At 35.4% G+C, this 461,627-nt stretch overlaps 10 protein-coding genes across 25 annotated transcripts; 5 read left to right on the top strand and 5 right to left on the bottom strand.

Annotated features, from left to right (window-relative positions):
• The first annotated feature begins 9,072 nt into the window (after positions 1 to 9,072).
• LOC101900370 (cubilin) lies at positions 9,073 to 411,308 on the top strand. 5 transcript variants are annotated; one of them, XR_009342384.1, is made up of 18 exons: positions 9,076 to 9,494; positions 91,204 to 91,668; positions 158,070 to 158,133; positions 204,247 to 205,680; positions 379,029 to 379,206; positions 379,344 to 379,370; positions 382,192 to 382,403; positions 382,495 to 382,708; positions 382,967 to 383,184; positions 386,101 to 386,227; positions 386,306 to 386,407; positions 386,474 to 386,902; positions 386,962 to 387,365; positions 387,435 to 387,604; positions 390,438 to 390,622; positions 403,319 to 403,498; positions 403,568 to 403,609; positions 405,387 to 405,485. XR_009342384.1 is itself a non-coding variant. In XM_059123382.1 (18 exons), the coding sequence occupies exons 4-17, from the start codon at positions 204,255 to 204,257 to the stop codon at positions 403,582 to 403,584; spliced, it is 3,882 nt and encodes a 1,293-aa protein (XP_058979365.1). In that variant the 5' UTR covers positions 9,077 to 9,494; positions 91,204 to 91,668; positions 158,070 to 158,133; positions 204,247 to 204,254; the 3' UTR covers positions 403,585 to 403,609; positions 405,387 to 405,520. The 5 variants fall into 5 exon arrangements, 3 of the variants coding, with proteins under 3 accessions (XP_058979369.1, XP_058979365.1, XP_058979360.1); XM_059123382.1 differs by having other exon boundaries at positions 9,077 to 9,494; positions 390,438 to 390,615; positions 405,387 to 405,520; XR_009342385.1 differs by lacking the exon at positions 403,568 to 403,609 and having other exon boundaries at positions 405,387 to 405,523.
• LOC101898034 (uncharacterized) lies at positions 222,397 to 277,977 on the top strand. The gene is made up of 2 exons (XM_005187955.4): positions 222,397 to 222,920; positions 276,839 to 277,977. Exon 2 carries the CDS (start codon positions 277,356 to 277,358, stop codon positions 277,464 to 277,466), a length of 111 nt encoding a protein of 36 aa, XP_005188012.1. The 5' UTR covers positions 222,397 to 222,920; positions 276,839 to 277,355; the 3' UTR covers positions 277,467 to 277,977.
• Positions 411,309 to 413,148: 1,840 nt separating the features above from the next.
• LOC131802775 (uncharacterized) lies at positions 413,149 to 414,307 on the bottom strand. 2 transcript variants are annotated; one of them, XM_059123369.1, is made up of 4 exons: positions 414,212 to 414,307; positions 413,681 to 413,923; positions 413,452 to 413,582; positions 413,149 to 413,387 (listed from the first exon to the last, which is right to left on the bottom strand). In XM_059123369.1, exons 2-4 carry the CDS (start codon positions 413,808 to 413,810, stop codon positions 413,307 to 413,309), a joined length of 342 nt encoding a protein of 113 aa, XP_058979352.1. In that variant the 5' UTR covers positions 413,811 to 413,923; positions 414,212 to 414,307; the 3' UTR covers positions 413,149 to 413,306. The 2 variants fall into 2 exon arrangements, with proteins under 2 accessions (XP_058979352.1, XP_058979355.1); XM_059123372.1 differs by lacking the exon at positions 414,212 to 414,307 and having other exon boundaries at positions 413,452 to 413,567; positions 413,681 to 413,828.
• On the bottom strand, positions 414,225 to 416,827 carry LOC131802774 (WD40 repeat-containing protein SMU1-like). The gene is made up of 4 exons (XM_059123363.1): positions 416,648 to 416,827; positions 416,266 to 416,591; positions 414,525 to 415,603; positions 414,225 to 414,459 (listed from the first exon to the last, which is right to left on the bottom strand). The coding sequence occupies exons 1-4, from the start codon at positions 416,671 to 416,673 to the stop codon at positions 414,361 to 414,363; spliced, it is 1,530 nt and encodes a 509-aa protein (XP_058979346.1). The 5' UTR covers positions 416,674 to 416,827; the 3' UTR covers positions 414,225 to 414,360.
• Positions 416,828 to 420,823: 3,996 nt separating this feature from the next.
• LOC131802773 (ATPase H(+)-transporting accessory protein 2-like) lies at positions 420,824 to 425,103 on the bottom strand. Its single transcript, XM_059123360.1, has 3 exons — positions 424,947 to 425,103; positions 423,956 to 424,686; positions 420,824 to 423,208 (listed from the first exon to the last, which is right to left on the bottom strand). Exons 1-3 carry the CDS (start codon positions 424,987 to 424,989, stop codon positions 423,026 to 423,028), a joined length of 957 nt encoding a protein of 318 aa, XP_058979343.1. The 5' UTR covers positions 424,990 to 425,103; the 3' UTR covers positions 420,824 to 423,025.
• A 2,470-nt stretch (positions 425,104 to 427,573) lies between these two features.
• Positions 427,574 to 429,547, top strand: LOC101888183 (uncharacterized). 4 transcript variants are annotated; one of them, XM_011293289.3, is made up of 8 exons: positions 427,574 to 427,727; positions 427,804 to 428,027; positions 428,096 to 428,323; positions 428,377 to 428,526; positions 428,585 to 428,740; positions 428,811 to 429,122; positions 429,178 to 429,321; positions 429,376 to 429,547. In XM_011293289.3, exons 2-8 carry the CDS (start codon positions 427,806 to 427,808, stop codon positions 429,520 to 429,522), a joined length of 1,359 nt encoding a protein of 452 aa, XP_011291591.1. In that variant the 5' UTR covers positions 427,574 to 427,727; positions 427,804 to 427,805; the 3' UTR covers positions 429,523 to 429,547. The 4 variants fall into 4 exon arrangements, with proteins under 4 accessions (XP_011291591.1, XP_019891524.1, XP_011291590.1 ...); XM_020035965.2 differs by having other exon boundaries at positions 427,597 to 427,712; positions 427,801 to 428,027; XM_011293288.3 differs by having other exon boundaries at positions 427,598 to 427,727; positions 427,801 to 428,027.
• Positions 429,548 to 430,413: 866 nt separating this feature from the next.
• On the top strand, positions 430,414 to 431,365 carry LOC105261682 (uncharacterized). The gene is made up of 2 exons (XM_011293291.3): positions 430,414 to 430,995; positions 431,052 to 431,365. Exons 1-2 carry the CDS (start codon positions 430,558 to 430,560, stop codon positions 431,319 to 431,321), a joined length of 708 nt encoding a protein of 235 aa, XP_011291593.1. The 5' UTR covers positions 430,414 to 430,557; the 3' UTR covers positions 431,322 to 431,365.
• Positions 431,366 to 432,037: 672 nt separating this feature from the next.
• On the bottom strand, positions 432,038 to 433,217 carry LOC131802771 (uncharacterized). Its single transcript, XM_059123359.1, has 2 exons — positions 432,613 to 433,217; positions 432,038 to 432,545 (listed from the first exon to the last, which is right to left on the bottom strand). The coding sequence occupies exons 1-2, from the start codon at positions 433,054 to 433,056 to the stop codon at positions 432,285 to 432,287; spliced, it is 705 nt and encodes a 234-aa protein (XP_058979342.1). The 5' UTR covers positions 433,057 to 433,217; the 3' UTR covers positions 432,038 to 432,284.
• Positions 433,218 to 433,793: 576 nt separating this feature from the next.
• LOC101901189 (uncharacterized) lies at positions 433,794 to 436,284 on the top strand. Of its 3 annotated transcripts, none has more exons than XM_005181300.4 (4): positions 433,794 to 433,951; positions 434,582 to 435,412; positions 435,470 to 435,655; positions 435,728 to 436,284. In XM_005181300.4, exons 2-4 carry the CDS (start codon positions 434,606 to 434,608, stop codon positions 436,109 to 436,111), a joined length of 1,377 nt encoding a protein of 458 aa, XP_005181357.1. In that variant the 5' UTR covers positions 433,794 to 433,951; positions 434,582 to 434,605; the 3' UTR covers positions 436,112 to 436,284. The 3 variants fall into 3 exon arrangements, with proteins under 3 accessions (XP_005181357.1, XP_005181356.1, XP_011291594.1); XM_005181299.4 differs by lacking the exon at positions 433,794 to 433,951 and adding an exon at positions 433,967 to 434,270; XM_011293292.3 differs by lacking the exon at positions 433,794 to 433,951 and adding an exon at positions 434,398 to 434,472.
• A 2,299-nt stretch (positions 436,285 to 438,583) lies between these two features.
• Positions 438,584 to 459,567, bottom strand: LOC101901577 (ZIP Zinc transporter). Of its 6 annotated transcripts, XM_059123327.1 has the most exons (8): positions 459,434 to 459,567; positions 459,149 to 459,235; positions 458,939 to 459,077; positions 441,261 to 441,714; positions 441,095 to 441,205; positions 440,602 to 441,018; positions 439,900 to 440,055; positions 438,584 to 439,828 (listed from the first exon to the last, which is right to left on the bottom strand). In XM_059123327.1, the coding sequence occupies exons 4-8, from the start codon at positions 441,466 to 441,468 to the stop codon at positions 439,650 to 439,652; spliced, it is 1,071 nt and encodes a 356-aa protein (XP_058979310.1). In that variant the 5' UTR covers positions 441,469 to 441,714; positions 458,939 to 459,077; positions 459,149 to 459,235; positions 459,434 to 459,567; the 3' UTR covers positions 438,584 to 439,649. The 6 variants fall into 6 exon arrangements, with proteins under 6 accessions (XP_058979310.1, XP_058979302.1, XP_019891523.1 ...); XM_059123319.1 differs by lacking the exon at positions 458,939 to 459,077; XM_020035964.2 differs by having other exon boundaries at positions 459,149 to 459,554.
• Positions 459,568 to 461,627: the final 2,060 nt, after the last annotated feature.

Raw genomic sequence — 461,627 nt, 5'->3', positions numbered from 1 at the left:
ATAGTATGGAATTTTGCACATACAACCAAATTAGGCCTGAAAATAAGTATGCCAAATTTTATCGAAATCGGTTCAGATATACCTATAGCTCCCATATATATTGTTCATCCGATTGTTATTTTTGTCCTCCGCAGCCGTAATATGCACTCTGTAACAACAATATTTGGGGAAATATATCAAATGCAGCTCAAAAATACCTTTGCTAAATTTTATCGAGATCGGTTCAGATATAGTTATAGCTCCCATATATATTGTTCATCCGATTTATTGTATTTGTTACCCACAGCCGTAATATACACTCCGTAACAACGATATTCAGGGAAATATATCAAATACAGCTCAGAAATATCTTTGCCAAATTTTATCGAGATCGGTTCAGATTTGGATATAGTTCCCATATATATTTTTATCCGATTTCAAATTAATTTCGCACCAAATGGGCAATACAAGTCCGAATTTAAAAGATACAAATGCTTCGGCATATTTAGTCCTTTGAATTTTAAATTATAATTATAATCATAGCGTGTATGATTGAATTCTCCCATAAAAACTTTTAATTATTAAGTGGAGCTCAACTAAATTAGCAAAGTGGTGTAGGGTATCATAAAATCGGCCCCGCCCGACTTTAGGACTTTCTTTACTGGTTTAGTTTCCATTCAGTTGGTTTCTGTTTAGTTGAATTCTAATTTTTGTAAGCTATGCAAATTTTAGCAAAAATTCGTATGGTGGTTTATTAGATCGGATGAGGTAAATTATTAATATAAGAAGTATTTTAAAGCTAAAGAAAATTTACTTAGGTTAAAATTTGGTTATTTGAAATTGGAAATTAGGTGTTCCGTGCAGATTCCAATCCCAAATCAAATTAAATAAAAACAGATCCTTGCAAGCAAAATGAGATTATGTTATATTCTTGGAATGAGTTTTCTCCTAATACCTCTTTGTTTCATTAACCCCTCTATTTCCAATTCATATTTTTTTGAAGAATAATATTATGTGTATATAAATCCATTTTCATTATTTTAGAGTTTTTTTTTTTTCATCGTTGCGGAACATGAAAAAACATACAGAAATCGTTTTATATTGTTTTAAAGCTTGGTTAAATATTTGTATGTCTGTCTCTGTGTGTGTGTGTGTTTTGTACTGTCCTTTGATGGCTAATTTCAAATTTTTATTCAACGCTGTGCTTCGTTTGTTCTCTGTCTCTGTCCCGGTCTCTCGCTCTCTTCTTAGTTAATAAATGGGAATGACATTTTATTTGTTTATTTTCATTTATTTTTTCTGTGTTCCTTTCATCATTGTGTGTTTTTCTTTCGTTCTGTCTTCTTTCATTTCCTTTTCGTATTGTCATTTGGCTTAGAACAAAGGTTTCTAACCGAAAGTAGGCCGTACGTTTAACTCAGCCATTGGATCGCCAATGTGAATTTCTCATTGCTGCTGCTGGCAGACAAACCAGCAGCCAGCCAGCCAGCCATCCAACTGGAAGTACATTTCTCAGTTGAATGTATATTTCCGCAAAGGGGAAGTCTAATTCAATGTCCTTTTTAATTGGCAAATGAAAAGAAGAATAAATTCATTTTATTTGAAAGGATTTTTTTCTAAATTGAAGATTATTAAATTGTAAGAAAATCGAGTTTTACAATTTGAAGGCTGATGAGAGATGACAATAGAATGTAATATTGAATTCTTAACAATATATTCGTATATATAGGCAAATTAATAAAGGGAAGCCTAGTCGTGAATAAAAATTCTTTTAGGGTATGCAGTTGAGTGATGCGACATATATTTTCTACTCTCTTTTCATTGAAATCCTTGTGCTCTTCATCTTGGGCAGAAAAGCGATGAATGGTCGGATGGCGATATATGTTCCATGTTTCACTAGGGGAAAATACTGATTATTTTTATATTCTTCACCATACCATACAATTTATATTAAGTTATGACGATTTTATATCCACAAAATAAGCATTTAAGGCACAACAATACAGTTATAAAATTCTATGTCGATTAAGCCAGGGAATATATATATTTACTGTAAATCGGCAGTTTGTATTCCCAAAGGACACAGGAATATCCTTACAGGTACTGTCTATATATGTCAAAGATGTAATAGAGACGATATCTCCCAAAATTTTGTATTTGAACGATTTTAGCTGATTTTTAAACGGAACTTTGAAATATGGTGGTAAAAAAAATCGCTTATATACAGGGTGAGATAAAAAAACTGCAAATGCCATAATTTTTACATTTTTTTTTTTAAATTAAGATTTGTTCGAATTGGTCACCTTTGGCACGAATTATGGCCTTCAAACTGCCAATGAAATCGTCACAAGCTGCCCGAATGTTGCTCTGCGGGTATTTTGGCCCATTCCCGGCGAAACGCTTGTTTGAGGTGATCGGCACATTTGTATTTTTTAGTGCCAAACTTGCTTTCCTAGATACTCCAGACATAATAGTCCAACGGATTGGTATCCGGAGATTTTGGTGAAGATTTGGTGCGCTGGAAATGAAGCGAGGAACCTTATTTTGTAACCATTCTTGGGTAACGCGAGCTGAGTGCGATGGTGCTGAGTCCTGTTGGTATGTCCAAGACCTGCGTCCAAAATGTTTGCGTGCCCCAGGCTTTAATACACCCTCCAGAATATTTTCACGATAATATTCGGCATTATTCTAATGCCACGGTCGTTTTATATTAGCGGAGAGCGACCATGGCTGTTATGGCGGCCCACACCATCACCATGGCCGGCGCTTGAGTTCTGGTCTCCAACCGAGGGTGCACATTTTCAGTTGACCATTTTGGCAAGAAAACAAGATAATTTTGTTTGTTTACAAACTGCTGGACAACGAATGTTTTCTCATCGGAGAAAACCAAATTCGGCAGTTCACCACTTTCGACCAAGCGTAGCAACACTGCAGCACTTTTGAGTCTATTTTCTTTCTGTTGCGGTGTAAATTCTTGCACTTTTTGGAATTTCAATGGCTTTACCCCGAGCTCATTCTTCAATATTTACCGAATGGAATATTGCGATATGTTCAGCTCACGAGCCATTTTTCGGCCACTGCGACGCGGTTTCGATCAAGTCGCTTCTTTACATTTCGAATCATTTTTGCTGATGTTGTTGTTTTCTTCCGTCCACTTCCTTGATGTCGGACTACGCTACCAGTATCACGGAGCGATGGTACGAGATATAAAAGATTTATTCACATTTGAATGCTGGAAAGCTTTAAATATGGTCACTTACGGTTTTCTAGCCAAATATAAAGAAATCACACTATCACGCATGAATTCCATCACGAATAACTTTTTTCTGGCAAATCCTCACCAAAATGCTTTTGTACGCTTGTAAACAATATAATGAGCTGTCACTGAATAATTTTAACAGCTCTCGGACGAGTGGCTTAGAAATGACAACAGTCTGAAGTTGGTTGCAGTTTTTCTACAGTGATTGGAATCTGTCGTATAACTTTCGTGGACAAACAAGGCTCAATGATTAAAATATTCCGTGTTGTAGGGGAACGTGGACCTATAAAGATATTGTTCTGCCGCCAGACATAGATCCCATTACAAGCTATAAATACAAATCATAAAAATATCGAATGATTTAATATTATATTGGGTCTATAAGTAAAAGGACTTGACCTTTCAAAAGAATAGAGGAGTGAACGGGAACGTGAAAGTACGAAAACGTAGCACATAAGTACTTTATTTCCGCGCAGCCTGCCACTGCTAAATTCAAAGGACATCAAATTAAATATTTATTCTAAAAATCATTTTATTTGTTTTCTCTGAACAATAGCATTAATCGAAGGCAGCAAATTTCTCACTTCGCCAAAAAAAAAAAAAAACATGTAACACAATGACAAGAAGAAATGTTCCCCGGCTTGATTTACCTATTTCTAGTCATTTCCATTTGTCGAGAAGCATTTGGGAGATTCCTAACACCATCATTGTTCACAGATTAAACTAAATCAAATCTATTGTTTAAACAATGATTATTTATTCGGTGTTTGTTGTCGCTCTTTTGTCTTCTTCCATTCCAATGGCTTTTGTTTAGTTTTGTTAGCTACGTTGTTTTTTCTTTTTTTTTGGCAATTTATTTGCTTAAGCGAATTTATTCAATTGAATTTAATGCGCTCGCTCCAAGTACGTATGTATGTGTGTATATATTTGCTGTCACCCCCGCCACTCAATTATTGGATGCCATCGAGCGAATAAATTGCCTAAGGATTTTGTTTGTGGGAGAACAAAATGTCATTTCTCACTCTTGCTGTTGTTCAGTTGGATTCTCACAATAGAATCTGCGAGCAATGAAAAAATAAATGTTGAACAACGAAAACATCTCGCAATGGAAGTGGGTACTCTAATCATTGCTCTTTTAAATATGAAAAATATTTTTCTTTTTGATTTGTCTCCATTGTGTGGAGATGGTTTATGATTACAAGAAATAAATAAGATTAAATAGAAAAAAATGCAAATGTGTGGGTAGGAAAAATCTGAAAGAATCCAAAATGACAGGGAGGTAGATCAGAAGAAAATTTCGATCAAAGAGGGGTACAGTGGCTAAAAATTGCATAATTAAAAAAAACTTAAGTCGATAAAAAGGAGGGTGAAGGGAAGGCTGCGCAAAAAATTATAACAAAAATCCCGAACCAGGAAGTTCTTTAATGAAAATAAGGCCATTCCGAATTGGTGAGGATTGTCAAAATCTGTGCAGAGGTTCCTGACATATAAGCGAAATAACTGGAATGATTTTCTTTTATTATTTTGCTATATATCCAATAATTTTGGCCATAAGCATCGCTGTAATGGCCAGACGTGACCTCTCAATGAACCGGGTAAGATGACAAAAACTGCAACCAACTTCAGACTGCTGTCATTTCTAAGCCACTCGTCCGACAGCTGTTAAAATTATTCCAGTGGTAGCTCATTATATTGTTTACAAGCGTATAAAAGCATTTTGGTGAGAATTTTCCAGAAAAAAAGTTATTCGTGAGGGAATTCAAGCGTGATAATGTGATTTCTTTATATTAGGCTGGATAACCACAAGTGGCTATCGTTAGAGCACTCCAGCATTAAATGTGAATAAGACTTTTGTGTGTCGTACCATCGCCCATTACCGTGATACTGGTAGCGTAGCCCGACGTCAAGAAAGTGGACGGAAGAAAACAGCAACATCAGCAGAAATGGTCCGAAAAGTAAAGAAGCGACTTGATCGAAATCCACGTCGTAGTGGTCGAAAATGGCTCGTGAGCTGAACATATCGCAATATTCTATTGAAATTCCAGAAAGTGCAAAAACTTAAACCGCAACAGAAAGAAAATAGACTCAAAAGGGCTAAAGAATGGTTTCGCTTGGCCGAAAGTGGTGAACTGCCGATGAGAAAACATTCGTTGTCCAGCAGTTTGAAAACAAACAAAATGATCGTGTTTACTTGCCAAAGAGGTCAGCTGAAAATGTGCACCTTCGGTTGGCCACCAGAACTCAAGCGCCGCCCATGATGATGATGTGGGCCGCCATAACAGCCGATGTAAATCGACTGTGACATCAGAATAAATGCCGAATATTATCGCGAAAATATTCTGGAGGGTGTATTAAAGCCTTGAACACGCAAACATTTTGGCCACAGACCTTGGACATTCCAACAGGACTTAACACCATAACACTTAGCACGCGCCACCCAAGAATGGTTACAAAAGGAGGTTCCTCGCTTCATTTCCAGCGCACAATGGCCACCAAAATCTCCAGATACCAATCCGTTGGATTATTGTGTCTGGAGTATTTTGGAAAGCAAGGTTGGCTCTAAAAAATAACAATGTGTCGATCGCCTCAAGCAAGCGCTTCGCTGGGAATGGGCCAAAATACCGCCAAAGGTGACCAATTCGAACAAATCTAAAATTTGATTCAATTTCCGAAATGTTTTGCTTTCATTCAATACAATTAAAAAAAAAAAAAAAAACAAGTTAAATAGCCGTAAGTTCTTTGAACTTTGAATACCCTCCACCATTTTCAACGAATTTGGAACTTTTCAAAAAATAAAATCCGTTAAAAATTCTGTTAAAATCTTAAAAATACAGAATATAGCCATTATATTGGGGTCTAAACGACGTGGGCCATTACCATATTCAAATTCGAAACTTGAAATAAACGGTGAATAATGTAGCTAAACTCATCAAAATATCATATTTCTATGAGTATTGTACCTAAAATCATCAAAATACCGAATATCGGGAGACAATTTTCTGCCATAGCCTGTAGTATCCATTACGAACATCAAATACCAAAATTGAAACAATTCCGCTGAATAATGTCGGTAAAATCATTAAAATGCCGAATACAGGGAGGTACCGTTATATGGGGGCTGTATGAAAACGTGGACCTATATTTACGAACTTAACCTGCCTACTGGAAAAATAAACATGTGTGTAAAATGTTAGGCCTCTATTTCAATTCGTTCGAAAGATTGCGTGATTACAACAGACAGACGGACAGACAGACAGACGGACATCGCTAAATCGACTTAATCGCTGATCAAGAATATATATACTTTGTTGGGTCTGACATGAGTAATTCGAGGAGTTACAAACGGAATGACAAAATTAATATGCCCTCCATAGTATGGTGGAGGATATAAAAATGTAAAAATAATTGTGTCTGATTTTGTTGCAGTTTTTTTATCTCACCCTGTATTTGTGATTTCGCTGGGTTTAGAAGTATTCGCAGTTTAGTGTTTTAAAATTTTCTATTTCACCCGCTATGTATTATTCGATGACCATTCAAATTGGTAAGCTTCTGCCCAGCCCTAAACTCTAACTCCATGCAAAATTCCGCGTCGAATGATCTGTAGAGCAACTGCAAAATCAGGAACTTCTTCGGTTTTTGGTCCATTCAACACCTAAATATCTTGCGATCATCTCCAAAAATAATAGGCTTCTATTCTGACCCTAACACCAGCTCCATTTTTAATTTTGTGAGGATCGGGCCATAATTGCGACCTGTAGCGTGATTAGAAATTAAAATGGACAGACGGACGGAAGGACATACATAGTTAGATCGTCACAGCTCGGCGAGATAGGAAGATCCATACATACCTTCCTATATGTACGACCAATATTTCAAGGGGTTACAAAATTGTTGGCCCAATCAAACTTATAATACCCCCAATACATAGTGTTGTAGGGTATAATAAGGAGGTAGTTAGGTTGATTTGTAAGTAGTCGCAACTGCCAAATATTGTGTAGGAAACTCATAGCAGTGGATGGATAAACCTTTTGTTCCCGTGTGCTTCTCTCATACTGCTCATACGATGTTCGTCTTGATTTTGAGGGTGGGAAAGAAAATCAACACCGGATTTGCATTTCACAAATATATGAAGATATTAGTGTAAATTGGTGCCAGTTTTGATGTTTACACCTCCGTCATTGTGTTGCGGCGACGATGTAAACAACAAAACGGCGTTGCGATTTTTATGTGGTTCTTTAAGAACCATTGTTGTTGTTTTTATACCCTCCACCAAAAAAAGTATGGAGGGTATATTAAGTTCGTCATTCCGTTTGTAACTCATCGAAATAATCATTTTAGACCCAACAAAGTATATATATTCTTGATCAGAGTAAAATTCTAAGACGATTTAGCCCTGTCCGTCTGTTGTAATCACGCTACCGTCTAAACGAATTAAGATAGGAAGCTAAAATTTTGCACAGATCTCTCTTTTGTCTGCAGGCAGGTCAAGTTCGAAGATGGGCTATATCGGTCCACGATATCGTATAGCCCCCATATAACGCTACCCCCGATATTCGGTATTTTGATGATTTTAGCCACATTTTTCAATGGAATTGTCTTAAAATCCATACAAGTAGTTCCTTGTGAGTACTCCACCCCCTGAGAGAGAATTATCAATACAGGTCCACGATATCGTATATCCCCCATATAACGGTACCCCCCGATATTCGGTATTTTCATGATTTTACCCACATTTTTCATTGGAATTGTCTTAAAATCCACACAAGTAGTTTCTTGTGAGTACTTCACCCATTGAGAGAGAATTATCTATATAGGTCCACAATATCGTGTAGCTCTCATATAACGGTACCCCCGATATTCGGTATTTTGAAAATCCACACAAGGAGTTCCTTGTGAGTACTTTACACGCAGACATAGATTTGTCTTTATAGGTCCACAATATCGTATATCCCCCCAATGTTCTAATTCGTTCCAAATGGTGGAGGGTATTCAAAGTTCGGCCCGGCCGAACTTACTGCTCTTTTACTTGTTTATTCTCTATTATTCGATAAGGTAATAAACCAGATTTGCATCATAACTACGATCCAGAGTACTACAATACTACATGACAGTCCATCAGTCAGCCGTACTCATGCGAGGTTGGTTTTGTATGGGGCTTACCATGAGCCTAGAATGAAATACATTTAAATTTTTAACGACACTTTATTTGTCTGTTTGTGACAAGAGTTATTGACTTAAGGAGAAAGAACACTATGAGAGCGGGTGGGGAGGTAGTGGGTGAATGGTTTCCCGCATTGGCGTTTTGATTGAGATCTTTTAATAAATAAATGAGATTTCCTTGCTGGGGGAAGGTTTGGGTGTGCTACAGCGTGTGGGTGATGGTGAAGTGTGATAAGCCCGAGTATTGGGTTGTTTACTTGACTTGACTGTCTCACTGTCTGTCATCCAACAACTTACTAAATAAATGGCCCAAGCACTTTGTCATAATTTTCTTTGAGCTGAGCTAGAAAATTGATGGTCGTTGATGGTGGTGGTGTCGCGGCGTTGTCATGGAATAAATTTCAATTTAGTTGCGAATTTACATTCAAAGTGTTAAGACATCAGGTCATAATCCACAAAAAAAGAAAAAAATATGATAATATGACAGAATTAAACTTAATGCATAATAATGCAATTATAATTACAATAGCAATAACAACAATCATCAACCAATAAAAACACAACCATTTAAATACTGTGATAATTCAATCGGTGTCAAAAAAAGTGATAGTGGAAATCGAATTTGCCTAAAATGCCAAAACTGGTTCTATTTTTTTTTTGCAATTGAAACCTCACATAAATCTAATACGCTATTTATCTTTTTTCCTTTCAGTGTTTTTAATAACAAAAAAATACATTTAACGAAATCATTCACAATTACATTAAACATCCCCTATTGAAGTGAAAATTCAAGGCATTGTTGTTATCCGAAAAAAAAAAAAAACAAAAGAAAAATTTTAAAGAAGAAGTGAAATAAGTTTTTTATAAAATAGTTATTTTTTAAATTAAACTAGCCAAATAAATTGAAATTGATCATCCGATTTTAATACAACAAAAAATAGTGAACAAATTCTAATTCTAATAGAAAAATCAAACAAGCAACAAATTTTTAACAAAGAAAAAATTAAATTGTGAAAATGTTTTAAAATTTCTCGTGACTCGAAACAACTTAGGAAAAGCACTATCTTTATGGATCTTAATCTTGTGGGCATTTAAGGTAAGTTAAGATTGATTTTCTATATATATAAAATAGGAAAATGTTTGTATGTTTGTTTGTAATATATATAATGTTTGTATAATGGAATCAAAAACCACTGCACAGACTTTCCTGACCATTTCCAAGTACACTTTAACATCGCCTGAAAGTAACATAGGCTGTATACATTTTTATACCCTCCAACAAAAAAGGATGGAGGGTATATTAAGTTCGTCATTCCTTTTGTAACTCATCGAAATAATCATTTTAGACCCAACAAAGTATATATATTCTTTATCATATATTGATTCTAAGACGATTTAGCCCTGTCCGTCCGTCTGTCCGTCTGTTGTAATCACGCTACAGTCTAAACGAATTAAGATAGGAAGCTAAAATTTTGCACAGATCTTTCTTTTGTCTGCAGGCAGGTCAAGTTCGAAGATGGGCTATATCGGACCACGATATCGTATATCCTCCATATAACGGTACCCTCGATATTCGGTATTTTGATGATTTTACCCACATTTTTCATCAGAATTTTCTGAAAACTACACAAGGAGTTCCTTGTGGGTACTTTATACCTCGGCAGAGAATTATCTATATAGGTCCACCATATCGTATAGTGCCCATATAACGGTACCCCCGATATTTGGTATTTTGATGTTTTAAGCCATATTTTTCAACGGAATGGTCACAAGGGGTTCTTTTCGAGCACTTTACCCCCCGACAGAGAATTCTCTATATAGGTTAACGATAACGATACCCCGCGATATTCAGTATTTTGAAAATCCACACAAGGAGTTCCTTGTGAGTACTTTACACGCAGACATAGATTTGTCTTTATAGGTCCACAATATTGTATATCCCCCCATATCGGCACCTTCCTATATTAGATATTTTAAAGATTTTAAAAGAATTTTTAAAATTAGATTTTATGTTTACATATCTATTGATCGATTACGGATACAGTATCCAAATTTTTAATGCATAACAGTATTTGGAACAAAAATAAAATTTGCCAAATTATATTCAAATAGGTACAGATTTGAATATAGCTTCCACATATATTTTAGGCCGATATTATGTATTTGATGCTTTTATCACGCTGTGAACGCCATATTTCAATGAAATTTGGAATGTGTGATGGAATTTATCTCAAAAAATTTTTTTGTCAAATTATATTGAAATCGGTTCAGATTTGGATATAGATCCATATATATTTTCGGCCAATTTGACATATATGTGATGCACCAAACACGATACGTATGTCCGATTCCAATGAAATTTCGGCATGAGTGACTAATTTGATACAAAAATAAATCAAATTATATTTAAATCGGTTCAGATTTGGATATAGTTCCCAATTATATTTTCGACTGATTTTGTTTATTTGATTCCAATGAAATTTGGAATGTGTGACGGGATTTGATCAGAAAAAAATTTGTCAAATTATATTGAAATCGGCTCGATTTTACATATTTGATGCACGAAACGATATGTATGTCCAATTCCGATGAAATTCGGATGGAGAGACGAAATTTGCTACGAAAAAAAATTTCAAATTATATTGAAATCGGTTGAGGGTTGGGTACAGCTCCCATATATAAAACTGCAACAAGATAAAAAAACTGCAACAAAGTCAAATGCCATAATTTTTACATTATTTTTAAAAAATGTCGGAAATAGCATCAAATTTTAAAGTAAATTTAGATTTGTTCGAATTTGGTCTCACGCTACCTGCGGTATTTTGGCCCATTCCCAGCGAAGCTCTTGTTTAAGGTAATCGACACTTTGGCATTTTTTAGTGCCAACCTTGTTTTCGAAATACTTCAGACTCCAGACACAATAGTCCAACGAATTGGTATCTGGAGATTTTGGTGGCCATTGTGCGCTGGAAATGAGTCCTGTTGGAATGTCCAAGGTCCGATGAAGCGAGAAATTTCATTTTGCAACCATTCTTGGGTGGCGAGTGCCGATTGCGATGGTGCTGAGTCCGGTTGGAATGTTGGCTTTAATACACCCTCCAGAATATTTTCGCGATAATATTCGGCATCTGTTCTGTTGCCAACGTCGATTAATACGAGCGGAGAGCGACCATCGGGTGTTATGACGGCTCACACCATTACCATGGCCACCGCTTGAGTTCTGGTGGCCAACCGAAGGTGCTAATTTTCAGCAGACCTCTTAGGCAAGTGAACACAATAATTTTGTTTGTTTACAAACTGCTGGACAACGAATGTTTTCTCATTGGCCGTTCACCACTTTCGGGGCAAAACGAGGCAAGTGCCAACCTTGCTTTTCAAGCCTTGAGTATATTTTCTTTCCGTTGCGGTGTAAGTTATTGTAATTTTTGGAATTTCAAGTGCTTTACCCCGAGCTCATTTTTCAATATTTGCCGAATGGAATATTGCGATATGTTCAGGTCATGAGTCATTTTACGGCCACTGCAACGCGGGTTTCGATCAAGTCACTTCTTTACTTTTCGAATTATTTCTGCTGATGTAGCGATATATATATATATATATATATATATATATATATATATATATATATATATATATATGTATATATATATATATATATATATATACATATATATATATATATATATATATATATATATATATATATATATATATATATATATATATACATATATATTTATTCATGACCAGCATAAAATTCTATGTCGATTTATCGATGTCCGTCCGTCTGTGCGTCTATCCGTCCTTCCGTCCTTCCGTCTGTTGGAAATCACTCTAGCTTCCGAACGAATTGAAGTATGTTTATAGAATTTTACTCAAGTATATATTATGTCTGCAGGACTTTTGGTATTGAAAATGGGCCAGGTAGGTCCACGTTTTGGTATAGAATTGTTAACCGATTTTATTTTTTTGAAAATTGCTAAATTCGTTCCAAGTGGTGGAGTTTTACAGTTTTTTTACTTGTTTTTAATCCGAAAATATCCTGGTTACTTGTTTAAGGGTTAAAATGTGTGACCAAAATATTTCTCATATTGTTATCCGAATACCCTTAACATGTAAAATGCAACCATTTCCATGGGGTCTTATTTTTTTTTTAATATTGACAAGGGTGGATTTTTCTTTTATTTAGGTTATTTTGTGATGTAAACTTTCATAATCGTCTGCGTTGTTTTCTGTATTTATTGAAAACATTAAATTTTCTTGCACCGGGTAATGTCAAAATACTCACCCACTCTCATTATGCTGCATTATCTATTATTTGGTTTGGTTTGACTTAAACATTTTGTAGATAAAACAAATACTTCACCTTTGGCTCCCTCCTCGAAATAGAATCGAAACCTCGTTAACAACGCTCGAATAACTGACAAAACAAAATAGCAAACAACAATAAGCCGGATCAATGTGTCATCACAAGCGACAACTAACCAATACTGACAACAATGCTCTGTAAATCCTTCCATCATCGGCGTTGTCAGCGCCATCGTCATCTACCTGCAATTTTCGGATGATGTGTCGATAATGGGAAACAAATAAACCAACCAACCAACCATCTGACAAAGGTGAATGATGATGAGCTGCAGTAAATGGAGAATCTATCTGTCAATTGGGTGGCGGGGTGATGCTGGGTTGATTGGGGATAATAGCAATTTTTGTGGATATCTCCATGTGAAAAAGGGCGTGTATTTTCTGTTGTTGTTGTTGCCCTTGTTTGTTTTGTTAGTCAAAATCAAAAGCATAAAACAAAACGATGAACTTTGTGTAGCATTTTTATCAATGTTTGCATTTTTGTGTGTGTTTTTTTGTACTTGGATTTCTGTTCTGCCATTCAGTCGTTATGTCAAATTTTCTTTGCAAATGAAGGAATTGTTTGAAAAGAGTTTTTCATTATTTTATGTTTTTTTATTGTGTGTGTGTGTGTCCATCTTTTGCAACTCTACTTCATTGTATCCTTTTTTTAATACCAGACAAACATACTTACCTTAGTTTGCTGCAAATTCAGTACTTGCAGGCACCACTAGATAATGGAGTAGTTTTTGTTGGTGTTGGGTAAACATATTTTGTTTCCCAGTGACAGCTTTCTTCAGTGTTCTCCCTTAACAGCTGTTTGTGTGTCTATGTATATATGTGTGAATGTTTCAGAATCACAAGAGTTCACCACCACCTACATGATAACAACAATATTAATTTTTACGTCAATTCTATTGAAGAGTTGCCATATCTTTTTTATGTAATCATTATTTTAGTGAGTTTATTTTTATTTTTTGACAGATAGAAAAAACGTCATTCGAAAAATTTGGGTTGATAAGGGTTTAGAATACCAGTCCAAGGATCTGCTTTCATTAAACTTTGAAAAAATCAGTTTTTTCATAATAAAGGGAAAACCGCAGTAGACCTAGGAAGAAAAGCTAAAAATAGAAGATATCTGTATCGACGTATTGAAAGCTTACGCCGCAAAGTAACCTATGTAGGAAAGGCACATTCCCCCCACTTTCATATTTTTTTGATATCGATACGTTGATTATTTTGGTTAATTTGGTTAACAGTGGATTTAAAAAATGGATATTTCCAGAATAGAAATCGTGGATTTTTAAGGTGTTCTAGAAAGTTCAAAATATTCTTTCGATTATTTTTAAAGAACCAGCAATAGCGGTTTAGGACATTCGTGCATTAAACAAGTAAAAAAGCTGTAAGTTCGGCCAGACCGAACTATGAATACCCTCCAACATTTGAAACGAATTTGGCAATTTTCAAAAAAAAAAATCCGTTAAAAATTCTGTTAAACGAATGTAGACATTATATTAGGGTTGTCTATACGACGACGTGGACCTGCATAGGCAACTTTTGTCATTAGCCATTAAAAATATTCAAATGCGAAACTTAAAAAAATAATCGGTAAATAATGTAGCTAAAATCGTCAAACTACTGAATATAGGAAGGTACCATTATATGGGAGATATACCAAAACGTGGACCTGCATACAAAAATCTTTGTCATAGGCTGTAGTACCCGTTAGGAACTTTAAATACCAAATTTGAAACAATTCCGGTGAATAATGTCGCTAAAATCACCAAAGTACCGAATATCGGGAGGTACCGTTATATGGGGACTATACGAAGACGTGGACCTGCACAGATAATTTTCTGTAATAGGCTGAAGTATTCATTTCGAACGTCAAATTCCAAATTTGAAACAATTCCGCTGAATAATGTCGCTAAAATCATCAAAATACCGAATATCGGGAGGTACCGATATATGGGGGCTATAAGAAGACGTGGACCTGCACAGACAATTTTCTGTCATAGGCTGTAGAATCTATTACGAATTTCAAATTCAAAATTTAAAACCATTCCGGTGAATAATGACGCTTATATGAGGGCTACACGAAGATGTGGACCTACATGGCCTATTTTCAATACCAAAAGTCCTGCAGACATAATATACAGTTAATTAAAATTTTATCAATCTACAGACGGACGGACGGACAGACGAATGGACATCGCTAAATCGACATAGACTTTTATGCCGATCAAGAATATATATTTTTGTGGGGTCTTAAATGTATATACTATATGGAGGGTACTATGGTGGAGGGTATAAAAATGATTTTCTGACCAGAAAAAGTGAATTTTTGACGTAAATGTCAGGAATAGTGGATTGTTAATATTTTATGTTTGTTAATATTTTTCACATATCCATTGACCAAGAATCTTGGATTTTTTAAAATTTGTTGTAATGACGTTCTGACCACGAAATGCGGATTTTTTTAAAAAAGGGCTTTCTGACTAGGATACACGATTTTTTAATATTTTCTAGGGACATATTTATCAAGTTTTTTTAATTATGACTAACGTGACTTGGTATCCTTGTTTTTTTATATTCTCAGTCATATGGCTACGTAGGGTAAATATAATTTGATACGGCCAAAACGCGCCACATCGAAATAACGGGCTTAGACACGAGGTCCAAATCAGTATACGGACATTTGAAGTCGCTCTCGTGTTGTCCGTCTGTCTAGCTGGTTGGTGCGCACAATAACTCTCGAAGTATCCGATTTGGTCAGAAGTTGGTACATGGTAATATTATTATGAAACAGAGATCTAGTTCGGATATGGCCAACATCGGCGCGTTTTTTCTGATACTTCTTACTCAAAAGGTCAAAGAAAATATTTTACCTTATAGAACAAGAAAAAACCATCCAAATTTGGCGCAAAACTTGCAAATCCTTTTATTAGGCGTGAAAATGGACAATATCGGCCTACTCCATCAAGTACCTCCCCATAAAGGGTCAAATTTTGAATAATTATAACTCTTATGAAATATGAAATAAGAATCTGGTTGTCTTCAGGGTTCTCACATCTCAATATTTTTGCCAATACAAGACCTGGTATGAAGGTACCTCCCCCACAACGAGTCAAAATTTTGGATTAAATTCAATCTATATTAACATATAAAATAGGGATCAGATTATCTTCACACATCCCAATATTTTCAGGTTCTGGTTGACAGATAGGATATATCAGTCTACTCATTCTGGCACGTTTCCACAAGGGGTCACAATTATCAAATATTATATCTGATATTTTTAACTTGTTTAAGCAACAAGAATTGTTAATTTTTATGTATATTTTTATACCCTCCACCTTGGAAAGCAGGGTATATTAACTTTGTCATTCCGTTTGTAACATCCTTAAATATTTATCTTAGACCCCATAAAGTATATATATTCATAATCAGCATAAAATTCTAAGTCGATTTAACTATGTCCGTCTGTCCGTCTGTCTGTCTATTGAAATCACGATACAGCCCACATTATTTGACCTAGAGCTCCAAAATTTAACAGAGCTATTTGCATTGTGTCTAGGATGGTTGGTATTGAAAATGAGATATATCGGTCCACGTTCTGGTATAGTCCCCATATAACGGTACCTCCCGATATTCGGTATTTTGATGATTTATGCCACATTTTTTTCACGGATTTGTCTGGAAATTGGGGTTTGTAGGCCATAACGGGTCCCTGAGCGTGTGGCAAAACATTGCATGTATAGGTCCACGTTGTGGTATAGCCCCCATATAAACGTACCTCCCAATATTCGGTATTTTGATGGTTATTGCCACATCTTTTCACTGATTTATCTAAAAATTGGTATTTGTGGGTCATAACGGGTCCTAGTTCGTGTGGCGAAACATTGTAATTATAGGTCCACGTTTTGGTATAGCCCCCATATAACGGTACCTCCCGATATTCCGTAATTTGATGATTTTTGCCACATTTTTTCACGGATTTGTCTGAAAATTGGTATTTGTTGGTCATAATGGTTTCCAGCTTCGGTGGCGAAACATTGCATACATGGGTCCATGATTTGATATAGCCCCTATATAACGGTACCTCCCGATATTCGGTATTTTGATGGTTTTTGCCACATTTTTTCACTGATTTGTCTAGGGGTTTGTAGGTCATAACGGGTCCCTGAGCGTGTGGCAAAACATTGCATGTATAGGTCCACGTTGTGGTATAGCCCCCATATAAAGGTACCTCCCAATATTCAGTATTTTGATGGTTATTGCCACATCTTTTCACTGATTTATCTAAAATTGGTATTTGTGGGTCATAACGGGTCCTAGTTCGTGTGGCGAAACATTGTAATTATAGGTCCACGTTTTGGTATAGCCCCCATATAACGGTACCTCCCGATATTCCGTAATTTGATGATTTTTGCCACATTTTTTCACGGATTTGTCTGAAAATTGGTATTTGTTGGTCATAATGGTTTCCAGCTTCGGTGGCGAAACATTGCATACATGGGTCCATGATTTGATATAGCCCCTATATAACGGTACCTCCCGATATTCGGTATTTTGATGGTTTTTGCCACATTTTTTCACTGATTTGTCTAAAAATTGGTATTTGTGGGTCATAATGGGTCCTAGTTCGTGTGGCGAAACATTGTAATTATAGGTCCACGTTTTGGTGTAGCCCCCATATAACGGTACCTCCCGATATTCGACATTTTAATGGTTTTTGCTACATTTCTTCTAAGGGTATTAAAAGTTTGGCCCGGGCGAACTTAATGTTTTTTTACTTGTTTATTTATTAATTTTTTATTATATTTTATTATTCATTTTTATTATATATTAATTTTTTAAATATTTTTCAAGGAATTAGAAACTAGGACTCCTGGTTTTTTAAATATTTGTCATCAACTACCTTCCCAAAATCGCGGAGTTTTTTTTAATTTCTCAAAAACTTCATCTCAAAATCTTTTTTTAAACACATTTTTCTAAAGTCTTCCCTTGAATTTTTAAGGACTTTTTCAGTGTCTTCCCGTCTTATAAATAATAATTTTTTACATATTTTTTTCAAGGACTTTAGGGCTACATCTAAATCGTCTTCTGGGAAAGAAGTATTAACTTTTAATGATATTTTTTCAAGGACAACAAGTAAATAAATATTAAGTTTAGTCGGGCCGAACTTTTAATACCCTCCACCATTGGGTAAAGAAAATAATTTTTATAAAAGTATACAAATTCAAACGTGTTCCACTTTAAACTACAAATACCAGTAAAACCGTTAGAATAATACTGTTAAACATTTCAAAAAACCATAAAGTGGATGAGGCCGTTATATGGGGTCTATACCAAAACGGGAACCTATATGGGCAATTTTATATATAAATGATTGTCATCTACAAATTTTCTTAAATACCATATTTGAAAAAATTCGTGGGTAAATGTTACTACGGTTATCAAAATACCGAATATCGATGGGAATCGTTATATGCGCGCTATAGGAAAACGTAGACCTATACACACAAAGTTGAACCCATTATGAACTACAATTAACAATTTTTAGACGAATTCGTGGAAAAATGTGGCAAAAATCATCAAGGTACCGAATATCGGGAGGTACCGTTTTATATACAATGTTTCGCTACCGGAGGTAGAATCCATTATGACCTATAAATACAAATTTTTAGACAATTTCGTGGAAAAATATATCTCATTTTTAATACCAAACATCCTAGACAGAATACTGATTATTCTACCAAATTTTGAAGCTCTACGTCAAATAATGTGAGTTTCAACAGACAGACAGACGGGCATCATTAAATCGACTTAGAATTTTATGCTTATCATAAATATATATATACTTTATGAAGTCTACGATGAATATTTGTTACAAACGGAATGACAAAGTTAATAAACCCCCCTTTTAAAGGTGGAGGGTATAACATTTAAAAAATATGAGTCTGATATTATTCAAGAACTTCCCCATTGTATTGCCATAATTCTAGAGTATATATCTTAATTTGGTATTTCAGTTGTTACTGGTTCCAGAGATATGTTTTGGATTATGTGATATCTTGCCTTTCATAAATTGTTTGGCAACTCTGTACATACAAATTGTTGTTTTGTTAGCTTTCTATACCCTGTTTTGTAAGTTTTCATCTCGTTATGCTATTATTTCAGGCGACAACATCTGAGGAGCTGAGAGTTTTTTCCTTACACTTGCCTCGCACAGTTTTTTTTGTTTTTTTTTTGGAAAATTCCACCTAAGACTTTCTGTTTGTGCTCCCTGTTCTTTGGCAATTTTCTCTTTTCGTGTCGCAAAAATTACTCTCTTAAAACTGCAATATTGTATACAGGATTCAATTGAAGAGAAAATTGAATAGTCAAAGGACACGGGTAATAAATGTACATTTGTAGTTGTATGTGTATTTCTTTATCTCTCTCTCTCTCTCTCTCTCTCTCTTTATTCTCTCTTTCGTGCTCATGGAAAATGGGGAGGTTTTTGATGCTGGTGTTACGGATACTTTGTGAGTTTTATTCGAAGTTTTGTTATTGTTAATCTTCTTGTTCTTCGCTTTCTATATCATATGTTTTTCATCTTTTTGTTCTTTTGCTCAACACCAGCCCTCAAGCACTGGCCAAAAGCACATGTTATTCAGGTTATCATTGTGTTTTGTGATATTCGCTCAATATGTGTAGGTATATTGTATTTTGCCATTACATATGATTTTTTTTTGAGGTGAGTCCGTTTTGGGCATGAAATACAAATTAGCAGGGATTGTAAAAGTATGATTCGCTTATGTATGGTGGAATCGTTAATATTTAAAATAATTTTCGCATCTATCTGTATACCCTTCGATTTACGGTTATCATACATAATATTAACAAGTTAAAAAATCTGTAAGTTCGGCCGGGCCGACCATTTGGTACAAATTTGTCAATTTCCAAAAAATAAAATCCGTTAAAAATTCTGTTAAAATCTTAAAAATACCGAATGCTTATACGACGACATGGGCCAGCATAGGCCACTTTTGTCATAAGTTATTACAATATTTAAATGCGAAACTTGAAGAAAAAATTGTTTATAATGTAGCTAAAATCATCAAAATACCGAATATATTTTATGGGGGCTATACGAAGACGTGGACCTGCACAGATAATTTTCGGGCATGGGCTGAAGTATCCATTACGAACTTCACATGCGAAATTTGAAACAATCCCGGTAAATAATGTCGCTAAAATCATCAAAATACTGAATATCGGAGGGTACGGTATATGGGGGCTATATGAAGACGTGGACCTACATGGCTCATTTTTTGACTTAGGATGTAGTATTCATTACGAACTTCAAATACCAAATTTGAAACGAATCCGGTAATCAATGTCGCTAAAATCATCAAAATACCGAATATTGGGGGGGTACCGTTATATGGGGGCTACACGAAGACGTGGACCTGCACAGATAATTTTCTGTCTTAGGCTGTAGTATCCATTACGAACTTCAGATACCAAATTTGAAACAATTCCGGCGAATAATGTCGCTAAAATCATCGAAATACCGAATATCGGGAGGTACCGTTATATGGGGGCTATATGATAACATGGACCTACATGGCCCATTTACGAACTTAATCTGCCTACCGGCAAAATATACATGTGTGCAAAATTTTAGCCTTCTATCTCAATTGGTTCGAAAGATAGCGTGATTTCAACAGACAGACAGACACACAGACAGACGAACATGGCTAAATCGTCTTAGAATTTTACGCTGATCAAGAATATATATACTTTGTTGGGTCTGACATGAGTATTTCGAGGAGTTACAAATGGAATGACAAAATTTATATACCCTCCATAGTATGGTGGAGGGTATAAAAATGTAATCATCGAAACAGCTAAATCTAGACAAGTAAAGAAGCAGCTAAGTTCGGCCGGGCCGCCATTCACCATTCGGCAGCTCCACCATTCAGAAGGAACTTAAAAAATATTAAAAAAACGTCGAAAAATACCGCTCAAATGAAAACCTATATATGGGGGCTATATGAAGACGTGGTGCTGCATAAGTAATTTTTTACCATAGGCTGTAGTATCGATTCCGAAATCCAAAAACGAAATTTGACGCTATTCCGGCGAAAAATGTCGCTAATATCATCAAAATACCGAATAAAGGGTGATGCCGTTGTATAGGGGCTATAGGAAGAAGTGGACCTACATACACAATTTTCCGTCAGTACCCATTACGAACTTTAATTACGATATTTGACTATTGCCATTCCGCTGAATCGTGGAAATACGAATATCTCGGGGTAGCGACTATTACATTGAAAAATGTGGCTAAAATCATCAAAACACCCAATATCGCGGGACAACATTGTATGGGGGCTATAAGATATCGTGGACCTTTATATAGACAATTCTCTTTCAGGTGGTAAAGTAGTTACGAAGAACTCCTTGTGGAGTTTTTCAGAAATTTCCATTGAAAAATGTGGCTAAAATCATAAAAATACCGAATATTGGAAGGTGCCGTTATGTGGGGAATATACAATATGATGGACGTATATAGACAATTCTCTTTCAGGGATAAGGTACTCACAAAGAACTCCTTGTGCAGAATTTTAGACAATTCCATTGAAAAATGTAGTTAAAATCATCAAAATACCGAATATCGGGGGGGTCGTACCGTTATATTGGTACCTATATTGGGACAATTCTCTTTCAGGTGGTAAAGTAGTTACGAAGAATTCCTTGCTTTAATTTTCAGATAATTCCGTTGAAAAATTTGTCTAAAATTATCAAAATACCGAATATCGGAAGGTGCCGTAATATGGGGGACATACGATATCTTGGACCTATATAGACAATTCTCTTTCAAGGGGTAAGGTACTTACAAAGAACTCCTTGAGTAGAATTTATATATATATATATATATATATATATATATATATATATATATATATATATATATATATATATATATATATATATATATATATATATATATATATATATATATATAGCCCATCTTTGAACTTGACCTGCCTGCAGACAAAAGACAAATCTGTGCAAAATTTCCTATCTTAATTCGTTTTAACTTTAGCGTAATTACAAAAGACGGACTGACGGACATGGCTAATTGTATTAGAATTTTACGCTGATCAAGAATATATATACTTTGTTGGGCCTAAAATTATTATTTCGATGAGTTACAAACGGAATGACGAACTTAACATACTGACGAACTCCATACTGTGGTGGAGGGTATACAAATTGTGACCCTTTGTGGGGGAGGTTCTAGAGGGGTTGGGCCTATATCTATCATCTTCGCATCAGATCTTCGGTTAATAGAAATATTGGGATGTGTGAAATTTGAGTGGAATCGAATGCCCACTCGGCATTTAAGAGCGTTTTGGTTATTCAAATTTTTGACCCCTTTGTGCGGAAGGTACCAAAATAAATGGACCTATATTGCCCATCTCCAAAGTCGATCTATGTTTGACAATAATATTACGATGTACGAAGCTTGGATCAAATCGGATACTCCCTTCAAGAGTTATCGTGCGCACCAAACAAACAGATAGACAGACGGACGACTCCAAATGTCCTGACTGTCCATATGTCAGAATGCTGTCATTTCTAAGCCACTCGTCCGACAGCTGTTAAAATGATTCAAGTGACAGCTCATTATATTGTTTACAAGCTTACAAAAGCATTTACAAAAGAATTTTCCAGAAAAAAAAGTTATTCGTGATAGAATTCAAGCGTGATAGTGTGATTTCTTTATATTTGGCTAGAAAGCCCCAAGTGACTATCGTTAAAGCTCTCCAGCATATAAATGTGAATAAATCTTTTGTGTCTCGTACCATCGGTAGCGTAGCCCTACGTCAAGGAAGTGGATGGAAGAAAAATGGTTCGATGGTGGTTGAGCTGAACATATTGCAATATTCCATTCGACAAATATTGAAAAATAAGCTCGGGGTAAAGCCATTGAAATTCCAAAAAGCGCAAAAACTTACACCGCTACAGAAAGAAAATAAACACAAAAGAGCTTCGCTTGGCCGAAAGTGGTGAACTGCCGAATTTCGTTTTTTCCGATGAGAAAACATTCGTTGTCCAGCAGATTGTAAAAAAACAAAATGATAGTGTTTACTTGCCAAAGAGGTCAGTTGAAAATGTACACCTTCGGTTGGCCACCAGAACTCAAGCACGGGCAATGGTAATGGTGTGGGCCGCCATAATAGCCGATGGTCGCTCTCCGCTCGTATTAATCGGCCGTGGCATCAGAATAAATACCGGAAATTATTCAGGAGGGTGTATTAAAGCCTTGGGCACGCAAACATTTTGGCCGCAGATCTTCGACATTCCAACAGGACTCAGCACCATCGCACTCAGCATGTGCCACCCTAGAGTGGTTACAAAATGAGGTCCCTCCCTTCATTTCCAGACTATTGTGTCTGGAGTATCTTGGAAAGCAAGGTTTGTACTAAAAAAAATATCAAAGTGTCGATCACCTCTGATGCTATTTTCAACATTTTTTGCTTTCAATCAATATAATTTAAAAACAAGTAAAAAAACATTAAGTTCGGCCGGGCCAAACTTTTAATACCCTCCACCTTAGGGTAAAAGAAAAATTAGAAGAAATGTGGCAAAAACCATTAAAATGCCGAATATCGGGAGTCACCGTTATATGGGGGCTACACCAAAACGTGGACCTATAATTACAATGTTTCGCTACACAAACTAGGACCCATTAGGACCCACAAATACCAATTTTTAGACAAATCAGTGAAAAAATGTGGCAAAAACCATTAAAATACCGAATATCGAGAGATACCGTTATATGGGGGCTATACCAAAACATGGACCCTTACATGCAATGTTTCGCCACCGGAGCTGGAACCCATTATGACCCACAAATACCAATTTTTAGACAAATCCGTCAAAAAATGTGGCAAAAAAACTAAAATACCGAATATCGGGAGGTACCTTTATATGGGGGCTATACCACAACGTGGACCTATACATGCAATTTTTTGCCACACGCTCAGGGACCGTTATGAGCTACAAATACCAATTTCCAGACAAATCCGTGAAAAAATGTGGCATAAATCATCAAAATACCGAATATCGGGAGGTACCGTTATATGGGGACTATACCAGAACCTGGACCGATATATCTCATTTTCAATACCAACCATCCTAGACACAATGCAAATAGCTCTGCTAAACTTTGGCGCTCTACGTCAAATAATGTGGGTTGTATCGTGATTTCAACAGACGGACAGACAGACAGACAGGCAGACGGACAGACAGACGGACATCGTTAAATCGACTTAGAATTTTATGCTGATTATGAATATATATACTTTATGGGGTCTAAGACGAATATTTAAGGATGTTACAAACGGAATGACAAAGTTAATATACCCTCCTTTCCAAGGTGGAGGGTATAAAAATGTAAAAATTATTAAAATGTAAAAATTAATTAAATTTGACTTTGTTGCAGTTTTTATCTCACCCTGTATAGCTATTATTTACAAAATGTCCATACGAGTACTTCAAAATTCTCGAACAAAATACGCTAGAACATTTACCAAAGAAAATATTGGGAAGGCAAATGGACTCTAATAGCTTCACAGCAAACAGAATGTATTGATCGAAAATAAAACACTTGGCTTTCACACTTTCAATATAATGCCTTGCAGATCTCATACCGAATAAATGGCTTAACACAGATACAACCAGTTTTGTATGTACATTACATATATACCCGCAAACGTGTGTATCGAAAAAATTAACACAAAAACGCAGGCAGGCACGCACACACACACACACACATCCAAACCAATTGGACAAACTTTTTATGAAAAAAGCTAAAAAAAAATATTTACTACCGGCGGCGATGCGCTTGTTACAACCAAAATGGAATATTTTTCACGTTTCTATTAATGTGTGAGTGCGTGATATCCTTGTTCCCTTTTGTTTGTAAAAAAAAACTTTACTCATTGGTATGGGTGTGGAGTGTTTCCCAGTTGTTTTTTTGTCCAAACGATTTGAACATCTATCCCACCTATCTCAATCCACATCCACTTCGATTTCCAGCTATTGCTGCAGCAGCGGTAGTGAAAATAGCCCAAAGTCATGTGCGTTTTTTCTCTTTGTTTGCTTTTTTTATGTTTTCTCACCAACAAATTTCGTCTCATTCCAAACATTGTGGACATTAATAGAGAAACCACAGCTGTTATTGCTGGTTAAGCTTACATTCTGCAAACATTTCGATTCCCTATTTATTTACTTTTAGTTTAGAAACAACCCCCCCACCTTCCTTCTCATGCTACCTTTAAAATAGATAGATGATTTTTATCTATTTTGTGTACAGTGGCTCAAAGATATAGAATAATTGCTACAAGTAAAACAAAACTTGGAAATGAAATGTTTCATTTTTTAAAAACCGAGTATGAGAGATATATTCAACGGTCACCTCCCTGGATGGAAAATACAACAGCCAATGATTTAATTTATTTCTAAACCAGTAAAGAAAGTCTTCAAGTCGGGCGGGGCCGACTTTATGATACCCTACACCACTTTGCTAATTTAGTAGAGCTGCGCATAACAATTAAAAGTTTTTATGGAATAATTCATTCATACGCGGTATGAAAATTATAATTATTTAAAGTTCAAAGGACTAAATATGCTGAAGCATTTGTATCTTTTAAATTCGGACTTGTATTGCCCATTTGGTGCGAAATTAATTTGAAATCGGATAAAAATATATATATGGGAGCTATATCTAAATCTGAACCGATCTCGATAAAATTTGGCAAAGATATTTCAGAGCTCTATTTGATATATTTCCCTGAATATGGTTGTTACGGAGTGCATATTACGGTTGTGGGTAACAAATATGACAAATCGAAAGAACAGTATATATGGGAGCTATAGCTATATATGAACCAAATTTGGCATACTAGTTTCTATACTCAATTCGGTCGTAAGTGCCAAATTTCATTCAATTGGTGCCCAATCCAAGGTAAATTGGACGAAGTTATATATGGGAGCTATATCCAAATCTGAACCGATCTCGATAAAATTTAGCAAATGTATTTCTGAGCTGTATTTGATATATTTCCCCAAATATTGTTGTTACAGAGTGTATATTACGGCTGCGGAGGACAAAAATAACAAATCGGATGAACAATATATATGGGAGCTATAGCTATATCTGAACCGATTTCGATCAAATTTCGCATACTTATTTTCAGGCCCAATTTGGTTGTAAGTGCAAAATTCAACACTATTCGGGCTGATATTACACGTTTGGTGCACAATAAAAGGCAAATCGGATGAAGATATATATGGGAGCTATATCTAAATTTTTACCAATTATCTCCAATTTCAATAGGGTTCGTCCTTGGGCCAAACAAATGATTTGTGCAAAATTTCATCTGGATAGGGCAATAAATGCGAACTGTGCTTTGTTTACAAAAATACATGGACAGACGGACGGACGGACAGACGGACGGACGGACAGACGGACGGACATGCATAAATCGACTCAGAATGTGATTCTATGCAGATCATCAAAAGGAACTATGGGTCTATCTCGTTTCCTTTTGCCTGTTACAAACAAATGCACAAAGACATAATACCCTGACCACCTTGTGGTGTAGGGTATAAAAATTCCACAATTTATATATGCTCAAAAATTCTTCAAAAATATTCCACAGCTTATATATAATAGAGAAAAATTTGGAGTCGATCAAGGGGTGTCCGTCCGTCCGCTCGTCTGTCGAAGGGAGTATCCGATTTGGTCAAAACTTGGTATATCGTAATGTTATTATCAAGCTTAGATTGAGTTCTGGTACCTCCCCACAAAATATTAAAATGTTCAAAGAAAATAATTTTGCTAATAGATTAAGTTATAATTATAACTCCTATAAAATGTGAAATAAGAGTCCGATTGTCTTCCAATGTTTCTACCTGAAGAAGATCTGGTGTATCTTGTATATATCGGACCACTCCTTCAAGTACCTCCTTCCCAAAGGATCAAAATTTTGAATAATTATAAATCTTAACAAATATGAAATAAGAATCCAATTGTCTTCAAATAAGGCATATACCAAGATCACTCCTTCTGGTGCCTCCCACACAATGGGTCAAAATTTTGAATAACTACGAGACTCATAAAACAAGAAATGAGCATCCGATTCCTTTCAAACACAAGATTTGGTGTGAAGATGAAATATATATCGCAATATTTTTACTAAACCCTTTCTGTAAAGATGATAGATATTGGCGAACCTGTTCTGGTACCTCCCCCACAACGAGGTAAAATTACATACATCCTAACTTGCAAAACAAGTCAGTGATTCTATTCAAACTTGCTATATCTAAAATTTTCTCTCAACCAGAGATCTAAGGTATCTCCCTCAAAAATGTTTGACATTTTTAAATATGTTTAATTTTCTTTAAATATTGTAGATCCCAATATTTTTATCAGTATTAGATGAAGCGAGATACGAAATGAAAAATATTGACACTACTTCGGAATATATGGCCGAGAATTGTTTGAAAAATAATTTAAAATCAACAGCTGTAGTTAGGCCGGGCCGAACTTTGAATATCCTCCACCATTTAAAAAGAATCTTACAATTTTCAAAAAAAAAAGAAGAAAAAAATCCGTGAAAATTTTGTTAAAATCTTAAAAATATCGAATGTCCCCCATATACTAGGGTCTGTACGACGACGTCGACCTGCATAGGCAATTTTTGTCATAAGCGATTACAATATTCAAATGCGAAACATGAAAAATAAAATCGGGGAATAATTTAGCTAAAATCATTAAAATATCGAATATAGGGGAGGTACCATTATATTGGGGCTAAACGTGGAAAACGTGGACCTGCACAGACACTTTTCTGTCATAGGCTGTTGTATCCATTACGAACTTCAAATACCAAATTTGAAAAAATTTCGGTGAATAATGTCGCTAGAATCATCAAAGTAACGAATATCGGGAGGTATCGTTATATGGGTGCTATACGATATCGTGGACCGATATAGGCCATCTTCGGACTTGACCTGCTTGCGAAAGACTTATCTGTACAAAATTTTAGTTTCCTATCTTAACTTTTTTTTGGACTATAGCGTGATTACAGCAGAACGAAAGACGATTACAGCAGACCGAAAGACTACTAAATCGTCTCAGAATTGTACGCTGATCAATAATGTATATACTTTGTTAGGTCTAAAATTATTATTGACCAACTTAAAATACACTCCATGCTATGTATGGCGGAGGGTATAAAAATGAAATATTTAATTTAAAATGTTTAAGTAAACAATACTGTTTTTACAATTTCCACTTACATATTGAGTTAAAATCATTAAAAAATCGTAACAATCTTCCTCCTCATTAAGCCAGTGTGACAACCTACCCCCACACCTCACTACCAAACATTTTGGCTAATTCTTTTTTCCAGGATATTCGCTAACCACCTTCCAAAACGAACAAAAGAAGGATGTTACGATTAGTGTATTTGTGGTGAAGTGAGGGCGGAGTAGGAAGGCGTATTATAAATAAAAACACTGATGGTGGCAATTCCAATGCGATAATTTGTTTTAATTACCAAATATCCAGATGAAAGATCTTAAAGGTTTCATTGCTCCTAGCTTAAATAAACAAGTTTTGTAAAAAAATATGTATATATATTTTTATGTTACGTTCCTAGAAATATTTATTAGTTTCAAAATTAGAATTGGATCGTCAGTACCAACCTATGGAATACAATATATCCATTTTTTTAAAGAACTAAAATCCAGACATGTTGCTTTTACACAATTTGAGATATATGCATTAAAGAATGGACTTACGTCCACGGTTATTGCAAATTGTTTCTTTCCCTTTATTAAATTATTATTAAAAAAGTAAAATTTAATTATCATTTAAATATTCTAAAATATAAAAATATTCTTGACCTGTAGAGCAACTGGAAAATCAGGAGTTTTTGGTTCATTTCATCCCTTTCCTGGCGATTGACCCAAGGTTGCTGCCTGGAGCTTGGGGACAATTTCTGGGACATATCAGTATAACTCTAGGAACATACAATATATGCTGAAATAATAATTTTTTATGTCCTCCACCATAGCATATTAAGTTTGTCATTCCGTTTGTAACACCTCGAAATTGATTAGCATTAAATTACATGTCGATGTCCGTCTGTGGAAATCACTGTAGCTTCCGAACGAAATGAAGTATGTAGATAAAATTTTACTCAAATGTATATTAGGTCTGCAGGACTTTTGGTATTGAAAATGGGTCATGTAATTTGATATAGCCCCCCATATAATGGTAACTCCCTATATTCGGTATTTTGATAATTTAAACGACATTATTTACCAGAACTCAAATTTAATTTTTGAAGTTCGTAATGAATACTACAGCCTATGACAGAAAATTGTCTGTGCAGGTCCACGCCTTCGCATATGTCCCATATAAAGCACCTCCCGATATTCCGTATTTTCTTGATTCTAGCGATATTATTCACCGGAATGGTTTCAAATTCGGTATTTGAAGTTCGTTATGGATTCTACAACCTAAGACAGACAATTGTGTGTGCAGGTCCACGTCTTCGTGTAGCCCCCTTATAAGGGTACCTCTCGATATTCGGTATTTTGATGATTTTAGCGACATTATTCACCGGAATGGTTTCAAATTCGGTATTTGAAGTTCGTAATGGATTCTACCATCTAAGACAGAAAATTGTCTGTGCAGGTCCACGTCGTCGTATAGACCCTAATATAACGTCTACATTCGGTATTTTTAAGATTTTAACAGAATTCGTTCCAAATGGTGGAGGGTATTCAAAGTTCGGCCCGGCCGAACTAACTGCTTTTTAACTTGTTACTTGTTAATTTTATAACACTTGACTTATTTACCCCTTGACCCCTATTTGTGGAGGTTTCAAAAGAGGATCACTGACTTGTTTCATATATTATAAGGGTTATAAGTAGCCAACATTTAGACCCTTTGTTGGGGTGGTATTTTACGGAGTGGACAAGATCTGTATATTGTTTATTTTCGTACCTGACCACTGATACAAATATTAGAATTTAGAAGGTTTGAACAAGATTTTATTATTCTTCTTTTATTCGGATTATTCAATGAAAATTTCGATCTTTTGTGGCAGAGGTGCCAGAAGGAGTGGACCGATATTGCCCATCTCCGAATATGACCTAAGTTTGACAATGATATTACGCTGTACCAAGTTGGAATCAAATCAGATACTCGCTTCGAGAGTTATCGTGCGCACCAACCAGACAGACGGACACCCCCTACAAATATACTGAAACGGATTTGGTCCAAAGAGACCTAGGATTTAAAATCTTTATTTCAATGAGACACCTCTTTGTCGTATCAAATAATATATAACCTCTGTAGCGATATGGTTGGGGGTGTTAAAATAAAAATCTTTGTGTAGACTATTCCGCAATAAGTTTCGACATTACAAGAAAAATGAATTCAGGCGACTTCTATGGCCTATCTTGTATATTATTGGAGCATGCGTGTGACAGTAAACGTTTTCCAAACATTGTCCCAGGTGTTGTACGTGTTTTGTAAGTTCATTATCCGGTGAAATTTGTGGACCAGATCTTTGTAGTAGACATCTAAGCTTTAGTCTCTCCTTTCTTGTGTAACAGTCTCGACATTCGCAAAGCTTAAAGTGGTTGATACCATTGGAATTTCATGTTTCCCCAATCGAATATTGCAATATTCAGTAATAACTTTTATCATCGCCGAAAAAAAATCTTGAAATAAATTAAATAAAATATCCTTTTTTTATTAAATCTGTTTTTCAGTTGTCTATTTCGCCCTTCCTTTTCTTTTTTTTTTCCTTTCCTTTATTAAATTTGATCTTCAGATTTCTCCTTAAGTCTTTCATTAATGCCAAAAATGTAGCAGTTTGTAACACCTCATTTTCGCTGTACACGATTTCCAAAGAAAAAGACCTCCCACACACAAACACACTAGAAATCTCAAAGCAATGTAACTGCAACAGTATTCTGTTTCCATTAAGGAAGGATGCGAAGATGCTGCCATGTGCACGGCAAAGGAAAACAAGAACAGCAACAACTTTGTTGAAAATATTTTCGCTAAAAGGATTTATGACACATTTAGGTGTTCCGTAATGCTAATGCTTTTAAGCCAATATTACTTTCATATCTTGCTCAAGTGCATGCAAGAGGGTGGTGGGCGGAATGACGGGATAGATGGTGGTAGTTAGCTTTTAAGATAATTTCCTAGATATTATTTAATGGAGTTTTTTTTCGAGGAGAAAGATGTGAGCATCTTGTATAAATAGAAGAAGGCATTGAAGGCCTTGAGGCCTTATATAGATGGAAAACCTCCAGAGGGTTTCATAAGAAATAAGACGCCAAGAGGATGTTTCATTGATGTTTTCTCATCTTTGTTCCTAAAACATATTTGCATTCTGGAACCTATAATAGTTTTTTTTTTTTGTAGAATATTTTGACTTGCTACCATTCCATTTAAATGGAGTTTTGTAGCCTTAATTTGAAAAAAGAACCAAAAATACCCCTTTGGATACTTGTTTGAGGGTTAAAGATTCTTATCGAAGTAATCTTCGTATTGTTATTAGTAATTTTTCCCACAATACCATGTAAAATGTACAAATTCCAACGAATTATTCCTAATCTAGTAGTTTTTATACCCTCCACCTTGGAAAGGAGGGTATATTAACTTTGTCATTCCGTTTGTAACATAATTAAATATTCGTCTTAGACCCCATAAAGTATATATATTCATAATCAGCATAAAATTCTAAGTCGATTTAAAGATGTCCGTCTGTCTGTCTGTCCGTCTGTCTGTTAAAATCACGATACAGCCCACATTATTTGACGTAGAGAGCCAAAGTTTAGCAGAGCTATTTGCATTGTGTCTAGGATGGTTGGTATTGAAAATGAGATATATAGGTCCACGTTCTGGTGTAGTCCCCATATAACGGAACCTCCCGATATTCGGTATTTTGATGATTTATGCCACATTTTTCACGGATTTGTCTGGAAATTGGTATTTGTAGGTCATAACGGGTCCCTGAGCGTGTGGCAAAACATTGCATGTATAGGTCCACGTTGTGGTATAGCCCCCATATAAAGGTACCTCCCGATATTCGGTATTTTAGTTTTTTTGCCAAATTTTTTCACGGATTTGTCTAAAAATTGGTATTTGTGGGTCATAATGGTTTCCAGCTCCGGTGGCGAAACATTGCATTTATGGGTCCATGATTTGGTATAGCCCCCATATAACAGTACCTCCCGATATTCGGTATTTTAATTTTTTTTTGCCACATTTTTCACGGATTTTTCTGAAAATTGGTATTTGTTGTTCATAAAAGTTTGGCCCGGCCGAATTTAATGTTTTTTACTTGTTTTTCTATATATAACAAGTAAAACAGCAGTTAAGTTCGGCCTGGCCGAACTTTTTATATACTTTTTTTTTTTTAATTTTATTGAATGAAAGCAAAAAATGTTGGAAATAGCATCAAATTTTGGCATAAGTTTAGATTTGTTTCGAATTGGTCACCTTTGGCACGAATTATGGCCTCCAAACGGCCCATGAAACCATCACACGCTGCCCGTATGTTGCTCTGCGGTATTTTGGTCCATTCCTGGCGAAGCGGTGGCTTGAGGTGATCGACACTTTGGTATTTTTTAGTGCCAACCTTGCTTTCCAAACTGCTCCAGACTCAATAGTCCAACGGATTGGTATCCGGAGATTTTGGTGGCCATTATGCGCTGAATATGAAGTGAGGAACCTCATTTTGTAACCGTGCTGAGTGCGATGGTGCTGTCAAAGGTATACGGCCAAAATGTTTGCGTGCCTTACACCTTCCAGAATATTTTCAGATTAATATTCAACATTTATTCTGATGCCACGGTCGATTAATACGAGCGGAGAGCGACCATCGGCTGTTGTGGCGGCTCACACCATCACCATAGCCGGCGCTTGAGTTTTGGTGACATTTTCAGCTGACCTCATTGGCAAGTAAACACGATCATTTTGTTTGTTTACAAACTGCTGGACAACGAATGATTTCTCATCGGAGAAAACCAAATTCGTCAGTTCACCACTTTCGGCCAAGCGAAGCAACTCTTTAGCTCGTTTGAGTCTATTAGCTTTATGTTGCGGTGTATGTTCTTGCACTTTTTGGAATATTCAATGGCTTTACCCCGAGCTCATTTTTAGGGTATTATGTCTTTGTGCATTTGTTTGTAACAGGCAAAAGGAAACGAGATAGACCCATAGTTCCTTTTGATGATCTGCATAGAATCACATTCTGAGTCGATTTATGCATGTCCGTCCGTCCGTCCGTCTGTCCATGTATTTTTGTAAACAAAGTACAGTTCGCATTTATTGCCCTATCCAGATGAAATTTTCCACAAACCATTTGTTTGGCCCAAGGACGAACCCTATTGAAATTGGAGATAATCGGTCAAAATTTAGATATAACTCCCATATATATCTTCGTCCGATTTGCCTTTTATTGTGCACCAAACGTGTAATATAAGTCCGAATAGTATGGAGTTTTGCACGTACGATCAGACTGGACCTGAAAATAAGTATGCCAAATTTGATTGAAATCGGTTCAAATATAGCTATAGCTCCCATATATATAGTTCATCCGATTTGTTATTTTTGTCCTCCGCAGCCGTAATATGCACTCTGTAACAACAATATTTGGGGAAATATATAAAATACAGCTCAGAAATACATTTGCTAAATTTTATCGAGATTATCAGATTTTGATATAGCTCCCATATATAACTTCGTTCGATTTACCTTTGATTGTGCACCAAACGTCTAATATTTGACCAAATTGGATGAAATTTGGCACTTGCGACCGAATTGAGTCTAGAAGCTTGTATGCCAAATTAAGTGAAGATCGGTTCAGATATAGCTATAGCTCCCATATATACTGTTCATCCGATTTGTTACATTTGTTACCCACAGCCGTAATATGCACTCCGTAACAACGATATTCAGGGATATATATCAAATACAGCTCAGAAATATCTCTGCCAAATTTTATCGAGATCGGTTCCGATTTGGATATAGCTCCCATATATATCTTTATCTGATTTCAAATTAATTTTGCACCAAATGGGCAATACATGTCCGAATTTAGAAGATACAAATGCTTCGGCATATTTAGTCCTTTGAACTTTATAATTATAATCATAACGTGTATGATTGAATTCTCCCATAAAATTGTTATGCGTAGCTCTACTAAATTAGCAAAGTGGTGTAGGGTATCATAAAGTCGGCCCGCCCGACTTTAAGACTTTCTTTACTGGTTCAATATTTGTCGAAGTGCGTATTTCGATATGTGTAGCTCACGAGCCATTTTTCAGTCACTGCGGCGCGGGTTTCGATCAAGTCGCTTCGTCTTCTCTTTTCGAACCATTTCTGCTGATGTTGCTGTTTTCTTCCGTCCACTTCCTTGACGTCAGGCTACGCTATCAGTCTCACAGTAACGAGCGATGGTAAGATTTATTCAAATTTAAATGCTGGAGTGCTCTAACGATAGCCTCTTGTGGTTGTCCGGTCAAATCTAAAGAAATCACACTATTACGCTTGAATTCAATCACGAATAACTTTTTTCTTCTGGAAAGTTCTCACCAAAATGCTTTTGTACGCTTGTAAACAATATAAATGGAGTTTGTAGCCTTAATTTGGAAAAAGAACCAGAAATATATTTTACGAAAACGTGGATCTATACATACAATGTTCCGCCACCGGAGCTAGAACCCATTTTGACCTACTATTTAGAAAAATCCGTGGAAAACTTTGGCAAAAATCAGCAAAATACTGAATATTGGGAGTTATGTTCAGGTTGCGCAAATATTCGCTTGCGAACGATTAAAAATACGATCTTTTTACTTGAGCTCGTAGATGTTTTATCCAGTTTAGTAGAAAGATTTGTTTAATCTGGCTGAAATAGTTTTAGCAGTTCAATCAAGTTAAATGCTCGTAGAAAGAGTATTTAGAGCAATTTCCACGATTGTAACGAAACAGCGCACAAGATCAAAATACCTTTTTTCTATAGCAAACATCCTAGACGCAACTCAAATAATGTGGGCTGTATCGTGATAGGCAGATATCGTTAAATCGACATAGAATTTTATGCTGATCATGAATACATATATACTTAATGGGGTCTACAACGAATATTTAGGGATGTTCCAAACGGAATGACAATGATGAGGATATAAAAAGAAAGCAAGTTTAAAACAACAACTATGACAGTCAGCATAGTAATTAGAAAACAAGAAACGAAAGTGTAAAGTGCCAATGTGACAAGCATTCTACACAAAAATAAAAACCAAGAGCCTCAGCCGAAGATGCAGCAGCGTTAGCTGTATTTACTGCCATTTTGAAAATCTAGCCTTGACAAGAAACTTACTTTCACCACTTGAAAAACAAACACCCACCCCAAACTCTTAAGAGAAATCCTCATTTCTTTCAGACACTCTGTCCAATTGGATGGCATTGCCGTTGGAAGAAGATGGGATGGCCCAGCCAGACATTACGAAACTAAAATGATTTTTAATCGAATTAAAAATGGGAAAAAAGTATTTTCAAATGAAATCCATTCACTGCAGTGTTTTTGTTGTAAAGTCATCTTGTCGCCTTGTCTTCGTGTCATTCTACTCCTCCGCACCGTTCAGCAACAGCAATAACAACAACAACACCAAATTACACTTCTTGTTTTGTGTCAAACTTATTCTATTAGGTCTTCGTCTTCGTCTTAGTTTTTTTTTTTTTTGTTTCGTTTCTCATCTTTTGTTCGATTAGCAGCAGTTAGTCTGGTTAATGTAGTGCAGCACTTCAAGCCTTCCAGTTCTTCCCATTCACTTAGAAACCAGTTAACATAAATGCAAATTTTCTCAAGGACTAAATATTGTGGGAAGAGGGAAGGGAGAGGGAAGGTTGTTTTATTAATTTCCATTCTATTGTTTATTAACTTTTATTTTCACCAGAAACTGTTCAACATTACTATTTTGATGTTGTGGGTTGTTTGGGGTTTCTGTGCGGAAAATAGAAAAAAAAAGGAAAGGGGGGGAGGAAATTAACGGCAATGAGATTCGACTACCAATGTTTTGATATTAGTTTGATACAATTGCCATTGACATAGCCTAAAACCAGTAAAGAAAGACTTAAAGTCGGGCGGGGCCGATTTTATGATACCCTACACCACTTTGCTAATTTAGTAGATCTCCACATAACAATTAAAAGTTTTTATTGGAGAATTCAATCATACACGCTATGATCATAATTAAAACTTAAAGTTCGAAGGACTAAATATGCCGAAGCATTTGTATCTTTTAAATTCGGACTTGTATGGGCCATTTGGTGCAAAATTAATTTGAAGTCTGAACCGATCTCGATAAAATTTGGCAAAGATATTTCTACACTGTATTTGATATATATCCCTGAATATCGTTGTTACGGAGTACATATTACGGCTGCCGAGGACAAAAATAACAAATCGTATGAACAATATATATGGAGCTATAGCTATATCTGAACCGATCTTCACCAAATTTGACATACTAGCTTCTAGACTCAATTCGGTCGTAAGTGCCAAATTCCATCCCATTTGGACAAATATTAGACGTTTGGTGCACAATAAAAGTTAAATCGGACGAAGTTATATATGGGAGCTATATCCAAATCTGAACCGATCTCGACAAAATTTAGCAAATGTATTTCTGAGATGTATTTGATATATGTCCCCAAATATTGTTGTTACAGAGTGCATATTACGGCTGCGGAGGACAAAAATAACAAATCGGATGAACAATATATATATGGGAGCTACAGCTATACCTGAACCGATTTCGATCAAATTTGGCATACTTATTTTCAGGCCTAATTTGGTTGTATGTGCAAAATTCCATACTATTCGGGCTGATATTACACGTTTTGTGCACAGAAAAAAGCAAATCGGACGAAGATATATATGGAAGCTATATCTAAATTTTGACCGATTATCTCCAATTTCAATAGGGTTCGTCCTTGGGCCAAACAAAAGATCTTTGCAAAATTTCATCTGGATCGGGCAATAAATGCGACCTGTACTTTGTTTACAAAAATACATGGACAGACGGACGGACGGACATGCATAAATCGACTCAGAATGTGATTCTATGCAGATCATCCTTCTGCCTGTTACAAACAAATGCACAAAGACATAATACCCTGACCACCTTGTGGTGTAGGGTATAAAAATCTACTTCAAATGCTTCGCAAAATTTTTCGTATGTCTAGTTTTCAACTCCCCCATTTCTGTACCATTTTAGACCCCATAAAAATATATCTATTCTTGATAAGATAGTTAATATAGGTCCATTTCTTGGGTCCGTTCGTAACACCTCGAAATATACATTTTAGAGCCCACAAAGTATATATTCTGGATCAGCATGAAATTCTATGTAGATTTAGCGATGTCCGTGCGTCTGTCCGTCGGAAGTAGGTTGATAACATTTTACCGAAATGTATATTATGTCCGCAGGACTTTTGGTATTGAAAATGGGTCATGACCTACACGTTTGGTATAGCCCTTATAAAATAGTTCCTCCCTATTTTCGGTGTCTTGGTGATTATAGTGACGTTATTCACCGGAAACATTTAAAATTTGGTATTTGAATTTCGTAATGGATACTACAACCTATTACAGAATATTGTCTGTGCAGGTCCACGTTTTCGTATAGCCCCCATATAACGGTACATCCCAATATTCGGTATTTTGATGATTTTAACGACATTATTCACCGGAATTGTTTCAAATTTGGTATTTGAAGTTCGTAATGGATACTACAGTCTAAGACAGAAAATTGGCCACGGTACCTCCGCATATTATCGGTACTTTGATGATTTTAGCGACATTATTCTCCGGAATTGTTTCAAAGTTGATATTTGAAGTTCGTAATAAATACTACAGCATATGATAGAAAACTGTCTGTGCAGGTTCACATTTTGGTATAGTCCCCATATAACGGTGCGTCCCTTTATTCTGTATTATAATGATTTTAGCGACATTATTCACCGACTTTTTTCAAGTTTCGCATTTGAATATTGCTTGGCTATGCAGGCCCACGTCGTCGTATATAGACTCTAATATAACGGCTACATTCGGTATTTTTAAAATTTTAAAAGAATTTTTGACGGATTTTATTTTTTTGAAAATTGCCAAATTCGTTCCAAATGGTGGAGGGTATTCAACGCTTTCTTACTTGTTAACATTTATGTGGTTAAAATCAAAAACAATTATTGATTCACATAATTCCTCAATGGAAAAAAAAAATCCGGTTTGATTAGACGCACAGGTTCTGTTTCAAGTTGGGAATTTAACAGAAAAAGTTAGAAAATATCAGTCGGTTTTTCCGACAGATGTATAACCTCCGGTAATGTGCGTTTATTAAAATAAGGGTACCGAAAGTGTGGGCCAATATTTTCCATTTCGTGTCTGACCTATGTCAGGTATTAATATGACAATGTGCCAAATTTGACTATATCAACTTCTTCCTTTACTCTATATGAGATGTGTTATAATTCTTGGAAAATGATGAAATCTGCGTACGCTTCCATACATAGTGCATTGATGTATTCCACGTCGTCTAATATCAATAGAAATAATGGGTGCGCAATTGAATGAAAATCTAACATTTATTTCCAGTTTTCTGCAAATTTGAGAATAATCGGGCCATTATTTCGCATTTTCTCAGAGATATAATTATTCAAAATGCTGTGCCATTGTAAGGGGGGAGGTACGTGAAGGTACTTCATGATACAAAATACCTGAAGGAGTGAACCGATACATCTTATCCCTGCACTACATTTTGTATAAATAGAAATATTGGAATGAATTTGAAATTTGAAGACAATCAGATTTTTATTTTACATTTTATAAAAGTTATAATTATTCAAAATGTTGACCCTTTGTGGGGGGTGGGGGTCTTGATGTAGTGGGGAAATATTGCGAAAAAATATTAGAATTTGTAAAGTTTGCACAAAATTAGATGATCCTGTCTTGTTCTATGTGGTAAATTATTGTCTGTGAAAATGTTGATCTTTTGTGAGGGCAGCAGCAGAAGGAGTGGGCCGATTTTGTCAATCTCCTAATTGGATCTGTGTTAAGTAATTATATTACGACGTGCCAAGTAGGAACCAAATCGAATACTCCGTTTGAAAGTTATCGTGCGCACCAGCCAGAGAGACGGGCGGATGTCGGCCCGACTCCAAATTTCCTGAAACGGATTTGGTCCAAAGTGACTTCGGGTCTAAAACCGTAATTTAGAATAGGTACGTTTTGGCCGTATCAAATGAAAAATCTAAATCCCCTTTGGGAAATACAATGTGACAGCGTGACGTGAAAGTTAAACGACCCAACGTTTTTCTATGGCATGATCTTTTTATGGCTACATTGGTCCTGGATCTCTTTCGATGAAATCGATTTGAAGGCATTTGGAAACTTCTATATTTTTACCATTTTCTATATGTATAACGAGTAGTGAAGTAACTGACTGACTGACGGACGGACCGAGAATCAATGACTAGGCGAAATGGCTGAAACTAGAATCTTGCACCAGAGTCAGTATTTGTGTGTAGGCGTGTGATCAGGCTGTTTATACCCTACACCACAAGGTGGTCAGGGTATTATGTCTTTGTGCATTTGTTTGTAACAGGCAAAAGGAAACGAGGTAGACCCATAGTTCCTTTTGATGATCTGCCTAGAATCACATTCTGAGTCGATTTATGCATGTCCGTCCGTCTGTCCGTCCGTCCGTCTGTCCATGTATTTTTGTAAACAAAGCACAGTTCGCATTTATTGCCCTATCCAGATGAAATTTTGCACAAATCATTTGTTTGGCCCAAGGACGAACCCTATTGAAATTGGAGATAATTGGTAAAAATTTAGATATAGCTCCCATATATATCTTCATCCGATTTGCCTTTTATTGTGCACCAAACGTGTAATATCAGCCCGAATAGTGTTGAATTTTGCACTTACAACCAAATTGGGCCTGAAAATAAGTATGCGAAATTTGATCGAAATCGGTTCAGATATAGCTATAGCTCCCATATATATTGTTCATCCGATTTGTTATTTTTGTCCTTCGCTGCCGTAATATGCACTCTGCTACAACAATATTCTGGGAGATATATTAAATACAGCCCATAAATATATGTGCCAAATTTTATCGAGATCGGTTCAGATTTGGATATAGCTCCCATATATAACTTTGTTCGATTTACCTTTTATTGTGCACCAAACGTCTAATATTTGTCCAAATGAGATGGAATGTGGCACATGCGACCGAATTGAGTCTAGAAGGTAGTATGTCAAATTTGGTGAAGATCGGTTCAGATATAGCTATAGCTCCCATATATATTGTTCATACGATTTGTTATTTTTGTCCTCCGCAGCTGTAATATGTACTCCGTAACAACGATATTCAAGGAAATATATCAAATACAGCTCAGAAATATCCTTGCCAAATTTTATCGAGATCGGTTCAGATTTGGATATAGCTCCCATATATATCTTTATCGGATTTCAAATTAATTTTGCACCAAATGGGCAATACAAGTCCGAATTTAAAAGATACAAATGCTTCGGCATATTTAGTCCTTTGAACTTTAAATTATAATTATAATCATAGCGTGCGTGTATGATTGAATTCTCCCATAAAAACTTTTAATTGTTATGCGCAGCTCTACTAAATTAGCAAAGTGGTGTTGGGTGTCTTAAAGTCGGCCCCGACCGACTTTAAGACTTTCTTTACTGGTTTTTTAGTTATAAAATGATCTTTAGACTGTTATTTACTATTATACAATATTTCTGATTTCAAAAGTATTAAATTTAATTTATTTAAATCGATTATTAAGTTGACACCACCACTAATTTTTTCTTTACAAACAAGCACTATCGCACGCGTTAGAAGATACTCACTGACGAAAACCGTTATTCTCTCGTAATAAATGATCGGAGCTCATTGTTTTTTTACAAAAAGAGAGCAGAGAACACTGTTGACGATTTTTTGCAATTATTTCATTATTTGGTCAATTCCATTTTTAGTTATTTAAGTTTAAATTTCAAAACTGCCGACTACTGGGACATGCCGAACTTAGGCGCACTTACCCTATCATCAATCGATTAAAAAAACGCGACCTGTACTTTGTTCACAAAAATACATGTACAGACGGGCGGACATAAATAATAAATTGACTTAGAAAGAGGTTCTATGAGGATCCTCAAAAGTAACTATGGGTTTATCACGTTTTCTTCTTCATGTTACAAACAAAGGTAAAAGTAAATAATACCCTGACCATAAATTGGTGAAGGGTATAACAATGACAATACAAACATAAATATAACAAACTTCATGCAACCGAGAACTCATTCCCTTTAAGGTTTTTGTTTTCTCACTTGTGTCTATAATCCCGAAAAGGGACTTTTCACACCGCTCTTCGTGTCGTAGCATTATCGGTCAATAACTTATTACACAAAACTTTTTTTAGGCCCATCTAACAATGGTAAAATTTTTGATTTAAAAACTCTCCCCTGGCATAAAAAATTTAATGTTTTTATGTCTTTTAAATATTCACTTCCAATCCCACAAATGAAACTGGCTTACAATAACAGCAATTTGAATAACCTATATTGAAATGAGGTTTCTTGACAGTTGGCATCCTGTTGGTGGTGGCTTGGCTTGCATTTGAAGTTGTAAATAAAGTCAAATGAAAACATGTCATGTAAACTAAAGACCTATTGTCTGTCGTTTAGTCTAATGTGCGGTTCCCTATATCCTTTGTTTGTTCTTTGTTTTTGTTGTTGTTTCGACATTGTGTCCTGTTTGTAGGACTGCTTCGAGTTGTGGTTACTAACAACAATGCCACCATTTAGCGGTTTTCTGTCTGTACATGACTTTTGTCCTCATAAATGGTTGGCGTTATTGTTTCTAGAGTTTTCAGTTTTATTGTTCTTGATGTTGTAACCAGTTACCGCAAAAGGGCATAAAGTGGTAATATTTAGTGTGCCGACAGTTCTTTGGGATGGAAAAGGAAGAGGTGTAATAATCTAGGGTGGTGAATTTTGAAAAAAAAAATTCTAAGGTGGTAGGGTAAGTGCGCCTAAGTTCGGCATGTCCCAGTAGTCGGCAGTTTTAAATTTTAAACTTAAATAACTAAGAATAAAATTGACCAAATAATTAAATAATTGTAAAAAAGCGTCAACAGTGTTCTCTGCTCTCTTTCTGCAAAAAAACAATGAGCTCCGATCATTTATTACGAGAGAATAACGGTTTTCGTCAGTGAGTGTCTTCCAGCGAAAAAGAAAAAAATAATGGTGGCGTCAACTTAAAAATCGATTTAAGTAAATTAAATTTAATAATTTTGAAATCAGAAATATATTAGAATAGTAAATAACAGTCTGAAGATCACTTTTATAAATTAAAACCAGTAAAGAAAGTCTTCAAGTCGGGCGGGACGGACTTTATGATACCCTACACCACTTTGCTAATTAAGTAGAGCTGCGCATAACAATTAAAAGTTTTTATGGGAGAATTCAATCATACACGCTATGATTATAATTATAATTTAAAGTTCAAAGGGCTAAATATGCCGAAGCATTTGTATCTTTTAAATTCGGACTTGTATTACCCATTTGATGCACAATTAATTTGAAATCGGATAAAGATATATATGGGAGCTATATCCAAATCTGAACCGATCTCGATAAAATTTGGCAAGGATATTTCTTAGCTGTATTTGATATATTTCCTTGAATATCCTTGTTACGGAGTGCATATTACGGTTGTGGGTAACAAATATAACAAATCGGATGAATAATATATATGGAAGCTATAGCTATATCTGAACCGATCTTCCCCAAATTTGGCATACTACCTTCTAGACGGTCGTATGTGCCAAATTCCGTCCCATTTGGACAAATATTAGACGTTTGGTGCACAATAAAAGGTAAATCGGACAAAGTTATATATGGGAGCTATATCCAAATCTGAGTCGATCTCGATAAAATTTAGCAAATGTATTTCTGAGCTGTATTTGATATATTTCCCCAAATATTGTTGTTGCAGAGTGCATATTACGGCGGCGGTGGACAAAAATAACAAATCGGATGAACAATATATATGGGAGCTATAGCTATATCTGGACCGATTTCGATCAAATTTGGCATACATATTTTCAGGCTTAATTTGGGTTTATGTGCAAAATTCCATATAATTCGGGCTGATATTACACGTTTGGTGCACAATAAAAGGCAAATCGGACGAAGGTATATATGGGAGCTATATCTAAATTTTTACCGATTATCTCCAATTTTAATAGGGTTCGTCCTTGGGCCAAACAAATATTGTTTGGAAAATTTCATCTCAATCGGATAATAAATGCGACCTGCATTTCGTTCACAAGAATACATGGACAGACGGACGGACGGACGGACATGCATAAATCGACTCAGAATGTGATTCTATGCAGATCATCAAAAGGAACTATGGATCTATCTCGTTTCCTTCTGCCTGTTACAAACAAATGCACAAAGACATAATACCCTGACCACCTTGTGGTGTAGGGTATAAACATACAAATCAAGCATTTTTCTGTTATATAATTTAATGCCGACATTAGGAATTTGTAGCTTTGCACTTGTTTCTGTCTTTTTTTTGACTCCGAAAATTCCTTTTGCGACCCACCCTATTCAACAGTTATGCCCCTCAGTAGGCCAACAGTGCCAACCACAGCGCCATATAATCGAAACCAAGAACACCGTTGCTTTTGTACAAGAACCCCCAAGAAGTTTACCACAGCCACCATCGACCACAAAAAGGAACTAACAAGGATGTGGAATGCTGACTACATGTGAGTGTGTGCGTGTGTGGGTGCCTGTGTGTGTGTGTACTTGTTTAAAGTATGTAAATTGTTTGTCCTTAAAATAACATAAACATCTTTTCTTTGTTTGACTAAAAATAGTGCTTTATTTTCTCTTGTTGTATTGTTGTTGGTGTTGCGGCGTTTTTTTCTAGTGTTGTCATGCTGCTGGCAGGATGTTTTCCAAAAAAAGAATGCAAGACCAAAAATGACAAGGAACATTTATGGTATTCCATTTATGGCTTGTTGGGTCCCAATCTTGTGTACAACAACTGCAACATTTCCATGCAGTTATTTGTTAGGTAAAAGAGGATGCTGCAGTTGCAACCGGGTCGAATAGTAATGACATTCTTGCAGACACAGAACACAGTGGGTATGTTGGGAGATATAAAGAAAGGATTTTTGAATTATAGGATTTATGTATTTTAGTTAAACTTGAAGTCTACAAAATTTTCTATACCCTCCACCTACACCCTCTAGAGATGTCCAAAATGTTTGTAATACCTCGAAATATTCATCCTATTTGAGCATCATATTTCGACGAACAAAGTCGATCTAGCTTTATTTGTATGTCCGTCCCCCTGTCAATTTCAAATCGTCATCACTCTTCCGGTCGCGATAGTGGTTTGATTTTCACTAAATTTCACATGCAACCAGGCCAAGAATATGATATGTTCGCATGATCGCAAATGTTTCGGGAATATTTATACCCTACGCAATAAATACTGTGGTACAGAGTATTATGTCTTTGTGCATTTGTTTGTAATATGCAGAAGGAAACGAATTAGACCCATGGTTCCTTCACAGATTCATATTCTGAGTCGAGTTATGCATGTCCGTCCGTTCGTCTGTCGATGTATTTTTGTAAACAAAGCACAGGTCACATTTATTGTCTGATTGAGTTGAAATTTTCAACAAATTATTTGCCTAGCCCAAGGACGAACCGTATTGAAATTGGTGATAATCACTTCAGATTTGCTTATAACTCAGGCCGATTTCATAAGTGCTGTGTATCCAGTATATAATATCAGTCCGAATGAAATTAATTTTAGAACACATGATCAAGTTCAGTTCAAAAGTATGACTGGAAATTTCGGTTAAGATTTTATATATGCTCATCTGATATTAATTGTGCGCCATACACTGTGAGATGAAAAAACTGCAACCAACTTCACACTGCTGTAATTTCTAAGCCACTCGCCCGGCAGCTGTTAAAATTATTCCAGGGACAGCTCATTATATTGTCATTACATTGTTTTGGTGAGAAAATTCCAGAAAAAAAAAAATCGTAATGGAGTTCAAGCGTTATAGTGTGATTTCTTTATAGTTGGCGGGAAAATCACAAGTGGCTATCGTTAGAGCACTCCAGCATTTAAATGTGAATAAATCTTTTGTGTCTCGTACCATCGCTCGTTACCGCTATTCTGGTAGCGTAGCCCGACGTCAAGGAAATGGACGGAAGAAAAAAGCAACATCAGCAGAAATGGTTCGAAAAGTAAAGAAGCGACTTGAGCGAAACTCGCGTCGCAGTGACCGAAAAATGGCTCTTAATATTCCATTCGGCAAATATTGAAAAATGAGCTCGGGGTAAAACCATTGAAATTCTAAAAAGTGCAAGAATTTACACCGCAACAGAAAGAAAGTATACTCAAAAGAGCTTCGCTCGACCGAAAGTGGTGAGCTGCCGAATTTCGAATTTCGTTCTCCAGCAGTTTGTAAACAAACAAAATGATCGTGTTTACTTGCCAAAGAGGTCAGCTGAAAATGTGCAACTTCGTTTGGCCACCAGAACTCAAGCGCCGACCATGGTGATGGTGTGGGCCGCCATAATAGCCGATGGTCGCTCTCCGTTCGTATTAATCGACCGTGGCATCAGAATAAATGCCGAATATAATCGCGAAAATATTCTGGAGGGTGTACTAAAGCCTTGGGCACGCAAACATTTTGGCCGCAGACCTTGGACATTGCAACAAGACTCAGCACCCTCGCTCTCAGCACGCGTCACCCAAGAATGGTTAAAACAAGTAAAAAACCTTAAGTTCGGCCGGGCCAAACTTTTAATACCCTCCACCTTAGGGTAAAAGAAACATTAGAAGAAATGTGACAAAAACCATTAAAATGCCGAATATCGGGAGGTACCGTTATATGGGGGCTACACCAAAACGTGGACCTATAATTACAATGCTTCGCCACACGAACTAGGACCCATTATGACCCACAAATACCAATTTTTAGGCAAATCAGTGAAAAAATGTGGCAAAAACTATCAAAATACCGAATATCGGGAGGTACCGTTATATGGGGGCTATATCAAATCATGGACCCATGCATGCAATGTTTCGCCACCGAAGCTGGAACCCATTATGACCAACAAATAACAATTTTCAGACAAATCCGTAAAAAAATGTGGCAAAAATCATCAAATTACCGAATATCGGGATGTACCGTTATATGGGGGCTATACCAAATCATGGACCCATACATGCAATGCTTCGCCACCGGAGCTGGAAACCATTATGACCCACAAATACCAATTTTTAGACAAATCCGTGAAAAAATGTTTCAAAAAAAAAAACTAAAATACCGAATATCGGGAGGTACCTTTATATGGGGGCTATACCACAACGTGGACCTATACATGCAATGTTTTGCCACACGCTCAGGGACCCGTTATGACTTACAAATACCAATTTCCAGACAAATCCGTGAAAAAATGTGGCATAAATCATCAAAATACCGAATATCGGGAGGTATCGTTATATGGGGACTATACCAGAACGTGGACCGATATATCTCATTTTCAATACCAACTATCCTAGACACAATGTAAATAGCTCTGCTAAATTTTGGCGCTCTACGTCAAATAATGTAGGCTTTATCGTGATTTCAACAGACAGACAGACGGACATCGTTAAATCGACTTAGAATTTTATGCTGATTATGAATATATATTTAAGGATGTTACAAACGGAATGACAAAGTTAATATACCCTCCTTTCCAAGGTGGAGGGTATAAAAAGGTTCCTCGCTTCATATCCAGCGCACAATGGCCACCAAAATCTCCGGATACCAGTCTATTGTGTCTGTCTGTCTGTCTGTAGTATTTTGGAAAACAAGATTGGCACTAAAAGTACCAAAGTGTCGATCACCTCAAGCAAGCGCTTTGCCGGGAATGGGCCAAAATACCGCAGAGCAACATTCGGCCTGCGTGTGATGGTTTCATTGGCCGTTTGAAGGTCATAATTTGTGTCAAAGGTGACCAATTCGAACAAATCAAAATTTATTCTAAAATGCTATTTCCGACATTTTTTGCTCTCATTCAATAAAATCTAAAAAAAAAATGCAAAAATGGTGGCGTTTGACTTTGATGCAGTTTTTTTTTATCTCATCCTGTATATATTGGATCGATAAAATCAAGAAAAAAATTAATATTAGTTCATATAGTGCGTGGGACAGTTACTGAACTGATATGGATCAAAATATGGTACCGCTTGACTGTTGGTATTTTGAAAGCTTTAAATACATTTCCTTATGAAATTATCTGCAATTTAGAATGTCAAAGTGAATGAGCACTTCTGACTGTCTTGTCGTCCACAATAAATATAAACGTAAATATATATTATTTGCACTATGTTTTAGGCTTGGAATTGAACAAACTTATTTATTATCATATGTTCTTTTATTTTCAGGTAAGCAATTTCATATTCAGGTAATTATAATTAGATATTTGATATTCAAGAGATTCAATTTCAATATTGACTAAAAATAGTGTCAAAAATACTCCTATCTGAGGTCAAAAATCCTGAAAGTTTTTTCATGTAAATAATGTTGTTTGGGACTTATATTTATATTTTAAGCGATTCCCGTATAAGAAGTTCTCATAGCATAGAGAAAATCTATGGGGAAAAATAATAAATACATATATTGCTTTATGTTGTTCTCCCAATTTCAATTATTTGTATTGTATTATTAAATATACATTTTATATATATATATATATATATATATATATATATATATATATATATATATATATATATATATATATATATATATACGTCTTCGTATAGCCCTCATATAACGGTACCACCCGATTTTTTTATGATTTTAGCGATTTCTTTTATACCCTCCACCATATTTCTTTTATACCCTCCACCATACAATGGAGAGTATATTAACTTTGTCATTCCGTTTGTAACTCCTCGAAATACTCATGTCAGACCCAACAAAGTATATATATTCTTAATCAGCGTAAAATTCTAAGTCGATAGGCCATGTAGGTCCGATTTTTCATATAGCCCCCATATAACGGTACCTCCCGATAATCGGTATTTTTATGATTTTAGCGACTTTATTCACCGGAATTGTTTCAACTTTGGTATTTGAAGTTCGAACTGAATACTACAGCCTATGACAGAAAATTATCCACGTCTTCGTATAGCCCCCATATAACGGTACCTCCCTATATTCGGTATTTTGATGATATTAGCGACATTATTCACCGGAAATGTTTCAAATTTGGTATTTGAGATTCATAATGGATGCTACAGCCTATGACAGAAAATTGTCTGTGCAGGTCCACGTCTGCGTATAGCCCCCATATAACGGGGGCCATTAGCGCCATTATTCACCGGAATTGTTTCAAATTACGTATTTAGAGTTCGTAATGGGAACTATAATGGGAACCTCCCTATATTCGGTATTTTGACGATTTTAGGTGCAATACCCACCGAAATTGTTTGAAGTTCGTAATGGATGCTACAGCCTTTGACAGAAAATTGTCTATGCAGGTCCAGGTCTTCGCACAGCTCCGATATAACGGTACCTCCCTACATACGATATTTTGAAGATTTTAGCTACATTATTCACCGTTTATTTCAAGTTTCGAGTTTGAATATGGTAATGGCTTATGACGAACAATGCCAATGTAGGTCCTCGTCGTTTAATAACGGCTGTATTTTTACAATTTTAACAGAATTTTTTAAGGATTTTATTTTTTGAAAATTTCCTTATTCGTTCCAAATGGTGGAGGGTATTCAAAGTTCGGCCCGGCCGAACTTACTGCTTCTTAACTTGTTTTTTTAGCCTTGCCTATTCCAGTCCACTCGTCCACCTCGTCGTATAAATCCTACATTCGGTATTTTTAACATTGGAACAGAATTTTTAAAGGGATTTTCTTTTTTGAAAATTGTCAAATTCGTTCCAAATGGTGGAGGGTAATTAAAGTTCCGCCCGGCCGAACTTGCAACTTTTTTACTTGTTCATATTTTTTCATAAAATAATGTCGTTTCTCAATAACTCAGACCCGTACTACAATTGTCAGAACTTGCGTTTCACCCGTTCGCCATACACTATTTCAGCACAGTTGGTTCTTGAAATTCCAAAAAATGATGGGCCTTTTGAAACCTGCTCACCCACAGTGAACCACCTGGCAAATTTCAGTATTCTAGCTTTACCCGTTTGCCAAATAGCGCTACACAGCAATTAGTTGAGGGTACTTAAACTATCTTTAAGTCTAGGTTTCTAAAAACTACAGCCCTATCACTGTCTTAAATAGTTAACCACAAGCCAAATTCAAGGTCCAGTGGCTTATCCTGGCTGGTGATATGTTAGTCAGTCAGTCTCACTCATCACTAGACTCTTTTACGCATCGATTTCTGCTCCACTGTACATCTACTTAGAGTTTTAACAAATTCCTACAAATTACGGTCCTTCCAAGTTACGATGATACCTTCAAAACTTTTTTCTGTAGCATTAACCGAAACGGAAAAAGAAAGAACCAAAAGAAAGAAATGAAAAAAAACGTTTATTACCTTCCATTTAACTTTTAAGTGGGTAAAGAGTTGACATGTACTCCATAGTTTCACAACGGTTGTTGGCGAACTTTCAATTTTAGACTTGATTCTTGATGTTTGGGGGAGGAAAAGAGGTGGGGGAGTGCTGGAAGAATAGTTGCTGGTTGGTTCTACTTACCATCCTTCGAGTCTTTAATCTTTTTTGTGGGGCAGGAGTCTAGGGAGGTTGACCTGCTGTATGCATCTGGCACCATGTGGTACCATGGATGGTATTATTTTCAATGGTTTTCCATACTGGCATTATTGTTACGCTGTTTTTGTTGTTCTTGTTGTGTTCTCCTTCAATTGTGGTCCTTTTGCCTTTTTCTTTTTTTTCTCTCTCGTCGTTTTTCTTTTCTTGGACACTTGTGGCCAAAACCCTTGAGTTAGTTGGTCCTTGATGTGACGAATACTCACGAACAGAGTAAGACAAAAACAAAAAAATAACAACGACAACAACAAAATGGAAACATAAACGATGGCATTCAACATGAGTTGAGCGCCGTTAAATGTTAAGGGCCAGCCAGCCAGCCAGTCAACAGCAGCGAGGCAAGGAAGAATGAAAGTAACTGTTATTTGTGGAAACATTAAATGTTGCGTGCCGTGCCATGCCATGCCCAACAAGTGTAGCAGCATGAACAGCAGCAGTCAGTTAGGTTCTTTATTTATTATTTATATTAAATTGTTTCAGTTTCTGGTTCTGGTTCTCCTTTTCTCCTTCTGCTTCTCCTTTCTTCATATATTCCTCGTTAACTTGTTATTTTTGTTGAAAAATTCATCTTACATTTTGTTGTAAAGTGAAACATGAAGGGTGCATAGAAAAGGGAAATTTAACACGTACACTTGTTGTTGTTGTTGTGGTTGTTATTATTTGTATTTTGGCATGTTGCATTTCATTGAGTGCAGCCTGAAGAGTCGACATTTGCCACTAAATGAGAAAGAAATGCAGAGAAGCGTTTAATTGGGAAACCCGATGATGGGTGTTATGGAGATAATAATTGTTGTCACGATAGAAGTTACGATTTTCAAGATAAATATAGGCAATTTGACACATATATTTTTACCCATTATAAATCGGGTTAACAACAATAATTTTGAAGAAAAGGTGTGTCGAATAAATAAATACTTATGTAACGACTTTCATGGCCTAAAAATAATCCCTAAATATTTGTCGTAGATCCCATAAAGTATATATATTCATGATCCGTCTGTCTATCTGTGTGTCTGTCCGTCTGTCTGTTGAAATCACCAACAACCCACATTATTTGACGTAGAGCTTCAAAATTTGGCAGAACACTATACTGTATCGGGTCTAGGATGGTGGGTATTATATGATATGATATATCGCTCCACGTTTTGCTATAGCCGCTATATAACGGTACCTACCCATATTCGGTAAGTTGATGAATTTCGCCATATTTTTGTCTAAACCAGTAAAGAAAGTCTTAAAGTCGGTCAGGGCCGACTTTATGATACCCTACACCACTTTGCTAATTTAATAGAGCTGCGCATAACAATTAAAACTTTTTATGCGAGAATTCAATCATACACTCTATGATTATAATTTAAAGTTCAAAGGGCTAAATATGCCGAAGCATTTGTATCTTTTAAATTCGGACTTGTATTACCCATTTGGTGCACAATTAATTTGAAATCGGATTAAGATATATATGGGAGCTATATCCAAATCGGAACCAATCTCGATAAAATTTGACAAAGATATTTCTGAGCTGTATTTGATATATTTCCTTGAATATCGTTGTTACGGAGTGCATATTACGGCTGTGGAGCTGGAAACCATTATGACCCACAAATACCAATTTTTAGACAAATCCGTGAAAAAATGTTTCAAAAAAAAAAAACTAAAATACCGAATATCGGGAGGTACCTTTATATGGGGGCTATACCACAACGTGGACCTATACATGCAATGTTTTGCCACACGCTCAGGGACCCGTTATGACTTACAAATACCAATTTCCAGACAAATCCGTGAAAAAATGTGGCATAAATCATCAAAATACCGAATATCGGGAGGTATCGTTATATGGGGACTATACCAGAACGTGGACCGATATATCTCATTTTCAATACCAACTATCCTAGACACAATGTAAATAGCTCTGCTAAATTTTGGCGCTCTACGTCAAATAATGTAGGCTTTATCGTGATTTCAACAGACAGACAGACGGACATCGTTAAATCGACTTAGAATTTTATGCTGATTATGAATATATATTTAAGGATGTTACAAACGGAATGACAAAGTTAATATACCCTCCTTTCCAAGGTGGAGGGTATAAAAAGGTTCCTCGCTTCATATCCAGCGCACAATGGCCACCAAAATCTCCGGATACCAGTCTATTGTGTCTGTCTGTCTGTCTGTAGTATTTTGGAAAACAAGATTGGCACTAAAAGTACCAAAGTGTCGATCACCTCAAGCAAGCGCTTTGCCGGGAATGGGCCAAAATACCGCAGAGCAACATTCGGCCTGCGTGTGATGGTTTCATTGGCCGTTTGAAGGTCATAATTTGTGTCAAAGGTGACCAATTCGAACAAATCAAAATTTATTCTAAAATGCTATTTCCGACATTTTTTGCTCTCATTCAATAAAATCTAAAAAAAAAATGCAAAAATGATGGCGTTTGACTTTGATGCAGTTTTTTTTTATCTCATCCTGTATATATTGGATCGATAAAATCAAGAAAAAAATTAATATTAGTTCATATAGTGCGTGGGACAGTTACTGAACTGATATGGATCAAAATATGGTACCGCTTGACTGTTGGTATTTTGAAAGCTTTAAATACATTTCCTTATGAAATTATCTGCAATTTAGAATGTCAAAGTGAATGAGCACTTCTGACTGTCTTGTCGTCCACAATAAATATAAACGTAAATATATATTATTTGCACTATGTTTTAGGCTTGGAATTGAACAAACTTATTTATTATCATATGTTCTTTTATTTTCAGGTAAGCAATTTCATATTCAGGTAATTATAATTAGATATTTGATATTCAAGAGATTCAATTTCAATATTGACTAAAAATAGTGTCAAAAATACTCCTATCTGAGGTCAAAAATCCTGAAAGTTTTTTCATGTAAATAATGTTGTTTGGGACTTATATTTATATTTTAAGCGATTCCCGTATAAGAAGTTCTCATAGCATAGAGAAAATCTATGGGGAAAAATAATAAATACATATATTGCTTTATGTTGTTCTCCCAATTTCAATTATTTGTATTGTATTATTAAATATACATTATATATATATATATATATATATATATATATATATATATATATATATATATATATATATATATATATATATATATATATATATATATATATACGTCTTCGTATAGCCCTCATATAACGGTACCACCCGATTTTTTTATGATTTTAGCGATTTCTTTTATACCCTCCACCATATTTCTTTTATACCCTCCACCATACAATGGAGAGTATATTAACTTTGTCATTCCGTTTGTAACTCCTCGAAATACTCATGTCAGACCCAACAAAGTATATATATTCTTAATCAGCGTAAAATTCTAAGTCGATAGGCCATGTAGGTCCGATTTTTCATATAGCCCCCATATAACGGTACCTCCCGATAATCGGTATTTTTATGATTTAGCGACTTTATTCACCGGAATTGTTTCAACTTTGGTATTTGAAGTTCGAACTGAATACTACAGCCTATGACAGAAAATTATCCACGTCTTCGTATAGCCCCCATATAACGGTACCTCCCTATATTCGGTATTTTGATGATATTAGCGACATTATTCACCGGAAATGTTTCAAATTTGGTATTTGAGATTCATAATGGATGCTACAGCCTATGACAGAAAATTGTCTGTGCAGGTCCACGTCTGCGTATAGCCCCCATATAACGGGGGCCATTAGCGCCATTATTCACCGGAATTGTTTCAAATTACGTATTTAGAGTTCGTAATGGGAACTATAATGGGAACCTCCCTATATTCGGTATTTTGACGATTTTAGGTGCAATACCCACCGAAATTGTTTGAAGTTCGTAATGGATGCTACAGCCTTTGACAGAAAATTGTCTATGCAGGTCCAGGTCTTCGCACAGCTCCGATATAACGGTACCTCCCTACATACGATATTTTGAAGATTTTAGCTACATTATTCACCGTTTATTTCAAGTTTCGAGTTTGAATATGGTAATGGCTTATGACGAACAATGCCAATGTAGGTCCTCGTCGTTTAATAACGGCTGTATTTTTACAATTTTAACAGAATTTTTTAAGGATTTTATTTTTTGAAAATTTCCTTATTCGTTCCAAATGGTGGAGGGTATTCAAAGTTCGGCCCGGCCGAACTTACTGCTTCTTAACTTGTTTTTTTAGCCTTGCCTATTCCAGTCCACTCGTCCACCTCGTCGTATAAATCCTACATTCGGTATTTTTAACATTGGAACAGAATTTTTAAAGGGATTTTCTTTTTTGAAAATTGTCAAATTCGTTCCAAATGGTGGAGGGTAATTAAAGTTCCGCCCGGCCGAACTTGCAACTTTTTTACTTGTTCATATTTTTTCATAAAATAATGTCGTTTCTCAATAACTCAGACCCGTACTACAATTGTCAGAACTTGCGTTTCACCCGTTCGCCATACACTATTTCAGCACAGTTGGTTCTTGAAATTCCAAAAAATGATGGGCCTTTTGAAACCTGCTCACCCACAGTGAACCACCTGGCAAATTTCAGTATTCTAGCTTACCCGTTTGCCAAATAGCGCTACACAGCAATTAGTTGAGGGTACTTAAACTATCTTTAAGTCTAGGTTTCTAAAAACTACAGCCCTATCACTGTCTTAAATAGTTAACCACAAGCCAAATTCAAGGTCCAGTGGCTTATCCTGGCTGGTGATATGTTAGTCAGTCAGTCTCACTCATCACTAGACTCTTTTACGCATCGATTTCTGCTCCACTGTACATCTACTTAGAGTTTTAACAAATTCCTACAAATTACGGTCCTTCCAAGTTACGATGATACCTTCAAAACTTTTTTCTGTAGCATTAACCGAAACGGAAAAAGAAAGAACCAAAAGAAAGAAATGAAAAAAACGTTTATTACCTTCCATTTAACTTTTAAGTGGGTAAAGAGTTGACATGTACTCCATAGTTTCACAACGGTTGTTGGCGAACTTTCAATTTTAGACTTGATTCTTGATGTTTGGGGGAGGAAAAGAGGTGGGGGAGTGCTGGAAGAATAGTTGCTGGTTGGTTCTACTTACCATCCTTCGAGTCTTTAATCTTTTTTGTGGGGCAGGAGTCTAGGGAGGTTGACCTGCTGTATGCATCTGGCACCATGTGGTACCATGGATGGTATTATTTTCAATGGTTTTCCATACTGGCATTATTGTTACGCTGTTTTTGTTGTTCTTGTTGTGTTCTCCTTCAATTGTGGTCCTTTTGCCTTTTTCTTTTTTTTCTCTCTCGTCGTTTTTCTTTTCTTGGACACTTGTGGCCAAAACCCTTGAGTTAGTTGGTCCTTGATGTGACGAATACTCACGAACAGAGTAAGACAAAAACAAAAAAATAACAACGACAACAACAAAATGGAAACATAAACGATGGCATTCAACATGAGTTGAGCGCCGTTAAATGTTAAGGGCCAGCCAGCCAGCCAGTCAACAGCAGCGAGGCAAGGAAGAATGAAAGTAACTGTTTATTTGTGGAAACATTAAATGTTGCGTGCCGTGCCATGCCATGCCCAACAAGTGTAGCAGCATGAACAGCAGCAGTCAGTTAGGTTCTTTATTTATTATTTATATTAAATTGTTTCAGTTTCTGGTTCTGGTTCTCCTTTTCTCCTTCTGCTTCTCCTTTCTTCATATATTCCTCGTTAACTTGTTATTTTTGTTGAAAAATTCATCTTACATTTTGTTGTAAAGTGAAACATGAAGGGTGCATAGAAAAGGGAAATTTAACACGTACACTTGTTGTTGTTGTTGTGGTTGTTATTATTTGTATTTTGGCATGTTGCATTTCATTGAGTGCAGCCTGAAGAGTCGACATTTGCCACTAAATGAGAAAGAAATGCAGAGAAGCGTTTAATTGGGAAACCCGATGATGGGTGTTATGGAGATAATAATTGTTGTCACGATAGAAGTTACGATTTTCAAGATAAATATAGGCAATTTGACACATATATTTTTACCCATTATAAATCGGGTTAACAACAATAATTTTGAAGAAAAGGTGTGTCGAATAAATAAATACTTATGTAACGACTTTCATGGCCTAAAAATAATCCCTAAATATTTGTCGTAGATCCCATAAAGTATATATATTCATGATCCGTCTGTCTATCTGTGTGTCTGTCCGTCTGTCTGTTGAAATCACCAACAACCCACATTATTTGACGTAGAGCTTCAAAATTTGGCAGAACACTATACTGTATCGGGTCTAGGATGGTGGGTATTATATGATATGATATATCGCTCCACGTTTTGCTATAGCCGCTATATAACGGTACCTACCCATATTCGGTAAGTTGATGAATTTCGCCATATTTTTGTCTAAACCAGTAAAGAAAGTCTTAAAGTCGGTCAGGGCCGACTTTATGATACCCTACACCACTTTGCTAATTTAATAGAGCTGCGCATAACAATTAAAACTTTTTATGCGAGAATTCAATCATACACTCTATGATTATAATTTAAAGTTCAAAGGGCTAAATATGCCGAAGCATTTGTATCTTTTAAATTCGGACTTGTATTACCCATTTGGTGCACAATTAATTTGAAATCGGATTAAGATATATATGGGAGCTATATCCAAATCGGAACCAATCTCGATAAAATTTGACAAAGATATTTCTGAGCTGTATTTGATATATTTCCTTGAATATCGTTGTTACGGAGTGCATATTACGGCTGTGGGTAACAAATATGACAAATCGGATGAACAGTATATATGGGAGCTATAGCTACATCTGAACCGTTCTTCAACAAATTTGACATACTAGCTTCTAGACTCAATTCGGTCGTAAGTGCAGAATTTCATCCAATTTGGGCAAATATTAGACGTTTGGTGCACAATCAAAGGTAAATCGGACGAAGTTATATATGGGAGCTGTATCTAAATCTGAACCGATCTCGATAAATTTTAGCAAAGGTGTTTCTGAGCAGCAGTTGATATATTTCCCCAAATATTGTTGTTACAGAGTGCGTATTACGGCTGCGGAGGACATAAATAACAAATCGGATGAACAATATATATGGGAGCTATAGCTATATCTGAACCGATTTCGATCAAATTTGGCATACTTATTTTCAGGTCCAATCTGATCGTACGTGCAAAATTCCATACTATTCGGACTGATATTACACGTTTGGTGCACAATAAAAGGCAAATCGGACGAAGATATATATGGGAGCTATATCTAAATTTTGACCGATTATCTCCAATTTCAATAGGGTTCGTCCTTGGGCCAAACAAATGATTTGTGCAAAATTTCATCTGGATAGGGCAATAAATGCGAACTGTACTTTGTTTACAAAAATACATGGACAGACGGACAGACCGACGGACGGACGGACGAACGGACATGCATAAATCGATTCGGAATGTGATTCTATGCAAATCATCAAAAGGAACTATGGGTCTATCTCGTTTCCTTTTGCCTGTTACAACCAAATGCACAAAGACATAATACCCTGACCACCTTGTGGTTTAGGGTATAAAAATGGCATTTGTATATCATAATGGATTCTAGCTCCGGTGGCGAAACATTGCATATATAGGTCGACGTTTTGGTATAGCCGCCATAAAGTAGAACACGGTTGAATAAGATTCTATATAAAAATGTTTTCTTCTCTCAATGGTGGAGGGTATTAAAAGTTTGGCCCGGTATGACAAGTTGTAGAGAATCGCTGACTTGTTTCGCAAGTTATGACACATAAGAACATTAAAAATTGTGACCCTTTGTGGGTGAGGTACCAGAAGATGTTCGAAGATATACAGTAGATCTTGTTTTAGCAATAATGTTTCTATGTGTGCACTTTGAAGAGAACAGGATTTATATTATTTGAGTTTTATAAGCGTTCTGTTGCTTTAAACAGATCTTGTGTTAGCAGATCTTGTGTTAGTAAAATGTAATAATTTCGCTTCATGGATATTCAAAATGTTGACCTTTTGTGGGAGAGATACCAAAAGGAGTGAATCCCATCCCATCCTCACAGTAGCTTTTGTGTTAGTAGAAATAGTGGGATGTGTGAAATATGAAGAGAACTTGATGCTTTTTTCGGATTTTATAATCATTTTGGTTATTCAAAACTTTGACCCTTTGTGATGGAGGTACCAGAAGGAATGGTCCGATCTCTATGGTCCTTATAACATATCTTGTTTTGAGAGAAATATTGAGATGTGCCAAGTCTGAATGGAATCGGATGTTAATTTCGCGTTTTATGATCTCCAGTAGGAGTGGACCGATATTTTCTATCTCCACACCAGTACTTGGATTAATAAAAGTATTGCGATGTGTGTAATTTGAAGTTAATCGGAATATTACATAGCGTTTTATAAGAGTTATAATTATGTAAAATTGTGACCCATTGTTGGTCAGGTAGTTGATGGAGTGAAACGATATTGTCCATTTTTGCACCTGACCTAGCACTGATGTTAATATTAGGATTTGCAAAGTTGGAGCAAAATCGGATTATCCTTTTTCTTTCTGTGCAGTAAAACATTTTTCTTGAAAATTTCGACCATATGTGGGGGAGCAACCAGAAGGTGTGGACCGATATTTCCCATCTCTGAACTAGGTCTAAGTTTCATAATAATCAGGGCTGTCATAGAAACCAATTTTGTCACTATTGGTTTTAAAAACGACAAGAAAAAATGATTTGGTGTCATGAAAACCAATGCTATCGGTTTTATTTTCGAATTAGAATTTTGTCGGTTTTGGTTGTCATAGAAGCCAATGTTATTGGTTTTGTTATTGGAAATAAACCATGTTGCTTAGAGCACTTTTCATTTGCTTTGGATTTTTTAAACAATTTTTAAAGGATATTCAAAGGACTAAAAATGTGGATTTTTTAAAGAATTTTTAAAGGACTGTAGACGTGGATTTTTTAAAGAATTTTTAAAGGACTTAAACGTGGATTTTTTAAAGAATTTTTAAAGGACTATAAACGTGGATTTTTTAAAGAATTTTTAAAGGACTATAAACGTGGATTTTTTAAAGAATTTTTAAAGGACTATAAACGTGGATTTTTTAAAGAATTTTTAAAGGACTATAAACGTGGATTTTTTAAAGAATTTTTAAAGGACTATAAACGTGGATTTTTAAAGAATTTTAAAGGACTATAAACGTGGATTTTTAAAGAATTTGTAAAGAATTTTTAAAGGACTATAAACGTGGATTTTTTAAAGATTTTGTAAAGAATTTTTAAAGGACTATAAACGTGGATTTTTAAAGATTTTGTAAAGAATTTTTAAAGGACTATAAACGTGGATTTTTTAAAGATTTTGTAAAGAATTTTTAAAGGACTATAAACGTGGATTTTTTAAAGATTTTGTAAAGAATTTTTAAAGGACTATAAACGTGGATTTTTTAAAGATTTTGTAAAGAATTTTTAAAGGACTATAAACGTGGATTTTTTAAAGATTTTGTAAAGAATTTTTAAAGGACTATAAACGTGGATTTTTTAAAGATTTTGTAAAGAATTTTTAAAGGACTATAAACGTGGATTTTTTAAAGATTTTGTAAAGAATTTTTAAAGGACTATAAACGTGGATTTTTTAAAGATTTTGTAAAGAATTTTTAAAGGACTATAAACGTGGATTTTTTAATGAATTTTTAAAGGCCTATAAACGTGGATTTTTTGGAGAATTTTTAAAGGACTATAAACGTGGTTTTTTTAGTGAATTTTTAAAGGCCTATAAACGTGGATTTTTTGGAGAATTTTTAAAGGACTATAAACGTGGATTTTTTAAGGATTTTTTAAAGAACTCAATCGAAGTTTGGCAATAATATTACGATGTACCAAGGGTGGATCAAATCGGATGCACTCTTCGAAAGTTATCGAGCGCACCAGCCAAACAGACTGCAGACACTTTTAAATTGAATCCAAATATCCTGAAACGGATTTGTTGAAAGAGACCTAGGGTCTAAATCCCTTACTTCGATATATACCCTCTGTAGCCATATGGCTGAGGGTATAAAAAGTAACATACCCCCATATAACAGTGGAGGGTCCGAAAACGTCTACTTGACAACACTGAGTTGAAAACAAACAAAAACAATGTTGAAATGCTCTTAATATTATGCTCGTTGTTGGTTAATTTGGGTGAGCTGGCAAAGTACTCTTAGGCCAATTTAAAGAGTAGGCTGTTTCATAAATAATGTACGGACGGGAATCCCTTAAATTTCAGTACTCATACACACACATTTTGGCACACACACACACATACGCAAGACAAGAAACACAAAAGCCCGAACTTGGCATCTTCTCTGCTTCGTTGGAGTTGGCCAACGTACTAAAAGCTGTGCACGTGAGTGTGTGTGTGTGTGTGATGGAAGTGGCTGTAAATTGGGATGTCTGACACCAAAAACTAAAGTCTAGGAGGATATCATCGGGTGTGTGTGTGGGTGAATGTGTATGTGCTGATATTGTTGTTTTTGTCACTATTTGTCTGCTTTTACCGATTTTGGTGTTTACGATTTTTTGCACTTAGCGGCCACAACCTTAATGTTGTCATTTTGCCATTCATTGCTTTTGGGTTTGTTGTGCTTCTGCACAAGCTCGCACACACAGACACACAATCACGCATTCTTATCACTAATTTTTCCCAGCTTTTCTTTGTTTGTCATCTTCGTTGAGCTTTTCACCTTTTAAGATGTTGTCGTTGTAATTTTCCGGTGATAATTTTCCAAATGGGCTACAAGCAGCAAGAAAAAAAAAAACTAGAAAACATGAACAAGAAAATTGTTGTGTTGTTATTTTTTGTTCTGCTTCTTCTTCTTCTTTTCCAGTTAGTTCATTCTTTTGGTCTAATTTCGTTCAGCTGCGTGACTTTTACCCAATTTCGGATTTCATTCATTATTTAATGACGTAACAAGCCATAGCCAGCCACTATCACTGCCACTACCACCGTCGGCAGCATCTGCTTTGCTTTGTTCGCCTGACTGCCTGCCTGTTGTCTGTTTGGTTTTATTTATTTTTTTTTTGTCCTGCTTCTGGTTTTATTTTTTGGTCAACCATTAAGTGCCACTTAAGAGAAAGGCAAAACACAAATTGTTAGAAAAAAAATGGAAAATATATAAACTAAAGAAAGTTAAACACAAAACGAAATGAGGAAACAAGTGGAATAACCAAATCCATTTAACCGCAAAGCCAAAGAGAAAATTGTTTTATAGTCTTCGAATCGAGTTTTGTGTGTGTGTGTGTGTGTGTGACAGAACTAGAATGTGGTGAAAGGTATAGGAATGCGGTTCGAAGGAAAAATTATTAAAAAGAAAATAATTAAATAGATATAAATATACGAGTTTAATAGTGAGGAAAAGTCAAAAAGTCGGACGGGTCGACTATATGATACCCTACACCACTATACATATTTAGTAGAGCTCCCGTAATAAAAGCTTTTATTTGAAGTAGATCATACCACCTATCAACATTTGGCTTTGGAGCAGTTATAGTTTGGTTTCAGAGGGAACTTATATATATTAGAGGCATATCCAATTCGGAATCGATTTTCACTAAATTTGACGGAGAAATTTTAATCTTTTATATCAAAATAACATTGCTATAGAGTACATGATATCACTTAGAGAATGATTATATTGAAAATAAATATCGGAGGCTAATTCCAAAAAATGGAAACGTACATCCCGGAATTCACTCCAATTGAGCTGATATTAGCCATTATTTTGGTAATTTTTGATAGATATTGACCATTTGGTGCACAATTAAAATTATTCCAGTGACAGCTCATTGTATTGTTTACAACCGTACAAAAGCATTTTGGTGAGAATTTTCCCGAATTTCGTTATGGAATTCAAGCGTGATAGTGTGATTTCTTTACAGTTGGCTGGAAAACCACAAGTAGATATCGTTAGAGCACTCCAGCATTTAAATGTGAATAAATATTTTGTGTCTCTTACCATAGCTCGTTACCATGATACTGGTAGCATTGCCCGACGTCAAGGAAGTGGACGGAATAAGAAAACAGCAACATCAGCAGAAATAGTTCGAAAAGTAAAGAAGCAACATGATCGAAACCCCCCGTCGCGTTGGCCGATAAATGGCTCGGTGTAAAGCTTGGCCGAAAGTGGTAAACTGCCGAATTCGGTTTTCTCCGATGAGAAAACATTTGTTGTCCAGCAGTTTGTAAACAAACAAAATGATCGTGTTTACTTGCCAGAGAGGTTAGCTGAAAATGTGCTCCTTCGGTTGGTCACCAGAACTCAAGCGCCGGCCATGGTGATGGTGTGAGCCGCCATAACAGCCGATGGTCCATCTCCGCTCGTATTAATCGACCGTGGCATCAGAATAAATGCCGAAAATTATAGCGAAAATATTCTGGTGGGTGTATTAAAGACTTGGGCATGCAAACATTTTGGCCCCAGACCTTGAATATTCCAACATGACTCAGCACCATCGCGCTCAGCGGGCGCTACCCAAGAATCGTTACAAAATGAGGTTCCTCGCTTCATATCAAGCGTTTGACGGTTTCATTGGCCGTTTGAAGGCCATAATTCGTGCCAAAGGTGGTCAAGTCGAACAATTCTAAACTTATTCTAAAAGTTGATGCTATTTCCGACATTCTTTGCTTTCATTCAATAAAATTTAAATAAAAACAAGTAAAAAAGATGTGAGTTCGGCCGGGCCGAACTTTGAATACCCTTCACCATTTGGAACGAATTTAGCAATTCTCAAAAACAATAAAATCCGTTAAAATCTTAGAAATACCGAATGTAGCCGTTATATTAGGGTCAATACGACGACATGGACCTGCATAGGTAATTTTTATACCCTCAGCCATATGGCTACAGAGGGTATATATCATTTGATACGGTCAAAACGTGCCTAATCGAAATAACGGTTTTAGACCCTAGGTCTCTTTGGACCTAATCCGTTACAGAACATTTGGAGTCGATCTAGCGTTGTCCGTCCGTCCGTCTGTCTGTCTGGCTGGCTGGTGCGCATGGTAACTCTCGAAGGAAGTATCCGATTTGGTCCAAACTTGGTACATCGTAATATTTTTGTCAAACTTAGATCGAGTTCGGAGATGGGCAATATCGGTCCACTCCCCCACAAAAGTTCGAAATTTTCAAAAAATTTAGTTTTTGCACAGAAAGAGAAACGGTTATCCGATTTTGCTCCAACGTTACAAATCTTAATATTTGCGTCAGTGCTAGGTCAAGTGTGAAAATGGACAATATCGGTCCACTCCATCAAGTACCTCCCCCACAAATGGTCAAAATTTTGAATAATTACATTTCTTATAAAATGTTATATAAGAGTCCGATTGTCTTCAAATTACACACATGCCAATATTTATGTTAACCCAAGGTCTGATGTTAAGATGGAATATATCGGTCCATTCCTTCTGGTACCTCCCCCACAAATGGTCGAAATTTGAAAAACAAAAATATTTTTTTGCACAGAAAGAGAAACGATAATCCGATTTTGCTCAAACTTTGCAAATCTTAATATTAGTATTATATTAATATTGGTACCTCCCACACAAAGGATGACAGTTTTGAATAATCAAAACGATGAAAGAATCCGTAATAAACATCAGGTTCTCTTCATATTACACACGTCCCATTATTTCTACTAACTCAGGATCTGGTGTGAAGATGGGATATATCGGTCCATTCCTTCTGGTACCTCCCCCACAAAGGATCAAAATTTTGAGTATCCACGAAGCTCATAAAACGTAAAATTAACATCCGATTCTATTCGGAATTGGAGCTTCTCAATATTTTCATCAACACAAGATCTGCCAACTTATAATTGTCATAACTTGCGAAACAAGTCGGTGATTCTTAACAACTTGATATATCTAAATATTTCTATTAACCAGTATTCTGATATGAATATGTAATTTGTCGGAATTTATGATTTCGCATAAAATTGGATACGAATGTTCAATTTCCTTCAAATTTTGCACATACCAATATATTTTATCTGTATTAGATGAAGTATGAAAATGGAATACTTCGGTCCGCTATATCTGTTACCTGACGCATATTTTCGAAAATGTGCACCTATCTCATATAAAGTACAAGAAGTAGCCGATATAGTCCAAATCTGTCACGTTCATAACTCAAGGCTGGGGGTAAACATCTGTCGGCAAAACCGACTGATACTATTTTACTTGTTTTTATAAGCCATTACAATATTCAAATGCAAAACATAGAAAAAAAATCGGTGAATAATGTAGCTACAGTCATCAAAATACCGATTATCGGGATGTACCGTTATATGGGGGGGCTATACGAAGACGTGGACCTGCACAGACAATTTTCTGTCTTTCGAACTTCAAATGCCAAATTTGAAACAATTCCGGTGAATAATGTTGCTAAAATCATCAAAATACCGAATATCGGGAGGTACTGTTATATGGGGGCTATATAATAACCTGGACCTACATGGCCCATTTACGAACTTAACCTACCTACTGGCAAAATAAACATGTGTGCAAAATTTTAGCCTTCTATCACAATTCGTTCGAAAGATAGCGTGAGTACAACAGACAGTCAGACAGGCGGACACAGGACAGGTTCACGTCTTCGTATAGCCCCCATATAACGGTACCTGATTTTAGCGTCATTATTCACCGGAATTGTTTCAAATTACGTATTTAGAGTTCGTAATGGGAACTACAGTCTGCGACAGAAAATTGCCTATGCAGGTCCAGGTCTTCGTATAGGCCCCATATATCAGTACCTCCCTATATTCGGTATTTTGACGAATTTAGGTATAATACCCACCGAAATTGAGATATCGTATTTGACGTTGGTAATGAATGCTATAGCCTGTGACAGAAAATTGTCTATGCTGGTCCAGGTCTTCGCACAGTTCCGATATAATGGTAGCTCCCTATATACGATATTTTGATGATTTTAGCCACATTATTCACCGTTTATTTCAAGTTTCGAATTTGAATATGGCAATGGCTAATGGCAAACAATGCCTATGTACGTCCACGTCCTATAGACCCCAATATGACGGCTATATTCGGTATTTTTAAAATTTCAACAGAATTTTTTAAGGATTTTATTTTTGGAAATTTTCCAAATTCGTTCCAAATGGTGGAGGGTATTCAAAGTTCGGCCCGGCCGAACTTACTGCTTTTTAACTTGTTTTATCTCACCGCATAGTTTTTAAAAATCTAAAATTATTGCTCAGATAATCTTGCAGAAACGTTTTTAAGAAATTGATCGTCTCACCTAAACTCCATAAAATTTACTTTTATTGAACTTCCCGTTTATACAGCCGTCTAACGTTCTCTCCCGTTTACATTTTAATTTCCCTCTAGAAATCCATTAAATTTATGTTTATTTTTTGTGGTGGGGAATTTTACATTTTCATAGGCTTTTACAATCTATGACAATTGAAAAGCAAAAAAAAAAAAAAAAAAAACTGGAAGTGAAACAAACCGCCAGGATTTATTGATGTCATTGAAATAAAATAAAGACTATTAAAGCCGTTTTAACAAATGTCTTTACCCAACGAGGCTAAAACCCTCTTTCCACTTATTTTTTTATTCATTTCAAAGATTTATTTGCATGACTAACAATGGCAACAACATTCTGAACCAGAAACCAAGCCTTGTCTTCCCTTAGTTTTTATAAATTTAAATTTCAAATTCCCCAAATTATGTTGCTGACCCCAGAACGGTCAAATTGTCCTTATGGCCACAGAAACGGCTGGTGGTTAAGGGAAAATGCGTAATGTATTCAACAAAATCCGTCAAATGGATAGAATGCGACACAAAATGGAAATGTCTTCGTCAGTTCGTCCCCAAAAACCAAATTTGGACCACATTGCTGCTTGTCTTTAGTTTTTTCGGGTTTGATTTGTGGTCTATGGTCTGGTTTGGTGGCTGATGAATTTGAGAGTGGTTTTATGGGGGCGTTTTCTTTTCCATTGCTTCAGAGTAATGGCAAGATAATGGAAACATAAATAACTCAAATAAGGATATACTTAGGCTTGCTTAAGAACATTCTATTATTAATAAATGTCTATGAAAACTATAATCCTAAAAGTTTTTAAATATTTCTAGAAATACCAAAAGAGTTATACCCTCCACCATGGAAAGGAGGGTCATTCCGTGTGCAACATATCTAAATATTCGTCGTAGACCCCATAATGTATATATATATTCATAATCAGCATAAAATTCTAAGTCGATTTAACGATGTCCGTCTGTCTGTTGAAATCACGATACAGACCACATTATTTGACGTTTAGCTGAATAATTTGTATTGTGTCTAGGATGGTTGGTATTGAAAATGACATATATCGGTGCTCGTTTTGGTATAGCCCCCATATAACGGTACCTCCCGATATTCGGTATTTTGATGATTTTTGCCACATTTTATTATGGATTTGTCTAAAAATTGGTATTTGTTGGTCATAGTGGGTTCTAGCTGCGATGGCGAAACATGTTTTGGTATAGCCCCCATATAACGGTACCTCCCGATATTCGGTATTTTGATGATTTTTGCCCTATTTTTTAATGGATTTGTCTAAAAATAGGTATTTGTTGGTCATAGTGGGTTCTAGCTGCGGTGGCGAAACATTGCATGTATAGGTCCATATTTTGGTATAGCCCCCATATAACGGTACCTCCCGATATTCGGTATTTTGATGATTTTCCCACGAATATGTCCAAAAATTGGTATTTGTTGGTCATATTTGGTTCTAATGTTTCCATTACCCTAAGGTGGAGAATATTTTTTTTCTGGAGAAACAACGAAGCTATAATCTTGTTTTTATACCCTCCACCATACTATGGAAGGTATATTAAGTTTGTGATTCCGTTTTTAACATCTCCAAATATAGATTTTAGACCCCAAAAGTATATATATTCTCCATCAGCATAAAATTCTATGTCTATTTAGCGATGTCCGTTCTTCTATCCGTCTGTGGAAATCACTCTAGCTTCCGAACGAAATGAATTTGGTTGATAAATTTTCACTCAAATGTACATTATATCTGCAGGACTTTTGGTATTGAAAATGGGCCATGCATCATTATTCACCGGAGTTGTTTCAAATTTGGTATTAGACGTTTGTAATGGATATTACAGACTATGACAGAGAATTGTCTGTGCAGGTCCACGCCTTCGTATAGCCCCCACATAACGGCACCTCTCGATATTCGGTATTCTGATGATTTTAGCGAAATTATTCAACGGAATTGTTTTAAATTTGGTATTTGACGTTCGTAATGGATATTACAGCCAAAGACAGAAAATTGTGTGTGCAGGTCCACGTCTTCATATAGCCACCACGTAACGGTACCTCCCCATATTCGGTATTTTGATGATTTAAGCGACTTTATTTACCGGAATTGTTTCAAATTTGGTACTTGAACTTCGTACTGGATACTACAGCCAAAGACAGAAAATTGTGTGTGCAGGTCCACGTCTTCATATAGCTCCCATGTAACGGTACCTCCCCATATTCGGTATTTTAATGGCTTATGACAAAATTGCCTATGTAGGTTGACGTCGTCGTATAGACCCTAATATAACGGCTACAGTAGGTATTTTTAAAATTTTAGCAGATATTTTAACGGATTTTTTTTTTGGAAATTGCCAAATTCATTCCAAATGGGGAGGGTACTCAACGTTCGGTCCGCCGAACTTACAGTTTTTTACTTGCTTTAGAATTTTTCCTGATGTATCAATAGAATTATAATCGTGGAAGCACCAATAAAGCTATAATTGCTAAGAATAGTTTCTGATGGGCTAAAGAAATGATTGTCAAGGATTATTAGAGCATTATTCGTGGATTTTTAAGAATAATTTTGAAGGAGTAACGTAAATCCTGATAACTTTCCCACATTTGTCATGCAACGGCTTTCTGGCATTCCACGCTCTCCAGACGGCATTGAGTAACGGTAGCGGATGATGGCGTTCGGATCCATATTGATGACATCTGCGATATTTTGAATCATTACTTAGTTGAACTTTAGGCCTGTTGTCAGCTGTATCCAGGGTCTCCATAAGAACACACTAAACCTTATGATATAAGATGAGTAGATTTCTTCCTTTCCTCGGGGTGTAAATCAGATGTTTTATTGATTTAAATTCTAAATTAAAGTCTACTAGTGTTAAAATACGATAAGATGAATATGGAACATAGGATGGCGAATGGACTTCGGAGGTGCTCGAGAATCGCTCGATTGTGATGTCTAGGACTTCGCAGTTGGATCAGAATGTCTAGAACTTTGCAAATGGATCTCAACTCGTTCGGATTCGACAGCTCACTGTAGATATGCTCGACCGCGATGTATAGGCCTAGCAGATGGATCAGAGATTGTTGGGGTTCGGCAGCTCTCCGTGGGTATGTTTGGATTTAGCTATTAGGGTCGTCTAGAATGGCTAGCACTACGGTTTATGGCTACTTCTAATCCACTATCACTACTGTTGGAGCTATGATACTATACACCGAGCCGAAGCTAGTGTGGAACGAAGCTCCTGTTGAATAGCGAATCGAAACTTCTGCGGAACAGCGAGCCGAAGCCTCTCTGTAACTGAATTGCCACTGAAAATGATTACGAAAATCACTTGTTACTCCCTGTGGTAGCAAGCTCCCTCCATCGTTATCCAAGCCGAGTACTATATATGTGAACGGTATTGATGGTGAGGCTATAATAGGTCGATGGTGTTTTACCGATACCGATCACCAATTTTACCAAGGTCTTAGGGTCAAATTCAATAGCCTCTTAAAGTTGTTCACGCATATCACAGCTATCTGCGAGAAGATTAGAAGTAGGAACAAAGTCCTCTGGCCGGCAGCACTTGAAAAGCTGGTAGACCAGAACATCGACCAAAGAAACGCAACAGAGTGCCTCTTTATGACACCCATTGACCATCTACATGAGGAGGCGAATATTAAAATGTTGCCGATGTAATACTTGTTTGGGTGTTATAAACGCAATCATTTCAATCACCATCTGGTGGATAGGCAACCTTCGGCCAGGCAAATAAGGAAAATCCTTTATGATCTAGGGAGAGAGAGAGAGAGAGAGAGAGAGAGAGAGAGAGAGAGAGAGAGAGAGAGAGTTATATCCGAACATAAAGTGAATACCATAATCGGAGATCACTCGCCTCAAATCGCAACTGAATGAGGGGAGCCGACGCGACAAACCAGGTTAGTTTGGCCCATCCTAATAGGATACATATTAGGAAATAAGGCAAGATCTTCGTGATCTAGAGAGAGAGAAAGATACAGAAATATATATGAAAGCCTTTAGATCAATAGGCCTATAAAGCAGGTCAGCTCCAGCTCTATCGGAGCTGAATTAGGAGAACTGACGCGACAAACCAGAGTAGTTTTGACATAACTGAGTTTCGGATGGTGCAGCTACCTCAATTCGTGTTGTACTCGAAATGACAGCAGTGTGCAGAATACCTGCCCGTGCACAGGCCCACATGTCACGCTGCACCTCTTCAACTGCCCAGCCAAACCCAACCAATACAGGCCACTTCCTTTTTGAACTTGGAGTTTGAAGCAGAGCCAGATTAGAGAAAATATTATCCAAACGAAAACAGCGGTAAGAGCGGTGATACAACAACAATAATCGACTGGTTGATTGCTGCCCACTTCTTCATTTCACTTTTGGATGTCAAAAAGTGTCATAAATTTCTCGGGAAACATATGTTGTTATAATATCCATTAATATTTCGAAAACAAACTTCCTTTCCTGGCTCCCAATATCTACTCTCCTCAATTGTCCCAGATTAATGTCCAACATCACAAAGGATATTTGTTTCAGCAAAAACACTCACGCGACATAACACATAACCCTTTTCCTATCAAAGTCATTTCAATCTGGAGTAGGCCAACTAAACCGAATAAAGTTGAACATTTTTCAAAATGTTTATTGACTTCAGAACACGCACACACACACACACGTACAGGGACATGAAATCAGCGGACAAAAGATTAGTTGATTTACCAGTCGACAGGCGAGCCATTCATTCACTCAGGAAATAGACTCAGTTAAGAACATATTAGTGGCCAGCTACAAACATACACACACTAACGCAAACACACATACAACAACATTGCCACTATCCTTTACCACCACACTTGGGGACAAAACTATACTTCAATTTTCCGCCCTTTTGCGGAGGTATGAAAACCAACCAAAGCCGTTTAACGGCAGAGGAAACGTGGTCGGTTTGTGGGTGTGGGCGTTAAATACCAAATGTTTTTCTTTTTGCGATTTTTTACTTAAGGGACTTATTAATGTCTTTAAGTTCCATTGACTTTGTTGTATTTTGGTGGAAAACACACAAACACACACATATACCAGCACACCAAACACATGTCTTTTATCCGTCCTATCCTTTGTTGTTCGGTGCGGCGCAATATTTTTGTTGCCTGTTTTTTTTTTTTTTTTTTTTTTGAGAGAAAAATTTTGTAGGCCTGTATTTCGGTTAGAAAAGCGCAAGCGTTAAAAAAAAATAACGATAACAATTCTAAATGGGTGACAAAAAGAGAACGTCAACGCTATGGGTGAAATTAAGTTAAATGTCAAAATGCTTTGAATTAAAAATGAAGCATTAACTATGGTGGCGCTAAACCCAAAATATTCAAAATAATTTAAGAAGATTACTATTTTCTGGGAAGATGAAAATTATTAAAGTAATCTAAAATTGGCTAAAATACACGGCTTTGGAGCAGAAATAAATTGCTGCATTTCAAACCAGGAAAATCTGTATTAAATTTGGACAGAGGTAATTTCACGAATAACTAGTTCAGTTGAACAAAGTTGGTCAATGTAGTTGATTCACTCAATTAAGATCAGTGATCAAACGATCACTAATTTGCTTAATAAATGAAAAATTAGAATTAGGTAAGTTCGGCGGGGCCGTTAAAAATTCTGTTAAAATCTTAAAAATACCGAATGTAGCCGTTATATTAGGTTCTATACGATGACGTGGACCTGCAACTGCAACTTTTGTCATAAGCATTGAAATATTCAAATATGAAACTTGAAAAAAATGCGGTGAATAATGTAGCTAAAATCCTGAAAATACCGAATATAGGGAGGTACCATTTAATGGGGCTATACGAAGACATGAATCTGCACAGACAATTCTCTGTCTTAGGCTGTAGTATCCATTACGAACTTCAAATACCATATATGTAAAATGTAAGTCAAAGCTTTAGTTTTGCTTTTAGCTTTAGTAAGTTCAGCGGTACTACTGTTCCGGCATTACCGACAAAAAGAGATATAACCTTTGTGCTTGCTAGGAAAATGATCTTTAGTGCCACTCCTTTAGTATAGACATGAACCTACGAAAGTGTTGTCAACGTTGAAATACCCTCCATCATAGTATGGAGGGTATATTTAGTTTTTCATTCCGTTAGTAGACCTCGAAATATACATTTTAGACCCCTCAAAATACATATATTCTTGATCAGCATAAAATTCTATGTCGATTTGGCTATGTCTGTCCGTCTATCCGGCTGTGGAAATCACTCTAGCTTCGAACGAAATGAAGTAGGTTGATAAAATTTTACACAAATTTATATTATGTCCGCAGGACTTTTGGTATTGAAAATAGGCCATGTAGGTCCACGTTTCGGTATAGCTTTCCTCCCTATTTTCAATATTTTGGTGATTTATGCGACATTATTCACCGGAAATGTTTCAAATTTGGTATTTGAAGTTCGTAATGGATACTACAGACTAAGACAGAAAATTGTCTGTACAGGTCCACGTCTATGTATAGCCCCCATATAACGGTATCTCCTGATATTCGGCACTTTGATGATTTTAGCGACATTATTCACCGGAATTGTTTCAAATTTGGCATTTGAAGTTCATAATGGATTCTACAGCCTATGACAGAAAATTGTCTGTGCAGGTCCACGTGTTGGTATAGCCCCCAAATAAAGGTACCTCCCGATATTCGATATTTTGATGATTTTAGCGACATTCAACACCGATTTTTTTTTTCATTTCGCATTTGAATATTGTAATGGCTTATGACAAAAGTTGCCTATTCAAGTCCTCGTCCTTATTATAACGGCTACATTCGGTATTTATTGAATAGAATTTTTAATGGATTCTATTTTTTTGAAAATTGCAAAATTCGTTCCAAATGGTGGAGGGTATTCAATGTTCGACCCGACCAGACTTACAGCTTTTTATACCCTACACCACAAGGTGGTCAGGGTATTATATCTTTGTGCATATGTTTGTAACAGGCAAAAGGAAACGAGATAGACCCATAGTTCCTTTTGATGATCTGCATAGAATCAGTCGATTTATGCATGTCCGTCCGTCCGTCTGTCCATATATTTTTATAAACAAAGTACAGTTCGCATTTATTGCCCTATCCAGATGAAATTTTGCACAAATCATTTGCTTGGCCCAAGTACGAACCCTATTGAAATTGGAGATAATCGGTTAAAATTTAGACGTAGCTCCCATATATATCTTTTTCCGATTTGTTTTTATTGTGCACCAAACGGGTAATATCAGTCCGAATAGTATGAAATTTTGCACGTACGATCAGATTGGACCTGAAAATAAGTATGCCAAATTTGATCGAAATCGGTTCAGATATAGCTATAGCTCCCATATATATTGTTCATCCGATTTGTTATTTTTGTCCTCCGCAGTCGTAATACGCACTCTGTAACAACAATATTTGGGGAAATATATCAAATACAGCTCAGAAATATCTTTGCCAAATTTTATCGAGATCGGTTCCGATTTGGATATAGCTCCCATATATAACTTCGTCCGATTTACCTTTGATTGTGCACCAAACGTCTAATATTTGCCCAAATTGGATGAAATTTGGCACTTACGAGCGAATTGAGTCTAGAAGCTAGTATGTCAAATTTAGTGAAGATCGGTTGAGATATAGCTATAGCTCTCATATATACTGTTCATCCGATTTATTGTATTTGTTACCCACAGCCGTAAAATGCACTCCGTAAAAACGATATTCAGGGAAATATATCAAATACAGCTCAGAAATATCTTTGCCAAATTTTATCGAGATCGGTTCCGATTTCGATATAGCTTCCATATATATTTTTATCCGATTTCAAATTAATTGTGCACCAAATGGACAATACAAGTCCGAATTTAAAAGATACAAATGCTTCAGCATATTTAGTCCATTGAACTTTAAATTACAATTATAATCATAGCGTGTATGACTTTTAATTGTTATGCGGAGCTCTACTAAATTAGCAAAGTGGTGTAGGGTATCATAAAGTCGGCCCGCCCGACTTAAAGACTTTTTTTACTTGTTAAACTTATTGAATGTGCCAAAGACATATGGGAGATTTCATTGTTGCTTTGATTCAATAGATGGCGTTGATAGTAGAAAAATATTTTTTTAACAGAGCTGTCACTTTTGCAGAGTTTCAACGATTAAATGAATGTGAAAACGCTCTGAAATATATTTTGAGTCCATGTATATTACTTTTTTGCTTTTCTCCGATTTTCTGTAATGTTTCTAATGAATTTTTGTCATTACGTTCGACAACTATTACCCGATATAACTTCACTATATAATAACAATAATAAGTTAATCGATTTACTGTCTCTTAGATAAATCTTCATCTTTATCATCTTTAGAACAATATTTTATATTTAATTAAACTTTCTCTCTCAGTTTCATTAAGTAACTTTTTATCTACAGGAAAAACAAATGCTAGCATTTTCAGTCAGTCTTATCTTGCAACACATATCTCTCCAAACACTTACCTTCTCATGTCCATTAAAACGGATTCCCTTGCACCAAATTTATTTAACGTCAAGTTTAATTTTAAATTCCACTAAACTTAATTTAGAATCCTTGAATCATAAACTAACTGCTCTCTGTCGTCCTTCCGTTCATGCTGTCTTGGCAACCAAAAAACAAACATTAATGGTGTTGAATGGCACGAGAATCGAGTCATTTTTCGTTGATTACCTTCTGTGGATGCGATTTTGTTTGATTTTCGTTGTTGATACTCCATTTATATTTGTTTGTGATGGTTCTTAATTGCATTTTTTTCCTCTTTTGATTCCATTCGCCTAGAATGTGTTCGGTTTTTTTTTTGTGCGAACAGCTTAAAGTTCTGGTAATCTTGCAATGCAGTTTGACCCTGAGAGTTCAAATGAGTGTTTTTGCAGTTCTTTTAGTTACATCGTCATTACATTGCCAAACATTGAAATATCGCGGTTTTTTTGTGCTCGTAACGAGTGGCTTTCCCTGGGCTTATGGTCCACGACAGTGAAGCGTGCGGAACTTTTGGTTTTAAAAAGAATAATTTAGAAAGGATAAGGTCCTTTGAGTGTCTCTTTTTACAGAAGACTTTTTTTATTCTTTCTTTGTAAGACCTCCTAAAGATGTTTTGTGCATTGAATAACTATTGGGAGATTCCTGTCGATATAAATCTTTTTGGAGGTAGACCGTCTGAGACTTCTATAGTCAATCGATTTTCTAGAGTTATACTATAAACAGAGGACCTTCTTAAGATGTCATCGTTAGACAGACGATCCGTTGGGATAATATGAACAGAAATCCTTGGGAAGACTTCTATACACGGCGGACCCTTAGAAGGTTCTGCATAGATAAAAAAACTTCTGAAGACAAAGGACTCTCTAGAGGTCTTCTTTAAACAGGAGACCTTTGAGAAGACCTCATGAAGATTTTCTATATGAACAGATCCTTTGGGATAATATGAACAGAAATCCTTGGAAGGTCTTCTATACACGGCGGACCCTTAGAAGGTTCTGCATAGATAAAAAAAAAACTTCTGAAGACAAAGGACTCTTTAAAGGTCTTCTCTAAACAGGAGACCTTTGAGAAGACCTCTTGAAGGTCTTCTATAGAGGAAATATTGTTTCAATATCTTTTATATATTGAAAGACCTGCTCAAGGTCTTTTATAAAAGGAAGACCTGCTCAAGGTCTAGGTCTTTTATAGACTCTTCTATACACAGCGGATCCTAAGGAGGTCCTGCATAGACATAAAACCCTTGAAATGACTTCTAAAAACAGAGGACTCTTCACAAATCTTCTATATATCGGAGATCCTTGATAAGTCCTTTTTATAGTATTCTTATGGAGGAAATATTTTCTCAAGGTCTTCTGTATATGGAAAACCTACTCGAGGTCTCCTATAAATGAAAGGCCTGCTCACGGTTTCATTGGTATTTTATAGACGGAAATTCTTCTTTAAAAATTTTATCAAAATCTCCTATAAGCAATTCCTGTTCATGGAAAGAAGACTTCTCAAGGTCTTGTATGGAAAAAGGATCTTTTAAGGTCTTCTATAGAAATAAGACCTCTGAAGGTCATCTTTTGAAAGAAGAAAATCTGCTCAAAGTCTCCAATAGAAGGTCTTCTATAGACGAACGATCTGATCAGGGTCTCCTCTAGAAGGAAGACCTGCTGATAGAAGATCACCCTTCAGTAGAAGAATGATCTGAAGAAGAAAGAATGCATTCTGTAGGTCTTCTCAATGTTTTCTATAGAAGAGAGACCTTTAAAATATGGAAGGAAGATTATCAAAAGGTTTTCTATGGATGCAATACCTATCAAGTTCTTATATAGATGAAAGACCTTCTAAGGTCTTCAAAGAAACAATACCTTATAAAGATCTTCTATAGAAGGAAGATCTTTCTAAGTCTTCTATAGAGGAAAAATCTGCTCAAAGTCTCCAATAGAATGTCTTCTATAGACGAACGATCTGATCAGGTCTTTTCTAGAAGGAAGACCTGCTGATAGAAGATCACCCTTCTGTAGAAGAATGATCTAAAGAAGAAGTCTTCTATAGAAAGAATGCATTCTGTAAGTCTACTCAAGGTTTTCTATAAAAGAGAAGAACGACCTTCTTAAGGTCATACATTTGTTTGTCAGCTATTCTCTTCTTTCTTTAGAAGACTATGAGAGGTCTTTTAAAGTTTTGAAGGTCCCCCACTTCCCGTCTCGATCCACTGTCGCACTGGAATACCAGTTTAAAAATTTTAAATCTATGTGGCCATGTCAGAATGTAGAGAGCCGCCCGTCGCTCTACAGCGTTCATTAGATGGCTTCCACTTTTTTCTCTCTCTCTCAGATATTGATGATGACAAGGACAGTGAGTAGTGGCAATGGTAGGCGAGGGGGTGGTACTAGGAGGTGTCAGAATGAATGCCATTTGACGAAGAATGTAGTGGCTGTTGGTGATTGTGTAGGTGTGTGTGTGTGTGTGAGGGTGATCATTGGGTTATTTCATGTTATATATATGGATTAGTTTGGTTTCGTTTTTTCTCTCCCCTTTTTCGTTTTTGATTCACAGCGAACGATTAGAGTCGTGATGTGTTTTGTTTTCATACAACATAAGTTTACAATTGGTTTTTAACGATATTTACGCTCCCCAAGCAGACCCCACCCCACATATTACATTGCTTCCTTGTGATGGAAAACGTTAAGAGCAGCTCAAGTGGGGCTGGAATGTGGACCATGGAATCAATGGATGGCCATATAACATCGATATGATAAATTTTGTAGTTATTCGTTCGAACACAGATGCCACTGAATTACGGTGTATGTACGTGCGTTGATGATTGCCTGCATCGGTGGCATTGAATGATTGGAATTGCTAGGAGGTGGGGGTGGGGGCGAGGAGGCTACTACGTTAACTGCGTAACCTGCTTCTGATTGTGTTTACTGTTCGTGTTGAGGAATTTTGTTTTATTCCTTCGCTCAAATACTCCGCATATGTAAGTTTGTGTGTCTGTCTCTGTCTGTCTGTCTGTCTTATCTTGTATTTTGGGCACATAACATCGGATCGTTTCTTTCATTCGGCAGACAGCAACAAAAATTAAAGGAAATTGCAAAAGTTTTACTAACTACTTGTAAACTTAATAATAAAATGTTAAATCCTATCTATGCCAGGGCATTAAAAAGAAGGAGGTTCGAGATATTTTTATCGCAAAATAGACGTGCCCTTAGGTACATCCTTTAGTTTGCTCTTTGTTGTAGAGTTAGAGTTCATATGAGTTAGACGTGTTAGGTGTAAAAGGATTTTAGTGTTGGAAAAAATTATGACTAAATTTTGTAAAGTATTGCCGATATTTGGGAAACATATGAAAATTAATTATATCCTCAATCAGAAATTATTTGATACGGCAAAATTGTACCCCAGTGAAATAATGCTTTTAGACCCTGGGCCTCTTTGGACATAATCCATTTCAGGATTTTTTTACGAAGGGAATATTCGATTTGGGCCAAACTGGACATGTCTTTATGTTTCTATCTTATTAGATCGAGTTCGAAAGTGGTCAATATTGACCCACTCCTCCATGATTTTCTTCATCAGTGAATCTAGAATAAAGCTGGAAAGTATTGATTCACTTTTTCCAATTCTCAAGCGACTTGGTTGAAATCATGATTTAGTTCAAATTTTGCAAATTGTAGTATTTGTTTTGCAATTATGGAAAAATTGATTTCTTCGGGTGGTTTTTTTACAAGCGGGTCAATGTTGATGTGTAGAAGACAGGTAGGGTTAGGACTTTGAAAATTCGAATTATAAATGTACTTTAAGGTACTAAAAGGTACCAAAAATTGGATTCATTGTGTTCGGCTAAAGCATAGAACTCGAAATATGATAATTTGAAATGAAAATTGCCGATGGGGTGTACAAAAGATGTACCAAAGGTTTTTTTTTGTTGGAAACTCGAAATATATATGTACCAAAAGTACTAAAACGCACCCTCCATCATTTGGAACGAATTTGGCAATTTTCAAAAAAAAAAAAAAATAAATAAATAAATAAAATAAAATAAATAAATAAATAAAATCCGTTAAAAATTCTGTTAAAATCTTAAAAATACTGACTGTAACCTGTGGTCTATACAACGACGTGGAGTAATTGTGTTTAACAACGTGTATATGTATATTTTTCCGTAAAGTTTTATTTTTTTCCGTAAAGTTCCATATATATATATTTGCATATTTTTTCCATATATATATATATATATATTTTTTTTTTTTCTTTTTTTGTACAAACGTTCGTCATACCCCGAGTTAGGTTTTTAAAGAAAAAATATTGACCACGCCTACTTTTACGCCAAAATAATGAAGATATCGGTGTGATAATTATTACACGAGATACTGTTGGCTTTCCCTGCAACCCTAAGTATTTATTTAGGGGCTGAGGAAAGCGCCTACTTTTAAATCTATCTCTCTATATGTAAAAGAAAGTTGTGTTAGTTACTACGCTTATAACATAAAGACCGCCGGTCTGATTTTAACGATTCAGACAAATTCGGAATTGCCTCTTGGCAGAAAAGAATAAAATCCAAAAAATCGCTTAAAAATGTGAAATTTGATTTTTAAAATGTACAATAGTAATGTTTTATATTGCATATTTTTTCTATTTTGACATACTATTTTCGAATGTACATTTGTATTTTTTTTTTTTTGGAATTCTAATATGATATGTAGTTTTTTTTGGGTAGTATATAGCGACAACAGATAACACTGTTATTTATAGATTATATGTATTTATTGGGAAATACGAATAATATCATTTCAGAAGAGAATTAGATATGAAAATTCTAAAATCGGAAAAAATCGACGACAACACTGTTCTAATAATAGTAAATTCTACCGACAAACTTCGTAAGGACCTTTTAAAATTTGCCGTAAAGAAAACAGCGAACCAGTTGAAGATTCTTTGTGTCCCTTTGTGGGTGAGGAACCAGAAGGTGTTCGCGGATATATAGCATCTTCACAAGAGATCTGGTGTTAGCAAAAAATTATTGTATGTGTGAAATTTGAAGAGAGTTGGATCCTTATTTTGCTTTCTTTGACTGTTATGTTTTTCAAAATTAGATTATTGCTTCCCTTTCTGTGCAGAAAATATTTTGACCATTTGTGGGGGAGTCACCAGAAGAAGTGGACCGATATACTCCATCTTAACACCAGACCATGGCTAATATAATGATTGGGATGGGTGAAATTTGAAGACAATCGAACTCTTAAATCACACTTTATGAGAGTTGTAATTATTCAAAATTTTGACCATTTGTGGGGGAGGTTCTTGAAGGAGTGAACCGATATTGTCCATTTTTGGACCAGATCTAGCACTGTTGCAAATATTAGTATTTGCAAAGTTGGAGCAAAATCGGATCATCGTTTCTCTTTCTGTGCAAAAAATATATTTTATTTTTGAAAAATTCGACCATTTGTGGGGGAGGTACTTGATGAAGTGGACCGATATTGTCCATTTTCACACCTGACCGAGTACTGACGCAAATATTAGGATTTGCAAAGTTGGAGCAAAATCGGATTATCCCTTCTCTTTCTGTGCAAAGAATAAATTTTTTGCAAATTTCGACCTTTTGTGGGGGAGCTACAAGAAGGAGTGGACCGATTTTGCCCATCTCCGAACTCGATCTAAGTTTGACAAAAATATTACGATGTACCAAGTTTGGACCAAATCGGATACTCCCTTCGAGAGTTATCGTGCGCACCAGCCAGAAAGACAGACAGACGGACGGACGGACGGACATCGCTAGATCGACTCCAAACGTTCTAAACGGAGTTGGTCCAAAGAGACCTAGGGTCTATAACCGTTATTTCGACTAGGCACGTTTTGACCGTATCAAATGATATAAATTAATTCAATGTTAATTTATTTATTTTTTTAAAAATTTGTGATTGCTGCTTACTGCAAGCAATCACGTCTTTATTGGTTAAGGTTCCGGACTACAAAGTAAAGAATGAAATAAAACTACCCTAACTTATACTTTGGATTCATGCACCCAGATGATACTGGACACCTGCTCGTGTTGGCGATGGAATGTTGCTGTCTGCCTGTTGGATGTTGTTGTCAGTGTTTCGGTGGGAACTGCAGTGTCAGCAAAATGACACGCTTATACTTTGGTTGATGAATTCTTTGGGTTGCTAATGTTGAATTTGAATATGTCTGGTGTTAACTCCTCCCCTCTTAAATACAATCGTCCCGATTGTTCAAAATGAATGAATATTGTAAATGCTGGATGTTTTAGTTTCTTTCGAAGTTGTAGGTAAATTTACTTCCGCAATCTCTATTTCATCTCCTGGGGCATCTTCGATTTTCAGATTATTATTTTCGGAGTTTTTTGCATATTTTCTTCTCAGTGATATTATTGTTATAGTTGTAAGGATTATTGCAGAAACACAACCAATGCCGACTGCTAAGGTACCTTTGGTTTCCATAGATCGTATTCGTTCGATGTTCTTTACGTTCAACTGTTTAAGCAGCTCCAATGATATTACTTCTTCTAATTTGTCTTTTGGACCTTTTGGTTGCAAAAAGGCGGGAAGAGGTTTATTGGCACTTATTCCTCTTGAACTGTAACTGTGGCCATCGATTCTTATAGTGACGTTGAAATGTTTGATGAGATAAGTCCCGTTTAAAAAAATCTGCTCGTTGTCTACACTGATAGCGCCTTGATATTGGTTCAGCAAGAGCAAGTCCGATCCGATCTCTTCAATTGTTGGTATGTGTTCGTTGTTTATTTGGGTGCATTTCCCTACTCTACTTTTGAACAAATTAGTTATACAATTATCATTTCTTAATGAAATAAGCTTATCTCTATTACAAATTGTTATGTCGTAATTACTTTTACATTCTGTTTTTATTCCAAATAATTCTTTATTACATTCCAAAATTTTTTCGTATTCAATTTTATCAATTACGTCTCCAGTTTTTATAGGTTTTATGAAATATACTTTACAAACTTCTTCTTGAGTTACAGGGATACTAAGGATGTACAAAATTTCTCGTTTATTTGTAACAATTTTTACGGATCCAAAAGTTAATAGTTCATCTATCGAATAAGTAGGAATATTATATTTTTCAAAAACAGTGTTTATTTGATCGATTTCGATTTTAGAAAGCAGAAATGAATTGACGATATTAGCTTTAGCCCACTGTATTGCAAACTCTACGTTTTGTAACTCTTTTTCAATAAAATTAAGTTTTCTTTCGATTTTGAATACTACTTCATCGTTCCACCCTTCCCTTTTTATCATTTCATTCGTCTTATTAGTTATTTCGGTTATTCTTTCCGAAATTAATTGGTTTATTATCAGCTGTCTATTGTTATTTTCCAAAATATTGCCAATTTTCTGTTCTAGGATCTGAAAATCATGACTATCTGGACTGCCTGCAATCCACTTCCAAGCACTTCCTATGAAGTCTATCGATCTTTTCTCTCTGTGCGGCATCAGACGGTCTAATAGTCCATTGATGTCAATTAATTGTTGCTTCATAAATGGACGGAGAGGATGGTCTAGGTTCACGAATTTGTCCAGAATGTGTTCGGTTTCACGAGTGAGGTTTTCATACTGTTCAAGATCTATTGAATGAATTACTTTAAATGTCCCGTTCTGTTTCCTTGCTATTCCATTATGAATTGAAATGAGTCTTGCGTTCGAGTAGTCGAGGATGCTGAAGTCAGCCAGGGCGTTTCCAGGAAACAATCTGTAGAATTTAGGATTTTATTAATTTCTAATATGGCTTTTGTGAATAACCCTTCCGCTTTCGGTCAAAACGGTGGTATTCCGGTTTTCCTTAACTATTTCCTCTTTGTAACGGTCGCTTAGTTTCGTTCCTAACCTTTTGTTGTTGCTTACATAAATTAATTGTCCGGGAATATAATCATTAACTGGTCGTTTCTTTTTGTTATGATACGTCAAGTCGTTGGCCTGTTTCTGTCTGAGTTTGTCAACAATATTCCGTCTGGTAGTCTCTATGTCTTGTGGAGAAAAGTCAATTGTGCGTCCAAAATACAAATCAACAGGTCTTCTATTCACCGTGGAGTGAATCGAGTGATTGTATTCATTAACAGCCCTCTCCAGTAATTCCTCAAAATTCCTGGATGTTCCATCACTTTTCAAACATCTCATTATCTCAGCGAGGGTAGAATGAAAGCGTTCTATCTGTCCGTTAGCCTCGCTCCTGTAGGATGGGGTCGTAAAAATATTTATTCCTAATTCGTCCTTCATCATGAATAATATCGAACTGGAATTTAGAGACGGTTCGTTGTCCATTACCACATTCTTCGGAACTCCGTAAGAGAATAATAATTCCCTCAGTGGTCTTCTAATAGCCTCAGTAGATCTTCCGTCTAGTATTTTCACTTTAACGTACTTTGAGAATTTGTCAATGGAGGTCAGAACTAATTTCCTATCTGTAGAGAATATATCAATATGAATAGTATGACCTGGGTAATTTGGAATAGGCGTCTCACAAAGGTAAGGTTCATTGGGATGTCTCTCGTATTTGTTTTTCTTACACGTCGTGCACAGTTTTATAATTCGCTTTATTTTTCCCGACATCCCCGGAAAATAATAATTTTCCAAAATCTGTGTTTTGTTCTCTCTGTCGTTCCTATGGGCTCTATTGTGGGTATCAATAATTATTCTTTCCTGGTCATTTTCTGATAATATATCTTCTACTACCTTCTGAGTAAACCTGCATTTGTACTGACTAAATGGAGTGGATAAATGTTCTGAATTTTTCCCATTATTTGTTCGGGTGCCTTGATTCCGTTAATTACAGACGGGTTCAAATACCTCTTCAAGATTGTTTGAAGTTTTCGTTCGTCATAATGTGGTTCAGTAATTGTGTGTCGGTGGATGCTTGGGAAAACAACATTGAACTGGTACGTTGATGTGTCATCCACACTTATGAGAAGCTGGTTCTTGAAAACATTAATGGGTGACTCAACACTGGGTATAAGGGTCTCTGGTGAGCTCTCCGCACTATGCTGTGTGGGAGTCAGTGAATTAATCGGAGTAATAGCATTATTGTCCTTCTGTACCGTTCTAGACAGATATCTGCTACGACATTCTGTCTTCCGGGTTTGTACCGCAATTCGTAATTATATTCCTCCAGCTCCAGACTATTAACATTCTGGGATATTCTCTGTCTAATGGCAATTTTCTTGCCACCTCTTACTTGGAAATAATCTTCGGAAGTATGAATTACTGCCGATAATTCCTTCAAGCTGTCATTCCCCAAAATCCCGTCGGAAGATACCAAACCAGGTAGAAGGAAGAATTTTAGTGGGACGTCATTGACGCCGAACATGTTAAGAAGAGTGTGGTGTGAAACTTCCACATCGCCGCCTACAGATTTTACGCTAAACCTATTGTCATTCAACTTGGGTCTCAGGACCAAAGTTGGTCTTATATAATTTTTACTGCTTCCTGTATCCAATAAAAAGTCTAATGTCTTCCCGTCCCTCGTTTTGACTTGAAAGTATGGCAACGAGGAACAGTTTAATCTAAAAAATTCATATCTATGAAGTTGGCTGGAATGTCATCGGGGTTACGTTCCTGGTAATCGTCCGGTATTATATCCTGTTGTCCGTAATTCCCTGTGTCATTTTCGTCTACTGGCTGATAGTCACTGTTGTCTCGGTAATCGTCGATATTTGGGGATTGGTTCTCAATATCTGAGTATTGATTATCCACGTTTACATGAAAATTACGCTGAATCTTATTCATAGGAGTCTGTACCGAAAACTGGGCAGGTCTTTTAAAATTCTGGTTCTGTTGGGGTCTTACTTGTATTGACCTGTCAATATCCATGGGTTCTGGCTTACTCTGGTTATTGTAAAATTGTGAGGGAAATTGTCTAAATTGATTCTGAGGAAAATTCTGGGTTCCCGTATAAGGACGAGTGATTTGGTGTCCTCCCATCTGATTTCGTTGAAAGAATTGCTGAGGACGATGAGCAAATGGTTGTCCCCCAAACTGAGGACGCTGATTCTGCATATTCAAATTGTTCGGAAATGGAAAAGCTGGGGATACTCTAGGCCTATGAGTCGGAATATTTGCCAATTCTGGGTAAAATTTCGAACCAGTTGACATCCTCAATGGTTCCTGTCTATGGCCTCCCTTCTGGGCATAATCTCTCCGAAATGCTATATTGTCTAGCTTCAAACAAAGATGTAGAGCCTCTGGTAGAGATGTAGGACCCTTGACACTGAGCAGCCTAGGAAGGTCGCCGTTCAGGCCTCTTATGAAGGTATCAAGTGCCTTCTCTCGATATGTATTCGTCATGGCTCTGAGACTACCGTCGTCCAATTCCAGGCAGGAAACCTTATCCAAAATTAGAGATAGTGTTTGATATACGTCCTTATAGAACTCTGTGACACCTCTGTGCCCCTGACACAAAACATTCATTTGGTACTCTAGTGTACCTATATCTCGTTTATCCGCGTAGTGCACCATCAGACATTTGCGTATTTTGGCCCAATCCAATGGAGTCCTATAGGATTCTAAAGCAGTATCGGCCTCACCTATAATTTTCGTACGAATTGTATGCAAAATTGCGTAGTATTTCCCGGTACCACGAAGTGATGAGTATAAATCAATCACCCTTTCGACTGATTTCCTCCAAGAGCTGAATTCTCCGGGTTTTCCCGAAAATTCCCTCAAGGATTTCACTATATCTGGAACTTTGTCCAGTTCCTCCAGTCTCGAGGAGACTGTTCCTACCGGTATGTCACTACCATCGTCAAACGTTTCGTCTCGTCCGGCCAAAAGGTTTGTAATCATTCGTGTGATTTCATTTCTTTGTCTGTCCGTGAGTGCTGAACTACCTGATGTAAGGGTGTTTGCCCTTGTTTGAGTCTCCATGTTATTTGAAGATGGATTCATCGTAATTCTATTTAATTTTTCGGCAATATCATCCACTGATTCTAACATTTTTTTCTCTTTATCAAAAGGAAAGGTGGAGCTATCAAAGTTACGTTATTTATCAGTATTGGGAACAAAAAAAAAAAATTTCATAGGTAACAAATAACTATAACTATAAAATGTTAGGAACTAAATTTGTTCTTAATTTGAATTCTTAAAGTTATTCTTACAATAGCAGCATCATTAGAGTCTGGAGTAGCATCCTTCTAGTACAGATGAGATGAGATGAGATGATCGTTTTTCTTAGTCCTTTCAAAGTTTTCAAAGTTTTGTTGTGTCCGATTTTTTTCACTTTTATTTATAAATTGTTAAAATATTTAATATTGTTCAAACAATTTTTTTTTATTTTAATTTTTATTTCTGTCTTAACTTTATTTTTATTTATATTCATTCAAACTTATTTAAATTGCTTTATTTTTTATCTCTTTTTTTTATAATTTCTCACAATTGTTTCTCTTTTATTTCTCACTTCATTTAATTTACTTTGCATTTAAGTTTTCACAAGTTTTTTTTTTTTTTAAGTTTTCATTTTGTAATTATCATTTTAATTTCCTTTATTTTGATACTTTTCTTTTATTTTTTTTTTAAATTCTCACTTTTTATTTAATTTAATTTACTTTGTTTTTTAATTTTTCAGGAGTTTTTTTTATTTTCTTTAATAGTTTTTCATTTTTCACAATTCTTGTATCAATGTTTTTATTTTACTTTCACTTTTTTTAAATTTTTATTTGTAAACTACCGTAATCTAGTGATCCGCGTCGCGGGCTTTAGGGGCTGTAACATAACGTTACGTCCTTTTCACAATTAAGTTACTGGGGCGCCACCTGAAGGCTTGACTTTTGTCGGAAATCCTTTCTTCGGGTTTCGAGTACCTGTTTAAAAACAGGTCCCTGCTCGGGCGCCAATTAATTCAATGTTAATTTATTTATTTTTTTAAAAATTTGTGATTGCTGCTTACTGCAAGCAATCACGTCTTTATTGGTTAAGGTTCCGGACTACAAAGTAAAGAATGAAATAAAACTACCCTAACTTATACTTTGGATTCATGCACCCAGATGATACTGGACACCTGCTCGTGTTGGCGATGGAATGTTGCTGTCTGCCTGTTGGATGTTGTTGTCAGTGTTTCGGTGGGAACTGCAGTGTCAGCAAAATGACACGCTTATACTTTGGTTGATGAATTCTTTGGGTTGCTAATGTTGAATTTGAATATGTCTGGTGTTAACTTATATACCCTTTGTAACCATATGGCTGAGGGTATAAAAATTGAGCTGAATTTTCACATGGGGCTATTATAGATGTTCATTATCACATAGGTATTTAACACAAAAATTAATTTCTATTTAGTCATGGAGTCATTACTTATAATCAAAATTGTGCCGCTTGCATAAGTGAGATCTGTGATTTATTAGGCTTTTAAAATACGCGTTAAAGACTAAAAGTATGGGCCGGCAACGCGGACCGGGCCAGCTAGTTTTTTTATAAAATCAAACTAATTATTTTTTCGATTGCTGAAAACATTTTCGGGATACACATAATGCCAGATGCCGACATTACTAATTATTTGGTAATGAGAGAAGTACATTTAGTTACTATTTATTTTTCTTAGGAAATTAACAATTATTTTCAGCCCACTGGAAATGCATATGTTAGTTTGTGTATATTACTTTTTAATGGGTTATTTGATTAATATAGCTTCCAAGTTTTACAGGTCTAATTTGTTAAATAGAATCCTTTAAGCTTCTGTGTTCTAATTTATCATATATGGTCCGATCCGCCTAGAGATTTTCATAAAAATTTAATGGTACATCTTATAAACTAATAGTTTTTCATTTTATCGTTTTTCATTGTGTTGTTGATTATTTGATCGTTCTGAAACACCGACGAAAATCCTTTGATAAAATTTTATGATAATATATTATCAATATGTAATCATATCCTTTTCAATACTTGAAGATATGTACATATACATGTCATTCAAAAACCAAATGCCACTAATACAAGGTAATAATATAATCATCATGCAAGCACAAACACATACACTCAAAGAGATACGTAGGTACTTATAAATACACCGAATCGTAGAACTCTCACAAACATGCATATACACCAGGTAATAGATACAACGGAGAGGCAAAGACAACAGCAACAGAAAAAAATCAATGGCAGCTGCAGTAACCACATTGGCAACAACAATAAGACCAACATCACCAACCAAGACGCAAAAACGGTGGCAGCAGCAAGGATGAAGAAGTAGATGTAGAAGAAACTAATAAACAAGCCGAAGACATGACATGAATAATAAAATCTGGTAAAACATCATTAAAATCATCAGAAGCAGCAGCATCATCATCATCATCGTCGTCACTAGCGTCACTATTATAACAATAAAAACAACAACATATAAAAGTTTCGACACACACCCCAATACATATTCACATGTACCATCAGTGTTACGTTGTTACGGAGAAACAGTGTCCAACACCCTGTGGCGTATGATGAACAAATAACCACAAGACGAACAGTAGACGTTGACAATGATGGGCTAGAATAGAATATATTTGTGTATGCGTGAGAGTGTGTGTGTGTGTATGAGGGTATGTTTGCTCAACGAATAAATATGCCATTGGGTATATTTGAAGCAATTAAATCTAAGCTAAATGGTCATTAATTCAAAGATATCCATCCATGAATAAAAATCAAAATTTTATGAAAATGATTTGCATTTGAATGGAGTTTGGTGTTTTTGGTATACCAGAAAAGAAGAATATGAAACTAGCAAATATGAATATGAAACTAGAATATGAAACAGCGACAATTCATTATATTTACAAGGGTGCAAATGCATTTTGGTGAGAATTTTCCACAAAAAAGTTATTCGTGATCGAATTCAACCGTGATTTCTTTATATTTGGCTGGATAACCACATGTGGTTATCGTTAGAGCACTCCATAAATAAATATTTTGTATCTCGTACCATCGCTCGTTACCGTGATACTGGTAGCGTAGCCCGACGTCAAGGAAGTGGACGGAAGAATAGAGCAACATCAGCAGAAAGTAAAGAAGCGACTTGATCGAAACCCGCGTCCCAGTGGCCGAAAAATGGCTCGTGAGCTGAAAATATCGAAATATTCCATTCGGCCAATATTGAAAAATGAGATCGGGGTAAAGCCATTGAAATTCCAAAAAGTGCAAGAACTTACACCGCAACAGAAAGAAAATAGACTCAAAAGAGCTAAAGAGTGGCTTCGCTTGGCCGAAAGTGGTGAACTGCCGAATTTGGTTTCCTCCGATGAGAAAACATTCGTTGTCCAGCAGTTTGTAAACAAATATAAAAAGGTCGGCTAAAAATAACAGAAGATGGTCGCTCTCCGCTCGCATTAATCTCCCGTGGCATCAAAATAAATGCCGAATATTATCGTGAAAATATTCTGGAGGGTGTATTAAAGCTTTGGGCACTCAGCATCATCGCACTCAGTACGCGCCACCCAATTTGGTTGTATATGGTTACAAAATGAGGTTCCTCGCATCATTTCCAGCGCACAATGGCCACCAAAATCTCCGGATATCAATTCGTTGGACTATTGTGCTTGGAGTATTTTAGAAAGCAAGGTTGGCACTAAAAAATACCAAAGTGTCGATAACCTTAAGCAAGCGCTTCGACTAATTCGAACACATCTAAACTTATTCTAAAATGTGATGCTATATCCGACATTTTTTGTTTTCATGCAGTTTTTTTTAACTCTCCCTGTATGTGTGCACATGAGTCGAAGGGGGAGGTTCAATTGAAAATGATAAGGCCACAGTCCGTTAAAATTCGAAGTATGATAATGCTCAGGTGGTGAAATAACTGACTGGCTGACTGACTGAGAATAAACGACCATACGAAACAGCTAAAGCTAAAAAAGTACAGGGTTGCCCGTATTCGACGGACCCATCTGGCAACGCCATAACTTTTGACAGAGATGTCACATCGCTTAATGACATACCGCGCTTGAAGCGTCAGCCCAAGCAGATTTTTACCATGAACCAATACACGCAACGCGAGAGCTCTGAAATTTACAAATGACCTGTATGTCGGTACATCTGATCGAATTCAGTCTAGCAGCAAATTAATCAAATTTGGAGAAAATCGGTTCAGATATAGCTACAGGTCCCATATATATGTTTTATCCGATTTGGGGTTTTAAGTCCCTCACATGCGTAATATGCACTCCAGAATAATGATATTTGTTACCGGACATGTGATACTGCTCGAAAATACCTCTGTAAAATTTTATGGAGATCGGTTCAGATTAGGATATAACTCCCATATATATCCGATATCAGGTTTACTGTGCTCCAAATGGCTAATATCAGCCCAAATGCGCTGAATTTTGGGCTATTACGACTGAGTTCATCCTATAAACCAGTACTTTAAATTTCATGTAAATCGGTTTAGATATAGCTCCCTGATTTGGGCTTTAAAGTCCCTCAAAAGCGTAAAATGCATTCCACAAGAATGATCATTGGTACAAGATATCAGATACAGATCCGAAATAAGTGTATCAAATTTTTTCAAGATCGGTTCAGATTTAGATATATCTCCCATATGTATCCTCAACCGATTTCGGTTTAATTGTGCACCAAATGGCCAATATCAGTCCAAAACTCCTGAATTTTGGTAAATCCAACCAAATTCAGTCTAGAAGCAAGTTCGTAGAAAATCGGTTCAGATATGGCTATAGCTCCCATATATATGTTTCATCCGATGTTTGGTGTTTAAGTCCCTCACATATATATCCTTAGAAAATGTCTAATATCAGCCCAAATGGAGTGAATTTCGGGACGTACGTTTCCTCTTTCTGCAACTCGGCTCCGATATATATTTTTTTAATATAATCCTTCTCCAAGTGATATCATGCACTCTATAGCAAACTATAACTGCTCTAAAGCTAAATGTTGAAATAAATTCTTTTGTTACGGGAGCTCTCCTAAATATGCATAGTGGTGTAGGGTATCATACACTGTCCGACTATTGACTTTTCCTTACTGGCTTTTAGTATGAATTTCCAAAAACACCGCCTCCTTACTCATCAACTTCAACCAAATTGCAGATATTAGTCAACATTGGACGTTTTCATAAGTCATTCTCAGTGTGTATTTTTTATAATAATTTTTCTCCAAGGATTGGTGTTAGCTCGACATCTCTGCTCCTGTGGCGCCTGTACAAGAATGGTCCTCAAGGATGACTGTTTGAAGATCTGTGTACAATTGATAGTCCAAAACGTTGTCAATGTTAGTGACTATCATCTAAGCCCGCTGAATATACATGTGGAGGATTTCGGCATTCAGGAGTGCTGTTCGACTCAGAGAACTAGGTGAATGGCGCAGTCAACCCTTTGGACATTCTGCGATTCTAAGGCGTGTAAGGAATGTGGGAGAGATAGACTTTGCAAGTGACTATATTTCACCACGACTAAGCTTCTATCCACCTGACCTACACATACCTGCTAGAGACGCGTGGGCTCAAAACAATCCACCTTTCCGCGGCATAGCTGTTTATACCGACGGTTCAAAGATGGAGTGTGGTACGGGAGCTGGTGTCTTCTGTGATACTCTTAATGTTCGTGAATCCTACAAGCTTGGAAATGACTGTAGCGTATTTCAGGCGGAAATAATTGCGGTCAAAAAGGCCATTGACCTGCTGGTCACGAGGAGCATTGAAGTCGGTAGTCCGGTGACTATATATGTCGATAGTCAAGCGGCACTGAAGGCCTTGAGTTCCTTTACAATCAAGTCTAGGGCTGTTTTGAACTGCAGGGAAGCCTTGGAAACACTGGGTTATCCATCAAGCTCTGTTGGGTTCCTGGACATTTTAACATCCCAGGTAACGAGACTGCAGCCGAATTGGCCAGACTAGGATCCGAAACAACTACAATTGAAGTAGACAACTCGGTTAAACCATCACTGTGCTATTTCCTACAGGTTATTCACAAACATTACTCTGAGAAAATTTAACAAAAATGGCTGGATGAAATAGGATGCACCATCCCCAAAACCTGATCTAAAACTTGTGGTGGGTATGATCACAGGTAACTGTAAGGTGAGGGCTATGACATCGAAATGGGACAGCGACGGCATTGACTACTGTAGGATCTGTCAAGATGAAGAAGAAATCGAGACAATCGAACACTTGCTCTGCCACTGCCCAGCACTCATTAATGTGAGACACAGGCTAGTGGGAGAACTAGTGTCACATGACTTGTCGTCTTTTTCTAACACTGACCCTGTAGTAATACTTCAACTAGTAATACTTCCTCAGCCGTAGATTACACTATACTACACTACCCTTTATCTTCACCTTTTCTACCAATCACTTTTTCTTCTATCTCTTAACACTCTTTTCTAGGATGAACACAATGGACCTAGAGGTCTCCGAGTGGAGCGGTTGCCATATGGTAACCGCGCGTCCTTTAACCTAACCTAACACTACCTAGTGACTATCAGGGACGTTGCATACTCGTACTCTTTTTTCCCCACTTACATCGCTTCCGATACTTATCTGCCTTGTCTTCATTAGCCAACAACACTTCATAATTCTATCGAATGTCAACTTCACTTGTAATGAATAAATTACTTTTTACATTTTAATGATTTTCTTATTTGCAACGAAAAGCAAAAAATAATTGCCACAGTTGTTTCATTTATTTTTCTTCCTTTTCATTTCAGCTCCAACATTTCAACCGAACAACAAAATAACAAGGATTATACATTTATAATTCGCTTCTGAGGACCTTTCAATTTTTCTCATGGGAAGCTGATAAATTGATGCCGGGTAACAAAAAAACAAAAAGTAATTATAACTGTACGAACGAAATAGAGTTAAGAAAAGCCAAGGAAGAAACGCAAAGAAAAAGAATAAGTGTGGAAATAGTGCTTTCTCTAATCTTCCTCTTTTGGTATACGTTCGCTGTCAGTTTGTTTGTAAGAGTGGAGAAAAAACTGCAGACACTAATCATGTAAAACATTAATAAAACATGGCTAATGTGCAACAAGGGCAACTGCAACAACAACTACAATTTCAACAGCAACAATATCATCATCGTCGTCAACAGCATCAACACTACCAGCATCCGAGGCAACAAGAAAATCAGCGAAACTATCATTGCCAACAGCTCCAACAACACCTACTAAGTAAGTAGCAGTCACAATTTTTTTTCTATTCTTAACTAAGTGAATTTTTGTTGAGAATTTTAAATATTTAATATCTGATAGCAAATGCAACTTTGACAAATGACATGGTACTTAAAAAAGGTATATGAAAGTTATCTGGTAATACTAATTCGTTAACGGCAACTTGGACTGAAAATCCCCCATTATTAATCACTGTAAAACGAATGAAGGTTTATATAGAAAATTAATATAAATTACGATGTTTTTCTATGAAAGGAAGGGTATATTAAGCAAAGACCTAAAATGGTAAAGACTAGACAAAATGCATTTTGAGCAAATGGTTTGTGTCTAAATATAGTAACAGCTTATGACATAAGCATGTTAATATAAAAACAATAATTACAGAAGCGGAAGACAAATAAAAGGGTCAAAAATCCAAAAATATACGTCCCATGCATATCTTGAACCGATTTCGGGTTAATTGTGCACGAAATGGCCCGTATAAGTCTAAATGACCTGTATTTCGGTACAATCCACCGAATTCAGTCTAGTTAATCAAATTTGGAACCAATTTCTAAGTTAATCAAATTTGGAGAAAATTGGTTCAGATATTGCTTTAGCTCCCATATATATTTTTCATCCGGTTTGGGGTTTTAGTCACTCACATTCGTAATATGCATTCGACAACAATGATATATGGCACCAGTTATCTTATAAAGATCGGAAATACCTTTGCCAAATTTTATCAAGAACAGTAAGATTAGGATGTAGCTTTCATATATATCCTTAATCCGATTTCAAGTTCATTGTGAAAAAAATGGCTAATATCAGCCCAAATGTAGTGAATTTCGGGACGTACGTTTCCATTTTCTGCAACCCGGCTCCGATATATATTTTTATACCCTCAGCCATATGGCTACAGAGGGTATATATCATTTGATACGGTCAAAACGTGCCTAGTCGAAATAACGGCTTTAGACCCAAGGTCTCTTTGGACCAAATCCGTTTCAGAACATTTGGAGTCGATCTACCGATGTCCGTCCGTCTGTCTGTCTGCCTGTCTGGCTGGCTGGTGCGCACGATAACTCTCGAAGGGAGTATCTGATTTGACCCAAACTTGGTACATCGCCATATTTTTGTCAAACTTAGATCGAGTTCGGAGATGGGCAATATCGGTCCACTCCTTCTGGTACCTCCCACACAAAATGTCAAAATTTTCAAAGAAAATAATTTGTTGCACAGAAAGAGAAAGGATAATCCGATTTTCTTCGAACTTTGCGAATCCTAATATTTTCATCAGTTCTAAGTCAGGTGCGAAAATGGACAATATCGGTCCACTCCATCAGGGACCTCCCCCACAAAGGGTCAAAATTTTGAATAATTACAACTCTTACAAAATGTGATGTAAGAGTCTGATTGTCTTCAAATTACACACATCGCAATAATTTTATTAGCCCAAGGTCTGGTGCGCAAATGGAATGTATCGGTCCACTCCTTCTGGTATCTCTCCCACAAAAGGTCGATATTTAAAAAAAAAAAATATTTTTTGCACACAAAGAGAAACGATAATCCGATTTTGCTCGAACTTTGCAAATGGTAGTATTTTCATCAGTGCTAGGTAAGGTGCGAAAATGGACAATGTCGGTCTACTCCATCAGGGACCTCCCCCACAAAGGGTCAAAAATTTTAAATAATTACAACTTTTATAAAATATGATGTAAGAGTCCAAACATCTTCAAATTTCACACATTCCAATATTTTTATAAACCCAAAATCTGGTGTTAACATGGAATGTATCGGTTCACTCCTTCTAGTACCTCCCACACAAAGTGTCGAAATTTTGAATACCCATGAAGTTCATAAAACGCCAAATTAAAATCCGATTCCATTTAGACTTGGCACATCTTAATGTTTTCATCAACATAAGATCTGTTATAAAGGTGGTATAGATCGAACTATTTCTTCTGGTACCTCCCCTATACATAGTGTTCAAGATTTTGAAAAACAAAACACACAAATAAAGCTAAATAAGCATCCAACTCTTTTCAAATTTCACACACACAAATATTTTTGCTAACACAAAATCTGTTGTGAAGTTTCTATATATATCTGCGAACCCCTTCTGGTACCTCACCCACAAAGGGTCACAATTTGCAATAATTTTATCTGTCATAACTTTCGAAACAATTTAGCAATTCTTTACTACTTGCTCAAATATTTCTCTCAATAAGAAGCCTGCTATGAATATAAAATTTATCGGAATTTATGATTTCGCATAAAATTTGACATAGATATCTTTTCTTGTAATTTTGCCCCATATTTCGCTCAATATTTTTTATTTATATCAGATGAAGTATAAAAATGGAATATTTCGGTAGACTCTATATGGCACATCACGCACATTTTAACATTTTCTAAAAATTATTACATATCTCACATAAAGTAAGGGGTGAGTCGATATAATCCATACTAGGAACGTTGGAATATTTATATCATATTTTTGAGTCTGATACGTAATGGATAATATTGGCCCATTCCTTCGGAATCGGCTCCATAGAGGGTCAAACGTTTGAATAATTATAAAACTAGTCATATATATTTCGAGTATTTAATCGAACATAGGCTGAGGGTATATATCTGTCGGCAATACCGACTGATACTTTTTAACTTGTTTTAATATAACCCTTCTCCAAGTGATATCATGCACTCTATAGCAAACTATAACTGCTCTAAAGGCAAATGTTGATAGGTGGTATGATCTACTTGAAATAAATTCTTTTGTTACGGGATCTCTACTGAATATGCACAGTGGTGTAGGCTATTATATAGTCGGCCCCGCCCGACTTTTGACTTCTCCTTTTTGTCAGACTTTTAAAGTTTTATTCATTTTTCAACATTTACCTTTTTCGGAAAAAAATAATTACCCTTTAGTAAAACGACTGCAAAATGCAACTACATCCAATTTTTCAGTCCAAAACTATTTCAACGTCTCCATATGTAAACCCCAGAAAGAAACAGTGACCTCAATATCAAATTTTAGAATTTTCAGCTCTATCCCTTCACCCAATTCCGAATTTAATAACGTTTAGTACACAATTCCAAAACAATCGAGTACATCTCTCCATCCTAGACACCAACAGTGATCCAGTAGTTAGTAGTTTTCGAACAATTATAGCACGAATTTGATAAGCCACCATCATATCTGAATCGCAGGTACCAACAATGACCTTAAAATCAAATTTCAGGATTTCAGATGAATACATTTACTTAATACCAATACCAGAGTTAGTACTTTTACTACTTTTCGTACAAATATAGGTCGAATTTCCAAACCCACCTCCAAATCTCAAAAACCGACACCAACAGTGATATATGTACCAAATTTCAGCTCTATTTCTTCTCCCAGTACCAAATATAGTACTTTTTGTATAATTATGGTACATGTTTCGAAAACCACCTACATATCTCAATCCTAGATACCAACAGGGACCTCAATAGTCAATTTCGGGAGTCCAGATCTTTCCCTTCACCCAATACCCAAATTATTATCACTTAGCACTTTTCAAACAATTGTAATATAATACCAATAATAAATGTAGTACAATTTATTACTAATTATACGCATGGGCGATGCCACCTCTATATCTCAATTCCAGATACCAACAAAGACTTCAATATCAAATTTTAAGATTTCAGTTTTACCCCTTCATCCAATTCCCAATTTTGTAATATTTAATACTTTTCGTACGATTGTAGTACACATTTTCGAAACCAATCTCCAAAAAAAAAAAACACTTCGAAAAACCCTTTAGTTTGTCTATCCTACACAACATCAATGGCTCTCACTTTAATTGTTAGATTTCCGGCTTTATTCCTTCCCCAAATACCATACTTAATGCTATTTTGAAGTTTTCGTACTTGTTAGTACGTATTTAAAAATCCCCCGCCCTGTATGAAACAAACCGAACAAAAGTCGATTCTAATGCCAAATTTAGACTTTCAACTTAATCCCTTACCCAAATGCCAAATACCATAGTACCATGAAGTACTTTTTAGTACGTATTTCGAAAAACCCCTCCAAATCTCAAGATTACACACTTACAGAGATCCTTGTTCACGGATAAGTGAACATGTTTTTATAATAAAAGAGAATAGCGGGGCTACCTAGCGGATTTGTTAAACAGGGATCTTCTTAATACAGTCCACATTAAATAAGATAAGAAAGTGTGGTGAGCAGACCTTCGAGTTAGAAATAAATAATGCAGAATTTTGAATTGCTACATGTGTTATGGTGGCGTTAGATTATGGCATGTAATCTTTACTCAGACTGATAAGCAAGTGCAGCATGTTTGCTTGCCACATGTGAGATAGCTATACGTGTTTATGACCTCCCCCTAAGGTTTATGGTAGCATGGTGCATATGCACGGAAAGGACTTTGTGTCTTTTAATTATTGATCCCGGTTTATATTGGTCCTTCGAGCCGGATCGGTAGAGGATAAATGTTGAAGAATTTGCCTTAACATCGAGGAAATTCTGTCAGGCTAAAATTGGTCTTCAAGAGTGGAAAATTACCGAGCTAAAACTACAGCTGGAATTGTTCCCATACAGAGGAAATTTATAAGCCGAATACAAGGATTCTGAGTCAGAAAGAGACTTTAGCAAAGAGGACTGTGGTGGCGGCGCACACCGAGGTCTTCAGACAGAAGGGGTGAGGCATATTCCCAGGAGGACGAATCGGTGAAATGGTCGCCAATGATGAATGTAAAGCAAGAGGCTGCCACTCTTCTCGAAATGATGGGTACAATTATGAAAATAATGAGTACATTAAAGACGGAAGAAGCCATAGAATGCGTATTTGACTTCGCCCAAGAAAAACTTAAGGACGCGGCAAGAGACGTAACATTGTATCCAGGCGTTCATAGGCGGTTGATTGAGCAAGTCGGATGACCCTACACCACAAGGTGGTCAGGGTATTATGTCCTTGTGCATTTGTTTGTAACAGGGAAAAGGAAACGAGATAGACCCACAGTTCCTTTTGATGATCTGCATAGAATCACTTTCTGAGTTGATTTATGCATGTCAGTCCGTCTGTCCGTCCGTCTGTCCATGTATTCTTGTGAACAAAATGCAGGTCGCATTTATTATCCGATTGATATGAAACTTTTTAAACAACATTTGTTTGGCCCAAGGACGAACCCTATTGAAATTGGAGATAATCGGTAAAAATTTAGATATAGTTCCAATATATATCTTCGTCCGATTTGCCTTTTATTGTGTACCAAACGTGTAATATCAGCCCGAATAGTATGGAATTTTGCACATACAACCAAATTAGGCCTGAAAATAAGTATGCCAAATTTGATCGAAATCGGTTCAGATATAGCTATAGCTTCCATATATATTATTCATCCGATTTGTTACTTTTGTTACCCACAACTGTAATATGCACTCCGTAATAACGATACTCAGGGAAATATATCAAATACAGCTCAAAAATATCTTTGCCAAAATTTATCGAGATCGGTTCAGATTTGGATATAGTTCCCATATATATCTTTATCTGATTTCAAATTAATTTTGCACCAAATACAAGTCCGAATTTAAAAGATACAAATGCTTTGGCATATTTAGTCCTTTGAATTTTAAATTATAATTATAATCATAGCGTGTATGATTGAATTCTCCCATAAAAACTTTTAATTATTAAGTGGAGCTCAACTAAATTAGCAAAGTGGTGTAGGGTATCATAAAATCGGCTCCGCCCGACTTTAGGACTTTCTTTACTGGTTTTTCAATATGGATGCAATTTTTAAATTCTCTCATGCCACCACCTTGGGTAATAATTGCAATACATACTACACAAATTATTTATTATTCAATGGAGAAACATTAAAAAGTTTCGAAAGATATCCCCAAAGAGTTAAACACATGCCGGAACCGTGTAGTTGCCCGGAAAGCACACACAACCAGATATCCAGGGACATGCATGGATGGAGATTGCCAAAAAAATGAACTCGAAATGTGATGCAATCAATAATGTATGTCACTATATTCAGGCGGCGGTGGCAGAATGTATTAGCCAGCAAATCAAGCGAACAAACATACATCCAACCAGCCAGCCAGCATGAGTGCAGCCTCTGCAAAACCATGCATCGATGAGTGCACTGCAAGACAGTACAGAATGAAAAGCTTAGGCTTTGCACAGGGAATTGCTATCAACATACCTTCATGCATACCACACATGTTCATAATGTTCATTAGCAATGCTGTAGTGGAAAAAGTTTTTGGCAAATAACCCGTAGATATTTAAACCAAAGTGTATTCTTTGGATATGGAGACGACCACACATAGCTAATGTGAAAATATCGAAAAAGAAGAAGTGCAGGAAGAAACTATGGCAAACAAAAACCCGCCTTGACGAAAAAGAATAATTTGATTATGGTTGATGTTGCTTATTCTTGGTTTTCTTCTTCTTCTAGCCAAATATTGATACTGAAGTTTGGAGAAAATTAGTTTCGTTGATATCTTGTTCTCAAGGATACTTTATTGTGGATGAATTGTTTAAGGTGTGTGAAAAGTTGAAGTTGAAAGTTTTGAAAAATTGCAACAAAATAGTGCAGGATTTTATGTTAACATTTTAAAACGTTGTATCATGCAGGGTTTAAAAATCTGAAAAGAAGGTGAAGAATAATTTAGAATTAATACAAAATGTTGAATCTCCATTTACTTATGAGAACTACATACCCTCTGCATTACCAAAATCTTTCATATAATTACAAATACATACCCTTTGCATTACCAGTAAGCTAAAAAACAATGAATTATATTGAAATCACCAGTAACCAATATTAAAACAAGTAAAAAAAGCTGCAAGTTCGGCCGGGCCGAACCTTGAGTACCCTCCACCATTTGGAACGAATTTGGAAATTTTCAAAAAATAAGATCCTTTAGAAATTCTGTTAAGATCTTAAAAATATCGAACATAGCCGTTATATTGGGGTCTATACGACGTGGACCTACATGGGCATTGTTTGTCATAAGCCATTACAATATTCAAATACGAAACTTGAAAAATATATCCGGTGAATAATGTAGCTAAAATAATCAAAATATCGTATATAGGAAGGTACCGTTATATCGGAGCTGTGCGAAGACCTGGACCAGCGTAGACAATTTTCTGTCACAGGCTGTAGCATCCATTACGATCTTCAAATACGACATCTCACACAATTTCGGTGAGTATTGTATCTAAAATCGTCAAAATGCCGAATATAGGGAGGTATTGATATATGGGGCCTATACGAAGATCCGAACCTGCAAAGACAATTTTCTGTCACAGGCTGTAGTTCCTATAACGAACTCAAAATACGTAATTTGAAATAATTTCGGTGAATAATGACGCTAAAATCATCAAAATGCCGAATATCAGGATGTACCGATATATGGGGCCTATATGAAGACTTGGACTTTGGCATAGACAATTTTTTGTCGCAGGCTGTAGAACCTATTACGAACTTCAAATACGAAATTTCAAACAATTTCGGTGAATATTATACCTAAAATCATAGAAGTCCCGAATATCGGAGGGTACCGTTTAATGGCGGCTATACGATATCATGGACCTATATAGACAATTCTCTTCCATGGAGTCAAGTGCTTAGAAATAACTTCTTGTTTGGATTTTCAGATAATTCCATTGAATAATGTAGCTAAAATCATGAAAAATACCGAATATAGGTGGGTAACATTATGTGGGGGATATACGATATCGTGGACCTATACAGACAATACTCTTCCAGGGGGTAAAGTACTCAGAAGGAACTTCTTGTGTGGATTTCATTTTCAATCAATTTCATTAAAAAAAATATGGCTACAATCATCAAAATACCGAATAACGGGGGTACCGTTATATGGAGGCTATATGATATCGTAGACTTGACCTGCCTGCAGACAAAAGACTGATCTGTGCAAAATTTTAGCTTCCTTTCTTTATTCGTTTTGACTCTAGCGTGATTACAACAGCCAGACAGACCGACCGACATGGCTAAATCGTAAAATTTTACGCCGATCAAGAATATATAAAAATTATTATTTCGATGAGTTACCATTTAGTACTTTTCGTATAATTATAGAACACACTTCCGAAACCCCCTGCAAACTCTCAACCTCAGATACCAACAGTGTCATCTTTATAAAATTTCAGTATTGCAGCTCTATTCCTTTACCCATACGAATTTCGTACCATTTAGTACTTAGTTTTCAATAGATGTTGGACGCTTTCCAAATCTTAATCGCAGACACCATCAGTAATCCTTATATCAAATTTCAGAATTGTATATCCATCTTTTCACCCAATACCATCAGTGATCCAAAATTAGTACCTCTATATCTCAATTCCAGATATCAATAAAGACCTCAATATCAAACTTCAGGATTCCGATTCTATCCAACCAAACTCTCAACCTCAGATGACAAAACTGACGTCTATATCGAATTTCATTACCATCAACAGGGGCCCCAATAACAATTTTCGTTCGCCTAAGTTTGGCCCATTCCCGGCGAAGCACTTGCTTGAGGTGATCGACATTTTGGTATTTTTAAGTGCCAACCTTGCTTTCCAAAATACTCCGGACACAATAGTCCAACGAATTGGTATCTGGAGATTTTGGTGGCCATTGTGAGCTGGAAATGAAGCTAGGAACCTCATTTTGTAACGTTCTTGGGTGGCGCGTGCTGAGTGCGATGATGCTGAGTCCTGATGGAATGTCCAGTGCCTACTGCCAAAATGTTTGCGTGGCCACGGCTTTAATGCACCCTCCACAATATATAATATTCGCCACTTATTCTGATGCCACGGTCAATTAATACGAGCGGAGAGCGACCATCGGCTGTTATGGCGGTCCACACCATCACCATGGCCGGCGCTTGAGTTCTGGTGCCCAACCGAAGGTGCACATTTTCAGCTGACCTCATTGGCAAGTAAACACGATCATTTTGTTTGTTTACAAACTGCTGGACAACGAATGCTTTCTTATCGGAGAAAATCAAATTCGGCAGTTCACCACTTTCGACCAAGCGAAGCAACTCTTTAGCTCTTGTGAGTCTATTTTCTGTCTGTTGCGGTGTAATTCTTGCACTTTTTGGAATTTCAATGGCTTTATCCCGAGCTCATTTTTCAATATTTGCCGAAAGGAATATTGCCATATGTTTAGCTTCTTTACATTTCGAACCATTTCTGCTGAAGGTGCTGTTTTCTTCCGTCCACTTCCTTGACGTCGGGCTACGCTACCAGTATCACGGTAACGAGCGATGGTACGAGACACAAAAGATTTATCCAGCATTTAAATTTGAATAAATCTTTTGTGTCTCGTACCATCGCTCGTTACCGTTATACTGGTAGCGTAGCCCGACGTCAAGAAAGTGGACGGAAGAAAACAGCACCATCAGCAGAAATGGTTCGAAATGTATAGAAGCTGAACATATGGCAACAATCCTTTCGGCAAATGGTGAAAAATGAGCTCGGGGTAAAGGCATTGAAATTCCAAAAAGTGCAAGAACTTACACCGCAACAGAAAGAAAATAGACTCAAAAGAGCTAAAGACTTGCTTCGCTTGGCCGAAAGTGGTTAACTGCCGAATTTGGTTTTCTCCGATAAGAAAACATTCGTTGTCCAGCAGTTTGTAAACAAACAAAATGATAGTGTTTACTTGCCAATGAGTGCTCCAACTATAGCTACTTGTGGTTTTCCAGCCAAATATAAAGAAATCACACTATTACGCTTGAATTCTATCACGAAAAACTTTTTTCTTTTAAATTCTCACCGTCATCCTTCAACCGAAATAAAACTTATGTATATCTCTAAGCGCTATAATCAAAACCCTCACTTAACTAGAAATGAAATATTTAGTTTCTTAAGTAGATGTTATGTACCGTAGAGTAAGAATTCAGCTCTCTACAAAATCGTTGGAGACATTCCTACTTGTCCTAAACTTAAGCAGCGATTAATTTTCTTTGTTATATCGCTCTAGAAGTCATAGCACTTTGACTTAAATAGTTATATATGTCCAATTTATGGGTATCTTCTCATCATCTGTGAACATTTCTTCTCTCCCAATTGCAATAGATTTCAGTTGTGATACTGTCAATTATATCGCCATGGTTTTTTTTTCCACCATTTGTTTCATTAATTTCTCTTTCTTGCTTTCAATTTTCCCCATATTTGATGGCCTCGATTGATAAATTCATTTTTCCTTTTTGACGTTTTGATGATATCGCCGCATAAATGGTGGTGGTGCCTGGTGCATTATGTCGACGATGATGATGATGGTGATGATGTCAGACACATTTGTCGCACAATTCACAATTCCTGGTGCAAGGACGACGGCAGCCAGAATGATGGGCCAGTTAAAAGAAGAAGAAAAAAAAAAAAAAAAAACACAACTGTATGTCGAACATTGTATTCTACAAAAAATTATCCATGGCACAAAATAGCGGCTACTGGAATTCACCTCATGTGCATGTGTGTGTGTGAGTATGTGGCGGAACTACAGCATTCCCTCTTCACCTCCTCCCCTAAAAGGGCAGTTGACATTTCAGGTATTAGTTTTCAGGTCATACACATGTGTGAATACATATGTATGCATGCTTAGCCATGCGTATGTGTGTGTGGACATGAGAGTGTTTGCGAGTGGTGTTTTTTTTTCTGTTTTTGAGAGCAAATCTTTTGTTTGGAGTTGTAAAAGTTGTTGGTTGTACTTCTTTTAAATCTGGTTTTGTTGTTCGTTTTGTTTTTTCTTCTCTATTTCTAAACTAGGTCATGTGGTTGTTTTTAATTAAACTTTAATTAGAGGTTATTACAAAAGATGGTAGAACACACAAACTCGCTTACAGACACTAACATGCACACACACACACACACACACTCAAACAACGGTTTTGCATTAAAATGAATGTAAGCGAACAATGCGATTCGTGGGCATGATTTTTGCTTTACACGAATTGAATGGAGTTCGGGGTGGCGTATGATGAATATTTCTTTTGTGTTTAATGTAGCTCATACAACCAGGTGTTTTGGAAATTGGGCATTGATTTTTGAAGGGACTGAAATTAATTTTAAAAAAGGGGCGAATTTTTAAGGACTATAGTAAAATTATAAAAAAGAATTACAAATATTAAAAATCTTTTTTCGAATTGATAGTACGGATCCTATAATTTAATTTTCATTTAATTTAATGCAAATTTTGACCGGGACTGCGCAAGTGGTCAGTCAGTCCAATTTTGGCATACTCTTTCATACATGTCGGCGAGTATTTTGGAATGAATGCTTCAGAGTTGTCTTTCAATGCGTCAATTGTTTTTGGCTCGTCTGAATAGACAGGGCTTTTATAAATCCCCACAAAAAATAGTCTAATGGCGTTAAATGGCACGATTAAGGCGATCAATTGACCGGTCCCGAATGTTCACTGAACTCGTCTCTCAATAAGTCCATTGTAATGCGTGCTGTGTTTAAACCGTCATGTTTAACTACAAGTCAAGTTTTTGCATTTTGGGCAAAAACAAGTTAAGAAGTATAATAATAATAGCCTATATCCCTTCAATAAAATATATTCTGATATGTATTATGATGAAAAATGTTGACCGTTTGTAGGGGAGGTACCGAAGGAGTGGGGCACTATTGTCCATTTCGCATTTGACCTAAGTCTGAGATAATATTACAATAAGCTATGAGATATGTATGTGATAATTTTTGAAATGTGCGTACCAGATATAGTTCCCGAACGAAGTGTTTCACTTCATCGAATACTGATAAATATATTGGGATGTTCAAAATTTAAAGAAAATCAAGTACTTCCAATTTTATGTAAATAATTGTTAATCAAAATGTGAAACTTTTGAAGGGGAGGTACCAGAAGGATTCAACTTTTCATACCCACCACCATTTGGAAGAAATTTGAAAAATTAAAAAAAAAATCCGTCGAAAATTCTGGTCAAATAAAAACCGTTATATGGGGGCTATACGAAGACGTGGACCTGCATAAGTAATTTGTGTCATGGATTGTACTAAAGGTTCCGAATGTCGCAAAAATCATGAAATTACCGAATATTTGGAGTAGCGTTACATAGGTGCCATACTATAACGTGGACCTATTTAGACAATTCTCTTCTAAGGGGTAAAGTACTTAGAAATAAACCCTTGTGTGGATTTTAAGACAATTCCTTTGAAAATGTGGTTAAAATAACAAAATACCAAATATCGGGAGGAATCGTTATATAGGAAATATATGATATTGTAGACCTATATATATAATTCTTTTCTAGGGTAGGTCGCAAAAATTCCTCATACATAACATAACATAATTCTTTCATACATTTTCCATATATATTGGTTTTCATCAAACTCAATTTATCAACCAAAATGAATTGGCATTTCAATTTCAAGTCAATAAACTAAACTAAAATAAATTTAAATTGATTGATATTCCCATTGTTGGCCAAAACAGAACAGAAAAACGACAACAAATATGTAAATTTTCCCATTCGTCACTAATCCTTTTTAAATATTTGATTTTTGTTTTATAAAATAATCAGCGCGAACAGCCAGCTCAATGATGTTTCGACAATTTTTTTCAATTCTCATGGGAAGTTTCAATTGTTAAAGGATTAGCAGAAATTGCGCAAAAAAAAAAAAACTCTTGTCAACATCACGGATAGGGAATTTGACATCAATGCGAACGGACGGATGGATGGATAGATGCATTAATTTGCATTTGCAATTTATTTATTTAATTTAGTTGAAACAAATACAAATAATGTTTGTTTAGTAAATTTGTCTCTGAACAAACAACAAATCGATGGACATGTTTCCAAACCAAAAAAAAAAAAAAAAACATAGAAACGTATTGAACTAATTTCAAAAAAAAAAAAAAAAATAAATAAATAAATAACAGACTGTGCAAATTAAATGAAAAGGGAAAATGAAAAAAAATGATATCAAAGGGCAAAGGGCCTAGTTGTTATTTTCGTAATTTCGTAAAAAGCGGATTTCGTGAAACATTTGACCTCAGATTACAGGGGACCTTTTAATCTATATCCATAAATAGGAAACAGGGAAAATGTTGGTTTGTAATTTATGAACTTGAAAACCGCTGAACAGATGTTCCTGAAAATTTAGAAGTATACTGCAACATCGTCTGAAAGTAACACAGGCTATATTATTTTTTTGAAATTCTACTTGGAACTGGAGATAGAGCATTAGAATCTAAGGTACCTCCAAAAAATTCTGATTTTACATGCACATATTTTTTAATCGATTACAGAGAAAGTCTCCAAATTTGGAATGCATAACGGAATTTGGAACAAAAATAGACTTGCCAAATTATACAGAAATTGGTTCAGATTTAGATAGAGCTCCGGATTTCGTTAAACATTTGACCTCAGATTACAGAGAACCTTTTAATCTATATCCATAAAAGAGGAAAATGTTTATGGACTTGAAAACCGCTGAATTCCTGAAAATTTAGAAGTATACTGCAACATCGTCTGAAAGTAACATAGGCTATATAAATTTTTGAAATTCCACTTGGAACTGGAGATAGAGCATTAGAATCTAAGGTACCTCCAAACCAGTAAAGAAAGTCTTAAAGTCGGGCAGGGCCGACTTTATGATACCCTACACCACTTTGCTAATTTAGTAGAGCTCCACATAACAATTCAAAGCTTTTATGGAAGAATTCAATCAAACACGCTATGATTATAATTATAATATAAAGTTCGAAGGACTAAATATGCCGAAGCATTTGTATCTTTTAAATTCGGAATTGTATTGCCCATTTGGTGCACAATTAATTTGAAATCGGATAAAAATATATATGGGAGCTATATCCAAATCCGAACCGATCTCGATAAAATTTGGCAAATATATTTCTGAGCTGTATTTGATATATTTCCCTGAATATCGTTGTTACGGAGTGCATATTACGGCGGCGGTGGACAAAAATAACAAATCGGATGAACAATATATATGGGAACTATAGCTATATGTGAACCGATTTCGATCAAATTTTGCATACATATTTTTAGGCCTAATTTGAAAGTATATGGGAGCTATATCAAAATTTTTACCGATTATCTCCAGTTTCAATAGGGTTCGCCCTTGGGTCAAACAAATGATCTGTGCAAAATTTCATTTGGATCGAGAAATAAATGCGACCTGTACTTTGTTTACAAAAATACATGGACAGATGGACGGACAGACGGACGGACGGACATGCATAAATCGACTCAGAATGTGATTCTATGCAGATCATCAAAAGGAACTATGGGTCTATCTCGTTTCCTTTTGCCTGTTACAAACAAATGCACAAAGACATATTATAACCTGACCACCTTGTGGTGTAGGTTATAAAAATTCTGATTTTACATGCACATATTTTTAATCGATTACAGAGATAGTCTCCAAATTTGGAATGCATAACGGAATTTGGAACAAAAATAGATTTGCAAAATTATACAGAAATCGGTTCGGATTTAGATAGAGCTCCACTATACAGGATGAGATGAAAAAAACTGCAACCAATTTCAGACTGTTGTCATTTCTAAGCCACTCGTCCGACAGCTGTTAAAATCATTCCAGTGACAGCTCATTATATTCTTTACGAGCTTACAAAAGCATTTTGGTGAGAATTTTCCAGAACAAAAGTTATTCGTGATGGAATTCAAGCGTGATAGTGTGATTTCTTTAGATTTGGCTGGAAAACCACAAGTAACTATCTTTAGAGCATTCCAGCATTTAAATGGGAATAAATCTTTTTTGTCTTGTAACATCGCTCGTTACCGTGATACTGGTAGCGTAGCCCGACGTCAAGGAAGTGGACGGAAGATAACAGTAACATCAGCAGAAATGGTTCGAAAAGTAAAGAAGCGACGTGATCGAAACCCGCGTCACAGTGGCCGAAAAATGGCTCGTGATCTGAACATATCGCAATATTCCATTCGGCAAATATTGAAAAATGAGCTCGGGGTAAAGCCATTGAAATTCCAAAAAATTCAAGAACTTACACCGCAACAGAAAGAAAATAGACTCCAAAGAGCTAAAAAGTTGCTTCGCTTGGCCGAAAGTGATGAACTGCCGAATTTGGTTTTCTCCGATGAGAAAACATTCGTTGTCCAGAAGTTTGTAAACAAACAAAGTGATCGTGTTTACCTGCCAAATGTGAACCTTCGGTTCGCCACCAGAACTCAACGCCGACCATGGTGATGGTGTGGGCCGCCATAACAGCCGATGGTCGCTCTCCGCTCGCATTAATTGACCGTGGCATCAGAATAAATGCCGAATATTATCGCAAAAATATTCTGGAGGGTTTATTAAAGCATTGGGCATGCAAACATTTTGTCTGCAGACCTTGGTCATTCCAATAGGACTCAGCAACATTGCACTCAGCACACGCCTCCCGAGAATGGTTACAAAATGAGGTTCCTCTCTTCATTTCCAGCGCACCAAATCTCCACCAAAATCTCCGGATACCAATCCGTTGTGTCTGGAGTATTTTGGAAAGCAAGGTTGTCACTAACAAATACCAAAGTGTCGATTACCTCAAGCAAGCGCTTCACCGGGAATGTGCCAAAATAACGCAGAGCAACATTCGGGCAGCGTGTGATGGTTTCATTGGCGGTTTGAAGGCCATAATTCGTGCCAAAGGTGACCAATTCGAATAAATCTAAACTTATTCTAAAATTTGATGCTATTTCCGACATTTTTTGCTTTCTATAAAATTAAAAAAAAATAAAAATGTTGGTGTTTGACTTTGTTTGACGACTGCTTCTTTCTATTATATAATCTCTCAAATGAGCTGTATGTTATCAAAATAGTACGTGGTCATGTCACAGGAGATCCTCCTTTCAGCTATTTCTTTCTGAAATACCCTCACGTCGGTGTTTGAATTACCTATAATTTCAATACGGCCAACCCATTGTATTGGTCCCTTACAATTCGTTATATTCAATTCTCTTTGTCACGTTCGTTCGCCGGCCTAGAAGTGATGGACATGGAAAGACACAAAAGCCTACCAGAAAATCACACAAACAAAGCTTAAATTGGTATTCACCTTTGTCAACGTTGCTCTTGTTCTTCTTTTGTCTTTGCTTCTTCTTCTTCTTCTTGGTTAGTAAAGAAGGAACAATAAATGCACGAGGGCATCCGTAAACAATTTTGTTGTTGCTGTTGCATTTCACTTTAAATCAATTGCAGCAAAAGTAGAACGTGGCAGGAAAAAAGGATATTTTTCTTTCTCTCTCTGTGTGTGTGTGTGTGTGTGCGAATTGAGAACAAACGGAATGGAAGGAAAACATAGTTGGAGGAGGGTGACTGGAAGTTGAAAATCACTGCAAGTCTTGCAAATGTCTCAAGGTGTTGCAAATAAATTATTTCACTTTATTTAACATTTAGCACAAGTGTTTTTTTCACTCCATCGTCAAGACACGCTCACGCACATTGATTGCCCACCCACATATTGTTTTATATATTTTTTTTGAGGCATGGCTCACACTTTTATATTTATTACCTCGAGCAGAAATACACAGCTCTTATATATCTATATATTTCCTGGATGGGATTTTTCTGAATGCATTCATATGTCTGCTGGCTGCCTGGCATATGTTCACGTTATCGCATTGGCTGTGACCCGTGTGACAAGACAACGTTGGCACTTAACCAAATAACCTTAGACTTTGGCTACACACACACACACACACGCAACGGAATGGAACGAAATCGAAACACACACCAATACACTGTCAAAAGTCTTATTGTGTCTTATTGTGTGGAGTGTGAGCCACAAAAAATAAGAAACGAATGCATCAGCATTCAAAAGGATACTGCAGAATTGAAATATGAGAACATTATATGAGAATATACTTATTTATGCAAATGTTCAATATGCAGATATGAGTCTGCTTTTTATGGAAACATATGACAATGTGAGTTAATAATGACACTAACTGAATTCACATTTGAGTAACTCAATTACTCAAAAGCAGATTTATGAAAAACATGATTGGAAAATCGGTTTAAATGTATTTGAAATACGAGCTACCGAATGATATACAGGGTGCCAGAAAGTCAAACGCTATAATTTTTACATTTTTTATACCCTACACCGCAAGGTGGTCAGGGGATTATGTCTTTGTGCATTTGTTTGTAACAGGCAAAAGGAAACGAGATAGATCCATAGTTCCTTTTGATGATCTGCAAAGAATCACATTCTGAGTCGATTTATGAATGTCCGTCCGTCCGTCTGTCCATGTATTTTTGTAAACAAAGTACAGGTCGCATTTGTTGCCCGATCTAGATGAAATTTTGCACAAATCATTTGTTTGGCCCAAGGACGAACCCTATTGAAATTGGAGATAATCGGTCAAAATTTAGATATAGCTCCTATATATATCTTCGTTCGATTTGCCTATTATTGTGCACCAAACGTGTAATATAAGCCCGAATAGTATGGAATTTTGCACATACAACCAAATTAGGCCTAGAAATAAGTATGCCAAATTTAATCGAAATCGGTTCAGATATAGCTATAGCTCACATATATATTGTTCATCCGATTTGTTATTTTTATCCTCCGCTGCCGTAATATGCACTCTGTAACAACAATATTTGGGAAAATATATCAAATACAGGTCAGAAATACATTTGCTAAATTTTATCGAGATCGGTTCAGATTTGGATATAGCTTCCATATATAACTTCGTCCGATTTACCTTTGATTGTGCACCAATCATCTAATATTTGCCAAAACTGGATGACATTTTGCACTTACGACCGAATTGAGTCTAGAAGCTAGTATGTCAAATTTGGTGAAGATCGGTTCAAATATAGCTATAGCTCCCATATATACTGTTCATCCGATTTGCCGTATTTGTTACCCGCAGCCTTAATATGCACTCCGTAAAAACGATATTAAGGAAAATATATCAAATACAGCTCAGATATACGTTTGCCAAATTTTATCGAGATTGGTTCCGATTTTGATGTAGCTCCCATATATATTTTAATCCGATTTTAATTTAATTGTACACCAAATGGGCAAAACAAGTCCGAATTTAAAAAATACAAATGCTTCGGCAAAGTGGTGTAGGGTATCATAAAGTCGGCCCCGCCCGACTTTAAGACTTTCTTTAATGGTTTTTTTAATTTCATTGAATGAAAGCAAAAAATGTCGGAAATAACATCAAATTTTAGAATGAGTTTAGATTTGTTTCAAGTAATCAACTATGGCACGAATTATGGCCTTCAAACGGCCAAAGAAACCATCACACGCTGCCCGAATGTTGCTTAGCGGTATTTTGGTCCATTCCCGGCGAAGCGCTAGCTTGAGGTGATCAACACTTTGGTATTTTTTAGTACCAACCATGCTTTCCAAAATACTCCAGACACAATAGTCCAACGGGTTGGTATCCGGAGATTTTTGGTGAGCATTGTGCCCTGGAAATGAAGCCAGAAACCTCATTTTGTAACCAGTCTTGGGTGGCGCGCTCTGAGGGCGATGGTACTGAGTCCTGTTGAAATATGCACGGTCTGCGGCCAAAATGTTTTCGTGCCCAAGCCTTTAATACACCCTCCAGAATTTTTTCCCGATAATATTCGGCATTTATTCTGATGCCACGGTCGATGAATACGAGCGGAGAGCGACCATCGGCTGTTATGGCGGCCCACACCATCATCATGGTCGGCGCTTGAGTTCTGGTGGCCAACCGAAGGTGCATATTTTCAGCTGACTTCGTTGGCAAGTAAACACGATCGTTTTGTTTGTTTACAAACTGCTGGACAACGATTGTTTTCTTATCGGGGAAAACCAGATTTGGTAGTTCACCACTTTCGGCCAAGCAAAGCAATTCTTTAGCTCTTTTGAGTCTATTTTCTTTCAGTTGCGGTGTAAGTTCTTGCACTTTTTGAAATTTCTATAGCTTTACCCCGAGCTCATTTTCAATATTTGCCGAATGGAATATTGCGATATGTTCAGTTCACAAGCCATTTATTGGCCACTGCGACGCGGGTTTCTATCAAGTCGCTTGATCCTTGATCGAACCATTTCTGCTGATGTTGCAGTTTTCTTTCGTCCACTACCGTGACGTCGGGCTACGCTACCAGTATCACGGTAAAGATCGAAGTTACGAGGCACAAATCCCACTTGTTCGGGATTCCAGCTGTGTACATTGTAAATTTACTGTAAATTTAGACTTTTCGTATAGTTTTTGTACTCATTTGCAAAACCATGGCAATATAAAATTTCAGCCCTTTTCGTTCACCCAACATGACATTTCAGTTCAATTTAATACTTTTCGGATAATTATAGTACGGATTTTCAAACCCACCTCCAAATCTCAACTTCAAATGACAACAATGACCTTAATATCAAATTTCAGGAATTCAGCTATTTAAATTCCCCCATTACCAAATCTCGTATAATTATTGTACCCATATCCAAAACCAGCTCCTTATCTCATCCATTGCAGCCCTTTTTATGGCATTTGCCATCACTTTAGTAAAATTGCGGCGATAGGTCGTCGTATTCTTGACGGACATTGTCTTTAAGAGCTAGAGATAGAGTTTGAGGCTTGTTGACATAATCCCGCGACTTCAGAAACCCTCAAAAAGAAGTCTGCAGCGGTCGATCGGACGATCTTGCTGGCTAGTGCAATTCACCAAAAAGGGAGATTAGTCGACCGGGAAGTGCCTCCTATAGCATCTCGATTGTTGCACTTGCTGTATGTGCCGTTGTTCAGTCATGTTGGAACCACAAGTTTTCCAATACCAACTCATCAAGTTGCGGCAAAAAAGTCGTTGATCATTGCTTTGTAGCTCTCGCCATTTAGAGTAACCATTTGGCCCGCGACGTCTTCGAAGAAAAAAGGTCCGATGATTCCTACAGCGAAAACAGCACACAGTATAGCTACAAATTATTATATTTTGCAAAAATGTAAATTTTAATTACGCCATTAATAATAATTACAAATTCAAAACGTAGCGGAAATCATTAAGCTCCATGTTTTACAACATTCACTTTCATTCGTTTGCAATCAGGTCAAACATCGTTGGTTAACAAACAAACCATTATTCCCATAATCTGTGTTCTCGTCACAAATGACGACTGACGTTCGCCCGCCCCTCCCGAAATGTAAATACCTGTGTGTACACATGTACGAGTATGTCAGTATTAATTGATTGATTTAATATTTTTATACTTTCGCTTCATCGCATCCGTATTGTATTGTCTTGTCATTGCCATTTGCAAATGGCCTCTGACATCAAAAGTGGTGGGGCAGGGCAAAAAAAAATCAATACGGCCTACATTTGAGTAGGCCAATCATCCATGAACCTGCATCAGAAACAAGGTGTACAAGCGTCTATTTTTTGTTGTTGCTTTTGTTTTAACTGCAACAACTAACAGCAAAACTTAAAAAAAAAATATCCTGACTCTGTCAATGACTGCTTGTGATACTTTTGTCAAAGGACAACAACAATTGCAATGACATTCTGTTTCAGTGACAGGTAGTGTTCAATCGAATGACAATATCAAACGGAATAGTCAATGGGCGTGTGTTAAGTAGATTCTTTTTTTTTTGTATTGTCTTTCGGATTTTGTTTTTGCCATAACCCCGATGAAGTGATTGGTGTGTGGATGAATTAGGGTGATCCTAAATACTGGGATGTATTTATTGGTGGAACGTCGACAGAAGACCCTGAAGTCTTTTAAAATCCATTGAAGGCCCTGAGATATTCTATCGTTCATAGAAAACCCAGAGGAAGTCTATTGCCATAGACGGCCCTGAGGCCTTCAGTCGTACATAGAGGGCTCTGATGTTTTCAATCATTCATTGAGAGACTTCTTATGTCTTCTATCATCTATAGAAGACCCTGAAGTCTTCTATCGCCCTTAGAATACCCTGAAAACTTTTATCGTTCTTGGAAGACCCAGAAATCCTCTATAATCCATAGAAGACCTGAGGGCCGCTTAGTCTATAGAAGAAGACTCTGTTGTCCTCCATTGTCTATAGACGACTCTTAGATTTTCTATCGTCCTCTTCTTTGGAACCTGGGGTTTTCGATCATTGATGGAAGACCTTGAGGTCTTTTATCTTCCATAGAAGATCCTGATTTTTTCTATCGTGCTTACAAGGCCCTGAAGTCCTCTATCGTCTATAGAAGACCTTGGGGTCCTCTATCGCCTATAGAACGTAAAAGACCTTTTAGTTTTATAACGACCATAAAACACCTGACTTCCATAGAATACCTTGTGACCTTTTAAGGTCCATAGAAGACCTTGTGATCTTTTTACGTCCATGGAATACCTTAAGGTCTTCTAACTTCCATAGAAGATCCTGAGATCTTATATCGTCAATAAAATACGCTGAAGTCTTCTATTGTCCATGAAAAATCCTGAGGTCTCTATTGTTCATAGAAGACCCTATCGCCCTTACAAGGTCCTGAAGTCATATATCGTCCATGGAATACCTTGAGGTCTTCTAATGTCCATAAAATACCTTGAGGTCTTCTAACGTCCATAAAAGAACCTGAGATCTTATATCGTTCATAAAAGACGCTGCAAAATAATTAGGTCTTTATTGTACATAGAAGACCCTGAAAGACCCTCAGGTCTTCTATCGTCAATAGGAGACCCTTAGGTCTTTTCAACCCTTGGTAGACCCTGATGCATTCCAACATCTTCAGATGATCTTGGGGCATTTTAGAAACTTGAAGTTAGCTTTTATTTACTGAAGTCTTCTGGCTTTAAATTATTTTAAATCTACATATCTTTCCCTGGTGATGACTTCTAACGTCCAAAGAAAAACATGAGGTCTTCGAACATCCCAAAAAATTCTCTTTTGGCCCTAAAAGAGCCTGAGGGCCGTATATAGACGGTCCTATAGAAAACGTCTATAGAAAACCTTTAGACTCTCCATCGTCCTCTTCTTTGGACCCTGGTGTTTTCAATCATTCATGAAAGATCTTTAAGTCTTTTATCTACCATTAATCGTCCATAGAAGATCCTGAGGTCTTTTATCGTCCTTAAATGATTCTGACATTTTATGTCGTACATAAAAGACCTTGAGGTCTTCCATCGTACATAGAAGGCCCTGAGAGACCCTCAAGTATAGGATACCCTTGGGTCTTCTTTAATCCGTTGAACATCCTGAGGCCTTCCAAAATCCGCAGGTGATCTTGTACCGATATTTTGCCCATTACAATCATAGGAGTTTCTTTTACTGGCTTTAAATAAGCCATTGTAAATTCACATCTCTGTCTCTAATGACGACTTCTACCGTTCAATGAAGACCTTGAGGTCTTCGAACGTCCCAGAAAGTTCTTCTATCGGCCATAAAAGAGTCTGAGTCTTTCATCTTCTGAGAGACTCTCAGGAATTCTCTCGCTCAAATGAGACCCTGAGTTCTTCTAAATTCTATAGAAGACTTTGAGGCCTTCCAGTCTTCCTTCCAAAATCCGCAGGTTATCTTGTACCGATATATTGCCTGTTAGAATCATAGCAGTTTCTTTTACTTATGGAAGACTTGTGATGTCTTCTGGCTTTAAATAAGGCAATGTAAATTTACATCTCTGCCTGTAATGACGACTTCTATCGTTCAAGGAAGACCTAGAGGTCTTCGAACGTCCAAGACGGTTCTTCTATCGGCCATAAAAGAGTATGTGTCTTCCAACTTCTGAGAGACCCTCAGGAATTCTCTCGCCCATAGGAGACTCTGAGTTCTTCTAAATTTTATAGAAGACCTTGAGGCCTTCCAAAGTCCGTAGATGACCCTACCTATTAAAGACCTAGAAGTTACCTTTTATTTATGGAAGACCTATGATATCTTCTGGCTTTAGAGAAGACATTTTAAATTTGCATCTCTGACTCCAATGCAAAAATTCACATTCTACTCCTTTACTTCCCCCCCCCACCATATGTCGTATTCTACTTGTCATTGTAAATTGGTTTTGGTTGTTGGGAATTATGGGATTTCATGTTTGTTACTTTTGCCATCTAGCCTTCATGTACGAGTACGTGTGTATGTGTTCTGCGGTATTTTAATACCCCAAACAATTTATATCGTTTCAAAAACAAATTAAATTGTTGTGTTTTGTGTGTGTTTTTTGGGAGAATCCTTGTAAATGGAGCTGGGATATTTTTCTATAACTAACCGAAAACATATTCATATTTGTATCAGCAACAACAACAAAACGTGCAGTAAAATGTTTTCACCTCCCCCAATCTTGGTTTGTAATTCAAGTCAAATGCTATTTGAAAAAAAAGTTTTTTCTTTTGCATTGAAACGCACATAAACTCAAAGGATTTAAAGTTTGTAAACTTTTATAACTGGCATAAATATGCAGGGCATGCATTATGGCTTCAAAGTTGAATTTTTGTTTTCTGTTAAATATTCTAACAAGCTTTCTACTTTTTTTTTAGAGTAGGGGTTGGGAATAGTAAGCAATATGCAAGTACGTGTTGGGGAAAATAAGAAAATTTTATTTATTTCAATTTTTGGTGATACGAAGGGGAGGGACTTAAGAAGTTCCTAAATCTTACTCATTGTGCGCCTTCATACTATTAAAACTGCATTTTCTTACATTCCTCATTGTTAATATAGATTTTCCTTATAATCTCTCTCTCTCGCTCACTCTCTCCATTCTATTGTTTGTCATTTAACTTATATTTCATACCTAAATAGACCATGGCAACTGTCCATTTCCTTAAGCCAGCCAGTTTGGCTGTAAATATTTCCTTTCATAACACATGCGATTATAAACTCTCTCAATCGTCCTCTTTATTTCCGTCATTTGTTTTCATCCGGTTAAATTGTTTTCTTTTTTGTCGTTTTCTTTCTTCTTCCCATGTTCTGTTTTTTTTTTGTTGCTTGTTGTTTTTCTTTAGTGCATTATATATGATTTATGTCGTCGACGAGAAGAAAAACTTATTCGGGTTTACTGCCACATTTCATGCCACTGTCTTTGTGGTTTTCTTCGCATGTGAGATATTTTCTTCGTTGCCTTGTCATATTTCAATGAGAAAATAACTAAGACGGCAACAAAATACATCCGGATAATAGAAAATCATAAGAAAAATATGTGGAATAGAAGATTTTTTTTTGTTTAAAAATAGAAGAGAAATTAAATCTGTTTGTGTTCTTGAGCTTGTTTTAATCAGCTCTTCGAGTTTCACTCTCTACTCGAACACACAAATGAGAAAAGAAAATAATTTTTACCACTCGATTTCACTCTAAGAGTACATTTTTTATTACCAGCATTTTTACTGTCACTCCTCATTCAGGAGTCACCAAAAAAAAAAAAAAAATATGGGTGGGGAGAAAACTTTGTGTGGAACTCGTACTCTTCGAACATCCTCACTCACTTACGAGTAAAATCGAGCAAGCCCGAGCTCTGGTTTAAATTGACTCTATTTTAAACTTTATTTATTGAAGAATTCTGGCTTTAAGTCATTTTAAATCTACTTATCTGTCTCTGGTGACGATTTCTAACGTACAAAGAACATGAGGTCTTTGAACGTCCAAAAATAAATTTCTTTTGGCCATAAAAGAGCCTGAGGGCTGCTATAGTCTATAGAAGGCCCTGACGTTCTCCATCGTATATAGACGACCCTAGGGCCCTCTATCTTCTTTAGAAAACCTTTAGACTCGTCCTCTTCTTTGGAACCTGGGGTTTTCAATCATTCATGAAAGTTCTTGAAGACTTTTATCTACCATAGAAGACCCTGGGTTTTTTTTCGTCCATAGAAGATCCTGATGTCTTTTATCGTCCTTAAATGACCCTGAGGTCCTCTATCGTCTGTCGAAGACCGCAAGGTCTTTTAACGTCTAAAAGATTCTGAGATACCCTTAGATTTTATGTCGTCCATAACAGACCTTGAGTTCTTACATCGTACATAGAAGACCCTGAGAGACCCTCAGGTCTTCTATCGTCAGTAGGATACCTATGGGTGGGGAGAAAACTTTGTGTGGAACTTGTACTCTTCGAACATCCTAGGTCTTAGCAACTACTTTCATTTTGTCGCTAACTTACCGACAAATTTCGTTAATTACCGAAATTATAAGCATTTGAATTTTTCCGATGTTTTCGGTAACTCAGAAAATGAGTTACAGAATTCCACTACAGATCTAATGTTGGTGAAATTATTACAATAAGCGAAGTTCGCATTTTGTAAGAGTCATTAATATTTGAAACATTTGTGTGATTTTGAAGAAAATTTTACATTTTTAATGAACTCTATGATTATTTTAAATTTTTGGCTCTCTGACGCCTAAAATAGGAAGGATGATATATTAATTGAATCGTTTAGTTTGCAACGCCTCCAAATATGTAGTAATCTTGTTCGTCTGTCTATGAAAATCAAGATACATCTTACATTTTTCCACGGAATTGTTTTAAATTTGGCTTACTCATATAGCAGAAAATTGTCTTTATGGGTTTTCCATTTTTGTATAGCACCCAGTTTAGTACTTTCATTTCGGTTTATTTACGTTATTCAGGAAGGTAGCAAAAGAAATGATCCGATCTCTACCATCTTTATAACAGATCTTGTGTTGATGGAAATAATGAGATGTACTAAGTCTGGAATGGAATCATGGAATGGAATGGAAAATGTTGAGCCTTTGTTGGCAGGTACCAGACGGAATGGACCGATATTGTCCATTTTCGCACCTGACCTAGCACTGACGCAAATATTGGGATTTACAAAGATGAGGCAAAATCTGTGCAGAAAATATATTTTTTGAAAAATTCGACCTTCGTTACCAGAAGGAGTGAACCGATATATTCCATCTTCACACCAGCCCTTGGGTTTATAAAAACATTGTGATCTGTGAAATTTGAAGACAATCGGTCTCTTACATCGCATTGTTTAAGAGTTAAAACTATTCAAATGTCGACGCTTTGTGGGGGAGGTACTTGATGGAGTGGACCGATATTGTTAATTATGGCATCTAACCTAGCACTGCTGCGAGTATTAGGTTTTGCAAAGTTGGAGCAAAATCGGACTATCCTTTCTCTTTATGTGCAGTAAATTTTTAATACCCTCCACCTTGGATATTAACTTTGTCATTCCGTTTGTAACATGCCTAAATATTCGTCTTAGACCCCATAATGTATATATATTTAAAATCAGCATAAAATTCTAAGACGATTGAACGATGTCCGTCTATCTGTCTCTCTGTTGAAATAACGATACAGGCCACATTATTTGACGTAGAGCGTCAAAATTTAGCAGAACAATTTGTATTGTGTCTAAGATGGTTGGTATTGAAAATGAGATATATCGTTCCACGCTTTGGTATAGTCTCAAAATCCGGTAAATCCCGATATTCGGTACTTTGATGATTTTTGCCACAATTTTTCACGGATTTGTCTGAAAATTGGTATTTGTAGGCTATAATGGGTTCTAGCTCCGGTGGCGAAACTTTGCATATAAAGGTCCACGCTTTAGTATATATAGTATTATATATATATAATGGGACCTCCCAATTTTCGGTGTTTTGATGATTTTTGCACATTTTTTCATGGATTTGTCTAAAAATTTGTACTTGTTGGTCATAATGGGTTCTAGCTCCGGTGGTGAAACTTAGCATGTATAGGTCCACGTTTTGGTATAGCCCCCATATAACGGTATCTTCCGATATTCGGTATTTTGATGGTTTTTGTCACATTTTATCACGGATTTGTCTAAAAATTAGAATTTGTTGGTCATAATAGGTTCGTTGGCGAAACATTGTATGTATAGGTCCACGTTTTTGTATAGACCTATATAGCGGTACTACCCGATATTCAGTATTTTGATGATTTTTCCCACGAATATGTCTAAAAATTGGTATTTGTGGGTCATAATTGGTTGTAGTGTTTCATTACCCTAAGGTGGAGGGTATTAAAAGTTAATGTTTTTATACCCTACACCACAAGGTGGTCAGGGTATTATGTCTTTGTGCCTTTTTTTTGGAACAGGCAAAAGGAAACGAGATAGACCCATAGTTCCTTTTGATGATCTGCATAGAATCACTTTCTGAGTTGATTTATGCATGTCAGTCCGTCTGTTCGTCCGTCCGTCTGTCCGTCTGTCCATGTATTCTTGTGAACAAAATGCAGGTCGCATTTATTATCCGATTAAGATGAAATTTTCCAAACAACATTTGTTTGGCCCAAGGACGAACCCCATTGAAATTGGAGATAATCGGTAAAAATTTAGATATAGCTCCCATATATAAATTCGTCCGATTTGCCTTTTATTGTGCACCAAACGTGTAATATCAGCCCGAATAGTATGGAATTTTGCACATACAACCAAATTAGGCCTGAAAATAAGTATGCCAAATTTGGACGAAATCGGTTCAGATATTGCTATAGCTCCCATATATATTGTTCATCCGATTTGTTATTTTGTCCTCCGCAGCCGTAATATGCACTCTGCAACAACAATATTCGGGGAAATATATCAAATGCAGCTCAGAAATACCTTTGCTAAATTTTATCGAGATCGGTTCAGATTTGGATATAGCTCCCATATATAACTTCGTCCGATTTATCATTTATTGTGCACCAAACGTCTAATATTTGGCACATATGACCGAATTTAGCCTAGAAGGTAGTATGCCGAATTTGGTGAAGATCGGTTCAGATATAGCTATAGCTCCCATATATATTGTTCATCCGATTTGTTGTATTTGTTACCCACAGCCGTAATATGCATTCCGTAACAACGATATTCAGGGAAATATATCAAATACAGCTCAGAAATATATTTGCCAAATTTTATCGAGATCGGTTCAGATTTGGATATAGTTCCTATATATATTTTTATCCGATTTCAAATTAATTTCGCACCAAATGGGCAATACAAGTCCGAATTTAAAAGATACAAATGCTTCGGCATATTTAGTCCTTTGAATTTTAAATTTTAAATTATAATCATAGGTTGTATGATTGAATTCTTCCATAAAAAGTTTTAATTATTAAGTGGAGCTCAACTAAATTCGCAAAGTGGTGTAGGGTATCATAAAATCGGCCCCGCCCGACTTTAGGACTTTCTTTACTGGTTTTACTTGTTGTATTTGAAAATGTTGACATTTTTGGGGGATGTCCTTCGGGTACATATTGGTACATATTGGACCGATATTGCCTATTTTCGAACTCGATTTAAGTTTGATAATAACAATACGATGTACCAAGTTTGGACCAAATCGGATGCTCCCTTCGAGAGTTATCGTGGGCACCACGCAGACTGACGGACGGACATCGCTAGATCGACTCCATATGTCCTGAAACGGATTTGGTCCAAAAAGACCTAGGGTCTAAACCCGTTATTTCGACTAGTCACTTTTTGACCATAACAAATGATAGCTATATGGCTGAGGGTATGAAAAGAAAAACAAGCTATTAGGCTTTAAATTATGATAATTACACACCCAGGTCTAGACTAAGTCATTAATACGGAGGAAATGTTTTTTTTATCGCCATGTGATATTTTCCTTCGCTGATATCCGATATTTAACGTTAATGTGTGCGTATACGTAATATTATTTAAGCCACAACAACATTTTCATACGCCACCGCCACCGCTGTGTCAAAGTAATTAATGTTAATCATACGCTTTAGTAAACCAATAATGATTCAGGACTGTTTTCTTTTTGTTGCCCCTATCATAAATTTTAACTGTTTTTATTTTATTTAACATTTAATGAATAATGACACCTTTTCAAAAAAAAAAAAAAAAAAAAAAAAAAACAAAAAGTGAAAATAGCAACAAAAGCAACCAACACTTTTATGCTTTTAAATTGAAATTTAATAAAATTGCTATACGATGTTGTGTGTGTGTGACTGTGTGTGTGCAGCATTGTTGTGTTACCTTAATCCCCTAACGGAATATTGTGTATAAGCGTACATTGTATAGCAATTTTATTGGTTTATCATGGTTGGATGGGAGGGGGCAAAAGTGTGCGGATGTTTTGTATGTGTGTACTACGTGTCAGTGCCTTGAACATCCATAATTCAATTTAAATTAAAGAACAGCGAATAGTGAATAATGGCACCAGAAGAGAATAGAACAACTCAAATATTTATCAAAGTCATGTTGCAACAATAATGAACAGTAACATCATTGACAGCCCCAGCAGGAGCGCCAGCAGTACCAACGAGATTGTGAAGCATTTTATGAATGATGACAAAGATTATAGTGGCGAGGTGGGGTGGAGTGGGATGCAACGAAATGGTGGAGTTATGTGTTGAGAGACAATAGCAATTGCTGTTTGCCCAGCCTTGTCGAACGATTTGCCATAGCCAACGATTGACTCCTTAAGTGTACATCCATATCGTTTCGCATCAATGGCAACATTAATGTTAGTCTTCTGGGAGAAAAACCGGGCAATGCCAAGGGTTGAGTTTTGGCTGTGGTGGTGGTGCGGCATGGGAAGAAAGTGAACAACGAATTTTAAATACCATTCCGTTTGCAATAATTTATGAATGCCGGTTTTCTATTCGAAACTTTGTGATTCAAATGTTCGCAGCTTTTTGTATAAGTTGCCTATGGGGAATGACAGAAATGGTTAGGTATTGTACAAATGGTGTCATTTAATCAAATTTATTTGTGTGGCTCAAGAGATTTTCTATGACAAAAGAATTTCAATTTAGTTTTCGATTTTACTGTGAATGAAAGATGTTGGCTTTTAGTGGGAGCCCTGAGTGAAGGAGTCGTCTTGATTCGAACTTCAAACATATAGCGAAATGATTTTTACACGCTACGTCACTATGTGATACAGAGTATTATTTTTTTATGTTCATTTGTTTGTAACAGGGAAAAAGAAGCAAGATAGACCTGTAGTTTGGATATAGCTTCCGTATATATCTTCATCCGTTTTCGGGGATATTGTGCAACCAACATTGGATGCATTTTTGCACATTTTACCGAATTTTTGCATTTCGTGAAACTCGGTTCCAATATATCAATTGCGATATACATTTCTTAATCATAATTGGTATAATCTGCTTCTCATTAATTCCCAAAAATCATATCGTCGCCCCCGCACGTCAATTTTTGATTCTTAAATCCCATTAAAAATTTGTAGCTTATTTTGAAAAGTCAAATTGAAATACTAGATTATATCTGTCCTTCAAAAAATAAAAAATAATGCTGGAGTGCTCTAACGATAGCCACTTGTGGTTTTCCAGCCAAATATAAAGAAATCACACTAACACGTTTGAATTCCATCACGAATACCCTTTTTTCTGGAAAATTTTCACCAAAATGCTTTTATACGCTTGTAAACTATATAATTAGCTGTCACTTCAGTAATTTTAACAGGACGAGTGGCTTAGAAATGACAGCAGTTCGAAGTTAGTTTTAGTTTTCATCTTACCCTGTATAAATGTAGTTTAGAAAGTCCAGAAATAGTTCTCTGGAAGTCCTTTAAAAATCAACGATAAGTAGTCTGAAAATTCTGTAAAATATTAAGTCCAGAAATAGAACAGTGCTTAAAAATGTCCACGAGTATTGCTCTGAAAATCTCTCAAAAACTTCGTTAACCAGTAAAGAAAGTCCTAAAGTCGGGTGGGGCCGATTTTATGATACACCACTTTGCTAATTTAGTTGAGCTCCACTTAATAATTAAAAGTTTTTATGGGAGAATTCAATCATACACGCTATGATTATAATTATAATTTAAAATTCAAAGGACTAAATGTGCCGAAGCTTTTGTATCATTAAAAATTGGACTTGTATTGCCCATTTGGTGCACAATTAATTTGAAATCGGATAAAAATATATATGCGAACTATATCCAAATTTGAACCGATCTCGATAAAATTTGGCAAAGATATTTCTGAGCTGTATTTGATATATTTCCCTGAATATCGTTGTTACGGAGTGCATGTTACGGCTGTAGGTACACAACATATCGGATGAACAATATATATGGGAGCTATAACTATATCTGAACCGATCTTCACCAAATTTGGCATACTACCTTCTAGACTAAATTCGGTCGTATGTGCCAAATTCCATCCCATTTATTAGACATTTGGTGCAAAATAAAAGGCAAATCGGACGAAGATATATATGGGAGCTATATCCAAATCTGAACCGATCTCGATAAAATTTAGCAAAGGTATTTCTGAGCTGCATTTGATATATTTCCAAAAAATATTGTTACAGAGTGCATATTACGGCTGCGGAGGACAAAAGTAACGATTTGGCATACTTATTTTCAGGCCCAATTTGGTTGTATGTGCAAAATTCCATACTATTCGGGCTGATATTACACGTTTGGTGCACAATAAAAGGCAAATCGGACGAAGATATATATGGGAGCTATATCTAAATTTTTACCGATTATCTCCAATTTCAATAGGGTTCGTCATTGGGCCAAAAAACTGTTGTTTGGAAAATTTCATCTCAATCGGATAATAAATGCGACCTGCATTTTGTTCACAAGAATACATGAACAGACGGACGGACGGACTGACATGCATAAATCATTTCAGAAAGTGATTCTATGCAGATCATCAAAAGGAACTATGGGTCTGTCTCGTTTCCTTTTGCCTGATACACACAAACGCACAAAGACATAATACCCTGACCACCTTGTGGTGTAGGGTATAAAAAGGCTCACGATCAATGCCCTGAAAGTCTTTCAAAAACTTTTTTCAAAAAGTCCATGATTTTCGTTAAAAAAATCTTTCAAAAACGTTGTTTAAAAATTTCTGATTAGTGCTTCGAAAATGCTAAAAAAACTGCATTGAGGTAGTCTACAAAACCTTAATTTTAAACACCACTTCTTTTGGTCTAGTAATCAGTAAGAGCACGGTTTTTAGACAATCCAAAATGATTACTCTAATAGTCCTTCAAAAACTTAGTCTAAAATCTGAAAATTGTGTCGCTAAATGTCCTTCATAATTTACATTTGAAAAATTCTTCCTCACTGTGAGTGTTATAAAGTCCGCTGTTATAATTATGAGACTCCTTTAAAATCTTCGTGTAAATAGCTCGTAATTATTAGCCAAAAAGTCCTTCTTACGTTTACGCATCCACGATTAAATGCTCAATTTAAAATATCCGAAAATATGGTTTGGAAGTCCTTCGATTTTTACTCTAAGAGTCCTTTAATAAAAAATAATTCCAAAGTGCGACGATTATCCATCTGAATAATATTTAATTATTATTCTCGACGTTCTTTAAATAGGCCATTCAATTTTGATTCGGACAGTACCTTACAAATTTTCATACCCTCAGCCATATGGCTACAGAGGGTATATATCATTTGATACGGTCAAAACGTGCCTAGTCGAAATAACGGTTTTAGACCCTAGGTCTCTTTGGACCAAATCCGGTTCAGAACATTTGGAGTCGATCTAGCGATGTCCGTCCGTCTGTCTGTCTGTCTGGCTGGCTGGTGCGCACGATAACTCTCGAAGGGAGTATCCGATTTGGTCCAAACTTGGTACATCGCAATATTTTTGTCGAACTTAGATCGAGTTCGGAGATGGGCAATATCGGTCCACTCCTTCTGGTACCTCCCACACAAAATGTCAAAATTTTCAAAGAAAATGATTTATTTGCACAGAAAGAGAAAGGATAATCCTATCTTCCTCGAACTTTGCGAATCCTAATATTTTCATCAGTTCTAGTTCAGGTGCGAAAATGGACAATATCGGTCCACTTCATCAGGGACCTCCCCCACAAAGGGTCCAAATTTTGAATAATTACAACTCTTATAAAATGTGATGTAAGAGCCCAATAGTTTTCAAATTTCACACACCGCAATAATTTTATTAGCACAAGGTTTGGTGCGCAAATGGAATGTATCGGTTCACTCCTTCTGGTACCTCCCCCATAAAAGGTCGAAATTTCAAAAAAATATTTTTTGCACACAAAGAGATACGATAATCCGATTTTGCTTGAACTTTGCAAATCCTCATATTTTCATCAGTGCTAGGTAAGGTGCGAAAATGGACAATATCGGTCCACTCCATCAGGGACCCCCCCCACAAAGGGTCAAAATTTTGAATAATTACAACTTTTACAAAATGTGATGTAAGAGTCCGAACGTCTTCAAATTTCACACGTTCCAATATTTTTATAAATTTGAATTTGAAATTTATGATTTCGCATAAAATTTGACATAAATAACTTTTCTTGTAATTTTGCCCCATATTTCGCTCAATATCAGATGAAGTATAAAAATGGAATATTTCGGTAGACTCTATCTGGTAAATCACACACTTTTTAACATTTTCTAAAAATTATTACATGTCTCATATAAAGTAAGGGGTGAGTCGATATAATCCATACCAGGAACGTTATATCATATTTTTGAGTCTGATACGAAATAGACAATATTGAAAACGGCTCCATAGAGGGTCAAACGTTTGAATAATTGTAACACTAGTCAAATATATTTCGATTATTTAATCGACCATAGGCTGAGGGTATATATCTGTCGGCAATACCGATTGATACTTTTTAACTTGTTGTTTCAAAATTTAGCATTGGTTCTCCAACATATTTTGCGTTTAAATGGCAAAATTCTCTTCAAACTAAATACACACAGCACTTGAGGGTAGGTCACAACCACCCTAGAATAATTAAGTAAAACAACACTTGACCCGAAGTTAAGTAAATTCTGAATAAATTTACAATTCCAGCCATCGTTTCTCTCTCTCTCTCTCTCTCCATCTCTTTCTCTCTCTCTCCCTCTCTTCTTTGGAAATAAAGAGATATTGACTGGCAAGTCATCTAATGAGTTTTCAATGATACTTTTAAGAATTTCTTCTTCGTCTTTGCGTTCAGCAAATGCTGTCAGATTTTTGTGTCATTCTTTGGCATAAATGAAATATAATGCGATTAAAATTCCAAGTGGAAAAGTTTTTCCATCAGCGTTATGATAAGATGGTTACGCAGAAAGCTGACAATTTTGGAAAAGAAAAGGAAATGGGCATTTCTTAAATAATTTTTGACAAGTTAAGCATGTTTTTGAGCTTCCCCAAATTTCGAAATAAAAAAAATTGATATGCTAAAAAATTTGTTGTTTTGCCGTTTGCATTTTTTAGCAACTAAAATTAGAAGCAAGTGGGATGACTCTATAATTGGGTTTCAAGAAAAACACCTCGATTAGCTCATATATAGCCGATGGAAGTTTCCATACTCATAGAATATTTAGTTCAAACGGTACACAGTGATTCAGAATTCGATTTAATATCACCGATTAAAAAAAGTCAAGTCAATAAATACCCCCATCCTTGACTTATGATTATTCAAACTCTTGACTCTTTATGGTGGAGGTTCCGAAACAGTTGTCCAATATTGACCAATTCGTAGCTGACTTCAGACTGATAAAAAATATTTCAACGTGCCAGATTTGGACTATATCTACTACTTCCTGTACTTTATATGAGACATATGCAAATTTTTGGAAAATGTGGAAATATGCGTTTTCATACTCCACCTAATACAAATGAAATTAGTAAAGAAAGTCCTAAAGTCGGGCGGGGCCGACTTTTTGATACCCTACACCACTTTGCTAATTTAGTAGAGCTCCACATAACAATTAAAAGTTTTTATGGGAAAATTCATTCATACACGCTATGATTATAATTATAATTTAAAGTTCAAAAGACTAAATATGCCGAAGCATTTGTATCTTTTAAATTCGGACTTGTATTGCCCATTTGGTGCACAATTAATTTGAAATCGGATAAAAATATATATGGGAACTATATCCAATTCTGAACCGATCTCGATAAAATTTGGCAAAGACATTTCTGAGCTGTATTTAATATATTTCCTTGAATATCGTTGTTACGAAGTGCATGTTACGGCTGTGGGTAACAAATACTACAAATCGGATGAACAATATATATGGGAGCTATAGCTATATCTGAACCGATCTTCACCAAATTTGGCATACTACCTTCCAGACTCAATAGGGTCGTATGTACCAAATCCCATTTGGGCAAATATTAGACGTTAGGTGCACAATAAAGATAAATCGGACGAAGTTATATATGGGAGCCATATACAAATCTGAACCGATCTCGATAAAATTTAGCAAAGGTATTTCTGAGCTGCATTTGATATATTTCCCCAAATATTGTTGTTACAGAGTGCATATTACGGCTGGGGAGGACAAAAATAACAAATCGGATGAACAATATATATGGGAGCTATAGCTATATCTGAACCGATTTCGATAAAATTTGGCATACTTATTTTTAGGCCAAATTTGGTAGTATGTGCAAAATTCTATAACATTCGGGCTGATATTACATGTTTGGTGCACAATACAAGGCAAATCGGACGAAGATATATATGGGAGGAATATCTAAATTTTGACCGATTATCTCCAATTTCAATAGGGTTCGTCCCTGATGATATGTGCAAAATTTCATCTCAATCGGATAATAATTGCGACCTGCATTTTGTTCACAAGAATACATGGACAGACGGACGTACGGACGGACAGACGAACTGACATGCATAAATCAGCTCAGAAAGTGATTCTATGGAGATCCTCAAAAGTAACTATGGGTCTATCTCGCTTCCTTCTTCATGTTACAAACAAATGCACAAAGACATAATACCCTTACCACTATGTGGTGTAGGGTATAAATATTGGTATCTGCAAAATTTGAAGGAAATCGAACATTTATATTCAATTTTATGCGAAATGATAAACTTCGATAAATGACATATTCATATCAGATTTCTGGTTAAGAGAAGTATCTAGATATAACAAATTGTAAGGAATCGCTGGCTTGTTTCGCAAGTTATGACAGATATTAGTAATGGAAATTGTGACCCTTAGTGGGTGAGGTACCAGAAGCGGTTGGCAGGTGTATACCATCTTCACAACAGATCTTGTGTTAGCAAAAGTTTTTATATGTGTAAAAGTTGAAGAGATGTGGATGGTTATTTCGATTTCTTTGAGAATTTTGTTTTTGAAAATCTTGAAACCTATGTTGGGAAGGTACCAGAAAGAAATGGTCCGATTTCGTCTACCATTTTTACAAGAAATCTTGTATTGATGGAAATATTGAGATGTATCAAGCCTGAATGGAATCAGACGTTATTATCGCATTTTATGAGCTTCATGGATACTCAAAATATTGACCCTTTGTAGGGGATGTAAGGAGTGGACCAACCTTGGGCTAATAAAAATATTGTGTAATAAGTAATTTGAAGAGAACCGGATGCTTATATTGGATTTTATGATAATTTTAGTCAATTCAAAATGTTAAGCCTTTGTGGGGGAGGTACCAGAAGGAATGGTCCGATATCTACCATCTTTATAACAAATCTTGTGTTGATGGAAACATTGAGATGTGCCAAGTCTGAATGAAACCGAATGTTAATTTTGTGTTTTATGAGTTTCATTAATATTGAAAATTTTTACCCTATGTGGGGGAGGTACAACAAGCAGTGGTCCGATATCTACCATCTTCGCAGCAGACCTTTGATGAATAAAAATATTGTGATGTGTATAGTTTGAAGACAATCGGACTCTTATATCACATTTTATAAGCATTATAATTATTCCAAATTTTGTGGGAGAGGTACTTCACGGAGTGGGCCAATATTGTCTATCTTCGCACCTGACCTAGCACTGATGCAAATATTAGGATATGCAAAGTTGGAGCAAAATCGGATTATTCTTTTTCTTTCTGTGCAGTAAATTGTTTTCTTTGAAAATGTTGATATTTTGCGTGGGAGGTACCAGAAGGAGTGGACCGATATTGCCCATCTCCGAATTCGATGTAAGCTTGTCAGTAATATTAAAATGTGCCAAGTTTGGATCAAATCGGATACTCCCTTCGAGAGTTATCGTGCGCACCAGCCATCTAGACGTACCGACGGACGGACGGACATCGCTATATCGGTTCCAAATGTCCTGAAACGGATTTGGTCCAAAGAGACCTAGGGTCTAAAACCGTTATTTCAATGAGGCACGTTTTGGACGCATCAAAAGATATAAACTCTCTGTAGCAGCTACATATGTCTAAGGGTATAAAAATCATAGAAATATTATATTGTACCAAGTTTGGACCAAATTGAATATTTCCTCGCAAATTTCCATTTTTATAACCTACACCACAAAGTGGCGTCTATGTCTTTGCAAATTTGTTTGTAGAATGGAGAAGGAAGCGAGATAGACCCATACTTATATTTGAGCATTTTCATAGAATCACTTTCTAAGTAGATTTATGCATGTCACTCCGCCTGTTCATGAATTTTTTAAAACAAAATTCAGGTAGCACTTATTATCCGATAATATTTGTTTGGCCACTAACCCTACTGAAATTGATGAGAATCAGTTCAAATTTCGATATAGCTCCTATATATATCTTCAACCGATTTCGGGTCAATTGTGCACCAAATAGCCATTATCAGTTGAAATTACCTGAATTTTAGCACATCAGATCGAATTCAGACTAGAAACAAGTATTTGGAATTTTGATGAAAATCGGTTCAGATATAGCTATAGCTTCCATACATTCGTTTCATCCGATTTGGGGATTTAAGTCCTCACATTTGTAACATGCACTCCACAAGAATGATATTTGGTATCAGATATCAGATACAGCCCAGCTATGCTTGTTTTAAATTTATGAAGATCGGTTCAGATTTCGATATAGCTCCAATAAATACCTTCGACCGATTTCAGGTTTATTGTGCACCGAATGGCTATTATTAGCCCAAATGGACTGAATTTTGGCTATTTCAACGGAATTCAGCCTAGAAACAAGTACAAAGTGGCCCATATTCGACGGACCTTTGGGCCCTTTGGGCCCATTCCAATCGACGAGGCTTGTCCGCAGGCAACATTCTTTGCGTCAATTAAATTTTGTACGGGAACAAATGCAAATCAATGCGAATAATCCGTTGTAAAGTGGAGCGAGCCATGCCCAACTGCTGAGAACGGCGTTTTTGAGATGTTCTTGGGGACCTCTCAACACTGGCTCGTACGGCAGCGATATTCTCGGCCGATAACCTTGGTCGACTTTTACATGGCCTCTTCGGATTAGAAAGAGCCTTACCAGTCGAAAATTTTTCGTATAAACTCTTAATGGTGTTCTTAGAAGACGCAAAAAATCTCCTTGGACTGACGCTTCAAAAGCGGTATGTCATTAAGCGATGTGACATCTCTGTCAAAAGTTATGGCGTTGCCAGATGGGTCCGTCGAATATGGACAACCTTTGACCGATTTCAGGTTTATTGTACACCAAATGGCTATTATTAGCCCAAATGGACTGAATTTTGGCTATTTCAACGGAATTCAGCCTTCACGTTTATTACGGCTATTGTTCATCATTTATGTAATATCAGCCCAATTTGGATAGAGTTTTTCATATTCAACCGAATTTTTTCCGTTTGGTGAAACTTGGTCCGGTATATCTATTGCTCCAATAAATATTTACACCCTACAACCTTACGCCTCGAAATATTGGTCTCCCACATAGGAAAGTGGATATGGATATTCCTATCTCATCCGTTCGTCTGTCTGTCGGTCCATGTTAATTTGGCCTCTAACATATTGCAGTGTTGTAGGGTATCACTTGGTCGTTTCCACACAACTATAGCCTTTTTGTTACGTGAGCTCTACTAAATACGCATAGTGGTGTAGGGTAGCATAAAGTCGGCCCGCCTGACTTTTGACCTTTCCTGGACGTGGCTAGCACGCCCAAGCGGATTTTCTCATTTAACACATCCATCCTCCGCAATTATGACATATGTCCAAACATACCTTGTCATTACCGCGTAACTTAATGTACTTTAAATGTCCTCAATTAATAAAACATTAATAAATGACCAAATAAGTTGAGTTATGTTCGAATGTTTGCCCATCCGTATGTACTTTGAACACATCAGAACCAGCAACGCTTCATTTAAAACAATACGAACACACAACCACACTTGTAAACACTTGGAGGACCTGCAAATAATCACCTCATAGCCAGCCAGGTTGGTAAAATATTAAAAACAGAAATGATTGTTAACAGCAACAAGAAGTCGGTTGGTTGGTTGATTCGTTCGTTCGTTCGTATGCTGCGTATAATCTCACTCCGAAGCTGCCGCCGCTCCATTTTGGCTTCTTCTGTTCTGTTCTGTTCTGTTCACTCATTGGCAGCAATTCTCCTTTTTCCGGTATTGTGTAAATGCGATACGGATTATTTGTTTGCATTGATCGCTTGATTTTTGTTGTTTGTGTTGACGATTGTCGTTTTTTTTTTCTTTTCTTTTTCTGTTTTATTTGGAAAATATAAAAACAAAAAAATATATAAAATATTGTTGGCGCCATCGACACAATAACATAAATTCATGTGTGAATAAAAAACAAAAACATTATCACAAAGAGAAATGTTAAACAATAAATGCAGCAGCATCAGCAGAGGCAGCAGCAATTGGAGTAAAAAGGATATTACGATGAATATGATTTTGCAATTTTTGTTGTTGCTGTTGCTAGAAATGCTGCAGTTTGTGAAATACAAAACATTATTGCCGACAGACGGGCAGATGGACGGACGGACAGATGAACTGATAAAACAATTGGAGCATGTGTTTATGGCATTGAATCAGCAATGCAATCATAACAACAGCATCCACAACAACAGCAACATATACAACAACTTACATTTAAATATTTATTTGCGGATGGTAGTTTAAATTTGCATGTCAAGTCATGTTTGTGAAACAAGGGTCGGTTTGTTGCGGAGAAAATGGCAGAGCTGCACTTTCCCGAAGTCAGCACAAATTGTTTAAAAATTTCTTGGAATGGCTGAAGATTAATTCACCTCTGCCTCATACCATCCACGTATCATGGGACTGATTATATTTATTAATTGATTCCGAAAAAATAATATTTGATATAGTTTATATTTATATAAACCGAATATAGCCGTTATTTTGGGGTCTATACGACGTGGACATACATAGGCATTGTTTGTCACAAGCCATTACCATATTCAAATTCGAAACTTGAAATAAACGGTGAATAATGTAGCTAAAATCATCAAAATATCGTATATAAGGAGGTGCCGTTAAATTGGAGCTGTGCGAAGACCTGGACCAGCATAGACAATTTTCTGTCACAGGCTGTACCAGCATTACGAACTTCAAATACCACATCTAAAACAATTTCGGTGGGTATTGTACCTAAAATCGTCAAAATACCGAATATAGGGAGGTACTGATATATGGGGCCTATACGAAGACCTGGACCCGCACAGACAGTTTTCTGTCACAGACTGTAGTTCCAATAACGAACTTCAAATACCAATTTTGAAACAATTCTGGTGAATAATGTCGCTAAAACCATCAAAATACCGAATATCGGGAGGTACCGTTATACGGGGGCTATACGAAGACGTGGACCTGCACAGACAATTTTCTGTCTTAGGGTGTAGTATCCATTTTGAACTTCAAGTACCAAATTTGAAACAATTCCCGTGAATAATGTCGTTAAAATCATCAAAATACCGAATATCGGGAGGTACTGTTATATGGGGGCTATACGAAGACGTGGATCTGCAAAGACAATTTTCTGTCTTAGGGTGTAGTATCCATTTTGAACTTCAAGTACCAAATTTGAAACAATTCCCGTGAATAATGTCGTTAAAATCATCAAAATACCGAATATCGGGAGGTACTGTTATATGGGGGCTATACGAAGACATGGACTTGCACAGACAATTTTCTATCTTAGGGTGAAGTATCCATTTGGAACTTCAAATACCAACAATTCCGGTGAAAAATGTCGCTAAAATCATCAAAATACCGAATATAGGGAGGTACCGTTATATGGGGGCTATATGAAAACGTGGACCTACATGGCCCATTTACGAACTTAACGTGCCTACTGGAAAAATAAACATGTGTGCAAAATGTTAGCTATCTATCTCAATTCATTCGAAAGATAGCGTGATTACAACAGACAGACACACGGACAGACGGGCATAGCTAAATTGATTGGAATTTTAAGCTGATCAAAAATTTTATTGAATGAAAGCAAAAAAATGTCGGAAATAGCATAACATTTTAGAATAAGTTTAGATTTGTTCGAATTGGTCACCTTTGGCACGAATTATGGCCTTCAAACGGCCAATGAAACAGTCATACGCTGCCCGAATGTTGCTTCCCGGCAAAGCGTTTGCTTGAGGTGATCTACAATTTGGTATTTATACCCTACACCACAAGGTGGTCAGGGTATTATGTCTTTGTGCATTTGTTTGTAACAGGCAAAAGGAAACGAGATGGACCCATAGTTCCTTTTGATGATCTGCATAGAATCACTTTCTGAGTTGATTTATGCATGTCAGTCCGTCTGTCCGTCCGTCCGTCTGTCCATGTATTCTTGTGAACGAAATGCAGGTCGCATTTATTATCCGATTGAGATGAAATTTGTTTGGCCCAAGGACGAACCCTATTGAAATTGGAGATAATCGGTAAAAATTTAGATATAGCTCCCACATATATCTTCGTCCGATTTACCTTCTATTGTACACCAAACGTGTAATATCAGTCCGAATAGTATGGAATTTTGCACATACAACCAAATTAGGCCTGAAAATAAGTATGCCAAATTTGATTGAAATCGGTTCAGATATAGCTATAGCTCCCATATATATTGTTCATCCGATTTGTTATTTTTGTCCTCCACAGCCGTAATATGCACTCTGTAACACCAATAATTGGGGAAATGTATTAAATGCAACTTAGAAATACCTTTGCTAAATTTTATCGAGATCGGTTCAGATTTGGATATAGCTCCCATATATAACTTCGTCCGATTTACCTTTTATTGTGCACCAAACGTCTAATATTTGTCCAAATGGGATGAAATTTGGCACTTACGACCGAATTGAGTCTAGAAGCTAGCGTGTCAAATTTGGTGAAGATCGGTTCAGATATAGTTATAGCTCCCATATATATTGTTCATCCGATCCCACAGCCGTAATTTGCACTCCGTAACAACGATATTCAGGGAAATATATCAAATACAGCTCAGAAATATCTTTTATCGAGATCGGTTCAGATTTGGATATAGCTCCCATATATATCTTTATCTGATTTCAAATTAATTTTGCACCAAATGGGCAATACAAGTCCAAGTTAAAAGATACAAATGCTTTGGCATATTTAGTCCTTTGAATTTTAAATTATAATTATAATCATAGCGTGTATGATTGAATTCTCCCATAAAAACTTTTAATTATTAAGTGAAGCTCAACTAAATTAGCAAAGTGGTGTAGGGCATCATAAAATCGGCCCGCCCGACTTTAGGACTTTCTTTACAGGTTTTTAGTGCCAACCTTGCTTTCCAAAATACTCCAGACACAATAGTCCAACGGATTGGTATCCGGAGATTTTGGTAGCCATTGTGCGCTGGCAATGAAGCGAGGAACCTCATTTTGAAACCATTTTTAGGTGGCGCGTGCTGAGTCCTGTTGGAATGTCCAAGATCTGTGCATTTTTCTTTTCGCAACAATATTCGGCATTTATTCTGATGCCACGGTCGATTAATACGGGCGAAGAATGACCATCGTATGTTATGGCGGCACACACCATCACCATGGCCGGCGTGGAGTTCTGGTGGCCAACAGAAGGTGAACTTTTCAGTTGACCTCTTTGGCAATTAAACATGATCATATTGTTTGTTTACAAACTGCTGGACAATGAATGTTTTCTCATCGGAAAAACCCCAATTCGGCAGTTCACCACTTTCGGCTAAACGAAGAAACACTTTAGCTCTTTTGAGTCTATTTTCTTCCTATTGCGGTGTAAGTTCTTGCACTTTTTGGAATTTCAATGGCTTTACCCCGAGCTCATCTGTCAATATTTGCCGAATGGAATATTGTGATATGTTCAGCTCACGAGCCATTTTTCGACCACTGCGAAACCCGCGATCAAGTCGCTTCTTTATTTTCCTAACCATTTTTGCTGATGTTGCTGTTTTCTTCCGTCCACTTCCTTGACGTCGGGTTACGCTACCAGTATCACGGTACGAGCGATGGTACGATACACAAAAGATTTATTCATTTTAATCATCTTAAAATTTTACGCTGATCAAGAACATATATACATTGTTATGTCTAAAATGTATATTTCGAGGTGTTACAAACGGAATGACGAACTTAATATACTCTCCATACTAAGTATGGTGGAGGGTATAAAAAATAACTCAATGTCTTGCAAAGGAGTGATAAAACAATGGTATGACAAAAACTTCGAGAGAGTATCACTCCCACTCGAAAAAGAGCATGTTATATTCGTTGTATACCCTCCACCATACTATGGAGGGTATATTAATTTTGTCATTCCGTTTGTAACTCCTCGAAATACTCATGTCAGACCCAACAAAGTATATATATTCCTGATCAGCGTAAAATTTTAAGACGATTTAGCCATGTCCGTCTGTCTGTCTGTGTGTCTGCCTGTCTGTCTGTTGTAATCTTTCGAACGAATTGAGATAGAAGGCTAAAATTTTGCACACATGTATATTTTGCCAGTAGGCAGGTTAAGTTCGTAAATTGGCCGTGTAGTCCAAGTTATCATATAGCCCCCATATAACGGTACCTCCCGATATTCGGTATTTTGATGATTTTAGCGACATTGTTTACCGGAATCGTTTCAAATTTGGTATTTGAAGTTCGTAATAGATACTACAGCCTAAGACAGAAAATTATCTGTGCAGATCCACGTCTTCGTGTAGCCCCCATATAATGGTACCCCCCGATATTCGGTTTTTTGATGATTTTTGCGACATTGTTTACCGGAATCGTTTCAAATTTGGTATTTGAAGTTCGTAATGGATACTACATCCTAAATCAAAAAATGAGCCATGTAGGTCCACGTCTTCATATAGCCCCCATATAACGGCACCCCCAATATTCGGTATTTTGATGATTTTAGCGACATTGTTTACCGGAATCTTTTCAAATTTGGTATTTGAAGTTCGTAATGGATACTTCATCCAAAGTCAAAAAATGAGCCATGTAGGTCCACGTCTTCATATAGCCTCCATATAACGGTACCCCCCGATATTCGGTATTCTAATGATTTTAGCGACATTATTTACAGGGATTGTTTCAAATTTCGCATGTGAAGTTCGTAATGGATACTTCAGCCATGTCAGAAAATTGTATAAGCATTCGGTATTTTTAAGATTTTAACAGAATTTTTAACGGGTTTTATTTTTTGGAAATTGCCAAATTTGTACCAAATGGTGGAGGGTATTAAAAGTTCGGCCCGGCCGAACTTACAGCTTTTTTACTTGATTTTTTTTTCAAGTAATAAAGGCCGCATATTTACAAATTCTAAATTTTGAGCCCCACCAAGTCTGCGCCAATTTTAGACCATTTATATGAAATGAACAATTTTGAAGTATTTTGACTTTTTGTCCGTATAAAAGGATCTGTCATTTGTAGCCATAAAGTTAAGTATATAAAAATGGAATTTCCCAAAGTATCTTAATTTTCATATCGTATACTTCTAAAACTAGCATTTTGTGTAAACCATAAAAAATTGTTAAAATTGTATTCAATTTCCAAGCAACTTCAAACAAATGCTTTGTCGAAAGAAAAGAATACAACTTCATGCAACTGCAAATGACGAATGCCCACAGTTAAGTGAATATATGTTATACACACATACACACACACATTCATCTGATCAGCGTTTGGATTCAAATCAGATGAATAGATACAAAGAAAACATTTCACATTTGATTTATTCTAGAGTTTTGTGTCTCTCTCTCTACGATTTTTTGCAATTCCATTTTATGAAGGCAATGCCATAGAAGCCAAATGCCTTTTGAACAGCCTGCCAGAACAGATATTTGAATTTACGCAACCCAGATTACGCTGCAAGCAAAGGGCAACATTCCAAGTTACACCATTTGCGAATGTGTGCGAGCAAATGCAATTGCAAGTCGAAGGGGATACAGAGTGACGGCAAGAGTTGTAAAACAAGCGGGGTATGGGGAAGGACTATTCGAAGGAGTATGTACATATATTACGCAGTCATGTGAACTGAAGTATGAACGAATATTTGAAAGGGGTTATGGCATTATTTAAGCTTGTCTTTGTAGATTTTTGTAAAAACAAATTTTGCGTAATGGGGTAGGTAGAGAATTTTGGGAATAAGGAAGAAAAATCTTGCAATATTTATGCAACAAAAACAAGAAGTTCTTTATAAAAAATTTAAATAGAAAACTTTCATAATAAACTAGTACTAGATACCCTACAACACTACAATATGTTAGAAGCTCCCTAATGTCCAAATCCATTTTGGAAGATTTCGTTTTTGAAATAATGTCATAGAGCATTGTCCAGATATTACCCTGTTATGGTCCATTTTACGGCCAAGTATAATCCAATGGTCATCCAAAATGCTAGACATCTTCGCTGTCCTTAACTCTCTTTTCAGACAAAATTCTGTGTCGATTGGTTTCAATTGTGTGATCAGGATTTTTTTTCTGTTTTTTATTTATTTGAAACCCTAAATATTTTCCGATCATCTCCAAATGCAATAGGCCCCTCTGTATCTCCAAATTAAGACTCATCTATATGATTTCCTTGTCTACGATTTTTGGCTGTATTCATCAACGAAATCAGCATAAAAAAGCCAAAAGTTCGCCTTTTGTGTATTTTGGATTTCGCCTGTAATTTATATTCAGCGTTTCGGTAAAATAGAATTGTTGGTATTTTTTCACGCAAAGGTAGTGGTGCATTGTACTCTTTGTCCTAAACTCGTAACTACATCCGAGATTTCGTATCATTTGATTTCTATTTGTGAGCTTTATAATGGATGCAAAGTCAGGAAAATTTTTTGTCCTTTTTAACCCTTAAATACAGGGTGAGATAAAAAAACTGCAACAAAGTCAAACGCCATAATTTTAACATTTTTTTATTTTTATTGAATGAAAGCAAAAATGTCTGAAATAGCATTAAATTTTAGAATAAGTTTAGATTTGTTCGAATTGGTCACCTTTGGCACGGATTATGGCCTTCAAACGGCATTTTGGTCCATTCCCGGCGAAACACTTGCTTGAGGTGATCGACACTTTGGTATTTTTTAGAGCCAACCTTGTTTTCCAAAATAACCAGACACAATAGTCCAACGGATTGGTATCTGGAAATTTTGGTGGCGCTGGAAATGGGGCGAAGAACCTCATTTTGTAACTATTCTTGGGTGGCGCGTGTTGAGTCCTGTTGGAATGTACAAGGTCTGCGGCAAAAATGTTAGCGTACCCAAGGCTTTAATACACCCTCCAGAATATTTTCGATATAATATTCGTCATTAATTTTGATGACACGGTCGATTAATACCGGCGGAGAACGACCATCGGCTGTTATGGCGACGCACACCATCACCATGGCCGGCACTTGAGTTCTGGTGGCCAACCGAAGGTGCACATTTTTAGCTGAACTGTTTGACAAGTAAATAGGATCATATTGTTTGTTTACAAACCGCTGGACAACGAATGTTATCTCATCGGAGAAAACCAAATTCGGCAGTTCACCACTTTCGGCCAAACGAAGCAACTCTTAAGCATTTTAGAGTCTATTTTCTTTCTGTAGCGGTGTAAGTTCTTGCACTTTTTGAAATTTCAATTGCTTTACCCCTAGCTCATTTTTCAATATTTGCCAAATGGAATATTGCGATATGTCCATTTTTCGGCCACTGCGTCGCGGGTTTCGATCACGTCACTTCTTTGCTTTTCGAACCATTTCTGCTGATGTTGTTGTTTTCTTCCGTCCACTACTTTGACGTCGGGCTACGCTACCAGTATATTGCGGACAACTTTAAAAAAAAAATAAGTTAAGCCCTTCTGAGCATAAAAATATTACAAAATATATACTTCATTATTATATGTCAAATTGAAACAAGTAAGCAAAGGCTATAGACGTGCGGGGCCGACCATGTGATACCCTACAACACTACAATATTTTCGAAGTTTCCTTATATCCAAATCCATTTTTTAAGGTTTCGTTTTGAAATAATGTCAAGGAGCTCTGCCCAGACTCAGAGAATTTGGCCAATATTCACGTACTCCGTCGTGTTGTATTCAAAACAATTTCATAGAAAATGGTCTTCCAAAATGTTAGACTTCTTTCCTGCCCTTAACTCTCTTCTGATGCTAAATTCCGTATCTATTAGTTTTCAATTTGTGGCGACTACAAATTAGAAAATTTTAATTTTTTAGTCCATTTGAGCCCCTATAGAAGAACAATTGGAGAACACTAGGCTTTAATTCTGAAGCTAACGCTACCCCCATGCAAAATTTCGTGAGGATCGGACGATAATTGCAATATAAATATAATACACTCAAAGCGTAGTGTTGAGGAGTGTAAGTCAAATTGAAAAAATCGCATGCGATAAAAAATATGACATAAATTGAAAAAAAATGGAACAAAAGATATTCGCTCATATATTGGTATGTTTTTCCGCGAATTTCTTAGATTTTATCCTTTTCTGGCCAGAGAACATTCAGAATTGAGGGGAATTGTGAAAATCGACCCAGCGGTTCTTGACTTATGAGCAGAATAAATAAGATCTCTTTCTTTTACATATATATTGTTCCTATTTTGTTATATATCCGATTTCTTGGCTAATAGCATCGCTTTAATGGTCAGGAGTTTTAATGTAGTTGAGATTTGGCTGGGGTTAAAAGTATTCGCGGTTTAATGGACATTTCCTATTTACTTACATAAAAGTCAGGGTCTATTTTACCCGCTAAATATTATCCGATGGCCGTCCAAATTGGTAAGCTTCTGCCCAGGTCTAACCTCTAACTCCATGTAAATTTCCGTGTCGTTTGGTTCCTAATTGTGACCTATAGAGCAACTGCAAAATCAGAAAATTTTTCAGTTTTTGGTCCATTTTAACCGCTTAATATCGTGCGATCATCTCCAAAAGAAATAGGGTTCTATTCTGACTTTAACCCCACCTCCATTTTCAATTTCGCGAGGATCGGTTCATAATTGCGACCTGTAGCTTGATTACAAATTAACATGGACAGACGGACGGACGGACCTACATAGCTAGATCGACTCAGCTCGGCGAGATAGGAAGATCCATACATACTTCCCTATATGGGAAACCAATATTTCGAGGTGTTACATAATTTTTGGCCCAATCAAACTTATAGTACCCCCAACACATAGTGTTGTAGGATATAATCATAATTGGAGTTGTTCATTTAAAAATATAAGTATGTGAGAAAAGGAACTTGAACTGATTTTTCTTATTTTCATTTGTTATTTGTAATCACTCCCTTCTAATATCCCACCTCAGCATCGACTCCTCATTTGAACTCATCGCGGAAATGTTTGCATACTAAGCAAATAAATACTATTCCAAACATATTATTAAATATATTTGTCTAGTTTCATTGTACAATTTACACATACAAATATATGCCTGCACACCTGACTGACTACAAGCGAAAAAAATATATATATTCATAAATTATTCATGCTTTGCGACACCAACATTTAATCAAACAATACTCGTAGGTGTGACATAAGGACAACGACAGTGGAATGCAAATTAAATGAAACACGAATTTCCATTGTGAATTCGTTAAAAGACTTAAAACTAATTTGCATTTATCGACATTCGTAGTTGTTGGTGTTTTAGAAATTTGTATTTTGCATCATATCGGGGGGTAAAGAGAATTATAAATTAATTAAATTTGCTTCTAGTGATCAATTTAAATTTGGAACCGATGTTTTTAGTTATTGATTCTAATAATGTTAAGAAAAAAGAACAACTTTTTTTTGGTTTTTATGGGGAAATTCGAAATTTCATAATTTTATTACCACAATTGGCTATTGGCCATGGTAGCGTATGATTCACAAGAAATGTTTTGTTTGGCTGCCGTGGCGTATGATCGTTATACATAATTTAACATATGCGTAGCTATGTTTGAATAAATTAATTTGACAGATTTAATTTTCAAATTTAGGAAAATCGGTACAGGATTTTTATTGATATTATTTATTTTTACAAAAAATGGGATTTTGTTGAAGCTTAAATTTGATATGTGTAGGTTTATGTGGATAATAAATAAAAAAAGCAAGTAAAATAGTATCAATGCCGACTACTTCCTATACTTTATATGAGATATGTGCAAATGTATGGAAAATGTGGAAATATGGGTGAGGTAACAGATATACCGGACCGAAGTATTCCATTTTCAAACATCATCTAATTCAGATAAAACCAGTAAAGAAAGTCCTAAAGTCGGGCGGGGCCGATTTTATGATACCCTACACCACTTTGCTAATTTAGTTGAGCTCCACTTAATAATTAAAAGTTTTTATGGGAGAATTCAATCATACACGCTATGATTATAATTATAATTTAAAATTCAAAGGACTAAAAATGCCGAAGCATTAGTATCTTTTAAATTCGAATTTGTATTGCCCATTTGGTGCGAAATTAATTTGAAATCGGATAAAAATATATATGGGAACTATATCCAAATCTGAACCGATTTCGATAAAATTTGGCAAAGATATTTCTGAGCTGTATTTGATATTTTTCCCTGAATATCGTTGTTACGGAGTGCATATTACGGCTGTGGATAACAAATACAATAAATCGGATGAACAATATATATGGGAGCTATAACTATATCTGAACCGATCTTCACCAAATTTGGCATACACCCTTCTAGACTAAATTCGGTCGTATGTGCCAAATTCCATCCCATTTGGACAAATATTAGACGTTTGGTGCACAATAAATGGTAAATCGGACGAAGTTATATATGGGAGCTATATCCAAATCTGAACCGATCTCGATAAATTTAGCAAAGGTATTTCTGAGCTGTATTTGATATATTTCCCCAAATATTGTTGTTAAAGAGTGCATATTACGGCTGCGGAGGACAAAAGTAACAAATCGGATGAACAATATATATGGGAGCTATAGCTATATCTGAACCGATTTCGATAAAATTTGGTATACTTATTTTCAGGCCCAATTTGGTTGTATGTGCAAAATTCCGTACTATTCGGGCTGATATTACACGTTTGGTGCACAATAAAAGGCAAATCGGACGAAGATATATATGGGAGCTATATCTAAATCTTCACCGATTATTTCACCGATAATTTCAATAGGGTTCGTCCTTGGGCCAAACAAATGTTGTTTGCAAAATTTCATCTCAAGCTAATAATAAATGCGACCTGCATTTTGTTCACAAGAATACATGGACAGGCGGACGGACGGACGGACGAACAGACGGACGGACATGCATAAATCAACTCAGAAAGTGATTCTATGCAGATCATCAAAAGGAACTATGGGTCTATCTCGTTTCCTTTTGCCTGTTACAAACAAATGCACAAAGACATAATACCCTGACTACCTTGTGTTGTAGGGTATGAATATTGGTATGGGAAATCTAGAAAATGGAAATTGGATTTATATCAATCCAATCATAAATTTAGATAAATACATATTCAATCATGTTTCTGGTTAAGAGAAATATTTAGATATAGAAAGTTGTGAAGAATCTCCGAATAGTTCCGCAAGTTATGACAGATATTAGTAATGGAAATTGCGACCCTTTGTGGGTGATATACCAGATACAATAGACCTTGCCTTAGCAAAAATATTTGGATGTGTGAAAATTGAAGAGAGTTGGATGCTTAATTTGCTTTCTTTAAGCGTTTTGTTTTTCAAAAATCTTGAAAACCATATGGGAAGGTACCGGAAGAAATGGTCCGATCTGTACCATCTTTATAACAGATCTTGTTTTTATGTAAATATTGAGATGTACAAAGTCTGAATGGAATCCGATGTTAATTTTGCGCTTTATGAGCTTCATGGATATTCAAATGTTGACCATATGTGAGGAGGCACCAGAAGGAGTGGACCGATATATCCCATTTTCACACCAGACCTTGGGTTAATAAAAATATTGTGACGTGTGTAATATGAAGACAATCGGACACTGACATCACATTTTATAAAATATTGGCCCTTTGTGGGGCAGGTACCTGATGGAGTGGACCAATATTGTCCATTTTCGCATTGACCTAGCACTGCTATTTCTAATTCGGTAAACTATGTGGAAAATGTGTAAATATCACCAAAGTTGGGTTTTTTTCGATTACAACAACATGTTTTTTTTAGTGCCAACCTTGCTTCCCAAAAAACTACAGACATAATAGTCCAACGGATTGATATCCGGAAATTTTGGTGACCATTGTGCGCTGGAAATTAAGCGGCGAACCTCATTTTTTAACCATTCTTGGGTGGTACGTGCTGAGTGCGATATTGCTGAGTCCTGTTGGAATGTACAAGGTCTGCAACAAAAATGTTTTCATGCCCAAGGCTTTAATACACCTTCCAGAATATTTTCCGATATAATATTCGGCATTTATTCTGACGTCATGGCGGATTAACACGAGCGGAGAGCGACCAGCGGCTGCTATGGCGGCCCACACCATCACCATGGCGGGCGCTTGAGTTCTGGTGGCCCATCGAAGGTGCACATTTTGAGCTGACCTCTTTGGTCAGTAAACACGATAATTTTGTTTGTTTACAAACTGCTAGGCAACGAATGTTTTCTCATCGAAGAAAATCAAATTCGGCAGTTAACCACTTTCGGCTAAGCGAAGCAACTCTTTAGCTCTTTAGAGTATATTTTCTTTCTGGTGCGGTGTAAGTTCTTGCACTTTTTTTGAATTTCAATGGTTTTACCCCGAGCTCATTTTTCAATATTTGCCGTATGGAATATTGCGATATGATCAGCTCACAAGCCATTTTTCGGCCACTGCGACGGGGATTTCGATCAAGTCGCTTCTTTACTTTTTGAACCATTTCCGCTGATGTTGCTGTTTTCTTCCGTCCACTTCCTTGACGTCGGATTACGCTACCAGTATCACGATAACGAGCGATGGTACGATACACAAAAGATTTATTCACATTTAAATGCTGGAGTGCTGTAACGATAGTCACTTGTGGTTTTCCAGCCAAATATAAAGAAATCACACTATCACGCTTGAATTCCATCACTTATAACTTTTTTTTCTGAAAATTCACACCAAAATGTTTTAGTACGCTTGTAAACAATATAATGAGCTGTCGCAGAAATAAATTTTAACCGCTGTCGGAAAAGTGGTTTAGAAATGACAGCAGTCTGACGTTGGTAAATTTTTTATACCCTCCACCTTGGAAAGGAGGGTATATTAACTTTGTCATTCTGTTTGTAACATCCTTAAATATTCGTCTTAGACCCCATAAAGTATTCATAATCAGCATAAAATTCTAAGTCGATTTAACGATGTCCGTCTGTCTGTCTGTCCGTCTGTCTGTCTGTTGAATTCACGATACAGCCCACATTATCTGACGTAGAGCGCCCAAATTTATCAGAGCTATTTGCATTGTGTCTAGGATGGTTGGTATTGAAAATGAGATATATCGGTCCAAGTTCTGGTATAGTCCCCATATAACGGTACCTCCCGATATTCGGTATTTTGATGATTTATGCCTCATTTTTCACGGAATTTTCTGGAAAGTGGTACTTGTAGGCCATAACGGGTCCCTGAGCGTGTGGCAAAGCATTGCATGTATAGGTCCACGTTGTGGTATAGCCCCCATATAAAGGTACCTCCCGATATTCGGTATTTTAGGTTTTTTTTGCCACATTTATTCACGGATTTGTCTAAAAATTGGTATTTGTGGGTCATAATGATTTCCAGCTCCGGTGGCGAAACATTGCATGTATGGGTCCATGATTTGGTATAGCCCCCATATAACGGTACCTCCCGATATTCGGTATTTTGATGGTTTTTGCCACATTTTTTCACGGATTTGTCTGAAAATTGGTATTTGTGGGTCATAATGGGTTCCAGATTCGGTGGCGAAACATTGTAATTATAGGTCAACGTTTTGGTGTAGCCCCCATATAACGGTACCTCCCGATATTCAGCATTTTAATGGTTTTTGCCACATTTCTTCTAATGTTTCTTTTACCCTAAGGTGGAGGGTATTAAAAGTTTGGCCCGGCCGAACTTAATGTTTTTTTACTTGTTTCATCTCACCCTGTATATTTTAAGTATAATGTGTATTCAGAAATTTTAATTAGGTAGTCTTTACAGAGAGCGAGTGTTAATACTTACATCATTGTCACCCAACTAAGATATATTTGTATAAATATGTATATGTGTATGAATGTATGTATATAAGTGTGAAAAGATTTATTACGATAGAATATGCTATATATATATAATATTATTATGTTGCTTTCGTTGTGTGTACAGATGAAAATATACACATTAGTAGATACAACAGACCCGCAACCGGTTTCAAACAGAGTTCAATAGAACAAGGCGTAAGCATAAAATACTTAAGGGGTGGAGTGGGGAGAGGAAAGACAGCCCGGATTGAGTTGACTTAATTACATTATTAAATTGAACATTGAGTATTGTGGGATGTGTACGAGTATGTGTGTGAGAGGGAGGGCAAAATGGTTTGATGGTAAATGTAGTTTTGTGACATTATAATTTATTTCTGCTTCTTGTTGTTGGGAGGCGAGGCGAGGCTGCTTTTTAGTGAAATAAATTAACCAACAACTTGGAAAGTCAATTTATCTTAAAGTGGTTTAGAATAATCCGTTAGGATTATTAAATTGAAGTTTGGCGTGTTAAACTTTATAATTGAAATAACATTTAAGTAGTGTGAGAGAAAGAGAGAGAGAGGGCAATTAATAGGACTTAGCAATGGTATCAATTTTAATGAATATAAAGAGATCATGGCATCTTGGAGAGGAAGTACGCCGGATTTCAGCTACTGACGGAATTAAGATATCGTTTATTGATGAATGTGTCATATGATTTTTGACATTAATCCAAGGCAAATTATATTGCTGGAAGTTTAAAATATTATTTCAGATTAATTGGGAATGACAGCAAGGGCAGATTTTGCACAATAAGTTATTCCATAGTAGTTTGGAAAGTTTATCACAACGATTTGTAGACTAAATAAAGTGAACAAACTTTTTAGGAAATAAAATCGGCTCATAGATTTCCAATATGGTTCCCAGAATAGAAACTTGAATTGATTTGAGAGGGAGCTTTTAATCATACAGGGCTGCCCATATTCGACGAACCCATCTGGCAACGCCATAACTTTTGGCAGAGATGTCACATCGCTTAATGACATACCGCGTTTGAAGCGTCAGTCCAAGCAGATTTTTACCATGAACCAATACACGCTACGCGAGCGCTCTGAAATAGTTGAAATTTACATTCAACAGAAGAAGTCAATTGTGAAAACTCAACGTGCTTTTAAAACATTAAAAAATATGAGAAGTGCGCCATCTAAGAACACCATTAAGCGTTTATACGAAAAATTTTCGACTGGTAAGGCTCTTTCGAATCCGAAAAGGCCATATAAAAGTCGACGAAGGCGATCGGCCGAGAATATCGCTGCCGTACGAGTCAGTGTTCAGAGGTCCCCAAGAACATCCCAAAAACGCCGTTCTCAGCAGTTGGGCATGGCTCGGTCCACTTCACAACGGATTATTCGCATTGATTTGCATTTGTTCCCGTACAAAATTCAATTGACGCAAAGAATGTCGCCTGCGGACAAGCCTCGTCGATTGGAATGGGCAAAAAAAAAAAAAACATGGGTCCGTCGAATATGGGCAACCCTGTATTTTGAATAAAGGACCAAAGATACTCTTTTGGTGATAAAAATAATAATTTTTATACAATAAATTTTATTTTTGACGGGGAAAAGTTCCACAATTCCGGTGAATAATGTAGCTAAAATCATCAAAATACCGAATATAGAGAGGTACCGTCGTATGGGGCCTATGCGGAGACGTGGGCCTGCAAAGGCAATTTGTTGTCTTAGACTGTAGTATCCATAACCAAATTCGAAACTATTCCGGTGAATAATAATTTTTATACAATAAATTTTATTTTTGACGGGGAAAAGTTCCACAATTCCGGTGAATAATGTAGCTAAAATCATCAAAGTACCGACTATCGGAAGGTACCGTTATATGAGGACTATGCGAAGACGTGGATCTGTAAGGACAATCACCAAAACACCGGAAATAGGGAGTTACCATTATATGAGGGCTATACCAAAACGTGTACCTATATGGCCCATTTTCAATACCAAGAGTTCTGCGGACATAATATACATTTGAGTGAAATACGGAAGCTAGAGTGATTTCCATCGACATCGAATTTTATGCTGATCAAGAATATATATACTTTGTGGCGTCTAAAATATATAATTCGGCGAGTTACAAGCGGAATAACAAACTTAATATACCCTACATACTATGGTGGAGGGTATAAAAATCATGTGCTTTGTAGGAAGCGGAGTTTGTAACATACTTTGTTATAATTCTATCTCGCTTAAGACAGGTGAAAGAAATCCATCCTTGTCATAATTTATAATTTTTTCTCCATTTTAAATCCGACTCCAAAAACATTGACCAAATCTAAGTCTTTTAATTGGTCCTATTTTTTTTTTCTTTTCCACTGTATTTTCAAACCCCAGGGACGAATTACTTCGAATTCATCCATTATATCACATTGTCTGTAAATTAAAATTAAATCATGTATTTCAACTAATTTAAATTGTTTCAAAGCATCTTTTGATTGAGAGAGACAGAGAGAGAGGTTAAGAACAGTAAAGAAAGATTTATCATTTCTCCCCCACAACCCAGAGTCTAAAAGAGTCTTCTATACAACATAATGGTGTTAGTTATAAATAGTAAAACGCCCACACATTTAAGACAATAACAGCAAAAAAACTTATAAAAGATACCCATCGTAACCCTTTTGAGACACCCACAACTACTTCATCCCTCCACACATATATATGTTTGGCGAAAACGCCTTTGACACCGAATCGCCACCACCATAAATCATTTACAAAAACCAAAAAGGAATATTCTAATTTATGTTTTTGTAATTTCCTTCTCATATCGTTGACTCTTCCACTTTACGGGCTGAACTCTCCCAAGTGGATAAGATGGAAAAGAAGAAAATAGTATTAAAGAGGTGAAATTGAAAGGGATGACATGAAAAGAAAATTAAAAAAAAAAAAACACACACAGAAGGAGAAAAAATGTCGTTCAAATGATAAAGTTTTCCTGTTCAACCAACTCGCTCCGGTTTCCACACTCACAAACACACATATACTGCTATGGTATGTAAATAAGAAAATGAATATGACATGCAGAGAGTATGTACCATATTGTCTATGTACATTTGTGTTTGCGTACATTTGTATCTATGTATGTGTATTAGTTTTTTTATTTATGCATGTGAAATTAAGTTGTTTTTTAGCTTTGGGGCGGAGGATTGGGCGGAGTGAGTCTTAAAAAATATTACCCATTAAAGTAGTTTTCCTAAATATTTTTCTTCTTTTTCCTCCAGTTCAAGAAACAGAGTTAATGATGCATTGTATTTTGAGAGAATTCTAATGGAATTATAGTCGACTGTCGGTATCAAGTATTAAAATGTAATATAAAGAACTGCGACATTAAACTAATTTAAATTTGTTTATCCTCTGCCATGAGATGAACAGTTACTAGATCTACCACTCTGTTTAGTACATATCTAAATATCGCTTCAGGACCTCGTTAAATATAAAAACAAGCAAAAAAGCTGTAAGTTCGACCGGGCCAAACATTTAATACCCTCCACCATTTGGAACGAATTTGGCAATTTTTCAAAAAAATAACAATAAAATAACAATATTCAAATGCGAAACTTGAAAAAAATCGGTGAGTAGTGCACCTAAAATCATCAAAATACAGAATATCGGGAGGTAACGAATATCGGAAGGTACCAAAACTAGGACCTGTACATACACTTTTCTGTCATAGGCTATAGAATTTATTACGAACTTCAAATACCAAATTTGAAACAATTCCGATGAATAATGTCGCTAAAATCATCAAAATACTGAATATAGAGAGATACTACTATATGGGGGCTATACAAAAACGTAGACCTGCACAGACAATTTTCTATCATAGGCTGTAGGATCCACTACGAACTTCAAAAACCAAATTTCAAACTATTCCGGTTAATAATGTCGCTAAAATCATCAAAATACCGAATATCGGGAGGAACCGTTATATGAGGGCTATACGAAGAAGACATGGACCTGCACAGACAATTTTCTATCATAGACTGTAGGATCCATTACGAACTTCAAATACCAAATTTGAAACAATTCCTGTGAATAATGTCGCTAAAATAATCAAAATATTTAATATCGGGAGGAACCGTTATATGAGGGTATACGAAGAAGACATGGACCTGCACAGACAATTTTCTATCATAGGCTGTAGTATCTATTACGAACTTCAAATACCAAATTTGAAACAATTCCGGTGAATAATGTCGCTAAAATCATCAAAATACCAAATATCGGGAGGTACTGTTATATGGGGACTATACGAAGTGAACCTGCACAGACAATTTTCTGTCATAGTCTGCAGTATCCTTTACGAACTTCAAATACCAAAATTGAAACAATTTCGATGAAAAATGTCGCTTAAATCACCAAAATACCGAAAATATGGAGGTACCATTATATGGGGGCTATACCAAACGGTGGACCTATATGGCCCATTTGCAATACCAAAAGTCCGGCAGACATAATATGCATTTGAGTATAATTTTATCAACCTACATCATTTCGTTCAGAAGCTAGAGTGATTTCCACAGACGGACGAACGTCGCTAAATCGATGTGCTAGAAAGTGCCGTCGTACTCAAAAAGGTAGTAGACCCGATCTCATTTTGAAATGGTAACTATTCGTTGAATTTTTGCAAGGAAACTTCAGTGTTTTTACCAGATATGCCCCTTATTATGGTTTCTGTGAACGACACTGAGTGACAACTTAGAATATATTGACCACTCCCCTTGGTAAATATGTCCTAAACATTAGTATACCTTATAAAGAGTGGAATGGGTATCCGATCATGTCATTGGTATCCGCGAATATGTCAATTGCGAAGATAGGCAATACCTGCGATTTGTTCGCGTGCTATTCCAAAGTTGTAAATAATGATGTCCGATTTCCTCAAAACTTCGTTATATCAATATTTTTGCTGATATTAGAATGGGATATATCGGTCCACTCTTCTAGTACCCACTCTTTTTATACCCTGCACCACAATGTGGTCAGGGTATTATGTCTTTGTGCATTTGTTTGTAACAGGCAGAAGGAAACGAGATAGACCCACAGTTCCTTTTGATGATCTGCATAGAATCACATTCTGAGTCGATTTATGCATGTCCGTCCGTCCGTCTGTCCATGTATTTTTGTAAACAAAGTACAGGTCGTATTTATTACCCGATCCAGATGAAATTTTGCAAAGATCTTTTGTTTGGCCCAAGGACGAACCCTATTGAAATTGGAGATAATCGGTCAAAATTTAGATATAGCTCCCATATATATCTTCGTCCGATTTGCCCTTTATTGTGCACCAATCGTGTATTATCAGCCCGAATTGTATGGAATTTTGCATATACACCCAAATTAGGCCTGAAAATAAGTATGCCAAATTTGATCGAAATCGGTTCAGATATAGCTATAGCTCCCATATATATTGTTCATCCGATTTATTATTTTTGTCCTCCGCAGCCGTAATATGCACTCTGTAACAACAATATTTGGGGAAATTTATCAAATACAGCTCAGAAATACATTTGCTAAATTGTATCGAGATCGGTTCAGATTTTGATATAGCTCCCATATATAACTTCGTCCGATTTACATTTGATTGTGCACCAAACGTCTAATATTTGTCCAAATGGGATGGAATTTGGCACTTACGACCGAATTGAGTCTAGAAGGTAGTATGTCAAATTTGGTGAAGATCGGTTCAGATTTAGCTATAGCTTCCATATATATTATTCATGCGATTTGTTATATTTGTTACCCACAGCCGTAATATGCACTCCATAACAACGATATTCAGGAAAATATATATCAAATACAGCTCAGAAATACCTTTGCCAAATTTTATAGAGATCGGTTCCGATTTGGATATTGCTCCCATATATATCTTTATCTCATATATATTTTATCTTTTCAAATTAGTTGTGTACCAAATTTGCAATACAAGTCCGAATTTAAAAGATACAAATGCTTCGACATATTTAGTCCTTTGAACTTTAAATTATTGTTATAATCATAGCGTGTATGATTGAATTCGTACTCTGTCGGCTATTGATCGACGACCCTCGGTTGATAAAGGAAAATATATTTTTTGGTAGTCACACGAATTAAATGAGAATTATTTTCAGTACGGTTGTCTTTGAATGCAATGAAGCTAATATTTGCTACAAATTTCAACGTAATTCTATGAAATGTATTTTAAGTTCAAAATGGAAAACATTTTCTTACCTTAGCTTACCTACAGAGTCCCAATAATATAGTCTGACGAAACTTTGTTCAAACAGAGGCATCACTGACCTCCATTGGTTTCTCAGTTTGAACTTCAATCCTAAGTACAAATTTAAGTATTCTTTACTGTACTTTGCCTGGAATACAAAATATTAGTTTTTCTTTGCATTTCAAAAATGTATTTCTTAGAATACCTTCTCACAAAAGGAACTCTTTCATAACAAAATTGTATTTACGATAAAAAAGTGAATGAAAAAATAAAAAAACTTTCTTAAACAACAATTTCCGCTTAGTGTGCTTTAAGTAAAGACGTTGACACGGTTAGTTTGTTACTTGGTGTGTTCGTTTTTTTTTTTTTCAACATCATTCCTTAACTTGGTGTATTTTTTCGAAAATGCATTTCTATCATTTCCAGCACCACCGGCCCCACCACACGTTTACCAATGAGAAAAAATTCCTATAGCAATCCACCAAATGCACAATTTTCTTGTGATAAACTTGGGTTGTTTACCCTTGCGTGGGGGCAAAGTACACACACACTGACAAAAAAAAAAAAACGATCCCCCCAAAACGCTAAGTTTGGCAACAGCTTAAGGACACAAAAGCTGCATTCAACATTTCAGCTAAAAAGCGGAGGAAGTATGACAAGAACAACGACAGCAACTTAACTCACAACTTTTGACATTAACATTTTTCGTTGTTGTTGTTGCTGTTGCTGGTTGATATTCTTCTAAAACAGCCATTGGGGAACAGCAGTGTTTGGCCTGCTCCTCCTCTACGCCGAACTGCAAATATTCAAGCTCAGCATGTTTGCTGTCGTTGGATGGTTGGTTGGCTGGCAAAAATTATGGTTAAAGATTTATCAATGCTATGGTGAAACTGCACCCTAACACAAACACACACATACACACACACTCACACATACATACGTAGCTATGAACTTATGTTAGCCTGCGGCAAGGAAGTGATGTGCATTAAGTTGAGATACGTAATATAGTACCAATGGGATGGGGTTTGAGACCAAAAAAAAATGTAATCTGTAAAATTGTATATCATTTGTAGTTCCAAAGGGAAGTTGGCTACGCTGCATTGACATTCAGATTTATTACTCAACTGCTGTTAGGTCCATGATTACTGTCAATGACAAACACCTTCATAGCTGACCCAGTACGGGGATTTTTTTCAGGCAAAGTATATAAAATATTAAGAAATTATTTTCTTTTGATGTTACCGCAGATACATAGACTCAGCAATAAACCACTTTTATATATTTCCTTTTTTTAGGAAGTATTAAAAAATGGGACATAAATATTCCAAATTTACATTAAATCGAATGTTGGTATAAATATTGCCATGTGTGAAGTTTGAAGAGAACTGGTGAATAATTTCGCCTTGTGTTACAACTATGATTGTTAATATAAAATAACTAAAAACCAGTAAAGAAAGTCTTAAAGTCGGGCGGGGCCGACTTTATGATACCCTACACCACTTTGCTAATTTAGTAGAGCTCCGCATAACAATTAAAAGTTTTTATGGGAGAATTCAATCATACGCGCTATGATTATAATTATAATTTAAAGTTATGCCGAAGTATTTGTATCTTTTAAATTCGGACTTGTATTACCCATTTGGTGCACAATTAATTTGAAATCGGGTAAAGATATATATGGGAGCTATATCCAAATCGGAACCGATCTCGATAAAATTTGGCAAAGATATTTCTGAGCTTCAGTTGATATATTTCCCTGAATATCGTTGTTACGGAGTGCATATTACGGCTGTGGTAATATAACAAATCGGATGAACAGTATATATAGGAGCTATGGCTCTATCTGAACCGATCTTCACCAAATTTGACATACTAGCTTCTAGACTAAATTCGGTCCTAAGTTCCAAATTCCATCCCATTTGGACAAATATTAGACGTTTGGTGCACAATATAAGGTAGCTAGGACGAAGGTATACATGGGAGCTATATCCAAATCTGAACCGATATCGATAAAATTTGGCACATTTATTTCTAGGCTGTATTTGATATATTTCCCCAAATATTGTTGTTATAGAGTTCATATTACGGCTGCGGAGGACAAAAATAACAAATCGGATGAACAATATATATGGGAGCTATAGCTATATCTGAACCGATTTCGATAAAATTTGGCATACTTATTTTCAGGCCTAATTTGGTTTTATGTGCAAAATTTCATACAATTCGGGCTGATATTATACGTTTGGTGCACAATAAAAAGCAAATCGGACGAAGATGTATATGGGAGCTATATCTAAATTTTGACCGATTATCTCCAATTTCAATAGGGTTCGTCGTTGGGCCAAACAAATGATCTGTGCAAAATTTCATCTGGATTGGGCAATAAATGCGACCTGTATTTTGTTTACAAAAACACATGGATAGACGGACGGACAGACGGACATGCATAAATCGACTCAGAATGTGCTTCTATGCAGATCAACTATGGAACTATGGGTCTATCTCGTTTCCTTTTGCCTGTTACAAACAAATGCACAAAGACATAATACCCTGACCATCTTGTGGTGTAGGGTAAAAACAGCTAAGTTCGACAGGGCGAACTTAGGAACTTGAAAAATTTCAAACTTTATATAGGGGCTATACGAAGACGAAATTTGAGGCAATTTCGGTGAAGAAGGTTGCTGGAAATACCGAACATCTGGGGGTAGCGTTATATGAGTGTTATGCAAAAACGTATACCTATATAGACAAATCTCTTTCAGGGAGTAAAGTACTCACAGAGAACTCCGTATGTGGATTTTCAGACTATTACCTTGAAAAAATGTTGATAAAATCATCAAAATACCCAATATCGGGGGCAACATTGTATGGGGGCTATACGATATCGTGGACCTATATAGACAATTCTCCTTCAGGGGGTTAAGTACTCAGAAGGAACTCCTTGTGGCATTTTAAGCCAATTCTTGATTGAAAAATGTGGTTAAAATTATGAAAATACCGAATATCGGGAGGTACAGTTATATGGGGACTATACGATATCGTGGAGCTATGTAGACAATTCTCTTTCAAGGAGGTAACGTACTCACAGAGAACTCCTTGTGTACCATTTCAGACTATTCCATTAAAAAATGTGGCTAAAATCATCAAAATATCGAATATCGGGAGGTATAGTTATATGGGGGCTATACGATATCTTGGACCGATATAGCCCGTCTTCGAACTTGACCTGACTGCATACAAAAAACTGATCTCTGCATCTAGCTTCCTATCTTAATTGCTTTTGACTCTAGCGTGATTACAACAGATGGACAGACGGACGAACGAACGGGCAGAGCTAAATCGTCTTAGAATTTTGCGATCAAGGATATATATACTTTGTTGGGTCTAAAATTATTATTTCGATGAGTTACAAACAGAATGTCGAACTTAATATAACCTCCATACTATGTATGGTGAAGGGTACAAAAAAGAGTCTTGAAATAACTGATTGGCTGACTGACCTAAAATCATCGCCCAGACAAAACAGTTGACAATAGAATCTTAAAATTTTGCACGAGGGTCAGTATTGGTGCGTTGGCGTGTGATAATGCTGGGTTATAGGAAATTCGTACTCAGAGGGTACGAAATGTATCAAAATGTACTAAATATTTAATACTTCTGATGTAGTGCAGGATAGCGGTGTCCGTCCGTCTGTCCGTCTTTGGAAATCACTCTAGCTACCGAACGAAATGAGGTATGCAGGACTTTTGGTATTGAAAATGGGCCATGTAGATCCACGTTTTGGTATAGCCACCATATAATGATACATCCCTATTTTGGGTATTTTGCCGATTTAAGCGAAATTATTCACCGGAATTCTTTCAAATTTGGTATTTGAAGTTCGTAATAGATACTACAGCATATGACAGAAAATTGTCTTTGCAGGTCCACGTCCTCGTATAGCTCTCATATAACGATAACTCCCGATATTCGGTATTTGGATGATTTTAGTGACACTATTCACCGGAATTGTTTCAAATTTTTGTGTTTGAAGTTCGTAATGGATACTACAGGTCGTGACAGAAAATTGTCTGTGCAGGTCCACATTTTGGTATAGCCCCATATAATGGTACCGCCCTATATTCGGTATTTTGATTATTTTAGCTGCATTATTCACCGATTTTTTTTCAAGTTTCGCATTTCAGTATTGTAATGGTTTATGACAGAAGTTGCCTATGCAGGTCCGAATCCACAACGGACATAATCCCCACGGGGAGAAAATCTCAATTTTTTCGCACACCCGTTTATATCCGCATTCGTTTTGGACATATCGACTATGATGGGGACTATGCCCTCTACTTTCTGGGGATTATGACCGATTTTTTCTTGGACATAATATCCATTCCATTATGGGGGTCATGACCGAAAAAAAAACGCTGTCATATTCACCATAATTGTAATACGGTAGATATGACACGGGACCTTATCATTATTCTTAAACGTATTTATTGTAGATACGCCTTTTTGTGTTTCACAAAAGCAGAAGTCAAAAAGACGTATATAACATAAATCTTCAAATAATGAAAAAAATTATTTTTTTATTTAGGAATAAATCTGTCAGTGTATAAAAAAACATCATTGGACATGTTAATAGTTTTCATTTAAAAAAAGTTTTTTGCTTCTTCCACGCAATTATGTTTTTTTAGTTAAGCCTTTTTGCATTTAGCTTAGCTTAGATATAGTAGTTTTAGGAAAATTGTATTCGATATTTTTTTTTTGTTATTAGTTTGATATAATTTTCTTACGTTTTTTACAAATGTCCTTTACATATTTAATACTACATTTTTTATACCCTACAACACTATGTGTTGGGGGTATTATAAGTTTGATTGGGCCAGAATTTATGTAACACCTCGAAATATTGGTTTCCCACATAGGAAAGTACATATGAATCTTCCTAGCTCGCCGAGCTGAGCCGATCTAGCTATGTATGTCCGTCCGTCCGTCTGTCCGTCTGTCCATGTTAATTTGTAATCACTCTACAGGTCGCAATTATGGTCCGATCTTCACGAAATTTAAAATGGGACTAGGGTCAGAATAGAACCATATTTCTTTTGGAGATGATCGCATAATATTTAGGGGTCGAAATGGACCAAATACTGAAAAAATATCGGATTTTGCAGTAGCTATACAGATCGCAATTATAGACCAATCGACGCGGAATTTCGCATGTAGCTAGAGTTTAGGGCGGGGAAGAAGCCTGCCAATTAGGGTGGTCATCGGATAATATTTAGCGGGTAAAATAGATATATTTTGTGTTGAAAAAATTCAACATTTTTCATTTAACCGCGAATATTTTAAATCACGGCGAAATCACGAAGCCATGACAAGGTTACTTCTGACCTTTACATTGATGTTAACATCCAACAAATCGGATATATAGCAAAATATGTGCGATATATATGTCTATCAAAGAAGATATGCTTGAAAGATCTCTTATATGTCGAGAACGGCTGAACTGATTTCGACAGTTCTCATTAATTCAGAATGGCCTCTTGGCAGGAAAGAAAAAACGTCTAAAAAATCGAATAAAAATATCTCTCTAAAGATGAAAATATTGATTTTGTAACATTTTCTCATATTTTTTCAATTTTTGTCATATTTTTGGCATATTTTCATTTTGAATTAAACATTTGGTAATATTTCTACAGCTAACAAAACTAAGTAGTTAGGATATCAGGATATCATATACAGATCGCATTTATGGCCCGATCTGTACGAAATTTTGCATGGGTATAAGATGAGGGTCAGAATAGAAGCCTACTCTTTTTGGAGATGATCTCCATATATTTTGGGGTTGAAATGGACCAAAAAACTGCAAAATTGTCAGCAGGTCGTAATTATCGCCCGATCCTCAGGCACATTTGAATGGGGGTTACCGGACATTGCAAAAGCCAAGCAGTTTTGGATGGCCATCCAAAAATATTCAATGTGTGAAATAGTTTGCCAACTTTTTTAGACAAAATACGAAAAGGTCCATTCCAGTGACTTTTTGCAGAATTCACAAATACAGGAAAGACGCACTTCTGACTATTTCGTTAACGCTGATTTCGTGGAAGAATATAGTCAAATGGCTGTATCTCATATAGATGCGTTTCAGTCAAAAACCAATAATAAATGTTAATCTTTTGCCACTTCTGAGAGATTATAGGTCTTTGGGAAATATTGGTTCCAGATCTAGGAAGACCATTTAAGTGCAACATCTACCAATATTACCAATATTGCTATTATTCGAAAATTAGAGAACGGAACCTGATGGTTTTCTTTTATTATTTGTCACAATATCTTGTGGAATTCTTTCGAGTATCTCGCCTATATAAACTGTATCATTTATTATAGTGTTGTAGGGTATTCAACGGTCGGCCCCGCTCGACTGTAGCCTTTGCTTACTTGTTTTTTTCTTTTTTTTTTTGTGGGGGGTGAAAAAATTTTGCTGTTAGCTTAAATTTTATAATACAGCGTTTTTTCTATACTTTTTGAACAAATAAATTTAGTATTACAGCATACTATTCGTTTTAAACCAATTTTTCTGTTTTCATTTGCAACGCCATGCCAACATCTCTCACTGCCATGGTTAACAATTATTTTTCAAAGAACTAAAACTTTTGAACTATTCATTTGATTTTGGTGACACCACGGACCACAAAGCCGCCAATCAAATTCGCATACGAACCACATTTTCTTTACTGCGCAAAACGTTTACTTCCCGGTATTTGCGTATCACACATAATATATGAAACCAAATTCTTGGCTTTTCGTCTTATCATAGCTCAAGGAAAACTACAAATTAAAAACTAAGTATTTACACGGCGTTGACTGAGTTGAGGGTTTTTTTTGCTGAAACTAAAGTTTTGTTTGCATTTTTATTTCTCCTCTTTTTCGTTCTGGTAAATTCAACAGAAAACTAATTCAATATTCTGCCTTCTTTTCATTACAGAAACTGAATAATCTTCGTGATTAGGACGTGTTGTACCCAAAAACGTTGTAATGCAGACGATATGGTAAGTTATGTTAAAACTTCATACGCATTTGTTTAAAAGGAAATGTTTATTTTGCGTTGTGTATCATATATGAAAATAAGGCAGTTGTAAGTAGATGTAAACAAATACTAGTATGCTTGACTCATGCATTTTATGCTCTTTACTAAAAATTAAATTAAATTACACAACTTAATTAAAAACATTTGTTTTATAAACAAGTAAAAAAGTAGTAAGTTCTGCTGGGCCGAACTTTGAATATCCTCAACCATTTGGAATGAATTTGGCAATTCTGAAAAAAATAAAATACGTTAAAAATTCTCTTCAAATCTTAAAAATACCGAATGTAGCCGCTATATTAGGGTCTATACGACGACGTAGACCTGCGTAAAGAACTTTTGTCATAAGCCATTAGAATATTCAAATGCGAAACTTGAAGAAAAAATTGGTGAATAATAGCTAAAATCCATAAAATACCGAATATAGGGAGATACTACTATATGGGGGCTATACAAAAACGTAGACCTGCACAAACAATTTTCCATCATATGCTGTAGGATCCATTACGAACTCCAAATACCAAATTTGAAACAATTCATGTGAATAACATCGCTAGAATAATGAAAATATTTAATATCGGGAGGAACCGTTATATGGGGGCTATACGAAGACCTGGTCCTGCACATACAATTTTCTGTCATAGGCTGTAGTATATATTACGAACTTTATATACCAAATTTCAAACTAAAAATGTCGCTGAAATCATCAAAATACCGAATATCGGGAAGTACAGTTGTATGAGGGATATACAAAGAAGTGGACCTGCAAAGACAATTTTCTGTCATAGTCTGTAGTATTCTTTACGAACTTTAAATACCAAATTTGAAACAATTCCGGTGAATAATGTCGCTAAAATCATCGAAATATCGAATATCGAAAGGAAGAGTTATATGAGGGTTATACGACGACGTAGAGCCGGACAGAGAATTTTCTGTCATAGGCTGTAATATACATTATAAAACTTCATATACGCAATTTTCCGGTGAATTCCGACAATTCCGGTGAGTAATTTCGCTAAAATCATCAAAATCCCGAATAACGGGAGGTACAATTATATGGAGGCTATACGAAGACGTGGACCTGCACAGACAATTTTCTGTCATAGGCTGTAGTATCTATTATGAAATTCAAATACAACACTTCAAACTACTCCGGTTAATAATGTCGCTGAAATCATCAAAATACCGAATATCGGGAAGTACATTTGTATGAGGGATATACAAAGAAGTGGACCTGCAAAGACAATTTTCTGTCATAGTCTGTAGTATCCTTTACGAACTTCAAATATCAAAATTTAAAACATTTCCGGTGAATAATGTCGCTAAAATCATCGAAATATCGAATATCGGAAGGAACAGTTATATATGGGCTATACGCCGACGTAGAACCGAATAGAGAATTTTCTGTCATAGGCTGTAATATACATTATAAAACTTCATACACAGAATTTTTCGGTGAATTCCGACTTCGATGAGTAATCCGATTCCGGTGAGTAATGTCGCTAAAATCATAAATATACCGAATATCGGGAGGTATAATTATATGGAGGCTATACGAAGACGTGGACCTGCACAGACAATTTTCTGTCATAGGCTGTAGTATCTATTACGAACTTCAAATACCAAATTTCAAACTATTCCGGTTTTTCTTCTGTCATAGTCTGTATTATTCTTTACGAACTTTAAATACCAAATTTAAAACAATTCCGGTGAATAATGTCGCTAAAATCATCAAAATATCAAATATCTGAAGGAACATTTATATGAGGGCTATACGACGACGTAGAGCCGGACAGAGAATTTTCTGTCATAGGCTGTAATATACATTAAAAAACTTCATATACGAAATTTTCCGGTGAATTCCGATAATTCCGGCGAGTAATGTCGCTAAAATCATCAAAATACCGAATATCGGGAGGTACAATTATATAGAGGCTATACGAAGACGTGGACCTGCGCAGACAATTTTCATTCATAGGATGTAATATCTATTACGAAGTTCAAATACCAAATTTGAAACAATTCCTGTGAATAAGGTGGCTAAAATAATCAAAATATTTAATATCGGGAGGTACAATTATATGAGGGCTATTCGAAGAAGACATGGACCTGCACAGACAATTTTCATTCGTAGGCTGTAATATCTATTACGAACTTCAAATACCAAATTTCAAACTATTCCGGTTAATAATTTCGCTGGAATAATCAAAATACCGAATATCGGGAGGTACCGTTATATGGGGGATACACGAAGACGTGGGCCTGCACGGACAATTTTCTGTCATAGGCTGAACCATTACGAACTTGAAATACCAAATTTGAAACAATTCCGATGAATAATGTCGCTTAAATCACCATAATACAGACAATAGGGAGGAACCATTATATGGGGGCTATACCAAAACGTGGATCTACATGGCCCATTTTCAATACCAAAAGTCCTTGCAGACATAATAAATATTTGAGTAACATTTTATCAATCTACTTCAAGAATTTTTATACCTTGTTGGTCCTAAAATGTATATTACCCTCCAAACTATGGTGGAGGATATAAAAACCAAAAATCGTTGTTTTATAACACGTATTGCCCATTTTTGATGCCCTCCACCTTGAAAAGGAGGATTTATTAAATTTGTCACTCTATTTGTAACATCCCTAAATATGCGTCGAGACCCCATAAAGTATATATAGGGTGAGATGAAAAAACTGCAACCAACTTCAGACTTCAGTCATTTCTAAGCCGGACGAGTCGTCATCTGTTAAAATTATCCCAGTGACAGCTCATTATATTGTTTACAAGCGTACAAAAGCATTTGGGGAGAATTTTCCAGAAAAAAAGTTATTCGTGATGGAATTCAAGCGTGATAGTGTGATTTCTTTATATTTGGCTGGAAACCCAAAAGCGGCTATCGTTACTAATCCGTTGGACTATTGGACTATTTGGTCTTTCAGTCCCTTACGTTCGTAATATGCAGCCCACAATTGTCATAGTTGGTACCAGATATCTTATAGAGCTCGGAAATACCTTTGTCAAATTTTATCTTGAACCGATCAGATTTGGATATAGCTTCCATATATATCTTTAATCCGATTTCAGGTTTATTGTGCAATTAATGGCTAATTGTTTGTAATGGAGTGGGCCGCCATAACAGCCGATGTTCGCTCTCCACTCGTAATAATCGACCGTGGCATCAGAATAATTGCCGAATGTTATCGCGAAAATATTCTCACTCAGCACGCGCCGCCCAAGAATGGTTACAAAATGACGTTCCTTGCTTCATTTCCAGCCCACAATGGCCACCAAAATCTCCGGATACCAATCCGTTGGACTATTGTGTCTGAAGTATTTTGGAAATCAAGGTTGGCACTAAAAAATTCGAAAGTGTCGATCTCCTCAAGCAAGCGCTTTGCCGCGAATGGGCAAAAATACCGCAGAGCAACATTCGGGCAGCGTATGACGGTTTTATTGGCTGTTTGAGGGCCATAATTCGAGCCAAAGGTGACCAATTCGAACAAATCTAAACTTATTCTAAAATTTGATGTTATTTTCGACATGTTTTGCTTTCATTCAATAAAATTTAAAAGAACAAAAAAATATAAAAATTTGACTTTGTTGCAGTTTTTTTTTGTCACCCTGTATATTCATAATCAGCATAAAAGTCTAAGTGGATTTAACGGTGCCCGTCTGTCTCTTTGTTGAAATCACGAAAATGTCCACATTATTTGACGTAGAATTTAAATATTTGTCAGAACTATTAATATTGTGTCTGAAATGGTTGGTATTGAAAAAGAGATATTTCGGTCCACGCTTTGGCGCATAGCCCCAATATAACGGTACCTCTCGATATTCGGTATTTTGATGATTTTTGCCACATTTTCCACGGTATTTTGGTATTTGTAGTTCGTAATGGGTTCTAGCTCAGGTGGCAGAACATGGCAGAACGATTTCATATATCGCACATATAACGATACCTAGCGATATTCGATATTTTGATAATCCAGCTTTACCCACGAAATTGTTCCAAATTTGATATTTAAGAAGATTTGGTAGATGACAATCCTTAAATTACAAAAATTGTCTATAGAGGTTCCCGTTTTGTTATGGCCCCTATATAACGGCCTCACCCACTTTATGGTCTTGTGAAAAGTTTAACCAAACGGTCCAATCTCTTTCCTATATACGTTTTGCTTAGTCGAAAATATATATTAAAATTTACCTATAAATTAGTTCCATATTTAAACAGATGACAGCGTCCACAATGTTACAATTTTAACGCTAAACCGTTCAATTTCTACAAATACCCTTTTTTGTGTTACAATTTTTAAGACATTTTTCCTAACAGCTGAAAGGCTATTGCTTGCACCACGAACAAAAACTAGATAACTTAACTTTTGCAAACTTCCCCAATGACGCAAACTAAACGAAGTAGAAATTCACTTTAAAGTTTTGCACTTTTCGTTTGGAAATGTTGTTTCATCTTCTCTATTGCATTCTCAAATCAATTAGCATTGTTAGAAAAGAAGTTCACATTCACAGAGATAAAAAGTACACATAGGAAAATACATTCACAGAGAAAAAAAGAACACAGAGGAAAGTACGGGTATCGTTAAGCGACAAAGAAAAACGGACAATAAAAGCCAATGTATTGTTCTGCACATAAATCCTCGAATTTTAATTAGTCTATAGTTTGTAATAAAAGAAATTTGATTTTGTTGTTAATTATCCTTTAATTAAGTTATAAATCCCTTTTTTTTTTGTTTTTGCAAATCAGTCTATGTTTGGTACGTGTGTGTGCTTTGTGGCACAAGCATTTAGCAGCAAATGAGAATGTCGAGAAAAATCAGGAAAGCGGGAAAAAAGGCAGCTATTGTAAAGCAATTTCAATTGGTTGAGGTTGAGGTAAAAACGGAAAATGGGAAACGAAATGCTCCGTTCTGCTCATCTCATCTGGGCTACAAACAAAAACCTCAAACAAATAAAACCTTCGAAACGCCACACAAAAAACCAGTTCAAAGCATTTTCTCTCATTCATTCACTGGGTCGACTGTATTCAACTCCAATCTCTTTTGTCTCGGTTCTCCACCATAATATTTATTTAGAAAATGAATAAAAACGCTCTCAAATTGGGTCATGATATTAGGGTTGTAATAATGTTGATAATTACATTTGAGGCATTGTATCCAGGCTAGGCAAATAGATTAAGGATATTCCAAATTTGGATGAAAATACCCCATGAATAAGCGATGTTGTTAAGACATTTATTTCATGAACGGTCGCAGGAAATACTAAGAAAATTATTTCAGGGAAATGACTTTGAAAAATTTCCCAGAAAATTTTATAAGCATGAGTTACATTAAAACTCTTTATTAAGAAAATAATAACGCTTAAAACATAACAAAATTACAGAAAAAAGATTCAGTAGATTATGAAAATAAATTGAGGAGACCAATTCTCCCACTTCGAAATTTTTTGAACTTTTAGGTTTAAGATTCCTTGGAATCCACGCGTTTTAGGTATATGGTGTTTTTGGCCATATTCGACGGACCCATCTGGCAACGCCATAACTTTTGACAGAGATGTCACATCGCTTAATGACATAACGCGTTTGGCATACCGCAGATTTTTACCATGAACCAATACTGGTAAGGCTCTTTCTAATCCGAAGAGGCCATATAAAAGTCGACCAAGGCGATCGGCCGAGAATATTGCAGCCTTACGAGCCAGTGTTGAGAGGTCCCCAAGAACATCCCAAAAACGCCGTTCTCAGCAGTTGGGCATGGCTCGGTCCACTTTACAACGGATTATTCGCATTGATTTGCATTTGTTCCCGTACAAAATTCAATTGACGCAAAGAATGTTGCCTGCGGACAAGCCTCGTCGATTGGAATGGGCCCAAAGAGTCATGGGTCCGTCGAATATGGGCAACCCTGTATTACTGATAACAATAAATGGACTATTTTTGGTCGAAAGTTTTTTGAACAGTCTGGTGTTTTTATACCCTACAACACTATGTGTTGGGGGTATTATAAGTTTGATTGGGCCAGAATTTATGTAACACCTCAAAATATTGGCTTCCCATATAGGAAAGTATATATGGATCTTCCTAGCTCGTCGAGCTGAGTCGATCTAGCTATGTATGTCCGTCTGTCCATGTTAATTTTTAATCACGCTACAGGTCGCAATTATGGCCCGATCCTTTTGCACGAAATTTTGCACGAAGATGGGGTTAGGGTCAGAATAGAAGCCTATTTCTTTTGGAGATGATCGCCAAATGTTAAGGGGTTGAAATGGACCAAATACTGAAAAAATGTCGGATTTTGCAGTAGCTATACAGGTCGCAATTATAGACCAATCGACGCGGAATTTCACACGTAGCTAGAGTTTAGGGCGGGGAAGAAGCCTACCAATTTGGGTGGTCATCGGATAATATTTAGCGGGTAAAATAGACCATATCTTTTGTGTTGAAAAAAATCAAAATTTTTCATTAAACCGCGAATATTTTAAATCCCGACGAAATCACAAAGCCATGACAAGGTTACTTCTGATCTTTACATTGATGTTAAGATCCAACAAATCGGATATATAGCAAAATATGTGCGATATATATGTCTATCAAAGAAGATATATGTCGAAAACGGCTGAACTGATTTCGACAGTTCTCATTAATTCAGAATGGCCTCTTGGCAGGAAAAAAAAACGTCTAAAGAATTGCATAAAAATATCTCTCTAAAGATGAAAATATTGATTTTCTAACATTTTCTCATATTTTTTCAATTTTGTCATATTTTTGGCATATTTTCATTTTGAATTAAACATTTGGTAATATTTCTACAGCCAACAAAACTAAATAGTTAGGATATCAGGATATCATATACAGATCGCATTTATGGACCGATCCTTACGAAATTTTGCATGGGGATAAGATGAGGGTCAGAATAGAAGCCTACTCTTTTTGGAGATGATCGCCATATATTTAGGGGTTAAAATGGACCAAAAAACTGCAAAATTGTCAGCAGGTCGTAATTATCGCCCGATCCTCAGGCACATTTGAATGGGGGTTTCCGGACATTGCAAAAGCCAAGCAGTTTTGGATGGCCATCCAAAAATATTCAATGTGTGAAATAGTTTGCCATCTTTTGTAGACAAAATACGAAAATGTCCATTCCAGTGACTTTTTGAAGAATTCACAAATACAGGAACGACGTACTTCTGACTATTTCGTTAACTCTGATTTCGATGAAGAATATAGTCAAATGGCTGTATCTCATATGGATGCGTTTCTGTCAAAAACCAATAATAAATGTTAATTTTTTGCCACTTCTGAGAGATTATAGGTCTTTGGGAAATATTGGTTCCAGATCTAGGAAGACCATTTATATTAGTTTAAGTTGCTATTATTCGAAAATTAGAGAACGAATCCTGATGGTTTTCTTTTATTATTTGTCACAATATCTTGTGGAATTCTTTCGAGTATCTCGCCTATATAAACTGTATCGTTTATTATAGTGTTGTAGGGTATTCAACGGTCGGCCCGGTCGACTGTAGCCTTTGCTTACTTGTTTGCTATATTACTGATAACAATAAATTGACTATTTTTGGGTCGAACGTTTTTTGAACAGTTTTGGTGTTTTTTTCAAACTCCATTTAAATGGGATCGTATGAAGTCTATAGTATACAAAATTGTCTTATTACTCTACGATCTGTATGCCCGAAATTCGTAAACATTAAAAACACCACATTTTAGGGCTAAAGCCGAACTTCATGTAATATATGTATCAATGTGTCGAAAACGCGCAATTATTATACCCTCAGCCATACACCTTGATACGGCCAAAACGAGGCTCGTTTTCGAAATAACAGTTTTAGACCCTAGGTCTCTTTGGACCAAATTCGTTTCAGAACCAAATCCGTTTCGAAATAACGGTTTTAGACCCTAGGTCTCTTTGGACAAAATCTGTTTCAGGACATTTGGAGTCGATCTAGCGATGTCCGTCGGTCTGTCTATCTGGCTGGCGCGCACGATAACTCTCGAAGGGAGTATCCAATCTGATTCAAACTTGGTATCGTAATATTATTGTCCAACTTAGATCAAGTTCGGAGATGGGCAGTATCGGTACACTCCTTCTGGTTACTCCCCCACAAAATGTCAATATTTTCAAAGAAAATAAATTACTGCACAGAAAGAGAAAGGATAATCCGATTTTGCTCCAACTTTGCGAATTTTAATATTTCCTTCAGTGCTAGGTCAGGTGCGAATATGGACAATATCGGTCCACTCCATCAAGTACCTCCAACACAAACGGTCAAAATTTGGAATAATTATAACTCTTATAAAATGTGATGTAAGAGTCCGATTGTCTTCAAATTACACATACCCCAACATTTTTGTTAGCCCAAGGTTTGGTGTAAAGATGAGATACATCGGTCCACTCCTGCTGGTACCTCCACCGCAAAGGTAAAAATTTTGAATATTCATGAAGCTCATAAAGCGCCAAATTAATATCCGATTCCATTCCAGATTAGGCAAATCTCAATATTTCCATCCATGCCTTCGGGTACCTCCCCCACAAAGGGTTAACATTTTGAATACTCAAAACCATAATAAAATCCGAAATAAACATCCGGTTCTTTTCAAATAACACACATCACATATAATATAACACATATACATATAACATATTTTATATTAAAGCAAGGTCTGGTGTGAAGTTGGGATATATCGGTCCACTCCTTCTGATACCTCCCCCCACAAAGGGTGAATATTTTGAATATTCATGAAGCTCACAAAACGCAAAATTAACATCCGCTTCCATTCAGACTCGGCAATATTTCCATCAACACAAGAACTGTTATAAAGGTGATAGAGATCGCGCCATTTATTCTTGTACCTCGCCCTCCCTTAGGCTTCAAGATTTTGAAAAACAAAACGCTTAAAGAAAATGAAATAAGCATCCAAATCCACCCATCTCCTCGAATTTCATGCATACAAACATTTTTGCTAACAGAAGATTTGTTGTGTGGATGATATATATCTGCGAACCCCCTCTGGTACCTCACCTGGAAAGGGTCGCAATTTCCAATACTTATATCTGATAACTATAACTTGCGAAACAAGTCGGTGATTCTTTACAACTTGATATATCTAAATATTTGTCTTAACTAGAGATCTGATATGAATATGTAATTTATCGGAATATATGATTTCGCATAAAATTGAATATAAATTTTCGATTTCCATCAAATTTTGCAGATACCAATATTTATACCCTACACCACAAGGTGGTCAGGGTATTATGTCTTTGTGCATTTGTTTGTAACAGGCAAAAGGAAACGAGATAGACCCATAGTTCCTTTTGATGATCTGCATAGAATCACTTTCTGAGTTGATTTATGCATGTCAGTCCGTCTGTCCGTCTGTCCATGTATTCTTGTGAACAAAATGCAGGGCGCATTTATTATCCGATTGAGATGAAACTTTGCAAACAACATTTGTTTGGCCCAAGCACGAACCCTATTGAAATTGGAGATAATCGGTAAAAATTTAGATATAGCTCCCATATATACCTTCGTCCGATTTACCTTTTATTGTGCACCAAACGTGTTATATCAGCCCGAATAGTATGAAATTTTGCACATACAACCAAATTAGACCTGAAAATAAGTATTCCAAATTTGATCGAAATCGGTTTAGATATAGCTATAGCTCCCATATATATTATTCATCCGATTTGTTATTTTTGTCCTCCGCAGCCGTAATATGCACTCTGCAACAACAATATTTGGGGAAATATATCAAATGCAGCTCAGAAATACCTGTGCTAAATTTTATCGAGATCGGTTCAGATTTGGATATAGCTCCCATATATAACTTCGTCCGATTTACCATTTATTGTGCACCGAACGTCTAATATTTGCCCAAATGGGATGGAATTTGGCACATACGACAGAATTTAGTCTAGAAGGTAGTATGCCAAATTTGGTTTAGATATAGCTATAGCTCCCATATATATTGTTCATCCGATTTGTTGTATTTGTTACCTACAGCCGTAATATGTACTCCGTAACAACGATATTCAGGGAAATATATCAAATACAGCCCAAAAATATCTTTGCCAAATTTTATCGAGATCGGTTCAGATTTGGATATAGTTCCCATATATATCTTTATCTGATTTCAAATTAATTGTGCACCAAATGGGCAATACAGGTCCGAATTTAAAAGATACAAATACTTTGGCATATTTAATCCTTTGAATTTTAAATTATAATTATAATCATAGCGTGTATGATTGAATTCTCCCATAAAAACTTTTAATTATTAAGTGCAGCTCAACTAAATTAGCAAAGTGGTGTAGGGTATCATAAAATCGGCCCCGCCCGACTTAAGGACTTTCTTTACTGGTTTTATCTGTATTAAATGAAGTATGAAAATGGAATACTTCGGTCCGCTATACTTTTTATTTATTTATTTTATTTATTTTCAATTTGTACAGATACCTAGCCGACAGGGCCATGGACGGTTCCAGAAACTTATATACATGAATACTCTAAATTAATTATAATATCCTTAATCCTAAAAGACTTACTTAAAATTAAACACTAAAACAAATAAACAAAAAATTAACAATTGATTGATGGTTCCAAGAACTCCTATACATGACTACTCTATATCTGTTACTTCACGCATATCTCCACATTTTACAAAAATTTGCACACATCTCACATAGAGTACAGGCCCAAAATCTGTCATTTGTATCTCTCTTAGGTCAGATACAAATCGGTATAATAAGATACCAATATTGGCCAACTGCTTCGGAACCTTCCCCCTAAAGAGTTCATGAGTCGAATCTGGGGGTATTCATCTGTCGGCCAGAACGACTGATGATATTTTAATTGTTTTCTAATTTTTTTGATAATTTTTTTCTCTACCAAACCTACATCGTGCAATATGTCAAGATTCTAGCTCCAGTCTTTTCTTTTGGGCGTTGATTCCAGATCAGTCAGTCTGTTATTTCACTGCTGTTGGCAAAACTGACTGATACTTTTTAATTGGTGTCAGAATACAAAAATATATCAGAATAGTAACAAATTCACATATATCTAATTGAAATACCGAATCGTGGTAATACGAGTTTCTTTTCCTGATGGTGGCAGGTACGAACATTTTAGCATCGCCCAACCTTATTTTTTTTTACTTTTTCTTCATAAAGTCGACAAAAAATGCACGTTGAAATGATTTCGTGGAATCTAATCTCTTACTTAGAGCCCGAATTTTGGCATATTTTGTAATGTGGTAATATCAAAATTCCAACACCTTTATCTAGCCGATTTTAAATTTGTTTCTTAGAACTGTCTTCAAAATATACAAAAATGTGAAAAAATATGAAAGCAAAATCGCAAAATCTCATTCCAAATATTTTATAAAATATCTAATATTGGCAAATATTGTCACAGCTGGACGCACCCATGAAGTAAATTGAAAAAAAAAAAAAAAAAAAAAAAAACTTTTATCAGATTTTCTATGATGACTGCACGGTGGGTGTGTGTGCGTGTGCTGGTGTAGGACAAATCCAATCTTTGTTCGCCCACAAATAGAACAAACCAAAAACTAAAAAAAATTCAGTGCAATTTTTTCCACTTTTCCACTTGCCCAGCACCATAAATGGGTCAGTAAATCATGTGTTATCTGTGTGTGAGTGCGGTCGTTTGTAACATTCAGGAGTTTGTCAGAATTAAATTTTTCATCCGAAAAAAAAGATGAGGAAAAACACCCATCACCATCAACGTCACCATCATCAACATTTGATGTTGCCGTTGTTGGGGCTGTTGCCTGGCCAAATGGCATCGTTTGTTGCCTAGTTAGCTGGTGGTGGTAATGGTGAAGGTGTTGGTGTTGCGTTTTGGTAGCAATGTTGTTCAGAAATCTCACCAGGATGCAGATCACCGCTTTTATTTCTCTATGTTTTCGAATGTGAATGCAAAATGCAGTCATGCCATGACAAACAACAACAAAAAAATAATAAAACCGTGAAAAATGAATTCACTCCGCAGTTCATGGTGCAGTGTGTACACAAACTATCCTGTCTCAATACCAGCAAACTGCCATTTCGCCTGCAAGCCACCAGAGAGAGAGAGAGAGAGAGAGAGAGAGAGAGAGCATTGCATAAATATCTAGAAAACCCTCAACGTTTACTGTTTTCGGATGCCGAAGTGCATGAGGGTAGGTGGTGGGTCATTCTACTGTTAATATTTCCCAATAGGTGTTACTTTCACCACTTTAAACATGCCGCATTTGGAACAATAAGGGGCAAGTTGAGAGGCTTTCTCGTAAAGTTATTAAATATGAACTCTTTAGCAAGCTAAGATAGCAAAATGATATGAAAATATAAGAAGTGAAAATTACGTTAATATGAAAACTTGCCATGCAGCCAAATAATAATAGTCTGTGAATATTTTAACCTTTTTGTGGGGAAGGTACCAGCTGGAGTGGACCGATATTGCCCATCTCCCATCATATTACCATGTACCAAGTTTGGACCAAATTGCATACTACCTTCAAGTATTGTTGTGCGCACCTACAAGATGGATGGCCACCCCTAGATCGACTCTAGATGTCCTCAAACAAATTAGTATCCCATACCCTCTGTTTCCACATGGCTGAGGTTACAAAAAAAAAAAAAAAACAATTTGATATTTTAAAAAAAGACCAGCTTCTCCAAACATGGAAGACCAGCTGGTCTTATAAGATAATGACTGATGGATTTTTACACGTAGACCAACGGCCTCATAAGGGTCCACACCTCAAGAGGAGGGAAATTGAAACCAACTGGTTTCTTATCGAAACATATGTTCGACTCCAATGAAATTCGGCATGAGTGACTAAATTTGGTAGAAAAACAAGTAAAATAGTATCAGTCGGTTTTGCCGACAGATGTATACCCCCAGCCTTGAGATATAACCGTGACAGATTTGGACTATATCGACTACTTCTTGTACTACTTATATGAGATATGTGCACATTTTCGGAAAATGGAAATATGCGTCAGGTAACAGATATAGCGGACCGAAGTTTTCCATTTTCATACTTTATCTAATACAGATAAAATATATTGGTATATGCAAAAGTTGAAGAAAACCGAACATTCGTATTCAATTTTATGCGAAATCATAAATTCCGACAAATTACATATTCATATCCGAATACTGGTTAAGAGAAATATTTAAATGTAGCAAGTTGTAAAGAATCGCCGACTTGTTTCGCAAGTTATGACGGTTATAAGTTGGCAAATGTATATCATTTTCACCACAGATCTTGTGTTAGAAATAACGTCTGTATGTGGGAAATTTGAGAAGATGGATGGATGAATTTGGATGCTTTTTTCGAATTCCTTGAGCGTTTTTGAAACCAATTTGAAACCACATAGGGAGATACCAGAAAAAATGGTCCGTTCTCTACCATCTTTATAACAGATCTTGTGTTGATGAAAATATTGAGAAGTTCCAAGTCTGAATATGATCGGATGTTAATTTTGCGTTTTACAAGCTTCAGGGATACTCTAAATTTTGACCCTTTATGGGGGAGGTACCAGAAGGAGTGGACCGATGTATGCTATCTTGGCACCGGATGATGGGTTAATAACATTATTGGGATATGTGAAATTTGAAGACAATCATCATTACACCATCCAAGTCTGAATAGAATCGGATGTTAATTTTGCGTTTTATGAGCTTTATGAATACTCAAAATGTTGTCCCTTTGTGGGAGGGTACCAGAAGGAGTGGACCGATATATCCCACCTTCACACCAGATCTTGAGTTAGTAGAAATAATGGGACGTGCGTAATATGAAGAGAACCGGAGGTTTATTTCGGATTCTTTGCTCGTTTTGATTATTCAAAACTTAGATCCTTTGTGTGGGAGGTACCAGAACGAATGGTCCCATCTCTACCATCTTTATAAAAGATCTTGCGTTTATGAAAATTCTGAGATGTGCCAAGTCTGAATGGAATCGGATGTTAATTTAGTGTTTTAAGAGCTTAATGGATATGCAAAATTTCGACCTTTTGTGGGGGAGGTACTTGATGGAGTGAACCGATATTATCCATTTTTGCACCTGACCTAGAACTGACGTAAATATCAGGATTTGCAAAGTTTGAGCAAAATCGGATTATAATTTCTCTTTCCGTGCAAAAAAAATATATATATTTTTTAAATTTCGACCATTTGTGGGGGAGGTACCAGAAAGAATGGACCGATATATTCCATCTTAACATCAGACCTTGGGTTAACATAAATATTGGGATGTGTGAAATTTGAAGACAATCGGACTCTTATATCAAATTTTATAAGAGTTGTAATTATTCAAAATTTTGACCATTTGTGGGGGAGGTACTTGACCGATATTGTCCATTTTCACACTTGACCTAGCACTGAGACAAATATTAAGATTTGCAAAGTTGCAGCAAAATCGGATTATCGTTTTTCTTTCTGTGCAAAAAAATATATTTTTTGCAAATTTCGACCTTTTGTGGGGGAGGTACCAGAAGGAGTGGACCGATATTGCCCATCTTCGAACTGTATCTAATTTTGACAAAAATATTACGATGTACCAAGTTTGGACCAAATCGGATACTCACTTCGAGAGTTATCGTGCGCGCCAGCCAGCCAGACAGACAGACAGACGGACGGACGGACGGACATCGGTAGATCGACTCCAAATGTTCTGAAACGGATTTCGTCCAAAGAGACCTAGGGTCTAAACCGTTATTTCGACTAGGCACGTTTTTACCGTATCAAATGATATATACCCTCTGTAGCCATATGGCTGAGGGTATAATTAATTTGTCTAATTATATTCAAATCGGTTCAGAATGGGTCAATGCTTTTTAATAAAATGCAGTCCAATCTGAACTCATTATTATTACCACAACAACACAACTTCAAAATATTGCAGTTTCCTGCACGCTTGGCACTATGAAATTAATTAATCCAAAGGACAAACCCTTCGTATATGCGAAACATGAAAACTGTTACCTTCTAAATTTACTTCTTTCCATGTCAAATTCCATTATTTCTGCGATTTCAATCTGAACGAAGTGTCTCATCATTTCAATACCTTCGCTTGGGTCAGTTTTCATTAAATACGTTATTAAAACTTTCATCTTCCGGTTCAACTTTCCTCGTTGAGATCGCATGCAATTTCAATTCGAATACAAAATATTCATGCTAATGATAAAATATTGTGTGTGTCTGTATGTGTGTGCGTGCACACTTCAATTCAAATACTGCCCGCCCGAGATGCAATCCGACCAATGCTATTGTTGTGCAATTTTGAGGAAATTCCGATGAGTTTGTGTGGGTTCTGTGAGTGCGTATGTGTGTGTCGGTGTGTCTATGGTGTATTGCAATTGTGTAAAGTTTTAATTAAAATTTACAACAACGACAAGCAACCAAATAATTTTGTAATGCTTTCATGAGAGTTTAATTTCATGGTTACCCATTGAATGATGTGAGAATATGTGTGTGTGTGTGTGTGTGTGTGTGAATGTGGGTGTGGCTGTGGCTGTGTGGGTTTGAGCGAAACAATTGTTCGTTGCAAAGTGGTTGCATGCAAATTAAAATGATTGCCGCCGTTGCATTTGAATTAACAACTGTGCCAAGTGGGATATCAACATTTGGAAATGGGTAGGGCAGGCGATGTGGTTGGTCTATGGAAATGAGGGGCATTTTCCTGCATACAATCCAGGTGTTCGGTATTGTTTCATGACGATTAAACGTTGGTGTAGGATATGAATAAAATAGTTGTATAATGTTATTTAGAATATCAATTTGCTCGTCAAATTTAAAACATATCCCTTGAATCCTTGCACAATTCTCCAACTGTGTTTGGAAATTCTCACCTTAGCCACTGTTGAGATTACCTGTAGCCACCCGAAAAACCCCCGTTTCGAGTTATGAGAAATACAATTTGATACACATTGCACAACGTCAACTTGGGTATGAAGTGCCTAGAAGTTGGTTTGTTGTTTGCCACTTGATTAAGTGACAAAATGTTGACAAAATTCAAGTGCATATGAATTACATGACAAGTCATTTGGCCACTAGTCACACTGCTCACACTGTACACACACACACAGCCGCATCGTCTTGACTCAATTCTCTACTCGTTAAAGGACACAGTTACTGGTAATTTGGTCGACAAGTTCTTTATTATGACACTTGTCGTTCTGCCATGAAATTTTGCTATTTTTCTGGCAATTTGTGTGGTCAGACATTTTTGTCGTGAAGTTGACGTATATTTGTGTACTCATTTCCGCAAAGGATGTGATCATAATTTAAAGTAAACCAGTAAAGAAAGTCTTAAAGTCGGCTGTGGAGGACAAAAGTAAAAAATCGTATGAACAATATATATGGGAGCTATAGCTATATCTGAACCGATTTCGATCCAAAGAGGGTTCGTCAAAGAGGGTTCGTCCTTGGCTCAAACGAATGGTTTGTGCAAAATTGCATATAGATCGGACAACAAATGCGACCTGTACTACGTGTTTTTATACCCTCCACCATACTATGGAGGGTATATTAATTTTGTCATTCCGTTTGTAACTCCTCGAAATACTCATGTCAGACTCAACAAAGTATATATATTCTTGATCAGCGTAAAATTCTAAGACGATTTAGCCATGTCCGTCTGTCTGTCTGTCCATCTGTCTGTTGTAATCATGGTATCTTTCGAACAAAGGCTAAAATTTTGCACACATGTATTTTTTGTCAGTAGGCAGGTTAAGTTCGTAAATGGACCATATAGGTCCAAGTTATAATATAGCCCCCATATAACGGTATTCGGTATTTTCATGATTTTAGCGACATTGTTTACCGGAATCGTTTCAAATTTGATATTTGAAGTTCGTAATGGATACTACAACCCGATATTCGGTATTTTGATGATTTTAGCGACATTATTTAGCGGAATTGTTCCAAATTTGGTGTTTGAAGTTCGTAATGGATACTGCAGCATAAAACAGAAAATGGGCCATGTAGGTCCATGTCTTCATATATCCCCCATATACCGTACCCCCCGATATTCGGTATTTTGATGATTTTATCGACGTTATTCACCGGACTTAGTTCAAATTTGGCATTTGAAGTTCGTAATGGATACTACAGCCTAAGACAGAAAATTATCTGTGCAGGTCCACGTCTTCGTGTAGCCCCCCATATAACGGTACCCCCATATTCGGTATTTTGATGATTTTAGCTACATTATAAACAGATTTTTCTTCAAGTTTCGCATTCAAATATTGTAATAACTTATGACAAAAGTTGCCTATGCAGGCCCACGTCGTCGTATAAGCATTCGGTATTTTTAAGATTTTAACAGAATTTTTAACGGATTTTATTTTTTGGAAATTGCCAAATTTGTACCAAATGGTGGAGGATATTAAAAGTTCGGCCCGGAACTTACAGCTTTTTTACTTGTTCTCTTTCGAGACGAGCTAAATGATCTGAAATTTGTAGTGAAAAGGAAAGCCAGATAGACACTATCACACACTCATCACCATAAGACGCGTTACAACTGCCGTTCTCTGGAACTTCGAACTTATTGCGAATTAGAATATGCGAATTAAACACTAGAAACTCTTCAAGTTCGACCCATGTTCTATTAGCAGTTATTTTTCACAGCAAATTTACAGTTGACTGCACACCGAGGTCCACGGTTCAAATCTCACAGCTAGGCTCGGCTGTGTTTACAAAAATACATGAACAGACGGATGGACGGACATGTATAAATAGACTCAGAATGTGATTCTACGAAGATCATCAAAAGAAACTATGGGTCTATCTCGTTTCCTTTGCCTGTTACAAAGAAATGCACAAAGACATGTTAGCACCTGACCACCTTATGGTGTAGGGTATAATAAAAATTATAATATCAGGTTTTGTCAACATCGTTAGTGAAACATTCGTAGAAATATGGGATTAATGGGCCGGATTTTTAATTTCATTTCGGGCGGGGCCGACTTTATGATACCCTACACCACTTTGCTAATTTATAAGAGCTCCGTATAAGAATTTTAAGTTTTTATGGGAGAATTCTATCATACACGCTATGATTATAATTATAATTTAAAGTTCAAAGGACTAAATATGCCGAATTCGGACTTGTATTGCCCATTTGGTGCACAATTAATTTGAATTCGGATAAAAATATATATGGGAGCTATATCCGAATCGGAATCGATCTCGATAAAATTTGGCAAAGATATTTCTGAGCTGTATTTGATATATTTCCCTGAATATCGTTGTTACGGCTGTGGGTAACAAATATAACAAATCGGATGAACAGTATATATGGGAGCTATTGCTATATCTGAACCGATCTTTACCAAATTTGACATACTAGATTCTAGACTCAATTTGGTCGTAAGTGCCAAATTTCATCCCATTTGGACAAATATTAGACTTTTGGTGCACAATCAAAGTTAAATCGGACGAAGTTATACATGGGAGCTATATCCAAATCTGAACCGATCTCGATAAAATGTAGCAAATGTATTTCTGAGCTGTATTTGATATATCTCTCTAAATATTGTTGTTACAGAGTGCATATTACGGCTGCGGAGGACAAAAATGACAAATCGGATGAACAATATATATGGGAGCTATAGCTATATCTGAACCGATTTCGATCAAATTTGGCATACTTATTTTCAGATGTAATCTGGTTGTATGTGCAAAATTCCATACCATTCGGGCTGATATTAAACGTTTGGTGCACAATAAAAAGCAAATCGGATGAAGATATATATGGGAGCTATATCTTAATTTTGACTGATTAATTCCAATTTCAATAGGGTTCGTCCTTGGGCCAATCAAATGATTTGTGCAAAATCTGGATAGGGCAATAAATGCGAACTGTACTTTGTTTACAAAAATACATGGACAGACGGTCAGACGGACGGACGGACATGCATAAATCGACTCAGAATGTGATTCTATGCAGATCATCAAAAGGAACTATGGGTCTACCTAGTTTCCTTTTGCCTGTTACAAACAAATGCACAAAGACATAATACCCTGACCACCTTGTGGTATAGGGTATAAAGATTGAGAATCAACGGCGAGGCGAAACGGCTGAAGCTAATAGAATCATGAAATTGTGCACGAGGGTCAGTCCTGGTGCATAGGCGTGTACTATGGCTGGGTTTCTGGAAATTTGTGCTAAAAGGATACTAAAATTTACTGAATACTTAATACTTTGTAATACTTTGTAACCGAATGGGTTGGAATTCTGAAATTTATAAAGGGTTTTGGAAATTCCCGTTTTAAAATGGTACCAGACTTCTAAATTGGTACCAATTGGTGTGACAAGCAAAGTTGGAAGTTGGTGTATAAAGTGGTTGGTTTTAGAAATGAGTACTAAGTGTGCGAACTGTATTTAATTATACTCAATTAGGAGCAGTTGGTTAAGGGTGAACGTATAAAGCTGGCATTTTTTTGTGGTTCCTGTTGGTGGTATTTTTGTGATAAAGGGGAGGTATTGGAAATGTGTACTATAAATGCACTAAATGTACTAAATAGTAGTATATTTGGTACAAATTGCTATTGGTTGAACAGATAGTGCATGTAGTTAGCAATTTTGTATTTGAGTCGCTGTTTATGTGTGGCCCTAACAAATAAAGGTGGTTTTGGAACTGTATATTATATTCTTATTGAACTAAAAGTTCTGAATAGTACTACATTTGGTATTGGATAAAGAAAAAGAGATACAATTCTGAAATTGTATACTGATGTGTTCTATGGTTGTACGAAAAGTACTTAATGGAATTAAATTTGTTACTGGCTGAAGGCCAGGTATCTGCAATTGAGATATGAAGGTGGTTCTGGAAATGTGTACTATAATAGGTCAAAGAGTACTAAGTGGTACTAAACTGGGTATTGAGTGAAGCGATATAGATTTCTGTTGGTATCTAGGATTGATATATCGAGGTGATTTCGGAGATGCTTACTATAATTGTACGAAAAATACTAAATAGTACTTAATTTTGGTTGAAATCCTGAATTTTAATAGATATCACTTTTGGTGTCCGTGGTTGAGAGATGGAGCTGTTTTTGGATATGTGTACTATAATTGTATTAAATGATACTAAATTTGGTAGTGGGGGAAATTACAGTGCTGAAATTTGATATTGGTGTCACTATTGGTATCTAAAGGTTGAGATATGGAGATTATTTTGAATATGCGTACTTTATCTATGCATCTGAATGGTATTAAATTTGATATTAAATATTGAGCTGGAATCCCGACAATTTATATTAAAGTCCTTGTTGGTCACTAGTGTTGAGATCTAGTTGTAGTTTTACAAATGCGCACTATAATTGTTCCAAAAGTACTAAATGGTACTTATTTTCGATCACTGTTGGTGTTTAGGATGGGGATATGCAGAATGTTACTAAATTTGGTTTTGGTTAGATGGAGAGAGCTGAATCGGTTTCTCGCGCTTACGCTAAAAAGATTTTGAAGACTTTTTGCTGTAAAGGGTAAACATTTACCTATTAAACCTTCATATAAAACCTTAAATCTCTGAAAATTTAGTACGGTGTACAACGTTTTGATTAAAAGAATTTGTCTATCTTGACAAATTATGCAGTTTAAGTACTAATAAGTAATGCAGCTACGTTCGTTCCGGTCGAGCTTTAAAAACCCTCCACCATTTGCGAGGAATTTGAAAATTTCAAAAAATTCCGAAAAATACCGCTTAAATATAAGCCACAATATGGGGGCTATATGAAGACGTGGGCCTGCATATGTAATTGTTTGTCATAGGTTGAAGTACCTATTAAGATCTTCAAATACGAAATTTGTAAACAAACGACGAAATTCCAAATAACGTGTGCTACCGTTAGGGCTATACGAAAACCTGGTCCACTTAGAAGCAAGCAAGTTTAGATATAGCTCTCATACAGGGGATAGAAAAATTGCAACCAACTTCAGACTGCTGTAATTTCTAAGCCACTCGTCCGACAGCTGTTAAAATTATTCCAATGACAGCTCATTATATTGTTTACAAGCGTACAAAAGCATTTTGGTGAGAATTTTTCAGAAAAAAAGTTATTCGTGATGGAATTCAAGCGTGATAGTGTGTTTTTTTATATTTGGCTGGAAAACCACAAGTGACTATCGTTACAGCACTCCAGCATTTAAATGTGAATAAATCTTTTGTGTATCGTACCATTGCTCGTTATCGTGATACTGGTAGCGTAATCCGACGTCAAGGAAGTGGACGGAAGCAAACAGCAACATCAGCAGAAATGGTTCGAAAAGTAAAGAAGCGACTTGATCGAAACCCGCGTCGCAGTGGCCGAAAAATGGCTAGTGAGCTGAACATATCGCAATATTTCATTCGGCAAATATTGAAAAATGAGCTCGGGGTAATGCAATTGAAATCCAAAAAGTGCAAGAATTTACACCGCAACAGAAAGAGAATAGACTCAAAAGAGCTAAAGAGTTGCTTCGCTTGGCCGAAAGTGGTGAACTGCCGAATTTGGTTTTCTCAGATGAGAAAATATTCGTTGTCCAGCAATTTGTAAACGAACAAAATGATCGTGTTTACTTGCCAAAGAAGTCAGCTGAAAATATGCACCTTCGGTTGGCCACCAGAACTCAAGCGCCGGTCATGCTGATGTGTGGGCCGCAATGACAGCCAACAGAATTGTGGAAGAGGAGGCGAACTTACAGCTGCTTTTGGGATACTTTGAGATGTAAACTTTCAAAATGCCGATGCAGGTATCATAATCTGCTGGAATTTCCCCGCAATTATTGAAAAAATTGAATTTTGTCTCACAATTTTATAAAAAATCAAGAATTGATTTTCAACTTTAAAACAGATATTAATGTTCAAACTTGTTATCTATTGCGGCGTAAACATCAGGCTAAGTGGCGCATTAAAACGTTTTTATACCCTACACCACAAGGTGGTCAGGGTATTATGTCTTTATGCATTTGTTTGTAACAGGCAAAAGGAAACGAGATAGACCCATAGTTCCTTTTGGTGATCTGCATAGAATCACTTTCTGAGTTGATTTATGCAGTCACAGACAGACAGTCCGTCTGTCCATGTATTCTTGTGAACAAAATGCAGGTCGCATTTATTATCCGATTGAGATGAAATTTTGCAAACAACATTTGTTTGGCCCAAGGACGAACCCTATTGAAATTGGAGATAATCGGTAAAAATTTAGAATAGTATGGAATTTTGCACATACAACCAAATTAGGCCTGAAAATAAGTATGCCAAATTTGATCGAAATCGGTTCAGATATAGCTATAGCTCCCATATATATTGTTCATCCGATTTGTTATTTTTGTCCTCCGCAGCCGTAATATGCACTCTGTAACAACAATATTTGGGGAAATGTATCAAATACAGCTCAGAAATACCTTTGCTAAATTTTATCGAGATTGGTTCAGATTTGGATATAGCTCCCATATATAACTTCGTCCGATTTACCATTTATTGTGCACCAAACGTCTAATATTTGCCCAAATGGGATGGAATTTGGCACATACGACCGAATTTAGTCTAGAAGGTAGTATGCCAAAGATCGGTTCAGATATAGCTATAGCTCCCATATATATTGTTCATCCGATTTTTTGTATTTGTTACCTACAGCCGTAATATGCACTCCGTAACAACGATATTCAGGGAAATATATCAAATACAGCTCAGAAATATCTTTGCCAAATTTTATCGAGATCGGTTCAGATTTGGATTTAGTTCCCATATATATCTTTATCTGATTTCAAATTAATTTTGCACCAAATGGGCAATACAAGTCCGAATTTAAAAGATACAAATGCTTCGGCATATTTAGTCCTTTGAATTTTAAATTATAATTATAATCATAGAGTGTATGATTGAATTCTCCCATAAAAACTTTTAATTATTAAGTGCAGCTCAACTAAATTAGTAAAGTGGTGTAGGGTATCATAAAATCGGCCCCGCCCGACTTTAAGACTTTCTTTACTGGTTGTTCGTATGTCATTGTTTTGAATGTTGTATTAACATCCTCTGTAGTGTATATACATAAACACGTGGTAGTTACGTGGTAGTTTTGAAATTAACTGTAAATACATAACAATTTTAATCATCACGTTTTCCACACAAATGCGTAGTATGTAGTTATGACATGTCAATCAACACTGCCGCCATTCACATCAAATCCTCATAATCTCCAATTCGTTAATTTGCCATTTTGACGATGTGGGGCTATGGGCGGAAATGGGGATGAAAAGTGGCGGCTCTACAACAACCAAAACCATCGACCACTGCAGCATTGTCGTGGTCGTTGGGAATGGTGGCGATAGGATTAGTGACGATGATGATTGTTGTGGTCTTAATAGTTGCATGATAATTGGACATTTTAAGCTATTTGACAATGCAAATTTGTCGAGTCGAACAATGTCAGTGCATACAAATGATAATAAGGAGCAACATACATGAACAAAGACATACACACACATACGCTCAGGTACATTTGGAAGTTTCGGGCTAGCGCACACACACACAAATAAATGTAAGGATCCACAAATAATGACAGACAAATGCAACAACACCAAAATTGAGTGTAAAACATATTTGTCTTCTATTTACATAAAATTTGGTCATATGGCCAACAAAACATAAAACAGAAATTATTATTTAAACAAAATTGTTGTCAGCAGAGCCCACAGTTTTGAGTTGATAGTTTTTTTTTTTATACCGTCTACCATACATATTATGGAGGTTATATTAAGTTCGTCATTCTATTTGTTACTCATTAAAATAATAATTTTAGACATAACGTTTTGACTCCAGCGTCATTACAACAGACGGCGGATGGCCAAGGCAAAATCGTCTTAGAATTTTATGCTGATCAAAAATATATAGATCAGCATAAAATTCTAAGACGATTTTGCCTTTACCATCCGCCGTCTGTTGTAATCACGCTGGAGTCAAAACGAATAATGATAGGAAGCAAAAATTTTGCACAGATCAGTCTTTTGTCTGCAGGCAGGTTAAGTTCGACGGGCTATATCGGTCCACGATATTGTATAGCCCCCATACAACGAAACCACCCGATATTCTGTATCTTAATGATTTTATCCACATTTTCCAACGGAATTGTCAGAAAATCCACACAAGTTCTTTCTGAGTACATTACCACCTAATACGATATCGTATAGCTCCTATACAACGGTACCACCCGATATTCGGCATTTTAATGATTTTAGCTACATTTTCCAACGGAATTCACACAATGAGTTCTTTCTGAGTACTTTACCCCCTACATTCGATATCAGGTACCATATAACAATACCTCCCGGTATTTGGTAATTTAATGATTTTAGCTACGCTTTTCAATGGAACTGTCTACAAATCCATACTAGAAGTTCCTTCCAATCACTTTATTCCCTGGAAGAGAAATGTCTATATAGGTACACGATACAACTGTACCTCATACAACGGTACCCCCAGATTTTCGATATTTTGGCGATTTTATGGACATTATTCATCGGAGTTGTTTCAAATTTCGTATTTAGAATTAGTAATGGGTACTTCAGCGTATGACAAAAAATTGCGTATGCAGGCCCACGTCTCCGTATAACTGTACCTCCCAATATTTGGTATTTTGATGATTTTAGTGATTATACCCTCAGCCATATGGCTACAGAGGGTATATATCATTTGATACGGTCAAAACGTGCCTAGTCGAAATAAAGGTTTTAGACCCTAGGTCTCTTTGGACCAGATCCGTTTCAGAACATTTGGAGTCTATCTACCGATGTCCGTCCGTCCGTCTGTCTGTCTGTCTGGCTGGTGCGCACGATAATTCTCGAAGGGAGTATCCGATTTGATCCAAACTTGGTACATCGTAATATTTTTGTCAAACTTAGATCGAGTTCGGAGATGGGCAATATCGGTCCACTCCTTCTGGTACCTCCCACACAAAATGTCAAAATTTTCAAAGAAAATAATTTATTGCACAGAAAGAGAAAGGATAATCCGATTTTGCTCGAACTTTGCGAGTCCTAATATTTTCATCAGTGCCAGATCAGGTGCTAAAATGGACAATATCGGTCCACTCCATCAAGTACCTCCCCCACAAAGGGTCAAAATTTTGAATAATTACAACTCCTAAAAAATGTGATGTAAGAGTCCGATTGTCTTCAAATTTCGCATATCCCAATATTTTTATTAACCCAAGGTCTGGTGTTAAGAGGGAATACATCGGTCCACTCCTTTTGGTACCTCCCCCACAAAAGGTCAAAATTTTCAAAAAAAATATATAAAATATATTTTTTGCACAGAAAGAGAAACGGTTACGCGATTTTGCTCTAACTTTGCAAATCCTTATTTTTGCATCAGTCCTAGGTAAAGTGCGAAAATGGACAATATCGGTCCACTCCATCAAGTATCTCCCCCACAAAGGGTCAAATTTTTGAGTACTTACAACTCTTATAAAATGTGATGTAAGGATCTGAACGTCTTCAAATTTCACACATTCCAATATTTTTATAAACCCAGGATCTGCTGTTAACAAGAAATGTATCGGTCCACTCCTTCTGGTACCTCCCCCACAAAGTGTCGAAATTTTGAATACCCATGAAGCTCATAAAACGCCACATTAAGATCCGATTCCATTTAGACTTGGCACATCTCAATATTTCTATCAACACAAGATCTGTTATATTGGCCCATTCCTTCGGAACCGGCTCCATAGAGGGTCAAACGTTTGAATAATTGTAACTCTAGGCAAATATATTTCGATTATTTAATCAAACATAGGCTGAGGGTATATATCTGTCGGCAATACCGACTGATACTTTTTAACTTGTTTATACGAAAAATTTTCGACTGGTAAGGCTCTTCATAATCCGACGAGGCCATATAAAAGTCGACCAAGGCGATCGGCCGAGAATATCGCTGCCATACGAGCCAGTGTTGAGAGGTCCCCAAGAACATCCCAAAAACGCCGTTCTCAGCAGTTGGGCATGGCTCGGTCCACTTTACAACGGATTATTCGCATTGATTTGCATTTGTTCCCGTACAAAATTCAATTGACGCAAAGAATGTTGTCTGCGGACAAGCCTCGTCGATTGGAATGGGCCAAAAGATCCGTCGAATATGGGCAATATATGTCAGTACATCCTTGTATTCGGTACTTTGATAATTTAAGCTACATTATTCTCCAGATTTTTCAATTTTTGTATTTGAATATTGTCAGGTCAAATTCTTCGTATAGACCCCAATATAACGGCTATATTCGGTATCTTTATATCCTCCACCTTGGAAAGGAGGGTATATTAACTTTGCCATTCCGTTTGTAACATGCTTAAATATTCGTCGTAGACCCCATAAAGTATATATATTCATAATCAGCATAAAATTCTAAGTCGATTTAACGATGTCCGTCTGTCTGTCTGCCTGTCCGTCTGTCTGTTGAAATCACGGTACAGCCCACTTTATTTGACGTAGAGCGCCAAAATTTAGCAGAGCAATTTGTATTGTGTCTAGGATGGTTGGTATTGTCTGGTATAGTCCTCATATAACGGCACCTCCCAATATTCGGTATTTTGATGATTTTTACCACATTTTTTCACGGATTTGTCTAAAAATTGGTATTTGTTAGTCATAATGGGTTCTAGCTCCGGTGGCGAAACATTGTATGTATAGGTCCACGTTTTGGTATCGCCCCCATATAAAGGTACCTCCCGATATTCGGTATTTTGATTATTTGTGTCACATTTTTCTAAGGATTTGTCCAAGAATTAGAATTTGTAGGTCATAATAGGTTCTAGCTCCGGTGACGGAACACTGTATGTATAGGTCCACGTTTTCGTGTAGCCCCCACATAATAGTTCCTCCCGATATTCGGTATTTTGATTATTTTTGCCACATTTTTGTACGGATTTGTCTAAAAATTGGTATTTGTTGGTCATAATGGGTTCCAGCTCCATTGTATGTATGGGTCCAAGATTTGGTATAGCCCCCATATAACGATACCTCCCGATATTCGGTATTTTGATGGTTTTTGCCATATATTTTCACTGGTTTGTCTGAAAATTAGTATTTGTAGGTCATAACGGGTCTCTGTGCGTGTGGAAAAATATTGCATGTATATATGCACATTGTGATATAGACCCATATAAAGGTACCTCCCGATATTCGGTATTTTGATTATTTTTACCACATTTTTTTACGGATTTGCCTAAAAATTGGTATTTGTTGGTCATAATGAGTCCTAGTTCGTGTGGCGAAACATAATATGTATAGGTCCACGTTTTGGTATAGTCCCCATATAACTGTACCTCCCGATATTCGGCATTTTAATGGTTTTTGCCACATTTCTTCTAATGTTTCCTTTACCCTAAGGTGGAGGTATTAAAAGTTTGGTCCGGCCGAACTTAATATTTTTTTCTTTTTAAGATTGTAATAGAATTTTTGGCGGATGTTATCCTTTTGAAAATTTCCAAATTCACGCAAAGTGGTGCAGGGTATTCAAAGTTCAAACCGGCCGAACCTACTGCTTTTTTACTTGTTTTTTGTTCTTATTTCATATATATATATTTTTTTTCAAATATTTGCATATCATTTGCTTGTCATTTGAACTCAAAAAAAGGCAATAAGGACATTCTGTCGAGGAGGCAAGTTATGTTGAAATACTTAGTGAATTTTTTTTGTGGTTTGCCTAAAAATTTAGCCATTTTTGTGGCCTGCACAAAATTTTGTGTGGGCAGCCATTCAGCCAGCAATGACCAACAAACACAGAATGAAACCCAAAAAACCGGGCAAAATGTAAAAAGTCATGTGTTAAGCTTTTGACCAAATTTGATTTGAAATTCATTCGCATGCCCGTTCGTGCATGTGTGTGCAATTCTATGGGATTTGAGTGCAAATATTTGCATACCTTTTTTGGGATTGCCAACACACACACACACACAAATGTGGAAAAGTAAAAACTGCCGAAATTGCATTTTACGAAAAAAAACGAGGCAATAAAAAATGGGATAAATATAACAAAATGCCAACTAAGCCAGAGCAATTGCAATTCTACTTTATGTATTTGGCAATGGCATAACACCCACCCAAATCGAATAGAACGCATTAAAAATACCAGCCACAGACTAGCAAGAATGTTAATTTTCGGGGGGTGGGAAAAAAATGCAATAAAATATTTGAAAGGATACCACAAAGTAGCTAAAGGAATAAAATGTGAATTAATTTTGAAAATTGTGGTGTTGTAGCTGATTATATTGGCGAATGTGGTTTCCTAATCTAATTCGGGATATAATTCGAATACAAATTTTATGAGTCAGCTAATTTTATTTATTTTGTTGAAGATACATTTTTTCACTCGAACATTATGCTGGAAATGAATAGAGAAGCCTGCGCCGTTTCGAAAATGGTTGGTGTAGGAAGCCCATGTTGAGTGAATCAGATTCGTATGATAATCTGAATCTTTGTGATGAAGAGGTAACTTCTTAAACTTAAAAATATATCAAAAATTATTTATCTTAAATCCCTTTCAGCAAATTTAATGTCGATCTATCGGTGACCGTTCTTCTATCTGGCTGGTACGCACGATAACTCTCGGAGAGCGTATTCGATTCGATCCAAACTTGGTATATCGATGACCTATATCGGTCCACTCGTTCTGGTACCCAAAGTACCTCCCCCACAAAGGGTCAACATTTTGAATCTGTTAAACTGGGATTGTCTTCACACATCCTAATATTTACATCAACATAACATTTGGAGTGAGGATGGGATACCTTTAAGTACCACCTCCATAAAGGGTTAAACATAAAGGGTTAAACATTTGAGGGTATATCAACTTTGTCATTCCGTTTGTACTTCCCTAAATATTCGTCATAGACCCCATAACATATGTATACAAGGTGAGTTAAAAAAACTGCAACAAAATCAAACGCCATAATTCTTATTATACCCTCCGCCGTGGAAAGGAGGGTATATTAACTTTGTCATTCCGTTTGTAACATCCTAAAATATTCGTCGTAGACCCCATAAAGTACATATATTCATAATCAGTATAAAATTCTAAGTCGATTTAACGATGTCCGCCTGTCTGTCTGTGTGTCTGTCTGTCTGTCCGTCTGTCTGTCTGTCTGTCTGTCTGTCCGTCTGTCTGTTGAAATCACGATACAGCCCACATTATTTGACGTAGAGCGCCAAAATTTAGCAGAGATATTTGAATTGTGTCTGGGATGGTTGGTATTGAAAGTGAGATATATCGGTCCACGTTCTGGTATAGTCCCCATATAACGGCACCTCCCGATATTCGGTACTTTCATGATTTATGCCACATTTTTTCACGGATTTGTCTGGAAATTGGTATTTGTAGGTCATAACGGGTCCCTGAGCGTGTGGCAAAACATTGCATGTATAGGTCCACGTTGTGGTATAGCCCCCATATAACGGTACCTCCCGATATTCGGTATTTTGATGGTTTTTGCCACATTTTTTTTCACGGATTTGTCTAAAAATTGGTATTTTTTGGTTCATAATGGGTCCCAGTTCGTGTGGCGAGTCATTGTAATTATAGGTCCACGTTTTGGTATAGCCCCCATATAACGGTACCTCCCGATATTCGGTAATTTGATGATTTTTGCCACATTTTTTTCATGTATTTGTCTGAAAATTGGTATTTGTAGGTCATAATGGGTTCTAGCTCCGTTGGCGAAACCTTGCATGTGTAGGCCCACGATTTGGTATAGCCCCCATATAACGGTACCTCCAGATATTCGGCATTTTAATGGTTTTTGCCACATTTCTTCTAATGTTTCCTTTACCCTAAGGTGAGGATATTAAAAGTTTGGCCCGACCGAACTTAATGTTTTTTACTTGTTTTAAAATTTTATTGAATAAGAGCAAAAAATATCGGAAATAGCATCAAATTTTAGAATAAGTTTAGATTTGTTCGAATTGGTCAATGTAACCGTCACACGCTGCCCGAATGTTGCTCTGCGGTATTTAGGTCCAAACCCGGCGAAGCGTTTGCTTGAGTAATATTTGTATTTGCTTTCCAAAATACTCTACATTGTGGTGGCCCTTGTGCGTGGGAATGAAGCGAGGAACCTCGTTTTGTAACCATTCTTGGTTGGCCAGTGCTGAGTGCGATGGTGGAATGTCCAAGGTCTGCGGCCAAAATGTTTGCGTGCCCAAGGCTTCAATACACCCTTCAGAATATTTTCGCGATAATATTCGCTATTAATTCTGATGCGGAGAGCGACCATCCGCAATTATGGCAGCCCACACCATCACCATGGCTGGCGCTTGAGTTCTGGTGGCCAACCGAAGGTGCACATCTTCAGCTGACCTCTTTGGCAAGTAAACACGATCATTTTGTTTGTTTACAAACTGCTGGTCAACGAATATTTTCTCATTGGAGAAAACCGAATTCGGCAGTTCACAACTTTCGACCAAGCGAAGCAACTCTTTAGCTCTTTCGAGTCTATTTTCTATTGCGGTGTAAGTTCTTGCACTTTTCGGAATTTCAATGGCTTTACCCCGAGCTAATTTTTCAATATTTGCCGAATGTAATATTGCGATATGTTCAGCTCACGAGCCATTTTCTGGCTACTTCGACACCGGTTTCGATCAAGTCTCTTCTTTACTTTTCGTACCATTTCCTGTTGATGTTGCTGTTTTCTCCGTCCAATTCCTTGACATCGGGCTACGCTACCAGTATCACGGTAACGAGGGATGGTACGAGACACAAAAGATTTATTCACATTTAAATGCTGGAGTGCTTTAACGATAGCCACTTGTGGTTGTCCAGAACTAATATATTGGATTTACATATATTTTACTCCGAATCGATTTCCACAGAATTTGATGGAGGCAATTGTATCTCATGATTTTGAGAACGCATAAATTAAGCATATATCTGAAACGATTTTCACTACAATTTGCCATATTTAAGCTAATGAAAACGTGAAATCGATTTAATTTATATTCGAATCTGAACCGATCTCTTCAAAATTTATCATAGGTATTTCCATGATGTTTGTGATAGTTGGTACCAAATAAATGTTGCGAAGTGCATTTTGCGAGTGTGAGGAACTTTAATTCCATATCGGATGAAACATATATATGAGAGCTATTGCTATATCTGAACCGATTTTCACCAAATTTGACATGCTTGCTTCCAGGCTAAATTCGTATGTGTCGATTTGTATAAAATTTCTATATATATAGAAGTTTTATACATATCCAAATCGTACTTGTTCCGAACATCGTTGTTATAGAGTTCATATTACGGTTATAAGAGACTTAAATTCCAATTCGAATTAAACATACATAAGGGAGCTATAGCCATATATAAAACGATTTTCTCCAAATTTGACATACTCGCTTCTAGGCTAAATTCGGTAGCATGTATCAAATTCCATCCTGTTTGGAATAATATTATTACATGCTTGATAAACGCGCACGATTTTGGTTAATGGCTTTGTTTAGTCAAAAATATCTCCTTCTGAAATAATGATTTTTAATTGCGAGACATATTCGTTAAAGATACCCCGCGCATTGGATCCAGCATACCTACCCTTCTGCTTTTGCTAGCTATTCTTCTGTAAGATGTATAAAACGGCTGTAGTAGTTATTGCTATTTTTGCAATGTCATTCTTCACATGACAGCAAAACTTTACCATCCTTGTACTTCACCATGTTATTACCTCACAACTACAGCTACACTCGCACACACACATACTCAGGCAGACATAGTTACAAATGTTAGTTAGTTCACATTGTCCATTATCCGATTTCTGCAAGCACAGCACAAAAATTAATATTAACGAAGATTAACAACTAAATAGAAATAGCAATGACAACAGCAATAACAACAACTGCGACTACAACTACAACTAGAATAACTTCAATGAACATGTCAACTGTGAATATAAAAGAAAACCAACTGGAACAGCCAGCTAAATGCATGGTGGACGTGGACGACGACGACAACGACAAGTGAAATCATAGAACAAAAAAAAAAAAAACAAGGCTAAACATCATGATTTGGTCATTATCATCATTGTCATCATCAGTTGGCATTGTTCCCGCATTAGAGCCAGAGAATCCCCAACCAACCAACAGCTCCATGAATGGCATTCACAGCCCAGCAACATTACAGAAGCCTGGCCAAACAAATGTGAATAGTTGAATGAACACCAACTGCGAATGGTGGTTGCTGGTGCCAGGGGGAATGTGGAGGAGTGGGGTCGCTTGTCACAAGTTTGTTTTGCCATTTTAATTTTCTGCCGTGTACGTTTTATTATTCGGTCAAAATAGTTAAAGTTGGTTGAACCTTCGTATTACAATAAATTACCATATTTCGTGTGATTTCAGCAGAAAAGAAAAAGCTCGATGCTATTCAAAAAACTTCATTGGAAATTATTTTAAAACCAGTAAAGAAAGTCGGGCGGGGCCGACTTTATGATACCCTACACCACTTCGCTAATTAAGTAGAACTTCACATAGCAATTAAAAGTTTTTATGGGAGAATTCAATCATACACGCTATGATTATAATTATAATTTAAAGTTCAAAGGACTAAATATGCCGAAGCATTTGTGTCTTTAAAATTCAGACTTGTATTGCCCATTTGGTGCACAATTAATTTGAAATCGGATAAAAATATATATGGGAGCTATATCCAAATCGGAACCGATCTCGATAAAATTTGGCAAAGATATTTCTGAGCTGTATCTGATATATTTCCCTGAATATCGTTGTAATGGAGTGCATATTACAGCTGTGGGTAACAAATATGACGAATCGGATAAACAGTATATATGGGGGCTATGGCTATATCTGAACCGATCTTCATCAAATTTGACATACTAGCTTCTAGACTCAATTCGTCGTATGTATGTGCCAAATTTCATCCCATTTGGACAAATATTAGACGTTTGGTGCACAAAAAAAGTAAATCGGACGAAGTTACATATGGGAGCTATATTCAAATCTGAACCGATCTCGATAAAATTTGGCAAAGATATTTCTGAGCTGTATTTGATATATTTCCCTGAATATCGTTGTTACGGAGTGCATACTACGGTTGTGGGTAACAAATATAACAAATCGGATGAAGAATATATATGGAAGCTATAGCTATATCTGAACCGATCTTCACCAAATTTGACATACTAGCTTCCAGACTCAATTCGGTCGTAAGTGCCAAATTCCATCCCATTTGGGCAAATATTAGACGTTTGGTGCACAATAAAAGGTAAATCGGTCGAAAGTATATATGGGAGCTATATCCAAATCTGAACCGATCTCGATAAAATTTAGCAAATGTGTTTCTGAGCTGTATTTGATATATTTCCCCAAATATTGTTGTTGTAGAGTGCATATTACGGCTGCGGTGGATAAAAATAACAAATCGGATGAACAATATATATGGCAGCTATAGCTATATCTGAACCGATTTCGATCAAATTTGGCATACTTATTTTCAGGCCTAATTCGGGTGTTTATGATAAATTCCATACAATTCGAGCTGATATTACACGTTTGGTGCACAATAAAAGGCAAATCGGACGAAGATATATATGGGAGCTATATCTAAATTTTGACCGATTATCTCCAATTTCAATAGGGTTCGTCCTTGGGCCAAACAAATGATCTGTGCAAAGTTTCGTCTGGATCGGACAATAAATGCGACCTGTACTTTGTTTACAAAAATACATGGACATACGGACGGAGGACATGCATAAATCGATTCAGAATGTGATTCTATGCGGATCATCAAAAGGAACTATGGGTCTATCTCGTTTCCTTTTGCCTGTTACAAACAAATGCACAAAGACATAATACCCTGACCACCTTGTGGTGTAGGGTATAAATACAGGTTCGAATAATGATATATGAACGTCTTTCGAAAGTAAGACCTTCGGGACTTAACGGAATCTTTATAAAAATATTTCTATTCCTCCTAGAATTCCTGGGAAAGCTATACTGGAAAACCATTCTATGCAGAAGATAAGAAGGAATTCTTATAAAAAAAGTCTCCGTCTGATCGATTGTCTGTCTGACAGAATCCTCAACGACCAAACGAAAAGGCTGAAGCTATAATTTTCAAAATTTTGGTGAGGGTCACACTCGGAACGGAGACGCTTTATAAGCAAGGAAATCGTTCGTACTAGAAGGGTATACAAATTACTTAAAACTAGTACTGAATTCTTGTATGTAGATTGTAGGTACGGAAAAATATTTTGAAAATTCTTGCTAAAACTTTGTGTTAGGATCTAAAATGTACATAAACATTTTACAATTGTGTTAAGGAACCGCGAAGAGCAAATTTCGTACACGTGGAGTTACCTATGGTAGACAACAAAAGGTGTACGGATAGACTAGATTGCGAAATCCGTAAAAAGTAGAAAAATATACTAAATATCGTATATCTGATATTAGGTAGTGGCAGGGTTGTCAGATTTTTTTCTACCGCCATCGCCAAATCAAGTGTCAGAAATCGCCAAATTAAAAATCCTTTGACTTATGTCGAATGTTATACTCCACTTAGCTTTTACTACTAAGGAGAAGAAAGAGGAATAAAAAGAGAAAAAACTTATGGTACTAAATCTACAGGGTGAGACTGCAACTGCAACTCCGTCAAACTCCATAATTTTTATATATTTTTTTTAATTTTATTGAATAGCATCAAATTTTAGAATAAGTTTAGATTTTTATTCGAATTGGTCACCTTTGGTACGAATTATGGCCTACAAACGGCAAATGAAACCGTCACACGCTGCGCGATTTTTGCTCTGCGGTATTTTGGCCCTTTCCCGGCGATGTGTTAGCTTGAGGTGACCGACACTTTGGTATTTTTTAGTGCCAACCTTGCTTTCCAAAATACTCTAGACTCCAGACACTATAGTCCAACGGATTGGTATGCGGAGATTTTGGTGGCCATTGTGCGCAGGAAATCAAGCAAGGAACCTCATTTTGTAACCATTCTTGGGCGGCGCGTGCTGAGTGAAAATATTTTCGCGATAACATTCGACAATTATTCTGATGCCACGGTCGATTTATACGAGTGGAGCGACCATCGGCGGCCCACTCCATAACAAACAATTAGCCATTATTTGCACAATAAACCTGAAATCGGATTAAGGATATATATGGAAGCTATATCCAAATCTTATCCGTTCAAGATAAAATTTGACAAAGGTATTTCCGAGCTCTATAAGATATCTGGTACCAATTATGACTATTGTGGGGTGAACGTGAGGGACTTAAAGACCAAATCGGATGAAACCTATATATGTGAGGTAGAGCTATATCTGAATCGATTTTCTCCGAATTCGATATACTTGCTTCTAAACTGTATTCGGTCGGATTTGGTTAATTTGGTTTTCAATTAACCCGATATCGCCCTGAAACGATTTGGGCTGGGCTGTATCCGATATCTTGTGTCAAATATCACGGTTGTGGAGTGCATATTGGAAATGCGAGCGACTTAAAGACCAAATCGGATGAAACATATATATTGGAGTTATAGCCATATCCGGACCGATTTTCACTAAATTTGATGTACCTTCTTTTAGGCCGAATTTGATCGGAAAAAGTCAAAATTCAGGCGATTTGGGCTGATATTGGCCATTTGTTGCGCAAATAACCCGAAATTGGATGAAGATATATATGGAAGCTATATTCAAATCGGAACAGATTTTGGTTAAATTAAAAACAACTATTTTAAGGCTGTATCCGATATTTGGTATCAAATATAATTCCTTTGAAATGCATATTACGAATGTGAGGGACCTTAACACCAAATCGAATGAAACATATATATGGGAGCTATATCTATATTTGAACTGATTGATCTACTTGCTTCTAAGCTGAATTCGGTCGGATGTTCCAAAATTCAGGTCATTTGGATTGATATTGGTCATTCAATGCACAATTAACCCGAAATCGGGTTGCAGATATATGGGAGCTATATCTAAATCTGATCCGATTATCACCAATTTCAATAGGGTTCGTCCTTGGGCCAAAAAACATTTGTTTGTAAAATTTCATCTCGATTGGATAATAAATGCGACCTACATTGTGTTCACAAAAATATATGAACGGACGGACTGACATGCATAAATCAACTCAGAAAGTGATTCTATGAAGATCTTCAAAACGTAACTATAGGTCCATCTGCTTGGTCCAGAATTTATGTAACACCTCGAAATATTGGTTTCCCATATAGGAAAGTATATATGGATCTTCCTAGCTCGCCGAGCTGAGTCGATCTAGCTATGTATGTCCGTCCGTCTGTCCATGTTAATTTGTAATCACGCCGCAGGTCGCAATTATGGCCCGATCCTTACGAAATTTTGCACGAAGGTGGGGTTAGGGTCAGAATAGAAGCCTATTTCTTTTGGAGATGATCGCCAAAAGTTTTTTTTTTTGCAGTAGCTATACAGGTCGCAATTATAGACCAATCGACGCGGAATTTCGCATGTTGGTAGAGTTTAGGGCGGGGATAATATTAAGCGGGTAAAATAGACCATATCTTTTGTGTTGAAAAAATTTAAAATTTTTCATTAAACCGCGAATATTTTAAATCCCGACGAAATCACAAAGCCATGACAAGGTTACTTCTGATCTTTACATTGATGTTAACATCCATCAAATCGGATATATAGCAAAATATGTGCGATATATATGTCTATAAAAGAAGATATGCTTGAAAGATCTCTTATATGTCGAGAACGGCTGAACTGATTTCGACAGTTCTCATTAATTCAAAATGGCCTCTTGGCAGGAAAAAAAAAACGTCTAAAGAATTGCATAAAAATATCTCTCTAAAGATGAAAATATTGATTTTGTAACATTTTCTCATATTTTTTCAATTTTGTCATATTTTTGGCATATTTTCATTTTGAATTCAACATTTGGTAATATTTCTACAGCTAACAAAACTAAGTAGTTAGGCTATCAGGATATCATATACAGATCGCATTTATGGCCCGATCATAACGAAATTTTGCATGGGGATAAGATGAGGGTCAGAATAGAAGCCTACTCTCTTTGGAGGGGTTGAAATGGACAAAAAAAAACAGCAAAATTGTCAGCAAGTCGTAGCTATCGCCCGATCCTCACGCGCATTTGAATGGGGGTTACCGGACATTGCAAAAGCCAAATAGTTTTGGATGGCCATCCAAAAATATTCATTGTGTGAAATAGTTTGCCAACTTTTGTAGACAAAATACGAAAATGTCCATTCCAGTGACTTTTTGGAGAATTCACAAGTACAGGAAAGACGCACTTCTGACTATTTCGTTAACGCTGATTTCGTGGAAGAATATAGTCAAATGGCTGTATCTCATATAGATGCGTTTCAGTCAAAAACCAATAATAAATGTTAATCTTTTGCCACTTCTGGGAGATTATAGGTCTTTGGGAAATATTGGTTCCAGATCTAGGAAGACCATTTACGTGCAACATCTACCAATAAATTGGAAATGAGCAAATTAGTTTAAATTGCTATTATTCGAAAATTAGAGAACGAAACCTGATGGTTTTCTTTTATTATTTGTCACAATATCTTGTGGAATTCTTTCGAGTATCTCGCCTATGTAAACTGTATCATTTATTATAGTGTTGTAGGGTATTCAACGGTCGGCCCCGCTCGACTGTTGCCTTTGCTTACTTGTTTTTGTATATAGTTTCTTCGCTAATATTAATGTTAACAAGACGAAGATTACTTTATTAGAAGATTTTAACTCTTATGTGAGTCCCCGAATATTGAGAGATCATAGCAAGTCAACATATTCTACAAATTTATTTGTCATAAAATTCTAATCGAGTTTTTAGCCATATTTTCGAAAAAAAAGTCAGCTTTTTAAAACGCTTATATTTATTTTTACTTTACTATTTGCTTTTTCCCCTGCTTTCAATATCTATAAGTTTTCCCTGTAATTATTTTTTGTGTTTTGCTCAGTGTAATTACATATCACTTGGTGTGGCGATTCACGAGTGTGTCGTACCCCTTAAAGTACTTTTGTCATGAAGATTTCCAAAATATTTTTATTTTTCCAAAAATAAGCATAGTTTGTTTATTTCTACCACAGAAACACTGCAAAAATATTCATTGCCAATCTTCACCCTCCATTTTCACCATTAACAAAAACAACAACATCATAATGTTTGTCTTTTTTGTTTTTCTATCACAATTTAATTTCCAAAAAATAATTTGAAAACATCTTCTCATAACACTTAGGAAAATGAACGAAATATATGTTTTAATAGTTCTCTAGAGATTAATGTCTATACATCAGCATCATCGCCATCATCATCATCATCCTCAGCGTCATCATCATCATCATTCAAGTATCTACTAAGCGTTTTATTGTCAATGCGTTTTACGACTTTATGTTTCAAGCATTTCATTTTTCTAATTTTATTGAAAACATCAAAGTAAGTGGAAATATGTTTTTATAGTTCCCATTTCAGTAATCAATATAGGGGGAGAATAGGAGCGTTGAAGAAACAAGTTAAAAAGCAGTAAATTCGGCTGGGCCAAACTTTTAATACCCTCTACCATTTGCAACGAATTTGGAAATTTTTAAAAAAAAATAAAATCCTTAAAAAATTCTGTTAAAATTTAAAAATACCGAATATAGCCGTTATATTGGGGTCTATACGTCGTGGACACACATGGGCATTGTTTGTCATAAGCCATTACCATATTCAAATTCGAAACTTGAAATAAACGGTGAATAATGTAGCTAAAATCATCAAAATATCGTATATAAGGAGGTGCCGTTAAATTGGAGCTGTGCGAAGACCTGGACCAGCATAGACAATTTTCTGACACAGGCTGTAGCATCCATTACGAACTTCAAATACCACATCTCAAACAATTTCGGTGGGTATTGTACCTAAAATCGTCAAAATACCGAATATAGGGAGGTACTGATATATGGGGCCTATACGAAGACCTGGACCCGCACAGACAATTTTCTGTCACAGACTGTAGTTCCCATAACGAACTTCAAATACCAATTTTGAAACAATTCCGGTGAATAATGTCGCTAAAATCATCAATACCGAATACCGAATATAGGGAGGTACCGTTATATGGGGGCCATATGAAGACGTGGACCTGCACAGACAATTTTCTGTCTTAGGGTGTAGTATCCATTTTGAACTTTAAATACCAAATTTGAAACAATTTCGGTGAATAATGTCGCTAAAATCATCAAAATACCGAATATAGGGAGGTACCGTTATATGAGGGCTATATGAAAACGTGGACCTACATGGCCCATTTACGAACTTATTTACTGCCTACTGGAAAAATAAACATGTGTGCAAAATTTTAGCCATCTATCTTAATTCATTCGAAAGATAGCGTGATTACAACCGACAGACAGCCGGACAGACAGACAGAGAGACGGACAGGCGGACAGACAGACAGACGGGCATCGCTAAATCGACTTAGAATTATACGCTGATCAAGAATATATATACTTTGTTGGGTCTGACATGAGTATTTCGAGGAGTTACAAACGGAATGACAAAGTTAATATACCCTCCATAGTATGGTGGAGGGTATAAAAGAAGGTAGAAGCCATTGGCCAGTTGAATGGGTGATGCGGTTAGCTGGCGGAAGTTGGCAATAATATTGTAATGATTACAATGTTTTGTTTGAGATTACAAGGTGTGGCAGATAAAAATAAAATTTCTTGTCACTGACGACACGGTTCTTGTCTTTGCTATTATCTGTTTTCGAATGCTTTACTATTTTTCTTTCAAGCTTTTGGGTTAAGAAACAGCTTTGGGTTAATGTACATTTAGTACATGTGCTGTGTTTCCAAAGCACATGTTTTAGTGTTAACAGTCTGAAAAGCTTTCGTGTTATAGCGAAGCTTTCGAAAGCAATTATAATTTTCATATTTTTAAGGAAGAAAGCAAAGTTCTTAATTCAGCGCCATCTAAATTAACTTTCATAGTTAAAATCATTATTGACAAAGACATATAATATAATAAGATGCGACATTACATTTTCACTTTTCTTCAATAGATGGTGTTGGTAGTGGAAAAATATGTTATGTCACGATATCGTGACATAGCATTATGTTATAATTTAACAGAACTGACACTTTTAAGGGTTGCTGTTGATTTTTATCGATACAATGTACAAGGAAATGCTCTGGAATAGATTTTTGAGAGCATGTCTACCATAGCTGATATTTTTTTCCGCATATTTCCGCCATTTTTCGGCGATATAGGAATAACATTTTTTTTTAAATTTCCAATGCATTTCTGTTATGTGGCCTGCCATCTACTACATGATAGAAAAAGTAAAGCCCAAGCAGGCCAACGAAAGAAACGAAAACGTTGATCCTATTTCGGTGTTTTTAAAAAGAAAAGGTCAATTACTTTACCTTTCGATAATGCTTCTGTAGATATGTCAAGGTTTGCAAAGTCTGGTCTTAATCGGAACTCCCTTCGATGGTTAACAAGCGTACCATGGGAAGGGTCGCCTTCATTGAATGGTGAGTTCCACATGAACCTCTACTTGGTCACAACAAATGTGGATTATAAAATCTTAATTTTGACGGAACCAGTTAGCTATAAGCCTGAAGGTATACGTATTAAAGAGGAAGTATCAGTGGGAATACACTCAAATTCGCAACTCGTCATAGTTCAAGACAACTTACTATTTATGGAAACAAGAAAAAATCTCAGTAAATTGTGAATCTAAAATACCGGATGAGATAAAAAAAACTGCAACAAAGTCAAACACCATAATTCTTATTATACCCTCCACCTTGGAAAGGAGGGTATATTAACTTTGTCATTCCGTTTGTAACATCCTTGAATATTCGTCTTAGACCCCATAAAGTATATATATTCATAATCAGCATAAAATTCTAAGTCGATTTAACGATATCCGTCTGTCTGTCTGTTGAAATCACGATACAGCCCACATTATCTGACGTAGAGCGCCAAAATTTAGCAGAGCTATTTGCATTGTGTCTAGGATGGTTGGTATTGAAAATGAGATATATCGGTCCACGTTCTGGTATACGTTACCTTCCGATATTCGGTATTTTGATGATTTTTGTCACATTTTTTCTAGGATTTTTCTGAAAATTGGTATTTGTAGGACATAACGGGTCCCTGTGCGTGTGGCAAAACATTGCATGTATAGGTCCACGTTGTGGTATAGCCCCCATATAAAGGTACCTCCCGATATTCGGTAATTTGATGATTTTTGCCACATTTATTCACGGATTTGTCTAAAAATTGGTATTTGTAGGTCATAATGGTTTCCAGCTCCGGTGGCGAAACATTGCATGTATGGGTATAGCCCCGATATAACGGTACCTCCCGATATTCGGTAATTTGATGATTTTTGCCACATTTTTTCACGGATTTGTCTGAAAATTGATATTTGTTAGTCATAATGGGTTCTAGCTCCGGTGGCGAAACATTGTATGTATAGGTCCACGTTTTGGTATAGCACCCATATAACGGTACCTCCCGATATTCGGTATTTTGATGGTTTTTGCCACATTTTTTCACGGATTTGTCTGAAAATTGATATTTGTTAGTCATAATGGGTTCTAGCTCCGGTGGCGAAACATTGTATGTATAGGTCCACGTTTTGGTATAGCAGCATGTAAGATTTGTCTGAAAATTGATATTTGTTAGTCATAATGGGTTCTAGCTCCGGTGGCGAAACATTGTATGTATAGGTCCACGTTTTGGTATAGCACCCATATAACGGTACCTCCCGATATTCGGCATTTTAATGGTTTTTGCCACATTTCTTCTAATGTTTCTTTTACCCTAAGGTGGAGGGTATTAAAAGTTTGGCCCGGCAGAACTTAATGTTTTTTACTTGTTTTTTTTTTTTTGTAATTTTTTTGTAATGATGTAAGCAACAAATGTCGGAAATAGCATCCAATTTTAAAATAAGTTTAGATTTGTTCGAATGTTGCATTCGACAACATTGACATTTGGTACCAGATAACAAATACAGTCCAGATATTCCTCTACCAAATTGTGGTCAGTTCAGATTTGGGTGTAGGTCCCAAACATATCTTCAGCTGATTTCGGATTAATTGTGCACCAAATGGCCAATATCAGTCCAAAAGTCCTAAATTTTGGTCATCCGACCGAATTCCGTTAGGAATGAAGTACTTCAAATTTGGTGAAATTCGGTTCAGATATAGCTGTAGCTCCCATAAATATGTTTCATCAGATTTGCTGTTTCAATCCCTCACATTCGTAATATGCATTAGACAGCAATGATATTTGGTACCCGATATCTTATTGAGCTCAGAAATACCTCGGCCAAATTTTATGAAGATCGGTTCAGATTTGAATTTGGCTTCCATATACAGGGTGAGATAAAAAAAATGCAACAAAGTCAAATGCCAACATTTTAAGATTTTTTTTTAAATTTTATTGAATGAAAGCAAAAAAAAATCCATAAAATTTAAGAATAAGTTTAGATTTGTTCGAATGGGTCACCTTTGGCCCGAATTATGGCCTTCAAAGGGCGAATGAAATCGTCACACGCTGTCCGAATGTTGCTCTGCGGTATTTTGGCCCATTCCCGGCAAAGCGCTTGCTTGGGGTGATCGAGACTTTGGTATTTTTTAGTGCCAAACTTGCTTTCCCAAATACTCTAGACTCCAGACACAATAGTTGGTATCCGGAGATTTTGGTGGACATTGTGCGGTGGAAATGAATCCAAGAACCCCATTTTGTAACCGTTCTTAATGGGCGCATGCTTAGTTCGATGATGCTGAGTCCTGTTGGAATGTTCAAGGTCCAAATTCGGCAGTTCACTTTACCGGGTAAGCGAAGCAACTCTTTAGAGTCTATTTTCTTCCTGTTGCGGTGTAAGTTCTTGCACTTTTTGGAATTTCTATGAATTTACCCCGAGCTCATTTTTCAATATTTGCCGAATGGAATATTGCGATAGATTCAGCTCACGAGCAATTTTTCTGCCACTGCGACACGGGTTTCGTTCAATTCTCTATAAGTAACGTATCTGCTTCTATAGTGAAAATGCTCCTTAAATGCGTTATCCTTTCTTTTAATACAAAAAAATCCTTTGAAAGATGTATGATGAAAACCATTTTTCATATCATGTCCTTTAATTGCATATATCAACACAAATATCTAATTGAAGTTATTTCCTTTCAGTCAACGATGAATTTAGCATAACGAAGCGAATCGAAAATTCTAAAACATTTACATTTCGAATGTGTGGCTGATATGGGGTTAAAGTTTTCATTTACCCTTTTCCATGCCCTAAATATTTTCTATTTTGATGTCTGTATTGGTTTAAGGTTATCCCCCTTCCTTTCAGACCCAATGACATTTGCGAACGAGTTCTGCTATTGAGGTTGTATTATCTTTGGTTGCAAACTGACAAACACACACTACAATTTTTATATTTCAAAGGGACATCAAACGTTTGTCAGAGGTCTTTCGGCAAATAAAGACATCAAATAATGCTAGGCTTCGTGTGTATGTGTGGCGATGGCTGCTGCTGGCCCATATCTTGAGGCCATCGAGAAGGGATGAAATGTTGCCGACTAATAAATAAAACTTCAATATTAAGTAAAGAAACGAGTAGACCAAAAAAAAAAAAACTTTTAATTTATTTGCTTCTGTATTTTGGGGGTAGACAAATTCACAAATATATAAATGAGTGTATGTGTGTGTGTGTGTGTGTGTGGGCATAGAATAGTGTTAACGGCTAAGCCTATTATGTTATCAATCGCAAAGGAAAATAAATTGATTTTCATATTTGCACATTGAATCCGAATCAAAGTTATTGATATTTTGATTTATATTGGTATTTGGCATTTAAATGCTGACACCAAATTAAATTGAATATTTTTTTGTCACATCACAGGAATGATAATGATATTGTAAAGGCAGCAGTAGACTCCGAGGTCGGCTATTTACCATAGAGCCTTGCTACTCTACTAAAGAGGCCTCTTGGGGCTTGCTACACTACAAAAAAATACACTACAAAAAACTACACCACAAAAATAAAAGGTCTGCTACTGTATGTAGGGGCCTCTGAGGCTAGCTACTCCACAGTAGAAGCCAATGAGGCCATTTACACTACAGTAAAGACCTCGGAGGTCAGCTACTCTACAATAGAGGCCTCTGAGGCTAGCTACTCTTTAGAAGTGGCCTCTGAGGCTAGCTACTCTACTGTAGTGGGCTCTGAGGCTAGCTACTCTACAATAGTGGCCAGCAATTTTACAGTAGAGGCCAGCTACTCTACTGTAGTGGTCAGCTACTCTACAGTAGTGGCCAGCTACTCTACAGTAGTGGCCAGCTACTCTACAGTAGTGGCCAGCTACTCTACAGTAGTGGCCAGCTGTTCTGAGACCAGCTACTCTACAGGAGCGGTCTCTACGGCCAGCTACTCTATAATAGTGGCCTCCGAGGCGAGATACTCTACAGAAGAGGCCTCTGAGGCCAGCTACTCTACAGTAGTGGCCAGCAATTCTGCAGTAGAGGCCAGCTACTCTACAGTAGTGGCCAACTACTCTACAGTAGTGGCCAGCTACTCTACAGTAGTGGCTAGATATTCGAGACGAGATACTCTACAGAAGTGGCCTCTGAAGACAGCTACTCTTCAGAAGTGGCCTCTAAGGCTAGCTACTCTTCATTAGTGGCCTCTGAGACCAGCTACTCGACATTAGTGACCTCTTAGGCCAGCTGCTCTACAGTATTGGCCTTTGAGGCCAGCCACACTACAGTAGAGGCCAGCTACTCTACAGTAGTGGTCAGCTACTCTAAAGTAGTGGGCAACTACTCTACAGTAGTGGTCAGCTACTCTACAGCAGTGGCCAGATATTCTGAGACCAGCTACACTACAGGAGCGGTCTTTAAGGCCAGCTATTCTATAATATAGGCCTCCGTGGCGAGATACTCTACAGAAGAGGCCTCTGAGGCCAGCTACTCTACAGTAGTGGCCAGCAATTCTGCAGTAGAGGCTAGCTACTCTACGGTAGTGGTCAGCTACTCTACAGTAGTGGCCAGCTACTCTACAGTAGTGGCCAGCTACTCTACAGTAGTGGCCAGCTACTCTACAGTAGTGGCCAGCTACTCTACAGTAGTGACCGACTACTCTACAATAGTGGCCAGCTACTCTACCCCAGTGGCCAGCTGTTCTGAGACCAGCTACAGGAACGGTCTCTAAGGCCAGCTAATCTACAGTAGTGGCCTCCAAGGCCAAGGACACTACTGTAGGGGCCTCGGAAGCCATTCACACTACAGTAGAGGCTTCTTAGGTCAGCCACTCTACTATAGAGGCCTGTGAGGCCAGCTACTCTGCAGAAATGGCCAGCTACTCTACAGTAGTACATTAGTGTCCACTGCGGTCAGCTACGATGCAGTAGTGGCCTCTGAAACAGCTACTTTACAGTCGGTACGATTTACTCTACTACTCTACAGACTCTATAGAAGTGGCATCCGAGAACAACTACTCAAAAATGGAGACCTTTGAGGACAGCTACTCTTTCTCTTCTGTAAATAATCTTATTGGTTTTCTAAGGGTGTGTAAAATGGTATTTTGTACAAGGAACAATTCATCGTTTTAAGGAAGTCCTACAGGTCTTCTTTAGGAAGACCTATTGATGTTTTTTAATAAGACCTATCGGTCCTCTTTAAGAAGACCCTAAACTCAATAGGAAAATACAATATTCTTCTGATAAGGATCTGCCTCTAAGCAAATGTTATTTTCATTTCAGTCAAAGTCATTTCCAAATATATGTTCTAGTAATGAAAATCCTTTCTGTTATCCTCTTAAAAGTATTACGTCGAAGTAGTCATTATTGGAAAAGTTAAACGAGATTATCTCCCTTTTCAAAACATCCACACACACACACAAACTTCAATGCCTAAGGGCAAATCGTATCAGTCTACTTCCTTTTATTAGAAATGATTCCTTATACATTTACCACAAATAAGAAAACTTTCTTAAGTTAATTTTCTTTTCTTCCCTTCATTTCTTCTTTAACAGGGCACAACATGGCCTCAGCACAGCTACTATATAATAACAATACAACAAAAACAACAGCAACAGCAACAACAAAAGTCATTAGAAAACCTAACCATCAATCTATTGAAAATCACATACAAGCAAGTCAACTATCAATATTTGCTGAAACGGAAGTTGAAGGTACAACAGGATATATTAGCAAGCACACCAATAACAATAACAACAACAACAGCTGTGACAGGAACAGGAAACAACATTCGAACAAAGATAACAAAGAACCACATTCGGAACAGTTGTGGTGTTGGTGGTTCGAAAACACATTGGAGCTGGAGGCAAGAGGAAGTGCGACAGTCACATCAAAACAGGAAGAGCAGGCATTGCCCAACTACCTCCTGCAGCCAGCAACAACTACAACAACAACAGCGACAATTGATAAAACAACATTTGTGTTCATTACTCCAGAAAACGATACAAAACGACCGACACGATGTCAGGATACAATATGGGAAACAGGAAGAAAAACCAGCCCACGATTCGAGCAGAAGCTGCAGCAGCTATCAAAGCAACAGCAGCGTTCAATGGTTCCAGATGATGTTGCTGCTGGTGCAGCTGGTCCAGAGCAGTTTGATACTGAAATTGAAAAATTTCGACTTGGTTGTGCTTCTCTTCGATCTGTGGCCAACTACAGCAATTCGAAAAACAGGACAATACAACAACAACAACAAACGCATCTATTACTACAGCCACAAAGAAACAATTACAATTCTACAGCTAATATTTATAGTGAACCGTCGTTATTCGATAATGATTACAAAGGAATTGAGGAATATAAAATCCACACAACAGAAACAACAACAACAACAGCCACAACAAACGACAACAGCAACAGCAACACTAAAATGCCTCTTCTTAGCAACCTGGCTTTCCACCAAAGCGAAAGTAGTTTCCAAACAAATTTTCCACAACATCAGCAAAAACAGCCATGTAGTAGAAATGCTGAACTTATCACCGATATCAACAACACAAATCAACAACAACAACAACAAAGCTGCCAAAAATCCAAATATGTTGTCCAACAATGTTGCCACCACGACAGCAACAATAAATTCTACACATGTGGCCAGCAACATGAATATCTTGTCAATGACAATGTTGCTGGTGCAGCTACTGCTGCTGTTTCCAATTCTTCGTTACACTTTTATGACAAAACTAAAAAACAACAACAACAGCAACAGCAACAAGAAGAACAACAACGAAAATTCTTCCGCATTTCTTCTTTCAAATCTGTTGATGGCAAAGGCTTCACAACATCAGGGCATTCCACTTGGCCGGCAACTTCAAACGTCTTCTCTCCAACATCTTCCGTGGTCCGTGTTGCAATGGATCTGCAGCGCATGGCCAAGTGTCTGCTATCGCTTTTGGTCCTTTTTAATATGCTGCCATTGTTTTATGCAGGTAAGTTTGAAAAATTGATTTTGACATTGTTTAGTGGTAAAATATGTAGTTGTCGACCATAAAATTGGATGCGGATTGGATGCAGTAATGCTGAAATTATCAACATTCCAAAGAGCAAGGGAGTGGAGGCCTTCACATGTCCTTCTTCGAATAGAATAAAACTCTTTCATCGTTATTCTTGGACAAAATTTCTCTTAAAAACAAATACATTTTAAATGGTATACAGCAGACTCTCAAAAGCAGGGTTGCCCATATTCGACGGACCTTTTGGCCCATTCCAATCGACGAGGCTGAGAACGGCGTTTTTGGGATGTTCTTGGGGACCTCTCAACACTGGCTCGTACGGCAGCGATATTATCGGCCGATCGCCTTGGTCGACTTTTATATGGCCTCTTCGGATTAGAAAGAGCCTTATCAGTTGAACATTTTTCGTATAAACGCTTAATGGTGTTCTTAGAAGGCACACTTCTCACATTTTTTAATGTTTTAAAAGCACGTTGAGTTTTCACAATTGACTTCTTCTGTTGAATGTAAATTTCAGAGCGCTCGCGTGGCGTGTATTGGTTCATGGTAGAAATCTCCTTGGACTGACGCTTCAAACGCGGTATGTCATTAAGCGATGTGACATCTCTGTCAAAAGTTATGGCGTTGCCAGATGGGTCCGTCGAATATGGGCAACCCTGTATATGGTAAAATGGGTTCTATACAGATTTTATAAATATGAATTTATCTACAGTGTTTCTATAGATTTTCGATCATTGTATATGTCTTCTACAAATGGTAGACTTCAGTAATTTTCATTTTCTTTGGATAGGGAACTTATAAATGATAGACCTGCCATAAATCTTTCTCAGACCCAATAATGTATATATGTAAGTCCAGGAAGTCAGCCTAGTAACTAAGGGTATATTGAATTTGTCAGAATGTAAAGAATCGAAACAAGTCCTAGTTTAAAGCACTGGGTGAAGTTGGTTTTGGTGTTATATGTGTAAATATTAAGTACTAGCAAATGCCCGCTACTTCGTCAGCGACATTTTTGATAAGATCCAACAGTGCCTTTTTATACCCTCTACCGTAGTATGGAGTGTATATTAAGTTTGTCATTCCGTTTGTAACGCCTCGAAATATACATTCTATGTCGATTTATCAATGTCCGTCCGTCTGTCCGCCTATCCGTCTGTCCGTCTGTGGAAATCACTCTAGCTTCCGAACGAAATGAAGTAGGTTGATAAAATTTTACTCAAATGTGTATTATGTCTGCAGGACTTTTGGTATTGAAAATGGGCCATGTAGGTCCACTTCTTCGTATAGCCCCCATATAACGGTACCCCCCGATATTCAGTATTTTGATGATTTTAGCGACACTATTTACCGGAGTTGTTTCAAACTTGGTATTTGAAGTTCGTAATAGACACTACAGCATAAAACAGAAAATGGGTCATGTAGGTCCACTTCTTCGTATAGCCCCCATATAACGGTACCTCCCGATATTCGGTATTCTGATGATTTTATCGACATTATTTGCCGCAATTGTTTCAAATTTGATACTTGAAGTTCGTAATAGACACTACAGCATAAAACATAAAATTGGCCATGTAGGTCCACTTCTTCGTATAGCCTCCATATAACGGTACCCCCCGATATTAGGAATTCTGATGATTTTAGCGACATTATTTACCGGAATTGTTTCAAAATTGTCTGTGCAGGTCCACGTTTTACAACTCGCCTGGTTCCTCCCTATATTCGGAATTTTGATGGTTTTAGCTACATTTAACAGATTTTTTTTTCGCATTTTAAGTTCGATACTACAGCATAAAACAGAAAATGGGTCATGTAGGTCCACTTCTTCGTATATCCCCCATATAACGGTACCTCCCGATATTCGGTATTCTGATTATTTTAGCGACACTATTTACCGGAATTGTTTCAAAATTGTCTGTGCAGGTCCACGTTTTACAACTCGCCTGGTTCCTCCCTATATTCGGAATTTTGATGGTTTTAGCTACATTTAACAGATTTTTTTTTTCAAGTTTCGCATTTGAATATTGTAATAGCTTGTGACAAAAGTTGCCTATGCAGGTCCACGTCGTCGTATAGACCCTAATATACGGCTACATTCGGTATTTTTATGATTTTAATAGAATTTTTAACGGATTTTATTTTTTAAAAAATTGCCAAATTTGTACCAAATGGTGGAGGGTATTCAAAGATCGGCCCGGCCGAACTTACAGCTTTTTTACTTGTTAGTACTCAAAATGCACAATTTGTTCAGTTTGACCAAAAATTGTTTATCAAAACTTTCTACATCGTACTAAATTTTAAGACTTTCAAGCTTTTATATATAATTCGAGTCTCTCATTTTTCAGAGAGAATTATAGGAAAAAGTTTCCCTTTCACACCAAAATGTCTTCTTTTCGTTTTCAAGTTTCCAGAGGAGAATATCAATAAAACCTTTTCAGAGAATATCAAAAAACCCACATTTAGTTTCTTGTTCAAAGCTATTTCAACGTATCCTAGAAACCAACAGTGATCTCGATATCAAATTTCAGAACTTCAGCCCTATTCCAACGCCCAACGGCACATTTTGTGGTATTTTGTACGCTCATATACCGTCATGCAACAACCAATTTAGTATGGATTTCCCAAAACCACCTCCATATCTTAACCACAGACACCAAGACTGACATCTATATCAAATTTCAGGATTTCAGCTCTATTCGTTACCCAATACAAAATTTAGTAATATTTACTACTTTTCGTACAAGTATTGTACATATTTTCTAAGCCACCTCTAAATCTCAATCGCAGATACCAGCAGAGATCTCAATATCAAATTCCAGCCCAATACGAAATTTAGTACCATTTAGTACTTTTTGTAAAAATATACGACGCATATGTTATCAGTAACGTAAATATCATAATTCAGAATTTAATATCTTTTCGTACAATTATTTCCACATTTCAAAAATAAACTCCATATCTCAATCCCAGAGACCTCAGTAAAAAAACTCGGGATTCCAGCTCTATCTCTTCGCCCAATACCAAATATAGTACCAACAAAGGAAGGTAATAGTTAATTTTTCCTAGGCCCTTCTTCCATGATATCAATAAAAAAACAAAGCTTTTTGCCAAAGCTTAAAATACCAACACGAAATATTTGTATTTATCAAAGCTTTTTTGTGAAGTGTTTTTTTTTTTTGGAAAACGTAAAACGTAAAAATCAAAAGTTTACTCAAAAGTTGGCGCGGCCAATTTGTGAATGAATGAAATGCGTAGAAATGCTGCAGGAAAAAAAGAAAAACGGAGAAAAAACAACAGCTTACAAAAAGAATACGTGTCAATCAACTGTAAGTGGGAATGTCAGTAAACATCAGTGTGTGTATGTTCGTGTGTTTTTTTTAGTTGAAATTTATCCAATGAATGTCTGAAAAAGTTTTTCTTTATTAAAAAAGTATTTTACCAACATATTTCAAGTCATTTTCATTATTCACTGCTCCGCCTCCTCCTTCTTATCCCTCCCATGAAGTACCAACAGTTTGCATACTCCAAATTTAATAACAATTGCTAAAGCTGCTGTGTTAAGTACTTTCACCATCATCCGCCACAGCCCCAGCGAGAGCATCATCATCATTATTGTCATCAACATATTTTACCGCGACAACTTTGAATATCAATTCGGTCTGTCGTGTCTCGAAAGGAAACGCTGGATTTGGTCGGGTACTTAGTCGACCAAGGCTCAATGCCTGTGTTGTTTTTTTTTTAACTAATTTTCTTGGCTTTAGGCAGAAAAAAGTTGTCGCCGCAGCGACAAATATTTCATGGGGATTGTGTTGTAAAGATTTGTCGGGAAAGATTTAAAAGGCTTGGGTTTTTTGTGTTATAGCCTCAGACTTTTTTTTGGTATTCTTTTGTGTGGAAAGGCTTAGGATTTTGGCAAAGGGTTAACATGAAAATTTTTTCTTGAAAAAATGGTTAATTGAAATCTGTGAATTTCCTCCAAAATTTGCTTTTGTAAAATTGAAGGCAATTTAGGACAACATTAAAACGTACATGTTAGGGTATTTAAAAAGATGTAAAAGTAAGAAGAACTCGGGCCGTTATATAACCTCAACCTATGAAATAACAACAGCCGAAATACCCAATGTTAAAGCGTTTCGAATACTATTTTGGCAGAAGTATAGGATTATAAAGGCAGCACTGAAATCCCGTCTTTATTTGCAATGTGTGAAGATTTCAGAAAATTGGCGATATTTTTAAGAGTTATACCTTTTAAAATATTTGTGGAAGAGGTACCAGTGGCGCAGGACGGACATATCACATCTTAATTCAACACAAATTGGTCCTAATAATATTAGTATGTTTAAATTTGGAGAACATCATCCAAGATAAAACCAGTAAGGAAAAGTCTAAAGTCGGGCGGGGCCGACTATATGATACCCTACACCACTCTGCATATTTAATAGAGTTCCCGTAACAAAAGAATTTATTTCCAGTAGATCATACCACCTATCAACATTTGGCTTTAGAGCAGTTATAGAGTGCATGATATCACTTGAAGAAGGATTACATTAAAAAATATATATCGGAGCCGAGTTATACCAAATGGAAACCTACTTCCCGAAATTCACTCCTTTTGGACTGATATTAGCCATTATTTGCTCAGTAAACCTGAAATTGGATTGAGGATATACAGGGTTGCCCATATTCGACGGACCCATCTGGCAACGCCATAACTTTTGACAGAGATGTCACATCGCTTAATGACATACCGCGTTTGAAGCGTCAGTCCAAGCAGATTTTTACCATGAACCAATACACGCCAAGCGAGCGCTCAAATAGTTGAAATTTACAAGAAGTCAATTGTGAAAACTCAACGTGCTTTTAAAACATTAAAAAATGTGAGAAGTGCGCCTTCTAAGAACACCATTAAGCGTTTATACGAAAAATTTTCGACTGGTAAGGCTCTTTCTAATCCGCAGAGGCCATATAAAAGTCGACCAAGGCGATCGGTCGAGAATATCGCGAGCCAGTGTTGAGAGGTCCCCAAGAACATCCCAAAAACGCCGTTCTCAGCAGTTGGGCATGGCTCGGTCCACTTTACAACGGATTATTCGCATTGATTTGCATTTGTTCCCGTACAAAATTCAATTGACGCAAAGAATGTTGCCTGCGGACAAGCCTCGTCGATTGGAATGGGCCTAAAAAAAACATGGGTCCGTCGAATATGGGCAACCCTGTATAAGGTTGAGGGTAAATCACGCATTTCAGATTAGAGATTTAGATATTCCTAAACAAACCAACCATATCACGCCTTAGCCGTTTCGTTTAAGTGTTGATTCGGCAATCGGTCCATCCATACATTCATGTTTGATAGATTTATTTTAAGGCGGCACCATGGGTTAACTGAGTCAATACGGAAAGTAAAGGGATGCTCTCATTTGACCGATACTCTCCCTTGTATCCGATACACTCCCTTGTGTTTTTCGCGGCAGCTTATTTAAATTTCGACTAGGCAGCAATCTACTGTAAAAAAAAATATCCTATAATTACTCCACGAAGAACACCTTTTGTCAAAATTTTAAACCTATATTTTGAATATTTCGAACAAATATCTTTACCGTCGATTATGGTTTTATACGGAAGTCATGAAATGTTTTTATCCAGAGAATTGCAAGGCCCCTTTTAAAATCGTGCTATACCGGTCGCATAGCTTTCAAAATCACATAATTATTATGACATCTCAAAATTCTAAACAAAAACCTAAGCATCATAGTGTATTTAATGTCATCAAAACAATTTGCTCTAACAAGTTTACCGCATGTCACACAGTTTACTCACAATATTCTCAAATAGACAGCTATTTCCTAAGCGAATTATGTGTTGACAACGTTCTACACAAATATTATGTATGTAAGTATGACCGACCTATCCTATCATTCACCTATAAATTTAATAACATTACATTTATTACAACTCCCCCGACCTCTTGTCCTTTTCACTTCCAATTTAATTGCATTAGAGAGTAGGACGTAAATTAAATTATCTCAAATAATAGCAACAGCGACATGAGCATGGACATTTAATGTTTTTATTGCTTTTTCATATCTAGCAAACTGTCGTCGCTGTTGTCAAGTCGATACGACGCTAAACAGTGGATATTTCAAACGAAGAGAAGCAGAGGAAAAGGCAGTTGACCAGATTCCGATTTTTATTTATTTTGTGTGTTCACCAACCATTGGCGTAGGCTGTTGATGCCATTTTCCACAATTGAAAGTGAAATTTATGAGTTTTTCTTGTTTTCCTTTCCATTTTCATTGTTGGCGTTGTTTGTTGTTGTCGTCGTTGCTTTTTTGTTTTCATTTCTTTGTAAGGTATCCCCGCTAATGGCGTTTGGATGCTGCTACTGCTGCTGTCGTTTGGCGGAATTGACTGCCAACATTTATCGGGTGTGATAGAACGACAGCAACAACAGCCGCGGCAAAAAAATGATAAAAATCCATTTTAAAACAATAACCAACTTTCTTTGAACAACATGCCGATGTCACTCTCATTTATTTGTTCTCTGCAGGGCTGTATGCTTTCGGTGATCCTTTGTTTATTTCGGTTTTAATGGTTCAGGAGCATTAAAGTTAGGATAATAATGGAACGGAAAAACTTATTTTTTACATTACACTGTGCAACAAATAATTGCAGGAAAACCAAAGTAGTTTATAATCTACTAGTAGAGCTTAAAATGGAAGACACGTATATCGCACATGAAAAGTGAACAATCTTTTCCTATACCACTTTTTTTAATTTTCGGATTAAGATTCCCCGGAATCCATTGATTTAAGTAAACATAGTGTCTTCTGCGACACAATGCGAGGATTATTGTGTTTGGAAGGGTTAATCCTTAAACGAGGCCTTTTTCAATTATAATTAAAAACTCCCTTTAGCAAATCAAAATGTTATAAAAAATTATCAATCATAAAATTCTACTATACAGGGTGAGCTAACAAAAGCTGCAACAAAGTTAGACGCCATAATTTTTACATTTTTTAAATGTTATTAAATGAAAGTAAAAAATAAAAAAAAAAACATCAAATTTTAGTATAAATTTAGATTTGTTCGAATTGGTCATCTTTGGCCAATGAAACCGTCACACGCTGCCCGAATGTTGCTCTGCGGTATTTTGGCCCATTCCCGGCGAAGCATTTGCTTGAGGCGATCGACACTTTGGTATTTTTTAGTGCCAACCTTGCTTTTCAAAATACTCCAGGCACAATAGTCCAACGGATTGGTATCCGGAGATTTTGGTGGCCATTGTGCGCTGGAAATGAAGCGAGGAACCTCATCTCGTAACCATTCTTGGGTGGCGCTTGCTGAGTGCGATGGTGCTGTGTCGTGTTGGAATGTCCAAGGTCTGCGGCCAAAATATTTGCGTAGCTTTTTTTATATTGTAAACAATATTGTAAACAATATAATGAGCTGTCACTGGAATAATTTTAACAGCTGTCGGACGAGTGGCTTAAAAATGGCAGTGGCTCAAAAAAGGCAGTTGCAGTTTTTTCATCTCACCCTGTAGGTCTTAGAATATATTTAAAATCTAAGTTTTCAAAATGCAGTTTAGGATTTAAAGCGTACTTTGTGGGGTTTTATGCAAAACGACTCCTACAAAACATTATTTTAGAAACATGACATCTATGGCAAAAATGTGCCTCATCAAGTTTTGTCGCAAAGTGTCATGAAGCGACTGAATTTATGTAAAATCGAGTTCTGTAAAATCGAATTCTCACTCATTTCTTTCCCTTCATTCACTTCTTAAATAAATTCAACGAACCAAAACCAATCGAAATAAATTTCAAATTAAAATTCAAATCGGTCAAGTACCTCATCTTTAAGGAATCATTACGATTCCGATTTTCCATCATTTTCGCCTTCTTCCTTTTCAGCAGCTTAACAACAATTTTATGTCCTTTTTCCGTTAGGCCAAGAGCCGTTCTCCCCTGGGTATTGTGAACGCCCCAAAAGACAATGACTATGCAGAGAACAACCAGCAAGGGTTCATGAAGGTGATGATGATGAAGGCGGGGGCGGGGGGTTTTGGAGGTGTGATGCCTAAGTCGTTGACAGACGTTGTTTGCATTCGTTTTTCTTCTTTTTTTTCATTTGTTGTTTTTTGCTTATTAGCACCTGCTTGTGATTATTTTTCAAATCATTATTTTTGGATTGTATTTTCTTTCTGTCATTTCCTTTTCTCCTTCTACGAAAGAGACGTCTTATGGGACACGTTGCCTTTGTCAATCATAAATCAATGTTTGGATTGGAATTGAATTGAATTGTGTGGAAGAGAGAGAGAGAAGAGTGCAAATACTTGGAAGGAAAGGTGACAATTTGCTTTGGACCAGCAGAAATAATGCGGAAAAAAAGGAAGCATCTTGAAAGGAAGAAAAATAAAAAGAACCACACAGACGTATCTCCACAAATATCTATATCGTCCATGATACAGAGAAAACCATTTGTTTTGAAGGTGGATGTTATCCCACCTTCAACTTGAAGATGGGGGGTTATTGACTACATACATACTTGCAGTTAAGCCCCGTGCACGCACACATCAACAATGATGGCTGCTTTTACCTTCCACGTTGAGTGTGTGTGTGTTACCAATACTATTTATAGGATAAACGTTTGTTTTGCAGTCGAATTGTTTTGTCTGCGGATGCCAGATGTTTGGTAAAAATTAATAAGCATGTGGCCATTGAAATATGACCCTATATATAGACGATTTAAAGGAAGTTTTTAGAGATGACTAAAAAGTCATTTAAAGAGACTGCGTTAAGATCATCTATAGTGAAGTGACCTTAAGGTCATCCATATAGAAGTGACCTTAAAGTCATCTATGGAGAAGTAAGCTTAAGGTCATCTATGGGGAAGTAACCTTAAAGTCATTTATGGGGAAGTGACCTTAAAGTCATCTGTGTAGAAGTGACCTTACAGTCATCCGTGGAGAAATGACCTTACGTTCATCTGTGGAGAAATGACCTTACGGTCATCTGTGGAGAAGTGACCTTACGGTCATCTGTGGAGAAGTGACGTTACGGTTATCTGTGGAGAAGTGACCTTAAGGTCACCTATAGAGAAGTGACCTTAAGATCATCTATAGAGAAGTGACCTTAAGGTCATCTGTGACCTTAAGGTAATCTATGGGGAAGTAACCTTAATGTCATCTATGAGGAAGTAACCTTAATGTCATCTATGGGGAAGTGACCTTAAAGTCATCTATGGGGAAGTGACCTTACGATCATCTGTGGAGAAGTGACCTTACCGACATCTGAGGAGAAATGACCTTACGGTCATCTGTGGAGAAATGACCTTACGGTCATCTGTGGAGAAGTGACGTTACGGTTATCTGTGGAGAAGTGACCTTAAGGTCACCTATAGAGAAGTGACCTTAAGGTCACCTATAGAGAAGTGACCAAAAAGAAGTGACCTTAAGGTCATCCAAAAAGAAGTGACCTTAAGGTCATCCAAAAAGAAGTGACCTTAAGGTCATCTATGGGGAAGTAACCTTAAGGTCATGTATGGGGAAGTGACCTTACAATCATCTGTGGAGAAATGACCTTTCGGTCATCTGTGGAGAAATGACCTTACGGTCATCTGTGGAGAAATGACCTTACGGTCATCTGTGGAGAAGTGACCTTAAGGTCACCTATAGAGAAGTGACCTTAAGGTCACCTATAGAGAAGTGACCTTGAGATCATCTATAAAGAATTGACCTTAAGGTCATCTAAGGGAAAGTAACCTTAAAGTCATATATAGGGAAGTGACCTAAGGTCATCTATAGAGAAGTGACCTCAAGGTCATCTATAGAAAAGTGACCTTAAGGTCATCTATAGAGTAGTGACCTTAAGGTTATCTATAGAGAAGTGACCTTAAGGTTATCTATAGAGAAGTGACCTTAAGGTTATCTATAGAGAAGTGACCTTAAGGTCACCTATAGAGAAGTGACCTTAAGGTCACCTATAGAGAAGTGACCTTAAGGTCACCTATAGAGAAGTGACCTTAAGGTCACCTATAGAGAAGTGACCTTAAGGTCACCTATAGAGAAGTGACCTTAAGGTCACCTATAGAGAAGTGGATTTAAGGTAATCTATAGAGATGTGGCTTTAAGATATAGAGAAGTGACTTTAAGGTCATCTTTAGAAAAGAGGCCTTAAGGTCATATATAGAGAAGTGACCTTAAGGTAGTCTATAAAAAAGACTTTAAGACGACATTGAGGTCGTCTAAAAATACGTCTTTGATAAAGATGTCTTTGAGTTAGTCTATAAAGGCAACTTTGAGTTAGTCTATAAAGACGACTTTGAGGTCGTCTATAAAGACGACTTTGAGGTCTTCTATAAAGACGACTTTGAGGTCGTCTATAAAGACGACTTTGAGGTCTTTGACTTAAAAGTCGTCTATAAAGACGACTCTGAGGTCGTCCATAAATACGACATTTAGACGACTTTGAGGTCGTCAATAAATACGACTTTAAGACAACTTTGAGGTCGTCTATAAAGACAAATTAAAGGTCTATAAAGGTGACATTAAGAACCAATATTCCGTTAGAATGACTGACTTTACATATCATTGCATAGGAGTCAATATACACACAAATAACATTCAATCATTTTATTCGCCTCCCTTCGCAAATCGTTTGCAACGATGACTTGTAAAATGCAAATGTGTGTGAGTCTTTTCTGTGTGTTATGCTCTTGCAGGTTTTTGTTTTCCTCCGACATATATCGTCATTCAGCCAGTTCCACCTTTGGATTTCAATCTCCCATCATGACACTAAGCTGTAAAAAAAAGAAACACAAAAGCAAAAGAAATTCGATTTTTAGTGTCAACGCCACTCAGCAAATATTTACAACTTAAATTCTTTGCATTCCGTTTTTTTTTTTTTCGAATCGGTATTGGTTGGGCGCCGTCTTCACTTGTCACACGGATGTGTGATTTCAAAGAATTTAAAAAAAACGTTGGCTTTTGGGGGCGACAAGGATAATGATGATGCAGTAATACTCATTGTAATGTGTTATTGACAAATTGTAATGATGATAAGTTAGATTTCTTGGAATAATGAAAAATTCCTGTAGAAGTTAAGTTGCCATGGTTTGAGGTTTAGATAAATGTATGTTCAACATACACTAGTCTGTTTCACCTTTTTTTAATATTTTTCTATACATAGAAGATTTTTTTAAGTGTAGTGTTCAGATATAGGATACTTCCCCAGAAAAATAACACTTTCCTGTGTAAGAAAAAAACGAATTACAAAGAAATTTTGACTAACTAGTCATGTAATGTAAATAAATATCGAAAATATCGAAATGCTTTTGGAGATGTCATATGGTTCACATACTTATATAAGGATTTATCTTTATAGAATATTCTTTCACAAACACGATATCTTTAAACTATTTATTTCTTTTCATTATTTTGATAACGCCTATAAATTCCTTTGAGCTTTGCAAAATATTTGCTAACCGGCATATTTGCACACCCTCCAAAGACATTCCGGCAATTTGTTCCCAAAAATTAACCCACGTTGAAATTTAAGAAATTTACCACCCTCTACGTACCGAAGAAACAAACTGCTAAAGTATCAACCAGCTTGTTTAATAAAAAAAGCAAGACAAACAAGGAAGTGAAAAAAAACCCTCCTCGTTATCCTAACGTCATTATCTTATGGTTGTCCTTTTTTGTCTTTCTTGCAAATTTGTTGTTTTCTTTTCTCTTGACTTTGATTTTCTTTTCTCCATCTTACATTTCTCTTACTGGAACTATGTGTCTAAGTGTCCGACTAAAACAGACATTTAATGTTGGCAAAAAGAACATCTGAGAAGAAGAAACTAAAAACAATGCCTTCCACCATTCAAATGACATTGTTCGTCTTAAAGAAACATATGTTTTTTTTCTGCTGATATTGCGTTTAGGAAGAAAATATAATTGGGTTTTTGGGACAAAGGAGGGACAGTGGTCAATAAACTTAAATAAAAAATATTATATTTACCAATTACTCAATGTATATTTTTTCTAACTTCTCACAACATTTTTCTCTTTTATAATTTCAGGTAAGTTCATACACTTTGAATATTTTGTACAATATTGAAATCTTGAGGATAATTGAAAATGTAAGTAAGTATGGTATTTTAAAAGCCGAAGCCTTAAATAATACCATTGCACAGTGAACCCACATTCAATTTTTCTTTCAAAAATTAATTTAACGTCTCCACACATAAACCCCAGTAACCAACAGTGATCTCGATACCAAACTTCCATTTGTCTACCAACACCCAACGGCATATTTTGTACTTTTCGTAAGTTTATTGTTCGCATTTCTAAAAAATCGCCTCTTCCTTTCAACTACTGACATCAACAGTGACGTCCATATCAAATTTCAGGATTTTGGCTCTATTCCTTCACCCAATATAAAATTTAGTAATAACAAGTAAAAAACATTAAGTTCGGCCTTTTAATACCGTCCACCTTAGGGTAAAAGAAACATTAGAAGAAATGTGGCAAAAACCATTAAAATGCCGAATATCGGGAGGTACCGTTATATGGGGGCTACACCAAAACGTGGACCTATAATTACAATGTTTCGCCACACGAACTAGGATCCATTATGGCCTACAAACACCAATTTTTAGAAAAAACTTTGAAAAAATGTGGCAAAAACCATCAAATTAATTGGCAAATACCGATTATCGGGAGGTACCTTTATATGGGCGCTATACCAAATCATGGACCCATACATACAATCTTTCGCCACCGGAGATGGAAACCATTATGACCTACAAATACCAATTTCCAGACAAATCCGTGAAAAAATGTGGCATAAATCATCAAAATACCGAATATCGGGAGGTACCGTTATATGGGGACTATACCAGAACGTGGGCCGATATATCTCATTTTCAATACCAACCATCCTAGACACAATGCAAATAGCTCTGCTAAATTTGTACGCTCTACGTCAAATAATGTGGGCTGTATCGTGATTTCAACAGACAGACAGACGGACATCGTTAAATCGACTTAGAATTTTATGCTGATTATGAATATATACACTTTATGGGGTCCAAGACGAATATTTAAGGATGTTACAAACGGAATGACAAAGTTAATATACCCTCCTTTCCAAGGTGGAGGGTATAATAAAAGTACACATTTCAAAGACAACACCCATATATCAATTTCAGATTCCAGCAGAGAGACCTCAATATGAAATTTAAGGCTTCCAATCCTTTCCCTTCACCTAATACCAAATTTTATAAAAGTACGTATTTTAAAGAACTATTTTTAAAAACAATCTCCTCAGATGCCAATTCATTATTATTATTATTATTATTATTATTATTATTATTATTATTATTATTATTATTATTATTATTATTATTATTATTATTATTATTATTATTATTATTATTATTATTATTATTATTATTATTATTATTATTATTATTATTATTATTATTATTATTATTATTATTATTATTATTATTATTATTATTATTATTATTATTATTATTATTATTATTATTATTATTATTATTATTATTATATTATTATTATTATTATTATTATTATTATTATTATTATTATTTTATTATTATTATTATTATTATTATTATTATTATTATTATTATTATTATTATTATTATTATTATTATTATTATTATTATTATTATTATTATTATTATTATTATTATTATTATTATTATTATTATTATTATTATTATTATTATTATTATTATTATTATTTTATTATTATTATTATTATTATTATTATTATTATTATTATTATTATTATTATTATTATTATTATTATTGTTATTATTATTATTTATTATTATTATTATTATTATTATTATTTTATTATTATTATTATTATTCTTATTATTATTATTATTATTATTATTATTATTATTATTATTATTATTATTATTATTATTATTATTATTATTATTATTATTATTATTATTGTTATTATTATTATTATTATTATTATTATTATTATTTTATTATTATTATTATTATTATTTTATTATTATTATTATTATTATTATTATTATTTTATTATTATTATTATTATTATTATTATTATTATTATTATTATTATTATTATTATTATTATTATTATTTTATTTTTATTATTATTATTATTATTATTATTATTATTATTATTATTATTATTATTATTATTATTATTATTATTATTATTATTATTATTATTATTATTATTATTATTATTATTATTATAATTATTTCTATATTACTAACGCCAAATTTTGACAGAGATGTCACATCGCTTAATGACATTAAGCGTTTATACGAAAAATTTTCGACTGGTAAGGCTCTTTCTAATCTGAAGAGGCCATATAAAAGTCGACCAAGGCGATCGGCCGAGAATATCGCTGCCGTACGAGCCAGTGTTGAGAGGGCCCCATTTACAACGGATTATTCGCATTGATTTGCATTTGTTCCCGTACAAAATTCAATTGACGCAAAGAATGTTGCCTGCGGACAAGCCTCGTCGATTGGAATGGGCCCAAAGAGTCATGGGTCCGTCGAATATGGGCAACCCTGTACGCATAGCCAAACAAGATCCTTCTCCAAACCAAAGACCTCAATATCAAATTTCGGGATTCCAGCTCTATCTCCTCCCACGAATTCTGAATTTAGTACATTTGAGTACTTTTCTAACAATTAGAGTACTATTTTCCAAAACTCTCTTCATATTTTTACCACAGACACCAACAGTGAGATATATATAAAATATCATGATTTCCTATGTCAAATTTTGTACTACTTAGAAATTTTCGTAAAATTAAAGTATACATTTCCTTAACCATCTTCATATCTAAATTCCAGATTGCAACAATATCATATTTGAGAATTCCAGCCCTTTACCAAATTTACTACCACAGACTAGAAGACGCTATAAGTGGATAGAAAGAAATCTACAGAAATTAGTGGATCAGGGACGTTACGAAGAAGCACATTTCGAAACCATTTTGGGGGCCCAACAAAAACTTAATTTTCCATGCAAAAAGTACAATTTAGTAATTTGGGAGGGTACGTGCGTACCGCCCTCCTCCTGCCAGCGTACGTCCCTCGAGTAGATTGAAATGTTTTTTCCAGCTTTTGATTTAATTGCAAGGGTCTTTTATGTTATTTTATAAACACAAAATCTTGTCAACGTATAATACCTACAACAAGTAAAACAGCAGCAAAGTTTAGCCGGGCCGAATTTTAAATACCCTCCACCATTTGGAAGGAAGTTAAAAATTAAAAAAAAATCCGATAACTTTAATTGAAAACCGTTATATGGGGACTATACGAAGACGTGGTCATATGCTGTCATTAAAATATCGAATATCGGAAGGTACCGTTATATGTGTGCTATACTTATACATGGACCTGAATACAAAAATTTTTATCATAGGATGTAGTACCCATTACGAATTTCAAATACGAAATATGAAATAATTCCGGTAAATAATGTCGCTCGTCGCTGAAAATACCGAATATCGGGAGGTACCGTTATAAAGAAGCTATACGAAAACGTGGACCGACATGGCGCATTTACGTACTTAAACTACCTACTTATAAACTATGCATGTATGCAAAATCTTAGCAATTTTTTTTAAATTCTTTCGGAAGATAACGTGATTACAACAGAGAGACGGACATCGCTAGATCGTCTTGGAATTTTACAAAGATCGAGAATTTTAACTCCTCGAAATATTCATAATAGACCCTATGAATATTTTGACGGAATGTCAAAGCTAATATACCCTCCATAGAATGTAGGGAGGGTATAAAATAACATCATAGGTTTTCCGTAGATAGAGGACGTGTTAAAGGCATCCGACGAATAGAAGAAGAATCTTCTACATTTCTGATACCTTGGAGGGTTTTATATTAATGGTATAAAGTCCTACACAACACCACTGTGCAAATGTTTTAATTGAGGAAAACTTGACTCAAGCCGAACGGTACGCCATCCAAAATGCTAATGTGACACGTCGTCCAAACGGGGATGAGGTGCTAAACAAGCAAGTGAATAGTGGTAGTGGCATTAGTAGAACAATGTTGATTTATAACACTCAAACCGGAAAACAAAAGCTTCGATTTTGCAACGGTTGTTGTTTTCTGCTCTTCGTCTTCTTCTTCGTGCATATAGAGAGTCCTCAAAGCTTTTTCAAGGGTGGCTGCTGTGGGTGTGTATGCCTGTTATGCTGATTAAGGATTCTCTTTAGTAATGAACCTTCAGGAAAGTTCAAGCTTAAGTGGAAATTGTGGTGGTGGTGGTGATTGTTGTTCTCATTGTGGGTGATAAGAAAAATTAACCCTCAGATGGCTTGCATGTTTTCTCTATCTCTCGTCTCCTCCCAGTGGAGCTTTGGCTGTGCTTTAATGTTAAATTTATGACCTTAAAGCTTTTTTGTTAGAAATTATGATTGCTTTAGTTTAGCTTTATCATACTTTCTCTCTCTCTCTCTATGTCTCTCTGTCTGTCTCTCGTAGTTAACGAATCATGGCATTCGTTTTTGTGGGCTGGCTGCTGGCTTCTTTTTGGCCGACATCTGTTGTATTGACCAAATTATGTTGCCTTCTTTCGTTCTCTGCCATTCAGTCGATTCGTGTCGGCCGTGCACTCTAAACGTCTGCTAACGCTGCAATTTTTTCCCTCACGAAATAATTAACATAAAATTGAATTGAATTAAATTGAATCCAAAATAAAACGCCCTGAGAAGCTTTTCCTGTCAAAAAGCAAAACCAAATTGCAGCTCTAATTTTTTATGTTTTAATATTCGTTTTCTTGTTGCTTTGCCAAATAGAAGTTGCCTGTGAAAAACGCGCGCGCAACACCATAAACCGTTACACCGCCGCCGTCGCCGCTTCTGCTACTTATTTTTGATTAATATCTGTTGACACGAAGAAAACGCGACAAATCCCATCTAGCATTGTGGATTAACAAAAGCATTACGGCTTGCTTTCTTTCTTTCGCTTTCTATCTCTAAACGCGTCTCCTAAGTCTTTCTTTGGAAATACGAAAAAAATACAACTGCAAAAAAACGGAAACGTTATCTTCGGCTTTCGGTTAATTTTCAAATTTCGTTGCTTCAAATTTTTCCTCCGAGACTTTGGTGTTGAATACAAAATTATTGTAGCGGAATTTAAGTGAATATTTGTTTACACCTCGAAATAAAGTGTATGTGATCTGCGTGCAAGCGATTTTTAATTTCAATACAATTTGTTGTGAAATAATGACCCAATAAACTTGAATTTTCGTTCATTAATGGGAAAAAATATATTCCTGGAAAATGTGAAAATTGTGGCAAAACTAAACATTTGTAATACCTTTGTTTGGGTTATTCGATTTCAACGCCACCTCAAATGGAAAATGAAATGTTGATTGCAAATTTTATTTCCTCTCGGCAATTGTTTAGATTAACAGTATTAATAATTAAAACTAATGTTTGGAATATAAAAACCAGATGTAAATGTAAATCTGTTGGTAATGTCTAATTTACATGGTTGTTTTGCGGCTATAAGGATTATTAATATTAAATCTATAACCAGTAAAGAAAGCCTTAAAGTCGGGCGGGGCCGACTTTATGATACCTTACACCACTTTGCTAATTTAGTTGAGCTGCGCATAACAATTAAAAAATTTTATGGGAGAATTCAATCATACACGTTTTGATTATAATTATAATTTAAAGTTCAAAGGCATAAATATGCCGAAGCATTTGTATCTTTTAAATTCGGACTTGTATTGCCCATTTGGTGCACAATTAATTTGAAATCGGATAAAGATATATATGGGAGTTATATCCAAATCGGAACCGATCTCGATAAAATTTGGCAAAGATATTTCTGAGCTGTATTTCATATATTTCCCTGAATATCGTTGTTACGGAGTGCATATTACGGCTGTGGGTAACAAATATGACAAATCGGATGAACAGTATATATGGGAGCTATAGCTATATCTGAACCAATCTTCACCAAATTTGACATACTAGCTTCTAGACACAACTCGGTAGTTAGTACCAAATTTCATCCAATTTGGGCATATATTACACGTTTGGTGCACAATCAAAGGTAAATCGGACGAAGTTATATATGGAAGCTATATCCAAATCTGAACCGATCTCGATAAAATTTTGCAAATGTATTTCTGAGCTGTATTTGATATATTTCCTCAAATATTGTTGTTACAGAGTGCATATTACGGCTGCGGTGGACAAAAATAACAAATCGGATGAACAATATATATGGGAGCTATAGCTATATCTGAACCGATTTCGATCAAAATTGGCATACTTATTTTCAGGCCTAATTTGGGTGTATATGCAAAATTTCATACAATTCGGGCGGATATTTCACGTTTGGTGTACAATTAAAGGTAAATCGGACGAAGATATATATGGGAGCTATATCTAAATTTTGACCGATTATCTCCAATTTCAATAGGGTTCGTCCTTGGGCCAAACAAATGATTTGTGCAAAATTTCATCTGGATAGGGCAATAAATACGAACTGTACTTTGTTTACAAAAATACATGGACAGACGGACGGACGGACGGACATCCATAAATCGACTCAGAATGTGATTCTATGCAGATAATCAAAAGGAACTATGGGTGTATCTCGTTTCCTTTTGCCTGTTAGAAACAAATGCACAAAGACGTAATACCCTGACCACCTTGTGGTGTAGGGTATAAAAAATGTTGCGGAATAGTGCACTCAAGACGACATCTATGCCTGAGGTCCAAAAATTAATTAAATATACATATACGTAATACGCAGAAAATTATGCTACGATTTGTACATTTTTAATATAGCGCTTGAATACTAAAGATTAGTGTTCTCGATTTTTGCTATTATAATTCCGTTGGCAAATTTTTTTTATTTCTAGCAAACTCTGAAAACGGCATGGATTCACTCCATATAAGTTTTTATTCCCTTCAAAATTGAAGTACAGATGATAGGACTACGCTGCATCCTTTTATGTTAAGGAGGTTAATTATAGCCTCAGCCATATGACTTGAGAGGATATATAATATTTGATACGGCCAAAACGTGCCTCATCAAAATAAGGGTTTTAGACCCCAGGTCTCTTTGGACCAAATCCGTTTCACGATATTTGGACTCGATCTAGCGATGTCCGTCCGCCTACCCGTCTGTCTGGTTGGTGCACACTATAACTCTCGAAGAGAGTATCCGAATTGGTCCAAAATTGATGCATCGTAATATTATTATCAAACTTAGATCGAGTTTGGAGATGGGCAATATCGATCCACTCATTTCGGTACCTCCTCCACAAAAGGTCGATATTAAAAAAAAATAATTTACTGCACAGAAAGAGAAAGGATAATCCGCTTTCGCTCCAACAGGTGCGAAAATGGACAATATCAGTCTACTACATCAAGTACCTCCCCCACAAAGGGTGACCATTTTCAATAATTACAACTCTTATAAATTGTGATGTAAGAGTCGCATTGTCTTCAAATGTCACACATCCCAATATTTTATTAACCCAAGGTCGGGTGTGAAGATGGAATATATCGATCCACTACTTCTTGTATCTACCCCACAAAAGGTCGAAATTTTCCACAAAAAAAATATATTTTTCTGCAGAGAAAAAGAAGCAATAATCCGATGGTTTTAACTTTGTAAATCCTAATATTTGCATTAGTGCTAGGTCAGGTGCGAAAATGGACAATATCGGTACACTCCATCAAGTACCTACCCCACAAAGGGTCAACGTTTTGAATAATAATAACTCTTATAAAATTTCATGTAAGTGTCGGATTGTCTTTAAATTACACATATCACAATATCTTTATTAACCCAAGGTCAGATGTGAAGATTGAATATATCGGTCCCCTCCTCCTGGTAGCCCCCTCACAAGGGGTAAAAATATAGAATATCCATAAAACTCATAAAACGCAAAATTAACATCCGAATTAAATTCAGACTTGGCACATCTCAATATTTCCATTAACACAAGAACTGTAACAAATATGGTAAAGATCGGACCATTACTTCTGGAAACACAGGGGGTCAACAATTTGAATAACTATAACTCCTAACAAATTAACATCCGATTCCATTCAGACTTGGCACAATATTTCTATCAACACAAGATCTGTCATAAAGATGGTACGGATTGGACCATTCCTTCTGTTACCTCCTCCATAAAGGGTCAAAGTTTTGAGTAACCAAAACGATCATAAAATCCGAAATAAACATCAGGTTCTCTCCACATTTCACACATCCCATTATTTCTATTAACTTAAAATCTACTTTGAAGATGGGGTCTATTGGTCCATTCCTTCTGGTACCTCTCCTACAAAGGGTCCAACTTTTGAATATCTGCAAAGCTAACATCCGATTGGTACATATCAATACTTCCATCTACACAAGATTGTAGAGATCCGGCCATTTCCTCTGGTATCTCCCCCAAATGCTCAGAGAAAGCAAAATAATCATCCAACTCTCTTCAAATTTCACACATACAAACATTTTTGCTAACACATGATCTGTTGTAAAGATGATATATATCTGCGAACCTCTTCTGGTACATCACTTACAAATATCTAAATATTTCACTCAATCGGAAAGTTGGGATGAATATGGAATTTTTGGTTTCGCTACAAATGGGATATAATGTTCGATTTTCTTGTAATTTTGCCCATGCCAATATTTTTTATCTGGATTAGATGAATTTTGAAAATTGAATGCTTCAGTCGACTATAGCTGGTACCTCGCCCACATTTTAACACTTTCTAAAAATGAATAAATATCTCATATAAAGTGGAGGAAGTAACCAATATAGTCCAGACCTGGCACCTACCAATATTTATAGCATATTTATTTAGATCCGATACGGAATGGACAATATTGGCCCATTCTTTCGGAACCTACTCCATAGAACATCAACAATCAATATGCAAAAAAGGGGACCAATTTTGGTGCGTAGACGTGTGACGATTTTTCTTGCCTCCTTCATTCTTTCTCATCTTTTGTGTTATGTGTTCAAATTCCAATATACTAAGCAGGAATGCTGCTTCCAAAATTAAATTATTTGTAATTAATTTATTTATTTATTATTATATGTTATTATTATTATTATTATTATTATTATTATTATTATTATTATTATTATTATTATTATTATTATTATTATTATTATTATTATTATTGTTATTATTATCAAGTTATAAATTCTGGTTCGTTACATTCAAACTTCAAATTCCCACATATCAGAACTTTATTCAATTTCATTAATTTAATTTTGCAATGCGTCGTTCATGGAAAATCATGATTCCATTACTCGCATTTACCTTAAGGCTTACAATATGTATGTTCCCCCCGTCTCCAACCTGTCAACTCACATTTCATTCGTTTAATTAAATTTCTCAATAAATCATTTTCATTGAAGAAGAAGAAAAAAAAACGAAAATACCCTTTCCTACTTGGCATTTAATTAATAAAAGCTCCGAATGTACGTTCATTCAACATCCCATATCGAAAGTAATTCCCTTAGGCTGCATTGAATGGTTCCCAATTTTTTCGTTTTTGTGGTAGGTGAAAGAAAATAGTTTTTATTTCGTTTCGTCGAATTTCCACAAAACCACAAAAACCAAGAAAAAAAACGCATTTGTAAAAAAGAACAGAAAAAGTTTGCTGAAACTTTTTCGAGTTTTTAAATTTAAGAAGTTATTTGTTTTTTTTTTTGGTGAAGAATTTCAAGGTAATTTAACGCTCATTGTGGAGTAAAGGTCAAATAGAATGGGTTTTGGGGATATTTCAAAGAACGATTTTTTCGAAGAAAGTAAGGGGAGCTAATTGAACATTTGCAAAAACTACAAAAAAAAAAATTCTTCTCTATTTAAGCATGTTGTTCTGAATGAATGAATTTGGAAGAACATATTTTTCATTTTTATTAATACTTTGTCAGAGAAAGTCCAACTTAAAATTATTGATTCATTCCAACAGTTCGTGTAAGGCCCTTTTACTACTCAAAATGCACGATCGATCTGTTCCGTTTGGCAAAATTTTTGTAATCAAAATGCCATACATCGTACTAAATTTTAAGACTTTTATTGAAGTTGAAGTTTTTATTTTTCGACTATTAGGGAAAAATTTACATTTTACACCAAATCTTGGCTTAACCTTAGTTTAGTACAAACTCTTTAATTTTTTTCAGTGTTAAATATGTTTACCCTGATCCAGGGAAACTTCTTCCTGGGGGACGGACCCCAGAGTTTTGACCCGAAAGTGAGAGTTCAAGAACTCGAGTAGATCCGGGTCCACTAGCCGATATAGACAATAAGCGGTTCGAATGTTATAGTTAAATTGTTGATTTTTTGAACCCGGATTTTTTATAAAAACCCCAAAAAGTCAAAAAAGGGCCCATTATGGGCCCTTGTCTATATAGGGTAAGTGGATTCGGGTCTTGAAGCCGGATTTTCGAGCCAAAAATCTGGGGTCCTGGGTCCGTCCCCAAGAAAGAATAGTTTTCCGGAATAAGGCTAAAAATAGCTACCTCTAGAAAATATTTCGACAAAATTGACGAGTTGTTCCAAAATTTTTAATTTTAGTGTTTGCCGGGGAGATTATTAGTAAAAACATTAACCAATGGATCCACATCCAATTTTCCTGTCCAAAACTATTTCAATGTCTCCATATGCAGACCATAGATACCAACAGAGACCTCAATACCAAATTTTAGAATTAAGCTATATCCCTTTACCTAATACGAAATTTAGTAACATTTAGTACGCATATCCAAAAATATTTTCTACATCTCTTCTTCCTAGACACCAAACTATTTGATCCAAAATAAGTACCAGATAGTACTTTCCGAACAATTGTAGTACGCATTTGCACAAAAACACCTCCAGATCTCAACGTCAGACACCAACAGAGCCTTCAATATAAAATTTTGTGATTCCAAATCTATATATTAACTCAATACCAAAATTAATAACATTTACACATTTCCAAAACCTACAGAGACCTCAATATCAAATTTGAGAATTCCAGCCCTATATCTTCACCTAACACCAAATTTATTTCGCTTTAGTACTTTTCGTAGAAATTTAGACGCATTTTCAAACCAATATCAAATCTCAAACACAAATACTAAATATCAAATTTCTGAGTCTAATCTTTATCCCTTTACCCAATACCAAATATAGTACCGTTCCGTACGTTTCGTACAATTATAATACACATTTCCAGACTACACATGAATAGCGACCCTAATACCAAATAAATTTCAAGTACTTTTTAGTACAAATAAATTTCAAATTAAGTCCGCTGTGGAACTTTTCGAACAATTTGGGGGTGGATTGGAAATAACTCCCTATTTCAATTCCAGATACCAACAGAGACCTCAGTATCAAATTTAGAAATCTTGCCTTATCCCTTCACCCAATACCATATACAGTACCATTCAGTACTTTCCGTACAATAATAGTATTCATTTCCGATATTACTTCCATATGTCCAGGCTACACATGAACCAAATTTCAGAAGTCAAACACTATATTTTTACCCTATATAAAATTGTACCAAATATAGTACTATTTAGTACTTTGAGTGTATTTGTAGTACATATTTCCACAGTCACCTCTTTATTACAAACCTATCACCAAAAGCGATCCAAATATAAAAGCTGAAAATTCCAGCTTCATCCGTTCACCCTAAAGTTTAGTACCATTTAGTACAGTTGGCACACTAAGTACACATATCCAAAACCACCTACACATATCAAACTTACTTTGAAACCTTGATTCTCATACCAAATTTCAGAATTTTAGCTCATAGAGAGTATTAAATTTTCAGTACATTTTAGTACTTTTTGTACCCTTTAAAACGTACCCTTAAAAAAATCTAACCTCATCCTATCAACCATCAAAATTTCAAATGTTTAATTTCTAGCTGGGCCTTGATTCTCAGTCAGTCAATATTTTACTTCTCTTTAATATTAGATTTTGACATAAGCTCTCTGAAGCCGAAACGTTTTTTCTTTGGAATTTAAGTTTTGTTAAAAATTTTGAATATCTAACAAAGACACAAACCACCATAAAAATCGACAAATGAAGACATAATAATTAAACTTTTCAAGAATTTCTATCCTGAAGTAAATGATACATTTGTGCAACCTTTTTTAAATTAAATGCAATTTTTGACCAATAGGGTAAGTGTGCCTAAGTTCGGCATGTCTTAGTAGTCGGCACTTTTAATTTTTAAGCTCAAATCAATGAAAAAAAATGTAAAAAGAAATTGTTGTTTGCTTCGAATATAATATCAGCGGGACAATCCATATTCTTAAAACCAGCAAAGAAAGTCTTAAAGTCGGCCGGGGCCGAATTTATGATACCCTGCACCACTTTGCTAATTTAGTAGAGCTCCGCATAACAATTAAACGTTTTAATGGGAGAACATACACACTATAATTATAATCATAATTATAATTATAAAGGACTATATATGCCGAAGCATTTGCCCATTTGGTGCACAATTAATTTGAAATCGGATAAAGATATATATGGGATCTATATCCAAATCGGAACCGATTTCAATAAAATTTGGCAAATATATTTTTGAGCTGTATTTGATATATTTCCCTGAATATCGTTGTTACGGAGTGCATATCACGGGTGTGGGTAAAAAATATAACAAATCGGATGAACAGTATATATGGGAGCTATAGCTATATCTGAACCGATCTTCACCAAATTTGACATACTAGCTTCTAGACTCAATTCGGTCGTAAGTGCCAAATTCCATCCCATTTGGACAAATATTAGTTTGGTGCACAATAAAATGTAAATCGGTCGAAGTTTTATATGGGAGCTATATCCAAATCTGAACCGATCTCGATAAAATTTTACATACTTATACCATACCAGGTCTAATTTGGTTGTATGTGCAAAATGTCATACTATTCGGGCTGATATTACACGTTTGATGCACAATAAAAAGCAAATCGGACGAAGATATATATGGGAGCTATATCTAAATTTTGACCGATTACCTCCAATTTCAATAGGGTTCGTCCTTGGGCCAAACAAATGATTCGTGCAAAATTTCATCTAGATCGGGTAATAAATGCGAACTGTACTTTGTTTACAAAAAATACATGGACAGACGGACGGACGGACGAACGGACATGCATAAATCGACTGAGAATGTGATTCTATGCAGATCATCAAAAGGAACTATGGGTCTATCTCATTTCCTTTTGCCTGTTACAAACAAATGCACAAAGACATAACACCTTGACCACCTTGTGGTGTAGGGTATAAAAAGTACAATAAAGACGTCGAATCAGTTTATCTAAACAAAAATATAATATTTTAGTAAATTAATTTTTTATTATTATTAATTATCCTTACATAAAAATCGGTTTGCCGACTTTCGGAACATGTCACACCGACAATTCTGGCAAAAAACATTATTTTAATAAAACTCCAAATTTATGAAATTTAATAAAAATTTATAAAAGCTTTATTTATTATTGCAAAAACTGCACTAAATTTCGAATCTGAATAAACTAACTTTGTAACAATTGAAAAGTTTCGCTCAAAATGGTGAACGATTGAAAACGCGAAAATCATAAAAGTGCCGACTACTGGTACAATTACACTATTGAATATTTTTTGAAAAAATAATTCTGCTAACCCTTTTCAAAATTAAAAACAGTTTTTTTTTCGGGTTGTTTCACCATTGCTTATATCTCTTAGGAATTCCATTATCACGCCTCATTAAATAACCTCCACTTTGTTTGATCCGCTTTCTCTCTCCATGAGAATTCCAACTTAATCCCCGTAACTTCCTTCATATTCCTAAATCTCATAAATAACATTAAGGGCCACAAACAGCAGGATATTCGGCTTTTTCAACTTGATTTATACGCTTATATTTGAGATTTTATGGATTTATCTTTATGAACTGCATTACGTCTTATCTCTCTGCGAATTCGATTTATGTTGGCCAATTCAATTCGGATGTCTTAACACTGGAAAAGCAGGGACAATAGCCCAGCCATACACAAGAAAACGCTCGTCCCAACACACACACACACACACACACAATATACAACAAATACAAATAACAGTCATAAACATCTTGATAGCTCAAAAGAAAACGCTGGAGAGAACAAAATCATAGCCCGAGTATAATCCACCACCCGCCCTCAAAAAAGCCTCTGGCACAACACAATCACTTTGGAATACAAAACGACAAATGACATCGCACACACACACACACACAGAATGCAATTTCTAAGGAAAAGAAGCTAACAACAACAAGAAAGAAAACAACCATAAAGAAAAACTATAGTTATGGAAATTTTATGTTTTTCTTTTTTTTTGGGATAACAATGGGGACAACGATTTGTTGAAGTGTTAACAGATCGAAGGGGTCCGGGAGACAAAACGTTCCGAAAAACAGACAGACATACGGCCACGATGGCTGTGTATGTATGTGCAAGAAAACTAAATAAACTTTCCAATTATGTTATAGTTATGTGTATATATGTGTGTGTGCGTGAGTGAATGTTTTTATGAACTCCAGTGTGGAATGTATACGTCATCTTCGAGCCGGTGGTTGGTTGCATCATTCCCAACCCAAAAGGCAACCGTCTTATTTGTCCTAATGGCCTAACATCTTATTTTTATTGTTTTCTCTTCTGCTGTTGGTTCCTTCAATTGCTGCCAAATTTGATTGTTTTCTTTGAATTTGCGTTTTATTGGCCCACAATAAATCTCTGTTGTTTTTGCTTTTGCACTGAAACATAATTTGCTATGCCTCGGGCTGTTTGTGAATTGTCTGTGTGTGTGTGTGTGTGATTTTTCTCTGGGGATTCTTTACATTGCAATTATAGGACTTTCGAAATGTTCGTTATGAGTTTGTTTTCAAAACTTTGTATCGCAAAAAACGAGAAAAGTTTTATTCTTCATTTCCTATTTTAATGATTTCTCAATAATAAATTAATTTTGGTATGAAAGGCTCTTAATTCAATATTTATAATCATAGTGAGACAGCCCATAAAGTGTGACTAATAATTAATACAAGATTTGGAAAACTTTGTTGGAAAAAGTTTTAATTTTTCACAAAAATAAAACTTAACCCATTTTGTTATGACAAAAGATTAGTCATCATCAAGTTAAACCCAATGGGATCTTCTTGGGCTATATAACACAAGGAGATTATACGATACACATTTAGCAAATACAGGATGATATTAAAACCAGTAAAGAAAGTCTTAAAGTCGGGCGGGGCCGACTTTATGATACCCTATACCACTTTGCTAATTTAGTAGAGCTGCGCATAACAATTAAAAGTTTTTATGGGAGAATTCAATCATACACGCTATGATTATAATTATAATTTAAAGTTCAAAGGACTAAATATGCCGAAGCATTTGTATCTTTTAAATTCGGAATTGTATTGCCCATTTGGTGCAAAATTAATTTGAAATCAGATTAAGATATATATGAGAGCTATATTCAAATCTGAACCGATCTCGATAAAATTTAGCAAATGTATTTCTGAGCTGTATTTGATATATTTCCCTGAATATCGTTGGTACGGAGTGCATATTACGGTTGTGGGTAACAAATATACAAATCGGATGAATAATATATATGGAAGCTATAGCTATATCTGAACCGATCTTCACCAAATTTGGCATACTAGCTTCTAGACTCAATTCGGTCGTAAGTGCCAAATTTCATCCCATTTGGACAAATATTAGACGTTTGGTGCACAATAAAAGGTAAATCGGACGAAGTTATATATGGGAGCTATATCCAAATCTGAACCGATCCCGATAAAATTTAGCAAAGGTATTTCTGAGCTGCATTTAATATATTTCCCCAAATATTTTTGTTGCAGAGTGCATATTACGGCTACGGAGGACAAAAATAACAAATCGGATGAACAATATATATGGGAGCTATAGCTATATCTGAACCGATTTCCATCAAATTTGTGCTTATGCTTATTTTTAGGCCTAATTTGGTTGCATGTGCAAAATTCCATACTATTCGGTTTGGTGCACAATAAAAGGCAAATCGGACGAAGATATATATGGAAGATATATCTAAATTTTTACCGATTATCTCCAATTTCAATAGGGTTCGTCCTTGGGCCAAACAAATGTTGTTTGGAAAATTTCATCTCAATCGGATAATAAATGCGACCTGCATTTTGTTCACAAAAATACATAGACAGACGGACGGAGGGACGGACAGACGGACTGACAAATGCACAAAGACATAATACCCTGACCACCTTGTGGTGTAGGGTATAAAAATATAATTTTTATCAAGGATCTTTGAAATTTGAACAAATTGCTACCGCAATCAATTAAAATAGAATTTTGATGTTATTGTCTTCAAAACACAATTCTATTTTACTTTTATCTGTATCCGGTTAATTTAGGTCTAGTTCTTGTGCGATGATGTTGATGTTCATAAAATTTTTCATCCTGCCAACTTTTGCTTTCCTCCTTATGAGTATAGATATTTTTATGCATGTTTAATTCGTCAATATTTTCAATAAGCTAGCTAATGTATTTTCCATGTTGGGTTCCGTCTCTCCCCTTTTTCCACATGACTTTTCCCTTGGTTTTTACATATTTTCTTTGCATGTGTGTAAAACAGACTAAAAAAGCATTTTGAAGATTTAATATACGTTTTCTCTCTCTCTCTGTCTGTTCACTATATCATGTTTGGCTTAACATTTACTTTTTCCACATACTCGTATATCTACTAATGTAAGTATGTACATAGATATTTCTAATAGAACGAGTTTATCGACAACAACAACACCAACAACAAAAATATGCATATGTTTTCATTTTTCCAAATCAGGAGTTCTAATATCAGCCAAGTTCAGTATTTGTGAAACACATCAATGGACATGGTTGAAAACATTTGCAAAACTGTATGGGGATTTACAGACGTTACGTTGTGGAAGCATCATAGAGCACATAATAATGATATATGTATTTTATCAAAAAAAAAAAAAAAAGAAAAAAAGAAAAGATAAAGATGGGGTGACTCTATACAGGCTTAACATACGAAAATCCAAGGATATACAAAATTTAATATCTGCCATTACTTAGCATACGGATTATGGATAACAGAGATGGGTGTATTTATATTGAAATACTTGATAGACGTTTTATTGTAGAAAATGATTAAAGTACTCTGTTATGTGTAATATCTCAAGAAGAAAGAAAAACTAGGATTTTAATTTAGAAAATGTTAGAATATTATAAAAAAGACGTAAAAAAATTAAAATAAATTTTACACAAAATAGAATTTTCACATCGGTATCATCACCAGGTCTAAGAGGTATAGACCATGGATCTAACAAATCATTTTCGTATTAAAATTAATTTTGACATTAATATTGCAAAGTTCAGAATTTAAAAAGGCCAGTAACTCATTTATCATTCATTTCAGAGAAATGTTTATTCAAAATGTCGATCTTTTATGAAGCAAATTTCGAAAGGAATATGGCGACATTGTCCGTTTTTGCACATGATCTATGTATCGAATGATATATTACGATAAGCGAAGTTGAACCGCAACCACCAACTCAATTTTTATACACTCCATAGATTTTTCAATACATTTGGAACACCTTAAAATATTTGCCGGAGATTTTCATAATATATAAATGTTCATCATCGATGTAAAATTCCACGTCTATCTGTCTACAGGGTGAGATGAAAAAACAGCAACCAACTTCAGACTGCTATCATTACTAAGTCACTCGTCCGACAGCTGTTAAAATTATTCCAGTGACAGCTCATTGTATTCTCTCATTATTTTGAATTCAAGCGGGACAATGTGATTTCTTAATATTTGGCTGGAAAACCACAAGTGGCTATCGTTAGAGCACTCCAGCATTTAAATGTGAATAAATTTTTCGTGTCTCCTACCATCGCTCGTTACCGTGATACTGGTAGCGTAGCCTGACGTCAAGGAAGTGGACGGAAGAAAACAGCAACATCAGCAGAAATGGTTCGTCGCAGAGGCCGAAAAATGGCTCGTAAGCTGAATATATCGCAATATTCCATTCAGCAAAAATTGAAAAATGTGTTCGGGGTAAAGCCATTGAAATTCCAAAAAGTGAAAGAACTTACACCGCAACAGAAAAAAGAAAGAAAATAGACTAAAAGAGCTAAAGAGCTGCTCCGCTTGGCCGAAAGTGGCGAACTGCCGAATTTTGTTTTCTCCGATGAGATAGCTTTCGTTGTCCAGCAGTTTGTAAACAATCAAAAAGTTCATGTTTACTTGCCAAAGAGGTCAGCTAAAATGTGCACCTTCGGTTGGCCACCTGAACTCATGCGCCGGCCATGGTGATGGTGGAGAATAAATGCCGAATATTATCGCGAAAATATAGTCTTGGGCACGCAAACATATTGGCCACAGATGTTGGACATTCCAACAGGACTCAGCATCATCGCACTCAGCACGCGCCAACCAAGAATGGTTACAAAATGGGGTTCCTTGTTTCATTTCCAGCGCACAATGGCCACCAAAATCTCCGGATACCAGTCCGTTGGACTATTGTGTCTGGAGTATTTTGGAAAGCATAAAATACCAAAGTGTCGATTACTTCAAACAAGCGCTTCGCCGGGAATGGACCAATACACCACAGAGCATCATTCGGGCAGGATGTGACGGTTTCATTGGCCGTTTGAAGGCCATAATTCGTTCCAAAGGTGGCCAATTCGAACAGATCTAAATTTTTTCTAAAATTTTATGCTATTTCCGACATTATTTGCTTTCACTCAATAAAAAAAAGAAAAATGTAAAAATTATGGCGATTGATTTTGTTGCAGTTTTTTTATCTGACCCTGTATTAATCCATCTATTAAAATCACTATACGGCTGGAAAGACCGATCTTTGAAATTTTGGTATCGACATTTCTCCTTAGATGTTTGGTGTTGAAAATTGAATATGTTGGTCCATGTTCAGGTTTATAACGTTATCGTTTGATTTTCGGTGTTTTGAAGGTTTCTATCCCAATTTTCTACCAAAGAGATTTAAAGACTTAAGCCCTTATAAAGAGACTCCTAGGCTTTTTAGGTTTCTGGTTAAATTTCCAAACGTATCAACTGCAAGGTGATCTTTTGCATTCTCTTTGGGTTGATATAATTCTCACAAAAAAAAAATTCAATGTTAAACAACTTTCAAGTTCATACGAAGTTTGCAGAAAATCACTGACTTGATTCGCATATTATGACAGTTGTTATTCAAAATTTTTATCCAAGAAGAAATGGGCCGCTATTTTCAATTTTCGCACTTATATAAGAATTTCTAAAGTTTAGGCAGCAGAATGACCCTTTTTCTTTCTATGAGGTCCGGACATCGCTTCATCGACTCCAAATGTCCTGAAACGGATTTTATTCAATGAGGCCTAGAACTAGAACGATGAGACGTATTTTAGCCGTATAAAAGCATATATACCCTCTGCAGTTCGTCATTCCGTTTGTAATTCATCGAAATAATAATTTTAGGCATAACAAAGTATATATATTCTTGATCAGCGTAGAATGCGAAGACGATTTAGCCCTGTCCATTTGTCCGTCTGTTGTAATCATGTTGGAGTCAAAACAAATAATGATAGGAAACTAAAATTTTGCACAGATCAGTCTTTTTTCTGCAGGCAGGTCAAGTTCTAAGATTGGCTATATCGGTCCACGATATCGTATAGCCTCCATATAACGATACCCCCGATATTCTGTATTTTGGTGAGCCACAAAAGGAGTGCCTTGTGAGCAATTTTGCCCCTGTAAGAGTATTGTTTACATAGGTCCACAATGTCGTATCGGTACTAACAACACCACCCTCCCCCTCTTTATTCGATATTTTGACGATTTTAGGTACAATATTCACCGCAATTGTTTGAATTGTTTTGTTTGAATTGTATTGTTTCGTATTTGAAGTTCCTAATAGGTACTACAGCCTGTGAGAGAAAATTATCTATGCAGGTCCAGTTCTTCGTATAGCCCCCATATAACGGTACCTCCCGATATTCGGTATTTTGATGATTTTAACGACATTATTCACCGGAATTGTTTCAAAATTGGTATTTGAAGTTCGTTATGGGAACTACAGTCTGTGACAGAAAATTGTGCAGGTCCACGTTTTGGTATATCCCCCATGGTACCTCCATATATCCGGTATTTTGATGATATTAGCTACATTATTACATTATTATTATTACTACTTTTTTTTTAAACTTCGTATTTGAATATTGTAATGGCTTATGACAAAAGTTGCCTATGCAGCTCCACGTCTTCGTATAGACCCCAATATAACAGCTACATTCGGTATTTTTTTATTATTTTAACAGCATTTTTACGTTTCTATATTTTAGTTGAATGAAAGTTAGAAATTTGACAGACATGGAATATGATTTTTGCATAGTTTGTCTTTTGATATTCATAAACAGGACCTTAATAAGTTCTTTACCAAGCTCAGTAGATGCTTATGGGAAATTTTATAATATGAGTCGCTACTATTAAAATCTATGTTCTCACCAAAGAGTAGACAATTTCATGCTAATATTATTGTAGGCCCATGTGTTTGTATTAACAATCACATATCTATTAACATACCCATGTGCCATCCCCAGACGCCATACACTCAAAACCCTCTAACAGCAAATATGAATATTCCCACAAATCCACTAAAGCTTCCAAGTATTTAATTGTGGCTCAGCTGCAGTGTTCTGAACAAAATTTTCTCATCAAATGTTAAAAACCAAAACTATAAAAACTTTTATGGACAATGAAAAATACTTTATGGCTTGAAAAATATAAATAAATATATTAAGGTAAATTTATAAACATTTAACTAAATTCCTAAAAGAGCCATAAAGGATTGTAATTGAAAAAGTTTGTTGGCAAAAAAAAGGTTTTAAATTTTTGAGAAATTAGTTTGACCGAAAAATACATAAAAATTAAGCTTTTAATAATGTTTATTATGGGCGAGAGAATGGACTGATTAAGGCATTAACCAAATTAGGACAACAAGACAGATAGACAAGATATTCACATAGGCCATATTTCGAGTTGATGCATGAATGTAACATAAGAGTTTGTTTTAGGCAGAAAGTTTCAAAATGGAAAATATTCTACGAAACATATTCTAAAATTCACTATGAATCTCAGAACTAATTATATATCTAAGTTGGATTAGTTATTTTTAGAAAATAACATTCGAAATTGGTATATTTGAAGTGAAAATTACAGGGTGAGATAAAAAAACTGCAACAAAATCGAACGCCATAATTTTTACATTTTTTTATATTGAATAAAAGCAAAAAATATCGGAAATAGCATCAGAGGTGATCGACACTTTGGTATTTTTTAGTGCCAACATTGCTTTCCAAAATACTCCAGACACAATAGTCCAACGGATTGGTATATTGGTGCTGAGTACTATTGAAATGCTCAAGGCTTTAATACACCCTTCAGTATATTTTCGCGATAATATTCGTCATTTATTCTGATGCCACAGTCGATTAATACGAGCGGAGAGCGAACATCGGCTGTTATGACTGCCCACACCATCACCATGGCCTACGCTTGAGTTCTGGTTGCCAACCGAAGGGGCACATTTTCAGCTGACCTCTTTGGTAAGTAATCACGATCATTTTGTTTGTTTACAAACTGCTGGGCAACGAATGTTTTCTCATCGGAGAAAACGAAATTCGGCAGATCACCAGTTTTGGCCAAGCGAAGCAAGTCTTTAGCTCTTTTGAATCTATTTTCTTTCTGTCACGGTGTAATTCTTGCATTTTTTGGAATTTCAATGGCTTTACCCTGAACGCATTTTTCAATATTTGCCGAATAGAATATTGCGATATGTTCAGCTCACGTGCCATTTTTCGTCCACTGCGACGCGGGTTTCGATTAAGTCGCTTCTTTACTTTTTGAACCGTTTTTGCTATTGTTCTATTTTCTTCCGTCAAGGAAGGGGACCTTGACGTCGGACTACGCTACCGGTATCACAGTAACGAGCGATGGTACGAGAAACAAAAGATTTATTCACATTTAAATGCTGGAGTGCTCTAACGAAAGCCACTTGTGGTTTTTCAGCCAAATATAAAGAAATCACACTATCACGCTTGAATTTAATCACGAATAACTTTTTTTCTGGAAAATTCTCACAAAAATGCTTTTATACGCTTGTAAACAATATAATGAGCTGTCACTGGAATAATTTTAACAGCTGTCGGACGAGTGGCTTAGAAATGACAGAAGGCTGAAGTTGGTTGCAGTTTTTTCATCTGACCCTGTACATCATTTGTTACGGCCAAAACGTTCCTCAACTAAATATCGGTTTTAGATCCTAGGACTCTTTGAACCAAATTCGTTTCAGGACATTTGGAGTTCTACGACCCATAGTAGAGATTTATAATAAATATTTTAACTCTTAGGCATATGGTACACAGGGATTATATCATTTGATACGGCCAAAACATGCCTCATCTAAATATCGGTTTTAGACCCCATGTCTCTTTGAACCAAATTCGTTTCAGGACATTTGGATAGGGTCCATCACCCAATGGCAATTAAAAATGTCAAATTACAGCAAATTCGGTAGGAAATTGGGACTACAGTTTCACAAATATGTACACTCGGGATGTAAGGAGCTTTACCAAATTATCGTTTTATACTGAATCCTTTATGTGGGAAGAGATATTATCTTATACGATCCCGAAATGTAAAATAATGGCTAATGTAATTGGATATTATTGCCGAAATCTATAGGAAAAGAACTGAGATATCGTTATATGAAGTATACAAATAAAATAGCCCGAGATATATGTATTCGTTGATAATTCCCAACAATAATGCCTTTAAAAACTCCTTAAATTTGCAATGAATAAATATTTTTTATAATCAATGTTACATCCTATGCTTTCCTTTATATTACTCTTTATCGTGGGTCAATATTTAACTTCCTTCCTGTCGACGTTATTGCCTTCTTCGCTTCCATCTCAAAAGGTCTCTCTTGTTATTTGGCAATGCCTTTTTATTAAAATTGCCTGTTGTGACCACCACTTTTCGGAATCTCTGATTGGATAGTCAATAAAAATGGGCAACGCAGAAATTGCAAATTACATGGAAAAATATTTTTTTAAAGACGATGGAAAATGATTACCGATTTTCCTTTCCTCTTTTGGTAAAATGTTTTTTTCTGAACACGCTGTCATAACTTCAAGTTGCTTTTTATGAAATATATGTACAAACATATGTTGAAAGGGTATAAATGGCCGTGGTAATATTTCCTCGGAACTTTGATGTGATTTTTAAATTGTGATGATGATAATGTCGCTATATCTTCCTTCGTCCTTTTGTGATTTTAATTAATTGCGAATTTATTTAATAATATCTCTGTGGCTATGAAGTAATGGAAATATTTTCTGTAAAATGTTAATAAAAGTTAAATGATATTACTGCTCTTACAATAATGGAAATAAAGTTTATTATTTAAAAAAAAACCATTTTTACTTTTTACTTAAAATTACCCCTTTTGAGCGCAAGTCAAACAAAGGACATATACGTAATAATGTTCTTCTGTGTATCTTCCGACTACGACAGATTTGGTTTTACCCCCTACCATAAGATGGGCGGTATATTAAATTTAACATTGCGTTTGCAACACCACGAAATATTCATGTATTGAAATCAAATTCCAACCAAATCACCTAAAATTGAAAATCCGGGGTTTAACTAAGAACTTTAGCTTAACGACAGGACTTCCATGTATGAGGAATTTAAGGATTGTCTATTTGGCCATAAACCAAGGTTTCACTTATTGGAGGGTACAAAAACGTTTTTTTATACCCTCCACCATACATAGTATGGAGGGTATATTAAGTTCGTCATTCCGTTTGTAACTCATCGAAATAATCATTTTAGACCCAACAAAGTATATATATTCTAAGACGATTTAACCATGTCCGTCTGTCTGTCTGTCTGTCTGTCTGTCTGTCTGTCTGTCCGTCTATCTGTCTGTTGTAATCACGCTATCTTTCGAACAAATTGAGATAGAAGGCTAAATTTTTGCAGACATGTATATTTTGTCAGTAAGCAGGTTAAGTTCGTAAATGGGTCATGTAGGTCTAAGTTATCATATAGCCCCCATATAACGGTACCTCCTGATATTCGGTATTTTGATGATTTTAGCGACATTATTTACCGGAATTGTCTAAATTTGGCATTTGAAGTTCGTAATGGATACTTCAGCCTAAGTCAGAAAATGAGCTATGTAGGTCCACGTTTTCATATAGTCCCCATATAACGGTACCCCCAGATATTCTGTATTTTGATGATTTTAGCGACATTATTTAACGAAATCATTCCCATGCCCATGCCTGAAAATTGTCTGTGCAGGTTCACGTCTTCGTATAGCCCCCATATAATGGTACCCCCTATATTCGGTATTTTGATGATTTAAGCTACATTATAAACAGATTTTTCTTCAAGTTTCGCATTTAAAAATTGTGATAACTTATGACAAAAGTCGCCTATGCAGGTCCTCGTCGTCGTATAGGCATTCGGTATTTTTAATATTTTAATAGAATTTTTAACGGATTTTATTTTTTTGGAAATTGTCAAGTTTGTACCAAATGGTGGAGGGCATTAAAAGTTCGGCCCGGCCGAACTTACAGCTTATTTACTTGTTTTTTATTATATTTGTACAGATTTAAGTAACGTTCAGTTGCTCGATTTTACTTTTATTTACTAATTTTTTCGAATCACCGTTTTTAAATATGCCACAATTTATCAACACATTTTTATTGTTGTAGGCAAATTCCAGTCTTGCATTCCAAGAACATCAAAAGAAAAATCTTGTATTTTTCAAATACCAAAGAAATATTTTTGTTGAAATGTATTTTTGAATTATTGAAGATTTGATGCATTTTTGATTTCTAGCAGAATGTTTATATATTGATGCCGACATACAAATAAATGTCTAATTGAATTTCCAACAAAAGAACAATCGAAAGACAACAAATATTGGCAAACAATACACCACTGAACGAAAGTATTTTTTTTTTTCAGATTTCAAAAGATTTTTCTAAAAATGTGGGTCATCATTGGGTAGGTGGCGGATGGAGAGGATCTCTATGTTTTATATGCATAAAAAAGCATAAGAATCTGCAAATCTTCCTTATAAACAAAATCGATTAACACATTCCCGGGAAGATCAATTTCTACAACAATGTAATACCACTAAGTGGTTGTCGTATTTTTCTAGCGCGCATTTCCAAATCCACCTACCTTCATCAAACCGCACAACAAGTGATCCTAAATTTACAAACACATTCTTCCCCAACTACAATTTTGCACTCTTTCAAAACCACGTTTAAATCTGAATCTTACATTCTAACTGTGCCATTAATGCCATTCACACAATAACAAGATTTAGTTCCATTTGGTATCTTTTGCAACTTGTAGTGCATATGTTCAAAACCTTACCTTACATTACTTAGCAAAATTAATTGTAATATTTTGTACACTTATAATATATTTAGCTTGCATCCCAACAGGACCCTCATTCCGAATTTAAAAATTCTAGCTATAAAAACATAAACTATAAAACTCAAGTTATACTCAGTCAAATGGAACCAATTTTTCGTAGCATTTAATATACTTATAATTCAAATTTCCAAAAACCCATACCAACATTGACCTGCATGAAAATTTCAAGATTCTAGCTTAAGGCGTTTCGCTTGGGCGTTGAATCAGTCAGTTACTCATTCAAAATACATGTTTCGAAATGAATGCACTAAAATGGCTGTAACTCGTCTTTTCAAACATATAGCGATAGTTAGTGATCACTATATTAAAATTGAAGAATCAGAACAATTAATTTATATATATTCGATTTAATTTAATTAATAATCGAATTATCAACCCTGTTTCCAAGGAAAGACATATAAGAACGTCTACTTTTTTAACTTTTTCTTTAGCTAAAGAGAGCTTATTGAATTAAAAGGGTTGACTGCTCCTTCTGTTCTCTCCCATCTCTTTCCTTCTCTTTGTTTTTCAGGCCAGTAAACACGCAGAACCATTTTAATAATAAAGTATATGTTAATTGAATAATAGATGGCCACACATGTCGATCAATTCTCATTAGTCTTGGTTATTATTTAGTATCGACATCAATTAAAGTCACAACAAATGAATGACATTCTCAATTAAGTGGAATGAATCAGTCGATGGTGAAGGAAAAGTTGTTTGATAAGTTAATAAACGAACGTGGGTGAAGACAGCAAACAAGCGTATGAACGTATACGTTATATGATGATAAAAGGTTACTGACTATTCCGAGCACTACTTTTACAATATTTAATGACTCACTGGAAAGAAATTGATTATTCAACATGTATAATTCGACTTTTAAATACAGGGTGAGATAAAAAAAACTGCAACCAACTTCAGACTGCTGTCTTTTTTAAGCCACTCGTCTGACATCTGTTATAATTATTCCAGTGACAGCTCATTATATTGTTTACAAGCGTACAAAAGTATTTTCGTGGGAATTTTCCAGAAAAAAAAGTTATTCGTGATGGAGTTCAAGCGTGATAGTGTGATTTCTTTATATTTGGCTTGAAAACCACAAGTGGCTATCGTTAGGGCACTCGTACCAACGCTCGTTACCGTGATACTGGTAGCATAGCCCGACGTTAAGGAAGTGGACGGAAGAAAACAGTAACATCAACAGAAATGGTTCGAACAATAAAGAAGCGACTTGATCGAAACCCGCCCCTCCGATGAAAAAACATTTGTTGTCCAGCAGTTTGTAAGCAAACAAAATTTTGGTGTTTACTTGCCAAAGAGGTCATCTGAAAATGTGCACCATCAGTTGGCCACCAGAACTCAAGCGCCGGCTATGGTGATGGTTTGTGGCCACCAAAATCTCCGGATACAAATCCATTGGAATATTGTGTCTGGAGTATTTTGGAAAGCAAGGTTGGCACTAAAAAATACCAAAGTGTCGATCACCTCAAGCACCTCAAGCGCTTCACCGGGAATGGGGCCAAAATACCGCAGAGGAACCTCCCGTCAGCGTGTGACGGTTTCATTGGCCATTTGAAGGCCATAATTCGTGCCAAGGTGACCAATTCGTAAAAATCTAAACTTACTCTAAAAACTGATGCTATTTCCAAAATTTTTTGCTTTCATTTAATAAAATTAAAAAAAAAAAAATATGTCGTTTGACTTTGTTGCAGTTTTTTATTTCACCCTGTATATGCAACCATATTGGTTTAGCGAAAGGATAATCCTAATCAATTTTTAAATCAGAAATGAGCAAAGTGTTACCCGTCACGAAATAAGAAGTACTAGTTAAAAAAGTTCTATTATGGACCCCAAACATGGAAGTCCATTCACAGATTACCAGATCATTCATAGTTCTTTTTTTAGAATGAAGGTTTTTGGCAATACATCGATAGAGAAAAGACTTTTTAGTGCAAGAAAAGATAATTGAAAGTCAAATACCTCTCACAGGCCTTCAACAAGTAGAAGAGCCTTTTGATGTGGATTCAGAATATTTCTCATATAAAAGTTAAGGTCCACATTTTTAAGATTCACATTTCAGTCGTTGTATCGGGCACTTGATTAGAAGTAAGCAATTGCTAATGCAACTGTAGACCAAGGTGTGTATTAGTAACATCTTACGTCGGAACATGAATCATACGCAACCATAAACAAGAAGAATCGAATTAATTCGTAAACGATTCGAGGTGAAAAGAATGGGTGATCTATCTAAAGGACATTTAATTACGTTCTAATTGGTGGAAATATTTTTCTATTCTTATCCAGACTTTTGATATAGTGTAACATACTATATTTTGCCCTGAATATATGGCTTTTTAATTTTTTTTTAGAAATATTTCGTTGAAACTTTTAGGGCTATAATTGTGTATTTTCTCCAAATGGGTTTAGGGTATTTTAAATACAACTATATCCATTTTTGTTAATATCTCCGAAGACAACATGTTTTATACGAAATAAAATGCATTCACCTTAACATTAAACGTTTTCACATAAATTATCTACCTTTTAAATATCATTAAATGCCACGAGAAACTCTGATATCAAATTTCCTTTCTGAAAATAATTTTCAACGATTCCCACCAAAAACAGAAAAAAATGCTAACAAAAAGTTGCATCTTTTTCATGAATACTCTCTCATTTCGTAGAAAGGATATTAAATATATCCCGAGAACTGAAAATATTTTTTTTTTTCTCTCCAACTATGAAACGTGCCAGAAATACTTAAAATTAACGAAACGAACAACAACAAACAAAAACATATGACTTTGGCCATGCGATTATTGCCAGTACCCGCTCAATCCTCCATTAATGTAGGAAAAGATTTATCGCAGGACAAACATTTCCTTTACAGCTCTTGATGTATATCTAAGCCGGTGCATGCTTAGGAAAATCCACCCTCCCCAAAACAGAACTCAATCTCGAACATTTCAAGTGTCTGCCCAAACGAAGGTGTTTTTGTGTTGTCGTTGCAAAATGTCCATTCAACTGTCTGTTAGTTTTGTTATTAAAGTCATGTCCATGCTGTAGCTATACTTTTTTCTAGTCATACATAAGTGCTTTTGGCACGGATGGAAAATGAAACACGATTCCAAACTTCTACCTCCATTTGTTAGGGGAATGTTTTTCTCTTTAAATTTCCCGTTTTAGATTGTTATGTTATTTTAGGCATTATTTATGACAGCAGCAGTGTATCTGCTTTCACACTCCTGTCTCAAATTACTGCAAGCATTTTATGTGGGCTGGAATTGAAAACATTTTAATGGGCATTTGACAAACAGCGGAAAAAATAGCCTGAAGATGTAAAAAATTCACCGTAAAAAAACCTCACTTAGAGTGAAGCTCCAAGGGAAGAAGTTTTTTGGCTATGGCCATGTCTGATTTAATTTGTTTCTAAACATTTTCTATAGAAATGGAAAATCTTTTGGCTCTTTTAAAAATATATTCTATTGAAAGAAGGCTTTATAAAGATCTCTTATAGAAAAAAAAAATATTTTGAAAAAAAAAGAAAACCTTTTACCCTCACTCATCTTTTATATATAGAACACCTTCCACTGGCAAGCGTTATTTTACCTTTAAAAGACCTTCCACAGTTATTTAGAAGACCTTCCACAGTCCTTCTATAGAAAGAAAACCTACCACAGGTCTTCTATTTATAGAAGATTTTCCACAGTTATTCTACCAATGGAATACTTTCCCTTCCAGAGGTCTAAGAAGAAAAGCTTATTCAGGCGTTCTACAGAAAGCAGACATTGTCTTCTATTGATAGAAGGCTATCCACAGTTCTTTTATCGATAAAAGACCTTCTACAGGACCTCTATAGATAAAAGTCCTTCTATATACTTTCTATAGAAAGAAGGTCTTCCGCAGGTCACAAAAGATTTTTCATATTCTATCGGTGGAAAAGCTTTAACAGGTATTTTATAGAAAGAAGCCCATCTATACGCCCTCTTTACGGCTTCTATGCAAAGAAGACCCTTCACAGGTCTTCTATTGATAGACAATTTTCCACAGGTCTCCCATAGAAAGAAACCCTTCCAGAGAAAACCTTCAACAGGTATTCTATGGATAGAAGACTTTTCTATAGGTCTTCTATAGATAAAAGGCCTTTCATAGGTATTCTATAGATAGAAGCCCACAGTTCTTCTATGAATGGAAAAGCTTCCACAGGACTTTTATAAGAGAAGCCCTTCTATACGGCTTCTATGGGAAAAAGACCTTGCCGAGCTTCCAGAAGTCTTCTATAGGAATAAGACCTTCCACTGGTATTCTATGGATGGAGGACCTTTCAGAGGTCTTCTATAGAAAGAAGTCCTTCTATAGCTTACTGTAGAAAGAAGATCTTCAACCGGTCATCTACAGAACGAAAGCCTTGAAGAGGTCTTCTATAGAAAGAAGTCCTTCCACAGGGTTTTATATAAATAGAATTCCTTCTATGTATCTTTTATAGAAAGAAGGCCTTCCGCAGATCACAAACGATTTTCGACAGTTCTTCTATCGATGGAAAAACTTCCACAGATATTTTATAGAATGAAGCTCTTCTATACGGCGTCTATGGAAAGAAGATCTTGCCCAGGTCTTCTATAAAAAGAATACCTTCCAGAAGTCTTCTGTAGGAAGAAGACTTTCCACAGGTATTCTATAGAAAGAAGTCCCTTTATAGCTTACTATAGAAAAAAGACCTTCCACAAGCCATCTATAGAAAGAAAGCCTTCCAGAGGTCTTCTATGGATAGAAGACCTTCCAGAGGTCTTCTAAAGAAGGAAGTTCTTCGACAAATCTTCTATAGAAGAAGACCCCAGGTCTTCTATTAGATGAATACCTTCCAGAAGTCTTCTATAGAAAGAAAACCTTCCGTAGGTCTTCTATAGAAAGAAGGCCTTCTAGCGCCCTTCTGTACAAAGAAGGCCTCCCAGCGCCCTTCCCAGGTCTTCTTTACATAGAATACCTTCCACAGTTTTTCTATCGATAGAAGACCTTTCCCAACACTTCTATTTATAGGAAGCCATCCGTGGCTAAAGGATAAATTTCCACTCCCAGCCTAAATAAATCCCCATATTAAATTCAAGTATTTATTTACCCAAGAACATTTCCTCCGCAATGACTCATATCCTTCATCCTGATTAACTATTTAAGTGACTGTCTTAGCAACTAAAACCCGACTATATTTATAACAAACGACGCCAGCAAGGTCATATCCTATTTATTTAAATATAGACTTGCCTTAGATTTTTCTTGTTTTCCCTCGTTCATGATTTTCATTTTTCCAAAAGTGAATGAAGATGATTATAATGTAGTTTTCTTGTAGTTTTTGTTCTTGTTGTTACCTTAACATTTAGACAATGAAAAAGTCAACAACAACAACAACAAAAACGCCACCAACATTCACAACAATCCGCAAATTGTCTACAAAAATTACACATAAAATACACATTTAAAATGTCCTCTTCATCCACAATTCAAACAATTGTGTGCGTTAAGTAAATAGTCAACCAACAACAACTACAACAACAGCAACGAATTAAGAAACGTGTAGTCATTCACCGTGACCTTCTATCGCCTTTTTATAAACAAAACATGGTTGGCTGTTTTGTAGGCTGGCTGGCGGGTTGGTCGGTCGCTTGGATAGATGGTGTCATGACCAGGACCATGAAAACAAGGTGGTGACGTGACGGTGGTCGTCATCATCAACGTCGTCGCCGTCTCCGCCGTCGAGCAATAACGGAAGACAAAACTTCTCCACAATGTCACCAAGAAAATTATTTAATAGTTTTGTTCACATAGTTTTTTTTCGCTCTCGTTTGCATTTAAAGATTTCATTGTTTTTCATCCGGTTCTGCTCATGAAAAATTATTTCCAAAAATAGAAATTCGTGGATACTGGAGGGGAAGAGAGATGGAATATCTAGAGCAAAGCAAATATGCAGCCATTGTAAATGTTAGCATAAGGCTGATGATGATGAAGATGATGAGGACGACTACGGCTTTAGGCCATGTCAAAAAGTCAAATATGCATTAAAATAATTACTTGTATTTAAACGTTGAACAATGAGCAGCAGCCAACATCCAAGAGGTTGGCAACATTTTCCAACGTTTTCCATTTGAAATGTTAAATGTTTTCTTTTGTATCTTTGCAAAATCAGTGCTAAGGTTAGTGGAGCATATTTTTTTCTATTTATTAAAGGTTATTAAAATAACTTGTTGTAAGCATAAGCAGTGATAAAGGGCAATGGGTGTACTGCATAGGAGTATACGTTTTTTTTTTTAATTTTTGAAAATTAAAAAATTAGAGGAGAATTCAAATTGGGTTTGATAGTCCTCGGTTTCTAGATTTTTCTAGACATATCCTTCGAAAAATCTAGAAACCGAGGACTATAAAACCCAATTTAAGTTAAGTTAACGAGACATCGATCATTTCGTTGGACGTCATGTACTTTTATGCGGTTTGATGAAGGAGGGCATAACATGATGAACGTTTCTCTCTCCATTTCATATATAGGGAAATATGTCACATTTGCAGTCCTTTAATTTAGACTTTTCATGTATACTGGGCCTATGGTAGAAATATAAAAAAACTATATACTATTATTATTATCATTATTTTTTTATTATTATTTTTTTATGATTATTTTTATTATTCTTATTATTATTATTATTATTATTATTCTTATTATTATTATTATTATTATTATTATTATTATTATTATTATTATTATTATTATTATTATTATTATTATTATTATTATTATTATTATTATTATTATTATTATTATTATTATATTATATTATTATTATTATATTATTATTATTATTATTATTATTATTATTATTATTTATTATTATTCTTGTTAGTATTATAATTATAATTATATTATTATTATATTATTATTATTATTATTATATATATTATTTATTATTATTATTATTATTATTATTATTATTATTATACTTATATTATTATTATTATTATTATTATTATTATTATTATATTATTCTTATTATTATTATCTTATTATTATATATTATTATTATTATATTATTATTATTTATCTATATTATTATTATATATTATTATTATTATTATTATTATTATTATTATATTATTATTATTTATATTATATTATTATTATTCATATATTATTATATTATTATTATTATTATTATTATTATTATTATTTTATTATTATTATTATTATTCTTATATTATTATTATTCTTATTATATTATTATTATTCTATTATTCTTCTTACTTATTATTATTATTATTCTATATTATATATATTATTTTTTATCTATTATTATTATTATTATTATTATATTATTATTATTATATTATTATTATTTATTATTATTATTATTATTATTATTATTATATTATGTATTATTACTATTATTATTATTATTATTATTATTATATTATTATTATTATTCTTATTATATTATTATTATTATTATTTATTATTATATTATTATTATTATTATTATTATTATTATTATTATTATTATTATTATTATTATTATATTTCTTATTATTATATTATTATTATACTATTATTATTGTTATTCTTATTATATTATTATTATTATATTATTATTATTATATTATTATTATATTATTATTATTATTATATTATTATATTATATTATTTTATTATTATTATTATATATTATTCTATTATTATATTATTATTATTATATTATTATTATTATATATTATTATTATTATATTATTATATGAATTATTATTATTATATATTATTATTACTATTATTATTGTTATTATTATTATTATTATTATTATATTATTATTATTATTATTATTATTATTATTATATTATATTTATCTATTATTATTATTATTATTATTTTTGACTATTTTTACACAGTACGAAATTTATAACCATATTTTAGAAAAAGACCAACACTGGAATTGTGACTAGGTTGAGAGTTAAAACCAAAATAATCCTTTTATTGTTATCGGAAATACTGACAAAGACACTATTATAAACCTAAAACGTACGGATTTCAAAGAAATTTAAATCAACAATTTTCTGCTTAAAAAAAATTTAGCCTTCTATCTCAATTCGTTCGAAAGATAGCGTGATAACAATAGAAAGACGACAGACAGGCAGAACTTGCTAAATCGTCTTAGAATTTTACGCTGATTCAGAATATATACAGGCTGAGATGAACAAACTGCAACCAACTTCACACTGTTGTCATTTTTAAGCCACACGTCGTGGATCGAGTTCGGAAATGGGCCATATCGGTCCACTATTTCTTGTACCTCCCACACAAATGTCGAAATTTGCAAATCCTAGTATTTGCTTCAAGATCAAGTGAAAATGTCGGTCCACTCCTTTAAATACCTCCCCTGAAGACACTATATACTTAAAATGGAAAAATCCCGAGGAATCTTTATACAAAAATTTCCAAGAATATGAAACAGGTGGGGTCTTGTCCTCCCAAAGTTTGAAAAAATTGTGTAATTTATTGCAAAATTGTCCCGATCCTATTATTACCCACACACTTAATCTTATCCCTTTCCAAAATTTTGGCATCATGGGTGATCCCAAACAGAAGTATTGGAAATATAGAGGAATAATAAAAAAACATAAAAATTTATGACCTCAGTCAAGAACAAATGCACTTTTCATCTTTGCAAAAAGTCTCAATAATATTGTGACTATTCGTTTAACTTTCTTCCTGACATGTTTGTCGAATTGTATTTCTCCAACAAATGTTTTGATTGTTTTTTCTTCCCAAAACGATTTGATTGTTTATTTGTTTCAATTGAATTTCATTGCTTTTCTATTCCTTCATCCATCCATTCATTCAGGGGCACTGCAAGCAACTCAATCATTCCTACGATCAATCATTGTAATGCCATCATTGCCAATTGTGTAAAAAAATAAATCTACTTTGACTTGAATATTTTCCAAAATAAACAATTGCTGTATTGTGTGTGTGTGTGTGTGTGTGTGTGGGAAATTTTCAAATTTCTTATTTGAACGGAAATTGTTGTGCACAAAACCATTGTTGCTTTGTTTATTGGAAAAATGGGAACATTTTATTTAGCATTTCACAAACAGACGTTGGACACATTGCCCGTCTTAAGATATCAAAAATATATAGGGTAAAATACAGGGTGAGATGAAAAAACTTCAGAAAATTCTAACGCCATAATTTTTACATTTTTTATACCCTCCACCAAAAAAAAGTATGGAGGGTATATTAAGTTCGTCATTCCATTTGTAACTCATCGAAATAATCATTTTAGACCCAACAACGTATATATATTCTTGATCAGCGTAAAATTCTATGACGATTTAGCCCTGTCCGTCCGTCTGTCCGTCTTTTGTAATCACGCTACAGTCTAAACGAATTAAGATAGGAAGCTAAATTTTGCACACATCTCTCTTTTGTCTGCAGGCAGGTCAAGTCCGAAGATGGGCTATATCGGTCCACGATATAGCCCATCTTCGAACGTTACCCCCGATTTTCGGTATTTTGATGATTTTACCCACATTTTTTAACGGAATTGTCTGAAAATCCACACAAGGAGTTCCTTGTGGGTACTTTATACCTCGGCAGAGAATTATCTATATAGGTCCACGATATCGTATAGCCCCCATATATCGGCACCTTCCGAAATTACGTATTTTAAAGATTTTAACAGAATTTTCAATGGATTTTATTTTTTTGAATATTTTCTAATTCGTTTCAAATGGTGGAGGGTATTCAAAGTTCGGCCCGGCCGAACTTACTGCTTTTTTACTTGTTTAATTATTATTGAATGAAAGCAAAAAATGTCGAAAATAGCATCACATTTTAGAATAAGTTTAGATTTGTTCGAATTCGTCACCTTTATCACGGCCAATGAAACCGTCGCCCACTGTGGTATTTTGGTCGATGTGCGTGATGAGTCCTGTTTGAAATGTCGAAGGTCTGCGGCGTAAATGTTTTCGTGCCCAAAGCTTTAATACACCCTTCAGAATATGTTCGCGATAATATTCGGCATTTATTCTGATGACACGGTCGATTAATACGAGCGGAGAGCGACCATCGGCTGTTATGGCGGCCCACACCATCACCATGGCTTGAATTCATTTGTTTGTTTGTTTACATTTTGTTTACAAACTGCTGGACAACGAATGTTTTCTCACCGAAGAAAACCAAATTCGGCAGTTCACCACTTTCGGCCAAGCGGAGCAACTCTTTAGCTCTTTTGAGTCTATTTTCTTTCTGTTGCGGTGTAAGTTCTTGCACTTTTTGGAATTTCAATGGCTTTACCCCGAACACATTTTTAAATTTTTGCCGAATGAAATATTGCGATATATTCAGCTCACGAGCCATTTTCGGCCTCTGCGACGAATCATTTCTGCTGATGTTGCTGTTTTCTTCCGTCCACTTCCTCGACGACGGGCTACGCGACCAATATCACACCCTGTATATATAAAATTTACAAAAATGTAAAATATATTCAAAATTTGTTCAAATAACAAATTTATACAAATTTAAAATTGTTTAAATGTCGCCTTAAGCTTTATATGTATGGCCACAAAGAAGTTTTCTACCTTTTTTTGTCGTGCCTTTTTTTTTTTTTTTTTTTTTTTTTTGTAGCACAAAAAGGCCTTTTGATAAATATTTAAATATTATTTTTCACAAAAGGCAGCGGCAAACAAACGACATACTCACTCGCATTTCAATGAATATTAATGAAATTCATGTGGTGTCTCAAACCACCTATTTTCGCATATTTTTAGTCCTTTACATTAAATCCTTATCGCGCGAGGAGGGAGGAGAAAAAACCTTACGTTGAAAGGGAAATAATCACCGGGTATTTCACTTTTAATGACTACATAATGTTAAACATTTATTTTATTTCTCTGTTTTCGGCACTTTTCCCCAGTTTCTTTTCTACCACTTTTTTTTGTGCGTAAGAAGAGTTTGCCTGACGTTTTTATGGTCCTATGCTTATTTTTTTGATTGTATCCACTTTTCGTATTTTGTTATTATTATTGATGGCAAAGAAAGAAATTGTTACGCAGCACATTTATTTTTGAAGGTTTGTTTGATTGACATCTGACTTGAGAGATTCATTAGGGTCAAGTCAACAAGGATTGCAGGACTGGGAAAAATTGTATTATTTTCCTTTGTCTTATGCCCGGGTTTCGCCATTAATTAATAAGAATGTTTATAAACGCATAAAAGGGATAAAAAAGAAAACAATGTTTTACCGATTTTCAAGGAATACCTTTGTAAATATTGACAGTAATTAAAATCAAGGTGTACAAGCCAAAATCTTACCTTGAAGAATATAGGAGAAAGAGTTTGCCTCTCTTTCTCTTTCGCCATTTCCCCTCTCTTAAACTTTTAATGATGCAGATGAAAACAAAAATTAGAAAACCGCAAAAAGAAGGTATCCTAAACTAAAAAGACAATGCAAGTGGGGAAGTAAATTCACGGAAAATGTCCTAAAATCGCTTGTCAGAAGAAAACCTTAAACTCCGTAAACGAAGGACACAAAGAAGATATTGGACGTGTATCCTCAGAATATAACCGTATATACAATCAAGTTTCCAACAATTAATGAAATTTATAAAAATGTTCCAAGTGTTCCCCACTTCGAAAAAGGATGTTTACAATAGAATAGTGTTGGAATTTCATTCGAAATACCATCAGGCTTAACAGCTGCTTAAAAAAAGGCAAAGTTAATTTATTAGCGGAAAAGTGGCAATGTTCATCAAAGATAAGGCGGGCAACACAACGGTTTCCGAAAGAGCCACCAATTCCCATCCTGATCACTTGATTTTTGTCGTGGGAGTTGTTCAAAAATAACTCCTATGACATATAACATACGATAAATAATCCTCCCTATCTCACTCAAAAGCTATCCTCACCGATGTCTTCACCCAAAATAAACTTCATAAAATTTGGTATTAGAAGTTCGTAGTATATACTACAGCCTATGACAGAAAAGTGTCTGTGCAGGTGCACGGCATCACCCTATATTCGGTATTTTAATGATTTTAGCTACATTATTTACCGATTTTTTTTTCAAGTTTCGCATTTGAATGTTGTAATGGCTTATGACAAAAGTTACCTATGCAAGTCCACGTCATCGTATAGACCCTAATATAAGGGCTATATCCGCTATTTTTAAGATTTTAACAGAAATTTCAACGGATTTTATTTTTTTTTATACTCTCCACCATACATAGTATGGAGGGTATATTAAGTTCGTCATTCCGTTTGTAACTCATCGAAATAATCATTTTAGACCCAACAACGTATATATATTCTTGATCAGCATAAAATTCTAAGACGATTTAGCCCTCTCCGTCCGTCTGTCTGTCCGTCTGTTGTAATCACGCTACAGGCTAAACGAATTAAGATAGAAAGCCAAAATTTTGCCCAGATCTCTCTTTTGTCTGCAGGCAGTTTAAGTTCGGTATATATAACGGTACCCCCAATATCCGGTATTTTGATGATTTTAGTCACATTTTTCAATGGAATTGTATGAAAATCCACACAAGCAGTTCTCTAACAGCACTTTATCACTTGGCAGAGAATTATCTATATAGATCCACGATATCGTATAGCCCCCATATAACGGTACAACCCCGATATTCTGTATTTTGATGATTTTAGCCACATTTTCGAATAGAATAGTGTGAAAATCCACACGAGGAGTCCCTTGTGGGCATTTTACCCTCTCAAAAAGAATTGCCTATATAGGTCCACCATATCGTATATCCCCCATATTACGCTACCCCCCGATATTCGGCATTTTGATGATTTTAGCCACATTTTTCAATGTAATTGTCTGAAATTCTACACAAGAAGTTCTTCATGAGTACTTTATCCCTTGGCTGCGAATTATCTATATCGGTCCACGAATTAATTTTGAACTTAAGTTGCCTCGAAATATGTAAATATGGTTTTAATATTTTTTATTGCAACAAATCCCTCAACAGAACATATGGCAATTATTAAAATTCAAAAGAAAAATTCTCTTCCTGCAGCACCAAAGAATTAAATTCAATGTTAAAATATTTTTTTAATTACCAAAAAAATATTCGATCATCGAATTTATAAATCTTCTCATTGTTCCAGAGAATAAAAGCCATCAGAGCATTCATATGTGTGTTTGTTTGTTTTTTAAGCAAAATATAATCGGATCATATCTTTGTGTGTTTTCATTTGAATTGTTTATAAACATATACACACACACAAATTTGTGTGAATATTCGATTAACACTTAAAATTTTAATGGTCCAATAATATTTATGGACTCTATTTGATGTTGATGGGTAATCTTAATAGCCGAATATACAATTCAAAATTGCATAGATAATAAAAAATTTTAAAAAATATGAAATCAAAGTAAAATTTGGATTGTCTATTTGGGAGGATGAAAATTGTTATCCAACAGTGACAAAATATATTTATTTTTTAATTTAAAATTGGAAACATTTTAATCTTGTCAGAAACTTCTACATAAAGTATCCTGTGTACGGACGATCTGTAAAAGAAGACTATGTCTATAGGAAACCTTAAAATAGTCTCATTCTTCAGATGACCTATAAAACGTCTACTGGCTATAGAAGACTTGTAAATGGTCTTATTTTTATAGAAGAGCGGTAAAAGGTCCTCTGTCTGCCAAATTACTTTTGCCTACAAAAATCTATATATATACAGTTACTGCCTAAAGAAATTCCGTCCGAAAGTCCCCTGTCTATTAAAGCTATCCTTGTCTGAAGAAGACTTGGTTACAGAATACATTAATAACTTAAACTTTAACAGGTCTTCTTGAGGTTCTCAAAACTCTTTAACAGGTCATAAATACACCCAACACTTCTTAAAGGTATACCAATATAAGAAGACTTTTCATAAGTCATTAATGAAGGAAGATTTTCTCGGAAGTGCTATGGCTCCTTTTAGACCCTTTTAAAATGAGATATTTTTGAAATGCCTGACCATTTTCTATAGGTAAACGACCTTCCACATGCCTTTTTTAGGTAGATGACAGATCGATGAAAGGTAAAACAGAATGGCATTTGTGAACACAATTTATCAAATTTTCGACCATCACTAACTTAGTTTTGAATTATTGCCGTTTACGCCCTAATTAAAACGTTATATACCCGAATATGTCTGAGGACATTTAGCATTCTTTCAAACCTAAGCAGAAGGCTTCTCTGGAATATAAATTAAGTTAAACAACTTGCGGTGATGTTTGCCCTTATCCTAGAAACACACAAAAAAATCATACCTTAATACCACCCCCTCCCCTCAGCAGAAAATATGTTATGATACTTATATTCTGACATTTAATGTTGGACTTGGTGTTACGCATTTGAAATTAACTTGAATAGCGTGAATAGAATAATGAAGTTATTTGCCGAGCACCAGCCCCAATGGCAGTCATGCTTCGTAGCCACCACCCAGCCCCTCGTTTCTACAAATATACCACCCACATATTTACCTTTCATTCGTAACCTTTTGTGGCAAAAAAAAAACAAACGGACCAAAGAAAATCCTTATTTGCCAAGCTTTGGCGGTGGTGTGTGTGCCTTGGCAAATAGTAAAATAAAATAATAGCACTTCAAAACACGCACCCATACAAACATAGCAGCGGCACACAAGCTCTCGGTTTAAGCGGATACGAAATTTTTGGCAGCAGGAACTGAATTTGTTCACTACAAGCCATCCATCCATCCATCCACCACTCATCTTTGTTTGACCCACGCAGCTTGTTGGTTTTTCACCTTGTGACCTAGTTAAATATCAACCGAGTTTAGTTACAAAAGATTCAGGGTTGTTGGTCTAGGAAAATAAAACAAATTATGTTTTTTTTTTTTGTAATCTTTGGACAAAGAAGGCAACTGCGTAAAATTTGAAAACTAAAATGTTTTGCTTGTATTTAAACGGGGGGTGAAAAAGGTACTTTTAGTTTTAAACCTCATTTGGTTATGGTCACGAAAATAAGTAATTAAAATAGTAATAATAAAAACTTGTACAGCTCCATAATAAGAACAACACACACAACATTTAGATAGCTGTACGTATTCTGAAAAGAGCAAAAATTCCTTTCAATAGAGGCACGAAGGACTGTATTTTCATAGAAGACCAAAAGGTCTTCTCAGAGAGCAGTACTAATAAATACTAATACAGCTCCGTAATAAGAACAATACTCAAAATATTTAGATAGCTGTACGTATTCTCAGAAGAGCAAAATGCCATTTCAGAGGAGGCATGACCAAATGGTCTTCTCAGAGAAGGCCAGTAGGTCTTCTCATAGAAGACTAAAAAGTCTTCATGGGAGACCAAAAAGTCTTCTCATATAAGATGGAAATGCTCTTTTATAGAATGCTAAAAGGTCTTCTCATTGAAGGCCGGAAGTTCTTCGCATAGAAAGCCCGAAAGTCTTCTCATAGAAGGCCAGAGGTTATATTATAGAAGGCCAGAAGGTCTTCTTATAGAAGACCAGAAGTTTTATTCATAGACATAAAAGTCTTTTCATAGAAGACGGTAAGGTGTTTTCAAAGAAGGCCAGAAGGTCTTTACATAGAAAGCCAGAAGATATTCGCATAGAATGCCAGAAGGCCTTCTCATTGAATGCGAGAAGGCCGGAGAGTCTTCTTAAAGATGGCCAGAAGGTCTCTCTTTCCCTCACACAAAAAATTTGGAGGTCTTCTTTCACAGAAGAGCGGAGGGTTTTTTCTCATAGAAGAGCAAAAAATATTTTTACAAAGCAGACTAGAAGCTCTTCTCTTTCAGATGAACAAAAATAAGGCCAAAGGTCTTTTCATAGAAGACCAGAAGGTCTTTTAAAAGAGGACCGGAAGATCATCTTCTAGAAGGCTAGGAAGTCTTCTCGTAGAAGGCTATAGAGTATTATCTCTAAGAGTAGACAGAAAGACATCTTTCAAAAAAGACCAGAAGCTCTTCCCTCGCAGATGACTAAAAAGTCTTCTCACAGAAGACCAAAAAAGTTGCCTCAAAAGAAAAAAAGACTTGACGGTCTTCTCATAGAATACCAGAAGGTCTTCTTATAGAAGACCTGAAGTTCTTCTTATAGAGGGCCAGAAGGTCTTCCTATAGAAGGCCAGAAAGTATTGTTATAGAAGGCCAGAAGGTCTTCCTATAGAATGGCAGAAGGTCTTCCTATAGAAGGCCAGAATTTTCTATCATAGAAGTCCCAAAAGTTTTTTCATAGAAAAAGTTATTCATAGACGACGGAAAGCTCTTTTCATAGAAGGCCAGAAGGTGTTCTCACAGAAAGTCAGAAGGTCTATTCATAGAAGGCCACAAGGTCTTCGCATATAAGGTCAGGAGATCTTCTCATAGAAGACCAGAAGGTCTTCTCATAGAAGGCCAGAAGGTCTTCTCATAGAAGGCCAGAAGGTCTTCACATAGAGGCCAGAATATCTGGTCATAAAATGCCAGAGAGTTTTCTCATAGAAGGCCAAAGGGTCTTATCTCAAAGAGAAGAGAGAAAGACATCATTCAGAAGAGATCGGAAGCACTTCTCTCGCAGATGTTAAAAAAGTTTTATCATAGATGACCGAAAGCTTATCTCATAGAAAGCCAGAAAGTCTTCTCATATCTGCAAGAGAATACAGAAAGTCAACTCTCACAAAAGAACAAAAGGTCTTCTTTCGCAGAAGACCAAATGGTCTCATATAAGACTTCTTCTCACTAAAGAGCAGAAGATCTTTTGTCACAGAAGACCAGAAGGCCTCTCACTCTCACAGAGGTCTTCTCACGGAAACCCAGCAGGTATTTTCATAGAAGACAAGAAGAGTTTCTCTTACATAAGAGCAAACGTATCTGGGTTATCTTCTATAAAAATCTTCTCCTTGGTGTTTTTTATAAAATCGCAATAAATAACCTTGATACACAACGCCTCTTTCTTCTCCTTCCCCCAACTTACCAATGCGTACATACAAATATATGAGCATATAAGTATAAAAAAACATTAAATATTTATAAATATGTGGCATATAATATGAAACGTAAAATGCACGCAAAAACTTTGATTAAAAATTTACTAAACGCCCGAAGAGTATAAAAAGATACAAAACAAGCTCTTTTCAATGTTGGCTGGATGGGGAGAGGTACCATCCTTGCTTTGGGTGCATAAAATGCCAGGCTATTAAAATTTGGTATTCTCTTTATGTGGCCATAAATATACATACAAAACATAAGTATGGCCAAATACAAATAAATATTTATGCACACATCTGTACAATTTATTTCAGGACATACTTATAACCATGTAGTTTTTTGTTGTTAGGCAGTCATGTAACGTAAGAATAAATACGATATAAGGAATATATTTCTCATTATTTCAAATTTTAAGTTACTTGTTTTTCATTCAAAGTGAATTCCACCCGTAATATAAGTGTGTTTGTTGTCCTTGTAGCCCTTGGCCTTGTAAAATTAGCCAGTAATTTAAGCATTTCAATGTGAATGCCTGCAACCAAAATGGGATAAAAGTATTCGCCTGGAGGCATTTGAAAGTAATACCCATATGTAGATAATGGTTATTCTGCCTATTCTCATACCGTGACCATGACATTTTTTTTATTTTCCACAATTAATAAAACAATAATCGGAAAGTGTTGGTAGGCATAATTTAGGTAGGGGTATTAGGCTTTATACTTAGAATTAATGAAAAACTATATGAAAAGTATTAAAAAGTCGCGTATATGGCGCTCCAATTCTCTTGTGGGATCAAAACTTTGGATGTACAAAAATCGTCGGTTCGTTTACCGATTCGGACCAGAAATGATATATCATAAAAAATCAGCACTCCATTACAAGATGGAAAATATATTAACATATTCGTGGGAGACCGTCAACAATTTTCGAAAATTCGTAGCTCGGATTTACTCTTAGTCGGTAGAATTAAAATAAGGCAGAACTTTGGGAAATTGTGGGTGGAGGTACCAATGAGAGTGGATCATTATTTTATATTGTATACTTGATCTAATGTTAATAAAAAAATAAACATGTTGGGACATATCAGTCAGTTTTGCTGACCTTCAGCATGTATCCGTTTGTTACTATATGTTCTGAAGCGTGATATGATTACTATTGACCCTCTATTGTGGAGGTACCTATAGAGTGGACCGATAGTGTCATATTTAGCAACTAACCTAAGTCTGATACAAATATTGCGACGTGCCTAGTTGGAACTATGTCGACTACTTACACCACTTTGTCGAACTTTTACAGAGGAGATACCAAAATGACTGATGCTGATAAATTTAAAATTTAAAATAATTGTTAATCAGCATTTTGGCTAGGAAGAGGAACTGAAAGAAGTGGACCGGCATATCTGATATTTACACAAATATATGGTAGGTAAAAATATTGAGATATACAATCAAAAATCGGTGTTTTGTATTTTGTGTGGGAGGTACCAGATGATCCTTTCTTTTTCTATAAGAAAAATTATTTTCTTTGAAATTGTTTACCTTTTGTGCCCGTCTCCGAACTTGATGATAATGTTTTGTTATACCAAGTTTGAATGACATCGATTCTACCTTCGAGACTTGTTATGCGCCCGGCGGACGGATCGACTCAAAATATCCTAAATGGATGTGGCCCAAAGAGACTTAGGATAGAAAATCACTATTTCGATGAGACACATTTTGACCCTATCAAATGATATGTATCCTCTCTAGATATACAGGGTAAGATAAAAAACTGCAAAAAAGTCAAACGCCATAATTTTTACATTTTATTTAAAATTTAATCGAATCAAGCCAAAAAATGTCGTAAATAGCATCCAATTTTAGAATAAGTTTAGATTTGTTCGAATTGGGCACCTTTGGCATGAATTATTGCCTTCAAATGGCCAATGAAACCGTCACACGCTGCCCGAATGTTGCTGTTGAGGTGATCGACACTTTGGTACTTTTTAATGCCACCCTTGCTTTCCAAAATACTCCAGTCACAAAAGTCCAACGGATTGGTATCCGGAGTTTTTGGTGGCCATTGTGCGCTGGAAATAAAGCGAGGAACCTCATTTCGTAACTATTCTTGGGTGGCGCTTTCTGAGTGCAATGGTGCTGAGTCCTGTTGGAATGTCCAAGGGCTGAAGCCAAAATGTTTGCGTGCCCAAGGCTTTAATACACCCTCCAGAATATTTTCGCGATAATATTCGGCATTTATTCTGATGCCACGGTCGATTAATACGAGCGGAGAGCCACCATCGGCTTTCATGGCGGCCCACACCATCACCATGGCCGGCGCTTGAGTTCTGGTGGCCAACCGAAGGTGCACATTTTCAACTGACCTCTTTGGCAAGTAAACACGATCATTTTTTTTGTTTACAAACTGCGAATGTTTTCTCATCGGAGAAAACCAAATTCGGCAGTTCACCACTTTCGGCCAAGCGAAGCAACTCTTTATCTATAGAACATGTGTACAATGTCTTCAACCAACAGTGGGACCAAATGAAGGTTTCTCTCTATGGGAGATATGCAAAATGTATATACAGGTATGAAGTACATGTTTTCGGCCTTGGATAGTAATCCATAGAAGATTTGTTGGAAAGCTTCTATATAAAAAATATACGAAGGAGGACTCCTATCTATCGAAACACTTTAAGATATGTTTTACCCATAGGAGATTTTTAGCATGCCTTATGTATACGAAGACGTATGAGTTCTTTAACAGAAGGTTTGGAAGAAATCGGATACTCCTAAATACCTCCATAGTATGGTGGAGGTTATAAAAAACTTTCTGGATGTTTTCCTTCCCAAAAAGATAAGCTTCCTTCCCAGACAAGACATGTTATTACATTTTTAAAAGACCTGCTGAAGGTGTCTTATATAGATGACCTATTGGAAGTCTTCTATCTACAGGGAATCTACAAGTGATCTTATATATATTGAAAACTAACTAGCGATTTGCATCTGTAGAAGATAAGTTGGTTGGAGGAATCTTCTCTATAAAGAACCTCTATTGAAGGTCTTCTCTCTATAGACGGTCTATTTCTCTATAAAATACCTATTGAAGGTCTTCTCTATGTCGAAGACCTCTTGCACGTTTTGTATCAATTGAAGCTCATTTGAAGGGTTTTCCGCTAAAGAAGCCCAGTTAAAGATTTTATCTCTGAAGATATCGACGCAGGTTTCGATTAAGTCGCTTCTTTACTCTTCGAACCATTTCTGCTGATTTTGCTGGTTTCTTCCGTCCACTTCCTTGACGTCGGGCTACGCTACCAGTGTCACGGTAACGAGCGATGGTACGAGACACAAAAGTTTTATTCAAATCTAAATGGTGGAGTGCTCTGACGATAGCCACTTGTGGTTTTCAAGCCAAATATAAAAAAGTCACACTATCACGCTTGAATTCCATCAGGAATAACTATTTTTCTGGAAAATTATCACCAAAATGGTTTTGTACGCTTGCAAACAACATAATGAGCTGTCACTGGAATAATTTTATCGGCTGTCGGACGAGCGGCTTAGAAATGACAGCAGTCTGTAGTAGGTTGCAGTTTTTTCATCTCACTCTGTATTTGATATATGATGCATATAGAAAGTTTTTATATGTACCGGGACGGTCAGATAATCTGACAGTCTGAAGGACAGGTGCACATTTCTATATCGACTCATAAAGTCCTGAGACGGATTTCTTTCAAAAATACTATTATTTTGGCGAGGCCCGTTTTGATTTTGAAATGATATATGGGCAATATTTTTTCAAATTCCACTTGGTATTATATTTACAATTAATAAAAACTATATGAAAAGTATTAACATGTCGACATACACAAGTAAGAGAAATACGTAGCTCTGTTTTCAGATTTTTCCATATTTCATTTAATAAAAAATAAAAATAGTTTTGCACTACATCAACGATTGTTGGTATTATGTTTTGAAAACCTGGCCATTCAAAATCCGTTTGCACTCCAAGATTACGGTTTTATGTCTGTCAAAAAATTGAGAAAAAATATGATAACCTATTATTCGATAAAAGTTATACAAGAGACACATAATCCTTGTTTCGTACGCTATATTGATATAGCATCGATAAATCAAAATTGTTCCACCGAATCTAACGAATCGTTACAATGTTTCAACACATTCACAAAATTCAACTCAAACTATAATCGATGAATTCAACTGAATGCACTTAAATTTGCTTAATTGTAACATTGTCAACACCTATGCAGATGCATATATACGCACACACACACACATGCATGTGTATATCCTAATCCCACACTTCCCATAATGACTATATCCAGATGCAAACAACTTAGGTGTAATGAAAAGCGAACGTATACACAACTATACATGACTACATGTAGACTATGTGTGTCAGTGTGCGTTCACAACAAATCACGTTATTGACACCTCATTAACTAAACGCTTGGCTGCAGCAAAAACGCTTCGTTACATCTGCCATCGAAATGTGTGAACATTTGAAACTAACAAATTTCCATGCAGCTGGTGGATGGTGGATGCACACGGGTATAATCAAATTATAGATGCACTACAAATAGATTTATCGCGCAATGTGAACAGATACAAACACACACCCGCACACACACACATGCACTTTCATCCATTCATTTAAGAAATTCTTTGTAAAACTGCTTACCAAAGATAGAATAAAACTGATTAATGAGTAAAATATGTAGGTATGTGAACAAAATGAAAGAGACAATAGTGTGGGTAACAAAGGATGCTGTGAGACAATGTGTGGCACAGGTGTCCAGGACATCCTTTTCAATGTCCAAACTCCTAAATCTTTAAACTCCTTATCACTTTAAGCTACATTAATTGGCATACTCAAGGTTTAATTAATGCCATTATCAAAAGATAAATCGTAGTGGGTGGCAATAATGACAAAATCTGTCATTTGCCAAAATAAAACCAGTAAAGAAAGTCCTTAAGTCGGGCGGGCCGACTTTATGATACCCTACACCACTTACAACAATTGATAAAATTGAAAGATTTGATGGGAGAACTTAATCATACACGCTATGATTGTAATTGTTATTTAAAGTTCAAAGGACTAAATATGCCGAAGCATTTGTATCTTTTAAATTCGGACTTGTATTGCCCATTTGGTGCAAAATTAATTTGAAATCAGATAAAGATATATATAGGAACTATATCAAAATCTGAACCGATCTCGATAAAATTTGGCAAAGATATTTTTGAGCTGTATTTGATATATTTCCCTGAATATCGTTGTTACGGAGTGCATATTACGGCTGCAGGTAACAAATACAACAAATCGGATGAACAATATATATGGGAGCTATTGCTATATCTGAACCGATCTTCACCAAATTTGGCATACTAGCTTCTAGATTCGGTCGCATGTGCCAAATTCCATCCCATTTGGGCAAAAATTAGACGTTTGGTGTACAATAAAATGTAAATTGGACGAAGTTATATATGGGAGCTATATCCAAATCTGAACCGATCTCAATAAAATTTAGCAAAGGTATTTCTGAGTTGCATTTGATATATTTCCCCAAATATTTTTTGTTGCAGAGTGCATATTACGGCTGCGGAGGACAAAAATAAGACATCGGATGAACAATATATATGGGAGCTATAGCTATATCTGAACCGATTTCGACCAAATTTGGCATACTTATTGTCAGGCCTAAGTTGGTTGTACATGCAAAATTCCATATTATTCGGGCTAATATTATACGTTTGGTGCACAATAAAAGACAAATCGGACGAATATATATATGGGAGCTATATCTAATTTTTTACCGATTATCCCCAATTTCATTAGGGTTCGTCCTTGGGCCAAACAAATGTTGTTTGGAAAATTTCATTTCAATCGGATAATAAATGCGACCTGCATTTTGTTCACAAGAACACATGGACAGACGGACGGACGGACGAACAGACGGACTGACATGTAACAAGTTAAAAAGCACTAAGTTCGGCCGGGCCGAACTTTTAATACCCTCCACCATTTGCAACGAATTTGGAAATTTAAAAAAAATAAAATCCTTAAAAAATTCTGTTAAAATTTTAAAAATACCGAATATAGCCGTCATAGGCATTGTTTGTCATAAGCCATTACCATATTCAAATTGGAAACATGAAATAAACGGTGAATAATGTAGCTAAAATCAGCAAAATATCGTATATAAGGAGGTGCCGTTAAATTGGAGCTGTGCAAAGACCTGGACCAGCATAGACAGTTTTCTGCCACAGGCTGTAGCATCTATTACGAACTTCAAATACCACATTTCAAACAATTTCGGTGGGTATTGTACCTAAAATCGTCAAAATATCGAATATGGGGAGGTACTGATATATGGGGCCTATACGAAGACCTGGACCCGCACAGACAATTTTCTGTCACAGACTGTAGTATTCATTACGAACTTCAAATACCAATTTTCAAACAATTCCGGTGAATAATGTCGCTAAAATCATCAAAATACCGAATATAGGGAGGTACCGTTATATGGGGGCTATACGAAGACGTAGACCTGCACAGACAATTTTCTGTCTTAGGGTGTAGTATCCATTTTGAGCTTCAAGTACCAAATTTGAAACAATTCCCGTGAATAATGTCGTTAAAATCACCAAAATACCGAATATCAGGAGGTACTGATATATGGGGCCTATACGAAGACCTGGACCCGCACAGAAAATTTTCTGTCACAGACTGTAGTTCCTATAACGAACTTAAAATACCAAATTTGAAACAATTCCCGTGAATAATGTCGTTAAAATCATCAAAATACCGAATATAGGGAGGTACCGTTATATGGGGGCTATATGAAAACGTGGACCTACATGGCCCATTTACGAACTTAACCTGCCTACTTGAAAAATAAACATGTGTGCAAAATTTTAGCCATCTATCTCAATTCATTCGAAAGATAGCGTGATTACAACAGACAGACAGACGGACATCGCTGAATCGACTTAGAATTTTACGCTGATCAAGAATATATATACTTTGTTGGGTCTGACATTAGTATTTCGAGGAGCTACAAACGGAATGACAAAGTTAATATGCCCTCCATAGTATTGTGGAGGGTATAAAAATCAACTCAGAAAGTGATTCTATGGAGATCCTCAAAAGTAACTATGGGTCTATCTCGCTTCCTTCTCCATGTTCCAAAAAAAGGCACAAAGACATAATACCCTTACCACTATGTGGTGTAGGGTATAATTAGAAGGACACTGTTTAGGATTTAAGTGGTCATGTGCGTGGCCAGGCAATAACTGGTCTTTAAAACGGTATTACGTGTGGGAGCTATGTAGTTGTACGTTTTTAGTCCTTTTAACTGTGAGAACAACACATCCTAAAAGTTTGTATAAAGCACCCATTTCGTAGAACTCGAACTAAATGGAATAACTTAAAACCTTGGCGAAATGCACAGATTGTTCAAGCGTTTTGTGCGCTAATGAATAGCGATTGTGTGTGTGTGTTTTTGCACTTTATGGGGAAACGTGAAAATAAATCCATTTGTGTGTAAATACGCTTACAGAATTTTGAAATTTTCATATTAACTTTCTTCATACCTTTATTCAGAGAAAATGTAGTTAATTAAATGCCCTACAAAATTAGTAAACATAAAAAGTTTGAAATGCGTTTAGTTCAGTCGGGCTGAAGAAGAAAGGAAACATTGGATAATTAGACTGAGTGTACCCGTTCCAAAAAATAAGTTTAAACCATATTTTTTGATTGCTTAAGAAATTAATGCCAAACTATCAAAATATTTATTAGTCCAAAAAAGTTGACGTTCTCTATAGGAACACAAATTCCAAATTATAAAATATTCCATTTTTAAACACATTCAGGACCTAAAACCGTTATATGAGAGCAATACCTTATCTTGGTTCGATCTCGTTTTTCTGCCCTACAACACTATGTGTTGGGGTATTATAAGTTTGATTGGACCAAAAATTACGTAACACCTCGAAATAATTGTTTTCGACATAGGAAACTATGTATGGATCTTCCTATCTCGCCGAGCTGAGTCGATCTAGCTGTGTATGTCCGTCCGTCTGTCCATTTTAATTTGTAATCACGCTACAGGTCGCAATTGTGGCCCGATTCGCAATACCATCCTTGATCCAATATCTAGGGGTTGAAATGGACCAAAAACTGGCCCATTTTTGGTCTGGTCCTGATTTTGCAGTTGCTCTTAAGGCCACGATTATGAACCAATCGAAGCGGAAATTTGCATGGAGTTAGAGTTTAGGGCTGGGCAGAAGGTAACCAATTTGGATGGTAATCGGGCAATATTTGGCGGGTAATATAAAGCATAAATTTTGTTGTTAAAAAAATACGAAAATTTCCCCTAAAATGCAAATAATTTTAATCCCGCCCAAATTACAAATTCAGTCAAAGGTAATTTCTGACAATTACAATTATGCTAATAGCCACGATATCGCATATGTAGCAAAATAAGTACAATATATATGTAAAAGAAATATATCTTAGTTACTCTGCTTATAAGTCAAGAACCTTATAAGGAAAATATCTAAGACAATCGCTTAAAAATATGCCAATAAATAAGAGAATATTTTTTATTTTTTTTTTTTCAATTTTTGTCATATTTTTTATCGCTTGCGATTTTTTCAATTTTGCTTACAATTTTAGTACATTTCTAAAGTTTTTCTACACCCTGCAACACTATGAGTTGAGGGTATTATACAGGGTGAGATAAAAAACTGCAACAAAATCAAACGCCATAATTTTTATTTTTCAATTTTATTGAATGAAAGCAAAAAAATGTCGGAAATAGCATCAAATTTTAGAATAAGTTTAGTCTGGTTCGAATTGGTCACCTTTGGCACGAATTATGGCCTTCAAACTGCCAATGAAACCATAATTTTTAAATTTTTTTTCTCAATTTTATTGAATGAAAGCAAAAAAATGTCGGAAATAACATCAAATTTTAGAATAAGTTTACATTTGTTCGAATTGGTCACCTTTGGTACGAATTATGGCCTTCAAACGCGCAATGAAACCTTCACACACTGCCCGAATGCTGCTCTGCGGTATTTTTGCCCATTCCCGGCGAAGCGCTTGCTTGATCGACACTTTGGTATTTTTAAGTGCCAACCTTGCTTTCCAAAATACTCCAGACACAATAGTCCAACGGATTGCTATCCGAAGATTTTGGTGGCCATTGTGCGACGGAAATGAAGCGAGGAACCCCATTTTGTAATCATTCTTGGATGGCGCGTGCTGAGTGCGATGGTGCTGAGTCCTGTTGTAATGTCCAGGGTCTGCGGTCAAAATGTTTGCATGCCCACCAGGCACCAGAATATTTTCGCGATAATATTCGGCATTTATTCTGATGCCAAGGTGGATTAATACGAGTGGAGTTGGCTGTTATAGCGGCCCACACCATCACCATGGCCGGCGCTTGAGTTCTGGTGGCCAACCGTAGGTGCACATTTTTAGCTGACCTCTTTGGCAAGTAAACACGATCACTTTGTTTGTTTACAAACTGCTGGACAACGAATGTTTTCTCATGGGAGAAAACCAAATTCGTCAGTTCACCACTTTCGGCGAAGCAACTCTTTAGACTTTTTGAGTCTATTTTCTTTCTGTTGCGGTGTAAGCTCTTGAACTGTTTGGAATTTCAATGGCTTTACCCCGAGCTCATTTTTCAATATTTGCCGAACGGAATATTGCGATATGTTCAGCTCACAAGCCATTTTTCGGCCACTGCAACGCTGGTTTCGATTAAGTCTCTTCTTTATTTTTCAAAGTGTTTTTTTTTTCGTCCACTTCCTTAACGTCGGGGTACGCTACCAGTATCACGGTAACGAGCGATGGTACAAGACACAAACGATTTATTCACATTTAAATGCTGGAGTGCTCTAACGATAGCCACTTGTGGTTTTCCAGCCAAATATTAAGAAATCACACTATCACGCTTGAATTCCATCACGAATAACATTTTTTCGGGAAAAATTTCACCAAAATGCTTTTGTATGATTGTAAACAATATAATGAGCTGTCGCTGGAATAATTCTAACAGCTGTAGGACAAATGGCTTAGAAATGACAGCAGTCTGAAGTTGGTTGGTTGGTATTTTTATTTGATCAAAATTTTGAAATCTTTGAGAGGAGTGACCGAATATTTTCTATTGTTCTAAACTACTACGTTCCATCCACAGGGACCCGAAAAGACAAAATCTTATAAAAAAAAACAAGTGACAAATTCTGAAGTAGCCACTTGGCCGCCCTTGGCTACTTCCTAAGAGGTATATTTCACTTTTCAAATTTTGATCTTTTGTTGAGGAGATAATAAAAATTGTGAACTGATATATTATATTTTCTAACAGGATCTAGTTTGTTTCCAGTTTCTAGTTGTATTTGGCACTCTTTTATAGCCCCACATGCACAATTGAAATGTTCATGATATAAATTTGTAATATAAATTTTGATAAAGTTTCAGCACAAGTTGTCCTATTAAAGTGTGTTGAGCCATAAATTTTCCACAAAATCATGTCACCAACACTGAAGAAAATCAGACGACATAACATGATAAAAACGATGTTTAAATTACAAAAGAAATATAACCAACTGTCAAAATTCGGTTGAGTACCAAGAAAGGGTTATTGGAAAAGGGCTTTAAATTTTAAAAATATCTTTTTAATTATCTGGAAATTTTAAACAATAATATTTTCAGGTTTCAACAGCTTTCTGTTTTTAATTAAAAAAATATTGTTCCTATTTCATAACCCTCTGTCCATCATTATTCACACACACTGACCAACTGATGAATGGCATTAACAAAATGTCATACCAATGGCCTGCATTCTACCAAAGAGGAGTCTTTTGTGCTGTGATTTGCGGACATTGCTGACAATGATGTGTGAGGCTGCGTGTGTTGGTGTGTGTGGGTGTGCTTGGTTGTCAGTTGTTCGATGCGAACATGGAGATGGTCACATGCCCAACACACAGACACACTTACACACATGTTGTGTTGTGTGTTCACATCCTTTTGTCGATTGTCAGATAACCAGCAGCCATCGTTCATCGTCAGCAAAATGGCTGGTGAATGAATTGTTCTGTCATTAATTCACATCAAGTCCTGTGGCATGGAAATAATCGTTGTTACGAAAGGCTATTATGGAAATTATGTTCTTAAAAATGGACGGGTGTCCAGTGTTTTAAAGCTTAGAATTTAAAATAAAGCCATAACAACAATAATAATGCTTACAATGTGATACAAATAGGAATTATGGGTGGTTATACCCTACAACACTATGTGTTTATTTAACACCTCGAAATATTGGTTTCCCATATATGAAAGTATATATGGATCTTCCTAGCCCGCCGAGCTGAGTCGATCTAGCTATGTATGTCCGTCCGTCCGTCTGTCCGTCTGTCCACGTTAATTTGTAATCACGCTACAGGTCGCAATTATGGCCCGATCCTTACGAAATTTTGCACGAAGGTGGGGTTAGGGTCTGAATAGAAGCCTATTACTTTTGGAGATGATCGCATAATATTTAGGGGTTGAAATGGACCAAAAACTGAAAAAATGTCGGATTTTGCAGTAGCTGTACAGGTCGCAATTATAGACCAATCGACTCGGAATTGGGGAAGAAGCCTACCAATTTGGGTGGTCATCGGATAATATTTAGCGGGTAAAATAGACCATATCTTTTTTGTTGAAAAAATTTAAAATTTTTCATTAAACCGCGAATATTTTAAATCCCGGCGAAATCACAAAGCCATGAAAAGGTTACTTCTGATCTTTACATTGATGTTAACATCCATCAAATCGGATATATAGCAAAATATGTCTATCAAAGAAGATATGCTTGAAAGATCTCATATATGTCGAGAACGGCTGAACTGATTTCGACAGTTCTCATTAATTCTAAATGGCATCTTGGCAGGAAAGAAAAAACGTCTAAAAAATTGCATAAAAATATCTCTCTAAAGATGAAAATATTGATTTTGTAATATTTTCTCATATTTGCTTATTTTTGGCATATTTTCATTTTGAATTAAACATTTGGTAATATTTCTACAGCTAACAAAACTAAGTAGTTAGGATATCAGGATATCATATACAGATCGCATTTATGACCCGATCCTTACGAAATTTTGCATGGGGATAAGATGAGCCTACTCGTTTTGGAGATGATCGCCATATATTTAGGTGTTGAGATGGACCAAAAAACGGAAAAATTGTCAGCTGGTCGTAATTATCGCCCAATCCTCACGCACATTTGATTAGGGGTTACCGGACATTGCAAAAGCCAAGCAGTTTTGGATGGCCATCCAAAAATATTCAATGTGTGAAGGAGTTTGCCAACTTTTTTAGACAAAATACGAAAATGTCCATTCCAGTGGCTTTTTGGAGAATTCACAAATACAGGAAAGACGCACTTCTGACTATTTCGTTAACGTCGATTTCGTTGAAGAATATAGTCAAATGTCTGTATCTCATATAGATGCGTTTCAGTCAAAAACCAATAATAAATGTTAATGTTTTGCCACTTCTGAGAGATTATAGGTCTTTGGGAAATATTGGTTCCAGATCTAAGAAAACCATTTAAGTGCAACATCTACCAATAAATTGGAAATGAGCAAATTAGTTTAAGTAGCTATTATTCGAAAATTAGAGAAAGAAACCTGTTGGTTTTCTTTTATTATTTGTCACATTATGGAATTCTTTCGAGTATCTCGCCTATATAAACTGTATCGTTTATTATAGTTTTGTAGGGTATTCAACGGTCGGCCCCGCTCGACCTTTGCTTACTTTTTTATTTTGTAATTATGTTGGAGTCCAATTGAAGGATATCAAATTTATTGCAATGATCGGAAAACATTTTCAGAAACCGAAAACTAATCTATGGTTATGGAATATATATATATATATATATATATATATATATATATATATATATATATATATATATATATATATATATATATATATATATATATATATATCATCCCAGTTGTTCAAAAAAGTCAAAATTTAAATATTTCAAAAAAATCTCTCCTATTTTAACTTTTCAGAATATAATGCGTATTTTAATGATTTCCCTCAATTTAATTGGTGTTAGTCGCAATTTTCCACAATTCACCAAAATATTCATCGAAAATTTTCCTATTTAAATAGTTGCTGCACCAAATTGCTGTGGTTTAACTTTGCACTTAATTTTGTTTTACTTGTGCGTTTATCTGTGTCCTTGATCAATTTGTCAAATTTAACCAGGATTTCTTGTTTCAATAAACTTATTTTCTTTGCAAAGTGGTTGACAACCACATTTCTGTGTGGTTGGCATTTTTGCTTTCGCTTCGAAACCCCAAATTATTTGCATGCAGTGAAGCATTTAATGAATAATGATGTGTAGTTAGTTAACTAAAAGGAAAATGTCTCCGAGGATGTCGCTTTCGTAGTCATGTGGATTGTAACAAAAACTTATGAAAGAAAATAATGGTGAAGAAGAGATTTAATTGTCACACCATCATCATCATGAAACAATGAGAAGAACAAATTAGTGTCAATGATGTGCCATAATTTTTACATTTTTTATACCCTACACCACAAGGTGGTCAGGGTATTATGTTTTTACGCATTTGTTTGTAACAGGCAAAAGGAAACGAGATAGACCCATAGTTCCTTTTGATGATCTGCATAGAATCACTTTCTGAGTTGATTTATGCATGTCAGTCCGTCTGTCCATATATTCTTGTGAACAAAACGCAGGTCGCATTTATTATCCGATTGAGATGAAATTGGAGATAATCGGTAAAAATTTAGATATAGCTCCCATATATATCTTCGTCCGATTTGCCTTTTATTGTGCACCAAACGTGTAATTTCAGCCCGAATAGTATGGAATTTTGCACATACAACCAACTTAGGCCTGAAAATAAGTATGCTAAATTTGATCGAAATCGGTTCAGATATAGCTATGGCTCCCATATATATTGTTCATCCGATTTGTTATTTTTGTCCTCCGCAGCCGTAATATGCACTCAGTAACAACAATATTTGGGGAAATATATCAAATACAGCTCAGAAATACATTTGCTAAATTTTATCGAGATCGGTTCAGAATTGGATATAGCTCCCATATATAACTTCGTCCGATTTACCTTTTATTGTGCACCAAACGTCTAATATTTGCCCGAATGGGATGGAATTTGCCACATAAGACCGAACTGAGTCTAGAAGGTAGTATGCCAAATTTGGTGAAGATCGGTTCAGATATAGCTATAGCTCCCATATATATTGTTCATCCGATTTGTTGTATTTGTTACCCACAGCCGTAATATGCACTGCGTAACAACGATATTCAGGGAAATATATCAAATACAGCTCAGAAATATCTTTGCCAAATTTTATCGAGATCGGTTAAGATTTGGATATAGCTCCCATATATATCTTTATCTTTATTAGTTTTGCAAATGGGCAATATAAGTCCGAATTTAAAAGATACAAATGCTTCGGCATATTTCGTCCTTTGAATTTTAAATTATAATTATAATCAAAGAGTGTATGATTGAATTCTCCCATAAAAACTTTAAATTATTAAGTGGAGCTCAACTAAATTAGCAAAGCAAAATCGGCCCCGCCCGACTTTAGGACTTTCTTTACTGTTTTTTTATTTATATTGAATGAAAGCAAAAAATGTCGGAAATATCATCAAATTTGAGAATAATAATGGCCTTCAACGGATTGGTATTCGAAGATTTTGGTGGTCATTGTGTGCTGGAAATGAAGCAATTCTTGGTTGGCGCGTGCTAAGTGCGTTAGTGATGAGTCCTGTTGGAATGTCCAAGGTCTGCGGCCAAAATGTTTGCGTGTCCAAGGCTTTAATTCACCCTCCAGAATATTATTCTGCGGTAAATTTATTCTGATGTCACAGTCGATAAGTAGGAGCGGCCATCGGCTGTTATGGCGGCCCACACCATCACTATGGCCGGCGCTTGAGTTCTGGTGACCAACCGAAGGTGCACATTTTTAGCTGACCACTTTGGCAAGTAAACACGATAATTTTGATTGTTTACAAACTGCTGGACAACAAATGTTTTCTCATGGGAGAAAACTAAATTCGGCAGTTCACCACTTTCGGCCAAGCGAAGCAACTCTTTAGCTCTTTTGAGTCTATTTTCTTTCTGTTGCGGTGTAAGTTCTTGCACTTTTAGGAATTTCAAGGGGTTTACCTCGAGCTCATTTTTTAAAATTTTATGAATGGAACATTGCGATATGTTCAGCTCACAAGCCGTTTTTCGGCCACTGCGACGCTGGTTTCGATCAAATCACTTCTTTACTTTTCCAACCATTTCTGCTGATGTTGCTGTTTTCTTCCGTCCACTTCCTTAACGTCGGGCTGCGCTATCAGTATCCCGGTAATGGGCTATGGTACCAGACACTAAAGATTTATTCATATTTTAGGGCTGGAGTGCTCTAACGATAGCCACTTGTGGTTTTCCAGCCAAATATAAAGAAATCACACTATCACGCTTAAATTCCATCACGAATAAATTTTTTTTCTCGAAATTTCTCACTAAAATGCTTTTGTACGCTTGTAAACAATATAATGAGCTGTCACTGGAATAACTTTAATAGCTGTTGGATGAGTGGTTTCAAATGAAAACAGTCTTAAAAAAATATGTAAAACCTCTGCAAAATATGAAAAATATATTCCAAAACAATCCAAGACCCCTAAAAATATTTTTATTTTATGAAAATGTAAAAAAGTTAGTTGTGTTTTTTTTTTTTTTTTTTTTGTTTAATTATTATATTTTTCATCGATTTTTTAAAAATCCTCAGTTGTAGGGATTCTGAAAACCTGCTGTTGTAAAGAAAATTCTACAATTGAAAAAATAATATTCTTGAAGAAATATTTGATATAAAATTCCTTATTGAGGTCGTGGAAAATATTTTTAGACCCTTAAAAAATATTCTTAAAAATATTTACATTTGAAAAATATCCCTTCGGATATCCTTAAAGATCATAAGCATTATTTTCCTAAAAATACCCACAATTGTAATACCCCTGAAGAATATCGTAAGAATAACAATTTAAATCCTATGAAAAAAATATCCATAATTCATCCAGAAGAATTAGCTGAAAATACGAGATTGTAAGACTCTAAACTAGATTTATTTTTCTTAAACAAATATATGGTTTTCGAGTCTTTAAGAATTATTTGTAAAAATCCTTGATTGTCCTTGAAAGGTATTCGTAAACAATCAACAATTCTAAAACTCTTGAAAATATAAAAAAAGTCAGAATTGAAGAAATATTTTTGAATGACACCTCAACAAGCTGTATAGCCTTAAAGAAGACCTTCTTAAAATCTACGATCATGTCCTTGATTATTTGGTAGATTTTTCTAAAAATTAAGAAGCAAAGTCAATAATTTCCCGAGCCCCAGTTAAAATTAAACAAAATGCCAATCAACATTTCATTTTCTCATCCTTAAGAGGCAAAAACCTCCCAAATGGATATCAATTAATTTATATAATTACAGTGCTCTGAAAATTCTCCATAAACGGAAAAGCGTAAACAAAGCCAAAAATAAAACCCAAGGCAACATCCGGGAAACAAATACAGGATATAATGAGGCCAACATAGAGAAACAAACATTAATTAAAGGAAACGAAAAAAAACGAAATGTGGAAATTAATTTGTCTATAAAAGAAACAAGCAATTAATCTACAATAACAACAACAAAAAAGAAACACACAGAAATAGGCAAAAAAGTGAAAATTAATACAAAAAAAAAACCGCATACCTTTTCACCCTTACAATCTTCGCTCCCAAGGGGAAAAGTTATTTTCTTCGCTACGTGGTATCTTTTCGTCTATGAAAAATTAACAAAAACAAACACAACACGCTCTTTGTGCTGCTTCAACGTTTTCCGAATCATTAAGACATTGTCAGTAGTCGTCTTTTACCCCCGACGGAAACTAAAGACCACCAGCCACAAAATTCGAGACTGAGCCGACAAAGCGTCTATTATTTTGATTTTCTCGTCCAATCGTTGTATGAGTAATAGCGCCATGGTTGCCGTCGCCATTTGTTGTATTCTGGTCCTGTTGGCCGTTTTCATTGTTATCATCATAGTGGTCGGCCAGACAATGGGAGAGCCTAAGTGAGATAAGCTTCAACTGGGACCTGGTAATTTCCCAGATGGATAACAAATGCCTACCAATTGTTAGTACATCTCGTTAAATACCATCATACATCAATCATCAATCAAAACAATAATAACAACAACAACAACAAAAAACAAACGTTATAAAATTCGAAAATCCCTAGACAATTGGACAACAAATATTATTAGTAACAAAAAGAAGAAGAAAAGGACATTTATTTAGTGGACGAAAAAAAATCAAAGTGACAACAAGAAACCCCCAAAAAACCAAGAAAACAAAGACAAATTCTTAACCCATCGTGTCAGTATCAAAATTGGCTGTGATGTGTAATTTTTTATTTTAATTCAAAGAAAATAATAACAACAACAATAATCAACAAAAACTACAACCACAACAACAATTTATATACATCAAAAACCTTTAGACTTCATAACTCGTTTGTGTGTCATGTGTGGTGTGCAGTAACAAAGAAATAATTTTTCAATTTGGTGTTGAATTTAAAACTTTTACACAAACCAAAACAAAAAAAAAAACATAATTAAATAATATATAATATATATATATATTATATTAATGTTTTATATATAATAAATATATGTGTTTAGTTAATTAAGTGTTTTTATGAAATTATACATAAATATCTACCTTGAAAACCAAATATATAATAAACTTCCAATATTACAAACCTATTAATCTCCCCTATTCAAAGACCTCTATTAAATGTTCAAATAATCGATTAATGGAAACCCATCATATCTACAAAACCTAAACTACCTTGTGTGAAAAGCCAAAAGCAAAAAACAATGTTCTTCAACATAATTTAATCCTTTATTTAAACTCTTTAAAACCAAAATTTAAAACAAAAATGTTGCAAAATCAACCACAAACAATTCTAAAATATATATTTAACTCGAACTTACAAGAAAATGTTACATTTCAAGAAACATCAAATGTATATCCGTAATGTTGCGGCAACAATGTTGCAGAAACATAATCAACCATAAATGCCGAAATCAGCAAAAATCATCCACATAAAACATCCACAAAATTGCAAAAATGTTAATCACAAGTAAAAGAAGATTTCATAGTTCCCCATCGGGGGAGAAAAGAGGAAGAAAGAGAAAAAAATGTCACAAAGTTGCGGCAACAATGTTTCAGAAACATAATTAACGATACAGGCCGAAATCATTCACACATAACTCTCACAAAATAGTACATATTTTTTAATGCGGAGGAGAAATAAAGAAAAAAGTTCCGAAAGTGTACATAAATATTGATGTCACAACAATGTTGCAGAAACACAGTCATCCTCAATGAAGAAAAATAGCATCCATATAAAAAATCAACAGAATTGAAAAAATTGTAATCATAAATAAAAGGACAGAATTTAATTCCCGATCGAAGAAGAGAGAAAGTCCGTGAGGAAGTATCAATAGCAACAATATTAAATGTCCCATCTCAGAAGAAACATCACCCAGTATTGGAAAAAATCTTTACACGTTTAAACTGTTCCATAAAAAAAAATTGCTAATAAATTCGGCATGCTTCCGGATACATATACTGAAAACTATCAAGAACACATTAAAGAAGTAAGCAAAAACATGAACAAATCAAACTTCAACAAAGCTATACGAACATTCTGGAGCAACATATCTTGCAGACTCAAAAAGAGTTTTCGGCTACACGAATACCACAGAAATTTTTTTTCAAAATGTTGTGATTCCAAAATGAAGAAAAAAGGTTTGAAGCAATACAATTCAAACCCAATCCAGGAGCCCAACTTCTTTTTGGTCGGGTTATCAAGTGTATGTTTAAGATAGAGCGGCGTTGAGGTCTATTTCAGCAGCTTTTGTTCCACAAGCTACAACATTCTACCAATATTTATGAAACAGCAACATGTTCCTCAACATTCCCCATCCAATAAATTTATGCTTATTGTCTTGTGTAAGGAATTACATTTTCGGAATTAGTTTCAATAAAACATAGTCTAATAGAGATCTGCGCAAAAGCAGGTCAAGGCGTTGCAGAAAAATAAGAAATATGTTGCAAAAACATTTGATGCAGAATCGAGAGAAAGAAACGTACAAAGCAATAGCAATATTTAATCCGTATTATTTTCTGAAGAAACCACATAAAATAAATCGAAAAATAAAACCACTTAAACGCAATTGAAGATTGGCATGTTGCAGCAACATCTGTTGCAAATTCTAGAAATTGGCAAGTTTCGAAAACGTCATGTTGAAATGACTAGAGTGGCTCGTATCCAAACCGCATTAAAACTTTTAAGAATTATATTCAGTAAAAGACACTGAAATGCATCCGCAACTTCAAAATTCAGAGAACTTCTATCGAGACTATCAAAAAACAATACCGCGCCAAAAAATCCTTGGGAAAAGAAGAGAGAAACAGAGGAGTAACAAAAATCGAAATTATTGATATGCTGATAAACATGCCTTAAAAATTAAATCAGTCAAACCACCTATTCAATACGGACTCTGATACATGTTGATGTAACTGCCGAATCAATTATTTGTCTGTTACCTGTCTAAATCAAAAGCAGCCCCGTAATCATTAAACAACATAAAACAGTTGCAGAAATGTTGCAGCAACAATGATGCCGAAACAAAACTCTAAAGTCACATAATTTCTATTAAATCAATAAAAAATTCCAAAAACTTAATACGAAGGCTCGAAAAAAATAAACGTGTCAGTAGCAAATGTTGCCGATACATGGGCTGGAAAACATGTTTTACAACTGAAATCAATTACATCGCTTACTAAATAAAATGTCTTTGAATAGTGACGATCCGGAATACTGGCTTTTGTTTTGAAGAAAACACACAGTAAATTATTGCAGTAAGATTGCAACCCAATGACATCAAGAATAAATATTGCTTCTTTCAAACGCGCAGAAATTGCAGAAAAAAATATGAAACTCTCTTTGATCTGCAAAATATCTGGAACGAATCAAATTTGTCCTGAAACTCTTCATACGAAACGTTAATTCTTCAAATTACTTCACGTATGCAAATTCTCAAGGAAGGTGGTGATTATCAACTTGTGAAATACACACGTCCTTTGACCCTTTCTTGATAGTGAAACAATTGCCGAATAATTTGAAAACATGTTTTAAAGCTGAAATCAATGCAGCTGTAGTTTGAGAATTCAGAATTTTTTTTGCAACATTGCGATCCAGAATACTGGCTTTCCTTGAAGGTCAAATTAAAATGTTGCAGCAACATTTTTGCCCAAATGCCATAAAAGTTACAAATCTGAAATGTTTTGCTAAATATCCTCTTGAACGTTCAAAAATGAGAGTGGAGCAGACTATTCTTCCAGAGAACATTAGCGGAAATGCCATAGAATGACGAAAAAAAACACCATGATAAATGTCAAACTCTAGGAACCTCCAAATAAACGGTACGCATCAAAATTGTCGTGAAACCCTTTAGATGAAAATACATGACATATCTACCTCCTGAATATAAATCCTTCGAAAAATATGACAATATATCGTGTTACATCAAACTATCCTCTCACAAAACGTTTAATCTTCAAACAAATTATATAATACTCGCTTTCTTTGAAGTATGTACAAAGTAAAAAATTGCGGCAACATTGTTACCCAGATACTATTAAAATTAAAAATCTGAATATTGTATTGCTAACCAGGCGGCCGATAATGGAAAGGAGGTGAACATTCGAATCAGATAAACATCAAAGTTGTGCTGATACTCTTGAGAGTAAAAACGATAATATTATTTTTTCAAAATAAATCCGTCGGAAAATGCGATGACATAAGGATGGAGGCATTAAAAATATGGACAAATATCATGCTATACAATTACTGGCACCAACCCAGCAATGACCCGTCCGTCTTGCCAATATGGGATTTTATGGAGAAAAAATGTTATAAATTTTAGTCAAGACAATATCGACTCTTACTTTGGTGTACGTGGACAAATATAAATAAATATTCCCCCGAGGTTTTTTTTTTCCAAAAAATTATATATTCTACAAAAGCAATTTACATCAGCTTCAAAAACTATATGGATCCTGGCAACAACCAACCCATTAATGAATTATCCTAAGGACCTTCAAAAATGTGTGTATTTGGAATTATAAAAAAAAAATTTTGATCAGACCAAACTATTGCCGACTTCAGCGAATTTTTTTAACTCCAAAAGCTTTTTGTGTGGCATTAATCCCCAATCTACAAATATTTCAATGCCCGAAGAAACTGGAAAATTATTCCATTAACTTAACGAAATTTTGATTTTTAAAATGTAATTTCCCTAAAATTAAAACCTCTCATGCTGCTTCAAACTTGCATTACCACATTATCGACATCGTAGATTTACATTTCCCACCATCATTGAAATCAAAATCAACTGCGAAAAAGTGTTGTTCCCGGCGTATTCATCTAAATCTGCGAACCGCGGCTTCAATCTCATTTAAGCTCTCAACATGTCAGAAAAAAAAATAATATAGTTTTGTTGTTGTTGTTCTGTGAGTACCAAGCTCAGACATGCAATAACAAGAAGTATATTTTATTTACGCTGGACTGGTCTAAGGACACTATATGACGCTCACATAGCCAATGGCCATCAACCAATACAAAGTGGTAGAGGAAATGATGTCAAATAGGAAATCGGATCAACATTAACCTCCCAAATCATACACCGTCAAATTTAAAACTGAATAAAGAAATAACAAAAAAAAACATTCTACCAAGACTGTGAAATAAAATCTAAAAAAACATTAAAAACATCATAAAAAAATTACCACATCTTGAAAACCCATATCAGTCAATATGGAAAGCAGACAAAGAGTCAACAACATCTAGAGCAATATAAATAAATAAAAAATCATTATGGACAACATACAACAGACACTTGTTAAAAAAAGCAAAAGAAAATAAAAACAAAAAGAAATATTTAAAATAATATAATAATTTTTTTACAAAATACAACTTTTATATGATTTATGTGTGAAAAAAGAAACAGAAACCAAAGCAAACAACAAACAAAAAAGAAACCCCAATTTAACCTTTAATATACAGTTATTATGAAAATCCCTATTTGACCTAAACCAAAAAAAAAAAAGTTATTGTGAAAATACTCTCCCGGTTATGTTGTTAACTTTTAAAAACATGTTTACATATATATATATATACATATAAACACATATTTACACTGAAAATCTATATTAAAAAGAGAAAAAAACTCTCCCTAACCATAAATATATCTATGTGTGTGTTAACAATTGACCCTTTTGTGAAAACTTTAAGCCCCTGTATTTAACTGAAAATTGAACAATCCAAACCAAAAAACAATAATACTCAAATCTGGCAATTAAAAAAAATGGATAAACCAAAGAAAAAATCATATACAAATTTCAATGAGTCTATATATACACACATATACTACATGGATTTGTTTGTAAACATATTTATTTATAAACTAATTAAGTGTAATTAAAATAAAAATATAAACAAAAAAAGAGATGTTATACTCTCATTTCTGTTTACACAAAAAAAAAATTAAAAAAAAAAAATGAAAAACAATAAAAAACGACATCAAACAACACACAACATAAAATCCCCTTCATCAACATGAAACAAAAACAAAAGAGTTTAACAACAACAGCAACATATTTATATATGAAATGTGGTTTTAATTAAAAAAAAAATAATAATAATATGTGTATTATAAACATATATATGTATGTGTGAATCGATGTGTTATTAGTACTGTTGTAGTTTTATTGTTAAACGTATGTGCTCGGATTTAAGTTGTATGCAACATTAAGAAAAAAACGTACACACAATTAGTACATTGGTACTATCATCAGTCAACTTCCTGGGAAAATATTTCCAATTAATGGAAAATATTTCGTGTTTTTTTTTTTTAACATTCGCTTTTGTATCAAATATAAAAATCAATTCGCAATGACATCTATTCGGTTTTAAAGGTAAGTTGCATATTGCGTATGATTACTGTAATCAAGCTAAACTTAATGTATTGTTACTCATACGCCTATATATTAGTACTAAATAAGATGCAATACTATAGTTCAAATTGCTACAATTAATAAATGTGAAAATAGCAATGAAAATCGTAAAACGATAATAATTTCATTAATTTTACAACACCTGGAATTTTGAGAAAGTAAGAAAAAAACGTAAAACGAAAATATATTAATAAATTTTACAACACCTGGAATTGTGAGAAAGGAACAGTGAGAAAGAACATTTCACTTATGCACTCGACCGTTCCTTCGTCAGCGGAAAGTCCACCTTAAAGTTGACATTCGTACCTATAGTTCATGTTAGGGCTTTTCTCTATAGTGTGGAGGGTATATTAATATCACCATTCCGTTTGTAACTCATCCAAATAATAATTATACCCTACGCCACATAGTGGTAAGGCTATTATGTCTTTGTGCATTTGTTTGTAACAGCGAAAAGGAAGCAAGATAGACCCATAGATAATTTTGAGGTTCTTCATAAAACCATTATCTGAGTCGATTTATGCATGTCAGTCCGTCTGTCCAACCGTCCGTCCGTCAATGTATTCTTGTGAACAAAATGCAGGTCGCATTTATTATCCGATTGAGATGAAATTTTGCAAACAATATTTGTTTGGCCCAAGGAAAACCCTATTGAAATTGGTGATAATCGGATCAGATTTACCTCCCACATATATATCTTCAATCGTTTTCGGGTTAATAGTGCACCAAATGTCCAAGATAAGTCCAAATGACTTGAATTTTGGCAACCGAGTTCAGTCTAGAAGCAAGTACATTAGATTTGGTGCCAATCGGTTCAGATATAACTATAGCTCCCATATAAATGTTTCATCCGATTTGGTGTTCAAGTCCCTCACATTCATAATAAGCACTTCACAACAATTATATTTGGTACCAGATATCAGATACAACCCATATAAATGTTTAATCCGATATGGTGTTTAAGTCCCTCACATTCGTAATATCCATTATAGAGTTCGGAAATTCCTTTGCCACACTTTATCGAGATCGACTAAGATTTGGATATATCTCGTAATATCCTTAATCCAATTTTATTGTGTAAATAATAGCTAATATCAGCCCAAATGAATTTCGGGACGTATGTTTCCATTTCGTGGAAGTCCGATGAGTATTTTTTTCTCACGCACTTTATAGCAATGTTATTTGGTATAAAGGATTAAAATGTCTTCGTCAATTTTAGTGAAAATCGATTTAGTATTGGATATGCCTCTCATATATTAGTTCCTTCTGAAACCAAATTATAACTGATCTAAAGCCAAATGTTAATAGGTGGTATGATCTACTTCAAATAAATTTGTTTGTTACGGGAGCTCTACTAACTATACATAGTGGTATAGGGTATAATAAAGTCGGCCCCGCCCAACCTTTGACTTTTCCTTACTGATTGTTGACCTAACAAAGTATATTTATTCATGATTAGCATAAAATTCTAAGACGATTCAGCACTAACTGTCCGTCCGTCTGTTCGTTTGTTGTAATCAAAACGAATAAAGATATGAAGCTTAAACTTGGCACAGATCTGTCTTTTGTCTGCAGGCAGATCAAGTTGGATATACCACGATATCGTATAGTCCCCATATAACGGTACCCCCGATATTCAGTATTTTGATGACTGTAGCCAAATATTCCAATGAAATTGTCTGAATATATATCAAATTTGAGGATTTTAGGTACAATATTCACGGAAACTTTTTGAAATTTTGTATTTAAAGTTCCTAATAGATACTACAGCCTGTGACAGAAAATTGCCTATGCAGGTCCAGGTCTTCGCATAGCTCCGATATAACGTCACCTCCCTATATTCGGTATTTTGATGATTTTAGCTACGTTATTCACCGGATTTTTTCAAGTTTCGTATTTGAATATTGCAATGGCTTATGACAAAAGTTGCCTATATAGGTTCACGTCTTCGTATATACCCCAATATAACCGCTATATTCGGTAATTTTTAGATTATAACAGATTTTTTACGGATTTATTTATATATATATATATATATATATATATATATATATATATATATATATATATATTTTTTTTTTTTTTTTTTTTTTTTTTTTTTGATCCAAATGGTGAAATTTATTCAAAGTTCGATCCGGACGAAGTTATTGTTTTTTTTTTTTACTTGTTAGTACTCAAAATTCACAATTTGTTTAGCTGGTCATCAGAACTTCATATATCGTAATAAATTCTCAGATTTTTATGGCTTAATATTTTATCCAAGTTTTTCCCTCGCGGAAAGTATATTTTACACCAAAAAGTCTTTAAAATCTTTTTTTTTTTTCTTTTTTAAAATCTACAAAATAGTACCAATTTTCAAAAATGCAGCTCTAATTTTAGTAAAACCATTGTAAAAATAGACACACCTTCACCCAATACCAAATTCAGTAATGACTAGTATTTGTGAGCTCTTAGTACGTATTTGCAAAACAAAACAAAATTAAATAACACTTAGAACATTTCGTATAACTTTAGTACACATTGGCAGAACCACTTCATATTTTAATCCTACACAACAACAGTTATCGCAAGATAAAAGTTCACGGTTTCAGCTCTATGCCTCCACCCAACAACAAATTTAGTACTTTTCGTACAAACAGATGCCAATAGTATCCTTAATGTCATTTAGTCCAATTATAGTACATATTTGCAAAACCATTCCCGTATCTCACTTCCAGATACCAACAAATTTCAAATTCCAAGCACTTTCTGTTCACCCAATACCAAAATGTACGAAATAAAGTACTAAATTTAAAATTTCTGCTTTATACGTTCATCCTAAAATGTACAATTTTGTACAAAATGTACAAAATGTACGTTCATCCTAAACCAAATTGTACAAATGTAACAAAATGTATATTTAGTATAGTTGGCACACTTAATACATTTTTTAGCTCTATACGTAAATGGTAAAATTTTAGTACTATTTTAAAACTATTCGTAACTTTAAAGTTCCAATTTCCAAAATCCCTCTGATACATCTATCCTGTACTCCATCAGAGACCCTCATGCAACAAGGAGTGGGCCAATATTGTCTATCTCTGATATCGATCTAAGTTTGGTAACATTACGGTGTACCAAGTTTGGTACGCGCAAGCCAGTCATACAGACGAACGGATGGACACCTCTAGATCGAAACTAAATGTCCTTAAATGGATTTTGTCCAAAGAGACCTAGGGTCTAAAACCGTTATTTCGATGAGACACATTTTTGGAAGTATAAAATGATATATTCCTTCTGTAGTAAAATACCTAAATCTGGCAGAACCTTTATATTTTATATTAACATTTAACATATAATTAAATATATATCTTCCCAAAAACAAAGATTTATATTTGTTATCAATATAATTTTCTATCAATTTCTCTATCAAAAATCTTTGTGAATTGTCCCATTTATCTGTTCCATAAGCTCTTAATTTTATCTAACTCTATTTCCCTATTAACTCGATCTCACTCACAGAAAACAAGTTTCCTGCGAGTGTGTTAGTAAACTATTCATGTATAACACGGATAACTCAATGGCAAGTTCTCTCATGCGTATGATTATTTTTTCTATGCAAATAATTCATACGCAACAGTAAGCATACCAAAGCATATCAAACACATCGAATCAAACATTTCTGACACACACACACATGTTGAATTTCGAAATTACCTCTGTCATGCATATATTAAGTATGCAGTGATTAATTAAGAAATTAATTAATCCTTATTAATATTTTCTTTTATGTGTATCGTGGCATACATTATATATGAATTCATAACTAATGGATATTTCTTATATTTCATTGAAAGAAGGCTTATTATGTTCTTTTCTATCTTTCAGGTAAGCGTTGTAACTTATAAACATTTCATTGGTACAGGTAAGACTTGTGAACTCGAGGAGAACATATAGGCATTTTTATTTATTTAGTTTTATTTATTATAATTATTTTTTATTTTATTTATTTTTTTGATATTTTACGAAGCATGATGATTTTTGGAGTTTCTTTTGAATTTTAATTAATGAAGGAACGACGGAAATGCAGTGCATTAAATTTCCCATTGGAAGTACTGGTATTTTTATAAAAATTAGCTTCAGTTTCCTCACCTAAGGAGATGTTTTTAGGTCATTAATTCCTAAAAAGTTTACTTAATTTTATCACCAATTAAATTCATATGTTCTCAAGACAATTTTCTTCACATTCTCAAGATTTGTATAGCCTTACTAGAAAGGGCGCTCCACATCGTCAGCGAAAAGTCCACCTTAAAATTCTTACGAATCTAAAATTTTAAGGTGGACTTTTAGTATTAAATATTCACAATTTGTTCAGTTTGACAATTTTTTTTTTTTTCAATATGAAGTATCGTACAAAATTTTCAGACTTAAAAAGTTTATTATATTATTCATGTATTGCCATTGTCGAAAATAATAATAGGAAAACTTTTACACCAAAAATTTTTCAAAATCTTACATTATTAAGTTTACCTAGAAGGATATTACTAAAACCATTGCACAATGGACCCACATCTAATTTTTTTTGTCCAAAACAATTTCAACGTCTCCATGTGTGAACCCTAGAAACCAATATTGACCTACATATTCAATTTCAGATGCATCCCTTCAACCAATAGCAAATTTAGTAACATTTAGTAACATTATAGTACTCACATGCAAAATCAGCTCCTCCTCTCAACCACAGACACCAATGTCGACATCCACATCAAATTTTAGGATTACAGCTCTATTCCTTCACTCAATACTAATTTGAGTACTTTTCGTACAATTATAGTACATATTTCCAAAACCCTACCATATCTTAATCCCAGATATCAACAGAGACCTCAATATCAAATATGAACCCTGTCAATTTACTCAATACCATTTTGTACTTTTTGTTCAAAAATAGCACAGATTTCCAAACCACTGTTCAGGCTACACATGGACAGCCACCCTAAAGCTTCTTTTTTCATCTACAGACACCAAAAGTGATATCCATATCAAATTTCGGAATTCCGGCTCTATTCCTTCACCCAATGCACAATTTAGTACTACTAAGTCCATTCCGAACAATCATAGTACACATTTCTAAAACTACCTCCATACATTAATCGCATACACCAACAGTAGCATCTATATCAAATTCCAGGATTTCAACTCTATTCCTTTACCCAATACCAAATTTGGTACCATTTAGTACATTTTGTACAAATATATCACGCATTTTCAAACCACTGTCCATGAACAGCGACTTAAAAACCAAATTTCCGATTTCTACCCAATACCAAATTGTACGAAATATTAGTACTATTTAGTACTTTTTGTGCACATTTCCCACCACCTGATTTACGATAATGAGGTTTTGGACCACCAAAAGGTACCCCAATTTAAAACTAAAAAATTACAGCTTCATCCGTTCACCCTAAACCAAACTGTTCCAAATTTAGTACCATTTAGTACAATTGACACACTTTATACACATTTAGAAAACCACTTTCATATATCAAACTTACTTTCCAACCTTGATTCTCATACCAAATGTCAAGTTCATAGCTCTATCTCTTTACATAATACCAAATGTTACCATTTTAGAATGTCAGTAACATTTTAGAACTTTTCGTGACCTTTAAGTTCGAATTTCCAAGACCCCTTTAGTAGAGGGTGAGATGAAAAAACTGCAACCAACTTCAGACTGTTGTCATTTCTAAGCCACTCGTCTGACAGCTGTTGAAATTATTCCAGTAAAAGCTCATTATATTGTTTACAAGCGTACAAAACCATCTTGGCGAGAATTTTCCGGAAAAAAAGTTATTCGTGATGGAATTCAAGCATGAAAGTCTGATTTCTTTATAATTGGCTGAAAATCCCAAGTGGCCATCGTTAGAGTACTCCAGCATTTAAATGTGAATAAACCTTTTGTGTCTCTGATACTGGTAGCGTAGCCCGACGTCAAGGAAGTGGACGGAAGAAAAAAACAACATCAGCAGAAATGGTGGGAAATTAAAAAGTGGCGAAACCCGCGTCGCAATGGCTCTTTAGCTGAACATATCGCAATATTCCATTCGGCAAATATTGAAAAATGAGATCGGGGTAAAGCCATTAAAATTCCAAAAAGAGCAAGAACTTAGACCGCAACAGAAAGCAAATAGGCTCAAAAGAGCTAAAGAGTGCCTCGTTGGCGAAAGTGGTGAACTGCCCGAATTTGGTTTTCTCCGATGAGAAAACATTCGTTATCCAGCAGTTTGTAAAGAAACAAAATGATCGTGTTTACTTGCCAAAGAGGTCAGCAGAAAACGTGCACCTTCGGTTGGCCACCAGAACTCAAGCACCGGCCATGGTGATGGTGTGTGCCGCTATAACAGCCAATGGTCGCTCTCCGCTAGTATAAATCGACCGTGGCATCAGAATAAATGCCGAACATTATCGCGAAAATATTCTGGAGGGTGTATTAAAGCCTTGGGCCGCAGACCTTAGATATTCCAACAGGATTCAGCACCATCGCACTCAGCACGTCTCACACAAGAAAGGTTACAAAATGAGGTTCCTCGCTTCATTTCCAGCGCATAATGGCCACCAAAACCTCCGGATACCAATCCGTTTGACTGTTGTGTCTGCAGTATTTTTGAAAGTAAGATTGACACTAAGAAATACGAGAGTGTCGCTAGAGGTGGCAAGCGCTTCGCCGGAAATGGGTCAAAATAACGCAGAACAACATTCGGGCAACGTGTGACGGTTTCATTGGCCGTTTGAAGGCCATAATTCGTGCCAAAGGTGACCAATTCTAAAAAATCTAAACTTATTCTAAAATTTGATGCTATTTCCGACATTTTTGCTTTCATTCAATAAAATTTAAAAAAAAAAAATTTAAAATTATGGCATTTTACTTTGTTGCAATTTTTATACCCTCCACCTTGGAAAGGAGGGTATATTAACTTTGTCATTCCGTTTGTAACATCCTTAAATATTCGTCGTAGACCCCATAAAGTATATATATTCATAATCAGCATAAAATTCTAAGTCGATATAAGGATGTTCGTCTGTCTGTCCGTTTGTCTGTCTGTCTGTTGAAATCACGATACAGCCCACATTATTTGACGTAGAGCGCCAAAATTTAGCAGAGCTATTTGTATTGTGTCTAGGATGGTTGGTATTGAAAATGAGATATATCGGTCCACGTTCTGGTATAGTCCCCATATAACGGTACCTCCCGATATTCGGTATTTTGATTATTTATGCCACATTATTTCACGGATTTGTCTGAAAATTGGTACTTGTAGGTCATAATGGGTCCCTGTGCGGGTGGCAAAACATTGTATGTATGGGTCCACGTTTTGGTATAGCCCCCATATAAAGGTACCTCCCGATATTCGGTATTTTAATTTTTTTGCCACATTTTTTCACGGATTTGTCTAAAAATTGGTATTTATTGGTCATAATGGGTTCCAACTCCGGTGGCAAAACATTGCATGTATGGGTCCATGATTTGGTATAGCCCCCATATAACGGTACCTCCCGATATTCGGTATGTTATGGTTTTTGCCACATTTTTTTTTCACTGATTTGTCTAAAAATTGGTAGTTGTAGATCATAATGGGTTCCAGTTCGTATGGCAAGTCATTGTATTTATAGATCCACGTTTTGGTATAGCCCCCATATAACGGTACTTCCCGACATTCGGTAATTTGATGATTTTTGCCACATTTTTTCACGGATTTGTCTGAAAATTTGTATTTGTAGTCATAAGGGTTTTAGCTCCGTTGGCGAAACATTGTATGTATAGGTCCATGATTTGATATAGCCCCCTTATAACGGTACCTCCCGATTTTCGGTATTTTGATGGTTTTTGCCACATTTCTTCTAATGTTTTCTTTACCCTAAGGTGGAGGGATTAAAAGTTTGGCCCGGCCGAACTTAATGTTTTTTTTTTTACTTGTTTTATCTTACCCTGTACATCTATTCTGCACTCTATCAGTGACTCTCATTCCCAATTTTAGAATTCTGCCTCATTTCGTTTGTCCACTACAAGGTATTCTATTTTTAGTACTTTTACTGACCCTTTTGGAAAATTTCAAGATTCAGCCGTTTAGTCTGGGCATTGATTCTCAGTTTATCCTTCAGCACAAACTCTACCTTTAAATCATCAAGAGTTAATTTGAAATGTGTCTTCCTTTTTAGAATAACTCTCAGAGTTAATGAATAAATGGATTTCCACGGCACTTTAAAACATCCCTCAAAAGAAAACACTAAACTCATCACAATATTCCATAACAGAATTATAAACTTTCAAAAGCAACAAAAAGAAGCAATTTATAGAACTATAGAACATGAAAATGCAATTTTCCAAGTTTGTTTATCCATTCGTTGCTCGATGGAAACATGAAAATCCTTTAAAATCCTCCATTTTACCAAACCCGTATAACCTTACCTTTTAGCAAAGACGATGTGATCAGCATGTAAAGTGACTGACTGAGTGACTGCCTGACTGAACTCAATTTGATGCTATTTTCCTTTTTTTGCATTTAGAGATGTTCTTGTTGTTGTTGTGTAAATAAAATGTCAGAAATCCATTAAAAGTGTGGATGTGTTCGTTTGCACACGTGTATATAATACATATGCATATGTATGTGTGGCTATATGTTTTGAAAAATTATTATGCAAACAAGAAAATAAGAAAAAAAAACAACAACAAAAGCAACAAATAAATTTATGATTTCATGTCAGCTCGTTTGTTTGTCCTGACATTTTTACGTCTACCCTCTCTTAGAGTGTGTTAGATCCATCCATCTACGGATGTGTTAGATGGCCCAAGTAAATGGTGGGCCAGAGAATTTCAATGAATGAAAAACACACAACACGTCAGAATAACAATTCCCCGTAATTTCATTTATTTCAATTCATTCCAGGATACAATAATCCCGACAGGGAGGGAAGAAAAACACTCCGATGTTATTTTGTGCCAGTGCTCCAACATCGCTGTCGTAGTCGTCATCATCATTGCACACATCAAGGCACACACTCCATCGTCAAATGTCGGCAAAGAAACGTGTATTCCTAAAAAGTCCATGACTTGAGTGAAGTTTATGATTATGTTTGTCGACTGATTTTATTTTCTTTTTTGCTCTCCAAAAATCGCAAGAAAACGAAACGTTGTGCGCGGCGATGGAGATGGAGGAGAGATGGAGTGATGCTAAACCATGATAAAACAATTTACCTGTATTGATAGTAATACTATGACCAGGAAGTTGAACAAATATCTCTATGATATCCCTCGGCTCTATTGCTGACACTTACTTTCTGTGTAATAATTTATGAAATTACAAGTTTGAAGATAAGTTAGAGGAGGGATAGAACAAAAATAACTTTCATTCGTAAACGTTTTGTAACCAGAGTCATATTCTATGCGTCGAAGTTGAACATAGATTGGATTTGATTATAGGAATCGTACTCAATATCACGCATAAACACACATTTTTATACCACCTTGGAAAGGTGTTTGTCGTTCCGTTTGTAACATCCCTAAATATTCGACGTAGACCCTAAAAAGTATATATATTCATAGTCAGCATAAAATTCTAAGTCGATTTAACGACGTTGAATTCACGATACAGGCCACATTATTAGACGTAGAGCGTCAAATTTGGCAGAACAATTTGTATTGTGTCTGGGATGGTTGGTCTAGAAAATAAGATGCATCGGTCCACTAATTTGGAGTCCCCACACAACGGTACCTTCCGATATTCGGTATTTTGATGATTTTTACCACATTATTTCACGGATTTGTCTAAGAATTCGTATTTGTAGGTCATAATGGATTCTAGCTCGTGTAACAAAACTTTGTATGTATAGGTACACGTTTTGGTATATCCCCCATATAACGGTACCTCCCGAGACTCGCTATTTTGTTGACTTTTGCCTCATTTTTTCACGGATTTGTCTAAAAATTGGTATTTGTTGGTCATAATGGGTTCTAGCTCCGGTGGAGAAACATTATTTGTATAGGCCCACGTTTTTGTATAGCCCCTACATAACGATCCCTCCCGAAATTAGGTATTTTGTTGATTTTTGCCACATTTTTTGGTGGATTTGTTTTAAAAATTGGAATCTGTGGGTTATAAAGGGTTCTGGCTCCGTTGATGAAAAAAAATTGTATAGCCCCATATAACGGTACCTCCCGATATTCGGTTTTTTGATGATTTTGCCAAATTTTTCCACAAATTTTCTAAAAATTGGTATTTGTGGGTAATAATAGGTTCAAACGTTTCCTTTACCCTACAGTGGAGAAGCTCGGTCCGGCCGAACTTAATATTTTGTACATGTTAAATGTAAATTGATAACAGCATCAACACTGAGTTCAATCAGTCGCACAGCCTTTGGACAAAGTAAGTAATAAAAGTAATAAAAGTAATAAAAGAAAATTTTGAAGGATTTCCATGTTCCGACTGATCAATATAGCCTTAAAGACTGATCCTATATATCCCATTTTTATGGTAGATCCAATGTTTGTATATGAGAAATAATTTCGAATTTTATGAAGACGTACCAGTAGCGATGGGCCAACATATTTTCTTGCAAAAAATGGAAGAATGGAAAAGGGGAGGTAGGGTAGCGGCGAGCCAACTTTTCTCATGTTACCACTTGTAAATCTTGGACTTTATCGGATAAACAACTCGTCTTATCTATATTAATAAAAGAGTAAAGTAATTGATTCATAAACGCCCAGAAAAAACGGTGGATGCTAGAATATTTAAATTTTGGGTGAGGGTCACTCTTGGTTCGAAGGGGTCAGATAAGGCTGGGTTTTTGGAAATTCGTACTAGAACGGTACGAAAAGTATTAAAAGATACTATATATAATAATATTTGTATTTAAGGAATTTGGAATGAGAGTCACTGACAAAGTACATGATACATGCACCAAAGTTTTTTTAGAAATTCGCACTAGAAGTGTACAAAAAGTACTAAAATTGTACCAATTTCGTATCATGTGAACGGTTAGAGCTAAAAACTTAAAATAAGGAATGGAAATCAAGGTTAAGGAGTAAAGTCATTGTAAGGAGATAGTTTTGGAAGTGTGTACTCGTGTTTACGAAAAGTATTAAACGGCTTCTGGAATGCTGAAAATTGAAATTAGGATCACTAGCAGAGTGTAGAATTGGGATATGGAAGAAGTTTTCGAATTGGTGCAACTTTGATTTGGGTGAACCGATAGAGCTGGAATTCTGAAATTTTGAAATAAAATTACTATTGAATTCTAGCACTGAGGATTGTAGGCAGTTTTTTGGAAATTCGTAATTATTTGTACTAAATAGTACTACATTTGGTTAAATTTAAAATGTGAGAGAACCGGTAGAAATCCTGAATTGGGCGGTAGGTAGGTAAGTATGAAAATTTGTACTTAAGTGTGCAAAATCGTACTAAAATTGGTACAATTTTGAATTGGGCGAACCAAGAGAAATGGTAACCCGAAAATTTGAAATAAGATTACTGTTCGAGTGTAGGATTGGGATATGATAGCTGAAATATTTATAAAAGTTCTAAACCGCTAAAGCTAGAATCTTGAAGGAAATTACTAGAAGTTACTATTACTATAAGTGTATTTGATATTTTGTGAACAGGTACAGCTAAAATCTTGCCCTTTGATATAAAAATTATGTTTGGGAAGAAGTGTTTATATAAATATGTTTTTTTATACCCTACACCACAAGTTGGTCAGGGTATTATGTCTTTGTGCATTTGTTTGTAACAGGCAAAAGAAAACGAGATAGACCCATAGTTCCTTTTGATGATCTGAATAGAATCACTTTCTGAGTTGATTTATGCATGTCAGTCCATCCGTCCGTCCGTCTGTCCATGTACTCTTGTGAACAAAATGCTGGTCGCATTTATTATCCGATTAAGATGAAATTTTGCAAACAACATTTGTTTGGCCCAAGGACGAACCTTATTGTGCACCAAACGTGTAATATCAGCCCAAATAGTATGGAATTTTGCACATACAACCAAATTAGGCCTGAAAATAAGTATGCCGAATTTTATCGAAATCGGTTCAGATATAGCTATAGCTCTCATATATATTGTTCATCCGATTTGTTATTTTTGTCCTCCGCACTCTGTAACAACAATATTTTGGGAAATATATCAAATGCAGCTCAGAAATACCTTTTCTAAATTTTATCGTGATCGGTTCAGATTTGGATATAGCTCCCATATATAACTTCGTCCGATTTACAATTTATTGTGCACCAATCGTCTAATATTTGTCCAAATGGGATGGAATTTGGCACATACGACCGAATTTAGTCTAGAAGGTAGTATGCCAAATTTGGTGAAGATCTGTTCAGATATAGTTATAGCTCCCATATATATTGTTCATCCGATTTATTGTATTTGTTACCCACAGCCGTAATATGCACTCCGTAACAACGATATTCAGGGAAATAAATCAAATACAGCTCAGAAATATCTTTACTAAATTTTATCGAGATCGGTTCAGATATTTGTATACGATTTCAAATTAATTTCGCACCAAATGGGCAATACAAGTCCGAATTTAAAAGATACAAATGCTTCGTCATATTTAGTCCTTTAAATTTTAAATTATAATTATAATCATAGGGTGTATGATTGAATTCTCCCATAAAAACTTTTACTTGTTATGTGGAGCTCAATTAAATTAGCAAAGTGGTGTAGGGTATCATAAAATCGGCCCCGCCCGACTTTAGGACTTTCTTTACTGGTTTTATCTTATTTCCATTTCTTTTTCTTTTTCCACTCATGTCAATATAATTGCAATAATATTTTCCATTTCAATACAGCTTTCTTAATAATTTTACAAAATCTGTCATAACATTCCATTTCCAATCGTTTGCACAGAAGAAACGCATCATCACACTGCAAAAGAAAAAATTAAAAAAAATAAATAAATCTGCAGTAAATGTATTCCCTTTCGCAGTTCCATTTTTCCTATAACGATGAAGGCTAAAACAAATTGCATTGCTGTTGCATTAAATTACAAACTTTCAAGTCTAAAGCGCGGGGGGGTGGAATAATGCGTTGATATTCAACCACATTCTATTTATTATTCGCACACACACACCATTCACTTTCATACACCACCAACCAACCGCAGAGTCCTTCAGCCCACATACCCACAGTCACGTAGAATTTGTTGAGCATCTCATAAATACTGGAAAAAGTGCATAAATTATGCGTCGTATTACCACTCGGATACCATGGCAGGAGGACCTTAACATGGAATATGAGCATTTGCCTGTGGGTGCCTGCATGCGTTTATGTATATGTGTGTGTCTATGTGCAGTAATGCAATGACTGTAAAATCCTTGAAATGAATTCAAATGGAAACAATTGAATGGCACTTTCCAATCAGAATGGCAATCACTGGCTAATAAAAAAAAGGACATCAACGTAAATAAATCTTTTGAGTGCATGTCTCCGAGCATAAACCATTTTTGTTGGTAAACAACAATAATAATAATAATTCAATGGGAAAATAATTGACAATTATTTTCAGTTATTATGAAGTCATTAAGATTTCATGTAGAACGAAGGCGGGCAATGTGATGTTGTTGGTTGTTTGGGAATGCTTGAGTCTTTCGGTGAAAGGATAGAATTAAAGTTGTGTGATTTTAATGTTATGAATATTTTTAAGATATCCATGGGGTTTACAATCTAAAAAAGACATGCCATTGGTGCAGAAGGTACCAGAAGGAGTTTACCAACATATACCATTTTATACCCTATACCACACTGTGGTAATTTGTTCATTTGTTTATAACATGCAGAAGTAAACGAAAAAGACCCATAGTCCTTTTGAATATTTATTCATGACTCTCCGTCTGTCGGTCCATCTGTTCATATATTTTTTTAAATAAAGTACAGGTCGCGCTTATTTTCCGATTGAGACGAAATTTCCTACAAACCATTGACCCAAGGACGTACCATACTGAAATTTTTGTAAATCGCTCCAAATTTAGATATAGCTGCCATATACATTTTTCTTCCGATTTCAGTTTTACTATACGTCATATGTATTCCAAATAGGATGTATTTCGACATAGCATGTTTGTCGGGATACAGTAGTATTTTGTTTTTGCAAAATAGTTAGGGTTAATCCCATTATTGCTGTTTGTTATAAAAACAACGCTTGTTTATTAATTGAGAATGATGGTAATGTTTAACAGGGGGTAAGGCAGGGAATACCTAAGTTTCGGAAAGAGCCACCAATCCTCATCAGTTCCCTTGCTATTTGTCTGGGAAGATGATGACAAAAAAAAACTTTTTTTACCCAAGTGACGAAATCGTAAGCTCAATAGAAGAGGAATCAAAGAATTAAATTAAACAAAAGCTCTTTTGTAAAATCTTCTAAAGCTTATAACACTTATAACAATTTTCTTCCCTCTTCACTCTCTCGGTTCTGATATAGCTGTAGCTCCCATACATTTGTTTCATCCGATTTGGTATTTAAATCCAATATGCAATCCACAACAATGATATGTGGTACCAGATCTCATACAGCTCTAAAATTTCTCAGACAAATCATCGAGATCACTTCAGATTTGGATTCAGGTCCCATAAATATATATTTATCCGATTTTACGTTTATTGTGCACCAAATGGTTAATATCAGTATAAAAGATCATTAAGTCTAGAAGCACAGTAAATTTGGTGGGAATCGGCTAAGATATGGCTATAGCTCCCATACATAGGTACAATTCAATTTGATGTATAATTCCCACACTTTCGTAATATGCACTCTACAACAATATTTAGTACCAGACATCAGATCAGATCTGGCAATTTTAATTGAGATCAGTTCAGATTTGGATATAGCTCCCATGAATAAATATTTATTCGATTTAACGTTTATTATACGCCAAATGGTTAATATCAGCCTAAGTGGAGTGGCTTTTGGCACATATAATCAGATTAAGACTAGATGCAAGTATTACAAATTTGGTGAAAATTGGTTCAGATACGGCTATAGCTTCCACACATCAGCTTAAATTTGGATATAGCTCCCATGAATATATATATTTATCCGATTTAAGGTTTCTTGCGCACCACATGGTTAGTATATAGGGTGAGATGAAAAAACTGCAAACAACTTCAGACTGCTGTTATTTCTAAGCCACTCGTCCGACAGCTGTTTAAATCCTTCCAGTGACAGCTCATTATATTGTTTACAAGCGTACAAAAGCATTTTGATGATAATTTTTCAGAAAAAAGTTATTCGTGATGGAATTCAAGCGTGATAGTGTGATTTCTTTATATTTGGCTGGAAAACCACAATTGGCGATCGTTCGAGCACTCCAGCATTAAAATAAATAAATAAATCTTTTGTGTCTCGTACCATCGCTCGTTACCGTGATACTGGTAGCATAGCCCGACGTCAAGGAAGTGGACGGAAGAAAACAGCAACATCAGCAGAAATGGTTCGAAAAGTAAAGAAGCGAATTGATCGAAACCCGCGTCGCAGTGGCCGAAAAATTGCTCTTGAGCTGAATATATCGCAATATTCCATTCGGCAAATATTGAATAATGAGCTCGGGGTAAAACCATTGAAATTCCAAAAAGTGCAAGAACTTACACCGCAACAGAAGGAAAATAGACGCAAAAGAGCTAAAGTGGTGAACTGCCGAATTTGGTTTCCTCCGATGAGAAAACATTCGTTGTCCAGCAGTTTGTAAACAAACAAAATGATCGTGTTTACTTACCAAAGGGGTCAGCTGAAAATGTGCACCTTCGGTTGGCCACCAGAACTCAAGCGCCAGCCATGGTGATGGTGTGGGCCGCCATAACAGCCGATGGTCGCTCTCCGCTCGTGTTAATCGACCGTGGCATCAGAATAAATTCCAAATAAATTCCGAATATTATCGCGAAAATATGCTGGAGGGTGTATTAAGGCCTTGGGCACGCAATCATTTAGTCCGCAGACCTTGGACATTCCAACCGGACTCAGCACCATCGCACTCAGCACGCCCCCGACTTTCCGAATGGACCACCTAAGACGCAGCCGCAGTCAACATTTAAATGAAATTATCTTCAAAAAGTAAATGTCATGGACCAATCTAACATTTCAAATAAAGAACCGATGAGATTTTGCAAATTTTATGCGTTTTTTTTTAAAAAAAAAAAAGTTATCAAGCTCTTAACAAATCACTCTTTATAATCCGATTTGTTGTTCAATTCTCTCACTTTCGTAATACAGACTCTACAACAATGGTATTTGGTGTTAGATGTCACATACAACTCAGAAATGCCTCTGGCAATTTTCATCGAAATCGCTTCAAATTTGGATATAGCTTCCATAGGTATATTCATCCGATTTCAAGGCTATTGTGCACCAAAGATGTAATATCCGTCCAAATTGAATGGATTTTTGTTTTGTAATTCTCCTAAAAACATTAAATGAATAATACATACGCCTTGATTGGTTGGTTGTTTAACAAAGACGAAGAGAAATTGGACGCTGGTGCTAGATCACCTTCAGCTTAGCATTGATCTAGACAAGTGTTGTTGTTTTGTTTTGCTTTGTTTTTATAATTACCGACAATGAATGAAACGTTATCTTGCCGGGTCTTACAAATGAGGCGAATTTTCATTTTTCTCTCTCCCTCCATTCCTCCATTTAGAGGTCAGATAAGTCCATTAAGATATCTTTTGAAAATAGTATACTTTAGAGAGATTTTCTTTGAAACCCGCTCTCTTAAAATTGTTAATGCTTTGGTGTATACTATACTATATATAATTCTTCTCGAAGTCACATCATGCACTCTATAGCAATGTTATTTGTTACGAGGGGTGCAAATGCCGCCATTATATTTTGGAGAAATAGATTCAAAGTTGAATGTACCTCCCATTTATCAGTTCCCTCAGATTTCAAATTAAAACTATTCTAAAGCCATAATACTCATTGAAATACGTTGCTATGATCTACTTAATATAAATTCCCAATATAAACGTTTCTTTGTCCAACTTTGCTTACTTGATTATTCCCAGCAAGGCTTTGAGGTACAGTCAATATCCACCTATTTCATTTTTTTTATCCACTATTTGTGTGTGCTGCCTCTAATGTTTCTGTCCCCGATGTACACATTACCAGCCGGTTGTCATTGTGTTATGCCATTGTCATTATTTGTATTTTTCCACAACAATAGCCAGCCAAGTGAAACCATTAAAATAACGATCTCAAGTAAATTTGCATAAAAATTACAAATAATAAATAAACCTTCATATAAAAATAAAATAAATACATACGACCAATACAAATGTAAAATGAATAAATACATACATACCGGCATCTGTAATAACAATCATCATTAAAGCAGAAAAATAGAGAAGTGTACAACAGTAACATTGTTAACAACAACAAAAAAGTCAGGAAGGCAATAACAATATAAAAATTCCATAGATTTTCGACGTCATTGAAACATAAAAAAATGAAATAACATTTCAACGACCAACTACTGCAGTCAATGTCGGTATTTTGCTTTACAGTAATTGCTGTTACAAGCGTCACAAGAGACACCTCCTCCTACCTTCACGCCCTGTAACAACATATCTTGGCATATTGTTTCGCATTTTTTGAATAACGAATAAAAACATACATTTTTTTGAAATAAAAGCAAACCGATGTACATGTGTGTCGAGTGGGTAGTTCTATATGGAAATAATTTGAGCGTATGACATTGATACAAAAATGAAAATTTAACTAATCGAGACAAAAATTGTTATTACGGGCAAAAAAGCTCCTTATAAATTGAATGCTCATTTTCGTATGTAATAATAATCTTAGTTGAATATATTAACAGATACAGCTAGAGTGCTAGAATTGGTTTTAATGTTCCGCATAATTGCATAAAATATTATAAAATTCTGGTACTGGAGAAAAAAGGAATTTTAGAATTAGGCACATAGGGTGAGATGAAAAACTGCAACAAAATCAAACGCCATGATTTTTACATTTTTTTTATTTTATTGAATGTCGGAAATAGCATCAAATTTCAAAATAAGTTTAGATTTGTTTGAATTTGTTATCTTTGGCACGAATTATGGCCTTCAAACGGCCAATGAAACCGTCACACACTGCCCGAATGTTGCTTTACGGTATTTTGGCCCATTCCCGGCGAAGAGCTTGCTTGAGATGATCGACACTTTGGAATTTTTTTTAAAAATCAGCACAGGGAGTTGCTTGTGAGTACTTTATACCCTGGAAGAAATTTCTCTAAATAGGTATACGTTTTAGTATAGCGCCCATATATCGCTACCCTCAGATATTCGCTATTTTCAAAATTTTTGCGACATTATTCACCGGAATTGTTTCAAATTTCGTATATAAAGTTCGGAACCGTTACTAGAGCCTACTACACAACTTCTTCGTATAGCCCCATATTGCGGTTTTCTTTTGAGCGGTATTTTTCGACAATTTTTTTTTAATTTTTGAAGGCCCGGCCGTACCTTATCGTTTTTTGTTACTTGTTTGGGACTTAAAATCGCCTTAACATCCAAATGCTACGCTCTAAAACAAATTCACCGTTGTGGGGCAACATTTTGCAAAAAGTAACATAAATATTCGTTTTTATTTGAAAAATAATAACTTCAGTTGAAACATTTTTTTCCATTTCACTTCAATATTGTCTCATCTGCTGCTGTTTTTTTCTAACTTTTTGTTGTTATTTTGCAATTGATATTTATGGACGTTATTTTGCATCAATTTCCAGAAGCTACATTACGTTGAACTCACCTACACACAAGCCTAATAGGAAAAAAAAACACAATTGTCAAGTAAAATGTATTAGGTGTCAGGACCAAAATTAATGTATTCACACACACACACACAAACTTAAATGGAAACGTTCGGAGTGTTACTCCCACAACAAGTTCAGATTTTTAGCAAACAATTTGAAGTGGGGGTGAAGAGCATATTTTTTTCCCTCTTTGAGCACCATTCCATTACTGCAAAGTGTTGTTTACGGTCGTTCGAATTTATGTTAGTGAATATCTAAGCTGTGTTAGATTGTGCTTTGAGTGGAGAGCGTAATATATTTCCATTATAAATTTCATAAGTTAAACATGTGGATATTGGTGTTGGAATTTAAAAGGTTTTCAGATTTTCTAGAAAAAATATCATCTACAGAAGAGAAGAAAATAGGTAGAGGACAATTTAACTAAATAAGCATGCTTTACTAACATGCTACCAAAAATATGCAAAATTAATTGTGAGCTTTCATTGCTCACAAAATTTGCTAAAAAAAAATTTATTTTCCTCTTCTCAAAAATATTCCCGCCCCCTCCACTGTCTTTAGTCCTCCCATCCCAATTAATAAATTATTTGCATGTTATACGACCGTATCAGGGCATAATCTGTTATGGACATATTTGTGAGAATTTTAAAGGCTGAGATTTATAATTCCTTAAAATGTCAACAACAGACGTAGACGATAAATAATTAAAATTGTTAAATACACACACACATATATCTGCACTCCAACCCTTATCTCTGAACGTTCCTTTTCCTTTGTTAGTGTTATCCTTTATGATTCAGCTGTTTTTAACCGAAAAATTGGGACAAAAAAAAATCTTTGGAGTTTTCATTTTCGGGTCCAATCATCTCTCTCATACGCCCATAAAATACTCGCATGTAACAATGAAAATGGAAAAATTAATTATTAAAAAAAAACGAAATTAAAAGTGTCGCGACAGCTAAACATGTTAACAAAGAATGGGGTATTTTTCAGGATTAATAGTGTAAAACGCAAAGCAAATGAAAAATATATTTAACAAAAAAGGGGTATTTAAGTCCTAGAAAAAAGTGGCAGTGATAACAGGCTCAATTGCTATTAGCCAGAAATTAAAAAGTCTACAAAGACAAATTTCCAAAAAATAGAAGTTGTTTCACTGGATATTACATTTTGACGGGAATACCATAACTAAACAAAATTTGCAAAAATCACTACTTTTGGTCATGGAGTCCTTGTAAATAATTTTGTATAATTTAAGTATTATTTAAAAACACATAAATTTATTTTTACAAAATCCAAAAACAAAGTCAGCAAATCTAAAATACATTCTTAAAAATGTGCTATTTTCCTTAGAAAGACATGTAAATTTTTTCGGTAGATCCTGCATAATGTGTTTCCATTTTATCACTTGAAGTTGGAATATACCAAGTTAAAAAGTATTAGTCGATTTTGCCGACAAATGTATATCCTCAGTCAGTATTGGATTATTTAAATATAATTTGACTTCTGTAATGATTATTCAAATTGTTGACCATCTATGAAGTAGCTTCCGAAGGAATAGGTCAATACTGTAGGGCCAAAATGAATATGAAATAAATGAATAAATGAAATAAATATTGCGACGTGCCAGGTTTGGACTATATCGACTACTTCCTTCACTGCATATGAGATATATGATCATTTTTAGAAAACGTTAAATTGTGCGTCAGCAACAAAGTCAATCGCCATAATTTTTACATTTTTATACCCTACACCACAAGGTGGTCAGGGTATTATGTCTTTGTGCATTTGTTTGTAACAGGCAAAAGGAAACGAGATATACCCATAGTTCCTTTTGATGATGTGCATAGAATCACATTCTGAGTCTATATATGCATGTCCGTCCGTCCGTCCGTTTGTCCATGTATTATTGTAAACAAAGTACAGGTCGCATTTATTGCCCGATCCAGATGAAAATTTGCACAGATCATTTGTTTGGCCCAAGGACGAACCCTATTGAAATTGGAGATAATCGGTAAAACTTTAGATATAGCTCCCATATATATCTTCGTCCGATTTGCTTTTTATTGTGCACCAAACGTGTAATATAAGCCCGAATTGTATGGAATTTTGCATATACACCCAAATTAGGCCTCAAAATAAGAATGCCAAATTTGATCGAAATCGGTTCAGATATAGCTATAGCTCCCATATATATTGTCCATCCGATTTGTTATTTTTGTCGTCCGCAGCCGTAATATGCACTCTGTAACAACAATATTCAGGGAAATATATCAAATACAGTTCAGAAATATCTTTGCCAAATTTTATCGAGATCGGTTCAGATTTGGATATAGCTCTCATATATAACTTCGTCCGATTTACCTTTTATTGTGCACCAAACGTCTAATATTTGTCTAAATGGGATGGAATTTCGCACTTACGACCGAATTGAGTCTAGAAGCTAGTATGTCAAATTTTTGAAGATCTTTTTTTTTTTTGAAGATTTGGTGAAGATCGGTTCAGATATAGCTTCCATATATATTATTCATCCGATTTGTTACCCACAACCGTAATATGCACTCCGTTACAACGATATTCAGGGAAACATATCAAATATAGCTCAGAAATATCTTTGCCAAATTTTACCGAGATCGGTTCAGATTTGGATATAGTTCCCATATATCTTTATCCGATTTCAAATTAATTGTGCACCAAATGGGCAATACACTTCCGAATTTAAAAGATACAAATGCTTCGGCATATTAAGTCCTTTGAACTTTAAATTATAATTATAATAATAGCGTGTATGATTGAATTCTCCCATAAAAACTTTTAATTGTTATGCGGAGCTCTACTAAATATGCAAAGTGGTGTAGGGTATCATAATGTCGGCCCCGCCCGACTTTAGGGCTTTCTTTACTGGTTTTTAAATATTATTAAATGAAAGAAAACCTTTGACACGAATTATGGCCTTCAGACGGCCAATGAAACCGTCACACGCTGCCCGAATGTTGCTCTGCGATATTTTGACCCATTCGCGGCGAAGCGCTTGCTTGAGGTGATTGTCACTTTGGTGTTTTTTAGTCCTGTTGGAATGTCGAAGGTCTGCGGCCAAAATGTTTGCGTGGCCAAGGCTGCATTTGTTCTGATGCCACGGTCGACTAATACGAGCGGAGAGCGGCCATCGGCTGTTATGGCGGCCCACGCCATCGCTTGAGTTCTGGTGGCCATTTTCAGCTCACCTTACTTGCCAGAGAGGTCGACACGATCATTTTGTATGTTTACAAACTGCTGGACAACGAATGTTTTCTCATCGGAGAAAACCAAATTCGGTAGTTCACCACTTTCGGCCAAGCGAAGCAACTCTTTAGCTCTTTTGAGTCTATTTTCTTTCTGTCACGGTTTAAGTTCTTCCACTTTTTGGAATTTCAATGGCTTTACCCCGAGCTCATTTTTCAATATTTGCCGAATAGAATATTGCGATATGTTCGGCTAACGAGCCACTGCGACGCGGGTTTCGATCAAGTCGTTTCTTTACTTTTCGACCCACTTCTTCTGATGTTGCTGTTTTCTTCCGTCCACTTCCTTGACGTCGGGCTACGCTACCAGTATCACGGTAACGAGCGATGGTACGAGACACAAAAGATTTATTCACATTTAAATGGTGGAGTGCTCTAACGATAGCCACTTGCGATTTTCCAGACAAATATAAAAAATCACACTATCACGCTTGAGTTCCATCACGAATAACTTTTTTTCTGGAAAATTCTCACCAAAATGCTTCTGTGAGCTTGTAAACAATATAATGAGCTGTCACTGGATTAAATTTAACAGCTGTCGGACAAGTGGCTTAGAAATGACAGCAGTCTGAATTTGGTTGCAGTTTTTTCATTTAATAAAAATCGAACAGTTTTATGCGAAATCATAAATTCCATATTCATCTCAGATTAGATAAAGCAAGTTGTAAAGAATCGCTGAATTGTTTCGCAAGTTATGACATATGAAATAATTGAAAATTGTGACCTTTTATGGGTGAGGTACCCAGGAGGGGTTCACAGATATATATAATTTTCAGAACAGATCTTGTGTTAGGAAAACCGTTTGTGTGTGTGAAATTTGAAGAGAGTTGATATGCTCTTTTCTCTTTCTTGGATCGTTTTGTGAGGGAGGTACCAGAAGAAACACTTCAATCTCCACCATCTTTATTACGGATGTTGTTTTGGTGGAAATATTGAGGTGTCTGAGCTTCATGGATATTCAAAATTTTGACCCTTTATGGGGGAGGAATAGGAACGAATGACCCAATATACCCTATCTTTACAGCAGATTTTTCGTTGGTAGAAATAATGAGATGTGTGAAATATGAAGAGAACAGGATGCTCTCTTAGACCGAGTAGATCTCCAGTTTATTTGTAGAAGTTAGGAATTGCTTTTCATATTTGTTTATACCAAGAACAAGTCGCCTTTGAATTTTAGAATTCTCGGAACTCTGTCAATTTCTTTATTGATAGACTCCCTCCCTAAAAAATCGCCGCAGTTGTTTTAATCCACTTATAATTAAGGCTCCATCGACAGTAACTTAAGCATAACCATGACATGGTTGAGGACTGAAAAGCATTTTAGAGTTACTCTTCTTTTTCCAACGCTGTATACTTGTTTGATGTTAAAATTGAATTTGATCCTAATTTCCAATCTAAATCAATCTCATTAAGCTTGTTTAAACCAGTTTTTTTTCCTCTTAACAAATTAGGCAACATTCCCCCCCTTACACCCACAATCGAAAATCTATCAGTTAACAAGATTTGACCTAATCCCCCATTCATCGTTTGTTAATTAGTAGCGCAGCAAACAATATTCCGCCCACATTCAATCAGCAAGCTAAAACGTGCCTGGCCTCACCAAAGAGATGACTATTGCGTTCCTTAACAATCGCAGTGGCTCAATGTTGACTAAATGAGAGAAAAAGAGACTCGTTATCCAATTAAATGCGAGCAGAGCCAACGGCGGCAGGCGAAGGCAAATGTTGACATTTATCTTCAGTAATAAAAAGGAAATGATAATTTAATAAATAAAAAGAAAGGGCGGAAAATTTGCTTGGAAATACTTGTTCTTCGCCCACATGTCGACGGTTCTGTACGGTCTTCGTCTTCTTTGTTGGGAGGATGCGTATAAGTAATTGAATTTAATTATTTCGTTGGGGTTATGCGTTACGCATACGTCGCAGGGGGAATAATTTTAAGAGGAATTGGTAAATGAAAATACAGAGTGAGATAAAAAAACTGCAAACAACTTCAGACTGCTGTCATATCTTAGCCACTCGTCCGACAGCTGTTAAAATTATTTCAGTTACAGCTCATTATATTGTTTATAAGCGTAAAAAAGCATTTTGGTGATAATTTTTCAGAAAAAAAGTTATTCGTGATGGAAATCAAGCGTGATAGTGTGATTCCCTTATATTTGGCTGATAAACCACAAGTGGCTATCGTTAGAGCACTCCAGCATTTAAATGTGAATAAATCTTTTGTGTCTCGTACCATCGCTCGTTATCGTGATACTGGTCAAGGAAGTGGACGGAAGAAAACAGCAACATCAGCAGAAATAGTTCAAAAATAAAGAAGCGACTTGATCGAAACCCGCGCCGCAATGGCCGAAAAAGGCTCGTGAGCTGAATATATCGCAACATTCCATTCGGCAAATATTGAAAAATGAGCTGGGGGTAAAGTCATTGAAATTCCAAAAAGTGCAAGAACTTACACCGCAACTGAAAGAAAATAGACTCAAAAGAGCTAAAGAGTTGCTTCGCTTGGCCGAAAGTGCTGAACTGCCGAATTTGGTTTTATCTGATGAGAAAACATTTGTTGTCCAGCAGTTTGGAAACAAACAAAATTATCGTCACCTGAAATTGTGCACCTTCTGTTGGCCACCAGAACTCAAGCGCCAGCCATGGTAATGGCGTGGGCCGCCATAACAGCCGATGTTCGCCCTCCGCTCGCATTAATCGACCGTGGTATCAGAATAAATGAAAATATTCTGAAGGGTGTATTATAGCCTTGGGCACGCAAACATTTTGGCCGCAGACCTTGGACATTCCAACAGGAATCAGCACCTTCGCACTCAGCACGCGCCACCCAAGAATGGTTACAAAATAAGATTCTTCGCTTCATTTCCAGAGCACAATGGCTACCAAAATCTCCGGATACCAATCCGTGGAACTATTGTGTCTGAAGTATTTCGGAAAGCAAGGTTGGCACTAAAGAATACCAAGAATACCGACCAAAATACCGCAGAGCATCATTCGGGCAGCGTGTGACGGTTTCATTGGCCGTTTGAAGCCCATAATTCGTGCCAAAGGAGACCAATTCGAACAAATCTAAACTTAATCTAAAATTTGATGCTCTTTCCGACATTTTTGTTTTTTTATACCCTCTACCACACTATGGAGGGTGTATTAATTTTGTCATTCCGTTTGTAACTCCTCGAAATACTCATGTCAGACCCAACAAAGTATATATATTCTTGATCAGCGTAAAATTCTAAGACTATTTAGCCATGTCCGTCTGTCTGTCCGTCTGTCCGTCTGTCCGTCTGTCTGTATGTCTGTCTGTTGTAATCACGCTATCTCTCGAACAAATTAAGATAGAAGGCTAAAATTTTGCACACATGTATATTTTGCCAGTAGGCAGGTTAAGTTCGTAAATGGGCCACGTAGGTCCAAGTTATCATATAGCCCCCATATAACGGTACCTTCCAGATATTCGGTATTTTGATGATTTCAACGACATTATTCACCGGAATTGTTTCAAATTTGGCATTTGAAGTTCGTAATAGATACTACAGCCTAATACAGAAACTTATCTGTGCAGGTCCACGTCGTCATACAGCCCCCATATAACGGGACCCCCCGATATTCGGTATTTTGATGATTTTAGCGGCATTATTTAACGGAATCGTTCCAAATTTGATATTTGAAGTTCGTAATAGATACTGCTGCATAAAACAGAAAATGGACCATGTAGGTCCACGTCTTCGTATAGCCCCCATATACCGTACCCCCCCGATATTCGGTATTTTGATGATTTTAGCGACATTATTTAACGTAATCGTTCCAAATTTGGTATTTGAAGTTCGTAATAGATACTTCAGCCCATGCCAGAAAATTGTCTGTGCAGGTCCAGGTCTTCGTACAGGCCCCATATGACGGTACCCCCTATATTCGGTATTTTGATGATTTTAGCAACATTATAAACAGATTTTTCTTCAAGTTTCGCATTTAAATATTGTAATAACTTATGACAAAACTTGCCTACGCAGGTCCACGTCGTCGTATAAGCATTCGGCATTTTTAAGATTTTAACAGAATTTTTAACGGATTTTTTTTTGGAAATTGCCAAATTTGTACCAAATGGTGGAGGGTATTAAAAGTTCGGCCCGGCCGAACTTACTGCATTTGTACTTGTTTTTCAATAAAATTAAAAAAAAAATTAAAAATTATGGCTTTTGACTTTGTTGCAGTTTTTTTATCTCACCCTGTAATTTTAAAATGTTCTCTTGTGCAAATAATTTGAAATGAAATGTCCGTAATTTGTCCTAAAATTAACCTTTAGGTTCTCTCTTTCAAGGGATATCTAAATGATGTCATTCATTGTTTTTATTAAGAAGACAATGATGTGTTTATATTGTCATTTAAATAAAAAAATAAAAAAATATTTGATTTATAACGAAAAAATAAATCCATCTCTTGAAAATAAAATAATGGTGAAAGGGGATCCTTTTTTGCCATCACCTCCACCACCACTCATTTAAACTGATATTTAAAGTTTCATTAAATTCCAATGGACCCCTTATCTTCGTCTTCATTAAAACAAAGCGAAAAGAACCAATTTCCACTTCAATAAATATTAATGATGGCAGAGAAAGGAAACCAAAGAAAGACAGTTGAAAAATAAAATATTTTCATGGTTGAAAGGATTTTGAAAAGCCATAAAATAGAAAGCAAAATGGTAAAACAAAACAGAGAAGAGAAGAGAACTATAAAATTGTAAAATTAATCATTGGCTACAAAAAATGACAAAATGAAAGGGAGATATATTTAAATAAATACTGGTGGCAAACTAAACCAACAACAGATGCTTAAGTTAGTTAAAAAAAAAACATAACGTTCAATTCCTTTGAGTTCTGGTCACTACCAATAGTTTTAAGTTTGCTGACAAACGTTTCAAATTGTCTCTAAAAAAAGACATCAACAACACAACATGAATAAGGAAAAAAATACAAAAAACACACACAAATACAAGAGAATGTATCTGTGTACAGATGTATCTGAGCACATCGAGCGAAATCCTTTCAATTCATTTGAATTTTTGTTAAAAATAAAATCCTTCATCATCACGTTCTTTGCCAAAGGCAAAACTTTATCGCAGGACATGATAGAATATCACAGCTCAGGTTTGATACAGAACCGAAAACTATCAACCAGCGGAGGAGAAAAAGCGGCTACGGATGTCAGAATGTATGTTATTTTGCACATGAACGTGCAATTGTCAACAACACAACGCCCGCTCAATATGTCCTTTTTTCGTCTTCAATGCTCACAAATCCTCTTGAACGAATCAATTTCCTTTAAGCTTCCGCCAATGTGCACGGATGTGTGAGAGCGCGCGAGTGAAAGTGTCAGAATTGCGATTGGAAGTTTTGTTGAACGTGTCAAATGGTGAAAAATCGCAGCAACTAACAAAACTACGTGAGAATTATTTTAAATAAAATAATCATCAGTGGAATTATAAAATACCTATTCATTTTCTTTAAAATCAAGAAAAAAAAAAACAAGTAAGCAAAGGCTACAGTCGAGCGGGGCCGACCGTTGAATACCCTACAACACTATAATAAACGATACAGGTTATATAGGCGAGATACCCGAAAGAATTCCACAAGATATTGTGACAAATAATAAAAAAAACAGGTTTCGTTCTCTAATTTTCGAATAATAGCAACTTAAACTAATTTGCTCATTTCCAATTTATTGGTAGATGTTGCACTTAAATGATCATCCTAGATCTGGAACCAATATTTCCCTAAGACCTATAATCTCTCAGAAGTGGCAAAATATTAACATTTATTATTGGTTTTTGACTGAAACGCATCTATATGAGATACAGACATTTGACTATATTCTTCCACGAAATCAGCGTTAACGAAATAGTCAGAAGTGCGTCTTTCCTGCATTTGTGAATTTGTGAATGGACATTTTCGTATTTAGTCTACAAAAGTTGGCAAACTATTTCACACATTGAATATTTTTTCCGAAACTGCTTGGCTTTTGCAATGTGCGGTAACTCCCATTCAAATGTGCGTGAGGATCGGGCGATAATTATGACCTGCTGACAATTTTGCAGTTTTTTGGTCCATTTCAACGCCTAAATATATAGCGATCATCTCCAAAAAGAGTAGGCATCTATTCTGACCCTCATCTTATCCCCATGCAAAATTTCGTAATGATCGAGCCATAAATGCGAACTGTATATGATATCCTGATATCCTAACTACTTAGTTTTGTTAGCTGTAGAAATATTACCAAATGTTTAATTCAAAATGAAAATATGCCAAAAATGTGACAAAATTGAAAAAAAAATATGAGAAAATGTTAGAATATCAATATTTTCAACTTTAGAGAGATTTTTTTAGACGTTTTTTCTTTCCTGCCAAGATGCCATTCTGAATTAATGAGAACTGTCGAAATCAGTTCAACCGTTCTCGACAAGCATATCTTCTTTGATAGACATATATATCGCACATATTTTGCTATATATCCGATTTGTTGGATGTTAACATCAATGTAAAGGTCAGAAGTAACCTTGTCATGGCTTTGTGATTTCGTCGGGATTTAAAATATTCGCGGTTTAATGAAAAATTTTGAATTTTTTCAACACAAAAGATATGGTCTATTTTACCCGCTAAATATTATCCGATGACCACCCAAATTGGTAGGCTTCTTCCCCGCCCTAAACTCTAGCTACATGCAAAATTCCGATTGGTCTATAATTGCGACTTGTATAGCTAATGCAAAATCCGACATAATTGCGACCTGTAGCGTGATTACAAATTAACATGGACAGACGGACGGACGGACATACATAGCTAGATCGACTCAGCTCGGCGAGCTAGGAAGATCCATATATACTTTCCTATATGGGAAGCCTATATTTCGATGTGTTACATAAATTTTGGCCCAATCAAACTTATAATACCCCATTGGGTAGAAGACCCTCGGCCTTCTATAAAGTATAGAAGTCCATTCGGTTTTCTATGAATTATAGAAGACCCCTCGGACTATAGACGACCCATCTATCTTCTATAGAGTATATAAGACTCCTCGGTCCTCTATATACTTTTGAAGTCCCCTCGATCTTCTATAGAGTATAGAAGACCCCTAAATCTTCAAAGAACAAAAGACCGCTTGGCCTTCAATAGAGTTCTGAAGACACCTCGGTCTTCCATATGGTGTACAGAAGACTCCTTAGTCATATATAGAGCATAGAAGACTTCTTGGTTTCTAAAAAATATATAAAACCCCTCGGTCTTCTATAGAGTATAGAAGACCCCTTAGTCTTCTAGAGTATAGAAGACCCCTTAGTCTTCTAGAGTATAGAAGATCATTTGATCTTCTTTAGAGTGTACAGACCCCCTCTGTCTTCTGTTGTGTATATAAGACCCCTCGGTCTTCTATAGCGTACTGAAGACCCCCCAGTCTTCTAAAGAGTATAGAAGACCCCTCGATCTACTATAGAGTCTAGAAGACCCCTCGGACTTCTATGGAGTATAGAAGACCACTCGGTCTTCTACAGTGTGGAGGAGACCCTTCGGTCTTTTATGGAGTAGAGAAGACCCATCGATCTTCTATATATTAAAGAATGCTCCTCGATCTATAAAATATGGAAGACCCTTGGTTTTCTATAAAGTATGCGAGACCCCGTCTGTCTTCTCAAGAATACAGGGTGAGATAAAAAACAAAGTCAAACGACATAATTTTTATATTTTTTTTCTTAATTTAATTGAATGAAAGCAAAAAATGTCGAAAATAGCATCAAATTTTAGAATGAGTTTAGATTTGTTCGAATTGGTCACCTTTGGTACGAATTATGGCCTTCAAACGGCCAATGAAACCGTCACACGCTGCCCGATTTTTCTTCTGCGGTATTTTGACCCATTCCCGGCGAAGCGCTTGCACTTTTGTATTTTATAGTGCCAACCTTGCTTTCCAAAATACTCCAGACACAATAGTCCAACAGATTGGCATTCGGGGATTTTGGTGGCCATTGTGCGCTGGAAGCGAGGAAGCTCATTTTGTAACAATCCTTGGGTTGCGCGTGCAAAATACGATGGTGCTGAGTCCTGTTGGAATGTCCAAGGTCTGCCGCCAAAATGTTTGCGTGCCCAAGGCTTTAATACACCCTCCAGAATATTTTCGCAATAATATTCGGCATTTATTCTGATATCACGGTCGATTAATACGAGCTGAGAGCGACCATCGGCTGTTACGGCGGCCTACACCATTACCATAGCCGGCGCTTGAGTTCTGGTAACGAACCGAAGGTGCACATTTTCAGCTGACCTCTTTAAATACTAAACACGAACATTTTGTTTGTTTACCAACTGCTGGACAACGAGAAAACCAAATTCGGCAGTTCACCACTTTCGGCCATGCGAAGCAACTCTTTAGCTCTTTGGAGCCTATTTACTTTCTTTTGCGGTGTAAGTTCTTGGACTTCTTAGAATTTCAATGGCTTTACCCCGAGCTCATTTTTCAATATTTGTCGAATCGAATATTGCGATATGTTCATCTCAGGATCCATTTTTCGGCCACTGCGAACCAAGCCGAACCATTTCTGCTGACGTTGCTGTTTTCTTCCGACCACTTCCTTAAGGTCGGGCTACGCTACTAGTCTCGATCGTACGAGACATCGATGGTACCAGAGCATTGGTACGAGACACAAAAGATTTATTCACATTTAAATGTTGGAGTGCTCTAACGATCGCCACTTATGGTTTTCCAGTCAAATATAAAGAAATCAAACTATCACGCTTGAATTCCATCATGAATAACTTTATTTCTGAACAATTCTCACCAAAATGCTTTTGTTCACTTGTAAACAATATAATGCGCTGTCACTGGAATAATTTTAACAGCTATCGGACGAGTGGCTTAAAAATGACAGCAGTCTGAAGTTGGTTGCAGTTTTTTCATCTCACCCTGTATAGAGGACCCATCTTTCTTCTATAGAGTACAAAATATCCCTCGAAAGAATATAGAAGACCACCCTAAAAATGGATTTTCTATTCTATAGAAGATCACACTTGAATTAGAAGACCACATCCATTTTTTTTTTTTCAAACAAAGGACATACAGTGACACTGAACAAAAAAACATGCTTGTTATACTGACATCTCCTTTGATTTGGTTTCGGTTTTCTGTTCGTCCTGTGTCCTTGGGCGCTCGTTGCATTAACATAATTTTCCAATGGCTTTGTGATTGATACACAGCAAATTCAAACACACTCACACTACCATCACCACATTTCTCTTGCATATCAATCATTGAAACATGTTAAGATGTTTAGGGTCCTCCCGCCTTCAGTGTTCAATGTCATGGATGTGGATGACTGCTTGAACAGCATAACAACATTGACATAATGTTGATTACGGGTAGTGAAATTGATTGGTTGGTAGTCGTATTGCCAGTTTGAATACATAACCGGAGGATTGGCATAATTGAGAAGTTGAAACTATAATGAACATCCGAACAAAGACGATTGGGAAAAGATGGGGGTAAAAATAATTAAATTATATATTTTTTAAAAACATTTTGAGAATATGCGGATTATTCATATGTTAATGTTTAAGGTGTGACTTTTATTTCCAAAATTTACACACTACAGATCATGGCATGATATTTAAACCAGTAAAGAAAGTCTTAAAGTCTGGCGGTGCCGATTTTATGATACCCTACACCATTTTCCTAATTAAGAAGAGCTCCACATAACAATTAAACGTTTTATGGGAGAATTCAATCATACACGCTATGATTATAATTTTAATTTAAAGTTCAAAGGACTAAATATGGCGAAGCATATGTATCTTTCAAATTCGGAATTGTATTGCCCATTTGGTGCACAATTAATTTGAAATCGGATAAAGATATATATGGGAGCTATATCCAAATATATGAACCGATCTCGATAAAATTTGGCAAAGATATTTCTGAGCTGTATTTGATATATTTCCCTGAATATCGTTGTTACGGAGTGCATAGTACGGTTGTGGGTAACAAATATAACAAATCGGATGAATAATATATATGGAAGCTATAGCTATATCTGAACCGATCTTCACCAAATTTGACATACTAGCTTCTCAATTCGGTCGTAAGTGCCAAATTCCATCCCATTTGGACAAATATTAGACGTGTGGTGCACAATGAAAGGCAAATCGGACGAAGTTATATATGAGAGCTATATCCAAATCTGAACCGATCTCGATAAAATTTAGCAAAGGTATTTCTGAGCTGTATTTGATATATTTCCCCAAATATTGTTCTTGCATAGTGCATATTACGGCGGCAGTGGACAAAAATAACAAATCGGATGAACAATATATATGGGAGCTATAGCTATATCTAAACCGATTTCGATCAAATTTGGCATACTTATCTCCAGGCCTAATCTGGTTGTATATGCAAAATACCATACTATTCGGGCTGATATTACACGTTTGGTGCACAATAAAAGGCAAATCGGACGAAGATATATATGGGAGCTATATCTAAATTTTGACCGATTATCTCCAATTTCAATAGGGTTCGTCCTTGGGCCAAACAAAAGATCTTTGCAAAATTTCATCTGGATCGGGCAATAAATGCGAACTGCACTTTGTGTACAAAAATACATGGACAGACGGACAGACGGACGGACGGACATGCATAAATCGACTCAGAATGTGATTCTATGCAGATCATCAAAAGGAACTATGGGTCTATCTCGTTTCCTTCTGCCTGTTACAAACAAATGCACAAAGACATAATACCCTGACCACCTTGTGGTGTAGGGTATAAAAATAAACCCCAAAGCATATTCGAGCTATGATGAGTTGCTAAATGAAAATGGTTTGGTAGCCTCCTCAATTTTGAAAAAAAAAATCGTATATTTGCTTTGCTCCCCCCCTTTTTTTTTTTTTTTTTTTTTTTTTTTTTTTTTTTTATCTTAAGTCTATGGATTACAAATCCTTACAGACTAAATTAAAAACTAAATTGCTATATACAATTGAGAATTTTTTTTTTTTTTTTATTTTTATAATAGAGAAAAAATGTAGAGGTTTAAAAACTAAACTCTGTTTAAGTGCAAAGTCAATTTCCGTTTTAAAGATTCGCGACTCTCTGCTAGATCAATTAAATTATAAAATTTATTAAATTCAAGGAAAAGACGACGTAAAGGATCATTATTGGCATAGTTAGTAGTATAATAATTTATATGAAGCAATTGATAGTTTCGCGTCGGTCTATACGGTACGTTTATGTGCAGTTTATCTAGAATAACATCTGATAATATCTTCCCATGAATAACCATTAATAAAAAAGTTACATTTAGCATAGTACGGCGGCTTTTCAATGTAGGTAACTTTATAAGGTTTAACCTATGTTCGTAACTTGGCAATGTTTGTTGGGTCCAACTATGACCACGAAGACAAAATAATAAAAATTGCTTTTGAACGGATTCTAATAAATTAGAATGAATGACATATCCTGGATCCCATATTACAGACCCATACTCTAAGATGCAGCGCACAAAAGAAATGTAAAGTTGTTTACAAACTAATGGATCCAAGAATTCTTTACTCCATCTTTTTATAAAGCCCAAACTTTTATATGCTTTATTTATAGTCAATGAAATATGCTCTCGGAAGTCAAGTCTATGATCCAAAAGGATTCCAAGATCATTCATACATGTTACAGAGTCGATTAGACAATTATTAAAATAGTAACTCGACGTGATTTTCTTAACTCTAAAAAATGACATATGTTTGCATTTTTTAATGTTTAATTCTAAAAGGTTATCTATACACCACTGGTAAAAGTTGTTGAGATCAGACTGTAAAAGCTGTTGATTCGATTCAGCATTAAATGGAAGAAATATTTTTACATCATCCGCATACATTAAGACTTTAGAGTGGCATATTACGTTAGGTAAGTCGTTTATAAATAGTGTAAAAAGAACAGGTCCAAGATGGCTTCCTTGTGGCACACCCGAACTTACATTAATTTTATTGGAAATTATGTTGCCATATTTCACTGTTTGTGATCTTCCTGTTAAATAAGATTTTATCCAATCTAATAATGAGGCACTAAAACCCATGCTATGCAACTTAAATAACAATAACTTATGGTTTACTTTATCGAATGCCTTACTGAAATCAGTATAAACACAGTCTGTTTGGCATTTCATTCTAAATCCTTCATTTACAACAGTAGTAAGTTCCAAAATGTTTGTGACTGTTGAGCGATGCTTTCTAAAACCATGCTGAAATTTTGATATAATAGACGATACTTGAAATGATATTATATCTGTAACTAACTTTTCAAAAAGTTTTGGTATGGCATTAAGCTTTGCAATACCTCTGTAATTTGTGACATCAATTCTACTACCTGATTTAAACAAGGGCACAATATAGGATTCTTTCCACAATTCAGGAAAATAACTAGAACCTAACGATTTATTAAACAACATACAGAGAGGCAATGCTAAATTTTCGGCACAATTTTTTAGTATACATGCTGAAATTCCATCAGGGCCGGGAACAGTCGTACTTTTGAGCACTTTTAAGTTATTTAACACAGTCTGTACATTGAAACTGGGAACATGAATTGATGAAAATTCTGAAACTAAGTAAGGGTATAGGAAATTATCGTTGTACGATTTCGTGGAATATGTAGTTTCAAAAAAAGATGCAAATATATTTGAGATTTCAATATCATCCTCTGCAATAATTTGACCAAATTTTAACGTTTTTGGAAATCCATTATGTCGGCGCTTATTGTTTACAAAACCGTAGAAGGATTTGGGATTTGAAAGCATTTCATTCTTCATTTTACTTATATAATTATTATAAAGCTGCTTATTTAAGACCATATATTGCGATCTTATGACAGAATAGCTCTTAAACTCTAAAAGTGAACCACTTCTCTTAAACTTTGCGTAGAGTTTATTCTTTTTATTCTTCAATTTAGATAAAAACGGTGTATTCCACGGAGGACCAACATTCTTAAAAGCTGCGGTTTTTGGAACATTTTGAGATATAGATGATTCTAAGGTATGATAAAACACGGTTAACATTTCATCTAAAGAACTAAGTGAAAACAACGTAGGCCAATCTAATGAACTTAATTGTGAATTTAGGCGTACATAATTCGTCTTTGAGAAGCAATACGTGGATTTAGTTTGGTACGATTTCTTATGGTTGGTGGAAAGAGTGGATAATGGGATTTGGATGTTTAAAGTAGGGTGGTGCTTGTCTTCAGGTAGGGTTATGGGATTACAACGGGAAAGTAAAATATCTGAAGGATTATTGACAAATATAAGGTCAAGGGTTCTTCCAAATATGTTGCTAATTTTATTAATTTGTGAAAGACCACTACTAATTAATGGAGCAACAAATTGTTTTGTATTTTCATTCAATTCAGCTGGTAAACATTCTTTATTATCCTCGCTTTCAATCCACTTTAAGTTAGGAAGATTGAAGTCTCCAAGAGTAATCAATATATCTTCGGATTTTGCATGCTGAAAGGCATCAAGAATAAAAGAAACATGCTTAATATATGTCTTGTCACTCACGCTCTAGTAAAGCACAAAACGTATTTCTTCAATTATTCAATCAGCCAACAATGATTGATAAGTCAGCGTTATTTTCTCATTTATTAAAAATTAAATTTACTTCGACTGCATGAAAGTAATCAGATTTTTTCCCAATTTGGCACAAGTCCATTCGCATTACACGAAAATAAAACATCAATTTATTATTTGGTCTAAAGGTGCCTTCGCTCATTTTTGTATCCTCATTTATTATGGACATTCTGTTCATTTTTTCTCTTCTGTTTTTCATTGGAATCTATCGTGAGATTACCACGACGCAACAACATTCATCAAAAAATTCGTTGCCTTTAAAGTGTTTTCGTGTTTTTCCCTCAGGATTTGTGCGGCAGCTAATTCTGCGTAACTGTCATTGGGTGCTGGCAATATTTTTACAGTTATTGATGAGACTGCCTTGTGTTTTTCCTGTTTTTTCTTTGTCTTGTTTTCCTAATGACTTTACTTGATTGTGCCCATACCCAACGATGATTTATGTCCTTTAATCGTCATTAATTCTGACACTTGACGAGCGATAAATGAAACATTGGAACATGCCCCTGGGCGAGATTTGGTATGAATTTTGGTATTAATTGCAATGGATTCGGGGCAAAACTAAAACTTGAACCCAAATCAAGAGAAATGGTCATATATAAAGTAATAATATGAAAAAGGACATATTTTATAGAAAATCAATAAGTTTAATCGATTGGTTTGATAAAAGTGCCAATAGGTCTTCTGTTAAAGGTTAACTCTAATTTAATGCAAGTAGTTGCTAATATGGCGTTATAGATTCAAAAATTACCGTTTCTTTTTTTGGTTTTGTAACCACTGACCTTAATCCTTCCTAAATATATTTTTTCAAAGAACAAACATCAAAGCACAAATTTAAGAGAACGCAATTAAAAATAGTGTCCTATTCTACAACTTTTTAAAAGCCAAATTTTGTTGACCAAAAAATGTTTTGTCTTGATCGAAACCCGCTTCTCAGTGGCCGAAAAATGGCTCGTGAGCTGAACATATCGCAATATTCCATTCGGCAAACATTGAAAAATGAGCTCGGGGTAAAGCCATTGAACTTACACCGCAACAGAAAGAAAATAGACTCAAATGATCTAAAGAGTTGCTTTGCTTGGTTGAAAGTAGTGAACTGCCGAATTTGGGTTTCCCCGATGAGAAAACATTCGTTGTCCAGCAGTTTGTAAACAAACAAAATGATCGTGTTTACTTGCCAAAGAGGTCAACTGAAAATGTGCACCTTCGGTTGGCCACCAGAACTCAAGCTCCGGCCATGGCGATGGTGTGGGCCGCCATAACAGCCGATGATTACTCTCCGCTCGTTTTAAGCTAGAGTGATTTCCTGAGACGGATAGACGGACGGACATCGCTAAATCGACATAGAATTTTATGCTGATCAAGAATATATATACTTTGTGGGTATAAAATGTATATTTTCAAAATACTATGGTGGAGGGTATAAAAAAAAGAATAATGATAATCAAGTGATATAATGCCTTAAATCTAAGACATCAGGTCAACAAACGAAGATTTGATCTGATTTTTTAAGAATATTTAAGGTACCTTCTAAATCTGGCAGTTATTTCATTGACGCAAATTGTCAGAACTAGTTAGAACTAAAGTAATTGCAGATTTTCAAGCTATTTTCCAGAGACATTTATGTCTGTAATAGGAGATTGTAAGGATCACCAACAAATAATCGGGTATTTTTAAGGGCCTTGTAAGGTCTACTAGAAACACAACAGCCCTTCAACATCTCCTACAGACTTAAAGGTCATCAATCGCTTGAATTTTTCAGAATATTTGGTCTTTACAAGCTGATTTTTAAAGGGCCCTAATCAGAAAAAATGCCGAAAATCGCAAAAATATTATGGAGGGTGTATTAAAGTCCTGGGCACGCCAATATTTTGCCTGCAGACCTTGGACATTCCAACAGCGCACAATAGCCACCAAAATCTCCGAATACCAATCCGTTTGACTACTGTGTCTGTAGTATTTTGGAAAGCAAGGTTGGCACGAAAAAAAATACCAAAGTGTCGAACACCTCAAGCAAGAGCTTCGCCGGGAATGGGTCAAAATACCGCAGAGCAACATACGGGCAGCGTGTGACGGTTTTATTGGCCGTGCTAGGCTATACGTCGTGCCAAAGGTGACCAATTCGAACAAATCTAAACTTATTCTAAAATTTAATGCTATTTCCAACATTTTTTGCTTTCATTCAATAAAATTTGACTTTGTTGCAGTTTTTTTTTTATCTCATCCTGTATTATATAATATTTTGAAAAAAGAAAAAATATTTATGAAAATCCAATTAATTTCTCAAGTTATCTCTCAAAAAAATATTCACAAAAATCGACCTTTAAGGAAATACGATTACGATGAATAGCCTCTGAAAATAAACCCGATATCCAAGATTAGTGTCTTAAAAAATCTTTAAAAAATCCGCTTGTATAGACAAAATATTCTGAAAATTCAAGCGTCTGATGACCTTAAAGTCTGTAGGAGATGTTGAAGGGCTGTTGTGTTTCTAGCGGACCTTACAAGGCCCTTCTATCTATAGATGATCGCGACAAATTCTTAAAATATACGAAAGCAGACCTGGTAGCCAGTGAAGAAATATACTTAAAAAATCCCCGATTATTTGTGATCCTTACAATCTCCTATTACAGACATAAATGTCTCTGGAAAATAGTTTGAAAATCTGCAATTACGTTTTCGATATCAACGATTTTAGTTCTGACAATTTGCGTCAATAAAATAACTGCCAGATTTAGAAGGTACCTTAAATATTCCTAAAAAAACCTTAAATATTCCTAAAAAAGCCGATCAAATCTTCGTTTTTTGACCTGATGTCTTAGATTTAAGGCATTATATCACTTGATTATCATTATCCTTTTTCTTATACCCTCCACCATAGTATGGAGGGTATATATATTTTTGATCGGCATAAAATTCTATGTCGATTTAGCGATGTTCGTCCGTCTGTGGAAATCACTCTAGCTTCCGAACAAATTGAAGTAGATTGATAATATTTTACTTAAATGTATATAAGTCTGCAGGACTTTTGGTATTGAAAATGTACCATGTAGGTCCACGTTTTGGTATAGCCCCCATATAAGGGTACCCCCCGATATTCGGTATTTTGATGATTTTAGCTACATTATTTAACGGAATTGTTTCAAATTTGGTATTTAAAGTTCGTAATGGATACTACAGCCTATGACAGAAAATTGTCTGTGCAGGTCCACGGTTTATAACTCCATGGTACCTCCCTATGTTCAGAATTTTGATGATTTTAACTACATTATAAACAGAGCTAAAAAAAGTTGAAGTTAAAGTTGCCTATGCAGGTCCACGACCCTAATATACGGCTACATTCAGTATTTTTAAGATTTTAACAGAATTGTTAACAGATTTTATTTATTTATTTTATTTTATTTTATTATTATTATTATTATTATTATTATTATTATTATTATTATTATATTATTATTATTATTATTATTATTATTATTATTATTATTATTATTATTATTATTATTATTATTATATTATTATTATTATTATTATTATTATTATTATTATTATTATTATTATATTATTATTATTATTATTATTATTATTATTATTATTATTATTATTATTATTATTATTATTATTATTATTATTATTATTATTATTATTATTATTATTATTATTATTATATTATTATTATTATTATTATTATTATTATTATTATTATTATTATTATTATTATTATATTATTATTATTATTATTATTATTATTATTATTATTATTATTATTATTATTATTATTATTATTATTATTATTATTATTATTTTTTTTTTTTTTTCTTTTTTGTTCTCTCCATTCTGAATCTTCATCCAATTCTCTTAACCGATTAGCATTACAGAATGATTACACTCAAAGTTAATAATTTCAAATCCTCCCATAATCCCAGAATGACATCATCGAATATCATTAAAATAAACTGGAAATCCCCATTTTATGGGATTATTACACACACTTATATTGACTACGGAGACGGATGCCTTCGTTTACATTCACATCGGCTGTCATCATTAGAAATTGTTTTTCAATTGAAGGAAACTATACGAAACAACAACAACGACAATAGCAACAAACGAACACTTTGAACATGACAATGACGTTAACGTGGGCACAAAGATGACGACAATACGACCGAGACCGACCGACCGACAAACAGACACTGAATGAAAATGTAAAAAATAATGATGTTGATACAATTCAAGGATAGTGCTCTTGTTTCTCTGTGAGAGTGTATGGTAGTGTGTATATGTGAGTTGGTATTTTTCCTCGTCCCCACTTCTTATGTCCTTATTATTATGTATATAATGATGTTCTAGTTGTAACTATCGACTAGAACAATGATTCCAATATTCATCATTCGATACTTTAACAATTTTGTGATTTAACGACCATGATTTAGGAATGAGGAAGACCAGAAGAAAAAAAATTGCAAAAACAAAAAGAAAAACAAAGAAAACGACACAAGAGATCAAAATGAGGTCCAGGACAATAGAATAGAATCAATTGATTTTTTTCCTTCACTCCGCTCTGCTCGGTAATATTGAGAAATCTTAGGAAGGTTTCTACAGTTTCAAGTGTTTCTGACTGCCATGAATGGGCAATTATCGATGGGCATCATGCGCAAGCGACAAAAAATGCAGGGGGGAGGAAGATGACAAAAGCATGAAACATGCACGGATGCATGCCTCCAAGGTAGGTATAGGAAAGACGAAGAAAAAATATATATTATGTATACAATGCAGAAGAGATGAACATAAAAGTCAACGTGACATTAGTTGCAGCTGTCGATGATTTGTTAGTTTGCACAGCATTGATGCACTGGCATCCAATCCAGCAATTCATCCTCGACATCCATGTCTGCTCTTAAGCAGTATGTCAGTGTCACAGTCAACTTAATAATTGTCCTTCAGATACATAATTTTTTACACATACTCACAAACGTAGGTAATAAACGGTATATTGTTGCCAAGGTTAGGAGAAACATAATTTTTCAATAATATTTAATTGGAAATCCATGGTATTAGATGACGTAGACTACATTTAATGGTTTTCTGGTTATGGAAGGTCTTTAAAAGGTCTGCGGTCAATTGAAACCCATTAGAAAGTATTTTTATCTCCAAGAGACCTATATATAATGAATTTTCAAAATTACACAAGAACCAATGAAGGTTTATAAAAAGACTCTGAAAATCTTTCAAAGTTCTCTCAAAGTTAAGAAAGACATATGAAAGGTCTGCTTGCTACAGAAGACCTCTCAAAGCCCTGTCAAAGTTAAAAAAGACCTCTCACAGGCCTTCTGGCTATAGAAGTCCTCTCAGAGGTCTACTGGCTATGAAAGGCCTTTCGAAGTCCTTTTGGCTATAAAGGACCTCTCAAAGGTGTTTTGGATATGGAAAATCTCTGAAACGTCTTGTAGCAATAAAAGACCTCTTAAAGGCCTTCTGGCTATTTGAAGATTCTCAAAGGCCTCCTGGCAAAGAATGCATTCTAGCTATAGAAGACCTTCTTAAACGCCTTCTAGGTACAGAAGTCCTCCCATAGTTTTACTGGCCATAAAAGATCTCTCAAAGTCCTTGTGGTTAAAAGGGACCTCTTAGGAATCTTCTGGCTACAGAAGACCTCTTAAAGGTCCTCTGGCTATAAAAGACCTTCAGGCTATAGAACACTTCCCAAAAAAATTCTAGCTATAGAAGACCTCTCAAATGCGATATGGACATATATGTCCTCTCAGAGGTATATTCTGTTCGTGGAAGACCCTTTAGACCTTATGTGTATTGAAGTCATTTAGAGGTATTCTGTCTATATTCTGTTTTCTATTATTAGGGATCTTCTGGCTACAGAAGACCTCTTAAAGGTCCTCTGGCTATAAAATAACCCTCAAAGACCTTCAGGCTATAGAACACTTCCCAAAAAACTTCTAGCTATAGAGGTATATTCTGTCCGTGGAAGACCCTTTAGACCTTATGTGTATAGAAGTCATTTAGAGGTATTCTGTCTATATTCAGTTTTCTATTAGCGGTAGACATTTTGTGGTTCTTTCGATAAGGGCTTTAGTTGTCATCTTTGGGGAACAGGAGACCTTTAAAAGGTCTTTTATGCGTCTAAGATCAATCAAAGGCCGTCTGGTTAGATAAAACCTTCGCTCTATAGAAGACGTTTTTAAGATAATCCCCCCATACAAAAAATACAGAATCCCACCACTTACTCACGGACACGTCCACAAAATCCCACATTCTTTTAAATGAAATTCAAATCTCTCGTATTTTTCTCCGATGCCATACAGCCACTGGCCATTCTTTAATCTTCGTTTTTCTCCCTTTTCTCATTTCCTTTAACATTCTAACGCCTTGTAGAGATTAAGTATTCCACAAAGACTATCCTTATCTTTGACTCCCTCTAGTCATTTTCAAGATTGAATTGTCGCTTTGAGTCTTGTACAACATTTTCTTTCATTCTTCTGATTTTCCCACGAAGGATATGCATATTCAAACAAATCCTTTTACATGTCCTTCTCAAGTGTTTACTTTTCTTTTAGTGCTGCTGCTGCTGGTGGTCTTCTATTCTACATAGTTTGCCCTCCAGCTGTGACACATAGCGTTGATTGGTTGCGTTTTGAGGAGAAAAAAAAATAAAGTGTGCTGCACTGTTGTTGTTGCACCATAATCCTTTGAAAATTGCATTTATTTTATATATAGCCTTTAAAAGAAAAATAATTATCGATGAATGGAAAAAAATTAAATTTATAATAAAAAAGTGGGAAGAAAATTGCATTCTGTGTGTTAGACCACGTATCTAATTCGAACCGTTCACAACTATGAAATAAATCGTTAAAAATTATTTTATTTTTAAAAAGCAAAAAAAGGTGTCCTCTTTTAAAAATAATTATTATTTTCTCTTTATCTTTCCAGGTAAGAAATTATTGTATTTGTTGTAGTAAGTATAGCAACTCTTGGCTTTATTCACAAAATCACAAAAACACACGTAAGACAGTTTTCAGCACTCTACACAACATATGGAACACAACAATCAAAAACTTAGGTAAAAATACTTTCACTTTAGTGTAGTGGATTAATTTTTCCTGATTTGCAAGCATCGGAACATTTAAGTCTTAATGCATGCCGTCACTGTCATGCTAATAGTTAGATCTTGCCATCATTACAGGGTGATATAAAACAACTGCAAAAAAGTCAAACGCCATAATTTTTACATTTTTATACCCTACACCACAAGGTGGTCAGGGTATTATGTCTTTGTGCATTTGTTTGTAACAGGCAACAGGAAACGAGATAGACCCATAGTTCCTTTTGATGATCTGCATAGAAACACATTTAGAGTCGATTTATGCATGTCCGTCCGTCTGTCCATGTATTTTTGTAAACAAAGTACAGTTCGCATTTATTGGCCTATCCAGATGAAATTTTGCACAAATCATTTGTTTGGCCCAAGGACGAACCCTATTGAAATTGGAGATAATCGGTCAAGATTTAGATTTAGCTCCCATATATATCTTCGTCCGAATTGCTTTTATTGTGCACCAAACGTGTAATATCAGCCCGAATAGTATGGAATTTTGCACATACAACTAAATTAGGCCTGAAAATAAGTATGCCAAATTTGATCGAAATCGGTTCAGATATAGCTATAGCTCCTCTATATATATTGTTCATCCGATTTGTTATTTTTGTCCTCCCCAGCCGTAATATACACTCTGTAACAACACTATTTGGGGAAATATATCAAATACAGCCCAGAAATATATTTGCTAAATTTTATCGAGATCGGTTTAGATTTAGATGCAGCTCCCATATATAAATTCGTCCGATTTACCCTTTATTGTGCACCAAACGTGTAATATTAGCCCGAATAGTATGGAATTTGGCACTTACGACCGAATTGAGTCTAGAAGCTAGTATGTCAAATTTGGTGAAGATCGGTTCAGATATAGCTATAGTTCCCATATATACTGTGCATCAGATTTCTTATATTTGTTACCCACAGCCATAATATGCACAACGATATTCAGGAAAATATATAATATACAGCTCAGAAATATCTTTGCCAAATTTTATCGAGATCGGTTCCGATTTGGATATAGCTCCCATATATATATTTATCCGATTTCAAATTAATTGTGCACCAAATGGGCAATACAATTCCGAATTTAAAATATACAAATGCTTCGGCATATTTAGTCTTTTGAACTTTAAATTATAATTATAATCATAGCGTGTGTGATTGAATTCTCCAATTCAAACTTTTAATTGTTATGCGGAGCTCTACTAAATTAGCAAAGTGGTGTAGGGTATCATAAAGTCGGCCCGCTCGACTTTAAGACTTTCTTTACTGGTTTTTAAATGTAATTGAAAGAAAGCAAAAAATGTCGGAAATAGCATCAAATTTTAGAATAAGTTTAGATTTGGCCACCTTTGTCACGAATTGTGGCCTTTAAACGGCCAATGAAATCGTCACACGCTGTCCGAATGTTGCTCTGCGGCATTTTGGCCCATTCCCAGCGAAGCGCTTGCTTGAGATGATCGACACTTTGGTATTTTTTAATGCCAACCTTGCTTTCCAAAATACTCCAGACACAATAGTCCAACGGATTGGTATTCTGAGATTTTGGTGGCCATTGTGCGCTGAGTGGGTGGCGCGTGCTGAGTGCGATGGTGCTGAGTCCTGTCGGAATGTCCAAGGTCTGCGGCCAAAATGTTTGCGTGCCCAACGCTTTAATACACCCACCAGAATATTTTCGCGATAATATTCGACATTTATTCTGATGCCACGGTCAATTAATACGAGCGGAGAGCGACCATCGGTTCATATGGTGGCCCACACCATCACCATGGCCAACCAAAGGTGCACATTTTCCGCTGACCTCTTTTGCAAGTAAGCACGATCATTTTGTTTGTTTACAAACTGCTGGACAACGAATGTTTCCTCATCGGAGAAAACCAAATTCGGCAGTTCACCACATTCGGCCCAGCGAAGCAACTCTTAAGCTTTTTTGAGTCTATTTTCTTTCCGTTGCGGTGTAAGTTCTTGCACTTTTTTGAATTTCAATGGCTTTACTTCGAGCTGATTCTTCAATATTTGCCGAATGGAATATTGTGATATGTTCAGCTCACGAGCCATTTTTCGACCATTGTGACGTGGGTTTCGATCAAGTCGCTTTTTTAATTTTCAAACCAGTTCTGCTGATGTTGCTGTTTTCTTCCGTCCACTTCCTTGACGTCGGGCTACGCTACCAGTATCACGGTAACGAGCGATGGTACGAGACACAAAAGATTGATTCACATTTAAATGCTGAAGTGCTCTAACCATAGCCACATGTGTTTTCGAGCCAAATAAAAATAAATCACACTATCACGCTTGAATTCCATCACGACAACTTTTTTTTTGAAAATTCTCACCAAAATGTTTTTGTACGCTTGCAAACAATATAATGAGCTGTCATTGGAATAATTTTAACAGCTGTCGGATGAGTGGCTTTGAAATGACACCAGTCTGAAGTTGGGTGCAGTTTTTTAATCTCAACCTTTATTCAAAAATTTACTTAATAATGTGGATCGATCTTATAAATTTTTACATCCCAATTAGCAGTGATGAAAATGGTAGGATTTCAAAAGTTTGCACAAAGTTGGACGCCCTTCTCTTGTTCTTATAATGTAAATTATTTTCTGTGAAAATTTTTACCTTTGCGGTAAAAGGTACCAGAAGGAGTGGGCCAATCTCGATATTAGCTAGATAATTTTATGACGATGTACCAAGTTTGGATCAAATCGGATATTCTCTTCGAGAATCATCGTACGCTCCAGCTATATCGTGAAGTGTATTTGGTCCATAGGGACCTAGGGTCTAACTCTGATATTTGGATACACTCTGTGGCAAAATATTGGGGTTTTTGAAACGATTTAAGCCTTTTTTCAATTAACCACTTCAAGGGTACCGAACTTAGCGTCTGACTTCAGCAACTATTTCAGTGGCCAGTATAATACTTTCCGCTTATTAGCAAACCAAAATATTCACGGATAGAGGTGATCTTCCTACTCTTCTTGCCCTCCGTCACAGAGAAAGTGTCGAAATCTTTTTAGCAGATTATTGATTTCCCGATTACCTCATACTCTAAACTACCACAAGATATGTTATAGTAAGGTAAAAGGAAGGGTTACTTTTAGGCGTGGGCTAACTTTAAGTCTCAAAAATCTCAAATTGTGTCTCATCGTTAGAACTAAATATAATCGTGGAGTTATAGTTATGGTTCAGCCTCTTTTGAAACTCATTCAAAACTAAAAATGTATTATAAATAATTTAAATTTTAGAGATCACCTCTAAACAGCAATGGCTCAAATCTTGTTTTAAGAACAACAAAAATATAAAGAAAAATACAATTTTATTAAGAAAATATTTTAATTTTCATTAACCAGCTGCTCATATATATTGTAATTTAAAGAATTGTTATAATTAAATTTATTTAAATATAAAAAAATCAACCATCTACGATAATTCATTTGAAAACAAAACAAAAACAAAAGGATTATTGTCAATTACAAAGTTAAACAGTGAATTAAGGCGTACCTAAAAGTTCGATGGACTGGAACGAAGGCAATGTGCCGTCAACTGCAGAACTATGGAGAAAGAAAAAAAAGAACCAAGAAACTTTTTTTCCTCTCCCTTGCATGCATAAACTATTCCAATATTTCCTCTTAAATACTCTGTTAACAACTCTGTACCCTCCATGATTCGATGCAAAACTTTTCGGTTTTCTCCCCTCCAACTGAGTGGCGGCACAAAAAAATATTTTAAATATTTTCCCCAGTCAAACAAATTCGAGAAGAGTAAAACAAGCAAACGGCAGAAGTTTTTCTTGGAATTCCTTGGAGAAGCTAGTTTTTGGAATACTCATACTTTCCACTTCGCTGATTTTTGCGTTTCGTTTGCCCCAAGACTTCTTCTTCTTCGGGTGGATGGGTGCAAAAATGAATTGGGGGATACTTTACGAAGGATGGCTATGGTCAAATCATCGGGGAATTTTCCAGTACCATCCTTCTCTGCTAAACAAATGTTTTGCATGAATGTGCAAACGAGCAAAATGAAAAAATAAAAACGAAACTAAATTTGAATTTAAAATTTTTTTCGGATTTAGTTCTTGTCTATTCTTTTCGTCATTTTTTTTTTTTTTTTTTTTAGTTTGTCAAATTCACTTCATGAATTTTACATTTGCAAATGATTTTGTCTGTCCGCTTTCCAACAAAAAAATATATATTCGAAACTTTGCAACAAGGTTACGTTTGTAGAATAGACAGATTATTAATTCCATTTTAGTGAGCTTGACCACAGGCCAATACTTGCAAAATAGTTGAAATTGTTTGAAAGCAACAATACTGTAATCACTCAGGAGGGTTGGATTAAACGACATTTTTTCAGCTCAACAGAGTTTCTTAAATTTGCTGTTTTTTTTTCTTTTTTTAAAGAAATAAATTTGGTAGGGTGTTTAATGTTTCAATTTTCGAATTTTTAAAAGCAAATTAAAATAATAATGTTCTTTTTGAATGTAGATAAATTATCGATTGAGATGTTAGAATTTTGGCAGACTATCCATTTTTAAGTTCTAGTTAGGAGTAGTTCAGAATAGATGTTTTTTGTATTCATTTTTCTTAATAAAAATACTGCCGTTATTGTTTAGCACTAAAATCGTTCGATTATATCTCTAGTTGAGAACAAGATTAGCTGGTTTTTTAAAACAATATTTAAAGTCGATTTTTTCTTTATGAATGCGTTAAACTGTTACTCTGAGCCTATGTCAAAGGTACGAAAAAAAAACTGAAAACAGGTAAAAAATTCTGTTAAAATCTGGGAAGGTGCCGATATATGGGGGAATAAACGATAGTGTAAACCTATATAGTCAAATCTATGTCTAGGGATAAATAACTCCTTGTATAGAATTTAAGACAATTCCGTTTAAAAATGTGGCTAAAATCATCAAAATACCAAATATCGGGGGGTATCGTAATATGGGGGATATACGATATCATGGACCTATATAGAGAAATTCCCGTCAGGGGGTAAAGTGTTCACAAAGAACCTCTTGTGTAGAATTTCAGACAATTCCGTTGAAAAATGTGGCTAAAATCGTCAAAATACCGAATATCGGGAGGTACTGTTATATGTGGACTATATGATATCGTGGACCTATTTATCAAGGAATTAAGTACTCACAAGGAACTTGTTGTGTAGAATTTCAGACAATTACATTGAAAAATGTGGCTAAAATCATCAAAATACCGAATATCGGGGGGTACCGTTATATGGGTTTTATACGATATTTAGGACCTATATAGACAATTCTCTTTCAGGGGATAAAGTGCCCACAAAGAACTTCTCGTGTGGATTTTCAGACTATTCTATTAAAAAATGTGGCTAAAATCATCAAAATACAGCATATCGGAGGGTACCGTTACATGGGGGCTATACGATATCGTGGACCTATATAGATAATTCTCAGCCAAGGGATAAAGTACTCACAAAGAACTCCTTGTGTAGAATTTCAGACAAATACATTGAAAAATGTGGCTAAAATCATCAAAACACCGAATATTGGGGGGTACCGTTATATGGGGGATGTACGATATCGTGGACCTATATAGACAATTCCCTTTCAGGGGGTAAAGTGCCCACAAAGAACTTCTCGTGTGGATTTCAAATTATTCTATTAGAAAATGTGGCTAAAATCATCAAAATACAGAATATCGGGGGTACCGTTATGTGGGGGCTATACGATATCGTGGACCTATATAGAAAATTCTCTGCCAAGAGATAAAGTGCTCTTAGAGAACTGCTTTTGTGGATTTTCATACAATTCCAATGAAAAATGCGGCTAAAATCATCAAAATACCGGATATCGGGGGTACCGTTATATGGGGGCTATACGATATCGTGGACCGATATAGCCCATCTTCGAACTTGACCTGCCTGCAGACAAAAGAGAGGTCTGGGCAAACTTTTAGCTTTCTATCTTAATTCGTTTAGCCCGTAGCGTGAATAAAACAGACGGACATACGGACGGACAGGGCTAAATCGTCTTAGAATTTTACGCTGATCAAGAATATATATATATATACTTTGTTGGGTCTAAAACGATTATTTCGATGAGTTACAAACGGAATGACGAACCATACTATGTATGGTGGATGGTATAAAAATGAAGTCCATTTTGTAGCCTGCTTTGTGTTCATCATATCCTCGATGGTACATAAAGGTTTAGTTGTTCAAGTTTTTTAACACTGCACAACCAAAGTCCTTTCATACTTCTACCTAAACCACTTTTGCCTTGTTTTTTTATTATCCTTTCTTACTTTAGACCAATCTTTGCACTCTAGATACCTTCACAGGAAAGGGCTATTCCTCCACTCATAGAAAATTTTTATCTGAACAAACACTTGTTCCATTAATGGAAGATTTGCATTAGGTCTTCTGCTAATATAGGTTCACCAACACTCCGATAGATCTTATGTGGATTGAAGACAACAAATCCCAACAAGTTTTTTGAAGAAACAAGTCTCCTGAAGAGATAAAACATTTACTAGATAATACCTTTAATAGTTTTTTTCCAACAATTATTCAATACAGGTGTTCTATAGAGAGAATACCTTGAGCAGATCCTCAGATTAAAAAAAAAGCATCTTACTGGTAGTCTACATAGAGAAGACCTCAAATAGGCCAGCACTATAGATAAGGCCTTAAGCAAATAGATATGGCCTTAAGCAAATGCTCCATATGAAAAAAACCTCCAAAACGTGTTTTCTACCGAAAAACATCCAATGTCTTCTATAGAGAAAAGTAAAGTAGAGAGAAGACCTCCGAAAGGTCTTCTACGGAGAGGATAGCTCAAACATTGTTTCCATAGGGAGAAGGGCGCCCGAAAGGTCTTCTACAGAGAAAAGAGCTCGAACAGATCTTCTATATATAGAAGATCTGGAATAGATTTTTTGTATGGAGGAACGACCTTAAAGAGTTCTCTAAGAGAGAAGAGCTTTAATAGTTTTTCTCAGTCTAAAAAAGCCTGTAACAAATCTTTTTGTGTAGGGAATGTACAATACACATACATTACGATTGCTGCAGAGATAAAATCTTTTACGGGACTTCTTTAGCGGAAAGCCCTCGAAATGAGGTTCTATTGATCCAAAACGTTCACAGAGAAGATCTTCAATAGGTCTTTTATAGGGAAATATACCTTCTATATAAAGAAGATTCTCAACAAATTTTTGACTTTAAGGAAGTTTTTATATAGAAAAACTTCGTCTTCGTCCAAGGTCTGCGGCCTAAATGTTTGCGTGCCCAAGGATTTAATACACCCTCCAAAACATTTTCGCGCATTATTTCGGCTGCTATGGCGGCCCACAACATCACCACGGCCGGCGCTTGAGTTCTGGTGGCCAACCGAAGGTGCACATTTTCAACTGACCTCTTTGGCAAGCAAACAAGAATATTTTGTTTAAAAACTGCTGGACAACGAATGTTTTCTCATCGGAGAAAACCAAATGAGCTGTCACTCCACCTCCACCTTGGAAAGGAGGGTATATTAACTTTCTCATTCCGTTTGTAACATCCTTAAATATTCGTCTTAGACCCCATAATCAGCATAAAATTCTAAGTCGATTTAACGATGTCCGTCTGTCTGTCTGTCTGTTGAAATCACGATACAGCCTACATTATTTGACGTAGAGCGCCAAAATTTAGCAGAGCTATTTGTATTGTGTCTAGGATGGTTGGTATTAATAATGAGATATATCGGTCCACGTTCTGGTATAGTTCCCATATAACGGCACCTCCCGATATTCGGTATTTTGATTATTTATGCCACATTTTTTCACGGATTTGTCTGAAAATTGGTACTTGCAGGTCATAATAGGTCCCTGTGCGTGTGGCAAAACATTGCATGTATGGGTCCTCGTTTTGGTATAGCCCCCATATAAAGGTACCTCCCGATATTCGGTATTTTGATGGTTTTCACCACATTTCTTCTAATGTTTCCTTTACCCTAAGGTGGAGGTTATTAAAAGTTTGGCCCGGCCGAACTTAAGGTTTTTTTACTTGTTATTTTTTTTTTTTTTTTTGTGTTTCAATTTCTTCCAAATGCTGGAGGGTATTAAAAGTTCGAACTTATTTTTAAATAGAAGACCCCCTACATGTCTTTCCTTTTTTATACCTTTAATCATATGGTTACAGAGGGTATATATCATTTAATACGGTCAAAATTTGACTCATCGAAATAAAGGTTTAAGGCCCCATGTCTTTTAAGACGAATTCTGTTTCAGAACATTTGGAGTCCATCGATCCGATTTGGTCCAAGCTCGGTACATTGTTATATTTTCACCTTGTTTATATCTAGTTGAGTTGATATGGACATTATAGGTTTACTTCTCCGTTAACATTCCACAGAAAAGGACAACATTTTCGAAGCAACTAATTACTGAAATTTTACATTTTATTAAAACCGTTAATTAGTTTAGTTAGGAATATTCGATTTCTTTTAAACTTTGCACACCTTAATATTTGAAGTAGCATTAGGTCAGTCAGATTGGAAAATGGACGAAATCGGTTCACACCTTTGATCTTTTCTTTTATTGATTAAAAGGTCATCAGTGGATAAAAGATCCACTATCTATAGGAGACCTTAGACGTGTCTGCTAAGGAAAGAAACCATACTACAGAACTTCTGTTAAAGAAGGCATCTTCATATGCATAAGGAATGCTAAAAATCACCTAAGGGTAGAAGATATACTAAAATGTTTCTATAGATAGAAGACGTCCTTCGTGTATTTTTTGTATATAGAAGACCTCCAACAAATCTTCTATGGATAGTAAGCCGAAAACATGTATTTCATATCTATAGAATACATTTTGGATATGTAGACCTTCGTTTGGATCCACTGTTGATTTAAGACATTGTATACATGTTCTATAGATACATCTTCGTTCCACTTTCTTAGAGATAAAAATTATATTCCATTCTTTTCCCTCTTTGAAAACACTAATACATATATTTACAGACTAACTAACATTTCTCCTCTAAAGAACTTATCTTAAGCTTTTCTGCCCAACCAATAATTCTCAATTTAAAGTGCCAACAGCTTACATTTCATTTAGTAAGTTGTAAAAAATCTACCACGACAAAAAAAAACTGTTTCCTATTAACTTGGACACATGTTTGGTTGTAATTTTATTGCTTTTTAGGTTCGTTTGATTCTCGGAGCCAAGATTTAATTGCCACCATCTGTCTCCCCTTTTTCGGCCAAAACCAACGAAAATACCTTCCAGCTACTGAAGCTAAACCTAGACCAAGCAAAGAAAAGGGAGTCAAATTGAAATTAAAAATGATTTTCAATGAGTGAATGGCATGAACTACCACTATCACAACGGAAAAGATATTCCACAAAAAAGTACACTAGCCAACAAAAAATGAGGCTGCTATCAATAGAACGCCATGTGTATGTACAATACATAAAGAATGCCTATGATAGATATTCTGTTCTATAGAGAGCCTCCAGGCGGCCTTTTTTAACGGCTGACCATGACCATTTTAATCATTTTAATAATTTTGCATTTTATAAAAGTTATGATATTTTAACCTTTTGCGCGAGATGTATCGGATGTAATGAACCGACACATATTAATGGCAGATCTAATGATATGCTATTGGGTTATTTATGAGAGTAAAAAATACTTAAGTTTTTGGGGAAAATACGGAAAGCAGTGGTTCAATATTTTATGTTATCGCTCCAAGCCCACGTCTGATATAAATAATAGCACGGGGCCGTAATAAATATTAGAATCTGTGAAGTTTGAACTAAATGGAGTACTCTCTCAGTTTATTTTGAAATTTGTGTGTATATGTGTTTGCAAACATTTTTAAGTATTAATGTTTAAGTTACCAGAAATAGAGGACCGATATACTCTTTTGTTACACTAGATCTGGTATGAAGAACGGATATTTCGGACACTCCTTCTTATACCTCCCACTCAAAGGTAAACATTGTTGAATAATCTTAACCCTCATAAATAAATAAGGGTCCGATTGTCTTTAAAGTGTTCTCATCTAAAAGTTTCTAATCAGACAAGATCTGGTGTGAAGATAATGTATCGCTCTACATCTTCTGGTACCTCTTCCACAGCGGGTCAAAATTTTAAGAACAATTATATGTTTCATAAAATGCGAGTTAAGAATACTATTCGTTCTAAACTTGACATCTCAATACTTCTTCTAACACAAGATCTGCCGTGAAGAGGGTTTATTCCTTTTGGTACCTCTCTCACAATTTTTGAATATCAAAACGTTAAACAAGTAAAAAAGCAGTAAGTTCGGGCGGGCCGAACTTTGAATACCCTCCACCATTTGGAACGAATTAGAAAAATTTCAAAAAAATAAAATCCATTAATTTTTTTTAAATCTTTACAATATCTAATATAGAAAGGTGTCGATATATGGGGGTATATATGATATTGTGGACCTATTAAGACAAATCTATGTCTGGGTGTAAAGTACTCACAAGGAACTCCTTGTGTGGATTTTCAGATAATTCCATTGGAAAAAGTGGCTCAAATCATCAAACTACTGAATATCGGGGGGGTACCGTTATATGGGGGATATACGATATTGCGGACCTATATAGACAATTCCCTTCCAGGGGGTAAAGTGCTCACAAAGAACTCCTTGTGTGGATTTTCAGACAATACGATTTGAAAATGTGGCTAAAATCATCAAAATACCGAATATAGGGGGGTACCGTTATATGGGGGATATACGATATCGTGAACCTATATAGACAATTCTTTTTCAGAGGGTAGAATACTCACAAGGGACTCCTTTTATGGAATTTCAGGCACTTCCATTGAAAAATGTGGCTAAAATCATCAAAATACCGAATATCGAGGGTCCCGTTATATGAGGGCTATACGATATCGTGGACCTATATAGATAATTCTCTGCCGAGGTATAAAGTACCCACAAGGAACTCCTTGTGTGCATTTTCAGACAATTCCGTTGGAAAATGTGGGTAAATTTATCAAAATACCGATGATGCAAATGCAAAGGGTAAGCAGTTGTCATTACTAGTAATGACAGCTTTCAGGTCTTGTGTAAGTGACTCATTAGACATTTAAAGTAAAGGCAACATATCTGCATTACTAACATCTTTGATGCCTATGGTAATGCAAAGGGTAAGCAGTTTTCATTACTAGTTGTCATTCAGGTCTTTTATTCCTAGAATACCTTCTTAGGATCTTCCACCTTTCGAACACTTATTTAAAGTATTCTAAACATAGAAGAAATATACTGGATCCGTCAAACATAGGAGGCATATATAACGTCATCTAAAGCTATACAGTTATAATAGCTGATCATATGAAGTCCTATACCAGCACTTCCTCTTACTGTAGCCTACTGTAATCAACGATTACAATTTTAATGTTGTGGTGTGGCCAAACATGTCGGCGTTGACTCGTAAATTCCCCAGAGTTGGTGTGATGGTGTACGACAACGACAACTACTACAACGAATTGCTGTAGTTTTCTTTTTTTGAATGAGTTGCTGTGATCGTGTGTTTTGTTGTTGACAACAAAGAAATAATTGTTTGCAAGTGCCACTAAGCCCAAAGGGCATATAAACATACACAGAACCATAAGTACTCCCATTCACACACATGCACCCTCACCCACACACAACCAACCGACCTCTCATTCTCTCGTTTAGACAAATACTCTGGCATGTTAACAAGGAAACGGATATGAAGCTGCCAGCTTAAGTCAAGCAAAGAGTTAGAAAATAAAGAAAGTGTAAAAAACGACGAAAGACGAAAGGACACATAACACAAAATACCCAAGGCAATAAATGAAAACGACAAAACCAGTAAAAGGAAGAGGGGGAGGGGAAAAAGTGATGTTTAAAAACTGTTAAAGAGAGTAGGTACAAGAAAACTAACAACAACCATTGTGGGGCGCTTCCCATTGTAATCCTCTATGTGTGGTTGACACTCATTGTACTAAGCGGTTGTTGCTGTTGTCATTGTTCCTGCAAGTTCGTAATAGCGCCAACTCTAGTGGCAATAATAATTTCTCTTTTGCCCACATTCTATGTCCCGGATTCAGGTGAAAACTAATGAAAATGTCGTTAACGGATAACAAGGGCCTGAAAGAGACAAAAATAATGTTTCCCCAGTTTATTTGAACTTAACATGAACTTTACACTTTGTAATATAAATCTTCACTGATAATGGAACTTGGTCAGATATTTTTTTTCGCTGGGCCAATGTAAAAAGAGGGAGAGGAGTTTCAAAAACGAAATGGAAAAGGCCATTGTTAAAAACTGTATGGTAGTGCATATTTTTAGGTAAAGTAATGGCTGTGGTTATTGAGGTTTCTGAATGTTTATGGCGTCACAAAGTGAATGAAATAAATGTAGTGTACGCTCCATTAGGGCTGAGATTTATTCAAATGTTTAAGGAAAACACTCCAAGGATAGGACATTTCTTTGTCAGTTTGGCTGAAAAACAAGTAAAATAGTATCAGTCGGTTTTGCCGACAGATGTATACCCAAGCCTTGAGTTATGAACGTGACAGATTTGGACGATATCGACTACTTCTTGTACTTTATATGAGGTATGTGCACCTTTTTGGAAAATGGAAATATGCGCCAGGTAACTGATATAGCGAACCGAAGTATTCCATTTTCACACTTCATCTAATACAGATAAAATACATCATCCAAGTCTGAATAGAATCGGATGTTAATTTTGCGTTTTATGAGCTTCATGGATACTCAGAATTTTGACTTTTTGTGGGGGAGGTACCAGAAGGAGTGGACCGATATATCCCATCTTCACACCAGACCTTGAGTTAGTAGAAATAATGGGACGTGTGTAATATGAAGAGAACCGGATGTTTATTTCGGATTCTTTGCTCGTTTTGAGCAAAGACGGACGGACGGACGGACATCGCTAGATCGACTCCAAATGTTCTGAAACGGATTTGGTCCAAAGAGACCTAGGGTCTAAAACCGTTATTTCGACTAGGCACGTTTTGACCGTATCAAATGATATATACCCTCTGTAGCCATATGGCTGAGGGTATAATGAGGGAAAATCTTTAACAAGCCTTCTATGGAAAAGCTAAATTTTGAAGATAAATTTTATCACAAGATTTCTGATTTTATGGATAAAATATAATTTCAGACTTCTAAAAGTAGAAGAACTTTTACAGGTATTCTTAAGATAAATAATCTTTTAGATCACTTCTTTAAATGGATGATCTTTTGAATATTGTCTATAACTTTGCGCAGTTCCTTAAAAATATAAAAAATGTTCTCAAATATTCTCTATCGAAAAAATACCTTTTATTGGCCATTTTAGGGGAAAAAATCCTTTTACAGGTTTCATAATGGAAGAACTTTTTAAATTTTTGTATGAAACTAACACTTTTCGGGAGAGAAGACTATTTTCATGGCTTCCATGGAGAAAAGGTTTCTAAGGATCTTCTGTAGATTGTATACCTTTGGAGTGAAGAACTTTTACAGAGAAATAAGAATGTTCTTTTATCTTTTATAAGGAGAAGTCCTTAACTGGTCTTTTATGGAAATAAAATTTTATTTTGTGGCAGGAAAGGTTTCTACAAACAATACGGCTTTTCGTGGGTCATCTTTGGACAAAAGAAATTGTACAGACCCATTAAAGACCTTCAAGGTCTTATTTTAGAGAAAGATCCAGAGAAGACATATTAATACTATATTGTCCATATCGGACACGTCTCCTATCTAAAAAAAAAACTCTCCAAAATGTTCTAAAATGAATTTTATTTTTGAAGAAATTTTAAGAGTCCTTATATCTAGAGCAGACCAGTTTAAGATATATTATTCATTGGCGGTCTATAAATGTAAATATTTATAGAAGAATACCGCGACCGACTGACCCATCAATACCCAAGAGAACAGGCTCAACTAAAATCTTGAAGGTCTACCTTCTAAGTGGTACATTTTTAATTATTCTTAAGTTTTTGTCGGTCTCTAGACGAAATCCGTTTGGATATTCAGAGTCGATCTAGCCATGTCCTTATGTCTGCCTGTGCGCACGTAACTCTCAAAGTACAGGGTGATATGAAAAAACTACAACCAACTTCAGACTGCTGTCATATTCAAACCACTCGTCTGACAGTTGTTAAAATTATTCCTGTGGAAGCTCATTACATTGTTTACAAGCATACAAAAGCATTTTGGTGAGAATTTTCCAGAAACAAATTTATTCGTGATGGAATTCAAGCGTAATAATGTGATTTCTTTATATTTGATACTGGTAGCGTAGAAGCGACTTGATCGAAACCCGTGTCGCAGTGTCCGAAAAATTCCCCATGAGCTGAACATATCGCGATCTTCCATTCGGCAAATATTGAAAAATGAACTCGGGGTAAAGCCACTGAAATTCCAAAAATTGCAAACACTTACACCGCAACAGAAATAAAATAGACTAAACAAGTTAAAAAGCAGTAAGTTCGGCCGGGCCGAACTTTGAATATCTTCTACCATTTGGAACGAATTTGAAAATAAAATCCTGAAAAAATTTTGGTAAAATTTTAAAAATACCAAATATTGCCGTTATATTGGTGCCTATACGACGTGGACCCACACAGGCATTATTTGTCATGAGTCATTACCAAATTCAAATTCGGAACTTGAACTAAACGCGAATAATGTAGCTAAAATCATCAAAGTATAGAATATAGGGAGGTACCGTTATATCGGAGCTGTGCGAAGACCTGAACCTGCGTAGACAATTTTTTGTCATATTCTGTAGCATCCATTACGAACTTCAAATACGGCATTTCAAACAACTTCGGTGAGTATTGTACCTAAACTCGTCAAAATACCGAATATAGGGAGGTACTGGTATATGGGGCCTATACGAAGACCTGGACCTGCATAGACAATTTTCTGTCACAGACTGGAGTTTCCATTACGAACTCTAAATGCGTAATTTTAAAAAAATTTGGTGAATAAAGACGCTAAAATCACCAAAATACCGAATATAGGGAGGTACCGTTATATGGGGGCTATACCAAAACGTGGACCTACATGGCCAATTTACGAACTTAACCTGCCTACTGTAAAAATAAACCTTTGTGCAAAATTTTAGCCTTGTATTCGTTCGAAAGATAGCGTGATTACAACAGACAGACATACGGACAGACGGACATCGCTAAATCGACTTAGAATTTTACGCTGATCAAGAATATATATATTTTGTTGTGTCTGACATGAGTATTTTGAGGAGTTACAAACGGAATGACAAAGTTAATATACCCTCCATATGGTGGAGGGTATAAAAGAAAGTGGTGAACTGCCGAATTTGTTTTTCTCCGTTGAGGAAACATTCGTTGTCCAGCAGTTTGTAAACAACCAAAATTATCGTGTTTACTTGCCAAAGAGGTCAGCAGAAAACGTGCACCTTCAGTTTGCCACCAGAACTCAAGCGCCGGCCATAGTGATGGTGTGGGTCGCAATAACAGCCGATGGTCGCTCTCCGCTCGTATTAATCTACCTTAGCATCAGAATAAATGCCGAATATTATCGCGAAAATATTCTGGAGGGTGTATTAAAGCCTTGGGCCCGCAAACTTTTCGGCCGCAAACCTTGTACATTCCAACAGGACTCAGCACTATCGCACTCAACACGCGCCAACCAAGAATGGTTACAACATGAGTGTTGATCACCACAACAAACGCTTCGCCTGGACCAAAATACCGCAGAGCAACATTCGGGCAGCGTGTGACGGTTTCATTTGGCCGTTTGAAGGCCATAATTCGTGTCAAAGGTGACCAATTCGAACAATTTGACTTTGTTGCAGTTTTTTTTTATCTCACCCAGTAGTATCCAAATTGGGCCAAACTTTGTGCACTATATAATTTTACCAATCCAATTATGACATTTTTACCAATCTTAAATCGAGGTCGGAGTTGGTTAACTCCGCTATAAAAGTTCAAGATTTTGCAAAAAAATCAAAATGTTATATTGAGCATACGGAATAACTGGTATAGGTTAAACTTAGCACATCGTAATATTTAGTTAAGACGTCGGTCAGAGTGAGGCAGAGGTCAAATGTTGAGTGTATATACCTGCCAGAATACTGACGGAAACCTTCAAACTTGTTTTAAATTCAAGAAGATCGAAAAAATATCCTTAATGGATTTTCTATCTATTGAACACCCTTAAAAGGAATTCTATCTAGAGACTGCCTTTAAGAATTCGTGATAGAATTGAAATTATAAAGTTTTGGAAATAATTAACAAAAATATTCTCACTTGACAATTGGTCTCTTTCTTTTGAACCAAAAGAAAAATACCTCCTCTTCTATCAACTTTAATAAATAAGAATAAAAAAATCTGGCAGATGCTTAAAGTCTACACAGGAAAATTAACATAAACTTATCAAGAATGTATCAACATTTCATCGTGCCGTCAATTTACATACCCCCTTCCCTGTTTTTATTCTCTCTCCCTCCCTCCCCTTCGCTCTTTGTTTTGTGTAGGCCAACTGTTACAAAACAAGTTAACTTTCACTTGAATGTTTGTTCTTTTAACTAATTTTTGTACAGCGAATGTACCACAAAGAGAAAACGCCAACGAAACTGACAAAAATAAAAACAACAAGCAGCAAACTTATCTCATTTTTATAAAATTCCGAACCAAAAAAACCCGGACTTAACTATAGAGAGAGCAAACAAAAACCCACATCAAAGGCACAATAGCAGAAAGGGGGCGGGGGGCAGAGATTGGGGAAAAATTATGAACAAAGTACATCCGGTACTTTCATAAAAATAAATCCAGCTCATCCGTTTTTTGATGTGATTGTTTCTGTGGCAGAAACCGCAAAAGTTTCCAAAGCAGGAAGTTTACTTACGACAGGCAGGCAGCCTTTTTTGCTGAATATCTGTTCGTTTCTGTCATCTCCACAAATGTGCCTCCCTTACTTATCCTCCTCCTCCTTCTTTGCAACGTTTCCTTGTAGTTGAGCCGTTAAGTTTATTAACCACATCCTTCATGCATACAAACGCAACCACAAGTACTCGCACACATTTACATTTTTAATGCATCAGCAGCTAATTTGTTATTGAGGTAGTTTTGCGTTGGTTTCTTGCTCGTTTTTTTTTTTTTTTTTGTTCTTCTTGTTGTTATTTTTATGGCACCAGATGCCTGTTGCCTTGGTTCGCCTGCGTTTTTGTGTGGCTTTGTGTGTGTCCAAAGGATCAAGGATGTACTAAGCCGGCTGATGAAGGAGATTAAACACACAGTTTGCTGAGTGTGATGTTTGTGTGCAATTTAATCTCTTAATTTTATGTCCTTGTACAATGGACACTGTGACGACGTGTTTTCACTTTGAAGCTGGGGTAGGTTCAGCGGGGGCCAGAGTCGTCACAAAAATTTATTTGTTAGGACATAAAGAGAGAGAGAGCGAAGCAAAAATATTTTCTTAAAACGTTATAAATTTATTTCCTTAAATAACACTAAACACTACACTAAACACAATAAAATCACGTTCAGAACTTTTTACGAAGAACACTAAATCACAAAGTTCAGTCGAAATGTTAATAAACGGGTAGCAGTGGTGGCAGCTTGGCACAGCGGCGGCCCGATGAATAGGCGAGCGACGAATAGAGTGGCGGCAGCTTGGCACAGCGGCGGCCCGATGAATAGGCGAGCGACGAATAGGGTGGCGGCGGCTTTGGCACAGCGGCGGCCCGATGAATACGTCAGCGGCGAGTAGTAGTGGCGGCAGCTTGGCACAGCGGCGGCCCGATGAATAGGCGAGCGACGAATAGGGTGGCGGCGGCTGTGGCACAGCGGCGGCCCGATGAATACGTCAGCGGCGAGTAGTAGTGGCGGCAGCTTGGCACAGCGGCGGCCCGATGAATAGGCGAGCGACGAATAGGGTGGCGGCGGCTTTGGCACAGTGGCGGCCCGATGAATACGTCAGCGGCGAGTAGTAGTGGCGGCAGCTTGGCACAGCGGCGGCCCGATGAATAGGCGAGCGACGAATAGGGTGGCGGCGGCTTTGGCACAGCGGCGGCCCGATGAATACGTCAGCGGCGAGTAGTAGTGGCGGCAGCTTGGCACAGCGGCGGCCCGATGAATAGGCGAGCGACGAATAGGGTGGCGGCGGCTTTGGCACAGCGGCGGCCCGATGAATAGGCGAGCGGCGAATAGGGTGGCGGCGGCTTTGGCACAGCGGCGGCCCGATGAATAGGCGAGCGGCGAATAGGGTGGCGGCGGCTTTGGCACAGCGGCGGCCCGATGAATACGTCAGCGGCGAGTAGTAGTGGCGGCAGCTTGGCACAGCGGCGGCCCGATGAATACGCGCACGACGAATCGGGTGGCGGCAGCTTTGGCACAGCAGCAGCCCGATGAGTACGTCAGTCGCCGTCAACGCAGCCCGAAGAATAGGGAGTATTGCTACAGCCCTCACTCGACCCTGCGTTCAGTCGCCGTCAACGCAGCCCGAAGAATAGGGAGTATTGCTACAACCCTCACTTGACCCTGCGTTCAGTCGCCGTCAACGCAGCCCGAAGAATAGGGAGTATTGCTACAACCCTCACTTGACCCTGCGTTCAGTCGCCGTCAACGCAGCCCGAAGAATAGGGAGTATTGCTACAACCCTCACTTGACCCTGCGTTCAGTCGCCGTCAACGCAGCCCGAAGAATAGGGAGTATTGCTACAACCCTCACTTGACCCTGCGTTCAGTCGCCGTCAACGCAGCCCGAAGAATAGGGAGTATTGCTACAACCCTCACTTGACCCTGCGTTCAGTCGCCGTCAACGCAGCCCGAAGAATAGGGAGTATTGCTACAACCCTCACTTGACCCTGCGTTCAGTCGCCGTCAACGCAGCCCGAAGAATAGGGAGTATTGCTACAACCCTCACTTGACCCTGCGTTCAGTCGCCGTCAACGCAGCCCGAAGAATAGGGAGTATTGCTACAACCCTCACTTGACCCTGCGTTCAGTCGCCGTCAACGCAGCCCGAAGAATAGGGAGTATTGCTACAACCCTCACTTGACCCTGCGTTCAGTCCAGTCCAGTCACCACAAATAGTCAAGGCTTATTGTTTGGCTTACTAAGACTCAATTCAACCGAGGTTGCGCGCCTTTTCTTCCTCCCAATCACACTTGACTTACCAGCCATCAACAGAAGACTGATCCCGATTGGGTGAAATGCGTCTCCTTTTATACCTTTTTGGCTGGACAACGATTGTTGTTTTCTCATGACAGCAGCTGATCCCAATCTGACAGTTTTGCGTAGTTCCGCCATTTGCCACCAGGGGTTCCAATGTTGTATTTTAAGTATACTTCTTTCTACTAGGGAACAATAATAATGTACCCCAAAAACGAAAGCATGACTTTTGGGCGTTACATGGCATCTCTTCCTCCCTCTGATTTTTGATTCCTTGATTTGCTTTCTCTATTGCTATTGGGTTTCAATAGCCAGGAAGCCCTAGGGTGTTATGTAACCTTTTATTTCTCCGACATGGGCACTTTGGTTCGACTATATCTCGGTCGAATAGGAAGGTATGTTAGAGACCAATTGCAGAAGTTCGGAGAGATACCTTCACTACCCCGTCTGCTGATATTATTATGCGGTACTGCTTGCCATCTTGTTTAACAATTCGCTTCAGTTTGTGTCCCTTTTTCCAATTGTTTTTAAACTTCTCGATACGGCTTTGTAGGTTTTCGGGATAATTTGGCAGTTCGAGAAATGTGTTATTGTTCACGGGATTGTCTGTCGAGGACGATGGCGTTGACTCAGTTGGGATTTCAGTGACTGGCAATTTGATTGTACTTGGTGTGCTATTATTCTCCTTCGCCCGTTTGAATTTTTTTCGTGTTGGGGCTATCTTGCTCCATCGTGATGTTGAAATTTTGAGAATTGCGATGGTCTTTGAAGTATGGGCTTATATTAGGACACTGATTAGTTTGGGTATTGTCAATTTAATGTCTAAAAATAAAGTAAGAAATTATAATGAAATGGCATCACATAAACGTAAGTGGAACTACAATCAACATTCTACTTCTATGTCTACAATTTAATTTTGTTCTTCATAAAAAGGCTTAATTTCACTTAAGTGTGCGACGCGGGTGATGTTGTCTTTTCCTCGGACTACAACGATTACTGGAGATTGGAATTTTTGTACGACAAACGGCCCTCCGTATTTGGGCGCTAGTTTGGCGGCGAAATTTTCGACGGCCTTCGACTGAGGATGTAGACGAACTAGAACTTGCTCCCCAATCTTTGGTTTCCAAACTCGTCGTCTAAGGTTGTACTGTCTCCGCTGGTTTTGAGATGCTTTTGCCAAGTTTCGACGCACTATCTTAAATATTTCTTTCAACTCCTGGGCCCGGTCTTCTGGTAAGACTATTCTAGCACCAGTTCCTGTTGTGAGCTGATCATATAATGCCTGGGGCAGTCGCGGTTCTCTTCCTTGTGTCAGGTATGCCGGCGAATATCCAGTGGATTCTGATGCACTAGTGTTTATGGCTAACATTATTTCGGGCAGCATATCGTCCCATGTATTATGTTGTTTCGAAACTTGTGCTATCATTGTTTTCACTGTCCGATTTGTCCTTTCAGTAGGGTTCTCTTGCGGGGTGTAAGGAGCCGTAAGTTGATGCTTTATACCCATTTCTGCTAGGAATTTTTCGAATTGGTTGCTAGTGAATTGGGTTCCGTTATCGGTTATCAATATTTTTGGAACCCCATATCTAGAAATAATTCTTTCTCTGCATGCCTTTATTAATCCCTCTGTCGTAGCCTTCCGCAATGGAACCAACTCCGTCCATTTTGAGAATCTATCCATAATAACGAGTAGCATTGAGTTACCGTGCTTAGATCGCGGTAGGGGTCCTACGAAGTCCGCACAAATAGTGGCCCATGGTTCCTCCGGGATTCTTATCAACATTTCCCCTGCTGGTTTCTGTTGGCTGACTTTATATTTTTGGCAACATTCGCACTGCTGGACATAACGTTTGATGTCCTGGAACATACCAGGCCAAAAATATCGGTTCGCCACCTTGTTGCTAGTCTTTCGCACTCCCAAATGACCTCCGGTGACACTGTCATGATTTTCTCTAAGGACCTGAATCCTTGATCCGGTGGGCACACACAGCTTCCATGGTGTGCAATCTTCATCGTTTATTTGCTTGGGAAGATGTCGATAAACATTTCCCTCAATGATTGTATAGTCTGGATACTTCTTCGGATTCTTGGTTATGGTTTCCTTCAACTTTTCTAGCCATGGGCACGGACTGGTGTCATAGTTTACTGTGGCTAGGTCTAACGTTTCCAAAGGTGTTCTCGAAAGCGCATCCGCCACAACGTTCTGTTTTCCTCTGCGGTATCTGATCAAAAAATTATATTGCTGTAGCTCGAGAGCCCAACGTGCGAGTCGACCTGTAGGGCTTTCAATAGAATTTAACCATTTTAGGGCCAAATGATCGGTAATAACTATAAACTGGTAACCCTCTAAATAGGGTCTCATGTGTCTGATGCCCCACAGTATGGCTAGACATTCCTTTTCAGTCGCTGAGTAGTTCTTTTCAGCCTGTTTTAAATGTCTGCTGGCGTAGGCTATGACACGTTCCACGTTATCTAACTCCTGTGTTAGAACTGCTCCAAGGCCATAGTTGCTGGCATCAGTTTGCAATATGAACGTCTTTGTGAAATCCGGACAAGCCAGAACGGGGGCTTCAGTTAACTTTGCTTTTAGGTCTGAGAATGCTTCTTGTTGTTCGGGACCCCATTTCCAATGTTTTCCCTTTTTAAGAAGACTAGTCAATGGTTGTGAAATTGTTGCAAACTGTGGGACAAATCTTCGGTACCAAGATGCTACTCCAAGAAATCTTCGTACCTCCTTTACCGATGTTGGAGGTTTCATTTCCACTATTGCGGCAACTTTATCTGGATCCGTCTTTATTCCCTCGCTACTCACAACATGGCCTAAATACTTCGTTTCTTTTCTGAAAAATTCGCATTTCTCAATGTTTATTCTCAGGTTAGCTGATCGCAATCTTCTGAACACTTCTCTCAAGTTCCGCAAGTGTTCCTCAAACGTTTTTCCAATGACGATGATATCGTCAAGGTATGCAAAAGCGTGGGGGTCCATTTCAGGCCCAATCACACTATCTAATGCCCGTTGGAAGGTTGCCGGTGCTGAATGCAAACCGAAAGGCATCACTTTCCACTGATATAGACCTTTACCAGCTACCGCAAAGGCCGTGTATTTTCTGCTCTCCTTCGCCATCGGTATTTGCCAATATCCGTCTTTAAGGTCCAGGCTACTCACGTATTTGGCATCCCGTAGTCGATTCAGTATTGTGTCGATGCGGGGTAAAGGGTAGGCATCTGGAACAGAACGTTTATTCAATTGGCGAAAATCCATACAAGTTCTCCAATTCCCATTTTTCTTTCTGACTAATGTGATGGGGAAACAGTATGGGCTTGTAGACGGCTCTATACATCCTCGTTCTTCGAGCTTTCTCACTTCGGCATTAATCACGGCTTGCATTGCAGGATTTCGCGGAGCATATCTTAATTTAATGGGTCGATCGTCGGTCATTACAATCTTATGTTCAGCTATTGACGATAGGCCATTTAATTGTTGGAACTTAGGGAGTTCCTGTGCCAGAAAATTTTCAACGATCTCACATTGCGTTTTACTCAATTCATCGTTTAAGAATTTAGGTCTGGGGGATACATTATTCGTAGCTGTCATTGTATCTATTACCTCTTTTGATGGGGTTTCCTCTCCTATAGCCACGGTACAATGCTCCGTTGATGTGGTTGGCTTACTTAATTTGACACTTATACCGGCGCAGTGAATGGTCGTGTGGAACTGTTTTAGAAATTCCAATCCCAATATGATGTTTTCCTTGAATTGCGGCATGATGAGAAATGTAACATCTGAGCTTTGGTTTCCAAATGTAACAGGTAACACTGTTGATCTTGTGATGTTCACCGTGGTGCCGTCTGCGAGGATAACATTTGCCTCATGCCGTGAATAAGTAAACCTTTTCTTGATTTTTTCCGCAAATTCTCTTTTTATAAAACAGCTAGTGGCACCAGTGTCGACAGTTGCTTTAATAGCTTTCCCCTCTATTAAGACAGTTGCAGTAAGGCGATATTCTTCACATTGCAATGATGTAATATTCTGGTTACTCTTCTTTGCCGGGGGTTCATCCTGCTGCGTTTCTGGATTGGATGAGCTTTCGTTTAGCACTTGGTCACCTTGATTGGTGCAATACAGGTTATTTCTAGAGTTGTCCGCACGTCGATTATAGTTTTGTTGATTTCGAGGCTGTTCTGACCGAGAATTATTTGGTATGCTTTCGAGTTCGTCTGCCAAGGAGATCAATTCCGAAAGTGTGGTAAAGTCTTTACGGCGAATGTACCATTGATAATCCGAATGCGCGTTTCTAAAAATTCGTTCCAATTTTTGTTCTTCGGTCATATTGGTGTGCTGCATAAGATGCTGTATAGAGAGTACATATTCCTTAAACGGCTCCTTATTACGCTGGATCCTTCTCCTAATTTCATCCTCCAATTTCTCAAAGTATCTCGGTGGCAAAAAGAATTTCAGAAAATCACTCTTAAATTCGTTCCAGGTAGTCCAGTGTCGGTTGTTGTTCCTTAGCCAGATTAAAGCTTTACCTCGTAACAACTCTGGCATTACTTTAATTATTTGATTCAATTCCACGATGTACATTTCAGCCATTTCTTCTACACGTTCTACGAATCCAATAGGGTCCATTCCATTTTCAAAAGTAATATTCCATTTTCGGATTTGGTCGAGAATTACGAGTAACGACGAATTATTGGATGGCTTGGGCGGAGAATCTTTTTGAAATCCATATTCGGGGTTTGTTGGCGACATCTTCTGTACTTTTTGATCGTTTGTTACCCCTGTGCTTGACTCTCCATGTGACCTTTCCGCGGAAATGTGGGGAAGGGCGTACTCTGTTTTTATTGGGGATAATACTATTGCTTCTGCTCCACACGGTGTTACGGTTATAAGGGGTTGTTTTGTGACGGCTCGCAATGTCGGCGATTTGGTCGGACTGGTACTTTCATGTTTGTTCTGCAACTCTATAAGCCGTCTGTATACATCGGCTTCATGGTCGTTGTGGAGAAATTTAGCCCATCTTTTTCGGAGATCGTCCACTTTTCCAACTGGATCAAGATTGAATTCAGTAAGATATGTTACCAAGTCTTCTTGCTTTAGCATATAGGCCCAGGAGACCTTCAACATTGTCTTTTCGTTTGACATTTTTTTTTTTTTTTTTTTTTTTTAACTGTTTTTTTTTTTCACTGGGTTTTCATCTGTATTTGTCTAATTATTGTTCACTCATTTATTTATTCTTTCTCTCTTTTATGGTCCCTGCTCGGGCGCCATTGTGACGACGTGTTTTCACTTTGAAGCTGGGGTAGGTTCAGCGGGGGCCAGAGTCGTCACAAAAATTTATTTGTTAGGACATAAAGAGAGAGAGAGCGAAGCAAAAATATTTTCTTAAAACGTTATAAATTTATTTCCTTAAATAACACTAAACACTACACTAAACACAATAAAATCACGTTCAGAACTTTTTACGAAGAACACTAAATCACAAAGTTCAGTCGAAATGTTAATAAACGGGTAGCAGTGGTGGCAGCTTGGCACAGCGGCGGCCCGATGAATAGGCGAGCGACGAATAGAGTGGCGGCAGCTTGGCACAGCGGCGGCCCGATGAATAGGCGAGCGACGAATAGGGTGGCGGCGGCTTTGGCACAGCGGCGGCCCGATGAATACGTCAGCGGCGAGTAGTAGTGGCGGCAGCTTGGCACAGCGGCGGCCCGATGAATAGGCGAGCGACGAATAGGGTGGCGGCGGCTGTGGCACAGCGGCGGCCCGATGAATACGTCAGCGGCGAGTAGTAGTGGCGGCAGCTTGGCACAGCGGCGGCCCGATGAATAGGCGAGCGACGAATAGGGTGGCGGCGGCTTTGGCACAGTGGCGGCCCGATGAATACGTCAGCGGCGAGTAGTAGTGGCGGCAGCTTGGCACAGCGGCGGCCCGATGAATAGGCGAGCGACGAATAGGGTGGCGGCGGCTTTGGCACAGCGGCGGCCCGATGAATACGTCAGCGGCGAGTAGTAGTGGCGGCAGCTTGGCACAGCGGCGGCCCGATGAATAGGCGAGCGACGAATAGGGTGGCGGCGGCTTTGGCACAGCGGCGGCCCGATGAATAGGCGAGCGGCGAATAGGGTGGCGGCGGCTTTGGCACAGCGGCGGCCCGATGAATAGGCGAGCGGCGAATAGGGTGGCGGCGGCTTTGGCACAGCGGCGGCCCGATGAATACGTCAGCGGCGAGTAGTAGTGGCGGCAGCTTGGCACAGCGGCGGCCCGATGAATACGCGCACGACGAATCGGGTGGCGGCAGCTTTGGCACAGCAGCAGCCCGATGAGTACGTCAGTCGCCGTCAACGCAGCCCGAAGAATAGGGAGTATTGCTACAGCCCTCACTCGACCCTGCGTTCAGTCGCCGTCAACGCAGCCCGAAGAATAGGGAGTATTGCTACAACCCTCACTTGACCCTGCGTTCAGTCGCCGTCAACGCAGCCCGAAGAATAGGGAGTATTGCTACAACCCTCACTTGACCCTGCGTTCAGTCGCCGTCAACGCAGCCCGAAGAATAGGGAGTATTGCTACAACCCTCACTTGACCCTGCGTTCAGTCGCCGTCAACGCAGCCCGAAGAATAGGGAGTATTGCTACAACCCTCACTTGACCCTGCGTTCAGTCGCCGTCAACGCAGCCCGAAGAATAGGGAGTATTGCTACAACCCTCACTTGACCCTGCGTTCAGTCGCCGTCAACGCAGCCCGAAGAATAGGGAGTATTGCTACAACCCTCACTTGACCCTGCGTTCAGTCGCCGTCAACGCAGCCCGAAGAATAGGGAGTATTGCTACAACCCTCACTTGACCCTGCGTTCAGTCGCCGTCAACGCAGCCCGAAGAATAGGGAGTATTGCTACAACCCTCACTTGACCCTGCGTTCAGTCGCCGTCAACGCAGCCCGAAGAATAGGGAGTATTGCTACAACCCTCACTTGACCCTGCGTTCAGTCCAGTCCAGTCACCACAAATAGTCAAGGCTTATTGTTTGGCTTACTAAGACTCAATTCAACCGAGGTTGCGCGCCTTTTCTTCCTCCCAATCACACTTGACTTACCAGCCATCAACAGAAGACTGATCCCGATTGGGTGAAATGCGTCTCCTTTTATACCTTTTTGGCTGGACAACGATTGTTGTTTTCTCATGACAGCAGCTGATCCCAATCTGACAGTTTTGCGTAGTTCCGCCATTTGCCACCAGGGGTTCCAATGTTGTATTTTAAGTATACTTCTTTCTACTAGGGAACAATAATAATGTACCCCAAAAACGAAAGCATGACTTTTGGGCGTTACAACACTGGCCGAGAAACAAAACGGGGACAAAGGCGGCATTGGACCAGGTGTACTTTTTAAGTTTTCTCCCATAATTATCGCCGAGACATTTTAATGGTTTATTTTTGGTTATTTAGCTTGTAATTAGTTAGAAACCAAAAAAACGCCATTAATTCGGGGTAACTAATGTCCGAAAAGACAATTTATTGCTTAACAAGTAAGAAGCAGTAAGTTCGGTCGGGCCCAACTTTCAATACCCCCCCACCATTTGGAACGAATTTAGAAATTTTCAAAAAAAAAATTCTGTTAACATTTAAAAAAATGAACGAATATAGCCGTTATATTGGGGTCTATACGACGTGGACCTACATAGGCATTGTTTGTCATAAGTCATTACCATATTCAAATTCGAAACATGAAATAAACGGGGAATAGTGTAGCTAATACCATCCAAATATCGTATATAGGGAGGTACAGTTATATCGGAGCTGCGCGAAGACCTGGACCAGCATAGACAATATTCTGTCATAGGCTGTAACATCCATTACGAACTTCAAATACGACATCTCAAACAATTTCGATGGGTATTGTACCTAAACTCGTCAAAATACCGAATATAGGGAGGTACTGGTATATGTGGCCTATACGAAGACCTGGACCTGCATAGACAATTTTCCGTCACAGACTGTAGTTCTCATTACGAACTCTAAATACGTAATTCGAAACAATTCCGGTGAATAATGACGCTAAAATCATCAAAATACCGAAAATCGGGAGGTACCGTTACATGGGGGCTATACGAAGACGTGGACCTGCATAGACAAATTTGTGTCTTAGACTGTAGTATCCATTTCGAATTTCAAATACCTAATTTGAAATAATTCCGGTGAATAATGTAGCTAAAATCATCAAAATACCGAAAATCGGGAGGTACCGTTACATGGGGGCCTGCACAGACAAATTTGTGTCTTAGGCTGTAGTATCCATTTCGAACTTCAAATACCTAATTTGAAATAATTCCGGTGAATAATGTCGCTAAAATCATCAAAATACCAAAAATCGGGAGGTACCGTTACATGGGGGCTATATGAAAACGTACGAACTTATCCTGCCTACTGGAAAAATAAACATGTGTGGAAAATTTTAGCCTTCTATCTCAATTCGTTCGAAAGATAGCGTGAATAAAACAGACAGACGGACAGACAGACAGACAGGCAGACGGACAGACAAACGGACATCGCTAAATCAACTTAGAATTTTACGCTGATCAAGAATATATATACTTTGTTGGGTCTGACATGAGTATTTCGAGGAGTGACAAAGTTAATCTACCATAGTATGGTAGAGGGTATTAAAAACAAGTTAAAAAGTATCAGTCGGTTTTACCGACAGATGTATACCCTCAGCCAACATTCAATTATTTAAATGTATTTTGACTTCTCTTATATTTATTCAAATATTTGACCCCTATAGAGTAGGTTCCGAAGGAATGGGCCAATGCTGTCCATCTCGTATAGGACCTAAATAAATATGATATAAATATTGCGATATGCCACATTTGGACTACATTGGTTATTTCCTTCACTTTATAAGAGGTATGTGATAATTTTTAGAAAATGTTAAAATATAAGTGAGGTGCTAGATATAGTCGACCGAAGTATTCTATTTTCCTACTTCATCTAATACAGATAAAAGTATTGCAATCTATCTCGTTTTATGAGAAATCATAAATTCCACATTAATCTCAGGTTTCTGGTTGGGAGAAATATTTAGATACAGCAAGTTGCAATGAATCGCTGACTTGTTTCGCAAGCTATGAAAATCGCGAGGTACCAGAATCTTCAAAAAAGATATTCTGTTAGCAAAAGTGTTGGTATGTGTGAAATTTGAAAAGATTTGAATGCTGATTTCGCTTTATTTGAGCGTTTTTGTTTTTTACAATCTTGAACCCTATGTGGGGGAGGTATCAGGAGTAATGTTGCGATCTTTAAAATCTTTATAGCAGATCTTGAGTTGATAGGAATACTTATATGCCCCAAGTCTGAATGGAATAGGATGTTCATTTCGCGTTTTATGAGCTTTATGGTTATTCAAAATTTGGACCCTTTGTGGGAGAGGTACAAGAAGGAGTGGAACGATATATCCCATATATCAACAGATCTTGTGCTAGTAGAAATAATGGTATGTGTGAAATATGAAGAAAAGCAAATGATTTTTTTTTGATTTTATAATCGTTTTGGTTATTCAAAACTTTGACACTTTGTGGAGTAGGTACCAGAAGGAATGGTCCGATCTCTACCATCTTTCTAATAGATCTTGTGTTGATAGAAATATTGAGATGTGCTAAGTCTGAATGGAATCGGTTGTTAATTTCGCATTTTATGACCTTCATTGATATTTAAAAATTTATGGTGGAGGTACCAGAAGGAGTGGACTGATGTTTCCCATCTTCACACCAGACCCTGGGTTAATAAAAAAATTGTGAAATGTTTAATTTGAAGTCAATCGGACTCTTACATCACATTTTATAAGAGTTATAATTATTCAAAATGTTGACCCGTTGTGGGGGGTGGACCGATATTGTCCATTTTCGCATCTGACCTAGCACTGATGCGAATATTAGGATTTTCAATGTTAGAGCAAAATTGGATTATCCTTTCTCTTTCTGTGCAGTAAAATGTTTTATTGAAAATTTCGACCTTTTGTGGGGGAGGTACCAGAAGGAGTAGACCGATATTGCCCATTTCCGAACTCGATCTAAGTTTGATAATAATATTACGATGCACCAAATTTGGACCAAATCGGATACTTCCTTCAAGAGTTATCGTGCGTTTTGGCCGTATCAAATTATATATACCTTCTATAGCCATAGGTTGAGGGTATAATTGAAACAATATTGAGGTAACAATTAAACTGTGTCACCAAAAACACAATATTTTTGAATTTCACGCTGCTAAAAATAGTACGAAATTTTTCCATTTGATATACCCATTTTCATATACGAAGGGCTCACAGCTATACCGAACTAAGTCATAAAAACATAATTCCAAGTTATTTAGAGGTAAAGTAAATGCACTGCAATTAATTTTTGGAAGCATTATTTTAGTCTACCAAAAAGAAAATGTAAAAGTCTATATTCAAAATTAACTAACTACAGAAATAGTGCTCATCAGATGGCACTTCTGTATTCAGCGAGTCTCGAGCTAGCTGTGCTGCTTTTAAGTGAAGTTCCTTTTGCCAAATTAAATTTGTATTTTCATCTTCATCGAATTTTATTTTCATGTTAAGTTCATCACATATTCGAAACGTATCCTTATTCGGAGACTTAAAATGTAAATTGAATTTCGTTTTGCGGAAGTCGTAAGACCCTTCTGATTTGTGTATGCCTTTCCACTGTTGCAGCAAAGCTTACGCACATTGTGCTTCCACTTTGCCGGGTACATTCGTCTTTTCAAAGAAAATATTTTACTGCACAGAAAGAAAATGGACAACGCGATTGTGCTCCAACTTTGCACATGCTAATATTTGCATCAGTGCTCCAGTGATCCATATCATCAAGTACCTCCCCCTCAAAGGGTAAAAATTTTGAATAATTTTAACTTTTATAAAATGTGATGAAAATTTCCGATTGTGTTCAAATTACACAGATCAGAATATTTTTATTAACCCACGGTCTGCTGCGAATATGGAATATATCGCTCCACTCCTCTGGTACCATCCCCACAAAGGTTTAACATGAAGTTTATAAAAGGCGAAATTATTCGATTCCATTCAGATTGGGTACATTTCAAAACACAAGATCTGTTATAAAAATGGTAGAGATCGGACCATTTCTTCTGGTACCTCCCCACATAGGGTTCAAGATTTTGAAAAACAAAACTGAAAGAAAGTGAAATAATCATCCAACTCTCTTTAGATTTCACACATACAAACATTTTCGCTAACACAATATTTGTTGTGAAGATGGTATATATCTGCGAACCCCTGGAAACGTTGACCTGCACAGCCAAGTTTTGTCATAGTCCATTACAATATTCAAATAGGAAAACTGAAAAAATCCGTTAAATAATATCGTAAAAACATCATAATACCGAATACGAAATATGAAAAAAATTTGGTGAATAATGTCGTTAAAATCATCAAAATACCGATCATTTCCAATACCAAAAGCCCTGTAGACCAAACACACAACTGAGTAAAATTTTACTCGCTCGGAAGCTAGAGTGATTTCCACAGATGGACAGACAGACGGATGGACATCACTAAATCGACATTGAATCATTGGTGATATCCATATATACACTGATTAAAAGTGAAACACACTGACTTGGTTCATTTTTGCTTTGAATAAAAACGAAAATGACAGTCAAGTCAACGACCTTGAGGTCTTCTATTGTCCATAGAAGGCCTTGAGGTCTTCTATTATCCATAGAAGGCCTTGAGGTATTCTATTGCCTGTAAATTCCTGGACGTCTTCAATTGTCTACAGAAGACCTTCTGTCTTCCATTGTCTATAGAAGACCTTAATATATTCTATGTTCTATAGAGGACAAGTGATCATCTATAGTCTTTAGAAGGAATTGAGGCCTTTTATTTTCTAAAAAAGGCCTTGAAGGATTCTACTGCCAAAGGAGGATTCTATATGCCGTTTTTGGAATCAAAATAAAGTGTTTTGACGACAGACACAGACAGATTTTTGGAGGACATACGAATTTATTTGTCCACGCGTTTTCCTAAATACACTGTGTTTCACATTTAACTTTTTTCGATAATAGATTAGAAAACTATATAAAATTGTACCAAAAAATAAGCTATGATGTGCCGGAATTTTAAAAGTTTACACCGCAAAGCAACCTAAATAGAGGGAGAAAGTTTCCCACTCTTCTACATTTCTTGAAATTTTAGGATTAAGTTTTTTTAACCCTCAAGCGAGTCACCAAAGGGGTCTTTTTGGTCCTTTTTTTAAATTATGGTTAAAAACTTTTTTAATTGCATTGTAGCAAGTGAAAATATTCTACAAAATCATTTAAATATAATATTACTATGGGTCCCAGATAAACATCAACGTTCTTAATATTATCAAAACGCCAGGAGTACATAGTAGTTAGAAACAAATTTTAGGGTTAAAGCCGTAATTCATGTGAAATTATTCAAAATTATGGAGTTATGCAAAATTTCTGGCTTTGCCTACAAAGGTCGACGTCAAAGACCAAAATATTCCACACAAAATTACATTATAAATCTCAGAACAAACCATATATAGTTTAATAGTTTTTAAGAAAATAACATCCGTAATTACAAGTGAAAATTATGTATTTACGTTTCTGCTACTAATTTAAGACGAGAATCCAAAATCTACAATGTTACCTAATTTTTTTGAAAAACGACAATAGAATATGTCAACTTGCAAGCCGCTGATACACGTGTCTTGATACACTTCTCACTTCTCTAATTTCTATTTTCATTTATTTTTCCCAAATTCCACAATGTTTTCAATTATCCATCTGTCTAACAGTATTTTCTACCACCTTCCGCAGCACACCAATGCCGGAGAGAAATAAAAAGAGAAGCAAAATGTCCTAAAAAGGATAAGGGCCATAAAAGTACGAATACTTATCTTTAATGTTCCATGAAATCCACATTCATTGTCATTCCACAGCAGAGAGTTTTTCCTCAACATCGACAAACAAACGAACATTATTTTGGCATTTATTTGTGTTTGTGTTACACACCAAAGTTTTAATGTTAATCACCCTCTTTCTGCCACCTCCACCACTCTTGCAATTTACTGGTTTATTAGGTTTTATGTTAATACATTGACATCCTGCCGGCAAATATTCCTTAAGGATATGATTGTGGGCCCCAAGTTATGATTATTTCCCGGAATAATCAACCAATGAAAAAAAAGCAAGACAATTTGCAGTCACTAATTGGTGTCAAGTTTTCCAGCCTATAACAAACATCCCGCCCATTGAGTTAAGTGTTTCATCCTGCAGGGAAGTTTAAAGCCGGCGCCATATCTGCCAGGCCATTAGCATAACTGTTTTCCTCTCAAATACCAAGGTACCAAGCTTTTACCAAAACTGTTGTAATGAATTTTGGAAATTAATTTTTATCTTGACGTGAAAATGGGATGTAATTACCGCAAAATGTCACGAGGTAATGGAATAAGTGGAACGATTCAAGGAATTCAATATTTTTTTTATTTTTATATGCATAGCAGCGAAGGTTGTTGCGAAAAACAAGTAATATTCGAGGAATAATTATTATACCCTACACCACAAGGTGGTCAGGGTATTATGTCTTTGTGCATTTGTTTGTAACAGGCTAAAGGAAACGAGATAGACCCATAGTTCCTTTTGATGATCTGCATAGAATGACATTCTGAGTCGATTTATGCATGTCCGTCCGTCCGTCTGTCCATGTATTTTTGTAAACAAAGTACAGTTCGCATTTATTGTCCTATCCAGATGAAATTTTGCACAAATCATTTGTTTAGCCCAAGGACGAACCCTATTGAAATTGGAGATAATCGGTCAAAATTTAGATATAGCTCCCATATATATTTCCGCCCGATTTACCTTTTATTGTGCACCAAACGTTTAATATCAGTATGGAATTTTGCACGTACGATCAGATTGGACCTGAAAATAAGTATGCTAAATTTTATCGAAATCGGTTCAGATATAGCTATAGCTCCCATATATATTGTTCATCCGATTTGTTATTTTTGTCCTCCGCAGCCGTAATACGCACTCTGTAAGAACAATATTTGGGGAAATATATCAAATGCAGCTCAGAAATACCTTTGCTAAATTTTATCGAGATCGGTTCAGATTTGAATATAGCTCCCATATATAACTTCGTCCGATTTACCTTTTATTGTGCACCAAACGTCTAATATTTGTCCAAATGGGATGAGATTTGGCACTTACGACCGAATTGAGTCTAGAAGCTAGTAAGTTAAAATTGGTGTAGATCGGTTCAGATTTAGCCATAGCCCCCATATATACTGTTCATCCGTTTTGTCATATTTGTTACCCACAGCCGTAATATGCACTCCGTATTCAGGGAAATATATCAAATTCAGCTCAGAAATATCTTTGCCAAATTTTATCGAGATCGGTTCCGATTTGGATATAGCTCCAATATATATTTTTATCCGATTTCAAATTAATTGTGCACCAAATGGGCAATACAAGTCTGAATTTTAAAGATACAAATGCTTCGGCATATTAAGTCCTTTGAACTTTAAATTATAATTATAATCATAGCGTGTAACTTTTAATTGTTATGCGCAGCTCTACTAAATTAGCAAAGTGGTGTAGGGTATCATAAAGTCGACCGCGCCCGACTTTAAGACTTTCTTTACTTGTTTTTTTTTTTTTTGGAAACCAATCCCAACCAATCAAATTCTAAATCCAGGGGTCATAATTGTTTTAAAATGTTACTCTAATTAATTATTATTTTTTCATTGAATAATTTAATCTGCGAGTTTTTCCACGAAATTCGATACATTATCCTTGCAATAAATATGTTTGTTTTTTTTTTTTTTTTTTTTTTTTTTTTTTTTGATTTTAATGACATTTCATATGTCCTCTAAATACCAAATATTAGTTGGTGGTAAAATGTTATTATTGATTTTTAATTAGGACGAACACAGTTTTTAATTTTCACATTTTCATCCATCCATCCATCCATGTAATATCCGCTAAAATTGATTACTTGCAAAAAATGAAACAAAACGCCCATCACATTTGACGCCTAAGGTTGCAGGAATTTCATGAGTATGTGCGCATGTATGTGGCAAACACATCCCTGCAAGACTTTTTTCAACTAGTTGAGAAAATCGTTAGTTATAAATGCATTATTCTACAACTAACTACAAATTGGTTGAAAAGTCATCTGGAGATCAAAAAGCAAGGTAACCACTACTGGTTGATATTCAGATGACTTTTCAACTAATTTGAAGTTAGTTGTAGAATAATGCATTTACTAACTAATTTACCAGCGGGGCATTTTTCAACCAGTTGAGAAAATCGTTAGTTATAAATGCATTATTCTACAACTAACTTCAAATTGGTTGAAAAGTCATCTGAATATCAACCACTTCAATCACCAAAACGAAAATAAATTGCAAAAACAAAACACATAAGTTCTCTAGAGAAAAAACAGCCCTAAAAAACAAAGATGATTGGTTATATCAAACTATTTTGCAATAATTCGCATAATACATTTCCAAAAATACTTCGATATAAATGCAACGTACAATAATACAAGCTAGTGCTGCTAACCTTAACACACAAGTACATATGCTTAGAAAAACAGAGCAGCCAGGGTATCTGAAAATAGCACTCCTCCTTCAAATAGAAAATAAAGAATTTGATTAACAAAAAAAAATAAATAAATAAAAATAAATAAATAAATAAAAAATAACTTTCTGAACTTTTTTAATATATTTTTTAACTGACTAAAAATTGGCTTAAAAGTAATTGGTTTATATTTAGTTTCAAAGTAATGCAGGAATGGACAATTGTCCACTGCCTAGCTCATCCCCATGTTAAAATAGTTAGTTGGCGTAAAGGAAATAAATCAAAAAAATAACTAGTTGTGGTTTTTTTTAAACTAATTTTAAATTAGTTTTAAACCAATTTATTTCCCTGCAGGGATGTTCTAATATGTAACGTAGTGTGGGTGCAAATGAGTGTTACACATACAGTTTTTAAAGGGGAATTACAAAAAAAGAGAATGACTATTTAATTGGACGTGAATTTTGATTGGGTTGGATTTGACAAGCTGAGCCACGAAAAAAAAACATTTTATAGAGATCATATTATAGGTCAAATCAATTGAAACATATATCTGAAACAATTTTCACCTAATTTCCTAAGTTTACTTCTGCCAAAAATCAATTCTATTTTATCAGATCTTATGCATTTGGCTTACAAAAACAGTGAAAAAAGGGGTATGATATACAAATGCAAAGGGCGATTATTTAAATATATTCTGATTTCTATTATAATTATTCAAATTGTTGATCCTGTATGACCCTCGGACCTAAATAAAAATTATATAAATATCGCGACGTCCCAGGTTTGCACTATATCGACTATTTTCTTCACTTTACAGGGTGAGATAAAAAAGCAGCAACAAAGTCAAAAGCCATAATTTTTACATTTTTTTAAATTTTATTGAATGAAAGCAAAAAATGTCGGAAATAGCATCAAATTTTAGAATAAGTTTAGATTTGTTCGAATTGGTCACCTTTGGCACGAATTATGGCCTTCAAACGGCCAATGAGACCGTCACACGCTGCCCGAATGTTGCTCTGCGGTATTTGGGCCAATTTCCGGGGATGAGCTAGCTTTAGGTGATCGACACTTTGGTTTTTTTTTGGCACCAACCTTGCTTTCCAAAATAATCCAGGCACAATAGTCCAACGGATTGGTATCTGGAGATTTTGGTGGTCATTGTGCGCTGGAAATAGAACGAGGAATCTCATTTTGTAACCATTCTTGGGTGGCTCGTGCTGAGTGCGTGCCCAAGGCTTTAATACACCCTCCAGAATATTTTCGCGATAATATTCGGCATTTATTCTGATGCCACGGTCGATTAATACAAGCGGAGAGCGACCATCGGCTGTTATGGCGGCCCACACCATCACCATGGCCGGCGCTTGAATTCTGGTGGCCAACGGAAAGTGCACATTTTCAGCTGACCTCTTTGGCAAGTAAATACGATAATTTTGTTTGTTTACAAACTGCTGGACAACAAAAGTTTTATCATCGGAGAAAACCAAATTCGGCAGTTCAGCACTTTCGGCCAAGCGAAGCAACTCTTTAGCTCTTTTGAGTCTATTTTCTTTCTGCAGCGGTGTAAGTTCTTGCACTTTTTGGAATTTCAATGGCTTTACCCGAGCTCATTTTTAATTAATTTGTCAAATGGAATATTGCGATATGTTCAGCTCATGAGCCATTTTTCGGCCACTGCTACGCGGATTTCGATCAAGTCGCTTCTTTACTTTTCGAACCATTTCTGCTGATTTTGCTGTTTTCATCCGTCCACTTTCTTGACGTCGAACTACGCTACCAGTGTCACGGTAATGAGCGACGGTTCGAGACACAAAACATTTATCCACATTTAAATGCTGGAGTGCTCTAACAATAGCCAATTGTGGTTTTACAGCCAAATATAAAGAAATCACACGAATAACTTATTTTCTGGAAAATTCTCACCAAAATGCTTTTGTACGCTTGTAAACAATATAATGAGTTGTCACTGGAATAATTATAACAACTGTCGGATGAGTTGCTTAAAAATGACAGCAGTCTGAAGTTGGTTGCAGTTTTTTCATCTCACCCTGTAAATTCATTCTTCCGCAAACGAAGTAACGAACACTTGGTGATATAAAATGAAGTCCAATCGATACATGATAATATTTCGTTTATTCGGAAATATTTCTGTTAAGTGCCCCAGAACGAGTCAAAAATTAGGAAAATCATAACTCCCCTCCCCCGATGCAATTCCCCTATTTACTTGAAACATTGTAATTAGAGCTGTGTCAGTCTAGTACACCATATACGTATAAGTGACTTCATATATTTCGCATCACTCATACGCAGAGTTTTTTTTTTAAGTAGTTCGTTCGATCAAACTAGATTGGCACAACTAATTGCAATATCTCCACAAATGTCAGATCTATACCCTGTAGGTTCCCTCTTTCAGATACCTCCCCAAAAAAAAAATGTTTACATGAGTAAATTGTCCTATGCAGAGGGAATATATTTGTTGGGAACCCGACTAATGCTTTATAACTTGTTTTAGCTTCCATTCCATTTGCAAATCCTTAAAGCAATCATTTGTGCCTCTCAAAGACAAAATATTCTTGATCTACACTCTATATTGAACAAACAGAATTATACTGATGCAATTTTACTCAAAATTATTTTATGTCTATAGACTTTTTGGTATAAATTGGTCGTAAATAATTTGGTATGACGATTTCTTAAAACCAGTATTAACATATATCTTTAAAATTATGGATCTCCCTCGACCAAGCTCAATTACTTTTTCATCTGTTTCAGTGAAAATTTTATTTTCACAATTATTTTTTTATACCCTCCACCATACATAGTATGGAGGGTATATTAAGTTCGCATTCCTTTTGTAACTCATGGAAATACTCATTTTAGACCCAACAAAGTAGATATCTTCTTGATCAGCGTATAATTGTAAGACGATTTAGCCATGTCCGTCCGTCTGTTGTATTCACGCTACAGTCTAAACGAATTAAGATAGGAAGATAAAATTTTGCACAGATCTCTCTTTTGTCTGCAGACAGGTCAAGTTCGAAGATGGGCTATACCGGTCCACGATATTGTATAGCCCCCATATAACGGTACCCCGCGATATTCGGTATTTTGATGATTTTAAACAAATTTTTCCACGGAATTGTCTGAAATTCCATACAACAAGTTTTTTTTTTGAGTAATTTAGCCCCTGAAAGAGAGCTGTCTATATAGGTCCACGATATCGTATATCCCCCATATAACGGTACCCCCCGATATTCGGGGTTTTAATGATTTTACTCACACTTTTAAATGGAATTGTCTGAAAATCCACACAAGGAGTACTTTGTACGTACTTTATACCTCGAAAGAGAATTATCTATATAGGTTCACGATATCGTATAGCCCCCATATAACGGTACCCCGCGATATTCGGTATTTTGATGATTTTAGACACATTTTCCACGGAATTGTCTGAAACTCCATACAAGAAGTTTGTTTTTTGAGCAATTTACCCCCTGAAAGAGAGCTGTCTATATAGGTCCACGATATCGTATATCCCCCATATAACGGTAACCCCCCGATATTCGGTATATTGATGATTTCAGCCACATTTTCCAATGGAATTGTCTGAAATTCCACACGAGGAGTTCATTGTGAGTACTTTATCCCTTGGAGAAGAATTATCTATATAGGTCTACCATATCGTTAACCCCCCATATAACGGTACCCCCCGATATTCGGTATATTGATGATTTTAGCCATATTTTCCTATGGTATTGTCTGAAAATCCACACAAGGAGTTCTTTGTGAGCACTTTAACCCCTAAAAGGTAATTGTCTATATAGGTCCACAATTAGACCTTCCGATATTAGATATTTTAAAGATTTTAATAGAATTTTTAATGGATTTTATTTTTTGAAAATTTTCTAAATCGTTCCAAATGGTGGAGGGTATTCAAAGTTCGGCTTGTTCTTTTTAATATCTCGCCCTCGAGATTCTGATATTCCAGTAGTTTATTAAATTTTGTGGAAATTGAAATTTTAGTTTTAGCAATTAGCGTTTCTAACATAATTTTCCAAATGAGTGTGTTTTTTTTTTCTGCACACCATGGTGTTAATGTAATTTAGTTTTGCTGACATCCGACAAGTATGTGTTATAATCTATATATTGGTGGTGGTATTTGTCATCCAAACCTATATAAATTATGCAAACATATATGATTATACATAATATGTGCGCGTAGGTGTTATGCCAATATATCTAAATAGGGAAGACTACATACATATATGTATGTGTGAGTGTGTCTGCATGCATGTGTAAATTGTAAATTTATCTGGCAACAGCAGCAATTGACGTTTACAACAAACGCCACTCAGTGATAGTTGTTGTTTTTTTTACTTTCGCTTGCTTGCTTTGCTCGCATCTGTCTATTCCGTCCATTCTGTCTGTATCCACAATGACATGACTGAAATTAAGGACAGTTTTTCTTTTTTTCTATCACTACCCACTTGTCCTGTGCTAATGATTTCCAGAATGATGTTGGCAACACCTACCACCAGTGATAAATGGTTTATGTTTGTGTCTGTCGTGTTGTTATTTCGTGGGAAGGTGATGTTTGTTTGGATTGCCTTGTTAGTACATAGTTTATTTTCATAATTATGGCGTGGTCATTCATGGGTCGGTGGGTCAAACAGTGAATTCAAAAATCGAAAAAATCCGAGAATGTCAAAAATTCTGTTAATAAATTAATTGGAAGAATTTTTATAAAAATAAAACATGATCCAATAATGGTATAACTCATTGTAGTTCGTCCGCACCATCCCTCTGATAGAAAATTGTCGTTATGGGTACATGTTTTAGTATTGCCCCCATATAAAAAATGGCCGACAAAAAATTAGTTTTTTAACAGAAAAGTGTTGGCATATTTGTTCTGGATACCGTAGTATTTTTTTGTTCCAAAAATGCCAGACTTTATCCAAAAAAAAAAAAAAAAAAAATCATTGGGGTTATTTTCAAAATAACTCCTTTGAGGAAGTATTCGAAGTTTCTAATGGGTACTACAGCCTATGCCCAAAAATTTCGTGTGCATGTCCACGTCTTCATATAGACCCCATATAACAGTACCTTCCTTTATTCGGTATTTTGATGATTTTAACCATATCACTCGCCGGAATGGCTTCAAATTTCGTATTCAAAGTTCATAACGGGTAGTACAGCCTATGACAAAAAAAAATTGTATGCAGTTCCACGTCTTCGTATAGCCCCCATATAACGGAACCTCCCTTTATTCGATATTTTGATGACTCTTAATCGAAGATCTTAATCGGTAGAATGGTAGATATATAGCCTATGAAAAAAAAATAACTGTTGCAGTTCTGTGTCTTCGTATAGCCCCCGTATACAGGGTGAGATGAAAAACTGCAACCAACTTCAGACTGCTGCTATACCTAAGCCACTCGTCCGACAGCTGTTAAAATTATTCCAGTGACAGCTTATTATATTGTTTACAAGCGTACAAAAGCATTTTGGAGAGAATTTTCCAGAGAAAGTTATTCGTAATGGAATTCAAGCGTGATAGTACGATTTCTTTATATTTGGCTGGAAAACCACAAGTGGCTATCATTAAAGCAATCCAACATTTAAATGTGAATAACTCTTTTGTGTCTCGTACCATTCGCTTGCTTGCCGTGATACCTCAAGGAAGTGGAAGGAAGAAAACAGCAACATCAGCAGAAATGGTGCGAAAAGTAAAGAAGCGACTTGATCGAAACCAGCGTCGCAGTGGTCGAAAAATGACTCTTTAGTTGAACATATCGCAATATTCCATTTGGCAAATATTGAAAAATGAGCTCGGGGTAAAGCCATTGATATTCCAAAGCCATTGGAATTCCAAATTCCAAAAAATTCAAGAACTTACACTGCAATAGAAAGAAAATAGACTCAAAAGAGCTAAAGAGTTGCTTCGTCTGGCCGAAAGTGGTGAAATTTGGTATTCTCCGATGAGAAAATATTCGTTGTCCAGCAGTTTGTAAACAAACAACATGATCGTCTATACTTGCCAAAGAGGTCAGCTGAAAATGTGCACCTTCGGTTGGCCACCAGAACTCAAGCACCGGCCATGGTGATGGTGCGGCCCGACATAACAGTCGATGGCGCTCTCCGCTCGTATTAATCGACCGTGGCATCAGAATAAATGCCAAATATTATGACAAAAATATTCTGGAGGGTGCACCTTGGACACGCAAACATTTTGGACATTCCAGGAGGAGTCAGCACCAGCGCACAATGGCCACCAAAATCTCCGGATACCAATCCGTTTGGAGTGTTTTGGAAAGCAAGGTTGGCACTAAAAGGTAGTAAAGTGTCGATCACCTTAAGCAAGCGCTTCGCCGGGAATGCGCCAAAATACCGACGTGAAACTTTCGAGCAGCTTGTGACGGTTTCATTGGATGTTTGAAGGCTAAATGTGACCAATTCGAACAAATCTAAACTTATTCTAAAATTTGATGCTATTTGCGACATTTAAAAAAATAAAATAAATGTAAAAATTATGGCATTTGTTGCAGTTTTTTTTATCTCGCCCTGTATATTAAAGATACAATGAAACCGGTAACGAAAGTCTTAAAGTCGGTCGGGGCCGACTTTATGATACCCTACACCACTTTATTAATTTAGTAGAGCTGCGCGTAACAATAAAAAGTTTTTATGGGAGAATTCAATCATACATGCTATGATTATAATTATAATTTAAAATTCGAAGGACTAAATATGCCGAAGCATTTGTATCTTTTAAATTCGGACTTGTATTACCCATTTGGTACACAATTCATTTGAAATCGGGTAAAGATATATGTATGGAGCTATATCCAAATAGGAAACGATCACGATAAAATTTGGCAAAGATATTTCTGAGCTGTATTTCATATATTTCCTTGAATATCGTTGTTACGGAGTGCATATTACGGCTGCGGGTAACAAATATGACAAATCGGATGAACAGTATATATGGGAGCTATAGCTATATCTGAACCGATCTTCACTAAATTTGACATACTAGCTTCTAGACTAAATACGGTCGTATGTGCCAAATTTCATCCAATTTGGGCAAATATTAAAAGTTTGGTGTAAAATAAAAAGTAAATCGGACGAAGTTATATATGGGAGCTATATCCAAATCTGAACCGATCTCGATAAAATTTAGTAAATGTATTTCTGAGATGTATTTGATATATTTCTCCAAATATTGTTGTTACAGAGTGCATATTACGGCTGCGGAGGACAAAAATAACAAATCGGATGAACAATGTATATGGGAGCTATAGCTATATCTGAACCGATTTCGATCAAATTTGGCATACTTATTTTCAGGTCCAATCTGATCGTACGTGCAAAGTTTCATACTATTCGGGCTGATATTACACGTTTGGTGCACAATAAAAGGCAAATCGGACGAAGATATATATGGGAGCTATATCAAAATTTTGACCGATTATCTTCAATTTCAATAGGGTTCGTCCTTGGGCCAAGCAAATGATTTGTGCAAAATTTCATCTGGATAGAGCAATAAATGCGAACTGTACTTTGTTAACAAAAATACATGGACAGACGGACGGACGGACGGACGGACATGCATAAATCGACTCAGAATGTGATTCTATGCAGATCATCAAAAGGAACTATGGATCTATCTCGTTTCCTTTTGCCTGTTACAAACAAATGCACAAAGACATAATACCCTGACCACCTTGTGGTGGTCATTGTAGATAGTTTTTTTTTTTTTTTTTTGAAACAAAATACATTTTTATTAACGAGTTATCAAGTGGATCAGCCCTCAAAAATTCTTGAAAATCTTCTGAAAAAAAATATATATTTTTTTTTTGAGACTTTACGCAGAGATTTTTTTCCAAATAGAAAGAGACTTAGTATTAACGTAGTTAAAAATTATGTGTTCTTAATAAAATTCCTCAACATGAACGCTGTTGGTTTTTTTGGGATGCCGTAATTATTTTCTTTTTCAGAATAGACAGGCTTAATCTTATTATTGTTGATTTTATAAAAACAACGTTCCTTAATAGTAAAGAAAAAAATTGATCTTTGCCGGAGCTTACAGAAGGGAATTGTTAAGTTTATTTGCCCTAATATTATTAAGACCTGGATTATTCTTGATTTTTAAAAGCCAACGAAATTGGGCAACGACATTACCATTTCTCGAACCTTTACCTGTGTGAATGTATTATGATCTGACAAAAGAAGGAAGATTTCTGGTTCTTCAAAAAAAAGGGACTCTGTCCTGAACGAATTTATTATGATATGACAAAAGAAGGAAGAATTCTGGTTCTTCAAAAAAAAAGAGACTCTGTAATGTCACTTGCCTAACTTCCAATCCTGTAACAAGAGTTTCCAGAAAGCTTTTGTATCAGAGTTAAATCAATCTCTCAAATCTCAAAGTATCTGACTGATATTAATGTTTCTCCATCGTTCCCCTATATCCATTCACACTCTAAAACATTTTTTGCGGTCTGCTACACATGTAATCCTTTTCCCACAATTAAACGTCAGAAGCAAGAGAAAAATGAAATTATCGTGCGGCACGATTAGCTTGTTTGTTAGGTCAGCTTTATAACCACAAAACAATAACACATGTCATGCCAAAAGCAATCATTGTTGCAAATAATAACTATATAAGGGACGTGTGTGCGTGAGTGAGTGTTTTGGGTGACCAAATAGTTTATTACAAACCAACATGACCAGCAACATTTTATGGAGGAGTCTTCATAAAATGGACAATAAATGAAATTGGGTAATAATATATTAATAAGAAATCTAGAGATTATAAGGACTTTGAATCGATGGTATTGGCAAAATTAGGATGATATAAAAATATTTACATAAATTAGTCACAAAATAAATATTTTCCATCATGTTAATAATTAAAGAACGGGATTTTCAACAGTACACTTAGAGGGCGGGAATTTAGAATTTTTGTAATTTCTCGATATAACATTCTGTCTATCTATATTAATAAAAGAGTAAAGTTATTTATTGACTGACTAAATGCTTTGATTCTCTTGGTCCGAAGGTTTTAAATAAGGTTAGGTTTTTCGAAATTCATGCTATAAGTGTACGAAAAGTACTAAAATATACTACATTTGGTATCATTTCGTATCATGTGAACGGTCAAAGCTAAAAACATGAAATTTAGAATGGGAACCAAGGGTGAGTAGGTTGATGAAGGAAAGTAGTTCTGGAAGAGTGCACTCATGTATACGAAAACAAGTAAGCAAAGGCTATAGTCGTGCGGGGCACTACACTACAATATGTTCGAAGTCCCTTTATATGCAAATCCATTTTGGAAGATTTCATTTTTGAAATAATACCAAAGAGCCCAGCCCAGAGGTTACCCTTAGGTTTTTGACCCGGAGAATTTGGCCAATATTTACGCACTCCGTAGTATTGTGAAGTATTCAAAACAATTGCACACGAAAGGTGTGGTCCATTTTACAGCTAAATATAATCCAATGGTCATCCAAAATGCTAGACTTCTTCTCTGTCCTCAACTCTCTTCCAATGCGAAATTCCGTGTCGATTAGTTTTCAATTGTGGCCTATAGAACGACTACAATATTTGAAAAATTTAAATTTTTTAGCCACTTAAACCTCTAAATGCACATCCTAAGAACAAAAGGCTTCAATTCCGACCTACGACGATACAAAGTGTTGGGGTTGTAAAAATTTAGAAAATTTAAAATTCAAAATTGTAAGTCAAATTGAAAAAATCGCATGCGTAAAAAAATATGAGAAAAATGGAAAAAATGCTATTTTATAGATACATTATCCCGCGATTTTCTTAGATTTTATCCTTTTCTGGCAAGAGACCATTCCGAATTGATGTGATTTGTAAAAATCGGCCCAGCGGTTCTTGATTTATGAGCAGAATAAATAAGATCAATTCTTTTACATATGTATTCTACCTATTTTTCTATATATCCGATTCCTTTGCTATTAGCATCACTGTAATGGTCAGAAGTGATCTTTTAATGTATTTGTGATTTGGCTGGGATTAAAAATATTCGCGGTTTAGTGGAAATTTTCCTATTTTCTAACATAAAAGTTAGGGTATATTTTACCCGCTAATTATTGTCCGCTAATATACCCGCTAAATATTATTCGCGTCGATTGGTTCATAATTGTGGCCTATAGAGCAACTGCAAAATCAGGAAAATTTTGCTCCATTTCAACCCCTAAATATCATGCGATCATCTCCAAAAACAATAGGGTTCTATTCTGACCCTAGTCCCACTTCCATTCTAAATTTCGTGAGGATCGGTTCATAATTGCGACCTGTAGCTTGATTACAAATTAACATGGACAGACGGACGGACGGACATACATAGCTAGATCGACTCAGCTCGGCGAGCTTGGAAGATCCATATATACTTTCCTATGTGGGAAACCAATATTTCGAGGTGTTACATAATTTTTGGCCCAATCAAACATATAATACCCCCAACACATAGTGTTGTAGGGTATAAATACTTAACAGTACTAAATTTGAATTTGGATGTGGCTAGAATCCTGAAATTTCAAATAATATTACTGGCGTAGTATAGAATTGGGATATATGAAGATAGTTTTCAAAATTTGTACTTATGCGCACGAAAAGAACAAAATGGTACTAAATTTAGTGAAATTTTGATTTGGGAGAACCAATACATTTGGAATGCTGAAATTCGGAAATAAGTTTACTATTGCATTATGGGACTGAGGTATATAGGTATTTTGGGAAATTTGTACTTATGTGTACAAAATGGAACTAAATTTGTTATAACTTATATTTTGGGAGAACCGCTCGATATGGAATCCTGAAATTTAGAAATTTTGTACTTATGTACTTATGGTACTAAATTTGGTGCAATTTGGATTTGGGGTGAACCAAAAGAGCTGGTATCCTGAAATTCAGAAATAACATTACGATCAGAGGTTTGGATTGGCGTTAGTAGGTAGCTTTGGAAATTCGTACTTATGTGCACTGAATGTTTCTAAATTCTGTACAATTTGGTTTTGGTAGAACGGATTGGTCTGGAAATTTAAAATGTTAAAGGATACTGCTTGAAATTTGAATCTTTGCATTAGGATGACTGTTAGTGTGTAGGGTTAAGATTTGGAAGTGGTTTTGGATAAAACTACTTTAAAGTACCAAAAGTACTAAACAGATTTAGCTTTGGTATTTGGAAAAAAAATATAACTGGAAATCTGAAATTTGGAGTTAGAGTCTTTGATGTTGTGTAAGATAGACAAAATTACTAAAATAAATTTGGATATTGTGGTAAAATCTTCTAATTTGGTATAAAAATCAGTTCTTTGAAGTGGGGTTTATGTAAGGTGGTGGCTTTGAAAATGTTTTGAGTTTAGAGTAAACAGAAGAAGCTGAAATTTAGAAATTTTGTACTGGTGTCCCATTTGCTGGTATGTTTGTTGAAATTTGGTATTGGTGGCCCCTTTGCCGGTATGTTTGTGATATAGGGGTGGTCTTGAAAATGTGTTCTACAAGTACACGAAACGTACTAAATAGTACCATATTTGGAAAAATTTGGTACTCGGTGAAGAGATGGTACTTGAAATCTGAAATTTGTTTTAGGATGTAGCCGGGACATATAGAGTTGGTTCCGCAAATGTGTACTATAGTTGTACAAAAAGTACAGAATGGTACTATATTTGGTATTAAATGAAGGGATAGAAACAAAAATTCTGAAATTTGAGGTTTAGATTACTGACGGTGGTTTGGAAATGTCTCCTATAGTTATACCAAAAGTTCTAAATGCTACTTAATTATACCCTCAGCCATATGGCTACAGAGGGTATATATCATTTGATACGGTCATTATACCCTCAGCCATATAGCTACAGAGGGTATATATCATTTGATACGGCCAAAACGTGCCTAGTCGAAATAACGGTTTTAGACCCTAGGTCTCTTTGGACCAAATCCGTTTCAGAACATTTGGAGTCGATCTAGCGATGTCCGTCCGTCCGTCTGTCTGGCTGGCTGGTGCGCACGATAACTCTCGAAGGTAGTATCCGATTTGATCCAAACTTGGTACATCGTAATATTTTTGTCAAACTTAGATCGAGTTCGGAGATGGGCAATATCGGTCCACTCCTTCTGGTACCTCCACCACAAAAGATCGAAATTTGCAAAAAAATTATTCTTTGCACAGAAAGAGAAGGGAAAATCCGATTTTGCTCCAAATTTTGCAAATCCTAATATTTGCATCAGTGCTAGGTCAGGTGTGAAAATGGACAACATCGGTCCACTCCATCAGGGACCTCCCCCACAAAGGGTCAAAATTTTGGATAATTAAAACTCTTATAAAATGTGATGTAAGAGTCCCACAGTCTTCAAATTTCACACATTCCAATAATTTTATTAGTCCAAGGTCTGGTGCGAAAATGGAATGTATCGACTCACTCCTTCTGGTACCTCCCCCACAAAGTGTCGAAATTTTGAATACCCATGAAGCTAATAAAACGCCAAATTAGCATCCGATTCCATTTAGACTTGGCACATCTGAACATTTCTATCAACACAAGATCTGTTATAAAGGTGGTATAGATCGAACCATTTCTTCTCCCCCACACATAGGGTTCAAGATTTTGAAAAATGAACGCCCAAATAAAGCGAAATAAACATACAACTCTCCTCAAATTTCACACATACAAATATTTTTGCTAACACAAGATCGGTTGTGAAGTTGATATATATCTGCCAACCCCTTCTGGGGTCACAATTTTCAATAATTTTATCTGTCATAACTTTCGACTACTTGCTATGCTCAAATATTTCTCTAAATAAGAATGAATATGAAATAATAATATAAAATTGGACATAAATATCCTTTCTTTTATTGCTGCCAAATATTTCGCTCAATATTTTTTAATTGTATCAGATGAAGTATAATAGTGGAATATTTCGGTAGACTCTATCTTGTATCACGCACATTTTAACATTTTCTAAAAATTATTACATATCTCATATATAGCGAAGGAGTTAGTCGATATAATCCACACCAGGAACGTCGGAATATTTGTATCATATTTTGGGGTCCGATAGGAAATAGACAATATTGGCCCATTCCTTCGGAACCTGCTCCATAGAGGGTAAAACGTTTGAATAATTGTAACACTAGTCAAATTATATTTAAATAATCGAACGCAGGCTGAGGGTATATATCTATCGGCAATACCGACCGATACTTTTTAACTTGTTACAAACAAAATCATTTAGGTGAGAGCATTTCCATAAATATTTATAAATTCAATCAATTCATAAAAAAATTTAATTTAGCTACTATTTATGAGCAAATATAATTTAAATTTCAAAGTAGCTTATCAGCAGTTATAATACAACGCACACGCTCACACACATGCACATTTATAAAATACATACATGTAAACTGACATGCCGTACATAGATACATGTAACATACAGCAAACATACTCGTACAACAAATTTTCACTGCATGTTAGCGATAACAAAACGCCACTCATAAAACTTCTAGCGCACGCACTCAATCTATCAAAGCAAAATAGACCCCTTCACTCACACACACACCCCCTCAAAAATATACAGTCAAACTTTTGGCAGAAATACACACATTGCACGAATTTATAATAAATATTTGCAATTCAAAATTATTATCGAAATTATTTAAATATGAATTTAATTCGATTTCTTTTTTTGCAAAAGTAATTCAAATTGTTAAACAAAAATCATATCTCTTCTTTTTTTCTTTCTTCCCTCTTTTTTCAAAACTTCTTCTTCTTCTTCTACATCATCAACTTTTACCCAAAAAAAAAACATCTGGCACGCATTTCTCTACCTCACAAAAAAAAAACTCTGTACAAAACCCAAAATTGAATTGAAAACAAATTCGAACTGAACTCGGCAGTTGATTCCAATCCAGCTTCTTCTACCTCCATTTATCTAAGGGACGAACCCCGTACCCAGGCATTGGCTTATTTGGATTCGCTGCCGAGACCCACATTAAAAACTCCAAGTAGGTTTCTTAGCAAAACAAAATTAGCAATGGTTTCTATGTACATAATTGTTTGTATTGGAATTGAAAGTGTGATTTGTAAATGTTCTTTTCCGTTTTGTTTGAAGAAATAATTATAGAAACTTTGGAGAGCATTTTTGTTGATGATAATTTTTACTATTTTTTTTTTTTTTTTGGTGTTTTTATTTTCACAATTTTATTTTGAATTCACAATATATATTTTGTAATGCACAATACACTCTTGGTGTCAAAAATTAATTTATAATTATTGTAATGAGGGAATGAATTGTAGTATTTTAATAATAATTTATAATTTAGATACAATTTGTGTTCACAGATATTTTTTCTAAATACGTCCAATTGCAACTATCCAAACAGACCTTCTTTCTCTGGTCTTCTACAAATAACTTACCCTCGTCTTCTACAAATAACTTATCCTCCAACAGGTGTGCCTTTAATATAGATAGAAGTCTCTCATAGACAGAATACCTTACAAAAATCTTCTAAAATAGAATACCTTTCACAGACTTCTACATATAAAAGATTTTCAGGATACCATCTACAGATAAACAACCTCCAAAAGTACAGATAAGATGCCCTTCACGGGTACTTTAAAGATAGAAGATCTGAAGAATTTGCTACAGGTCTTCCTTGGAGTACCTTCCACAAGCCCTTTAAATATTAAAGACTTTCTCATATGTTTTTTGGAAAGAATGCCTTCCACGTATCTTCTACAGACAGAAGATATTTTACATTTTGCTACAGATAAAATTCCTTCCACAGTTCTACGATAGATTGAAGATCACCCACATTTCTTCTACAGATAGCAAATCAGACAAAGAGACCTCAGACCTTTCACAGGCTATCAATATCTTAAGAACTTCTTCAAGACCTTCAAGAAAGAGATTGGTCTAACGAGACCTTCGACAGGTCTTCTGCAAATAGAAGGCCTCCTGTTCTATAAATATAAGACTTCTGCAGGTCTTCCTCATATAATATCTGAAACTGGTATTTTAGTAAAAAGTTATTCTACTGAGCTCACACTGATGAATACGTTCAATACTTACACCTTCTACATATAAAAACTATTTCGACAGTTATTTTATCTTACTAGGACAGAACCCCGAAGACTTTCAACGGATTTTCTCCAGATAGAAGATTTACGTCAAGTATTGACAAAAGACGTTCCACAGCTTTTCTTCAAATGTAAGACCTTCTACAGGTGTTCTGCAGATAGGCTTCTAAGGCTTCCATAGGCATATAGAATATTAATTTCCGTCAGATATTGATCAAATGACAGGCGAAAGAACTCATACAACACTGTGGAACACAAAAAATAATTACAGAAAAAAATACTGCAGATTTTGAGAGTAGAATTAAAAACAGAAGACACATGTATCGGCGTTTGGAAATTTTTGATCGCACAGTAAGCTAAATAGTGGTGCCAAGATTACCCTCTTTCACATCTGTTTTTAAAAATTTCGAATTGAGATTCCTTGGAAACCATGTATTTTAGGTATACAGTGTCGTTGGGAATATTACTGATAACAATTCAAGGACAATTTCGTTTTAGTCAAAAATTGTCAAGAGAAGAAATATTCTACAGAAAATTCCACTTCAAATCTCAGATTAAATAATATATATTGGTTTAATAGTTTTTAGGGAAATTACATTCGAAATTTCTATATTAGAAGTGAAAATTATGCGTCGAGATTTGTACTGTCAATTTAACACATTTCTATTCTAAGTCAAAATCATTCTAAATACCTCATTTTTTTGGGAAAATGTGCAAAAAGGAGAAATATTCCAGATCAAATTTCATTGTGACAAATGCAAAGTTCTCGAGGATTTAGGTCATATTTTCCAATCCTTTCCCTATATTAAATGTTGTGAAATACAGGGTGAGATAAAAAAACTGTACTGCAAACCAAAATCAAACGCCATAATTTTTACATTTTTTTTCAATTTTATTGAATGAAAGCAAACAATGTCGGAAATAGCATCAAATTTTAGAATAAGTTCAGATTTGTTCAAATTGGTCACCTTTGGCACGAATTATGGCCTTCAAACGGCCAATGAAACCGTCACACCCTGCCCGAATGTTGCTCTCCGGTATTTTGGTGAATTCCCGGTGAAGAGCTTGCTTGAGGTGATCGTCAATCTGGTATTTTTTAGTGCCATCCTTGCTTTCCAAAATACTCCAAACACAATAATCCAACGGATTGATATCCCCTTAAGTTCTGATGGCCAACGGAAGATGCTCATTTTCAGCTCTTTGGCAAGTAAACGCCATCATTTTGTTTGTTTACCAAATGCTGAACAACGAATGTTTTCTAATCGGAGAATACCAAATTAGATAGTTCACCACTTTCGGCCAAGCGAAGCAACTTCTTAGCTCTTTTGAGTCTATTTTCTTTCTGCTACGGTGTAAGTTCTTGCACTTTTTAGAATTTCAATGGCTTTACCCCGAGTTCATTTTTCAATATTTGGCGAAAAAAAAAAATAAAAATATAGCGATATGTTCGTCTCACTAGCCATTTTTCGGCCACTGCGACGCGGGTTTCGATCAAGTCGCTTCTTTACTTTTCGAACCATTTTTGCTGATGTTGTTGTTTTCTTTCGTCCACTTCCTAGACGTCGGGCTACGCTACTAGTATCACAGTAACGAGCGATGGTATGAGACACAAAAGATTTATTCACATTTAAATGCTGGAGTGCTCTAACGATAGCCACTTGTGGTTCTCCAGCCAAATATAAAGAAATTACGCTTGAATTCCGTCACGAATAACTTGCTTGCTAACTAAAATGTCACTGGAATAATTTTAACAGCTGTCGGATTAGTGGCTTTGAAATGACAGCAGTCTGCAGTTCGTTGCATTTTTTTCATCTCACCCTGTATATAATAAAATTTTCACTTGCTATGATCCCCTTTAAAGGTAATTTTGAACCATATTTTTAAAAAAGTACAAAAGGACCAATACAATTCTCGTATTGCTGTAAGTAATATTGACGAAGACACTATGAATCTAAATTAACGACTTCCAACAAATCCTAATACGAAAATTGCGTAAAATGCGGGGGGGGGGGGGGGGGGGGGGGGGCGTGTGTTTAACTTGTCCCCCTCTATTTAATTTACTTTTCGTTTTATAGTTTTATAACAGATAAATACAATTAAACGGCATACAAGTAGGATTATTTTAGAAACAGAGATGCTTCATTAAATGATTATTCATTAAAGTAGTCATTTTACTTGAATTTTTATTAAATATAATTTTTTTATCAATTTGTTTTATTTTTCTCCAATTATTTCAAAGCTCGACTCTAAAAATTCTCAAAAAGCGAGCCTACTTGAGAGAAAGAGAGGAAAAATTGTTCTACTGTCAAAAGTAGTCCCATTACAAAAGTGTGTCTCTCTCAAATGTCTTCCCATTCTCTTCTGCCTCAATACAATAGATGGACAAGTATGCACGCTAGCATTGATGTTTCTTATTCTTCGTCATGAGAAAAACATCAATAAACGGACATAAACGAATCATTTTTAATAATTATTTCCACAAAATAATTTTTGAGCTAATTTTGATTATATTTTTGTTTGAAAATTATTAAATACGTAAAAAAACTCAACATAGGAAAGTTATTTCAATATTATCTTAAGCCATATTTTGCCCATCTGTGCTCATTACACAAACAATTTCCAATTTGCTTGTAATCCTTGTGTGTGTGTTTTATTGCTGTGTATGAAAATGTTTATAAGCTTGTGTGTGTATGTGTGCGTGTGTTTGTGTGATATGGCTTTATGTTGGTGATGCTTTTTCTTCGACTTCTTATTTATATCCCTTATAAAATATTTGTACATATGTATGTACATTCATATGTATGTACCTTGATTTTGGTACATTTTTAAGTTGTTCCCACATTTTTTTCCTTCCTTCTCTTCTCTTTCCGTATTTTTTACAGAATGCGACCAGACGTTCGTCTCACGCATTGGCGGCCCCCAGAATGGTACCTTCACAGCTCCACTGTTGCACAACCAGCAGAATCATTCGCGTCAATGTCTCTACACTTTCCTAGCAGGACCCGGACAACGAGTTGAAGTAGTTTTTAAATCATTTAATCTAAGAGGAAATCCACCAGAGTAAGTGACCGCCGCATCGGCTGCGGAAAAGAGCCATTTGCTGACGGAATTAAATAAAATGAAATTGAATTTAATTGATTTAACTCTTCTTTTTTACTCCCAATCTCTCTCTTCCTCTTATTCTCTGATTGATATAGCGGTTCGGCCGTTGGTGAATTACCATCGTAAGTAGCAATTTTCTTTAGTGTTTTTATTTTAATGTCAAATAAATGCAATTGTTGCCCCTCCCCCTCCATTGTCAATGACAATTGCCAATTGGTTGGCTTTTGTCCATTGTTTAATTGCAATTTATTTGGAATTATATTCCAATTATGTTAATTGTTTGTCATTTTCGTAGAATTGGAGAAAATTAATTTCAGTTTTATTTTCCAAATTGGATGTTATTGGATATTTTTTATTAAAATATAAATGTGTTTGTGGTGATGGGTAAACAACAACAAAACAAGTTCTTCCAGTAAAATATAAATATTCTGTTAGAAAATCTAATTGGAAAAATTTTGAGGCCCTCAGAAATATAAATTGGGGAGGATGACTCTTGGTGTGTAGTTCTGAATTGCATTTTTGAAAATTTGATCGTAAAGGGTAGGACGGGCAGGTTGTAATTTTTAACAAACAATTAACGATACTAACAGGTACTGAATGCAGTCCCATGGTGTTTAGCGAATCGATAAAGCCTGAATTCTATCCTACTACTACTATTTTGCAAATATACTCATTAATATTTCTACGAATTTCCTATTAAATTTTGCGGTAATCAGTTTAGATATGGAAATAGCTCGCACATATACCATAGTCCGATTTCACTTTTATTGTGCACTAAATGTGTAGTATCTGATCAAATAGGTTAGATTTTCGCACATGCGACCGGATTCGCCCTAGAAGTATGTGTTTGAAAATTGAATCAGTAGGCCTATTCTATACATTTTTAACAACTTTACTAATCGCATTCGTTTGTTTTGGCTTTGTTACAATAACAAGAGTAGTTAAATGTTACAGAATACAGGCTGAAATAAAAAAACTGCAACAAAGTCAAACGCCATCATTTTTATATATTTTTTTTTTAAATTTTATTGAATGAAGCAAAAAATGTCGGAAATAGCATCCACTTTTAGAATATGTTTTGATTTGTTCGAATTGGTCATCTTTAGCACGAATTATGGCCTTCAAACGGCCAATAAAGCCGTCACACGCTGCCCAAATGGTGCTCTGCGGCATTTTGGCCCATTCCTGGCGGAGCGCTTGCTTGAGGTGATCGACACTTTGGTATTTTTTAGTGCCAACCTTGCATTTCAAAATGCTCCAGACTCAATAATCCAGATTGGTATCCGGAGATTTTGGTGGTCATTGTGCGCTGGAAATGAAGCGATTGTGCTGAGTCCTGTTGAAATGTCCAAGGTCTGCGGCCAAGATGTTTGCGTACCCAAGGCTTTGATACACCCTCCCGAATATTTTCGCTATATTATTCGGCATTTATTCTGGTCGATTAATACGAGCGGAGAGCAACCATCGGCTGTTATAGCGACCCACACCATCACCGTGGTCGGCGCTTGAGTTCTGGTGGTCAACCGATGGTGCACATTTTAAGCTGACCTCTTTGGCAAGTAAACTGCTGGACAACAAATGTTTCCTCATCGGAGATAACCAAACTCGCCAGTTCACCACTTTCGGCCAAGCGAAGCAACTCTTCAGCTCTTTTGAGTCTATTCTCTTTCTGCAGCGGTGTAAGTTCTTGCACTTTTTGGAATTTCAATGGCTTTACCCGAGCTCATTTTTCATTAATTTGCCGAATGGAATATTGCGATATGTTTAGCTCACGAGCCATTTTTCGGCCACTGCGACGCAGTTTTCGATCAAGTCGCTTCTTTACTTTTCGAACCATTTCTGCTGATGTTGCTGTTTTCCTCCGTCAACTTCCTTGACGTCGGTCTACGCTACCAGTATCACGGTAACCAAAATGCTTTTGTACGCTTGTAAACAATATAACGACCTATCACTGGAATACTTTTAACAGCTATTAGACGAGTGGCTTAGAAATGACAACGGTCTGAAGTTGGTAACAGTTTTTTCATCTAACCCTGTATATATATTTCATACGATTTTATATTTAAGCTTTCTCAAAGTCATAATGCAGTGAGGGTTACAGAAGGGGCACCCTCGTATTAATATCTATAGAAGAAATGTGGAAGATCTTCTTGCTAGAGATGAGATGCTGAATACCTAATTACAAAGTCTTCTAGTCATAGACGAAATTCTTTTCTAGGCATAAAAGAGCTGCTGAAGCTTCTCTATACATAGACAAGCTGATGAAGCTCTTCTAGCCATAGACGAGCTTCTGAAGCTCTTCTAGTCAAAGAAGAGCGACTGAAGCTCTTCCAGCCATAAAAGAGCATATGCAGCTCGTCTAGTCATAGCAGAGGAGATGTAGCTCTTCTAGTCATAGAAGAGCGGATGAAGTTCTTCTAGCCATAGAAGAGCTGATGAAGCTCTTCTAACCATAGAAGAGCTGATTAAGCTCTTCTAACTATAGGATAGCGGCTAAAGCTCTTCTACCCATATAAGATCGGCTGAAATTCTTTCAGCCAAAGAAGTCCTGCTAAAGATTTCTACCCTGATAAGAGCTGATAAAGCTCATCTATCCATAGAAGAGTTGCTACAGAATTAGCCATAGAAGAGCGGCTAAATCTCTTCGAGCCATAGAATAACTAATAGAGCTCATCTATCCATAGAAGAGTTCCTGCAGCTAATTTAGCTACAGACAAGCAGCTGAAGCTCTTTTAGCCACAGACAAGCTACTGAAGCTCTTCTAGCCATAGAAATGCTGCTGATGACCTTCTAGCCATAGAATAGCTGCCGAGGTTCTTCTAGTGGTGGGTAGGGTATCATGTTGTATCATTAAATACTCGTTTCTTCAATTCTGCGGAACAACTTTTCCATTCTTTTTAATATTATTCTTAATAAAAATTATCATTCTTTTCTTTTTCACAGATGTGTTCATGAGTATATGGATATATACTCAGAAGTGCAATCATCGGAACCAGCAGAACTGATAAACTCACCATTTGGTGGCCGTTATTGTGGTACAATACCACCCCGACAACGCATTTCCATGTATCGTGCCATAGCTATTTCATTTTTTACCAATAAAAATCTAACCACACCGGATCTATTCGAGGGCACTTTTAGATTTATAAATGCATGTAAGTATGACACGTCCCCAAGCGTATGTCACATCCCCTCTATGCCATCTTTGAAATAACTCAACTTTTCCCCATCCGATTTCCATTTTAGCGGAATATGAGATTGGTATACCAATTGCTGGTTCGCCATGTTCCTATACGATAACGCCCAGTTTGAGTATAAACAAGACGGGCGTTCTAATATCGCCCACATACCCGGGTGCCTATCCCAAGGATATGTCCTGTACATATCAGTTTTTGGGTGAATCTAATCAGAGAGTTCGTTTAGAGTTTCGTGATTTTGATCTATTTTTTGGTGGACCACAGTGAGTACCATTAATGGCTGCAGTTTTACACAGAGCGAGAGATGGAGAGCCATTGCGAAGAGCTTTACTCTAAAGTATATTTTCTTTAAGCGAAAATATACTTTAGCTGTTTAAAGCCTTGCTTTATGCTTCAAAATTATTAACAAAATTCCATTTCCAATTTCTTTTTCTTTTGTTTTCCTTGTTTTTGTTTTATTTCTCTCTAATCACTTCTACAACAAAAACGAAACTATCATTCTACTTTTCAAAATCTATCAGCTGCCCATTCGATTATGTTAAAGTTTACGATGGTCCCGACAATTCATCAGCATTAATTGGTACATATTGCGGACAGCAAAGAAATCTAGTTTTATATTCCAGCGAATCGAGTCTCTTTGTTCATTTTTTTACATTATCGCGCACCGCAAATACCCAAAATCGTGGTTTTAAAGGAATTTATGAATTTAGTGAAAGTTTTGTTAAATTAGATTTTATACGTAAGTATTGAACAACCAACATATGGTATTTTATTGTTCAGTGTTTTATTATATTTTTGTGTGATTTGATTCATTTCATTATTTAAGTTTTTTTTTTCAATCTGTCTTCTATTCGAAATATGAGTGAGGCATTTCGAGTTCATTGAATGTATATTGATAAACATGCTAAAATTTAAATACTCGGAAAATTGTCCGAGAGTTTTTAAACCGCAGAAAAACGGGCCTGGTCGTGGAATCGAGCAAGGAGAGAATAGTTAAATAAGGGTCCTTCGATTCTAAGAAAATACTTTGTTGATGGAGATGGAGAAATGCACGGACGGACAGTGAATAAGGAAGGGTGAGATGAAAAACTGCAAACAACTTCAGACTTTTTTGATTTCCAAGCCACTCGTCCGACAGCTGTTAAAATTATTCCGGTGACAGCTCATTATATTGTTTACAAGCGTACAAAAGCATTTTGGTGAGAATTTTCCAGAGAAAAAGTTATTCGTAATGGATTTAAGCGTGATAGTGTGATTTCTTTATATTTGGCTGGAAAACCACAAGTGGCCGCCGTTAGAGAACTCCAGCATTTAAATGTGAATAAATCTTTTGTGTCTCGTTACCGTGATACTGGTAGCGTAGCCCGACGTCAAGGAATTGGACGGGAGAAAACAACAACATCAGCAGAAATGGTTCGAAAAGTAAAGAAGCGATTTGATCGAAACGCGTCGCAGTGGCCGAAAAATGTCTGGTGAGCTGAACATATCACAATATTCCATTCGGCAAATATTGAAAAAATGAACTCGGGAGTAAAGATTTGCTTCGCTTGGCCGAAAGTAGTGAACTGCCGAATTTGGTTTGCTCCGATGAGAAAACATTCTCTGTCCAGCAGTTTTTAAACAAACAAAATGATCGTGTTTACTTGCCAAAGAGGTCAGCTGAAAATGTGCACCTTCGGTTGGCCAGCAGAACTCAAGCGCCGACCATGGTGGTTGTGTGGACCGCCATAACAGCCGAATGTCGCTTTTCACTCCTATTAATCGACCGTGGCATCAGAACAAATGCCGAATATTATAGCGAAAATATTCTGAAGGCTGTATTAAAGCCTTGGGCACATTTTTGCTGCAGACCTTGGACATTCCAACAGGACTCAGCACTGTCGCACTCAGCACGCGCCACCCTGGAATGGTTACAAAATGAGGTCCCTCGTTTCATTTCCGTCGCACAATGGCCACCAAAATCTCCGGATACCAATCCGTTGGACTATTGTATCTGGAATATTTTGGAAAGCAAGGTTGGCACTAAAAAATACTCAAGCAAGCGCTTCGCTGCGAATGGGCCAAAATAGCCCAGAGCACCATTCGGACAGCGTGTGACGGTTTCATTGGCCGTTTGAAGGCCATAATTCGTGCCAAATTTGACCAATTCGAACGAATCTAAACTTATTCTAAAATTTGATGCTATTTCCGATATTGTTTGCTTTCATTCAATAACATTAAAAAAATGTAAAAATTATGGCGTTTGACTTTTTTGCAGTTTTTTATCTCACCCTGTAGTGTTGTATGTTTTATACCCTACACCCATTTTATTTTCGATGAATTTAACACTTTCCCCGCATTCGGGTCAAATTTTCAGTCTGGGGTGTGCGAACTATTAGCGAATGTGATAGTTCGCATTTTGTACAACAAGTTAAAATGTGATTTTCAATGATCCCGTCCAAAGGGAGCTCCTAACCATATTTTGACCAAAAAGGCCCCTTTGGTAACTCGCTCGACGGAATACACCTCAAATGCACAGAACCCAGCTTAATCCGAAAATTTCACAAAAAGTGGAATAGGGGAGAATTTACGCCTTCTATTTAGATTACTGTGCGATGTAAACTTTCAAAATACCGGTACAAGTGTCTTCTATTTTTTGCTCATCATATAAATTTTATCTGTAATTATTTTTGAGTTACACAATATACTGTTTGGGAATTACACTTTTGCGACAAGATTTTTTTTACTAAGAATCCCTCAGAAGGTTTGGCGAAAGCCAACAAAATACCAATAAAGACAAGTACTGGTCCAATGGCATTTTGTGGAGGGTCACAGGAAGTAGTATTCATTATGATCTTCAATTACCAAACTTGAAACAATTCCCTTAAAAAATGTCGCACCAATCTTCAAAATGCCGAAATATGGGGTCTATATGCAGAATTTTTTAACAGAGCTATATATACTCAATTCGAAGTTCAAGTACCAAATTCCAAACAACTCTATTGAAAAAAATTGACTAATATAATCAAAATACTGGACATTCGGGATCCATTCAAAAAGACACCTCCGTGAACTCAATGTACCCTCTATAGAATGGTGGTGTGTATTAAAAACATGCCATGCTAAACCCTGACAACTTTATGAATCACAAAAAATCCCAAAGGATATGTCCACACCATCTGGATAAATCTAAGCAATTTTTGGTCGAGAATATTTCCACTCAATCAATTTGAATTTTTATTTAAGTTTTTCAGCATTATTTTCGAATGGATTTTGATTTACATTTCATGGCTAATTGTATGTGTTTGTTATTATTGAGTCAATACTGAAGCGGAGGAACTTTGATGTATTTTACAGCACAAATGAAATCTTTTGTTAGATTATTTTTTATTCTTACATTTATTGGTTATATAAAATTGCAAAAACAAAAAACTTAATACTAATTCTTATCAAAAACTTACAACTCTTTTCCCTCCTATCTACATAAAAAAACCCGAAAACAAATCTAAAAACTTCCAAACTATCAACAACCCTTGTCTCACAATTCAAATGAATCGAACTCTTCAAACAAACTAAATTTGACATCCAACTGTTCACTCACACACACCGCCAAACAAATAATCATCGTTTTTCCTTCGCTAAAAAAAAATTAAAACAAAAACAAACAAACAAACAGGAGAAAATGATGGCATTCACATACGTGGCTCCGAATGTGATCAAAAGATTTTATCAAAAAAGGAATCCACAGGTTTTGTCTTATCGCCCAATTATCCTTATCCCTATATACCAAAGACAGTGTGTAGGTAAGTAACAATAAAAAATATGGCCATATATGTAGCACAAACAGAGAAATCGTATCCATTCATACTCCTTCCTTTTAGATATTTCATTTATGGTATGCAAGATGCCCAACATTTGGAACGGGTGCGTTTGGAATTTTTGGCATTTAACATACCAAAAGTGGAGCACAAGGATAAGAGCGAGTAAGTCCATTATCGCATGGTTTTAAATTTAACAAATATCTTCTAAAAATATTATTTGGTTTTCAGATCAAACTGTACCGATGGCTATCTGAAGGTCTATCTGAAGGGACAAGAAACTGCCGATGCTTACGACAAATTCGATTACGAATTGTGTGGCAATGAAACTCAACGTGTTGTTAGTGATGGGCCCCGTCTGGCCATGGTCTTTAGTTCGGGTGAACTGCAGGGTAGGGGTTTCAAGGGTAAATACACCTTTGAAACCGAGTACAAAATACCCGGCACGGCGGCACCCGACGGCACCTGTAGCTTTACCTATGTCAGTTCATCGAAGAAACGCGGCGAATTGAACAGCCCCCGCTATCCATCGAATTATCCCTCGGATACGAATTGCTCGTATCTGTTCTTGGCCGAGGCCAATGAACAGGTTACAATTGTATTCGATCATTTCAAAATCAAGGCCGATGGAAATGCAAATGTTACCGCCGGGGCATATGGGTGAGTATTAGATCAACCCTGTCCCCTTCGTACCAAACCTAATATTTCTCTGCCCGCAGCTCTGTTAATTGCTTTGAAGATTGGTTGGAAATGTATGTCGTCTATCGGGATAATAATGATCGTTTTCTTGGTCGCTATTGTGGTATGACAGCACCCGGCCCCGTCGAGAGCCCAAGGGGTGCGGTGGGCTTGCGTATTACATTGCATACCGATCAAGAGAATGTGGCCAGTGGTTTTAAGGCTCGTTATTTTTTTGAAACTGCTAAAAGTGAGATAGGCGACTGTGGAGGCAACTTTTCCAGTGAAGATTCAGGCATTATAACATCACCGAACTATCCTGCCGGTTATAAGGCCCCGGGACGTGGCATGGCCTCAATGGCCTGTAATTGGTTGATGACAGCCAAACAGGGCTACAAGCTTTCAATTCATTTTGAACATTTCTCATTGGAGGGTGATCCAGCAAGTGAGTGTGGATAAAGATTTTCGACGTTATGGAGCAATTTTATGTGACATGTTTGTTGTTGTATTTTAGATCGTGGTTGCCCTGCTGCTGTTTTGCGTCTTTGGGTAAATGTGGACTCTGATCAGCCGCCATTGGAATTGTGTGGGGAAAAGCCACCCATGGAACAATGGCATTATATTTCTACGGGACAAACGGCTCGTATTAGTTTTACCACCAGTGACAAAACTGTTGGTGCACCGGTAAGTTGTGGAAGATCTTCTGGAGGTCCTCAATCTAAAGAATACCGAGCCTAAAAATGTTCTTAAACCCTCTGTATATACAAAATGTCCTCTACCTATAGAAGATCTTTTGAACGGCTTCTTTCTATAAAAAACTTTAACAAGGCAAAATTCTAAAAAAGGACTTTAAAATTGTCTATCTACCGAAGACATTTTATCAATTTAAAAAAGTCATCGTCCTTTATCAAGTCCTCTTTCTGTAAAAAAAAATGGTGCTGAAGATTCTTTACCAATGGAAAACCTGTTGAACGGCTACTTTTTTTATTAGAAACCTTAAAAAGTCGACTGTCTACAGAAATCCCTTATGTATGTAAGACTTTTTAAAGGTCTCCATATATTAAGGAACTTTTGAATGTAGTTCTATTCTTAGAGGAACTTTTGTAGTTCTTACCTGTAGAAGATACATTGAAGATCATATAGATGACCCTTTGTAGGCTCTCTTATTATAGAAAACCTTTCGAAGATCCCCAAATTATTGAAGATATATATTGAAGATATACATGAACATTCAGCTATAGAAAACGTTTTTAAAAATTCTTTACCTAAAGCAGACCTTTCGACTGTTCCTCATCCATATAAGATCTTTTGAATATTCACTCTCTCTTTCTCTCTCTCTCTCTCTCTCTCTGTAGATGACTTTTTGAACAATTTTAAGTGTTTATATACATAAAAATAATTTTTAAGACTTTTGATAGTTCTTAAGCTTTTGATAGTTATTCATCCATAGAATAGTTTTTGATGGTTCCACCTCTTTTTTTTACAGACAACCTTTCAAAGGTTCTGTCTCTCTCTCTCTCTCTATCTGTCTCTCTTTCTCTCCGAATATGACCATTTCTTCTAATGAGCCCTTCACTCTAAAAAAGATCTTTTGAATGCCCTCTATTTATAGAATAACTTTAAAATGTCTTTCATTTACAGAAGAACTTTTCGAGGCCCTCTATATTTAGCTATAGAAGGTTCCCAATCGGTTGAGGGTAAAGGGGTTTTTGAACGACGTCTTTCAATAGAAGAACGTTTGATCTGCTAAAGGTCTTTAATTAATAGAAAAATTTTCCAAGACCCTCTTTCTTTAGCAGAAGAAGGTTTTCTGTTTATTGGGGTTTATAGAATTATATCTATCTATTTAGCGTCTACTTTGTAGAGAAGATCTTTTAAAAGGTCCTCTGTTTTGTTAAGACTTTTTTGACCTCTCTGCTATCCGCTATAAGTTGCAACATCAATGAAACATTCTTTTTAGGTCCTCTATATATGGAACTCTATTTTTGGAACTGTTGAATTTCCATTTAAATTACCTTTTGTTGAGTACATTCAAACGGCCATTCATTAAAGAACCTTTGGAAGTCCTCCCTCTACAGACGTCCTTTGGAAAACCTTATAAAATTGGGTTACTTTTTTTCGGCAAAGATCCCATAGTAAATTAAGGCTTTTTCAAATAAGAAAGATTACAGACTATTTGAGGGTCGTTCCTTTATAAAAGAACCTTCATCATAAGGCTCTCTATTTCTAGGAGACCTCTTGAATGTCCCATTGAACGACCTTTTGATTGTCCATTAAAATACATTTGGAAAGTCCATTTGAAAGTATTCTATCTTTAGAATTTCTTTTAAAGACCTCTATATCTTTTACGATTCTTTTCGGTTAAAAGGTGTTTTGAGATAAGTTAATTCCCTTGTTCTGTTTATACCCTCCACCACACTATGGAGGGTATATTAACTTTGTCATTCCGTTTGTAACTCATGTCAGACCCAACAAAGTATATATATTCTTGATCAGCGTAATATTCTAAGTCGATTTAGCGATGTCCATCTGTCGTTAAATTCGTAAATGGGCCATGAAGGTCAACGTTTTCATATAGCCCCCATATAACGGTACCTTCCTATATTCGGTATTTTGATGATTTTAGTGATATTATTAACCGGAATTGTTTCAAATTTGGTATTTGATGTTCTTAATGGATACTACAGCCTATGACAGAAAATTGCGTGTGCAGCTCCACGTGTTCTTATAGCCCCCATATAACATTACCTCCCAATATTCGGTATTTTGATGATTTTAGCGTCATTATTCACCGGAGTAGTTTCAAATTGCGAATTTAGAGTTCGTAATGGGAACTACAGCCTATGATAGGAGATTGTCTGTACAGGTACTCGTCTTCGTATAGCCCCCATATAACGGTACCTCCCTATATTCGACATTTTGATGATTTTAACGTCATTATTCACCGGAGTATTTTTAAATTATTTATTTAGAGTTCGTAATGGAAACTACAGTCTGTGACAGAAAATTGTGTATGCAGTCCCAGGTCTTCGTATAGGCCCCATATATCAGTACCTCCCTATATTCGGTATTTTGACTTTGATTTTAGGTACAATACTCACCGAAATTGCTTGAGATGTCGTATTTTAAGTTCGTAATGGATGCTACAGCCTGTGACAGAAAATTGTCTATGCAGACCCAGGTCTTCGTATAGCTCCGACATAACTGTACCTCCCTATATATGGAATTTTGATGATTTTAGCTACATTATTCACCGTTTATTTCAAGTTCGAACTTGAATATGATAATGGCTTATGACAAACAAAGCCTATGTAGGTTTACGTCGTATAGACACCAATATAACGGCTGTATTCAGTGTTTTTAAGGTTTTAAAAGAATTTTTAACGAATTCTATTTTTTGAAAATTTCCAAATTCGTTCTAAATGGTGGAGGGTATTCAAAGTTCGGCCCGGCCGAAATTACTGCTTTTCAACTTATTTCTTTTAAAATTTCAATCATATTTTTGTCTCATTTACAGGGCTTCCGCATTGTATGGACTGAAATACAAGATTCTGGACCAGGACCACCGGCCATTGGTTTCCTCTGCGAGTCCACGTACCATTTCCAGTGTGAAGTGGGCTACTGTATATCGGATAAATTGCGTTGTGATGGTGTCAAGAACTGTGGTCCCAACGATAATAGTGACGAAATGCACTGTGAGTCGTGAGTGAGTCGAACGGTTCAGTTCATTTTTTTACTTTTTTTCCTTTTAATTTGATTTAAATTTTAAGTTTGAATTTTGATGCGCAAAACTTCTTCGTTTTCAAACAAAGGAGTCGCAAACAAAGCAACTGAAAATGAATTGCTTTGGATTTCTAATAAATCAAAACCATGCGATTTGATTTATCGGGAATTTTGTAACAACAATAAGAGCAATTATCATCTTTAGTTTTTAAGTTTCATTTTGAAATTTTTCATTTTCATATTTTTTCATTTTAGTTGTTGTTTATTCAAAAAAAAAATTTCCTTTTTTCCATTTTCCTTTTTAATTTTCTTGAATTCATTACAATTTCCATATTTATATGAAACTTGAACCCGACGATACACTTTTTCCAAACTAAAACCAAAAACTAATCTTAAACAAATTGTTTTTCAATAATTTTACAACTATTCAAAACTAATCTTAATCTAAATACCATATAACTAAATTTATCTAAACTATATGCTAAAAAGTTATTAAATCAAATCAATCATTATGTCGTCTTCACACCAACTAACATTAGAATTTCTTTTGACTGTGACTGTTGTTTAGAGCCGTAAAATTGAATTTTGGGTCACACTTTTTGGATATTTTAATCCTTTGAAATTTAACTTCAAAAAAAGGGTTTTAACAATCAAAAACTGTGTTCTCCCAAAAATCACCATCACCACCTTCGTCTCTTAGAGTATATTGTGTAGGTTTTCTCTTCTTAGTTGATGTGTCTTTTTTGAAACAAATGAGAAAAAAAGCAAATTTAAAAAATAATTGTGTGTGTTGCAGTTGTTTTTGTTTTGTTCAATTGTAAAATGCATGAATTTAAAGTTTTTATGATTTTAATTAATTTGAAGTTGTTCACATTATCTGCAACATCATCTTTGTGTGTGTGTGTGTTATTCTCACAATTATTGTTTTTTTTTAGTTGTTGCACTAAAAATCCATTACAAATACAAGTTGATTTTTGTTTTATAGGTTTTGAAGGGAGACAAAGGCAATTTGTAGGGGTATTGGTATTATAACAACACAAATATAAATATAGGAAAAACTCAGTTGATCATAATAGAGCTAAAAATAGAAGACAAGTGTATCACCGTTTTGAAAGTTTACATTACAAAGTATTTACATTACAAAGTAACCTTAGTGAGGGGAAAAGTTCGCGGTTTCATCTTTTTTTTAATTTGTGAATTAAGATTTCTTGGAATCGGGTTGATAATTTAACGATCAAAGGTTCTTTTTGGCCTTTTTATACCCTACACCACATAGCAGTAAGGATATTATGACTTTGTATATTTTTTTGTAACCTGGAGAAGGAAACGAGATAGACCCATAGTTTTGAGGATATTCATAGAATCACCTTCTGAGTCGATTTATGCATGTGAGCCCATTCGTCCATACATATGAAATTTGGAAACAGGGTACCCTATTGAAAATGGTGATAATCGGATCAGATTAAGCTATATCTAGCTTCCACTCAACCGAGTGAAGAAGAAAGTACATCAAATTTGGTAAAAATCGGTTGAGATATATTTGGTATTTGGTACCTAATAAAACATACAAAAGAGAAATACCTCTGCCACATTTTATCAACCGATTTCGGGTTAATTGTGCACCAAATGACCAATATCAGTCTAAAAGTCCTGAATTTTGGCACATCCGACCGAATTCAATCAGAAGTAGAAGGACATCCAAGTCGGAGAAAATCAGTTGAGATATAGCTATAGCTCCCATATATAGGTTTCGGCTCCGATATATTTTGATACCCTCCACCTTGGAAAGGAGGGTATATTAACTTTGTCATTCCGTTTGTAACATCCATAAATATTCGTCGTAGACCCCATAAGGTATATATATTCATAATCAGTATAAAATTCTAAGTCGATTTAACGATGTCCGTCTGTTTGTCTGTCCGTCTGTCTGTCTGTTGAAATCACGATACAGCCCACATTATTTGACGTAGAGCGCCAAAATTTAGCAGAGCTATTTGTATTGTGTCTAGGATGGTTGGTGTTGAAAATGAGATATATCGATCCACGTTCTGGTATAGTCCCCATATAACGGTACCTCCCGATATTCGGTATTTTGATTATTTATGCCACATTTTTTCACGGATTTGTCTGAAAATTGGTACTTGTAGGTCATAATGGATCCCTGTGCGTGTGGCAAAACATTGCATGTATGGGTCCACGTTTTGGTATAGCCCCCATATAAAGGTACCTTCCGATATTCGGTATTTTAATTTTTTTTGCCACATTTTTTCACGGATTTGTCTAAAAATTGGTATTTGTGGGTCATAATGGGTTCCAGCTCCGGTGGCGAAACATTGCATGTATGGTTCCATGATTTGGTATAGCCCCTATATAACGGTGCCTCCCAATATTCGGTATTTTGATACTTTTTGCCACATTTTTTCACTGATTTGTCTAAAAATTGGTATTTGTGGGTCATAATGGGTTCTAGTTCGTGTGGCGAAATATTGTATGTATAGGTCCACGTTTTGGTATAGGCCCCATATAACGGTACCTCCCAATATTCGGTATTTTTATGATTTCTGACACATTTTTTCAAGAATTACTCTGAAAATTGGTAGTTGTAGATCATAATAGGTCCCAGTTCGTGTGGCGAGTCATTGTAATTATAGGTCCACGTTTTGGTATAGCCCCCATATGACGGTACCTCCCGACATTCGGTAATTTGATGATTTTTGCCACATTTTTTCACGGATTTGTCTGAAAATTGGTATTTCTAGGTCATAATGGGTTCTAGCTCCTTTGGCGAAACATTGCATGTGTAGGTCCACGATTTGGTATAGCCCCCATATAACGGCACCTCCCGATATTCGGCATTTTAATGGTTTTTGCCACATTTCTTCTGATGTTTCCTTTACCCTAAGGTGGAGGGTATTAAAAGTTTGGCCCTGTCGAACTTAATGTTTTTTTACTTGTTTTAATATAATCCTTCTCGAAGTGATATCATGTACTCTCTGGCAATGTTATTTGGCATAAAAGATAAGGAAGCGGTGTAGGGTATCGTATTGTCGGCCTGCCCGACTTTTGACTTTCCTTACTGGTTTTTAAATATGATTAGACAATCCAGTTAAATGGAATCGTAGCAAGTCAAAATAGTCTTCAATCATATTTGTCATATGATTCTACTATAGGCTTCAGAATACACCAAAAATATTAATGGAATGGTTAAAGCCAAACTTTATGTGACTTTATTATTTGACTATAAGTCACCAAAGATTTTAACTCAAATGAAGTACGGCTTTAACCCTATTATATGTTTTTCATATTTATGAAATTCTGGCATTTAGGTAGGATTTAGAGTTTTCATGTATTCTAGAACCTATGATAGAATTTTATGACAAACAATGTTGTAGAATATTTCAATTTAATCTTAGTCCGAGCCCAAGGAATCTTAATCCAGTTCTATTTTGTCCCTACTTTTACAATCTAATGTTTTTTCTGTAATTATTCTTTGTGTTACACAGTGTATTTAAAACTTTTAGGTATTGAGATATTGGTATTGAAATATTACAAAACAATAGGCTTCTAGTTTCGAAACTATAATCTAGAAAAAGTTTCATATCATTTTGACAAGAATTGTCGATCGATCCTTTGCTAAAATTTATTATCAATTTTAAATTTAGATTTTTGGGTTAAATTGAAAGGTTTGGCGGGATCCGCCACATAATTTTTTTTTTTTTTTTAATTCTATAAAAAAAACTCACGGATTTTTCTGAAAGTGTTTTTCAGAGGTACTTACTTACCCAATAGGAGTTGTATAAAATTATTGATTTTTGGACACACATTTAAAAAAAAAATCCCCTAATGTCGAAAAACGCCCCATTTTGGGAGTCCACAATATGCATTCTAAATTATAGCTTACACTATCATCTTTCCTGCATGCAGAGATATGGGTCTTTAAGCCCGGACAATCCGATTCTGTTCAGTTTTTTTAGATTTGATACATCGTTTAAGTGGCCGGCCTCCGACCGGGGCTTGAGATTTTTTCCCTCGGGTCCAATGTCCAACACCGGTTACGCAAACCAACGTTTTACTAAATTTATTACTTTTTTAAGTAGCTGGCATTCGGCTGGGGCTTGAGATTTTTTCCTGTGGTACATCCAACACCGGCCAAAGTTTTTCTAAATTTGATACTCCTGTTAAGTAGCCGACTTGAGATTTTCTCGCCCGGATATGTCAAACACCGGCTACGCAAACCAACGTTTTCCTAAATTGGAAATTTCTTTTAAGTATCGGGGCTCGAATTTTTCTCCTCTGGGTATGTCCAACATAATCGGCTCGTCCGTGTTCAATGGCCCATATCTCTGGTTCCATAAAAGATAATAACACAAATTGTAGGTTGGAGTGTAAGCTATAATTTAGAATGTATATTGTGGACTCCCAAAATGGCGTATTTTTCGACTTTTGGGATTTTTTTTAAATCCGAGTCCGAAAAATCAATAATTTTGATACAAATCTGGATCCGTTTTAAATAACCCCATGTGACAACTTGTTGGATACTTCTTTTCATTAGCCGAAATCAGGTTGCAAATACCTACCTCTGAAAAAAATTCAAAAAAATTCGAGAGTTTTTAATAAACTAGAGTTAAGCCGATCATCCAGTAGCCTACACCATTAGTCCAATTTCTGAGCGCATAATCAATTATGTTCAGCTGTATTTCGCAAATGGCTTCACAAATAAAAGTCCAACGGTGTCAAATCGCAGCTCGAAGGTGGCCAAACGACATCAGCCCTGCGGCTGATAATGTGATCTTCAAAAACAAAGCAAAAAAACAGAAAGTGTGGCTTAGGATATATGGCACGTAGCGCCGTCCTGTTGAAATCAATCGTTGGCAATATCCTCCTCTTCAATTTCTGTGCACAAAAATTCGTTTATCACTAACAGCTAACGTAACGGACACTCTTTGCTCATTTTCGAAGAAAAATGGCGCCCAATTGTACCTCTGAACAAAAATCTGCACCAAACAGTGACTCGTTTTGAGTGCATCGATTTTTTCTGTGCGTAAATGTGTCAAATTTCCTTTTTTACATCCGGAGCTGGTTGTGCTTCTCTTCTTCGCAATATTTCCCAGCGTTGTTCAAGCGTATACCCAACCATATTCGCTCAGCAAAAGGATATATCTAATTATCTTTCAAATCAGACATGAGCTAAGTGTTACAATTCTTGTTTAAAACAAGTTGTTATGTGGCAGACCTTGTATATTTTTCGGATGGTGTCTCCAACTAACGTTTTGAAAATTTGCAAACGGAATACAAAACTTTTTTTGACTATCCGTACAAAAAAAAAATCCAATGTATAAGGAATACGTAAGCAAAGGCTATAGTCGTGCGGGGCCGACCATGTGATACCATCCTACAACACTACAATATGTTCGAAGTCCCCTTATATCCAAATCCATTTTGGAAGATTTCGTTTTTGAAATAATGTCAAAAGGTTGCCCATAGTTTTTTGACCCGGAGAATTTGGCCAATATTTACGCACTCCATAATTTTGTTAAACATTCAAAACAATTTCACACGAAAGTTGTGGTCCATTTTACAGCTAAATATAATCCAATGGTCATCCAAAATGCTAGACTTCTTCCCCGTCCTTAACTCTCTTCTGATGCGAAATTCCGTGTCGATTATTTTTTTTTTTTTCAATTGTGGCCTATAGAGCGACTGCAAAATTAGTCCATTGCACCTCTAAATGTACATTTTAAGAACAATAGGCTTTAATTCTGACCCTAACCCTACCTTATGCAAAATTTCGTGAGGATCGGACGATATGCATATAATACCCTCAAAACGTAGTGTTGGGGGTGTAAAAATTTAGAAAATTTACAATTCAAAACTTTAAATCAAATTGAAAAAATCGCATGCGATAAAAAATATGACAAAAATGAAAAAAAAAATCGACAAAACATAGTCACTTTTTTTGGTATATTTTTTTGCGATTTTCTTAGATTTTATCGTTTTCTGGCAAGAGACCATTTCGAATTGATGGGAATTGTGAAGCGGTTCTTGATTTATAAGCAGAATAAATAAGATCAATTCATTTACATATATATTGTACCTATTTTGCTATATATCCGATTTCTTGGCTATTAATGGCCAGAAGTTATCTTTTAATGTATTTGTGATTTGGCTGGGATTGAAAATATTCGCGGTTTAGTGGAAATTTTCCTATTTTCTTACATAAAAGTTATGACCTATTTTACCCGCCAATTATTGTCCGATGGCCACCCAAATTGGTAGATTTCTGTCCTAAACTCTAACTCCATGTAAATTTTCGCCTATAGAGCAACTGCAAAATCAGAAAATTTTTCTGTTTTTGTAGTGTTGTAGGATATAAAAAATGTAAAAATAACAAAACTAGCATATCATGCAAATTTTGGAATAGAATATTTATTTCGACCAGAAATAGTCAAACAATTGAAATAACATGATTTTAAATATTTATATACTTTTTGTTCATATTTTAGTGTTAGGCATTGCTTTCTTTGCATATCAAGTTAGATACGTACACTTCATTTTCGTACCAAGTCATTTTGCTTATTTAGTAATTGACAATGGATATAACGGAACTCATTGTTTGTTTATTTCTTATTTTCTTGTTTATTTCTTCTTTTTCTTTCCATTCTAAACGGAACTGTCTCTCACCTAATTGCCATCCATCGAACATTATCCATATCCTTTACTCTCGTTATCTCTACTTTAACATTAAATAAATAAAAAAAAACTATAACAACAACTATCAATCAATCAAACAAATCATTGAACAACAAATGTATATTTTTCTACTTTCTTGTTCTTCTCTACTTCTTCTGCTGCTGCTTCTCCTTCTACTACTTCTTCTACATATTTCCATCCAAAACGATCACAATAAATCTTTTGCCACTCCACTTCACTACACACCTCCAACAACACTGATTGAAACCCAAATATTTCTCATGAAAATAAAAAACCCCAAAACCAACACAGGTGACGGAACAAGTTTAAGACACTCAATACTCTTGGCAACAATTAATTTAGCAATATTACTAATAATTACTTAACATTGATTTAAATCGTCTATTGAATGCGAACAATGTGCTGTTGTTTGGAATAATATTGTTAAATTAACTTGAAATTCCCAAAACCAATTCGCTGAAATAATTTAGAATTCATTTCAATCTGCTACCAAACTACCACCCAATACTACTCTACTACTATCCACTACAACTCCTTCCACTACTACAACCACAACCAACCAACCAACTACTACTACCATATTCATATACAATTCGATCAAATCCAAAATAATGTTAAACACGTGAGTCTCAAATCCAAATCAAATACTATTTGCAAAATATATATTTTATTTAATTATTATTATTATTATACGTTCTTTTATCCATATAATTGTTTGCTTTAATATAATTTATTTTCCTTTTTTCGACAATTCTTAGTTTTAATTTCTTTTTTTTTTTTCTTTAATAAATTTTGTATAAAGAAACCGAAACACACATTATCACATTCCAAAAACACAAAATCTATAAAACAGAAATCATTTTGTATTATTTTTTTTTCGAAGAAAAAATAGTTTTACAGACACAAAATTCACGTTAAAATTTTGAAAGAGATTCTAAGACTAATTGGTATTTGCCATAAACTATTTGTTAGCAAATGTCTGATCTGGATGTTTCGGCGAACACAAATTTTGCGTACCAAATTCTATAAGGATTCAAAAAGACAAATTAAAAATAAATATTAATATTAGTAACGTATAAAAGAGTCTTCATGTTTTTCATGATTATTTCAAAACATAAGTGGTCCTATTTGCAATAATATTTCTATTTATTTTCACTTTAAATCGGCTGCGTTTTAAATTTTTACTCGTGGTAGAATTAAGAAGGTAACCTTGGGCAATTTTATGTTTATAATGTTTTCAACATTATACTTTTGACAACTTCACAATGTAAATGTATAAACTCAGAGATGGGAGCCTGCTTTCAATGAAGTAGAATGTAACAAAGAAAATGATAGAAAATGCAGAGCTGGACTCTAGAGGGTGAGATAAAAAAACGCCATAATTTTTACATTAATTTTTAAAATTTTATTAAATAAAAGCCAAAATGTCGGAAATAGCATCAAATTTTAGAATTACTTTAGATTTGTTCGAATTGGTCACCTTTGGCACGAATTATGGCCTTTAAATGGCCAATGAAACGACCACACGTTGCCTGAATGTTGCTCTGCGGTATTTTGGCCCATTCCCGGCGAAGCGCTTGCTTGAGGTGATCGACACTTTGGTATTTTTTAGTTCCAACCTTGCTTTCCAAAATACTCCAGACACAATAGTCCAACGAATTGGTATCCGGAGATTTTGGTGGCCATTGTGCGCCGGAAATGAAGCGAGGAACCTCATTTTATAACTGAGTCCTGTTGGAATATCCAAGGTCTGCGGCCAAAATGCTTGCGAGCCCAAGGCTTGATTTAATCGGCATTTATTCTGATGTCACCGTCGATTAATACGAGCGAATATTGGTTGTTATTGCGGCCCACACCTTCACCATGGCCGGCGCTTGAGTTCTGGTGGCAAACCGAAGGTGCCCATTCTCAACTCACCTCTTTGGCAAGTAAACACGATCATTTCGTTTGTTTACCAACTGCTGGACAACGAATGTTTTCTCATCGGAGAAAACCAAATTCGGCAGTTCACCACTTTCGGCCAAGCGAAGCAACTCTTTAGCTCTTTTGAATCTATTTTCTTTCTGTTGTGGTGTAAGTTCTTGCGCTTTCTGGAACTTCAATAGCTTTACCCCCAGCTCATTTTTCAATATTTGCCGAATGGAATATTGCGATATGTTCAGCTCACTTGCCATATTTTCGACCACTGCGACGCGAGTTTCGATCAAGTCGTTTCTTTATTTTTCGAACCATTTCTGCTGTTGTTATTGTTTTCTTCCGTCCAATTCCTTGACGACGGGCTACGCTACCAGTATCACGGTAACGAGCGATGGTACGAAACTCAAAAGATTTATTTACATATAAATGCTGGAGTACTCTAACTATAGCCACTTGTGATTTTCCAGACAAATATAAAAAATCACACTATCACGCTTGAATTCCATCACGAATAACTTTTCTTTCTGGAAAATTCTCACCAAAATTCTGGATTCTCAAAAAGGACAGCTTCTCTTTTCGACGATTCTGCGACATGTCCCACAACCCAAGCACTTTGTTCTCCATTGGTAATTTTGTTAAATTCCTCACAAAAACCCTCCGAAGCGGAAGCAGGCATTGCTATTAAAAGGCCGCCAGAGGTTTCAACAGATTTTCCAGCTTTTAACTTTGCATAAGTGTAGTTAAGTTTTTCGGCAAATCCCAAAATATTTTTAATTATAGGCAATTTTTCGATATAATGAGCTGTCACTGGAATAATTTTAACAACTGACGGACGAGTGGCTTAGAAATGACAGCAGTCTGATGTTGGTTGCAGTTTTTTTCATCTCACCCTCTATATACCCTAAAACTACAACCCCTTAAATACATATAATTAATAAACAACATAAAATCTACGTTAATACATTTTATTCTCAATACTTTCTATAGACCTGTCTTTCTGTTTATCCTCTAAAGATAAAATTAAAGGCCTCCCATTGGCTTCTAAATTTATAAACTGTTTTCGTACAACTACACAGCTCTTCTATATACAAATCTTTTTATTAATATTGACCCTAAAATTTTTTAGGATATCTAATAATGTATAATTTTTGTGTACTTTTCCGTATTTTCGTAAAATTGGTCCAACCCAAATTAAAATACAAAATTTGCTAAACGAGTAGGCTTCGTCTTTTTATACTATCCACCTTGGAGAGTATGTTAACTTTGTCATTGCGTTTGTAACGTGCCTAAATATTCATCGTAGACCCCATAAATCATAATTAGCATAAAATTCTAAGTCGGATTTACGATGTCCGTCTGTCTGTCCGTCCAATACAGTCCACATTTTTTGACGTAGAGCGTCAAAATCTAACAGGACAAATTGTATTATGTCTAGGGTGGTTGGTATTGAAAATGAGATATATCGGTCCACGTTTTGGTATAGTCTCCATATAACGATATTCGTATTTTGATGATTTTTGCCATTTGTCATGAAGGATTCTAGCACATGTGGCGAAACATTGTATGTGCAGGCCAGGGATGGAAAATCAAAAATTTCAAAAGGTACTAAAATGGTACTTTTTTAAATAAAATGGTACTTTTCTATAATTTTTTTAGAGTTACAAAAAACGTTTTATTCAGTAAACAAAACAAAACAAACATAACAAATTCATTCACCTATGTATTTAGGTACATATGTATCATGGTAGAAGAATATAGGTAGACGCGTCGACACAGCTGCTGGGATTGAATGAAAAATTATTTAAATTTGTAAAAATTGTTGAAAAACGCTAATTATAATAGCCTCCGAATGACGTAGTATAAGAATACATATAAAAATCCACTTATATTTGAAAAAACATTTAATTTTTTTTTGACATATCAATGCTCCCAAGCGTTGATGCGTCTACCTGTATTCTTCTGCCATGATATGTATATACCTTCCAGGAACATAAAATGTGAGATCATTTTTTCTTATATAACATTCTGAATTTTGTAAAGTTATTTTTATGATTAATTTGTTATTTCTCAAGGAAGTTGTCTGGAATTTTGTAATCAAAACAGCAAGAATTATTCGATTTAAGAAGATCTTTCGACCTTATGAGATTAGAAAGACTTTCTAGCTGTAGACGATTTCTTTCTTTAGTCTTAGTGGCATTTTGAATTGAAAATATTCGTTCAACATTCACTGAAGAATGGGGAATTGATTATATACCAAAGGCAATTCATGATATATCTGGGAACATTAATTCCGCCAATTCGTTTTTAATAACACTAACATTAAGCCAAAAATCACTAATATTACCATTTTTACATTTTTTAAGTTTAGGATAATCAGATAATGCTCTAAATTGAGAGTTAATGTTTTCAAAATTTTGTTATTCCTTGGGAAATGTATTGACTCTTTAAATGATTGTTTCCACTTTTTGAAAAATTCCATGTTTGCCTCAGTCAAAACACATGATTGTCATGGTTTTAACTAAAGATGGCAACATTTAGATTTACAAAATATCATATATCGATACCTTTATCGATATCACTTATATCCATACATTTGCAATGATAAACGAAGTTAATGCCAATGGTGTCGTAAGAATTTGAATGAAGCAACGCGATCTTATTTAAACGTCGATTTACACTAATTGCATTATAATGGAGATGCCTTATGTGAAATTGTACTGAATTTCCCGCGGGAGTGAAATTGTACTAAAAAAAGTACCATTGTACTGAATTTTCCATCCCTTGTGCAGTCCCATTTTTTGGTATAGCCTCCATATAACGGTACCTCCCGATATTTTCATGATTATTGCCACATTTTTTTCACGGATTTGTCTAAAAATTGATATTTGTTGGTCATAATGGGTTCTAGCGTTTCATTGACCCTAAGGTGGAGTGTATTTAAAGTTCGGTCCGGCCGAACTTAATGCTTTTTACTAGTGCTATCTTAATATATTGTATAAATTAACTCCTAAAAGGGTTAAATAAATACATTGTTTTTCTTTTTTTGTAACTCCAGATCAGATATTTGCTTTAGCAACTTCAAATTTAAATGGATTCACTCTGCAATATTAAAAAAAACATTTGTTCGAACTCAATTCATAACTTTTCACCATTTGTATAATTCATGTATTGTTTGGTAGCTTAGGTAATTTAGGAGCAACTTTTTCGTAGCTGTAGCAACTGTTTAAGAAAAAAAAAAAAAGAAAACCTGCCCTAATATATAGATCTCCTCCATGCAAGGGATTTGTTAAGTAGTTAGCTAGTTGTTTTTGTTCATTTTTGCATACAGCACGTACATTTTTTAAATTACATTCATGCACTCCAAATCACCTGAAGTAATTTTACTAAAGTAAAACTCGATATTACAATTCCCACCCAATTCACAATGCACAATTCCATCCATTCTCTTCACCGTGTTTATACATTTAGATTAACGTTTAGTAAAAATGTAAAAATTGACATTGGCCCCATTGCCCCGTATTCATTTTGTAGATTTACCGAATAAAGGAAACAAATTAAAGAAACTCCTAATAAAAGATTTTCACACTAAACATACACATGAGTATGCTGTCAAAATCGGATTTTGTGTGAAAAGTAAATTCAAAATGAAGAAATATTTGTGAGCACACAAAGCCGATTTTGATGATATACATAAACCTCATGACATATTCTTGCCGCCCTGCCCCATTTACTTTCATTAACATCCCAAATACATGTATATTTTAATACATATAACTCACCACAGAAAAATAAACATTTGTATATCCATTTTTATGTATTATTTCAAATATTTCATCACATATATATTTGTAAACTCTTATATATATGTATGTATATCTATATAAAAAATTTATTTTTAATATTGTATATATATATATATATAAATATTTTTATTTTTATAATTAAACGAAAATTAAGTCATTTCAAATATTGAATATTTTTTAACAAATGTGAAAAATATTTTTTTGGCTCTTTTTTCGGCATCGAAACAAATGCTGCGTAACACAGGTACCACAAAAGCACAGGCGGAGGATCACGGCGTTCTAATTATAACAACACTTCTCGTCGTCTCGTTCCTAATTTGTCTCCTATGCATACTCTATCACTCCAGAAGAAAACGTAGACAGCAGCTTCATCAATTGGGTCTGCATCGTAATGCTCACTATGATTCGCAAACAAGTGCCACGGGTAAGTGGATCAATTGATCGATTTTTCCGTTTTTTATTTTGAATTTATGTTTGTCTGTTTTATTTTCAGTTTTTAGAAGATTTTAAGTTGTGTGATTTTTATTTTGTGAAGGTAAATTGTGAGTTTTTAAACATGTATGTGTATATAAAGACCATCCGCTTGGAATAATTATTATTTTTTATTAAAATTGTGATTGAATTTTTGAAATAGAAATTATATTTTTATACCCTCCACCATTCTATGGAGTGTATCTGTAAATTCTTTGTTTAAATGTGTTGCCTTATTAAGGCGTAGGTCATTTGCTGATGTATCCAGGGCTCCTTTGAAAATTCGTTAAAAATGGACCCTGGTGGATCCAAGGGCTAAAAAGTTTTCGTTAGTGCATCCCCTCCCTTGAAAGTTCCTTTGCAATCCAGGTGGAGAGCCCAAGAGTCCTCTCAAAAAGGTCGTGCAAAAAAATAAAAAGAAAACAGTTTTTATGACTTCCACCATTCTATGGAGGGTATATTAGCTTTGTCATTCCGTTTGTAACTCCTCGAAATATTTATGTTAGACCCCACAAAGTGTATATATTCTGGATCAGCGTAAAATTCTAAGACGATATAGCGATGCCCGTCTGCTTGTCTGTCTGTCGTTCTGTTGTAATCACGTTATCTTTAGAACGAATTGAGATGGAAGGCTAAAATTTTGTATACATGCATAGTTTACCAGTAGGCAGATTAAGTTCGTAAATGGGACATGTCGGTCCACGTTTTCGTATAGTCCCCATATAACGGTATCTCCCGATATTCGGTCAAATTTCATATTTAAAGTTCTTAATAGGTACTTCGTAAGGCCCCTATATAACGGTACCTCCCAATATTCGGTATTTTCTTGATTTAAGTGACATTATTTGCCGGAATTATTTCAAATATCATATTTGAAGTTCGTAATGGATTCTGCAGCCTATGACAAACATTTTTGTATGCAGGTCCACATCTACGTATAGCCCCCATATAACGGTAGCTCCCAATATTCGGTATTTTAATAATTTCAGCAACATTATTCACCGGAATCGTTTCAAATTTCGTATTGGGAGATCTTAATGGTTACTACAACCTATGGAAAAAAAACGTATGATTCACGTCTTCGTATAGGCCCCATATAACGGTACCTACCGATATTCGGTATTTTGATGATTTTAGCTACAGTCTAAGAAAGAAAATTGTCTGTGCAGGTCCACGTCTTCGTATAGCCCCCATATAACAGTACCTCCCGATATTCGGTATTTTGATGATTTTAGCGGCATTATTAACCGGAATTGTTCCAAATTTGGTATTTAGAGTTGGTAATTAGAACTACACTCTATGGCTGAAAATTATCTAAGGCCCATATATCAGTACCCCCCTCTCGGCGATATTAGGTATTTTGACGATTTTAGGTATAATATTCACCTAAATTGTTTGAAATTTCGTATTTGAAGTTTCTTATAGATAGTCTGTGACAGAAAATTGTCTATGCAGGTCCAGGTCGTCGTATGGGCCCCATATATCAGTACCTCCCCATATTAGGCATTTTGACAATTTTAGCTATATTATTCGCCGGTTTTTTTTTACAAGTTTCGTATTTGAATACTGTAATGGCTTTTGACGAAAGTTGCCTATGCAGGTCCATGTCTTCGTATAGACCCCAATATAACGGCTATATTCGGTATTTTTAAAATTTTAAAAGATTTTTTTAGCGAATTTTATTTTTTTTGAAAATTTTCAAATTTGTTCGAAATGGTGGAGGGTACTAAAAGTTCGGCCCGGCCGAACTTTATGCTTTTTTGCTTGTTTGTGTTATATTTTGCAACATTCAACTGTCACAGGAACTCATTCATTAAAACCTTTTATATTGTTTTCTTCAGGTCTCAACTCCAGTCGTCGTCATCTGCAGAGCGGTGGTGCAAGTATTGCGGGTAGTTTACATGGTCTAAATAGTGGCACTCTCATCATACCACCAGCACCACTGCCACCACGTGCCATACATCAACCACCACATATTTGCATATCGGGTTCTAGTCTCGATTTGGGACCCGGCAACTATCCCGGCATACTCATCAATGGCGACTCACTGGAAGATTCATCATCGACCTCAAACGATTCCATTGGCAGTATACCATTTCTAAACGATTGTGAAACGGAAAATCTGGGACAACATATGATGCAGGCCCATGTTGGAGGTGCTGTTGTAATAGGTGGTGGAGAAACCGTTTAACATTTACAAAAAACTCTAACAAAATTATTTTATTTAAGAAAATTTCAAAACAACCGGAAATCATTTGTTTAATTGTATTTAATTTTTAATCTCTTTTAATATTTAAGGGAAACTTGTTTTAAATTAAATTACAATATGATTATTGTTTTAGATATATTTAGATATTTTTAGTGACAATTTTTAATTTTTTTTTTTTCCTTATTTTAATACAATCAGGAGATGTACGAATACTGAGCAAGCAAAAAAATTGATAATTATATTCAAAAAGAAAGTAATACAATTCAAAAGTTAACAATACCCAAAAGACAAATGCAAAACAAATAAACAAACAAAAAATAAAAACAATTTAAAATTAAGAAACTAATAAAAAAATAAAAACAAAAGGATTCTATATATTAAAAATATAAACGAATTGAATGAACAAAAACCAAATAAAATGATATAAGAAAAATTTTTAACAAAACAAAATGAATCAATTTTCAAGAAAAAGATATTAAAAATTATAAAAAAAAAACAAAATTAATTATATAGTAGAATATGTTTGAATGAAATTGACTACAGCAAGAGCAAACAAAACTACAAACTGAATCACTCAATTTCAAAACTATAATTCAACAATATAAAACAAATTCAAATACGTATAACAACACTGAATGCAAAAATAAAAAATAAAGAAAACTAAAAAAAGAAATACCAAAACTAAATTTCACAACTGACTTTTGCCATATAACAAAAAATGGTAAAACTAAAATTAAATAAAACAGTTTAAATGAATTATATAAAACATAAATATTGTTGATTTTTATATTTGATACAAATAATATTCTTATATATTATTAGGAAACAAACTGAAAACAATTAACAAGAAATCATTATGAGAACAAACAAACATAAACTTTTTGCAAGTCATAAGATGAGATAATTACATATGTAACGTTTTTAATTCAATACGAAAAGAACAACCACAACAACAATTCAATAGCAATAATAATTAATAGTTAATAGCGAAAACAATATATAAACATACACCTACATAAATCCAAAAAAATACACTTAACCAGTTTGAATATTTTTACATTCCCATACCATAACAGCAAACGTTCCGAATCATATACATTGAATATACAAATATTTGGGAGGAATTCATAATCTACATTTCTAATCGGTTGGTGATCTTTAAAATATTTCTTGCAATGTTTCCTCGTATTACAATAACCATGTTGAAAACAAATTATGCATCCATACTTTGTATTGCATGTTTGGTTTTGTCTCAAGTGACAAGAATTGAAACAAGTTGCATAACTGCTTGTGATTTGAAATGCTTTGAAATTAAAACAAAGTTCTTGGACAAGATACTGTATATTTTCATCTTCAGAGCAATAATATATATGTTTTCAAAACTCGATAAACCACAATGTCAAAAGGTATTGTTATGTGGGGAATGATATGCCCATGTCATTAAATTGACATCGAATTTTTGGAAGATAAAAATATGTTTTAAAAGGAATAAAATAATATACATGCTCCTAATCTTATGTTTAAAAATGATACGAATAGACATGGAAAAAAATCCGCAGTTAGTATGGTCCTTTTTTGGATAAATATTTCAGTTAAGGTTAAAGAATTCTACATTTGCTAGAAAATATGTAATAGAATTGATGTGTTTTCTATCTTTTCGCCTTTTTGTCCAGTCTTGAATACAAAATATTCATCCATGGCCGCACTTAGGGCTAGCTAAGCTAATTTCGAGAGCTTTCAGATTTACGATCAAAAATATTACTCCGATTTCTATGGTTTCCAATTTGAAGTTTGACATGACATTAGTTTGAATTATCAAAGGGCGGGAGAATCCTTCTAGCGATTTTTCAGTATTAGAATTGGGCTTCAGCACGGCTTGTACTCGACCGTTTTTGATTCTTCTTTATAGTATAGTCGCTTTCCCAAGGCATGATCTTGGTTACAGTGTTCTGTTGTAAAACCTCTTATAATACACATTTCCAGCGTGTTTCTACACTTCAAACACACCATGGATTTATATAATAGAAGAAGCTTCTGTCTCTCTGTTTATATATATTCACAGGATCATCAAGCTCAACTATTCCGGTGACTAGTAAATATATGACCGTTCTCGGAAATATTTTGAATGTTCAAGATATCATAACAGTTTTAATTAAATTTTTTGCACTTTTGCATTTCAAAACTTTTCAAACTTGAATTCCTGAATCGTTCCTGAATTCCTTTTACCCCAAAAACAATACACGCAATAAAATCAATACATACATATAAATAAACCACAAACAATTATACATGATTATAATGCGCTCAAATATTGGTATAATTTTAACGAATTCCACCAAAAATTGTATCAAAAAAAAAATAATAAAACAATAAAATCGAATTATATTAATGAAAATAAATTAGTGACTATCAAAATTGCATCTTCCAAAAAACAACAACAAAATATTAAATAAAATTGAAATAATTTTACAAATCAAATAGAATAAAAATCTTACAAACTGATTATCACAAAAAAAGTTGCAACTAAAAGCTAAACATTTTAGTTCTTAAACAAAAAAAAATATAAAAATCAATTTCAAATTTTAAAAATTTTTATAATATTTTACCAAGTCCACAAGAAAATGTGTTTAAATTAAATCTGATTTATAAGAATCTCAAAGAAAACATTGCAATGGGACAAAAAGAGATAACTATAATCTCTATTTCTCGGGAGAAGTTTTGTGGTACAAAATCTTTCAGTGGCGATCGTAAGATATTGTGATCGCCACTGAAAGATTTTGTACCACAAAACTTCTCTTAAGAAATGGAGATTATAGTTATATATTTTTGTTTTTTTTTTTTTTTTTTTTTTGCCGTGATTATTCATCTACTATTTGACTGAGGCTTTTAAGCACTTTACGTTAAATTCCAGTTCCAAAATCTGTACTTGCGGTTATTCTCAAAGTTATTTGTGATCACAATGATTTTATATTTTCTTGTGCATCTAGATCAATCTAGAAAAATACTCGTGTTTAAATTCGACCGGCCTAGGCTCCAAAATAATGAAAATGGTGCTTTTTTTTGTTAGTCATCGAAAACTGTAAAGCAAATATCAGTATAACTGATCCATTTCCATTCCCACGGCCTTAGTTATATGCCCAACTTTTCAAAATGCGAAGAATAGAAGATTGAGAAATGCGCCGACTGCAATCACAAAGTTTTATGGATGAACTGTAACATCAAGTAGCACTAACAAGTATTCTCACTATGGTGAAATTCCGATTTGTTGCTTCGACAAACCAGAGAAGTTATTACACAATTTAGATTAGGGGGATGCAACAATCCAAATTTGTATTGTTCTCTATTTGATAACACAATGCAGAACACCTGCCCAGAATGTGGCACTAACATGCGAATTAAGACGTCAGCGTTTTGTGAAAATATCTATGCTAAAGTGAACCTAGTTTTTTTCTTACAACTAAGGTTATCCGACTAAAACAAACCAGACCACTGAAAAACTCACTCGAAACGGAAGCATTCCCGGGAGAAAAAAAAACAAAACGAGCAAACTTTATTTTTCGGTTTTGCTCAAATAAGGGAGAGCAGGCTTTGCTCGTTTTAGAGTGGAAATCAAATTGGTTTTTTCTCAAACCTTGCTTGCATTGTCGGTAATTTGTACCAACAAAGCATATGATAACTTTTGGCATACTTTTTCGAGCACTGACTCAGGAGCGCTTCCACCCGTATAAAAATCCCTCTCCAAGTTTCAATACCGAGTGAAAACAGATGCACAAAATGCAAAACATGTTTCTGAAGTCTCTATACCGTAGCAGACAAAAAGACGGGAGATCGAAATTAAACAGAATTCTTATGGATTTGTTTTAACTCATTCCCAATAAACTACAAAAGAATAATTAAAATCCATTAATTACGTAAAAAAAGTTAAAATGAATACGTTAAAAATAATAATAAATGTTGGTAGTGCTAAAACATAAAAACAATTATAAAAAAATAAAAATCCAATTAAATTAAAACAATAAAGAAACAACTGATGAACACATTTTAAACACTTTTTATAATTATTTTTTTTTTACATTTTTTAAAAAAAGGAGAAATTTTAATTTTTAATCGGACACCCCGAAAAACAAAAAAAAAGTTATTGGTTTCATAGAGCACTTACGTTTTGCAATAAAATAAAATTGAAATAAATATAAACAAGTACATGTTAAGAAAGGTCAACTAAAACAGTAATAAAAAAGAAAAACAAAAAAGTTAATAAAATTGTTGTTAAATTAAATATAAATTAAAATGAAATGAAAACTAAACTTCAAAAATATTAAGCTAAGTACTAAGCCAATAAAATCAACAAAATAAATATTAAAACAAATTTCTGTTGAATTAAAATAGAAACAAATGATTTTTTTAGGTTTTCATTTAAGCAGAAAAATAACACGGAAATGGCTTCCTTTTGAAGCTGTTATTTAAATAAATTTAAAAAAAAAACTGAAATAAACATTGTTAGAAAAATTTAAATAAAAAACACAAAATATAATTAAGTGAATTAAAAAATAATGTAAAACAAGGAATCTTCTTAAATTTAAAATACAATACAAATGGACGAAATAAAAAATACATATTTAAACTAAAGCAGAAGTAATTGCAAAATTAACAATAAACCAATTTCTCAAAAACAAACAATATTAATTCAACAACAATGGAAGTAAACTATTAAATTATACATAAAGAACTACAAAAACAAGCCCTAATATTACAAAAGCAAACCCTGATGAAAAATCCCGAAAACTAATGAAAATAAACAACTAAATCATGTTAACATTACAGATAAATAAAAGAAGTATTTAACGAAACGAATTAAAAATGATCATTGAATAATTAAAACTAAATTTGAAAAAAAAAAACAACATATAAACAAACAAAACAGGAAATCACACAACAATTACATAAATGTTTAGAAGAGAAAAAAAGGAAACTGTTTTTATTTCAAATGAAAAACAAAAACTAAACAACAAAAACTGTTTGTCAACATTATGTTATTTATATATTATATAATAAAAAACAAATTAAATCCCAAAGAACCCCTTTCACATAACAAATACACGATAAACACACACACACACACACACAACTTCAAAACATGTATGTATGTGTACGTTATTATATATCGTTTTTAAAAAGAAGAAAACCCAAACAAAACCATACAACAATGTTAAAAATGAAATCAATCTAGCAAAGATTATTGATTGATTTATCAGTTATTATAATTATTATGATTATTGTATACAAACATATATATTTTATTTGATTACATTACATTTATATAAACGATATTTTTGTTATAATTATTATTATTATTATTATTATTATATATATGTATATTTGTATTATTGAGATTTTATTTGAAACAAGTGCTTGCCAAAAACAAATATTCAAACAAATTGAAGTATTGAGATGAAAAGTAATGAAACAACAACAAATTAGCAAGTATTTTGAAAACCATTAATTTTAAATAAATGAAGAAAAAACTAAATGAAAAACTGAAATATTTAATTGAAAATCTAGTTATTTTTATTCCACAAAGTCTAGTATTGGTAAGTATAAGCAAGAAAAACATGAATTTCCCCAGGATTCCGGATTTGACTTTTTGTATCCGCTACCATTAAAGAAGACAAAAATGTTAAAAACAATGCAAATTGATTTTTTTTTAATCTGGTTACATTCCTAGAAAATGGTACACCGGAAAAGGGGGAAAAAGGGGCAAAGGGGTGAACTAAAATTTTTGAAAGTCTTAAAACCTGAGAAAACTCCCATGTAAGAAAATATATGATGGGAAGATTCTTGTCCTCAATGTGAAGAACGATATGATAATTTCTTTTAATTTTTTGTTTTCAATGATTTCTCTGATATTTTATAAGATCTTTTGGTCTTTTAAAAGTTCCTTCAGCACTTCTTAACAAGATTTTCTAATAGAAGACTAGAGCAGCAGATCGTGTTCTCAGATAATACCGAACGAGAAGACATTCTGATCTTACCAGCTATTCAGACCACCAGATGTCTATGTCGTTTCAGGAATAAGAGTGAAAATGCTAGTCACTCAAATCAAAAATGCCGAATGTTGCTCTGCGGTATCACCTTTGCCGAATGTTGCTCTGCGGTATTTTGGCCCAATCGGCGAAGCGCTTGCTTGAGGTGATCCACACTTTGGCATTTTTTTAGTTTTAACCTTGTTTTCCAATATACTCCAGACACACTTAGTCCAACGGATTAGTATACGGAGAGTTTGGTGGCCACAGTGCACAACTTATGAAGCGAAGAACCTCATTTTTCAACCATTCTTGGGTGGCTTTAGTTTTCGAACCATTTGTCCTGATGTTGCTGTTTGTACAGCTGTCGGACGAGTGGCTTAGAAATGACAGCAGTCTGAAGTTGGTTGCAGTTTTTTCATCTCAACCTGTACATAAAGCGCTTATTTGGCTGATTTAAGTCATCGGCTGGCTTCTTCGGGGTATAAAAAAAGGAAGAAATGTGTTTTCGAAGTCGAGTAGGTCGACTGACTCAATCAGCATGTTGACTATTGCAAGAAAGTGCTCAAAACCACCCGGTAATAAACACAAAAGTAACATTCCATTGTCTTTATATTCATTAGACTATGGTCGGTCCCCTGGCTCTTTGGTTTTCTGTGGTTCTGGACTCCTATATAAAAAAGTCTCCTCAAGTACAACAGGAGTTCGCAATCATGGCTTGAAGATCCCCGACTAAGGACACCAGAAAATCTTCTGACATTAGATCAGAATTAGGACCGAAAGAAAAAGAAGAACTGAAAGTCTTCCCTTGAAACATGAGAATTCCATTAATACATAAAGATGTTCACAAAGAAGCTGCACAGTCGCCATAGGTAACCAGATGACATATGCATAGAAGACCAGATGATCATAAATAGTAAATAGTACCCCAGAAGAACTTTTTCAAAAGGATTTCCAATTTTCCTAATAAAAGAGTGTTCTTCTAAACCACATTACATTTCATATGTTCCCATAAAAGGGAACTTCTCAATGTTATTTTCAGAAAATATTTTCACAGAAGGCGTTATGGCCTATTACCAATAAGACAAGATGATATTTTTATAGAAAAAAATGTTGTCATAAATTTTCAGAGACACTTTCCTACCGTCTAATGTCTGTAATTTTTGCACATTCGGTAACAAGAGTAAGGCGGTTACAACAATATATTAATCTCGTTATGATGACGGTCGGTTGTATGATCCTGGAAGAATCGACCCAGCCGAGTATTAGTAGCGGTAAAAATACTGTTCCTGTATCAAAGCAGACATACTCTAATTAATTCGTTATGACCACCTGGATGAAATTTTGAAAACATTTGAAACAACTTCCAATAAATATATTTATATTAAACTACAATCATCTAATTTTATTTTATATTTCACATTGTTACATTTTATGTGTGTTAAACATGCTATACAGGAACTATTAAAATTCTACAAAGTTGTTCGTTAAATATTTTCGAGGATTACAAATTCTCTCAGTCACTATTGATTCTACTCTTTTTTGGCATTTAGACGGAACTTTTCTTTTAGCTTGTTAAAAGCTTCTGCATCACCATCTATTTTGACATTGTTCTGTAACAAAAATAAATAAAAAAGTTAATAAACAATTACGATCAATTCGTGTTTATTAACTTACATTAGCAAGTAAATCGTCAAATGTCGTTGCTTTTGAACCAACCAAATAAAAGTTTTCATCGCTAACAGTTATTTCTGCATCGGCGTCCGTGCAAGTGCCCTCGTATATGTTTAATTCTTTAAAATCAAAAACTTTTGAGATATCAATTAATAAGCAAGTAAAGCAAATCCCACAAAAAATGCACACATGTTCTGTCAAGTAATCCCAATTGCAGCAAGCCAATACATACCCATACTTTTAATTAGGTTGCCATCTGAATCAGTGAAATGAAATTGAAATACATTTGTTACACTGCGATTCGAAGGATCAGATTCCTGAAGTTTATTGCGCATTTTATCAATGATCTCATCACTTTTCATCTTGACTCCGATATTAGTTGAGGACAATAAATTACAAAAATATTTCTTTGCAGAAAACAAAATCTGTTGTTTATTCGCCCAATGTCTATGATAAACTAAAGATTTATTTTGCCCTGCAATCAAATGTTGATTATATGAGTTATACATGATAGACAACAGATATATAGTCTGTCATCAATTAAAGATAAATGTATAATGTCTGCTACTATCGCTGACGTTTATTTTTTTTTTTCTTTTTATTTCATTTTGCTTAAAAATGGTAGCCCATTCATTTGCTACACATTGCAAGTTACATATTTGTCAATATGTTTATAGCTTCAGTATATTTTGCATAATTCTTAATTAAACCCAATTTTGCAGATTATTGGATTGCAAGAGGGCGTAGGGAAATACATACATACCTACATATATGTCTTCTTTTAAATGTTATGAGGGAGCAGTCAAATGTTTTTTTTTTATTTCTTTTTTGATAGTCTTACAGAATGAATGAAAACTAGTCTACTTATATATAAAATTAATTAAACCTAACTTACATAGGCTACTATAATATTTAAGGTTTCCATAATTTCAGCAGACCATCTTCACTGTAGGTGGCTAATAAATTTTGGTGTGGGTGATGGGCCAAACCGATTACATCTTTTTCATGTACCTTTAAAATAAAATTGGCAACAATGTAAAACCAAAATTCAATCAGATCACTCTTAATATACTTACATTTAAAGTTCTTTCCAATTTTCCCGACGAAACGGAAAAACAATACAACACTTGATCCTCTCCAGCACAATAAATGAATTCTCCTCGGGGTGATAATGTTGCTGCTATAAATGCACCGCCTTCTCTTTTACCGGAACTAAATGACCTCACAATCTGTCCAGCCATATTCATAATGACCACAGTATTTGAACGATTACAAACAATGAAATGTTCAGGATTTTTGGGTAAAATTAACACTGTATTGACGGCCAACTCATTGCCAAGAGGTTTGTAGGTAGATAAACATTCAGTGGTTTTCAAAGACCAGATCTTTACAGTTCCATCCGATGAAGCACTGAGTACACTATGACCGTCTGGTGTAAATGTTACCTCATTTACAAATGAAGTGTGCCCTTTAAATTCTTTAAGCATTTTTCCGGACTTGAGGCCGTGCAGTCGTATTGTGTGGTCGAAAGACGCACTTAAAACCTGACTGTTATCACGTGAAAATTGCAAACATGTTATACCCTTAGTATGGGCTTTGTCAAATTTTCTCAAACACTGGCCAGTCATTATGCGCCATACCTTTATTTGGCCATCCTGTGATCCGGACGCAACCATTTCGGAATCTCGCGAATAGGCCAATGCCAGAACAGCTTGTTCCATCATCATAAACTGATCTTGTGCTTGATATTTCAAATCCTTTCTTATTTTACCGGTTGTGAAATTCCAAACTTCTATGAAACCATCAACACTGCCTGTTATGAGATATTGACCATCAGGTGAAAATTGACCACACTCCACGTGAGATTTTTGACCGAACTTTATTTGACGAAACATTTGTGTTGGATACATTTCTTCTTCTTGATCTTTCATTGCGGCCTTACCACGGAACAAATCGATCGTTGTTCCAGGCGGTAATAAACCTTGATGTTGTTGCCACTTCAATGCTTGGCCAAGTAAAGCTAAGAGACGAGATGATGGCACTACGTGTACTTCACCGCTTAACTCTTGAGCAATGGTATGTCGACGTTTCTCTTTGCTGCTGTTTTCCGGATAAGCTTCTCGAGGATCAAAATAGGCCCGCTGAAGCATATTTTCTAAAAACAAAAGTAAAGGCGAAATAGGATTAGTTAAGTAATTAATTTAATCGTCTGATAATTTAGTCTGTTTTTATTACTAAATAAGCAGCATCCGAAGAAATAATCTTGAGCAAAAATGAGAAATAACCTACACCATAATTAGGATCTAGCATAATGGAATAAATAAATTAATAATGACGGTAAATCTTTAAAACTGAGCTATATTATTTTCTAAGATTTAAGGGCTACATTTCACGTTTGTATTATCTGCCGAGAAAAAAAATTTGTTAACTTCGGTAGTTAAGTTAAATATCTCTTTTTTCCAAGATTTGTCCATTTCCGTATACGATTAAAAGCTAATAAAACCCTCTGAATTTGTTGAAATGGTAATTGACCGATTAAGTACGCCTTAAAAAACCACTATATTTACGCTCAAAAGGGACTTTATTCCCCGCATATTATTCCAAGACCCTTCCTTTGGCTGTGGTTTCGTAGGTAGTAGATAGAGGCAGTAAGAATTTCGTTAATCTTCAGGATAGTTGAGCAGAATGTCGGGAGTCCTTTTTTATGTGGCTCTTCTTCCTTGCAGGATTTTACAACTTTGCTAACAATCTTCTCATAATACTAAGCGTTTCTTACAAATATGCATCTCTCGTGCCACTTGGAGAGTCAAAACTTACCCAAATGTATGTACCGTTCCGGTTCCTGTTGCTTTAACATTATCATTGGATCTGTTTGTCGCAGTAATGAACGCGCTGCACCCAACTCTCGTAGTTCTATTAATTCGAGAACTATTTGTTCATATAAATTCAACAATTTTTTGTCTGGCAATTTGAGACTCTGTGTCACTTTAAGTACTGTATCCCAATGTCCGTTTGTTATGTCCTGGACAAAGCCATCAACACTGTCGACGGTGTTAAGGGAAACCCCGGTTTCCTCCTGCAGAGTTTGAAGGGTTTTGTACAAATTGGACTCCTTGAGATATTGTTGTATCAAGCGGATAACACTGAAATAAAATGCAAGTAAATAAATGCAATTTCAATTGAAAATATATTTTCTTACTCAGCAGATTCTATTTCGATGGACATGGTTGATCGGAGTTATTGTTTAACGTTTACAATAACTAATTAAACTAAATTAATAAATTTGTATTTTATATATATTAAAATTCAGGTTGTTTTGTTTTCTCCAAGTCTCGTTCAGACAACGACCGGGTGGATTTTTTACGACGGCGGCGCTCTACTAATTTTGTCGGCGTCTGGAAAAGGGCTCCAGAATATTAAAAATAACCGCTCAAAGGGTTCTAAAAACACACGTTTCTTCCACCAAAACAGCTGTTTGTTCACTGCAGGAAGGGAATAACGAGTGTGTGTGTGGGAAGTCAGGGTTGCAATTCCTTTGAGCAAAGTCATGCAGACATGTCACAAGAATGAATTCGATACGAAGTGATTTTAATTTCGTATTTAGCTTCTTCAGAAAATGTAAATCTCAAAATTTATTCGATTTGAAACCAATTTTGTTTTTGCAAGTGAAATTGTATTTTTATGGAAACTTGTGACAGAACAGTGTGGCTTGTTTGTTCGGGATATCGTAGTATTTTGTTGTTGCAAAATGGTCTGGCTTTATCCCTTTATTGTTGTTTTTATAAAAACAACGTTTGTTTATTAGTGGAGAACGATGGTAATGTTTACCAGGGGGTAAGGCAGGGAATACCTAGGTTTCGGAAAGAGCCACCAATCCTCATCAGTTCCCTTGTTTTTGTCTGGGATATTCTCCCCAGAAGTTATTTTAAAAATAACTTCTATGACAAAAAACATTTTTTTACCCAAGTGACGAGATCGTAAGCTCAATAGAAGAGGAACCAAAGACTTAAATAAAACTAAAATTCTCTTGGAAAGTCTTCTAAATCTTACAACCGCACTTATAAACATTTACATCTTTCTCCACTTGTTATGCTTTCGTTCAGCCTGAACGAAGTAGCATAACCATGTAAGTTGGTTTTGTCTGTTACAACAAAAACCCCTTCGTCGACCGTGCCTTGTCTATTAATAGAACAGTGTGGCTTGTTTGTTCGGGATATCGTAGTATTTTGTTGTTGCAAAATGGTCTGGCTTTATCCCTTTATTGTTGTTTTTATAAAAACAACGTTTGTTTATTAGTGGAGAACGATGGTAATGTTTACCAGGGGGTAAGGCAGGGAATACCTAGGTTTCGGAAAGAGCCACCAATCCTCATCAGTTCCCTTGTTTTTGTCTGGGATATTCTCCCCAGAAGTTATTTTAAAAATAACTTCTATGACAAAAAACATTTTTTTACCCAAGTGACGAGATCGTAAGCTCAATAGAAGAGGAACCAAAGAATTAAATAAAACTAAAATTCTCTTGGAAAGTCTTCTAAATCTTACAACCGCACTTATAAACATTTACATCTTTCTCCACTTGTTATGCTTTCGTTCAGCCTGAACGAAGTAGCATAACCATGTAAGTTGGTTTTGTCTGTTACAACAAAAACCCCTTCGTCGACCGTGCCTTGTCTATTAATAGAACAGTGTGGCTTGTTTGTTCGGGATATCGTAGTATTTTGTTGTTGCAAAATGGTCTGGCTTTATCCCTTTATTGTTGTTTTTATAAAAACAACGTTTGTTTATTAGTGGAGAACGATGGTAATGTTTACCAGGGGGTAAGGCAGGGAATACCTAGGTTTCGGAAAGAGCCACCAATCCTCATCAGTTCCCTTGTTTTTGTCTGGGATATTCTCCCCAGAAGTTATTTTAAAAATAACTTCTATGACAAAAAACATTTTTTTACCCAAGTGACGAGATCGTAAGCTCAATAGAAGAGGAACCAAAGAATTAAATAAAACTAAAATTCTCTTGGAAAGTCTTCTAAATCTTACAACAAAAAAAAAAAAAAAAAAAAAAAAAAAAAAAAATGTTTTTTGTCATAGAAGTTATTTTTAAAATAACTTCTGGGGAGAATATCCCAGACAAAAACAAGGGAACTGATGAGGATTGGTGGCTCTTTCCGAAACCTAGGTATTCCCTGCCTTACCCCCTGGTAAACATTACCATCGTTCTCCACTAATAAACAAACGTTGTTTTTATAAAAACAACAATAAAGGGATAAAGCCAGACCATTTTGCAACAACAAAATACTACGATATCCCGAACAAACAAGCCACACTGTTCTATTAATAGACAAGGCACGGTCGACGAAGGGGTTTTTGTTGTAACAGACAAAACCAACTTACATGGTTATGCTACTTCGTTCAGGCTGAACGAAAGCATAACAAGTGGAGAAAGATGTAAATGTTTATAAGTGCGGTTGTAAGATTTAGAAGACTTTCCAAGAGAATTTTAGTTTTATTTAATTCTTTGGTTCCTCTTCTATTGAGCTTACGATCTCGTCACTTGGGTAAAAAAATGTTTTTTGTCATAGAAGTTATTTTTAAAATAACTTCTGGGGAGAATATCCCAGACAAAAACAAGGGAACTGATGAGGATTGGTGGCTCTTTCCGAAACCTAGGTATTCCCTGCCTTACCCCCTGGTAAACATTACCATCGTTCTCCACTAATAAACAAACGTTGTTTTTATAAAAACAACAATAAAGGGATAAAGCCAGACCATTTTGCAACAACAAAATACTACGATATCCCGAACAAACAAGCCACACTGTTCTATTAATAGACAAGGCACGGTCGACGAAGGGGTTTTTGTTGTAACAGACAAAACCAACTTACATGGTTATGCTACTTCGTTCAGGCTGAACGAAAGCATAACAAGTGGAGAAAGATGTAAATGTTTATAAGTGCGGTTGTAAGATTTAGAAGACTTTCCAAGAGAATTTTAGTTTTATTTAATTCTTTGGTTCCTCTTCTATTGAGCTTACGATCTCGTCACTTGGGTAAAAAAATGTTTTTTGTCATAGAAGTTATTTTTAAAATAACTTCTGGGGAGAATATCCCAGACAAAAACAAGGGAACTGATGAGGATTGGTGGCTCTTTCCGAAACCTAGGTATTCCCTGCCTTACCCCCTGGTAAACATTACCATCGTTCTCCACTAATAAACAAACGTTGTTTTTATAAAAACAACAATAAAGGGATAAAGCCAGACCATTTTGCAACAACGGAAACTTGTGACTTTAAAACACTCTCAAAATAATTACCAAATTTTAATGGTTTCTCAATTGACGAAGGCAATTGTTAATAAAGTGTTGCCACATTACTTTTTTTCTTGAAAATCACTTTTTTCGTCAAACAAAAATTATTCATCTGTGAAAACCAAACAATATGGTATTACTAATAATAAAATGAAGCAAAGAGAGAAAACAAAACAACATAAAAAAGGAATTTTGTACAAAAGTAAGTATTTTAAAATATGTGAAATATGTATTGTGGAATGCCGTTCAATCAATTAATCATTAATAAATATTTAAGGGGCTGGCACAGAAATTCAGCACAAGAAAAAAGGTTCATCGGTTTTATGGACCTAGCGAGTGCTATGTCAAAGATGATCGAGTGGTTGCCGAAACGAGTTGGTCACAACTCACTGAAAAACTACATTCCTCGGGACCACCCATCAAAGATTGCAATGGGTGGAAAAAGACAAGGTAAGGTTGGACAGTATACGTTAAAAAAAATTGTATCACAATAAAAAGGAAAAGACAAAAACTGGTTATGGTCCTTTTAACAAATATGTGCTCAGTGAAATTGAGGAGTCAATTGCATTGTTTCTTTTTGCACAAAAAAACTCTTTTAAACAGAATACCTACACTTGTATATTATTTCTAATTACATGTTTTGTTTTGATTCCTCATGCATTCCTTCTTTCATTCCCCTAATTTTACCATATTTAATATATAATGTTGCCATATTTGCACTGAAATCGTAGTTTACCAAATCGTACGAAATCTGAAGAAGCTAAAATAAAAACGAACGATTTTGAATTACGGAATTCAACCCATTTCGATACGATTTTGTGACATTGACACTGATTCTTCAAATACCATCGAAAGTATCAACGGAACGTAGCCTAATTATAAAGCAACATTACCGACATCTGGTGTATAGAACCACGCACAATAGATGTCTTTCATTTTTCAATTTCTTGATGAATTTTTTTAGTCGAAAGATATTTTTTTGTTAACTAGCGCCGTTTTAAGTAAAGTAAGTCACGTTTTGTAATTTCCAATATATTTAAACGGAATTCTATTTAATTAATAAGAACACACACGCTGTTTTACTTGTAATGTTTTTTTTTTTAATCAAAGAGAAAAACAAACATATGCTACAACAAAAAATAATAAATTGGAATATGTAGTTAGAGGTAATAACAACGGATTTGTTTGTAGCTTAAATAAATTATAATACATAAGAAAAGACCCCAATAGTTGTATGTATTATATTCTCTAAGTGCATATCGTATCTTTCTTGAACAATTAATACTTATATAAGAAATTGTCTTACTAATAGGTATATTTATTACACTATACATATATATTATTAATATTATTGTTGTTGTTGCTGATAATGAATAATATATTTTAGTTTATTATAGATGTCTTATTTAGATGTTGTTGCTTGGGAAAGGAATTGATTTGTAACACACATTTTAATTTAGAACAACAAAAGGTTCAAAAAAATGGAATAACTTAAATGTTCTCAACATCTGAAAGAGGAGAAAGAATAAAAATTGTCTAGTCTTTTGTGTTGACAAATACAAGTACTAATAAAAATAATGCTGGTACATTGTGCATCACAATTTAATTATCCTTCTTCATTCTGGTTGAAGTCATACGGTAAATGATGGAATCACGTCCAGGATCCATTGAACCGATGGCGTAGCAAATAGCCAACAAGGCGAAGCCGAATGGCAATTGTTAATAAAGTGTTGCCACATTACTTATTTTCTTGAAAATCACTTTTTTCGTCAAACAAAAATTATTCATCTGTGAAAACCAAACAATATGGTATTACTAATAATAAAATGAAGCAAAGAGAGAAAACAAAACAACATAAAAAAGGAATTTTGTACAAAAGTAAGTATTTTAAAATATGTGAAATATGTATTGTGGAATGCCGTTCAATCAATTAATCATTAATAAATATTTAAGGGGCTGGCACAGAAATTCAGCACAAGAAAAAAGGTTCATCGGTTTTATGGACCTAGCGAGTGCTATGTCAAAGATGATCGAGTGGTTGCCGAAACGAGTTGGTCACAACTCACTGAAAAACTACATTCCTCGGGACCACCCATCAAAGATTGCAATGGGTGGAAAAAGACAAGGTAAGGTTGGACAGTATACGTTAAAAAAAAATTGTATCACAATAAAAAGGAAAAGACAAAAACTGGTTATGGTCCTTTTAACAAATATGTGCTCAGTGAAATTGAGGAGTCAATTGCATTGTTTCTTTTTGCACAAAAAAACTCTTTTAAACAGAATACCTACACTTGTATATTATTTCTAATTACATGTTTTGTTTTGATTCCTCATGCATTCCTTCTTTCATTCCCCTAATTTTACCATATTTAATATATAATGTTGCCATATTTGCACTGAAATCGTAGTTTACCAAATCGTACGAAATCTGAAGAAGCTAAAATAAAAACGAACGATTTTGAATTACGGAATTCAACCCATTTCGATACGATTTTGTGACATTGACACTGATTCTTCAAATACCATCGAAAGTATCAACGGAACGTAGCCTAATTATAAAGCAACATTACCGACATCTGGTGTATAGAACCACGCACAATAGATGTCTTTCATTTTTCAATTTCTTGATGAATTTTTTTAGTCGAAAGATATTTTTTTGTTAACTAGCGCCGTTTTAAGTAAAGTAAGTCACGTTTTGTAATTTCCAATATATTTAAACGGAATTCTATTTAATTAATAAGAACACACACGCTGTTTTACTTGTAATGTTTTTTTTTTTAATCAAAGAGAAAAACAAACATATGCTACAACAAAAAATAATAAATTGGAATATGTAGTTAGAGGTAATAACAACGGATTTGTTTGTAGCTTAAATAAATTATAATACATAAGAAAAGACCCCAATAGTTGTATGTATTATATTCTCTAAGTGCATATCGTATCTTTCTTGAACAATTAATACTTATATAAGAAATTGTCTTACTAATAGGTATATTTATTACACTATACATATATATTATTAATATTATTGTTGTTGTTGCTGATAATGAATAATATATTTTAGTTTATTATAGATGTCTTATTTAGATGTTGTTGCTTGGGAAAGGAATTGATTTGTAACACACATTTTAATTTAGAACAACAAAAGGTTCAAAAAAATGGAATAACTTAAATGTTCTCAACATCTGAAAGAGGAGAAAGAATAAAAATTGTCTAGTCTTTTGTGTTGACAAATACAAGTACTAATAAAAATAATGCTGGTACATTGTGCATCACAATTTAATTATCCTTCTTCATTCTGGTTGAAGTCATACGGTAAATGATGGAATCACGTCCAGGATCCATTGAACCGATGGCGTAGCAAATAGCCAACAAGGCGAAGCCGAATGTTACCATGAACCATAAGATGATGTTGAAGATTACTGGATAATCTTGGTTATAGTATTCAGCCAAGTTGTAATCCTAAAATTAAAAGAAAAAAATAATTGTATTGTAAAGGTAAAGTTGAAATAAATGTTGTAAACACATGATTTGTTTTCCTTAATTACGTCAGGTCAGTCATATGTGTTTTAACTGTCCGTCATATGTGAAAAAAGTACACATGAGCCAAATTACATATTTTCTTCTTTCACATATACTATTTGAGTGCGTTCTCTAAGGGCATAACTTAGGGAAGTAATGAATTTCCGTGGCGTGATTTTCCCATTGATACATTCATGTTTTCTTCCATATAAATTAAACGAAGCTAACTTTAAAATTAATGGTTCAATACTCTTAACTACAACATATTGTAAAAATCTTCGATGGGAACAAAAATTCTACCACAATGTTCGTCTTAGCACCACTTTTTTTCTATAGAATATATTTCTTTACTAATTATATTTTATCCAAGCTAATGTTTCCAGTAGCTACAAGGCAATTCCTCTTAACCTCGGCTATAAAATACCTATGTAACCAAATATGTTCTACACATTAAAAAAATTGATTTAGAATATGCTGTTGATATGCAGTATTTAAAAAAATGTGAATATATTCATGCCATGATTGTGAAACTTTCTAAACTTTAATAATTCTTAACAAATAGAATACCTTCTAAACTTATTTAAAGTGAAGAACACAATAACTTCTAATAATTGTGATAAAAATTGATCTGATTCTGCCCCACTTCTTATTGACTTGGTCGAATGTTTGTTTCAGTGATATACTTACTTTGCCTGGTTCAGGAACATCCCGTTTAGCGCGGGAATTTTCCGATTTGTTGACAATGGACAATACCAAGGCTTCGTTGTTATTGACCTTTTGGGCAGCAGTATTCAAGTTCTTGACAGCAGATGTGAAGAGATCCAAGGCTTCATTCACAGCTTCTGATTTCTCACCATGAGCTTTAGCAACAGACTCGGCAGACAGACGGAAGGAAACAAAGTTGCAGGTCTTTTGCAACTTAGCCAAATTATCGGCAGCAGCATTGATGTATGCAATAGCTTGGATAAATTGCTTATCAGCAGAATGCAATTCACTGTTCAAATATTTGGTATTTGGGACAGAATTAACTTGCACATCACCAAAAACACTCTTGAAGCTGGCTACACCTTCTTCCAAATCTTCAAAGTCGATATCGCAAACAGGTTCATTATCAGCTTCCAATTGGGCAGAGACACCGTTCAAAGCTTCCTTTACCGAGTTGCCTTGAATTTCGTAACTCTTGCCGGCTCCGGAAACCTTAGTATGAGCAACACCACTCAATGAGGCAGCAACAACAACCTTGGGGAAATTGAAAGGGTCGTCAACTGTCAAACCAGACCATTGTGCGTCTCCAGCTACGGAATTACCCAATGAGGCATAGACAACATCGCCAACATATTGGCTTGGTAGTGGCTCGTTACCCTTGAATGACAAGGACTTGGGTGTGCTCAAAACGGTGAATTCACCCGATGCACTAACTGCAAATAAAAAGGAAACAGTTTAATGCATATTTAAGAATTATTTTTATCAATTGCTTATAGATATCTTCCACTATGGATTTTTTTTCTTTTTTCAGTGCAACCCCAATTTTACATGACACATACACACAGATACAACACTTTACTTTGTTGTGATTTTTACACTTTTCTTGCAACATTTTCCATATATTTTCTGGACATTTTTACAAAATACACATAGTTTTGGATATATTTTTAATTATTTTTTCAATTTTACTTACTTGCCACTATGCACAAAGATAAAATTATTAAATTTCGCAGCATTTTTGTTCGTGATCATATGACAATCGACAAACGGGAGACGACAACCTACGGATATTTTTTCTACTCTGCAATGACATCAGGGTTGCATTTGGTCACATGATGTAAAGAGAGATGTGTTCATTTAGCACTATTTAGAAATGAACTAAATAAGGGCGTATGTAATGTCAACGATAAAGAAAATTATAAGATGTTGTCAAAAACTAGATTATTTTGTTTTAATGTGTAAATTGACAATATTTGGTAATGCAAGCCACACACTATACAACTGGATGTACAACTTGGAGAGTTCTCAAATTGTGTGTTTTTGTCACAAACGATACAACTTCTTTGTACAACTTCACTTTTCGTAGAGCTTATTTAAGTTAAGATGACACCGGAAAAAATTCATGCTCTATAATTGACTCAATAGCTTTTATTTATAATTAATTTTTGAAATTCCATTTTATAAATTGAAATTCATTTTTATAAATACATTAAAATCACATATTTGATTGGATTTCGTATTGTTTTGATGTGCGAAACAATGGTGTTGCCTCTTCAAAAATAAAAACAAAATGAAATTGTATGCGACATGCCCACTAACGTTAAAATCGGTTGGTACAACATGCCAAATATCAAAAAATTTTGATTTTTCATACAACCGAGACACAACTTCGTACAACCGGGCCACAAACGATACAGCCTTGAATACAACCTCTCCCAGTTGTACAACCAGTTGTAACGTGTGTGGCTTGCATAAGAAACAAATATTGTTTTACAAAAAATTAAGTTAAATCGTATGATCGGTTATTTATATTGATTTAATTTTTAAGATATGGACCTGGGTAATACCTCCAAACAAAGTAAAAAGAAAAGAACACTGCAAAAACTATACGGGAACGGAAATGATGCAACATTGAGCAAAAACGTCAAAATCAATCATAATATAGTTGAAAGACATGTGTTTTTGCAGATTTTTTGATGCATCTCAATAAGAAAATTAAAGGCGATTTACAAAATATAACAAATTTGTCCATTATTGATATAAACATCAGGTACTAAAATGGTAGAATTAAGAAGGTAAAGTCAAGCAATCATATGTTTACATTTTTTTTAATTATTAATTTGACAACATTTCATTGTCAAAATGTTTATTTATAAATCCATTTTACATTTACAAATCAGAGATGGAAATCTTATTTCTATTTTTTAATTTTTACAGCGCTATCATGGTTGAAGAATACAGGTAGATCCATCAACGGTTAGAAACATTGATATGTCAAAATTTTTGAAAGGTTTTCTTTTTTTTAAATAAGTAGGTTTTTATACGTTCTGCTTATTTTTTCAAAAATAAGCAGTTTTTATGAGACACCAATCGGACATTGTTTTGATATGCATTCTTCAACAACTTTTACAAATTTGAATAATTTTTCATTTAAAATTTTCAATTTCAGAATTGGTTTGACAGTTCATTGTCCCAGCAGTTGGTTCGATGGGACTACCTGTATTCTTCTACCATGAACGCTATCTAGAATTCGAAGCATCGTACACAAATGTTCAAAACCCTCAAATGTAATATTTTTCAATGTAATATTTTTCAAAACAATAATGTTCTGTTCGAGAACTGCAAGAATGTACAACTTTTTAATTTTTACTACGATAAGAATTGTTATCGAACAAATTTACAAAACTAGTAGATAATTGCTGGTTCTGGAACAGAGTATATATCATGGTAGAATAAAGAAGGCAAAGTCATGCAATAATGTGTTTACTTTTTTTTTTGCAAAATTATTAATTTGGCAACATTGTCAAAAAGTATATTTACAAATCCATTGTATATATGTTCATTAATCAGAGTTGGGAACCTGTTTTCTATGCAGTGAAGTTTGACAAGGTAAATTACAGAAAATGTAGAGATGTATATGATTATTTGAAATATTTTACCTTCTTAATATTACCCATGGAAAGTAAAGTCATGCAATCATATGTTTACAATTTTTTTATATTATTCATTTGACAGCATTTCATTGTCAAAATGCATATATATGAATTCATAGTACATACAGAAATCAGAGACGGGAACCTTTTTTTCTTTGGAGTAAAATTTGACAAGGCAAATTACAGAAAATGCAGAAATGGGTATGCTTATTTAAAATGACTACCTTCTTAATTTTACCATGCAATAAATACAAAAACAAAATTAAGAAGGTAAAGTCATGTAACTTACATTGTCAAATTTCACTGCATAGAATATTGGTTCCCATACCTGATTTCTGTGTATACAATGGATTTGTAAATATAAAGTTTGACAATTGGATGTTGTCAAGTAACTAATTTTGAAAAAATTGTAAACATATGATTGCATAGCTTTACATTCTTTCAACCATGGGCACACTCAGAGAAAGCTGTAATCATCTGGTAGCTTTACCTTATCTTTTTATTTTACCATGAATTCTACCTCCCGTCATTGTACCATGCTCGTCCTTGCAGTGAACAAAAGTTATTTCAATGAGATAAAATCGTCTCTCAGAAAAAAATTTTTACGAACTCTTGACCTTCTAGAGTTCTTAAGACCAAATTTTTCGAACTTCTAGAAACCTATTTCTTATGGTTTTTGATTGGATTGTTATGTTTATCACTCATTTCCTCTTGTGTCTTCTTTTCAATTGTCCGGCTTGACAGCGAGCGACAACTTGATTTAATAAATTCCATCGTTCAGAACGAAATCAAAGAAATCTGCGATTGTGCGAGTCGACCCAGTGCGATAAATTAAATAAACAGTCTGATACTGACTGCCGATTAGATTCTGATTTATAAAACATTTAATTTCAGAAGATATGGACGGAACCTGGACATTGAGTAAAGCCCAAGACCTAATCCAATCATGTATGTTACCGCAATTGAGGGAGGATTTGGACAACATTCCAATAGAGCCGGAGCACTTTAAATCATATCATGAATGTCTACGAATACAGCTGCCCTTGTTGTATGACTGGATTGAGCAAGTCAAACCATGGGATGGGTGTCCAGAGAAAAATGAAGAAGTCGACCTACAGGAGGTATGAATAAGCATTTTCATATCTTCCGTTGTAAAGGAAGGATAGATAATAGATCTTTAAATTTGTAGGCACAGGCACAAGTCATATTACTGCTTTGCGAATTGTCAGTAAAAGATACTTTGTACTGTATTGATCAGACGGAGTTGTTAAACAATGCTGAGAGAATTCTTCAAAGGTTTTCAAACGTCCCGAGAGTGGTACATGCCAAATTGTTAAGATACTACCAAGAGAAATTGCACAAAGATACTTGGAAAAGGCAAATGGGAGCTACAAATGGCTTTGTAAAATATCTTAAGGTATAAAGTTCTTCCGTTCCAATTTCCTTGTTTTGATATCTTACATATTTAAGGTTTTTGCGTCCTCCTCTTGTCCGGATAACTTTATGGACAAACAACTGCTCATGTTTTGTTTATCTGTTGGTCTTAATATCAGAACATGTTACGAAACCCATTACAAGTTTTTAAGCACGCAAATATTTGAAATAATGCTCCAGCAAGGGGTAATGAAAACTAGAAAATCGTCATATCGAATGTATATTGTATTCTAGTTTGTTTTAGAATTTTGATGAAATCCTTGCCATGAACATTCATAGTGTAATCTACGATGCTATATTTAAAGATTTACACATAATGGATTCAATTGAATTTATTCAACACCAATGGGATTGTTTATTAAAATGTTTTGATTTCTACAATGATATGGATAGTTTTACGGTATGTTTGAAGATTTAATAACGTTTCATATTCAACATTCATCAAAATTTAATTAAATTATATTTTTTAGTGGAGTAAGTTGGACGATTCTTTAGAAATCTTGTTGCGGAATATACCACTTGCTCCCAATAGCATGTCTTCGATAAAATTAATGAAATATGTCAGTATATTTCTTGTATTTTTCAATATAAATCGAATCGAGTTCAATGATTGTCTTAATATGGATTTGATGGATATCGAAACAACCAACAAGCTACGTGTTCTTGGCAGTAGCAACACAAGTTATACATGTTACAGATGGGCGAAAACTATATTGCAAATGTTTATACTGGAATCGTACCGATTAATGCAAAACATGAATATTTGTATGGATATGTTGATGGTATGAATTGTTCTTTCTATAACCAATGATCAGTTACCAAGTTTTGTATATTCAGGAAATACATCGTTGTTATGTTGTCGCCACATTTCCCATAAATCTGGCTGTGATTGAACCACATTTAACAACATTTTTTGATAAGTTTACAGCAGTCCTAATGGAAGTTATAAAAGTACAAAAATGTGATAAAAACGTAATGCAGGTAAGAAAATAAGACAATAAAATAATTCGTAAATAATTTTTTTCCTAATTCCAGGTGATTACAATGATTTTCGAATCCTTTTATTATCATCTCAAGGAATGTAATGACCAATCCAAATTATTTAAATATAAAAAAGCCTATTACAGCCTGTTACATACTGATACATTTAAGAAATATGTTAATGTGAAAAATATTTTGTAATTAATATATGATATTGTAAATCATTTATATTGTTTCTTCTTAACCATGGTTCATATCTGTCATTAATACATTCGTATATTACTTGTGTTTCTACATACTTAATTTTGAGTTCCACCTGTATCCACTTTGCTAAATCCGTTTGGCAAACTCTCAATAGAAACATCAGTTAGAAAGGGCAATTATTTAGGTGTCTCTTTAAATTGGAATATCCTTTAAATTTTTTGGGACATGTATTACGATTATTTAAATCGTTCAAAATGCCTGAAAGCTTTCGGTTAATTTCATTTCATACAATTGTTTCTTACACTCTATTTCGGTCCTTATTTTTTGTAGTTCTTCTTGCAGTTTTTTGCGTTTTTCTTCCAAAGCCAATAGTTCTATTTCTTTGCATTCGAGGATTCGACAAAATTCTTGAAATGTATTATTGGCTAGATCTATTAGGGATTGCGACGTGTTATAAATATCCGTTTGACTGATAATGGTTTCGGCTTCCTTGGTGGATATAGATTTGTTGCAATTTTGATGCTCTGCCATAACAAAAAGTAACAAGCTAATTTTTAATATAGAAATATATATATATATATTTAAATTTTTTATGAAATATGACTGAAGATATTTTTTGTTCTTTATGACCAATATTTCCAGGATAGCCAATTTCTCAGTTTTTATTATCCTGATTTTCATAAGACAATTGCAAAAATTTAATTTCTTTTAAAAATCTCTTTTATTTTTCTTATTTTATGTGAATGATAATTCGAAAAAAAAATGAAATGAATTCCGCCTATTTACATATAAACTGCACTGAGAAAACCCGGTTTAATTTGCTATTTAAATGTCAACACTACAATGAATCATTTTTGGCGAGTAACCATATTCGCTTTCGATACATCACCATTTTCTATACGAATAAAATACACCCAAATTTTAATCGAATTACATTTTACTAAAATACAACAATAATTCGCATAAACATTGCGAATAAAAGTTTATTCGTTAATAGCAATTACCCGCCATCCTATATACCAATTCAGGCAAATGAGTGATAATGAGAGCGATTCAAATCGTCGGAAGCGAAGCAGTCTAGTATGGCAATATTTCGAGAAATTAGGTGACTCTCGGGTCAAGTGTAGGATTTGTAGACATGAACAACGTTACATGGGTAACACAGCCAATGCATTGAGGCATTTAAAAGTCAAACATGATATCGATGCCAGAGCTTGCGGACTAAGTGACCCGGAAAATGTTCGCAAAATGAAAGCACTATCCGTTTCGGCCTCACATCTGGAAAAAACTATAGCTGTTATACAGAAAGGACAACAGTTCGAAAACAACTATAGCAACAAGCAGGTTAATGATAACGGCCAGAATGAGCTTCCGGAAATTAAAGAAAAACTGTTCTGTCATAACCGCCAAAGTGGGGAGGCGGCCATACATACTGTCGATGAAATAGATCCATACAATTCCGGTAGTGAGGTAAAAATGATCCAGTTTTATACCCAAATTTATAAATAAAATAGCTATATTTGTAGCTGTATTTGGATCTAGAAGGAAAAGAAGCTTACTTTTCCGAAGAACATTCAAAGGACCGCCTCAATATAGAACACCAACCTGATCGCCCAGCATCTAATACCAATATGTCATCTGCCACTAAAAGAAGGATATTGTTAGAGGAACGGCGAATTATAGCTGAAACTAATTACTACCGTGAAAAAGCAGAGTATTTTCGCATTCAAAAACACTTGGCTTTTTTGCAGGCAAAAAAGATTAAATATGAACTGGAGCAATTATACGGAAAATAAATGATTATTGTATATATTTGAGCAATGGATACTCGCTGTGAAAATATTGTATTTGGTTAAAATACAGCTCCGTATCCCTGGCATTACTATAGTCACAGATAGAGCTGAAGCGTTAGATTTTGGCCGGATGGACGTTATTGGGATGGTGCATAATTTTGTAGTTATTGTTTTTATGCGCGGAGCAGTTGTGTGGAATGTTTATTCTCGAGTAAAGTTTTAGTCTGACGCTGGAGCGCGCACCAATTAGTTTTTGCAATTATTCAGAATGTTCATTCATCAATCAACAACACATACAAATGAGAAGAGGTTTATTTTCGGCACGGTAATTGTAATAGAAACCTTTCAATCGGCTGATAATCCATAGTGATTAACTACAGTGGATTCGCTCGGTAAAATTATAGACACATTTTAAATCAAGTCCAAACAATGATAAATGTTAAGACCATATTTTATATCCACTGCTTATTGGTTTCCAATAAGAAATATTTTCGACCCTAAGATGACAATGTAATACTATGGATTGATCGCTACAATACTTACATTTGAATAGAAAGTATGATTTTCGGAATATGGGTTGAAAAAAGGGATATCTACTCTATTCATGAAGAATTAGTTGAGCACAAAGTAACATTTTAAACATCGTTTGCGTCAAAGTGGATTCCATAGTTTATCTGTATTGCTTGTAGGTTTCCAATATAAAATTTGAATTAAACGAATTCGCTAATCTTTGTATTTTAATCAGTCCACTCTCAATCACAAAACAATCATATGTATATTTGATTTTATACAGCTTAGTATACTATTTACTTTACAATTGTTAGATATTTATATTAATAGGTTTATGTATAAAAATATTAACGCTATTCCTTTTATGATTATGACAATTCTATATCAAGGTTTAGCTCTTAAATTTTTAGACGAATGTTCTTATATTAGAGTTAAAATGAACAACTAAAGAATTAATTACGCTCCACCATTATTACGTTTTGTCAATTGTTCAATTTCAAGTCTTATTTTCTTGGCCTGCAGCGCTGTTAAATGTTTTTGCAGTTTGAAATAAGCTGCTTTTTCGCGGAAGTATTCAGTCTCGGCAATTACCCGTTCTTCGTCAAGTTGGGAACGTATCTTTCTTTTCATGGCTGTTGAATAGTTTTGATTTCCCCATTCATCTTCACTGACTGGATCTATAGGTGGTTCTTCTGCGCATAAATAGTTCTCAAAAGGCTACAGTAAGAGCAAAACATAAATTATGGATAAAACCAAATATAAATATTAATATCCGGTCACATACTTCCTCTTGTATGTAGGTATCATCTTGCATGTCATTTTCATCGAACGTATTACCACCATTCATTCCATCCTCTTGTGGGGGTGCTTCATTTAAGGAACTTTTTCTGGGTTTGAAATTACGTTCCACTTTTATGGCCGCTGCTGGCATAGTATATGTTTGCGGGGGCAAATTGCTTAATAGTAACCTCAAACGTTCCTGGTGCTGGGGGTCTTGCTGACCTTTTATTGTAGCATCCAGTTCGTGCTTAGATTTTAGATGCCTTAAGATATTACCCGTCGTTCCTTGATAATTCTGTTCATGGTTACACAAACGACACCGCACACGATATCTGGACAATTTTTCAAACAACTGCCAGACGAGACTTCGTTTTCGTGGACGGAACTTCTCGTCCACATTTGACGACTCGTGCTCGTTTTCACTTTCGCTCATTCTCGTCGATTCCATTCGAAACGAACTTTTTATTTGAAAAGTCCAGTTATATTTGCAACTGCACTAATTTAACAATAAACCGAGATTTTACTCGTGTAATTTGTTACCAATAGGGTAAAATCCGATAAATCTGACCGAATGGAAAATTCATGTGTATCATAAATCCGGTTTGCATTAGTGATGTGCCAATCGGTTCGATTATCGGTTGTTTTGTAGTAACCGCATGGTCGTACAAAATAACCGAATAGTAACGAACCGTATTTTTATTCGGTTTAGAAATTATTCGGGTTGAGACGTTAGTGATCAAATTTCAAAAGTTTAAATTTGAATTTTTAAATTATTATATTTATTTATTTATGTATCTAGCCGTTTCTTCATTAAATTAGATTAAAAATTTATCCTGGAGGAGAAGGCATATTGACACCCCCAATGTCAAGTATTTGCTCCACTTGAAAAAAGCTTCCGGAATAAATGACTGGCTTTTGCAATATATATATTTTTAAATTGTTGTGACCCGTTGCTACATGTTATTATCTAATATAGATTATATAAAATGATTGATAATAATAATAGCTATTCGATAATAATACGATCTTTAATATGCATGAAACATATGGAATATCTATTTCTTGACGGAAACGATAATATTGTAAAGAAAAAAACGGTATACGCCATGGTTGTGTTTCATAAATTACCACCAGCATCTGCCTAGAGAACCCTACTTGAATTTGCCGCCATAATTGTGACAACAACAACTAAACATCTGACACTTATCAAATGAACAAAAAAGTATTTTTAGCGTCGGTGTGTTTTATTCGCTTTCATTCGTGTCCTCGACGAGTACAACTACTAAAAAATAATTTGGTTTTTCTTCATTGATTACTCAATTTTGATAATTCCATATTCTAAGGTAAAATACCGATTATTTAAAGACAATAAACCAAAACAAATAGCTTCGTTGTTGTTTTTCTTTTCAAATAAATAGAAATGACTAAAAAATTAAAAGAAGTCTTAACATTCTTTGTGAAAATACACATTATATTTTTTCGTGTGAAGCATAAAGCAATGAAACTGCGTCTCATTATGGAAAACATTTGTGGCGAACACAGACTTGCGTGTCATTGGTTTGGATGAGTTGTACCAACGCGCAAATTGATGCACAACGACATTAAATTAAATATTAACTTATTTATTATCCAGCCAATTCAACTGAGATTATAATGTGATGTGTGGGTTCATTGTTCACTAATCTCTACCTGCATATAGTTTGTGCCTCACCCAAGTATTCAAGTGCTAGTTAAGAATACAATGGAATAGAAGACTTATTTGCAACATGTCTTGGAAAACGACATTATATTTTGTCGCTGTACTTTTTATTCAAAGAAATCTAAAATAATGGTGGTGTATTACATTGAAAAGATTTTCCAAAATGTATTGTGCTTCCAAAGAATTAGCTAACAAACTAGATGTTGATACAGACATTACAAAATCTAATTTCTTGTTTTTCAATGCAAATTCTAAAGTGTTTTTATTCTTACAGGACCCCCATAGAGATTCCAGAAACATGGACGAGGAGACAATGCAGGCTACGGCCTCTCTCGATCAGTCGGGATATGAGGAAGAAGATCATAATGGTCGGTCAAGTGCGGACATTTCAGTGGAACGAAAAGAACGTCGCGGTGCAAGCTATGTATGGAGCTATTGCGAGAAATTATCTCGTCAAACAATACGTTGTAAACTTTGCCAAAAAGTTATGTCTTTTCATGGTACCGCCAATGTAATAACACATTTGCAAAGACGTCACAATGTTCTGGGCGAACCAGGTTCACAATTAAACATTAAACTTGAATCCCTGCATCAGGTGAATCATATTGATAACAGTAACAGTTATGACAATGGAGCCGGAGATGTCGCAGTAAAGAAATATCCGAGAAAATCTTTAAGTTCTGCCAGTGTTGTATGGAAATATTGCACTCGTATAAGTTCGGATCAAGTGCGTTGCAGTTTTTGTAAAAAGAATTTATCCTATCAGGGGACATCAAATTTGCAAAGGCATCTACATCGCATGCATGGTGTTGTAACGCATGGACGCATTAAGCCTGCCGACGAATATGAAACAGTGCGGGAGGATCAATTCAAAATACCAGCAAATACTGATTTTATTTGGCAATTTTGTACCCAAATCAATGATGATCCACCACAAACCAAATGCAACATGTGCGATGGTGTTTTTGATTCGAAGGACACCGAGACAATAGTTAAACATTTGGCCATGATTCATTCAGTGGAAACGAATCCGGTTCACGAAAATGACAATAACAATAGAAATGTTGTTATAAGAACAAGAAAAAGGCCGAGGCACATGGAATATGTAAGTGTTTCAGATTAATTGCGATTATACTAAATTTCAGGGACTTTTTTATATTAGGAAAACAGCGAAGATGGTAACATTGAAGATTACTATAGTTCAAAATGGACCAAAGCCGATGAAGATGAAGCTCAACAGATGAGTGCCGAATTCGATGAGTCAAATATTAAGAAAGACGAATATTTATATGATGAACTTATTGAAGAGGATCATAATAATTATGATGAAGAACCATTTGACCCAAGCGTGAGTGAAAATAAATGTTCAAGCATAGCAGACACTAAGTAAATTAAATTATTTATGTTACATTTTTTACAGCTGGAGCAAGATATGCGCCAAGCAAATCCACTATCACCCCAAACATCAAGTAACAATTCACCAGATCATCAACAAACTGCTTTGACCTTTCAGCAACAATCGAATTGCTCTGTACCCATACCAAATGTCTTGCCTCCGGTAGATGTGAAGGTATTACAAAAACTACAGGAGGATCGTTTACGTATGGAAACAGAATATTTCCGCGAAAAGGCCGGATTTTATCGAATGCAAAAATACTTGACTGCTTTGCAGGCGAAAAAAACACGTTTTGAATTAGAACGCATGGCTCATGGCGAAGAAGCTACAGTTGTTACAGCAGCCGATTTAAATGGTGCATATGCTGTAGAAGTAGCCATACCTGAACATCACATGCAGGCTCAATAAATTGGTGTATAGAAATATTTTTTTCTTTCTTTTTCACTTGCGTAATCTTTATATTTTACTTTGATTTAAAGAAACAGGAATTTATATCCTTCTTAAATATTTTATAATTAAAATTCAAAATAAAATTTAAAAGCTATTATGACTTTGTATCATATTGAAATTTTTAATAAAAACCTTTTGTAATCAATTGCAAATTTATTCAAAGATTTGAAATCGTCACTTGGCTACGAAGTCATAACAAATATTTACATAAATAAAAAATATTTTTTTAAAGATGTTTAAATAATGTTTTTGGAAATATTAAAATGTTCTTAAGCTTTTAGTGATGGAGTGATGGATGAGTTTATGGGCTTCGGGTCATTTCATAATTGTCATAACTGATAGGTATATTTAACTTGATTGCGGCAAAATATTTTTTTTAAGTTTTGGGAAAATTCCCGGTTATTCAAAAGTTCGGATACAATAACTGGGTTTTATCCAGTTCTGCAAAATCGATATGAACTAATTGGGTAGCATTTGAAAGGTTATAGAAATACCTATGAAAACCCCCCAAAAAGTCGAAAATCATGATATTGAAATTTTCTCCACTAATATGTATCTAACCTTTATAGTTTTTTTGAGTAACCGGTCTTCGACAGGAGCTTAAGATTTTCTCCTCTGAGGTATACCCGTCTACTATGGAAACCTGAACTATGTATCACAGTTTTCAAACTTTATTTCTTCGGCTGGGGCTTGAGATTTTCTCCTCTGGGATATGTCCAACACCGTCAACGCGATTCATAGTTTTTCTAAACAGGTCTTCGACTTTAAAGTCAATAACTTCGGAACTACAACCTATAAAGTTTAGATACACATTAGTGGAGAAAATATCAATTTAATGATTTTTTGCACTAATATATTCGGAACTACAAGAGATAGCAACAATGATGGTACCATTTTGGAAAGGCAAGAGTGTAGGCTAAAAGGAAGAATTTCTTCCACGAAAATAAATTATTTTAACGTTATCAGGTTAAAATACCTAACCTGATAAAAATTTGAGGCCAATCCGAGCATAGCACCTGAAAAATTGGGTCGAAATTTAAATTTGCTTTCCAAAGGCCCAAGGCTTTTATATACCCTCCAGAATATTCTGCATTTATTCTGACGACACGGTCGATTAATACGAGCGGAGAGCGACCATTGGCTGTTATGACGGCCCACACATCACCATGGCCGGCGCTTGAGTTCTGGTGGCCAACCGAAAGTTCACATTTTCAGCTGACCTCTTTGGCAAGTAAACACGATCGTTTTATTTGTTTACAAACTGCTGGACAACGAATGTTTTCTCATCGGAGAAAAACAAATTCGGAAGTTCATCACTTTCGGCCAAGCAACGCAACTCTATTTTCGTTCTGTTGCGGTGTAAATTCTTGCACTTTTTGGAATTTGAATGGCTTTACCCGAGCTCATTTTTCAATATTTGCCGAATGGAATATTTGCTATATGTTCAGCTCACAAGCCATTTTTCGGGCACTGCGACGCGGTTTTTAGTTTAGTTTTCGAATCTTTTCTGCTAATGTTGCTGTTTTTTCGTCCTCTTCCTGAACGTCGGGCTACTCTACCAGTATCACAGTAACGAGCGATGGTACGAGACACAAAAGATTTAACGATAGCCACTTGTGGTTTTCCAGCCAAATATAAAGAAATCACTGGAAAATTCTCACAAAAAGGCTTTTGCAGGCTTGTAAACAATATAATGAGCTGTCACTGGAATAATTTTAAAAGCTGTCGGACGAGTGGCTTAGAAATGACAGCAATCTGATGTTGATTGCAGTTTTTTTATCTCACCTTGTACATATACGATATACGACCAGTTTTTTCTGAATAATTATAAGACGGCGCAATATGCCATACAACCAGAGAAACAATTCAGTTGATGCATCAGTCATTTCCCGGTCATGTTATTTCGCGTTTTGAAGACCAGAATTGGCCGCCTAAATCGTGCGTTTGAACACCTTTCGATGTTTTTCATTGCGGTTTTTTGACGTCGATGGTTTACGCGAATAAGCCGACGACTCAAGCCTTAAAAGAGGAAAAGGGACGCAGCATTAATGAATTGCCGCAGCATTCATTGAAAATGTCATTAAAACATATAGCTCCCATGTGTTAAATGTGTAATATTAGCTCAAATAGTATGAAATTGGGCAGAGACTACCAAATATAGCCTAGAATCAAGTATTTCAAATTTTTTCGTAATCGGTTAAGATTTAACAATAGCTCCCTTAGATATGTTCCATCCTATTTTACGTCTAAGTCCCCCAAATGCATACTATACACTCCATAACAAGGATTTTCGGCACAAAGTATTAGGAACATACATACAATTATCTTTACCAAGTTTTGTAGAGATCAGTTCAAAATTGGATATATTTCCCATATGTATTTCCCCATATTTAATGTAAATAATTCATCAAGGACGCTTCATTTGTTCAATTAAGTTGTTTCATCCGATTTTATATTTGAGTATTCTAAAAGGCATAACATTCACTCCATAATAGATTCGAGGGGTCACATACGATTAAGATATAGTTTCATAGGTTAGTTTCGATCGATTCCAAATTTAAACCGCTCTAGAGCCTAAACACACAATTAATACTTAAATTACCAAAATGTTTTAACATCGGATTCTTTCAGAGTATTTTTGAAAACGATTGTTCTTTGCCAGTTTCAACAATTGTTCCTTCAGAATAGGCACCCACAAATTGTGCTAGACAACGAAGGACATTGCAAAATTTTTGTGTTATAGCAATTGTGTATATCATTTGAGTCTATTAAATATAAAACTACACTTCAGTATATTTTTTTCATTTATTTTCTCTTTTTATTTATTTTCAAATATTTTTTTATTATTTTTGATTATTTTTTATGCGTTATATCACATATTTTTTTCTTCTTAAATATATACATATGTATAAATATAATTTAGATCTCTTAACGAGACGCAGTTTAATAAAATTCAAAAAAAAAAACCGATATTAAATTACTTCATAACATAACGAAAGGAAAAACAATTATGGCTTTTATAAATAAAAAACATAATTTATAAAAATGCTAAAAAATAGTCAATATATTATAGGTTTCGTTAATAATATGCAGTTGTTTTTTAAATTATTCAAATCGTATTCATTTGCATGTTGAATATCTATTTCTACATAACTAATTAACAATAATAACTAATTATTTTCAACTGAATATTGTATATGGGTGTGGGTATGTATGTATAATGTCATATGGTGTCTAACTAGTGTTAAAGTTTAAAATATAACTTTAATTAACATAGAATGGGAGTTGTATTTTTTATTTATAAAGTAGTTTCAAAATTTAGAAATCTTTAATTTTTTAAATTAAATAAAGTAATATTGTTATTTATACACAATGCTATTGTACTTTTTCGAAATATTTTAAATTTGCGAAAAAAATTAAAAATAGAAATGATTGAAGAACAATTTTTTGAAAATATAAATATATATTATAAATAATATATAATTTACAGACTAATTTAGTGTTCAAACAGAACAGTCATAACAGCCATCAGTCCTATGCCACCTAATAGTGCAAGTAATTGCTTTAGTGATTCTTTGGGATTTTCCTCTTGCAATAAATCCGGTAATACTGTAACCAATGCTATATGTAAGAAGCCTCCAGCTGTAAATGGCATAATCCATGATGTACGAGCCTCTGTAATATTTTAGATGGAAGAAATTAAAAAAAATATAACATATGAATAAATGAAGGCAATTTAATCTTACCCATAGCTGAGGTAACGCCGGAGCCTCCAATGGCTACTAGGGCACCCATTAAACCAGCACCAGCAGTTAAAAGCTGAGCGCGAGCAGCGTCCCATCGGCTAAAACCGGAACGCAACAGTATAGCAAAATCTCCGACTTCATGGGGAATTTCGTGCACTGTAAATATAAAGAGATTATATTAAAATAAGATGAACATTTTGATTAATTTAAAATGATTGTCAATTGTACTTTTTTAGAATTTCGAATTTTAAGACTAATTTGTTAAGGACTATCAGCGCGTGAATTCTCGATTGCTTTATAATAACTTAATAAGACATTTCTTCTATTATTATAAAAAAATAATATTTTTTTTCGCCAGATAAATTTTTTGGCCATACTGGCTTTGGATTACAAATGGAAAATGATATAATCAATGAATAAATCGTGAATGTTTTAATCATATTTTTGTCGACCTTTTAGAGCTTAATCCATGAATTCTAAGGAATATTTTAGAAATATAATAATAAGTATAATTTCTGATAAATAATTTTGGTTTTTTGAAAAAGATTTCCAGAGTATTGTTGGACTTCTTTCAAACTGAAAACTCTCGACTCGTTTTAATATTTGATTTCCACATTATTTACCTAAAACTTTTACTTAAATTGCGTGTACGGCCTTCATTATTTCTCGGAATATTGCAAATAATCAACACTTCCTACTTACACAAAATGGCAAATGTCGCCAAAACACCATGACGAAATGAGACCAAAAATGAACCAGCCACTGCCAAGCCATGTGTAAAATTATCAATGGAATTGGCCATTAAATTCAAATAGCCAGCTATTTTCTTTGGTTGTTCTTTTTTATTCTGTTCACGTTCACGCAAGAAACAACCGTTGGGTACATCTTCAATATCACAGGAACCGTTGCCAGTACAGCTGCCGGAGGTTTTACCATCAGGCAGTTTACCGCCGTTTTTGCGCAATAAACAGTTGGCAATTTCGACACACTTTGGTTGGGGATTTTCTTCATCGGCATTACAATAACCCGAGAAGATTTTTTCCACAATTGTAAATATAAGTATACCGGCTAGAACCCAGAGACCGGAACGTAATGAAGGATGATCCGAGGATGAAGAGGCTGAGCAAGGGAAGAAGATAGATATATTATAGAAAAAGGTTCTTCAACATAATATGAAATATGATCAAATACTTACATAAATCGCTATCACCCTCCCAGGCTTCGGGTAATAGATGCAAAAATACATCGCCCAACAGACCGCCTACGGCAAAACTTAACAAAACTTTAAGGAACTTTGATTCACCAGCTAAAGAAATAAAAATTAGTACTTATTTATCACAACTCATTTTGTTGTTACTTACGATCTGAATATCCTTGTTGTTTCAATTTTTCATCATTGGGTATTATGATTAGTGGCAAAATCCCACTTAAACCAATTACCACTGAACCCAGCAGTGAAAATACCCATGGTGTATATTCGAAGCCTTTGAAATATTCCGGTACATAATTCTTGACAAGATGTGTATACAATTGAACTAAATTATCATCAAATGCCGATGTGGTATTCATGGTGTTGCTGCTTATGATTTCTACTGGTTGTTTGCCCGATTGCTAAATGTAATGTGGTATCACAAAAAAATTGAGTTGTGTGGGCCGGCGTTCGGTTATAATTTTTATGATATGATAAATTCTAATTTCAGGATGGTGCCAACTAAAGAAATATAATAATCTCAATTGGAAGACTTAAGGCGCAATGATGGGTTAAGCTTCTTTACTGGAGGGAATTTTTAAATGTCCATTAACACTTGAATGTATCTGAAAGTGAAAAAAGAAAGATAATATTTTTTCCAATCATTAGCAGAGGCAATCAAAGTATTTACAGGAAACATATGTTTAAAAAAAAAAAAAAACAAAAAATAATAATCCATTGTTGATGGGTTGAATTAGTGAGAATATTTTTTTGCACAAAACTTGGAAAGAAAGTGTGGTGCAGTGCGGTGTGCACCTTGTCGAACGCCCTGGCAACATGATGATTTTAAATTATTGTTAAGAAAGTAACATTTTTATTTGTTATATATCATTGATATGTAAATCTTTTTGATATACGAAGTCCCATGGGTCAATCAACCATTGTGGTTACGTCAATTTTCCTAAATCTCGTGAGATAAGATAGTAAGTATCTAACAGTTTTAGCTATCGGTTCTATCGAAATATACAAACAAATTTCTATAACACGTGTAATTTGTAATATTAACAATAAATTTGTGCGTGTACATTGGACAGGTTGTTACAATTGTACATTTCGTGGTTGATTTTACTATCTCTTAAAGGTAGTTTTGTATTTGGCATTTCTAAGGAAGTTATATGTTTAGTCAGAAGGGATAAAGTGGATTATTTTTGGAAATATTTTCTTCTATTTAAACATAGAAAAAAAAAAAACAAGTAAAAAAACATTAAGTTCGACCGGGCCGAACTTTTTATACCCTACACTTTACCACAAATACCAATTTTTAGCCATATTCATAGGAAAATGTGCCTACATAAAAACGTGGACCTATACATACCATGTTTTGCCAAAGGAGCTAGAACCCATTAGAACCCACTAATACCAATTTTTAGACAAATCAGGACCCCGTTATGACCTACAAATACCAATATTCACACAAATCAGTAAAAAATGTGGCAAATACCATCAAAATACCGAATATCGGGGGGTACCGTTATATGAAGGCTATACCAAATCGTGGACATATACATACAATATTCCGCCACACGAACTAGGACCCATTATGACCAACAAATACCAATTTTCAGATAAATTGTGAAAAAATGTGGCAAAAATAATCAAAATACCGAATGTCGGGAGGTACCGTTATATAGGGACTATACCAAAACGTGGACCGATATATTTTATTTTCAATACCAACCATCCTAGACACAATTCAAATTGTTCTGCTAAATTTTGACGATCTACGTCAAATAATTTGGGCTGTATCGTGATTTCAATAGACAGACAAGCGGACATCGTTAAATCAACTAAGAATTGGGGAAATTGGGGTCTACGACGAATATTTAGGGATGTTACAAAGGAATGACAAAGTTAATATGAACACATATCAATGATGGCTATTACTCTATAAATTCAAAGGTGAAAAAATTGGTCGTTTTTTAGTTATTATTTTTTTTTTACAATACCGATGTAAACAGCTCTCGCACGTTTTGTGTTTTGTTTCACTGTCAAACGTCCTCCGTTTGGTCTATAATTTAACCCTGAATCGTATTACAAACGAACTGTAAGCGTTTTTCGTCATTGAATTCGTGCTCTGTTAAGAATGTCCATCGCGTGAATCATAACGTAGCTGTGAATGGTGATGGAGATGACATTCAACTTGTTTTTGTCCAAAATTCTTGAGGTTTCAACAAGAAGGTGTCACATGCCACAGAGAACACGGAACAATGTATTATTGAGAGGCGAGTTCGGTGAACATTTCCTTTCATGTTCAGGACCGATCGATTGGCCACCCAGATCGTATTCGTGATGGAATTCAAGCGTGATAGTGTGATTTCTTTATATTTGGCTGGAAAACCACAAGTGGCTATCGTTAGAGCACTCCAGCATTTAAATGTGAATAAATTTTTGTGTCTCGTACCATCACTCGTTACTGTGATAGTGGTAGCTTAGCCCGACATCAAGGAAATGGACGGAACAAAACAGAAAAATAGCAAAAACGGTTCGAAAAGTAAAGAAGCGACTTGATCGAAACCCACGTCGCAGGGGCCGAAAAATGGCTCGAGAGCTGAACATATCGCAATATTCCATTCGGCAAATATTGAAAAATGAGCTCGGGTAAGGCATTGAAATTGCAAAAAGTGAAAGAACTTACACCGCAACAGAAAGAAAATAGACTCAAAAGAGGTAAAGTTACTTTACTTGGCCGAAAGTGGTGACCTGCCGAATTTGGTTTTCTCCGATGAGAAAACATTCGTTGACCAGTAGTTCGTAAGCAAACAAAATGATGGTGTTTACTTGCCAAAGAGGTCAGCTGAAAATGTGCACATTCGGTTGGCCACCAGAACTCAAGCGCCGGGTATTGTGATGGTGTGGGCCACCATAACAGCCGATGGTCGTCATCCGCTCGTATTAATCGACCGTGGCATCAGAATAAATGCCGAATATTATCGCCAAAATATTCTAGAGGGTGTATTAAAGCCTTCGGCACGCAATCATTTTGGCCGAAGACCTTGGACATTCCAACAGTACTCAGCACCATCGCACTTAGCGCACAATGTCCCCTAAAATCTCCGGATACCAAGCCGTTGGACTATTGTGTCTGGAGTATTTTGGGAAGCAAGGTTGGCACTAAAAAATGCCAAAGTGTCGATAACTTCAAGCAGCGTGTGACATTGGCCGTTTGAGAAATGTAAAAATGATGGCGTTTGACTTTGTTGCAGTTTTTTATCTCACCCTGTAATTGGTTCAAATTTTGAAGATACGATCAGATGTTTCATGACTTTATCTTAATTCAAGCAATTGAAATCATTAAATCACATAAAACCACTTCCATTAATTTTTTCTGCGAATTATATACTTTTCGGCATTCAAAACAGATTTCATCGAGTTGAGTGTTTCCAATAAAAATGACAGCAAAATCGACGTGGTCTCATCTTTAAATTCCTCTAATAAATAAATTCTTCTAATAATATCGAATAAAAATAGTTTAATATGCCAAGGAATTATGTGACCCAATTCAAACGTTATTATTATAATATGAAAAACGCTTAATTTTTGTTATTAAAGCACGTTTGATGAAAACAACAAAAATATTAACAACTACAGAACAATATGCAAATATTTTAATCTTTTATGCATATTTCAAGATCACTTTAGGTAGGAGTTAACACTGGAGGTATACCAAGCAACGTAGTAGAATTGTCTGTCTCAAACTGATGTAAGATTTCAAGTTGAGGCAGTAATACAAATTTAGCCAGCATTACAAAAATAAAACAACAATAAAAACATGCTTTTGCAAAAACCACTTAACCCACAACGAAAACAACTGTAAACGGTAAATGAAATTAAAAGTGTCAACTACCAACCACTAGCGCGCCGTCAACTACCACACTACCAATTTATTAATTAGGAACGTGAACAGCCAAGTTTAAATGATAACTGATTTCAAAACATTCTCAAGCGAAGAAATATATAAACTAAAATAAAGAAAAATTTTGCACGTTCGTTTCTTTTAGTATTTGGAAACAACGTTGTGAGATAAGATATGAATGTTTTGATTTTTTCGGTAAGACATAAATAAATCAAGTTAGTATCCAAAGCAGCCAAACAAAAGTTGAAGATAGATTGGTATTTATTTGCTGGAATATGTTATAATGTACTTGTCTGTCACTTAATTACAAAAGGCGACAGATTGATTAGTCAATCTTCCGAAGGCCGAATCTGTTAAAACAATGTTTTGTAAGGATGTTAAAGGACAACTTTGTACACCTAAACCGCATTGCTTGTTATAGAGCGGGGCTACTTTCAATAGTTTTAAGTTGGACTCAATTCATTGCTGCGGTTACAGATTACCTAAAAATACAGTCATGAAGTCTTTCTATGTCTTTTAAATGAGTCCCTGTCGCCAAACTTTGTTTAGGACTTTGATTAGATACATTCTTCAAGGAGTGGACCGAGGATAAAGAGACTAAGTTCTTGGCGATTGTAAGAAGTTCTATAAGGCGTTTATGACAGGGACCTCTGTTAATTCATTTTCAAGGCGCTACTGCCATCTTTAGCGATGGATCTGAGATGGAAAATAGCACGATTCCTGATGTTTCTGATTGCTTGTAATCGAAATGGTTATGGATATGATGGCTGATAGAATCAGGGAATTTGGAATTGGTATATATCGATAGAAAGATAAAAATGTCGCGGTTTTGGATTACATAAACGCTCTGTTTAAGGTTTAATTTATTGAGCCTTTTTAAAAAAAAAGTTATAATGATAAAAAACACCTTCAAAAATTTTATGTAAGACTTATGATTATAATGTATGATCACAATTAATTTATTGTAAATTGTGATCATACATTATTTATGTCATACATTTATTTATGTCTTGCAACATCAAGCTTTTAAATAATCAAATCATAAATTGTTATAATAATTCTTTGCTCCCGGGAAAATAACGCTCGGGAAATAAATACATCCGCCTTTTTGACATCCAAACAATTAAAATATCTTTGGAAATGAAGCAGAAGATTTGTTGGCAAGATGCAGATTCCAGTCAAGTCAAACTATATCGGGAAAATGATTGAGGCTTATTTTGCTTGCAATTCTATAGAAACCCAATTTGGGTTTTTTCAAAGGTTGTCGGAATTTTCGCAAACCACATTCCTTTGTATACTTGTTCTTAATATATTTGAGCCTCTATACAATCAAAAATCGTCCCATGTATCCAACTTAATATTTCATTTTTTTGACGATATTATTTTTCAGGATGGATACAAACGTCTGCCAAAAGATCTTCAAGAAGGAAAGTAGGTCACCTTTAATCTAACCTCAGCTCAGAACGGTCTTGGCGGTCGGTGAACTACCCAAAATTCTAACTTGATTGCCGAATTTTTTTGTTGCAGAAACTCTAGTTTCGCATCATACAAGGTGAGAAGAAAAAACTTCAACCTTCAGAAGGAAAAACTTCAACCTTCAGCTATTAAGATTATTCCAGTGACAGCTCATTATATTATTTTCAAGCGTACAAAAGCATTCTGGTGCGAATTTTCCAGAAAAAAAAAATATTCGTGATTAAGTTCAAACGTGATAGTGTGATTTCTTTATATTTGGCTGGAAAACCACAAGTGGCTATCGTTGGAGCACTCCAACATTTAAATTCGAATAAATCTTTTGCATCTCGTACCATCACTCGTTACCGTGATACAAGTAGTGTACCTCGACGTCAAGGAAGTGGACGGAAGAAAACAGCAACATCAGCAGAAATGGTTCGAAAAGTAAAGAAGCGACTTGATTAAAAACCGCGTCGCAGTGGCCGAAAAATGGCTCGTGAGCTGAACATATCGCAGTATCCCATTCGGCAAATATTGAAAAATGAGCTCGGGGTAAAGACATTGAAATTCCAAAAAGTTCAAGAACTTACACCGCAACAGAAAGAAAATAGACTGAAAAAAACTAAGGAGTTGCCTCGCTTGGCCAAAAGTGGTGAACTGCCGAATTTGGTTTTCTCCGATGAGAAAATATTCACTGTCCAGCAGTTTGATGCTATTTCCGACATTTTTTGCTTTCATTCAATAAAATTAAAAAAAATAAATAAAATTATGGTGTTTGACTTTGTAGCAGTCTTTTTATCTCACCCTGTACATCTTCAAAAATCAATGGAGTTACCAAAGTTACATGACGCACAGCACGCGTAACAATGAACTCATTGAGAGTCGAGTTCGGTGAACATTTTATTTCACGTTCGGGATCAGTAAATTGACGAACGCGTGATTTAATGCCTTTAAACTATTTTTATGGGACTGTGTTACGACGACAAGCCCGCTTCAAGCAATAAGATTATATTCAATTAATAGAACTACCATGAAGGGTTTTCTACCCACTGAAGAGTTATAGAAGGACTTCTGTCTATAAAGGGGTTTTCATATGTGCTACTTTTGACACTTTCTGTTCAAAACGTATTATACATTAACGTCTTCCCCTTGGTCGCTTGATAAACGGAAACGTTTCTGTTTTTTGCTTTTGCCATTTTGCGGCAGACCCAAACCTTGCTATTTTACCGTAATCAAATATTCCCACAGCTGAATGAGATTTTGATGTTTTCAGAGGCAAAACACAACTGGATATGAATAAATATTGATTTTCATCTTGAGACTTTATACATATTAATATATACAACAATATACAAATATACACATGTGAACATACAAGTATATACATGTGACACACACACACACAAATTTTAAGTCATTAACCTCTTCCACATATAATTAATGAATTGGAAATGGAAACGTCATTAAAAAGACAGTTAAGAAATTTTAGAAATATTTTAACAGCGGACTTATGGAGTTTGAAATACGTATGTGTCTAAGATCTGGGCATATGGTGAGTTTAATTTTGTTGTTCTTTCTAGGATACTAAAAATAGATTCGTTGGATTTAGTTTTTAAATGTTTTGTATAATTTTAACAAGTTGCTTAAAGATTACATTCATTGTCTGGCATTCCAAGACTCTGTATGACATGTACAAGTAATTTTTGTCTTCCTTAGTAGTTTTTTCACCTTTCAACGACACGCAATTGTTAGACAGGAAGTCTTTGTTTCAATAATAAATTACAAAATGCAACTTAAAGAAAAAAAAAAACAAAATAAATGTAACAACAAAGACATAGTATACAATTACACACACACTCCTCACTTTGCACATTATCAAGATCACCTACTTAAATGTAATACAAAAAAATACACGTTTTAGTTTTTCATTGAGGTTTGCTAGTACTTTCAAACTGAGACAGTTCGTTGCGGTTCATTTGATTCCAATCAATAATTGATCAATTGTATGATTCCATATATTTATGAACATTATATAAAAATGGAATAGGTAAAAAATATTGCTTTGTTTCGTATTCTCATTTTTGTTTGTCGAAGCAAAGTTTATCTTTGCCTAAAACTCTTCCCATATTGAGCTCGAATCATTGAAACGTAAAACTAACTCCCTCCTCTTTGCTTTGGTGATATGTTTGTTGGTTTCTTCTAACACTCATTGCGATTTTAATTTGAGGAACCGGTTTGGATGTTAAATTTAGCTTGATATTTAAAAACAACATTTGGTGTGTACCTTTTGCGGATGGCATTTAAAGTGTTTCTAAAAGATAACTTCAATTTAGAAGGAAAATTAAAATGTTTGGGGTGGCTAAATTTCACTCTCTGAAGTGAAGGTTTTTAAAGAAATGGTAAACATTTCTTTTTTATAGAAGCAAAATTCAAGTCCAAACTGAATTAAAACTTAAATCGGTTAAAACATAAAGACATATGAGAGTTTTACATTCTACTGGGTGAGATGAAAAAACTGCAACTAACTTCAGACTGCTGTCATTTCTAAGCCACTCGTCCGACAGTTGTTAAAATTATTCCAGTGATAGCTCATTATATTGTTAACAAGCGTACAAAAGAATTTTGGTGACAATTTTCCAGAACAAAAGTTATTCGCGATGGAATTCAAGCGTGACAGTGTAATTTCTTTATATTTGTTTGGAAAATCATAAGTGGATATCGTTGGAGCATTCCAACTTCAGACTGCTGTCATTTCTAAGCCCCTCGTCCGACAGTTGTTAAAATTATTCCAGTGATAGCTCATTATATTGTTAACAAGCGTACAAAAGAATTTTAATGAGAATTTTTCAGAAAAAAAGTTATTCATGATGGAATTCCAGGGTGATAGTTTGATTTATTTATATTTGGCTGGAAAACCACAAGTGGCTGTCGTTGGAGCACTCCTGCATTTAAATGTGAATAAATCTTTTGGTCTCGTAACATCGCTCGTTACCGTGATACTGGTAGCGTAGCCCGACGTCAACAAAGTGGTGATATATTTGAAAAGTTTTGTAAGTTTTTTCGAACGAGGACACACGTAGGGCCTTTTTTACAAAGACCTAAAATGGTAAAGACTATCTAGATAAAAGTTCATGACAGGACCATGTTAATATAAAAAACACATTCCAAATGAGTTTTTCAGTTTCTTTTTTTTTTTTTCAAATTTTCAGTAAATTTAAACAAATCAAATATTTGAAAAACTCATTTGAAATTTAACAACAGAGTTACCTAAAATTCAACTTCCCACTATTGAAAAATGTTTTGTACGTCCCAAATACGCTAGTTCCATATCTTAAAATCTTTTGATCATTTTTATCATTTATCCAATTGTTATATTTTCTAATTAAAAATATTCACATTTTCTAATTAAAAATATTCACATTTTCTAATTAAAAATATTTACGTTTTCTGCTTCATTTATTTATTTATTTACAACACGAAAAAAATGTTCAATTGTTAATGTTTAAAAAGTTTAACATTGAAATTTTGTATGCGTGACGTATTTAGGTAACTCTCGTGAATACATGTGTTTTACTTGTGTGGAGAAAAACGTAGAAATTTAGCATTAACTATCTCCATAAATTTAGCATCACTTGGTCCCAACATTCTTTTTTATAATACAATTCTGCACCCTAAATAAATCAACCTTTCTAGAATCTAGAAAGGTTTTGGCGTCACGAGCATTGATATTGGCGGCAACATTGGCATAATTTCACATTTATTTCACACTATTATAAACTTACTTGTTTTCTAATTAACAATGACGTAGTTATGGCCGGGAAGTGAATTTTCAAACATAAGATCAATGTATGATGACGATGACGTTGTTCATGCCGCGTTCATTTGAATTAAGTTCTTTAAGTTGGGGAGGGGACAATCACAAATTTCATTGGCATATAGGTAGGTAGGTATTTTTTTGTATTCACATAAATGATCATCAAACTCATCAAGGCTTGACACAATTTAAAATTTATTATAATTCTCGTTTTGGTTTTATTTGGTATTGTTTACTTGTTTTTTATTTACTTTTTAAAGCTTTTGTTGTTTTTGTTTTTTTTTTTAATAAAATAAATTAATTCTTTTTTCGGCGTAGAACTGCACACGTTGCGTTTAACTTTTTTTGTAGCAGCAGACAGTCTCACTCAGCACAAGAAAACTAGCATCTTATCGACAAGAGATTCAGAAACGTTTTAAATGTCCGACTTGATTGCGAATTTAATATAACTTCTTTCGGTTCGTTGTAGTGCGGAGTGATTCTGACTTGGAGAGTAAAAAAGTGTGGGGAGATCCCTGACTATGTGGTCGCCGCCGTTGTCGTTTAGTTGTATTTAGCTAATCTATGAGACAGATCTTTCCACTGGAACTAGAGTTGAGAACACACAATACGATCATGTATTCTATCAATTTGGTTTAGTAATGATTTATTTCTGTTCTTTTGTCTACCATTGTTAGCCGGTAGCAGGTATTAACAAAAACAACAAGAAAAACAAAGCAACATATAAAGATTTTACTCTCTTACGTTTTTGGTGAGAAAATATTTTCGTGAGCGAATAGAAAATAAAGGTATTTCTCCGTTGTTTTGTTATGATTACAAATAACAATTGTTATTGTATTTTGTTTTATTCTATTCGAAAACAAATAAATAATAATCCACATTGCCAGTAACAAAAACAGCAAAGAGCAAGCAGTCGGCGAGATTCTCACAGCCGGCCATCTTTAAATAATTTTTGCACTCTGCACACTCTCTCGTCATGTATTTATTTTGTTTGTCATTTACATTGAGAAGTGCACGGTAATTTGAAGTACAAAAAAAAAACCATAATATAATGTTGTGCTACTGCAAAACAAAAAAAAACGTAAAGTCACAGTGGGTTTGGATATCTAAAATATATAGAGTGTCAACAATGAAAAAAATTGGAATTATGACCATTAAGGAGAGGGAATGAAAAAGACGTTCGCGTCCGACTACATGATAGCCTACGCCATTATGCATATTAAGCAGATTTACCCGTAACAAATATATGTGTAAGTTAGGGATCAATTCGGATGAAACATATATGGGAGGCATACCTATAGTAATTTTTTAATTATCATTTTGGCAACAATGGTTTAAGCAGCAAACGCACGCTTTGTGTTTTGTTTAACAGTTCAACATTTTCACTTTAATCGTCTTACATTGTCAAAATACGTGCTATTTTAATAAAGTTCATTGGTGAGAGGTGAATTCTGTGAAAATTGTTTTCACGTTCCGTTTATGTGATCAAATATTTTATCAATGTTTCATGACACACTGAAAGTTAAGTGGAAAAGATTGTTTACCAATATTGCACACGTTAACTTTTTTCTGGGTATTCCGAGATATACTATATCTTTATAAAATTTTAACCACTATTAGGCCCATAAAAACAAATTATAGGGATTCTCGAAATAGCAATATTTATGTGTATTTTTAATTCTGAACCAAAAAATTGTTACCTAGACCTAACCCTTTTCTTTGCCAGACCTAACTCTTTTCGGCTTGAGATCTCACTTTTTCGGGTTTCCCACCTTCGGCTGTGTCCAAAGTCCATAATTTCAGAGATCGATTAAAGTACATACGGTTAACATTTGTACCAATCTTGAAGTTTATCTTTTTTTTTGGGTCTCTTTCTCTTGGCTTTTCATGCAACTTCTGGTATTTTCACCCAAATTGTGGAACGGTATTATCACTCGACTTTTAGCATTCAATTGGCGCATCGCAAGACAACATGATTTTAAAGGGTTTGCCAAAATGCCCATGTACCAAAAAAGATTCGAAACCATATCACCTGTACCGATGATTGAACAGCATCTTTGGTATCTAACATTTTGCTGGCTACTTAAGACCTTAAATCGCATGCTGTGTGACTTTATCAAATTGGTTTTGGCTGTACTAATATTAGAATTTTGCGCAATCCGGTGTTCTGCCGATTGAAAAATGAGATTAGAATTTTACAAAATAGGTTCTTAAAAAACAAGATTTATGGAAATTCGAACTTCGATTCGGGGAAAATGTGATTGAAACCTTTAAATAAAATAAATATGTTGCTTAATCTCCAATCTGTTGAATTTAAATTTCTATTTGCTTTTATTTTCGTAATCGACGAAAAATGTTCGTCAGGATAAAGACCAAAATAAAGTAATTATTAAGACCTTTCGATAGATTCAAAATTTTGTAGTAATATATTGCCCTGCTGGTGAAATGATATTGTAATTACATTTCAGAATTAGCCATGATATAATAATATCTCATATTTTTAAAAAATGCGAATAAAGTAACAAATTAATTCTTTCCCCTAAGAATACGAAAAATTTTAACTGAAAGTTTTTTTTTTCATGATTCTATGGGCATCCATAACTTATTATATAATTTAAAAACATATAATTTTATTTCCACTGTGCAAAAGTGAACGCCTTCAAGCTCTGATAGACAAGTACTCAATATGTTATTTTATGTCACCGTCTGAATGCGCAACAAACAACAAAAGAAAACCCCAATAAAATGCTTAAAAACTGATTATGATGTTTTGTTGAAAGAATTAAAAAAAATATATACAAGAACAAAAACCTAATGACGACAAAAACAGCTAACGAAATAAAACTTGTCGTATTTCAATGAATGTGTCATATGTTTCAAAGTCTTATCGAAAATATTGTGGAAGTCTATTTCTTTGTATACCTTCCATGATGGATTGGAGTGTATTAGGTTTGTCTCCACGTTTGGTATCGCTTCGAATAGTTGCTTCAAATCAAATATAGGTTTTATTTTTGGAGAGCTGTACTAAGTTGGATTTTTTTCACACATCAAATTAAGGGAATGCTTCTTGAAATAACACATTTGAGGAAAAACAAGTTAAAAAGCAGTAAGTTCGGCCCGGCCGAATACCCTCCACCATTTACAACGAATTTGGAAATTTTCAAAAAAATAAAATCCTTAAAAAATTCTGTTAAAATTTAAAAAATACCGAATATAGCCGTAGTCGTCAAAATACCGAATACAGGGAGGTACTGATATATGAGGCCTATACGAAGACATGGATCCGCACAGACAATTTTCTGTCACAGACTGTAGTTCCCATAACGAACTTCAAATACCAATTTTGAAAAAATTCCGGTGAATAATGTCGCTAAAATCATCAAAATACCGAATATAGGAAGGTACCGTTATATGGGGGCTATACGAAGACGTGGACCTGCACAAACAATTTTCTGTCTTAGGGGGAAGTATCCATTTGGAACTTCAAATACCAAATTTGAAACAATTCCGGTTAATAATGTCGCTAAAATCATCAAAATACCGAATATAGGGAGGTACCGTTATATGGGGGCTATATGAAAACGTGGACCTACATGGCCCCTTTACGAACTTAACCTGCCTACTGGAAAAATAAACATGTGTGCAAAATTTTAGCCATCTATCTCAATTCATTCGAAAGATAGCGTGATTACAACAGACAGACAGGCGGACAGACAGACAGACGGACATCGCTAAATCGACTTAGAATTTCAAGATCAAGATCAAGAATATATATACTTTGTTGGGTCTGACATGAGTATTTCGAGGAGTTACAAACGGAATGACAAAGTTAATATACCCTCCATAGTATGGTGGAGGGTAGAAAAACTGGTCGCATGATGGAACCTTCCGCAATAGCGATAATTGTAGATTTAGGAGGGCTAAAGTGTTTCGACCTGGTCGACTTATTGCTGTATAACAAGCATATTGTTCAACTAGTAATAAATAATGAGAAATTGTGGCATATCAATACAGAATAAAGGGGAAGCAATAATTGTTATTAGCGGCGGCTGCCTATGTCATTAAATCGTTGTAATACTAATTTATTCCACTGGATTACGTCATGGTTTGCTATTATGTATTGAAACTCATTTCAATACGTAATGTATTAAAAAAATGTAAGATCAAAAATAATTGTTAATAAATAATTTGAAAATAAAAGTTTGTAATTGTTTTTTTATTCATAGAAATGATAGATTATTTATCATCACTTTTCTATATTTAAGTTATCCGATACATGGGCTTCTTTGTTTCAATTGAAGAAAATTACCCATTCCAAGAAGAAACCACATTGTTTTTGCTATATTTTGTGACACATTCATGTCTTTGTAGTATCAATTTAGAAAAAAAGCACAAACTGTGAAAATAAAAAATACGGTAAATTCCTTAATATAGAATAAAACAAACTTTTGCAGTAATAAAAAATGAAGTAGATATAAAAAAGTGTAAAGATAGGGCATTTCCCTTTTTTCGGTGGATATGTCAATGGTGTAATGTACATTATATAAAATGTTGAGAAAAAGTGACTATATTTATTAGGTGAATTAAAATTCATATATAGATATACAGGGTGAGATGAAAAAACTGCAACCAACTTCAGACTGCTATCATTTCCAAGCCACTCGTCCGACAGCTATTAAAATAATTTCAGTAACAGCTCATTATATTGTTTACAGGCGTAATATAGCATTTTGGTGAGAATTTTCCAGAAAAAGCATTTAAATGTGATACTAGTAGCGTAGCCCGACGTCAAGGCGACTTGATCGAAACCAGCGTCGCAGTGGCCGAAAAATGGCTCGTGAGCTCAACATATCCCAATATTCCATTTGGCAAATATTAAAAAATGAGGTCGGGGTAAAGCCATTGAAATTTGGTTTTCATAATGATCGTGTTTCATGACAAAGGTGACCAATACGAACAAATCTAAATTTATTTTGGAATCTGATGCTATTTCTGACATATTTTGCTTTCATTCATTACGATGTAAAAATTATGGCGTTTTGACTTTGTTGCATTTTTTTTATCTCACCCTGTATATGTGTCTGTTAAGAAAGTTCAAGTTCGGGACGAGTAAACTTGTCGCCTACATCATGCGTTTTAACATCTTTTTTAGATAGATTGGGTCTATGTTAAAGCTCATGACGAACCCGATTCAATTGACGTATTGCACGATAACAATGTTTTAAAGCGGATGAACCATTTGAGGTGCAGTCACAGTCAATATTTGCATGAAATAATCTTTCAACACCGTGCTATAAATCCAAATAAAGATTTTAGCATTTTTTTCTGAATTTTATGTTTTTTTTTTTGATCACCCATTATGTCTGGGGCGATTTAATCTAAATTCGGTAGACATAGGTGAATGGATATCTTAGTTTATAGACTTTTGGACACGGACGAAGTTAGGAAACCCGAAAAAATGAGAAAACCCGAAAAAAAGAAAAATGAGTTCTGTCACTGACGAATGATATCTGAAATAGAAAATTAGACTTTTCCCGGAAGATTGTAGTTTTTTTAATTCACAGGATAAAATGCCCCATAATATGCAGTGATATAATTATGAGTCACTTTAAAAATTACGTACCCATATTACTATGAGGATAATGTCGTATCAATTTGCCTTTATGGTTCCAATAGAATGGTCAAAATTGTATGATAATGTCTATCTCGGAATGCCAAAAAAAATAAAAACGTGTGCAATGTTGATAAACAATCTGTTCCATTTAATCAAAAGCATGAATAAAATTAAGCTACCTATCTGCAAAAACAATAAAAGATAATGAGCCTGATCTATCAAACAATTCTATTAAACCTATAATCTTAGATCTATTTGCGAAAACACTCTATGTAGAAAATTTTCAATTGTATTGCTATTTTTTTGAACACCAGCTGTGTTGGAGATAGTGTCACATTTCAACAATTAAAATGACACGATATAAACAAAATGCGAGTGTGTGTGTTTGGATGGCTGCTGTGGCGGAGTGCAACCGCAGCCATATTTGTTTTGTTTTCATTGTTTAACTTGCGGCTCCCACAAAAACTACTCGGACAGCATTAGCCATAAACCGTCATACGGTTATCTATAAACATTTATACTATATATACATATGTATGTTTTTTTGTGTATTAAATCTAAAGGTTACACACAAAAGTGTGGCTCTTAGGTTAGTGTACAAATTTATAAACAATTATAAATTTAAATGAAATCAAAGTTATACTATCACGATAAGCTGATAATAGTGGCTTTTGTTTTGGCGAAAATCAAGTGAAAGAACCACCCAGCAAAATTAAATTGAGTTAGCTCAGAATGAAGTAGTGCTTTCTCTTTTTCTTGCAATAGAGTCATGTAAAACACATTCTGTTCTTTAAAAGCATGCTATATACTTTCAAGAAATAAATGAAACTTTATTCATTTTATTTGAAATGAATTACCACAAAAAATATTTTTTTATTACTTTTAATATTGGGGCACGAAATTCATATCAATTTTCTTTGGCTTTAAACATTTTTTGGTAAAGGTCACCGAGTGCTTTTTTATTTACTTCCAAGTAGCTTTGCTTTCTGGACGCACCACGACCTTGAAATAGACTCAAAATGTTGTAGTCCGGAATCACTTCAACTCACGATTGACGTAATACTTTGGCATTAAACATTTTGCTGGGTATGCATGCGAGTCAGTTTGATAGGATAAAAAAAAAAACAAATTTCCATTTATGGGCAGTTTAGCAAAATTTGACGCCATTCTGTTAATCAAATAACACAAAATACTCAATTTTTGTACCCTACACAACAATATCGTACATATTACAGCAGTAACCATACAAAGACGAACTTTATACAAAATTGTGATTAATTGTCCTGAGTAGTGATTAAATATATATCTTCCTTTAAAGATAAAGTTATTGTTGTCATATATACGTTTCGGACGATGTGATTTTTAAACTAGCCGAAAACCATGGTATGCTTTCAATATAAATGAAATTTGGAGGAATACATTATATACACGTTAATACAAGTTTCCATGTCGTGTAAGTCATATTTAAAGCAAGTTTTTCATATTTTAAAATTAATGCTTTTGTAGCAGACACCCTATACATTCTAAGAAATAAGCCCCACAATGCTATATAATATACACATACATATTAAATGTATATTACACTTATACTGTAAATATATTAATATACAGGGCCAGGCGCAAAACTGCAACCAAGTTCAGACTGCTGTCATTTCTAAGCCACTCGTCTGACAGCTGTTAAAATTAATCCATTGACAGCTCATTATATTGTTTACAAGCGTACAAAACCAATTCCAAAAAATGCAAGAACTTACACCGCAACTGAAAGAAAATAGACTCTAAAGAGCTAAAGACTTGCTTCGCTTGCCCGAAATGAGAAAACATTCGTTGTCCAGTAGTTTGTAAACAAACAAACAAAATGTGTTTACTTGCCAAAGAGGTCAGCTGAAAATGTGCACCTTCGGTTGGCCACTAGAACTCAAGCGCCGGCCATGGTGATGGTGTGGGCCGTCATAAAAGCCGATGGTCGCTCTCCGCTCGTTTTTTCCAAATAAAAGTCACCCCATCTCTTTGGGAATACTTTTCCAGTGTCATATTTTTATTCTAAGAAACAGTTCTTTTAAAATTAAATACTAATAAAATGTGGGTGCCCTTCTATTTTTGTGAAAAGTGAACATGCTTAACTCTTCCACTTAATTATTCATTATTTTTTAATTTTTTAACCAAGTGTTTTTGTATTAACATTTGAATGTGATTTTATATGTCGATATTGCAAATATACTTTATAATTTTATAAATGAAAAATGATTAATTGTATTCATTACCTCAAAAGATGTTGCAATATCTTTTATCACAATCCTTTATCATGGAAACCAATATAAAGGGGATTGCTATTTAAGAGTTTGTAATTCAAGAAAAAAGCTTTTAATGTTTTAACTTTTAATCAAATGGTGGGTGGCATCATAATTTTATTAAGCAAAACTTTGCAGCGGGTGTGGATGTCCTATCCGGTCCGAAAATGTGGTAATTGAAAGCCCAAAATTTGAATAGGATAAGATAGACTCTTGAATTTATAACACTTATATACCGAATATTCCCTAAGCCTATACGAAAGTTTATTGGTGTTAAACTAACCATCGCCCAAAATTAACTGATAATTCTAGATGACCATTCGAAATCCTACTACATTGAAATCGATATGATGAAATTGTAGGCAACATTTAAACTCATGCTTAACAAAAAGGACCCAGACACAATTAACGACAAAAGGATGACTAATTCGGAGAGAATAGCGCTTAATTTATCAGACTGTTTGCTGAATAAAACGAGAATTCTGTTGCAATCCGTGTTTAGCACCGATTAATGACAATTAACAACGTCGATTCGGCACGTATGTGGGTGAGGTATTGAATATTACGATATCATTTGCTTCCATAAAATCGTTTATACTTTGCCATCGTTCACTTAGTGTGTTGTCGGTCGGTATCAGCAGAGTTAAAGATTTTGTGGCATAGCTGTCTCACAATATCTCGGAAACCAAAATAATTCCATATGCATACATAATATAAAAATACAAACAAGCCAGAAACGCAACATATGTTAAACCTTACCCACCCTAATATATACTGACCCTAGCGATTATTGATTTCCTTATCAGTGGCTAGTGGCTGCGGTAATTTTGTTTACACTCCCACACACGAAGAAGACAAAGAAAACGGCGATTAAGAAAAACAACATCGCATTGTATATATTTCTGAGAACCAAAAAACAAAAACATTAAAGATATTTAAGCATAAAATTGCAACGCAATTTAACGAGACTTACCCCAGCAATTTCACTACACAATTTTAAAACTTTCGCAATCTATAATTTTCACTTCAAAAATTTATACAAAATCCAGAAAATTGGACACTAGAAACAAAAGTATGTTGTATTTTGTTCTTAATATTCCAACATGAAATGAAAAACAAACGAAAGAAAACAGCTTCTACGACGTAAAAAAATATTTTCCAAATTTCTTCACTAGTTTACACTGAAACTGAGTGATTTTCACAAATTGTTTTCTTTTGCTTTATTCTCCGTTATAAGGCTGTTCCAAAATGTGCATACTCTGTTCGCGTCGTTTGTTGCAATTAAATACGTATTTTTATGTAAGCCTTCTTTTGGCAATTACACGAGTTGTTGTTTTTGCTTAACAAATCAAGTCTTGTAGTAATATTTGTTTTTGCTCACAGTTTTTGAGTATTTGTTTTGCTTACCATTTGTTGTGGCTGTTTTTGTAAGTTGCTAGGATATCGAATGGTCGATTTGTTCGATTGTTCTGCTATCGTGTTGGTCGATTGGACAGAAAGGTCCAACCTTATGACAGCTGCTAATTTAATATTTGTTTTGTTCCAGAACCTGTCAGAATTTACCAGTTTCGCAGTTGTTTCAATATCATAAAGGGAAAATCGGTTATCGAGTTTGCACAATCTTGCCAGAAAAAATATCTTCTTGCAATTACTTTCAACACTTTTAATCTATTCCGATTATGTATGTAAACAATTTCACCTCTTATCGTATCCTGGGGCTGGATTCTTGTTCTATGAAAATATGAAATGAAAAATATTTCCTTTAAAATATTTTTCATTTCATTTCTTTCCTCTACAAAAGTTTTCATTTCACATTTTGATAGAACAAGAATTGAGGCCCTCATTGGATTTTATAATATATGGCCTGTTCCAGAACTGCAAGAATGTACATTTTTTTTACTACGATAACTTATTTTCCCTTTTTGGTATCGAAGAATCGAAAAATTTATATCTGTGTTAATTCTTTAATGTTAAATGGATGGGTATCCAAGTTAAGAATGGCGTATTTCAAGAAATGAAAAGGAATTATATTGTTATTATAAGCTTAGGTTATTTTGTAACTAGTAATACTTGTATATGGTCTTATAGGCTTTGTATTATATAAATTGAATAAATAAGTAAAAAATAGTTTGAAATATTTCAATTAAAAAAACGCATACCAAATTTGATTTAAGCAGAAAAAAGGAACCCTTTCCTTTTAGACAATTTTGCTTTTTATTTTTAATGGAATATACGTTTTTCGCGCTTTGTTTCTTTTTATGGCAGACTAATTTTTTGTTTTGACAAATCTGCAACATTGTTTCGATTTGAAACCACTTTTGTTTTTGCAAGTGTATTTTTTTTGGAAACTTGTGACTTTAAAACACTGTCAAAATACTTTTAGGTAATAAAAATATTTGGTCTGTTCCAGAAGTACAAGAATTCAAAAGTTTCTACTACGATAACCGATTTATCCTTTATGATATAGGAGAAAATTTGCAAAAATAGTAGATTCTTGCATGTACTGGACAGAGCAATTTTGTTAATGCCAAATACACAATTAAATTTACATATTTTTATCCTTTTATTTAAAATAATTAACAAATTTTAATGGTTTCTTTATTGACGAAGCTAATCGTTAACAAAGTGTTGCCACATCATTTTTTTTTTTTTTTTTGAAAACCACTTTTTTCTTCAAACGAAAAATAATTCACCTGTGAAAACCAAACAGATCGAGTGGTTGCCGAAACAAGTTGGCCACAGCTTACTGAAAAACAAAATTCTTCGGGACCACCCACCAAAGATTCAAATGGGTGGAAAAAGACGTGGTCAGACTGGACATACGTTAAAAATGTGTCACAATAAAAAAAACTATGTACGTGAAAAATTGTGTCACAAAAAAGGAAAAGACAAAAACTGGTGGTGGTCCTTTCAACAAATATGTGCTCAGTGAAATTGAGGAATAAATTGCAATGTTGCTTTTTGCACAAAAAAATCTTTTAAACAGGATATTTACACTTCTACATGTTTCTAATCATGTGTTTTGTTTTGATTCCTCATTCATTCGTCCTTTCTTTCCCCTAATGTTACCATATTGAATATATAATGTTGTCATATTTAAATTGAATTTGTAGTTCACCAAATCGTACGAAATCTAAAGAAGCTAAAACAAAATGAATGGTTTTGAATTTGAAATTAAAAACATTTCGATACGATTTGGTAACATGCCTGCATCCATGGTACAATGAAGAGAAGGTAGGTCAACTTTGAAAAAATTGCATGTATAAAGGTTTACCTGTTTGGCTTGTAATGTCGAAATTAGTATCAAAACAATAAAAAAGCAAACAACTTGTTGCATTGATTTTGAATAAATAATTTAAAACCGCGAAAACTGAATAAAAGGTCACATTTCTTTTCAATAGCATGTTCTTTATATCTCTTATGGTTTATTTCGCGACAAAAACTGTAGACTT

This window comes from Musca domestica, unplaced genomic scaffold (genome assembly GCF_030504385.1).
Source record: "Musca domestica strain aabys unplaced genomic scaffold, Musca_domestica.polishedcontigs.V.1.1 1, whole genome shotgun sequence".
NCBI classification, from domain to species: Eukaryota; Metazoa; Arthropoda; class Insecta; order Diptera; family Muscidae; genus Musca; species Musca domestica.
The sequence above is the reverse complement of the archived record's forward strand: the minus strand, read 5'-3'. Positions and strand labels throughout refer to the sequence as shown.

Coding starts and splice junctions, on each gene's coding strand:
- LOC101900370 (XM_059123377.1), top strand. CDS start 204,255: ATGGCCTCAGCACAGCTACTATATAATAACAATACAACAAAAACAACA. Junction 387,605..390,437: donor ACAAAACTGTTGGTGCACCG/GTAAGTTGTGGA, acceptor TCTCATTTACAG/GGCTTCCGCATTGTATGGAC. Junction 390,616..403,318: donor TAATAGTGACGAAATGCACT/GTGAGTCGTGAG, acceptor TGCGTAACACAG/GTACCACAAAAGCACAGGCG.
- LOC101898034 (XM_005187955.4), top strand. CDS start 277,356: ATGAGTAATAGCGCCATGGTTGCCGTCGCCATTTGTTGTATTCTGGTC.
- LOC131802775 (XM_059123369.1), bottom strand. CDS start 413,810: ATGAAAAGTGATGAGATCATTGATAAAATGCGCAATAAACTTCAGGAA. Junction 413,583..413,680: donor CAACCTAATTAAAAGTATGG/GTATGTATTGGC, acceptor ATATCTCAAAAG/TTTTTGATTTTAAAGAATTA. Junction 413,388..413,451: donor TTGACGATTTACTTGCTAAT/GTAAGTTAATAA, acceptor TTTTTGTTACAG/AACAATGTCAAAATAGATGG.
- LOC131802774 (XM_059123363.1), bottom strand. CDS start 416,673: ATGTCCATCGAAATAGAATCTGCTGA. Junction 415,604..416,265: donor GGAACGGTACATACATTTGG/GTAAGTTTTGAC, acceptor TTTTGTTTTTAG/AAAATATGCTTCAGCGGGCC. Junction 414,460..414,524: donor AATTGGAAAGAACTTTAAAT/GTAAGTATATTA, acceptor TTTATTTTAAAG/GTACATGAAAAAGATGTAAT.
- LOC131802773 (XM_059123360.1), bottom strand. CDS start 424,989: ATGCTGCGAAATTTAATAATTTTATCTTTGTGCATAGTGGCAA. Junction 424,687..424,946: donor ATCTTTGTGCATAGTGGCAA/GTAAGTAAAATT, acceptor TTTTATTTGCAG/TTAGTGCATCGGGTGAATTC. Junction 423,209..423,955: donor ATGTTCCTGAACCAGGCAAA/GTAAGTATATCA, acceptor TTTTAATTTTAG/GATTACAACTTGGCTGAATA.
- LOC101888183 (XM_011293289.3), top strand. CDS start 427,806: ATGGACGGAACCTGGACATTGAGTAAAGCCCAAGACCTAATCCAATCA. Junction 428,527..428,584: donor AAATAATGCTCCAGCAAGGG/GTAATGAAAACT, acceptor AGTTTGTTTTAG/AATTTTGATGAAATCCTTGC. Junction 429,123..429,177: donor TTTGTATGGATATGTTGATG/GTATGAATTGTT, acceptor TTGTATATTCAG/GAAATACATCGTTGTTATGT.
- LOC105261682 (XM_011293291.3), top strand. CDS start 430,558: ATGAGTGATAATGAGAGCGATTCAAATCGTCGGAAGCGAAGCAGTCTA. Junction 430,996..431,051: donor CATACAATTCCGGTAGTGAG/GTAAAAATGATC, acceptor CTATATTTGTAG/CTGTATTTGGATCTAGAAGG.
- LOC131802771 (XM_059123359.1), bottom strand. CDS start 433,056: ATGGAATCGACGAGAATGAGCGAAAGTGAAAACGAGCACGAGTCGTCA. Junction 432,546..432,612: donor ATACCTACATACAAGAGGAA/GTATGTGACCGG, acceptor CTCTTACTGTAG/CCTTTTGAGAACTATTTATG.
- LOC101901189 (XM_011293292.3), top strand. CDS start 434,437: ATGGTGGTGTATTACATTGAAAAGATTTTCCAAAAT. Junction 435,413..435,469: donor GGCCGAGGCACATGGAATAT/GTAAGTGTTTCA, acceptor TTTTTATATTAG/GAAAACAGCGAAGATGGTAA. Junction 435,656..435,727: donor AAGAACCATTTGACCCAAGC/GTGAGTGAAAAT, acceptor CATTTTTTACAG/CTGGAGCAAGATATGCGCCA.
- LOC101901577 (XM_059123327.1), bottom strand. CDS start 441,468: ATGAATACCACATCGGCATTTGATGATAATTTAGTTCAATTGTATACA. Junction 441,206..441,260: donor ACAACAAGGATATTCAGATC/GTAAGTAACAAC, acceptor TTATTTCTTTAG/CTGGTGAATCAAAGTTCCTT. Junction 440,056..440,601: donor GGCGACATTTGCCATTTTGT/GTAAGTAGGAAG, acceptor TTATATTTACAG/TGCACGAAATTCCCCATGAA.